The sequence below is a fragment of the Pieris napi genome, chromosome 10, assembly GCF_905475465.1.
Source record: "Pieris napi chromosome 10, ilPieNapi1.2, whole genome shotgun sequence".
Lineage (NCBI taxonomy): Eukaryota > Metazoa > Arthropoda > Insecta > Lepidoptera > Pieridae > Pieris > Pieris napi.
This window is the reverse complement of record NC_062243.1, coordinates 3,712,731-4,196,809: the sequence shown is the minus strand read 5'-3', so window position 1 is coordinate 4,196,809 and position 484,079 is coordinate 3,712,731. Positions and strand designations below refer to the sequence as shown.

Below are 484,079 nucleotides of genomic sequence, written 5' to 3'. Positions count from 1 at the left end.
TAGCGAATTTGAAACATGAAGTTATTTTTAGTGCACAAACACACGCGAGCAGGTGCGCATTCGCTGTCCCTGTAACAGATTTTCATCTAAAGAACCTATACACTGTAATTTTTGATAATATTATAAGTATATATTAACCAGTATTTATTCCTGAAATAAAAGATGGCTGTTCATAGAAGACCTATATGAAAAATTTTACTTTTACGCAGAACATCATTATGCTAACAGAATAAAAAAAATGCCTGTTATTATTTTTTCATTATATTTTTTGAAGTCAATTGAATTTCAACAGAGTTACAAAATAATACAGGAATTGTAATTTTTTTTTAATGTAATAATTGTTATGCTTGAATCAAATGATGTAATGGTTTAACGTAAGGTCATAATGCATCTTACGAAGTGAATCACCGTGTGACGTATTCAGGGTTACGATTCTCCTCTAAACAGATATATGTTTACGACTATTTTACTAAACATTTTCTTTAAAATAGGATTAGCTATCTGCAAAAAACTTCTGCAACAATTCCAGAAATTTCTGTATTTTTACGGTAAACAACTCAATCGAGAGAAAAATTTTTGTGTGTTTCAATTACAATTATTGCATAGGAAGTTTGAGTCAAAGTCAAAATCATTTTTTCATATATATAGGTAACACAATGTACACTTATGAACGTCAATAAAAAATATATATATGAAATGCTTCTAATTTTACATTTACTACCAGTTCTCAAATCATGGGCGTAGAATGGAAGAGAAGAAATGGCAATAAAGTATACTCAATGAGCAATTATTTGTCTAAGAATCGAACCTGCAAGGTATACATAGCCGTGAAATGTGTAAAACTAATCAAAAAAGTCTATATAGTAGAACTTCATTACCATTTCCAATAAACTGTTGAAAAATAAAGGTAATTTAAAATAATATGAGCAGTCCACGTTTTGAATTTATCCAATTGGAAAATTTTTATAAACCTTTTTTTCTATTTAACTGTACGACGAGTTTGCATCGCTTTGTGCCGGTGAATACGTATAATGAAACAAAAAGAATACAAAATGGGTCCTAAATTTTTATTTCGTTATTTTTATCGATGCTCGCTACTTCGTGATTATTATAGAGTGAATGAGCATGTCGATTATATATGGGGTGATTTTTTCTTTATTTTTGGTCCTTTGGGTAAAATATAACTAAATATACCTCGACAGACCTTTTAGGAACACGAATACTGTTTATTTTAAATTACATATTAGTAATAGATCATATTGATGTATAGGACGACATACATCAATATGCCATACAAAAACTAGACCACAAAAAAATAAATAAAATAAATCTAACATAAATTTATCTAACACAACTAATACTAATATTAAGGAATGCAAACTAACCAATTGTTGTATGGATTGATAAAGCTTTAATAAAATAATTAATAATAGAACATATATAATTTATAATAACAACACCTATTTTAAATCACAAATATATTTACAATCTTCCCGAGCGTTCTAGTTGGTGTTCCTTCAGTGTTTAATATCGATAAACACATTCTATAAAAAATATTGAAAATACTCAATATAAGGTTTATTTTCAAGCACGAGTATATCATAAGATTTGAAGTTAACCTAATTATAAACAAGTCGGTAGCGCTAAACTTGCTCGAGTTCCATAAATAGCATTATACGGAGAGGTCCTCGACGTCATCACTATTACGTAAACAGTGCATGTGACATATTGACAAGAAGGCTCTAGACTTAGCTGTCTTAAGCTTCGCTTATAACTTTATTGATGTTAATGCAGCTGAAAACAATTGGTTCCGAGAGTAAATTATGTTTTTTTTTTTGTGTAATGAGCTACTGCCAGTCTTATAAAATAGCCCGCGTCTCGAATGCGTTTTAAGTAGCCTAAAATTTGTATATTGTCTTTACTCCAAGGCTCAATTTATTCCTAAATAATAAAACAAGCACTTGTTTTGTTAGATGGAACAATTATATACATACATATTGAGCAGCATTCGACATTTTCATAACTTAAATATTATATTTCATGTGATCAATTAAATTATGCTCATCAAGCGTTATTTATAGCATCGAAAAATTCGAAAATATCGCCATTTTGAGAGCGTAATTTAGGAACCCTAAGATACGTTCGAAATCTGGCAGTGAACTTTGTGGGTTAATTATTATATTAGTTAGTTCCACAACTAGAGGAAAACGGGGTGTCTTAGACTCAAAAATCGCCTACATGTGTCAGCGGAGGTACTTGATGTACTAATAAAACTTAATAAAGAAGTCTTTTCTGATGAAACCCATATAGGGTTGTAGTGACAATAGACTATTATGACCTATTTATTTTTATGCCTTGATAAATGCACTTTAATAACGCGCTACTCTTAGCTGTGGATAAGTACTCAATACTCATACATTTCAAAATAATAACTATTATCGTAACTATTAACCCTTGAGAAAATAAAGTTTGTTTTTTTTAATGAAATCACTAAACTTGATACCCTCTACTTTTATAATACATTACTATCTAGCGTAACTTAAGACTAATAAGTTATTTAAGTCTAACCCAATTTACTAAGAACGATATTTTTTAACATTAGAAAGTGTCCAATAACACTACTTACAGTCTCTATTAAGGACGCACTCTCTGTTCTTGTGTTATATTTATTTATCGAGAGAGAAAATAAAGCAAGCTAAAGTTTATGGTTTAAACATTACTCTGGCGTGAGTAATGTTCGTGCTAATTAGAGTGATTTGTTCGTTGCAGTGCGAGGATAGCTGGCAACTCTTATTGTATTAGTGATCGATTCTGTCCTTCCACCTTTGTCATTGCGAAGTAGAACAACCGATATTGAAACTTAGCTTGCAATGAAACTTCTATCCCTTATAATTGAATTCGGATCTTCTCTGTATTTAACGTCAACCGACATTTTACTGAGAAATGTAATTAAGCCATTTAAATCAATACTGTCTCATACAATTCCTCTTACATACGTAAATGTAGAACTTGGTTCTCAAAATCTAGTATTTAGTATATAATATGTAATATGTATGAATCTATATATGTACAAAGGTCGTGAGATAATTTTTTTTAACTTGACGAGGTATATTCAAAATAATAAATAGGATAGAAATAAATATGTTACTTCTGGTTTTGTAGACTAATGTTATTAATATTTTTCGAGCTTTGCTACAGTTACTAAATTATGTCCTACAGATAATGTTGTTCTTTTATTCATCATTTCATTACTGCGTTGAACAAACTTTATTAAACATTGGGGAATGCAATTAAAACAACATTGAATCTTTGGTTTTATATTTCAACTTATACATTTACTAAACTATACAAAAGTTTGAGTTCAAAAAGCTAGAAGGTAAAAAGTAAAGTGAGGAATTTTTACATTACCCAGCTTTTTAAATGTAAAAATCGTCACTTTTTACAAACTAAAAGACAGTCTTTGAAAAAATTAGTTTACCCGTGTTATTGCGTAGAAAAGCAATTAAATTAAAATTTGCTCTACAAGTAACATTATTAACAATATCTATACGATTATGTACACAAAGCTTAAGATTAATGAAATAACATCTAAATTGATTAAAGAGACACTTAAATTTGTAGATCAATAGATCATTACTTGCTTATATTAAGAGATTGACAAATTTATTTGGAGCGGAGATATGGTTATTTCTCTTTCGGTTTAATTCTGTTGCCTGTCGTCTTCAACTGAGCTGCTTGCTTTCACTTCTTTGGGTATGGCCGACTGAAAGATAATCAATAAATTAGCTATGAACTCCATTGACCTATTGTAATGTATTGAAAAAATATAACTAAGTCTCAAAGTCAATATAAGCATTATTAAGACAGGACTAAATTATTAAGAAATTCCATTCCATAACGAATCTACATATCTATAAAAAAGGTACTAAAAACACTCACATAGATTAAGATATCAATTCTATTCAAATCCCTAACGTGTAAATGTAATACACAAAGCCGATATATCAAAAATACCTCATATGGAAGTAAAAACATGTTGTTATCCGATCGTCGGCCGAAGCGAAGCCTCATAGAAGGTGCTCTCACGGCGCGGTCTTGCTCCTAAACAGGGAAACTAGTCAACAACGCTAATAAAATGAACAATAGCGATAACAAGAAACAAACTACACTTGTCACGTTTCAACTATAATACAAATCCCTCGTAACCATTAGGTGTTGAAATGAAACTTTCAGAAAAATAACCACTTTAAGCTTTGTTTAACTAAAGACTAAACTTTGGGTTAAAACTTATTATAACTTCCGAACTCGTATGGTTTTATTGCTTGATATATCATTAAATATCTTTTACGATTAAATGGCTAACTGCTTTTAAAATATCAATTCATTCGAATAATAATAATTTTATACTGCTAAGAAATTGTAATGAAAGAGTCGAAGCTTCAGAATACTTCAAATAACTCATAAACTCAGGTGTATCTAAAATAGAGGGTTGTTAAGGTCAATAAGTTTGTTTCTGGTTTTTACAAGATACCTCGGAGTTTATGGGCTATGGAATGGATCAATAAGGCGGATAAGTCTCTACAGAGCCGTCTTTCAATGTTGAAGAGTATATTTTCAGCGGGATTTCTAGATTTATTGGGAAACTCATTCAATAGAATTGTATCTTTTGCAATACTTTCATTGTAATATAAAAACATTATAGCAAAAATAACATTAAAGCTAAACGAACAAGGTTTTTATAGTTTAAATTGCATACTCATTTAAAAGTTAGAGACATGTTCTACAACTTAAATATATAAATAATTTCTACGTCTTTTGCACTAATATTTCTACAAGTCATGTCTAACGCAAACAACTGTTTTGCTGAGAATCGAACTTATGACATCTCATTTAAATGTGTAACGTATAACGTAACAGTTTGAACTATTTAGCTCCGTTCGGCTTTATGTTGCAAGATTTGCGATTAATAAAACGAATCCATATAATATACCTCTTGGGGAAAGATGTGTGGAACAACACGTTCATCAGATCGTCGGCCAAAACGTAGACGCACAGGGGTGCGAACTTCACGCAGGGAAAGAAGCTCATCCATTTCATCTAACTATAAAAATAAAAACACTGTTATGCATCCGGAAATAAAATAGGCATTATTTTTTTGTTGGAACTTGTGTGTTTTGTTGTTATTGTTTGGAAATCAGATACAAGTCGAAGACTTATCATTAAACAACTTTTTATTTAAAAGACCACCATTATAAGAATTTCATAAAATCAGTGCCGCTACAACCTCTTTAGGTCTAGGCCTCAGATTTCTGAATCTGTTTCATGATCATTTTTCAATCTAATGGGCAAGTAGGTGAGCGGTCTCCTGTGCCTGACACCCGCTGTCGACTTTTTGGGTCTAAGACATGTCGGTTTCCTCACGATGTTTTCCTTCACTGTTCGAGCGAATGTTAAAGGCGTACAGAAATAAAGTCCATTGGTGCACAGCCGGGGATTGAACTTACGACCTCAGGGATGAGAGTCGCACGTTAAATCCACTTGGCCAACACTGCACTATAAGAATTTCATACCTCTTTAAAATATGTGTACGCAATAATACCGTTATTCATAGAAGAATTACGAAGCAAATTCCTAGGCTGTATAGAAAATTCATACAATAAAATCTTTTGTACTACCGTGTTATTCTGTCGTGAACCGGATTACATCCACGTCGATATCGCTTTTAAATACTTGGAATAAAGACGGAATTAGATACGTATAGGAATTTTATTTTAAAGTGAGTTACTTTGTGAACTTAGTCTAAGGCGAAAACTTATAGAGCGCACTTAGACTATACTTAAAATTGTCTTACAACTTAAGCCTGAGAGCTTAGTATGTACTCACTAAATTCTTAGCCCAGAAATATATTCGAATTTTGAAATTACTTAGTGCAAGAACTCTAATAATTGGTGTAAGCAAATTCTAACATTACTCTTTAAATATCAGTCGCTGTGATATAAGTAATAATGTACACTTCTCTTATAAGGATTCGAATTTATATGCTACACTTGTTATACCGAACATATTTAGACATTCCTTTGTTTAGTTTGTCTCGCTGGCTTACTTAAAATTCAGTAATATATCTGCATGTCACTACGTACGTGCGTTTACGTGTAGTAGGTACGTTTCCTAATATATCAACTTTATTTAATTAAATTTTGCTATCATTTATTGTATAAATTGTCGTATATAATTATGTTTTAAAGACGTTATCGCTTTCCACTAAACAAAATCGTATGCACACAAATAGGTCAATTTATCCCTGTAACAGTAAAGTTACCTGTGATACGGAATGTGTTTGCTATGATCCCATTAACGTGTGAATTCAGTGAAACATTTTCCGCCGCCGGACAAGCCTTGAATTATAGTGTTCAGTGGCTCATATGATTTATTATATTTAGAAATATTTCCTGTTATACGAATCTATACTAATATTATAAAGAGGAAATATTTGTATGGAAGTATGTTTGTAACGAATTGGCTCAAAAAGTACTGGACGGATTTAAAAAACATCACCATTTGATTGCTACATTATCACTGATTAATAAAGGCTGTCACCCTACAATAATGTTACCCAAGGTGTAAAAAAAATGCCTATAAAATATATTTCTATTGATGATAGAACAAAATGTTGTTGCACCGCGCTATATTCCAAAAATTGTTACGCCATGGCTGTGAGAATATTTAATCACCTCCCTAGAAGTTATAGATCGCTGCCATGTAATGTTTTCAAGGGGAAGGTGATTAGGTTTTTAAAGTCAAGGTGCTTTTAATGCGTGACCGAATATTTAGAACATAAGTTTGACAATTACTTATGCAATGACTTAGCTTCTTATTATGACATTTGCATGCCTATTTATATAATATGGCTGATTGTGCAGATTTTTCTGGTTGTTTGTTGTTGTAAAAAAGCGTTCCTCAATATTAAAGAACATATCAATATCTACAAAAAATGTCACACACAATGATAGCATGTTGTCAGACAAAAAATATGAATTAAGTTCACATACAATATCAACATAAAAATCTTGGTGTGTAAAAAGATAACCAAGTTTTTGTAGTAGGTAGGGTAGTATAATAATAATAGGGTAATAGACATTAGATGATTTAACTCCCTTATTTACAAGCGATATAATCAGACAACCTGTTGACCTCACTCTCGTTTGACTTCAGGAATGGATAAGCGTGACAAGATTAGTAGCTTTAGCGAGCAACTATCATCTGGGGGTCGTAGATTCGATCCCATGCTTAGCACTGATGGACTTTCTGCCTGTGTTCGTATTAAACACTCGCCCATACGGTGAAGAAAACCGGCATGCTTTAGATTAAAAAAATCGACGGAGGTGATGACCTATTTGTCTATTAGAAAAAAAAGTCTTAACAGATACAAAAATCTTAGGCATAATTACTTGAAAAAATGTATTTTGTAGTCAAAATGTTTGAGTATCGGAAAAGGTTAATTTAAGAGACACAAAATTTCTTAATATCACTATTCAGTGCTCTTGTTGTGTTTTCATTAATAATTGTAAGCCATCTAGCAATATTACAACATTATGGCAATGAATGAGTTATACAAAATAATAATAAATAGGTACATGATTTTCAATTAAGATCTGTATTGAGGATCTTATTTCGTATCAACAGTAATTTACTTCAAATAAATTAATAGTGAAGGTATCGTTATCCTATCATAATTGAACATATACCATGTAATCCAATACCTTACACGTTCCGTTACTAGACCTTTGTCTTTATACTTTATTTACATTTTATTATATTGTATTACATTATATTACAATTTAACTACATCCAGCAGTCTGTCAGACTAAGAAGTGTAGTTATTACAGTAGCTAAAAATTACTGAACGTAAATTAAATTAATCAGCGTTTACTGTGGTCCTTTCTTATATTTTAGGCTTTGTATAACAATAAATATCTATAAATTTAACATCTTTAATATTTTGCACGTCGCTTTAAGAACAGGAATAGTTTCTATAGCTTAAGGTACGAAAATCAGCGGTATTCAATGGTTGGTGCCTTTTGTCCACAATCCAATAAGAATATTGTATATATCGTGTTATTGATGTGTCTTATGAATGTTTGAGAATGACTAACTGGTGCCTCTACGTATCTAAATGTAATTAAAGTGTTTAAAGTAGGCATCTCTACAACATTTTTATCATAAAAATATATATTTACCTTATATTTGGTTTTATCTTAATTCTACATACGTCGTTGTAGGCAAGGCAATTTTTAATTTATGGTTTTTAACTTACTGGTGCTTGAGGTGGCATGTCAGGGTCAGATCGGCGGCCGAAGCGCAGGCGTCTTGATGGCGATCTAACGGATTTGCGCGCAAGAGCATGCCCGCCCAAAGCATCGTGTTGTGCTAACAGAGCATAGAGGCCCCCCAGCGCATCCCAATTGCTTTGGCTTTCCGATAGCGAAGGTGAAACTGCAATAAAACATCAATATTAGCAACTCACTGGACGAAACAAATGAAAATTTACTTTTTACCCAACAATCCATTCAACAATCCATTCGATGTTTCCCACAATTTAAAGTTGATTTGTGAAATGTTTATAATTAAAAAAAAACTTATACAATGTTAAGAAATTGCAATGATTTGATATATCTTTAAATAGTTATTAGTTTAAAATACTGTATCGCCAATTGCAACCACAAACTATGCCAAAAAACATGTTATAACTGGATTATGAATTTCATCCTCGACGACTGGCGGCATCTTGCGACACGAACGGCGTTTTCAATTTATTTTATTTAAATGTGCGCAATTGATAGAGACTGAAAAAAAACATTTAGCAAAAATCGACACAGGTCAGCCAATACATTATTCCCTAAAAACGATTAACGCAATGTATCTGCCTCATTTCCATTGGGGATTTATATGAATAATTTACAACTACACTAACTTATATCTCGTAAGCCTAATTAGAAATGCATTGCTACTGTATTGTTACTTGTTATACTTTGAACTATCTAACTCAGATCGAACTGCTATCAAACCTAACTTTGTCGACATACTTCAGAAACTATAAACTTGGAAACATATTGTCTAAGTATGATCTTCTTACATCTTATAAACTTTGGTTGTATGATATACAATTACTGTATAAACAATGTCTTAACACTTTAAAAAGTTCTTTTTCAGAATTAACATTACATTATTAAATTTAAATTATGATTATGTGGAATAACATGGAGCGTCAAATTGTAAAACGTTACATAAAATGATGGTGCAATTCGCTTGCGACACGACCACTCTTTTTAAATCGCCCCATCCGCCATATTGAACTGGGGGAGATGGGTACCAGTGTCTGCAGAGCGTTAGCTGCATGTTTCCATGATTTTTCCGCTTGGGTGTCTTTGAGCCTAGAAATTACAAAGCTCGCCGTTGTGGCAGTGTGTTTCGGCAGCAAATCGGATGGACTGGTGTCTTCATTCCTATTCATTCCCGTTTCTTAAAGTTTTCAAAAATCTTCCACCAGCCACGGCCTTGCTGTCACCAGTCTCGCCTTATACGATCTCTCTTTCCAATCACAATCGAACCCGACAAATATTAGTTTTTTGTTTCACATTTCAACAACAACAAAGTATGTATGTAACAAATAATTGTATTTAGTTCCTTATTCATATTTTTTCCAACATATTGTATATAAATATAAAAATCACGTCATTTTATCGTCTCATTCTTAATTGTTTATATTTATTGTACCGGTGACAATATAAGCCGATTTCGACGCTTCGTCACGTCTTTCACTGAAAAAGCGAAAGCTTATTGCTTATTGAATGAAAAATAAATCTTTCCTCGATTTTCTTTTATCATTTGAGATATTTGAACATGTATATAGTTAATGTTCTTTTGTTTATAGAAATACATTAAAGTAATACTTATTAATACAGCAATCTGAGTTGCAGTGTTGGCCACATGAGTACGGTTGCCTTAGCGGTTTTAGCGTGCGACTGGAGTCGTAGGTTCGAGCCCCGGCTCTGCACTTTCTGTGCTTCTTTAACACTCGCTCTTACAGCGATAGAAAACATCGTGAGGAACCGGCATGCTATGCAAAATGTTGAGCACAGAAGGCTGATCAACTATATTGGCCTATGAGAAAAAAAGATAACATAACAGATACGGTAAAATGAGGCCCAGATCTAAAAGGTTGCAGCGCCACTGTATTTTTTATGTTCATACTTTATAGAAGTCACAAAATATTTAATAGTAAACAGCTTGCCAGCCAATGGACAGTATTTAAATTTATATGTAATGAGTGTCAAGAGTGTAGCCTAACACATAAGTAGTGAATATATAAACAACTAAATAAGTACCTACACTATGGTGCCGCCTAATCGCGATAATTAAGGGCTTGAAGGAGTCTTCGGCGAGAAATGAATAGCAAACTAAAAAAAATAGCGGCTCTACAACATTTTTAGGTCTGGTTCTCAGATTCATGTATCATTATTATTTGTCAATCTAATAGGCAAGTAAGTGATCAGCCTCCGGTGCCTGCCACACCGTCAACTTTTTGGGTCTAAAGCAGCCAGTTTCCTCACAATCTTTTCCTTCACCGTTTGAGTGTTAAATGCACACATAGATAGAAAGTCCATTGGGGAACAGTCAGGGATCGAACCTACGACCTCAGGGATGAGAGTCGCACGCTGAAGCCACTAGGCCAACACTGTTTAGAAAATAAATTATGTTTAATAAGAGTTAAGAAGATTTATAATAATTCAATTAACATTGTTTTAAATTGTAAGCTTATTCTATTTGAAATTTTCACACGGCTTCTATTGACAGAGTATTAAATATGTAAATGCTGAGACCGTGAAATTAAATTTGTTAATGGTAACTGTTTCTTCTAAAGGATCTAAATTTATAATTACAGTTTTCTCCACTCCACAATTATGGGTATGTTAATGGAATAGCGTTCAAAAGAGTTAAAAATATTTAACACTTTTCACAAGACCACTTAACTACCTACACTAAAATTATATAGATATAATGATAGTCATTTATTAAATTTTGTTTGATATTAGAATGGCAACTTTATTTTTAAAAACTTACGGATATTAGCCATTAGAGATTAGACTAACTAATTACAATTTTATTGTAACTGTTAGGGCCCTATTAGGCCAAAATAATTTTTATGTATCTGTATGGAACCGAGATGCTTTTCGGACATTGTTGCTACGTATATATAACTGCAATGTATTACAATCTGAAATCGACATATTATAGACATTCATATGTTCATTATCGATATCAATTGTTTTAGAACCAACCACAGAATTTGTTTCTCATAAATCTATTAGAAATTGTTGAAGTGACGTAATATTTTCCATTTTACTGGTGACCTTTAATAATTCTATACAAGATTGTTTCTATGTCGTTTCCACTTTTAAATACAAAGCACTTTTGTTTTAAGACGGCTGGCTTATAGACAAGACGCAATGCAACGGAATAACGGCTAATCCTCCAGCTCCTAGGAACTGGTTTTCCTCTTATCTCTTCGTTACAATACAGAAATACAGCCTTTAACAGTACCGTAAGCAACATTTACTATTGCAATAATTTCGAGACAAATTTATTTTTAATAAAAAATATTGTATTCCAAAAATATTGTTCTACGACCCTAATCCCGACACAATGTTTTTTTCTAGGAAAAAACCTTTCAAAATATCAATGAACTACTATTTAATGTGCCTACCGTAAAAGAGGGCTATAATTTATTATTAGTATAGCAATTTTAAAATGATTAAAACTTACTATTGACTATTCTACAACTTGTAACCTGACACAGACTGTTAAATTTTAGTACAGTGAAATTAAGGATAACGCGGCATTTCTTTACATAAAGGTATTGTTCTTGTGAATATAACCTTTACCTTATCCAAACATATTATAAAACATATATTTTTTCACCAATATGAATGAATGAATAAAAGTGAATGAAAAAATAAATATGGTACAGTAAATTATTTATCACAATTAATCTTGAAGAAATTGCGAAAAATCTTGTCACGATACACGAAATCCGCGCTCGAAGCTATGAACGAAAGTTAGTTGTTAATATTACCTTGGTATGTTTTATACAAATTTAATTTCACTTTGATTTGTTCCGGCATTACAATTGCGAAGTTTAATAAAAATTAATCAAACAGTGGAGTAATTGTTTGATGTTTATAGCCTTAATGTATCAAGATAATCGCTATAACAGTTTTATTGAGACATTTACTTAGGCCTCTTATATTATAGCCATTAAATAACATGTCATTTAATTCGACAGTTAATGGGAAACGTGACGTGAGCACGTAGTTTAGATTTACGAGTCAAGCGATGTTTTGTTTGCGTTATTATGATGCGTGACAAATATGACGCACAATGTTGGCATGACTTAAGTAATTACACATCTTCTATACATTGATATACAAAAAACCCAAGATGCACACTCAACGTCAAAAAAACGTCCTCAAAAAATGAGCGCAACATTCTAATTGTGCACTCATTTCAAATAGTCTCGCGTCTACAAGTGGAGTCGATGTTATTTATTTATTTTTTTTTATAAATAAATGTATGTACTCTTGAACTTTTTTGTGTGTAGTTTTTGACAAATATATTTACGCTATATAAAGTGTGGGTCAGGAGGTAGCCAATTTAACATTTTTTTTTTAATTTAAAGAAAAAACTTTTTAACCGGATTAAAGTTATGTATTATTATAAATTTACAACTATTTAACATCCAACACCTTTTGTCTTCAGTCACCGTGACCACTCACGCTGTAAAGCACCCGAAAAGTCGGATAAATTTAAAATTATGTTAAATAGTTGTAAATAAAAAAGTCATGTTCGACTCCACTCAATACCTTGTCCTACCGACCACGGTCGGTCGTAAAATTTTATTGCTTTAAGTACGTATACACTGCGTTGTAATAACAACTTTAAGCAATTCGCGTAAGGTTGATTTTGCAATAATATGTGCTTGTAACATATACTGTTATGGACAGAAATAGTGTTTCGGGACACTTTCGAGCGTTACTTTTATATGAGACTGTGCATCTTGGGTTTTTTGTATATCAATGCTTCTATACGTTGGTTTTTAATTCATTAAAGTTCTACATTTGAAAAATATTTAATAATGAATTACACTCGCATTCCGACTCTTATCCCTGGGGTCGTAGTTTCGTTACCCAGCTGTATAACTCGCTTGTACGGTGAAGGAAAACATCGTGAGGAAACCGGCATGCCTTAGTCCCAAAAAGTTGACGGTGTGTTCAGGCACAGAAGGCTCACCACCTACCTTTTATAAATAATCACTTAACAGACACAAAAATCTGAGGCCCAGAAAGTAGCGCTATTGCTATATATTGCATTGTACCATAAAGTTTTTCTTTGGATTTCCAAAGTTGCCCATATTATTTCTGTATTGACGGACGGGCCTTTTAATATCTATTTCCTGGTAAATAAAATGCGAAAAAGGTTTCGCAGGATCATAGCCTTACACGTGTATGTACTATTTGATCTACTACTATATCAGTTCTGTGTGTTAGTTAGTAAAAATAGAACAGCGCAAAATAATTTATAATGTGACTAAGAGATACCATTAATAATAATTGTAAGCCCTAAATTTAATGCTACTTAACGAATTAAAACTTTGAAATCCATCTTGAGTTTTGATAAATGACCTTCTGTTACGATTAAATTATTCCTTTCAATCAGGAATGTATTTAAATATTTTAATATTAGTGTTTATTGGTGTTATTTTCTTAAATGTTTTACCGATTTATGTAAAACATAAGTCTTTTTAATAGTCTCATAATAAAAATTATAACTTTCATGTTACTTTGATAAATCTAAATGATTGTTTAAGTTATAATTTTTTTTCTTTACAAGTCAAGGGTCCCTTTCGGTGAATTAAAAAGACTAAAATTAACGACAATTTATGTAAGAAACTTAGGTAAAACTTTGCAAGTAAATTGTAGTAATTTTAATTATATTCGATTTCACACGGATGTATATTATTGTTTGTTTTAACTAAAATATCATACATATATTATCCATGGTTAAATACGTTATCGAAGACATCGTTTCATTTATAATATAACTTATCATTACTATTCTTTTTGATCAGTAGTTGATACTCTTAAGTAAAATTTTGAGTAGAAAATTTGCACTGAGCTTCTGTATGTGAAAATCATTTTGAATTTATCATTTAAGATGTGAAGTGTGTGAAGTTGTCCTATTGAAGCGCTAATGCCGCTCAAACTTGACGCTTTATTTAGAATTTTAATATTAAATCTTCCGTTAGTCTTAAAACTTTGTTGCACCCAAATCAAAATGTATTGAATCATGGTGACTATGCACAACCGTGCGTATGTATTTATTGGAATTATCATCCTACCAAAACTCAAAAAAGTAAAAATATAAAGGAAAGTATGAACTAGGAAATGCAAATCTGACATAAATCTGTATTACATTACACACAAGCTACCATTGTGCACTTGAGATTAATCCTGCATATTCGTCAAATAACCTCAATTGCGGAGAAACATAGAATTTATGTGCAAGCGAATGTGATAACTCACCGTCATACTGCGAGATTGCTTGCGCAGTTACAGACGAAGTGAGCCCAACTGCACACAGCGCCACGATAAGAACCAAATTGACGGACATAGCTGAAACAAATGAAATTCATATGAATGTTGGATGGAAATGCGATTGTTTTGTTTATTAATAACCCATCACGTGTGTTTGATCTGGTGAAGTCAATGCATAAATATCAAGATCTTTTAGTATACACATATCATAAAAGACTGATAAAAGTTTCTTTATAACATAACTTTATGATTATTTTACACATACTTTATAAAAAAATTATATAGATTAATTAAAACGTATGCTATTATATATGATAATTACCTAAACTTGAACTACGTGAAAATTATTAAATTTGACTAATTTCCAAAAACAATGTACATTTAATGTTCAACATAATTTTGGGTGTAAGGTCTGATAAAAGGTTTAACTAAAACATAAAAAAGTAATAATGTCTATGCTAACGGTTACTTTCATCCATGTTGTTATCTGTAGACAGTGCTAATTAAAATATTTGATATTTTATATATTGTATCTATCTAGCCTGAATTAGTATATATTCCAAATAAAATGTTTTAAGTTTGGGGATACTTTTCAACTTCTCACGGAACTATCATATTTTACAACTTTTCTTTTAACTTTCTAAATTGAAGTCGTAACTTATAGCTTGGGGGCGGATAGACCAAAAACTTTTCAAAGACGTCTCTAGTTTTGTTTAATTTAACAAAATCTAATCAAAGTCGAAGTAAGAATCAAAAGACATGACCTTAAAAAAATCGAAACGTAAATTTTCAATGAATTTGCGTTTGTTTTATTCAAATGTGTACTCGCGTAAAATACAATATTCCTAAGCAACATGTTTCCAACATTCAACAGGCTAATACTAACGGTGCGATGTCACGCGAATGGCCGTGCTGAAATCGTGACGTCATTAATCACGGTTATCACTCGGCCTGTCTCGCCCTCAGCTTAACACGCATACGTTTTGCGACCTTTCGCTTCAGAGTCAGCAATTCCGTGATAGATTGCTGAATTTCGTCAGTGTAGTAGTTTTTTAACGACCGTGTCAAACAAATGAATGTTTTCTCATTGCGTTCGTTATTACTACTACGTTTTATACTGATATATGAGAAAATTGTTTATTATACATTTGATATGCTTATGAGTGATATATATGTGTAACTAAAAATATATATTAAAGTACCTATACCAAAAACTAAAAAGGTAGACTTTACCCAAAATTCATTCTGCTTAACACCCAACTTCATAGACTAATTCATATAATAACTAGCTGACCCGGCAAACCTTGTCTTGCCATGTACTCGTATATTATTTCTAGGAAACATTTTTAGTTCAATAAAAATAACTATCTACTATAATAAAAAATAGGGGTTGATCGTAGAGGGGGGAAAATTAGGTGTTGTATGTATTTTTGTATGCTGAATCATACAAAAATAAAAACAAAAAAATAAAGAGGTTTTTTGGGATGGACACCTCTTATTACTTAGGGGTTTGAAAGATAAATAGTAGCTCAGACTTACTGAATATGCATAAAAATTTTCATAAGAATCGGTCGAGCTGTTTCGAAGGAAGGGAACGAACATTGTGATTAATATTCTAATAAGTAATTGTTTGTCTGTAGCTTTTGCGTAACAGATTCCAAACTCAGTCCTTTGGAAGAACTTCTCTCTCCCTCTTTCGTATATGATACTGGATAAAGTCAGATGAAAAGGCTAAATTCAAAAAGGACCAATTCATATAATAGGCAATATCTTGACTCGGAAAATTAATCATCTTGTGAACACAAAAGAATGTTGGACAGCATAAGATACAAATTGTTCGAGCCTAGTATTTTTTCTTCAACAAAGTTTCATATAAAATCCTGTTCCATGTAAAATCATTATTTTTATGTCATACCGCAATATTGTAAGGTCTCAGGCTTTTATAGCCACAAACGTTTCTGTTATGTTATAAGTGATGGTTATTTACCATTTTAATAAAAGTGTAATATGCGAAGTCCTTGGAAATTACGGATTCTTGAGTGTTATCGACAGGTTATATTCATATTGCATCGTTTCTTGAAGGACAAGGTTATATTGTTAAATCATCTTAAACACTTGTTTATTTAGTGTGTTTAACAATCCTCGCCATTTCTTAAATATCAAATTATCAATGAGTCTAGACATTGAGTTACCGAAATTAAAATGAATTAATGTTTGAATTTCCCCTTATGTGTTGATTGTTGTATCGAATTATGATCATATACATTATGATTGAAATAAATCAGGCATTAGCTTTATTTTCTTTTATTAAAATAATTTTAGGCTCACACACATTCACATACTATTCGTACAAATATATATATATATTGGGTTTGACGCGACATTTCTATATATATATAAAAGTATTTGTAAGTAATGAAATAAAATTACGATACAGTGTAAGAACAGAACATAAAAGTCAATAAGAAATATTTTAAAATCAATATATTTGAAAGGCATATTAGATGTTCATTTATATTCTCTTATCGGCTTTATAAAAAGCAACACTTGCTACAAAAGACTGATTGATCGTTTACACGATCGTTCATCATGTTTGGATTTGGGTTTAGGACATTTTAATAATAAATACAAGCATTTTATGAAGTCTTAATATGACACATAGTTTCTGGTAACGGCTTTGCTCGGAGTATATTTTTAAAGGCTAAAAAACACCGAAATTCAAACAGAAATTCAAATTCAAATATATCTATAAATTGTATTTATGTTACGTTATGTCATCGAGTTTAGTCCAGTATAAAACTAAATACGTATGTGGTTATTTCTGGTGGATTTTATTAATTTGTTCGACTTGACTCAGCTTAAGAGGAGAGTAAGGAAGAAATATAGATATTCACCAGTATTCAAAATAATTATAAAAAATTCTTAGTCATTGCTTGTATTTTAGATGGCAAAAGAATTTAATGCAGTCCTATTCGCATTGGATGTGGATATACCTCCTTCTCTAGCCGTAGAGGCAAAGCAGAACAATATAGAAGTGAAAAGACACAACGTTATTTACAAATTGGTGGATAAGCTCATCAATCAGAAGATTCCCACCACACAGCAAAAGGAGCTTCTTGATAGATATTGAATCATAAAAAGTATACTAGTACTATCAACTACTTATATGTAATTTTACCTAGTAAGCCGAATTTATTTCTCAAAATCAAGCATATTTTGCTACATCAATTGAGATGAGCAAAAACAGATTGAAATAAGACAAAAACCCATGAGTTTTGAGATGAGAGTTCCTGAAATTTAATTTCGGGTCGCGGTTAGATTGCTCTAATTTAGCATAAACGTTTTCAGTGTGTCACATTTTACATCCACTTGAAATTCGTGCTCACATCCAAATGAGAGTAATTAATACTTAAACTGGACCAAGTATTTAAAAAGGAATTAAGGTTTTTTTAATGTTAAACAGCATTGAAAGTTTTTCCAAAATCAAAATATCGATTAGGAGTTGCTGTGCCTTTCATATGTAGTTACTTTAATAAGTCGCTACTTCCCTTATTTTAGTATTAACAATATGTATATATAGATAACAATCTGTATATATCTGTATCAATACAAATTTATACAGAAAAAGCTGATAATCTCTTACTATGGGAGATATATTTGGATTTTAGATCTATAATTTCTATCTATAATTTTTAGCTTGTAGTTCGTGTTCATAATTCAGTTTATTAGTTATGCATAGAAGTTAATCCCCGATAAATCGGAAATAAATATGGATATACAAGCATAGTAATGCCTACATTAGGGGATAGCGATGATTCACGGCACGTCTTTGATCTATGAACCGGCAAATTGGTTGTCGGAGCGACCTCCACCTGTGCACTATGTAGACACTATGTTGCCCTTTACTTTACCGTCTAAAAACTTTTGGCTTATATTTTTGAGAGAACTCATAAAATAATTATAAATAACTAACTTGTAACGATTTTTATAACATACTAGCTGACCCGGCAAACATTTTGCCATGTACATTATTTCTAGGAAACATGTTTTTAGTTCAATAAAAATAACTATCTACTATAATAAAAAATAGGGGTTGATCGTTAAAGAGTGACAATATAGGGTTGTATGTAATTTTGTATTCTGTATCATAAAAAAAAAATTTTATCTGAAAATAAAAATAAAAATTTAAGGGTGGACAACCCTTATCACTTAGGGGTATGAAAAAAAGATAGTAGCTGATTCTTAGACCTACTGATTATGCATATAAATAGAGATAAAAATCGGTCACGCCGTTTCGGAGGAGTATGGTTAACGTTGTGACACGAGAATTTTATAAGATTAAAATGAAATAACCAAACCCACTTTTTAATTCAACGAATCGGATATACGGCTTAAATCACAGCTATTAGGTTTTTGCCAATAGCATAGGAAATAATGCCTTCATTAGATTTCGCTAAAGTTTAATTAGTTTTGAAGGTTTGATATCGACGGATTCGATAGAAGTTGGTGCTAGTTCCATTTGACTAATTCCCGAGGGTGTTGAGAGGTCTTAACATTTATGATATTTGCAGTTGACATTGGCTGCAAGTATGAAATTGCAATATCAAACTTTATTTTTCATATAACAGTAGTTATACTTAATTATAAGCCCGGGTTTCCTGGCGTTGTGAGTTTTGGTTTTGATTTCCAGCGTATCTACTCGATTAATACATACTTAAACGGAGCGACTCCATGGAAAATAACTTTAGCTAAAAAGCTAAAATCCATTCTTTAAATTATTTAGGGTAAAATAAACATTGATATAAAAGTAAAAAGGGTATATAAAAATATATTATGATATGATAGATATTTTACGCCTATTTTAAAGAGAATAAATTTCCAGTGGAGAACAGAAATGCAGCATTATCAGTGTGTCTTTTAAACATTAATAATTCATCAATGTTTTTAACATATTTAGAGTTTTACAGTCAAACATAGCAAAATCAAAGTATTTTAAGTATAAAATAATAAAAAAAATATCATTGTTGTTATTTTAAACTTAAATATTTAAATCCAAGAAACACTATAAAACGTAGATACTATTAACATGTTTTTCAAGTGGAGGATGGTAAAAATCGATTTTGTGACGATTCTGATAACGGGATCACTCAAAGTGTTCGGTGAAATTGAATCCTGGATCCTTGTCCGTAGAGGCTTATCCCTTTGATAATCATATGGGACCAAGTGAAGGATCGGCATGCCGCGGCAATCCTCAACAGTATAACACTAACGAAGTGATTTTGTTTATTTCTACAAACGATGTAACTAAATAGTTACGTTATATACTTTAAATTCGATAAAATTAAAGTATAAAATGCACTAATAGACCAGTGCAGATAGCCTTTAAAATAAATAAAAAGTGAAAAAAATAATAGTATTCCCCTTCCCTACTTCTCTATGAATCTTCTTTAAATTATAATTAGATGCCTATTTATTACTATTTTAAGATAACTTATATATACCTGAGTGACCTAAAAAAAAATTTTAAACTTTAGATGGGCTAAAATTTTCGTATTTTAAAACTAACCCCCATACCCCTTCCCGACCTCAGATCGCCCGTAAGTTATTTTTCCTTTAATTTTTTATAATATTATCCTCCCTTTCCAATAGGTTTCATCCTACTATTATTTTTTTAGGTTTCAAAAATTCATATAAATAGTACCCAAATCTTTCGTTACACTCATTTGCACACTGGCAGATAATTGTATCTCATAATAGCTCTAGTATATTATGTGAATAGCCACATAAGGTTACACATACACTAGACAATTAAAGAAAAAATATCTAAAAACAAAAACATTTTTGGTAGTTATTTATTAAATTAAATTATTATAAAATTAAAATATCATATTCTAAAACTGGGTCAATCATGTTATTTGGGGTGCAAAACTCGTAGCTCAGTAGCACCGTAGACAACGTAAAACATTGATACAGAAGCGCGCTTATAATTGACTATTAAGAGCACATATCCATAGACTATTAATTATTTAGATCTAAAGAAAACACTTTTTCACCGGATTAAAGTTATGTATTATTATAAATTTACAATTATTTAACATAATTTTATATTTAACCGACGTTTCGCGTGCTTTACAGCGTGCGTGGTCACGGTGACTGAAGACAAAAGGTGTTGAATGTCAAAAAAGTATCACAGCTGTAGGAAAAGTTGCATTATCTGTATTTATTTCCCCGGACTTGGTATCGACTAAAAGATCGTTGGTTTTGGCAGAAATGGCTCAAGGTGAATTGGATCCTAGGTGTTTGACAATTTAAGGCCGTCTTCTCTATTGAAATTGGGGTGTTTTTTTTTATTTCAATGGCTTAATAATGTAATATTTATAATAATACATTAGTCCGGTTAAAAAGTGTTTTCTTTAAATGTGTAAAGATTATGTTAATAAAAGACAATACTATATTTAGATATAGTTAGATTATTCTTTATTTAGATCTCATCAATTATTGTTTTATGAATTATGTTGTTTATAAATCTCTAAAGCGAAACTTTGTATGTACGAATTATCTCTAATTTAGAAAATAGTACAAAGTCTTCTCAATTGACAGCTAAAAGCGCGATATAGAAATTTGCGAACACATGGCCATATTTGTCGTGTTTAATCAGTTAAATCTACATGAGTGAATAATTTACTCCGTATTCAAGTTTGAAACGTTAAATAAAAAAAGCTTAATTATGACGAATAAAATAATTTACTTACAAGGCAGGTTATCACTACCGCCAAAAAATTAACGCCCATTTCCCGAGATTAAATTTCCTAACAAAATTAGACAAGCTTCGCTGACGTGTTTATTACGTTTCTAAGAAAGGAATACAGGAATTGAAAATAGAGATGTTTTATTTGAGATTTACATTTTTTTAAAGCTTTTTGAATATTTATAACACCTTTGTGCTCATTTATCCCTTTTTATAATTTATTTCATTGTGTTTTTATAGTAATTAATTAAAATTGATTAATTTTAAATTTATTTCTTTAACAGTAAATTTATTTACACAACCAGAAGTTCAAATAAAAACCTGTGGCGCTTCAATCTTTTAAGTCTGGCCCTTCGATGTATATGTTTCATGTTCATTTGTTTTTTGCCAATGTTAAAAGCACACATAGACAGAATGTCCATCGGCGCACAGCTGGCGTTTGAACCTACAACCTCAGGGATGAGAGTCGCTGGCTCGAGCACTAGGCAACAGCTACTGTATAAATAGCCATAATATAAATGTCGAAAAGGCGTATATCTGTTTCAAAAATAATCTATACTTAATTTAGCAAACAGAAATTGTTATTTTTGAACGCGCCCTATTTTTGTAAAATGTATGTACAGCATTTAGACTTATTTTAAATTATTGGTAAAATCACAGAGAATATCCATACATTTCTCTCCATCGCACTGCAATGTATTCGGTTCTACCAAGTACTCTGATTTAGGCTAGTGATTCGCATGGAATGAGGGTTGCGTTAATGTAATTTTCGAGCTCGTTCAAGACAAATTTATATAATGGATTTGACGTAGCAACACCTTGAGATAACTCTTAATATACGCTTTGTATTAAACATTTAAATAAGTAAATATAGTATATACAGTATTGAGGATATATGGATAGGTAAATACGGTCAGTTATTGCTCCAGTATCACCAAAGGCAATGGTGGGGCGCCGTCTTATAGTACTCCTCCTAGGCACAACGTTAAGATAATCAGTTATACAATTAGAGTAAAAAGAGAAAAAGTGATAGCGCCAAGAATAGAATCACATTACTGAACTCACATTACCAGGATTGAATCATTTCAAAGGCGGTTTTATCAACGTTGTGTGCCCGTCTTTACTTAAAAGATTCGCCACAAACCTACGACTCTCGCCGTAAAAGATTTGACCTTGTTTCACTTGAATTGCGACGTGACGTCATAGATGTAGTGAATCTTTACAAGATAATGCATATGGATTTTCATTGCTAAAATCCCTATCCAGTACACGGCTGACTAGACACATATATCCTTTTTATACGCATGTCCCATGTTTGTCCTCATCGTTTGATGGTCCAGTTAACAGATTGTGTCGGATTTATAATTAAAATGTGATGAAAAATTACTAGGCGAAAATTTTCAGCAACTCCATGGAGACTTTTCGCCGAATTGTTTTAGAAACGTTGCTGTGTTAATTTATTTGCTATTATTGTTATTTTCTTTATTCCACCATGCGACTTCTGAAGAAGTATGTGTAGTTGTATTGTATTTGTATTGATATACAAAGACTTCCATCGTGAGATGTGTGAGATATTGCGGGCTACTCGACTGTGAGGAAGTTGCAATGAATTGTCTGATTAACAGTGCGACTTCTTATGTTATCTTGTGACATTACACGTGTATATCTATCATACATATCTATCATATATTGTCTACAACATATATCCATAAGTATCTGATTGTCCTCCTTATAACATGTGGGATATTTGAGAGAAAAACAATGTAAGAACAGGAAGCAGTACTTAGAATATTTAAATTATTATTATTAAATAACATTGGGTATGATAAAACTTTAGCACCTGAAGCTTTTCAATTGAATATTTAAAAATAAAATACAATATATATGGAATATTCTCTCTTCAATATAAAATAATACCATCTATACCAAAGACTGATTAACTATGGATTCAACTAATGAAGGTTGTATAAATAAGCATAATGTTGAAAGATAAAACGCACGTGTCCATAAACCGAGCGCGCCCACAAATTGGCTCGTCTATAGCCAATCAAAGGAAATCCCAACACTAATTGAATGCGGTGATATTGCATCGATTTTATATTTTACGCCATCGACCTGTCACCTATCGAGAAAGCTAATTATGGCTCGGCTCCTCATTCCTTCGAGACCTATTTTAAAACTACACCGCTACGAAAACCTTTACGTATTTTATAGGAGTACATAATCGGATCCATACGACGAACAATTTTGTTTAGGTATAAACATAAAGATTATGAATTTATACATTTCAATCACACCTATCTACCAACCAGTAACAATAATATTTTTGCCAAGAATCGAACGTCCATACGAGTCAACCACTGAGCCGATTTAGTTGTTCCTAGTTGACTTTTTAAATACAAACATACCTGCATTCAAATAAATTTTTATTCAGCTTATTTGCCAGAAGAATTGGATTTACTGAAGAATATTTACAAAGCTCTCGGAATGTTGTATTGAATGTAATGTCCGGTATCGACTTGCCATTCAACGTTCATGCCCTGAGAATTTAAGCCATCTTCATTTCATACTTTTGAGATATTCATTCTTGAATTTTAATAAAACATTCAAAACATTTTTATTATCTGCGCTTATTATTTTTGTATTAACTACGGTATAACTTGAGCTGTTAAAACAAATGAAAACAGTGGTATTTTTTGTGTAATTGACATACCACTGTGGAGAAATTCTATTTAAAAGCTAAAGCGGTTAAATTGGTGAGAGAAAATTTTGTGATTATAAAACGAGTTACAAATATTTATAATTTGCGTTGCATTTGAAGAAATATCTTTTCTATAACAAGGTGACGGCCAAGATATAGCAACATATATACTCGTACATACAGGTTGGAAGTTTTGATACGATGAAGCTCTATTGCAATTTTAACCTTCTACTGTTAGTTGTTTAATATTACAAAAAATCCTTTACAGATTAAACCTGCTTGTGTGTATTTATGTATATAATTAATAAGCGATATTTTATGATTATTTCATGGGTGATAAGTATGGATATAAAGGTAAAATGTTTAAATAGTACTCGTAGTAGTTTATATGAAAAACTTAATGTAAACATTAAAACGTCAAGGCATAGTTTTGACAAGCTCCCTGTTGAATAGCGCTAACGAAAGCTTATTCGGATCGTGAAGCGTGAGATGTTCGGAATATAGTCAATAATCAAAGAGCGGAGGGCCGAATAATATTGTTTATTCAAACATAAAAGAAGCCTTTATATTAGCCTCTGCTTCATTTATATACTTGCAATCGCAAACGCTTATGCTAGACACGGTTAAATAACTGAGTACCTACTACACATAACTAGGTATAATGTATCTATTTTGTAACACATTTTCTAACTTTTTAGTAAATTATGACACCCTACAGCTACTTCTATATTAGATAAGGAAACGTTATAGTTTGCTTAGTGTTAGATTCCAGGAAAAACCTCTCAACATTATTTATGGAACAAAACTAAACGTTAATATATTGTACGAAGCCAATTACTTATATCAACAGAAAAGGTAAATTTATATTCTAAAAAAGAATACCGCTATACCAGGACAATAGAACGGGAAAGTCTCAAGTGTTTGTCCAGGCTTGCTCAGTAAACCATCGTAGATGAGCGATCGCCTGCCCTCTTGATACAAGAGCACTTTGTCTTTTACCTTTTTATATTCCCAGACCTACACTATTGTCAAATCTATTTCTGATTATTCAACTATGAAGTTAATTAACGCATATGTACCTTGTGAGAAATTATTGAACTAACGCTGCTCAAATATTCAAATACCAAACTTGATTTGAATCAAGTTTGCTTAAGATCCTATATTCATTATTAAGATTATCTCAAGTGTAGTAGCTTGTAATAGATTTACATCGTGACATCATATTTATGAGCCTACAGGTTAACTTGATAATCTCTAGGATACGTGCTTACCTGTAACCGGATTAGGTTATAATGAACTCAAGACGTTTCTCCGGGTAGAGGCTAAATGTAACCCAAGGTCCCCCTTTGGGTCATTCTGTATACTGATAAGTCATTGAAAATACGCTTTTTATTGTCTTTTAATTTTTCCAAAAGAACTAATGTGCTTATCCGATGTAGTTGGAAATACTATTTAGTAGTTACAATCACAGCTCTAATATTGAGAATCGAAATGCTTTGTTAAGTAAATACTGTATAATATTAATGAAAAAACATGTTGATTTTATAACTGCGTACGAGAATTTGATTAAGTTATGGCGATAACAAATTACGTCCCTTCAGCGATAAACTATATTATATCCCTAATTGTATATACAGAAACAATGTTCCTTACTTTAGTCCTTTATAATAATCCCGAATCCAACACTAATCGTCACGGACGTGTAAATCTCTATTGACCGACCCTTTTCAAAATAACAAGTTTAAACTAAATCCCACATCGCAAATAGCGCGTAAATTGATTATATTTGTTTCATTATGGATTCATCTAAACGTACGTGAATGTTGAATAGTCTTGCAGAATTGTTGGCCATTTCATAAATATTCATAAGGATTAAATAAATTTCAAAGGGTTTTACGAATTCCTTGTCCAAATCAAACGTGATCAAGCAAGTAGAATTAGGTGACCCTTATCTAACTGAAAACATTGCTGGTTGAGTTATTTGCCTTTCTATATAGCGCTTGAAATAAACTTATAGTGAAAACATTACAGTTTCTTATTTATTGTATGACCAAATTATTATCAAAATAATAATCATATTATTATTAAGTAAATACTCTTTCAAACTTACAGAGGCAAACCAGAGTTGTCAAAAGGCACTTTCGTTCTTTCGCCTAATTATAAAGATATTTATTGTACAATGTACACTGAAGTATGTCTCAAGTCTTGTCTAGCTATCTAAAATTTATATTAATAAATTCTTTATAAAAAATATGTTTGTATAGAAATCGCACACGCTTATGAAACTTAATCAACATAAAGTGGTTGGGTTTATCGTGCTTTTTATAAAATGATTTGTCTAAATAAATGGGTTGAATACTAAAGTTAACTTCACTTAATAAATCTTCATTTAAAGTTTGACAGTTTGTCACATTTGGTGACAAATTAATGAATTTGAAATGTTTCGATGGTCAGCTTAATCCGATTTGCGGGACATAACTTACCGGTTACTTGATAGTTATTAAAATAAACTTGTGTAATAAATTATATTCCTTAACTGTAATAAATAATAATAAAAACTGTATTTATGACAAAAGGGTTGTGACAAAATTCATATATATCGCTACTCCCCACACTATGCTATATATACAAATATTAAAAATATGTTTAGATGCGTGACTGAGATAAAACCGTGTAAATATATTAAATAAACTAAGATGTTAACTTTTATTAATTAAATTTTTACTTAAAAAAATTATACACACGAAAACAAAAGTTACCGCAAAAAATTTCCTTAGCATTTTGAAAATAATGTAGATTGTATAAACAAATATATCTACTTTAATGGTTTATTAATTCTGTGATTAATTTCTCATTTCGTATAGGAAGAGAATTATGATAGGCTCGACAATTTTCCTTGAAGCACGTTGTATGTCGATTCACGATTCTTAATAATAAACGAGACTACTATATTATATTTGTAATATAACTATGCCCGTCCCGCTTTTGCACGAATGAAAATTAATTTACTAATTTGGAAATGAAATTCATGTTACTCGGAGATAATGTAGCAGTGTTACTAACGTACAAAAAAATAATCTGGTAATAATGGTTGTTTAGGAGAATATTGTAACATTTAATACTAAATTAGGGCATTTAGTAGTTTTCTCATTAAAAATAACATCCGCGTACGTAATAATATGAATTTTAATATAATTCACGTGGCAGTGTAAACAATTTAGAAAAATCAACATAAAGAAAACAGCGCTTACAAAAGCATTCACAATGTGAGTTCCACGTGAATAATATAATGGATCTTCTCTTGTTACAGTTTTGGACTAACAATAGTTTAGAAAATAAATAAATTACCAACGAGGTTTGATATTATAAGAGTGAGAATAAGACAATAATTATATTTCGTCTAAAATTAAAGATCTTTAATTTCAAATAAAATATTTAAATTATTATTATTTTTATATAAAAATCTTATAACCTAGTATTTTTGAGTTCAAAATGTAGTAAAGTTAGAAAACGTAGAAATTCCCTTTTTTCTCGTAAAAATATACCGTACTATTACTTTATTTCTATAAAGGGGTTTTTAAGTCGTTGTGTCTATATATACATATATAACATTACGATGCCACATTATGTACGAGCCAATGCAGCAATATGAATGTAACTATATAAAAATACTATTTATGTACGAAACCTACCCATACTGTAATAATATTTGAAAAAATCGTGATAATTATTATCTCTATATATACTAGCCTTTTCATTCTGTAAAAGAGTATTTTTTGCTAAAATTGCTTAAGCATTATGTAATACGCCTACAATAAGCATATCTGGGTACGGAATGCACTCCGATGAATAAGTGATGAGTTGACAGGTGACAAGGCTGGTCGGCCGCAAACAAGCAATACCATAAACACACCACAAAATCGATCTCGGCACACGTCGCCTTTCAATGAGGACCCAATCACCGCTAAACCATGGCATAGCTATCTTATGTGGTGAAGCAAATCTATGAAATGAAAAGGATTTGTATTTTAATAAATGAATATACCAACTAGAAGACATTATAATTTCACATTTGAATAATTTCACAGGATGGAAACAATCCTGATTTTTTTAATAAATAAAAATAGCAAGAAAACTAGCTTTAAAAAATATCATCAAATATTATTTACAACGAAATACTTAGTTTAATGAGAAATAAAACCTAGGACTGAATTAAATATCAAGGCAGAAATTTTAACTTACGTTATTTTTAATACATCTTGGACCTTTTATATTGTTATTAATTGTAGTAACTGTATATCTACAATTACGGAACTACACACTGTTCGCCTAATTTTATTCCGACTTACCGTGTATACTTATCAGCGATTATAACACGTATGTAGCCAAAAATATTCGTGTTAACTAGACTATATTCGTAACAGACACATCATAACGGCTACATCCCTTTTTGTAACATCGATTTTTCTTCTAAAGGTTAGATATTATTCAAATGTAAGTTAATGTCAACAAGAATTTAAATAAGATGGAGTTTTTTAAATGAATATGCCAAATTTTCTTTTTATGAAAGTTAACAAAAGTTAAATGCCAAACAATGTATGTTTGTGAAAAGTTTAATGAAATTGCCATGTGAATGTAGCATGTAAATTTATTAAGTATTCGTTCCATCAGATTCAAAGAGATGACAAAAGTAAGTTATAATTAATTATATAAATCCATATGATCAGTGGCGTAACTTTACCATCTGGGGCCCTTGGCAATTTCTTTTAATGGGACCCGTTCAGTAAAAATCGTCACGTTGTACTCAGTTTAATTTTAAAAAACTTTGAGATTTTCAGACTACTCAATTACACGTTGTACCTATATGTCCCACTAATGGCCATAGGCGTTCTCTCTTAGGCGAGAGGGAATGCTCTGTAATCCCCATGCCAGCCATTAGGCATTGGAGATTCACATTCATTCATAGAACATTATATCTCTTGGTCCGGGGCCCTCTTGGGTCGGGGGCCCGTTGCATTTTGCCAGTCCTGTCACGCTATTGTTACGCCACTGCATATGATTTGTTTATACCAATACGTAATTTAATCAAACTTATAAGAGAGACTGGTTATTGAATTTCAAACGTATCTGCCGGATTAAGTACATCATAAATTAAAAGCTTAATAAAATATCTCGTAATTTTGCATTAAAACATTAGAGAGACAGCATTGGTTTAGAAGCCTTTAAGTGCAATGCAATCGGACTGTGCGTCAACGGAATAGTAAAATGTGTTTATGATCGTCCGGTGTAGGGTAAAAACGCATAATTTTCTCATAAAACCAGATTTTATCACCAAAGACAACACTTCACTGTTTAGAATAACGAGTACTTCAAGAGACTAGCAGACTCTATCATTAGATTACAGTCGCTCATCATTAATTAACGGTTAGGTAAGAAGTAAGTAAATATTTAAATATGTTCTGCAATCAAAGGTCAGAAAGGTAACTCAGCCCTGTGATTCTGTAACTCACTTCACGAACTCACACAGCGGTTTTCGCATCGGCGGTCTCTCTCAAATCAGTCGTGAAGCAGTCATTTTATTGGCATTCTGATAAACAATAAAGTACAAACTCCCACCTTTTCAGAATGCCAAATCATAAAATGACTGCTTCACGACTGATTTGAGAGCGACCGCCGATGTGAAAACCGCTGTGTGAGTTCGTGAAGTGAGTTACAGAATCGCAGGGCTGTTCTTCCTCAAATCAGTTGTGAACTACATAATTTCGTAGCTGTGTTCTTAATTCTCTACAAAATTATATGTATGCCTTGTCTGTAGTTTGGTATGCAAACGTTAAGAATTTGATAATTTTTTTTGTTTATATGTGTAACGTTTTTTTTTTTCACTATATTAGCTAGCTATAAATACTTAAAGAGCCAAATAATTTAAAAGAGAAATAAATTATAGTAGAGTAATTGGTGTAGTCTATTATTATAATGTACTGTTTGATCATTCTTAAAGAGTTCACGATCTTAAAAGTAATGTATTTTTTAATATGGTTTAAAGGAGCACTCATGTGTTAGTAACTCTCAAGAGATTGTACCTCTTTGCTATGGTAAATGTCAACGTGATCAGATATAAATAAAAATATACGTGATACGTATATTACGATACCTTATTTTCCAAATTATTTTTTTAAAGTTTAGTGGTTGGTTTATCGGAATGTTTCATTTTCATAATTTTCTGTCATTATTTAAAAACAATTACATAATTATAGATATAATTTAACACATCGTGACACAATAATAAACTGATCAGGAAACTTAAATTATTAGCAGCGTTACCACAAACAAGAGATATCTTCCAGGCAATTCAATTAACCAAAAATAATAATAGACTATGGTAGAACACAGAAAGGGCGTAACGTATATGTGATCGAAAACATACACAAAAAAGAGAATTTACACAAAATCGCAAAACATATAAAAAAAGGAATTAATTTCTAATAAATATGCACATATACCACTTGATTCGCACATATTGAATGCCTGAAACTCATAACGTCGACAGTAAAATTTTATACAAAAATATTTTTTTCATTAAATCTTGCAAGGTGATGTTTGTTTATTCTAATCACATTTTCCAAATTACAATTCAATAAATAGGTTGTAAGAAATATTTAAACGTGATACGAATGTAATGGAATAAATTAGTAATATTTTACCAATCAACAATTTAAATCCGCCAGCTGTGTGCTGAATATAATATTTAATTTCGGATATATTCGATTTGTTGACAAGTAAATCTATTTAAGGTATTTCCCTTGTTCTGTTGTAGACGTCTCAAATGATTTGTTGACAATAATATGATTTATTCGAACGTAAAATGGAAAAAAAGACTAATCGAATCTATTCTTAAAAGTAGTTTTTAGTATTTATAATACATAACTTCTGATTTTGGTATATTTTCTTTATAATTGCATTAAATACAATGAAACTGCTAAATTGTCCATAGACTTGTGTAGCATGTAAGCAAATATGTCGAGATGGAGCTACGACGTAGTCTCGTAGACGATGTCGTAGCCTCTAGGCATAGAATCTGAATAGTTGTTCAAATAGCGTGCGACACTTGACTGCACTGTTGGCACGGATGCAACACCTCTTTGCAACTTGTTTTTGACTCCAATATTCAAGAACCTTTGTGACACGGTTTTAATGTTAGCATTTTTTGGAATAGTTTCTAATAGGATATGATAAAATCAAGGACAAAAAATATTTTATATTAATTGTAGCAAAACACAATGTTTCTTGCTCGTTTGTATCTCATATGACAAATATATATATGAAAACTAAATTAAATATTTAAACATTGTTTATCGTACATTGCACAATTTTCTTCCAAAAACAAAATCTCACAACATTATATTAACACTAATGTATCACGGCGGAAACTTAATCCATGTTATAAACCTTAAATATGAAAATTTACACGCGTTTTTGTTCTATCAGACTATGATTGGAATCAAGTTTAATCAATTTTGCTTTACGTTCTTACTTTAGATTCATCAATGTAAGTTATTTAAATGAATATTCAGAATCTTCGAAGAATAACCTTATTGAACTTCAAACAAAGAGTTTGAAGATGTTGTTCTAACAAAGTTATCAGTAACATTGGAGGTAATTAATTTAAAACAGTGTGGTATATATTTTTAACAAATACATTGTAAATTTCTATAAATGTATTAAATAACGAAACATTCAAAAGTATGTTTTTTCGAATTTGAGTCTTGGTTTTATAACAGTTTTAAAATTTAAGATATAAATATATTTGTGAGGCATTTCAATAATTTATGTGTGACATAGTTTAATAACATTTGTTAATCTATTAAGATATGTTATGGATTATAATGGCATTTGAAAGCCTCTCCTCGGTGTTAAATATATTAATATACTGTTTAGACGTAAAACAATAGTGATAGTAGCTAGGGCAATAGTAATAGTTTCATTATAATTATTCTCTAAAATCCAGATAATTTCTACGTAATTACTATGATAGCAAAGCGGTTCATCGAGTGTTAAATAAATATTTTCCAGACGATTTCAGTAGTGGCGACATTTAAATTTTCAATATCTCTACTTAATTACAAAGATATTAATTAACTAGGTTTTCTTCGAATATTTTAGTATTTATAAAAATGTTTTAGTGTAAATTAAAACAATCAACTTATATTGTAAAACTATTATTGTTTTTTTTTTATAATAAATTATTGTTTGAGTCAAGTACATATTTGTCAAGTATTCAAATATGTAATATTGTCGTTTTATTTCTTATTAAATTTTGTTTCAATCAATCCATCATAAATAAACAAAAAAATCTCTATTTCATGTCTGTGGCTTTTAAATAAGTCCCTTTCGTATCAACGATGTAAATAATACTCGCTTATTTTTATGCCCAAATATTTACTTTACATCTTTCTCGTTTTAATACATAAACTGTTTGTTTAGGATTATGTACACTTACTTCCTATTTAAGACTGTTAAGTTATAAAAAGCTCTCGTGTTTTATATACGTACGTTTTATTCATATTAATCATTATTTTATGTACAAATAAGAATGTGATTTAGAAGTATTTTACTTGCACTGTAACTGAACTGCAATGAGTTTAAAATGCCCAAATAATTTGAACGAAAATCAGTTTTCCCTACATACTAATTGTCAATTAATTTTAAATGCTTTATTATTCAACTATTTATTTATCTGTTATAGAAAATGTTAGAAAATCGCGTTTTTCCTCATCGATATTATAAAAACGGAGCTTACCTGACACTGGCAGATGTACGATGAAAGTGACACTCAGTTAACGGTACCCGGATCACTTGTTTGAAATGATCGCACGTATTCAGTAACAAAGTTTTCAGCGATGCAAAGCTTATATAGCTGAGAACTCCGCCCTTCGCCCGCCCCGGGGCGGTTCGCGCCACCGCTGAAAAAGTTAACACGTCAACAAGTTTACTGCAAAGTTAACCTGATTTTTTTCAAATCGAAGATTTTCATATATCTCTTTATTACTTTGTATTTTGCAATCACGTTGCAGGTTCATAATTTAGTAGAAAACTTCGCGTACATGGTTGGACATTGAGGTAATTCTTAAACATATCTAATTAATAAACATTTAATAATACATTTGAGTTTTTATATTTTAAGGTTAGTTATTGTTTTTATTGTTATTTTTTTGTATTTAGAAACTAGGATTAATTATTATTTTAATTATGTGATATTTTATCACAACAAATAATATATGAATTGACTTTATTGCTATAACTATTTAAGCTGCGATTTCTAGTTTCCTTGAAAGGATGCGATCCTAACTCCGTAATTAGTTTATATTTTCGATGACACACAATCGTGCTTTTTTTATTACAGCAAATTTTTTAATGATTTTTTACAAAAATATATTTTTCAGTAGGAATAGATCTAAATCATTCCAGGAGTGTCTTCTTAAGTAGGTTATATTTCTATATTATTTTACTTAGTCATGTACATGAGTTTCGTTGCTTATTTTTTCTTGAATTCCGCTAATATTTTCATAAATGCTATATAAGTTTAGTATACTTAAAGGAAGAAGATAAGACATAAAAATGTAAAAAGGAAAAAAGAAGTTATAATTTATTTGGCCTATTTTTAAACAATTTTTTTTTGAATCAGTATTGACACACGTTTTAATAAAAGATTTTACAAGCGGACGTGTTATAAAGCTGTATTTTAAACGGTTATTTAAACGGTTGTTAAAAAAAAAAAAAAAAAAAAAAAAAAAAAAAAATTTTGAATACTTCAAATGAATTCAGCAGGTTGAAAAAACGTCGGAAACAAAAATATTGAATATCCATTTAGTCTTCGTGAATACTCAATTTGGAGATATACTTATTAAGTTTGTAATTTAATTGGAAACCTTCAAACTAAGGGTCCCCGCACATGGGCCACCGGCCACAACCACAAAACGCCGCCACTGGCATATTTCCTGTTATTTTCATACATTTTATGGACTCGCCGCACACGGTTGGCGCCGGTGGCGGCCACACGCTACAAATCGTTGCAGCTTGCTTCTTGTGGCTCGCACCGGCCACTAAACGCCGACACAAAAAGCCGCCACACGCCACTCGCGCGATTCCGCGCCCCTCTCTCCCTTACCTCAGTTAACCTGAAGTCGACGGTAACGCACGCACGTAGTCTGTGTTTCATATAGGTAGATAAATATGGATATAGAATTATTTATATCAGAGATACAATCCCGTCCTGCGATTTGGGATTCAAAAAGTGATAGTTTTAGTAATAGAGGAGAAAAAGTGAAGGTCTGGGAAGAAATCTCGCGTTACTGGCCAGCCTATATTTTGTATATTTTCGAGTCCCACTATTTTCAAAGTGTGACGAAAATTGAAACCATCCCTTTTGCGAATAAAGTTGTGCAAAATGCAACAAGATTTCACAATGTCTTCTGAGAAATGAACAGAAGTGTTTAATAGGCGATGTAATATTCTCCATTTGTTTGCTAGTACGCCGAAGGTACACTCAATGCAACGTCTGGCACGGCTTAACCTTTAACTGAAAACTTTTTTGTCTAAGTCCAAATATTTTCCAGAATATGGCCTCATCATATTTTCACTGAGGCCAAATGCTTCATCATGTATAGTTCAATGGTTGTCGATTACCGACCTGTCGTGGTGAGGGGATATTTAATGTCTTTCTGTGTATCCAATAACTACGGTTTCGTCTTCTACGACGACGTCTTTTTATCAAAAGTAGCACAATTAAACCTTCTTCGTCAGAGTCCATTATGATACTGCAGGCAAGGGTTAAAAAAAGTAGCACCCACCGACCGCAAGTGTCGACCACCGGCCACAAGTGGCTGTCGCGCGCTTCAGCTACCTTTGTAGCCGCTTCTAGCTTCTCGTGGCGGCGTTTGTGGCTGTGGCGTGTGGTCCGTGTGCGGCGACAGTTAAACGTTTGAAACTAAGAGAAATGTAATAAATTTAACTTTAACAATTTGATATTAATAAATTGACGTAACAAATAAAACCGAGTTTATTATAATTGGAGAGTCCGATTCTTCTATATTTCAGATATTACCTGTCTCCGTAATAGAATCCAAAAAAAACGATTTTTCTATTTAATATTAAACTATTATTTAGCTTGCCCGTGACTTTGTTTTCTCATACCCCCCATCATGTTTATGAATCATTATTTACCTATTTCAATTGATGTCTTTGTCGAAATTTTACGACATTTTTACATTTTACGTTTAACGTTTTTACTACAAGTACCACCTCTCGTTGTATCTATATATAATTGGTAACCTTCAATAAGTTTTACAAATTTTGTTATTAGAAACATCGGTGAAATGGTGCCTACACTTAAAAACTTTTTATAATCATCAATTGTTAGAACAAGTGTGCTTAAGAGTGCTCCTTCGAACCCTGAGTTAATGCATTCGAATCAAGACTGTGTACCAATGGATTTTTCTTTCTCGTAAATGTGCATTAAACATCAAGCTCATTCGGTGGTATGCCTTAGGCCTAATCGACGGCGTATGCCAGGCACATAAGACTGGTTACTAAGTATAATAATTGATCACAATACAAATATCTTAGGCCAAGGGTATAACTAGGGTTGTAGCCACTAGTTGTTCTTTTTAAACAATTGTTAGGTTAGGTTTTATTAAGTGTTTGAAGTTATTTACCGACTTAATTATATATAAGACAACTTATGGTGTACGAAGACGAGACTGATAATTAAGAATCTGCTTTAATTAGTATAATTATATAATATTCGTATAAGAATATGTAAATAAATTGTTTCAAACATCGTATCTGTATTTTATATAGAAAAAATTTTAATTGATAGAAACATGAAACGATAAAAAACTATACTCAAACCCAGGACCGGGTAATATGTGTTAGAAACTAAGCTACAGTGATATTATTTCTATAATTCAAATAAATTAATGAACCTTATAATCCGTAAACCAAAATAATATCGACCTAGGTTGAATTTAAATTGAATCGACGCATCATTCGGATCATATTCAAATGAATACGTTCATTAAGATTATTGAGAATTCAACTATGAAAGCATTAGTTTATATTGTTAATGTTCGAAAATCGTTATGTTTACCGCTGATTTGAAAAGTTGGATTAGAAAATCCAAGTAATCCGCAAATATTTTTTCTCGTTATAAATAAGTACTTAATTAGTCCTCGTTTTCAACAAAGCACTGATCAGTATCTTAAATGTTTACACAGATTAACAGGATAAACATAGACGGAGTATTTCGGTAAAGTATATTTGTTGTTAAGCTTTACTTAATTTATTTAGGTGGTATATTTAACTGTAAAAACTGTGAAAAACTCCTAGAGTTGATTAATTAAATTGATAGAATTTAAAATATTATAATGATAATTTAGTTAATACATTATAACTGTTTTATTGACGTCATTGTAAGCAATCAATCTTCGTATGTTTGCTTTAATATTTTGATAGCCACTTGATCACGCCACTGTTTACAGAAGAGTCAATTAAAATTCAATTTTCCAGCTAATTCGTTTGTTACACGTCATCAATACTATGTGATTTTTAACATCCAGAGTTATGAGCATACAATCATCAGTATTAGTGGTTAGTGCGTGTTATCCTAATAGTAACAGTTTGCGACCAACCCCTTACGAACACTGACTGATTACAAAAAGATATATATTTCTTTGCCTAATGCACCAGTTTACTTTTAAATCTTGCTCGTAAGAAAAAAGATATGACGTCGTGATGAAAAAATCAATAACGTGCCAACAAAACAGATACAGAATTGTGTCTACCCCAAAGAGTCATGGGTCATAAATAGGAATATTAATCTAGTGTAAGAAATAACGAAAAAACTACCAAAACCAAAAAAATAGAACAACGAATGTTCTTTTGTTTTATCCAAAGAGAATAAAGTTTTTAAAGAGTGCCAAGTTATGTACGTAAAAAGAAGTCTACGTAAAGACTCAACTGCGTTATATCCTATACATATTATAATATGTTATGTTTTATTTAATAAACCAATATAATTTCAGTTGGAAAGTGGCTTAAAATTTGTCGACTGATGAATGCAGGCTAAATGTAGCCTTTGCATTTCCTTTTTCATCTGAATAGACATGTCTCGCATGCCGTACAGATTTTTCGATTCGGTGTGTGAGGTCTCGTAGTAATGTGGCGTATAATAATAATTATTCATGACAGAAATTGTGACTGTGTGTAAATTGATCTAAAGCTAGTCCCGACACTAGGGAGCCCCTGTGTTGTGGATTACAAATATTCCATGGTAAATCCTTCATATTTAAAACAATATTAAAAAATAGTCTTATTGTTACATCTAAACAAACAAAATTCGATATTATGAAGACCTTAATTATAGGAAGATGACTTACTATAAATATTAAAAATTTACTATTCTTAAAGATATTATTATTACAAATGACCGAGGGGTAATTTTCGACACTTTCGAAAAAAACAACATAAATAATTTGTTAATAAAAACAAATGAAAGGTATAGGATACGGATGACTATTCTCCGAAACAATATGGGGAGGCTTTGCATTTAGACTTTGCTTAATTAAGCGTTAAGAAAATAATGTTACTGAAATTTTTCATGTCGACGTAGTTGTGTGTATTTTTTACAAACGGACAGGCGGATCAACATATTTGAAGTGTGCCCATAGACACACATTGCCAGAGGGCTCGCAAGTACGTTGCCAGCCTTTTAAGAATTGGTACGCTCTTTTCTTGAAGGACCCTATAAAGGTCCCTGAAGGGCTCATGCCCAGGGAATGTTAGTTTTTTTTTAACACTGAATTTATTTAAAATCGATAATCTAACATATGCACCAATGCGTGAAATTATTCAAAGTACTGTTTATACCTTTGAAGCCACTGTACAGGTAATATAAATAAATAGTCAATTTACATAAGAAAATATCAAGGAAATGATAATATTACGAGCTTTAATATTCAATGTATCTTATTTAACTTGCTCGTTTACTCAGAATCAATATTCTCTACTTATGCTGAAGTATTTTAAACTTTAAAAACGTTCTGCAGAGGCCTGGTTTTATTTTACATACGTTATCTTCGTTCACACATGAGTGGTCTCCATATAACTGAAAAGTAGGTGTATAGGATTGTACACTTGAAGGAAACGTATAAACGTTTTAAAAATCATAAAGTGAAGTTAAGTAAGAAAGACGGCCGGATGTTTCCTTACTGAGAACATAAATTCATTTGGTAACGAGGCGTTTGCAAGTATGATAGAAAGAAGACTGAGTGCTATCTGGTTTTAAGACAATTTTCTTAGACCTGGATGTTTTATCGAACAATAAATCGATTTTGAATAGAACTTGCCCACATGGAAAACTGTTCTCATCTCTGGGCTCGTGAGTACCAGCTTCTTCCATTTGATCGCATCCATCGCAGGGCGACTCAAATCGTCAACGATCCTGCTTGTTCCTTTGGATTTGCTTAGAGATAATGGTTCCATCAGCATCTTCTACCGCAGTTATCGGTACTTTTATGAGTATCGGTTATCGGTCGAGGCAGAATGCGAAATTCTATCATTTACCACCGTTCCATAACCACCTGCCAGTAGAGGTAACTTCAAACTGATACGACTTAGGGGCCTTCAAGAAAAGAGCGTACCATTCCCTGAAATGTCGACAACACACCCGCTAGCCCCTGGTGTTGCAGGAGTCTATGTGTGGCGGATATCACTTTATTCAAAGTGACGCTGCTCGTTTGCCTTCTGTCTCAAAACAAAAAGAACTGAACAAGAAATTACTTTAAAAAAATGAAAAATTTAAAGATATTGCATATATTTTTTTTTATCACAACCTGTATTACTCGGGAACGAACAATTATTGCGTAATAAGTTTATAATTAAATATGATATCAATTTAATAAGTGTCATATATTTAACTTTTTCCTTGGAATAATAAGGAATAAATATTAGGGCAAAGAATTTAGTCCAATGTGAAAGTAAAACTTTGATCATATTTTGTATGCAAACGCGTAACCGTCCTTTTAAGATATTTAAGTACCATGTTGTGATTATTATATCGAAATTTTCATATTCATGACTCAAGTCGCCATTAGCTTCTCAGCGGGATTAATAAGTGCCCAGTTATATTACAGGTAATAAACATTTGTACCACAATCATAATTCTGGTAATAATTTGAGGAACTACACGAAATATAATTTTTCTAGAACATAAAATTTTGCTTAACTTATCTAATTATCTTGTAATTTTGGCATAACCTATGTTATAAAAATAAAATACAAAGTTTAGGGTCTGTTTCACAATGTACGGATAAGTTCTACATAAGTTCCAAATTAGCTATTTATTACTTATTGGAAGGATAAACACTATTGTTGCGTTTCACGACAGTCAGATAGCGCTATTCGTAACATAAGTGTCATTATGAGTCCGATGAAGTGTCAAATAGCACAATTTATCTTCCAAATAATTTATGTGTTGCATAGCTATTTGGTACTTTATCCATACATTGTGAAATAGACCCTTAATGTGACAAGTCCTTTTAGGCAAACATAACAAACACGAAGAGACAAAAAAAATAAACCAAAATAAAATTATAAAAACTAAAGGTCAATCGCTTTCAAAGTGTGAGGGGAGAAACTATCGATATCCAGACCTAGCTCATATATCAGAATACTCAATCTGGATATCGGTGAGTTTTGACCAAAACGCGTGTTTCTGAAAGGAGGAGTCTGAAAAAAAAAAGATCAAAGAGTGATCTGGAGGGTTCACGAAATTCAAATTTAGTGAAAAGGTTTGGCGCAATCAATCTGATTTATAAATATCTAAAACACAAACGATGTATCAATTAACTTTCTACGATTCTCCAATGACACCATCCTAAAGTGCTCTAGCTTGGTTCCGTATGTTGGCAAATTTTTTTGGAGATGCCACTGGAGAAAAGTTCATGCCACATTAATCTTTTTTATAATCGATCGATTCGCAACATATGCGTTGCATCTAAAATGTGTTCTTCCAAACTAAGGTTATTCATATAATTTAAATAATTAACCAACAACCAAATCATAGTAAAAAACTACGAAGTTTGAAAATAATTGACGATCTAATTACCACATAGATGTAACACAACTACTTATAAATAGATGTGCAATGAAGCAACGAGTCTGCTTCGAACACTCGCCTATCTGCTTCGGAATTACTTTTAAGATAATTTCATAATAACAAATTAATTAATTCATTATGCAAAGAGATTTATTATCTATAAAGTGACGCAATATCCATAAATTGTTTTCCTTTAACCAAATTTTACTTCTAGAACAGACAAATGTCTACTTCAGTTTCATTGACATTAAGGGCAAGTAGGTGATTTGTCTTTTGTACGCTGCCAACGCTTTTAAATATACATCCGGTTTGCACTTCAAATGAGTTAAACACTCTCGCTCTCTGGCTACGAGTGTTCGAAATTTTGATATAATTTAGGGTTTCTTCTTAATATTCTTTTATATAATCACCAGTTCAATGGCAGTATAGTCGAGAACTTTAAATCTCCAGAATAAAATTAACTTTCCCGCTTTGCGAGCTTCTCGTTTAATAGCAACTGAGCAATAAGCAGATAGAACTTAATAAAATGGTCGGTTGTAGATTACACTCAGCCATTATGAAGTACGAATACAAGAAAGTCTGACCAACGCAAATAGACGAGGATTTTATTACCGTAAGCCACTTCAATAATAAAAAGTATGAAACATCTTTCAACTCGATTCTTGTTAATTAGGGTAAAAGTTCTTTAGAATTCTATTTACATACTTTAACGGTTCTTAAAGCTTTGATTGTTCAATTATAACAACTGCATAATTCCTTTTACTTAAGTAATGATTTATACGCAGTCTATCTTTACGATAACGCTGAAACTGTACTTTTTTTGAATTTTTTGTCCTTAAAAATATATTAATTTTTAAATTTTTGCAATAAGTTTCTTGTCTTAAAATAGTAATTATATCTTGATATATTTTTTTTTTGCTTATCAACTTTAACCAAAAAGGGTGTTTTGACATTAATTACTACACATTTTTAATCTGCGACATGTAGGTACACGTGTACGTAAGAGATTTATCTTTTGATTTCATAGTCAACAAGTCGACAGTGCCTCGAGCTATTCTGTGAATATGACTGATGTACGTTGCTCATCGCTACAGAAATCATATTAATTCCAACATATTTCTTTACTCATTTGTAGAACTATAATGCTAAAACGTAATTCTTTAAAATACGACTAAAAGGAAAGTTTGAAGTTGAATAAAAAGACCAAACTTTTTTCAATAAAGTCGTGATTTTTATGAAGACTGGAATTGTCTACTACTGTTTTCATGAATGTTTATGCAAATATGCTTTCATACGAAATGGGTGGGTAGTTTTATAGTCGTTTCTTAACTTGGAAATTTAAGTTATGAAATATTGTGTTACTAAATCAATAAATTATTGTGTATGATGTTCTACTATATTCACACTAGTACAAAAAATTTTGTTTGATTATTGATTGATACTAAACGTTTATAAATTATACACATTAGTAAGCTTAAGCATCCCTCAAGAATTATATTCGTTTTAAGTAGGCTATAATTTTAATATATAAAAAAAAAACAACGAAAAATTAACTAAGCGGCTGCTTTTCACAGGTATAATCTGTCTAGGCGTGAACCTTTCTTTCAGTGGTTATTATAATATACCAATTATTAGTAGTCAGCCCACTTGAATAGTTCTTTATAATCTAGAATAGTGGAATTGTTCCAATTAAGGTTTATTAAATAAATAGAAATGTATGTGTTTCACATACTCGTATGTACTTTTTATTTTTATTCACTTTTATTTGTAACTTTTTTATTGTATTCAGAAAGCACGTTATTTGGGAATATTATACAATAAGAAACTTATAGTAAAATATATCTTTTGTTGAATTGACAGCAGCTGCTTGAATCCGTGGGAGCTTGTTAATATTTTTTTCATAAGTCTCTTCAACCTGAATCAGTCTTATTGAAAACTGTACCAAAATAGCTTATGACATAACCCACTTACGTTGAGAATCTATGTTATATATAATAAATACATGCCGTAGATAGTTCAAATAATTGTAACGATAACCTTAAAAGTAAGTGTTTAAGGAAGCGCTTCCGCCAGAAATAAAAAACCAAACTTAGCAGGCTTGAATTTTTAAACATTTACGTTATTTGTAATTAAATCTTAAACAACTTCTATCCAAATATTGTTTACTGTGTCTTTGAGGCCTTAGCCAAAAATTTGGTGTTAAGTAAAATTTTACGTAAAATAAGTCATTAAAACCTGTGATTAATAACATCATGTGCGTAATTAATTGTAGAAGAAATAAAGACAAAAATCTTTAATAAAATTTCTAAATATTAGCTTTAGTTTCACAAAAGTATCAAAAATTTACTTTTTATTTTAACGCATTACTTTAAACTTTTCATTGTTTTGCAGATTGAAAATAATCGACTCAAATCTTAATTTTGAGAGAATATTAAGCTGACGAATGCTAAATTCAAATGGCCGTAAAGTAGTCATTAAGTTGAAAACGTAAGCTGTCACTCAGAATATCCATTTTATAGTCCGAATATAAAATCCTTTACAGCTCACTTTGATTGTTACACTAACACGCTTATACGAATTTGGTTTATGCCAACATACGAAACGTGTTTATATTTTAGTTAGCTATTGCTTGTGCGACTTTGTATCAAGCATTTTCGAGTTCCAAGCTTATATGCTCTCTTCTGGTATACAAAATTCGTTCCATAGCTTAAAGAATCTAACTCTGAGATTCAAAGTCGAAACAAAAGGTATTGAACGTGACATACGGGAATCATACTGAGCGCTAAGTTTTGACTCTAAATCTTACCCTATCGGTCAGCGGAAAGCGAAAATACTATGAAAATAAGAATCTATATAGATATGTCGGGGAATGCTCGGATTATCAGGAAATGCTCTGATCGAGTCAATTGACCGTTGAATAATATTGTGACTTTGGTTAATAATTGAGATTCCTTCTATTTTTCTAAGAATCATAATTTAATTTGATTCGATTTGTTTTGTTAGTATTGAATTTTTTAATAATTTAGAACAAACGATATTGTTACGACCAATCACAGCCGAGGACTTTTTGACTTTGGATTAGTAGTAGTATTGTAGTTCTGATTGAGTATTCACTGGAAAATTGTGCTGGTGAGACGTTGGACCGACTCGGGTGTTTGTGATTTGTGGTTGAGTAGATTGTGATTAAAAGTGAGATGGGTGCCTTGAACCCGCTGCTCGTTATAATGTAACCTATAAGTGTTATTTGTAACGTGAAAAGGAATCAATCTAAATTAAGTACTGTACGATAACCATTCTTGTCTTTTGTGCTCACACTTTACCCACATTACGCCCACTAATGACGATGTCCATATCGATGAAGTGACGATGTCTCTCACAGATATATTTGTAAACTTGGAATTATTTTGTGAATAAGTGGAATAAGTTACAGATAGCAGTTTCTTCATGGTAGGCCTCTTGGTGTAATAAATGCTTTAACAGGGTATAAGTCTTATAACCGACACAGCTCAGCTTTAGCTAGATAATAGATCATAGGGCTCGAACACTAACGTGACGATAAAAATATCAGAAAATTTATTAGAGACTAATCATAGTTTAATGCATATTCCCTATTTGTGACCGTAGACCAACAGTTACATTCCCAAATCTGATGAGTAAGAAGTATAAGTGTATTTTAATTCCACCCGTATCACCTCGACGTCCGCCGTTCCACAACTGAGCGTTTTTCAAGGCAGTTTTTGCCGCTCACCACCACTTTGTGGAACCAGCTGCCCATTGAGGTATTTCCGAACCAATTCGACTTAGGGTCCTTCAAGAAAAGAGCGTACCGATTCCTGAAAGGCCGGCAACGCACTCGCGAGCCCTCTGGCATTGAGAGTGTCCATGGGCGGCGGTATCACTTAACATCAGGTGAGCCTCCTGCCCGTTTGCCCCCTGTTTTATAAAAAAAAAAAAAAGCACCTTCTGAAATATAATCTGTAAAACATTTTGGTCTGTAGAAAGAAGTTCCTCTCAAATTACATCAGCAAACACTATTTAACAAATTCGAAAGAAGTTACTCAAAGCTCAAAGACATCTCAACGTCGAATTTAATTATTAATTTCTTTCCATACGGTACCTAGAAATACTTGTAACTTTAAAAAATGCGCAGTTACTTTAGCATCGCTATAAATTATGTATTTACACTTTAACTCGGCGCTAATGGAGTAAATGAAACACTATTTATATTATATACGTTTATTCGAAAGTTCGAAAAAAGATCAAAATTAGTAAAGTGCAGTAGGTATTACAAAGTATCTAAATTTAAAACAGTAACATAAAACTCTTACAAAATAAATACATGCTAAAAATTATATATAAACATATAACAATGCCCGCATTCTGTCTAACACAATTGAAAATAACGAACATTATACATCTTAAAAAATATACTAAGACACTGGTTTTGGTTCATTTGCTACAACGTAACAATAAAATATTTAATGGGAAATTCAATATTCCACAAAACAGTACAATATACTCTCTAATATTATTTTGGCATACATCGCCTAACAATACGCGATTTTCACATATTTTAACTGTCACACAATTCGAGTTTTTATATCCAAGCTACGAGTCGTAGATTTACTATATGCATTCTGCATACATTGCTACCTGTTACTTGTAACAATAATGGTAATTTGAGTATGGAACTAGGAAAATATTACGTTGAGCTTGTAAAAGTAAAAACAGTATTTAAATATTTGTACTACGCAGAAAATTTAGAGCAAAATAGTTTTAATTATAACGAAAATTTAACACAATACAAATCGGAAGACAATAAATGCAAATCGTAACGGAATCTATATCAAAATTGTACAAAATCTATTCTACGATATAATTTGAAGATTCTAAACAATTTCATATATTTGATATACAATTCAGAACAAGTATTTGACAGCACCAGTGTAATCCCGAAGTAGTTTTAATCATACACAAAGTATTGTAAATATCAGCTTTAAGTAACTTTATTTTAAACATTTGTCATACAAGTCAAAGTCATACAAACTGTCAACTGTTTACTTCTATTAATTGTCATAGTAAAACACAATTTGGCAGCTGACATTTGAATTTCGAACAAGACGGACTTTAAGCAAGAGCTTGTAATACAATATCACAAAGTAATTCATATATTATCGCTTTGTGATTTACAATGCACAATTCAGAATCGCTTTTACAATACGAATGATTAGTTCAGCGGAAGCCTCTAGGCGTCAAATGGTGAAAATTGAAGTGATAAGCTGTGGCAAGCAGTGCGGTGCGAAAATTAAATATTAGTAGAAAGAATTGTGCCACCCATTCGGTCGGCGTTATTCTTTCTATGTCCTCATGTCAACGGGCCGCGGCCATGAGCCGTTCGCACTGAGCCAACAGGTACTTCTTCTGCTGCTCATCGTATAGAAAGATAACTTTGCCGGACCCCGAACTGGAGAACATGCCTAGGACTTTACGTTTAGCGGTCGGTATGTATACACCTTTAGCGACCGCTGTAGGTATTTCTGGTATTTCTGTCCATAAGTACGTCCAGACGATCTGTATAAAGAGACAGTAATAAAACGTAATTATATACGTTACTAGGTATATAAATGCAATTATAAGTAGACTAATCCTCAACTAATCAATTGATGGACTAATAAAGAGGCTTTAGCGTGCGTCTCTCGTATCGTAGGTTCGAACCCCAGCTGTGCACCAATTTCTGTCTATGTGTGCTCCGTACGGTGAAGAAAATAATCGTCAGGAAACCGGCATGCCTAAAAGTCGACGGCGTGTGTCGGGCACAGAAGGCTCATTTGAATATTAGAAAAAAAGCAAAATGATCACGGACCTTTTAGTAACAGACCCTGTTACTAAAAGGTTTGCTTCATGAGATACCTAATAATACATATAATACGAGTATATTAACAGATATATAATGTTAAATATTTCTAATCTGTAATGTATTAGAGCAGTTACCTTTTAAAGATAAAACACACTTAAAAAGCTTATGAATGGTTGAAAATAGGTAGCCTAGGATACTATCTTATTTATACAATAGTCTTTCCATCAGTAACAAACTCAAAAAACCTTTATTCATATAGGTAAACAAGTACACTTATGAACGTCAACAGAAAAGATGTTAAATTGATTCTACATTTACATTTACTTCCAGTTCGCAAGTCAAAGGCGTAGAACGGGCAAAAAGAACTGACAAGAAACTCTCCGCCACTCTTTTTAATACTAGTTTTGAGTCATACAAATTGTTTGAACTGGAGCAAATAAATTTGGGATTTATTTGCTCCAGGATTTGGATCATTTAAATATTCGTCAAATTTATAAAAAGCTATCTATAACTTAATAAGATATATCAAGCTCAATCTTATATAAATACTGAAATAAACAAGGCTAAACCCGATCTAAACAAATGAAAATAACTTTTTTAAGCACATTCGAAATATACGTGTGAAAATAATGAAATATTTATATCAAATTACTGAGCGGGCCACGGTCGAGTAGTTGTTACATAATACATGACTCGCAAGGACCTACATTACGACGACGAATCGTATTTTGTCCTGCTTAACTTTGCAAACTAATCCAGAACATAAATTAGGGGAATAAGTTTAGATTACATTATATTTTTTACAATTTTTTTATAGACATTAAAAAATTTAGAAAAATATACAAAATTTGCGTTAACGTTATTCAATTTAGAAGGGTTATGTAAGGGAGTGTTAGGGTAGAATAGTAATGTATGTACTTATAAATGATATTATGTAATGTAAAACTAGTATAAAAATTTGTGCATAGCCCCTTTCCTTTTTTAAACATATAAGTAGGTACTGTTGTTACTGTTATATGAATACATATATTTTTATAACATTCTGTTTCGGTTTAGGAATTAGAACTGTGCTCATATGGCTTGGGTAGCTCATTGGCTCATATTAGCAGTATATCTTTTTTACTAAATGTGATAAACTACGTCTTAAATTCGGGCCGATGGCCAATTTTTGCTTTAATTTCTATGTTGAATTTTTGTGTCATAGTAAATATAGATTTCTTTTTGTTTGAAAGTGGCGCTACAACCTCTTTAGGTCTGGGCCTCAGATTTCTGAATCTGTTTCATAATCATTTTTCAATCTAATAGGCAAGTAGGTGATCAGACTCCTGTGCCTGACACACGCCGACGATTTTTTGTGTCTAAGACATGTCGGTTTCCTCATGATCTGTTCCTTCACCGTTCGAGCGAATGTTAAATGCGCACATAGAAAGAAAGTCCATTGGTGCACAGCCGGGGATCGAACCTACGACGTCAGGGATGAGAGTCGCACGCAGAAGCCACTAGGCATGAACTGGTATCTTTTTGAAATATTTTTAATTAAAGGAGTCGAATACCTAAGCCTGTTTAAGTAAACTTATGAAAAATAGTAATTCTTGAATAGGTTCTGTTATCTTATCAAAATATATTAATAATTTACAGGCTTTTTTCAAATTGTTTGATTCCTGATCAGTAAAAACAGTATAAAATCATTTTGACGTTCGTTATTCAAATATGCGATCATTTTTTAACACTAACCTGCCAACCACCAAACACATTGTTCTTCTCAAGGTAGAACAGCCTTTTATCCGTACACATGACCACCTCCTTGGCGGCGATGACCCAAACGTGGGCCTCATATGTATCCGTACTCACAAACTTGCCCTGGAAAGATTTCCATTTACTTCATGGTTCCAACAAAACTTAATTATTATTATAAAAAAATAGCTACTTTTGTGGATGAATTTTGATCCTGGGTGAAACAAGTTCAGTTTAGTCTGTAATCTAGGGTACAGTAAGATAAAATAGACATTTACGACAACTATAGAAACAACAAAATTACATTTAAATTTTAAAATGCCACATTTTTAATTGCAAAAGTCGTAAACCAGCATAATCTTTGACACCTCAAATAATACTGTTTCTAATATATGTCTATACCTTTTCCAGTTCAGAGAGCATCTTATAGCCCTCAGCTTGCAAGCGCGAGTAAGGTCTTACACCAGCATCGGGCGGCAAGTACCTCGCCGCTCGGCGTTTTGTTATCTCTTCAGACATATCTGCTGCCCTGTTTTATATTGTAAAATATATATACTTACGCACATAAATAGAACTAAAGATAAAATTCAGTCTCTATCAAATTTTACACTAAATGTTCTTAACCTATCAATTAACAAATGTATTATCATCAGTAAAACCTTCTAATACATTTAAAATACTACAGATGAATACAAAGACTAGCTACTATAACAGCGAGGACCTGGGTTCGATGTGAATTTGTTTGCGGGAATTTTTTTTTGAAGTGAAAACTTCTTTAGCGGCGTTGTACGCTTTTTTTGGAATGGGTAAAATATGTTAAACTCGCGTCAGGATACGTGACCTGATCCAAAATTCGTAAGAAGGATGAAGAGTAGACAGCTGACGCGGCGTATTTAATGTAATAATATAAATTGTCATGTTTGTGTACGATAGCGCAATAAATAAATATTGTATTCTACCACATAAATGACAGTGAGCGTCAGAATGGACGGTCACTAGTCGTGTAGAACGTTAAAATGTAGTTTAAAAATTACTTCCCAATTCCTTCTATTTAATTCCTACTATAAGACATTTGCTTCCTTAGCATCTTGGGAGAACCATAACAATTAAAGTGACCGTCCATTCTGACGCTCACAAATGATAGTACTTTTATACTCATAATTAAAGCAATTCGTGCAAAATTATTCCCTAACCATTCCAAAATATCAAAAATGCACCCGTCATTTTTTTTTAGACGTAGTCACCTCGCTTGGAGCTTGGAGATACGTTAATATGTTGTCAATTGTTTTATAAAGGATGGATAAGGCGATAAGCGAGCATGCTCGAAAATTATTTGGATTTGTTAAGAATGGTTAATGAAAAACGACCCTTGTTAATTAATTATTCCGCTTAAACCTTGATAACCCTAAACGCATATTTAAGTATGCATAGCGTGGAAACTGTAATGTAATTAACCGTTCAATATATGTATTAAGAAATATCATACTATACTCTGATTTTTAATTCCGTAGAATTCTGACAGCTATCATTTTTTGACATGTCAGAGATTACAAACCTTTTTGGCCGGGCACATTTTTTAATTTCAATATGAGATGAACATCTGAGTCTATACATACATTTTATATGATAGTGAATGTATCCATTTTATTAAGTGCGGTGCTCCACATTAAAAGTGGTTTTTCATCATAACAGTAAAAAACGCAACGTGACAGCTAACATTTTTTTTTTTAAGGTTTTCGAAATCTGGAATTAGTAGACAGTGATGCCAGCTAAAGAATTAAATAAAGTATTATAATAAAAGTAAACTTGATATATTGTTCGTGATATTGAAATATTTGTTATTTTGGTATTAGGTCACTTGAGTAAGGAAATATTTTGATTTACCTTTTTGTAGATAAAACATAAAAAATACGTAGTATTTTTTTTATCTATGGGTCAAACTTAACCCATTTCGGTGGAGAACTTTTTTTAGTAGCAATACTTATGAAATGTCAGAATTATACGGAATGAAAAATCAGAGTTCAGTTACTACAAAACCATGACCTATAATATACCAAATTTAAAAAAAAAAATGATAATCATAGAGCAACGGTCGCCAGATAATTGTAAGAAATGGTATATCAATTACTTAGTTATAAAAACTAAACAATATCTACATTCAGTACTGACGTAATACTTGGTTTCACAAAATACTGGAGGACCTTTTAATGGAGGTAAGGAGGGTAAAAGTGAAGTCGACGAAGCCTCCAGTGGGTCTTACGAGCAGGCCTAAGATCCCAAGACCTAGACCTCGCGCAAAGCCCTTAACTCCGCCCGTGGTAGCGCCCCGTACGGGTCTTACCACCACGCCACGAATTCCTTCCACTACGCCCTGAAGTATATTTTAATTTTTAACCAAAAAGGTCTTTTGTACATATTTTAATTTTTACAAAAAAAAATCTTATCAACGTTCACTTATCGCAAAAGTTAATTTTATAATATTAATAGATTCTACTCTGATTTGCCCAATTTTACAGGCGAGAAAACACGATATTAAGTATACGAAAATAATCCTATTTGCAATATAACATATATTTTAACAAGAACGAGAAAAATATCGTATCTTCAATTATTGGCTGAGATGAACATCCAATTACTATACTATTATCGAGTACATTCGATCATAAACTAATCGGTATTTTCATTAATAATAAATTTACTAAGGGTCATATAAATAGCACGACGTTTCTTATCATAACAGCCGGTAAGGTTCAAGAGATAGTCATAATATCAAGATTTTTCGGTGTTTATAAGGAGAAAACTTTGATTTCACCCACTAATTCTTCTAAATTTGATCTTAAAACTTTATCGAAGGTAAAATTAACGTAACAAACTAAATTTCTAGTTCACTTTCTTTTTAAAAGGTTAATTACATTCTAAAGTGCTTGAAATAAATATCCTATCGCAGAATAAAACATTCCAAGCGAACAAACTCGGTCACTGTACGTATCTTTTAGAATACACTTACAATGTAGAAACCATACAATTCATTTTAGTAACACACATAACCATTTAAAACGACTTCACTGTCATAAATTTTATAGCTTCGTAAATCAAAGCATTCGAGCATGCTAGCGTTTATTTATACGATATGATACTACAAATGATTATAAAAAGATTTTAAAATAATAAACTGACGCGTGATCGTTCTTGTAAACCTCATATCGCATAAATAGAGGCCTCTTCCATACAATCATAATTTCAAATGTAAATTATATAAAAGTATACTTTTTAATAGGACTGTTATTTGTAATAATTAAGGTAAATTCGAATCGAAAAAGATCAAATAGGCAACTATACAAAAGCCATGCAAATGAATGTGCAAAAAAGGAAAAGCGTGAAAAATATTATGTATATTACACACAAAATTCCGTTGCCATAACCCAGCGTACGTATACGTTAGCAGAACGTGCACAGAAACGATCACGCGTGCACTACCTTTTGACGGCGTCAAAGGAGCCAGAGGCGAAATCCACCACTCCGGCTGTAGGCCGAGCCACTAAACCTACTGCCCCCATCCCCAAGCCCTTGAAGAACCCTTCAAATCCCTCCTCACGAGCGCCATCTATCGGCTTCGTGAATACTCCAGTCACTCCATCCACTATGCCCTGTCATGGATTTTTCACACATACAGACACGCTTAGTAGGGAAGTAAAAATGCGATTTGAAATCTGACCGTATTATAAAATCAATAAATTTAGCTTAGTGTATAGACAGATAGACATGTAAACTTTTGGATAAGATTTTACACCAAAAAAACATAAAAAATAAGTTTTTATTAAATAAGTAACATATTAGTAAAATTCTATAATAATATTAAATAGATTCTACATACCATTACAAGACCTTTTCCACTCCTCGCTAAGCCTTCTTGGAGGTTAGCGGGAGGTTTGTTAATATTATCTCTTCGTCTTCTTTGGTATTCCTACAAAACAATTGAAGAGTGATTTGTAGGCGATTAAAAAAATATAATAATAAATAACAAACTCCATCATAATGACAGATTGGACAAAACTTGTACATACTTGAACGTTTAATTTATTGTTACAAAACACTGTCTTATTGACTTAATAAGCCAAGAACTCGTATTCATTCTACGTCGCTAAATTTTCGTCAGAAGTTCCAAATAAAGTCTGTTCCAAATATATTTCTAATAAATGGAGAAACAAATTTGACCACTGACAATATATTGTTTAAATATATTCTTACTTTATCCAAAGACAAAGCAGCTAATCCATGTCCCATGGCCCCGGTGATACGTGAGACGGCCCCAGCGGCTCCACCCACTGTGTGTCCCACCAAAGAACGGACTCCTAGCATGAGACCTTCCGCAAACTCACCCGGCCCTTGGATAGCACCCTGACAAAATATTTATTTTAAATACGATACATATAATTCTTATATAGTCGTGAATTTTCACGTTAGCAATATAATTATCAAACTGTCATGAAATATTTATATTAATCTTTCAATGTTCACTATAGACTTGTTCGATATGGACCTTCCAGTTTCACTTTTCAGTAGTTTTTGAAGTGAAAACTTCTTTAGCGGCGTTGTACACTTTTTTTGGAAAGGGTAAAAAATGTAAAACTCGCGTCAGGACACGTGACCTGATCGAAAATTCGTAAGACGCATGGAGAGTAGACAGCTGGCGCGGCATGTTTGTGTACGATAGTACACAAACATGCCGTGAATAAGTATTGTATTCTACCACATAAATGATAATTAAAGCAATTCATGCAAAATTAAAAAAAAATATTCCCTAACCCTTCCAAAATATCAAAAATGTACAACGTTAATATTCAAGTTTTCACTTCTGCCGGCACTCCCGGAGTGCAACCCGTCGTTTTTTTTATCTATTCTAAATCTTGTAATATCATTCTAACTGTCTCAGTTTATCTATTGTGATTGTCATAAGTAAAAATTATTATTTATGTCGTTTGCAAAAAAAGTGTTACATATATTTTTATGTGATTTATACTCTATGAATATATATATATATATTCATAAGGATAAGAACAGTCAACAAATAAGAGTGCGAGAAACAAACCTGGAATGGCTCGTAGAACAAGTCTTCTACGCCCTTCTTAAGTCCAATAACAAGTCCATATGGGTTTCCAATGACGTCCAATCCTAATACCAAAACGTACAGCTGTTTGAGAGCTTGACCCGTGTAATGACTCTGCACTTGGCTTATCAGCTCCTTTTGCGAGAGGAACTCGTAATTTCTCTCGTAGTACGACAGTCTAGAATGTGCAAAATAAAATAATTTTCTTAGATATAACGTTAGAAGAAAATCTAAGTCCTGAAAGATCTTAATTTATATGTATTTAAATTGGTATTTTGGATAGGTGTGTATTTCTAGTAAAGTATAGAAATGTTTAATGAATAAAATTGGACAAATTTCTACAGAGTTTGACAAAAATATATCTGTGCCAATTGTGTAAGTTTTACAAATTTGGTTCTTTTGACGTTAGTACTTGTAAAATCACAAGGGTGCATTTTTGTTTCAAAGAGTCAATATGTCTCCCAGTGAATCCATTTTTTGTATATATTGATTTATGTCATAATATATATTCATAAAAACTCCACCAGTTTACACAATTTTTCCAAAGTTCTTCAAATTGTCTCTTTCCGACAAATCGAATTTACGCAGTGAAGAAACAGATCAGTACTTTAATATCGGTGTAATTGAGTGTTCTGTCAAAAAATTAAAATTCTAGCTACAGATACTAAAAATCTTGGAAATTTTGTGATAAACCTAATTAAATAAAAAAAACATACTTGAAGACGACATCGTTCATATCGGTAAGGGTTACGCCGATACTCTGCAGTACAGTACCAACAAATGTCGGCAATTGGCTCGCTCCACCCAGAGAAAACGACACGTGGACCTGTTCGAGTAACGTTAAAAATGAAAGAAACTTCAGTACCCATAATAAGAAAAGATACAGTAAAATGAGAAAGTGTACTATCCCCATTTGACATACTTATGATTACAGATACTTAAAGTAATGAATTCTACGTAACACTTAGTATAATTTAACTGTTGCACAAGTATGGTTTCGGTGCAAGCATAAGACAGGTTTCGAAGAATGTGCGTTTTTTAGGTGGTTTATGTATGTTTTTTTTGGTGTTTTTATATTTAATAACAAATTATATTTAATCAAATGCTGAGATCGGAACGTTAAATTGGATCGATTTATTTAAAAATGTTGCACACTGTAAAATAACTTTAAACCTAAAAGACGTCAATACCAATCGAGTCAATTTAATAATGGTATCAATCGCTTATACGAGTACTGGCAATAAATAAGGCGCAGCGCTGCGTTTCTCTGTGAATACAAAAGAAACAACATTTAAAGCCTATATTCTAGTTTTTATAAAGTAAAATAATATAATGAAAAAAATTAAAACATCTTACATCTATTATGTCAAGTGACAAATTAAACATCGTCGATCAGACGGCAATTAAGAAAAATTAAATATAAAAAGAGTTTGTATAGGAAAATATGTTTTCCTTACAGATATATTTGACATCTTGCAGTTTTAGCATTTTTTTAACTTCACGGGAAAGGGATTTCCCTTTTATTAATAAATAAAATAATTTATTAGTAAAACGTAAAATTAGTCTTCGTTACATTATATGAAATTGGAATAAAAAAGTTAAGAAATTGTGCAGTTCTAACTTGGACAAAATAAATAAAATATTCTGCCCGCCGTTACCACCTTTTTACCTGTTAACCTGCTTATCCTACTGAATTTTTATGAGTCAAATTTGTTCTATCAAATTATTGAATGATTCCTGTTTTCGTATATACTAACTTTAAGTGGTGACAAGTGAAGATTGTCGTAGAAGTTCTTGAGATCCGAAGCTACGCCCATAGCGGCTACCGCCTCTAGCGGCTGACCCGCCCGTTCTAGATCCGCTTGGAAGGCATCCAACTGCAAATATATTGTTTAATGTAGAAAATCATAATTTATAATATTAAATACTTTTCGTTGCGTGCTTTATTATTTTCTAATATTGATGTAGATACAAATGAAAATTAAGTTCTTATCTCGTTATCAGAAAACAAAAGTATATTTAAAAAAAGTTGAAAACCAAAAATATGAAAGATTTAATTAGTAAATTCAAATATTAAAGACTTACAGCTTCCTGTTCCGTAAGCAATCTCAGCGGGAACATGCCCATGAGCGCATTGATGAAGCCCATGTCCACCTTCACGTGGAACTCTTGGATCAGCATCTTGTAGTACTTGTACTGACGCACTTTGCTGTGCTCCATTATGCGCTCCACTATTGAGACTTCGATGAAGGGTCTCGTGCCTATTAAAAAGTATGTCTTTCATGTATTAAGGAATTTTATTTAAATTAACTATTATATTAACTCAAATATTCCAGCGACAACCAAATGTTTAATTAAGGTTTCAAAAAGTATTTATGTTCTAGTGCAGAGGTGAGCAACCTTTTTAATCAATGGGCCAATTTAATTAACATAGATTGACCCTTATTGAATTTAAACTTATCTATTCGGAGTTGTCTTGTTAAGTTTTTAAATTGTTGTTCATGTTTTTATCATAATGCCTTTTTATGTTATCCTTTTAATGTCGACAGTCTCTGAGCATATTACGCATACAGCTTCATCATCTTTAAAGAAGATGAAAACCTAATTAAATTTGCACTTTTCTTGAAAATGCCTATGCTCATCCGCAGTCTTATTTTTTGTTTGCTTTTCTGACTGAATGAATGTTTAAAAACATCGTCGACAAGTAACTCGCCATAAAAAATATTTAAGTACAATTATATAATAATATATTGATAGGAGATAGTCAATAAAATAAATGTAATTTTAAAAATGCTTCGTGGACCGCGTATTGCTCATCCCTGTTTTAGTTTTAGAAATTTAAAAAAAAACACTAAAACTATATCTAGAACTATTGCACATTAGCCACTTGAATCAATCAAAATCAATTGTTTCTAAAATATCTCTTTAGTAATCTAGATTGATAATTTGGTTTAAAATCACGTCATAATCGTCAATAATAAAACAATTACCGCTTGGATCCTCGTTGGCCACTGACTTCGGCAGAGGAACAGGTGCAAGCACCACGGGGAAGGTCGGCAAGGCCAGTTGCTGATCAGCCTGCAGCCGGTAAAGACGTGCGTGGAGTCTTCTCGAGTGAGCTGTTACGCCATATCTCGCCCATAAACCCGGTTGGAGAGTACGTCGTAAGAGACGCTGGGATGGTTTAAGTATACGCATCTCCTCGAAGTCCACCTAACGAATAAAAGTTTATCTGAATTTAGTGGACTGTTCTGGAAATTCTTAGGTCCTTTTTTATTCTTTTTAGGAAAATATTCCATGGCTTGTATCAATTCTTGAAAAAATTACAGAAAATATCTATTCAACATTTTACTAATTACTTTCCGATAGAAAGCTGTATGTTCTAAGTGTAATTTAAGCACACAGAGCGCTCCCGTAAGATAGTACGCTGTACCTAAAAATAAATAGGGATGTTGTCGTCGGTCAGACAGTAAGGACTGACTTCGCCAGACGCAATATGCAAGCAGACTAAATCTATAATAAATTAAATAGGCTGCTTAATATCTAACCCCTCTCCCACCGCCTACATTCTAAAAATACGATTAAAGTACAGGCTTATGAACACACCTCACGTAGTGTTGGATATGTTTCTGAGACCTTATATGTAGTTACACATTTCATTTATTCACTCACTCACTCACTCACTCACTTACACACACTCACTCATGTATTCGTGTGAAAACAAGAAAAAAAATATAACTGAATACAACTCACCTCAATACTGTCGTCGATTATTACTCGGGGGGAGATTTCTTTGTCACTGACCATTTTCTCAGTGATATACTTCTGATAAGCTTCCTCGTATTGTACCAGCTTCTGGCCTTCTATCTTCCTATATCTACGTGCACCGACCTTACATTGCTCCCATATTATACCCGAACTGAAAATTTCTATAGGTTAATAATAAAAGTATTATGCAAAAACTTAAAGCAATAGTCCATTCTCAACCAACTAAAGATCACCACAAGACTGTCAACTATTATTTAAAAAATAAATATAGTTTAAAAAACTAAAAAAACACGCTTTTAAAGCACATCAAACTAAACAGTGAAAAATAATTGATAATTTGGGTTGCTCGATAGACGAAAAATATGGCACAGAGCGCCCCACGCTTTTTCACAATAAATACCAGTATTTTTTGTTCATTACCATTTTCAGCCTAAATTAGGAATTATTTTTCACTTTTTAGTTTGATGTGCTTTACAAGCGTGTGTTTTTAGTTTTTTTAAACTATTATTAATTTTTTAGTTAAATTTTTTTTATTTTTTTTTTCGGATTATTGCATTGTCATCGATCTTTGACAGGTGCGCAAAGTTTGAATTAAATCTGTCCGTTAAAAGTGGGTCAAAATCGAGTCCGAAGGAGTCGGTTACATACATACATACATACATACACGTGAAGCTAATATAAAGCGTGTAAAAACGAGTGCTAAGCTACAGTCTTGACATACTGGCAGGAGAAGTCGAGGTCGCCTACCCGTTAATCTTAAATTACTGGATCTTAGATCACTGTTATATTTTAACTTATAAAAATACGATTTACCACCAATATACCTAAACTACTTAAAACTTACTTAGATATACTGATATAGAGAATTTCCGTGAGTTCGTAGTCGTTGACGAGCGACAGTCCAACTCCGTGCATGGCCAATTGGAATTCCGTATGGACGGGTTCAGCCTCACCAATCGTATGAGCGCCACTCGCCAATATTGGATCCTCCGTCAGGAGTATCACTCTTTGGAGACCATCCAAAAACGATACCCATGTTATGCGTCTCGTTTCGTTAATCCTACGAAACGTTAATAAAATTATTTTTCATACGACTTATTGCATTAATATATCAATATAATATATTTTTGACTTGGCGGCTGAGTGTAATTTAAAACGTGTCAAGTCAAGTCAAAATCATTTAAACATAGGTAACACAATGTACACTTATGAACGTCAACAAAATAAATGTATATGAAATGCTTCTAACTTTACATTTAGTGCCAGTTCTCAAATCAAGGGCGTAGAAAGGAAGAGAAGAACTGGCAATAAACTTTCCGCCACTCTTCTGTAATCGCCATGTTTTTTTTACACAACGTTTGTAAAGAGCTGCAACCATTACACCATGTTCCACATGAAATCTTAAGTATTAAATAATAAAATAAATTAAAAACAAAGACTTGTCCTCTGTCAGCAGGAGGCATGCTGAAATAGGAGCACGCACTTACACTCTCGTGGGAACAACACGCAAAAAGTTTACTTTAGACTAGGAAAATTTGAATGGATTTTTCAAGTTTACTTGTCATAGGCACCATAAAGAAAATTATTTACCGTAATTTCATTTTCCCAAAATATTATTTGAACCAAAACCATAGCTTGGTATTAGTATTAGCTATTTGTATACTCTTCTTTTTATTCATATATAAGAATAAATAACCTTAAATAGCGATTTAATATTTTGTCCTTATTAGTCTTATGTCCCTTTTAAAATTACCGAACGTGACTAAAAATACATGTGTTTCTTACATAAAATCACCGATACCGTCCTGCCTTAGATCGTTGTCTATTTCCTTTCGTTTGTGTCCCTCAAAAATTAACGTCCTTGGTCCAGCGGGGTTGTCCCAAGTGTACAGCATTCTATGCATCGATGGGATTTTTCTAGAAAATTTGTTCAAAATATTAGTATAAAAGTCTCATTCAACGTCTGTCAGTTAAAATCTAGAAGTTTTGGAGGTTTTTATCGCTTACAAATTTAAAGTTAATGAGTTAAGAAAACAAACATACCTAATATTAACGTTTTCTTTTTCGTATACGTTGACAGCGTGCGTTGTATAGTTGACCAGCAATGCGGGCGCGTGTCCGTCGCGATACTGACGTACTGTTACATACGTACCGCCTTCGCTCAATTGCACTTCTACGTGCAAACCACCGTACTGCAAAGAATCGTAATTAATCAATCCTCGTTCTCGTTAGAAGAAATGAAATGTAGTATGTATATTACTTTTTATATTCTAAATACTCGTTGGATCCGATCCCAGTCTAAATTAAATTTATTACAAAAACAACAAAATCGAAAATTTTGGCAAAAATAGATTTAAGAGTGACAAATTCTTTAACACTAAATCTTAAAAACCTTTTTTTAATATTATATAGATACATTTAAAATTTTATAATATGTTTAAAAAAACAAATTGTTTATAAATATTTACATTTTATATAGGTCATCTGGTGTTAATAACGACGCATTTTACACTGCTAGAAGGCTCGCAAGTGCGTTCTTTTAAGAATTGGTACGCTCTTTTCTCGAAGGACCCTAAGTCGAATTAGTTCGAAAATACCTACTTATAAAATACTTACGTGATTGTTCAATTTTAAACAGACACTGTGTTGCTCGGTGTACAGAAAAGGCGCCGCGTGCTCAGTTGATCCCGAAACTCGCAGGAGCAACAGCTTATCTTCTTTTTCAACTATTGGCCACAATGGAGCACTCGAATTTTGTTCAACCTATTGTGAAAAACATTTTATAAGTATACAGGGTGGCCAAAAAGTCGTGGATCAAACGCAAATAGGGGATAGATGAGGTCATCAGCGGCAAAAAATTGTTCTACGGGAGGTCTCTAAGGTCAACGCCTGCAGAGTTATGATTGATTTTGGTTTTTATATGAAAATTGACTTTTTTTTACTAATTCTTCTTAAAATTCGAAAATATCTACATCCTGTATCTTTTTCATAATATCTACTAGATTGGTACTGATGAGTTCTTGCGTTAGACATACTATTTATAGTTGTTTATTGAGTGTATTGAAGATAATATTAAGTTATACGATATAATTTTTTTTCAAATCAAAACTTTTTGTTTATTTCGGACCCCACTGTGAAAAAAAATTACTCTACCGAAAAGTGACCCTGTATTACAAGTTTTGGCGCATTTAATATGGATTCTGAAAAGGTATTACACATGGCCATGAGTCGCTCTAATATCTTTCTAGGGAGAATTACAAACAACGATTGTGAAATAATAATTGTATTAAAACAATTATTTCTCAATGGTTGTTTGTAGGCAACAAAATATTTTACAATAAAATATGCTCAAAATTCCTGACTTTGACCATAATACTTAACCTGCATCGTCTAATCAAATTCCTACGTAACCCTACAGACATCTGTCCAATTTTTTGAATCTAGTCCGATTCACACAGTACTGGTCACAGGTAGGTAAATAATCTATCATAAGTCCGAATCGTTGTTGTTTTTTCGTCCTAGAAAGATATTAGAGAGACTCATGGCCATGTGTAATACCTTTTCAGAATCCATAATAAATGCGCCAAAACTTGTAATACAGGGTCAATTTTCGGTAGAGTAATTTTTTTTCACAGTGGGGTCCGAAATAAACAAAAAGTTTTGATTTGAAAAAAAATTATATCGTATAACTTAATATTATCTTCAATACACTCAATAAACAACTATAAATAGTATGTCTAACGCAAGAACTCATCAGTACCAATCTAGTGGATATTATGAAAAAGATACAGGGTGTAGATATTTTCGAATTTTAAGAAGAATTAGTAAAAAAAAGTCAATTTTCATACAAAAACCAAAATCAATCATAACTCTGCAGGCGTTGACCTTAGAGACCTCCCGTACAACAATTTTTTGCCGCTGATGACCTCATCTATCCCCTATTTGCGTTTGATCCACGACTTTTTGGCCACCCTGTATATATATAAGTCAATAGTCAAAATAATAAAAAAAAAACAATTTGATGTAAAGAACTTATCCCGAAAATCAAAAGAAGAGGTCATGAAGGTTCATTTTTACAAATTTTAAATATATTTAAACGGCGTAACAATATACCTCTCTCCAAGCATCTCCGGAACGATGTAACTCTTGATATTGTATGGCAAATGGACATTCGTTAAGAATGAGGAAGAATGGTGTGAATATAACCATTTTAGTTAAACTGTTGAATGTCAACTGATTTGTGACTGCGACCTGAAATCATTAAGAAATATTAATGTAATAGAAATTAATTTAGAAATTATCTAAACCAAAAATGACGTCCTCGTAGGCGTACGTTGTACGTACACAACTTAGTTGCTAAATAAAACTAACCTGATAGGTGCGACCTTCGTTTTTACAAATTATCACACCAGAACTTCCTGGAACATCTAGCGAGAATTTATCAGACCACTCCCCGAACTCCACTCGTATGGCAGCCTTCTTTTTGCCAAAGAAATTCTTCGCGCGGAACGAAAACAGTATCGGCTCCTTATAATCTTTCGGATGGAAGATTACATTGCCTGTCTCGTCGATATTCTGCAAAAAATTCTCACATAGAACCTTAAAACCTACTAAAAACCCTCACCCTATTTCGATGACAGAATCAGTACCGCATACCTCTTGTAAGATAGATCGTGAAATTTATATACAAATGTCCAGTTATCTGAAAAGTTCGTTTAGTGTAAATGTAAAACATGCAACATGCTTGTCGACGTGGATTAGGATAGGTTAAATAGTTTCTTGGTGTTTGCACAAGCTGATTGCAATAATATATTTCAATAAAGCAATGAAATGTGTCTGCACTCACCGGCAAACATGTAGAATGGCGTCTAATAAATTTACAGCAACGACTATGTTCTATCTGTAATATACAAATTCAAAAAACTAAATGAAGTCTATGCTCGAAACGTCAAAAAATCTATCCAAACAACTCAATACATGCAACTTCAACATCAATGTTAAGGTTGCCAAAAAATGGTCTGTATGATGCGTCATGTCGTAAAGTTCTATGGTTATTAAAAAGCGGATGTTGGGAGTTATATGCAAGCTAATACAATGAATATGATAATGACCAAGAATCATTAAACTAAAGGCGCAGTACTAAAGCTTATTCTCGCAAAGATACCTTATTGGGGGTGCTGGAATCTTTTTCGGGTTTCTTTGATTTCTGTAATCACGTAACATACAGTGGTAGACGATTTTGGGAGGACATTTAAAATAATTAAATGAATAACATGATTTAAATAATGTTGGGGATATTTTACAATTTCCGTACTTTAACTGAATTGAAATGCTTCCACATGACGTAACATTGCAAAATAATATCATTCACTTGCTCAATTCAATACATAAATAATTCTTAAAATCACCGAAATACTTTCGTTACAAAAACACCTAGAACTGGCAACTTAAATATTCAACTGATAATTATCAATAGGCCGCGATTTCATTCAAATTAATCTATAATAAGTCCATAGTAGAAAATCATCCATAGCGTAAACTAAAATATACTGCATTCCTAAAGATTGTAATTGGAACGAAATATTAAACTCGAAAGTTAAGTTAAGTGAAATCTATAGTTATTTAAACTTACCCTGTAGCAAAGCGTAAATCCAGTTTTATTAAGCATCCAGAAGGGGCAGTAGAGTGAGAGTAGCTGCGTGCCTTCCGTGTCTACACTGTGCATTCCCAGTTCCAAGACCATGAGGCCAGGACTGTCATGTGATTCGAAGGACCAAACTGAGAGTTCGCTTGTCTCTTCGGGTAAGTTCTTTGTGCAAACCCAGCATTTGTCGAGATAGTTTTGTATCTAGTAAACACATGTTAATAATACAATTAACAATTACATAGATGAAAACGTGCAACGTGTTCTAGTTTAGGTCTAAAATAATTGGTAGATTTATGTGATCCTTTCCTACGTATTTTTTTCACTAGTCTCTTGGGGTAATTGTTACACAGTAATGAAAAAGATTGGAGCAAGCTTTTGCCTAAAATGAGCACCTAGCAATGAATATATGATGGAAATATAAATGTACAGAATATGAAATAAAAGGCTTAATTATTATTGTGAAAAAATCAAATCAAAATATATGTCACTAGTACGAAAGATGCAACGAATTCATAAATCTAAACTCAAAATATAGATAGTTGCTATTGTTGCTTCTGCGCACACGCTGCTTTCAGTCACTCACGCCATAGGAAACGAACACAGGAAAGAATCCGGAATTCATTTGGCAATATCATATATTTCTGCCGTAAAGTTCAAATGGTTTTTTTTTTCCTTTTTTTTTTTCAGGTACCACTTTGCAATTAAAGGTAGGCTGTTAACAACTCTAATTGCCGGGTATTTTGCGCTAGTCTAAAAAGCTCCTCGGCGGATTTTATGTCGGTCCACTCCCGTACGTTTCACAGCGATTTTTTTCTTCTACCTGCCCGTTTCTTGAATTAAGTTATGTCCATCATTATAGCAAGGAACAAGTCGTATCGATGATGACACAAAACGTGTCCGAGTAATGCGACTTTCCGTATTTTAAGTCTGCATAAACCTTCATATCGTCGCGATTCGTTGAAGGACTCTTTGTATTCAGCTGATGCAAACAAATCTCAAAAGCTTCGAGGCGTCTTTTTGTGTCTTCTTTAATAGTCCATGCCTATCCTACTGACCAGATATAACAGAGTAAGAGTTGAACCCTCAATTTGATATTGTGGCGATAACATAGTACTTTTATCAGTTTATGCAAAGAAGCCTGGGCAATTTCGATTTGAGATTTAATTTCTTGAACGAAATCTCATATTGTGGTTTAATAGTAAAAATAATAATAAAAAAACTCACCATAATAACAATAGACGCTCTGTTGGGCGCTAAATGCGATAAATGGAACATCTCCCCCGGCTTAAAAAGTTGCGTTCGTTTGAGCCCCAATTGTGAGACCACGATGTCAATGGGCAAACAGTTTTGCAGCTTTACGGCAGGTTTCAGAACGACATCGTAGCATGAAGACGCAAATGTGTGACGGTTGGTTTGTTCATAGAAAACTTGTTCCATTGTACCAACGGCCTGTTCAAAATATTTAATTTGTAAATATATAAATACGGCACTTGATTATACTACTTTCAATACAATTCAATTTCTAACAAGATTTCATAATTCATTTACATTTATTAATACAGGAAAAAAGAGAGACAGGTGGCGAAAAAAGAGAGGAAAAAAATGGTGGCGGGAATGAGAGACAAGTGGAAGAATTTGGAAGAGGAGTTCACTGAGTCGGAGGTCGTGTACTAATGTTTAACATAGACTCAAAATTAATCCTGATTATTAAGTAGTCGAATACAGGCTGTTTTAATTTTTATAATTTTATTTTTTAACACAGAAGCCAGATAAAGATAATATTTTTCGGAATACAATCAATTATATTCATTAAATATTAATGGAAAAGCAAAACCAAAACCATCTTTTACTAGTTCCATTTATTTTGCGAGCTTTGTATAATACGCGCCACAAGCTGAGACCTGCCAACATTAGTAGCACCAGGCGTACTACTGATGTTAGCTACGCTACGCTAACTAGTCATTAGTTATTTCTTATAATAATTATAAAATAACATACCCTCAAATAGAATTTCTCGCCACTGTTCTTGTCTTTCGAGTCACATTGTAGAAGTTTTGATATTTTTGGCTCTTGTTGCAGTTCTCGCCATACGAACGGTGATACGGAGACCGTAAAACCTAAACGATATGTTGTTTTAAAAATGTTGTAAGTCACTATCGAGAAATAGACTTTAAAAATTCAAATTTAATATTCATAATTTAAAGAGCCTGCCCAGAGAACTGGGACTGGCCTCATGACGTTCTATAATAAAACAGGTAAATAAACATGAAGGTTTTACGTGTTAACCTATCTTAAATTACACAAAAGACAATGGCGTCACTATACCATCTGGAGCCCGTGGAAAATTCTTTTGTTCGGTAAAAATCGTCAAGTGGTACTTACAGGCGTGCTACGTTATCGTTGATTCGGCTAATCCGTGACCATTTTGTGTCACGTGAGTAATGTGTAATAAAATGATTATTATAACAATAATAATAATGTATTTTTGTATATGAACGGTACTTAGTATCTTAGTAATTAAAAAAACATTTGCTTCTTTTATTTTTCCTAAAAAATATAATAAAATATAATGGTAGTAAATGTAAATTTACGATTAATTTAACTTGACGATTCAAAAGTGTACTTGGTTACCCACTTGAATAAAGATATTTTGAGTTTGAGTTTGAGTTTATAGATTTTGCTTTTACGACTTTGTTTTCCGGGACAAGCAATATGTGACTTAAACTTTTAAAAGTTTTAAAACCATTAAAAATAGTATAATTCAACTGACCTTCGACCGAAAAGAATATCTCTGCGGTGGGCGTGTGCACGGCTTGTAAGGGAAGTCTGAGAGTCCCACCCGCACTCACTTCGCCCAAAAGACGGACTTCGTTCCCGCTCAAGGTCATGTAGTACACGCAAACTGGGACCGCTAACGTATTCGTCACCTTAAAGTAAATAACATACAAACCAGTCAATCGAAAATAAAACCTCCAGAACTACTAAACCGATTTTTATGAAACTTGGAATAAATAATAAATCAAAAAGGAATATCTCGACTTACGAAATGTACTTACTAAAAATAACTCGCAAATTTTTGAAGTTATACTTCTATAGGCGCGGTATGAAAAATTGATGAGAGTAAAATTTTACGATGCGCGCGCACCGTTACACAAAATTAACAGAATGGAGTTAGTTCTAGGTGGCATGAAAATTGATAATAACTATGTTCAAGTTGTATATTCTAGTATTTTTTTTATTTAGAACACGTGTTTCGTAACAGTACAATTAAAGTGTGAATAAATAAATATTATTTTAGTGTATTTATTAAATCAATTTCATTTACGACGGTGATAGTATTTACTAATAATAATAATTTTATTGATTAATTTTAATATTTATTGTTAATATTTAATGTAAAAAAAATTTTCTCCATACGCCAAAGAAGCATAACTTCTAACGCGTGTACATAAGTACACACACTCTTTTTTTTAATAAATCTAGATAATTCTTTTTGAATTGGTGGTATATTCCAACTAAGGGAACGGACCATATTTTATCACTATTTGTTCAGTCGTTTTTGAGATATGTGTTCTCGCAGTGTATTAAATTTTTTTTTTTTTTAACTTCGTTACCTGAACAACGCTCCTTAGATAAATGTGTAAGGCGGCGTCTTGCATGACGACGTCACTGATGAGCCCTCGCGGCTCCATGGCAGCAGCGTGAGGCACGTTCTTGGCCCTGCTTTCCCCTGAGGACTTTCGACCCAACGGGAAATATCGCTTGTCTGCTCGTTCTACTGGTATTTGGACATCTTCGTTTAACTCCACTATCTGTTGGGTAAAATACGAAAGCCGTTTGTTTAAGTGTTACTGTATAAAGTCACTGATCAGTGTTGATCAGTCTTGAACCCAAAAATATAGATTTTTTGCGCGTGTCAGGCACAGAAGACTGATCAACTATTCGCCTTTTCAAAATAATAAATGATCACGAAACAGAAATCTGAGCCCCTGACCAAAAAGGATGAATCGCCTATGGGATTAAATCATTGTGAAAAGTAGATTTTATTACCAACTAAAGAACTGTCAAATATTTTAGGAATACCATTGTAAATAGCGTTTGATATTTTTGACAAATAAGATAACAAGAATCTAAAATCATAGTTCTAAGTCATATGAGAAAGGCTAAGATATTTTCCTTTGATTATCTTAATAATATAAATTACACGTCACGTTGTTTGTCCGCTATGGACTTCTAAACGACTTAACCTATTTCAATCAAATTTGCACACCGTGTGCAGTTTCATCAAACTTAAAAGATAGGATAGCTTACATATATATTTATATTGTACGTGTGTACTGTGTATGTCACTGATCTCCTTTTAAACTGCTGCACAGATTTAAAATTTTTTTTTTTGTATGCGTGTTTGGGTGGAGTGTAAAAACAATGTATTCCTATAAAATTGTAACGTGTTAAGTTTGTTATGGAAGAGCTTGGAAATGACACAAGTATTTTTTACTTAAAGGGTCCTCAAATCTAACAATAATTTTACTTATCAATAAAACATTTTTATTTAAAAAAATACCTTAAAGTTAAGCTTAAGCTGTGGGGGTGGTTCATTAAGCTTCATAATATTTATCCCACCCTGCTTTAACTGCAATGGCAGACACGCTCCCGGCTCCAACACTACTTCCCTGAAAAAAAAAAACAATTATGCAGCCTTCGTAACCGATAAAGTCAATCTAAGATTTCATCATCGGAGAAAGAAATACATTTTAACACAAAAATGTACAGCTATAAATATATAAAAGTATTTGTTACTTATAAATTTACTGATGGCCATTTTAATATTGGACCCCCCCTCCCCCCCCCCCCCCCCCCCACGTAACATGCCATAACGTTTTTCTGTATTCAATAGTAAAACGTTTTGTGACCACCGGGTGACTCTTTATACCTAAAAGTTACCATTATGGTGTAAAGTACTGGAAAGTCGAAAATAATATTAACAATAACGCGTAATTTAATCCCCGCCCCGAATCGTAACGTTTTACAAAAGAACCCCCTTCTCCCAAAATTCGTTACGTAATACTTCTACGCTTCCTTAGGGTAATTCAAGAAAAGAGCGTACCAAGTCTTAAAAGGCCGGCAACGCACTTGCGAGCCTTCTGGCAAAGTGTCCATGGGCGGCGGTATCACTTCACATCAGGTGAGCCTCCTGCCCGTTTGCCTCCTATTACATTAAAAAATATATATATGAATTTGTTTTTACCTGTAGTCAGAACTCTTGTATTCATCAGTGAGAAAGACAGCAAAATCATGGTTGTTGTGTAAGATCAGCTTTGTAGTGAGGCCCGTACAATTGTGAAGAACGTAGGGTGCGCCCAGGTACTGTTTTTCTGGAGTCTGAAAGAGCGCAATTATACTAAAAATAGCATGAAATCTTAGGAATTTTTAGGAAGGAAGTAAGTGCCTAATACAGTAAAAACCATGTTCCGTTACTAGATTTTACGAAAACTCTCGAAATTTCTGGACTTTGTTTGTCCATACAATCTTATGTTTCATTCCATAATTATAAACTATAACACAGATTCTTTTGCTATACTTTTTTTTACCAAAAACAAAATATATAAAAAAGCAGGTTATAAGTTATTAGGCAACGGGCGCCCATATCGCTAACAAGCTATTTTTTCCAGGCAACCCTAGTATGAAACAATAAAAAAAGAAACACGTTCAAGGGTAAAGTACAAGAAGTGCATAAATAACTAATAAAGAACATAAAATAACATGTAACACTAACTATATATAAAATAAAATCTAAAGAAGAAGAAAAATAAATAAATAATATGTATAAACAAAAATGTAAAAGCTAATCCAAGGGTCACAATTAATATTATAAGTAGCTAATTAGGAGGATTATAATTTAAAGTATTTTTGTAATCCTTTTGTAATATTTATCTATGTAAACTTATTAATTATAAGCATTATTATATTAAAATCATTATGTTTGTGCACGCCGTCCGTAATACCGATGCCACACTTTAGTTACAATTTGTATATTTGTTTTCCTTTTCCAGCGTCGCTATATAATTTACACAATAAAAAATACACATACAATAAGCAGATTATATTAAACAGAAATTAATAATTAGACTAAAATTAAAGTAATGTAAATATTTTTTCAACTTACGTTTTCTAGTTTAGATTTAGATACCAATGTCGCATCGGCTGTTGTCTCTGCAATGGCGGTGGAGAACGAGTTCCCAAGTTGGGTGAGCACCTGAAATAATATATAACACATATAATTCATAACACACAATATATGATACTTTTGACAATTATGCTGAAGAAATGATGGACACACATCATTATGTTTATTTTTGAAGTTATACTTCTTTAGGCGCGTTATGAAAAATTGATGAGTGAAATTTTACAATGCGCGCGCACCGTGACACAAAATTAACAGAATGAAGTTGCCCATGGAAGATGCTACGGCATTGGACATAATTTAAAAACAACATACGAATAATAATACAATTTATGTTACACCTAATGTAAGAGAATAATAATAAATATAATATAAATATTTATTTAATTTTTCAAATGTTAACTGAACTTTATTGACTATAATGACTCCTTTTCCAGTCTTTGATTATTTAATTGTAATTAATTATTTGCATGCAATCAAAAACTATTTTTAATAATGCCAAAGAAGTATAACTTCTTACGCGCGTACATTTATAAATATACCTTTAAGCAATTTTTTTTTATATATCTAATTTGTTTATTTAGATAATTATTGACCATATTGTTGATTAGTTCAACGTTAGAATTATAACATACAGTTTAATGAAGTGATGAAAAATATTTAAAAAAAATTATCTTTATTTACAAAAAAAAATATCAGAATAAGAACGTATGGGTTCCTCCGTGAGCAGGAATAATTTAAAAAATCTAGATTACCTCAATGCCACTCCTAGTGATAGTAATCTCAAGTGGTTCGCTACTGGAAAGGGAGACAGTCATATTCGCTTGTCTTAGAGCAGCCGCGGCGATGTTGGCGGCTTCGTCTGTCGTGTCTATTGTCGATTGATGCTCCTCAGGACGCATCACTACCTGGAATTAAGAACCACTGGTTATTATCTATACTATCTGATCAATTTCAACCTATCGGGAGCCTAATCCGCATTAGTATTTTAAATAAGCAATTAGCAATTAGCAATTATTATTATTATTGCTAATTGCAGTGCACCATCTTTAAACTCCTTTAAAAATAGATTGCATAGTTTCTCCATATCTCAAAAGACACGCGCATCAGCTTATTAAGCTGCTAGTGTGTTTATATACATAATAATAATAATTAAGTAATAACTAAAATTTGTAGTTACTTTTATTTCTCTATTTTGGATAATATTTTTTTGGAAAAAAGATCTTCAAAACGAATAGATAGATTGAAACGTATGTTTGATGTAATTAATAATTAAATAAATAAGAAATCAGTTTAAAAAAATTAAAAAATATAGACCATTTTAAAAATGTCGAACTATATATATAACCTAAGTTGAATTTTGTGAAAAAAAAAACATAAAACACTAAACATGAAAACAATAAAATAAATAAAATTAAAAATACATTTTGAGATTCAAGTTTTCACACGTTTGTATTTTTTTATATTACTAAAATTTTTAACAACAATATCAGTTCAGAAAACAATTTATTTTCCCACATATTGTTCTATCTTTACAGTTATGACTAATGCGATAGAACTACACAATAATACCTACGCCGGGGTAATTCTAAAAAAAACAAATAATAAAAAAAATACCAACATCTTATAACTAATAATAATTAAGCAACTCATAGCAACAACAAACAATATAACAAAATCCATAGAAACCTTGTTAATTACATGTACCGCTAACGTTGGTAAATGTGCGCGGTACAGAACTTTTCCTCAGTTCCGTATTTAGAACTCGTAGACATTTCTCTATTATCGGCAAGTTATAAAAATAAGTGAGACAAACCTCCATTTTAAGTTCCCAGGGCACGTGTCGATATTGATAGTCCTTGAGTACTTCGACTGGCTCTACCAAAGGCTCCCACATAGCACGTCCTATGTTGTAGTACGACACTTGCATTGCCCACGTACACTCCATGTAGAACTGTTACAAAATGTATCATTTAACATTTTTTTAAATACAGAACTGGGCCAACGTTTGGCTACAATCCCACCTGATGTAAAGTGAACTGCCGCTTAAATGAACCGTGCCTCCTGCTGATAGAGGACAAATGTTTGTTTTTAATTTATTTAATTATCATTTATTACTTAAGATGTCATGTGGAACATGGTGTAATGGTTGCAGCTCCTTACAAACGTTGTGTAAAAAAAAACTTGGCGATTAAACAGAGTGCCGGAGAGTTTTTGCCAGTTCTTCTCTTCCATTCTACGCCCTTGATTTGAGAACTGGCAGTATATGTAAAATTCTTTTTTGACGTTCAAAAGTGTACATTGAGTCCTATATGAATAAATGATTTTTGACTTGGCTTGACCCATATTATACTATCTAGGGAAGAGTTTCACTCCTTTACTGAACGTTACTTTACTTTCAGCAAGAAACGACGAACCAAATCGTGCAGTGTGGCACTTGCACTGGGGAAGGAAGGGATAAAACTCCAACGTGCTTCTAGATGAGCGTTGTTTGAAAGGGAATGACGGAATCAGATTGTGTAGTATCCAAGGAGCATACTACGTATTATTATTAACGTATGGCGTATTAACTCGAAAAGCGCCCCAAAACTATTCGGAACTAAGAAACGGGTAAACTGTAACAGCAATTAATTAGCGTAATTTGCGCTTCTGGACAATATTTATAGATTCTACGTCATATGTATGTGCGAATAGTTTCCAGATCAAAAATATATACGTAGCGAAATTTCTCTTCATATTAAAGGTTCAAAGGAGACAAATACCCCAAAATATCTTGCTTTTGATTGCAAATGTGATACTGTGAATGTGATGTGTATTACTTAAAGTGTTTATACTTTGAGTTTAACGGTACTTATAAGCCTGAATCAGGCAATATTTTGCTTTGAATTTCCAAAATACCAAAAGAGCGAGAAAAACATAACGCGTTATTACCATAAAAGAACTTGAATATGGCTTTTAAACTCACATCAGAACTCCAATCCTTGACTTGTCCGGTAAGTGAAGACTGCATGACCAATACTGGTATTGTTTCGTTACCGATCTCCATTTCTAAGGCCAACACTATGGAGGGACTCGATAACAGACATATTTCACCCTCGGGAGGTTTCCTTAGGGATGTCATCGAGTTGTCTTCTAAGCTTATAGCTTCTACCGCCTCTTCTATTAAAAAGTATTTAATCTTAAATAAATTTAATCAGACTCTCATCCCTCGGGTCGTAGGTTCCTCCCCGGCTATGCACCAATGGACTTTCTTTCTATGTGCGCATTTAACATTCGCTCGAACGGTGAAAAAAAACATCGTGAGGAAACCGGCTTGCCTTAAACCCAAAAAGTCGACAGCGTGTGTCATGCACTGGAGGCTGATCCCCTATTATATCCCCTGATACTTGCCTATTAGATTGATAAACGATCATGAAACAGATACAAAAATTTGAGGCCCAGACCTAATAATGTTGTAGCGACACTAATTTATTTTATAGCTATTAAAGCGTTGCAAAAAAATAAAAATGTTGAAATAATATAATAAATTCATTATAAGTAACGCTCTTCCATAACAAATTTAATATATAGATATATTTTTTTAAATAACACTTTGGATTTTTTTTTAAACTGTTTACACCAAATTGTTTTCCTAATTGTTAACAGGATACGCGACGCGTTACAAATGAGTGGGTGTGTGGGTGCATGTAAGTGAATGCATAGGTGTGTGTGCATGTGAGTGAATGAGTGGGTGTGTGGGTGCATGTAAGTGAATGCATGCGTGTGTGGGTGCATGTGAGTGAATGCATGGGTGTGTGTGTGCATGTGAGTGAATGAGTGGGTGTGTGGGTGCATATGAGTGAATGCATGGGTGTGTGTGTGCATGTGAGTGAATGAGTGGGTGTGTGGGTGCATGTGAGTAAATAAGTGAATGAGTATATTTACTTACCAGTTTTAAGGAACCAATATGAAGAGGGTTTGAACGGTTGTATGTCCCACAATTGGTTATAGAATATGGGCTTGTTGTCTTGTTCAACGTCGTCTTCTTCGCTACTTGTCATTGTAGCTAGCACTCGATTCAACAGAGCAATCATTTCTATGGAAAATCATTAGTTATTAAATTAGTGTAAATTTTATTGTCTTATTGATTATAACTCGAGATGACTGCATTTGTTTTCCGTCGATAATATTTCAAAAAAACACAGATGTTAAAACCTGTGGTTAAGCTTTATTTTATAGATTATACATAAGCCACTAAGCTTATGTATTAAAACATGGAGCACTCGTTCTATAATATCATTTGCATAACATAATGAGTAAAGTAAAAAAAGTCTTTGTATTCTTTTTAAATTTTAGTTTGATTGCATTCTAGAATGCGGGCCTTAGATTTTAGTTTACTCCTTATATAATTTATCATTATTACTTATTTTATGTTAATTTAGTTATGCCCTTTATGGTAATTTATTTTTACCGTTAGTATTATTTTATTGTTTTTCCTTATTAGGGTTGCTTGGAACAGATCTGTTAGCAATTAGGCCTATGGCATACCTAATAATTTATGTTACCTGTTAATGTTTGTACTTTTAATATATAAAAATAAAGAAAATAAACGAAGCTAATGTAACTAATGCTGTCCCTATAATTATAATACTTAACTGCTAACTAATTTCAATCAACTAACCTGGAGAAACAGTAATCTTAATATCCGTGAGTGCCACATCCACATGCATGCCACTATTCGGTGGCTGAGACAACGCCAAAGAAAGATGAGCTGGCGCCAACAAGTACCTGGGCGTGGTCGTACGTCCCAAAGTACGTACAACCATCTGCAAACCGGATATACCTCCGTCTGCTACCATATGGTCTTCTGTTTTGCGTAGCTTGAACTTTGCTTCCATCTACAATATACAAATTAGCTTACTTTGAAATTCCAGAAACTTCTTAAGCAATACAAATCAATTCATGTGCCCACAGCTAGGACTAACCTTCTGAAAAGGGCACATATGATTCGGTGTATAACTATAGTTAACGAATTACATAGGAAAACGGACACTTTTTTATTGTCCGTTAAGTGAACTAACAAACGTTATATTATTTGTCAGTACCTATAGTAGTTAGTTATTTTTTGTATTTTTCTTTTTTAGTTAAGTTGTTTTCCGAATAAAAGTTTGTTTTCTATTTCGTATGTAAATTGAATTCATTTGTTGTGCATTATTTTGTAAATCTGTACCAAATTCAACAATATTTATAAAAATATAACATACAGTGTAAACTCTTTATGACGAATTTCAATAATAAATAATCCGTAAACATTGACTTACATTTAAAACCAGAGCATCACATTTCTTCTGCTCCAATGACTCCACGAGAATGATGTCAGGTTGCTCTATCTTTATATTGACAGTCATCATAGCTGGCTTCGTACCTTGGTCTGACAACGCAGGGTCAGAAGACACTGACACTTTCTTTTTCTGAAAACAATTATAATTTAAAATATTTAGGACACACACATTTAATGTTCTAGAATTTTTAGTCCCACTTCGAGAGAATCTTTTTATGTCACACGCGATCGAAGGCTTTCGCTATATCCAAACTAAGCGCTAGGGGGACGCCCTTTGGACTCAATTGCCTCTACCCATCTATGTATAAGGTATACAAGAAGGTCACCAGCCGAACGACCACGACGAATGCCGTACTGATAATAATCGCTAATCAGCTGGTGGCCCTCTAGATACCTCAAGAGCTGGCAATTAATAATGGATTCCATTATTTTGGAGAACAAGGAGCTATTGTCTTTGTGGTAAAAAACACGACGAGATGTCATTACAAAAATGAATCAGTTTTTTTTATTAATGGTAATAATATAGGTTAGCTTCCAAATTACCCCAATTATTTTAATCTAAAATGTCATCATCATAAATATTTTATAGCACAAATAGGCAGAACGTTATTTTAATAAACCCAATACTTATAACTCAGTCAAATCGATTCGAAAATATTTAATGGGCAAGTAGTTCGAGTGCTCAGTTGTCAAACACAAGACAGCGAGCTTATAAATCTAGAAATTCCATCTGAACACTATATAGTGTAATTAGTATTTAAACCCCAATTAAATAATCTGGAGGTTTAATTTTTTTTTAATTTTGAGGAAAGCATTTCTTTATTAAGTCACAAATGAAAGAATGTATATATGAATGTACTTATTAATATATATATATGAATAAGCCTTACAGTTGTAACAAATTAGTTTTTTGTTGCAACGAAGATAAAATAAATTACTTACGATCCCGCTCTCGAATTTATCTGAAGTAGGTTTGATAAATTTGACATCTTCTTTAGCCTTGACAGTGGGCGTGTCTTCAGCGAGGCCACTCGTCATAAATTCCGCGATCTTCTTTAGGAAATCCATGGCCAGAATCAAGTTGAAACTGAATATTCTCACGTCGACTGCAATAGACAAAATTCTATATTTTTACTTCTTAATTTTCCCATTAGTTTAAACCTAATAGATTTTTACATGTTAAACAATTTTCTTTTTTTATAAATTGATCTAGCCTAATTTAATAAGTAATTTAAGTCTAACCCAATTCACTTAAAAGGATATTTAATATAAGAAAGTATCCAATAACACCACTTATAGTCTCTATTAAAGGGAAGACACTAAGTTCTTGTGTCTTGTTCACATTTTAATTCTACTGATAGTGGAGGCTTACTTTTACTACGAACAACGATCAAGTTTTCCTTTACAAAACTCTGATTTTTCATTCCGTAGAATTCTGATATTTCATGAAATAGAGACAAATTTAACCCATTTGAGGGCAATAAAAAATAAAATGCTACCTATTGTTTTATGTTTTACCTACAAAATGGTATAATCTAAATATTTACTTACTCAGTGACCTAATACAAAAATAACAATTATTTCAATATCGAATAAACTTTAAGCACCGCACTTAATAAAATGGGTACATTCACTAAAAAATAAAATGTATGTATAGACTCAGATGTTCAGACTCGTATTGAACTTGAAAAATGTGCACGGCCAAAAAGGTTTGTAATCTATGACTTGTGAAAAAATGATAGCTGTCAGAATTTCACGGAATTAAAAATCAGAGTATAGACTGTTTTTAAATTGATCTTATGAATACAGTTGTACTATTATTAAACATTGTAGGCTCGTTACACTAATATTATAAAGAGGAAAGATTTCTTTGTAATGGATAAACTCCAAAACTACTGAACTGGTTTTAAAAATGTATGTTCTTGCCTAATTTAATACCGCATTAAGCAGTCTTTATTACGTGAAGGGATTTTAGTCAATAAAGCAAAATACTTGTCGTGAGATCATTTCTTATGAAAAATTATCTGCAAGAGTTTAGATATTTTTTATATAACAAGTTTAGAATCTTGCAATCTTAACTGGATAATTTGTATGTATTTAAAATTAAAATAATACACGTGAAACTACTTACTGAATGTATCAGAGTTTTTCATAGTATACGTAATATCGATCATGCTGCGAATCTTGTCATGCGCCTCCATAATATTGTCCGGTTTTTTTTCACTCTGATCGAACACGTCTGGTCTGTCGCGACGTCTCTCTAAATATCTGGACGAACATATATTTATGGATAAAATTGGCTAATGTATAGGATCACTTAATTTATAAAGTAGACAAATTAGTTAGTAAATAATTTTACCGTTGCTTGAAAAATTAAAAACAATATCTTAAAAAAACATTTAAAAAATGGGTGCGTGTACTTATGTACGCGCGTAAGAAGTTATACTTCTTTGGCATTATTAAAAATAGTTTTTTATTGCATGCAAATAATTAATTACAATTAAATAATCAATCACGGGAAAAGGAGTCATTATAGTCAATAAAGATCAGTTTACATTTGAAAAATTAAATAAAATAAATATTTATTATTATTCTCTTACATTAAGTGTAACATAAAGTCTATTATTATTCGAATTTTGTTTTTAAAATATGTCCAATGCCGTAGCATCTTCCGTGGGCAACTTCATTCTGTTAATTTTGTGTCACGGTGCGCGCGCATCGCAAAATTTCACTCTCATAAATTTTTCATAACGCGCCTAAAGAAGTATAACTTCAAATCAAAAATGTAAAATAATTGGTTCGCGCAATAATTCTTACCTAGTTATCTTAGCTCCTCTACCTGGCCTTGTATCGTCCAATGTACAGTCAACAAGCAACACAGAAGTGTGAAGGGACCCGTCGGAGAACATACGCCCCTTGACTGAGAGTAACGCGAGACAAAACCGGGCCAACTCCACATCTCTTGTGAACTGTAATTCTTCTGACTGTGGAAGAGATTTAATTTATTATCTATCTTGAAAATAATTTTCATAAAAACCAATATTGTGTAGTCCTGGTAGACTTTCTAAAACGAAGGAATTTTTTTGTCCAAAATGAATATATCCACTTTCTAACACTTGTACAATACTATACATTCAGTAGTAGTTTAATACACGATAATTAAACAGATAATACTTCGTGTCACTGTCTGATAATGTAGTCTTTTAGTTATTTTTTTTTAATCTTTTTAGAGTTTGTGCCAGATAGACAGACGAAATTGCGATGACGTCTGAAGATAACAAAAAATAAAAATTGAGGAATGCAGCAGAATTTTCCAAATTCCGTTAGCAAAAACCAACCTAGGACTTAAGGCACCTCTCAGAATTCTTCGCGAATATAACAGAATAAACACTACTTATCCCGGAGCTTGGGCACTGGAGGCTGATAACCTACTCGCCTATTAGATTGAAAAAAATGATCATGGAACAGATTCAGAAATCTGAGGCCCAGACCTAAGAAGGCTATAGCGCCACTGTTTTTTTTTAAATTCGGAGCTTGACATATTCGGTAATGGGATGATTAATTTAAAAAAAGAATTGTGAAATGCCTATCTGATACCTAAGCCGCAATGCGTAAAACATTACTAGTAAAATTTAAAATTGGAAGTGTAATTTTTTTATTGTATTCCTTTTTTTGTATAACTTATGTTTTTTTGACGTGATAACGTCTTTAAAATCTTTTTAGTCGGGTGACATGTTCAGAAACTTGTGTCACGCCAAAACCTCACGAGTGCGATCGCAGGTATAACGAGAGAGAGACGGACCGATCTCCCGTCTCATCTCGAGCGCTGCCAGTCATTCCGTGAATGTATGAAGAAAAATGTATATCATAGTCGAATAAGTAAACTTGTCATTTTACACCCGAAATTTATCATCAAAAGTGTGAATAAAAAGATAGATGTAATTTAAAATTTGAAAAAATTGTTATCTTCATTAATTCCTTACTTCCCAAAAACTTATATCACTAATAAGACGTTATCACGTAAACATCTCGATCGTAAACCTACTTTACAAACAACCAATATTTTTTTTCATGTATTTTAGAAAAGACAGCTTGTAACATACTGTTATAGCATTATATATTATGATGTGGTGAACTTTAATAGATAAATACAACATTTTATTTCATTACTTACTGATTTCTTGTATTGTATGTGTTTGTTTTTTTTATGGTATAAAATAAAGCTATATTATTATTACATTTAGAGTTTATCTATTGTCACAATAAAATGTCAAATGTAAAATGTTACATGGGGCATGGTGTAATGGATGCAGCTCCTCAAACATTTCGTAAAACAAAAAAATGGCGATTAAAAAGAGTGGCGGAGAGTTAATTGCCAGTTTTTCTCTCCCGTTCTGCGCCCTTGATTTGAGAACTGGCAGTAATTGTAAAATTAGAAGTATATGTATTTCTTTACTGACATGTCATAAATGTACATTATGTTACCTATGTGATTAAATGATTTTTGACGTGACAACGTCTTATAATTCGATGGAGCCGGTTGCACGCACGAAAAAACATGACTCATGCGGCGTTACTTCTGAGGCGTTACCTCTGAGGCGTTCCATTTAAGGCTTGAAGTGCAAGCGAGAGCACTCGTTCCGCGCTCTCGCTTGCACACAAAAATTGACATAATTGTATTTATGCGTACAAATAAATGTAACTTGATCAATTCAATTGTGATTTCCATTTACCTACTCTATATCCATACAAAATATCTATCAAACAAATAAAATTAAAATTTTCTTTTGAATAAAATGCAACCATTCCATCAGTATTTTCTTATGACGTTCTCACGTTCAACTATCGTCAGTAAACCGACTTTACAGACAACCGATTTTTTTACTTTACTTTACTATTACAAAGAACATTCATCTTTGTAATATTAGTCGAGCATGCAATGTTTACTTGTACTTACCACAACTGTATTCATAAGATCAATGACAAAACTGTCCATAGTAAAGGAAAACTTGATCGTTGTTCGTGGTTTCTTCGACTCTTCTTTCTGAGTTACGACAGCCACAGTAGACCGTGTCGTTCTACTCGACTGACTTTTCACAGTTGGCTTAGAAGTCACTTTTCCCACATTCTGTGGTTTTGCTTCCTCACATTTAATTTGTCCTTCTTGCAGATTTTGGTTGAGAATCTTCATTATACTCTTGTAATCACTGTGACCAACTGTTATCTGAAAGAGAGAAGGCATTTTATATGAATGTGAAACTAGTACAGTAATTTTTTATAAGAACTAGATAAGTAATAATTCTACTTTTCACGTAAAGAAACTATACTGAACTAGCAAAATTATGACTTAAGAAAAGGCGTTGGAACCTGCTAGAACATCTCTTTTATTGATTTTTTGTTGAAATATGATACGCTAATACAGTATTTTTTAATAAGAAATAAATATGTAACCTACTTTTCACGTAAATAAACTATGCACTAGAAAAATTATGTCTTATGAAAATACATTGGAACCTTCCAGAACATCTATTTTATCGAGTTTTTTAAATATGGAATAATTGGGCAAATAATCTAATACATAAAAATTCTCGTGTCACGTATTAATGTATTTCATATGAATTCATTGTATGCATATTCAGTAAGTCTGAGAATCGGTTACTATCTACCTTTCAATCCATTAAATGTTAAAGGTGTACCACCCATTTTTATGATACAGCATAAAAAAATACATACAGCCCTTAATTTTCACCCCTCTACGATCAATCCCTATTTTTTATTTGTTAATTAAAATCTTATGACTTGAACTCAAAGGTTTATATAGAGAAAAATTCATAGAAAAACCTAAAAAGTTTTCATTCCAGAAAACCGAATAGTCTCTGGGGTAGCATAGCAAATGTTCCATAAAACATATATTAGCTCTTGATGTAGTGAGAACTGTATATGTATAACGTGTATGTCGGGGGCCTGTCAATTCCAAGTTACATATTATAAGATAACATTAGTAGGTATTTAGAATAGTGTACATACTTACCGCCTATGGCAACCTGAAACGCGTATGCGCTGAAGGCCTTTATATTGGTAAATTGTTACTTACAGCAATAGTCTTCATCCTCCCAGAGACATCAAGATCGGGCAATGGCTCGTACCAGCTCGAAAGGCTGCGTTTGACTAACAGCTTGAAGCTGGTCGGCCGCAGCAGCTTACGTTCGTGAGACACGTCTGAGCTATTTTCACTGAGCTGCACGCATGATACTTTCACCTCTTCCAGCTCGAGGGTCAATTCGTCTACTGTCACTTTATTGCTTACGTCCTAGAAAATTAAAAGAATACTAAATATATATTTTTTTAAACCGTATCATTATTCTTTACAGTTATTACTCTTTCGGTAGAACGACACAATATTTATACCCACACCAATTAACCTAGATAAAAAAACATTAAAAAATATATTTATATACCTAAATCTTATAACTAATAATATAGGAAGCAACTCTTGTGAACTCATCCAGTGTACAAACAAATAGGTCTACCTTAACAGAAATTCTATTTATTATATGTATTGCTCGCGTGAGTGGCGCATCGCTAACCAAGTTGGAATGTGCGCGCTATATATATAACTGATCGTATCCACAAACTTGTAAATCCTTACTATATCGAAAGCAGAGGCGTAACAATTAAAAATTTAATTATAAATAAAGGTCTTAAGGAATTGTTTTCAAATATGAATATTACATAATTTTGACCAGGCTTACTATGAAGTTAACGATTACCTAGTTGATAAAGGGGCCTGGGACTAGTGCTAGACAGGCTACTTCTAATTTATTTGCGATATTTGTTTTAAAATAAGTGTTGTTTGATGATTTGCTATTTTAAAAGAGTACCGAGAGTTTTTTACCCCGGCTTTTTCTCTCGGCTTACACTCTCTGTCTTGTTTGCCGATGAATAGGGATGCCTACAGATTCAAATTTAATGACGTGGATTAAGTGACACCTGTATCTTATGTTCCATAATAAACATATTTTGTTTGTTTTACCATGTCTCAGGAAATGTAACGCTAACACATGGCCGTAAGGTTAATAATTCTTTGTACCTAGTTAAAAAGTTAATATGTGCAAGCACAGATTGCACATATTAACGAGATTCGATCTACTAGTTCTTACTTAACTAAAATAAAAATTACATATTAAAATACGGTTTATAGACTAAACAATATATACAGAGAGAATGCATGTAGGATGTGGGTGAATATTTGTGTGTATGTATCTGAAGCATGTGTGTTTAAATCGGCTCGATTTAATGACATTAAATGTCTGCTAGTGTTCTAAGGACTTTTTAAATGTACAAATAGCCTCCAAAATCCTTAGAAAACTCAACTTACAAATTTATATAAAGCGGTATACTGCTTTTAAAAAGTATCTGAAAATTGCATTAAAAATACTTACTGCAAGTGGCAAATCGACGAACTTATTATTGATAGTCATGCGTCCAAAATCTAGCATGATGGCGTTCATACTAGTCGAGTTCTCCGGTACTAGAATAATTGGGGCAGCCAATCTCAATTTGAGAGCCAGTTTAGTTGAGTTCTGATATGCGTTTTGCACATTGGCTCTCGCGACTTCGGCGGCCTGAGATGATGCCTCTATTATAGCTTCCTGGGCTGCTTGGAAATTGTTCAAAAATTCCTGGAAAATCAAGGTAAATGTAAGGAACAATATTACTTCTTACCAAGAATTTCGAGGTACATTTTGGCTATTTAAGACGACACAAGTTTATCAAAAGTCAAAAAAAGTCAAAAGTCAAAATCATTTATTCATAAAGGTAACACAATGTACGTCAATAAAAGAAATATACATTAAATGCTTCTAATTTTACAGCCAGTTCTCAAATCAAGGGCGTAGAACGGAAGAGAAGAACTGGCAATAAACTCTCTGCCACTGTTTTTAATCGCCAAGTTTTTTCAATCAATATCAAGCGATTAGTGGTCATGCCATGTATTCTTAAAATTAGTTTTGGGTATATAAAATTAATTACGATACATCTAATAACATAAAATACGTAATTACTTTATACTTCTGAGCTTATTCAAAGCATTTAGCTAAGTCCTGGATTTGATTCTAAAGTATGGCAATTATACCAATAAAGCTACAAAATTGGTTTCTATGAATCTGATTTTAGTTTGTTTAGTGCGGTGGTCACTTTAAGACGTTGTTAGGTTAGCGAATTGCGTAATACCATAAGACAGAAGGAGTCTAAGTTTATTTACAAACTATGTTTTTGATGGCATTTAGACTACCCGACTCTTGTTTTGCGGGAACTCATTTTTACACATATTTTGTCAAAAAATCTAATATATATAAATATATTATAGTCCTGTTTCTATATATTCATAGGCGGGTAGGGGACTGCCGTCTCGCGTATCCCACCCCTACGCTTTTGCAGTGAGTGACTTATTTTATTGCAGCAATCTTCCACTTGCGATCAAAAGCATGCTAACTGCTCGGCAGTTACCTTTATATCGATTTGTTGCTCCAGGTCACATCTGGAGGCTCCAAATACTGGACATTTAGTATGTTTATAGTAAATGTTTTCCTAAAAATATTCACAAACTTACCAACATAGAAGTCAGGAACCAGTTTAGGAAGACAATCCTAAGACAGTTGATCTGCGCGTCTATCGACATGTTGATGTCACTAACACTCGGGAATTGCTCGATATTGTACAACACTATTTGTACATTGATGACGTCACCGCCGAGGACTTTTAATATCTGAAAGAATAATTAATTATTAATAAGGCTAAAATTGCCAATAAAATAAAGTATGTTTTTGTTACATTTTAATCTATTAATGTTTGCGTAACGCGATAAATGAATCAATCAAGGGATAACCGTTTTTAAATTTTACTCAAAACAGCTTCTGTAAATCAAACTAGGTTCGTTTCGCAACAAAAAATAATTTAAGGTGGGATAGTAACAAAATTTTACGTTTCAATTAAAGGGATCAGTAAAACAGATGTTATATCTATTCAAGAGAGTTTGAACCAAATATCCACAATTTGACTTGACTTATTGTCCAAACTATAATCGTTTTTAACAAATTTTCGCGAATTTATTTAACAGATTATGCCAGAGCTGTTTTTAAGATAAATGTTTATAATTTTTTAATAAAAAATATTGCCAAATCGGATAATACCATATAATATGACGAACAATGTACTTTTGCTTGTTGATGTGTGTGTGTGGGAATGTGCAATGTAGTGGTGTGTGTTTAAGGTGATCTTAAAAATCCATTTCATGTTTATAATTCAATTTAGTTTAATTAATAATAAATGAGAAATTCGATTCGTTTTTTAGACTTAAGTAAATATTCGTAATAAACGGGGTATTAATTTTATTCCGCCTCTTATAATGAGGCAGATCTTAATTCATACAAACCTCTTTGTGAATAGTAGCTGGATTCAAATCCTCGACTTTGATAGAGGAAATCGCACAATCGACCTGCGTATACGACGCTTTCAGTACTAATCCCGCCGTGGCCCCATGCAATTTCAGCAATGATAAAGGTCGGATATCATTCGCGAATTTGATCTCTACCGCCCCGATCTTAATGTTCACTTTCAGTTGTATACTTTCCACTTGTTTACGACGCGGCCCTTTTGATACACTCGCTAAAATTAATAGAGATTACTGACACTGTGACACTCAAATATTTATTAAAAAACTTTAAAAAAATGCTTATTAGGATAAATAAGAGGCACGAATCTTAAAGTGCCAACGGTTATAATGCCTCTTTAAGACTATTTGGGATGATCGTATGCTTGGCTTTTAAGAAAAAAATATCAGAAAATAGAGGCAAGCTTTAAAAAACGCAAGGTTGGCAAAGTTTTTTTTAACATTTATACTAACTAGGACTCCTAAAAAATGGTATTAAATTGATATCTACTTTTTCTATTGAATTTCAAATATTTTAAACATAAATTTACTAAGTAATTGACTTACCTTTAGATTTGACAATGGACAGCAACTCTTCATCTTCCATAATCGTCTCCAACGGACCAGCATTGGCGTATCGGTCTACCGTACTTTGGATTGCATTAAGACGAGTCTGAAAAAAAAATATTATTATTAATTAAACGTTCTAAATAAATCTAATTCAGTCAAAGCCCTTAAACTAAGCTAGTTTTTTGTCTCTTTCTGTCAAACTGTGTTTACGCTGTGATAAAGATACAGATAGATAAAGTACTTTTCTCAATACGGTGCTATTGAATTGTTATGGTATGAACAAGGAGTCCGTCAAAGGGTTATAGGGCGGAATTTTTTACCTCGTAAATTACTTTCAGAAAACATCACCTCGTGTCGAAACTAGTACCAATTTATATACGTGTAGTATTATATATGTTAACGTAAAATTGTAAAAACCGTTAGATTGTAATCTATCGGTTATCGGTTATCGGTATTCGGTAGAATGTACTACACTAACTTAGTTATCATTCAAACTTCTTTGGTCAATTACAGATTAATTTTACTTCCCAACAATTTCATATAACTACCGAATAATAATACGTTAAATTGCAAGCAGTATGTTGAGTTGACAATCTTTCGACAGTTTACAATCTCGCGAGATAGATTACAATCTAACGGTTTTTACAATTTTACGGTGACATATATATGTGCGTATACCAATAGAGCACGAAGGCTGTATATGCTACTATTTACTTATATATATACAATGTAAAAGAAATTAAACAACGCTTTTATGTATATCAAATTACTAACCTGATAATTATTAACAATCACAAGAATCTCTTGTAAACCTTGCAAGTGAAGTAAGAGTTCCAACGCTGTAAAGTCCAATTCGATTAATTGTTCCACAGAACCATAGTGACTCCTGAATTCGGGACATTTCTTGTCAACCTGGAATGTTTCTTAATAATAATTTTTATACACAAACGCAGACAGAAGGACTATTTAAAAAAATGTGTGTGTTATGTAAACGCGTTAGAAGTTTTACTTCTTTGGCGTAAGATACAAATCTTTAAAAAAAAATTATTCTACGTTTGTAGACTAACGGCACTAACAATAGAAAGAACTAAAATGTTGACTGTAGCTAACTTCAGGCTATCGGTTTTTCGTGTCGGTGTGCGCGCGCATTGTAAAAATTTACACTCATCATTTTTCCCTAACGCGCCAAATGTTAATTTCAAAATATGAGTGTTTTTTTTTCAGATTTTAAACAAAATGATGCTGTGAAAATTCAGGATTGCTGATTCCTAGACCTTTGTATCACACATATAGTCAAACAATAAAATTAACTCAACTGCTGCAAAAACGCGTCCCGGTCCCAGAACATAGGCTTGGTTGACAATTTTAGAAAATTTCTATTCTACATAACTACTCCTGCCTTGCGATTCTGTAATTCACTTTTGGCATTCTGATAAACAATAAACTACAAGTTCCCACCTTATCAGAATGCCAAATCATAAAATGACTGCTTCACGACTGATTTGAGAGCGACCGCCGATGCGAAAACCGCTGTGTGAGTTCGAAAAGTGAGTTACAGAATCGCAAGGCTGTCCTGGATTCTGACGGGAGGAGCTATGCTGTAAATATGATACAGCCGTCGCGAAATATTTAAAAATAAATATGCGGTGGAGGGGCCTCATAGCCTAGCGGTCTTATTAAGTATCAGCTAGGTGAGGGGTACCGGGTTCGATTCCCGGTTCGAGGGCAAGTTTTAATTTAATTTAAATTTGTTCTCGGCCTTTGGGAGGGTTGTGCGGTACCGGGCGAGTGCCTAAACCGTACATGGAGGACATGGACAACGAATTATAAAAATCTTATACTTGACGCTAATGCACAAACCGTGCCAGAGCCATGAAAAAAAAAATATGCGGTGCAGGACACGTGACGTTCGACCAATCAACGCGCTTTGTGCTTTCTTGCAAATTTGAAGTAAAAACACGTTAGTACGTATGTAAGTACGTACAAGCTGTACGTTATAGTACATCTTTGGACGATCTCACTAGATCTTAGGATTATAATACCACGGTACATACTACAAAAACGATTCCTATAATGGAGGATTATCCTATAAATATATCCATACGTCGGCGGCAAATAAAAATCTCAATTAACTTGAGTTTTCCAAAACTTCGGATAATTGGGTTTTTGAAAAAAAAACATTTTTTTGTGATTACGGCTATTAATATAATTACACTAACGGTAACTAACAATAACGGTAATCACAAAAAAAATTAAAATTAGTAAACGCTGTACTGTTAAATTGCTTTAACATTATGACGTCACAACATGGTGATCGATCATTCATGGCGCGTGTATAGTCACGTGATTTTTATTTAAATTTCATCAATTTTAATTGTTTATAATTAAAAGTTAAGTTTTTGCATTAAACATCAATATTAATAATAAAGTTAATAATAAAGTTAAAAATAAATAAGTTTATAATAAAGTTTTAAAATACATAAAAAAATCTATTTTTTTTTCAAAAACCCAATCACGGTTATATTTCTTGACAAATTTTATAGTTTCTTTATGAAACTCTATTGATGAAAGTCTATAGAAAGCCGTGCATCCGTTTCTGAGTTTATAGCCAAATAATCGATTCGTTTTGACAAGTTAAAATACACTTACATTAGTATACGTAACAGCGAATAAGTACTGCTCTTCAATATTATCATGTTCTTGGAAATCTGTGGTGGTGGTTATCATTTGTATGGTCTTATGTCCACTTCTATGATGTTGCATATCTACTGAACCGAGTCTCACTGCTGCTTCTAGGGTAAATGTCTTCTGCGTGGCCTTGATTTCCAATAAATTTAAGGAGAACACTAGGAACTTGTCGTATACTTGCGGGTCCTTTGTTTTGCGGTTCACGCTTAGGATTAATTCTGAAAAAGCATCGAAAATGATAAATATACATATTAAAGAATTCAACCGACTTGAAATACCTGTTAACATACAAAAACGTCTGAACCGATTTTGATAAAACTTGGACTGTTCCCTAAATTGGAATATACCTGATATAAATAAAAATATATGTACATTAACGAAATTTATAATATTTTTAAGTAAAGTCAAACTTATAGCCTATGTATGAAGTTGTTTAATAATTTTTTGAACAGATCTCTAAACTATTTGCAGATTGAAATTGTTTTTTTTTCGACCAGTCTTTTGTAACTTAACACACAAATGTGTATACACGATTGTGGTTCCATTTTATACATAAAAACTAAATAAGTATAATTACTCGGAATACTTTAATTAATTCCAGTAAGATTTTAGTAAGAGGTGAAACTACTTCGCACTAAGTTTGAAACAGACACTACTTTTCTATTTGTATAATATACTAGCAGACCGGCCAAGCGTTGCTGTGGCTAAGGTTTTTGTTATATTACATAAGTAAACTATTCAAGGGAAACGTTGGGAGGACTTATGTGAAAGGTAGTAGATAGCTTATGTAAAACGTTGGTACTTTTAATACAGCGCCATCTGTTAGAATTGTATCAAATAATAAACAAATATTTGCAATAAATTAAAATTGCGACAATAATTTGAGATTTAAACTACCCTATCTTTTAAGTTGGATCAAACTACACACGGTGTGCAAATTTGATTGATATCGGTTCGGTAGTTTAGGAGTCCATTGAGGACAAACATTGTGACACGAGATTTATATATATTAAGATAAAAAATAAGTATTAAAAACCTTTCATAATGAAGAACGCTTCGAGTTCAGTGAGTTGCACCGTATGTTCTTCATTTTTCCTTTGTTTCGATCTCGCAGTATCGCGCTTTTGCTTTTCAGCCGGGTCCAAATATCTCAAGAGCGACAAACTAGACGCTTTAGATTCACTTGCCTAAAAACCATTAGAATGTGTCAGAACAAAACTACCAAAAACTCCAATTTACATTTACGTCAATAGAGACTCAAAGATTTCCGGAATTCAGTCAAGATGACATCATAACAGTTGGAATCGACACCATTATATTAATTTATTTATTGAAGTTATACTTCTTTAGGCGCGTTATGAAAAATTGATGAGAGTGAAATTTTACGATGCGCGCGCACCGTGACACAAAATTAACAGAATGAAGTTGCCCACGGAAGATGCTACGGCATTATCGGACATAATTTAAAAACAATATTCGAATAATAATAGAATTTATGTTACACTTAATGTAAGAGAATAATAATAAATATTTATTTAATTAATTTTTCAAATGTAAACTGAACTTTATTGACTATAATGACTCCTTTTCCCGTCTTTGATTATTTAATTGTAATTTATTATTTGCATGCCATCAAAAACTATTTTTAATAATGCCAAAGAAGTATAACTTCTTACGCGCGTACATACACGCACCCTTTTTTGGATAATGGTTCGATTTTCTTTAATTATACACAAGTTTTGGATATTATGTGAAGCTATTTTTATTGGTCTCTTATCATCGAGACATAGATAAGTAAATGTACTGTTTCTTTTCATTATAGCGTAAACACGCTTGGTCAGATGGAGACAGAATACCCGAATGATAACTTTATGTGACTTTCATATCAAAGAGACAAATTTTATGTTTGGTAAGCAACAGTATGTAGATCTAAGAGAACAAAATGTATTGCAATAAAGGCAAACTTCGTATTAAAAGGTCTAAGTCCTAGACTTGTTTTTTATTCCCACCCTAATAAATAATAATTTATGAGAAAAAGAATCAAAGCAGAAGCTAGAAACTTCAAACTACACAATACAATTAATTGACGAATATACAATTTCTATGCGTATGCGTCAACTAGGGATGTGAAAAACTGATCGATTATTAAAAAAATTGATTTTTTAAAAGTAAAAATCGATTTTTTATAATTGAAAATCAATCATAGTCGACTTTTCATCTGCCACCTCCCGACATTATGTCTGGTCTCTTATAACCCGGACCTCGAACTATTAGGGTTATTCCATATACATCGATGTTTACAATGCGATACATTGAATCCGATTCTTTGAAGATGTATTGATATACCTACTCGATGCATTGATGTTTTTTTGTAAAACATTGAAAGGATGATAAAACCAGTTAATTTTACAAAAACTCAAGTTTGAATGGAACACTATAATTTAAAAGTAAAATAAATTTATTCAACAGCTCAAGATTACATACAAATAAAAAGACAAGAAAAATACTGCAATGTGCTTCTGAAATTTCACCTAAAATCTATCAAAACGAGATTGATTATTCTTACACGTTTATTTGTGTTTATACTTTATAATTTCTATTGTTTATTTTTAATTTAAAAAACTATGAAAAATAAAATATTTAGGGTGTTTATTTTAAAATTAATTCAAAAATTAGCAAACAATCGATTAATAAAAATTCGTTTTATGTAGAACGTCACATCTCAAAGAAATGGTAATAATAAATAATTATGAGAGTCGATTCGAATTGCTACGATGATTAAGGACTCTGCCCTCAAGCTCGTTTGCTTTCACCAACAATATATACGATATGCTTAAGACAACGATATCGTGTGCTATTGACCGTGTAGCGCCATCTATTGGGGAAATTGTGTACTAGTATTTATTATTACTTCGTTGCATACAGAAATATAATACAATTGACATGAAAAAGAGGGCAACTGGCGGCCTTATCGCTTTCGAGCGATCTCTTCCAGGCAATCACTGTGAGAAAAAATTTAATTAGATAAACAAGAAGTGTTAATTAAAACAGTCTGAATATCCATAGACCATAGCTTAATTGGAATTGTCAAATACGAAAAAATAATATCGATGTAGTCACAGAAATTACGGGGTGAGTCTGATGTGTCAATCGAATCTTTAGTTTAATTTTCGTTTTTGTATAAAGAAATCTAGATAATTATGAATGCTAGTAGTATCGTAATTACAAAACTAAAATAACGTTTACCTACATTTCTCCTCGTATACAATACAATATAATGTTTAAGTTTAAATAAGACTCTCCAATACTAAACTCTTTCTTATATATCTAATATTTAAATGTCATAAATGGATCTGTATATAATTAATCTATAATGAAGGTGACAGCTACTCTAGTAGTGTAATTAATCACTTTTATATAAATTTTACCGGAGTACCGCTTCCTTGTGTAACAATTTGGGATTCAATAACACGGCCCGTCATAGTGTACGCAAATTTGTAGCAAATTATCTTTAAGAAAAATATTCTTTTTAATTGACGGCTCATTGGTCTAGTGGTTAGTACCCCTGACTGCGAATCCATGGGTCCCGGGTTCGATCCCCGGCTGAGACAAACATCGATGTGATGAGCATTTGGTGTTGTGCTTAGGTCTTGGGTGTTTAAATATGTATTTATATGTCTATCTATCTATAATATGTATGTATATCCGTTGCCTAGTACCCATAACTCAAGCTTCACCAGCTTAGCATGGGACTAAGTCAATTGGTGTGTAAAAAAAAAAAAATTAATAAATTCCACAAAGAACAAGACAATACATTTAATGTTTTCGTTCTTTATAGTGCCTGTTTGTTGTCAATTGTTTCGTTGGGATTCAAACCTCAAGCCAATTCAACCTACACCTCCGGATTTAATGGGCTCAGTAACTAAGCCACGGAGGTGAGAGATTTGTATGTAATAAATATTTAATAATCTAAATCTAGTATATTTTTTTTTATTTACTAAAAACAGGTTTAATAAAAATAATAAGGGACCTAAAAAGTGTATTAAAGGAGATATAGAAAAACTTTTTTGTGTTTTACACACTTAGGGTCTGTTTCACAATGTATGGATAAAGTACCAAATAGCTATGCAACACATAAATTATTTGGAAGATAAATTGTGTTATTTGACATTCATTGGACTCATAACTTAAGATGGACTTTATGTGACGAATAGCGCTATCTGACAGTCGTGAAACGCAACAATAGTGTTTATCCTACCAATAAGTAATAAATAGCTAATTTGGAACTTATGTAGAACTTATCCGTACATTGTGAAACAAACCCTTAAAAAAATAAAAAGGCTACCTGAAGAAATATATACCTTTAGTTGTGTCGTTTCATCAGAACGGGGCAATGGCATCCCAACCAATATTTCACATAGAGTTAATAGCCTGCAAATGGAAAAAATATGTGTTTTGAAAAATTCTTATTAGTTTCAATTAATCTTAGATTAACCGTCCTTATCCATGTAATGTTTTCAAGGGTTTGATTAGGTTTTTAAAGTCAAGGTGCTTTTATAGCGTGACCGAATATTTAGAACATAAGTTTAACAATTACTCATAAATGACTTGACTTCTTATTATGACATTTGCATGCCCGTTTATGTATGGCTGATTGTGCGGACTTTTCTTGTTGTTCGACTTTTTTTATTTTGTACCACTATCATGGCAAATAAAGGATTTATTTATTTATTTAGTTATTTATTATTAAAATATATTCTTTAAAAAATGCATGTGTTTGGCCAAAGGCCAAGTTAGGAATTACGGGAAGCGCTTTAATCTTAATATATATAAATTACGCGTCACGTTGTTTGTCCGCTGTGGACTCCTAAACTACTTAACCGATTTCAATCAAATTTGCACACCGTGTGCAGTTTGGTCTAACTTAAAAGATAGGATAGCTTACATCTCAATTTATACCCGCAATATTATTTAATTGCAAATTATTTGTTTATTATTAGACAGTCACAAATCTAACAGATAGCGCTGTGTTGAAAGTACCAACGTTTCACATTACAATTTAATGGCATAACCACCAAAAAAGCATTGTTGTCCCCATGACTGGTGATCTACCTTGAATAGTTTACTACTATGTAATATAACAAAAATCTTAGCCACAGCAAGGCTTGGCCGAGTCTGCTAGTAACATATATATCGCAAAAAATTTCTTCGTCAGACTTATTTTAATAGAAAGAAAAATAGCTGCAATGATTCGCTTCTTAACAAAAAAATTTGATGACGTCATTTAACATGTTTCACACTTTAATTTTAAGCAGAACTAGTCTGTAGAACTGATTTTTAAGACGAAACCCAACTTCGATGACCGTCAAAATCCTTCCTGATGATGCTTTATTTACGTAAAAACTACCTAAATGAGTAAAAATATATTTTTACCTATCTTCCGATACGCTAACAGCGATTTTCTGCAACTCCCCCTTTATTTTGATCTTAGGCATCCTCGGATCATCAGTTATGAGGCATTTGTGTATTTGTATGACCAAATTGGTTGGTTGTAGAAGATGTAAGTATGTTGCTTCGTTTGAGGCGATCGCTGATTGCCAATCTTCATTTGGAGATGCGATGACAACCTGTAGCATTAAACAAATTTACAAATACCCGGCTCGAAGGACCAAGTTGACGCAACCAGTGGTCAGTGAAATGTGTATTTAAATTAATATGTAATAAGTGTCAGCAGTTGGTCAGTATTGAAATGAATTCTAAACAGAAGTATATAATTTTAAGAACTATTAAAGAACAAATTATTGTAAGACTACTAGCCTGTCCAGTTTTCGTGGAGTTTAATATATTTTGTGGAAATACATATAATATATGTTACTCTGAGAGAACGTAGCATTCTATTGATGAAATAATTTTTAATAGTATCTCTCGTTTTGAGTTTATTCATTGTAAATAAAAACATCAATCTGACATAATATCAGGATAGACAAAGAAGTCGATTATATGCCCCAAACGTTTAACTAAGCACTTCCTTCGTTCCAACGAGAAGAGAGACATTAATTGAAAGCCTATTAAACATTTAAATAGAAAATCTGTCTAACACATGTCGTAGATTTTTGGGTTTGAGCCATGCCGATTTCCTCGCGATGTTTCTCTTCGATGTCGGAGTAAGTGCAAATGCGCGCATAGAAAGAAAATTGTATTGGTACACAGCTGTGATTCGAACGCCTCAGGGATGTGGGTTGCACGCTTAAGAGCGGCCAACCCGTCTACCTTTTCATACAAACGCTCGTACGTGATTATGGCGTTGTAACAGATATTTCTTTGAAACTTTTGAACTAATAGGCACCTTGTGCACTATCTAGGTTTCTATTAAAACGCGAAATCAAAATTTTAAGAAACAAATTCAGTAAAAACCTCCAAAAATCAGCATTTTTGCACAAATTTTATATGAAGTTTGGGACGTTTATAATGTACTCATTAATTGTAACCGGAAAGAAATATTTGCATAGAAACCTTTCAAATGTAATGGAGTTTCTAAATGTAAAACTTTTTTTTCATAATCTTGTAAGGCTTACGAAAAAACACGTATTTCTTGGAACAAGTTTTATGAAATTTCCGCACACTATTTTTCTTTCAATGTTATCGCGTATCACTTGCTGACATTGCGCTGGATGAAACAACAAGCTTTTTGGCCATGCTCGCGTTGACGTTCGTCGGACGGGGAAGGGCGCTCTTAAGCCACTAGGCCAACATTTCTCTTAGATACGAACATCGATAAATAATTGATTGCTTAAATTATAGTACATATATATATTATATATTCAAACTCGTCTGCGCTACTGCTAAATGCGGATACGAAAACATAATAATGGAGTTCGTACCTGCATTTCAGTGAGCCTCAAAACCATCTTGTCATAGCTATGCGCGGTAATCTGCGCCAATATGTCGTCATCTTGCAATCCGGAGCGATACAATTGATGAACATCCAGTTGAGGGGCGCGTGGATCGCTCTTTACACTTATGGCACCAAGTTTCACTACCACCACTGCTTCACCACTATGGAAACATCGAAATGTGTTTATAACATTAAAATTAATTATTGCGAGGTTATTGAAATTTACACCAGAAATTCAATAAAAATATGATTAAAATTCTAAAATTGGATTATAAACTAGAATCCTAGATAAACACATATTGAAAAATAAACGATGTATTCCTGGAACATAAACATTATAAGAATAGATAGCGTTAACGACACAATCATAATATGTATTATGTATAGTTAGTTTATAATTATAAAATTTTATAAATATATTTTTCGTGTTTTACTATAACACAAAGTTGCTTGAAAAAGTATATAAGTTACGTAAGGAGATAACGATTTTAATATAATATATGTATGTATATTAGGAAAACGTTTTTTCCTAACGTACATACTTATAATTTTAAGTATTGAAGTTATGTTATATGTATGTAAATGTTTTTAAAGGTGATTAATTATAGTATAACCCCTTTTTGTCTCGAACCCTCCGGCATTAGTGTCTATGGGCGGCGGTATCATTTAACATCAGGTCCTCCCGTTTGACCCTGTACTACAAAAAAAAATTGTGCGTACGAATGTTGTGTAGCAAAATATGTTTTTTTTAATCCCACAATACTCACCCCTTATACATCCCAGTCTGCGGTACAACGATGTAAGAAGAGGCGACATCAATATCAAGATCAATAAATGTGTGCTGATGTACCGCGTACTGCATTCCCAAGGCGGACTTCTCTTTCAAGTCCGACAACTTGTTTTCAGCAGCCGCTTGCAAACTATTAAGAAGCATCAAAAATATATTGTTAATACTTAAGAATAAAAACGCGTTTTATTTTATTATAGTACACGAAAGATTGTATAAGTTGCATGGTTCAAAATCGTAATAGTAAAACCATTGATATACAAAAAACCCAAGATGCACACTCAATGTCTAAAAAACGTCCTCAAAAAATGAGCGCAACATTCTAAATTGTGCGCTCATTTCAAATAGTCTCGCGTCTGATAAGTGGAGTCGATGTTATTTATTTGTGTTTTTTTATAAATAAATTTATGTACTTTTGAATTATTTTGTGTGTAGTTTTTGACAAATATATTTACGCTATACAAAGTGTAGGTCAGGAGGTAGCCAATTTAACATTTTTTTTAAATAAATAACAACTATTTGACATCCAACACCTTTTGTCTTCAGTCACCGTGACCACGCACGCTGTAAAGCACCCGAAAAGTCGGATAAATTTAAAATTATGTTAAATAGTTGTAAATAAAAAAGTCATGTTCGACTCCACTCAATACCTTGTCCTACCGACCACGGTCGGTCGTAAAATTTTTTTGCTTTAAGTACGTATACACTGCGTTGTAATAACAACTTTAAGCAATTCGCGTAAAGTTGATTTTGCAATAATATATGCTTGTAACATATACTGTTATAGACATACTGTTATAGAAAGGGACAGAAATAGTGTTTTGGGACACTTTCGAGCGTTACTTTTATTCGAGACTGTGCATCTTGGGTTTTTGTATATCAATGAGTAAAACGCTTATTCTGGTTTAGTGAAAATTGCTATATCATTCACTAGTAAAATTATATAGACTAGAAAAAATAATGGAATAATTTTGATAACCAATTTAGACACCCAAACACGTGTGCGATTTCGAAGTGTATGTATTGATTGCCCACAAATTTCTTGAAAAATAAAACTTATATTGAGATAATCCAAATAATTAATTCAATCCGGTATAATTCAACTTAGGGAACATTTAAGGTTTCCAAGCCACCCATTTCTACAGGGAACACATACAATTAGGTACCTAAGAAAAATTATATTAACCAGTATTGGAAGTGGATTACACAATTTTAATACCTCAATGTAAAAATGGCTCAGCATGAGAAATGGAAAAAAAATGATGTTTTATTTCTTCTGCGCTTGGACGCCATAATAATGTTTCATATAACTTACGTAGTCAATGCGGTGGACTCTGAAGGCGGCTTAAACACATTAACAATTTCGATAACGGTTTGTGCGTCGTACACCATTTGTAACGGGCGCGCCCGTACTTGAACGCGCTGATCACATTTCCCATCTAATAATAATACAAATTTATAACAATACCCGTATAAAAATGAACAGAGCCCTAAATGACTTAAAACAAAATCAGATGCGTTTATTTCAATAATAATATTAATTTAATGTCAAGAAAATATTTTAACCGATACAAAGAAATAAAGTCATTAAGTTAATTTTACACTAATATTTACGACCTGTTAATAACAAATACACCCGTGTACCAATTGCCGTAGCTTTTTCTATTAATTAATATGTAAGATAAAAGCACATAATATATTGAATGCTCTATATACTATAGACTATACAAAAATCTTACCTAATGGATTAGTTTCAAAAAGTACATTAAGTAGATTAACATCTTTCTCTATTTCCTTCGAAGTGACGAGTTGCGGTAGGAATTCGCCTTGACGTACACCCGATACCGTGAAAGCTTTCATACGCACATCAACTCTATAATGGAAAATTAAATTATTAATCTCTCTTTCTACCAAATAGTGTTTAGCCTACGATAAAAAGAGACAAATAAGTGCCGAAGCAAAATTGTGAACCTTCTAGAAACAAATTATGTTGGCCTAGTGGTATCAGCGTGCGACGAAACAAATGCCGGCTGTTCACCAATGAATTTTCTGTATATGTACGCATGTATGACTCGTTCGTACGGTGAAAGAAAATGTCAAACGGAAACCAATGCTTAGACCCAAAAAGTCGACGGCGTGTATCAGACACAGACAGCTGATCTACCTGCTCATTAAAAAAAACAAATAGAACATTTCGCCACTATTTCTAATAAAAAAGGATATCTATTCTGTCGTATCTATAAGACTAATTAGACAATAACAACGCGTTTTACGTTTTGCCAGGTTTGGGAGCGTTTAAGTATTACGTAACGAATTTTGGGGGGGGGTCCTTTTATAAAACGTTACTATGCGGGGCGGGGCGTGAATTACGCATTATTGTTAATATTATTTTCGACTTTCCAGTACTTTACACCACATAATGGTAACTTTTAGGTATAAAGAGTCACTAGATGGTCACGAAACGTTTAACTATACTTGGGTACAGAAAAACGTTACGGTGCGTTACATGGGGGGGGGGGGTCAATAATCTCCAAAAAATGCGTGACGTAATACTTGAACGCTCCCTTTCTCAAAAAAGAGTATTAATTTCTCAGAGTATTCTCACCGTAACGCATTAGCACTGGGCCTTTGCATCATATCCAGTTCAACATTTTCAACACAGGCACGAAGTACTTCAGACACATCGTGAACAGCCACTTGCAACTTGTCAAGTTTAAAATGCCCCTCTACGGCGACATACTCTATGGGCAAATGAAGCGGCGCCGAATTTTCTTGGTAATCAATCGCTCTAAACAACTTTTCCTTCTCGTCAGAGGTCATCGCTTTTTCGAATTGCTTCACTGAAATATTAAAAATACTTTGTAATTCAGATAAATACAACAATTTTGAGGGTACTGAAATATAAATACATACTTTACTTTGCTAGTATTTATCAACAGAAAAAACAGTAACGTAAAAAACTTGCAAAGTCAAATATAACTATGAATATACGTTTCCAGCTGCAAGTTCCTAATTTAAATATTTCGACAATTTAGAAGTAGTAATAATATTGTATAAAAATAAATTTATGTTTTCTCGTCTATTACATATTCATTGCACACCCTTTGGCCCGCATAAGTAATGCTGCTGACCTCTGACGCAACAGTTATAAATGGAAAAACAATTTTAAAAGGAAGCGGATAACAGACATTGTGAGATTTGATCGGATACCTCATATCGGACCAGTCAAATCCTCAAATTAGTCTAAAATATAGATTATTGATTAAATAAGGCCGATTAAATTGTAATTTTTAATTAAGTTCAATAATTGTAATAGTTTGATTAAAGTAATTTAAATATTTATATTTTTTTGAAGTGAAACTTCTTTATCGACGTATGGGAGAAATTTTGTAGCAAATCGTCACGTTTTTCGGTTACGCGCCATGTTGCTTTTTGAAGTCAAACTTCTTTATCGGCGTTGGAAAAAAAATTACCGTTACATTTTTTGGTTACGCGCCATCTTTTTCTTGGCCCTACCACGGTTGATCCGAAGAGATTCGAAGCCATTAATAGCAAAAATATATAATAATGATAACAATGATAGTAATCAATAATCATTATGTTACAATTAATGAAATTCTGTAATAATCTTAGTAGTAATAAGGTAAAATGAAATAATTGTATTTGTATTCATGTCTATGATAATAAAAGCCTTTTGTTAAACTTTATCTAATTTAACTTTATTTAACCAATTTCTGTAAAGTTGCATATATGTAGTAGATCATTTTTCGAAAAATAAGGTCATAAAGAAGTTTCACTTCTTACGTGTGTACGTACACCTAGTTCACGCACACATTTTTTTTTTGTATTCACCTCTGGTCGTTACTTGTGGACTGTGGAATGATAATTGCGGCATAATAAACAAAGTCGGTGTTGCATTAATATCATTTCATTGAGCCAGACCGTCTCATATGATACGTAGTCTGTGTAGAGTAGCAATCATAATTTCACAAGTCATTGATTTAAAAAGCATATTTGATTTTTGGTTTTGATTTTTTATATATGTAATGCGTACTGAAATTGATGAAACTCAGTCATACCGATTAAACGTGAGTATTAGCGTAAAAATATATAACATATTAATATTATATTTATTAAGTTTCCGATAACCTGTGTGCTTTTATTACTTTCGTCATACCTATTACATTTTAAACAATTGCTTGTTATAGAAATATGCTGCATTGAAAATGCTAGATGTTAACTGTTTTTGTGTTATATAAAAACATATTTTTAGTCTAACCACGTCATCTTCGTAATTCAATTTCTTTACATGAAAGTACGACATCGACATATAACATACAAACTAGAGTATCGTTATATTAGATTCAAAATTCTTTTAATAAGCAAAACATTATACTAACAAAGTAAAATTGATTTTAATAATCAAAAAGTTCTTACTTATAGCCACGCCTTCAGACATTTCGTCATCTTTGGAGCTCCCACCGCCCCACCAGCCACTAAACCAGCCACGAGACTTTTTAGCTTCTGCTTCTAGTTTTCCCAACCTTTCAACCTAAAAATTAAAACACTCAAAATATTGGCATACTTGTCTTTACCAAGTACAGCAAAGAAAAGTAGCCAAGACAAATTTCGTGGAATTATCCCGCATTTTAATAAATTCATTAAGATACACATCAAACTAAATTAACGATTATCTAGTTGATAAAAGGGCCTGGGACTAGTGCTAGACAGGCTACTTCTAATTAATTTGCGATATTTGTTTTAAAATAAGTGTTGTTTGATGATTTGCTATTTTAAAAGAGTACCGAGAGTTTTTTACCCCGGCTTTTCTCTCGGCCTACACCCTCTATCGTTCTTTGCCGATGAGTAGGGCTTAAAAATTTAATGACGTGGAATAACCTGTATGTTCTATAATAAACATATTTTATTTATTTAAACACAATTTTTAGAACAATGTTATAATGACTTTTTTTCCAGTGCCCATGTGCAAGGCATAAGCAACAACATTATACCATTTAGAGCAGTGTGACCCAGTGTCCCAACATGGGACCCACGCTCCACAGGGGGCAATCGAAATCGGCTGCATGTAACGCAACGTGGAGGCTTGAGACTGAAGCTAACCAAATTAGAACCTAATATAAAGTATCTGTGCAGCAAGCATCAAGCGCATCTAACTTTATTAAAATAATAAATTAATATAGAAAAATCTGTATTAAAATTATATTAATTTTAGTTTTTCGATAAAAATTTGCTAGTAATTTCTTCCTACCAATTAACTTTCTTAAGTGAACAATAAATTTTTTTAATATTAGAAATTATGTATGTTACATTGGGGATAATAATTTTAGAAAGACTAAGGTCTCAAGGCACAAAGAACGTCTCTGATCTAGAGTGTAGAGTGTAGACTATTATAATTCTTATTTACTTGACTTAATGACGTGTGACCCCCAAGTGGACAGTTCACAGTTTATAATTCTATGATTAATTGAGAATCAAATTCTGAGACCAAAACCAACTACAATTTGGTAAAAACACAAATACCTTACCTCTAACTCTATCTGCTGTCTGATAACAACCAGATTAAATAGATCCAAGGTCTTCTCGGCTTCGTCCAAAACGCATTGGTATTCCGTAGAGACTTTTCCGCGACAGGTCAACTTGTTCTGGTAAGCACTTGCATAGTCTTTACAGAGCTGACGATGCGACAACATGTGTTTCCAATCCCAGTTTTTACGTCTGCGTAACACTTCCTCTTCTAAGATGCATTTGTATGCAAATCGCCACCAGTCTTTATAGTGACCCTTGTACTGTTTGAGGTCGGGTCGGTATTTTCTGTTCATGCAAGTTTAATTATATTTATATTGAAGTAGAAATGTTCTTAGGAGTTCTGAACTCGATGAGCCTAGTTCTTTTAAAGTGGCTTTTATGCATATCTAATCATTTTTTTATAATTAACTTAAAATATTTGATTTCATCACAATAGTTATACAATTTTATTTTAATAGTAACGATAAAAAATAGTTTCACTAAAATAACTACCAAATATGTAATCCCAGAATCTTATTGGAATTAGCTAATGTATATGTCGCAGTAAAGTAGTTAAATCAGAGTGTTAATTGAATCTCTAGACAGTTAATTAAAGATCGATATTCAATCAAGTCGCTAAAGTTCCGTCAGACAAGTGACATATACATTGAGAGTTTGAATGCGCAAAAGTGACCATAATTTCGTCTTAAAGTACATTTTCGGATATTTTTGTATCCCAGCTTTCATAGCGCCGGAAAGGTTATTTTGCCAGAATTCCTGCTTGCTTTATTAGTAACCCTACATACACACCTCTATGTATGCTTTAACGCATAATAAAACACCGCAGTTGAACATTTTTTTTCGAACTTTACAATGGTACTTTACTATACCAAACACGTGACCAAAATCTAGTTCAAATGACTTTAAGACATAAAGCTTTATAGCTTCAAAATGTATTTTACAACTATACCTGTAAGGTGCGCCTTTGCTCATACGATCCATAGAATCTGCTAACAGCATCATATCTTGATATTGTGCTTTACTCAGATTCACACCCAGCTGTTCCATGTGCAAACTCAAAATCACTTTAGGAATGTTAAATTTCGGAGTATCTCCTTCTGGTTTGGGATTCAATTTTAATTTTGCGGTCGCGTTAATTGGTGCCAAGGCTGGAATATCGGTTAGTGCATAATACCGGCGAATGGGATAACTTTCGAATTACACATATTTAAAATAATTTTATGGTTTTAAAAGTTTTAACAATTTAAATTGTAAAACTGCCCTGACGTGACACTGAATTGTAATAATAAAACTCTTTTAAAGCCGGTTAATATATTTTAGTATGTAAATATCTAGCTTCAAATCCTAATTGATATTACTAAAGGATCAAAAAAGGTTGCCAAAAAGATTTTGGTCTTACCTTAAGATAATATTTTCATGGCATGGCCGTTATGGCATGCTCAAACATGTATCTAACTATATTTCATTCATTCTATTTAGAAAACACTAGTTAAACTTACTTTGCCATAAGTTACCCTTTCAAGACCGTAAATATCAAACTTATATATAAGCAATTAGCAAGTGAAGGTAGAAAATTATTGCGTTATCTATGTTTAACAAAATAAAGTTGGCCTATATATAATACTGCCTCATTTCTTTGTAGTAAATACTTTTTACAAATTTAAAGTGTGTCACCTACCTACACAAGATTAAAGACATCAAATTTCGTCTGACTAGAATATAAAACTACTTACCATATAAATAATCCCCTGGTTGAGATGTTTTAGTTGCTATTTCCTTTTCTAATCTACTTTTTATTTCCTGTGGGCTGGTCTTTGAATACAACTCAGTTGTTGGGTTCCAATAAATTGCTAAGCCCTCTAAATTTAATACCTAAAAATTTGTTTCATTGTTACTGTTGTATTAGACACAATAATTAAACTTAGTTTAAATGTAAAAGTTATAGGTTAGACAGCAATACTCAGTGTTATGTATTACCATTCTTAAGTCATTTATATATTAATAAATATATTTATAAATACAGTATCGTATAAGCTAATGTTACCTAATTTAAAGAAGCCTGGGGTTGTGAAAGATCTTTTCTTGTGAATAGCTTAAGTAATCATCAGCACTTAATTAATACCTCTGTGTATAGCTATTTAAAATTATTTTTATAGCTAGTATAAATAGAATAGACTTAGAAACACTTCTATGTTTTATTAGTTTTATAAGATGGTATCTTACTTTGAATATCTTTGTAACAGCCTCTTGTATGACAGTTTGTTTCCAATTTTCATCTGTTGTGTGAACAGACAAGTTGTGCAGTGTAATACCAAAGGAAAATGGTGCTTTGGGATTAGTTATGCTGTCTTCATAACGAATATGTATATCCGTTATCTTCAGTTGTACATTTTTAATTATTTGAGTGACAAGTTTTTCAACAAATGTCTCATCAAGTTTGTTCTCATCTGGAAAAAAAATACATTAAAATACCAAGCCAATATACATAGGTACATGATATCCATGTTCATACAGGATACCTTTCTCTGCTTCCTTTTTTTTGGCCTCCTCAACTCTTGCAAGTTCAGCTTGTTTAGCCGCCAGGGCAATCTTTTCTTCCTTTTCTGGGTCATATTTGATTTCAGCATTGGGATTTACAATAAGAAATAATCTTTCAATAGTAGCTTCCACAGAAGCACCATATAAATTTTTCCATGGTATTTTTAGCACCAGCTTGCCTAATTAAAACACAAATTTTCCAATTATATTAGATAATATTTATCAACATACATTGACTTCAAAAAATATTTTAAATATTCATCAATACCCTAAACAATCATTTCATTCACAAAAATTATTATAAATTTGTCAATGAATACCACAATACATCATTTGTGATACACTTTTTTTTTATGTCAACTGAAATCACTTTAATCAGATTCCAATATTAACCTAGGACAATAAAAACTGACCTTCAAATTATATTTGTGTGAGTCACAAACACAATCTTAATTTGAGAGAATGATGTCACTGTATCTGAGTTACTTCATAGTGGCCTTTAGGCTTGGTAGCCTTTATGAATGCTAAATGTGATAACCTCATTTAATTAAAAGTAGCTACTTTATTATTTTCAAATAACTTTTCAATATTTATATTTTATACTACAAGCTTTTCTTTAACTCAGGTAAAAAATATATAAAGTTTTCTAAATACTTTTTTAACAAATATTTGTGCTTTTAATAATAAGTCACAGAAGGCACATACCTAAATGACCGTAGACTGTTTGAACTGGAATATTTAGTTCCTCTAAAGCGTTTTGCTTTAGTATCAAATTTTCCAGCACCACATCGCCTGAAAATTAATTTATGATATATCCTAAGATAAAAATATATGGTGAGAGTGTGACATCATTAACAATAATTTGTACGCGAGAGGGATAACTTACCACCCCATATTCCTAATTTTAGTTGAGATCTATTTAGATTTTCCACATAGTCCCCGAGGAACCTGTTTAGAACATCTACGACAATAGATTCGAAAACCATTGCAATGTTTTGATTACTCTAAAATAATATTCTCAACTCTATGTCATGGTCAGTGAATTGCGCAACACGTTCGCGTAAAATTGCTTTATCATTGGAGGTAAGGATAATAATTTAGAAAATGATCTAAATATCCAAAAAGTAAATTTTTATTTTATGCGCAAAATATACGATTTTAAATCGAACCTAATTTCCCGGAGCGAATTCACTTCGCATTTAAACACGAGTGAGTATAATCACAAATGACAGTGACAACAAGCCGTAGCAGATAATAAAAGAGTATAGACCGGCAATTGTTAATAAATATTGAACCAGTCTTCTCACTGTACATTCGATTGTGGACTAAAGTGCAAAAACGAACTTGAGTAACAGCCGGCTCTACGCATGCATCATTTCCCATTTAAAATTGTGGTTCTGAAAATCAACATGTTTTGCTAACTTCACTTCTCATTCTTAACCTGTGGTAGTTATAATAGTAGGGGAGCCCAAAGTTTAAGTACCTCCACCAAATATGAGCCCCTTATTATATGTGGCCACCCGTCAAGGATAAAGGAGTTTAGTAAAAATTATTCATTAGAAATTCTCGAGCGCGTCAGATTAAGGGTGAGTTAATTACATGCTAAAAAGTGTAGGGGAAGGTGGGGACCCTCCGTACGGTTTTCACATTTTATTTTTTTAATTTTTTCTTTTTCCATGAATCAATCACCTGATAGCTTAAATTTATAGTCTAACTATCTGAGATTCAAATAAAAAAATGACAAATGATTTCATCCGATGTTTCAACCACAATTATGATTTAAACTAAATCTGGAATACGTACGAATCTGCCCCATCAACGGGGCACCTTCGTACAGTGTTGGGGGTACCTTCTTACGCTGTCGGGTAGTTCAAAATTCATTTATTAGCAATGAAATTAAACACAAAAATAAAGATTTAACTTCTATTGAACAAAAATAAAATACTTTTCTTATGTAAAACAAAATTTAATTAGTTAGGTAACTTAAATTTAGAATCACATTTTTTACTCTTTGGTGTGGATTAGCACTTCTTATTTTCGGGTTTGGCAGTATAAATTCGTGGTTTTCCTGGCCGTCATCGTCATTTTGTTTGTTTTATTACTTCTTACAAAATGCGGATAGGGTCGAAATGCCTCTGGTGTCAAAACTGACTTCGAAGGAACTACTATTTGATCGATTGGTAAATTATTCACAGCATCTGGTTCACAAACATCAAAATCAACCTTAGTCAAGATGCCTTAACAGTAGTGTGATATGTAGAAAGTCGAAAACTTAATTTGTATGATAATGACAGTTCGCGTCGACAAATTTTTATACAAATTTAGTTGTACAATTCGTTCAAATGTGCCCCATCTAGTGCTGTCCGAATGTACCCCACTAACTGAATAACAACAAAATATAACTTATTATTAATAGGAAAACGTCATAAATTAAGTATTGGAGACGTATCTTAAGTATATTTTGCTAGTTACTGATAGAATACTCTACACGAAAACGTATTTTATCTACGGTAACAAGAGATAAAAACATAGATCAAAAAATTACTTACCAAGCGCGAAAACACGTCCATGCCTGTAACTTCACTCTCATCGGTGCGAATTTCACGAAACTTCGTTGATGTATAGTTGATACCTCGACTCATGCACACATACAAAAGCCAGACTGTACTTTGTTGCATTCAAGTTTTATTTTGACTGTATGAATGTGCCCCGCGTACGAAGGGTAACGATCTTCCCCTATATTACATTAATTTGACAATTTGAAAGTAACGTAAAGAAAGGGGAGGGCTGCAAAGTTGTATAAAAAACGTCATCTCGACAATCGAGATCAGCTGAATTTTTTTTTTATTTTGAAGGAAATAATTCAAGCATGATGAAAAATATATAATCTGACGCTTTCCACAAGCCGAAGTAACAAAAATTCGTCGATAAAGTTTATTAAGTGCGTATATTCTCCTCTACGTTATTATTTCTCTATCTATTACTCACTAACTCCGTCCCCACTCGTTTCTGTTGCCACCATCACAATTCACAGCTGATCACCCATCTCGTTCGTGGCATTTCTAATGTTTGTCTAACGTTTTGGCTCATTTTGTTATTTAAATATAACTAATGTGAGTTAAAGTTTAAAAATGTTAATTATGAGTACCTAATATTAACATAAAGTGTGTATGTACTTTGCAAAAAATTATAAAATTTACATTAGAAACGTTATAAAAATGTATAAATATTTTATAATATCGACGAAGTAAACCGGTTCTCCGAAAATCTCGAACAATATACGATATTGTTGGACTTTCGATAGAATCTTCATTGTAGGTATTCCATGTATATCACGATGAAGATGATGATTAAATGATAAATAATTTTTTTAAGCATTTTTATTATAATAAATACTACTTGTATTATTTTTGAACAACATACACTTTTTTATTTGCATGCTATTTCCTGAGCTTGTCAATCGATTAAGTTCAATGATTTAAAAAATAAATATATATAGATTTTTTAATTATCAGATTAGACGAATCCCTCCAGACAATCGTCAGATTATGAGACACCACGTCTAGGACATAAAGATGAACCATAGTCCATATTATATATCTTAAACTGACGCACTTAAGTATTTCAAAATGGCGTTTTTTGGCACATTCTAATAATTTCCGCGAGTTTGCGTCACATCCAAATCGTCAGATTATTAGATGTTAGCTGGTTTTAGGTTCACTTAACATCCCCTTAGAAAATCTGACGCACTCGATAATTTCTTTTTGCTCAATTTCAACCCTTACATACGCAAACAATCAGATTAACATACGTACATTATTAAAAATACCTGATATGGATGCTATCAATATCTGACGCGCTCGAGTATGTCCATAGCACTGTTCTTTTTTACATTTTTGAAAATCTATAGCCGCTTCTCCCACCGATGCGAACCTTTGCAATTTGAAACGAAAAAATATAATATAATGTATAGTGTACACCAATACACTTTACATTATACTTATAACATTTTTTCCTTTTAATTAATTAAGCTTCGCAACTCAATATGTCTCTATGACGCTTGAGTAAATCCCCATTTAGCATCGTGGGCTCCCCCTACTATAGGTATTCTTAAGTAGGTAGTCTTGATATTCATGTTTTTAAATGAAACGCTACTGTTTTTTCAATTATTTATTGTTCTTTAACTGGAATGGTTACAACTTTAGACATTTTACAGGGTTAGAGATGAAAAATACATTACCAAAATACGTTGATATTTTCTAGTTCAGAAAAAACGCTAATACGTCATAAACCTACATTCCTTTTGTAGCGACTAACAGCCATACAATCACAATTTTTATTAGTTGCAAAACAACCTTGTTATAAAAGCGAAAATTCATTTTCGTTTCTAAAATATAATATAACGCAAATGGCGTAACATTTTTACATTACAATCATTTATAACTATATTATATAGTATTACGATAAACCAACACGGTAAGGTTTGGTTTAGACGTACCAATCGATAAACATTTTAGTTAAAACAGAAATTCTTACAATATTTCAAAAGTATTATGCTTATTACAACAGATAAGACAAAATATGTTTAAAAGGTATATTTTTAAATTCAACCAATTTAAAAAAAAATATTTATATATATATATTATTATTGGTAAAAAACAAACATAGAAATCGTAATAATAATATACTAGAAATGGCATAGAAAGGCTTAAAGATCATGCTAACCCATATGTTTAACCGCTGACAAAGTTTTGGAATTACATTACAATTAAACGGTTCAGAGGGGAGGTGAGATTATAAAACGAATACGAAACTGTTATGCGCGTCTGATTTTGCGTCCGTTTGACAAATCACAGTTGATTACTATTTTATTACCTTTTGTAAGTTTACAGTCTGAATTTAATTTTCATTGCTGCGATGTTAAATGTCATATACTACGCAGTTTCAAACAGAGCAAGCAATGTATAGCACTAGTAATAAAACATTTGAATGTGTTGTTACCACGATTAAGCATAAAATGTAATAATTACAAAAAGTAGCAATCAACCGTGTCCCGGATAGTATTAGTGTATTGTTTTACAGATAGTATACATACATACACAATTAAATTGAAGTTCTCAAAACTGCGATTTACAGGCATTTTAGTGACGCGTGAGAATATGTAATTATTGTTGTTAAAGGTTTTAAAGTTCAGATAAAAATATATATGTTGTTAGTATGCGTGTATTATATGTGTATTATTTGTGTACAGGACGTCTGTCGGATCCGCTAGAAGATTATATAATTTCTAGTAATCATTACGATTTCTATGGATGTCTAGACTGATCATACATTTGAAAATACACCATTTAAGTTTTAAACATGTTTATAAAAATACAATTAAATGTCATAAAATATTAATTACTGGCAATAGCGAATAGGAGATTCTGATAATTGTGTATAATGGTATGAATTAGCATATCACTTAATCTTACAAACTACAGATGATAAAATAATTTTCAATAACCAATACCATAGTATAACATCAATTATATTTATATATAAATATAGCTTTCAAAAACTTCTGACATACCATTGTCTAAATGTTATGTTATTAATTTCAATATTATAGTTAAAATACCATGTTTTACATGTTATTTTGTCTTTCGCCAACAATGGTGCTTTTCACTGAAAGCATTCTGTTGTTAAGATACAATCCTAAAGGTACTAGCGTTTACCTGCAGTTTTACACCATAAGCACAAATAATGTAATATAATGAAAAGAATGCATGTTTAAGTTGAGAACTGCGGTGGATATATGTGGTGTTCCACATATATGCATTTCATAGCACGCTCGATTTTCGGATTCGAATAGTAATAGTATAGTAATTTACAACAATTGTATGAAAATATTTGAATGGTTAATTCATGCTATAAACTAGCATAATCATATTGAGTAATATACAAAAACTTGACGGAAAGGATGAATAATTTTAATTAATAGATAAGGTTGATAACCAAATGAATATTACTTAGCAGTAATAAAAAAACTAGCAACACAATATTTGTGTTTAAGTAAGTAAATTACACATCATTTTACAAGTGGGTAAAAAGCTCACTGGTATGTTACATGAGCACTGTTTTATTACAATTCAAGGATTATATAGCAATCACTACATTAATATAGCACTGGTATCTTGAAAAGAGAGAACTATAATAAACTTTATAATTTAAGGTATTTCAGCAATCAAGGTCAAAAAGAATCTTATTATATGCGCATAGGCAAGTTATTATTTGGACTTAAAATTTTACTTAATGTATACCATTCACCTCTAGCTCAACACTCCCATTTTTGTTGTTGCTAATGTTTAGTGTACCAAAAGATATTTCTTCATCTAGGTCACCTTCATCTGAACAAAGAAACTTGTTATTAAAATCAAAGAAAGATAGTATTTCCGGCTGTCAAAACACGCACACGTAATAGTAGTCGCTCCAGACGAAAACTCAACAAAAATACAGAAAAACTAGGAAAAACGTAGTGTACTATCACAAAACAGGTTAAAAGTAATAGTGGCATTTCTTTTAAATATAAAACATTGTGTGAAGTGACGCATTAAACATTAAGATCTTGTGTTAAACTCGCGAAACTTTGAAGGTTATTTGAGCCGACATAATACTTTGACAATCAATATTAGTTAAAGTGTAAGTTCCGATTCGTGATCGTAAAGAATGGATCATAATCTTATAGCACTTTTTGATGACATGAAGATAGAAATGCAAAAACAATCGAATTTAATTATGCAAAAAATGGAGGAGAAACTAAACCCTTTAGTAAAAGCAATAACAGACTTGAAATCCGAAAACAAGAACCTACGCGAGAAAATTGATAATTTAGAGCGCGAGAACCGTAAAAATAATATTATAGCCTTTGGATTTAAAGAGGAAGAGATTTCAAAACAAAATCTAATAGAAATAGTCACTGAAATGATTCGATCAAAAATAAATATAGATATCGGCCATAACGACATCAATAATATATACCGCCTAGGAAAAAAGGGGGTAGATAACGAAAAACCAAGACCTGTTATCATCTCTCTTTTACATGCTTGGAAAAAAGAACAAATCATGAGAAATAAGAAAAAGCTGCCCGGAATCTATTTAAATGAAGACTATCCTAAAAATGTACTAACTAAAAGAAGGGAACTCCAACAACAGTTGATAGAAGAAAGACAGAAGGGAAAGTATGCAGTATTGAAATATGACAAACTCATCATACGGGATAGCATACAAACAAAAGAGAAACGCAAACGCGAGCGTTCTATGTCAATTTCACCACCAAAATACGCCCAAAAGAGCAATTTGCAACCCACAGCAACAACAAAAGCAAGCAGGTCAAACGCCTTTGACATGATGCGAGGAAGAAGTAACTCTCTCACCACCCCTACCCTCACATCAAAACAAACATAGGAACTCGACAGCCGGATAAACAAAGAACATAAAAATACAAGTAAAACATTTAGAAAAACATTCCCCAATCCGGCTGGTCCCCGTGGGGAATCAGACCAAAACCCTCTAGCAACAAACAAAAAACAAACAAGAGTGTTGAAAATTGGAACTTACAACGTGAGAACTTTAGCATCAACAGAAAAATTGATAGAACTTGTGCACTCACTGAAAAATATTCAAATAGATGTATTAGGATTAGCAGAAGTCAGAAAAATGGGATCTAATATAGAAGAACATCATGAACACATCCTCTGTTACATGGGAAACACACCTGGATTATATGGAGTTGGGTTTCTTATCAGTCGAAAACACAAAGCCAATATTATCGAGTTCACTGGTATATCTGAACGGGTAGCCCTGCTGCGCATGAAATTTGGAGAACACTGCATATCACTCATCCAAGTCTACGCACCAACCGAAGAAGCAGATGAAATTGAAATCAATAAATTCTATGAAGAACTTGAAAAAGCCCATGAAACACCTGACAAAAATGTATTGATTTTAGGAGATTTCAATGCTAAGATTGGTCAACCCAAACATAAAGAAAAACTTATACTAGGCAATTATGGTTATGGCAAGCGTAACCAGAGAGGTGAAAGACTAATCCAATATGCCTTTGAACACAAGCTCTATATAATGAACACTTACTTTAAGAAAAAACTTAGTCGTAGATGGACCTGGATTTCGCCTAATGGACAAACAAAAAATGAAATAGATTTTATAATGAGTAATCACCCCAAGTGCATAATAAACATGGAAATTATAAATAAAATAGATTTTCCATCTGACCATCGATTAGTCAGAGCCTCTGTAATACTGACAACACCAACTTTATCAAGAAAGAAATTTGTAATGTTACCAAAATCTCCTGAAACCGACAATGAAAAATCAGAGTATTTGAAGAACCTAAGTGATAATATTAATACCCACCTTAAAGAGATATATAATAATAATGATGTTCAAACTTACTATGACGCCCTAGAATTAATAATTAAACAAAGCCTAAAAATAGATAAAGACCATAAAACAAATAAAATAATTAGCAAATCTACTCAAAAACTAATAAATGAACGCTCAATTTTAATCAAACAAAAAATTAAAAACAAGGAAGATAAGATCAAACTTAAGAATTTATTCAAAGCAACAAATAAAGCCATAAGAAAAGATTATAAAAACCACAGAAAACATATTTTAGAAAAAAACCTAAAGCAATATCGAAGTACGAAGAGGGGGCTTAAGGAGCTAAACACACACAAAAATTGGATAACAAAACTAGAAAATGGACACAGAGAAATGAAAACTAGAAAAGGAATCATAGAGTGTGCTACTGAATTCTATAGAAACCTCTACGAACATCAGGATGACAGAGCAGTTGGCCCAACCACCAAGAATTCGGAGGAAATACTACAAGCCATTGATGAACAAGAGGTACATAAATATATTTGCAAACTAAAACCTGACAAAAGTCCAGGACCTGACTATATAACTAATGAGGCCATAAAAATCGGAGCACCAATACTAACTAGTATCATAACAAAATTATTTAACATAGTGCTGGAACAAGGCTATGTCCCTACACAGTGGTGCCACTCAGACATTGTGTTACTATACAAAAAAGGAAACCCGTTGGATATTGGTAACTATAGACCAATTAGTTTGATACCTACCATCTATAAGCTATTCTCATCAGTCCTACTTAGTCGAATAACAACAACAATTGATAACAACCAACCAATGGAGCAGGCAGGATTTCGTTCAGGTTTCTCAACTGTGGACCACATCCATGCTTTAGAACAACTTATAGAGAAATATAAGGAATTCAATAGACCACTCTATATAGCTTTTGTGGACTATTCCAAAGCGTTTGACAGCATAACACACACATCTATATGGCAGACATTGGAAAAAAATAAAGTGGAAGATAGATATATACAAATCATTAAAGACCTATATTCTAAAAGCACAAGTAGAATAAAACTAGAAACGAAAGGTGCAGAGTTTCCCATTAGACGGGGCGTAAGACAGGGTGATCCTCTGTCCCCAAAACTATTTATAGCAGTCCTAGAAAGTGTCTTTCAAAATATTGATTGGGGAAGCAGGGGCATACCGTTAATAAATCAGCACCTAACACATCTCAGATTCGCAGATGACATAGCTGTTTTTAGTGAAACTGCATCAGCGCTGGAAAAAATGCTGCAAATCCTGGATGTAGAAAGTAAAAAAGTAGGTCTGAGTATGAACCCCAACAAAACTAAAATCATGTCAAATAGCCTGCACAAACCTATAAAAGTAAATGACAAAATAATAGAGTATGTAGAGTCATATATCTATCTAGGGAAGCAGGTATCGTTTGACACCACCAACAATGACAAGGAAATTTGCAGGAGAATAAACATTACCTGGAACAGGTACTGGTCACATAAGGAGATTCTGAAAGGAAATTACAGCTCAGAATACAAAAAGATTGTAATGGACACTTGCCTACTACCATGCCTAACATATGCATGCCAAACATGGGTATTTGATAACAAAACCAAAAGTAAAGTAAGGTCATGTCAGAGAGCAATGGAGCGCAGTATGCTAAAATTAAAAAGGATACACAAAATCAGACACGAAACAATAAGAGAAAGAACTAGAGTTACAGATGCCTTAAAGCATGCACTGAAGCTAAAATGGAAATGGGCAGGACATATATCTCGCTTGAAAGATGATAGATGGACACTTACAGCTACTAAATGGCTAGGTCCAAGGGGAAAAAGGAGAGTTGGCAGACCTCAGAAACGCTGGGTCGATGACATTGTCCATGTTGCCGGAAAAGAATGGATGATCAGGGGTCAGGACAGAGAGGACTGGAAGCGGCTAGAGGAGGCCTATACCCAAGATAGGGATCCATACCTAGGAAAATAAAATATGGTACTAATAATACTAACATTTATTTCAATATTAAATTACTAAATAATATTACATATACTGTATTACTAACCATAATAACACAAAATTTTTAGTTTAGTTGTATTAGCATGTAATGTAAATGGTATGGAACGAAATAAAGGCTTTATTATTTATTATTTATTTATTTATTTATTAAAATCAAAATATAATTTATTAATAGGTAACTTAATTTACACTTATTAAAGTCAGTAGAATAGACGAAAACTGTCCGTCATTATTAAAAATCGCTATTTTTTTTTTTACAAAATACATAACGATAATAACCCTATGACTGACAGGAATACTCTCATTATGAACCAAATCCAATTCCTTCCCTTATAAACATTCCACCATAGATCATAGAAAAGAATCTCTCAGAAAAAATCAAATAGTTTTAGATGTTAGTTTATAACCTTTTTCAAAGATAGTAAATAAATACTTACCGGAACTAACATCGGATTGACTTCTTGGGCTAAATCTACATCCTTTTGATAAGTAGCTCTTCAATTTACCCGTTGCTGCTAAGATGAGTCTACAATTTCATACAAAATTAATTAATTAAAATTTTCTATTATTTGTTACTGAGTAACGTCAGATATGAAGTAAAGCTTTGGAACTGAATGAAAAGAAAGAAAATCTACAAACCATTATAAATAAAACCTTATATATAAACCATAAAGTTAGGAAATATTACATTCAAAATGAACTTTAACACATACTTATTAATAATGCAAATCTTACACTTATTTAATTTCATTGTTTAAACTATTTGGATAAATGACAGAATAATGAATATCTAATGACTTTCTACTACACCTATTTACATAGAGAAGTTTATGTCAAAAATATTGGTTGTACTGTTATGTATGGATATTTCTATCTGCTTTATACGGTGGTTGCATGAGGTCAAAGTCCTAACTCACTTTAAAAAAAAAGTTAAAGCAGGCATTAAAAGACTGATATGTCTGTGATATTGTTAGAGTTATGAGTCTTTTTAGACTTCCAAGCGTGTGTTTCTAATGTTTAAAAATCCACAAATTTCTTGGAAAGCAAATCAAATTGAAATATAGGTTTTACGTTCCATAAAGGTACAGCACAGTGACATCAAAATTGGTTTAGTAGTGATTGAAACTAATACACATAATTCTGTACCTGGGTTAAAGGAATGTAACAGGTATATCAAATCAGTGAAATATTGATGTATATAAATACATACCCTAAGAAAGGTGGGCTGGGTGACAATGGCCTTGAGAGGTATTCGGGGTGGAACTGCACAGTTACATAGAAAGGGTGTGTTTCTACAATAGCCACTTCCATACGAGTCTTGGTCTCATCTTTGCCAACGAACCGCAGACCAGCTGCCTCCAACCTCTGTATATATTCCGGGTTCACTTCGTATCTATGTCTGTGCCGCTCTTCTATTTCATCCTTCTTGTATAATGAAGCTAACAAAAATTTCAGTTAAATCAATAAAGGTCCAACTATACACTATACAAAATCAACAGTGCTTTTTGTAATTAAGATTTGATTAAAATTAACAAAAAAAAAAAATAACTAACCTACAATACTGGGTTCCAAAATAGTTTTCCTTTTCCCCAATCTCATGGTACCACCCAGTTTTCCCGGATGATGCTCTGGCATGTCTATAACTAATTTATCTGCGCAGTTAGGGTCCACTTCTGTACTATTTGCTCCAGAAAGTCCTAATACATTTCTGGCAAATTCTATGACTGCCGCCTGTAGACCTAAACAAATACCAAGCATCGGCTTTTGTGTTTCTCTGCACCAATTACAAGCTTCAATCTTTCCTTCCAGTCCTCTTTGCCCAAAACCTCCTGGTACTATAACACCACTGAAAAATTAAGAAAAACTATAAACTACTATGTAATGTTAAAATACAAAAACTGCATTACAGACATACTTGAAAGGATTTAAGTAAATTAAGTTCACACAAATCTTAACACAAAATATCATCTTCCGAGATGGGTTTGAAAAGTTATAACATCCATAAAAAATAGTATATAATCAAATGTATACTCACTCACTCTTACATAGATCCTGCCATGCTTTATGATAGCCAACAGGGTCATCGATTTTACTCTGTTTTTCAAGATTTACAGCCTCAATGTACGTCAAATTGAGTTTACAGCCAGCTGTAATACAAGCGTGCTGTAATGCCTTCGTAACACTTGCATAGCTGTCTTCCAACTTTGTGTATTTACCAACCAGAGAAATATTCACTTCTCTACGAAGGTTTTCTACTCGTTTGGCTAAATTGCGCCATTTTTTCATAAAACTGAAAAGACAATCATCTTCATAATAATAAACCTTATATTTGTTTTCATCTATGACAAATTTTATATTTAAAAATAAGTTTATAAAAAGAGTTTTGCATCTTAACTCTTTTCATAAAACTTATTTTAAAGGGGTATATTATTTATATCTTGCATACTATAATATGATTTTTTTAAATAATATAACATATACAGCAGTAATGTCCTTGATCTATTATAATATATTTACTTCCTATTAATAGTGATAAAAAATTATATTGATTCTTCATGGTTATCTATGTTTATTGGAAGTAGATTGAGATTAGTCATACGAAATAAGATCTACAATACATAACTTATAAAATATGTTTATTAATGAAATGCAGAAAACTTTCCTACAAGCACATTTATAAAAAAATGATTATAATTGCTTGTTGTCACTGTAAAGCCAACATATATTACATACCTGCCTGGGCGGGGCATAGATATATTTAATTGAAGCCTCTCATTTAGATATTGTACTACTCCTTGAGCTTCCATCAACATGGGTACATGATATACAGAGCTTAAGTCGTGAATGCATATAACCTGTAAATTAATTTTAATATTAATAACAAATATAAAACAAGGCTTTTTCAATAAATTAATTCAATAAAATGTAGAAAGACATAAACATCAAAACTAAACGCAGGAAAGGCAAAAAAAAATTATAGTAATGAAATTTGCATTTATAAGTTTTTTGTTAATATTACACATACTTGTTCTGGAGCAACATGACAGAAGTTTGAAATCTTTTCTTTAACATTATGGTTAATAGGTTTCTCAGAGCGGCACAGAATCAAATCTGGTGAGAGCCCAAGACCACGCAATTCTCTGACTGATGACTGTGTAGGCTTTGTCTTAGGTTCACCTGTAGCCTTTGGCTGAAAAAAAAATTATATAAATAATTATTTTTAAATCGGGTTTTAACAAATATTTGCTGATTGCATAATGTCTCAATTTACTTAAAACAACGTGCTATATATGCTAAAATAGAATTATTATGAAATTCTTGTTTTTTAAAACAAGATATCATATTTCTACTATTTCAACATTTTATACATGAGCTTTGAACAACATTCTAATCCAGCACTATATTTTCCTGTTCGTTTCATTATTAGACAATGTAAAACTATGAACTCTTACCATTGGCACTAATGAGACATGAGCACAGCAAAAATTTTCCCTTTTAACTCTAAATTGGAACTGTCGGAATGCTTCTACAAAGGACATGCCTTCAATGTCACCAATAGTTCCACCCAACTCCACTATGCATACTTTTGGTGGTGTGTTGTCAGCAGTCACTGGTATGCGAGCAACTCTCTGAACCCATTCCTGTACAGCATCAGTTATGTGTGGGATAACTAAAATAACACATTAAATATTTCATTTTACAAAAAACTTTGCAATAGGTATGAATAGAAAATATGGTTGAATACTAAATTTGAAATCACTACCTTGGACAGTTTTACCAAGATAGTCACCCCGACGTTCACGTTCAATCACTTGCTGATATATTTTACCAGTTGTTATATTATTGTCTTTATGCAGAGTTATATCCAAGAAGCGCTCATAATTTCCAAGATCAAGGTCAACTTCCCCGCCGTCGTCAAGAACGTAAACTTCGCCTAGAAAAGAAATATAAATAGAATCACGGCGTAGTATTAACACAGCACTTCTTGAATTAGAAGCATATTTATTCAGGTTTAACATACCATGTTCGTATGGAGAGAAAGTTCCAGCATCAATATTTATGTAAGGATCGATTTTTATTGATGTTACATCAATACCACAGCTTTTTAAAATCGTGCCAAAAGAACTTGCAATGACACCTTTTCCCACGCCACTGATCACACCTCCAGTCACTAAAATATATTTCATGTCTGGCATCTTGAATTAATTTATATTTTAATTCATAATATAATGTAATCGCATATATTTAACTCTATCTAAATAGAAAATTAAACTTTCACAAATATCAAATTATGTTGAATCTCAAAACGACATATTTGCACGTGTTTTTAGATAACACCAACACCGTACTCCGTAGTAAATTAATGTCCATGTGCAACTGCAAATCCCAAAAATTCCATCAACTTATGACACTTGACAGTCACGTTCTGACATATTTGGCCAAATGTTTTTTTTTTTACAAATAGACTGTGAACTTCGATCGGATTATTCAATATTAAGCATACTTATTCTTTTAGTTTCTCTACATTATATACTGGAGAGTGGAGAGTATGGCCGTTACTCTCTTGAAGCGTGTCTTGTCCTGTACCAGATGCAGCAACGCTTCTGCAGTCGCAATACCCATCCAGCATTAATCATACACTGTAGTACCACCCTATACTATATAGTCTGTGGACTGTGAGGTGATGTTCTGGGGCATTGTTAAATAATAAATGTATTAGCTGTGCCCTGTGGCCTGTGGGCATTGTTGAAAGTTTTGACTTTTGAGTTTTGACTCTTGAGTACGCTATCTCGTGGTGTTTATTGTTAAATACTTTAATTGTATTTTGTAGTTTACTTAATACTATTCAAATCAGAAGTGCAAATTATCCCTGTTTATTGGAAAACGAATATATATAAATTACATCTTAAATAATACACCAGTAACATTATTTCCTAAGATGCCGAAGTATTATTGCGATTATTGTGATACATATTTGACACACGACTCCCCTAGCGTCCGAAAAACACACTGTACTGGCCGTAAGCATAAAGATAATGTGAAATTTTTCTATCAAAAGTGGATGGAGGAGCAAGCTCAACATCTGATCGATGCTACTACGGCTGCTTTTAAGGCAGGTAAAATTGCGCAAAATCCCTTCGGTGGTAAGGGTGCAGCTATTCCACCACCATGGGATCCCTCAGTAATGGGGCCTGGCGGACCAAGACAACCAGTACCAGCCCCGGGAGGACCACCTGGTATGATTCCGCCACCTTCCATGGGTCCGGGCGGTCCAATGGCGCCTCCAATGATGATGGGCCCACATGGACCAATGCCACCTATGATGGGTATGCGCCCTCCAATGATGGGACCTATCATGGGCCACATGGGGCCTATGGGACCTATGGGTCAAATGAGACCTCCATTAATGAATGGACCTCCTGGTATGAACAAGTAGTGACTAAAAATATGGACAGACTGTTTAAGTGATGTATAATGTGTTGCTTTTAAAGCAACTTAATATAGTCTCAATAGATTTCTACATCTAATCTATTTCATACTCTTTTAAGATTAGTTTATTGAAAATTGTGTAAATAAACATTACATAGTTTAATTTAGATGGTTGTTTTAATTCTCTTAAATTGTTTTGTTTTTGAAGCAGTCTAATTGAAAATGGTAATGATCCTTTTAATTTGGCGGTCTGATAAGCTAAAATGTTGTAATTGTTTAGTACCCAAATGGGGTATACACAAGTGTTTATGCCCCATCTATATAAAATAATCACTTAACGGCAAGCAGACAATCAACTTTCAGTGTTTACGTATCTAAACCAATTTCACTTTCTAACTAAATCTACTAATGGAGTCAGAGTAAAAATAAGAGCTATATAGTTAAATAAAAGAACTGCTTTCTTAACTGTGCCTTTGTAATTCAATATGAGACATTGGTCCAGAACTGTGTAAGGAAGGTGAAGGCATTATTTCGTTCCGGCTTGATAATGTAACAACTGTTAAATCAACAATCAACAGCACTGTATTTATCATTGGAAGAACTCCATTTAATGCTAAGGCAGGATGCTTGTATACTATTTCTGATGTTCTCAGTGCCTTAAAGACTGTAAATGATAATGTTGTTTGGACAATGCAGCAACTAACAAGGGAGTACACATGAAGAAACCATGAAGGATACTGTTGTTTAAGTGAGCCAATAATAAAAATAGTGACAACAATGTAGGTAACAACAATAGCAGTTGGTGCAATTAATGCATGTGACATGCCTAATGTTGGTGTGGCTCTCTCATTGATCATGTTTCCAGTATTGACAACCAATGTTAGAATTCTTAATTTCAAGGAGCAACCTTCAACGCTCATGGAGAAGTCTGAGGAGGTGCAGCTATTACACTTCATGAGTCACAGTTTGTTCATGTACATGAAGTTAAAAAATATTCAGGTATGTGGCAGAAATTAAGGTAAATTAATAACATCAAACAAGTAATGTCAGATATATTGATGTCATAGGTAGTCTAAATAGTTTCTGCTTTTAAGCATGCACAGATTCTATAATTTGGTTGTCTATTCTCTAGTAGTTCTTCTAAACGCTTCCAGGTTAACTGATTTATAAACTTTTATATACTGTTAAACTATATAAAGGGTATTTCAACAAGAAGTTTGTTTTTCAATTGTGGCAACACCGAGAACGTGATAGTTTTGACATTTAGTTTTTGGCGGTATTCGTAGCAGGTGCTTTGGCAATTATTACAATGAATTCAATTTCGCTCGAAAATCGCATTAAAATAATTAGAATCCACTATAAAAATGGTGGTTCTGTTAAAGTTACATTTCGTAAAATTCGTGATATTTTCGGCCAGCATAATCGTCCTTCTGAGACCGCTGTTAAGAATTTGGTCGCGAAATTTGAGTCGACAGGCTCGGTACAAAATGTGCCAACACCAACACGTGTTCGACCGGGTCGTTCAACAGAAAACATCGCCGCCGTGAGCCACAGTGTTGAAGAAGATCAAAATTTGTCAATTTCACGACGTTCTCAACAATTGGGGTTATCCAAAAGCACAACATGGCGAATTTTGCGAAAGGATTTGGCTTTGAAGCCAAATCGTGTGATTTAACACCACTGGATTATTTTTTGTGGGGCTATGTTAAAGACAGAGTCTATACGGAGCCAATCGAATCGATTGCAGCCTTAAAACTCAAAATCCGTGATGTCATTAACGAAATAGACCCTCCATTTTGCCAAAAAGTGATTAAAAATTTTGATGAAAGAATCAACATCTGTCAGCGTGGTCGTGGTGGACATTTGCCAGATATCATTTTTCATTCATAATTGCCAAACTTTTCTCTTTGTAATACAATAAAAATTTTATTCATTTTCCTCTAAATTCTTTGTTTTATTTTGTTTTAGAAAACAAAGTTCTTGTTGAAAAACCCTTTATATTCAGGGTGGTCAAAAAGCCGTGGATCAAACGCAATTAGGGGATAGATGAGGTCATCAGCTGCAAAAAATTGTTCTACGGGAGGTCCCTAAGCTTAAACCCCTGCAGAGTTATAATTTATTTTGCAATTTTATAAGAAAATTGTTATTTTTTACTAATTCTTATTAAAATTCGAAAAAATCTACACCTGTATCTTTTTCATAATATCCACTAGATTGGTACTGAGGAGTCTTTGCGTTAGTCATCTATTTATAGTTGTTTATTGAGTGTATTGAAGATAATATTAAGTTATACGATATAAGAATTTCTGAAATCATAACTTTTTCTTTACTTCGGACCCCACTGTGAAAAAACATACTCTACCGAAATGTGACCCTGTATTACAAGTTTTGGCGCATTTAATAAATCTGAAAAGGTATTCTTTGTATGTTGTATCATAAAAAAATTTGGGGCAGACCACTCTTAACATTTAGGGTTTGAAAGATAGTAGCCGATTCTCAGACTTATTTAATATGCATACAAAATTTCGTAAGAATCGGTAGAGCCGTTTCGTAGGAGTATGGGAACAAACATTGTGACACGAGAATTTTATACATAGAGATATCTCTATCACTTACCTATAAGTAATTGATTGATTTATTTATGGTAGGATTAAAACATATTTATTATTCAACACATTTAATTAAAATTGTCTTCCAAATAACTTAAAAACTGTTTAAAAGTTCAAAACATTACATATTTCAATAAATACTTAAAAACTAATTTGTTACTAGGTATGGAATTTTTACAATATTACTAAGAATTAAAATTGGCCCCATAAGAGCGGCAATAAAATTACAGGGAAATATATTTAAATCGTGCACAGATGAATTGAACACTGGACTACATAACTACTGCTCATGCCGATATTAGTGGCACTTTAAGCAAGAAAAGACTAGATAAAGCTTCTATGAATTTCCTTTTGCCATATTTACATATTATTAAATTTTATAAAAGACGCTTTAAGCACCGTTTTTAAAATTATGTTGTTTATTTATTATCATAATGCTGTTTCTAAAGTAGAAGGCGAAGTATTGCCTCTTTCTGGAGAAGCTTTGCTTCTTGTTGCTTGTGTTGGTTTCTTAAATGAAGACAATGCTGGTTGAGACGATTCTGGAGGTGAATTGAAAAATTCTGCTCGCTTTGCTTGCAATATTTCAGTTCTAGAGAGACCTTGTGAGGGAGAGTATTCACTGTTAAGTGGAAAGACACCTTGATGAATAGTATTGAGTGCATTAGCTTCTGAATCTGTGGTTTCTCTTATGGGGATGAGATTTCTTCGTGCACCAAAATGTTGATTAGTAACTATAGGAACTGTTTTTGACGGTGGGCTCACAGGAGAAACATCACGTCTTTCACCTGAACTATTGGAAGTTTCCTCATTTGCTTCTGGTATCGGCGTTGACAAGACGTCAGATCTTGGACTGGAGAAGCGCCACTGAGATTTTGGTGAAAGTAATATCTTTGGTGCGTTTTTATGATCTTTCAACAAAGCATTGGCTCTTCCAGGTGATGAGGGATGGTTGCCAATTTTTATAACTTTCCTCTGGTTGTATATTTTAGGTGATGAACTAAGATCAAGAATATTGATCTTAGATCTATTTCCTGGCGGTGTCATTGGGGCTTGAACTTTTTCCTTTGATATCTTTAGCTGCTCTACTGCTGATAATTTATTGGATTTTTGTTGAGGTAGTGTATTTAATTTAACGCTGTGTTGTAGTAATAACTTTTTGAAATCTAGTCTTGAGGTTTGTTGTATAGGACCATGACGGTCTGCGCAGGTGGTATCTTGCTTTTGCGCTCCATAATACCCAGCAGTTGGGGAGCCAGTCACTTTATCTGCAGGTGACCAAGACATTCTACTTCTAGGATCCCCCAAGTATCCTGTCTCTGGATGGCGTTGAGTGCCTTTTCCATATAGACATGTCTCAGAACTAACAGGCGATAAACTAATTGTAGACAAAGCTGGAGACTCTGCTCTCTCTGGCATTTCTTTAATATTCAATTTCTTTTTGCTTTTATGTATCACTGCATAGAGTTCCTCATTAGTCATTGTAGATTTTACTGGGGACAAAAGCTTGGAGGTAAGATCCACTACATTATCTTTACTTGTGGGAGTAGATGACTTAAATGTTGTAGAAGTTCTAGGATCGATTGGCGATATTTTTATTGAATCTTCGTGCTGAGTTGGCAATTGCCTCTGATATTCAGTTTTTTTCTGATAGTTTGGGACCCTTGGGTGATTCTGGGTTCTATGATTATTAAAATTTGAATGAATGTCTTGTTGGGTTGTGCGTTTTGGGAGCGTCCAAAATTTCGGTGGTTGTTTTTCTATTCCACGTGGTACATTATTATAGTTTATGACACCATGTTTACCGCTAAGGTGAGCTACATTATTAGGTCGTAGAGTTGAAGTAAGTGTATTTAAATCTACGGTAGGTCCATTGTGCCTCGGTAAAGTTTGCGTTCCGTTGAGCAGTGGTTTGTCAGCATTGGAATGTAGATATTCTGTAAAAAAATTGAGGTTATTTTTTTTAACATCGCATTTTTAATCAAAAGGTATCTACTCATCTTGTAATGCATAATACATGTACAGGAATATACGCTAAAGGCCAAGCTTGCTCCATAATACGGTGCAGAATATAAAAAATAACAAAAACTTTTTTTGGTATAGTCATTTGATTGATGATTTTTACTTTCTATGAAGACTAGGATTTACGACTTGTGATTCTAGTAGGTAGTTGTTTTTGTATATATTAATGTTTAAATGAATACCTCATAAACTGACCATGTCTGCATTATAATGTTTTAAATGGCCTAAAAAATTAACACGAAATTCCGCGTCACCTGAAGTGCAGCCAGTTCTTTTACACGAAAGATTTTAAATTTCGTTACAAATCAGCATCAACAAAAGTTTTTGTTATTTAATAATTTGCTAACGTACACTTTTATATTTAAAAGTTTATACAGTAGTATAATTACATAAAGTCCCAAAGCTATTTTATACTAAAATATTTAAAAAAAAACATTAATTAAAACTAGAAACACATTATTTAAACTTCTCTGAGTTTGACACAAGTGCATGGTATTTTATTCTTTTTACATTAATCAAACAAATTATACTAATAATTAGGAAAATTATTGTTAGAGTTTGTGTTATGATAATCGTATTAGTCATAAGCCGAAGCTTATAACAGAAAGTTAGTCCTGAACCCATGTTAAATCGTGCAATTTATTAAACGGCATGCCAAAAAGCAACAAAATTTTACCTTTGAAGTACTCGTAATATTCGTAATCATTTGAAGCAGTCTCGCTCACTGTGCAAAAGCGATATCAAAAATTTATAAAATCGGATCATTTCCCATCTCAAGGATTTGTTTAACTGTTAATTCACAATTAGTGGTGTTATGTCAAAATTGAAATCGATTTTATATTCGCATTGTGTTATTTACAATCTCATTAGTCACATTTGAAAAATATTTTCAATTCCGAAGTTAAAGTGTGTAGGTCACTTATGTAGTGAAGTTCTATTAATATGCCTTTATCATCTTCTATTAAAATGGCTTTATAGATATAATAGATAAAAAATAAATCAGGTTAACTCACTCTATTAGCTCTCTTTTTGTCAATTTGTGTTTATATTGTGATGAAGAAACATGTGTATTTGTTTAAGACGGTGCAATTACACTGATTTATTTTTATGAATAATGGGCACTTTTCCTATAATGATAAAGTATATTTTAATAAAACTTCTCCAGATTTGTGCATATAATGATAAATGAGGTGGGGTGAAGGAGTGAAAAATCAATGAAATGTGCAAAAATATTATATTTTCTTTTAAAACGTTATTTACAAAAACACAAAAAGATACAGAATATCACACCATGCACTTACAAATATTGACACTCTAAAGCTGTGCACATTGCGACAAAAGTCCGCATGCAATATTTAAATATTCTATAAAAATGTCAAAATAAAATCTTTCACAAATTACCAACTTTAATTGACAAATATATTATAACTATGCAACATAATAATCACAGAACAAAGAAATACGTAGGCAAGGAAGACGGCTTAATTTTTAGTTTAACTACGGACGGAAGATATTATGAATAAGTAGTGTATCCTATCTACACATCAGTTCATTATATACCTATAACTAATATCTATATTACGAAAGACTTGTAAGCGTACTAAGTAGGTAATTTACGATAGTACTACCAAATTTCAGTTCCGTATTCAGTCTCTGAAAGCGATAATATTCGTGCCCTATGTAAAGTCGAGTCGGTAGGTAAGGTGACTTTACTCGGTGAAAGAGGACATGAAGGAGGGGAATGTAGAACACAAATATTATCGGGATCCGATTCTAGTATAGCTGTTAGCATATCTAATGCCTTGTCTCTATTGTCAGGTACTAAAGCAACAGAATGCCTCTTAGCTAAGGGAGTAGTTAGCGGGCTGAAGGTTATTGCCGATAATTCAGTCTCAAAATTATTGTGTTCGTACAACTTCGATATTTGTCTATGATTGGGTTTAGGGGACACCGTTGTTGGATAATTTATCTGTTCCCGAAGCAAATCAGCTGTAATTTCTGCCTGAATCATTTCAAAAGAGTTGACCTTTTTAGCACCATTACTGAAACTGTCTAGTTTGAATAATCTTTTGAGTGGCATTAAGGGGGAATTGGCTAATTTGTAACTATCACTGCGTTTTATTTTTGTTATTGATCTACAAGAATCGTCAAGATCACTTTTAGTCGTAGAGTTATTACTTTCATCGTGTGTTTTGTTAGTAAATAATCTCATAACTTCAGCTACTTTATTACTACCTAACTGTAACGGTAAATCGTGACCGCATTTAGCTCTAAGGATATTGGGCGTTTGAAAGTTGGGAACAAACGGTGTGATATCTTCACCTATACTGGGAGACCGTTCGTTGTATTCTAAGCCAGGGCACACAATGTTGTTTGATAAATCAAAATTATGATTCTTACCTGGATTATCATCTTTCGTTGGCGATAAGCTGACACCATCTGCATCGTGAATATTTACATAGGCTCCTGTTCTAGTTAATGCTTCGACAATTCGGGGAAGATCTGCGTTCTTATTAGTTATGGCCGCGGATGGGGTATTGGCGAGAGTGGGTGTTTCTGTTACGGGTGTAGCAGTAATGATAGTGTTTGGTTTAGGCGGAGGTAATGTAACAAATTCTGTCGTGACAAGCCCATGAGGTTCTAATGGTGCTTTGATGATCATTTTCCCTAGTTGTGGAGATGTAGGTTTACTCGATGGTAATAATTGATCATATCCAAAGTCAGTTTCATCTGTTACAGTTATTATGTCGGCTTTCTCTCGTTGAATAACTGCGGTAGTTGGGGATATTTCTTGTACAAATGGTCCAGGCTCAAATGTAGTATGGGCACCTTTTCTTCTTTTTAGAGTATCAGATGAATAAATTACTTGGCCATGGGAATCTAAAGTGACTTTCGCCCCCTTTTTCTTCAATTCCTCTAACGTTTCTAATGGTTTTTCTTCGAGACTATGGTCTAAGTAATCCTTGCTGGTAGTTAAACAGTTGGGCAGTTCATTTAATGATACGTATTCAGTTTCAGGTTTTCCGGATAATACTGATTGCAGATTTTTGCCGATAACATCGTTATTAACATAATTGCCCCTATTAAAGCTCATTTTTTTATTATTATTTTTTACGTCAGCTATAGTTACATAATCCCCAGTATCAAAGAAGTCCTCAATGTTTTCAGTTCCTTTCGCTACTGGTGACTTTTTATTGGATAATTTATTTGGGAGGACACCTTTTAGTTTACACATTAAATTATTAAATGGTTGCAAAGAAGACTTTATTTGATAAGTTTTATTTGTTTTCCCAATATCGACATTTTTATGATCTTTCTGTTTTTCTTCAGAGGGTATGTCCAATTTAGGTCTACTTTGAGACTTAACCATTATATTCCCATTGTGACGTTCTGTGTGTTGCTTTTTGATCTGAACTGATTCTTTACGATTTGGTTCTCCTTCATCGTCAGAATTAGTGGGAGTTATCACACACATAGATGGGATACGCGAGCTATTAATTGTTGTTTTGTATCGAATTCTCTCTATTCTATCTGTACCTTCAAGGTCTGAAGACTCAGAGTAATCTTGTTCCGAAAGGCTATTTTTACCGTGAGCACTGGAAACGGAATCCTCGATTGGAGAACTAGATGTATTGTGACCAGAATCAGGTGAACTGGTTCCTGTACTTTTCTTCGCGTATTCTATATCTGTTTCAGTATGCACTTCGGCTACTGCGGTAATTTCTCGATTGTTACCTATACCTCTCGTTATTGTGACAGTAGAATTTGGTACATCATTAATTTCAGGCGTTGATTGGTTGTAAATATGTTTATCAGTGTATGACCTCATTGCATTGTAACGTAAACTGCTGAAAGGTGATTTAGTAAATGAATTTGAACTCCTGTCTAAGCTTGCATTTGCACTGTGAACATTATTGCTTCTATTCCTATTCATCTTTGTTAAAGAACTTTTCCTTTCAGGCACAGTAGGCCCAATGGCCAAGGATCTATCACTACCAGCTGCCATTAGAGTAGTACAAACAGTGCCAGCTGAGCTAGTAGTTGTACTTGTAGAGCCTTTACCAAATAATTCATATTCATTCTCGGCGGTTAAGTTTTGGCTAGTTGAAGAATTAGAGGATAAAGCGGTTGAGGTGTGTAGGGGCGTGCTAGGAGATATTTCTTCCTCTTTAAGAGTTTTAAGACCAGAATCCATATGAAAAGAAGTATAATAACCTTCTGTGTCACAGGAAAATTCAGAGCTTGTTTCCAAATCTTCATGTAAATCATGAATAATATCCGGAGTAAGTGTGCCTTCACTGGTAACGCTTCCCGAACCAGAAGTATTAAGAAATCTTCTTCTGCTGATAATGGAGCTAGGGGGACCATGGTGGCAGTTAAGTGAATTGTTGGAAGTACCAGCCGATGTGGTACTTTTAGGGGGAACGGTTGTTGTCGTTATTTCAGAGCCAATACTCGTTCTGCCTGACTCGGAACTAGCAGACCAATTTCCACTTGATGAATGCGGTTCTTCTTTTCCCGTACCAGATCGTCTTAACCTTCTTTGGGTAGACGTTCCTCTTAACTTCACACCACAATTAATTGTCGCTGTCGTTGGAGCACTAGAGGGTACACCAATACTCTTTTCGGATGAAGAATAGGAAGCACATCTCTGGTGAGTGCGGCGGTCGTCATCTCCCGCTCGTTTTTTTCGTAGCGTAACTGTTGATTCTTTACATGGTACTTCTTCCGGCGCAACGGGAGACATAGATTCTCGGCTTCTATCAGTTTTTGAGCTTTCTTTAATACTATCTCGACTGGCGCTTGGAGACCGACCTATCATTTTTAGTCTGTTTCTTCCCCACTGTTTTAGGCTATTGAAATGTCCCTTCTTAATAATTGGGTCAATCGGGCTCTTCTTAAGTAAATCACTTGATCGCGACCGCATGCCAATACTATCTTCAACTTCTTCAGAAGCCACGGCATTTGATGTATCACTATGATAAAACAAACCAAGCAAAGCATTAGTCACACGCTAAAGGCAGTATAGTAATAAAGTCTTTAAATCATTCGGCTTGGTCTCGTAACAGCTGAATTCTTTAAAGATGTAATTAATTATGAAGCTAATGAATTTGGCACTATTGGTGTTACAGTGAATTATCGTTGAGATATTATTGAACTTTTAAATTAAGGAGTGAACAATGACAACATTAAAAATTATGTATTCACAAAAGCACAAATATATTATTAACAGGTTAAAGTGCTCACAATTAAAATTAATATTAAGCTCTCACACAATACTGTGCTTTAAATGACTATTTTTATTAGAATGACCATTACGATGATAATATCTGGTTTTTATTACTGCAAAAGAGCCATTCAAGTATTAAGAAAGTACTAGGTATAGGGGCTAGGGGGTATTCGATTTTCTTATTTGGTGATTACGTCAACAGTAATTATTTACTTTTTTACACATCTTAACCACACATTGTCTATGCTTGAAAACGAAATGCACAATGCACTATCGAGGATTTCTACAAAAAATGAATACTATTATTTTTGAGAGCTTTGGTTACTTTTGTTTACAAGAGCAGGGGGGGGGGGGATAAATTAGCTTAAAGCAGTAAATCTGCTTACGTAATACTTGAACGGCTCCAAAATAACTGGATTACAAGTATTAGCCATATAGAAGGTCTAGTGTACTTTGATAGATATTATAATCGTAAATGTTCTGTGCAAACTAAAAGCTTACCCAGCGATAGCCTCTCTAAGCTCTTTCTGATCAGTGCCGGAAATGGTGTTGCGTCTTTTACCCCGAGGTTTTCTGGTGCGGGTCCGTCGTTTCACGGTGTCCGTTTCACCGGTACTCAATTCTACGTGTAGAGATTTTCGTGAAGTGCACATTCTGTCGAAGAATCTCCCTGACGTATCTATCGGCACCAGCTCTGGACAGAATCTGTAATAGTTAGCATGAAATACTTAAGTACAATATTTAAATACCTAATTTGTACAACATTGTACAAATACAGTGTCAATTTCTCTGCTATAATGAATGAGAAAGGTTATATTTATAGTAAATTAATTTGATTTTCTTGAAAGTCAAAACTTCTCATAATATATACTCGAGAAATAGAATCCCTTGTAGGTTTAAGGACGACGACGTTTATGGTTCCTGACAGTTTTTATCTGTTGTGCCCTTTCTGGGTTTCAAAAAAGGGCATTTTAAGTTAAATATGTATGTATAAAATTCGGTACTCCAATCATACTGTTTAAAAAGTAACTATTTAATCTTAAGTTGAACCACTTTGACAGAACTAATATATAGGCTGGAAAAAAATAAACAACAGCTACATTATTAATTAATGTAGCTTTTTTATTAAATTATACCTACTTTGGTATTAAATGTAAATTGTAGTTCTTTTAAATTCTCTCAAATCTAATAACTAAGACTTACTTAGACTCAATGATTCGTAGTTGCTCCTCCGGGCTCGGGAGTCTATGGTCAATGGGTTCATCATCACCAGAACCACATTCTGACAATTCATCCGGCGTCAACGTGACGCTGCTGATTATTCTCATGGAAGCGTCCGGTAGAGCCGTCACGTCGCCTATCGCTTCGCGTGAAGTCCATTTCCGAAGCTGTTCTACGACTGACGGCTGAAAGCAGAGGTCGGATATATTTATCAATACATATCTTTATAAAAGGGTATTAAAGCTATCTTAGTATTATCTAAATATAAACTTTGCAAACACTTAGGCCCGAAAAACCTGTTTCAATGCAATTGCACTGACGGTAGATAGATAAAACCAACTAGTCATTTCAAGAACTAGACAATTTTCATTAATAGACAAGTAGAAGATCATCAGCCTTCTATACCTCTCAACCCCAGACAACTGTTTCAAAAATACAAAGGTGTACCAAATTTCAACAGTCTCCTTTATATGTACACATTAAAATAGCTGAATACTCACGATTCGCGTTTCGATATCATCAACCCTATGATTGTCACGTCTTCTCTTAGTACTAAGCACGGGAGTGCAAAGTAAAAAGGGCGAGTGCTGGGAGTCTTTCCGGAGCTGGTCAAGTATGGAAGCTGAGATGCGGTCGGTGGTTGCCTTCTCGTACAACTTGCGTAAGTGTGTAGGCCTGAAAATTTACAGCAAATTCTAGTCTAAGCTCAGGGGACTCCGGTTTATCAAAACCTAATTCCTTTTTTAAATGCGGCACTTTAAGTTTCGACTCAACTCTGAATTTTACCCATAATGCGGGCATGTTAGTTCTTCAGGAACTATCACAAAATTCAACACATGTTGACATAAATACATTGACGTACGGGAATTGGACTTAGCGCTTAGTGTCGTTACTGAATCATATTGAGTGCTAGAAGAGGTTTCCAAGATGGACTCCTAACTAAGACGTGGCTTCGGCCTTTAAAACTACTAAAATTCTCCAATTATTACCAAGAACAAGACCTGGCTGTATGGACTAAAGTCCTTTGCCTTTCCCATTAGGGATAAATTAATATCATCATCATATTGACTACTGAACTAAGTGACGTTTAAATAATCCACAAGTATCTCATTCGATTGAATAGCCACCGTCATTGACGCCTCATTGGTCTAGTGGTTAGTACCCCTGACTGCGAATCAATGGGTCCCGGGTTCGATCCCCGGCTGAGACAAACATCGATGTGACGAGCATTTGGTGTTGTGTTGGTCTTGGGTGTTTAAATATGTATTAATATGTCTATCTATCTATAATATGTATGTATATCCGTTGCCTAGTACCCATAACACAAGCTTCACCAGCTTAGCATGGGACTAGGTCAATTGGTGTGAATTGTCCAATAAAAAAAAATGGTTTTCATACATTTGAGGATTGTTATAGTTTACTAGGAGAACAGTAATTATATGACATTTAGATAAAGCCTCCGAAAAACCAACAAGCATGTTCGTTCTGCTACAGAGCTTTGGATTGCATAAACGATTTTATTACACGAGTTTTAAATCTAACAATAAAACTGGGAATCAGGTTATCATGACTTGTTACAGTGTAACGCAATACTTCTTTCACAAGAAATACCACAATACGTATTTATGTTTGTTCTAATCAGTTATTAGTAGTAGTTATATAGCTAAAAATATGACCTGTAAATCTCTATAAAACTCGCCAGTGACATGGAATAGACATGGTATTTATTAAAACTTGAAATTCAACATAGAAGTTTTATCGAAAATCGATAAATAAAACTTCCGAACTATTTCTATGATAATAATAGGTTAAATACCTTGAATCCACTGTGAAGAGCTCCTTCTTGAGAGGGTTCTGCGCCGTGTAGTGGACTTTGCGTAATGCAAAATCGGACAGGCTTCCCTCGGCTGAAACAAACGAAAAAGTAATTTATTTATTTATTTTCACTTCGTTGCATACATAAATATAATATAGTTGACATAATTAAATGAAAAGGTCTCTTCCAGGCAAGCAATGTAAGAAAAAAAAAATAGATAAGGCAAGCGAAAGAAGTGCAAAAATACACAAGACATATAGACAAAACGAATGGAACGAAACAAAGCAATTAAAACATATGCAAACAGTGAATAAGAGAATATTAAAAAAAAGACAATGTAATATATATTACGTAACTTTCATATAAATAACCGATTGTTACGGTTTTTGATACAATGACTTGTTTACACTAGTGGCAGGCTCTTACGATCCTATACCTATAAGCGTTTTCACCACCATTGATGCTTAAAATGGTAGAAGGCGTGCGTTACTAGTCTTTGAATAAGGTTTAAAAAATAACTTATGTCGTATGCATTATCTATGCAAAATTTTAATTTAGAATTTAAAAATCGAATAGCAATCTTTTTAACAAAGCGTGTTCGGCAAAATACCCACAGACAACACACGAATATATTAATAGTCTGTGGATAGACAAAGGGGCTTTCAATAAAAACAATCGATCCTGTCATTAACAAAGTAGCTGAAAGGCGATTAGTAGTGCACGGCAAGTTGATACTGACAAATAATACGCTGTTATTCAACGCCAGCTTATCCACGTTTCCTACATTTAATACCAATTAAAAAGAAATAGGTTATTGCCAGGGCATTCCGATGTGAATTAAACTATCCCTTGTCGTATAATAAAAACGACAGAGATAATTTATAAATGTGAAAACCAATATTTTAACTTTAAAACTCTGCTCATTCACGTTTGTCTCCCCGTCATCAAGTTAATGTATAATAAGCAAGTAATCTCTCGTTGGAAAAATAAAAAGTATTAGTCAGGTTTTTTTACTTACGAATTACCTTTTCACTATTATCTTTATGACTCGTTTCGCAGTAGCCTGTTATATTTGCAATATTTAGATGTCTTGTTTATGACTACGCGATAAACGGAAAGTAAAAGACAGTTTGAAGAGTACTAAAATTACGTAATAATTTAAATATATTACTTTCGTATTATTATTACATAGTATACAATTTAAAAGTCCTCAAATTGTCCCACATTGGAAATAGGCTTTGATGTACGAAATCGTGCTACCATTTCGTGACGGAATGTTCAAATTTCGAACACAGAGCTCCAATTTAGGATTATTAAGACGGATGATATCAAAGGATATTTTTATCATCTCACATCAAGTAATCGTTCATAACTTAATAAATTATCCTGAGTTGTAACCGGTTCTGAGACGTAATGCTTATGTTGTAGCCCGATAGTAGAATTGATCATTACATGAAATGATTGGCGTCTTTGTAGCACCGTACATTCTTGCAATACTGAACAATTTCGACTGAGTTATAACATTACTATGTTAAACGGTATAAAAAGTTAAACGCATGTCCATTTCATAATATGATTAATTAAATGATATAAAATCGTTCACCGTTAATGACTAAAAATATATTAAATTTCACATTGGAAAGCTAAACGTTGATTAAAATAACGTTAATTGATGATTATACTTATATGGTCTGGCCACGACACATACAATATTGATGAGAATGCGCTAATGACCAAGGTTGCGTCTAAATTTAAAATTCGGAGAAATGATTTATTGTTCCTGATGTCCTATTTTAAATCATTATCTTAAGTGAGGAAATCCGCGGATAAATGTTTCACTGGCGCCTGTCCTATACTGATCAGTGTTCACGATGTGATATATTTACACTTAGGCTGAATTTAGTCTCACGCTCACCGTCAGCGCTCATAGATCAGCGCGTAATTCGTCAGCGCTGACGCCCAGCGTGGTTCATTTTAGTTTCGTACTGACCGCCTTAATCGACATGTATCCACTTCGCGATTTGCCATGACTGTACACGCTGACGGCGTCCGTTCGACACTACAACGCTCACTGAAAGCAGAGGCGCTCTAGCCATCGTCAGCGCTGACAGCTACGCGGCGCCGACGCGCGAAGCGTACGGCCGCGCAGCCATCGGCGCTGACCACCGTGCGCGCTGATAGCTACGCGTCATTCAAAAACGCTTTCTAGAAGTTCATATATCTCGACCATCAGCGCCGACGGTGCGCGTGCGGTCGGCGTGACACTAAATTCAGCCTTAAATTAAAAGTCTTCTACAAAAACTTTTCACTGATTTCTTATTCTTTTGCATTGTAAATCAAATGATTGATGTGTTTTTTTTATTTTATTTTAGATTGAGTTTGATAAGTGTATAGCTTTTCAGTGTTATTGAAATTAAATTTTTGTTTATTTAATTATGCACGTTTTACATTACTATTGCCTGGAACAGATCGCTTGTTAGCGATAAGGCCTGTAGCATCCCTAATAATTTATGTTACTAGTTTTTATTTATAACGTAGCGAAGTTTGAATTAATAAAATATACTGCTCAAAACTATTAGCGGAACAAGATTTTTCTCCTTTCTATTGCTTAAACTAAAACTAGATTTAAATTAAAATAGCGTACAAGTTATGCTATTTTTTACCTTGTTAATTTGTTAATTACTACAATTAATAAAAAAATTCTAATAAAAAAGTGTAGTTTTTTTCTTTCGACCTTGACCACGCCTTCGTGAGTATTCTCCCGTCTCACGGTATCGCTTCCAAAGTCTGTAGATAACAGAAGGGGCTACTCCTAGATCATTTCCTACATAACGCATAGTTCGACCCTCTTCAAGCAAAGCGATAGCTCGGGAGACATGCAATTCAGTCAGATCTGGCATTATGACCTAAACTCACTCGCTTCAATGAATAACAATACTCAAAAGGCTCACTTCATTTTCTATTAATACTCAAAAGATTGAAAAAAACTACTTAAAATGTGTTTTCTGTGATTAGAAAGTAATGAAAATTCAAAGACGTCACTGTTTTTAGGTGTTTCTAGACACACTGCCACTTTATCATAGGACTTCTAACCAAAACGCCGATGCTCTTTTGTTTTTTATTTTCTTCGACAATGCCTTAACATTATCTAGTGGCCAGTAATAATTAAAACCTTAAGTAAAAAGTTTAGTTCCACTTTAAAGTTTTGTTCCCGTAATTGTTTTGAGCAGTATATGTAAAGATTAAATAGTCGAACTTCTATATCTTGATATGGAATTTTTAAATCATTTTGCATTTCAGTATTGAATAATATTTTTTAACGGTTACTGATCAGGTTAAACTAGTATTCAAATAACATTATGGACTGGTAAGGCAAGTGTTACACTACCGGCATTCCAAAGCACACAGACATGCATAAATTTACTTCGGTAACGTTTGTGTCGACTAACTTGGACTTGAAGTTACTTCCGATACAGCTAGTTTGCTGTGGTAATTATTTTATTTATTTTACGATTTTATTGTGAAATATTATAGACTATGTGTTTTAGCAACAATCCATATGTCTAAAGAAAACACTTTTTAAACGGATTAAAGTTATGTAATATTATAAATTTACAATGATTTTACATAATTTTAAATTTAACCGACGTTTCGCGTGCTTTACAGCGTGCGTGGTAAGAGACATAGAGGACACCGTGAGCCATTTCTGCCAAAACCTTCGTAACAACCTCAAAGGCATCGTACAGATGAGGCAAAGAGAGCCGGAAAGACTTGGTGCGTGATGAAATACGCCGAACGCGTTGGAGACTCATTGTGGACGCACTCTGCCCCATAGGGGTTATAGGACATAAGTCAAATCTATTTGCCGGAATCTATAAGCTGGAAAGTATGACATTAAGATTTAAGTATCTAATATATAAAATTCTCGTGTCACAATGTTCGTTCCCATACTCCTCCGAAACGGCTCGACCGATTCTTATGATTTTATTTATGTATATTCAGTAAGTCTGAGAATCGGCTACTATCTATCTTTCAAACCCCTAAGTGATAAGGGCCACCCCAAATTTAAATTTTTATTTTTTAAAAAAAAATTTGTTTTATTTTTTTATGATACAGCATACAAAAATACATACAACGCCTAATTTTCACCCCTCTACGATCAACCCTATTTTTTATTATTGTAAATAGTTATTTTTATTGAACTAAAAAAATGTTTCCTACAAATAATATACGTATGGCAAAATAAACGTTTGCCGGGTCAGCTAGTAATGTATATACTTCACAAACAAAATCTCGTGCCTTTTCATTTTGTAAACAATAATGAGATATTGAATTCTGAATGGCATGCGGTCTCAGCCAGTTTTATTGAGATCGCAATAAGAAGGCATTGTAAGGTCTAGGAGATTCAACGCGGGAGGCATACCTGCATCATTTATTAAACAGATCGCATGCGCGAGATTCTTCATGCTAAGCATTTCCAATCGTTATGCGGCGTGTGATATTAATCGTTTGATTAATGCATGGTTAAAGATGTCGCTCCTACGAAGGCAATTTTGTGTTGTTTCTGATTCCTGTATATATTTGAGTATCTGAAACTCGAGCGCCGAGTTATGTTTAATAAATTTAGGTTTAATCCGTTACTACTTCTTTATAAGTATTTTTTCGATTTCACTTATAGTGTGGCATATATTTGCTAAACATTTTTAGTCAATAGCCGACTTGTTAAAAAACAGTTAAAATTTTATCATGTATTAATTAAGTCTTATTACGCGAATTTAATACGTACATAATAAACTAGATGACCCACCCGGTGAACTTCGTATCACCTAGATATATTTTTGTCAAAACTTAATACAAATTTTTTAAACAGACCAAAAAGTCATTATTCACAAATTTTGAAGGCATCTTATTATCTGTAGCATCTTAATACTACCTCTTCCTTGTACAGGTACCTTAACCTATCCTACCCAATAACAGTTTTATTGGAAAATTCAGTATTTTTCTATATTATTTATGTTTCCCACCGTTTAAACCTTCCCTGAACTTCAACACTTTAAGATCATTAAAAACAAATTATCTAAATCGGCCCAACCATTCTCGAGTTTTAGCTAAACAAACGAACAGAAATTTATTCATTTATACATGACAATACATTTTGCACAACATTTTTATTATTTATCTGTAGAGAGTTCAATTATGGTTCTAAGAACACGATGTTAAAAGCAAAACAAATCATGTCAATTCTCAGCGTTGTATTAAAAGGAAATAGAGTGTAAAAACAAAGGCTTACGATTATTTTTTTTTAAGAATAGGTGACAATTGAAAATGTAGGTCGGATTTACATTGCTTTTGTCTTATTAATTACGTAGGGGTGTTATTGTTCGTTATATAAAACAGGATATTGAAGCTCGCTCTATAAATGTTGGGAATAGGGAATTCAGACTGAATCACGACTTTAAGGGCCTCGCAAGGACACATGATCAGAACTAGTTTCACAGGTTTGGGATTCCTAATAGGAATGCGTATTATGAAACGAAAACGTTTCGATAAATGGCTATGTTTTTTTAAATTTTATCTCTACTTAAGGACGTTATGTACGTTATAATACGTAATTTTTTTTTATAGGAAAGTGATAGATTTGTTTAAGCAGTAACACTCTAGATTTTTCTTTAATCATTTATCGTTTGCTTAATGTTAAATTTCAGTTTTCTTTAATTTGTTTTTTTTTTTATATTGTACTTACTTATATTTTTATGTTTCATATATATATATATTGTTTATCTATGTTATCTGTTTTGGCTTTCAATATTGTCTAAGTGTTTTGTTTTATAATATGTATGTTAGCTGTAAGGTTACTAATATATAAATAAGATAATGATCACAACAATCTCGCTATTGGAACAGAGGGCGCAGGAGTCTCCGAAGTTGTGTTCAAAGCTTATTGTTTTACTCCTGATGTTTTTGTTATGTACGTTAATAGTTATATATGATGTTCAAATCGCTGGTAATTTTTTATACTAATGTTTGTAATAGTACAATACACGATAAACACGGTAAACATTGAGAAATATGATTATTCTCAACTATCCACTAGTGAGGAAGTAATAACGATAATTTAAAGCCTACAAAGATTGCAGCCGCATTACGGCAGTAATCTCGATGGCTTCTTAAGGAGCTTTAGGTCCTTTGGACGGTACTTAAAATTACATATATTGCTGACTATATCCGGTTACAAGGATTAGTGAATTCAGGCATATCAATTTAAACTGACAGCTGAAAGTCGGGCGTCTACTTCTAAGGTTTTTAATATTTTTAAACAAAAACTTATTGACCACTCCATGAATGAAGACATTGCACAGAGACACATTTCTGTGTCTGCTACATTACATATTGTTAAGGTGAAACTTCTTTAGGCGCATGAGGGTAAATTTTTTACGGAACGTCACGAAGATGTGCAGCGTTTTTGTCGAAGAAAAGGGAGATTGAGAGAGAGTGAGAAGGGTGAATTACCATATAGAAATTCTATTTTTAAAATTAAAATTTCGTAAAAAGAATTTATGAAATATTAGTATTATATATTTTATGCAAAATAATTTATTGAAATCTCAAATGAATTTTTAGTATCGAAGAAATAAATTAAACAGTTAATATTTTAATAACAATTAAAGTAATTAAATTCCTAACATATCTTCCTTTTTTCCTCCCTCTAAGTCTCGGAAATCTAAAATTTTAGATTTGTATAAATATGAACAAGAGTTAAAAATTTGTTTGCCAAGGAAGTTTCACTTCTGACACGTACTTTGTACGCACGCACTTTTTTTAGGATATGTGCAAGTATTCTCTGGGTAGTTGAATAAACGCCTTGGACAAATATGCTAAGTACTTTAACATTGTAGGACCTGACATGAATGCAGACGCTCATGAGTCATTCCTTAGTATATTTCGGGATCGTCTGCGCGTAAGTGTCTAGGGAACGAGAACATTCAATTGAGTGGATTTCTTTAGATAGGGCAAATGGTGTACTGTTGGAATAATGTACGTAAGTCGTAATATTTTCGTCACTGCCTGTTGCCGACTAAAAAAAAAGCTAAGCGTTGTTAGTTGGCAACACTTATGGAACAGTGTTGGACTAGTGGCTTCGGCGTGCGACTCTCATACCTGAGGTCGAAGGTTCGATCCCGGCTGGGCACCAATGGACTTTCTTCTATCTATGTGCGCATTTAATATTTGCTCGAACGGTGAAGGTAAACATCGCGAGGAAACCAAATACTTAGACCCAAAAAGTCGACGGCGTGTGTAGGACTTGAGGCTGACTTGCCTATTAGATTTCAGAAATAATCGAGAGTTAGAAATCTGAGGCCAAGACCTAAAGAGGTTATAGCGCCACTTATTTATTTAACACTTTTACGTCATTACAGTTCGAGATCTTGATACTAATATGGGAAATTAAAAGTGTATGTGTGTGAAATGTAGTATTATATCAGTTCGAATAACTGCCATACTTGATCTCTTTCGGCATCATTACCAAACTGAAGAGTTTAGTTAAAGGACTTTATCTCCCGAACTATTGGTACGAAGACAGGAGACGAACGCAGCCGAAACAGCGGGACTTAACTGATATTATTAAAACAGCCTAAATTGCATAATGCTATATGGAATTTTACGCTAAGTTATATAATCTGTTTCAGCGTAAGACCGTCCAAAGCGAGCCTTCACAGTAAAGATAAAGCCAGTCCGTGTGCCAAGCTCAAACACAGCCTGTTAATTAAAACCGCATCTTTACACTTCATTTTGCAGATACTCGCAATGTTCCGTTCATTTTATAATGTTTGAATATCGGTTCTTCCAGAATATTATGTATTTAAAAGATTTTTAAGCAAAGACTTATTTTATTGATATTTAATAAGGAATTGTATCGGTCTACTTAACTTATATTTATATGTATACCTATTGTATTCTATAATATATTATGTGTATAAAAATTGTATGATATTTAACGTAATTTATTTAATTGTAAATTTTATCTATTACAAACATACTGTAAGATGATGTATTTGTATGTTAGTATTTGTTTATTTATTTCGTAACTAAGCTAACTTTAATTATACAAAACTAAACAAATTATATAACAAAAACAATTACTCTATATATATATATATATAGCCAAAGATGGAATAAGTGATATACATATATACAAAAAGGTTCAAACATTTATGAAACTTAGAAAATAAATAAAAATAAAATAATATCGTGTCACATTATTCTCAAAAATTAAACAAACAATGTTTATAAATATTTCAATAAGACACAGACTTTTGCGTGATTTTTGCTGAGTAACATTTTCGTCAGCTTGATAAAGGCCAGTGCAGATTATTGGCTAAAGGGTAGGGTCGTTGGGTTTTGAACGGTTATGGGCGGTCACATATGTGATATGCGTGAGAGTTATCACTATTGCCTTTGGGTTAAAGTAATGGCAGTCCTTTCGATCAACGTTACCATAACCCATAAGTCCCTTTCGGTTTGATAATTTATTCTTGGTTACATTCAGATGCCTAGTTTTCTGGCTTGAAATTGGAAAAAATACATAAAATGCATGATGCATTTATTTATGAATAAAACAACATTAATGCATAAATTTTAATTATATTATTTATTAATTATATTATTATAAAAAAATCAAATTAGCTAGGAAAAAAAACACAAGCAAACAGAAAACTCAAACTAAACAGAAATTTAAACATCATTAAGAGCGTGATACACATTAGGAAGATTGTTTTAAAATATATCAATATGTATTTTCATTAATGTTCGTAATTAAATTGTAAGAGCGAGATAGTTTATTCACTTTGCATAAGAATATAGATGAAAAAGGATATCAGAAGGTTTACAGGCGGTGGTTTATCCATAATTTAATAAATATATAGATAGAACTCACAACACGAATTATAACATTAAAGTCACATTGCGGAATTGTCCAGTTACGGCATGTTTTTGATGTTTTGTAAAACATCTTAGTGGACCGTGACGGACTAGACCAGTGTCTCCCAACCCCCACTTTTTGCCCCCTGTGGGACCCACGCCCCATTAGGGCAATTTAATCGTTAAGGCTATTCAAAAATTTATTAAAATTCCTTGGAAATTGAATGTCATGTTTTCATTGTTTGAAAATTTTGTTAGCACAGTAACTAAATTTTCAATTTGTTAACAATTTCTTCCTTAAACTTATAATTTAAGTTTCTTAAGTGAACAATTATTATTTTAATAATATACAAAAATTGTATAGGGGGAAAAAGTAAAACATTTGAGGTTTAGAGCTTAATAAAAAAAGTAAGTTATTCCTATACAGCGCATCAAATAACACATACATTATTTTATCGGAAGTGGCGTGTGGTATTAAATTTTAACTTATAATAACCAGTAAAAGCTTTTATGGCCCATTAGGATCTCTTTTTAATCTTGTCGTTTAAAACACTCCACTTTGCAATGACCTACTGCGCTTGATGGATTCTTTGATTGTTTCTTAAGTACCATAAATTTGCTTTCCAAGCAATAAACACTAACTTTAAATCACTTTACGTTCGACAGTTCCCATTAAAAGTTGTCAATAGTCCTATAGGATTAAATAGTAATTCTTGAGAGCAAAAGGCCCCTTTATTGCCCATCCTAAATCTCTACAAAGTAAAAATATTTAAGGAATTAGGAATTTGTAACTATATTTTTTGGATAACTATTATTTTTCTGTTTTCCATCTTTTCTATAATTTATATACGTCGTTTTGAGTCTGACCTCAATAATAAGGCAAAAAAAATTGGTTATGTTTCAATAATCACTTGTTATTTTTACAAGTAGGTAATCAGCCAGCTATACCATACGAATAACATAACGTCGGTAATCAAGTCCGGTAGGTCATGCCTACCGGTATATGGCGGCATATACGACAAGTAATATTACAGGGGTCTCCGAATATAATTTTGTCCCATTCGGTGTCGAGACCCTTGGTCCGTGAGATCCTAGCGCTATAAGGCGTTTTAAGGAAATAGCAAAAAGGTTAGTCGACATCACAGGAGACCGAAGAGCTGGCAGCTACCTCGGACAAAGAGTCTAGCTATTCAAAGGGTAAAACGCTGCCAGTATCTTCGGAACTTTGCCTAAAGGGACTCCTTTTAATAATATATTTTAGTCATTATATTTAAAGGTTAGTTATTTAGTATTGTCTTTTATTAACATAACTTTTACACATTTAAAGAAAACACTTTTTTAACGGATTGAAGCTATGTATTATTATAAACTTATAATTATTTTACATAATTTCAAATTTTTTTTCCGATGTTTCGCGTGCTTTACAGCGTGCGCGGTCACTGTGACTGAAGACAAAAGGTGTTGAATGTCAAACAGTATCACAGCTGTAGAAAAAGTTGTATTATCTGTATTTATTTTCCCGGAGTTGATATTGACTAAAAGATGAAGGGTTTTTGCAGAAATGACTCACAGTGTCCTCTATTTCCGCGGATTGCTTGTCTTGAGATTTTATTTTATTTTGATTTTAAAATTATGTAATTTATTTTTTAAGTTTATAATAAAACATAACTTCAATCCGTTAGAAAAGTGTTTCCTTTAAAGGTTAGTTAATGTTTTGCTGTTATTTTTTTATTTGTATTGTGTGTTTTGTATTGTATATATATTAATAAAGTTATTTTAAATGAGTAATATTAGGTATAAAATAATTAGGTATAAAAAAACTTTCCACGTACGTAGCTATAAGGAAAAACAAAACTTGTCCTAGTTAAACATGAGAAAACAGTGTCCTACTTCTGTCCGCAGGTGCTTTTCACAGTTACACAAGCCTTGCTAATTGACAAATTTAAATTTAGAATAACAAAACAAGAATATATTTTAAAACGCTTAATAAACTACGGCTTCGATTTGAGTGATTCGACCTAAAACTGAATTTCACGTATTAAATAAAAATAAAATATATTTATTATGGAACATAAGATACAGGTATCACTTATTCCACGTCATTAAATTTGAATCTCTAGGCATCCCTACTCATCGGCAAAGAAGACAGAGGGTGTAGGCCGAGAGAAATAAAATAGCAAATCATCAAACAACACCTTCTTTTAAAACAAATATCGCAAATTAATAAGAAGTAGCCTGTCTAGCAATAGTCCCAGGTCCTTTTATCAACTAGATAGATATTGCATATCCTTCACCCTTATATATTGAAGTACTCTTATCTGTGGTTCAATATAGTTTAGTTATATGATATAACCCTGAACTTATTACGACCCTATAAAGCAGAAACTCAAGATTTACGCAGCAACTTTCCCAATCAAATGAGATTAATACACGTGAAGATAATAATCTTAATTGCTGGTAATGCTAACATTTGAGCCTGTTTTCGTATCGCAAGGTGTTCCATACAAATGTTTTAATTATTGGTGAGGCTGGTAAATAAACGCCGGCACGTTTAAAGTATTTACGATACGGCAGAGGGCAGTAATTGCGCAAGATCTCAGCCTACAATTTTCAATGGAAATTGTATGTTCTTTCTAACAGCAAAGATTTAGAGTTTTATTAATTTATATAGAACAGATGGATGGAGTCAATTGGAGGAGGCCTATACTCAATAAGAGGTCCTTGGAAAAACAAAATATGTATATATGTATGTATTTTGTGTGTGTGTGTATATTTTGTAACTTTTTGTAAATTTTTTCAAGGAATAAATGAGGCTTAATTATTATTATTATTAATTATTATAGAACAGATGCAGTGATGGCCTAGTGGCTTCAGCGTGGGTCTATCACCACTGAAGTCGTAGGTTCGAGCCTCGGATGTGCACCAATGGACTTACCATTTAACATTCGCTCGAACGGTGAAGGAAAACATCGTGAGGAAACCGGCTTGCCTTAGTCCCAAAAAGTCGACGGCGGTGAGCTTCACTCGGACTATTTTATTTACATGGTATGAATTTTTAATATGATATATGGACGGGTGTGTGCTTTCCGTGATGATTTTTTTTTATTGAACAGATTATTAGTGAAATACAATTCGTAGTAGAAGTATTTAGGTTAGGTTATTACAGTTTGTGTAATATTGAATGTTGTTTTTATACATAGTTTACAAATACATGTTGTATTTACATAAGAAAAGAATACAATTTCTTAGATTTGAAAAACACTGAAATATAAATCAAAAGCGCTTCCTTCGTGATCCTTGAATTCTGTATGAGCTGCTAATTCATTCAGTACTTTAATAATAATATACTTTTGCGAATACTGACTGGTTTTAACCATTTGTTTTTTATGTGTAAACATTAAAAAAAATCAATTTAGCTACGCAATTTAATGTAGCAATTACTACGCAATTTAGAGAGTGATCAGGAAGTAAAATATATTTTTAATTTGTATAGTACATACTATTGATACAAAGAGTGGCGGAGAGTTTATTGCCAGTTCTTCTCTTAAGTTCTACGCCCTTGATTTGAGAACTGGCAGTAAATGTAAAATTATGTAATGTATATTTCTTTTTTGACGTTCATAAGTGTACATTGTGTTACCTGATATGAATAAATGATTTTTGACTTTGACTTTGACTTAATGGCCGACACCGAGGCTGGCTGTTAACAGAGTTCAAAAATACTTTATATACAGAACGGATACACACAACAACAGAAACGTCTCCATCATTTACTATATTTCTTATCTATTTCGGCCAGGAGCTCCCGAGCGAATCGCGAATATACATTGTAAAAGTTGTAAAGTCTTCAAGTCACACTACAGTATGTAATTAGCACATACACCATGAGGTTTTTTATCTTATCTATAAAGCATAAACGTAAAACAATCTTCGCATATTGTACAAGTTCATTGACCATAGTCAAGGCAATATCGATTAGCTTCTTACGGCCTCATTCATGAGGCGTGATAAAAAGTTGAATCAAGAAAATTGTCCGTATCAAACATCGTTTAGGTCCATTTAAGGATCAGCAGGAAGCGTACCGGTTCTAGTTCGCTCGTCTCACGGCAAAAATGTATCTAAAAACCATATGCCCTCCAATTAACTGGACTCTCCTATAAGGGATACCTTATAAAGCATAGCAAAATCCGCTATCTCCGCAACTGTAAAACTTTGAAACATAGGAAAGATAACATTGTAACACCCGTATAAAGGTGACAGCTATAACTTGGAAACAAAGGTATGCTGGAATAATGTGAAATAAAATTTGCGGTCACAATTCAACGAATAGCAGATTTATTATCAAGATGTATAAACAGGAAATAACTTAACCACCATGGTATTTAAAAAACAGTGTTGCGTATTTCCGGTGACATACGAAACGCAACGTAATAATAGTAGAATTATTTCTTATGAATTTATGGAGATTACATTTTAAGTTGCATTTGGAATTCGTGTGATTTTAACAGCAAGTGCTGTAAACAATCGTGTTAGTCAAAAAGCTGTGATACTGGTGTAAATAGACGACTTGTTCATTAATTAAATTATATTTTCCTAAATTAACACATTTTGTTTGTAAACAGAGTAAAAATTCTGTTATGTAATACAATGCTAGTGAAATGAAGTCAATGACCAGTAGGTAACATAAGTCATTGCGGCATTGCTCTCACTGAGTTGTAAATGGAAACGTATTTTATCTACACATTCAAGGAAATACGTCGATTGTACTACTAATACATATTTTTAGATTTTTCATGGTGCGGGAAAGTTTAGTAGGAAAATACCATTTTTTATATATCTATATATAAATGCAATATATGGGACTCAACCCACACCAGAATACTAGAACAGCATAACTGTGACGCTCGAAACCTCCGGTGCAGTATTCACTACGTAGGAGGTAGGAGATGGGCATATTTTATTCACACTTTATTCATTCACTCACTGACTCACTCACTCACTCACACATTTGCACCCACACACTCACTCACTCACACATTCGCACCCACACACTCACTCATGCACTCTAGGTGTGTGAGTGATGTAATTAAATTATACCTATATATAAATATATTTTAAGGAATTTATAGTTAAATTTGTTGAGGAGCTGGGAACCCTGACACAAGTATTTTTTATTTAAAAGGTTTCCCAAATCTTACACATTGTAATGCATATGTACGTAAAATGAATAAACACATTTTTATTTTTTAAATTTTCCTATTTACTCCACGTCTTCTAACTCTAGGATTCGTCCTAGAGCACTCCCTCTCTCGTTCTGCCGTCTTCTTCATAGAACTTGCTCATAGGATACCACTGCATTCCATACCTAATCACTGCCTTGCACTTGTAAGAAAATACCTACGCACCTAATTACTGGCCTATTTATTTTCGCAAATTAATACGGTAAAGTTAGTACGGAGTTCCGAAACTTTTGATGGGTTTTATCTTGTCCTTGGCTGATATAACTTATGCTGCCTGTTTTTACTACAGTGATTACGTTGAATATAATTGCCGTTAGATAAACGTACTCATGCATTCATCAAAGAGAATTTTAATGTTAATAAAATTATTTACGAATAGTAGGTCATAATATGAGTTCAATGGCCGTGAAAATAATGTACACTGAGATCTATCGATTGGGTAATGTTAAAAGAGAACAATATTTATATTGACACTAGCTGTCCCCGCGAACTTCGTTTTTCTTGTGATTTTACTTAGCCTACCTTTTTCGTACATACCAACATGGAACATTCTGCTATGCTACTCCAGAGACTATTCGGTTTTCTGGAATGAATTTTTTTAAGGTTTTTCTGTGAAAAAAAAATTAAGGGTTGTATGTATTTTTGTATGTTGTATCATAAAATTTTATCTAAAAAATAAAAATTTTGCGGTGGACCACCCTTAACATTTTGGGGTTTGAAAGATAAGCCGAGTCTCAGACTTACTGAATATGCATAAAAAAATTCATAAGAATCGGTCGAGCCGTTTCGGAGGAGTTTGGACACGAACTTTTTATATATAGTTTTATATATTAGATTCCCTTTGTATAGAACATTTGAAACACCAAAAAGAACTCAATAATCAGCCCTATGCATCATATTCATTAATAAATAATATAACTGAATCCTCCAGAAGCATATTTTATTACATTATTAAACGAAAGAAACTTTGGAGACAAAATTCTAATATTGTAAAATATTTTACTTTTAAAATCTATACAAAGACAACCAAAATCCAACACACAAGCGTACTGTAATTATACTTAAAGTATTGAGAAAATTCTTTAAAGCCAAATATTGTGAAGGCATTTTCCAATTATAAAGATTTCCCTTCACGTACGAACATTATTAGCAGCCGCGTTCCGACAGGTGCAGGATTAATAAAATTTTACATCAATCGTTATTTACAGGGTGTTCTACCATTAATTACGCTTCTGAACCTTATAAAATACTCTATAGCCCAATGAATAACATTCCTTGGGCCTTTTAGAATGCCTCGAAGTAGAAATTTATAGATAATCCTGTCGGAAGATTATACTTTATAGGCCCTTTTAGTCAGAACAACCTGTATAAAGGTAATGAATTATGATTACGAGCCCCCTGTCGTCCTAATGACTTTGCCAACATTAGCCTAACAATTTGCAAAGAAGGCGGTAAACAGGTATTTACAATTACGCGAATTGGTAAATTAGGGAAAATGGATTTTTCTTGTGGTTCATTAACGTCAGCATATTTCATTTTTTATTCTAAAGATAACACAATATTAAAAACAGAATAGGAGCTTTTTTAGAATTTTCTGTTACTCAAAAAGTATGAGTTGGGTGAGGTAATGCTGATCAAATCTGTTATTTTGTGTACATCTTGACAGCTTACATTTTGTAGTGACTTATGGCCAATTACAGGTTATTACTTTGTTAAACTTTGTCCATCAAAAGTTTTAATTTATTCAAGATACACACAGATACAGTCTTTAGAACTTCGTTTCATCAAGAAAACTATATCTATCTATCACAAAATTTTCCGTTACATATATAAGACCGATATATCTAATTGTATGTCTACTCAAGGGTCTGCATATATTTATTTTGTTGATGTTTCGTGGTTAAGATCTTTGTTACGGGTAACGAATTTAAGTACTTCTACTTCGTATAAAGGTATAATGCTTTTTTGCAATCTATATCAGCCGTACAATACTGAAAGATATAGTAAACGCGGTTTATTACTTCAACAATTCTAGAAAATAAATCCCCTTCAACCTGTAATGTAGCCCATTGAAACTGTTAATTATATTATTGCAGACAGACAGTAGCTTTGCTGATGTTATCTGTGCCTCGTTAGAGCTGACTTATAAATTTAAGACAATGGCGAGGTCTCTGCTGCTGTAATTGTGCTTACCAATACCATTAATTGTTTTTAACTTTGCAGTTTCTCAATGTCAATATGTCATTAAAATGGCCGCCATTTTGTCGACAATGACCTGAATAAGCGTGTTAACTGCAGTACCTAATTAGTATTTAATTTAGTGTAATGAAACCTATTTCCGTTGAAAAGTTTAAATTGCAAATGTGTTTAATATTTATTTATTTATAGCCTTATATCAGAAATACAAAATATATACATTATAACTATTGTTTTTCTAAATCTTTAGATAACCGATTCTGTGTGCCTACGAGCAAAGGCCTCTTTTCCTTATTGTATACCAATCTCGTCCAGGTTAGTATTTCCAGCCAATTCTATGATTTCATCGGCTCACCTTTTAAGTTTAATATTTATTATATTAAGAGCAATGCTGGCCTAGTTCCTTGAGCCTCTCAACCCTTAGGTCGAGTCTTAGAATCATCGCTATGCAACAATGTATTCTTAATATGTGCACAATTAACACGTACGGTAAAGAAAAAAAATGTGAACTTATACCTGTTGACAAAAAAAAAATTTTGAAGCAAAGACTAAGAAGGTAGTGCTGCTAATTTTTTATTTGTTTAATTTTTATTTAATTGAGTAGGTATTCTAAAAGTTTAACATTTGAAGATAATGATTATCGATTTGAAGAATTTCGTTTCTGTAGTTTAGATTGACCGGATCCAGTATGTACTTTTTAGACAACACATGACCACGTATAAGTATTGATATAAATGAATACTCGTAGTTTCACATAAAAAAGAGGAAGAGGAAGTTGGCATCAGTGAGAATGACATTCGCAATAGCGGCCGAGAAAGACTATACGGAAATCTATCTCATAGTCTGTTACCAATCGATCCTGAGAAAAACTGATCCCCTGTTCGCTGGACCGATCAAATAAAGACTCTTACATGCGCATAGGCTTGCCGAAGACAGGGGAGAGTGGAGGAAGTAGTGCGGCGCCAATAACACTACCTACAGAAATGAAGAGCGCGAGTAAAAAAGGCTTTCTTAATATTGGTTCCCTTAGACAATATAATCACTTCAAAGTTTAGCTAACATTTTATGGATATTATACCATATTCATCTACATACACAGTTCATAATACAACGCAGTACGAAAGCTTTGCCCTGGTTGCGGCGAGGTATTGAATTCGCCCTTATTTTACGTTACATTCACGTCAATGTGGACATCAATGGAAGCATTCCATTGCGTATTTTCAATTATCTACGCCGTGGGAATGAATTGTGAACACAATGAGATGAAAAGGTCGTCATACAGATAAATAGGGAACAACAATTAGGAAATGCTTAAGGTCTGCGTGTCGACCTAAGGTAATAATAAGATGTAAATAAATAAATAAATAAATAAACGTTTTATCTGATTGATCTATTTATATTAACATCGGGCAAACAAGCAGGAGGCTCACCTGTTATGCTGTGCTCACCACCTCATGTTCCTTTCGGAAAAAATATATATACTAATATCTTAATAAGTACTAAACCGATTTTGATGAAGAAATTACCAGTTTTAATTCAAAAAGGGGCATCTAGATAAGACTAAGTGTTCCAAGTAATTTGTGACTAAAGAGTTCCAACAATATACAAGGTCAAACTATTTGATAAAAAATAGTTTTACAATCCTAGTTTAATACCAAAATATTTCAATTATTACAAATATCTTAACCATAACTTTGTTATTCAGAATTTCAATTGTGATGCCATTTGCGGTTAAATTGGGCTTGAGATTATTGCGATAACATAGGATAAAAAATTAACTATAAAAAACCTATTGAAGCATATTTTCTGTGTGATATACGCGATTTTAAATACCAGATCAATTATACCAGATTATCTTGAAACCAAAGCGGATAAATCATTAGTTTGGCATCTGCTCAGGAAACACGGCAGGGTAAGCACTAAGCAATGCTAACATCCCACGAGGTGCAATGACCTTTCATCCTAGGTGATTTAGCTTGAAATTAAGTGGACACATTTTGACTAGTTTAATTGCAATCTTGTTAATAACGGGATTATTATATTTTATTGTAAATTGTTCTCGTATTTGTGATTATAAATTAGAATGTCATAATACTTATTTTTATATCAACTTTTGATTTATCGCGCGTTCAAACAAACTAAGCTTTTATTATATTAAATACACACAATATGTAGTATTTAATCCGAAATATATATAGTTTTTAGTTAGTAGAGCAGTTTTGGCCTTTTATCGAATCTCATACCAGAGGTCGTAGGTTCGATCCCCGGCTTTGCACCAATGGACTTTCTTTCTATGTGCGCATTTAACATTTGCTCGAACGGTGAAGGAAAACATCGCGAGCAAACCGACATGTCTTAGACTCAAAAAGTCGACGGCGTGTGTCAGGCACTGGAGGCTGATCACCTACTTGCCTATTAGATTTAAAAATGCTCATGAAACAGAAATCTAAGGCCAGAGGTTGTAGCGCCACTGATTTATAATTATTTTTTATATGTATATAGTTATCGGGAGTGTTAAGTGTTGTACAATGATACAATAAAGACAACGGACAAAGATATAGCCAATACGATAAAAAATCATATTCTAGGGAACTGCGAGTAAGTGAGTTACGAAAAGCAAATTTTATTCCTGGCACGCTAACTGGCTATAAATTCATCAATATGACATATCGTATTCAATATCGAGCGCTTTCAGGGTTGAAATCCCAGAGGGCCAGTAGAGTTTAGAAATAGATAAATCAGTGTTCGTTATTGAAGATTGATAACGTTTATGTGAGATTTACGTGGAATAATGATGTGCGTGCGCTGAATACTCTTAAGATCCTTCAGTTCAAAGGTTTATTTAGAGAATACTATTTCGCTTGAGAAGCGCAAAACAGGCTGATGGCGCAAAAATTCAAAAAATCATTTATTCATAAAGGTAACACAATGTACACTTATGAACGTCAAAAAAAATATATGAAATGCTTCTAATTTAACATTTACTGCCAGTTCTCAAATCAAGGGCGTAGAACGAAAGAGTAGAACTGGCAATAAACTCTCCGCCACCCTTTTTAATCGCTTTTTTGTTTTACACAATGTTGGTAAGGAGCTGCAACCATTACACCATGTTTCACATGACATCTTAAGTAAAAATAATAAAATAAATTTGAAACAAATATTTGTCCTCTATCAGCAGGAGGCATGGTGAAATAGTTGGAAGAACTAATAATTAAATTAAATTTCCTTGCAAGGAACTAAAACTGGGGACTCTTTATGTTTAATTTGAATTTTCTTTATTTAAGAATAACTCGCGCGAGATTTTGGGGGTTCCATGTAGTTACTGGCTTAAAAAAATACTATATCATTATAATATACACTAATCAAGTTTGTGATTTTAACAAAACCGTTCCGTTTGTTTTAAGTTTGAATTTGAACAAAAGCAAAACATCGCGGTCTAAAATGTCACAAGGAAACAGTACTATGCTGTTTGTTTATCTTTTTAAGTAAATACGGGTTGAAAGAAAACCACGCAGTTACGGTACCTAATGTTTGAACGCTTTGAAGTGCCGATGTTAGAACTAAACAATGCTTTCATAGTCAACACCTCGCCTTTTTAACGTCTTCGCAGTTCGCAGACTGTTCAATGTTCTTTGGACAGCTCACTTTTGCTTTGAATGTTTTTAAATGGTTGCGTTCTACATTTTATAAGATTTTTTCTTATCAGAATACTGGTTAATTTACTATTATAATATCTAATATATAAGATACCTAAATGAATGATATTTTGTTTTTTTAAATGTATAGTAATTTTTTGTAGTGTAAATTATTTTAAATACATATTTCGGCCTGTGTTTTAAGAGACTACAATATATAATTTATCTTGTAATTTCTTGTAATTTAACACCTAAATAAACGGTTTAAATTGTATGTTAAATATTTAGACTATATCTGTAAAATATTGAATGTTTGTAAAGTTAATTAATGAAATGATTAATATGTATTGTACTGTATTATTTTTTTTATAAACACTCGAAGTATTTTCGTCGCTAATATTATAAAGCGAAGAGATTAAATTTTTTGTTAATAATGAATTAACTCTAGAAGTAATGAACCAACTGTGAACATTCTTTCACCAGTACAAAGCTGCGCAAAGATCGAGCAGTGAAGGAAGCTTACTAGTGGTCGACGGACCGACGGAATTACAGAGTGGAGAAATGCTGCAACTAAAGGCCAGAATTTGGTGGGAAGTGGGACAGGAAGCGCTGGATGAGAAATCCAGTTTCGGAGGCTAAGGCATATTTGGGGTCCCAGAGCCAGTGGAGTATAAGCGTATATCATCATGGCATAACCGAATTTCTGCAGGCACCGCAGGGCTAAGCTATTTGTAAAATATAATAACGATAAATGGAACATTGACAATCATTTTTCATTAAATCTGTCATAAGCGAAGTCAGCGAGTATCCTAGTTGAAAGATGAGGGTTTTCTAAAATCTAATGAATATTTAAAAAGCACATATTCCATTTTTTAAAAGTGAAAAATTTTATATCCTCATTTTCCTCTGAAATATTAAAAAGATGTACAAGTGGCTCACATAAATTTTTCTCATATCATGAGTATTAAAAAAACTGGGTTAAGCTGCAATTAGTGGAATTTTTTAATCCGCTTAAATCAACACCTGGATCCTGGATTACTGGCATTTACGCTAGTGATATGTGCTATACTAATTAATCATCGCAATTTCATATGAATTAATATTTTATTATAGCACAGTAGACAAAAAGCAGCAATTACTTGGAATTAAATGCTTACTGCCGACATGTGCATCTGCAATACCAAGTGGTTTGCAAGTGCGTAGCCGGTCTTCATGGTAGTGGATTACTAATAAATTCGTGTCTTTTACTTTAAAAGACAATATTTAATAAGGCTCATTAAATATTGTTTATCTAACATATTAAAAAAATTAAAACACAAGAATGTTACTAAAATAGAAGTAATGTAATTAAAGTTAAAATGTACTAAATTAATGAAACACCACAATTTGAGGGTAAAAAAGACAAAATTTTGCATTATAGTCAACACTTTTTTACCGGATTGAATCATAATTATTTTACATAATTAATTTTTTTTCCGACGTTTCGCGTGCTTTACACCGTGACCACGCACGCTTTTCTTTAAATGTGTAAAAGTTATGTTAATAAAAGACAATACTATTATAGTCAAAACATAAAGTTTTATAGATTTAAGTACTTACATTAAAAATAACATATGATATATAATTATTATATGCTATTTTTATAGTAGTTATGATGCTAACTTTATCGAGGTGTACACAGGTAGGTACACAAAGGTATTTCTTCACATACATAGATATTTTGAGCTTCTATTGTTTATAATAGAAGTAAGCCGTATAAAATAAATTGTTTGACCCAATCACGTCAAAATCGTTTACGTTAGATAATTAAAAAGGTTTCGCGGCTAAATTTAGTGAGCACGTGCGCGTAACAACGTAAATATTATTCAATGGTATATTTCTGTAAGCTACTGAAATTTTAATAAGCAGGCAATGAGTCATATATATATAAGTATAGATACTTTATCTTTTTTGGGAAAAGGGATACTCTTCTTTAATAAAATACCAGAGGCTCTTTTATCTCTGACTTTTAATAAATTTAAGAAATGACTTAAAGAAAAGCTGTGTAAAAAATCTTACTATAAAGTTAACGATTATTAAAAGACACTTATTATTTAGATTTACAATGGACAGATGCATCTGTATCATATATTTTTAATACCTAGCAACTTGATGACATATGTTACGATAGTGTAACCCAAGGTGTAAAAACACTAATAAAGATTTAAAAATAGCGTACGCTGCGGAAACTGTTGACAATAGAGCAAAGTGTACTACAGTTTTATAGAAGACATCTACATAAAGTCCGCATTTAAAAGTCTAGTTACCATTATAAACCATTGTTTTACGCCCGAACAGGGCTCAGCCAGTAGCCACTATGCTAAATTACGAAACAATATCTATTCTTATGTAATAAATTCTACGTTTGTCTATGCAAATTTCGGACCAGGGTATCAAATGATGCCATCGCAAATAAAATAAACTTCAGTACAACATTGTTAAAATTGCAACAATCGCCGGCAAAATTACAATCCGCTGCGGATATGAATCAAGGTTGTTAACCCTTTCACGTCACGATGTGTTCTGATACAATCAGTTTGTCTGGTTGTCGTGTAATTAGAACTTATTTTTACGTTGTTAATACCTGTAACAGTCATAGTTTCATTATGATTCATTTTTAAAAGTGTTGATATTCTATCGTATAATGTACACCATACATTATACGATGGAGTATCAGGAAATGTTTACACTTATCTAATCATGACACAATTTAACAACAAATCAAAGTTATGATCATAACCAAGCTCTTCATGTAGTGAAAACTGTATTTCAGGCGCCAGTGACATAGCATGCGTTGAAACTAAATACTATATAATAAAATGTAAAAAAAATACAATTTAAATTAAGTATGGGATCAATAAAAATTGGTAATCTAATTCAAATTAATAATGCCTTTGCTTATGTCACACAATGCAAAAGATTTTTCACCTCCTAATAATATTATGATGAGTTTGTTTAGTTGGTCTCAGGAATTGACTCGAATTGAATAATTATTTTGCCAACGTACATGCGGGCACCTGAAAGGGGACTGACTACTAATAACAGATCTTAGGAGATAGGGAAAACCATTGTTATGTCATTCTTATATAAAATAATGCTTAACAGATACAAATCTATATTTTCTAAAAATTCAGTACCGATTCGTAAACGAGGTATAAATTTGTGAAGCTTGATAAAATCAATATAGTTAATTGAAATATGAAGCCAAAACAATCGACAAAATTCCACTTGGTTTTGATTTTTGAATGACGCTATCACGTGCCTAAGTATTCGACAGTTCGAACGTGTCGCTTGTTAGGGTTTTCAAAAAATCTAATTGTGCGTCAAATATAAACATGGGGGGTGGCAAGAACTCTTCCCCTTCTGGAAACCCTTAAATTCAAGTTTCCCCTTGGTATGAACACTTATCAATTGCCAAAATATTTAAAACTAATATAATAATAAAATTCTCTGAGACTCGCGTAAATTATAAGACAGGAATATCTATGCACTATGGTACAAGAGTTATAGGAATTTATTCAAATATCGAAGCATGGAACGGTTTTAAATTTGCATTTCACGACCAGACGATTTATAGTACCAGAAGCCATGTTAAATAATTCACTATCAAGAAATAGGCGCTGTACCAATACAAGATGTAGACTATTTATTTCTATGAATGGCTCCGACGTAACAGCCTTCACGCATGTACCATAAACAAAATAATATAGACATAGCTTTGTAAATATGCTATCGTGTTATCTTGAACCAATTTTTACGTAATCTGTAACACATACTGTGTTTGGGGTTTGGTGACAGTGGCAACACTGACTTCAGCTGTCAATTAATTCACAATTATCAAACCAGTGACCTGTCAAGCGCGCAAAACTTTAAAATAGTTTTATAATTTACTAGCTGACCTGGCTAACTTCGTTCCGCCCTACAACCTTATAATATCGTTGTTACTTTAATTTAACTTATTTTAGGATTTCATTAATGTTAAGTATTACATTAATACAACTTTTTTGCAAATACAGAAATGTTTTATTGCTTGCCATTGCGAAAGAAGAATGGTAGTTTTGCACATTAGGCATCTTCTCTCTAGCGTCAATGTGGCGATACTCCATGTTAAGCACTTTCTGATATCCAACATCTTTTGATCAGGATCAAAGCATGGTTATGCATCTCCTCATTCACCTCAAGATCGGAATTTCTTGAACTGACACGAATTCGACGTAAAATGATGCGTAGTTTTGTCAACAGATGGCACCATATGGTTTTTGCATTCGTAAAATTAATTAATTTATTTATTGTTATTCGATAACTTGTCCGATATTTGCTTATTCTGCTATTCGGGACGGAAACAAATCCAACAAATCAAAAACCATGACAATCGGTCCAGCCGTTCTCGAGTTATAAGTGTTGTAACAAACACGACTTTCTTTTATATATATAGATTATGATAGACACATCTAAATAACGGTACAACTCAAATATTGACTGATGTAAGAGCATAGTAATAAAGCTTTCTTCCTAATCTAACCTTTGTTTCCGATTGGGTTATATCTGTAGTATACTAATTAAATTTCCTTAATTAAGATGATGTGATGAATTAATTAAAATAATTATGATGACCTACGGCTAATACATATACAAATGTATTAAACTCACACCTTCAACTGCATACAATATCATCATTTAAAGGTGTTTGTAAAGGCCAAGTAAAATATAGAATGCGAAGTAAATTGGCTATTGGCGCTCGTTCAACGGTTAATTAACTTCATATGCACATAGACCTTAGCAGCTTAATTTCAACATAAATCGTGCATAATACGGTCCGTTTAACGTGGGCCCCGTAACTGTAATTATGGGTATGCTGAGGAATAGGCTAATAGAATTTTCTAAGGCCGTGTATCTTTTAAATAAAACATTTACATAAATGTTTCGAGCGCAGCCTAATAAACAATAAACTACAAGCTCCCACCTTTTCAGAATGCCAAATCATAAAATAACTGCTTCACGACTGATTTGAGAGCGACCGCCGATGCGAAAACCGCTGTGTGAGTTCGAAAAGTGAGTTACAGAATCGCAGGGCAGTACAGCGGTCGTTTCTGGCAACGATTGCTGTAAAGCTATTAAGCCTTTATATTCGTTGAAGAAGTAATATTTAAATGTGTAGTACTCACAAAATCGTAAGACGTAACTGGGAAAGTATGGTCAAGGACAGCTCAGAACCGAGCAGAGTGGAAAGAAATGTTGGAGGCTTTTGCCAAAGTTGGGCAAACAGTTGGGTTGTCGGTGCCACCGACTCACTATAGTCACTAGTTTAAGATTAAATTTATGTAAAATTCTGTCTGCTAATATTATTATATTACTCACAGAAAATAATTTAAAATAGCATTGAAATTTCTAATCAAAAATCTCTTCTTAACTTGTTGATCTTTAATCAAATTTGATCTATTTGTAATGTGACACGAGAGGGATAGGACAAAACATTTATTACCAGCTATTTGATGGCTAGCAGGCTAGCAGTTGGGCCAGGAAAGAACAGAATGGGCTAGGGAAGGCCTATGTCAGAAGACAACCTGATAAAACTGGTTGCTAAAAAACTTTATAAGTTTGAAGCTCATGAATTTGATTTAGTGTCAATAGAAGATTGTTTTGAGGGATATGTGTACAACAAATTCATGTATTACTTATAGACGTGTAATTGGTCTTTGCGAATGAGCCTGAAACAATTATTGTTTATTTAACGGAAGCCTGGAGTTCCGGGGACGCCGTGTACGGAAACCACTAAGCGATTGAGACAGATATACAACGTTGATTGCGATTACATAAAAATGTTTTTAAATAATATAACATTAAAGTTAAAATTTTAACCCCGTTCAAGGTTTGTTACTTGGATCTTGCCATCTGGACAATAAAATGTTCTCACGCATTTCGACTGTAAAAAGCTTAAAAACATGACTTCATACATTTTATCTCTTAAATCAAAAACAAAAACATGTTTTATAAAATACCTTAAATGTATAATCAAAACACTTTATCCGTATAATTATGACATAAATCGAGTACTTTGAGCTTAAGTTATGACTGATATACTGTCAAATGGAAAACAGTATATCAGTCAGCAATGTTTCGAGGTTTATTAAAAGTATAATGTATATTTGCTATACATATTGAGATTTAAAATCGTGTTTAATTAAATCACGTATACGTCAGGTTTTATGAATTTTGACCATAGACTATGACAGTGATTGAGATTACACTATGAATATTTAGGAACTTCAAATACAAGGCGGGTGATGAATAAAGCCTCGTGAAGTGATTGACAGCTATTCATGTTAAAAAAGGGCGTTGACGTCCAAACTAAAACAATGGATTTTCGAGTTGTAGGGTTTTAATATCGTCGTGTCATGTTTTCATATAGAATATGCGTATTAATGTTACGTTTAAACCACATCAATCTTATTTAGGAAATATTTATATTTTCACGTAACTAATTAAAAAATTAATGGTTATGATTTCTAAAATTCTATCATCAATAGAATGTGCTTTTATCCATGAGTAACATAGGATTTATTTATCTCTTATAAAAAAGTCCAGCCGGCACTATCTTAAACATATTGTAGTTTGTTTTACTTTTATAAATAAACAAATTTAATTTATTAATTAAAAATAACGGATAGGTATAAATCTTGTTGCAGTATGAGCTAAACGTATATTTAAAAAATCGGAGACAATTATCCTTACTCGTATTTCAAAACTATAACTATCCTATTCTATTTCTTAGATAAGGTAAAAGATATATGTTTAAACCTGGTCAAACTTTGTATGTTTATGAATAAACCTTCAAGAGTTTAAATAAAGAATGCATTATGAAAACTCGAATTTGTACCGAGCTACTTCGATCTATAGATGCCGGCGTATTTAGTCTGATTTATTCATAGCTGTCACGATAGGCACGCGCGGTGTCAATTCCTGGCAAGACCGAGAGGAGGTGGTGCTCTTCCGGCATCTAATGCAGCTGGAGCTTAGCTATGTTCATTATGTATAGCATAACTGGTCTTGATTCCCCTAATTCAATATTGCAAGCGCCTAAGATAATTGTACAAATAGTCCAGTCAGTTCGAGTACACATTCCTGTTTATCTTAAATCTAAGCTAGCCTATGATTTACAGAATTAACCAAATTTTTTATGCGCTGGAAATTAGGTTCGGTCCAACGGCTTTCAGTCAGTACGTATGGCTGAGATTGACAATAATGAGCCTTAATACAGGGTAATAACGATCAAATTTCTAGATGTCCTTGGTAAAATGAGAGTCACAGTTAACGTTTAAGCAAAATTCGTTTTCCTTATATGACAACTGTATTGCAACGACAATTTGAATGTATTTAAAAGTCAAAAATCATTTATTCGTATAGGTAACACAACGTACACTTATGAACGTCAAAAAAGAAATATACATTAAATGCTTCTAATTTTACATTTACTGCCAGTTCTCTAATCAAGGGCGTAGAACGGAAGCGTATTGTTGGATTCGACATTATACAATTATTTTAAATAATTCAGTTAAAAAAGGAAATCTCCTAGAACAAGATCAAGCGACGCAAGTGGAACTAGAATATACACTTCTGAAGATATCCCAATTATAAGTAAGCGCTTGTTAGCTTAGTAGTAGGTACCAGCATACTTCCATTAGGTCAAACATATTATGTTTGAAAATAATATAAATAATTATGCATGAAAGATTTCTGCTGCTGTTAACAAATAGCTGATGAACATGAAAGCCATATATAACGTAGATTTATAACAAAACAAACCGCATCATAATCGGCCCATTTGTCTAGGAGTTTTGAGAGATCAAACTTTTTAGCGTCAGGGATTTTTTTCAGTAGGCTCACCTGATGTTAAGTGATACCCCCACGCCCAGACACTCACGTTTATAAACGGAAATTGTAATCGTTTTTACAACAAACTCGCAAGCGAAATTAGAGAATTATCACTAAATAAACTCAAAGCCCTCGTTAAACGAAAATTAATCAAAAAAGCTTTTTATAAATTTGAGGAATACCTAAATGATCCTAATCCTTGGGATTGATTTGCTCCAGTTCAAACAATTTGTATGACAATACTTGGCGATTAAAAAGAGTGGCGGAAAGTTTCATGCCAGTTCTTCTTACCCGCTCTACGCCCTTGACTTGCGAACTGTCAACTGGTAGTAAATGTAAATTTACAATTAATGTAACTTCTTTCTGACGATTCATAAGTGTACTTGTTTACCTATTATATATGAATAAAGATATTTTGAGTTTAAGTTAAAGAATAACAGATTACTAAACGACTTCACTAATACTGGCGAATATATTTGACAGCATTATATTTACATTATACAATTATCTATTATAAAGAGCTTATCGCAAACCATGATTTTTATAATCCTAATTACGGGTTACGAGTTACGACCATGACTGAAACCATATAAAACCCAGACTAAAGCCCAGATTATAATACTAAAAGAACACTTATGTGTACACATAAGACACTTGAATCGAATTATAGATAAGAAATACTGTTTAAAATATCCAGAGACGAGAATTTGTGTAACCTGTGTAGTCTGTGACTTGGCTTGTAGTGTTCTATGTTGTAAGATTAGATAATAATAGGAGAACATTGAGAACGTGTTTTGTCTATTAAAGTTCAGTATCATTAGGAAGTTTAACAAAGTTTTAAAAGGCTTTACTCCGTAACCCGATCTGAATAATGAGTTTTTGTTCCGCGTGATCCTGTAAGAGAGAAATACATCGAAATTGCATACAAAAACATCGGTATCGGTATTGGAAGCCACATATTTGTGGGAAACTATAAGTCTAAAAAAAAAGGGTGCGTGTTTATGTACGCACGTAAGAATTTATACTTCTTTGGCATTATTAAAAATAGTTTTTGATTGCATGCAAATAATTAATTACAATTAAATAATCAAAGACTGGAAAAGGAGTCATTATAGTCAATAAAGTTCAGTTTACATACGAAAAATTAAATTATGTCCAATGCCGTAGCATCTTCCGTGGGCAACTTCATACTGATAATTTTGTGTCACGGTGCGCGCGCATCGTAAAATTTCACATACCTATTTAAGCCGATTATTACTATTACATTACATTAACTACGATTTTAATTATTTCTTAGCTGTGTCGAAGACAGTATACAGTTTAATACAGAATGCTAGTAAATAAAATTAATGTAAACGCCAGTAATCTGTTCAAACAAATTCTGTAGATTTGCGATAGTGATGCAATTTCTTCAACCTGTCTCAGTACTGTGTAAATTTAATTAATCCGAGTCCCTAATGGCGACTAAGCATGAAATATCCTTACTATAATTTGTCTGTTTCGGAATATATTGTTTAAAAAGTTGTAATTGGTTGTGTCTGATACTTTTACGTAAAAAAGTATAACGTTATTATAGCAATAAAGGGGTAAGATCATCCCTATAGCGTAGTAAAAATAGGTAGAAATCTCAAGTAGGGATCTATTTGTGTAGGTAATCACCGTGACAATAAAAATAACGAAATCACATAAACAAGTAGAAAGGGAAGGACCAAAATAGAATCGTAAAGAGGAAATTGAATGACGTCAATCATAGTTAACTGTATTGAGCTACTTCATAATTTTATCACTATTTTCTTAGTGAGAAAACGATTACGCACTTAAAGTTTCCTTTATCCCGTTTCTTAACAAAAGCTTTTCCATGTCAAAAGCACGTCGATAGAAAAGCTTCTTTGTTCCCAATGGACGCTCACAAAGAAACTTTCGTAAAGCACCTAGCTTTCCGCGTCATAGGTGTTCTAAGAGTTTGTACTTCGAAGGTGTTATCGTCTTGGTCCTTTAAGGTTCCGTCTTAAAATAGTAGCATCAGTTATCTCATTAATATATTGACAGCGATTTAAGTTTAGAGAGATTTAGGTGTTAGTTTCAAAGATTGATTTACAAAAATGCAGTTTTTAATTGCATATCTGGAATCTCTCGACTTGCTATAGTAAACACTGAACGAGCCAAATATTACAATTTACAAACTATTACCGTCGCTTTAGATATCTTTCGACGTCTTTGTCTAAAACAAAAGAATGTAATTAAAGTGTCAAAACGTCAAAAACAAAATAAACAAAACAGTATCGCTACTGATCTCGGGGCGTAATTCAATGTGACAATCCCATTTCAGATAGAGGAGAAGTAAGGAAAATATTAAAATTGTATTGCAGAATTAGATAGTGAAACGAGATTGTAGAACAGATTGAATTGTGAATTGCAAAAGTGTGGAATCTCCACAGCAATCTATGGTGTAATGTACGGAAGAATTGCGCAAACATTGTAATGCACTGTAATATTTGTATCTATTCGAACATGCTCATTTGCCTAAGATTGCTACTAGCCAGATTGTCTTTTGTTTACTTTGGAATTTTAGAAATTTGAATAAATTTATTGTTTAATTAAAATTCGTATTGCTCCGATATCCAGGTCTATCGTAGGCCGTTAAAACCTCCATTATGTTGTGACGTCGTCCATTTATAAATTATTAGTCTATATTGTCTATTACAACATATTACAACGTTTTAATGTATCTGGCGCGTGCTTACTATCTCCGAAGCAATCAACATTTGTATGTATGGAATTTGCAAAAGTGGATATGTTTTATGTTACGTTATTTAAATTATTTAGTCAACTGTAATTATCTTGTAAATTACGGATTGATAATACAGTTGAAGTATTTCTTTTTAAAGATCAACAACTATCGCATTGGTAATTCCACTGTTAAGATAAATAATATAATAAATCTCGTGTACTTGATTACTTTGAACGATTATTTCGAGGTTGGTTCATTGGATTATCTCAATAAGTCAAGGTAATACTTGTGGCTTCTAAGCAAACTAGTTTTAATGTAAATGTTTCCTATGCCAATTCAAGTTTCTCAAAGAGCAAAATCTAGCTTTAAATTCCAAGGATTTCTGTACGCTTGTCCAAACTCGTGTGATGGCTTTACGAACAACTACAGTTTTATTACGAAGATTTTTAAGTATATAATTTAAAATCCAATAAATGTTATTAAAATTCTAAATGACAAGTATATGTTGATACTAATAATAACAATTGCAAAGAAGAAGTATATTAGATTTTTAAATTGCATATTTGTATTTCTTAATCTAGTTTATTGTATTTTGTTTTAATTGCTTAATTTCTTTTCTCTTTTATCATTCCCTTTAAATATTGTGCACACTGCACATATGTCATTGATGCACATGAATGTATTGTGTTTTTGTATGTATATGTTCTTTGTATGTGTTTCGTTAGAAAGCCTTTTTTAAGGAAATAAATAATAACTAATATAAATACTCCTTATTCATAAAAACGGAATCAAACTGTTAAGTTCGTTTTCGTCCACGCTGATGAAAAGTGGAAAGGCAAGGATAAAGGGAAAAGGCACAAAAGAATTAAGTCTATGTGCACTATGTGCAAAGTTAATAAACGTATATAGGTCCACCAAAACCACGGTATAATAGTTATTCTGCGGAAGTAGAACTGTGGCTGAATCGACCCAATTACGTAACTCACTTAATTTCCTGAGCAAACAATTATCTCCTTGACATTTGACCGCTTTCTTTATGAAACAATCTACTGTCTTGCATAACATCCTTGTTAGATTATCTGTATTCGAATAAGCGTTTGTTTGAATGTAAGCAACGTGACACTTCTTATTGTTTATGTAAAAATAAATAAAATAAGATTGTGTTTAATCATTATAAGTACATATTCATTACAATGTGTAAGATTTGGGAACCCTTTAATTATACCCTAACCCTAAACCCCAACACGCCTGAGTGCACGAGTGAGTGTGTGGGTGCATGTTAGTGAATGAGTAAGTGTGTGGGTGCTAGTGAGTGAGTGAGTGAGTGAATGAATGAATGTACAAATTAACAGGTGAGCAAATTTGTGGGTATGGTTCTCTACTTGCAGCGTTCCTGATATACCTCTCTCGCTACATCCACTATAATGACATTCACCATGCATGCTAATGCTATTAAATGTTTTATCCTTATCACTCTACTGATTTATTACAAATAAATAAACGTGACAAAACATTCTTAAAATTTTCGCGTACAACACATCTCTCATAGCGGTGTAGAAAAACAAGAAATAATATATGTACTCCCAAGTTAAATAATTATAAAGTTTTAATGTTTCGCAATTCACGCCTGTAGATTTTGATCTTAATTTAAACTTGATTCTACCGGATACTCTATCAAGTATATTAATTAATCTCTCTAACAGGAAGTTTCTCCATCGTAAAGGTGAAGCCATAACATTTAGCGGGTGTAACGTCTTGCCTAACAAAGTGCACTTTAACGTTTCAAATGAAAGAACAACCATTATAGGGCATTGAATGTCTAAAGAAATAATAAGGGAATCATGTGGTTATTTTAGTCGAGTCAAAGTCAAAGTCAAAATCATTTATTCATATAGGTAACACAATCTATACTTATGAACGTCAAAAAAGAAATATTTATTAAATGCTTCTAATTTTACATTTACTGCCAGTTCTCAAAGGCGTAGAACGAAAGAGAAGAACTGGCAATAAACTCTCCGCCACTCTTTTTAATCGCCAACTTTTTGTTTTACACAATGTTTGTAAGGAGCTGCAACCATTACACCATGTTCCACATGACATCTTAAGTAATAAATAATAATAAAATAAATTAAAAACAAAGATTTGTCCTCTATCAGTAGGAGGCATGGTGAAATAGGAGCACGCACTTACATTCTCGTGGGATCAACACGCAAATACATAGTCGAAATAACTAACATCACCGCATACACGAATACAAGACCTAGAGAATTTAAACATGATTTTAATATTACTAGCACGAACTATGAAAAGAAAATTCAATACGTTTCTGATATACGAGAGTCATACTTTCCTATTTATTCAGTACTGGACATACGTTTTTTTTAAATGGAATCTTGCTGTTGACCTTAAGGGCCTTTACAGCTCAGCTTGGACTGTTTTGGCGAGCCTAGCTGCCGGCCGGGATGGGCATTTTCCCGCGACTAGCGCAAGGGCGTCTTATGCGAGACTCGGACCTCGACTTAGGCCGTCGCAGGGTGGTCAATCGCCTGAACTGGACAGACGTTTGGCCGCAATTCTAATTAAGTGAGAGATACGGCCTATTGGAAGGCAAGGACCAGTAGGCCAGGCCTATTTAGCCGCCAATTGAATAAATTCATGTTATTTAGGGAAGATTGAAGGTGGCAAAGAGTTTCAATCGCTGATATCTCATGAAATCTGAAGAAATAAAGGCTATTCAGTCGTTAACTATGGGCATACAAATCAGATTTGTGCCTATTTTTTAGATATACATACGTATAATAAATCTATAATATAAGAATTTCTATGTACCTACTATTATATTTAAGAAAAAAGTTGTAACTAAATTTGTAAGCCAAAGATAAATTTATAAAATGAAGAAGTTTATCAAAACACCAGATTATCATATATATTTGATGAGACTTAAGTTGTAGTCTGACAATCTTATTGATAAAGTTTGAGGACTTGTATCATAGTTTAATGTAGAGTTTAATGAATTTTGAAACGTGTTCATAGACGCCTAGACGTGTACAGAGATTACATTGAAATAACGTGGTTAATCTCTATGGTTCACAGATTATGTAATTATCTTTTACAAGATTACACGTCAAGATTATAAATTTGTACAATAGTTATGAAAGTTTTATGACTTCCAAATTGAAATAATTCCATATTTTACGAAACAAACATTAATATGGATAATACGTTTTTACCTGTATTATTGTAAACAGAATATAAGGAACTTGCGAATAGAATGACAATTTGTTTCAATAATGCAATAAATTATACAACACAGTACTAGTAGCTAAGTTATAACGAATACATATTATACTTGTTAAATTTTAACAGTATCACGTTTTGTAAATAAATCAAAATTAGAGACTTGTTACGCTATTTCAATTGAATATAATTCAACTTATTTGGCTTCGAGTGCCATTTAGAATAAAGGTGTGGCGCCATTGACAATAACTATAATATCTTACGAAAGTAAGGAGTTTTCATATAGTCAACTGTCGATTCCCGTCGATTTTGACGTTACCTTATCGGATATGGAGAGACAACTTTCCCCACATTTTTAAATACAACTTTTTGTGCGAAACAGAACGAAATTCGAAAACGAAATGTATCCCTGTCAGTATTCTATTTTTAAATACATTTCGTGCTTGTTTTTGGACGGTGTTTGTCTTGAATGTCTATGGTAGACATAAACTAAGTTTTTATAAGCTCTGGTTCAATAACTAATTTTGTTAACTCGGTATGGTATGAGTTCCTTTTTGACACTAATTTCTTTCACCGTTCGAGCAAATGTTAAGGCACAAAGAAAGAAAGTCCATTGGTGCACAGCCGGGGATCGAACCTACGACCTCAAGGATGCGAGTCGTACGCTGAAGCCACTACTATAGGCCAACTGATCCATAATATTATATTATAATAGTAGTATAATAGTAGCCATAATTTTTGTAAAGGCTAGATTGCAATTCATGTGAAATCGCGCTCTTTTGTGAACTTTATTGTATGGTAAAAATGTGTAGTTCGTTTAAGCTGAGTTTCATGCAGACATATGGCGTGACTACAATAATCTTTACCAAGGCCACAAATAATTTGGTAATGCTACAAGGTCAACCGCCATAAACTAGAATTGTCTATCGTTGCTTTGAATTTATGTTACTCCTATTAAGGCGGCCATAAATCATTGAAAGTATTTTGTAGGCACTTTAAAGAATACTAAAAGATACTATTAATTATAATGATCTATTTGAATATAAATGTTTCAAGATTTTCGGTAAGATATCATTAATAAAGAAAAATAGATCGTAAATTGTCTATAAACGAGAACGGCTATTAAACTTTTTTATTTGTTTTATTTAAAAATGACAATATCTTAAGCGCTAGTCCTCACACTAGGGTTATCTCTGTGATGTGGGTGACCAGATACTCTTCCGTGCTTTATATATACGTGGAACAATAAAAAAACAGTTAACATATTTGTATGTAGACCAACTACAAATTTTGTTTTGTAAACTCAATCTACAGTTTTAGTTTAGATGTTTATAGCAAAAACCCAAGCATGTATGCTTTTATTTAGTAATCCTACAGCTAACATAAATTATATATAACAAAAAAGAATTATATTAAAGATATAGCCCAAGATGGAATACATAATATATACAAAAAGGTTCATTTACGAAATTACAAGATCAACAAAAAATATTAAATTCACTTAACTAAGTAATACCTAAATCGGCGGTTTTGTGTGATGCCGTGAAAGTAAAGGTATGAGGATACGTGAGGAAGGAAGGTACGTGAGGATGTGTATGTGGGGTGTACTCATGATGGAGGTGATTTAGTGCTATGGATATTCTTAATACTTCTTTTAAGCATATTCCGCGATAGCTTAGACATGTCAAGGCTTAAATAGTGGTCGTTGTATGTCCGGGCTGCGCGTTACAAAACGATGAGATTTTGCAATATTGGGTGTTTTTAATGTAATAGCATTAGTTATAAAATAAGTGGGCAAGTATTTTTTTGAGAAACAGTTAAAATCTGTTATAAAGATATCGAAGGGACTACTCATATTTGGTCGTAAAAACCGATAGTCGTAACAGCCGATGACCTTTGATTTTGGTCAATATAACCGGTATGTTTTTCTAAACGATATCGTCGTAAACGGTTTTGACTGTATTCTATACTAGAAGCGAACACGCCACGCAAAATCGTCCCAAAAGATTGTATCGTGAGCTCTTCTGAAAGCTAATTTATAGATCAAATGAATTATGTAATTTGCATAATGGTTTCGGACAAATGGTTCACGCAGAGCATTAACAAGGCGTTACTCGTGATTTGTGACAATAATTTTGGCCGAACCCAGCCCCAAACAGTTTGTCTAATGCAGATATAGTACGACAGAGAAATAAAAACTGAATACTGTACTGAATTGTTAATGGAATTGTTGCCACTTGGTAAAAAAATTTGGAATAAGTACATATTTTATATTCGAACTGACTAAAAATTTCCTCTCGGATATATACCTACTTGGGTATATATTGGAAAATTTTAGGGAAACAATCAATTCAATATAAAAATTTAATTACACAGTTTAGAAAAAAGAAAACAGAGGAGCTCTTGGCTTCAGATTTCTAAATCTGTGTCGTGATAATTAAAATATTAGGCCAGAAGGCCTGCCTACCTTCTGTGTCTGATACACGCTGCCTATTATTAGGTCTAAGGCTAGCCATTTGCATGATGTTTTCCTTCTAGAACCTAGAACTAAAAGTCCCTTTGAGAACAGTCGTAATTCATAAACACCACCGCAGTATTAAGAGTCGGACGCTTAAGCCGCTATAGACCGATACTGCTCAAGTACAGTTCCTTTGGCTTCAATCCAGAAAGCAAAGCTTCTTGAGATAATCAAAATTTTACCACCACAATTAACGCTAACAATGACTAGCGGTGAATTTAGTGTCTACATAAATATCAATTTCAGAGACATTTCAAAACGAACAATGGTACGATAAATCTGACTCGTTACAGAGTTCCTATTTATTACATCAATTAGAATTAAGCTGTGATGTAGTTATTGTGTGACCCGAAGGCCAGATAATCGGGTTATCGAAAATGATTTATTATACTTTGTAGTATAAATGAAAATGGTAGGTATGACAGAGAACACTGTTTCTCAAAAAAGTTTGTGCGTACAAAGTACACATGTCAGATGTAAAACTTCTTTGGCAAACTAATTTGTAACTCTTGTTCATATTTAAACAAATCTAAAACATTTCCGAGACTAAAAGGGAGGGAAAAAAAGAAAATATGTTAGGAATTTAATTGTCATTAAAATGTTAAGTGTCGAAAATTAAAACAAATTATAAATTTAATTTATTTCTTTGATAATAAAAACACGTGGCATTTTAATTTTCAATTTGTCATTTGAGATTTCAATAAATTATTTTGCATAAAATATAAAATACTAATATTTCATAAATTCTCTTTACGAACTTTTAATTTTAAAAATAGAATTTCTATAAGGTAATTCGCCCTTCTCACTTTTACCAACGTATACTCAACTTCTATTGAATCATATAACATACACGATGCTGCGAAACAATGATCATTTGGAAATGTGTAATTGTTACAATTAGTACGCGTTTCAGTTTGGATCTCATCTATAACTAAAATATCAAAACGTATGTAATTAAATGTTAATAAAGATATTAATTATATTCAATTTCAAAGATTAAAAGCCGGATACTTACGCAGATTTTCTAATAATTATTCAAAACGGAGGATTACCGATTAAAACAAACTGAAATCATCTGTTATCATTACTCTTTAACAAAAGCCGGGATAACGATGTCTAATTAATTCAACAACGGCTTTGGGATTAGAAAATAATTCAATTAAACTTCGAATATCGAAAGGGAAATTCTTTATGGAAATTTGAAATTGGAACATTCAAATTCCAAATTCAATTTTATGATATACCTACGGCGGATACACCACAGCGGAGGAAGTGGATGAAAGGACAATGCGAGAATGTCAACGCGTTGTGAATCGATGTGTATTAAATTTTAGTAATTTATTAGACACGAGCCTGTGGACCTTGTTGGTGTTAATTGACACAGAAAGGAGCTACTTGCAAATATATTGTTTTTTTATATAACATATTTAAAAAAAAAACAGCATACGGCTCATCTGATGTTAAGTGATAGCGCCGCCCATAGACATATACAGAGGGGCTCGCAAGCCTTTTAACAATTAGTACCTACCCTCTTTTCTTAGTTGCTCCCTAAGTAACAGTGGTTCGGAAGTACATCGATGTTAAGCTAGTACCATAGTGGTGGTGCGCGGAAAAACTGTCTTAAAAACTTAATTTTAAATAACTTAAGAGTATAGTTAACCGATAACAAAAACATTTATATAAAACTTGGAGAAGGTTAGAACTAACGGATTTAACGGCGTTATAGTTATTTGTTAATAATATATATAAGATGTGAGTCACAAGGTTTCTTTCTATACTATACCGATACCACATTTCCATCAAAACAAGCGGAGTTCCAACTCGTAAAAACTGCATAAAATAAACAGCAGTTTCGGAGTTTTATGTTAAAAACAAATCTTACCGTATAGGTAATGTTTGTTGATTACAGATGAAAGACTTGCATTTTTATAATAATAATAAAAGCCTTCTATTTTAAACACTTTACAATAAAATAAATTTATATTTCTGTCATCTTGTTAATTCCTAGGTATGTGTTTTTTGGCATTTCTGTCTACACTGTACCACCTGTATCTTGGGCACCAGTTAAATACTTTTTTGTTTCTCTTTTCATGAGCCCGTTTCCACGTAAATTTATTTATTTTTATTCTGAAATTTCCTACCTTAGTTATTTCTCTTCATGATGTCTGTCTATTATTTTATCGTTCCATAGATCTTTGACACACCTGTAGTTTTATATGCTTCGCTTTAGTAGGCGCCCAATTTTTATACCAACTATATTTATGCTAAAATAAAGAAAAGGAAGTGTTCTAGTATGCTTCAAATAATCGTCATGTGAGGAAGTAACACAACGCCCAGGGTTGTCAATATTTTTACATACAACTATTAGCCACGAAACAATTAAATTTATCTTAGGTAAATCAAATTTTATTAAGATCTATATATCTATAAAATCGATATTTGGTTGAACGCAGTTATATTAGAACTACCTTTGATTCAAAAAAAATCTCGGTTCTATGTATCAAGAGAAAGTCTACGAATTAACAAATTTAAACCGCGGGGCTGTTTAAAATCATTTAAGTATGTATAGGTTATATATGTATGATCACGTATCGCAAGTATGACATTCAAATAATAATACTTACAAATTTCGTGCGTAGCAAACATAAATTAAAGCGGCTAGTCATTAAATTAATTAAACTATAAAAAAGTCCTTATGTGAAAAATGTTTTAATTGTGACCTCCTTGGTAAGCGTCCTTAGAAAATATTGGAATGACATTGTTTTCGTTACAAAAATATTTCTATAAAAACAGGAAGAGATCATGAACACTTTCAACTATATTTATAAGCCAATAAAGCATAAACTTTGGAAGACGTTATAAAATATTTATTTTTAAAGTAGATATAGTCAACCCTTTACAAGGAGGAAGTGACGTTGACTGACAGCGGTTTTGACAGAGAGCGCCAGTCTGGTAACAATAAGTGATTACGTCATCGAATACGAGCTTTTGATGAGGCCTTAAAGTTTTATATTTATGACATCATCAAGTCTTATCCAGACATGTGTAAGGTGCTTCATTTTTATTGCAAAGACCAAAGCTAATATTATTTGTATGTATCTATCTGTCTACAGATAATCATAAACATTTTTATGGGAGAATTTCCACTAAAAATGGTTGCCTGGAAGAGATCGCTTGAAATCGATAAGGCAGCCAGTCGCCTTTCCTTTATGTAATTATGTTAAATTTTTATATTATAAAGCAACAAAGTGTGAATAAATAAATAAAATAGTGCTAGTATTTGTATTGTACGTAGATTGTTTTATTATATTAAGTATTGAGTAATAATTTATAAACACTATGATTGGTTCGTTAATTAAAATTTAGCACCAAAATTGTTAGGTTAGTTTAGGTTGCGAACTTTGCAACGGTTTTCTAATCAACATTTCAGAATAAACCGATCCATAATAACTTTATATGGATACTCTATTCATAATATTAGATTTGGTTTTAAAAACAACTTCTTTAATATTGCGATATTTTGATATTACTTATAAGTTATAAGTACTAAAACAATGTACGTGCATTGTTGTGTTAACACAAGAAAGTATGGCGTTCAATTTATACACATCAATTATATTAGAACGTAGAAATTAAGTAAATATAGACAAAACAGCGGTGTTGGCCTAATGGCTTCAGCGTGCGACTCTCATCCTGAGGTCGTAGGTTCGATCCCCGGCTGTGCACCAATGGACTTTCTTTCTATGTGCGCATGTAACATTCGCTCGAACGGTGAAGAAAAACATCGTGAGGAAACCGACATGTCTGAGACCCAAAAAGTCGACGGCGTGTATCAGGCACAGAAGGCTGATCACTTACTTGCCTATTTAGATTGAAAAATGATCATGAAACACATTCAGAAATCTGAGGCCCAGACCTCAAAGAGGTTGTAGCGCCACTGATTTACTTTATAGACAAAACAGCAATATTATGATTCGTCATTTGGAATGTTGTCGCACAGTTGATAGGTCAACTCTAAACTCCCAATTTGGAACTATTTAATATGCTTTCAAGTTAAATCCGTTTTCTAAAAAGAAATGTCTTCGTATATGGTTATACCTATCGTTCCTCATTTAAAATACAAATCATTAGAACCGATGTAAGACGTTTATGCTTATCGTCTAGAATATTAATTGGTGGCGATTACCACCACTTTCGCTGGCAAGTCAACTGTAAGCAACACTAATGAGAGAGTACTCAAGGAGAAAGTCCCGTTTAATCGTAATTTAATATTAAACTTAAGTCAAAAATTCTTTATTTGTTTAGCTATAATGCATAAAGTTCAAATTGAAGCCCTAGTAAGTCAAATGCCTATGACAGGGAAGCTTCAAAAAGTAGTCATAAGTATTGTCAAGGAAGTTTGAATTTCAAACGTTAAGCAGATTATTATATAAACATTATTTGTTATAGATTTTGTTTAATTATTATCATTAATATATCATGTGTATAATGTATATGTGGCATGGCATTGAACACGTATTAAAATCTCCAGATATTTCACATAAAACAGTTCGTTATTTTAAATAAAGATAATATTTAAAACACCTTAATTTCCACTTGAAAATCGTCTTGGATAAAATTCAATGTTTAATTGATATTTCATTCATATAATTCTTTTGTTATAGTCCAAAGATATTAGATCACATCCCCTGCAGTTGTCTCTGAATTATATCCGTTATTTTCTTAAAGAGGTTTTATTTTAAGCCTTTTCGAAAGCTTTATCGTGAGAAATGAGTGAGCAATAATGCAATCTGTAGCGGTGAATTGCTTGTTTATGTGGCATTAATATACAAACAGACAAACGGACGCTTCCTCTGTGGCCTTTAAGTCACGCCGACAGTCGTGACTAGGCCCGATGCGCTTAAGATAAGCCTAGTATTTAAAGAAACAGGTTTCAATCCGGCAAAGGTTTGATATGATTAAAAAAAAATCGATTCTGTTCCGAATTGTATAACGAATTTAAGAATCGATTTGGACTTGTATTCTGATTAACTAGAACTTTGATTTGTCACAGCGAACACATAATGAACATAAAGAACCTAGTAAAAATATTGTTAGACAGGTATCACCTAAACCAATAAATATTATGGTCAAGTAATAATAACAAGTAACATAGATTAATTTTTTTATCGCAGTGAAAATGTTGATACATTTTTTTATTTTATATGAATAAGCTTTATCATTCCATTTGCGAATATAATTATCATTTGACAAAGCAAAATCAAATAATAATAGCTCATATTTTATTCAAATATGGCTTCAAAGCTATAGCCTATATACATGTATAAGTATTGTATAATGCGCTTTCCTCTTTGAAACTAAGCAAACATCGGAATTATTTGTATTACAAAGCGTCACTCAATATTCGAAGGATACGGAAACAAAATAATCATTTGAAAGCTTTTTATTCTGGCAGTCAAGGAGCAATTTGTTTCGCAATGGGGTCGTCAAGCTCCATCGACACAAATGAAGGGTCAGCATAGACCTTAATTAAACTCGACAAATTCGTTATCTTGTCAAACTTTTGCCCTTTAAAGGGTCTTGAGAATTTTAGTGATATCTGTTATAAAACTTACGTGCGTAAATTATTCAGCAGGAAACTACTGCATGGTACTTACCTGAAAAAGATAAAAATAATAATTATGACAAATATTAAAAATCTTCAAACAATCTTACAATAATCATAAAATATGCCTAGCATATTCATTACTACACTATAAAAAAGTTGTAATGAAGATAAAAAGAATACTCGAATCACACAAAAACACTATACGTCCTCGTTGTAGATATATGTATAACAAATATAACAGTAAGTTTTGCGGGTATAACATTAAAATAATGAAAAATTAGTAACAAAACTGAGGGTAGTTTATTATATTTATACGCTTGGCGCCAAGCATATAAATAGAATAATTAAAATTGGAAACTGCAGGGGCAGGAATAGTTCAATAGGTTCATTGTATTTAGTATTGAGTTCAAGTGCTAATAAAAGTTAACCCTCAACGTAAAAATCTTTTGACTGCGCCCAAAAGGCCAATACGAATTGTGGTCAATAATAATTGAAAATGGCCTGCTAAACCATGCGAGAGCTTGGGCGATTTACGATGACAGGGCATGGTTAAAACGACATTTTCAGCTCATATACGTGAACATAAATATATTTTGTGTCATGGCCCTTTAGTGGAAATACATATACGCCTGTTTTAAAGGACAGTCGAACAATTTTGTCAAAATACAAAATTTTATATACAATTCGCTTTTAATGGAAATAATACACGTACAAAATATATTATAGGTAAAGTCTAACGTATTCAGTTTAACAATGACTGAATTCACAAGTGTCATTGCCCTTTATTTGTTATTGGAAGGTTTGGGTTATCCTTTCGAATTAGTGTTAATGGTGAAATTTTTTTAAATAAATAAATAACTTAGCGGCTAATTTTACTAGATGAGTTCCTCTATAGTCATTGGAAAGAAGCAAGCTAATTACTACTACTCGTAGCAATAACGACCACTATCTTCATTATAAAACATCCTTATACTCGTTATATAAGTCTAGATCTTCCGGTTTTCGATTACTTTATATAGGCAAGAAAATTAAACCCACTTTCTAAAGCTCACACAATACGACCTAAGTTCTAATCACCGATCATGGGTTCATTGTGGCAACGGCGCGCGCGCATTCTAGCGTGAAAATGTAAACCGATAGCAATTGGAATGCAATGATAATAGGCTCTAATTAAAGTGGGGGTCGATTTCGAGTCATGAGGGTTTTTCAAAAGATAGGACAGATGTTTTATCACATGTTTGGAGCAGCTGTTTGTAAATTTGCTTACGTGATTCGCGTTTTTGTCATAATTTCGGACACCTGCTATTAATATTTTAACTCGATGATGTCAAGCAGACGGATGACAGTTTGTCTCACAAAACGCCAGTCAGGTTCATACATATATTAATTAGGTGCAACTTGAGGTTCTTCTTTCAATTCAGTAAATTAAAAAACAAGAGATTAAAAGTTCGGCTGGCATCCTCACTATGGAAAGCTTAAGAAAGCTAAAGCTAAAGAAGATAGACTTTAATAAATAAATAAATATTTAAATGTTTATTTATTTATTAAAGTTATCACATCATATATAATGTTATATTTACAGTACATGATACAATCTTTTCCAAAATATATAAAAATTTAATCTAATGAAAATACAATAAAATATAACACTTCCAGTATTAGATTTTGCTAATATTTTTCGCTTATTGTTAAGTAAAAAAATACAAGAAAAACAGCGGATTGGGTATCAGATAAGCTTAACGTAACAATGTTTTTTTTAAATTGATCAGCCCAAAAATACAAAACAATATGCCAATTAATTCTACTTTACTAATAAAACAAGTTGCAATGCAAATTTTGAAAATAGAACACAAATGTTACGTGATTCCATAACATCTGGCGTATATCACGTGTCTAATCCAAAATGATAACTGATAAGCGTGACAATGCACATGGTTTAATGCACCGCCCCACACATTAAATAACAAAGGGGGGGGGTTAAGGGTAAAAAACGGTTTATCTCGATTTCCGGCAAAACTAAAAGTCCTATCGAAGAAAGTTAAATGGCAAAGTTGTAGGTAATAAAAAGATCTAAAACTTTTGTATTCACACATTTTTCACATAACCTCAAAATTTATGTGAAAAATTCAAAAAACCAAGTTTTTGGTTTTTAATTTTTATTTTGAATTAATATCGAAAAAACACCCTAATTTTCAATCGAAAATTCTGACGTCAAAATGTCAGCTTTTTTCAAAAAGTTGGTGTCCTTTCAGTTCGTTGAAATCTCTACTTTCCTATGGTAAAAAAATATATATATATTACCATAGTAAATCTTCTCATAAAACGCAAAAAATCGTATGCAGTAACGCCCAGACCTGTCATCCCCTTCCTTACTTGGCACTGGTCTATTATGAAATGTATATGTAATGATTTTGAAATTTCACGATATATTTTATCGCAAGCCAAGTAATCCATTTCATCAATTCCAGAAAAAAATTTGATAAATTTACATTAATTTAATGTTTTACATAACTAATTGTTATTACGGGCCGGCGCGCCTCAGTGCTCCAGCTCTCAACTGCGCTCCGCAGTCTACCCCGAGACACTGATACAGCAATTCGTGCTAGGATAGGGCCTTAACGTCAAGCTTCCTAAAACATCGAAATTTCTCGTCTATGCTAAGTTTGCCATACAATGTAACGCTAGGAGCATCGCTATACGGATGTTGTTATAAGGTGAATTTGCTTAAAATCACTTAGGTAAGACTAAAGTTTCATGTGAATTTTAGCAACCCACCTTCTTGATACGACGGGAACCACTTCCGAACTAAATTATATGGGAAATAAGTGCACAAGACACGCAAGTGCCGAAAACATTAACACTAAAAATATTACTTGTAAATTACTAGTTTAAATTATTATAATATATAAGCCTTTGTGAAACCGGCGGCTCATCGCACATAAACGATATTTACGAGGCAAAAAAAATGCAAACAAGTGCGAATCTTATTACAAATGAAAATCTAAGTATTTAGTCATTTATTAGTTTTTAAGAGCCGTGTTGGCCTAGTGGCTTCAGCGTGCGACTCTCATCCCTGAGGTCGTAGGTTCGATCCCCGGCTGTGCACCAATAGACTTCTATGTGCGCATTTAACATTCGCTCGAACGGTGAAGAAAAACATCGTGAGGAAACCGACATGTCGTAGACCCAAAAAGTCGACGGCGTGTGTCAGGCGCAGGAGACTGATCACCTACTTGCCTATTAGATTAAAAATTGATCATGAAACAGTTTCAAAAATCTGAGGCCTAGACCTAAAAGGGTACCTAGGTTTTAGCGCCACTGATTTTTTTAATTAGTTTTTAATCGAGTAAACGAAGAATCTGCGTGTCTATTGAAATTGATTTCTGCAAAAATGTAGCGGAGAATCTTCAAAGGAAAGTTGGATGATTGGCCATTGACTGGAGTTCACATATATTAAGTCTAATGAAAGAACAAATTATCTCTCTAATGGCTTTAATGGCGTGGCTCATTCGGTCAAGTTCCTGGTTTATTCAATTAGATGAAGCTAAAATTCTCAGATCCTGGTTTACGGTGAGAATTGTTTAGGATTGGCATGAAAATACCTTCTTGGTTATACATGATGTCTTGACAGAATGTTCATATTTAGTTGATCGATTTAAAAAAAGTAAGTCGTGTATAAAAAAAGTGTTTATTCATTATTAAAGTACACATTTTGGGAATTTATTTCTTAAAAATAATACCGTCCAAATTTAGGAGTTCGCGGCACTCATTTAATTGAACAATATAATTACTTATGACACGTCATGTATGCCGTCATGACGGCTCGGCAGGTGGACTCGGAGACTGCTGCCATTTCGTGACGGATATTTTCTTTCAATTGGCCAGAGAAGTCGGCTTAACCCCATAAGAAAAAATCCATAGGGGTTAAATCAGGACTGCGTTGAGGTCAATTTATGTCACCCAGGAGCTAGGCCAGGAGCCTAAGAAAATTTCACGAACTCGTGGCAGAGATGTGTTGTACGTGTGTGACGTTGCTCCGTTCTGCTGGAACCCTGTTCTTTGGTTATAGCCAGGAAAGTTTTGAAGTTCATGCACCAAGAAGTCGTCTAACATTTTCACATAACGCCCTGAATTGAAGTAGGTAGTGCCTCTTGGCAATTGGCTTTGAATTGATTTTTGAGCGCTATGTGTGAATACCGTACTGAATACAATGCGCAGAGGCAATGAGAACTTGGAGAAACTGATCGTGGTTCGTAACACAGAAGGCAAAAGATCACGTGGCCGTTCACCAACCTGGACCGATCAAGTGAAGAACTCATCGTCCTCATAACTATACACTGTCATAATATAGGTGCTGGACAAAAACCGGTGGAAACAGATAGTCCGCTCCAGGGGTATCCTTGTTGACCATGACATGATGGATGGATTTGACATTCAGAAGTACTACTTACACTAGGTGATTATTACTATCGACCATTGAATAGTCGTTGATTTATAGATCTAGCAATATAAAAATAGCTAGCTGTGGATTTATTAATATTGGCAAATCAAATAAACCATATAACGGTTTTTAAATGAAATGAAAATGGCAGCTGATACCAGCGCCATTGCTCCGACATATACATATATTACTTGCTTTATTAGATGCATGTCATTGTTTGCGTTTTTTAGCGTTTCATCTTACTACAGATAATATATTTGTAGCTTAAAATATAAGTTGCCAGATTGCATAATAATTATGTGAAAGATTCTACAGGAAACACGCGAAGTGACGGCAAATTTAACGCATTCACATCCGTTGAAAATGCGCACACGCATAAACATTCATTATGTTCCCGAAAACATTATTAATCACATTAGTTCCGAGTCGGCCGATTAACTAATTACTAATGTATTTAAAACGGGCTGTTAAATACCTAATTAATTTAAACGGGGTTATTTATTTTGAATGTTAAGCGTGCTCCTTCCAGCTGTGACCGCGGTGCATACAAATGCGCCCAATACGCATATTATTCATGCAATCACATTCAATCGACTATTATTTGCTTTCTAAAGAGAACATTGTCTGGTCGGAGCCATGTGGTGATGACACGCCCATTGTACTCTGATTCAACTGTCGATGCTTTTAAAATTATTATTTTAGAAGTATATTCTCTCTATACATCAACACATTTATTATTTTAAAGATTACATGCCTAATTTTACCGATCTCTTTTCATTATATAGACGAATATTATCAAGTCAAAATTTTAAAGCTATTATAATTTAACTTTAAATCGGAATCGAAATGGGTGCTTTTATTTATTGAAAAAAATGATGAGAGTACATTTTTACGATGCGCGCGCACACTCACAAAAATGCGACACCCTGAAGTTAGCTATAGTCAACATATATTTTTTCTATTGTTAGTGTCGTTTTTTCTACAAGCGTAGAATAAGGCGAAAGATAAAATTTTTGAAAAGATGTTTATCTTGTTACGCCAAAGAAGTATAACTTCTAACGCGTGTATATGGTTTTTAATTTATTTGCAAGAATATTTAGTGCTATATTTGAACTAAACGCACACTGTTTTAGTAGTAAAATTGTCTTCCTCAATATGACGTAAGACCACAAGAATAATGCACATGTCGAGTTCTTAGAAAATCCTGTCTAGAGTCCTTGTGTCTAAGTGGCTTTAAACAATAGTGGTATGAAGGAGACTTGTCCTTTCGATATATCGGTTACACGGGCCTTAAATAAGATTTCATATCCTATGCAGTTAGAAGCCGTACTTTGAGTTGTTCGTTAACTAATCAGGCATTTAATCTCAATCCTGGTTATATATAGGCTATCTCGCTCTTACAACTTTATTACAAACATTGATGAAAATATTGATGTGTTTTACAACAGTCTACCAACTTACCGTAACTTTGTTTTGCAGGCTCTTAATGTGGTTTAAGTTTTCAATTAGTTTTGTTTATTTCTGTTATTGTTATTTTTTATCTTTTTAGTTATTATTATTAATTTTTAATTTTTTGTTTTGTTTTATTTTATTTTTATTTCGTGGTTGTTTCTTTAATTCTTTCCTTTGATAGATTTCTTATGTTCTAATGTAATTGATGTGTATGTGTGTTAAATTTGTGATGTTATAATTTCTTGTATTTTTTAGGCATACATACAGATTGTTTTAGAATGTACATATACATATAAATAAATATGGTCATAGCGGTTGTTCTACATATCCGCCGATCATGCGTTCTCCCTGAGTTATTACTCTTTCTCTTTTTTGAGGAGAAGAACGCGTGAGGCTTACCTGATTAGTGATACCGCTGCCTATAGACATATTGCCAGGTGGCTCGCGACTGCGATGTAGACCTTTTAAAATATGGTACGTTTTTTTTCTTGAAGGACCCTTAGTCCTTAGGATATACTTCAATGGGCAGCTGGTTCCATATAATGGTGATGCATTTTACTTATTTATACAAATACTAGCTGACCCGGCAAACGTCATTTTGCCATGCCATATTATTTCTAGGAAACATTTCTTTAGTTCAATAAAAATAACTATCTTATATAATAAAAATAGAGGTTGATCGTAGAGGGGTGACAAGTAAGGGTTGTATGTATTTTTGTATGCTGTATCATAACAGTATAAAATTTTTTTACGTACACCGCTTATCACTTAGGGTTTTGAAAGATAGATTGTAGCCGATTCTCAGACTTACTGAATATGCATACAATTCATAAGAATCGGTCGAGCCGTTTCGGAGGAGTATGGGAACATTATATAAAGCATTCTGAAGAGATTAGAATAAGTGTAAAATAGACTTAAACATCTTTGCAGGAATAATTATAGTAAATTATATAAAGATATACAAACATCAATGAAGATATTATTTAGTACGTGCAAATAATTGTTGCGTCTAATAAATAATAGATAAATTGGCCCAATGAACTAATAATCGAGTGACCTAGTCACAATCGAATGTTTTTATCGATCTAATAAATAATCAGAGGGGCCGAAAATAGACATTTATAAAGCATATGCGCGGATGAATGAATGTGGCATGTGGTGGATTATTTTGTTTGGTAATAAAAAGGGCATCTGCCATTTTTGTGATTGAGTGGTAGTTATTTTTAATTAGTAGATGAGATGATAAGAGTCTAACTATTATTATCCATTAAAATAAACGTTTAATTGAATGTTTATGTTCTAACATTTTTCTGATTAAAATCTCGACGTGTATATTTCCAAACTAATGTAACTCACAAACCTTCAGAAGATCGTGCTAATTTAAAAGCCGACAACGCATTTGCTTCTGAAAAGGAGTTACTTAACATTACAGGAGCCCACTTCCCAGTTCTATAATAACAAATACTAAGATATATTAGGATAGCGGGAAGTAACTCATACAAGAAATATTGCTTATAACAAAAATAAAATACTTATCGATTTTTTAAATTGAATAGTACACAGTGGATTCGGGACACTTGGCAGCCTGAGGCAGTCAATCTGTTCCATGTCGGTCCTTAAACCCAACTTAATTCTTAGCGGCATTTTCCACTTAGTTCCACAGAGCATGAAATTTATCAAAAAATACTAAAAAGGTTGTATATGAGGTCAGTGACCTCTACCGGGTTAGTTTACTGTTGCTTGCCTGTAAGGTCTGTCACTTGTCAGAATTGTGTTGATAGAGAAAGCCGCGAGCATGGGCTAGTTATATAAAACTAAGTACCACTTAGAAGAACTCTATTATCATAAAGAAGTCGAGGCACGCTCAAAGATCGATATGAAATGTCGTTTCAGCTTTATGCGTACGATTAACAGTGGGCAGATCATAAACAGCACGATTTTGCTGGAGAACAACATATAAATTAAGTTAAGAAGACACATCAAGCAAGATTTATATAACATAGCCGCTTTAACGATTCAAGTTATGGTTGTCATCGGAGAAGAATATCAGCCATGGACAATTTCAGTATTTTTAAGTAGTCCATTTGTATGCTATGTAGTCTGTGGTGAATTAAAACCTTCTTGAACGTAATCAGGTGATTTGAAATAAGAACGTTATATTTTTAGGGTAAACGTTTTAATGTTGCCAAGCAACACTATCAAGTACGAAAATCATGGTAGATAAAATTGATAAATATGCAAGATTATATTCAAAACTATAATTTATGTTACATTTACAGATACATTCTATATTTGTTAAAACTCAACGAACATTATAATTATATTTATTTGTCATTTAATATTGCATAATCAACTTTATATATTGTTATCTCAGGAAAGAAAACAACAGAAATTCGTACACACATAATTTAAATATTCAAGTAAACGTGATTAAACAATTATACTTAAAAGATTTCAAATATAATAAAATGTAGGAGTTGGCGATCAAATTCACCTAAAGCCCATTCTAATGTTTTACTATTCTGTAATATATATAATACTATAAGTCAACATTTGTAGCAATAACTCATATAGGAAGTGCGGAAGATGGTTATTCTAGGATTCGCGAGGTCATTGACCGTATGCAAATAGATATGCAACTTCAAAGTCGCACAATTAGTCTATTTTAATTGACGACAATAAAGCTTTCGCATAATAAATTACCGTTCACTATGGGCCAAATGGGTAGGTCGGAAATTATTTAGGAGCGCTCATAATCGTTATCATCTAAACAGGTGTTTCTTACTTTATTTGAATATAACACGGTATCTAATAAGAGCAGTGAGTATCTAAGAAGAGCAGAGCAAGACTCTCATACCTGAGGTCGTAGGTTCGATCCCCCGTTGTGCACCAATGGACTTTCTTTCTATGTGCGCATTTACCATTTGCTCGAACGGTGAAGGAAAACATCGTGAGGAAACCGACATGTCTTAGACCCAAAAACTCGACGGCGTGTGTCAGGCACTGGAGGCTGAGTACCTACTTGCCTACTAGATTTAAAAAATGACCATGAAACAGATTCAGGAATCTGAGGCTAAAAGAGGTTGTAGCGCCACTGACACGTCACACCATGACCTTGAATGAGCTAGTCACCTAGCTTCTCTTATATTGTCGGCGTCGGGACGTGAAGACCGCATCGCCCACTAGTGAAATAACCTCTGTCGCAGGGTCCTTCATGAAAAGAGCGTAACAATTCTTAAAATTCCGGCAACGCACTCGCGAACCCACTGGAATTGAGTGTCCATAGGCGGTATCACGTAACATCAGATGAGGTGAATTCCAGACCCCAAGGACCTCAAAAAGCATTTTGTACACACGACATACTCTTAAAATGACTCTGTTAGCCTAAATAAAGAAAAAAATATTTAAAGATAACGAGATTGTCTATGAAATATACAGAAACAAATGGCTTGAATAAATTAATTGTATAAAAAAACTGTATACGAATAAACGAACATTTACTAGGAAACGAAAATGTAACACGAGAAAATACATTTGCAGACGTAAAGCCCAAAATGTATACAAATTTTCGTACAAGTTATATTAAATGATGCGTGCGTCCCCCATAATCCTCAAGCGCGAATAACAAGCTTAGGGGCTGATGGTAAACAAGGTACGTTCGCTCATCATTCCTTATTAATGCAATACACTGACAAATTGCCTTGAGGAAAACTTCCCACCAAAATTATCGCAAATCATCGTTCATCGAGTTGTGTGGAAGAATACTTATCATTACGGCTTCCATTTTACCAGACATTTCTAATATATTTTACTAAGAAAGCGTAAAATCGATTAGCATTTTTTTTCGACAGTTTTGCATATAGATATAAATAAGATACTTAGCCTACATTGTGCAGTTGTTTAAAGAAAATTGGGAAAGTTGGCCGAGAGATATTCTTCCAGTTATTTTTAAGTAATTTACAGAAAATTGTAAACATTATCAAACGCATGTAATATGTTACAACGCTTTTACTTCACACAATTATAAATAATATAATGATACTATCCTACTGCATTTCTGATATATTTAGGTGTTTATTTATATAGGCCGGCTACGTACAATGGACGGAAAATGAGCCCACCAACCTATATATATAGGCCGGCAACGCACTCTCGAGCCCTCTGGCATTGAGTATTCATAGGCAAAGCCGTCACTTAAATTCAGATGAGCCTCCTGCCCGTTTGACTCCTGCGCTATAAAAAAAATATTAACACGCCGTTCCGAAGGGATAGGCAGAGACCACGGATCTCCACTTGCTACGGTCTTGACTTATGAAGCGAAGAGCCCCTCTTCATCCAATCTCATAATATTCACCATCCACGGTTGCCTTGTATATCTTACTTTTTAAGCAAGAAGAAGCTTCTCACTTATCCGTTCTACATGGCCAAACCACCTAATAAGCATTATGTTTCCTATCCTTGTCTTTTTGACCCCCTCTAACATTTAGGTGTATTCTTAGTAAATTCAGTAGCTGGTTGGCGTACTTCAAAGACAACGTTTGAAAACATATCAAGTGTCACTCAGGAAAAATACTGTTGTATTTACGTACTGATATTTAATTTTACTAAAAGCAATTACTAAGGGCAATCTGTGGTCTCAAGTTCTCTTTTAAGATATGATTTGTGTTTGCTTTGTTCCGACGTGAGAGCCGCAGGCGCCGGTGGCTGTTTAACTGCCATTACTTACCCGGTTAGTAAATATTTAACTATTAATACACAGGTTAGGAAGTCTTGGGTTTAATTCCCGACGCAATGAGTTGGGTCGGCTGGGAGCTGGTTGCGTTGCTCAATTGTTTTTATTAGACATTACATTAAATGCAATTGCGTGTATACAGTAAAGACGCACCCTAAATTAAAATTACCCTTCCTCTAGTTGCTATGGCATCCACAAATACAACCTTTGAGGCACACACGGATCATCTACTTGACTGGCATAAAAGCAAATATATATATTCCAACAACTTGGCAACAAAGTGTATCGTTGACTATAAAATCTAATAACGTTCAAACGACAGAAAGTATTTATGGGTCCTTCATCAATAAATAACCTATACGATTAATAGTGCTACGGGCTTCATTAAACTGGCAGGAAGAATTCAAATTTAAACGTGGGTCTCTTTGTTTTAGCTGATATTTAAAGCTGGTATTAAAGTGCCAAGCTATAGTTTAAGCTACTTTTTGCACTAAACGTTAGTACAAACTTATCGTTAGTAAGTATTCGATACTATAGTGAGAATTTGCGGCAGTGCGAACGTATACAGTGAGTAAAGTGACTCGTGACTTGTGTAATTCTTGTGTTTCCTTTTCTTTTGCATTGCATCACTATTCGCTGTACATGAATCTGTAAGATTAACTATTAAGTTTTTAGTTTGTTATTAATATTTTTTTTTGTATTACTTTAGATTAAGGTTCTATATATATTTTTTTATATAACATTTGATTCTGCACTTCTCGCACTCATCATGTTTCTTTTTTAGTTTTTCTCTTTAACTAAGGTTGCCTGGAAGAGATCGCTTATTAGCGATAAGGCTGCCCGTTGCATCCCTTATAATTTTTATGTATTGTGTTATTTGTGTTTCTTTTATTTTTATTGCAACGAAGTGTAAATAAATAAATAAAGTTTACTATATGAATAATGTTCGTTTTTAAACAAATACTACAGGTAACTAAATTAAATTGGCGATAGTAATAGGGATAATTTTAGTCTCTAGTAGCCATATAAAATCAATTTGACATTTCGTGATACAGAACACGATAGGTAACAATTTGTATTTTGTACAGTCAGCTAAGTAAATTACATTGTTCGTGCGCATCACTCACGAACTACAAATCACAACTTTCATGTTTTTGGAAAACAGGAATCAATACGTTTGAAATTTCGATTGTAGGTGATAATAAGGTAATATATCAGAAGCGTGAATTTTTTTATTAAGAACAAATCATTTTACGAATGTTTTGTGTATTCACACATTGTCTAACACCAATGTAATAAACCGTCGGTGCCTTCTTAGTAAACAAGCATATATGGTAGCATTATCATTATAATTAATTACTTAAGATGTCATGTGGAACATGGTGTAATGGTTGCAGCTCCTCACAAACATTTTGTAAAACAAAAAACTTGGCGATTAAATAGTGGCGGAGAGTTTATTGTCAGTTCTTGTCCGTTCTACGCCCATGATTTGAGAACTGGCAGATATGTAAAATTAGAAGCATTTAATGTTTATTTCTTTATTGAAGTTCATAAGTGTACATTGTGTTACCTAAATTAATAAATCATTTTTGAATTTTGAATATCGAATGTTTTTAAATCTTTACTTTTATTAAAAATGAATATTGAAAATTATGTTGGCGCCTTATCTACCTAACACTAGTTAAATCTGCTTTTTCAAACTGACTCAAATATAAATTTAACTATCTATTATTAATATTTCATCGTTCCAGACGTTCCACAAACGCGCTTTTAGAGGCACTTTCTGCTGCACTCCACCTGTTTGTGGACCAGCTGCTAGTACACGTATATCCAAAGTTACACGATTAAGGGGAAAGAAAAGAGCGTACTATTTCCTGACGCTATACACCCGCTAGCGTTGCAGGCGGTTATAACTTTATTCAACGTGACATGGGTGTTTGTCTTCTGTCCATAAAATAAAAATTACGAGAGCAGTATCAATCTTAAGGTCGTACGTTTGAGCCCCGATCAGCCGTCTTATGTGCGAAATCTTAACATCATGTCTTGTCTCATGTCTTATATAGGCCTCATTTGTATCAGGCACTGAAAGGCCGAGAAATTAAACCCCATAAGAGGTTCATAACATTTATTTTTGAAATACAAATATAGAATGTGTGTATGTTTACGTTAACACTCACATTAGGGACTTTTTTACAAATAAACGAAGTCAAACAGATAGGTTTATTTATTTAGTCGTCTCTAGTGTGTGTCAAGTCATGTTTAAGACAGATCATTAGGTGTATGTACTAAAAATAAAACAAGGGTGGTACCGCGTTACCTCAGTTCGCACCTAGCATACTATTTTCGTTGTGTGAAAACAATTTGTTTAAAATCCCCACTACACCCCTGTCATTCGTCGATGGAATATTAACACGTGTATTCCTAATCCATCTATCTAAATGAAAGGCCGGCAACGCACTTGCAAGCCTTAAAAAAATATCGCATAATATATTTATAGCGCAAAAATTATAAAAAATTTAGTACTTAGGTACTAATAGATATACGTAATCCGTAAAATCTAAGAGTCTCTAAGGGTTAGCATAGCAAAATATCCCGTTGGTATGGACTTTTCTTGGGAAGCCAAGAAAAGTCTTCCTTTTTAGTAGCTGAAGCTGGATGAAGATCCAATCCGTCCAATGTAGGTCTTAGATTACATAATAATTTAGTCGTTCAATAGAACTTTATTCGCAAAAGTATTAGCACACAATGAAACGAAGATATACTAAAAATCCCTTAGTGGTATGTATCTAAAACCCAAAGATGTCTGCAGTATTTACCTATGTACAATTTTTATTTATTTACTGACCGCCCCCATGACATATTCACTAACTTACGTAGCGGAGGTCCATAATTTAATAATTTATGTTATTTATTTACTTTATTTCGCAGACTGACCAACTAACATTAAAACAGATGTACTCGTAGTCATGTATTATATTTAGGAGATCGCGTTTAGGCCAAAATTCACCGATTGAGCATTCTGTTAAAGGAGCTGGGTCTGGATATCCATATCTCATGGTTATGGGTCTTTCATTCTGAACATTAATTCATTCTTCAAAATATTAGTAGTAATATTAGAGCCTGTGCAGAAAATGACCCAGAAGCAAATGTCATTTCACTTATTCACAAAATATACTTTTTTTTAAAGTATCAAAATGATTATTCGAAGAAGTTTTGATCAAATAAAAACCTTGATTAAGCGTTATCTTATATCTAAAATGTTTCCTTGTTTAACAACTTTAGAGAATGAAAAGAGTTTCAGGTTGATAGGAACTTGGTTATAATCTTGTTTCTCGAAAAGAAGTTGGAAACTTTATAACGAAGGCACAAGGGTAATGTACCGAAAAGAACAGTTACTATAAAACTTATCAGAATTTATTATGGGGTAGTCCTTACAGAGGCTTCATTAGTTTGAAAAAAAAGGAGTATCTTATTTCTTTTTGACATTATTATAATATTTTAATATTTTTTTCACAATATACCTACTTTAAAGATTTTAACCTAGAAAAACTTAGTTGTAATAACAGACTTTTTAGACTTTTGCTTAATAAGCAATACTGAACAACAATACAATATCACTACATAGTATAAAACAAAGTCGCTTTCTCTGTCCCTATATCCCTATGTACCTATGCTTAAATCTTTAAAACTACGCGACGGATTTTGATACGGTTTTTTAATAGATAGAGTTATCGAAGAGGAAGGTTTATATGTATAATAATCCATTACATATTGGAGAAATACTGTTATTTTTGAGGTTTCTAATGTGATGTCGTAAATAATTACATTTTATCCGCTTACATTGCAAACGCAGGCTGAACCCTACGAGGTTTATAAAAATAATGTACTAAGTATGGTACACATTGAAAAGGTCTACAGAAAACTCCGCGATGGTATATGTCTATCTCTTATGGATATCCCACAATAACATTTTGTCATTTACTTTTTACGACAAATAATGGCTAATTTTCGAAGCGATTTTAACCAATACAGCATTAATCCTTATCCAATTAAATACCGTGCGAAGCCGTGGCGGGTCGCTAGTAATATATACAATAGTACATAGATACTACTATCATAGTTTATGGCGATTATCTTTCTTTACCTATCAGACTAGAAACAACCCGTTTAATTAATTTTGGCCACTAAATTAAATCTTACTGATTGCAGACACTACCATAACCTCTATGGTACAGTGTAGGTGTTGCGAGACAAATTACGGAATGATATAATGACTTAGTAGACAATACGTAGGTGTCCCTTACGTCTGGGAAGGAGTGGCGCCAACCTCTGGGGTCAATTATATCTTAATATGCAAGACAATGACCTACTTTTAAGATATATTTTTGTAATTGACCAAATATAAGTAGGTATTGTATGCTTGACTTCCGAAATATTGAAATTATGATTAAAAAGACTCCGGGTGGGAGTCTTCCCTGAGAGATACGACCTGCAACTGCTTAAAAAAGCGCATACTCCTCCCTCAAAGGCCAGCAACGCACCTACTATGGGTGTCCATGGGCTCCGATGACTGCCCTTTTTGCGCGACCCATAGGCGTGTTAGCCCCTCTATGCTATAAAAAAGCAGTGGATGTTCTCGATCCATGCACTCTATGCAAGTAAAACATATTTATGTCAAATTAACAATATATATAATGTGAAAAAATATAAAAAGCATCATTAAAAAGAAATCTCCACAACACTGTTCGTCTCTCTGTAAAGTCCAATTTTAAAAACTATGATGGCTTCTAAAGAAATTTAATATTTCTTTTAATACCTGTAGGACTTATTAGAATTAGAAAGCCTCAAGAAACTGAGAATAGGAATCGCTATTAAAGTTATAACATACTCTAAGAGTATGCATGCAAGTTGAATGAAAGAACCTAACCGTTTAACTAATCAACTATAACAGTAACATAGTAGTTACGCAACACATCCAAATAAGGCTTTAAGCATGGAAGGTTGCGTAGGAGTATTGGTGAATGGGCCATAGGTCGCCCACTCTATAACTGTACACCATCAAGCATGAAACCTTATCATCATTAAGTAACATTTTAGAACTGGTTTGTTTGTATTCAATTAAAGTTTAAGAAGGGAAATCTGTAATAAGAAAGGTTTGGTTCCATACTATATATTAGACTAAAATATTTTATCGTTCGTTTGAAAGTTTTGATAATCGCATTAGGATAAAACAGCATACAATACTTTTCAAAAAGCTTTAATTTCCCATTTGAAAAATTACGTCGAAAAGTATAAAAAATATTTAATTTTGTTGCTTCTGCGTTGTATTAAATGAAAAATATTATTATTTATTTATAAAAACTTGCCAACGCTCGGCACACTTATACATTGATAAAAGAAAAATAAAATACAACTTTTAATGTGACAAGCACTTATAGGCAAACAGCATATAAGAAATAATAAAAAGAAATTAAGCAAAACAATAATATAATTAATACAAAAATTCAACGAAAATCGATCTTAAAATGTGAGGGGAGCAACTGTGGATATCCAGACCCAGCTCGTTTAACAGAATGCTCAATCTTGACATCGGTGAATTTTGGCCAAAACGCGTTCTCCTAAATATAATTCATTTCTCTAGTATCCTGCTCGAAAATAAATCCTACAACTTTAGGTTTACACGTTATATTAAAACCTATCAAACGAAGCTAAACGTAGAATAAAAAAGGCGCTAATTAAATTATCTACCGAATTTTAACTACTTCAATCAACATGCCAGCGTCAATTTTATCTGGCTTATACGGAGAGGGGCTCATTAAAAACATGAATTTAAGATCGTACTGTATTTGGATAAAGACGTCTCGGGGGAACATTTTTCAACCGGCCCAACTTGCAATTAAAGAGTAATATTTCGCAATACCAAACTGGTTCAAAATCACCCAATACGTTAGCTTATTATGACTTGTAATTACGGGGTTTTTTTTTTTTTTTTTTTTTAAACTCTTCATCTATCTGCAATCAGCCTCTTGGCTTTTATCAGATTTTTAGGGGAAAGGTTGGCAATTAGGGAACGCAAATCCAATAATTTTTACTCCCTCCGTAATTTTTAAACTGTCAGATTGCGGCAAGTTTCGCCCTTTTTAGCCGATAGACACTGTCCGTCATTTCCAAGAGGCCCGAAGCTAGGGGGTTCACGTGTTGCTGAAGTCTCATTTTGTATCGCACGGTTGATCTTTTAATGTCTTCCTCGACAGTGGCAATTCCCAAATATTTATGGACTTCAGTATTTCGTGTTAACCACAGCGCACCGCTCATATTTCGCAGTGTTTTGCTTTGTAGCCGCTGCAGGATTTCGATATTAGAGCGGCTTGCTGACCCCCAGAGCTGTATCCCATAGAACCATATTGGTTTAATTACAGTTTTATAGATGAGGAGTTTATTGTCCAAACTGAGTGCCGCATTTCTGCCTAATAGCCAGTTCATGCTACGAAGCCTACCAATAGCATGCTCCTTCTTGGCTTTTATATGGTCTTGCCAAGTCAGGCGTCTGTCCAGGTGCATGCCCAAATATTTCGCTGTAGTCCGTTTTGGCAAAACAGCTCCCTCCAGAGTCACCGGTGAGCACTCTTCTCTTCTTAGTGTGAACGTAACATGAACTGATTTCGCTGGGCTTGCCCGTATCCTCCACTTCTTTAACCATAATCCTATTTTGTCCAGGCATTTTTGTAGTTTTGCGGATGCTTCGTTGGGATTTTTATTGCAGGAAAGGATTGCAGTGTCGTCTGCATAGGTTGCAATGACAACATCGTCCGTAACTGGTATGTCGGCTGTAAAGATTGTATAAAGGAATGGACCCAGCACTGAGCCCTGAGGCACTCCTGCTTCTATTTGGCAGATTGATGATAGATAATCCTCACATTTGACCCGGAACATACGGTTTTGCAAATAAGACTTTAGGAGAAGGTAGGCAGTATTTGGTAGGTTCAACTTTAGCTTACACAGGAGGCCCTTATGCCATACGCGATCAAAAGCCTGCTGTATATCGAGAAATACTGCTGAACAATACTCTTTTCTTTCTAGGGCTTGCCGTATTGTATGAGTAACACGATGTATTTGTTCCATTGTTCCATGTTGTGCACGAAACCCAAATTGGTGGTCAGGTATTACTTCTTGTTCTTTGAGTACTGGTTGAAGGCGAATAATGACTAGTTTCTCAAATACTTTTGATAGCAAGGGGAGAAGACTAATAGGCCTGTATGATGAAACTTCTGTTGGAGGTTTTCCAGGTTTTGGAACCATGTTTATAATGGACACCTTCCATAGTTTTGGGAAATATTGTAGTCTTAATATTGCGTTAAAGAGGATTGTTAACAGAACGATACCTTTTTTCGGTAGTTCTTTAAGTACTTCTGCGGTAATAAGATCGAAACCGGGTGCTTTTTTTTGTTTTAAATTATTAATAGTTTTTTTTAATTCTGACGGTTTAACAGGTTTTAGTGGTAAAGACATTTGCTGATCACTATTTATGATTTCATCAAATTCGTCTTCGGTTTGCATTATGTCCGGTTCGTTAGGTGTAAATACATCCGTTAGAAAGTTGGCAAACAGCTCCGCTTTATCCTGTGGTTTTTGTGCCCATTCGCGATTAGCTTGTCTTAAAGGGGGCATGTGTTCTTTTGGCCTTTTTAATGATTTCGTCATCTTCCAGAGTGCATAATCGTCAGCTTTATATGGCGACAATGTCTGTAGTTTATCTTGCAATGTACGATTTTCATTTTCTTTGAGTAGTTCTTTTAAATCTTTTTGGGCTTTATTCAACGCTTTTTTATCTTGCCGATTCCTGCTGGTATGCCATTGTCGTCTTAGTCTTCTCTTCGCAGCAATAAGATATTTTATTTCCAACGGTATGTCCTGACTTTGTGTTTTAGGTTCTATATATGGGGTCGATAGCCATGCTGCTTTTTGTATAAGATTAGTAACTTGCCAAGCTGTGTCGTCTATGTCATTTTCACTTTTAAGGGGTATGCGTAGGTTAGCATTATCTTCAATGTATTCTCGAAAGGCTTCCCAGTCAGTTTTACGGTTGTATAAAGTCTCCCGTGGTTCTTTGTAAATAACTGTTGTGCTTAGTGTGCAGATAACTGGTGTGTGGTCTGAGGAGCCATCTAGACACGATTGGACTTTAGTGTAGAGCCCAGATATCCCTTTAGTGATGAAGAAGTCGATAAGATCTGGCATTTTTTTTTCGGTCTGTTGGCCAATGGGTTGGTTCACCTGTTGATATTACACTAAGGTTATTACTATCAATAGACTTTTTCAGCTCCCGGCCTTTTGTTGTTGTTAGTCGTGAGCCCCAGAACGTGTGCTTAGAGTTCCAGTCTCCTCCTACAATGTATTTGCAGCCGAGCGTATGGAAAAAGTCATTATACATATGCTCATCTATCCGGTGTCTAGGTGGACAGTACACTGCAGCCACATTGAGTGATCCCTGCCAGTCATCTACAGCTATTATAGCGGCTTGTATGTGCGCATGTTTGAATGGTGGCAGGATATGATGTCTAATGTTTTCCTTAATTATAACAGCTGCCCCAGCATGAGATGTACCATCTGGATGATTAGCATAGTATACATTGTATCCTTTCATTTTTATTATTCTTTGGTCAATCATGTGCGTTTCAGTGACCAGTAAAATATCTATCTTATTGTGATTTATAAAAACCTCGACTTCTTGCTTATTTGGGAGTAAGCCATTTATGTTCCATGTCGCGATACGTAGGAATTTCATTTTTGCTGTTGAGCTATTACTGTCGTTAGTAGACTCATAAGAGTCCCTATTTGTTGGATGAGGATGTCAATCTTTTCTGACTGTTTTATTATGATTTGCTCTAAAGAGCTCGTTGGCTGAGTTTGTCTATTCTCTATATTTCGATTCCAGCTACGAGTGTTTGCTGGGCTAGGCCCATTTTCCGGTATGTACGAATTGTTATTATCCTGGTTATTTGAGGATTGTAGTCTATTATACCTGGAGGGTTTTAATGGAGGGAAGTCACCTATTTGGGCTTCAAATGTATTGGTAGGCTTCTTATCTACAGGGACTTTTCCTTTTCCTGAGTTAGCCATTTTTCGAGCACGGATCTCCTTATACACTTGGCAGCCTTTATAATTAGCTGGATGTTCACCAAAGCAAAGAGTACAAGTAGCTGGTGTGTTTTTATCCTTTTTTGGGCAATCTGTAGTTTTATGCCCTTGTGCACATTTAACGCACCTATAGGGACGCATACAATTATTCTTAGTGTGACCATATTGTTGGCATCTGGTACATTGGGCTATTTCGGTAGACTTTCTTGGATCTTCTATTGTAACTCTAGTGTGGTAAATATATTGTATATTTTTTATTTCAGGGTTATTGATACTGGGTTCTACGTTTACAAAGAACATATTTAAGGGCTTCTTATTTTTTCTAGATATGGCGTAAACTATTTCACCGCGTACCATGTTTCCTGTTTTTTCAATTTCTTCTATTATAGCTGATGGAGGGGTGGTATAATGCAGGTTTTTTATAACAATCCTGTAGCATTTGTTCTGCTTCTGTGTGAATGTGTGACCAATAAGGCCATTGCTGCGGATAAGTTCTATCAAGTTTTTATATGTTTCAGTTGACTGCGCCATAACTCTTAGCTGATCTCTATTAATAGCTTTATATGAGTAGCTTTCGTGGGGTATCGTCTTGTTTATAAGTTCTGTTAATTTAGATATATCTTCTATCCCATATAAGATTATAGGCGGTGGTTTGTAAAATTTTTTGGCGTTAGTGGACGAGTCGTCTCTTTCCTTCTCGGTTAGATCTACAGGTAATAGATTATATCTGTTTGAAGTACTAATTGTTACTTGTGATTTTTGGTTAGGCGGTATTTGACTACGCGGTGGACTGTTTGATAGTCTTTTTCTTTTGGGATAGCGGTCTGTTGGGACTCTTTGCCAGGAAGGAGGGGGGGGAGAAACTTTGTTGGTATCATCATTTATTGTTGGGTCACAGTCATAAACGGTGGATATCGAAGATAAATTCTTCGAGTCTGTATCCTTTAAACTTCCTACTGAAGACGATCTAGGTCTTGTGTTGAGCAGGCTTGGATGAAGTACCTGCTGAGTTAACTTTTTCTTTGAGGCACTCATTCTATTACTCCCAGATTGCAGACATTTTTTTTTTTTTTAATATTATTATTATATATATATTTTTTTTTTATTATTATATATATATATTTTTTTTTATTTTTATTATTTATTAATTAAATTATTATTTTTTTTTTTTGTTAGTTTTCTATATATATGTATGTATATAAATAAATTAGATATCTATATAAATTTATAAAACAAAAATTAAAAATAATTGATCTTTCAATATCCCGTATGTAGGTTTGAACTTAGGCCGATAGTAATGTTCGATTCCGGAACACAGCTTATCTGCGACGCCGAGGTACTGTATGACGAGATGGACGAATTACTTGAACAGTTTCTTTCTTGAGTGACGTTTACAAAGAGTGACGTACACAGTAGACACATTTAACATCACAGATACAAAGTCATGGTTTTTTCTTCTTTTTGTAGTAATATCAACAAAAATTGACTGATCCTTATTATAAGTCACTTGCACTTGATGCAATCACTTGATTTGTACACGCACTTTTAATTGTTTTAGTCAAAACGAAAAGTCACCGAAATCGAAGTCAAGATAACACAAATTAAAACGTGATATTTTTCTATTTTTTTACACTGATAATGAGGCAGACACGTTTGCCTATAGTATATCTTCTCCTGGTTCACTTCAATATTTACTTTTTATTGTGTATTCTCACTTATTTCTATTTTTAATTGGTTATTTTGCGAGGACTCGATATTCAACTCCGATTATTAAATTACGGGGTAACAACACATTTTTCACAAATATCCCATTAAACGTCGGGATGGATTTTAATTTGGAAATTTTATGGTATAACTCGTAAGTGAGGTTTACTGGTTGGGTCAAAAATTTTGAACACGGCGTGAATACAGAAACCGGCCTATGGTGATGTCAGAGTACATCGATCGATTAAATAATTTCACGGCAAGGCAAGTGATTTTAGACTGTAGCGGGGGTTTTGAAACTAATAAATTCTCAGCAGAAATTTAGTCCTTGCATGTGCCTCTTACAAATATAAAGTCGTAAATGTATTATTAAGACATTCTAACCATCTTCGTACCTTCGACTCTCTCGTTATCTGATGTTATGTACGATTTCAAAGCTAATGTTTTGGATTGTAAGACAAAGAAGTCATGCGCAAATCTGGATACAGGACATCGGATAAACAGTAGTGACATTATAATCCACAATTTTATAATTTAAAAAATAAAAAATTACCTTCACAATTACGTGATAAATTATAGTTATAATAATAGAGCGTGTAACCCGAAGACAAACAACTAACGAAAAGTTAAGTTTAGAATAAAAATCCCTCTAGTGACATATAAATTACATGAAATTTTATTACTTTTTAGCGATTATAGTGAGATATAAAAGAAAGGAAAAGTGTTACATCGTTGAGTCATATCCTTATACATTTAAGTTTACGATTAGCTTTTATCGCATATGATTAAGTATTTAATGATTATGTGCACTGAATATTAAGTAGTATTTGTGGAAATAAATCTTTGATGAGAATGTGTTACATTTATTGATACAAATCGAAAGATACGTTGAAATTATATAGGTCATAGAAATATGTTTTACACCAAATATTATAGAGAATGCTTTTATTGAAATTAGTAGGCGAGAAAAGCAGTGTTGACTTACTGGCTTCAGCGTGCGACTCTCATCCCTGAGGTTGTAGGTTCGATCCCCGGCTTTGCACCAAATGCAATGGACTATCTTTCTATGTATTTAAGATTCGCTCGAACGGTGAAGGAAAACATCGTGAGGGAACTGGCTTGCCTTAGACCCAATGACGCGTGTCAGGCAAAGGATGGCTGATCATCTACTTGCCTATTAGATGACAAATAATCATGAAACAGATACAAAAATCTGAGGCCCAGAAATAAAAAGGTTGTAGAGCCATTGTTGTATTTCTTTATTTTATTTTTAGTAGGCAAAACGACAGAAGTATTTATGTTAAGGAAAAGTTTTAAGACGTACTGAAAATTCAACAAATACCAACGAACAAAATTATTTTACTATCAACAAAGAACCTCTATCAGTTAATAATTATCTAATCGTGTGAGCCATGTGCACATTCTTAGATTAGATAGACTTGTCCTCGCCTACTTTAAAGTGGAACATTGGTCAAATAAACTTTATTGACAATAAAATCAGCCGTTACACCAAGAAATAGCAATGCTCCACGATTGTATAACACAACTTTCGGCAGGAAATTATTTAATGTTTTGATTAGTATAATTGTTAATATGTATTTCTATGTTTGTATTAAAAAAATAAATACTGTAACAAATGCCTTGGACTTAAATGTGAATTGGGGCATAAGCATTTAAAATTTTACTTGCATGACGTGAGTCATCAATCGACGCCGCCTCTTAAAACAGGTCTAAAGTCAATCGAATATGGTATTATTTTTATAAACACCACAGTTTTAATAAACTAAATCGCTGCGTACACTTATAAACTTCTTGTAATATTTTCGGGTTGTCCACTCAATATTATACAGCGAAATTCAACATGAGTGTTTAGAAGTTTAACAACAGGGCTTAATGCTTAATGGTTTGTATGTGAATCAACATAAATGAACCAGGAAACATACTTATATAAGGAATAAATATAATTCCAGCCTGTAAATGACTAGCGATCACTGAATCCAAGGCCTTGAATGCAGTCTGAGTTCAATCAAATCATCGAAGTGTTGTTGAACTTGACCATGATGTAGCCAAGACGTAGCAATTTATTATTCATGTTAATATTGATTCAACCTTAAGGGAAACTGTCAATATTTGAGAAGCGTTTAACGCTTCAAGCCAAATAGCGAGGAATGTTTAGCCAAATAGAAACCATAGGATTTGTACAGTTACAAGAAAATATATTGTAACAATAATATACTACGGTCTACGGTCATTTGTAGAGAAATATATTTTTTAAGCTTAGTTTCAAATAAATCAATCAGTGGCGCTACCTCTTTAGGTCTTGGCCTCAGATTTCTGAATCTGTTTCATGATCATTTTTAAATCTAATAGGCAAGTAGGTGATCAACCCTTAGTGCCTGACACACGCCATCGACTTTTTTGGATCTAAGACATTTCCCTCACGATACAAATGTTATGTTCGAGCAAATGTTAAATGAGCACATAGAAAGAAAGTCCATTGGTGCACAACCGGGGATTGAACCTACGACCTCAGGTATGAGTCGCACGCTGAAGCCACTAGGCCAACACTGTAAGCTTAATTTAATGATATAAATTAACCAGGTTTTAATCTTAATTGAACTATAGACAATTAAGCTGTATGTAAAAAGTACCATTGCTAGAAATAGTATTTGAAAATACCGGGCGTTAACCGTTCAGCCGATAAGCCAAATTAAAGTGGCGTTATTTTAAACAAAAAACAGTGCCAGTTGAGAGGATCTTATCAACATTGATTGATATATACTACAGCGCTACAATAAGTACAAGATTGTTCCATTGTGAGCTTCAAATAAGTTCTTTAATAAGTCCTTTCAACATCGCCATGGGTCGTCTATTGAATCTTATTGTGCAAGACGAAGAATGTAGTTTGACTTTTGAAACTTTATTGTGCTAGGTACCTCAATGCGAATTTCATTACAAGGTCTATGATGGATTATAATAATAAAAATCAGTGGCGTTACAACCTCTTTAGGTCTGGGCCTCAGATTTCTGAATCTGTTTCATGATCATTTCTCAATTTAATACGCAAGTAAGTGATCAGCCTCCAGTGCCAGACACACCGTCGACTTTTTGGGTCTAAGACATGTCGGTTTCCTCAATATCTTTTCCTTCACCGTTCGAGCGAATGTTAAATGCGCATAGAAAGAAATTCCATTGGTGCCCAGCTGGGGATCAAAACTACGACCTCAGGGATGAGAGTCGCACGCTGAAGCCACCAGGCCAACACTGCCAGCATGATGCATAAGCGAACTTTAATACATAGGAATAAGTTGACCTATATCCTAAACATTCAATTTCCAACGTGTCTAAGAAAAATATAGGTTCTCTACAAGCTAAAAAACATTATGAAAATATTCTCACTCCATTCAGAGAAGCGCGTATACAAATCAAGTTTTGTGAAGGCCAAGGTGTCATGTGTCGGTACCAACAAAGCGTTATGTGGAACGCTGACTGTTTGCTTTCACTGTCCATACTCCGTAGTACGAATGGTCGAAACTCTACACCCACGTTGTGGCCGGGATAAACACGATGAATTAGGTCGATTACACACGCTTCGAGCGCTTGCTTAAGTGCTTATTAAATCTTCTAGACGCTCGTTGGTATTTTAGCTGTTTAGTTTAGTTATGCAAGATGATACAATTTTTATCGAGAGTCAAATTACTATTGATGCAATATATGCATATAATAAAAATAAATAAAAAGAAAATTTGAACAAACTTAAAAAGTTTACCTACCCTGTGGCAGTGTACCTTTATCACTGGCAGCATTTCTAAATGTAAATTAAATTAATTTTTAATTGAATAAAAGCGAAGTTGGATGAAAGACTCTTATATTTGAGCAAATTATTAACATTAGTTGTAATTCCATATTACTGCATATCCATAGTTGCTCCCCACTTTTAAAAGGAGATATTTAATATGGAACAGATTTCGTAAACGTCAAATTTTTATTGAAATTTTATACCGTTGTTGCGTTTTACCTTTTACGGTTTTGTTCCGTTACTTCCTGTAGATATATTGTTACGGAAGGTATGCGATTATAGACATTTTGTTCACGGTATATGGATATTAAATTCATAAATATTTTTAACTCTATCAACTAATGAATGGACGGGTCAAATGCTACGGAGCTCTCATGAAAAATGGAGCAAAATAGTGACGGAATGGTACCCTAGAGACGGAAAACGAAGAAGAGGTCGACCACGCAGGAGATGGGAGGACGAACTGAAACTAACAGCAGGCTACAACTGGAGAAGAGTCGCAAAAGATAGAGAACAGTGGAAAGGGTTAGAGGAGGCCATTGCCAAGAGGCAAACCGAACTCCGAGATATACTGGAGTGAAAATATATTAAAGTTCAGATATATAAAGTGACAGAGTTTCGGAATTTAAAGGCTATATTATTATTATTATTATATAACTAAAGAATCATATATTCTCACATAGTCGTTTATTGTTTGACACTTCCGAAGTTGACGGTGATAAAATGCTTAACAAGATAATTTTTACGACGTAAACAGTTGTGTTTTGCTCTCGATACAATATAGTATGTTTTGAGACCGCGTGTGGCATTAGGGGGGATGTTTACATACCTACCCTTCCCACATCTTCTGTACGTGATCAAATCGTATTTACGACACAAAAGCTTTGGCACATCGCCATGAAGTTTACGTAAAACGCATTTCAATTGAAGAAAAATTGCTATTCGATTCTTCAGAATTTTGCAAATTAATAACCGTCAAATGTATTTGATATTTAGAAAGAAAGAAAAACGTTTGTTTGATTAAAGCACGCGCACATAAAACATAACTAACATTATTTCAGGAAATCAGAACGGTTTTCGATTAATTTATGAACAAAGGGGAAGTAAAAATTGCGAGGGCTTGTATCGCAGTTGATTGGTTCCTATCAAAACAGTATTGGTAATTTACGACCCAATTGTTCGGGTCAACAATTTAACAAAGTATTTTTGAATTATATCTACCATATTTCAACACTTGAGCGATTCCAGTTCCTGTCGTGGATTAGATTTTCAATGAATTTCTTTTGAAAATATGATTATCGAGTGTCAGTCGGCTTTAATGACCTTTGGCCTCTACCGTCTTTCACGGGATGGTGATAAGTTAGACATGCTGCAGATATAATAAACCTTGCTATATAAAAAAAAATGAGCATTAAGCTTCCGGAAACTGGACTGCGAGGTTTATGTTCAGTATTGTAATTTGATACAAATAAAGAGCGGACCGTATCTAACCTCCTTTCTGGTTTCTTCTATGTTTGCCATAGTCATTTTGTCTGATGATTTAAGAAGAGTACCGAGAGTTTTTTACGCCGGCTTTCGGCCTACACCCTCTGTCTTCTTTGCCGATGAGTAGGGATGTCTACCGATACAAATATAATGACTTGGAATAAGTGATACCTGTATCTTGTATTCCATAATAAACATATGTATTTTATTTTTATCTTAAACTTTAAAAACTAAATCCATATAAAAATTTAAACTTAATACATATTTCTTTACGCATAGCTACTCTGCCAGTTTTTTTTTAGGTTTACTCTGAGTATGTAACAATGCTGTTTTCAATAATGCGAAAATACCGCGGAAGATTGATAACCTGAGGTCGCAATCCATCACAATGATTCCTTTTGCTAAATTGCGAACATACGGAACGAATCATTATAACTGAGTTTAGAATTATGAACCTAATGATCAAGCATATTAACCTAGTCAATATTATTATACTCTCTCTAACTCCAATAAATAGGCTTTAAATCATGAGAAGTAATTACAGCTCGCTATAAGATAAATATTGCATTTGCAATTCGAATTGGCAAAGAGTAATGATTTTAAACCAGCTCGTTATATACCGAATAGGAAACCTAAATGAACTTTGTACTTTGGTAACATTAACAAAGTAATGCCTATATTTTGATGTAATCTTACATATAAGCGACCAGGACAGATTAAAAGAAAAATATCAGAGATGCTTATTATATGAACAATGAATTAATACTTCGCTTGGTGATTATGAAAATATAAAAGTAGTAAATATATTTTATTAATGTGACAATTCTTATAGGCAAACATAACATATACGAAGAGATAAAAAAATTAAACGAATTTTTTTTACGATTTTTTAAGTGTTGAGGAGAGTAATATGGAATTACAACTAATGTTAATAAACGCCTCAAATATAAGTCTTTCCTCCAACTCCGATTTTGTTCCCATTGGAGTAGAGACTCGTGGGCCGTGGGGTTCAAGAGCACAGGCGCTAATTAAAGAGTTAAGTTAGTAGACAGTACCGGTGACCCCAGATATGGTGCATTCCTCGCTCCACGAATAAGCATAGCAATACAGCAAGGAAATGCTTCCAGCGTTAAAGGTTTTTTATTACTTTTTATTATTACTATGTTAAAAGTAGATTCAAAGAATTGGGTTGACTGCATATATTGCAATAGTAATTTGACACTCGGATAAGAATTGTATCATCTTGCATAACATGATATTGATAACTAGGGTGTGTATGAATTCAATTTACGTTATTTTATTATTAACTTTTTCTTAAATTGCCTCGTTAATGCCACCAACTAAGGCTTCCTCGTTGTTAGGATCTTCTCTATAGCCGGAATAAAGAAAGACGCAAGAAGAAACGTTGCGTTCAATAATGATTGGTCTAGCAGACGTTATAATACGACGCCGCATGTCGCGTGTCAACGTGTTCTGAACTAGACATGTTTTTTGACCAATGACAACCACTTTCCGGGTTATCCAAAAACCTATTTAGTATGTGCAAGAACGAACCGTGCTCTGAGTACAAGGCAAGAAACTCGGAAGGGTTAATTTGATGATTTTTGCGCGTCGTGTTTTGTTCTCACTTCTATATATCCAGCGGATGTTTGGCGTTTGTTACCTTATTATTATTACATTTTACCATACCAAGCGAAGCGTGGCGTTATTGTTGCAGTTCCATACAATTTCCTTATTAACCAAAACTTTAAATTAAAAAGAGTGGCGGTTTCTTGCCAGTTCTTCCATCCTGCCCTTGTTTTGGTACTAGCAGTAGATGTAAATTGAGATTTTATTTTAAAATTGACGTTACATAATTACTATATAAATGTACATATCTTATTTATTTAGTATGATATATTGAATTTTTCCTTTATTTCTACTTCCTTTATAAGGATAGTGTATGTATGTTTGTGAATAAATAAATTTTAATTGGTGCAAAACATTCCCAAACGAAGCACTACTATCATTCGTTAGCCTAAAAACAAGCCTTTCACCGTATTTGCGTTTACATAATGTATGAACACAATATGATAATAAATTTACAATGTATGTAGAGAAAATCTTTTCGCTACATTTATCCCTCGATCGAGTAAAGTAGCTCGCAGCTTAGCTGGCGTTTTTTACTCGGTTCAAGACTGCATAAAAGCATTTTACATGCACAAGTGCATCGTAGCGTGCAATTGTTGCTTTATTCCTTAAGATGTTCGTGTAGGAAGCGCACAGTTCGGATTAGTTTTGTAGAAACTATAAAACATTTACAGAAAATTGTTATAGGTACTTTGTTTCTATTGCTTAACTGGTTTTGGCTATGGTATTAGAGCTTTGGAATAGACCTTGAAAATATTTTTTTTAATAAACAACACAATGTTATAACTTAAATTATAAATAGTACTAAGGTCTTTCTCCGTATTAGTTTAAAACATAAAAACTGTTACTGTTAGACCCGGCAAGCCACCAAAAATATTATTTTTGGTAGCAAAGCAACATTAGTAAGAAGTACACCAAAAAGAAAAACCAAGTCATAAATGCCTCGATCTATCGTATTTAAGTATAAAAAAGGACTTAATAGAATTCCATTTTGATAGCCTTCGACTTTTACATCTGAACTCAGTAAATTTAGGCAGTTCAAAGTCCTGTACAAAAGCCAAAGAGAAGAAGAGGATAAAGAGGTACGTTAAGTTACCACAAAGTGGGGCATTATTCTTACAAGAAAGTATGAGCTTGGTTTTTCATAAACCCACGACTAAGTTGATTTGGGCACTTTAAGCACATAGGTCGAGCGGTGAACGGGGCTTACCGGCCTAGTAGTCGGAGACCAGTAGGTCACCAACAGAGTGGAAGGCTGCTGCGGCTAAAAGCCAGTAGGTGGCATAGGAGAGGGATGGAAGATTCTCCTTTCAGAGGCCAAGGCACTTTTTGGGTCGCAGAGCCAGTAGAGTGAGTTAGTGAACACAAGACCGTCGGATTTTACCAAAACAATTTGTAGAAGTTATACTTCTTTTGGCGCGTTAGGGGAAAATGATGAGAGTAAATTTTTACGATGCGCGCGCACACTGTCACAAAAAACCGACACCCTCAAGTAAGCATAGTCAACTTTTGCCTAAATATTTTTTTGTGAATAAACTTTATTTAACTAGATAATGCGTTATAATAAAACTTTCAATGTATTAAATACCTTTTTTTCTATTGGTAGTGTCGTTTTACTACAAACGTAAAATAAGGCAAAAGTTAAAAAAAAAATGTATTCATCTTGTTACGCCAAAGAAATACAACTTCTAACGCATGTACATAAGTACACACACGTTTTTTTGTGTATGCGTGATAAAAGTGTTTTAATAAAAAGGTTATCATGGCAATAGATTTGAAATGTTTTATTACGCTTCGCAAGTAATGCACACCCGGTGGTCAGATGTATCACATGTTGCAATACGATCGAAGCACAAATCGATACGGTATCGTAGGGCTGTCTTATATTTATACTTAAAGGGTTCTATACACCATGAATTGTAATTTCAATCGCGTTTAAAATGCATATCCTACTATTTCAATCTTAAAGGAAATATCGTGTCCATATTATTATTCATATGGTGAAGAAAAATATCACTAGGAATCTGGAATGCCACAACCTAATAGAATACAAATACAAAATATACTATATATATATATATACATATATATATATATATATATATATATATATATATATATATATATCGCTACAACCTATTAAGGTCTGGGCCTCAGATTTCTGTATCTGTTCCGTGATATTTTTTTAATATGACCACACGGTAAATATTTTGGTTCTAAGGCATGCCCAGTTACTCCACGATATTTTTTCATCATTTCATATAAGACAGAAAGTCCATTGGTGCACAGCCAGGGATCGAACCTACGACCCTAGAGATGAGAGTCGCACTTTGAAGCCAATAATATATTAATAATAATTTATAATATAAAACAATAAAACTTTAAAACTGATAACCCTATATTATCCGTTATTTGAATTACGATAAAATACAATCGCTGGGTCGCGGTGACCATGCATTCGCACGTACTAATGTTTAATTAAATTATCAATATTACATAACTTACACTCAATATATTGACTTTAGATTTGTGTACTTTTTATTAGGCAATTCGATTTCCGGCTTCTTTTGATTAGATAACGCATCGAATTCCAACAGAGAATTAATTTGACGTAATCGATCACTTTAGGAGCAAGAAGGAAGTTCTTTTGGCGTCAGTATTTCTAGTCGACGAATATTTTTCTTAAACATCCCTAGAGAATGTAAAAATTACTTCATTTAAATAGAAACTGAATTAAACGAAGAAAAACTTTTCTCTCCTGTTAAATCTAATCAGTAGGACATTGACCTCAAAAACAATAAAAGTAGCGCTTACAAACTTTTTAGGTATGTGCGACAAATTTTTATACCTATTTCATGATCATCATTTGTCAATCTAATAGGCAAGTGATCAAAGAGTCTTGTGCCTGACAGTCGTAGGTCTAAGGCCAGCTGGTTTCTTTACGATGTTTTCCTTTTCCGTTCGAATGAATATTAAATGCTCATATAGACAGAAAGTCCATTGGTGCACAGCCGGGGATCGAACTTGCGACCTCAGGAAAGAGAGTCGCACGCTGAAGTCAATAGGCCAACACTGCTCTCTCCTCAAATAAGCATAATAATAATGTAAAAGAATGTACAAGTGTTTGGATTAACTTAGTTATAAAAGGGCATTAAAGATACATATCAGAATGAGCCCAGTAGACTAAAATTGGGACGGTTGATGGCAACGTGTATCTCGTTCGCATACGAGTATAGTATACATATTAAGTTTCTCATGTAAATAAAATACATTCTTTTTTGTATTGAGAAATAAAGTTCTTTAAACATTATATGGACCTAAACATAATACGTATCAACTGATAGAGATATAGATAGATTAGTTTTATGAAGCACGCGTCTGGTGAGCATATGTCCGTCGCGTTCAGTTCATTGGGCGCGGGCAGGTGGGTAACGGTAGCTCAGAATGGCGGGGACATTGTCAGGGGACGCAATAACCTGCCTTCACCTTTAACGGTCACACCTCTAAGGGTTAAATACGTTATAATTTAAATTCTTGAACTTTCTGCACAGCTGCGCATTCCGACGAATTGCATAATACGTAAATTGTCATCAGTGTTTCTGCCTTTTTTACAAGATGGCGCGTCGTGACCGCAATGCTCATTCTCCATAAGATTAAGATCAAATCACGAAAAAACCTGATGAGAACCCGAGCACTTTACCGGTTATGAGTTAACACTTCAATTAACCCTAAGCTTAAATATTTATTTTTAATTTATTTTATTATTATTTATTACTTAAGATGTCATGCGGAACATGTTGTAATGGTTGCAGCTTCTTACAAACGTTGTGTAAAACAAAAAACTTGGCGATTAAAACTGGCGGAGAGTTAATTGCAAGTTCTTCTCTTCCGTTCTACGCAATTGATTTGAGAACTGGCAGCAGTAAAATTTGAAGCATTTAATGTATATTTCTTTTTTGACGTTCATAAGTATACATTGTGTTACCTATATGAATAAATGATTTTTGACTTTGACTTTTAAGACTTGATACATTTTATAATAAAAAATCTGTATTCACCTGAATTTATGTCACAATTCGATAAAGATAGCACGGATAAACTATCACGCAAGGCAGAGTTTTAAAACACGAACCATAGACTCACCCTAATGTGAGACTCGTTTTATGTTTTTTAATAATTTGGTCTAAAGCTGCAGTGATTGTTGGCTCAAAGGGCGCAGCTGTTCCCTTACGGATTAACGGTAATAACTCACTTTTTTAAAGCGCGTCACAACATCGATATTTCTATGAATTAACGCAAAATATTCGAAATTTGAAAATAAGTCGAATCGATGGCGGTCTTTGTGAATGAATGCAGTTATGTCCATTTATGGGCAATATAATATGCGAGCGCATTTAAAATCGTCTGCCGAAACCAGAAACGAGTGAGTGCGCAGTGACAGGGTCGTTCACCGGCGTAGCTGACCACAGCCGCGAATAAATCATTGTATGGGCTTGGGTACGGTGACAACAGTACAATGCAGTCTAAACCAACTATTAACTATAGAATAATGAGTTTGAGCTTAATACACAGGAGTACAGTATAAGTACTTTGACTTTCAAAGGAACTTTTATTGAAAGAAGTCCAGCGCGGTTTCATTACAAATTGCCTTTTAAAATTCATCTGTTATTAAATTCAGTAGCAATCTTATAAATTCATTTCACGATTATTTAATGCGCATTTAAAAAACCTTCGCGGAATATTGGGGTGGAGTTCGATTCGAGTTAAATAATTGAACCGCGAAAAGGCAGGTGGGCAATGTAGAAAACTCGCCTGTAAATGCTTAGTCGTTTATAAATACCCATCTTACACTAACGGGTTTATAAATTGCCGGTTATTTCATCCCTTAAGGAGTACTTTAAGGTTAAAACAACAAGGTGTTCATAATTAGAATTTATTAAGTAGGTACTTACCACTCGGTAATGTATGTTATTGTTATGAAACAGATGTTACACTTAATTTTAGGATTGGATTATTTCGTAGATATGTTTAAAATTATGTGTTTAATTGAGAGATTATAATAAAGTATTCGAGTACAATTTTGCGCGTGCAATCGGCAATGGTGACGTTTTCTATTCTCGGAGAACAAGGCTCACTTTGGGTCGCTGTGCCGGCGTAGTAAAGTATTCGAAAACAATACTGCAGCTTGCCTATGTTTTATTGTATGATCAGAATTCCAAACAAGGTAATATTGATATGTAAATCTTTAGATAATAACTCTAAATATATATCAGTAAAAACACTTGTGAACCGGCAACGCACTTGCGAGCCTTCTGGCAAACTTCTTGCTCGTTTACCCCGTTATATTAAAAAAACATGCTGTAGCTTATGTGTTAATTGTCACATTAGCAATACGCTATCTAGAACAATAACAATTTTCAGCTTTTAAAACCCATAAAGGCACATATTCGCCGTACTAGTCTCGTGACAAACACAGAATATTATCACGAAACGACACGCCATATGAATACAAAATTCATGTTATATTAGATATGGTTTGGATAACGAAAATACTGCATAGATTATATCAGTCAGAGATTCTAGACGTAACGTTAGTACAAACTTTTTTGTAGGATTATAATTTACGTAATTTTACCGGTTATAGTTCTAGGGTATGCTCTACCATTTCATACATAAGCTAAATAATACTTGAGAATTGATAGCTATATATGTAATGCAAGGTGAACCAAGGTCAAGGATATCATATATAATTATGTAGCAAGTCACGCTACATAATTTCATAATACAATTTACATAGATGATCCGCATGATTCTAATTACAATACAAAAAATTCAATTGATCGAATAAGAAAAACGTGGGAACGTTTCAAACGATTTTAACCTTCAGTTGCAAATATTAAAGACGTATTGTGTTGCTTCGTTGAACAATAATTAGATACTTTAAATATTTGTAATTTTGTAAGGTAAGAGTTCTATGTAATTGATGTATGATAGCGATGGGTTTTGTATATAGGTATGGAGAGGTTTTCGAATGAAACATTATTTATTATCGCTTAATCTTCTAATATATAAAATTCTCGTGTCGTGGTGTTTGTAGTTAAACTCCTCCGAAACGGCTTGACCGATTCTCATGAAATTTTGTGTGCATATTGGGTATGTCTGAGAATCGGACAACATCTATTTTTCATCCCCCTAAAGGTTAAGGTTAGTCCACTCCTAGTTATTATTTTTTTTAATTTTAGATAAAAAAATTATTCTTTATTTTTTTATGATACAGCATTAAAAAATACATTAAACCCCCTCATTTTCACCCCTATTTTTTATTATAAATGATATACATGGCAAAACGACGTTTGCCGGGTCAGCTAGTATATTACCAATAGGTATATATAAACTCAAAGTACTAACTCCAAACACGCACTAAAGAACCTTGGTGCCTGAAGGGCTACACCACAATACGAATTTCAATTTCTTCTTTCTTTATAGACTAGTGTTAAAAAAAAAATATAAATACTAGAAAACGAAACGAAAACATTACAACAGAGAAAAAAAACACGTTAAATATAAATTAACTTATTTGGCAACAGAGTACCTACTTGGATTCTGGATTATTTTATTATAATATTTAACATTTATATAATATACTAGTGGACCCGACAGATGTTGTCCTGCATGATATTTCAAGCAATTAGTAAAGCAAAGTATGAAAGTACCGACTGCAGCGCCATCTGGCGGGCTGATTTGTGAATCTAAACCATTCCCAGATCCCCTTGAACACACACAAAAAATTTCATCAAAATCGGTCCAGTCGTTTGAGAGAAGTTCAGTGACATACACACTCACAGAAGAATTATATATATAAAGATGTGTCCGAATCCTGCAATATTGGTCGGGTTTTATTCTACCTTGATGCATTGGTTAAAGCTTTCCTCGAGGTAAAAAGCTTGAATAATTAATCAATATAGCTTTATATGGTCTTGAGATTGGGTTACATTTAACTTTAGTATTTTCTAGTTACCGTAACTAGTTATATATAATATTCAAGAGATAATTTTTAACGCGTCACTAAGCAGGTAAAGATAACCAACGATGTGCTTATATAATACAGAAACATTTTGGTTGTACACAATATGAATGTTTTTCCCAGGAAATTCAGACCTAGCTACTTTGAAATAAACCTATACGAATAGTACTGATATAGAATCTTTGTACCAAATAAAGAAAATTAATAATAAAGAATTGTATATCAAAAGAATTCTAAAAATATGACTTCAATAGAAAGTCTGATATCTTGAGAGCAACGTTATCTATAAAGTGTGGTTAATCTTTCAATGTCTGTGATTAATTTCCTGCTGTCGGCTCTGTTTCAACTTCATTCCCATGTCCAATGTCATCTTTCTACGGCCTATTTATTACAATAATGATTACTATTATTCTATGCTCTTTGTTATGACGTCTTTCGATTTGGGAGCTTGATATATTTTATATATCGCTTTTATTGTTTAAAGAGGATTTTTCTACAATTCGTTTATTTATTATTTAGAAAATAATATTTTTATTATGGAATGTAAGATACAGGTATCACTTATTCCACGTCATTAAATTTGAATCGGTAGACTTTCCATCGGCAAAGAAGACAGAGGGTGTATGCCGAGAGAAAAAGACGGCTTAAAAAACTCTTGGTATTATACGTAAAGTTATCACATTGATAAACGTTCAAAGGCCAATACTTTACCAACAAATCGTACCGTCTACCACTGAAAGAAAAATAAATCTAGACTACTATAATATCTACAGTATTTCAGTAATAGTATCATTTACAAGTTTTGTATTATTGTATATCAGGAATTGGTATTCCTCGATACATACACATAGGTAGAGAAAGTCAATCTTTATTATCACGTATACGGCGGAAACATTAGAGGATGGGCAGGAAGTGTTCTATACGACACAAAGCGAGGTGTTCCAGAACCTACATAAAAGCAAATTTTTCAAAATTCAATAACAAAAGCAAACTTTTGAATAACTCCGTATCTTGAACAATCACACGCTGCGCGTGCGCCGTTGCGCATTGTCCCCAAATACATTGAATAACCGCCTTTCCGTTTGAATAAAAAGTACGAATTTTATAAAGAACAATGGCGGATTCCTGATCATAAAACATGCCACGAAGATAAATGCAAATGAGATTTTGTATATTATTGACTATTGATTAATGTAGGTGATCACCCCACTTCCTCTGACGGTGTGGTTATAAGTGGAACAAAGGAAGGGACTTCCGATCAGCTGCCAAACACCCTCACTTTTTGTGGCTTCGTCTAAGTTAGTCATTCGTTATATTATACGCATAATGAACTCATACGAAAAATTCATAATCTAGTTAGTTGCTAAGAGCGTAGCAAAGTTTGATTGGAAGAGTTATTGAATTACACATTTAATCCACGGTGAAATTCATTTAATCGATAATTATATTACTTTTACTGACTGAACAATGAGGCTTTACGAAATAAGTTATAAATCTTAAGCACAAAAGCTTAGCCATTCTCCTAAATAGATAATATATTTAGGAAATGTTAAAGTTTATTTGTAAGTTAAAATTTATAGAATTTAGTTAGCAATGATTTCATAAAAAGCACAAAGGTATGGAGCTTTATCGCTGTTTTTTTTTATAGAACAGGGGCAAATGAGCAGGAGGCTCACCTGATATTAAGTGATACCGCCGCCCATGGACACTCTCAATGCCAGAGTGCTCGCGGGTGAGTTGCCGGCCTTTTAAGAATTGGTACGCTATTTTCTTTAAGAACCCTAAGTCGAATTGGTTCGACTAATATACTTATTTTTTTTTACAATTATTTAATTTTATGAGTAATTAAAAACATATTTAACCATAAACTACTGTTAAATCTATTACACGACGTGTGCATAACCGTTAAACATTTCATAAATACATAAAACAAATTCTCCAAACACATAAACGTCTTATAAGAATGGCTTCGGTATGTTGATCTACACCAGGAACAAGTCTGGCAGTCGTCTCCGAAGACGTGTGGGTATAATTAGCGTGGGCTTCCAAAGGTCATTGTCACCGCATAGACTACTCCAAATTAAAATAAACCTATTGTTCTTGAGTTCTGATTAAGTACAAAACTGCAACTAGCTTTTGTATACAAATGAAGTTGTTGGATGTGGTTCTAATGTAGAGGCTTAACCATGTACACGGGCTATGGTTAATTAAATGCGGATTTAAGTCAGAATGCAGACCTACGCAATGTCTGCTTATTTGTCAGATCAGGCGACAATATTTTGTACCGTGTTTATAATTCATACATAAGATGTGTCAAGACATTCAGCCTTTGTATTTGTGTTTTCAATTATGGAAATAGATATTTTAAACCGGTTTATATTATAGTCTCTTGTCTGTATGTTTCGTTTACGAGTGAGTAGAGGATTCCTTTCGTAATAATTTTTAAGCAAACCGCCGATGAATAGTGACGCGTATACATTATGATACTCGTGAGAAAATTTGTATTATAGCTGTGTCAAACCTTGTAAGACTTATTGTTTTGTTTCTAAATAGTCATTGTAATCATAAAACCTAACTGGGTATAATGTAATTGATATTATAAAATTTCGCATTTAGATAAGGTATGAGATATGCATTCCTTATTCCCTGTATAAAGATTTCGTAATTTTCATTTTGTATATTTATATATGTATATATCAATGGTTCTGGGAGCACAAATAGTTATTATTTATTAGGTTATTGAATGCTATTTAAGGTGATCAATATTTGCTTTTGGAAATCGAATAGCGAAACTTTTTTCCCCCCAGAATCGAACCCAATAACACCGGGCTGTACGAATAAGAATTGAAGGCGAAATATACATAGATGTTAACACTAAATGCATAATTATAAATCTAAAATTTACCCATGCAAATTACGTAATGGAAATTGTTTAAAGAGTCCCGACAGTCATAAATTTAAATATAATTGTGCCATTATTGTATTAAAGATACTATAATAACAATAAATCATGCATTGATGTGAAATGAGCAATTAGTCTGCTCGATAAGTGCTAAAATTACGCACCGAGCTAATTTAGTACAATTACCGTTTGTTCGTCTTTTGTTAAGCCTTTTGAAGCGATCATTTTTATCGAAATAAATTAATTATTATCGATGTACGACAGGTCTTTACTGCAAATAAAGTCATATTGCAAGCATAATTTAGAATTATAGTTGTTTTGATAATGGGAGCACAATAAGCTAAAAATAAATTCATTCATATAAACTAATATGTTTTCGTAATACGTACGCCCATTGATATCCATTAAAAGCAAAAAGCTAGCAACTTTCGTAATAAGCATGTCATTAATATGAAGCCACAGTTTTGCAAAAGCCCACTCGGCCAGGGTCGGCTACCTGAAGGGTTTCTTTCGGAGAATTAAAAAAAATACAAACGCCCTGTCGTTCCCACAGTTGAGACAGGGGTAACTCTTCAAGTACGCTTTTTGTTTAATGCTCTTCGAGGACGGCAATAAATAACAAGTGGTGTCTTTTAAAGTATATTTTACACACAATTACGAGTATAGTCTTATGAATGTTGCGATTTAATACGTAAAGGCCGCATTCGTAAATGTACAGGTTTGCTGCGATCATTAAACATTTTCACACAACAAAATACAGTCGACTCTAGATAATTTGAAACTCAGAGATAAATCTCAAATTATCTCGAGTTCAAAATCATTTTAAATAACCACGAGAGGGAGGGGACTCAAGTAAATAAGAGTTTTATTTCGTGATTTGTATATTATTATTATGTATTAACAATTAAATACAATTAGTCACAAATTTTTATTTCAAATAGAAGGACGTACTCTTTTTTTTAATTAGCGACTAGTCTCATTGTCCAAAGAAATTTCAAAAACAATTAATAGGTATGTGCATGATAAACACTTCAAATTATAGAGAGTAGGGAAGCCCGGACTTCAAATGATAGCGAGCAAGATACTATTAAACTTCAAATTGTCGAGAGAACATTGATTTTTTCAATTTATGGAGTATTTTTCTAGCGTTCGGAAAAAAAATACAAATTATCGAGAGGCAACCGTGCCTACGGGACGGCTAAAGGGGGCAGTCATTTTGGCCCACGGACATTTTAGTGGGTGCCTATTCGGCCTTTGAGTAAGCAGTATACTGCTCCTTCAAAGGCCGAGTGTCAAATTATGGAGAGTCCATTACTTATTTGAGATTTATATTTATGAGTATTTGGCAATAGTATTAGTTTAATTTCTGAGCAGTATTGGCCTAGTGGCTTCAGCGTGCGACTCTCATACCTGAGGCCGTAGGTTCGATCCCCGGCTGTGCACCAATGGACTTTCTTTCTAGGTTGTAGAGCCACTGATTTTGTTTTTTTATTAGTTAAATTTTGGTAAAATCATTGACAAATTTGCTAGTATGCATTTTGCAACCCCTGCATGCAATTTTAAAGTTTCAGGGTATCATTTTCGCGTCGCCCATGCGTAACACGTTAAGCAAATTTAAAGCCGTTAGATTTAAGCCAGGTTTCAAATTACAAACGAGTACTTGCTTAATACGCAGCGACTGGAGACATTCTATAGCTTGCAAAACGATCCGAGGAAAGGTATTATTGGGGACGAAAGCCGACACCGCCTTGTGGCTACCAATAGTCTTTTTTATTATAAGCATAATTAGCAACACATGACATTTTCGCGTGCATCGATATTGGTGCATATTAATTACTTTATAAATAAAGTGTTTATATTAAAATTGTTCACGATCTATCAACTAGGTAATCCGCAAGACTGCCCATCTATGTATAACTTTATACATATTTGTTTAAGAGCTAAAAGCCTTTTAGCTCGTATGTATGTTTGAATACTTTAATAAATAAATTACTAAGATCAAAATCTCGTTGGACGTAAGTATTTAAATAAGAAAGACTAATGAACTACTTTGTAATTTATGAATTGATCTATTTTTTCCCATCTTCGGGCTTGTTATGTTTGCCTATAAGTGCTTGTCACATTAAATCTTGTTTTTTGTTTTGCTTAAGTAACAATGTACCAGTTTGCCGAGCTTTTGTAAAAATCAAAATTTATTTAAGCATCGGTAATGTATACTAAAAAAACAAAAGGTGGTCGAAATTTACGTTTAATACAGTTATATAAGGCACGAATGAAAAAATTATTTAAATTGTCACAGGCAAATCTTACGAATAGATAATTGTCGTCGAAAAAGGAAAAAATAATTCATTTCCTCCTGCATATATGGTTGAACACATTTGCAGTAAAATCGTCAAAAGAACTAGGTCTTTGGGTTTGATGAACCAAAGCTTAGTACGTTAATTATGAAAACTCACAAACACTTTAATCAAAATATATTCATGTTCTTGCAACTGGAGATTACTATGAATAGTAGTTTAATGGTACTAAAAAAAATACGTATTTAACATGAATGTCGATGTTAGGTATTTCATATGTGGAATCTCTTGCAATAAATTAATGTGTCTCGTACTCTCCTAAACAGATGATAGATTCTGGTTCTTATTAACATCAAAAATCCCGAAGGAGATTAACACTATATTGACCTACCTATATTGTATCAAAGAGTCCATTTGCATTATAGGATTTCATTTAAATTTTACTAATCAATATATAATTGATTTAAATACCTTTAACAAAAAATCGTTTCAGTTTCAGTACTAAGAAAATGCCAATGACAGATTTGAAATGAAAACAACATTTATAATTAATTCTATGTAATCTGTTTTGCTATTGTTTATGTCTAAGTGTTTTCTTTAATAATATGTTTATGTGTAGATGTAAGATTACTTATAAATAAATAAATGACTTTTACAACAACAGCAGACACAAATTCAAATAAATCTTTTAAGGGTAACCCGCCCGTATACATTAACCAATTACCTAATTATGATAGACGACATCCACAAGGACGAGATTTATAGGATAATTCGATTATTACTAAGTGACATAATTTCTTGCTATCATTGCTATAAGAGATTTTCGTGTTTAGTTCACTAGATTCTGTTATGACCTAATGATTGATTTAATATTTGGCTGAGAATAGAGGCACCTAAAGGTAGATTCTTTGTTGTTTTTTTTTTTTTTTTGGGATTTTATGACCTGGCGTAGATTCTTTGTATTTAAAATTATTATATTAAAAACATATATTTTAGAACAGCTATGTCGGGCTTCAAGCCCAGCTATGCAGCAAGTCTTTTTGTCTATGGGCACTTAACACACGCTCGTACAGTGAAGGAAAACTTCGTGAGGAAACCGCTACGCAATAGACCGAAAAGTCAGAGGAAGGAGGAACAAATATAATCACGACACAGATAAAGAAATCTGAGGCCCAGACTTAAAAGGTTTTTTTCATAAGTCTCCAAATAATAACATTTTATCTTCACTATATATACTACAATTAGTAAAATATTTAAAAATGTATCGCATTTCGCCTTACATATATACTCCAAAACGAACGAATTCAAATCGATTTACATTTACATACACAAATATAAACATTTTGAAGAATTATGAAGCTTTAAAGTATTAGACAGTCGTTAAAATATGAAATATTCATAAACTGGGGCACAACTACTTTCGCTGTCAGGTCTCACACCTAGCCTCCCAAGTCGGACTAATTTACCTGTCAGCTTCTATAATTTATGTAGCTTATAAGGCTTTTTCCTATCTATATAACAGGTCATTGATGTAAAAACCTAATGCAAATAAATCTTCTATCTTTGAATAAATTGTAATACGCCGACATATCACTAACTTTAAGCCATGTTTTTTTATTCTATCGAATGTTGTAAAGAAGTAAAAAGAATCAGTGGCGCTACAACCTTATCCGGTTTGGGCCTCAAATTTCTGTATATGTTTCATGATCATTTGTCAATCTAATAGGCAAGGTCAGCCTCCTGTGCCTGACACACGCCGTCGACTTTTTGGTTCTAAGGCCAGCCGGTTTCCTCACGATGTTTTCCTTCACCGTTCGAGCGAATGTGCACATAGAAAGACAATCCATTGGTGCCAAAGATTGAACCATGGGTATTTTTTGAAAAGACGCCATTTTCGCCATGGTATAAAAATTTGATTAATTCTGTCTGACACTATGTTTACGCGAGAGACGGTTTTCAAAACAGTATATTTACTAATACTAATAATCTGAAATTGTTACTTAAAAGATGACCTCTTAATTCTTATCGGAAAAAATAATAATCCGCAAACGACGTCTCTTTTTTTAATTACGATATCTTTATCGGTCAATAAACTTAATGTCTACAAGTTGACTTTAAATGCCTCTTAATAAAGATAATAAAATACAGCACATACTAATATCCCTTTCTACTAAAGCAAACTTTCTACATCTTTACCTTGGAATGTCATGGGTCAAGTAATTGAGAAGACTATATGTGATATATCAGGCACACCTGGACAAAGATAACAGGCCATTTAATACCTGCTAATAGTAAATGAACAGGACAGCATAATGTGACAAGCAACAAGTCACAACTGTAAAGGTGCGCTTACACGAGAGCAATAATTGCTCGGCGACACAAATGGACCGATCTGGAGCAATTAATGGAGCAATTTCATTAAATTCAATAAATTTTAATAAATTATTTCGGCGATATTGCTTGTAATTGCTCCAGATATTTCATATCGCTCAATGTCGCAGATACGAATTGACGAATATCCAATGGACTTGGAAATTCCTAGCAATTTTTGTGTATATCTCATTCGCACTTGTTTGTTTTGCGGCTTGCCGTCTTGCTTCCGCGGGGAGAGCGAGAGGTCTAAATAATAATAATTTCTAATTACTTTATTCAAAATAGTTCAAAGTCTGTTCGTGACATTCTAGTAAAGTTTTTGAATAATATATCATCTAATTCTTTACACAATGAAAATGGCGGCCTCTTTGCCAAAAACGATCGCACGCAGATACGCCTATTCCTTTTCTTTCTTTTTTGTTTTTGATTAATAGTAAAAAAAACGGTACAAGCCGCCGCAGCAAGAACAATGTCGTCCATAGCGAGCGAATACTGAAATGCTCGTGTAGGACAGTATTGCCTAGTTGATGAAGTTGCGCCATATCGCTCAATATTGTATTGCGCAGTATTGATGCTTGTTGCCGTTGCCGTGAATTGCTTGATGTAGTCGTGACGTCATAGTTGACGAGTATTGACTGGAATTGAGCAATTTTAGTTGCCCGTGTAAGCGCACCTTAAGGCTAGGTGAAAGGTTGCGTAATGAATCGTGGTGTTTACATTCCCAAGACAGTCGCTTGAATATTTCTTTTAACTGAACCATCTGTTATATCTCAATCCCTCTCAAAGTATACGTACTTGTATGTAAGACTCTTGAGTATATACCATTTAATCTAAATATAAATTGAGATGTTTTTCGTGGCTGAGGGGAATGCGTTAATTACATTTTTAAAGAATACCTTAGATTGTTACTTGAATTCGCACGAAATATATAACATTTCAGCACAACATTATAGCTCAATCAGTACGTCTGATTGCCTATAAAAATAAGAATTTCTAATAGCTTTTAAGTGTAAGATACGTAGACAGCGCGCCGGGTCCGCATTATTGGATGTTCTTGAAATTATCTCGAGTCGAGACGTTTTTATGGTCCACATTGGAATCTGGATATTTTTTCCCATTGCGGGCCGTTCGAACGCCCAAACAGGTTTTTAGATAGCGCTCAGTAATGCATCAACTTGGTACGTTTTTGTATGGCGGCACGCTCAAGGAGTAATGAGTAACGTACATTTTATCCGAGGAACATTAGATGAGTTTTATGTAGGTATAATTTAATACCGCCGCTGTGAGGTGGGCCGTAACAAGTAACACTCGCTTACAGAAGGCAATATATAAGCTGTTTTAATGGCCTCTTACTAATGTTATCAGCCCTGCGATTCTGTAACTCACTTCACGCACTCACACAGCGGTTTTCGCATCGGCGGTCTCTCTCAAATCAGTCGTGAAGCAGTCATTTTATGATTTGGCATTCTGAAAAGGTGGGAGCTTGTACTTTATTGTTTATCAGAATGCCAAATCATAAAATGACTGCTTCACGACTGATTTGAGAGAGACCGCCGATGCGAAAACCGCTGTGTGAGTTCGTGAAGTGAGTTACAGAATCGCAGGGCAGAGTTGAGACCGACGTAATCTCATACATGGTGTTAGGACCATGCACCTTTCTTGATAGCCCAGAAGAAATGCATTTACGCAACCGTGTACCATCATAGGGTACATAGGTATTTAGGACCCAAGTTACACAGCTACATATTGACTAAGAATTTACAGAAAGAATTTAGGTAAATGTATGTTAATCTTGCGATCATTTGCCAAGTTTGACTAACCAGTTGCTTTGCCAGGATCTTATAGTGTCTTATAGTGTTTATTAGGTAATCTTATAGTGTTACGTGCAAAACAAATATTTTTTTTTACAATTTTCAGCTTTCAACAACAAAATTATCGTAGAGCAGGCGAATCGATAGACACGTACAACGTAAGTATAAGCCAACTTTTCCTTGAGCTTGCCAAATCCACCCTAGACTAGACGGTTGCGGTCTCCGCGGAAGCCTTAAATAAAAAGACAGAAAGCCTACAACGGCTCTTGTATTTACACTGCTACTACATTTCATTCAAAAACGCGACGTAAATAAAATCTTAGGGTGAAATTTACTAGTGACTTGGCGCGAATTATGACTCACGTATGTCCAACACGTTGCGTTGTCGTTTTTCTGATCTTAACCTTAGAAATTAATCGATGTTTGTCACCTTATAAAGTGTGTAAAGGTGGGAACTGACCAACGTTACGAGGTGTAATGTAACATGTAATGTAATGTTACACAGCGAGCATTCGTGCAGTCAGTACGTCGTGTTACGGGGAAAAACAACGTAACACGACGTACTGACTGCACGAATGCTCGCTGTACAACATTACATTACATGTTACATTACACCTCGTAACATTGGTCAGTTCCCACCTTTATGTAAAACATATTCTAAACAAGTGAGTGCATAATGTCTAAATCTACTTAGCTTACTTTTTATACTTCGTAGGTAATGAGCATTGAGGTCACTACGCGGTGTAACGATACCAATGTTTACGAAGCAAACAATTAGCTTAACAGTTCTTTTAACACTAACAAGTTGCAATTTAAACAGATACTTACGGACTGGCACTTTCTTCGGATCATATTTCTCGACTAGCTCATTGATTGTCACGATTTTTGCTTGGGCAGCTTTTGATCGCTCTTTAATGGCCTCCAGTTGCCCTGTCAGCTCACTGAATATGTCCTCGGCCAGAAGCACGAGGGACGCGAGTTGACGGAGAGCATTACTCAGAGTACAGTTAGTCACAGCCTGGAGTTCCTCATCCGTGACTTTCTGTTTCCCGTTTTCGTCCCGTAAACTAGTTCTCGAAAGAAACTTCGGTTCTACTACTCGCTCCACGAAAGGCATTTCGGTAGAAATATAGTAACAAATCCATCCACTTATTCACCCATTCCCGCGCCGTGAATTAAACTTAATTCCGCCATCCATTCAACACACTTCACAAAAAACATCAGGTAACCGCCACTTTAAATTAACCGACATCCTGACCGGTGGGCTTTCACTTTAAAGACATATATTATAAATTGTACACAGTTTTAGTAATAATTGTAATTATTGCGAACACCTTTAATTTCATTAGCAGAATTTGTAAAGTTTGTCTAAAACTTTTCATATTGTCGAAATCCCGCCATCGCGAGCGACACGCAATACGCAACTTCGTACAACGACTGCGCGAAGCAGAATGAAAAAATTCAAGCCGAAAGCGTTAAGCGCTTAGCACTAGGGGAGTGCCATTTAGCGTTAGCCGCTTATGCCTAGCACCTTGGTCATGCCTGTTGGTATAATAGTTCATTCAATTCCAGTATTGTTACGAATATATCTCTAAATAAACTGTTCAGCAAGTGAGGGTTTCGGAGTCTGTATCATCGATAGTTTTTCTAAGCAAGCACCTACTATTTACTATTTAGTCCCTATGAACTATGAAGTATTTAATAGCTTAGCAAGCAGTAAGCTTATGAGCTCTGTATTATTCGCCGGGACCCGAACCCGAAATTAATTCGATACGTTAACCATTCATCCAGAGAGTCGGTATTTCTTTAGGCATTGCTGCATTAGGCTGTTTTTAATAAATTTTATAAACATAAGGATAAGTAAAAATAGTCGTTAAAGCAAAATGAAAACATTAAAATTGCTAACAAAATTGTTGACGCTAGATGTCATCAGGTAACAAATGTGATTCAATACTATAGAAAGTTACACCTTGTATTGTAAACATCCACCAGATGGCGCTGTTATCATTAAACCAACCGTACAAGACTAGAAATCTGAAAATAAATAACTCTGAGAAACATATATGCGAAAATTAAAATAATAATTATATGAAACACATCATTTACATTACAATATCAAAAAACATGAGAAAGAAATACTGTTTGACATTATGTCAAATAGTCATAAATTGTAGTCATAACTGTCACTGAGTTAACACCTGAGAGTTGACTGTTGAGTGCCAACATTTGTCATTTTCTAATCTTGAACTTGTATTTTGTATCTTGTGTTTACTATTTTATTATTATTTTTTATTAAACAGCTATACTTTAAATTGAATTCTATTCGGAATTCCGATTCAATATTGATTGAGCAATAACTGTGACTGATTAATACCGATCAATTATAAATTTAATCGTCGTTTAGTTGTTATTTTTAAAAAAGTTTTAAAATATTACATGCAATTATAAAATATAACTAGAAAACGCCCAAATCTATGGAAAAGCTCATAGAAAATGGTTGGCCACGACTTGTTTACGAAGGCGGGGGGATAGCAGGGGTGAGTTTACTCATCCAGGTAGGCGCTAATTGAGTGACTTGCAGCATTAGTTGGAGTATCAGAAACAACCATTTAGAACATCCTACATCAACATCTTGGCATGACTGAAGTCTATGCAAGATGGGTCCCGAGAACGCTAGAAACTCGAGCGGGTAGAAAGTTGCCGTGAGTCTTTGGACCACTGTGGAGAGCAAAGGGTGGAAGTTATGGCCCAAATTATTACTGGTGATAAAACTTGGGTTCACCATTATGTACCTGAGTCAAAGCAAGAGTCGATGCAATGGCATTAAAAAGGCACACTCCCTCCTAAGAAGTACAAGGTGTTTCAATTGGCCGGCTCGTATCTGTACCAGGTTTTCTTTAACTGATGTGGTGAATCAACTGATTGCAACAAACATGGTGAAATATGTGATAGGCAACAAAGATACATTGCAATATTTATCTTGGCTGAAATATAATGGTATGAACACAGTCAATAGCTCATGAATAACTTTACGGACTGATTTTATAAATAAATGCTTCTGGATGCTCCAATGACATAATTAATATTATAATTAAAATGTGAGTCTCACTGACATATGTAATTGTGTTAAACATTAATTACTTTAGTAGATTTAAAGAGGATTAAAATCTATTAAGAACTGTTTCTGTTCAAATACACTACAGCATATGATATTTATTAGAAGACTAATAAATGAAGTTGAATCTATTTGTTCATTTAATATCATATAATACATCACCTCATCAATGGCCTTGATATAAATTTTAACTAAAATTAAGAATAACAATTAATTTATATACCTATATTTCAGAGTAACAAAATGTAAAATAGAAATAGATAGTTTAGGAAATGAAGCTATTATGAGTTTAAGTTTATAATATAGGCTGGTAGGTGCTTTTTAGTGCCCAAAGTACTGATTTAACAATTACGAGACAGATTTCTATTGCTTTGCTTCTGCAGTCTTTATACTACTGGAACAAATGGTAAGTAGTAAAGTTTTATTTTTATCATTTTGACCATTAATGTGCTTTGGAAATTAATTCATAAACATTTCCCTGTAATGTATTTTCTTAACGCATGATTAAGTGCCTTCGCAGCTCAATAAGCTTCTATAGGTGAACCGTGAAGGTGAAACTATAAACAGTAATGATCCAAAGTTATGATCTCCAAATCTCAAATATGTTTAGAAAGTTAGATTATACAACTGATCAATTGGTACCCTTTTTATGTAAATACTGAATTCAAAAAACAAATTTTGATAACTTAGTAGATTTTGTATTCAATAGTAAAGAAAAGTGAAACAATTAAATTAAAGTATTGTGTTCCATATTCATTGCACTCTCTTTGGCCCGCATAAGCAATACCTGTACCCCTCTGACACAACACCATTATAAGAGGAAGCCGACAACAGATACCAACAGCTTTGATCGGATACCACACATCGAACCGGTCAAATTCTCAATTAGTAATAAGTCTATAATATAGATTATTTGTCATGCACCCCATATTGGCCAATTAAATAGTCATATTTAGTTAAGTCTCAATTATTGTAGTAGTAATTAGTGTGTAAAAGTAATTAGAATAATATTGGTATTTGTTTCGTATTCACTGCTGGCCCTCACATAATTATTGTGTAAATTATTTACTATTTGTATAACTGTATACCATTTAAAGTAAACACTCTTATACTCTGGTGGTTTTCCATAAATTATTCGCATTAACAGTATCGTTTACGCTCTCATCGTGACCTTAGTTCAGGTGTGTTGACTCTTGAGCGACGAGCCATTGCAGGTGTTCCTAACTAGCCTTTATAATTTGTGCACATTGCGTTGTGGAATGCGCTTGAGGTTGGGTTATTTTAGTGTGCTTTCGTGTATGTTTCGGGTTTTTTTAGATTTTTTAATATATTATTTTACATATTATCTTGTAACTTTGAGCGATCTGTGTGTTAAAACGTATTGGATTTGATATGGAGTCATGTTTGGTGCTAAGTCTCGACTATGAATATGTGGAATATGAGAAACATACAATTACTATATTCCAACACTATCACATTTTAGGTCAAACTAATACCTAACCGTATTTTTTGAAGTCGGTTATAAACGCTTCAGTTTTGTTATTGGAAAACAAAATATAGTTTAACAATAACAAATATTTTATAATCTAAAAACACAACCTCTAATATTAATCTAAGTTGTCTTATCATTACTATATTTACGCTATCTTAAAGATTTAACTAAATATTAAGACAATAATAATACGATGTAATTTTCATACACCTGCAGTTTACTTTGACAACGGTCGAGGGAAGTCGTGTGTTCCGTAAATTACGTTTCGGCAGGAATTTAAAATTATAATTAAGTATTAAATATTTTTTCTTGCTGGATTTTTATGAAAATTGTAAGTGCGTAATAAGAGGCACTAACTGGTGACCATATTTTACATATTTAGTGAGGACTTTCTAAATGAAAGTATATAAAGGATTGTTTAAAAGAAAGTTGTTGAAGCCTGGTAAGTTTTTTATTTTAATTAATTATATTTTATAGACGGATTTTCATAGGATTCCTGTATTGTACATAAACAGGGCGTTCGGTAAAAATGTATATCTGAATTAGAAGGTAATAAAATAAAGCAGCTCATAAAAATAGTATACAAATAACATACATTTTAGATATATTTAGCTTTTTTGTATCCTATCTGGCTCAATACAAATAAATATGTATATAATGAATGTGTATTTATCTTTTCGAAATCTCATCTATCTCACAATTGATAATATGTTATATCTATTTTAACCTTCAACAAGAATTGATATGGAACTTAGATCATAAAAGTATTAATCAAAAACATTTTCGTTCTTCCTCCGTGAAAAGCGAACAAATACATAAGAAAACCTCATTTTAGTCGAAGTTTGTTAAGACAGGCATATAGGCGTTTGTAGAGGTTTTCTGCGTGGTGTAGGTGATTTAGCAGAAGCCAGATCTATAGTACATATTACAAAAAAATATTATTTCCGAGTTTTCCTTAAGAAATACCAAGACGCACGTATAATTCCGATTCAAGGAATTTGGAATTTTGTACAGTTATAAGACTACGTTGTTTTTGAAAGTTTTTGAAAGTTTAAATATTTAATATGATTGGTTGAGTAACAATAGTTTAGATTTTCTAATAAATTTATATTTTATCAAACTTGTTATCATGTTGATTTCTTATTACATAATTCCTGCGTTGTATAACGTTTCTTTTTCATTTCGTAAATATTTAGAAATTATTAATCCATGCATTCGTACCACGTCCGCTATTATATCTGAGTTATATTTGAAGTTAGATTGCTCGATTAAAACTATAAACTATCTACTTAGTGCGATGCCAGCGGTTCAAAACTACTATGGCTGCGTACGTGAAAATATGGTAAAAAATATTAAAATTTTGATTTACACCAAAAACAATAAGTATTATTTTATGACGTATTATGCACAGAGAACCGTTGTTTTTATTTTTATTATATAGAGATAAATAAATGGATTATGTATAAGATTAAAGTATCTACTATCGTTAATCGAAATGCCTATGATATTGCGTACCCAAATTATCTTATATTAATAATATATGAAGATTATGTGAACTATAGGCGCGCTGCGAATGCAAGAAAGATATGGCACTAAATTAATACACTACTTTCAGTAGAAATCTGTCATTCATTTTCATTATGGACTTCAAAGTACCAAGCCAAAAGCTCCGAAGAAACTTCGAATCGTATTGGTTATAGTTTTCACCAAAACATATTAATACAGTTGGAAAGATTTTAGTGGAATTTAACACTTGAATGCACAGCACTTATATGCAAGATCTATATTTGATTATCTAATGAAAAGAAGCTTTATACTTGCGACACTTGCGGTGCTATCTATTCCGTGTCCATACGACTTACGAGACACCTCTGTAAGTGTTATAGATTACTTTGAGACATACATTCTGTCAATTAGCCATTAATGATAAAATTCATGGTCAACTTCATTCTATGTCAAGAAGGAACGATAATACTTGATTACCTTCACTCTTATTCGTGTGTGGTTCCGGTATAGAGTATAACTGTGTCATGTTATAATATAATTGTCCAAGAACTTAGGGCAAACAAGATTTGCAGTCAAAATTTGACCTAAATGTCGTTTAAGCTCGCTCTAAGAGAAAGTTAAAAAAATCATGTACCTACAACCGCAAGCTTGATAGCTTTTTTGCGTTTCAATAGCTATTTTATACCGAAAAGCAAAATCTCTATGCTCAGATTAGGGTGCTGATCTTGAATCTATAATCTATATTATATACTAATGTTATAAATCAATTGGTATCTGGTCTATTTGTTGCGAATAAAGAAAACTACTACATCGATTTCAACAATTAATTTACCATTATTATTATTATTTATAGTGCCGGTTTTGGTGATCAGCGTGTCCTGTGACACATAGGCCTCTTCCAGCTGCTTCCATTCATTTCTGATGTAAGCTCTTCTTGTCCAAGTTGTGCTTCCTATTCTATTTATATCGTCTGCCTATCTCTTGCTGTCTTCCTCTTTCTCTTTTTCCATCTCGTGGTTGCCATTCTGTAATATTTTTTGTCGATTTCAAGCTACTATCTCTCGTCATCTCATCTTGTCATCTTTTACCATAATGCCATCTAATTTTCCCAAAATCTAAAAACCCGGCCGCAGAACTGGCCGTAGGTATTATATTTATTAAGACTGAAGGAAATTTAGACCAACCATAATGTCACAAAAGTTATGGAAATATATTGAATTATTTAACAAATTAAAATTTAATTTTCATGAATCTATTCGAATATGGAATTACCGTACCGTAACCGAAACAATCGGATATCCGAAATAAATATATATCCGTAACCGTTTCAGAACTTTCGGATAGTTTCATATAAGGGCAGAGTCTAAAATCTAAATAAAACGACATGTTACGACAGGTTTTTGTTAATGGCTTCATTACTCACAATTAAAAAGAAAACATTTAATATGTTAAACATAGGTTATAAGTTAATATGTACAATGTATAAAGCTTAATGTTTTTACAGCTCTTAAATTTATTGCATTTTTGTTTATAAAACTGTGGAGGATAAAACCTATACTTATATAAAACTAAATTATTACATACTAGTTGTGTTTATATTTTACTTCAATCTAGTAACCGTAATCGAATCTATCCGAAACCGATATAATTCTATTTCTATATCCATATCCGAAATATCATTTGAATAACATCTCTAATTCTAGCACATAACGTGGATAAGTTAGTTAATTATACGTAATAATACGTTCGTTAAACAATTTAAAGGACTCACGTTTTTGCGCTATAAACAATCGGAGCATATTTTGATACAAAAATCTATCGGTAATTTTCTATTAGGATGCTATTCGGTTTTACGATTTTTCTTGGTATTAATCTCCACTAAATTAATACTCGTTATGGATAACTCTAGCGCAGATTAGCATTAAAATTTTACAATGGAATGGGGCAAGGCATGTTGACAACATATTTCCACACAAACGCCAGCGAAATATGTATTAATAGTATTTAACAATGCGAGTTTCATACATCGCTGATTATCACAATACTTTGTACTTTTGAATACACATTTAAATGTACCTTAAACGTTACATTTATAACACATAAAGCCAATTTCACAGTTAATTTGAAACAAAACCACGACACGCCTTGTAAATATTAACATGTTTCGATAAGGATTTTCGTATCGGTGGATTATTTTGATATTTTTTATCGGGCTATCGCTTAGAAGGACACGTGCCAAGAAAATATATATCTGCAAGACCTACTAGATTTCTTAGATAACTTTATAAGTACGTGAAGTCTAAAAAATAAAAAAATCTCAGATTTCTTTATCTATTTCATGATCATTTGTCAATCTAATAGGCAAGTAGGTGATCAGCCTGTGCCTGACACTCCGTCGACTTTTTGGGTCTGGGGCCGTTCAAGTATTACGTCACGCAATTTTTGGAGATTATTGACACCCCCCCTCCTCCATGTTTCGCGCCGTAACGTTTTTCTGTACCCAAGTATAGTAATACGTTTCGTGATCACCTAGTGACTCTTTATACCTAAAAGTTAAAAGTTACCATTCTGTGGTGAAAGCACTGAAAAGTCGAAAATAATATTAACAATAACGCGTTATTCAATCCCCGCCCCGCATCGTAACGTTTTATAAAAGGACCCCCCCCCCTTCAAAATTCGTTACGTAATACTTGAACGCATGTGAAATGTGTACATAGAAATAAAGCCCATAAGTGCACAGCTGGGGATAGAACCTACGACCTCAGGGATGAGAGTCGCACGCTAAAGCCACTAGGAAAACACGGCTCATATATCAATATCAATTTAGTTATAGTTGTCTCAATATCCATAGCGCTGATGCAATGTTGGGATTGTGATGAACAAATTCTCAACATTTAATTTTAATTGAAAAGCTTTTAACCACTAGTTTTTATATTTTTCAGATGGAAAGACGAAGTGAAACCGTATCTTTACCGATTTTAGGACACTAACTTGAGAAAAGGAAAATGGAGGAATCGCCACCGGAGACGCGGAAGAGAAGCGTTGTAAGTATACAGTGTAAACTAAAGTGAAATTACCAGCGGTTTATTTGTTGTACAGATACCGGCAAACATCTTGAACAAATGTCCTTGCTTGCGCAGAAGCGATTTTTAGGTATCACTGGGAGGGGGGCGGCGGGCGGAGGTGCCCGGCGGCGTGAGCGGCTTGTCGATCGCGTGATTGGTAAATCAGTTGACGTTTGTCATGCGGGACACAACCTCACTCCCTTGTTTGATTCTTAAGAAGTTTGGCGGTATCTGTATAGATAAATAACCTAGATACTACCGACTGCAGCGCCATCTGCCGGGCTGATTTGTGAATCTAAACCATCCAGGGCGCCGCCCAAACGCATACGAAAAATCCATTCAAATCGGTTCAGCCGTTTAAAAGGAGTTCAGAGGAGACATACAGACGTGTGGTCTACTAGTCCAAAATTAGAAGACACAGATTTTTGAGTCTTTGCGCCCGTAACTTCTAATAGCGACCCCGAAGTTTTTGTATGCAATTTCTCGAGTCCTCTCAACTCTGATGTTACAAAATATTACAATTGTATTAAAAATTTCATAAGGCATTTAATTACCATAACTACAGTAGCAAGTTGTTTTCATGAGTCATAATACGTGTTAACCAACTGAAAACATCACGTACAAACAATGCTTATCTTGACTACTGCTATATTAAACAAATATGAAAATAATGGAATATCTAGACTGAACGAATGATGTGCATTTTTATATAGTTTAAAGGCACGCGTATTTGTAGAGCTCAAAGGTCCGATTCGAAGGTTAGATTTCTAACGAAATTATTTTTATTGTCAATTGGTAACATCTAATAGAAGCATCAGTGAGAAACGTAGAATTTGTGTCTTTGACTTTCTTGGCCCTACAAAACTCCACACATATTCTAACAATGTTTTGCTTGGTTGACTGATCAAGTTTATTATGTCTACCCACATTTTTGTTGCTGTTTTGTTTTGTTATTTTATATATGTATCTACATCTGTGCGCTCTAATTTCTAATTTTTAATCTTAGTTTTAAATATTGTTTCTCAGTAAGTGAATTATGTATGCAATTCTTATGAGAAATAAAGTTATTCTTAAACCTTAACATTACAAACAATTCTTAATACATAAAGGCTGAGCGGATGATAGCTTAAAAATGTATTAAACCTCTAAATAATTAGGAATCACGTATATTTGTTGGGCAATAGCATTTTTAATCTAATCATAGCTAGTACGTTGGTGTGAATGTAAGACAAACTTTTCGATTTGATGGCAACAAAGAAGATTTGACAGACGAAATATGTCGCTGACCAATCACTTTTGAACTTATTTTCATATGTTGGTACCAATTATTAGTATCTGTTTTTTAATTGATTTCTTTTATAACATTTCTCATCTGTGAAGAATTTCAAAGACTAATTATAATTGTTTTTAAATAATATTTGTTATGTTTCCTTATTGAATGAACGTATAATTGCTTCGTCATTTGTATTACGAATCCTAACGAAGCGGACCATCTTGCATTTCTCTCACAGTAAAACAGTTCTACCGTCACAGCACTGTTGATCAAGTGAGTCTCAGAGGAACGCTTATTCTTTATTACTATTATCAATATTTATTTGCCTTCATTGGACTAGCAACTAGACGGCTACAGATCGCGTAATTGTATAACCTCTTTTACGAACAGTTAGTAAACAGTTGATTAGCCAAATTGTCATTTACATTGTTTGTTAAATATGTCAACTGTGACATATATTTAATACAGAGTCCTTAGACTTAATAGATGTAGTTTTAATTACAATTGAATGCATGCTTGTATGTAATAGCATATGTATTTAATACTGATTGTAAATATAAATACTGTCCGGGTTCCCGTAAAAGGTACTGGAATTAACATATTCGTAAAATGTAGTGAATCATCATTGTTTACTAAGAGAAGTCCCCTCAAATAATATAAATAATAATTATAAAGCCTTTTTTCCATATCCTTAAGTTCCATTTCAAATGTTGTTAGTAGTGTTAGTTACTTCTAGGTAAATGTTAGTCGCCTATGCATTTGGACATCTCTTGGTTAAAGCCCTCCTGATGTCTCTATCTTTGTCAGTAGTCTGCCAGTCTTTTCCCGCTATATCTATCAAGTCTCCTGTCCACCTTTTTGGCCTGCCACTCTTCTTTTTTTCCTTCAAATTCCTACTAACCTAACCTAGCTAACTCCTGAATCGTTGACGATTCTTTCGTAATGATCTAATCTCTAAGGATTTATACAATTTTTTTCTTATAATACTTGTTAAATATTATTCATTAAATATAATCGAGCATCGTTAAAAGCAAAAGCGTAATTATATAATTGGGTATTTAATAATTTTTAACAGTACTGTAATTACTTAATTACTGGTTTCCTAAAGTTGGTAATTATTGTAATGTCGTTGATTTTTATTTAACGTCGGTACAAATTTAAAGGTTACGTAAACTTGTAATCTTTATTGGTTTTTTACTACCGATAAAAGTTTATAAGGACTCGTAAAACAAAGTAAAATTTAATTTGTTTATGATTTTGATATTAAAATATTTATTATGACGTCAGACGTGGATTGTTTACTCCTGATTCTAGTGTGTGTAATCCTTTGTGTATTTGTGCATAATTATATGTTATAAGTAATTTATAATGAAATACCGTGTCTCCGGAGCATACAGTCAATAATACTGAGTCGGCACGCCATTAAAATTCACAATAATTTCATATTATCTATTATCTAAACTACTAAATGTAGCTAATACATATGGATTAAACTCTACAAGCAATCAAAGAATTGTAGGCTCCCAACTTGATCGAATTTAACTAATAAAAAACCTATTTATTTTTCAGAAGAGTGAAGTTTCTCTAGAGTTATCAGATATCCAGAAGGAAAATGGAAACACAAATGGGCAGGTATGACATAATTGTCTTATTTATTAGCCTATTTTGCTCCGCAAATAGTAATAATAATTGAGGGCTAATAAATTTTAGTGCGGGAGCTTCCGCGGTGGTTTTAATTGACATTGTCATCCGGATTTTGTTAAAACGGCGTAATTTGATTGATTCCTTATGACAAAGGAGTTATGTTTAGCTGAGATTAATAAGTGGCGATATTATTATTATTAGAGCTTTATTAATGAATCCATACAAATTTTTTTTTAATGATCTACAATTATGTTATTTGGCCCGGCCACTTTTAGCGTAATAGCCTATGAAAAAAAAAAGTAGGTTTACTGACGATAGTTGAACATGACAACGTCATAAGAAAACACTGATGGAATAGTTGCATTTTTCAAAAGAAAATTTAAATTTTATTTGTTTGATAGATATTTTGTATGGATATAGAGACGGAGGTAAATGGAAATCACAATTGAATTGATCAAGTTACATTTATTTGTACGCATAAATACAATTATGTCAATTTTAACGAACTGACGCTGCCGAACGCGGAGGCCGATGTGCCTCTTTGTCGCTCGTTCCGCGCTCTCGCTTGCACTTCAAGCCTTTAATGGAACGCCTCAGAGCGATGTTTTTTTGTGCGTGCAGCCGGCTCCATCGAATTATAAGACGTAGTTACGTCAAAAAATATATGGCGAGAACAAGGAATAATTATTTACCTTGCCTTTAATAATCTAAGAAGTTTTATGTATATTTATATATAGTAGGTTACTTGTAAAAGTTTTAACCATCGTATTTGATGTTTTACAGGTAGTCCATGAACTTTTAGATTACGAACCAAATGGCTGGTTTGAACAGAGTATGCTAAAGATGAGCACCAGTACTGAAGATTTCGTGAAGAAAAACAGCTCAGCGATGAAAATCATTTTAATTTTCCTCATCAATGGCTTAGTAATCGGCTTCTTCTTTGGCTGTTTATATTATTGGCTTAATATTAGTGAGTATTTTATCGATTTTGGTATCTATTTCCTCGGTATACGCTACTTATAGATAATGTAGATTGTACAAAAAATACTAGTATTATTGTGAAAAAGCGTGGGTTGCTCTATAGACGAAAAATATGGCACAGAGCGCCCCACGCTTTTTCACAATAATACCAGTATTTTTTGTTCATTACCATTTTCAGCCTAAATTAGGAATTATTTTTCACTTTTTAGTTTGATGTGCTTTAAAAGCGTGTTTTTTAGTTTTTATTAGTATTATTTATTTTTTAGTTAATTTTTTTTTTTACTCTTTTCGGATTATTGCATTGTCATTGATCTTTGACAGGTGCGTAAAATTAGAATAAAATCTGTCCGTTTAAAGTGGGTCAAAATCGAGTCCGAAGGAGTCGGTTACATACATACATACAGGTGAAGCTAATATAAAGCGTGTAAAAAATCATTACTTCGTGAATAATATGATGTAGGAAATAGGAAAACAATTGTGTAGAGAAACATGAATTTGCTCAGCCTTGGTATTTACGACTGAGTTACGTGACTCGAGATCACTTAAAAATGATTTATTTCAAGTTTTTTATTTCATTTACTTATACAATTATACATATTAGCATTTTTATTTCCAGATAAACAACCATTGGAACTCTGTAACGGGTTTGGGAGTCTAATAGCATTACTTAGTATAATATACTTCTTTGTAATATATTTTCAAATAGTCAAGAGATTCTGTGGTAAATGGTTCGAAGAGACAATATGGAGAAGGATAGAATCATCAATGGAACCGCTTCTGAAAAAGGTGTAAGTATTTATTTATTACAGAAATACATACATTATCCTTACAGACTATATCAATACGACAATGTCGAGTTACATTAAATAAAATATAATAAAGTACATACATACAGTACAACACATAATATACCCAATATCGCTACTGTGAATTCACTCTGCGAACATATAAATATGTCGATAGTGACGGATAATGATAACTAATAATGCATAATTAAAAAAGTATGGCAATGGTAACTTCTTTTGGTTGTGTTGTCTTGCGTGTGCGACTATCATTTCTAAGGTCTTAGCTGTGTACCAATGGACTATGTATAGCATTTAATAGTCGCTCGTACAGATTCATAAGGAAATCGGGAAATGTGTCAGGCACAGAAGGCTGAAGAAAGATCACCTACTTACTTTTTTATTTTGACAGTGTGTCTTTATTCTAATATATTATTATTATTGGGACAGCGACTGAATTTAATCATCTTTTAAAACCTAACGAACGCTTTTTAAATACAATATTTAAGCTTGGAAATGGAGTGATTTTTTGCCCCCTTTGTACAAGCCGCTAGCGAGGCCTCAAGTTCGCGAATACTGTATCAGTAAAAATACAATACAATACAATGAATTGTCAATAAAATAAATATATGGCGTGTTGGCAATTATTTTTTGTTTCTTACTTCCATGGAAAATACTAATTACATGTGTATTTAATTTAAACATTATAATTGTAGTGGTTTAAATGATATTATAGTGGTATTTGGGATAAATTAAAGAACGCGGGACATGACATATATTTCGTATGGCAAAATGAAAAAAAAACGTGTTTGTACTTATGTACACGCGTTAGATGTTATACTTCTTTGGCGTAACAAGATAAAAATCTTTTCAAAAGTTTTATCTTTCGCCTTATTCTACGTTTGTAGAAAAAACGTTACTCGCCAATTTTTCTCTAACGCGCCAAGAAGTATTACTTCAAAAAAACTTAAATGTTGACTATAGCTAACTTCAGGGTGTCGGTTTTTTGTGACGGTGTGCGCGCGCATCGTAAAAATTTACTCTCATCATTTTTCCCAAACGCGCCAAATAAGTATAACTTCAAAAATATAACACTTTCTTAAAGGCTTATTTAATATTTCAGCTGGTTTCCCTGGCTCACTGCAGCAGTAGTGCTGGCAGCGGTAGCAGTGTTTCTCTATTTCGACACTAGAGGCGCCACTGACAGACTTACTCCGCTGATCGCAATTGCTTTCTTATTAATTGTGGGTAAGTTGTATTAATAAGTATAAATAACTCCTCATATTCCTATATAAGTTAAATTTAAGGCATTTGCTACAAATGTAGCTATTTTTTTTCTATTCTATCTATTTCGGGATATTGTAAAGTGTTGAAGGAATCTTAATATACGCACATTGATATACAAAAAACCCAAGATGCACACTCAACGTCAAAAAAACGTCCTCAAAAAATGAGCGCAACATTCTAAATTGTGCGCTCATTTCAAATAGTCTCGCGTCTAATAAGTGGAGTCAATGTTATTTATTTGTGTTTTTTTTATAAATAAATTTATGTACTTCTGAACTTTTTTGTGTGTAGTTTTTGACAAATATATTTACGCTATATAAAGTGTAGGTCAGCAGGTAGCCAATTTAACATTTTTTTTTAATTTAAAGAAAAAACTTTTTAACCGGATTAAAGTTATGTATTATTATAAATTTACAACTATTTAACATCCAACACCTTTTGTTTTCAGTCACTGTGACCACGCACGCTGTAAAGCACCCGAAAACTCGGATAAATTTAAAATTATGTTAAATAGTTGTAAATAAAAAAGTCATGTTCGACTCCACTCATTACCTTGTCCTACCGACCACGGTCGGTCGTAAAATTTTATTGCTATTAAATATAGGTATTTTTATCGAATATGTTTTGAATTTCTGCCGTTTTATAGATTTTGGTTTTTGCGGTCTGATTATATATTCTTTGTTTATTTTTTTTGTAATTAGACAAATAAAACAAAAAAATTCAAACTTTCAATTAGACGTAGGGTCCTTTAAGTAATTCTTCAAAAGCCGGCAACGCAACCGCATTGTGTCTGGCATTGTCCATGGGCGGCAGTATCACTTAACATCACGTGAGCCTTCTGCCCCTGTTCTATAAAAAAAACTAAAAATTTGAGCCTGTTCCACAGATCTGACTTTCGATAAATTACAGGATTTGTGTTTTCGGCTCATCCGGGGAGGGTGAATTATCGCACGGTGTCAGTGGGGTTGATGATACAATTTCTATTCGGTGTCATCTTTATAAGATGGAATACTGGAAGGTTGGCGTTACAATGTTTTTCGGATAAGGTATTTATAATAAAATATATCGATTTCAATTTCTAAAATGATATATCTTTCAAAATGGAAAAATATATAAATTAAATATGCAGTGTTGGCTTGATATTTAGCGTGCGACTCTCATTCTTGAGGTCGTGGATTCGAACCCCGGTTGCACCAATGTACTTTCTATGTGCTCATTAAAACTCGCTCGTACGGTAAAGAAAAATATTGTAAGCAAATCATCAGGAATGGTCAAGTATTACGTAAGCAGATTTACTGCGTTTTATATCCCCCCTTCCCCTTGTCAGCAAAAGTAAGCTCTCAAAAATAATAATACATAAGAGTATTAATTTTTTGTAAGAATCCTCGAAAATGCATCTCGTAACAAAATGCGTAAAAAAGTAAATAATTAATGTTGACGAAATCACCAAATAAGAAAATAAAAGAATAATATACATATTATTTAGTAACTAATTGGATATAAAAAACAAAATATTGTTTACGACCTTTACCGTAATTAAAAATGAATAAAAAGAACAATTAAATGATGCACAGCCGGGGTTTGAACGCACATTTGGGTTGTGAGATCTACCTCAACCGTCAGGCCAATTCTGCTCATAGTATGCTATTGCTTTAGCCATAGAGTAATTTTGTCTATGGAACTTTTTTATAGGTTGCCACTTTCCTGTCATATGGAGTGGATGGTGCTGCGTTCGTTTTTGGAGATCTTCTCGTGAGAACTGAAGGAGTCTTTGCATTTAGTGTAAGTATCGTTAAGCGGAATTCGAAAATATTTTCTAATCATGACCCTGGTCCTAGTATCTACTTTTAGCCGAAACAAAGGCCGGCAACGCACTAGCGAGCCTGGCAATGTGAGTGTCCATGGCCGGTGGTATCACTTAACATCAGATGAGCCTCCGTAAAAAAATCCGTCAATAAAAAAAAAGTCGAAACTTCCAGTACCGTTAAAGAGAGAATAATAATGAAAAATACGTTAAAATGTCGGTAACGCATTCGCGAGTCTCCTGACAGTGACTTCAACATCAGATGTAATTCATCATACATACAAAAGAGAAGAATTTCTGTATTTACATTTTTAATCTTTTTTATATTTCTTTGCAGACCTTACCAGTAATATTCTTCTTCAGTATGTTAGTGGAAGTGCTCTTCTTCTGGGGAGCCTTGCAGTGGTTTTGTTTGAAGCTTGGCCATTTGTTACGAGGCGCCACCAATACAACTGTTTGCGAGAGCGTGATCTGTGTTGGGAATATATTTCTTGGCATGGTAAGTATTTTTATAATTATTCCGAAAATAAATTATAAAAAAAGTGGAATTTTGCATTTCAAAACGTTAATAAATATTTTGAATTGGAACTGGTACTTTTCATTATTTTTATTTACACCAACACAATAATAAATAATACTTTATAAATCAATTTAAATTAATATAAATGTAAATGTTGAGTGTAATAGGCGGCCCTATCGGCTTGTAAGCGTTTTCTTTCCACCTGTGTTATTTCTTTTATAGAACAGGGGGCAAACTCACCTGATGATAAGTTATACCGCCGCCCATGGACACTCAAATCCAGAGGGCTCGCGAGTGCGATGCCGGCCTTTAAATTAATGGAGCTTAGAGTAACACATAGAAAGCCAATACAAAAATACATGAGAGAATTGAATGGACTCCTGGTGGGGGTCTTCCCTGGGATTTACGACCTTCAATTGTTTCAAAAGAGGGCATCCCTCTAAGGCCGGCTACGTACCCATTAAAATGGGTCTCCGTGTATACTTTGAAAAGAACTCATGTTATAACATATTTAATTTAAAGAATATTGTATGTAAAGTAAACCCACATTTTGTCAGATTAAAGTGTACGCTGTTATTCGAATCCAGTTTGGACTCAATACGATTAATCAGACACACATAGTGTTCTTCTCTTCCATAAGTATAACTCCTTGAACATGAATTAAATATTTTACTGGCGTACTTAAGCGTATTATTGATATAATTACAATAGAATTATTTTGACATATTAAGTATCAAGATGAATAGAGAACTAATATGATGTAACTGCACTGTGACTGTACGAGGCTGCATTTTGATCACTCAGTTCTTAATTTTATAAGCGTGGTGATTTCCTAAATCGTCGGAGTTACGCCCCGAGAGTATAGCCAGACGTAGGCACTCTCTTCGCCGGTTACATTGCATTCATCATTCATAGCAATTAACATTTCATTATTTCGCTTATATTCTATTATTGTAGGCGAGTGGTTAATATAGAGTAAAAATATAATCCTCTATTATTTAAAGCACCGCGATGACCCACGAAAACACGAAATTATTCTATCCGCACTGACTCTACCGTGCAAGCTTCCCAAAACATTTACATTTTACCCATAAATACGCGATACAATATAAACGTCTATAGTAGACGTGTGTTGTCCACGTTTCTTAATAATCCTTCCAAATTCCTAATTAATCAATTATGAATTAAAAAAATCACAATTATATAAATATTTTCAGTCTGAATCAGTTCTCCTGGTGAAACCTTATTTGGCTCTTCTCACGCCTTCAGAATTGCATGTCATAATGTCATCTGGTTTTGCAACAGTTTCCGGTTAGTAAGTATATTAAATATTTTATTTATTTATTTATATTTGAATTGAACTTCTTATACAAATAAAACTAAAAAAAAAAATTTATAAATCATAAAAGTGTAAAAAAACATTGCTACTTTATTGATATAATTTTTGATGGGATTCGGTTCAATTATTAATTGAATTGATAAAATAAACCGATGCCAATTATTATTAGTATTATAAATAAATTAATAATAATTGTATTCTATAATTAGGCGAAAATTTAAGAGAGTTTCACACCATGTAATATTATAGGTTTCAATTAAATACTTTTAATAACAGTCTATAAAGTTAGGAGTTGAGAGCAGGGTTGATGGCTAGGCCCACGATCTCAAACCTGAGGTCATGAGTTCAGATCATGGCTTAAAAAAAATATTTTCAAGAGTTCTAGTGCCACAGTTTTTTTGTTATAAAGAAAACAAGAGCCGCCTATTAGTATGTTAAAAATATTATACAATAATTTTCAGGTACAATTCTGGCAGCGTACATAGGGTTCGGGGCAGAGCCAGCTCACTTGGTGACAGCCAGCGTGATGTCGGCTCCTACTGCCATCTGCTACTCCAAGCTGCTGATGCCGGAGACTCGGAGATCCCTCACCAGGGTCGATAATATTCAGTCTGTGGAACGGTATGGCTCTGAATTTAAAGTTTTAGCTCTTGCGTAATACGCTAAATAAATATAGTTCAATACCTATTTTCTAGGACATGCAAATGTCTTATTGCCTTGTTCTATAATAATGATTCAGTGGCGCTACTGATCTAAATGGGCCTAGGCTTATTACTCCATCCGTATCTTTGATTATTTAGCTAGGCAAGTATAATAATAATAATTCTTTATTATTATTATACTTGCTTATATAACATCTCCCATATAACATTTGAAACAAACAGTACGATTACAATTAAGAAGATTAAGAATTATTATTAATTACTTAAGATGTCATGTGGAACATGGTTTAATGGATGCAGCTCCTTACAAACGTTGTGTAAAAAAAAAAGGGTGCGTGTACTTATGTACGCGCGTAAGAAGTTATACTTCTTTGGCATTATTAAAAATAGTTTTTGATTGCATGCAAATAATTAATTACAATTAAATAATCAAAGACTGGAAAAGGAGTCATTAAAGTCAATAAAGTTCAGTTTACATTTGAAAAATTAATTAAATAAATATTTATTATTATTCTCTTACATTAAACAAATAAAACACTATTTATCTTTAAAACATTTTTATTTCATTATACTATTTATTTTTAAGTGACTGTCTTCATCAGAATTTCGGTTTGTAATTTTAAATTAATCATTACTTGGTTGTGCATCTACGAGGCTTCTCCAAAACTAAAACTACTACTTGCTTTCTGCAACAAATAAGAGAATATTAATTTAAGCTCTGTCCATGCAAAACTTAATTTTTTTTATAAATCATATTATAAATTTTTTAACACATTTATATTAATATAATTATATAAATGTGTTAATAATATAATTTGTAGCACATGCTACAGACCTGGATAGCAACTTTCTTTTATTCTATTTAGAGATAGAGATAATTTAAATATAATACCGGTGTCTTCCTTGTAGGTTTCTTTGGAGTTGTTTGGGGATTCTTGTTGTTCAGTTCGACATGATTTTCTTTAACCTTTCTTTAATCCTACAAAATAATGAAATTGTTAAGTTATGTTGTCACTGTTGTGCACACCTTTGTTTGGCTTTTTTAGTATTCAAGTTATGTCAAAACTGATTTATTACCTTGTCATTGTTGGCTTTTGGGATATCAATTGTTTCCAAAATGATTTTATTTGTAATATCCTGAAATATATAAATAACATCTATTAATTTAAGTATCATGGTGAGTGGTTCGCACTCAGGTATTAAGGTGTATTATACCCACTGTCCATTATAAGTGGGAATGGGCTCACTTCTGGCTGGACAGAGTTTCGGTACTACAAGTGCAACATGGATGTTTTGAGGTATTACAATATCTCTAACTACCTGTAGGGGAATAAAGTACTGTTGTGAGCATATGCCTATGCTTGAAAGGTTGAACCTTGAACATCACCATACATCATATTTATAATTAACATTCCTACCTCGACACCATCACAATCAAATTCATTGAAATCTACTTCAAACCGTTGCGGTATCATCTCTGCCATATCCATTGTGTCTCGAGAAGGTGATGGTGGCTTTGTTCCACCTCCAGTTTTAGATGTTTCACGGCGATAAGATGACAACTCTTTTTTTGTATTCAATTTAGTGCACTTCCACTGATTCATCAATTGTTTTTTGTCTCTTGTCCTTATATTTGCTAGATTAAATCTGAAAAATTACATGTTTTGATTAAATAATGTGGTCATTTTTTTGAGATGCAGGTACTTATTAAAATGTTTACTTCTCTGTTATATCGCTCCAAGCCTTCATTTTCTCCTTATTAGTATTCGTGCTTAAATCTTTGTTCTCAATTATTGATATATAGAATATTTCTAAAACGTTGCTGTAACAAACGCAATAAACATAAGCAATGAATAATGGTTCATGTTTCAGTTTTAATCAACAATAATACTCGATAATACCTACGGATAGTTAACCTCAATTGTATTGAAGCACTCAGGAAGGTTGGCACAGTTTTTTCACAAATATTTTATCATATTAATTAGTTTTGATTTAGATATTAAATTTAAATCACTTCTGATTATAATTCAGACGCACATATAAAATTCGCACTTGTATAATGAAAATAACTAGATACATAGATAATCTTTTATTTTAAACAATAATTCAAACTCCTATATTTGTTTAAAAGGTAAATGTCAATGTCAGATGTCAATTGTCATGGATATTCAAAATTCTTGTTAAGCTGCTAAGCTAAGAAATAGAATATGCGTGAAGTTAGCTTATATTCTATTTCTTTTGTAGATTGCGCACGCTATAATCACACTCCGAATTTTGTGTCATAGGTGCGCGCGCATCGTAAAATTTCACTCTCATCAAATTTTCATAACGCGCCTAAAGAAGTATAACTTCAAAAAAACATGGCGATTAAAAAGAGTGGCGGAGAGTTTATTGCCAGTTCTTCTCTTCCGTTCTACGCCCTTGATTTGAGAACTGGCACTAAATGTAAAATTAGAAGCATTTATATGTATTTCTTTACTGTCAAGTCATAAGTGTACAAAGTGTTACCAATATGATTAAATGATTTTTGAATTTTTTTTTTTGAAGGTATTGGTTTCCATGCTAGGTAAGTATAAATATGAACAAGACTTATAAGTATCTGTGATATGGATAACCGAGCTTCCATTCCAAAGCAACGTCATACTGAGCCATAACAAAAAAAAATGCGTGCGCACAAAGCACACACGTCAAAAATTAAACTTCTTTGGCAAACTAATTTTTAAGTCTTGTTCATATTTATACAAATCTAAAACTTTAGATATCCGAGACTTAGAGGGAGGGAAAAAGGATTATAATGTTAGGAACTTAATGAATTTCATTGTCATTAAAATATTAAGTGTCGAAAATTAATACTAAATATATATATAATTTTTTTAAATTTATTTCTTCAAAAATAAAATCGATCTCAATCGCTCTCTTCCTTTTCTTCGACAAAATAAAACAGTTAAAAATTTACCAATTCTTAAAAGGCCGGCAACGCATTCGCGAGCCCTCTGGCATTGAGAGTGTCCATGGGCGATGTCCATGCCCGTTAGCCCTCTGTTGTAAGGAGCTCCAACCAATACACCATGTTCCACGTGACATCTTAAGTAATAAATGATTAGAAAATAAATTAAAAACTTCTCCTCTATCAGCAAGAGGCATGGTGAAATAGGAGCACGCACTTACATTCTCGTGGGATAATAGAAATAAGGAAATAAGAATATGATTTACTGCGTTGTCATATAAATGCCTTATTATATATTTATTATTATTGTTATTTTATCTTTAGATTTTCCTTTATTTTATTTTAGTTATAGTAACGTGTTATTTTGAGTTTTTTTTTGTTAATAATTTTTGCATTTCTTGTACTCTACCCTCTGTAGGTGTTTCTTTTTCATTGTTCCACATTAGGGTTGCCTGGAAGAAATCGCTTGTTAGCGATAAGTCCGCCCGTTGCCTTATAACTTTTGTAACCTGGTTTTTTTAATTTTTGTTATGTATGTTTTTGATTAAGGTAATAAAGTATAAATAAATAAATGTTCTTAACTGACTTTGAACCAAAACACCGTGAGAATTTCTTAAAAACCGCGTTCATATTTTTCAGACAAGACCAATCCGCGTTATCAGCAGCCACTCGTGGAGCCACAAACGGAATAGCTCTGGTTCTGAACATAATAGCCAACTTGGTGGCTTTTGTCGCTGTAGTGGCATTTGTCAATGGCCTTTTGGGATACTGCGGTGGTCTTTTGGGCAATCCAGACTTAAATCTCGAGTGGATCTTGGGGAAGGTGTTCATACCGCTGTGCTGGATGATGGGTGAGATTTTTCTCGCTACTATTAGTTTTAATTAAGTAACTTAAAACCTTAGTAACTGCAATTATTGCATCCCGGGCGCCCCTAGTATAACTATACTATTATAAAAATTATTATGAATATTTTAGAACGTTACTTTTTTCACCAGGTGTTCCATGGGAAGAGTGTGAATTGGTTGGATCTCTTATCGGACTGAAGACTGTAGTCAATGAATTTGTGGCTTATCAACGGATGGGAGAGATGAAGAGAGAAGGACTTTTGTCTGTAAGTAAATGCATTTTCATGTAAATCGAACTTTCTCTCTGCCTCTGCTGCTTTAAAATTACTTCAAAAAAGAATTGTTATATATTAGAACTAAATATATATTCCATAAGCTTTTTAATTTAAAAAAGTATCCCTTTTAACTGAATTTTAAAAATGAAGGAGTTTATCTATTTGAGGTGTATTTTAATTTAATTTTATAGGGTCGATCGGAGTTAATAGCGACGTACGCGTTATGTGGTTTCACCAATCCATCGTCAGCTGGAATCATGATCGGAGCAATAGCGGCCATCGCTCCTCAGCAACGGGAGACCCTCTCTTCGGTAAAATGCTTTATTTATCGTATTATTACAAAAGTTATATAAATACATATTTCACAAATTCATGGACTTCTAAAAATACTGAATGGATTTTGATGAATTTTGAATGTTTCCAAGCTGAAATATAGTATACATGATTGACCATCTCGATGTGAATTTAAGTTACCATTATGTGGTGTAAAGTACTGGAAAGTCGAAAATAATATTAACAATAACACACATTGTTTAGTTTACCATAAACTAAACGATGTGTGTTAGAAAAGTTAATTATTTTACACATTTGAAATTTATTATATTTATTTTTTCAGTTGGCGCTGCGTGCGTTTTTTGCTGGCTGTGGTATTTGCTTCTTGAATGCGTCCGTTGCAGGTAATTATATGTTAACCGCCTTAGACATAAAAAGTCCACGGCGTGTGTCAGGCACAGAAGGCTGACAGTCTACTTGCCTTATTAATGACCACGAAATACACGAAACTTAGACCTAAAGGGTTGTTTAAATTAACCAATAATGAAGCGAAAATTTGCCTTTTTCAGCTCTACTCATGCCGGAGGGATCTTTTGGATAATGATGCCAGTTAATTTTATTCATATTTTTAAGACACATTCCGAATCGTATTAGAAGCCATGTAAATAGATTTAGTATTAAAGTTTTTTTAAGACTAATAAAAAGATTTATTGATTTACGTTTTATTAATTATCTCTGAAATAAATAATTATCAGTTAGAAAATATACTGTATTTGCATCTACAATGTATTCGAATCTTTATATATGTATATAAATCTTCTGTGTGTGTGTTTGTAATTCAACTCCTCCGAAACGTATTTTTAAGAGTATTCGAGAATAATTTAGAAGAATCTACAAATAGATAACTTTTTTATAGTTTGAACTGTATTTAATACGCTTGTACAGGGCAACGTTTATTGGGTCCGCTTTTCAATAGTTCTATAAAATGTAATGTCATGAAAATCTTAATTTAAAAAAAAATTAGTCTCAAATACAGTTCTTCTACCGTAAAAATAGTGGGATACCTGTAATATCAAGTCGGTTAATCTATTCAGGGGTACTTAATGTGCCTTTCTTAAGTTATAACGTCATAAGCTAACCTAACAAAATCGTATACCTAGATATCAATATTTAAAAAAAATATTTCAAATATAATTGTATTTACAAAACTAAACCGAACTTACACTAATAAATCTGCTAGAAGTGCCTTTGAGTTGTGACTTTTTGACGTGGTCATTACAATGACGTACCTATATAAACCGAATTAAACCATAAAGCATAATTTAATTACCCTTTTATTTTACTCAATTGGGTTTACATAAAGTCTACTTCTAAAATATCTTAAAAACTAAATAAATTGACACAAAATTCTGTCAAAATTTCAGTTTTGGAAAATTGCAAGCAAAAAATGTTGTATCATTATGCACTCTAAAATAAATATTATCTCGCGTAAAATTAAATACAACTGCCTCCCGTACCCGTTATGATACCGTATCTAAATTGCGAAGTATATCTGTCCGTACTCCTATACGTAATTACGAAAACCTTGTGTTCGATCGTCGACAAATATCGGGTCATGCACAAGCAAGAAGTGTACGTCGAAGAAAAAGTAGAAGATGACGTCAAATGGGTGCCAAAGAAAAAGCACGAAGTCCTTAAAGCTAAATATAAGTGCTTGAAAAAGCTCTTCCAAATCTACGACGCTAGTGTTATCGGAATTCTTCCAGAAAATTACATGGAACCATACCCCGAAAAAAGACGCAAAAAGCGATCAAAACGTACGAAAACTGATGCCATAGTTGGTACCGCTGAACTGTCAAACGGCGATACCGATTCGGGCTGTTCTGTGCCCGTAAAAGAAGTTCCGTCCACGTTCAAAAAGGATGGATTCACCCAGGATTGTAAAGAAAATGTCTCCGTTCAAAGCGAGATAAAGCAATCTGTGGTCAATGTACCGTACAGGGAAATGCGAAAACCGACGCGATTCCAGTGCTTTTTGCAGCGAATTTTTGGCTTAAATCCTGATAGATTGAAAAGGGGATATGCTAGTGATAATGATATCATATGTTATGAAAGACGCCGGCGTGGTATAAGGCTTAGAAGACGACGAACGAAGCAGGCAAGGTCGGAAATGGTTTTGAATGATATGAAAAGTCCAGTTATTTTGTCGTATATCCAGAGTGTTCAGAGAAGTTGTTTGATGGAGTCTACGCCACGCCAGTGTCCTATATCTGGGTGTAAAATGATGTTTTATGGTAAGTTAATAAGAACTATTTTGAAGACAATTCCACAGCCAATGCTACGTATTGCAATTTTTAAATAATGAAGCAAATTTCTACAGATATTGGTTTTATTACTAACAGCTCCTTTATTTTGAACTTTGATTCGAAAAAAAGTTGAGAACGTTTTACTATCGACAGCCCATTTAATAGTATAAAAACATTTTATTTTACGCTTTTTATATGAAATATTGAAGCGATTTGGATATCGCACATGACTATTTTCTACTACTTACCTATCCTATCCATATTTAGTTTGAACGTTGTTACAAAAAATCCTAGTCTTGTTAATTGTGGTTTAAGGAATAATAAACTACAACGACCACTTAAACCTCTGCCACTTTCCTGAACGTCAATATGTCTGTCACTACTGTCACGAAGGCTTCACCAGCGAGTGTGATAAATTGCAGCATGAGAACGAGCATCTAGGAATATCGAGGATTAATACTAGTGATGTATCCAGTGGATGGTAAGTGTTATTCACTGCCTTGACTATTATAGAAGAATGTCGTGAAGTAGACATATAAAAATAAGATTTTAATTGAAAACAAAGTATAATACTTTCAAAAGAAAAAAAAAACTAGTGGCTTTACAATCTTCTAAGGTCTAGGACTCAGATTTCGGTATCTGTTTTAGAGTCTAACACATACCAGTTTCGTCACGATGTTTTCTATTGCCGTAAGAGTGTTGTATGTACACACAGAAAGTACACAGCTGCACAGCAGCAGAACGAACCTTCGACCTCAGTGATGAGAATCACACGCTGAATCCTCTAGGCCAACACTGCTCACTCTATATTTATTTCCTATTTGTACAGTAAGTTAATACTAATACAATCAAAATCTAAACTAAAAACAATATACACATAACAAGTAAAAAACTTATGAATCTTGTGAATTCAGCCAGTGTGCAACTAAATATGCCCGTCTCACGAGCAATAAATAATATTTAGGGTGCGCAAGATACGCGTAAATGGTGCTTCTCTGAGTAATATTATAACCATATTGAAGATTAAATTGAATAGATGTTTGAAGATGCAATCAACCGCTTTGTTTATTTTTCGCTTTAAATACGTTATATACACTACTATATATGAAGTAATTTCAGGCAATCCAGAAAGATAGCCAGTGTGACTCAAACCGATCCCGAAGTCCAAGTACCCGAGGATAAATTAAAGAAAATCGTGTCATTCTTCGACAAAATCACCAATCCTGACGACTTTATAAATGAAATCAAGAAAAATCGACTCTCTGAATCGAATTTAGAAACTATACCGGCAACTACAGTTTCGGAGCTTAGTAAATCAGAAACATTGAATCTGCAGAAGAAATCTGGTAAATCGTCGTTGGCTAACGAATCGGATCACACTGAAATATCACAGTGTACTTCCACACCACCAATAAGATGTCAGCTTTGTGGAGAATTGTTTGATAATAGGTAGGTACTATAGTGTGGATAACTTAATACTGTTATTGAAGTGAGGTAAAAACTTGTACCTATAGTTAATGTGGGACATCTCTACATACCATCTCCAAATCACTGCATTAACAACCAAATTCTCATAGAAAGCCTAAAAAATATTGGATATTATTATAATATTTAATTTCAATACTGATTTAGTCACAATTTTTTACAAAAGTAGGGAATTGTTTGGTGCTGTGACGATTTTAGAGGCACGAATTTAAGAGCGGCTATTTCGCATAGCGTCTTAAGTTGAATCAAAACTTACGTTGTAGTAACAATAGTAATCGTTCATGTTATATTGCATATCAGAAACCATGTGGGTAATATATAATCTGAATGTGTCATATATGTCACCGTACATACTTACGTCATAACCTATATTCAAATATTGTAAACTGTCAAACTGTGACCAGAAAGATAATACTGCTTTGAAGTTAATATTCTATTTAGCTGTCAAAGACAAGCCCTGCGATTCTGTAACTCACTTCACGAACTCACACAGCGGTTTTCGCATCGGCGGTCGCTCTCAAATCAGTCGTGAAGCAGTCATTTTATGATTTGGCATTCTGAAAAGGTGGGAGCTTGTAGTTTAATATTTATCAGAATGCCAAATCATAAAATGACTGCTTCACGACTGATTTGAGAGCGACCGCCGATGCGAAAACCGCTGTGTGAGTTCGTGAAGTGAGTTACAGAATCGCAGGGAAGTTCATAAGTTTTCCTAATTTTGATCACTTTCCTTTCAGGCGTCAATTAAGCGTACATATTGACGTCCAACACCGTGCCAATGAGAAATTCACGAAATTCCACAGCTGCGCTGGAATTATTAACGCCCACCCCAAAACTTCCTACCAACCATCTGAAATCAGTAATTACTCCAAAACGAACACATTACAAACTAAAATGTCATCCTTAAGTGGTGATCCGTCAACTAATGTTGTGTATTATACGTCTTTAGAATCATTAAGTAAGAAATCTGTTATTAATTCGTTGGTCCAAAAGGTGCGTAGTGGTTTTTGTTATAAGTGGGAGCCTGGTACTAAAATTATTCGTGTGTGATTTTTTTTTAATAAATTATATTAAATGTTTTTTTTTTTATTTTGATACATAAATTCTTAGTTCCTATATCGATCACAGAAGCAAACATAGTCTTCTATCTGACTCCTATGGCTGAATTCCGTCATCGGATGTCGAGGCAGAATGCAAAATTCTATCCTTTCCACCTCGACGCCTGGCGTTCCACGCCACAAGGCGTTTTAAAGAACTTTCTACCGCGCACCACCTTTTTGTGGAAACCAGCTGTAAAGGTATTTTTGTTTTCTGTTGTTTGCGGATGCATACCCTGAAACGTCCGCAACACTCGCTGCCCCCAGCATTGCAGGTGGCCATGGGCGGCGTTCGGCGGTTATATTAAAAAAAAAAATTACGAGCAAGCAAAAAATAATAATTAAAAAACCAGCAAGCAAAAAATTTGTTTAGCGTGTTTCACAAAAATAATAAGATATTATAAATTGTATATATAGAAATATATTTTATTTACTCCTTAGATTATTACGTATCTTTATGAATTTTTAAATCAAAATATGTTAGGCAACCATCTTAAATACTTTTTTGTACCAATTAACAGTATGGCGAAGACATACTGGTAAAATTATTAATATATGACGTTTCTTGAAAATTATATATCCTTTAGCTATACATTACTAATAGCTTATAGTATAAGAAGGTATTCATGAAGTACTCATGACAAGGTAAACATGAATAATAAACACCCAATGGAGGGTTTGTATTCAGTTCTCCGATTCATGATTTTAATGGTAAAATAAAACAATGGATTGCAGAAATAATTTTATATAACAAAGCGCACTTTTATGTTTGCGTTATGCCTTAACTAGGCTACATATACTAGCTACATGATTAGCAAATATAACATTTGTTAGCTTTAACATTTGACCTTAAATCTATACGATTTACCCCTATTTATAAAAAATAAATCAGTCTGCACTGTTTCTAACAAATTGTGAAATCGCTGTGATACAAAACTGATTTGTTTTTTATAATTAAGTTATTTATTGGTGAAGCTTTTCGCATAGCTTTATGCAATATTTACGGTAAAATTTGTTTTCATACAAATATACGTAAACAATAATTTAAAGTGACCCGAGATTTTCATTGTTAGCTGATGTCCGTGACTGGCGTGGAGACTTCATGAATGTACGTAGCCAAATTTATTTCCCTAATATTGAGTACATAAAATATACTGCTTTTGTGTCTCCAAAACCGTACAAATAGTTTGGAAGTAATGTGGCTTTCAATGCGAAATTGAGGTCTTAAGAACGCGAAACCTTGACTGATAAGATAATGCAGGAATCTGTTTACATTTCCACCTCAGTTCCTACCGCGTCTATGGCTAATTGTTTCGGAGCCACATATTAAAAATATGAAACGCATCTATCACATGGTGTTATGAGAGTTCATCGGTGGCAAAATAATGAGGAAATAAATTTATATAGAAGATAATAAAAACAAGGTACATTCTGGAGTTGATTTGCAATTCATAGTACACTATTTTTTTAGGAAGTATACTTATAACTCGAAGCACGATGCGTGTGTCATATTGTGATTTATGCGACTGATATACATCCATTGTTTGCTGATTTTAAGCCGAAAATACTAGAATTATTATTATGAGGAAGTATTGGTATCGTACAGTGCATGAAACAATTATCGTTGCATCAAAGATCAAATAGGCTAAATATTTTTATAATAATATTAAACGTTGAATAATAAACGGCTCAAATTTAAGAGTCTTTCCTTCAACTTCGATTTTTTCCTTTTGGAGTAGAGACTCTTGCGCACTGACTTTGCGGGTTCAAGTTCACAAAGATTTAAGTTGGCGCCTGGTGGATAGTACCTGTGACCCCAGAGCTCGGGCTTTCCTCGCTTAGCGAATAAGTATCGCAATACAGCGAGGTAATGCTGCCAGCGTTAAAGGTACTCTGCCACAGGGATAACTTTTTAAATTTATTTTAATTATCTTTTAGTTATTACTATGTAAGTTAAGAAAATTATGATTACTAATAAACTATAATATTAATAACTAATATATTTGGTAAAAAGAATATAGACATTATCCTTGAAAATCAGACCCAGTCACGAATATCACCTTATAACCTATAAAAACTAACCTTTTCTCATAACGTTTTAAATGTTCTATTCTTAATCATATCGTAGCATAAATAAAATATTTAAAAGAGAAACCCTTGTACTATTTAAGGATTTTGAATAAACTTTAAAAATTGCAACACTACCCATTTTACTATAAATGAGGAAACCTCAAATCGCAAAGCTTAATACAATACCTATTATTATCAATTATTGCATATAATATGGAGATTATATTTAAACACTTAAATTAATGGCAGTGTTTACAATAGCCATATATTTATATCTAAAAACGTAATAACAGATTAAACAAAAACCAGCCGTAACAAAATCATTAACATTTTGTATGAAACTCACTGTACTTGGTGATATGTATTGTACGATTGTGAGAAGAATGGCTTGATACAAAATCACTTTTCGAATTTGTATGGGAAGGACATACGTTTTGGGTTACGAGTGTAGAAAAGTGATTTTGTCTCAAGCCCAGGAAGCTAAATGTGAAACAAAAGACGCAAGACGTTGCGTTCGATTGTTTGTGGATGAACCACCATCAGAGTGCTGTTCACCATTTAAGATTTCGTTTTGTTTCTTAACTATGTTAACTATATAATATGTGGCAGAAATGTTAACTATGTAATAAATTATTTGGAAAATAAATAATTGTGCTATTTGACATTCATCGGGCTCATAACTTATGATGGACTTTATGTGACGAATAGCGCTATCTGACATTCGTGAAACGCAACAATAGTGTATATCCTACACATAAAGTCCATCATAAGTTATGAGTCCGATGAATGTCAAATAGCACAATTTATTTTCTAAATAATTTGTGTTGCATAGCAATTTGGTACTTTATCCATACATTGTGAAACAGTCCCTAAATATTAGAAGCTTACAGGTTATGCACAATACTAAGATTTTATACAAACATTGGGCAGATGTGTAAATTTGTCTACTACACTTACAAGATACGCAACATTTATAAATAAGGAGCAAAATGGATTCGTTCAGATCAGCAAGCAGCTTAAAGCTGGTTCGGCAAATTTGAACACCTGTACAATTATGGATATCTATATTAACCTCACCATTTTCTTTCATGTTTATATATCTACATATTTCAATAATTTTATTATTTTAATCGATTTTCTGGCAAAATATACAATAATATATTAATCCCTTATAAGCTATAGCGCGTATTTTATACCGTTTGTCTATAAATCACCAAAAACTATGTAAATTTGTTGATTTATATGTTTTGTGGATATGTTTCGACCAAAAATGTTTCCAATGTTAGCTATAAGATATGTTCTAAGTGATACGTTTATTTTGTATTTAACTTATGGATCCTTCAATTTCGTAAATTGTACCCTTAACTAATTAAAATAAACTGATTTTTATGTAGTACAGAAAAAATTAGAGGATCATGATCTGATGTTACTAGAGACTTAGGACAACTTACGCCCGAACCCAATGACCTCAATCCATAATCCACCGTCTGAAATAGTAATCTTAATCCAAATGTTGTAACAAGTGTGCCAATAGCCAATTGACGGATTGTAATAGCCATCGACCGATACAAGCTATCCATGGGAGGTCGTATCGGTGTCTGTGGATAGACCTTTGTATAAAAATGACAGTTGACGGAAGCTCGATTTCAACACTTACTTAATTATTTTAACTTACACCAGTTTTTAAATAATTATAAAAACTGTTTGTTATGTTTTTTAACATACACATTACACATGTATAGTTTAATGTTATTTGTACGGTTTTATTTACTTTATTTGTTTTTCATTGATTATTAAATATGAGTGAAAACTCGATAAAATGGAACGACAAAGAGCATTTTATCCGTCGCCAAAAATGGATTGTCTTTGTAGGGTTTGGTTATTGGGATGCATATAGGAGTTCGATCGACTGTCACGGTCTGATCTCAGATTCTTTTCAATCTGAGATTGTGGATTGATTATTGGGTTCGGGCGTTAGTGGACGCTCCACTCTTATCCACGCTGGATAGGCGTGCTTAATCGTCAAGTTAGCGTGTATAGTTAACACTTGCACGGTACAAGTATACGTGAGGAAACAGATATGGTTATGAGACCGAATCTACATGCCTATAAAGACAAATTATTCTTAATGAGATATAAGTAGAACTCTGAAGCCAATAATATTACATCGGTACATATTTTTCATAGCAAGACGATAATACAATAACTACAGACAGAGCTAGGCTATAGACAGTTAATACACAATAAGGTTTACATAGAAATTCTACTTTTAAATTGTTATTAATATAGTATAAGATCCCGATATACAACGACCTTCACCGAGATGCTTATTTAATGAAACGTTTTTTATATTTAATTTAAGATGTCAATAAATATAATCCATATGGGTTGCCTAGCAAATTTCAGTCCAGAGTATGTTTAATTAATATTTAAAAAAAATATTTTTTTATAATTTGCATGTAGTAATTTTTTTTTAATTTTTTTCAATCAATATTTTTAATCAGGGTAGTATTATATATGTATCACTATAACTTTCTTTTCTACTAAAGATGTATATATACTTTAGTGTAACATAAAAAATATACACATAAATAATTAATTGATTAAAAACAACCTAACGTTTGCATATTCTATGGGCTTCATACTTTCGATTGGTATAGAATTTATCTAATAATCATACCGGTGAAATGTTTAAAAAAATAATTTTTTTTTAATATTAATTAAAATACTCTGGACTGAAATTTGCTAGGCAACCCATGTGGATTATGTTTATTGACATATTAAATTTAATATAAAAAACGTTTCATTAAATAAGCATCTCGGTGAAGGTCGTTGTATATCGGGATCTTAGACCAATACGATTGCAATACACAATTGCAAAGTATCGAATAGAATGACAAGCCTTACAAAATGGGTATTCTACATAATCATGAAAATGAAACCAAACAGAGACAAAATTGTTTTGACTTGACGCTTATCGAATTATATCGAGATTCAGATTTAATAATAATAAGGCGCATTAATAAACAGATACGTAAATGATAAGTTAAATCATTAACTAGTAGCTAAATTAATATCACGAAATTCTTACAAATAAATTGCCACAAAAGTTAGAATTTTCTCTAACTACTTATTCCTATGGAAAAAAATTAGAAAGATCTTAAGGACGAGTACAAACACAGAACATCAATAACCCTAAATCTAAAGTAAGCGCAAAATAAACGAGTACCCGTCACATACCGATATTTCGAATAAAATTCTACTAAAATAATATTCGACTTCGCCAGACGTTCGCAAGATGTAAGAAGGTTTACCTGCGTTAATGGTTCGGTCACACGATTTAAAATTATTATGGAGCCTAATTTACTGAATGAAAAACAATAAAAAATCTTATTTATATATTCAACAGTGCCTCGCGTATTCACACGTTAATTCGGTCGTAAACTGTAAGACATAGACATAACATTTATTACTAACAAACACACACACACAAAATAACAATCAAAGAAAAAAAATTTTTTTTCATAGTATTGTCTTTGATTAACATAACCTTTACACATTTAAAGAAAAACGCTTTTTACCGGATTAAAGTTATGTTTATTATTATAAATTTACAACTATTTGACATAATTTTAAATTTATCCGACGTTTCTAAGTCACCGTGACCACGCACGCTGTAAAGCACGCGAAACGTCGGATAAATTTAAAATTATGTCAAATAGTTGTAAATTTATAATAATAAACATAACTTTAATCCGGTAAAAAGCGTTTTTCTTTAAAATTTTTTTCCCTTTTCCCATTCGGTTCGTTTCAAGTGTGTAATGTGTGTGTGCTGTGGTTGTAATTGGCCCTGGTTCAGTAGTTTCTTAGATTCACCTTCATTGAAATCAATTCTTTTGGAAAAATATGATTTATTTATTAAATTTCGCAATAATCATATTTCGATTTTGTTATCTGGAAATGTTGTATGAACGCGCACTACACTGAGAACTAATATTTTCTTTATTGAAACTTGAGTTTCGCCTCTAGGGCATTCAGTTCCAAACTGTTTCTAGTGAATATGAAAGCCAATATGTGTTTTACATCAAGAATACAAATACTTAAAATCATATCGAGCTACGTTCTTCAAACATACAATATAAGAATGAATGTCCATTAATTTAAAATTCTAAAAAGTCGATTAATAATAAACTTCTTTATTTTGCTTTATAAAAAAAGTATTAATTTTTTAAGATCAGCCATCCAATTTTTTCTAAATAATATCTTTAAATACAGTTAAGTTTTTTAAAATTTAATTTAGTTTTCGCTTTAGAAATCGCAAACCAAAATATTACACACATATAATATTTATACATGGAAGTTTTACATGATTAATGGAACGATTCCGGAACTGGTAAAATGACGTCATAAGCAACTCATTTCGTAGTAAACCTCCTTGGATTGTCATCTAGTGGCGGCGTCTGGACCTTGATCGGTCAGTGAAAGAAGCCCTCATCTATTTGCGCACGCCACGCTAAGGGTCCACCTCATGGCAGACTTCCATATAGTCGGGATCGTGCATGATGTCCTTTATCATGTCTTTCAGCATTGTGTAACGTGGTACCATCGGGTAGACCTTGGAGCTGACGTAGTCTTTCTGAAAACGACTTGTTTTAGGCTTTTTACTGTTATACTGTTGTGACTACTGTACCCTTATTAATTAAATTAGGGAGTTACATTTTATTAACAGCCTGTTCTGGCTAAAAAAAAATCTTATTAAATATTTTGGAAATAAATATAGCTTATCTTACTCATGGATAATATATCGATAATATTCTAAAGGTGAGAATTCTTAAAATTGCTCCAGTAGTTTTTCAGTACTTCGTTGTAACGTCGTTTCCTCTTTATGGTATAGATTGTACGAAAAATAATGTACCTTCGAAATATGTTTTATTTGTAACACACATACACTAGCATAAGGCTGCCATAAGTAGTATTTAAATAAATATTTATGAAATGTTTCGTAAAGTAAAATAATATAATAAGACATAACATTTGATGTTTTCGTGTAATTTTGTTTAACTTTATCTCTCACCTTCAGTTCTCTAATAAGATTCCTCAACCCCGTATATTTCTTCAGCAGTCGATACAAATCATTAGTCATTTGCGTATTTTCAGTCTCTATTTGCGACGTCGTCATGTCTGCAATACAAACATTACTATCGTACTATCTCGCTGTTACAATTTATGTTTCGATATTAGACTAAAGACGCTTTTTACGGTACGGTTCTTTGTAGTTACAGTGTAGTACTACACTTTTCAATACCAAAAATATTTTATATTAACACAAACTTCGTACTTAGTTGCTGAAATCTAATTAATACAATTGGGGACTGGGAATTCATGGCTGGCTGGCTATTTCCTTAGTCAACAATAGACCCAACTTACGCTAAGCCAATTTCACGGATACTGTAATTAAATAAGAAAGGTAACAATGTATTTTCCCCAAGAGCTTAATTTTACCTCAATAATATTCAATTGCGTTGATATGGAGTTTCGAAGAATGTGTATATTTATATTATATAGGTTCTTTAATGGAATTAAAAAAAATATTAAACACGAAAAATTTTGAAGATCGCAATTTTTTCTTTATTTACTGTCATTGTAGTTTCTAATTTTCAGTACTTTTGGAAGTCAGAGACTTTGTTGCTTAAGAGAAAATGCGAAGATTCTGGTTTCCATACCTATGGGAACAATAATTGTTTCGGGATGCTGAACACCAAAAAGTAATTGCTAATTTTTCTTTAAACAATACGTCCAAAAGACAGAAATGTGATACCTTTTCCCCTATCCTACAAAGTTCACACGCAGTTTAAATAATGCGCCCGGGAGCCTAAGATACGGCCTGTGATGAATACCCAAGAAAACCATCACCCATATGAACTGAACTCTAAATATGTTTTTCATAACAATACTTTTGAAAAATAAATTTGTGGTTATTTCTAATATATAAAATTCTCGTGTCACAGTTTTCGTTGCCATACTCCTCCGAAACGGCTTGACCGATTTTGATGAAATTTTTTGTGCTTATCCGGTATCTATGAGAATCGGCCAACATCTATTTTTCATCCCCCTAAATGTTAGGGGTAGTCCACCCCTAAATTTTTATTTTTTAGACAAAATTTTTAATTTTTATTTTTTTATGATACAGCATTAAAAAATACATACAACCCCTAACTTTCACCCCTCTACGATCAACCCCTATTTTTTAATATAAATGATATGCATGGCAAAACGACGTTTGCCCGGTCAGCTTGTAAAATATAAGAATGGAATACCATTAAGTCTTTCTAGGCGATCCCGTTTTTCGGCAGCTTCTTCGGCCAATTTAGCAGAAGTCTTGACCCCTTCTCCAGATTTTTGGGTCTTCTCCATGATGGCGCACGCTCGAAGAACAAATGCTGGAACAGTTTCCGCCTTTTCCTGTTTTGGGATCTCCACAAGGGACCAGTATTGAGTTTCCAGACGAATAACATCCTGGAATTTAGACGAAACAATTATTGATTTTTTTCTAATCAATTTATTTCACGTGTCACAATGTTCGTTCCCATACTCCTCCGAAACGGCTCGCCCGATTCCTATGAATTTTTTTATGCATATTCCGTAAGTCTGAGAATCGGCTACTATCTATCTTTCAAACCCCTTAATGATAAGGGGTAACTCTAAAAAAAATTGTTTGTTTTTATTACATACAACCCTTATATTTTCAACCCTCAACGATCAAGTATCAAACCCTATTTTAATTAAACATAGATAGGCGAAAACAATGGTTATCATTGCGGAATGTATACCGCAGCAGAAATAAGCACGGAGGCACCGCAAGCCTGCTTCAAATATAAATATCGTCGCGGGATCAAACAATTATCAGATTTTGGGTATATTCTGGCATTGAGAGTGTCCATGGGAGGCGGTATCACTTAACATCAAATGAGCCTCCCGCCCGTTTGCCTCCTATAAAAAAAAGGAAATGCCAAAATTATTCTCGTTCTATTCAATCAATCAAAATACGTTTGTTCAGTTTAGATGCGTCTTAGGGCATGCTTATAAATGTCAAAAACGTTTACAAAATTCGCGAAAGAGCAAGACTACGCCATCGGTTCGCAAAATTACCAGGAGGCCTTGTTCTGAGAAGAACGGGCAAGAAACTCAGCAAGTTTTACCCTCCCTCTACATTACAATTATTCAAAGAAAAAGTCATAAACCACGTCATTAAAGTTACATAAGTAAAAAAAGTATTCTTTATTAGACCCTATTATTTGCTCATCTAGATTTGTTTCAAACAAACATAAACCGGAAACATTATTTGAACAGTTAAAGTTAGTTGATAGTAATGAAACGCTCGATTTAACTAAATTCGAACAAAGTGCTATCATCGAACTAAGTGCAATCGTGTTTAAACTGCATAAGTTTGTGTTGGAAGCCGTCCAATTTCAGCCGATAAAGACTCGCTTCCAAAATTTATTTTATACGAGAAAATAGATGTTAACTTTAATGCATGCAACTTAGTCACATGTGAGCCTAAATGTATATTATACTTAATTTATAACTGGAGTAACTTAATTAGGCAAATGTTGTTTCCGTTTCCGGTGAACCCCTAGATAAATAAGGCTTTCCTGTAATTTATACTAATGGCCTAATTTAAGAACAAATTAGTTAGACGATGGCAATGCTTTTAAATAATTTAAAAAATTCAGAATATCCGTGATGAAAATAACATACTAATGAACGTAACGGCGATGAAATCGCGACAGATCGTGAAAAGGTTTTTAATAGATCTCTATAGATGCACCCGTACATATTAAGTGCCACAGCATACAACGCTGTCCCAATTTAAAAAAAAACTGTCATAACACTAGTAAATTTAGGATAATTAAATCAAAGATATATTGTATATCTATCTGCTACTTACGTCAGTATAAGAAATTTGTATGAATTTTTTTAGTTCTGTACGCGCTGTAAGACTAAGGGTTTGTTTCAGAATGTATGGATAAAGTACCAAATAGCTATGTACCACATAAATTATTTGGAAGATAAATTGTGCTACTTGACACTTCAACGGACTAAGTTGTACGGACAACTTATCCGTACACTGTAAACAGACCCTTAGTTTTCGAAAGTGTAGATATCTATTAGAGTAATTTCGACAATATGCATTTTACACCTATGCTTTACAATTGCTATAACGTTTTTCTACATTGTATAAATGTCTTTAAAAGAATATTAAAGGCCAACGCATTGGCCTTTGGTTGTTTGGTATGGTTGGCCTATACTTTGGTTGTAGGTTTCTATGGCAGGAGATAACCAATCTCTTAATTCTTCATGTACGATTTCTCATCATCCCATATATTTACTAACAAATTGATATGTTAGGTAGAAATTTTACCTCAAATAAACGCACTTCACTTAATCTTAATGAGATTTTCTTCTCTTCGTTTCATAACGGAAAAACGGAAACGAGAAAACTTGTAATACAACATTTCTATTTAGCTCTGTTTTATTTATTTCAAAAGTTTTTAACAAGAAACGGAGCATTTGTTTTGGTAATTGTAGGAATAAACAATATTTCTGTCATAATGGCTTCTTAGACAGCTTTGATGCCCAAGGGAACGCTCCTCCAATAAACTTTCTATAGATGTTTTAGAATATTTTCTTTGACAAAACAGTTCCGAGATTTTATTTATTTATTTACACTTTGTTGCTATATAATATAAAAATTTAACATAATTACATGTAAAGGAAAGGCAACTGGCGGCCTTATCGCTTTCGAGCGATCTCTTCCAGGCAACCACTGTGAGAAAAGAAAAAATTTATTAAATTACATAAGGTAGGCAGGAAGTGCAAAAATACATGTATTTCATATAGTTGTTAAGAAAAAGAAACTAAACTAATAAAGGATACATGAAAAAAATTATAATAATAATAATAAAAAGTGCACACGGATCATTATAATTTAATTTAAGAATTTAACTTCAGATCAGTCTCACGTCAGATAGTAGGTATTAATAAAGTTAGGGATACGATGTGGACAGGTAATGTTTGTACAGATTTTATAGTCAGTCGGAGCAATGGCTTTGGTATCGGCTGCCATTTTCATTATAATTTATTAACAACAAATTCAAATTAGTTCAAAGCCGTTATTTTGTTTATTTGATTTGCCTATATTACATAAAAAAGTCGTGTTTTAACTTGCAGCTGATAGTAACGTTATAGCTCCAACGTATACAATTAAATCTTTATATTTATCTATCTATCTTTATACACCCTCCATTTAAATCAGAACATTATAATTCGAAACACCCTAAAGAAAACCTATCTAGAAAAAATATGCACAAAAAGAAAACAGGATCCACTGGAAGGAATTGGAGGAGGCTTATGCCAAAAGGCACACCGAACTTAGGGATCTCTTGTAACCCTACGTTTAGGAATAAAAGGCTATTATTATTATTATATATTATTATCTATCTTTATATATCACAAAGCTTGTTTATTTGTATTAAAACATTTGCACCATCTTAGCCAATTTTTTGTATATGTTTAAAAAAATTTAGTGTTTGCCTAGTGGTTAAGCATCTGGTTGTTAACACGCGGAAAACATAATAAAAACAAACTATGTTACTGTTAATTCTTGTAAAACTAAACATGTTTATATCGGGGCAATCCCAATTGTTATTTGGAAGTAAACTGACTCACTATTGTATAAGCTCAATAGCCCTTTTGGAAAAACATTCATAAAAAATGTATACAAGAAAGGTTACGAACAAAAAACAATCACAATAAAACTGATAGTTCTTGTAGAATTAAACATGTATATATTATAGTTAATTGACTAGTTTACTATTCTAAAAGCTCACAGCCCTTTTGAAAATTGTCTGGAAAATTTCACGTTCAAACCGATTTAACAAAGGAATTACGTTTCACATTGAACTGACAGTGCACCGAGCTAGGATAACGAAATTGTAAGCCCGAGAGCGTTGCTACAATTTTTAATTCAATACAAAATTGTGTAGATTCTCTTAGATTCTAAACTGCTAGATAGTAGATACAAATGCTAAGATGTACCAAAACATTTTACTATGTATAAAAGATAAACTTAAAAATGTATGATAAATAAACTCGCGTTTTTATGAGTTTGTATAAAAACGGAAATATCTTAGTTATACGAACTGTTTTTATATGCTATCGCCGGGAATCGATATCACTACGTGTTGTATTTATAGACTTAAAACAGACACTCCCAGATTATATATATATCGGAGCAATGTCTCCGTCAAATATAATAACTAAAACTATATATAACTTGTATTCGTGAAAATACTTTAAGACCATACGTTTTTCTTTTATGAATAATTAATTGTTTAACACGTTCACTGCGCCATCATTTTTAAAGAACTTTCAGCTGGTGCGTTGGAGACCTAAAAGATCTCGTAACAAGCCTATCCCCTGGTGCGTTTGAGACCTAATCAGTCTCCTAAAAATACACTTTTGAAAATAATTTATATCTTCCAAAAAACAATGACATATATTTTGAATTTTTTGTGGGTGAAAGATAGCTAATTGCTTTATATTTTGCTAGGTTCGCACGCAGTTACGACATTTGAATAAACTAAAAATACCAAAAAAAAATTAGATATCGATTGTATCTCGTACCGCACCCGAAGATAGTTCAATATGTGTAGTAAGTAGTGATGGGAATAAAATAATATCTCAGTTATCGATTCTAAAAGTTTTATTAATTATGCAAAGTGTTTTTCATTAAAACATGGTAAGCACATTGATTGCTTGTACATTACGCGCAAATGGTAACAATTCGTTTAGTTTTTTTAGAAGCGTCAGTGCTGTTTAACTGCGTGTGCTCCAACGAAAAAGGTTTATCGTTAAATATTTCATAATCAGAATCACTGTCATTATTAGTCAATGGGGGGCAAATTTGAACATTTTCCAAAACAAATATTTTACTGGACGATGCAGCAGTATAATCCGGCGTTGATTTTTTGTTAGAAACCTCAGCAATAAAATAGGTTTTTTACACTTTTTTATCATACAAAAATAATCAACACGCTGGTATATACGCGAGTGTTATTTCCAAAACGTGCCCGCGACTTCCCGAATGTCGATTCTAGGACAACACTAAAAATCCCATCCTCCATCTCTTGCGTCTACGAGGCGTACGATTTCACGAGTACCGACATATCTCCTAACGCAAGGAATTAAAATAATTACAAAACTGTGCGTTAGGGACCTAATCCATCTCTAATTTATTTTTTAATGTCCTTGAATTCAGCTTTAAGTAGGAAGCAAATATGTATATTTGTCCTGTTCATCCTTAAAGAACTTTACAAGTTAGACCCTCCCGCAAGGAGTGAAAAAACACGATTATGTTCAACGCACAATACAAAAGTCCTGCAAGAGATCCGATAGATCTCGTAACGCAGCGAACGTGTTAAAACGACATTTGATATATATTATAAAGTATTATATTCATACTTTAATTGTTCAGTTTAATATAGTATTATTCCCAAGTCATGCTAGCTCTCATAACCCAAACGCTGACTGTCAGAATCAAAGAGACAGCTGAAGTTCCGACTGATTTTTACCTACGAACATGGAGTTGAATAAATAAAAATGCATGACTTATTTTCTGTAATGGTAACAAAATGTTAAGGTCTTTTTAGACATAGTTTTAAAGAGATTATTAAAATCTACTTATGAATAACATTTTAACTTTAATGCTTTTATTATAATGACATTCACGCACATTATAATGTTTATCTAAAGTTTGAATTATAATGGTAGCCTTGATATTATACATTGTTATTGATAAATACACTTTGTCATTGATTAAAAAATAAATAAAGTCAAGACGAAAAGGTTTAAATTACACATTAACAACTAGTATTGTTTACATTCTAATTAATAAAAAGCGTCAGAAAGACAACGGATGTATTTTATGAAACTTACAACAAGTGTATTAAAAACACGAGAACCCCTTTTAAAGTAAAGTAAAAAATCATTTAATAATATAGGTAAAATAATGTACATTTATGACTCATTATTAATGCTTCTAATTTTACATTTACTGCCAGTTCTCAAATCAAAAGCGTAGAACGGAAGCGTAGATTTTTTACACAACGTTTTTAAGGAGCTGCAACCATTACACCATGTTCCACATTACATATTAAGTAATTAATAATAATAACATAAATTAAAAAAAAAACAAAGACTTGTCCTCTATCAGCAGGAGGCATGGTGAAATAGGAGCACGCACTTACATTCTCGTGGGAACAACAAACACATAGTCGAAAGAGAAATAAACCAAGAGAATGATCTGCGCATTCACAAGACACATATCAGAAACTAATAAAATCCAGGAAATTGTTGAGATTTATGCATAATATTACAAAGTCAAAGCAGTCTGGGTTTCCTGGCAACTTAGCCTTCTAAAACCCCTAAAATTCATTGAGTTTCAAGCTAAGCTTTCCTTTACGAATCGAAGTTACCGAGCCGTATTAGTAGATTGGTATAACGGTTGTGTTGAATTTTTAAGTAAGTTTGTATTTTATGGGAATGCTGTTGTACATTTGATTTACTAACTACTATAAGATTCTGTGCACCATATGGAGACCCCTCTTGCACAGGTCGGGATTTGCGACTCTCAGTAACGCTACAACCTTTTAGTGCTGGGCCTCAGATTTCTGTATCTGTTTAATAATCTAGTGTTAACTTAATGGGCAAGTAGGTGATCAACCTTGTTACTTTTGGGTCTAATTATGCCGGTTTCTTAGCTATATTTCCCTTCACCGTACGAGTAATTCTGTCTAGACAGAAAATGCCATTGTTAAACATTAATTCCAATGTATGGGCAACACGCAAGTCAGGGCTGAGAGTGACGTTTTTTATCATCGTTTTTATACAACGCCATTTGTACTTGAACTTTAATAGATAACGTCACTGTTTTGAAGATAATTGGTATTAATCTCTATATATATAAAATTCTTGTGTCACAATGTTCGTTCCCATACTCCACCGAAACGGCTTGACCGATTCTTACGATTTTTTTTATTTATATTCAGTAAGTCTGAGAGTCAGCTACTCTACTACCTAATCTATTTCAAACCCCTAAGTGATATGGGGTGTCCACCCCAAACATTTATTTTTTTATTTTTATACAACATACAAAAATACATCCAACCCTTAATTTTCATCTGCCCTCTACGATCAACCCCAATTTTTTATTTGTTAGTTAAGAACTTATAACTTGAACTCTGAGGTTTATATAGAGACAAATCACAGAAAAACCTAAAAGGTCTTCATTCCGAAAAACCTCGTCTCTGGGATAGCAAAGCAAAATGTTCCATGTTGGTATGTACTAAAGAGATAGGCTAAGTAAAATCACATTAAGGAGAAAAGAAAGTTCGCGGGGGCTGCTAGTATTAATATATGTGTCTTAAGCCCTATAACACCTGTGAGCTATGTGTATTTTTGAGTCGTTTTCAGTACCTTTTTTAAAAGGCCACACTTTATGTTCGCATATAATCTATTAGTACATACCTACAGTAGAGCTACTAATCTTTATTACATCCAGTACAAGGTTTTGTCTGCGAGGCTGCATAAAGCAATATTAAATTAATTCCATTAAGTACGGAGCTAAGAAATTAACAATGTTATAAGCTGATGTAAGCAAATTACAGCAAATGTCGCGCTGGCCGTAGCATTTGAATATAAACTCAATTTTGCATAATAAACATTGTTATCTCTTATGAGAATTTGTAATCTTATTTTGCATCTACCTGAATAATACTACAGAGGAATGGTAAAGCTCGCGCATATATGAAGATTTTATGTTTGATTTCTGTCTAGAGTTTCTATATCGCGTTTTTGTAGAGACGATATTTGTACTAAAAATTCAAAGCCAAATTGTGGAATGTTTATCAGAAATCTAGAGGTTTTAAAATGTAAGATTTTGTCAAAACTGAAATATCTTATAAATCTCAGTTATCACCTATCATATTATGTAATAAATTATATTACACGAGGAATATTAAGTATCCTTTTAACTTGTTAGTTAGTGGTTCGATAAATGCAATACCTCTAATAACTACCTATCATTATTTTTAATTTTTTTTTAACACAACTTAGTGTTGCAAAACATAAATCAGTGGCGCTACAACCTCTTTAGGTCTTGGCCTCAGATTTCTGAATCATGATCATTTTTAAATCTAAAAAGCAAGTAGGTGATCAGCCTCCACTGCCACACGAACAATTTTTTGGTCTAAGACATGTCGATTTCCTCACGATGTTTTCCTTCACCGTTCGAGCAAATGTTAAATGCGCATAGAAAGAATATCCACTGGTGCACGGGGATCGAACCTACGACCTCAGGTACGAGAGTCGTGTTGCGTAGTCCATAATTTTATTGAAGAAAGCATATAATACATCAAGGTCTTTTTAACGCAGGTGTAAAAGCTGGGAATACCTAGTAGCTTATAAAAGAGTACCCGTGTCAGTAAACAAAGGTACAGCGTGAAAATCAGTTTCGATAAAGTAAATATTGGATACTCAATACAAAATTGAAAAGTTTCTTTACTCTGTAGCTGGTTGTGAATTTGCATTGTTGAAAATCGGAAATAAAAGTTGGAAGCGTAGTATTGCCAGCCAAGTTAGATTATTTTATCGCGTCGAACCAACTATGACGTGAAGCTTTCAGACCACTAAGGTACAAAAGGAATAAAATAAATGATTTTCCCACTCTTCCTCTTATTCTAAATCTTTAATTCGTGATTTTAATTCAACATCGGAGTTTGCTTAATTTTTGTGACTATACAATGATTATTTATTTATTTTTGTGACTATACAATGATTATTTATTTATTATGAATCGAATCTTGTTTGAGCAAGAACGGTTTTTTTATATTTTCGCTATTGCATTGGCTAATATAGAAACATCGTGAGGAACCCGGAAATCGTCACACTCAAACATCGACAGTGTGTGTCAGAAACACAAAAGCTTCTCTTGTAAAATGTTATACGTACTGTATAATATGCACTATACTGTATACACTATACGTACTATACTGTTGTAATGTTATGTTATGTTATACGTCAGTTTCACGTATAACATAACAGTATAGTTGAAAATCACAGTAAATCCATTGTTATTACCAGACAGCTCTTCCTGTCTCCCCTTTTATCCCTTTCCAATCCCCGTCACCCCATTTCCCGTATGCTTTAGGATATTGTTTAGGATGAAATTATAATTAGGATATCACGTTCCTTATATTTTTAATACAACGCTAAACTGATTTACTTACTTACTTACGCTAATTTATAGCGTTCTCTAAACTACTTAAAGAACTTTATAACATCAAAAAGGCATTATTTCCTATTTTGATAAGGCGCATAAATAATATAAAAAATTACTGTAAAAGATCTGAAATTTTTAATATTACTAAATTTAAATATTGTTAGATAATAAATTGGACTGTATTATAAATAGAAGATAAGTTTAAATATATAATCACAGATTTGAATAAAGAACAAGTGACGGTAACTGAAACGCACTGAAGAGTATTGAAATTCTTTAACGCACTTTGACCTCCCACCTTATGCTCTGGGTTCTTCAGATGGTGCACGGCACTAAATTGTCAAGGATAATAATTAATATTAATATGACAGGCAAAGGTTTGTTGAAGCATTCGAACGGGCACAAATTTATCTAAGAACTGTACAATGCCCTATTTGCCATTGCATCACAAGAAGTGAGGGTAGGCTTTTGGATGAATGTTAAACCACCCATTTAGTCTAGTAAAGCTCGAACAAATATTACATGTTGATAAAATTGTAGTTGTATAAAATTTTTGTTTTAGTTAGTGTTGAATAAAACTGTGTGTGGTTATGATTTATTATCTGCAAGAAATTCAAAGATCAGCCACAAAAACAGGAATTCTTTCATATACCACAGGTAATGTTGAAACGTCCTGATTTATAACGTGTTACGAAATTGGATGAAAGGAATGTACGATGTACAATTTATCTTTTTCCTCCTTAATTTGGTATGTCACGTTTCGACGCATTGCTAAATAAATAAAATATATGAAATAAGTAATTTTACCAAAAATGTATAGGATTTGGATAAACAGGAGTAATAGTTTGCCCTAAGTCTCGTTTCTTAATCATACCTAAAAACCGTGAGTTCAGAATAAAAGACATTTCACGGACTTTTTTTCTATGTGCGCAATTTAATATTCGTGCGTACGGTTGTGAAACATCAATAGAAACAAAAGAAAATAGATACAGGAATCTAACCCAAGAAAGGATTGTAGCTCCACTAGTTTGTTTGGGTTGATAAAACATATTATGTTAACTGGAAGTGATAAGAGTATATTATAGAGTTTAAGTTTTAGAATTCTTTTAATTCAAAATTAACAAGGTTTAATTTTGAATTAACATTTTACAAGGTAAAAACAAAAATGAGAATAAATTAATCTGGCTTATAGTTAAGAAAAAGTACAAAAGATAGACTTATAGTTAGAAATAAAATTGCTTAAAATTAAAAACTTCTCAAGGCAAATTGTAAACTAACCAATGAAAACTCATTCAGTCGAATAATACTGTTTTAATAAAAGCATTATGCCGTTTAGCTTCACGCGTAGTACAATATGATAAGACAGGAATGAGCTCTATAGATAAATGTAAATTATGACTGAATTATATGTGAATAAACAGTCCTATTCAGAGAAGGTCTACACATTCTATCCCGCTTTTATACATGCGAAGTGACAGGAGAGAGATAAGGACCAATTTCCAATATCTATTTGACACCTATAATAACGACCAATGTATAGTGTGCGCCAACCACCGCGGTGGCTCTGTTGTTCAAACGCCAATAAACCAATTAATACACCCAGACGTCCATACAAATTGCTAATTGGAACACAAGCTATAACAAGCGATTATACTATAATATTAAATTGTTTTCAGGACAAGTACTGCTGAATATGTTAAGCAACAACTTTTAATTTAAAAGTTTGTATATTTTGCACAGGTCAAAAAGGGAGGATAGTTTTATAATTCTTAATTCAAGTCATCTACAAAATTAATTCAAAAACAATTTATATTTACTTTTTGTTGTATTAGATTAACCAATGTTTTTTTGTAATGTTTATATCGTAAATAAGGGCAGCGGTGCATCCCCAAAAAAATACCAAAATTATTTAAATAACTTTAATTAATTACTACTACAATAATTGAAACTTAATTAAATATGAAAATTGAATCGCTTCCTTTTATAATGGTGTTGCGTCAGAGGGTTACAGGTAATGCTTATGCGTGGCAAAGAGAGTGCAATGCCTATATGTAACACGTATGTTAACAGAATAAGGAAAAAAACATAACAAATTGCTTGAATTTCCCAAAAAACAAGAGAATGTAAGCATGAGGTATTGGTCACATTTTGAATCTATTTTTTCCCGTCGGAGTTCGATACCTATTAATTATTTATTTATAAGTTAATTATTTTAACAGATTTTAACTTACAACAGTTTTTTAAATAATTAAAAAAGCTATTTGTTATGTTTTAAACATAGACATGTATATTTTAATGTTATTTGTACGGTTTTATTTACTTTATTTGGTTTATATTAATTATCAAAACAGTGTAAACTCGGTAAAAAGGAACGTCAAAGAGCATTTTATCCGTCGCCAAAAATGGATTGTCTTTGTAGGGTTTGGTTATTGGGATGCAGATCGGAGATCGATCAACTGTCACGGTCTGATCTCAGATTGTTTTCAATATAAGATTGTGGATAAATGATTGGGTTCCGGCGTAAAACCTTAAGCGCTGATCGACAAACTCGAGGCTCAGATAATCATTTGTTTGAAAATCTTTTTATGTAAATAAGATACCTTTAAATAATGCCAATATAATTTCGGCCGTTTGTGTAAATGTCAATCTTCGTGTACATGATTGCACGTTTGTGATTGATTCGTTCGTGATCACGGATTCGTCGTGGCGAAGATTGCATCTGCATTAATGCGTTTTGACTAGTGTTTACACAATACATTGGTTTTCTCAACATGGCGTTAAAGCTAGTCATGGATTTTATATAAATGAGTATTGTGTGATGTAAAAAAAATGTTGCTAACATTATAAGTATTAGTTTTGATGAATGAAGAAATAAAAATAGTATTAATACAAATATTTTACTAATTTTCTATTTCCGCCGGATTTGGCAAATTTTCTTTTTAGAACCGGGCAATAATATCTCTACTAGTTATCGTCAAATCTTGCAGCGTAACTTGAACAATACTATGAAATATCTCATACATTGCCTAGCTAGCTGCGGACCTTGAAGATAAAAGAAATCCAACTACGTTCATATCTGAGACCACAACTTATGTGTTGAAACTACTTTTGCAATTTTTATCACTGGTGTAAGTTTTAATTAAAAAGAAGATAAACGCCAGCGTTGCGGAGCAGAAAATTAAAACTTGCTCATCGACTTTATAAGTATTTTTAATTTTATCGATAAGGCTGTTGAGAATTTATGTTTCAGTTTAGTCTTGTCTAAAATTACATCCCTAGACTGGTTGTATCAACATAAGTGAAAAGGTATAAAAAGAGGCCTAGCGGTCTTATTAAGTGGCAGCTAGGTGAGGGATACCGGGTTCGATTCCCGGTTCGAGGGAAAGTTTTAATTTAATTTAAATTTGTTCTCGGCCTTTGGGAGGGTTGTGCGGTACCGGGCGAGTGCCTAAACCGTACATGGAGGACACGGTCGAAGTTCTAAGGCAAGCACGAATTATAAAAAATCTTATACTTGACGCTGGCTAATGCAAAAACCGTGCCAGAGCCATAAAAAAAAAAAAAAAGGTGTATAAAACTAAGATTTTGTCAGTGACAAAAAATATACTGACGTGTCAGCTTTGTTTTGCCGGGTTAAAGGTTACATTAAGTTACAAATTACGTATAATTATGATGAAATTGGTTTAGTTAAATGTTTGGAAAACGACTTTTCAACTTTGTATTTTGTATTTTATACTTTGTATTATTGTTAACAGTTTCTATAAATATTTCCTATAGTTTGAGCCTTGAAAAATTAACCCTCAGAGTCCCACGCTGAAGCCACTAGGCCAACACTGCTCTCAACAAACTTTTTTTAACTCCTAAATATTATTTAATAGTTAATACGCATTTATTTAATCGATATTAACTCCGTAATTCTACACTTGTTGAACATTTTGAATTTTAAATTGTGTGTGTGTACATAAACAAAATATACTTCAATTATTTAAAATTGGAATTGCTCATTATAAATTAATACTAAATTATTTAACTATTATAAACACTAATTTTGATTACTTAATTACTTCTAAAAATTTAAATTTCTATTATTATTAATTGGATTGAAACATTTTTGTTTATTTCTACAGCATCCTAGCACAATATTGCTGCTTAATTCTAACAACCCAAAGCGTCGGCCATGATGTATTAAAATTTATACCGTCATACCTTCTAAGTAGAATAGGGATTATTCATACTTCATATCACGAAAATCGTGCAAATACAATCTAAGCTGATAATACTTGATGGTATTGAATTCCTTGAATTTGTACTAACGTAAAGGTACGTATTTGTTAGGAATTTACGAGGGTACTCATTGTGTAAATATGCATTTATTTATCGATATTATATACTGAAATGCAACTTTACAACGCAGTATTAAAATATTTTCGAATTTTTTTCGTCAGTCTCGTTTTCTTTATTTTGAAATAATAATAAATAACATTACGGCTCATTGGTCTAGTGGTCAGTACCCCTGACTGCGAATCCATGGGTCCCGGGTTCGATCCCCGGCTGAGACAAACATTGATGAGCATGTGTTGTGCTTAGGTCTTGGGTGTTTAAACATGTATTTATATGTATATCTATCTATATCCGTTACCTAGTACCCATAACACAAGCTTCACCAGCTTAGCATGGGACTAGGTCAATTGGTGTGAATTGTCCAATTATTAAAAAAAAAAATCGCCAATGTTTCGGGTTCTATCTAACTATGACAGCAATAATGAGGATATTGATATTTTCCACCTCACCAAAGAAGATGTGAAAATAAAAAAATAGTACCTATTTGAGGAGGCGGGAAGACTTTGATTTTGTTTAAGCAGTAATTTGATATTTTAAGTATTATTTGTTGTTTCAAATGTTAAATTTCAGAATTCTTTAGTTTTGTTATGTTTTTGTCTATTAATGTACTTACCTTTTTTTGTTTGTTATATATTATTTATCTGTGTAATCTGTTTTGGCTTTCTGTATTGTCTAAGCGTTTTGTTTTATAATATGTATGTTAGCTGTAAGATTACTAATAATTAAATAAATAAATATATAGTAATGGAGTATGTGGCGACGACGATGCATAATTTTAAGATCCCAGACATAGCATAGCGTGTTTCTGTTCTAATTCTAGTTATCTGGTGATTCCTTGGTATTGATTAGGCCACCAATTTAAGTACGTAATCTTGATATTGTTTTTAGACAAAGTGTCAATTAAATAAGCTCCTTCAACATTCCGTCACTTTATAAAAAGAACTATTTTATATAGGATATAATGGTTGTAGCAACACTTTGAAAGTGTAGCAAGCCCTGTTGAACATGATGTTTTGTATTTTTTTGCGTACAAAAGCTTGTATTGGATTTCAAAGTTCCATCAAAAGCAGAACTATTTTTTATATAAGATATAATGATTGTAGCAACACTTTGAAAGTGTAGCAAGCCCTATTGAACATGATGTTTTGTAATTTTTTCCGTACAAAATTTTGTATTGAATTACAAAGTTCCATCAAAAACATGCTTTCAGCGCTTTTACAGTACAGGAGCAGTTTTAGTCATTTTTCTACACGTTCACTTGATCGAACCTTTGTTTGGTTCACTGGCATAGAAATGGATCTTTTATCTGGTCATCTTATAGCGACTAAAGTACCTTAAAGGTGTGTATATATAGTATATACATCTCCTAAGCCTAACATAGCTGATGAGTTATATGTAACCACTGTGGTTTAGCACACGATTCCCAGCGCAACAAAATTATTAGGGGGTAAGCAGTGTGCACTGCTAGTACGAGTATATCACAGTGTATTTATAGTGTGCTGCAAATGAACTACCGATTTAATTATTAATAAAACAGGTACAGACCTATGTCAACCCTATGCCCCTTTGCTAACTGGACTTGAAATAGTAAATTTTTCCAACTTCTTTTATTTTATTAGTGTACTTACATTTTGTCATGAAACATAGTTTTAATAGAAACAATGTTTGACAAGAATCGCAACTAAAATAAATAACGTTGGAAAAATTGTATTGCATGCTCATAACTGCGTTTGTTTGCATATACCTAGCTCAAAGAGGTAGATAACATTCTATTTTTACGTCTAATGAGATATATTCAAATACATTATAAATTATAATATTTGACGACTCATTGGTCTAGTGGTTAGTACCCCTGACTGCGAATCCATGGGTCCCGGGTTCGATCCCCGGCTGAGACGAACATCGATGTGATGAGCATTTGGTGTTGTGCTTAGGTCTTGGGTGTTTAAATATGTATTTATATGCCTATCTATCTATAATATGTATGTATATCCGTTGCCTAGTACCCATAACACAAGCTTCACCAGCTTAGCATGGGACTAGGTCAATGGGTGCGAATTGTCTTTAAAAAAAAAAAAAATAGGTATCTCGTTCATAATAAACTCTTCTAACGATCTGGGTCAGATTGTCTTAACAACCTAAACAATATTGAGATCTGATTAGATCGCCCTATTCAAAATTCAGCAGAGGCTGCAAATCGATTCTAACAGGATCTCCGGTTGCCATTTAATTAAACAAAACGTGACTTTACATTTTTGTTGCCTTTTTAGAAACCATTTCCAATTTAAATTTTTCCAACAAATTGTGGATAAACTTCATTAATTAGAACACAGATTCCTATCGTGTATCCAATGCCCTTTGCAGGAATGGTTGATCCAGGATTGTTAGTCGAATTTCACACAGTGTTTTATTCAATTCAATTAAGATTCTATTTGTCTTCTTTCTTTTATTTTTCTTTGAAAGCGGAGTAAATTGATTACTTTTTTATTCTATCAGGGGTTTGTTGCATAACACATCATGACAGCCGGCTCTGTCAAATTTAGTCATACTCGTATTATGTTATCACTACATAGTATAAAACAAAGTCGCTTTCTCTGTCCCTATATCCCTATGTATGCTTAAATATTTATTTACGCTACGGATTTTGATGCGTTTTTTTTAAAAAGATAGAGTGATTGAAGAAGAAGGTTTATATGTATAATAACATCCATTAAATAGTGGAGAAATACTGTTATTTTTGAGATTTCTAATGTAATGTCGTAAATAATTACATTTTTTTTGCTTACATTGCAAACGCAGGCTGAACCCTACGAGATTTATTAAAATAATGTACTAAGTATTGTACACATTGAAAAAGTCTACCGAAAACTCCGCAATGGTTTATTTCTGTCTTTTATATATGACAAATAATGGCTAATTTTCGAAGCGATTTTAACCAATACAGTATTTATCCTTATCCAATTAAATACCTTAAATACATAATTTATTTAATAGAGATCTATAAGGCCCTTTACAGCATATGATTTAAATGAATATTTTCGAAGATTTTACAGATTTAAAAATTGTGGGACGTAGCGTTTGTGGCGGTACCGGCCGGCCGGGGCGGCGGGAACGTGCCTCTAAATAGCGCGTCGGAGGCCGCGGTTCTCCCTATAGCACTTTGAATTTAGTATCAACATTGCACCCGTGCGAAGCCAGGGCGGGTCGCTAGTATAGTATATACTGAAGTATACAAAAAATACTATCCTTATACCATGAAAAATCGCTCATCTTATGCTGATTAATTTACCCTTTGTTCTATATATTGGCTCAATAATTGCAGTGTTTTCCAATGATGGCCTTCATTTGAAAGGTCTCTTAGCCATGTAAGTGGATATGTGTGGGGAGCGTAATGGGGTATAGAAATCGATTCCCTGCACAATTATAATTAATCTTGATATATCACCTCTTCTAGTATGACGTGCTGTTAAATTTTGTTGATCGAAGACAAGATGTAATAGTGCAATTAAATACCCTTGTCAGTTGTATGCCTAGGCTTGTTAGTAAAGAATCTAGCATCTGAGGCCCTTTTCGGGAGTCTTGAGCCGGCTAAAACAGTTTTTTGTAGCTTACTATACAATAGATATTACGTTTTTATAAGTAAAACTGTAATTTTTTAATAGAACTCGCTGACAGAAGTTTATTCCAAAATCGAGTCAAGTTGTAACTTTAGCAATGAGTTAATCTATCACTTAGGGTTATTAAGAAATTCGTTACGATAGAAGTCGTTAACTTCCGCTACAAGAACTTCGTTAATTGCGCATTGTTCATAAGTTCTTAGGAACCAAGACGAGCGATAAGTTAATTATTGTTACATGACAGTGCTCAGTGTCGGAATACGCTGCAGAAGGTACTTATAAATAATAGGAGGCTGGAAACTTGTATATGTTTTTGTTAAATGAAATATTGTATAAACACATTGTTTTAAGAAGTTAATGGCCTCATAAACTAATCATAAACTGTTTTTTAAACCTAAATGTGTTTGCTGAAGCCCCAAGTAATAGTTCGTTATAAATAAATAAAGTGAGCCTGTTTGGCCCACAGTATTAAACCGCATTCTTTTAAAAATGTAAAATGGATTATTAATTAAGAATTGTTTAAGATGGAGTTGAAGTTTGAGCTTGTAAGAACAGGTATCAGAATATAAATATATTTTTAACATAGCGGAATATATATAACATTTATCTAGTTACCCACTCCCTAGCGTGGGGACTAGCGATATATGAATTTTTTCACAACCAATTTGTCACGAATAAAGTTTTTATTATTTTATTATTAATATAATATATTTTTAGAAGAGTGTAATATAAATGTCGAAGACATCAATTTATGTGTATTATTTCATACATGACGTACTTATTTTACCGCATAAAAACCTAGGTAATGTGTTTTGTAACCGCAATTTATCTGATTTTTAATTATCGTGAGTTATGAGTTATCGGTTTTTATCTAAACCATCAAGGTCTATTATAATTTTAAAGTGCTGCACGACCGGAAGGATACAATTCCTTATAAGGTCATTATAATAGAGAATAGGACGGGTAAAAAATATTTTTAGCTGTGGTTTTTATCTTAGTTACCGACAAAAATTTCAAATCATTAGATTCAAGGATACAATGTTTTAAGAGCTCCATGCAGTGCAAGAATACCTTAATCATAGCCTTGAGCAGTGCGTATCTCGTGAAGACGTTTCTTTGCGCCTTGGACTCGTTGTACCGCGCCATTAGCGTTATGAGAGCCTTTTTCGCTGTGTCATAGTTCTCATCAAGACGTATCCGGACCGCGCGTAGACGTTCATTTGTTTCTATGACCTCTTCTTTCGTCTGCCCGCCTGGTACAATGAATACAGAATTACTATGATAGTTTATTTATTAATTAAATATTTCTTAAATTAATTAGGCTGAACTTTTAAAAGCAGTTAAACAACATTTAGCAGTTAAATTAACGTAATATTAATGACGTTTTAATTATAGTTTATGTTGGGAGTTGCGCAATTTCTATCCTATGGCATATTAAATTTATTACTTATCTGTGAAGTCACCTGCTTTGCGCATTAAGCTCCATTTGCTACTTTAAAAGCCTCTTTTGGGTATTTGCATAGTATTTTTTAAAAACATTACATAAATAAAGTGGAAATAAAATCCCTTGAGGTTTTACCGTGGAGTTAGGTAAACCAAATTGTTTTTTGTTTTTTCAAAGCGCCATTTGGCTTGAATCTTTTATATTCCCTTTGATCATTGAAAATAGTCTAATGCTATATAAACTTTGATAAAAGAGATGCGCAAAGATTTTATTTTGGTATCGATACTTACTTGAGGTGCCCTCATCTTTGACGTCCTGAACTATACGGCGTACGCTTTGAGTAAATTTTCCAACTAAATTGGTTGCTGAAACAAAGAAAACAATAATTTTATTATGAGTAAATTAAGTAAAACTTTAGAAGTTTGAAATTGGAAAATTATACATACAATAGCGATGATATGAAATTCGTATGTATTGAAAGTTTATTAGGTGTCAAGTACCTATGCCGCTGGTGGCGAAAAACTTCTCTTCCAAAACGAAATTATTACTCTCAAGGAATCATGTCTCCACGCCTTGTATTACTATTAATTTATTGATTAGCTTACAGTAGCGTTCACATATTCATAAATTACATTGCAGGTACAGAATTGAAATGAGTAGAAATGACTCGTTGTTATTTTTCTTTTATAATTAAAAAAAACGTTTTCACCTAGTTAGGTAAGGATATAAGTCGAAAGGAAACTTCACTTTCGTCGCATAAAAATTGACTGGCTAAATTAATTACCCTCGTATAATTAATATCGTCTTACTATTAAATTTATTCACCTTTTTAATATTCCTGCACAAACACTAAAAACCAACCTTAGTTACGCACCTAATGCTACAAAGCCTGTATCGATTGTTCTATAGTCTATGTCTCTTTGTCGTTTGCCGACGCCACAATGCGGGTTGCAACATAGATGTGCACTTACCATCAAAACCTAAGCTGGGCATGAGATACACTCTGAATACTCAAGATTTCTAAACCAATTCCTTGATAGTATTCAATTCTTGTTACATACATACATATGTCATACAAAGATGTCTATCATTAGAAAACATCTTTTCACTATTACCCGCGTAAATATGGGATAGGATTCTCGGTAAAATACATAAATTTTATTATAGAATGTTAGTTTGACAAAAACGTGTACGTCGAATTTGGATGTAACTTCATAAAACAATAGTAACTTATTTAATGTTGATTTGAAATATTTTTAAACCTAAGTTACCTAAATAAATATAATACTAGTAAGCAAGGGCGTCGGCAGGTAGGTGGCAAGAAAAAAAACTTTTTTAATTAATAATAAGTCAAAATTTATATTTATTGGCTAATATATCTTATTAGTTACTTTGGTTACATGTTTTATTCATTTTACAGTCAAGACCACATGGAAGTTCATACCTTTCTCTGTACCTACTTCCACTGGCCTTCTGTCCCCCTTGACAACATGAATTCACCTAAGAAAAAACGATGTTATCTTAATATATATAAAACACGTGTCACGTTGTTTGTCCGCGATGGACTCCTAAACTTCTTAACCGATTTTAAATTAAATTTGCACACCGTGTGCAGTTTGATCCAACTTAAAAGGTAGGATAGCTTACATCTTAATTTGTAGCCGGTATATTATTTTATTGCAAATTATTTGTTTATTATTTGAGTCACAGTTCTAACAGATGGCGCTGTGTTGATGGCAACGTTTCACATAAGCTACAATTTAATGGCATAACCACCAAAAAAGCATGGCTGGTGTTCTTCAACCGCTTCCGCGAATAGTTTACTACTATGTAATATAACAAAAACCTTAGCCATTGCAACGTTTGGCCGAGTCTGCTAGTTTATGATAAATTTTTGTTCGATTTATCATTTCGTTCTCTGTAAATTGTACTAATACGTTACGTAATCTCAGATTCTATTAGCTCCAATATTGTGTTGTGCGAAGTATTTGTTGAGGTTTACCCTTAATATGTATAAATAAGTTTATATTTACTGTAGATTTAGGCTGGGCCTTTGAATATTCGATATGATTCGTACGTTACGTTCGATGTGCGAATTTACGATACGATTTATTCGCAGGCATTAAGGCTATTTTGGGTTAAGAGTGCCATTTGGATTTAATGTTCTCAAGAGGTGAGGTGTTTTATTGGTTTTGTACGATCTTTACCTAAGAAGAGTAAAATTTTATGACTTAAGACGTAAATAGTAGTGCTTAATTACTTTATCCTTGTGGTAAAGCCGTGTAAGGCCGATTCAATAGATTTTCATTTGCGAAATTAATGCGAATTAGCGCTATTAATTATGCTAGTATGGAAAACCACACGTTCATGTTTTAGACGATTTTGTCTATCACCATAGCCCAATAGCAAAGAAGGCCGATTACATTTAAATAAATATGATGAAAAATTGTCAATATACAGAAATCTATAGCCAGTGACGTCGCACCGCTAAATATTAAAGCACGAAAATTTAATATTGGCAAAGGCAAAACTAGCTAGTATGAATAAATCATAAAATAAATATCGTATCTTGGGTACAAAATTCTTGGTTTTCGAATTAGTATTAGTATCAAACATTATAACGTTCATTCAAACGAATTAGTATTAGTAGTAACATTGTAACATTCCAGTTTTAGTTGAATGATTAGAAACTTCTAAACTTTTAATATACATTCCCATATTATGTATCGGCTAATCGCTTGAAAATTCACACATTCAAATGACCTCGAAGATTCTTTTAACCTTTGACCAAACGTTGGCAATGTGATTAAGGTGACATTTAACGTTCCGTCAATTTATTTTATTGAATTTGAGTATCGTTCTTGCGTATTTGAAATGCCAATGTTATCTTATAATTACGTATAGTTAGGACGGCTCATTGTTCTAGTGGATAGTACCCCTGACTGCGAATCCATGGGTTCAATCAATGGTTCGATCTCCGGCTGAGACAAACATCGATGTGATGAGCATTTGGTGTTGTGCTTAGGTCTTGGGTCTTTAAATATGTATTTATATGTCTATCTATCTGTAATATGTATGTATATCCGTTGCCTAGTACCCATAACACAAGCTTCACCAGCTTAGCATGGGACTAGGTCAATTGGTGTGAATTGTCCAATCATATTAAAAAAAAGTTAATTATTAAGGTCTAGATGAACGCGACCCGCAAAAAGTAGCCAGAAAATGGTTGGTAAAATGCTTATTGGACCCAGTTATGACAAGTTTCGTTCGTAGGGGGGTTAGGAAGGTAAGATATGGAATCAAGACTTTGTTCTAAATCAAAGACAATTGTCTTAATACAATTCGTACATTGGCTTTGACGTATAGGAGTCATACTTTGCGCTAAGTCCCGATTCTGAATACCCTTAGTGCAGCTCACACTGTGCAGAACTCTATTTCTATTATTTAAACATCTTTAAGAGACTGTTATTTAAATGTGCTCAATGATAACAAACTCTTTTTAAACAGCCTAGAAATAAAGGCCCTTCATTATAAGAAAAACTAAGACATCGTCTGATACTAAAAAAATGGCGAAAAACTGTAAAATAATGGCGATTAGAAAGAAATACAATAATCTATTCTTCTTCATATTAATAAAGTCTACTACAAAGTCATATATCGCGTGTGATAGGGATATAAAATTGTATTGTTTGTTTGAAGTCTAATTCTTTATTTTTAGTAGATCATGTGACTGTTTTAATGACGTACATCTAATTGTCTTCAAAGCATTAAAATCGCGGAAATTGATTTTATTATTAGAACTTTGATAACAAATTGCGCTGCTATTTCGAATTAATCACAGAACTTTCTTAGATTGAATGAGAAAAATAAAGATGATGATAAATTATTGTTTTGAATTTGGAACACGTATATTATTTTAAAAACTTAATGCGATTTTGCGCCATTTTTACAATGTGCCTAGATTTTTTGTATATTTAAGTACATGACATATTTTCCTTAGTTGACACAAAAAAAAATTCTCAACGCACACACAAATATTTGACAACCAATATATATGTCAATCCTTTTTCATTATATTTTTAACATATAAAATACGCCATTATATGAATATGGTGGAAATATCTTGTCGATTCGAAACCTTTGTTTAAATAGTTCTTTTATTTGAGGGTAGAACTCGCTTTCGCGCGCGCTGCATCCCTCGTCAAGGGCTAAAAGCCCGAACCCGTACCACCCTATATATTATATTAGCAGGACGCGGGCCTACACCCCCCCTCCACCACCCCCTCGCGAGGGAGAGTGCAACATAAGCATCGAAAGGGGAGAGTTTACATATCGACAGGACATTACATGTTTGGCGGTTACGAAGCCCATGAACATTTTGAATTGGATTTTCCTTCTCTTTTGTTGTTAATTTTCCAATGTTTTTATTTAAGTAAGTAAAATGTCGAGTATAATTCATAATTCTATTGTATACTAGTATTTATAGATGTACCAGCTGACCCGGCAAACGTCGTTTTGCCATGTATATTATTTCTAGAAAACATTTTATTAGTTCAATAAAAAAAACTATCTACTATATGATACGATAATAAAAAATAGGGGTTGATCGTAGAGGGGTGAAAATTAGGGTTTGCATGTATTTTTTAATGCTATATCATAAAATAATAAAAGTAAAAAAAATATCTAAAAATAGAAAATAAAAATTAGGGGTGGACTACCCTTAACATTTAGGGGGATGAAAAATAGATGTTGTCCGATTCTCAGTTATACCATATATGCACACAAATTTTCATGAGAATCGGTCAAGCCGTTTCGGAGGAGTTTAAACACAAACACCGCGACACGAGAATTTTATATATTAGATATATAAATGATCATGTAAATGAATCACATATATTAATACATCTGCAGCATAAACGTTTGAAGGAATTAGACATCATATGTTTTTGCTTATCATCTTGCAACGTAATTCACGATTCATGACTGATATAGGTTTTTCCGGCCCGCCCACTTGAGTCTAATTCATTGATTCATTCGTTCCAACTTCATAAATGACTGTATCGTATGAGGAAATAATTGCTTCTACCGTATAACTATGTGAATTGGTTGTGCGCCGGCGTCGTCGCACGTGCCATTTATCCAAATTACGCTAAATTGACCGCAGATATAATGCCTATTAAAATTATTTAAGTAACAAACATCTGGCTGTTTTTAATGATCATTTCTATGCATATACAGTGTTCGGCCGAGAATCAAAGCACGCTTGCGTTAAATAGGATGTATTTAGTATGATAGAGCCATAATCTTGGCTTGGTAAAAATATAATAATATCTACTATTTAAGAGGCAATACACTACTTATACAGAGAAGAAAATCTTTAGCGAATTCGCAATAAAGCCTGCCAATTGACATACAACAAAATCGATATAGACCAGTGCCGATAATTTTTGAAACCAAAAAAAATTACAGTAGGATGAAACCCATTAGAAAAGCAGGGGAATATGATCAAAATGAAAGGAAAAATAAATTACGGTCGATCTGAGGTCGGGAAGGGGTGGGGGGGGGGGAGCTTTAAGGGTAAAAAACGGTTTATCTCGATTTCCGACAAAATTAAAAGTCCTATCGAAGAAAACTAAATGGCAAAGTTGTAGGTCATAAAAAGATCTACAACTTTTGTATTCACACATTTTTCACATAACCTCAAAATTTAGGTGAAAAATTCAAAAAACCAACTTTTTGGTTTTTTATTTCTATCTTTTACAAAAATTTATTTTTTTACACGAAATTTGGTGAAAACTTACCTTATTATGTCCCAAATATACTGTAATTTATTTGATTAAAAATATTTATTTATTCACCTTATTTTGAATTAATATCGAAAAAACACCCTAATTTTCAATCGAAAATTCTGACGTCAAAATTTCAGCTTTTTTCAAAAAGTTGATGTGCTTTCAGTGCGTTGAAATCTCTACTTTCCTATGGTAAAAAAATATATATATATTACCATAGTAAATCTTCTCGGAAAATGCAAAAAATCGTATGCAGTAACGCCCAGACCCGTCATCCCCTTCCCTACTTCAGCAGCAGACTGGATCATCCCTTCAAACTATATCTTATCCATTTATGAGAATGACAAATAATTTCCAAATATTATAAATAAAGGCCTCAAGTGGTTATAATGCTGTTTTATAAATAAATAATAATTAAATTTATTAATTTAAATATTTGTTAACTAATCGTTCTGATTAACAGAATTTAAATGAAGCTGAAATTGCTTTTCTAATTAAACTGTCACATACACTTTTATGTACAGTATTTTCACATAAATGAAAATTTCAACTCATTAAAAATATTAATTAGCTGAAACCGGGCTCGAGCGAGCACTGAAGTCACAGTGTCGAACACTCGCTCGTAAGTTGAAGGAAAAAAAATTGTGAGGAAAGCGGTATCCCTTAGCCACAGCGCTGATTTGCCTATTAGAAATAAAAATGAGGCCAAGGCCAAGGGCCCTTAATAAAAAAAAGCAGTGGCTCTACAACCATTTTATGCCTGGGCCTCAGATTTATATATCTGTTTCATGATCATTTGTCAAATAGGCCAGTAGGTGGTCAGCCCCCTGTGCGTCACGCCGTCGACTTTTTGGGTCTAAAGTAAGCCGGTTTCCTCACGATGCTTTTCTTCACCGTTCGAGGGAATGTTAAATGCGGACATAGTAAGAAAGTCAATTGGTGCACAGACCTACGACATCAGGGATAAGAGTAGCACGCTGAAAGCACTTGGCAAACACTGCTCATGTAGCGTCTTCATACCAGGTAAAATATGTCTCAGTAAAAGAAAAATTAAGTCGCTTCGTTCCATTACTACGACAAATTTACGCTGGCGACTTCTTGTCAAATTCACAATACACGAAGGCATGTGAAAACTGTACAACCTAAATTAATTTCTTAATTACATATTATAAAATAAAGTCAAGGTTGGTCGTAAAGCTATTATCATGAACTAGTCAAGCCAAATCTATGAATCAACATTAAACGATAAGCTGTATACATGATGATTTCATGGGCAATCATTAGTAATCAAATCACAAGTGGTACATTATTCGACGCTGGTATCCTCCAGAACAATTTCATGAAGCGCTCAATTCTTCAATAGGTGAGGATGTTAGAAGTTTTAAATACTACCAATTATTAAACAACGTCTTCCGCCGTCTCTGTGTCTCAAAAAAACTGTTAAATATACGATTTATACATTCGCTTGTTAATTGGTAGCTATACAAAGTATACAAGCTTTAATTTTATGGATGTCTAACGAGTTTAAAATAACATAGTTTTGGTGCCTAACACAGGTTTAGAACGACTCTCTTGCGGCTTTTAAAGGATTACTATAACGGCAAAACTAGAAGCAATTTAGGCTTAGATCTAATTAAACTTACCCTTAATGTACTATCTAAACAACACAAAGAGTATTTATATATTGAAGCGACTCCTTTGATATTTATTATACACTAATTTATTTTGGAAAATGATTACATTAATTAAATTTTTATTTCAGTGAACAATTTGTTGTCCCAATTTTTTATGAATAAATAATAGTTTAAAAAAACTAGAACACACGCTTTTAAAGCACATCAAACTAAAAAGTGAAAAATAATTCCTAATTTAGGCTGAAAATGGTAATGAACAAAAAATACTAGTATGTATTATTGTGAAAAAGCGTGGGTTGCTTGATAGACGAAAAATATGGCACAGAGGTAAAGTTAATATTTTTTTATTTTTTTCATTTTTTTTTCGGATTATTGCATTATCATCGATCTTTAACAGGTGCGCAAAGTTTGAATTAAATCTGTCCGTTAAAAGTGGGTCAAAATCGAGTCCGAAGGAGTCGGTTACATACATACATACATACAGGTGAAGCTAATATAAATCGTGTAAAAAGGGCGTAAATAATTAAATTAATTAAATTAATTCTCGGAGTGAAGCGGTGAACATAAAGTCAGAAATTTTGCGATATTATAATACCGTGTTTTATTTACGTTAATAGTACACTATCAGTTTTAAATCCCGTTAAATATTGCCTTGTTATTTAGACTGTCACGAGCCTAGTAAATAGGTCACCAGAAAAAGCTTCGCATATAAAATATAAGGTACATAATTGTAACAGTGAGTTTCTAGTTTCTATGGCCTCTAAAAAGATTCTTATAAATAAAAATATCCTTTAGAAATACCCATTTACCATATTAACATACCATCCACGCCTTTGGCGGCAAGAAATAGCGGGATTTATGTAAAAATCCTTTCATTTATCCCGCTGGAGACATTTCTTTGAAATTCTTTATCTGACATCCTTATTGAATTCTTCAATAGATTTTCGCTGGCGGCAACAATCAATATTCAACAATCCTTTTGCCTAACGAAAAATGATAAACATTCCTTATTTATTTATTCATACTGTTAATCTGACTCTACCCGCAAGAATCCTTCTTTTATTTTTTATGAATACTAAAAGGCTTAAGGCATGCAAAAAGGGTTTTTAGACTTTTTGTTTTAGGATTTTTGTTTACTGTGGCGATTCTTCTTGGACACAAAAATAGGTTTAAAAACTTTACAATTTAACTATTGCTATAGTCCTGGGTTTCGTTTTAAGTCGTCACAATAATATGTTCGACTTCGAAACTATTCATAATAATGGACTTGTAACTCAAAGGCAAGCTTAACATAATTATTCAGATTTTATGACTTTAGTCTGGTACTGTGAACGGTACTGTGAACTAGGGACGATCGATGTTAGAAAAACATCGATATTGAAATCGATGTCACAATAGAAAGCCCAACATCGATGATTTTTGCATTAATAATTGACAAAGAAATAAAATACAGTGAAATGGTTCGATATTTATTATGAAACAATGATATCGAGTGATCATCGATGTTCGATTATTATCATCGATCATCCCTGTGAACCCAGATATTTTTTTAAATATTGAACTGAGTCTGCCACGTTTGAATTTGAAAATCGAATTTAATAGTATAAGATCCCGCTATACAACGACCTTCACCGAGATGCTTATTTAATGAAACTTATTTTATATTTAATTTAATATGTCAATAAATATAATCCATATGGGTTGCCTAGCAAATTTCAGTCCAGAGTATGTTTAATTAGTATTTAAAAAAAAAAAATTTTTTTATAATTTGCGTGTAGTAAATTTTTTTAACTTTTTTCAATCAATATTTTTAATCAGGGTAGTATTATATATGTATCACTAAAACCTTCTTTTATACTAAAGATGTATATATACTTTAGTGTCACATAAAAAATATACACATAAATAATTAATTGATTAAAAACAACCTAACTTTTGCATATTCTATGGGCTTCATACTTTCGATTGGTATAGAATTTATCTAATAATCATACCGGTGAAATGTTTAAAAAATATTTTTTTTTAAATTAATTAAAAATACTCTGGACTGAAATTTGCTAGGCAACCCATATGGATTATATTTATTGACATATTAAATTATATATAAAATAAGTTTCATTAAATAAGCATCTCGGTGAAGGTCGTTGTATAGCGGGATCTTAGACCATAAAATATTTATATACAACAGCTGTATACCACAACTGTGCCACAGACATCACAGATCACTATACAACATAATATAATATACTACACTGTCAGTGTGTATACAGCACATTGAAAGCAATGACTTTGTAACGATTTACGATTTAATATGACGACATTGTAGTTTCATGAGGAAGAAATCCTTATATTGACGATTAAACATCATAACAATAAAAATGTCAGCCGCGTAGTAAATATAATTACAACGTAAAATCTACAATAAAAAATATATTTTAATTTAACTACGATAGGCACCAATATTTACCTAAGAGGAGTCGTTGGCTAATCGGAGATTAAATTCTGCAACTAAGTTGCACATCTATAATTAAAGACTTTGAAAACCATTCTTACTTTTAGTGATATATATTTACGAGATTTTTTTGACAGCATTAAAAAATAAAATAAATCAGTGGTGCTTTAACCTTTTCAGGTCTGGGCCTCAGATTTCTGTATCTTTTTCATGATTATTTGTTAATCTAATAGGCAAGTAGGTGTTCCGCCTCCTGTGCCTGACACACGGCGTCGACTTTTTGGTGCGGGTTTAACAATGTTAAATGCGCACATAGAAAGAAAGTCCATTGGTGCACAGCCGATAGAATTTAGAAGGATAGAACTTACAACACTGCCAACACTGCTCCAATAACAGAACTATTTACTAACTAACCTATCAACAGCTAGATAATACATAACGTCGCTGCGCGTGCAATACCGCGGAAGAGCACTTTGTTAATACCGCGTAACAGCAAAAGGAACAAAATTGAGATATCGCGCCAATAGATCCTAGATGCGGATTGGCTTAAACTAGCTCTCACGCAATTTGAATTAGCCAATGGGAAACCTCTTTTTTGGCATCGTAGCAATACAGCGGAACAGTAGTATGCCTGAAGTTGGCTTCAAGTCCGCGTATTTACCCAAACGGTGAAGAAATTATGACACGATTACCGCGTGCTCCCGAAAATATTTAACTGCATTACCGAAACTGCCGTCCCTTTATTGTAGGCAATCTACTTCAAAATTATATTTAGAACCCATAATCCAATCAAAAGCGCAATTGTATCGTCTATATGTAGACTATTCATTTTCGGAAAATGAACCACGGGTAGCTTCAAGAAAAGTATTTGAAAGTATTTTATTTGAAGAGAATATAGGGTTGTTTCAGCCTAAAAAAGATGCATGCGACCAGTGCTGCGCTTACAAAGCAGGTAATATATCGCATGAGCAGTATACTGAACATATTGAACGGAAAGACTTAGCTAGAGCTGAAAAAGAAGCGGCACAGAAAGGTGCCATACATGCATTAACAGCAGATCTTCAAGCTGTAAAACTATGTCCTTTCCTCAATGCGAGTGCACTTTACTTTAAAACAAAACTTGCCGTCCATAACTTTTCCGTCTACAATCTGGGTAATAATGGAGTCACTTGTTACTGGTTCGATGAGACGGCATGCGATTTAAAAGCCACTACATACGCTACATTTTTGTGGATTATTTGACCAAATTACTGGATAATGATCCGAAGGACGTTGTGATATTTACAGATGGCTGTACAGCGCAGAACAGAAATAACATTGTCTCCAATGCATTGTTGCGTTTGGCTATGGCTAAGAACATATTTATTACTTAAAAATATCTAGAAAAGGGCCATACTCAAATGGAAGTAGATTCAGTTCATTCGGTGATTGAGAGAAAGCTGAAAAATCGGGAAATTTTTTACCCTCACAATACGCCACGATCACGAAGGAAGCGAGAAAAGTACCAAGTCATTACGAAGTTATTACACCTGATTATACATTTTTTAAAGACTTCGGTCTTAAAGATTGCTTGATTTATGACTCAATAAGACCTGGTCGTGGGGCGGGTGATCACTGTGTCGTTGAAATAAAAGCACTCAGATATAATCCAAGTGGCACAATAGACTATAAGCTCCGCTTTGCAGATGATTTTATTCCTTTACCAAGACGGCCAAAGAAAATAGTTCCGATTGACAGTGTGCCTTCACTTTATGAATCTAGACAGCCAATATCCAAGACCAAGTATGATCACTTACAGGAGCTTAAGAGTGTTAAGTTCAAATCTTAAACTTACCAATAAAAAAGTTTTTTTATATACGTAATGTTAAGTATAGATGAATGTTGATAGAGAATAGTAAAAAAAATATTATAGTTTCCCTGTACTTCTTTTAAAACGTTTATAAAAAGTTTTTTCTGTGTATTACTAAGTAAAAGATGTGAACTCCTTATGAAAATAAAAATCTATTCCTCGTCCAACTAATGAATAAAATATTCATTTTCTACAGATTAGAAGTTTTTTTTTATAAGAAGCTCACATCTTATACTTAGCAAAAATAAGTTTTCTTTATAATGTTGATTATTAATAATAGAAAGATATTGTTTTTCTGAAAAATTTTTGCTTTTTATCACAATTAATAATGTTTTCTAATAATAAAAAAAAATTTCAAACCCGCGTACTTACTGATACTATACTACTTTTTCTATCAATTGTTGCAACAAAACCGCGTAAGTGATTTTACACGGAATTTACGGAAGTTACAAATAAATTTACACTATTACTCCATAAAGTAAGCCCCAAACTAGTAGTGATAGAGTTCAGTCAGCAAAATGTAGTTAAATGACTGAGATATTTAGTTTTTTCTTCTTCCTGTAAAATCGCAAAAACGCAGATACGCGGTTTTTACAAAGTGCTCTTCCGCGGTATTGCACGCGCAGCGACGATAATTATTGTATATCAAAATAGCAACAATTTAAATATAAAACATATTATGTTGTGTGTCTATCTATTCTTCTATTAAAATTCTCATCAGAAACATAGGCTGTACGTATACAATATATTAGTACATTATACGTGCGTATGACGTGCAATTACCTGTAAAGTATTTACCGTAATCCTCATTTAAATAAACTGTCAACGTTCAAATAGGCAATAATCTGTTTATAATGGGAATTAATAAAATATGCTCTCGTCTGTATTTGCATATTATATATTATGATAATGCAGAAATATTAATATGACATTACTTTAAAGTTTTGGCATCCTACATACAAAGATAGCTAAACCAGTCGTGTATTAATTCGCCGGTTGAGTACATTTTCTCTAAAATAATAGTAACTTGATACACTTCTTACTGTATCGTATATCGATATGGAAAACAATTCATAGCAATATAACCTTGATCGGTCCTCACGAACATCGTCGATGTGTAAAATATTAGATGAATATTTAGAGACCTTTGTAGATAAAAACTATTCCACCACACCGTCATTTTAATATAACAAAAGATAATAATTACCTCATACCGTCAATTTTTTTTAAATAGTTTGTAGAAATATTAAAATCAGCTCTATGTTATTTGATCTGAGTTTTTCGAATTTTAATAATGAATATATTATTACATATATAATTGTATATATGTGTATAATTTATTGAAGATAAATATTTATACATTTTGTCTTTAATCATGACAATTGTAAATAATGTTACGCATGTAATGTAAAAAATGCAAAAAATAAAAGACTTTAATTGATTTATTACACAACTCGACAGTACTTTATTCTTGGCAGACGTTTCGTCTTTATCTTTTCTCGCGAACTAAGTGACGGAGCGAGTCTTATTTGAATTTGTAGGCAAACTATATTCGGACAATGGCTAACCTTGGATGAATCTGCCATTGTAATGCTTGATAGCATCAGTTGCCCAAATTGACGGTTACAACATTTTCAAAACATATACATATACGGACTTTTACGTCGTAAAAGGATATATTTTTTATATATCCTTGTATTTACATTAGTTTTTATGTTCCACGTTTCAAAGTTAAATTGTCTGTATAGCTATTATATTATATGGAGACCAACGATAAAATTTTATCACAATTTTGTGTATCCAAAACTTTTTCGTTAATAGTAGTACAAGTATTCGCGTACATTTTTATATACAATTATTATTTGTATATATACGTTTTCGAAGTATGATTGTGGTTAAGTGTAGTTCTAATGTGCTAAAGGTTTCCAAACAAAATTCTCATTATCTATATAGCTATTTGATTTTGCGTATTCTTCGTAGTCTTCAGAAATAATGTTCTTAAGTTATTCAAGTGCGTGACCTAATTGTATGACGAACAATAAATAGTAACAATATGATAATAGGTGTGACTCATTGTATTTTAATTTTATACATATGGAATATTGTGAAACGTAATAAGATATTTTATTATCTAATTGTATTTTTTAACATAGCAGTATTTCCTTAACCTTTAATACTCTTTGAGATCCCGTGTCGATATATTATATATGTCAGGGAATGCTCGGATTATTCGGAAATGTTCTGTTCGAGTCAATTGACCGTTGATTTTATTCTTGCTTTGATTAATATAATTCAGATTCCGTCTATTATTTTTAAGAATCATAATTTAATTTGTTTCGATTTGTTTTGTTATTATTTAATTGTGTTATAATTTGGAATCATTGCTGATTGAGTACAGTGAAACATTGTGGTGATAAGACGTTAGACCGAGTTTGGTATGTTTAGTTAGTGATGTGATATGTACGTGGAGATTGTGATTAAAATTGAAATCGGTACCTTGAACTCGCTCGTTATAATTTAAGCTTAAAGTGTTTGTAATGTTAAAAGGAATCAATCTAAATTAAATACTGTACGATAATTATTCGTGTTTTTTATGCTCGAACTTTACGCACATGACGCCCACTAAGCTAATGACGATGTATTGAAGGAGTGACGATATTTCTCCGAAATAAATAATATATATACAGCGCTATGACTTATCTGTGCATATCTATCCCCTATCAAATTTTATTGTGTTATGTGACAAGTGTACTATCTATTCCATAACTCTAATCCAATCAGGAGAGAACGTCCGAGAGGACGTGCTCATCTGAGTCACCAAGATCCAACGTTCAGTAGTTCCAATAACAACCGACGACAAACTAAGAGCTTTAATTGTTTTTTTATCCCGTATATTTAATTTCAGGAAGCGAGCGTGAGACCACATGATCTGCAGTCGAACTAAGTAGGACGCTATTCTAAAGTAAAGTTTCAGTATCGTCTCGTATCGTATCGTCAAGGTGTGACGTTCTAACTGAACGATGTCACACGGTTAACATAACTTGATAAGGCAATGACTCATTCGGCGACAAACTGGCTGTTTGCTGTATACGTGATAACAATCAGGGTGACCAAATCTTTAAAACCCACTTCACAAAAAGACTTGTGAATCATATGGAATCGAAATGCTTTAGTATATTGTTTTTCTTTTCTGGCAGATGGCATGTGGAGCTCGTCACATCGTTAGGTTACAGCTTAATTATTTTTTATCATAATAAAGCAGTAACCTTCTTACTTAATCCTAGTAGATTATACTCTAATGTTATAATTCCTACAATATCGCAAATAGACTTATTTTAAAAATAACAGGGGCTAACGGGCAGTAGGCTCACCTGATGTCAAGTGATACCGCCGCCCTATATGGGGTCCATTACATGGCCAGAAGTCTCGTAAGTGCGTTGCCGGCCTTTTAAAAATTGGTACGCTTATTTCTTGAAAGGCCGTACGTACGGAAATACCTCGGTGGTCAGCTGGTTCCACATAGTCATGGTGCGCAGCAAAAACTGTCTTAAAAAGCGCCTATGTACGGTCGCATACTAAGTCAATACCTAACGAGAAAAATTGATAACGCTTTCATTATAGCCGAATCTGTATGAAATAATCTTTATTGGATTGGAAATCGTATAACATTCGTAAGCTCCTAACGAGCGAAGAAAGCCTATGATGTCTCAAGCCTTTTCATCTCCGGTAATTGATTTCTCCGCAACTTCAATATTGAGAGATTTATCAGTGTTAAAGAAGGTTAGTTTTCAATACAACATTTAAAAAACGTATTTTAAAAATTTTGTAATGTAAGCTAGATTACAGAACAGCCTGGAGATAACGGTAAATAAACGTAAGGTTTCATTTCTTATATATTTTAATTCACAAGCGACTTGCGATGAGAGATCGAGAGATGTGCATCTCCGTGGTGACGCGAAGTAGGACGGTATTAAATTTAAGCAATAGTCAAATATAAAAAAATAAATAAATCAGTGGCGCTACAACCTCTTTTAGGTCTGGGCATCAGATTTCTGAATCTGTTTCATGATCTTTCATTTGCCTATTGATTTTTCAATCTAATAGGCAAGTAGGTGATCAGCCTCCTGTGCCTGACACACACCGTCGACTTTTTGGCTCTAAGACATGTCGGTTTCCTCACGATGTTTTCCTTCACCGTTCGAGCGAATGTTAAATGCGCACATAGAAAGAAATTCCATTGGTGCACAGCCGGGGATCGAATCTACGACCTCAAGGATGAGAGTCGCACGCTGAGGCCAACACTGCTCATATTATCAAATATATCATATAGTACACACTCTCTCTCTCTTCAGTTGGTTGGTCATGCCTGAGCCTCGAGGTCAGCAAGGAAACATCTGAAGGGGTCACAAATTGTTTACACCAGTTTCTGTCCGCCACCCCTCTTATTAGTGTACAGTTTTGAGGACCATGAGTCTTTAACTTGAACGGTCCACCTGGTTGGCCACAAATTATTATTATTATTATATTTATTTACGTGTGTAATTGATCTTTTATAGGCTAGTTAGTGATACATTTTCAGTACCGATGTTGGGGTCGTTTCCTTATAATATTTGTTTTCACCTTACCATTACCTACTTTTGGCATCACTTTCCTATTAAACTATTGAAATATATACTAGATACAATAATGTATCTAATATACCATAGATTAAAGACCCAGTACAATACAACGTTTTATACGTAAACAGAGAAGTTGAAATATAAAAATACTTTGGATAATGAGAACTTGAGCTTCTAAATTTATTTCGTATTCAAGAGCTTCAACAATGACTTACGTGCTTTTAAGAGATTTTCAGAAACACAATTTTGTATACCAAGGTTTTCAGTTAAAATACTGTTCTCGTTGTTTTTTGACATTTATAAGAAAATTCTTGTTATTATGATGAAAACGCAGACATATTTTTTTTATGGCTCTGGCACGATTTGTGCATTAGCCAGCGTCAAGTATAGGTTTTTTTATAATTCATGCTTGTCTTTATAGAAATTCAACCGTGTCCTCCATGTACGGTTTAGGCACTCGCCCGGTACCGCACAACCCTCCCAAAGGCCGAGAACAAATTTAAATTAAATTAAAACTTGCCCTCGAACCGGGAATCGAACCCGGTACCCCTCACCTAGCTGCCACTTAATAAGACCGCTAGGCTATGAGGCCCCCTGAATTTTGGAATCTTATATGTTAGTATTTGATAATTTTTCTTTATGAGCATGTAGATCCGTCTGATCTGTGCCAGACTTAACAAAATAATTTTTTACACGTACTTGGTACTCATCAATATTTTCCTTCAGACGTTCAGAGTCATGCGCATAAGTATGAGTTTTAATTTTTAACCATTTTTTTTAAGGTATTTGATTGGAGTTGAAGGCAAGAATATAAAAACTGACGATCTGCTTACTAAATACATAGGTCCTATAACCTAAATCTTTGCAATGTTTCAACTACGCATCTGTCTCTTTTCACCTCAGTAAAAACACAACTTGTCAGAACAAGACGAAAGAGTACTGATTTATGTGTTTTCACAAGAGGTATCCCTAAATACGCATCTAATGGAGCATGGGGCAGACACAATTTGAGTGATTCATCTCTCTATAGACCCGTGAGTAAGCAATGATTGTTCTGCCAATCATTGAATTCAGATCCTCAGCATTAAAGCCACAGTAGGTTTTGACTTTTGAATTCCACTTTTATTACCTCCGACTCCAAGAATCGTGTGATTTTTCCTTGTCTATGAAGAACAGCGGTAAAGTGAAACTCCATATAAATTAAATACACTTTTAAAGGATTCAAACTTTATTTTTATGAGAAATATTTATTTACAGGCTTTTAGGCATGAGTAGGACGCTTTTATAACACTTTTTAATTCGGTGTTTTTAATGTGAGATATTTTCTGTGTGCATATAATATAGAATACGAAACAAATAAATGTGATTATTTTTCATAGATGCCTCATATCATATCTTTACTAGATAGATACTATGACGCAATACCTCACTAATGATGCTATTATATTATAGATAACTTTAGCAAGAAATCATGAATTGAGCTTCAATTGTTTATTGTGTCAGCTAAACAGTATGCAGAAGCAGAACCTGATGCTGTCGACCTAAATCGAGTCCCTATTTATAGTGTTCAACATTGTTAAAATTTAAATGTTCAATGCTAATTGAATATTTATGGAAAGGTTCGTCAGGATTAACTTTTTGCCATCTCGAAGGCTAAATAGTACCAGCGTGAATGACTTACAATCTAGCTTGTACAATAATTTTGTATTATGTTGAATTAATTTTCTACAATAATAGTGAATATCTCAGACTAAGGTAATTGCTATTACCTTATTCTAAAAAGGTGGGAGCTTGTAGTTTAATGTTTATCAGAATGCCAAATCATAAAATGACTGCTTCACGACTGATTTCAGAGCGACCGCCGATGCGAAAACCGCTGTGTGAGTTCGAAAAGTGAGTTACAGAATCACAAGGCTGAATATGCTAATTTCAATTTGTATTACTAAAAATCTTATGATATAATTAGTAAATTTGTTGAGATCAAACTAATTATAAATTATTACGTTAATAACTATTAAATTGGAACGTATAATATGTGTTAATAATAGGTAACTATTAATATGATGATTAAAAAAGAATATGTTGCATAACTATTTTAAATTAATTTCATTTTTGTTTTGTTTATTATAAACAAACAAAATAGAACAGATAAAGAAAAAAGCTTCTCTTTGAGATTAATTCATCACCATTAGAATATTTGTCCATACTAGGGTTGCCTGGAAGAGATCGCTAGTTAGCGATGGGCCGCCCGTTACATCTTAAATAATTTATGTTACATATTTTTATTCCTAATGTAACGAACTCTTATAAATACATAATTAGTAACAATTTACCGTATTTCTTATAGATAAAAGTTACTTTAAAATCGCTTGTAATTCGGTTAAGGTGTTAATTAAATTTTCCTACTTTCTCAACTGAAAATACAATTAAGGGCCCATAAATTATTTCCAGCGAGCGATTTACTTAATACAATTTCCATAATTATTTAGTTTATTTCATGGCGTTAATGTATTTAGACATTACATATAATCGTGTTGAAGTGTTTTCGTTTTTTATTATTATTTCTGTAACGGAAAAACAAAATACAGCAAGAGCCTTGATCGAGTTTTGTGTTAGTAAAAATATCGTGCTTCTACAATTCATTAGTAGTTATAATTTCTAACTACACACTTTGCTTCATATTTGTTTCACGCTTGCGGTGCCTTCATCAGAATATTTTTATGTAATTTTTATTTGGAATCTTAGATCTTAAACTGAAGATTCACCAAGTTCAATTTCAAGAATATTATCCAAATATTGTATTAGAATAATATACAATAAAATATGTTTTAAATAATAACGAGTTATTCAACAATACTTTTGTAGTCCTATAAGAACATCGTTTAGGTAATTGGAATCTCCTAAAAAGTATCGCAAATCTTAAAAAAGATCATATAAAAAAAATCTTAAAAATAAAAATTAATTATGGAGGTTATTATGAACATATGGTTTATAGATTTTTAATTTATCTTACAAATTATAAAGCTAAATTGAAATGCTTTATCACAGCGCACTTCTAGATACAGGAAACGAAAATTCATAGAACAAAGCGCTGCAAACGCGGCCGCGTTATCTGTAAGTAGTTTTTCTAACTGTTTTAATATTACCGTTTCATCGATTTTTCTATGACTCGGTATTTCGTTCATGAACTGCCTTGCGATTCTGTAACTCACTTTTCGAACTCACACAGCGATTTTTGCAACGGCGGTCGCGCTCAAATCAGTCAGCGCTGCGAAATCTGCTGTGTGAGTTCGAAAAGTGAGTTACAGAATCGCAAGGCAGATCTTAATGATTTGGCATCATAGAGGCTTCATACAGTGGCTATTTTTCTGGAACTGATATATCAAGGTTAGGTTAGAGTTAGTTATATAGTATAGAGCAGTGTTGGCCTAGTGGCTTCAGCGTGCGACTCTCATCCTTGAGGTTGTAGGTTCGATCCTCAGCTGTACACCAATGGAGTTGTTGTCTATGTGCGCATTTAACATTCCATTCGTGAGGAAAACATCATGAGAAAACCGGCCCAAAAAAGTCGAAGGCGGGTGTCGGGACAGAAGACTGATCACCTACTTGCCCATAAGATTAACTAATGACCATGAAACACCGAGACCAGACTTAAAAATAGGTTGTTACGCCACTAGTTTTTTACGTATAGAAATCTACTGTCTATGGTGTATAATTTTTTTAAATTTCTTTATAAATATATTATACCTATTTATTTATTAACATTTATGCATGACTGGATGTTATATTTTTCAACTATACACTAGATTACCCTTATTGAACTTTTTTAAAATATAAATACTAATATTAATTATATTACTAAAGCGTGTATCCATTTTCTACAAAAAGAACCACTTTGAAACAACTACAGCTATCCCTGAGGTCGTAGTTTCGAACCAAGCACCAATGGACTTGAACACTCGTACGGTGAAGAAAAACTGCATGAAGAAACCGGGCATTCCAGAAACCCAAAATATTCAACGGCGTTTGTCGGGCGAGGAAGGATGATCAGCTACTTGCTTATTAGATAAAACTAAAACGAAATTTTAAAGAATCTGACGCCAAGACCTTAAAAAATTAGCACCACCGGTTTTTATAATACATTTTCTACATCTGAAAATATCAATAATATTATATAAAAAGAGATTTTTTTATTTATTTATTAAAAGCTGCAACATCTGCCACACAACAAAAAACAGGATAGGATAAATTTTCCACCCAATGTCCTCGATGATAGGTACTTGAAACAAACATAACATTTATAACAGATGTGACCGTTATTAAACATAATTATTAAATATGTATTATTGCTTATTCTGCTTATTGTTTACTACCAATTTCGCCATTCACGCTTTTATTATGCCATTTCATTTCATCGTAAAATGAAAATATGACGGTTCCATATTTCATTTTAATGAGCATTTTATAACTACGTTTTATAGGCTTTTCCTAATTTACGGATATTTCGTGTCAAAGCAGACGGTTGGAAACCGGATAAGTTTATAAAATTTTATATAAGGATTTTTTACACTCATTTCAAACTACAAATATTACGTTTTAGAATGCAATTTTTTAATCACCGTAACCTTGTGAACCTTGTGAAGTTTAATCTGCGAGCGTACTTTAGGGTGCGTTCACATCTGGTGAATATGCAGCGAGCAGTTTGCATGCTGCGCGTGTGTATTTTTGTTCGTGCGCCGCTCCTGTGACGCCCGCGGCCGTACACGATCAGCGCGCGGGCGGCGCCTCTTCCTTCAGCCCACGCCAGTAAACGGAACTGTAAGCGCGATAACTGAGTGCGCGCAGATCGCGACTTTAACGAGCCTTGCATGAGATGGACTAAAGAGGCGCACCAAACCATTGCCGTGACTGCACACGGCTCGCAAACGGCTCGCGAGCTTCGCATTCGCGGCGCATTCGCCAGATGTGGACGCACCCTTAGATAACGATGTATGACATATAAAATTATAAGTTACATGAACCATTTGATAATTTTGTGGTTGGCGGTTAACAGCATCGTAATGTTAATTTATATCAACATAAATGTATGTAATTTAAAATAATCAAACTATGAACAAAGAACCACAAATTGGTAGAAAACGTTTATAAAAAAGTTTTAGTTCATTATTATGTTCGGGACGTTGCGAAAATTTTTATGTTAAAACATTTTGAACAAAACCACATTTAGGGTAAAAATGTTATTTTCTGAAGCTTGTGGTTTGTAAAGGAACTTGACGGTCAAATTTAATAAAAATATGTGTCTTTTTCGTACGCTGCTCTGTTGTGTAACTGAAGTACATTTTTTGTAGAAACAATGTTGCCATAACTAAGGCCTACAGTAAAAGCTATTGCTAGTTTGATAAAAATTGAGTTAGTGTACGTATCATGGTAGGAGCTCGTTACAAGCATGTTGTAAAATAAAATATCTGGCGATTATAAAGCATACTAGCTGCTGTGGTCTCTGGCAGAATGACCAGCGCTGTGGAATAGTCAGCTCCTCAGCATAATGCTGAGCCAGGGCCAATATCAACTACAGCACACACGCATTACAGAATTAATACGTACCGTGTTCTATAAAGAAATACAATTGTTATCTTTCATTATTTTTATATATTTTTTTTGATTATTGTTGTTTTGTGTTTTTCTGCGTGTGTGTTTTGTTAGTAATAAATGTTATGTCTATGTCTGGTGGTTTAATCGAGAACAAAGTCGCAAGCGCAGGCTTATATTATCCAATTATTTCTTATGATGGTCTAGCCTCTTAAGAATGCTTTTGTTCTATCAGATCGCCTTGACAAGCTCTTAACATTCATAAATTATTATTGTCTTGCGCCTTTGAATTGCTTAACCTTTAACTACTACAATAAAGTTTCATACTTATTGTTGTATTTATTTTGCGTTTTAGATAGAATATTGTAATTCTAAAAAAAAAAAATTAAATGTAACTAAAAATTTATATATCATCAATATAATATACAGCCCCATGTGACCCTGTAGTATTTCGCCATGACAATATATTTTGTGCTTCTTGCGTGCAATTACGTATTGTTTTGAGGTCCTTGACAATTCCATCCACCACCAACGCAGCCTTGGTCTACCGGGTTTTCTCTAGCTACCAGGTCATGAGTTCAGTAAAAAAATAATTATATACTAAAAGAAATTAAACTAGCATAAGATTGAGAGCTTGGGTTTTGACTTGATTTTACAGTATATCAAGTAAAATGCATATATGGAATATAGTATATGCGAAAGCTTTCAGGAAAATCAAGAAATATGAACTATTGGAATTGCTTAATGATACTAGGTATCACACGAGTAAAAAATGATTTAAGTTTTTCTTTACATTAACTCTATAGACAATAATTTGAATTAAGGATTTTTCATCACTCAAATTCACTGTTTCGTTGTAATGTTCGAAACTCTTGCTAATGACATGACATGTATTAATTCTAATTCAAATTGAACTATGCATAATATTTAGGAATTAAAACATTTAGCAATAACTCTGCTAATAGGATATCAAATTCCTTTATTTATTACGAATATTATAGGCGTAATATAATGCACTGCATTGAATTTAATCATGCATTGCTAAATGCTTAATTGAGTGGCATTTTCAAATTAATTTAATATATTTAGATATAGATTAATGGTAGCTCTCACATAGGAAGGGGAGTTTGAGAAGCAATCTTCGTGTATTAGCTTGGGCGTGCAGCTTTCAACTTTGAGGTCCTGCGTTCGAATCGCGGCTTGGTGCACCAATGGACGTCTACGTGCAAAGCATCGTGAGGTCTAAATCTAAAAAGTCGACTAGCGTGCGTCGGGTATAGATGGATCACATACTATTCAGTTTACCAAGGCTTAAAGCGATACTCTTGCCGTTCTAATTGTGATACTATAGTGTGATATTATACCTACTGATCAACTCCTGGGTATATTTTACTTAGATTATATGGGTTATAGGAAGGTATAGGTACTCAAGAACTGCTGGCTCGAATAGATTTTATTTCACCGAGGTATCATACAAAATGAGAAAGAGATGAGAAATTGAAATGGAAAATAGTGAACGCTAAAATGACATTTAAAAGCTACCAATAAATTATTCTATTCATTTGACTTCATCTACATACCAATTGAAGCTTAAACCTCAATGAATTAATACAATTGTCGAATTCGGAAAATGGAAATTTCATTAGCAAAACCCGAAATTTACGTTAGTTTAGTCGGCTTTGGGAACGAGCCTTCTACGCTGTTTTAATAAATTGAACGACATTTAATTGTCGCATTTAATACTTTAGTCCCTAATTAATGTTGACTTAATTATAACTGGGTTTTATTTGGGCGGCTTAACGGATTAGGCAATTAGTTAAATAAGCGCTAACAAAATATTTTGCCTTATTATAATTTATAATACCGACTTCCAATACCTATCAACATTACTTGCCTAGGTATATACTATGTCTAAATGCGTGGATTTCCATATCTCAAATACTAGATCAGGTAACCTGGAATGTTAACTGAGTTTGAATTTACCTATATATATATATTATATATATATATATATATATATGTATATATATTTCCAACAATAAAGTTAACAAAAGAGAGTGCGACTCTTTATGAATTACAGTCTAGCCAATACAATTATTATGGCTAATATTATTAACAGTCTTAGTGTTCTATAATGTTTTGAATCTATGTTCGTGTGTCCGAGATACCGCACTTGCACTTACACCACACAAGTTTTAGTAACGCAAAAGGTTTAGTTCTTTTTAGGCGTCATGTGTCTGTTGTATCAAGAAGTTGGATTGCCTTAGCATTCACATAGATATGATTATGATTATGAAATGAATAGAACCTAAATAGATAACGTGAATACTATCAACTCAACAATATCACATACTAGGTCAAACTGATAACAATCTTTTTTTACGTCAGTTAAAAATAGCTTAAACCTTTGTCGCTACTTTGAGACGGATCAGAAAAAAAGTATTAGTACAAATTTAAGAAATTTAATTTATTAAGAAAGATTTTGCCCTTATTTCATGTAAATATATTCCATAGTAACATACATCGTAATATAAATGTTTAATATATCTAGAATTATAGCAAGACTAAATGAGCTACGACAGTTGACAGTTGATGGAGACTTTAATTTCATGGTTGTCAGTGGAAAACCCACTCATACAATTATTATTAAAAACCTTGTATTTCCGTTTCCTTATATCGGACGAATATTTAATTATAAATAGTATTTCAGATAATATACAAACCACAAGTGATATTATTCTAAAAATATTTAATGTTATTCCCCATTCTTTAAAATTATTTTCAAATATTTGCTTATTTATTACATAATCATTATTGTTTAGTTAATGTATATACCAAAAACATAATAAAGAAGCATTAAAGAAACAATTTTATAATACGAAAACTGGTAAAAGTACTACTAAAAATTAATATTATGTTCTGCAACGAAGTGTTAGTAATCTGTATCTAGTATCTCTTTCATGATCATTCCTTCGAGGCTTCGAGCGAATGTCAAATAGAAAGAAAGTCCATTGCACTGCCAGGGATACTAATTCAGGGATGAGAGCCGCTACCTGACTGAGACTTTTACCTACCTTGACTTATAATAATAATCATAAAAAAATAACTTGTTACCTCCTCCTAAAGCTTCGTTGTGTGTGGTCTTTAACAATATTAACTCATTTAATATAATAAATTCAAAAATAATAATTTCCAATTAACATCAAAATCAAGGATACATATAATTAACTCCATATGGAATGCTCAGACGCATCAATCAAGTCTTTCAATTACGAACCAGACTGAAATTTGAGATTGTTCGTTAAATGTAATTTTCTTTAATTCGTTGGCGTCATTTTATCAGACGCATATACACTAGACTTATTTATATATTTGTTTAAATCAGAAAACTTTAAAGTCGATTAAGACTTAATACGCCAAGGCTAAAATTAGTCCCCTCTACTTCACTACTTCAATTTCAATTTCAAAAATTCTTTATTTTGTTTCACAAAAATTTATAGTGGTACATATCCAGTGTACATTATTTCCTGGAATGTAACAAGCTTACAACTAGACACGTTTTTACAGCTATTTTGCTTTTTTAAAAACTTATAAAATTTATAAAACTAAAGTTATAATGTTACGAAAGGTTTTAACAATAACAAACAATTTTTAACAATGAGGTAAACTACCTGGTAATTATGCAATCTTTAGATGAGATTTGCATTTTGACTACCTACTTAACTTGACACTTACTTCACTACTGGTCTTTCACGTACCTTAGTTTGACCATCCATTATCTAAAATTAAATTAAATTAAAAAATAAAAAGCCTTTAATGTTGTTTAGTTTACATGTTAAATATAAAGTTAATGTGCCTAAAGTAATATAATATTTATTATCTATCTGCAAACGTTTGACCTTCGATAAAGGCTTCCTCTATTTGTTTCCAATCGTGGCGCATTTTGAATCCACATTGGAACGCTCTTTTATCGTCCTCCCTTCTTGCCTGCCTCTTTCGTTTCCCACTTCTTTGCTATCACTCCGTTACAATTATGTTCCATTTTTGCTTATTTTCTCTCATTATTATTGTTTATCTCATAATAATTTAATTTATATCTAAAAAGTAATCTATAAATTCATATCATTTAGAGAGTCTATAAGAAAGTTCTTAAAGTACAAGTGTACGTTTGGTTTATATATGTTGAAGTAATTGAACTAATTATTTCGATTGGGATAGATTAGTAAGTAGGATAATTCAAAAGGTTCCCTGCTATTCTATAAATAACCAGCCATGAAGATACATGTCTGCGCTATACCAATTTCAAGGACATAACTTTATAGAATGAGTTTTATTCGAATTTATATCGAGAACAGTTTCAGTTCCGCTTTACAAATTATAATGAAGATCTTGACGCGATTCACTATGGCAGATATCAATAAAAAATTAATATTTTATTATTGAAAAATATTAGTGAATGTACCAAAATTCCACTACAAAAATAGGCAAGGTGATGTGCGTAATCAGACGAAATAAACATGTGTACATCAATTTTATACGAGATTTTTCAAGTGTTAGTGTATATATATATGTATTTCAATGACAAGTATACAATTAGATCAGTATCATATTACCTACAATTTTGAGATTTTTTTCCATTCGTAATTCCATAAAATAAAATCCAATAAAAATATTTTTCTAAATTATCTTTTTTATTGAGTCCAACCATTCAAAGTAATTAAGCTTTTACTAAAAGTTAAATGTACAACTCATTCCCAAGGCAACTTTAATATAGATAAGTCATATATCTTTGATAGTCATTTTACATCGTTTAATAGAGTATTCTTCATGATGTTTAAAGGTTGTTTGCGTCATTTTTTATCCCGTTTTTCTACTAAAAATCTCTATCAATAGATTGTACTCGTGTATCCATTAAAACAACAATGGCATAACATTGAAGAGGTTAACAAACTGACGGTTTCGGCTAAATTTGTCAGCGCCACAACTAGTTATGATGTCACGTTTGATTATGCGAGGTCGTCGCAAACATAGTAAACACAATGTGTTGTTTATATTAATAGTATATTATTGCAAATTTTTTGAATGGTGCGTTGAGTAGACCAATTTTGTATTTACTAATGTTATATCTATAATGTGTTTTAAGCGTCAAGTATATCAGTAATGTTTCAAATATGTTTTTTAAATAATTTATCCTTCTATGAATGTTGAATTTCACATACACGTTCTAAAAACAAAATAACCAATTTTTGGAATATCCATTATATTACACACCCATTTTCCTTTTGTCGAATAATTTAAACAGCTTCCAGTTACTTCAATAACTTATTTACGACCCAAACCATCCTTTAACTAACTCAATTGAAAATAAAATAAATCTCCTAAAAGGCCATTCCATCTGTAGAAACATCAGGCACTTTAATTGTAACCGCAGACCTATAACTTTATTGAGAGAAACAGCTTTGTTGGTCGATCTGTTTGCTTCAGCAAAAAACTCGATTTAAATTCTCTATAAGGGAGTCTGTGCATCCAAAAAGTATATTATTGTCGCTGTACAATGATAACCTCGTATGTCCATCGAACCAAACTGTACAGGAAACGAAAAATATTATTCATTTCGTCAATGTTCGTTACAATATTATTTTGTGCTTTTGTCCATCATTTTTGAAAGTAAAAATGACTAATTTACTTTATTAACTAATCCCTTACTTCATTAGAATATAACAGTTATACATAAGAGTCTAAGAATAAAAAATACATGCTTTTTTGAATTACGAGGTTATCATTCTACAGTGACATGTAACATTTAAAAGTAGAAAACAGGCGCACTATAATAAATCGTTTATTTGCAAAGAAAGTGTTACATTCAAATTGACTAAATTAAAAAAAAACTCACAATCAGGCATATAAATCCATGCAAATGTCATGTTAATAATAATGTCATAATAATAAAAACAGTTAAGATATTTATAATTGTTGTCTAAAAAGTGTGATCTAAAGTCTTCTACATTATTAAGCCACCTAACCATTAAAAATCTAATCATCTTCCCCTTGATCTAAAATCAAAGCATCTCACGGCAGTGATCTGTTACATGTGGGAAGGTGATTAAATTCTTTGCTACATGGGTAGCAATTTTTTAAATACCTCATGGCCCACCCTCAGGCAAGTTTCGCTTAATGTTTTGAATATTTTGGATACTTTTTTACAGTCAACTGCTTTTATATATAAACTTGCTACTGTCACAATACCTATATAATAAATATAAAAAAGAACACTTCATACTGAAAGTGAAACGTGAATTTAATCAATGGAATATCGGAAATGGATAACATTTCTTTGTTTAAACTTTAAAGCGTGATAAGTTACTCTTTATTCTTAGATTAAGATACAAAGTCTAGACTTACCGTTAAGTTTTACACCGATATGTCAGATGGAATACGTTACACACGGAAGTTATACTTAGTTTCAGAAGGTTAAGGTAATAAGGATTAATACTGTAGATTTGATAATTTAAATACTTTTATTGCTTGCTATAATTGTTGTATGTATATTGTTGTAACTTAAATGCATTATGCATTATGTTAGATATATATATTTAGTATTTGAAGATACTGGAAAATATAAAAAATACATTACTATTGAAATGTTTAACACGATATATTTGCGTCCTATACATATAATATTGTATTACTTTTTAAAGATATTTTAACATCATAATCTAAATAGTAATAATTATTTTACATATACATGTTATTACAATTGGCTCATGTTGTAGTACGGTTTTGAATAATTCCCTATTAGTATATTGTTGGTTGGCCTGATTTTTTTTATCTGTTACTGTGCTGTAAAAATATTAATGGATGATAACACATTTTAAATCGTGGGTAAAACCCCAATCTCAACATCTGTTTTCCCGTCACGTGAGCACTCGAAATAAATCACCATTCTACATCACGTACGTCATCTGTATTTTTCTCCTAGGCTATATTATATTTTTAATTTATACTATTGGCGGTTTTCTTTATTTATTATTTGAAAAAAAACAATACTTTAAAACACTGTATGTATTTTGAACTACTGTTGCAAATAAAGAAATGTTTTAATAATGGAAGGTATAAGTTAGATAAGTGTAGGCCCTACCCCACGAGATCACTAATAGTCCAGTCAGTCGGGACAATTAATTCATTATAATTCCAAAAGTTTTCAAATTTTGATGTAAGGTTGGGAGTGGTATTAAAACAAACTATAAAATTTTGCAACCTGCTCTGCGGTCCGGAACATTTTTAAAAATTTAATAAATGATAATTTGCTCAGTTCTTGAGACCAAAATTCCAAAAGTTCTGCAAAGTTGGAGTGGTGTTAAATATATTATTTTACATCACGTGTCAAATTTGCAACCAATTTAAGTGTACGGAACATTTTTTGTTATTAAAAATTAATGTTTTTATTTATTAAACTGAAGGAAAACGTTCCAAAAGTTCTTCAAATTTGACAGATATATCGAAAATAAAATAAATAACAAAAAATGTTCCGTACACTTAGGTTGGTTGCTAATTTTATACGTGATATGAAATATTATATCGAAAACTTCCCCAAGTTTGCAGAAATTTTGGAATTTTTTTCACGACCATACAGCAAAAATTAATTTAATTGCAATTTTAACAATGTTCCGGACTGCGGACAAGGTTGCAAAATGAGATTTATTGTCGTCCCAATGTACCATTCACTTGACCGAAGTTTGAAAACTTTTGGAATTATTATCAAATTTTCGATTTCGAATGTCTATAATGACTGGTCTATAATCACCAAGAGCCAAGAAATTCCGATAGTCTATGATACTTTGTTAAACCAATGACTCTTGAATTATTGTCGTTTAAGTTTTATGACGATGCGTGACATATTGTATATAGCAATAATTTATGTCGAACTATACCCAGCCAATTCAAAAAAAGCAATGTCATGACGTTTCGCGGGAAACAGTGTGTGGGCCAGCACATAATTTTTCCTGCTAGGAATTTACGTATACGTAGGAATTCAGTAAAATTATGTAACCCTATGCTGTATTACGTCAAGGGTTATTAAAACACGTGGTCAATTCGTTATAAATAAGGTAAATGCTGTTATAATAGTTTAATGTTATAAATCATATGATGTAACTTGTTTGGAAAAAGTAAAACAAAAAGAAAGTATCTGATATAATAATTATTTTACATCAGACTACTTTCGTGGTATTTAGGTTATTTTGTTTTTTTTTAATTTCTTTATTTTACAAAATAATATAATATAATCACAATATGTTACATTAGAAAACCGCTGTGGTTTGTAACGGGTATTGTACAAATTCTATTTTTGCATTAGAATAAGTAAAAAACAATTTATTTATATCAACTAATCTGGTGTTTTTACCAAAAAATAAATTAAAATATGCGTAACGCACTGAGCCATGAAGGCGGCACACTACATAAATCTCTCTTAATGACCTCCCTAAGGGAAGGATAAAATATGATGTACAAGAATTCTAACTTTCTCCAACAAAATAAGACAACTTATTATAAAACATCTTGGGCTTAATATACTTTTTGTCCTTGCTAGCTTTAAAAAGAGAATTATGATATATATAAGGTTTAATTGAATCTTATTCCTGACTAGTAGTTGCCATAACAGGGAAGCGTTCTTGAACCATCTAAGCGTAAACCTTCCTTCAGCGGCGAATTTGTTTTCTGGTAAAACCTTTTTTTGTGGGGGAAACGCAAACCCTCCCGCTTCAGGACTGCTTCGTGGTAGAGGGTTATTTGGGACTCGCTGCTGTGCATATCCGCTAAAACCCCAAGGCGTCACCAGCAATCGTCCAGAATCTTCTTAAATCAATGTATATTTATGAAAATAAACGATGTACAGCCACTTTACTTTGGTCTACCTTGACGTAAATACTGTATAACACACATAACAACAACACACAACAATTAACAGATAAAATATAAGTATTTAACGATGTTAATCGGAAAACCGTTGAAAACTCGGAAGTTACTCATTGACATACTAAATATAACTCGTTTGGAGTATAAATGTATACGTTCGAGTATTTCTAGCCAGTCTTTCACAAAAGGTCGCGAGATAAAGACGCGCAACACGATAATCGAGTTTAAATAACTAGTCTACGAGTGAATTTATCCTATTGTGCAGTGCTCTTGGAACTTATATTCAAGGTAATAGTTTCTATATTACACTGATTAAATAAAAAAAGTAATTATTAGACTGTAGAAGTTTTGGCGCCAGTCACGCGAACTTGAATAATACAGACACTTTATTATCGTGTAAAGAATTTATTTAAATATGTTTGTGATGTGAGAATTTATGTATGCATATTTGGAACAAGTTGGGACAATTGGTTAAAAATATTAGCAAAAGGTTCAATGCCCTGAGGTTACAGATCGCACAGCGTCGATTGATAGATCTTTTATAAATACGAACCAATAACATTAAACATTACTACTGAGACAGAATTATTTAATTCAGCCATATTGCTTGAAAAAAATTATGTCTAAAGATAATACCGATCAGATTTGCTCAGGTGCGGTCTATAACGTTAGGTACATCCTATTTAGGCAAATAGTGTTTGAGATAACAATGTCACAAGTGATAACCGCAAGGTTTAAGAGGGTTATTAACTGCCGAATTTAATCAAATTTATGATTTATGATCATATAATAAATCGATACAACTTATATATAATATATAAGGAAATTATTTTGTCCAATGGCCTTCATTAAAGTGCAAAGTCTACCAAATTTTAATGTTTTTATTTCAGATGAAGCTAACAGCTGGGATAGTATTCGTTTGTTTTTTCCTTCTAACCGACGCAGCGAGAGTACCAGACTATTCCGAAAGCAGTAATAGTGATGTTGTGCTTGACGATGTAAAAAACGTTTATAGCAATTCAGAGCAAAATGTCAGACGACGAAAACGACATTATTCACCATACTCGAGAAATTTTTGGGAACGTGAAATGGAACGAAGCGACTACGAATCCTACCAAGAATATAGAATTACAGTATTAGAGACAAGACTAAAAATGCAACAAGAGCTAATAAATCAACTTCTGTTTAGAAGACAAGAACCCCAAGTTATCGTCGTGCCCGTTTACTTACCCTCAAGTGGAAACAAAAACACTAGCGATCCCTTGGATAATAAATTTGGCCAAAATGATGATGATATTGAAAATGAAAGAATTTGGGGTAGCAGTGATGACCAAAATGGGATGCGTCCAATTTCTCTGACACCTATTACACCTAGCAGGCCGATGCCCAAGCAGCCGCCAGTACAACATGGGACTATTCAAGCAGAGGTAAACTATACCACTGCTATACTATGGAATAAGTTTAGTTTTGGGTCTAAAAAAAGTCTCATTTCATCATCGAAACGACGAAATAGGTTCTATCTGAATGCCAAGTATCTTTGTGTACTAATCATATTGATAATTTATAGACTGGTCATAATTTAAAAAATCGTAATATATCATATTTATTTTCACCTTAACACTACTGTAATACTGTAATAAGAAATTTTCTTTTTTCAGACTAGTACCAAAGCACCTACTTTCAGCATGGATATATGCAAAACTGCTATACTGATATGTTGTGACAGCAATGGAGTCGAGAGAAAAAATTGTTTCAAGAAATTTAATTGTACCAAAACATCCAATTCACCATACGCCTGTGATAAAATTATTTTGGATGCAATCAAAAACGATTTTATAGCTGCTTATGCACCTGATGTAGAGTAAAATTAATATAATACAGATACCGGAATCAGTATTCTTATAAAGAGTAAGAGATGACGTAATCCTAAAAAACATTGTTGACATTTTTAAGAGCCTATGTAAGAGCATGTTATGGCGTTTTTTGCATTTATAAAATCCACGCTCACAATTTTTACATACGCAATTCAGATCTGTATCAATTATTACATGATGTTACTGTGTAATGTCATAATCTGAATTAAGTAAAAATGTACTTGTTATTCATTATATTAATAAAAATAATTATAAGTTATAGTAGGTTCGTGTTAGAGTGAATGTTAATGAAGGTGCATTTGTAGTATGGTGTTTATTTAATTCCTAACGAGTAACTTAATTTAAAAATGAAGTATTGCTTTGGCAGCAACGTGTTATTTGAACTATATCACCTTACTATAAAACGTGAATAGCAACAGCTTGCTTGTTGGATACCAATTTTATGGAAAAAATAATGTAACAAATGCTGTGTTGAGTTTTATAATAAAGTGGTATAGGATTAAATATACATGTAAGTCTATCTTTAATTATGTGAACAATAACGCAGTTAATGTCCTTTACTGGACCCCATTTTAACTACTAATAAGTCCATATTCTTCCTTGAAGTTCCTAGTCAAAAAATAAAATCTTTTCAAACTAAAATGTTTTTCATTAATATTGACGACAGTATAATATTTTGTAATAAAGGCAATGAATTTAATAAAATCTTGAAAAAATAAAGATGTAATGTGCGGAGATATGACCGATGATGAAACGAACAACTTCTCTGAATACTGTCCTTTTTAAATGCGGTAGAAGATGCAGAGAGTCCCCACATCTCCACTCAACGCCAAGGGATCAAGCAGCTCGGAAAGAGATTATTCATCGAAGATTTGAACCGCTCTTCCTGGATACAGTCTAGTGGAAGGATCTGGTACTGGGGAGCCCTCGACCAGGCGTGAGAACAGTACTCCACGTGGCGTCAAATTTGCGATTTATACAGTTGCAAGCGATAGATAGATAGATTGCAAGTGATACCGTTATGCCTTGCTGTACCAAGCACCACAAACTTATTGGAGACTAATTTAGCTTTTCTCTCCAAATTACTTTAAATAAATCCAATGAAAATTTCTGCTTTGCCTCAGTTCGCGTTACACTCGTACTATTCGCAAATCGCTTTCTATTTATAAGTGAATGTTCAAAATTAAAAATAATTTCGTTAACGTTTTACGAGATCTGAATAAATTTTTGCTTGCTTACGCGTCTATTCTAGGGCGACTAATTTTGAAAACAAGCTTTCAAAAGAACTTAGATGCGGCTTGAGAAACTCATTTTGTATATTGAATATTATTTAAAAGGCTATTTTAGTGATCGGGTTTAATTTATTTTATATGAAATGGAGATGTAACGTAGACTCGAACGTCATAGCGAAAACAACAGGTTCTTATAAATATCAGGTTTTTAGGAGATTTTAAATATGTGCTCTTTTTATAGACAAAATGGCTTTTTAGTATTAAAAACGTAGCGCTACAACCCACGGTTGTGACCTCATCTGTATCAGTTTTACCTTTTAGGCAATTTTTGGTGTTCTACAACTTGCGGTTTTCATACGCTGTTTCCTTTACCGTACAAGCAAATACAGAATGTGATAACAAACAATAATTAATATAATTTTTAGTTACGATATTGCTTACTGCATTTTGGTATGTCAAGGGTCATATGTTTAGAAGTCATACTTTCACGCTAAGTCTCACTATCGACATCCCAGCAAAGGCATCGCTTTAAAAGTTGATGATTCTCTGTAATAACCCTGATTATTTTTAAATGTTAATTAATATTATCTAAGTCTGTTTCTTCTCCTGCAGGCTCCACCAAACGCCTCAGCTGTGTCTTTTATCCTTTTAACACAACTATAATATTATGAATAAAACACAATTATTCGTTCCTATAAAATTGTTATTCATTATTTATTTTGATATAAAAAAAAACATTTAATTTAACTGATGATGGATGGCAAAATTGGATTGCAACAGCTTAATCATTGATATTTTCTTGTAACAGGATAAATCACCACAAAACATGAAATAAGAATTCAAAGATGTATTGCATATTTATAAAAAATACATGCTATGATATATGGGATAATTATCGCTCATTCGTTAAAAATTCTAACATGCTTTTAAAAATTTACATTTCATTAAGAGGTTGGAATATCAGTATCATTTTCCGTACGGACGCAAGTGTATGAGCAACTCCTTTCCTAAGATTCTGTATAACAGCATAAGAGATTTACCTTAATTAATTTATCCTTAGGGATAAATAAGGAAGCAGGAGGTTTAAATCTTTGTATGGAAAACACATTTTACGTCTCACGCTGAACCTAAACCATCGATAGAAATGAAGATTTCTTTCAAAAGGATTTATTGGATTACAAAACAAACCCCTCTTAATATTTAATATACAGAAGTTGAATGCCATCATGTGTTTTGATAAACGCAATATGATTTAAACCGGAAACCGATATCGAGTAGAGTCTTTTACTCATATACCGTATTTTAACAACTATTTATAAATTGAATAGAATGCGTTTAACACTTAATTTTACTTACTGGGTCTTAAATTATCGCGCTCTTACAGAATAATACAGAATATATCAAAACAGAATTTAGTCTAGTTAAAATCAGATTTCATTATTATCCTTTATTTTATCCATGTTTGTTAGAGAAACTTATTCTCATCACGGATCGAGGCAAATTTTCTAGTAAGTGCAGGCTGTTTTTTAAGATTTGAATCGGTTCGATTCTCGGCCTGGCAAACAAAATTTTCAATTAAAAGTTTATTTATCAGTATAATTGAACTCTGTAGACTAAGGTACTGTTTCTGTAAAAGTAAGTGCTGTGATCAAATTTGTCATTTTAAAATTATAAATATACAATAGTGATTAACTACAGCGGATGTGAAAATTACTTATTATATCCAGTCAAATTGCTTATTTTATGGATGACCACAGTTACTCCTTAATAAAACCTGAAGTCACGACGCCGAAAGAAACGCCTTTCTCCCTATACGAGTACATAGTGTTTGTATGTATGTGAAATCGCCACTTCGGAGAAATGGAGACAAAAATCGAAAGCTTTCAAGAAATGACTGTCACCATTGTACTTAAAATTAGCATACGTTATGGGTATTTCCGGCTACTTTTGGCAACACCAAGTTGAAATGGATGAATAATTATGAGAAGTACAAGATTGCGGGATTGATATTTTATACCTTCAAAGATTTATTAATTTTCTTAAGATTTTTTTAAATTTACAAGTGTTTCAAGACAGAAATAGACACAGAAAATTTATATACCTGCGTTAATCCGCAGATGTAACTAAGAAATGCCTTAGTACGGACGGAACTAAGAATATAAAATCTTATTGATATTATTTTAAAGCAATCCAAACACTGTCGGGGTTCGAAATGTTACTAAGAATACTCTTATTATCTTGCTATCTTTATATATATAATTCTTCTGTGAGTGTGTATGTCACTGAACTTCTCTCAAACGACTGGACCGATTTTGATGAAATTTTTTGTGTGTGTTCAAGGGGATCTGGGAATGGTTTAGATTCACAAATCAGCCCGCCAGATGGCGCTGCAGTCGGTACTTTCATACTTTTCTTTACTAATTGCTTGAAATATCATGCAGGACAACGTCTGTAGGGTCCACTAGTTACTTTATATAACTCACGATTCTCCGATTGTAAATTGTAAAAATAACCCAAGAAGGTTAAAGGAAAAACTTTGTAGCTAATCATGAATCTTGTACTTTACCCCATATCTATGTTTACACACTGATATAGAATCTTAACATTTAGTTAAGCCCAAGTAAATTGCGTCATCAAATTCATGAAAACAGCTGGATAAGCAATTGCAATTGTGCAAAAATAACCAATGTTTCATATAGTTTTATATCCTGAAGATAGATTGTCCTCGACTAGTTTCTTGATTCTATGTCTATGATTCAAATAATGAATCAAAATAAACTATAAATAACTATAAAAAAACAGTGGCGCTACAACCTCATTTAGGTCTTGACCTCAGATTTCTGAATCTGTTTAATGATCATTTTTAAATCTAATAGGCAAGTAGGACATCAGCTTCCAGTGCCTGACACACGCCGTCGACTTTTTGGGTCCAAGACATGTCGGTTTCCTCACGATGTTTTCCTTCACCGTTCGAGGAAATGTTAAATGCGCACATAGAAAGCAAGTCCATTAGTGCACAGCCGGGGATCGAACCTACGATCTCAGGTATGAGAGTCGCACGCTGAAGCCACTAGGCCAACATTGCTCATAAATAAATAAAATTAAAAACTATTAATAATAAGACGTAATTGAAAAGTAACACAATATTGCTTTGATCAATTAATAATAATGATTATTTCAAGTGTATGAACGATAACGAAATGAGGGCAGAATACTCAGCAACGCTAGTACAATGATTATTATGACTACAATCAATGATTCGGTCTATTTTCTCACTTGTGCAACTACACTCAATATACTAGACCTCGGTATATATTATAATTGACTAGATTTTGGTTAATCTATCAACAGACATATCTCTCACGCTAACAGGATGGACTTTATGTGACGAATAGCGCTATCTGACAGTCGTGAAACGCAACAATAGTGTTTATCCTACCAATAAGTAATTAATGGCTAATTTGGAACTTATGTAGAACTTATCCGTACATTGTGAAACAGGCAGAAAGTAGGAGTTTAGTTCGTGTATGTCAGATTTAATACAAAACGTCAGTCGTCACCCTCGTTACGTATAACTCTGCGATCATTGCTCTTCTTAATCACTGGGCTTTTAACGAAGCGGATGTTGGGTAATTATATTTATTTGAAGTGATTATCCTCTTAGCAAACCTGCCAATCATCACGGACGAATATCTATTGCATTTATGGTGTGGATGGTTTAGCTGGTTCTTAATCTGTTCTATCCACGTAATAGGTGGCGTCCTTTCCACAATAAGACCTAATGAAGTAAGATTTATTAAAATAACATCGCTCTAATTAACATCAACACTTTATCTTTACACTTAGTAAGTATTTACGGCGCTAATATAGAACGTTGGAGTATGCCAAAGGATATACGCTATATATATAGTATAAGCGGATATATAACGCTCCATAAGCTATGGAGCGTTCTATTCAAACACACGCGCGCGCGCGCACGCACGCACACACACACACACACACAAACACACACACAAACACACACCAAATTTATTTTTACGTTGTTTCTGTCTTCTATTGTATCTTATGACACTGACCTCGTTGCACGTGTACCGGTGGTGGAGAGGCTGGCTATCTGTCACTCAGGTCTCCTGTTACAGAGACCAGTCTGAAGTCTCTCACATACACTTCCAAATGTTACCACCTTAGTTTAATCATAATAACCTTGTATGTATATGTGATAGAAGAAATAAAGATTATTTATTATTATTCTTCCGTTGAAAATTAAAGACAAAGTAATAAATAGTCTAAATGTACGATTTCACGAAAATAGCGTACAGCCCATTTGTTTACAAACATTTTGTGCAACTATAGCAGAACACCTACTAAGCTGGAATCGCGTTTGGATTCTGTTTCCATCGGCAATGCTGTGTGTAACTTTTGTGAGCGCACAGTGTTGCATACTTGTTCACGAACTTGTTTACGAATTCAAAGGTGATTTTACATTTCTACTTTTAGCATAATACGAAGCCATACAAACATAACAGACATTCAAAAAAGTTAAAGTGTAAATGTGCAGATCACATTGCCCGTGTTTGATGACAGAAGGGTTAATAATACATAGGCAAAATGCCACGGGCCCCCGACCTAAGAGGGCCCCTGACCAAGAGATATTATGTTCTATGGATGAATGTGAAGTCTCCAATACGCATCGGGCTAGCGTGGGGACTACAGACCATTCCCTCTCGCCTAAGAGAAGAGGCCATTAGTGGGACATATACAACGTGTAATTTATTACGCCGAAAATCTCGAAGTTTATTAAAATTAAACTGAGTACAACGTGACGATTTTTACTGATAGGGCCAGTCAAAAGAATTTGCCACGAGCCCCAGATGGTATAGTTACGCCACTGATAATACCCATAATTGGGATGGACCAGTGGGAAGAAAAAAGAGAGGAGATCCCACCTGGGATATAATAAAATAGATAGCGGGGAATTATTGGAAAATAGTAGCTGATAGAGCGGGGCGGGGCGCCTTCATTCAATTGGAGGCCGTGTACTAATATAGTAACATTAACTTTTATTGTACTCAAATAGATGCATTTTTTAAATTTATTTAAGTGTAGTCACATTTTGTATAGTCGTTTTTTAGGAATATAATCGTGTTAGTCACGTCATCGTTATCAGTTACATCGTAATTATACGACCTTCCATACGAAGGTGACATACATACGCGATATCTACGAGTATTTAGGCAAACGAAACATTATAACAATTTTGATTTCACAGAATATTTATACACTTACGTGTATTTTTTTATGTATGTTTTTGAAGTGAAACTTCTTTAGGCGCTTGAGGGTAAAAATTTTACGGAACGTCACGGAGATTTGCAGCGTTTTTCTCGAAGAATAGGGAGAGAGCGATTGAGATCGATTGAGAGAGAGTGAGAAAGGTAAATTACCTTATAGAAATTCTATTTTTAAAATTAAAATTTCGTAAAGAGAATTTATGAAATATTTGTATTTTATATTTCATGAAAAATAATTTATTGAAATCACAAATGACGAATTGTAAATAAAATGCCACGTGTTTTTACTATCGAAGAAATAAATTTAAAAAATTGAATTTATAATTTGTATTAATTTTCGACAATTTTAATATTTTAATGACAATTAACTTAATTCAATTTCTAACATATCTTCCCTCCCTCTAAGTGTCGGAAATCTAAACTTTTATTTTTGTATAAATATGAACAAGACTTAAAAATTTGTTTTCCAAAGAAGTTTCACTTCTGACATGTGTACTTTGTACGCACGCACTTTTTTTGTGTATGTACACATTGCTTCTCCGTCTGCGATTTGGAGGCGTGATGACGATGATGATTTCAAGGTCGAGTTTACATATGAATAGAATTTGATAATCCAGTAATTTTCCAGCTTATTAACTGAAATGTCTCATGGAAGCCACCTACGCCGTGACCAACGTGAATCCCACCATTATCAAAGTAATTCTAACAATCCTGCTTTGACGGTAATTGTAGGTACTAGTTTATGACATTGGAGGTCCAAATGCTCCCAGCATTCATTCTCAGGTAAAATTGTTTGGCTCCGAAATCTTATCGAACTTATGAAACATTTAATAAAACATATATGTTCCCATGCCCCATGGTTTTATGTTACTTATATGCATTATTGAGGAAATGAGACTTCACAATTTTCAAATGACGCATTTCAAGGTAAACATTTTTTCGTTAATATTTCTAAGAAGGCCTTGAACGAATATTGAACAGATGTTGAAGTGCGCCAAAAACAAAAACAGAACTGAAATAGAAAAACTATTAATTATGAAAATTTCTTTGAAATTCCTCTTACGATTGTTTATAATTATCAAGCCAAAAATTCCGAACCACGTCTGCTTATTGTTACCTGCGAGCTGATTGTTATTTCTCTAATACATTATGATGAGGTTTGACCGTGAGGTAAGTGTACTTACAAAAATACCATTGGTTTTTAAATCTAAACATATAATCAATAAATATAACATTATTAGCGCGAGAAATAAAAAACCAAAACTCATCTCTCATTGGTTAATATTGGCGACGCGTGCGGGCCTCATCGTTCGTGCGTACTAAATACGAATTTGATCTTAAATTAAATAATAATTCATGTGCTCTTTTCACAATTTTTCATGTATCCTTTATTAGTTTAGTTCATTTTTTGTTCCTGTTTAGTTTCTTTTTTTTCTACGTAATATGTATTTTTGCACTTCTTGCCTACATTATCTAATTTAATAAATTTTTTCCTTTTCTCACAGTGGTTGCCTGGAAGAGATCGCTCGAATGCGATAAGGCCGCCAGTTTCCTCCTTTACATTTAATTATGTTAAATTTTTATATTGTAATGCAGCAAAGTGTTAATAAATAAATACTAATAACGGCGTTGCACCATTGGATTTTTCTTTCTAAGTGCGCAATTAACACTTGTACGTTGAAGGCAAACATCGTGACCGACATTTCTCAATCCCAAAATCGACATGTTTCAGACACAGAATACTGATCATCTACTTGTCTATAAAAAAAATGGTTGAGAAAACGGGTAGCATTCTGCGGTCAAGATCCATACGTATATTCATAAACCCATATAGAGTTGTTGCACCACTCGATTAATAGTTAGTTTGATTAGCGAGTAGAGTTGACCAGCTGCTATTACTGTACGGTAAAAAAACGTTGTCGTGTGATACAGACAGCTGAACACCTACTGGCCTATTAAAGAAAAGTGTGCGCGTACAAAGTACGTACAATACAAAGTAAGTGTCAGACGTAAAACTTCTTTGTAAATTAATTATTAAGTAATTAAGCTGCCCAAATCCCATAATTTTATTTTGCCAGTCTTTCTATATTAATGAATGATACTAAGGCTAATTAAACACCAGAACTAAAATTAGTTGATGTTATGTGTTAGAAATACAACCATTTCATTATTATCATAATTCCTAACTTATGTCCACATTTTCTAAAAATAGCCACCTGGGTCTTAGCAAAAAAGATCTTAGTTCTGTGCCCTTATAAGAATACAAAACCAACAAAATAAAATGGTAACTTAGTGACATAATAAAATAATATTGATATTGATATATATTAAAAACACCATCGGTGTTTAAGTATTAATAAATAAATATTTTTTAAATTTTGTTGAACGCTTAGTTGAATCGTCTTGCGATAGGTGAATCTCGGTCAATGTGCCACACCGAGGATTTTTTTTTTGTCTAACCTCACGTATATAGCCTATCATCATTTGCTGCAATTCATTTTTCAATAGACCTAGTTGAACTTGAAAACATTTTACTAACGTCCCACCGTTTCAGTATCGAATATTTTTACTATTGGTCTAAGATCCCGCTATACAACGACCTTCACCGAGATGCTTATTTAATGAAACTTATTTTATATATAATTTAATATGTCAATAAATATAATCCATATGGGTTGCCTAGCAAATTTCAGTCCAGAGTATGTTTAATTAATTTAAAAAAAATATATTTTTTTAAACATTTCACCGGTATGATTATTAGATAAATTCTATACCAATCGAAAGTATGAAGCCCATAGAATATGCAAACGTTAGGTTGTTTTTAATCAATTAATTATTTATGTGTATATTTTTTATGTGACACTAAAGTATATATACATCTTTAGTATAAAAGAAGGTTATAGTGATACATATATAATACTACCCTGATTAAAAATATTGATTGAAAAAAGTTCAAAAAATTTACTACATGCAAATTATAAAAAAAAAATTTTTTTTTAAATATTAATTAAACATACTCTGGACTGAAATTTGCTAGGCAACCCATATGGATTATATTTATGGACATATTAAATTAAATATAAAATAAGTTTCATTAAATAAGCATCTCGGTGAAGGTCGTTGTATAGCGGGATCTTATACTATATGTGAGATACCTGAAATTGATTTTCTAATCTTTGTAATATGGGACATTCTTTCAAATGACTAATAAGTTATATAAATCTCCTTTACTTTTGTGTTCCTGCGCCGGTTTTCTACTCTTTCTAACTTATTGAGAGATGATATAGCTATCATGTTAGTCTGGACATCAATAACAAACCAAAATCATTTTAGTAGTAATAAGTCCAGTTGATACAGAAATGAAAGGCGACAAAGAGCAAAGGATAACTACTGTATATTATCCAGATCTTTCTGTAGAATTGTTTATAATGTTCTTAAGCCCATCTTAGCTCAACAATTGCCCAGAATGCTTTTGTCTGTCGAGCCATGGGGATTTAGCAAGTCTATTGTGCATTAACTTAGCTTCTAACGTTTGCGTTGAATAACTTCAAAATGGCCGGCAATGACCTATAGTCCTTGGACATTGGCATGTGTCGAAACGTATGGTGCGAATGTAAAACAATCTGTGAAATATATAATAAAGTTATGTTAATGTATTATCAAGGAAGGCACCAGAGGTTACGCGACGGGGTTTTAAGGTCACAAAATTGTATACTATTATGTATAGTAAATTTATTATAATTAGGTATTTGGTGTGTGTGAATACTTGTCGATTTTGAAGCAAGTGTGTAGAAATGTTGTTTTATTACATTCACTAAACAATACAAACATTTGTATGCCAATTAACAAATTTGATTACTTAAAGCGAAGGTTGCGTCGGATGCGCGTAATTGCGTTACCAATTGGCGACAATTCGTTGTTAATAAAGTGTGTTTTCTTACAAATGTGTACAAGTATTTGTTATTTAATAATTTATTATTTAGATCAATGAATAAAAACTGTCACTTTCCTATAGACGGTATTGTAGGTGACTCACTTTGGAGGGTCTTGAATGCCAAAGAAAGCAAAAGAAAGTGTAACAGGTTTTGCAAAGCCAGGCGCGGAGGCTTTTATTTCTTTAGCTATACAGCCATATCAGGTTAAAGATCCATTCACGTTACTTTTACAAAATAAAATATTCTGCAATGTAATTTAATAGTTTTTCTCAACGATTATAACAGTGGTTAGATTTCGGAATCGAATTTAAAAAGTATTCTTAAGCAAGGGTTTCCAGTTCCTCCATGTAAATACAAAGTGAAATCGTATGTATTTGATAGTGTGTGTTTGAAAAAAAATATGACTAAATTAATAAAAATTAGGCAAAGTAATGCATTTCACTTTCAAACGACTGTATATAGTTTTTTACAAGAACACAAGTTATATAAATTCGAGCATCTTAAAAGAGATAAAATTAACTATTTCTTAATAAGGGGCATTTCGTTTAAAACTATGAACCAACGAACAAGTGTAAAGTGCGCGTCAATTACGAGTGATTTATTATTAATTAAGGAAATAGAAGATGCTTTTCTGGAAAAACCCGCTGTAATATTGCGTAAGGAATAACGTTATGAGTTTTCAGGGCGCATAATTTTAATATTTATTTACTTATAAATACATATCTTAAACGTAATGTGTAATTGAGGTTTGTTTCTTTTTATCCTTTTGTCTTTGTGTTTGGCAACCAGTATTAAAGATCGCTCCAGGTTCAACACCACACTTTCAAAACCGATTAAATATAAATAAATTTACTCTTAAATCTGTGACATAAAGACAGTTTTGTAGAGAATAAATAATAAACTGCTTTTTATACTACCTTAATTATAAAATTGTTTACTATTTCATTAAACCGTTGGAAGTGCGGAGTACCCTGATGTACAGGTCTCCCCAGACTTAGTTCAGGGGCTCCAATATCTGCTAAAAATGTAACTTGTTGTTGAATAAAAAATTTGGAATTTTGAATAATATTGTAGTATTTATAATACCCTAACCATTACATCATAGCAACAATAACTGCCTAATACGTGACACCAACAAGCTAAGGGATTGTCAAATGAGTCATTTGATCGATAAGTGCATCAGTGACGTCATGTTAACCAATAAATTTATAGGGCATTTGTTGTTAACGTCGTATGTGTATAACGGTTTCCAGACGCCTTATAATAACCCATTTGCAAGTGAACGCTAAGCGTCGAAGCAAGTTCGCATCAGTTGGATATCTAATCTCGAAAGGAACGAATGTTTTTTTGAATTACGCGCGACAGTATTTTGTTTTGAGTAATTAATCGTGTTTATATCATTGTGGGCTAGTCTGTTAACACCTTATTCGTTTTTGGACTTCGTTTGAAGGTAAGAATGCGGTTGACGTATTGCTATTTAAAAAATGTTGTAATGTTTAACTCATCAAAGCCTTTTAATATCCTGTATTTTAAATGTGCTATCTTGTATCGATCGAATAGATTTTACAATTAAAAAATAAGAAAGGTTAATTTTTATGGGTGAATGGAATTTTGATAGAAAGATGTGTGTGACAAATTTTTCTTAGCCAATGTGTAATTGTGTATCACATTTTCAGTGTATAAATTACTTAATTAGACATTATACAATTTGTTATACATTTTTTAACATCTATTTTATTATAATTTAATTTTCTAGTCGTGTTTTTACCGTGCATGGTTGTAAACAATTTTGGTGATTTATTTAACGAAGGAGGAAATTAGTAGTTTTTGTTAATTTAATCACAAAATTTCAATTTCAATGACATTAAATATTAATTCGTTCAAGAATTTAAACTGGTTTGGACATCGTTTTCTTAACGAAAACAAGTTTATAAAAGGTAGGCTTCTTCATATGCGGATTCTGTCCTCAACAATAATTTTCTTATATATATTGAAACAATTCATAACGCGAATTTTATATCAATTCAATTTATCTAAATTAATAACTCAGTTTAATATTATATGTTTGTCATTAGTGAATACAATTCTCGAGTGCCAACTGTCGTGTGACAATAACAAAACTTTCCCTAAAGTATTAAGGCTAAGTCAAAGTCAAGTTTATGTGTGAACTGGTTCTCTTATATGTCAACTGGCAATTTGACAGGTCTGACTGAGTTTGCTCTACTTTAATACTACTATTATATATTATAGTAATCATAATAACTATGATACGACCATGTCATATTTATTTTTATATTCACACATGAATGATAGGACCTTATTGATGTACTCTGCATATAAGTTGAAAGAGAACAATCTACACGCTCCTGCGCAATCCTGTAATTTTAAACAATATTGGATATTGGATTTGAGTGTCCACTAAATTCCCTTTTAAAGTTCCAGTTTTATCAGAAACTGAATACTATAATAAATTTCTACAATAATAATTAAGCTATCCAGAAACTATAGAATATTATTCTGAAAAGGAAGGTACCTTGAAGCACTTATGATAATTGAATATAGAAAAGGACGGGTTCTATTAAAATCTGTATGAATAATTAATTATGAGTTTGTGTAATACACCTTCATACATTATTTAAACAATACTGATTCGAGCAAGGTCAACAAAGATTTTAGCTATATACATATTTCCACATACAATAAACCTTGATAGGCGATAATCTATACGCTAAATATTCTAAATAATAGTTATTAACAAAGTTGAGGGACAAAACTAATGTTTAGTGCTCATTCGTGAATAGTGATAAGTACTGCATTATAGTTATCAAGTCGGAGTAATGGTGTTTCTGTTGAATGCCATTGTGAGTATACGTCATTGTCAAAACGTCAAATTAAAATTTGTTCATACTAGTTAACACTAGATTACATAACAATTTGATTTAGCAATATTGTAAAATCTATAAATTAACGTCTTATATGGTTAATTCCAATGTTGATTGTGTCGGAGCACTAGCGTTACTGTCATATGCTATTGTCAATATATGACCCAACAACGTCAACAACGTCAAAGTCAAAGTCAAATCAGTTCAAAATCGTTAATAGAAGTCGTTGATTTATAGATCCATTAAAAATCCGCTTTAAATTAAACTTGGACTATTCCCAAAGTTACTAATCTAGGTAAATCAATTATCATGTAAATTTAGTTTCCTAAATTATCGATTCAAAAGCACCATTCGTAAGCAGTCTTGCTTATATTCTCGATGTAATAAAATACTTATCTGTAGTGTACTAAAATGGCGTTCATCAAGTTTTGTATAGTTTTTTTATATTTATGTTAATTTTTAATACAATTCTCTAGATAATTGCTTGTTTTTTGATTGACTCGACAGTAAATAGCGTAAATATAAAACAATTTTAAAACCTAGTAAGTTATATAATAAAGTTAGTAAAAATCAACATTAAAATATATAAACCAACGCTCTCCTCCAAACGGGAAACGTTTATAAGCTGGACAATTAATGACTATTATTAATCTCTCATTTTAATAACAGTACAGTGGGCTTATTCTGTAACCTTGAGTGCCGCTCGAATTTATTTCTCCCTGCAGTTGTATGTGCGTTATTGAATCTGGACTGTCAATTCGAACGCAGAGTTTGTCGTATGTCATATGGGTCTGTCATCGGTGATACATAATGTTTTCTTAATGATTGCTTTTGTATGCAAATTCGTAGTAGTAATGTAGTTCAGTAAATATCCGTAGCGCTGATGTCGCAACCTTGAGATCTATTGGAACAGAGTAAATCCCTAGACACAATACATGTGTTTTGTCCTCCGGGACACTGCAAAGATCACAATTGGGTGTTCGAACCTTTCCTTATGAAACAAACTTGGATGGAACAGGTTAAGAGATATAATTCAAAATAATCGGCCGTATATGTAGATTTTTCCAAGTCTAAGACATGGACAAGGCCTAAGACATCAGTTGCGATGTAATTGCACGAATAGTACACAGTGGTACAATGGTGTTTCGAATCCACAAAGTTTAAAAAAGCCACTGCTGATAAAATAATAATTGCACATTGTAATAAGTACTAGCCATTACACGTTTAATCACTGCAAAAGAATTATATTATGTTGTTGATAGATCTAATTAGACTTGATTAACAAATGATAAAAACGCCTCAATTGACAATACCCAGCTATTTTCTCATTAGGAAACACGCCATTAATTACGACTTGTGGTTTTATGACACGTTTTTAAACCAAATTTAAAAATAACTGCTAGTTATCGGCAATTAACCGAAAATACATAAACATCCAACATGACTTTGGCGCTTTCTAGTCAAAGTCAGTTTTTAGGCATCCTTTTGAAAAACAAGTCAATCATAAGTTTTCTGCTTAGGATTGAAAAAATACGCTAACGAATATCGTACATTGACAATTGGTCACCCCCTGCATTAGTACTTGAATTCGTGTATGCGGTGATGTTAGTTATTTCGACTATGTATTTGCGTGTTGTTCCCACGAGAATGTAATTGCCTGCTCCTATTTTACCATGCCTCCTGCTGGTAGAGGACAAATCTTTGTTTTTAATTTATTTTATTATTATTAATTAACTATTAATTACTTATGATGTCATGTGGAACATGGTGTAATGGTTGCAGCTCCTGACAAACGTTGTGTAAAACAAAGAACTTTAAATGCAATGCTTGCAATTAAAAAGAGTGACGGAGAGTTTATTGTCAGTTCTTCTCTTCCGTTTTACGCCCATGATTTGAGAACTAGCAATAAATATAAAACTAGAAGCATTGTATATATATATATAATTTTTTTGACATTCATAAGTGTACATTGCGTTACCTATATGAATAAATGATTTTGTCATGTCTTGTCATGTCTAGAAAAAAGATTTCAGAAGGTATAAATGAATTTTATATTTAAACCGTCGCCACCAGGCAGACAGTAGCGGGCATAGGACAGACTCGTTGCTAAGTCGATGAGATAATTTTTTAAGTCAATGAGGCGATCAGTCTTCTGCCTTAACGACTGACAGTCAATTAAACCTCCGCTCTCAGAACTCAGTGCCACTTAGACATGAAAGTAGTAAGATGGTATATAGAAATCTATATAAAATACTCAAATAGAACTCTATGCTATCATTTGCGCAATCAAATGAATTGAATTTTTAATCTCAACACCTTAAATTCTTATAAAAAAATAAATATATTTAACACGAATTTCTTATCATATAAAAAAACCTTACGTCATTTGTGCAAAGTTCAATTTTCTACAATGTATGTTATACTTCGCCGTGGAGACGAAAATCTGTTTTTGCTGTTACTGTTGCTGCTTATCGACATTTTAATTAATAAATTCGATTAATAAAGACCCTGATACGTATGATTTTATTACTCCATAAAGCTGTCACTTACACGGTATTGCAAATCTCTTAATACCACTCAAGGATCCGAAATGAATTTTATATTCAAACCGTCGTCACCAGACGTCAATACAATAATGTAAGCGTCAGTTGCAATGTATAGATTTTTATTTGGTATAGATTTCTTCACTTCTTCGTATGTTTAATAGGAAATACAGCCTTACTCATGGTTTCCATATAAATATGAATGGTACTATTGATTATTTGATTATACATATAATTTGTGTTCAACTGATACACTGATTCATGATTTGAAGTGTCCGCAGATATATCAATTTCTGCGGACACTGCGAGTGGTTCAGGTCGTTTAGTGCATCGACTAATCCTTTTTTTGGTCACGATTCTTTTAATGCATATGACATTTAGATTATTAAGAGCATATGTCAGAACACTAATATTTTATAATGTCAATCTTACGAGTCGATCAATTATAAATATTTCTTAAAATAACAATGGAAAACGACATATATTACTATCTTATCTATACTACTTATCCGTTCCGTTCTGATCCGTTTCTTTTTCTAGTCAAATATAAAAATAAGCTTTTTGTTCCAACAAGACCTCGACCTGATTCAGGTCACAGTCAAATAATATTTTGTATTGAAAATATTATTATGTATAAATTATTAAATCAGCATTTCAAACTCGTCCTGACATTTAATAGGATTTTCGTCCAAACTTATTAAGAATCGAGTTGGTATTTTATTGCTTTTTTGTATTTGTATCCGACTAATGTTCGTAGTATTATTACCCAGTTACACCTAAGTCAACAATTATCATTGAAATTGTGAGATAAAATGGTGAGACACGGAAAACGTCCAATCAAAACACGTGTTGGGATATATATGGGATGTAAGAATTGAATTAACTATGGCTCTAACCATCTTTCGAGCGCATTTCTGTAAGCAATCTTTACGCTATGAAGCACGTATGACCCACAAAACTTACCCCTTATTTATAAAACGAAATAAAATCTAAATGCTCTCTTACTAAATCTTCGTCTCTTTCTGTCAAATTGTTTTTCGCTGCGATGAAAAGAGACAGATGACGAGTCAAACCTATTAGGTTTTCCAGTGATATAACTACCAAAATTCTGATTGCTAATTCCGGATGTCACAATGTAAATTAAAACTTAATGGTTTCTAATGCGCTAACACGATTTCGCTAATTGCTTTACAATGTTCACTAATTATTTTTTGTTGACTACGTGCTTATATTTTCAACCTTGGAAAATCCCGGACTTTGATGGTAGTCGAAGATTTCCGCTGCTTCGATATTATTCTCTAATTGAATCTATTATGATCTATTCTCTAATAAGTTGATAGTTCTTGGTTCCTATACGATAAAAAATATGATATTATTGAAGTAAACTAGACGTATAGTTCTAATTACCTTTCAAATAAAAACGCTCTATATTTCTTTCCGAGAAATTGGGTACAAAACTTTTTGACATTTAGGCAAAAAACTTCATGACTAAATGAAATTTTACTAAATTGTTAAAAGTTACCGTTAACAGTTAAATTTTTTGGTATTTCCGCAATTAATTCCGTGTGCGGTCATTATTATACGGTACACTGACGAATTAGGTAAAAGTTAAATAACAATGAACAAATGATTTTTTAAAGTATTTTTAACTATTGTATTAAAACGACAATTCTTATTTAAAATTTAAAAATGTGTTTTTGTTGACTACGGCCACTTCCAAAAGTGCCAGAATTTTTTTTCGGTAAAACAGGCATATGTTCTAAAAACCAAGAAACGAAATATTGAGAAATATTTTTTAATATCTACATTCTAAATAGCAAAGGCCATTAACAGAGACTCTCAGAATTTTTTGTATCATTAAAAAAATCGTGACAAAAGCAGTCATTACATTTAATAATAGGATATCGTTTTTAGGTTCTTTTGTTCATCGGTTACTGAACTAAAGTGTCAAGTCACGATTAAATTTTGAACGCAATATTGAAAAAGGCATATCCGTTTAAAAGGGCCTAGTCAAGAACAAATTTTTGATATTTGATTAAGATTTAGAAAGATTTGATGAAGATTACAAATTTATGAGATACATTTATGAAGCTACTAAATACTCGTTGCATAAATGGAAAATACCATCTTCAATTGAAACCATTAGCATGCTGAGTGTTCAGAGGAATTGTTCGGATTAATACCTGCAGCTGAGTTTCATCATTGGACGTAGAGGCAGAATACGAAATTCCACCCGTATCACCTCGACGTCCGTCGTTCCACAACATAGCGTTTTTTAAGGCAGTTTTTGCGCACCACCACTATGTCGAACCAGCTGCCCACTGAAGTATTTCCGAACCAATTCGACTAAGGGTCCTTCAAGAAAAAATCGTACCAATAAAATTCTGAAAAGGAAGGCAACGCACTCGCGAGCCCACTGGTATTCAGAGTGTCCATGGGTGGCGGTATCACTTAACATCAGATGAGCCTCCTGCCCGTTTACCCCCTCTACAAAAAAAAAACATTGTAGACGTTATGGAATGTGTAAATGCATAAATGTAAATACACAACTAATTAACAATTAATTGCACAATATAAAAATAATCTACCCTTCGTAGATTATAATAAAAAAGAATGCTGTAAAAAGTTACCACATCACGTAATTATTTGTTAATCGGGACTAGTTCTAATTAAATCTAACTTATGTACATTCCAATTAGTAATTAGATAATGAGTATTTGTTCAAAATTAGATCAACATCTTGATTCAAACGGTTCATACTTGATTCACTTAGTACAATGATGTGAACAAATGCAATACAGCAACCGTAAAGATACGGTTATCTTTATAATGACATTGCAATTCAAAACAAAAAACTTGCTAATAAAATTCTATATACTTGAGAAATATTCATCTCAGCCACATAAAATACATACCGTTTCTTTGGGAAATGTAGGATTGATAGCTTTTTATTTTTATTTGGATCAAAAATACCGATCTGAAAGTTTTAGTAAAAAATTAGTGGTGAGGCCACCTTTAAAATTAGTTTCGCTACGTGTTGATTAAAATGTTCGAATGACGACAAAATCCTAGAGACCATGCTGGTCACATAGTAGATACAGTACTTCATTGTATTATAATGTTGTCGGGCATGCATCGTACAAACTAGCTTCACCATAGATTTTATAGTAAACAAAATAACTGCTTTTTGTAAAGACATAACGCCATAACTAAATATACAAACTAAAAATGCAGAATGTAACTGTGTTTTGGGTCATCTGGGTCATCAAGATGAAGTACAATTTTAGAAAGGAAATATTTCAAAATACTAAACATCCATTGTGTAGTAAACGCAATACATTTCTTTTGTTAATTACATCGTCAAGGTAAACCGACAATAGGAATTATATTTAATGATAGAATATTTTTTTTGAAATCGTCTATACATCGCCTTTAAATTGTTCATTGTGAATTATTTCGTATTTATGGCATAAATTTCTAACTCGCACATGCCCATTTTCCCTTAAAACTTACTTTTATACACTGTTCTGACTAAAGAACTCATTTGTCATTTCTATTAATATTAATACATTTCATTTCTATTAATATTGCACTGAAATGAAGAAAGACAAATTTAAAACGACAAATGAAATGGTATTTTTGAATTCACTGGCAATAAAAAATAAAAAAAATTGAATATTGTTAGTACAACAAATAACGTACATACAAAAAGCACATACAAATTTCTCACTATTTTTTTTTTAATTTCAGATGAAGAATTACGTATACGTCTTCGTAGGAAGTATACTCCTAAGCACAGTATCTCATGCAGTTCCTCTCGGAGGAATTAGCGAGACGATCGGCGATCAAAAAGACGCAAAACTAGACGACCAACCTTATGGCCTAGCAGAGAGTAATGATAATGTAAATGAAAATAAGCCAGGACAAAGAGAAAAAAGATTTTACAATTACTTTGACTACAATAACGGTTTCAATATAAACCAAGATTTTCCCATTCCATTCCGTCAAAATATCCAAAGAAGGGAGCCATACAATAGCTTCGGTAACTATGGTTCACAGGACACATTAGATCTAATTCTCACCAAGCTGCAGGAAATAGCTAGAGACAGAACCTACTTACCTCCACGTACCATAACCATACCAGTTCCAACCTATATTCCCGTCTTATACGTTCCAAAAGTAACTTGCGACTGTTCATCAAATGATGCAACCAAAAAACCACGTCCTGTTAACAACACAACTATGCCAGATTTTCCAGATAGGTTCTCGCCTACTGATGACACACAAAATTCAGATAGTTCGGAAGATTATACTGAGGATGAAGGATCGAGACCGCTTTCATTTAATCCTGTGAAATTAGATGAACCATTAAGTAAACCGCCGCCTCCATTAGAACACGGAAGTGTCCAGGCTGGGTTGGAGCCAGCAATTCCTGAACTAACAACAAGAAATCCAGTAACTCTGGAAAAAGATGTTACGGATTCATCACAAGACACACCACCTACACCCTGCGAGAAAGCCTCTGTATCATGTTGTCTTAAACCTACAGTCAACTATACTTGTTTCACGTCATATGGATGCAATGATTTGGCGTATTTTAAAAATGGATGCGTTCTAGATCGTATGTTACCCGCAATACAGAAGTTAGAAAGATTCTTGAAACGAAAAGTATCTACTGGAAGTTAAAATATAATCAAACCTTAAAGAATACATACATATATATTTAGTGTGATCCAGAATTGTATGTTCAAGAACATGCTAAGTTTTTTACTTATATAGAAGAAAATTATTAACACAATGTTTATTTATATTGCCTTCTAATCATCTTAAAATTCTTAATCAATGTTTGATGTAATTTTACAGAAAATTTATAAACGGTACAGATAAATTTCGATTATAAAGGTTTTATACAACTTTCAATACGTCGATTATAAGCAGTGTCTGTTTTTTTTAATTATAATATTCGATATAGTTGACATAGCTTGACTGCGAAATATGTGTGCCTTAATTAATAATACTCTTTAAAGCATTTTATGTGTAATATTAAGAAAATGTATTAAACAAACAACTTACTTATAAGCGGTCTGTATAAAATCTAACGAAAAATATTTTTTATTTATTTTATATAATGGCAGCTTAATGTAATGTATTTTTCATGTTAGTCGATAACACTGCATCCAATTCGATATACTCTGGTGACCTATTTTTAGAGTGTATATTTAAAAGGTATTGTAATGCCCCATTTAGTCTTAGTTTTGAATATTCAAACCGTTGCGGAGGAAGGAAGGTGCTATTCCTTCTCCGACCTTAATTGTCAGCTCTCCAGCCTTATCACTAACAGGCCGGCAATCAAAGGCCTCAGTGGTTATGCTAGATAAGTTGTGTATATATTAGCGGTCGGAATAACTTCGATAGCGTGTTTTAGAGTATGACGTCATCGAAATGATTTGTAGGGGCAGATTGTAGGTGTCGCTACACCGTGTCATAGTTTGTTCCTATAACTAGATAATGTAAGATATATTGTAATACTTTTAACTTTAGTGCGATAAAGTAAAATTAAATACAATTATTTATTGTAACTTATGCTCGTAACGTCTACAGTCTGTCGAATATAAGCGAGCGTGTGGTAAAATAATTTCCAACTTTGGTGGCTCTAGCAGCGTTATTCAGTGAAATGAAGCTTTGCGAAAAACACTGATTACAAAGAGCAATAGCCTGTACTTAAAGATCAGTATTAGACGAAAACAAGTATTCCATAAAATCTGTAACAATAATTTTATAATTATAGTGTATTGATTATTTTGTACACGTACAACCTCACATATTGTATTATCAACATTTTCGGAACACAACAACAATATGACAATAAATCTTAATTATATGCAAACATTAGTTTCTTAAATTTATAATTATCTTTCGGGACTGTATTTGTTTTGAATAAGTTACGTTATTCGCTCGTTATATAGTCATCTGTTTGTGAAATAATTGTATTTGAATGTTGCTTGCCAAATCCCTTACGGTGAGCTTACCGAAAGATGGCGCTAGAATTAATATTGGCTTCTAATTGGCCGTCTGCGTCCTAAGCGACCCGTGACTCGGCCTTAGGAAACGTTCAGAATATATTTCTATGTATGTTAAATTATTGTAATAATAAACACGATTTATTTGTAAAATTTTTTTCATTTATAAATACTATAATATACTTATAAATAAGCTCTCATAACACATTTTTTACTACCTTACCTAATTTTAATCTTTGCAAAATGTGATTTAAATTTGGTTAAATGTTAAAAGTTAATTAAATAAAAAACGTTTTGATTTATAACGACTAATTTAAATTTTAGGATAGATTAAGCATTTAAAGAAAACAATTTAGTAATACTATGTTTTTAACACATCTAACACAACAAACTTTAGTTTGTTGTAATTAGTTGTATGAACACTTATTATAAGATAAGTAAACCATAAAAAAAATTAATTCCCAAATTTCTAACTGACCTTTTACCTCAAATATTTACAAATATAAAATGAAGTCTGTGCGTCTGTTTATATGAACTATTTGTACGGTTTTCATCAATAGTGTGACTCTGAAAGGTTTAGGTGTATAATTCATTAAGATGTGTGTTACTTGAAAGCGATAATAAATAAAGGTGTAAAGTCCGCGCCTGTGACGCTGCGGGCGGAATTAAAGGTAATGAGCGAACAAATACAAACCGAGTTTAAAAACCTCTCTAATTATTCATACTCTAATAATACCCGATTTCGGAGTATTTCGTTGCTTACACTTACGCATGTTGCGATTCGGTTTTCACGTTCTTAATAAAACAGGATATTATGATCAGAAGTTATTCATTTTGCTTACAAGCTAGACGTATTCTCGCATGTTTATTAATATATATTAGAATGTAAACGAAAAGTGAAAACGTGAACTAAACCGGATTTTTTCTTAAAAGGTTTTATGTAGTGATAAATTTTCTGAATTAGTTTTGTGTTTTATACGAGATATTTTGTCCTCAACTCGGGAAAACCAGTCTCATTTAAAATCATTGAACATTGACTCATGGCCATTTGATCTTTGTGTAGATCGTTCAACCATACTATATTACATATGACGGCAGATGTGCAAGGTCTAGATAATTGACATTAAGATAACGAATGTAAGTTATAGTTTTATTATTACACGTGGCAAGAACGATCTGACGCTTTCAAAAAATTATGCCAAATTTCGTGCCGATAATTTTAATAACTAATTATTTACATTTCGTATGCAATTCGTGAAATTTTTCGTGCTATGTCATGACGAAAATTTTGACAGTTCCAACGCATAATTATCCATAGATTTTATACTCGAATACTATGCGTCCGAACTGTCAAATACAGGATAATTGCGTATTGTATACTAGACCAATCTAATGGTGAAGTTTGTGAATTCTTATATAATTTATTGACTTACGATTTTTGTTTTGTTTTTCAGATAAAATGTCTTCTGCTTTTATAACGCCTATCATTATTTTAGCACTCGCATTATGTGGTTATGGTTTCCCACAAGCGCCTGCAAACAAATTAGACGACATTGCGTCTACTGGGAACCTGACTTATTCAGAATTACTATTTATACTAAAAACGAGAAACGGTATACAAGAACAGCCACCAAAGGCAATGTCGCCTTGTGCAAGAGCGATTATTGCGTGTTGTAATGATAGCAAAGTAATTAATGAATATTGTTCTGAAACATTGCGATGCGGTGCATTCTTTTTTGACGTTAACCCTTGTGAAGATAAGTTTATTTATGACGCTTTGACCGCAGCGAGAATATTCTATACGCAGTTCGATAAAGGTTCGAAGAATGAAGGGTAATGAGGACATTTAAGATTAAGCAACATTGTTAGTACAACATTCTATATATAATTCATCAACTCGACTTTCATAAAACATTTTCAGGAAAAGAATTCTGTGAGAAAACGTATTAATTCTGTCAAAGTTAAAGTCACAAAAGAATATAATTATTTTTATAAGTCCTCCGAACAAATCTAAATCTCTCTGAGTTCGTCGGACTTCACTGGTTCAATCATAGAAACCTTAGCAACGAACTGACTTCTAAAGAATTCGTTGGAATTATTATTTCTCAATGAAAAACAATGTTCAAGGAGTTTTATTTACTGGAATTATTTATAATAAATACAGTTTACTAAAAATATGTGTTTTATTTTGCAATACTTGTTGAACTCCCGACGCAAAAACGTCAAACATCTATGTATCCTCCTAAACGAGTAGACCGATATTAACACGATTTAATGTTAGACTGTTGATGATGTTTATGTGTTACATAAGTTTTATTTAAACATGTGTCCTATCAACACTAAATGTTTCTGTTAATATATGCATGTTATGTTTATTAGATTATACGTATATATATATGTAGATTATTTGGAAACAGGATAATTAATCGGAAATCATTTATTCATATAGGAATAAACATACAGCGGGGAAAACCCAATTTAATCTAACAATAACACATTAATAATTTATTGTTTTCTTAATCTGGCCCTTGAATGTGTTCATATGTTTTTCTGACTTCTCATAGTCAAGTAGGTGATCTGTCTGTGAGACATAATCGATTTATAAGTCCCATATAAAGCCCGTGGTGTCCAAGTGTTAACTACACACATACAAAGATTAAGTTTAACTTAGGTAACTTTTTAAAACATATATAATAGTTCAACAACATACCCATATAAACCTGCGATTGCCAATACAACAAAAAGTTCAGTTTTTATTTCATTTACGAACATTTGACAGCTAATTCAGAGTCGTTCGTTAAACGGTGTACGTAGGCTAATGAAGAATTAATAAATTCTATGTCTGAAGACTGATGTAGCTAGATTGTAGCTACCAATAGAGATGAAATACGTAGAGATGCTGTTAGTGTGTTTCTTTATATGCTTGCGATTACGATTACGATGAACTTATTTAATTTCACTTACTGGTTTAGGAAACTCCTATATCTTAATATATATATATTTCTTGTGTGCGTGTGTATGTGACTGAACTCCTCCTAAACGACTGGACCAATTTTGATGAAATTTTTTGTGTGTCTTCAAGGGGATCTGGGAATGGTTTAGATTCACAAATCAGCCCGCCAGATGTTAAGGGTAGTCCACCCCTAAATTTTTATTTTTATTTTTTAGACAAAATTTTTAATTTCTATTTTTTTATGATACAGCATTAAAAAATACATACAACCCCTAACTTTCACCCCTCTACGATCAACCCCTATTTTTTTTATTATAAATGATATACATGGCGAAACGACGTTTGCCGGATAAGCTAGTCTCTTTATAAATTTTGTTTTATAGTTAAGAGAAAACACAACTCTACAGGTGATTTTAAAAGTTAACCTGCCTTTGCACTCTACTTTCCACTGCTGCCAATGGTAATATAATATTAAACATAATATTGTAAAATAGTATTGAACACACACACACATTCACACTCTCACCTTACTCACAGGTAAAACACTTAAACACTCCACACCATAGTATAACTAATTGTGAAATAGATGTTACATTTTAAGAGATTAGTTTTTTTTTTCAATGTGCTATGTACTCGATGCTAGATTTTTTGTCTGTTATATTTAAGGGTTAGGCGCTGTATGCTGAAACACACAGGCTCACACCTAGTTCAGCGTCAGATAATCCTGACTATTTTTGTTTATATAACTAGCGTAATTTAGATATAAGTTTTCTCCTGTAAAAAAAAATATTGGTTGTTTGTAAAGTAGGTTTACGATCGAGATGTTTACGTGATAACGTCTTATTGGTGATATAAGTTTTTGGGAAGTAAGGAATTAATGAAGATAACAATTTTTTCAAATTTTAATTACATCTATCGTTTTATTCACACTTTTGATGATAAATTTCGGGTGTAAAATGACAAGTTTACTTATTCGACTATGATATACATTTTTCTTCATACATTCACGGAATGACTGGCAGCGCTCGAGATGAGACGGGAGATCGGTCCGTCTCTCTCTCTCGTTATACCTGCGATCGCGCTCGTGAGGTTTTGGTGTGACACAAGTTTCTGAACATGTCACCCGACTAAAACGATTTTAAAGACGTTATCACGTCAAAAACTTGAATAAATAAATATAAAGCTTTTAAAAATTTATGATTTCACTGCCCGTTTCCCTCCGCCCGCTTTAGTGACAAACGTAAACGTTAGTGATCGGCCGCAATCTTTTGTACGGTGCGTAGTATATGCAATACAATTACAAAAAATAATATGCGGTTACTAAGATAAAATCAAATCTGTGACGAGTGATTTTGTTTAAGGTCCGCTCATAAACAAACAAAAAGGCACGGTTTTGACCTCATACACAGATAATTTGAACAATGCTACTAATAATTTAGTTTAAATGAACCAATAACAATAATCGAAACATGATTAATCATTAAATTTTCCTCATTATATTTCCTATAAATATCGCAGTTACATATTTCATGTTAGTATTTTCGTGAAGTTCAGTTGTATAACAAGTAAAGTACTTAAACTTGGAAGATCTTATCAAGCGAATAAAAGGTGTGTTAATAGGATTTTTTTGTAAAGGTCAGTGTTAGCCTAGCTTGCATCAAAAACCCTCTGTAATAAATGAATTTATAACGCAATTCCACACCCTTGTAGCTTGTGGTATGCAAGGTAAAGAAAAACATTGTGAATAAACCTGTAATAACCAGAACCTTAAAGCCAAAAATCAACAACGTACAGACTCTACACCTGATGTCAGCTATAGTGTTACATATTCTTGGTATTGACATACAGAGTTTTAGCGCCACAGGACTTTTATACAAATTTCAAGTAATCACGCCACTAAGGCTGAATCTTCTTATTTTAATACAATATTTAATTATATTTTCACCACTGCTTTTCATTTTTCAGATGAAGCTTGTGTCCACGGTACTGTTATCGCTATTTTTCGTCGTCTTCATTGACGCAAGATTATCTTCGCATATGAATTATCAGGACTATCAAAGGTTTTATGGAAACAGAGTTTATCCAATTTACCCATCATTACACTTTAGGTATAGTGAAGGTAACTCAAATACCAAACATAAATCACATAGGGTAGAGAACACAGAGTGTCAATGCCCATGCTCTAAAAATCAAAAGTACGAACAGGAAACAATAACCCTAATGACACACATGCTTACTGAATTACAACAAATAAGTTTGACACTGCAACAGCCAATAAAGTTTCAAATGGACAAGCAAAACACTATGAAAGATAATTCAAAGGTAGAAGAAGACACAAAACAAGACAATGCACATTTAATTCCAGTCGAAGAATCTCTCCCAAAAGTTAACTTCAAGAAATTTGAGGTTAGCAATCATGATGATGATATAGTTAATGAATCTAAAAAAACAAAGGGACCACGGAAAGTAGCCGAAGTACCCGAAGAACCCGAAGATAATATAAGACCCATATCTTTTGCTCCAGTTAATATAAAAACCTCAGTCAAACATTTTCCGCTTGATCATGGATCTAAATTTTATTAATTTTCAAGTTAATGCAATGTATAATAATAAAGCATGTTTTTTGAATAATTATTAAATATATAAGACATTTAGGCATAATATATCATATAAGGTATTGTTCTGTAAAAAATAATCACCATCAAAAGTATTACAATACAAATGCATTTTGGCTCTTGTAATCGACAATAAAAGATATTAAATCTGGGACTATATTATTTGTCTTATTGTTTTAAGTACTTTTGATTTTTGTTTTCTTCAATCACATTATCATTATAGTTGTATAAAACTATACTATTAAGTTTTAAGTGATTATAAGATCGTATATTTATTCAATATCTATAGATAAAGCGATTTTTTGTATACTTTAAAATAGCTTCACGTTTACATAGATATTTGATTCAAAAAAGAAAAAGTTCCTACTTGTCTAATGTTTTACAACGGCTCAATTTTTTATCTGTTTCGAAGTTTGGTGTACCTGCAATAGCTATTTAGCTATCTAATTGACGTGTGTCGGTATTGCGTATGGTATTCTTGTACTCATTCATAAGCAGCACTAACACATGAGATATTCCCACACAAATTTCTTTCGTGGTAGGTCACGCCTGTCGAAAAGTAATTTTGTCTCAGGGTAAGTTATCACAATCAACAACAGAAATTGATTTTATATTATTACCTGTCCATGCGAACGTGTTTCTGGTCGTCGGTTAAAGTATGAATCCATCTGGTACAAAGCTGAGCCTAAATTTTCGTGCAATATCTGCTGATAGTCTCTTATCTTCCTCTAGCATGCGTCGCACAGCACTGATGTTATCTTCAGTAGTCGCAGTTAAAGGACGTCCCTCACGCGGATCATCATTGATATTGCTACGTCCACGCTTAAACTCGTTAAACGAAATGCAAATAGTGGCACGAGATGGGGGATGCTAATCGCAGCCTATCATAGCTTTGTTGTTGAGTAAGCCCACAACGAAAGTCATACTAAATCATTGACCAAAAATTTTCTCGCGTTAGATTCATTTTCACGTGTAACAAGAGTTTTAGATTTGCCGCTACTTCACAAAAACAAATGACAAATGAATGCAATATACTAACATTAGGTTAACAAAAACTTCTAAAATTGAAATTAAAAAAAAGTTTTCATTAGCAATGTTTCTAACTGGCCAGTTCTAAACATTTTCAGTGTTACCCACGTATAACGATATTTTTAACGATAAATTTCCCTACTATACCGAAATTTGAACAAGATTTAATTCAAAAGCACGATGGAATTGACGGACATGCATAATAAAACAGAATGACGATGCATTAATGAGGAACTACAACTGTGGAGCCTTAGGGACCGGCTTTTTTCTGATATTTACAGTTTCCAGGGGTAAAATATGAAATATCTACTATACATAAGTATTTTACTATGTTATGAACAGATAGGATCATTAAAAACAATATTGTTACAGTTATGTGATTGCTGGAAAAGGTTTACTTGTATAAGTCAGAGTTTTATGTTAAATTGACTGGAATATTATAATAAGTATCTACTCTGTAATTATCGGACTAATTAAATAGGGACGAATTAATAAAGCCAAAATAACGCATAGTTATAAATGCCCAAAATGTATTATCGTTAGTGCACACCAGCGAGATACCAAAGTTTATTTTAGCATTGGCAAAATATGAAAAAATATGTTAAGTGATATATACGGAAGTTCATAAAACCTATCCAGATTTGTCCCAAAAGTGATTGATGCGTGCACGAATTGGCTGAAGAAATATCAAATGAAGCTTTAAGAATCAAATCGATACGATTTGTGGTTTATTTACCATACTAGGAATAGAAGGTTTTGTAAATAATCTTTTCGGGTGAATATTTAAATATTAAAAAGCGGAGTGTTGGTTTTATAATGGGTGTGTTAGCTTTACTTATTAGTTATTACTAATAAATAATAAACTATAAGTACAAAAAACCACAGTACAAATTAAAATTCCTAATAAATTAAAGAATTAAAAAGAAATACAATTAATACAAAGAAACTTAACAAAACATTACTACAAACAGACAGAAAAAAAAACATTTTTATACCTGTATCTACATCTATCTTAACCCTCTAGTTAAAATAAAGCTATGGAAAAGTGGTTTACTCTGATATAAGCAACTTGCGATAATTGTAAATTCATTTTCGAATTTAACACTACATCCTATAAACAGAAACCAAACGTATTTGATCAAACTTTATTAATCCATTCTGAACACTCCGTAATCCGCTTAAAAGCATTGCGTTCGAGATTCCTTCTCCAGAAGATTAAACATTATGAATATTAAAAACGACTTTGATTAAAAACAGATTTTCTTTAAGAATATCACAGAAATTTCATGTTACATTTTCAGTATTGCGATATCTCGTGGAAATTACTTGTAGAAAAGTACCTAACTCTATTTCCCTGTAATGAAGGCACTTATCCTGTCCAATTGAAACTTGATAGGGAACGAATGGGAAGTGTATCGATTTAAAAAGGGAACCTGTCGAGGGTGAGTTGGCGTTAATAGAACACGGAGTATTTATATTACTATATTTTGTCCATGCAACTTGCTTGAAAATACGTGTTATTTCAATTTCACAGCTCTTTTAGGATCACTTAAAGTTATGGAATATGCTCCCCGATTCCAAACGACTGGCTTCTTCTAAAAGTCGTCTTTGACGTCTTAAAAGACAAACGAGTTTTGCCATTATAATGATTTTCTGTAATTATATTTTGGGTCCATTATTCATCGTGATTCTTAATATTAGTAGTTTGATTTTATTTTAGATGTTAGTTTTGTAATTGTATAAGTATAAATTGTTTCCTGTAATTTTATTTTTGTAAATTTAGTTTTTACACTTTGCCCTTGCACTATTAATTTTTCCTTATAAAAACAAATGATATTAGTCCTGGATAAAACGGTTTGCAAATGTTTAAAGATTCCTTGTGTCCATTCGATATACAACATACAATGTATCTAGAGCATACAATCTAATTCCACTATTGCGTAATCCAGTTATACAGTTCCAGAGACAACTTTAAATAGACAAAATTTAAAAAAAATTGATGACTTTTATGTTTTTTTTCTAAAGCGGGCAAACGAGCAGGTTGTTCAACTGATGTTAAGTGATACCGCCCATGGACACTCTCAATGCCAGAGGACTCGCAAGTTACCGGCAATAATTCAGCAGAGTTTAAAATTATTTGTAATAGGCTCGAATCTTTAACATATTTTATGAAAAGTTGCAAGTTAGCGCTAGTCATGTATTAAATCATTCTAGTTACGTCATAGTAGGAGTTACGAATTAAATGGGTTTCCTTTAAGGATTATTATTGAAGCTCTCGTAACCACATCCGTAGCACAGTAGGATAGATACTAGATTCATTTCACGATGGTTCCAGACGAAACAAATCTTGTAGTTTATTGTTTATCAGAATGCCAAATCGTAAAATGACTACTTTACGACTGATTTGAGCGCGACCGCCGCTGTGAAAACCGCTGTGAGAGTTCTAAAAGTGATTTACAGAATCGCAAGGCTGATCACTGAGATTGATATGAGAAGAGAGAGATGCTGCTAATGACGTCACAAATCTTTATACAAACTGGAAACGACTCGTTTTTCTAGCTGTTACGTTTTATAGCTTAAAATCAGTGTCTAATAGCTCTGTATCTGTAATATGGAGCATTTACATTTTCAATTATTATATATCTCTCTAGACCACGTCCTTTGAAACAAAACCTGACTAAATTATCCGAACGTTGAATAACTTATTTTATATTATTTGGGACTTATTTAATTGCTCTAATATCTTCTCACACTTAATAGCATAAATAGAATAGTATATGGCCTTAATACATAAAAGTATTTTATTGGCAAGCCATAATGTAAAACTGTGTAGTAAAAACAAAATTAAATTCACAGATGTATCAGTTCGCAATACTCATTTGCAGATCCATTTCATGGTTCGCAACAGCTTATAAGAGCGATCGAGATTGCGTTCATTCAACTTAATCAACCATTACATTCCAATTTCCTTCGCAAATATTCCTGGTAGAGTTTCCTGGCTGATGTCAGATACATGGCAGCTGTCAGAAGTATCCGAACAGCGCGGAGCACTAAACGTCAGCGCTGTTCGGATACCTCTGTAAGCAAAACCACTTGCAAAATACGGTTTTCTTTTTTCTGTATTCCTTCTGTGTGAGTCCATGCAATGTCTGGCCAAATACCGTGACTATAGTAGTTCGTCTCTCTTATTAGCATAAATAAGGAGATACCTTTGATGGCAAACTCTATTAAACATAACAATTGTTTAACAAATTGATCGGCTTATAGAATAATCAAGTAGCAGCAATCAATCGATACAAATTATAGTCGCACATATACTAAGTACTTACATTTCTGCGAGTCAGTCTTATGGGGCGACCGCTTGTCACGACCCATGGCGACTGGATGCGGGGCGCGGGGGTACTGGAGGCTTCGAGGGTACGCGCTATACTATCGGCCGCGACGGACTCCCTTACTCATCGCCACGGTGTTTTCGTGATTGTGCCAAATACCTTTAACAAATAAATTACATTTAATTTAACATTTTGTTATACAAAGCGAATACATTAAAATAAGTTTAGTAGATAAGAAGAATCTGTTGAAAATAAATACTAGATCGCCTTATCTCATATATAAAATTCTCGTGTCGCGGTGTTTGTAGTTAAACTCCTCCGAAACGGCTTAACCGATTCTCATCAAATTTTGTGTGCATATTGGATATGTCTGAAAATCGGACAACATCTATTTTTCATCCCCCTAAATTTTAAGGGTAGTCCAACCCTTAAATTATTATTTTTTTAGATATTTTTTTATTTCTTTATGATACAGCATCAAAAAATACATACAACCCCTAATTTTCACCCCTCTACGATCAACCCCTATTTTTTATTATAAATGATATACATGGCAAAACGACGTTTGCCGGATCAGCTAGTTAGATATATAAGTTGCTGAATCATTATAGCGAGTAGAAGTACATAACCACGTGAAATGGAAACATTTATGGCTTTCATCGTAACAATTAGCTTAAATGGCTGAATATATTCCGTTTGAGTTAGAAATACAAAGCAATATTGATTCGTAGCGTCGTAAATAATTAATTCTGTAATTTAGCTAGCTTAGTGCCGCTCAATCGATATTATGTGCCTAGTATGAGTTGCAATCAAATAGGGTGCGATTTCGGTTTTCTTTCGGAATTATTATTGAAGCTCTCGTAACCACATCTTTACCTCATTAGACTAGATACTCGATTCATTTCAAGTCCAAGCACCGTATTTGTAATATGAAGCATTCACATTTTTATTGATATATTTTTCAAAACGTCCCTTAAAGCAAAACTAGACAAAAACTTATTTGTATATATACTTAACTTACTTAATAGTTATTAACTTAGCTCACAATGAATGGGATAAATAGAATAAAATATGGGCTAAATTTTGTCTTTATGTTATTTGTGTATTTTTAAAAGTCTATTGGTAACCCATAATACAAAAATGTCAATAAAAAGCGATAATAAGCGACATGCGCTTGCCCCGAAGAACAAAGTCGTAATAGTAATTTTTTTTTTACCAATTAATTTATTAACACTCTTTTCGGGGAAATATTATGACGTTGGTGAGACAGAGAAATATTATTGCTACTCTTTATTAGAATATTATTTGCGATATTTCTAAAAAAAATTGCAATTATAGTCACCCATCACCCATGGAAGTCAAAAATGAGCAAATATCAAATCAGTCTCATAGTGCTTTACGATATATAGTCATAACCAAATTAAATTCCCAGTTGTATCAGTTCGCTATATCGAGACTCATTTGAAGTTACATTTCACGGTTTGCAATCGCGTTCTTATAAGTTAAAGAGCGATTAAGTGTGCTTTCATTCAACTTAATCAACCTTTACATTATAATTTTCCTGGGTAATATTCTTGGTAAACGTTGCTGGCTGATGTCAGATTCATGGCAGCTCTCAGAAGTATCCGAACAGCGCGGAGCACTAAACGTCAGCGCTGTTTGGATAAAAGTAAGCAAAACCACTTGCAGAATACGGTTTTCTTGCTTCTGTATTCCTTCTGCGACACTCCATGCATTGCTATGCCAAATACCGTGACTATAGTTGTTCGTCTCTCTTATTAGCATAAATAAAAGCAAAATGTATTTTAAAAAGATGGTAATGCTATTTATTACAAGGATACTAGTACATTACATATGTAAATACATGTAGATATATCAAAGGATAGCTGTTTTTTCCTATTTAACGATTTAAACGCTGTATTTAGAGAAAATAGTTAAACATAACCAAATGTACATTACAGTAATTAATCTAACTAGACTGAAGAGCAAAAGCGTTTTACGAATGTTTCACTGTTTAAAAATAATTACGGACGACACAGTAACCGCATGGTTTGCAATAACTTTTAAGAGCGATTGAGTTCACGTTCATTCAACTTATTCGACCTTTACATTATAATTTTCCTCGGTAATATTCCTGGTAAACGTTGCTGGCTGATGTCAGATTCATGGCAGCTCTCAGAAGTATCCGAACAGCGCGGAGCACTAAACGTCAGCGCTGTTCGGATACCTCTGTAAGCAAAACCACTTGCAGAATACGGTTTTCTTGCTTCTGTATTCCTTCTGCAACACTCCATGCATTGCTATGCCAAATGCCGTGACTATAGTTATTCGTCTCTCGCATTAGCATAAATTAAATCAAAATGTATGTAAAAAAAGGTGATACTATTACTAGGATAGGTACTACTCATTACATATATAAATACATTTATCAAATGATAGCTGTGTCTACTTAACAATTTAAACATTATAATTAGTGCAAATTACAAAATGTACATTACAGTAATTTATCTAACTAGACTGAAGAGCAAAAGCGTTTTACGATTGTTTCACTGTTTAAACATAATTCCGGACGACACAGTAACCGCAAATGATGACGGAACAGTTTTATGAATGTCTAGATCGTAATAATTTATTGTTCGCTATATCGAGACTCATTTGAAGTTCCATTTCACGGTTTGCAATAACTTATACGAGCGATTGAGTGTGCTTTAATTCAACTTAATTAACCTTTACATTATAATTTTCCTCGGTAATATTCCTGGTAAACGTTGCTGGCTGATGTCAGATTCATGGCAGCTCTCAGAAGTATCCGAACAGTGCGGAGCACTAAACGTCAGCGCTGTTCGGATACCTCTGTAAGCAAAACCACTTGCAGAGTATGGTTTTCTTGCTTCTGTATTCCTTCTGCGACACTCCATGCATTGCTATGCCAAATGCCATGATTATAGTTATTCGTCTCTCGCATTAGCATCAATTAAAGCAAAATGTATTTTGAAAAAGATGGTAATGCTATTATTACAAGGATACTAGTACATTACATATGTAAATACATGTAGATATATCAAAGGATAGCTGTTTTTTCTTATTTAACGATTTAAACGCTGTATTTAGAGTAAATAGTTAAAAATAACTAGATGTACATTACAGTAATTTATCTAATTAGACTGAAGAGCAAAAGCGTTTTACGATTGTTTCACTGTTTAAACATAATTCCGGACGACACAGTAACCGCAAATGATGACGGAACAGTTTAATGAATGTCTAGATCGTAATAATTTATTGTTCGCTATATCGAGACTCATTTGAAGTTCCATTTCACGGTTTGCAATAACTTATACGAGCGATTGAGTGTGCTTTAATTCAACTTAATCAACCTTTACATTATAATTTTCCTCGGTAATATTCCTGGTAAACGTTGCTGGCTGATGTCAGATTCATGGCAGCTCTCAGAAGTATCCGAACAGTGCGGAGCACTAAACGTCAGCGCTGTTCGGATACCTCTGTAAGCAAAACCACTTGCAGAGTATGGTTTTCTTGCTTCTGTATTCCTTCTGCGACACTCCATGCATTGCTATGCCAAATGCCATGATTATAGTTATTCGTCTTTCGCATTAGCATCAATTAAAGCAAAATGTATTTTGAAAAAGATGGTAATGCTATTATTACAAGGATACTAGTACATTACATATGTAAATACATGTAGATATATCAAAGGATAGCTGTTTTTTCTTATTTAACGATTTAAACGCTGTATTTAGAGTAAATAGTTAAAAATAACTAGATGTACATTACAGTAATTTATCTAATTAGACTGAAGAGCAAAAGCGTTTTACGATTGTTTCACTGTTTAAACATAATTACGGACGACACAGTAACCGCAAATTATGACGGAACTTATAAGAGCGATTGAGTATGCTTTCAATCAATTTATTCGACCTTTACATTATAATTTTCCTGGGTAATATTTCTGGTAAACGTTGCTGGCTGATGTGAGATTCATGGCAGCTCTCAGAAGTATCCGAACAGCGCGGAGCACTAAACGTCAGCGCTGTTCGGATACCTCTGTGAGCAAAACCACTTGCAGAATACGGTTTTCTTGCTTCTGTATTCCTTCTGCGACACTCCATGCATTGCTATGCCAAATGCCGTGATTATAGTTATTCGTCTCTCTCATTAGCATAAATTAAATCAAAATGTATGGAAACAAATGTGATACTATTGTTACTTGGATACTACTCATTACATATATAAATAAATTTATCAAATGATAGCTGTGTCTATCTACTTAACGATTTAAACATTGTAATAAGTGCAAATTATTAGAGGAAACTCTTTGGTAATTTGCATACATATTATATCGTCATAGTTCGTTATTTAAAGTTGGCGTTGCTATGGTCTTGTTATGTTTTTAGATTGTCACTTTTTTAATAAACTGGACTGCTGCACGCGACTACCGCTGCACACTTATAACCCAACAAAGGTTATGGGCCCAGTCATAGTCCAGTAAATTAATAAAAAAAAAGGGAGAACTAGAGTGCTTAACCTAGTAACGATGGCGAGTGTGCGGATAGAATTATTAAGCCGTGATAATTACGACTCATGGCGAATCCAGGCCCATGCTCTATTGATTAAGAGCGATGTGTGGGGCTATGTGGATGGTAGCATTAAGAAGCCAGCTGAGCCAGCAGAGGCGTTGCTTTGGGAAGCGGCGGATGCAAAGGCGAGAGCGGAGATTATTCTCTCAATTAGTCCAGGTGAGCTACGACACATTAAGGGGACGAGTACGTCGCGAGAATGTTGGTTCAAATTAGAAAGCATCTTCGCGTCTTCGGGTCCCGCTAAGAAAGCGACACTGTTAAAGCAGCTCATATTACACAAGATGTGTGAGGAGGACGACATGCGTGAATATCTGTTAAGCTTCTTTGAAGCCAAAGAAAAGTTACTAGACATGGACATAAATATAAATAATGATCTTGCATCTATTATTTTACTCTATAGTCTGCCCCCAAGTTATGAGAACTTTAGATGTGCGATGGAGACTAGAGATTCATTGCCAGACCCGAATTCTTTGAAAGTTAAAATTCTTGAAGAAGATGCCTCTAGGCGACAGCAAAGGAAGGAGACAGAGAGGGGGTCGTCAGCAATGTTCGCTAGGAGAAAAACCACGAAGAGTTTTACATCTAAAAATCCGCAGAATTATAAACCGGATCAAGCGTTTAAATTTAAATGTTACAGATGTCATAAATTTGGGCATAAAGCTTCGGAATGCCCGTGTAAAGGAACAAGGCAGGACTCAAAATGTGTTAGTGAGTTAGGTGCTAGTGAGAATTTTAACTCATGTGTTCTATCTGTTTCAGAGTGTAACGGAGTGATTGGTTCGGGATGTGGAGGAAACTGGCTCATAGATAGTGGGTGTACATCGCACCTTTGTAGATCGAAAGGAAAATTTGACACCTTGACAAATTGCAGTAGTAAGTTAAGTTTGGCCACCAATGTGAGTACATTTGCAAAAGGTAAAGGAACTGTGAGTTTGAATGGGGAGGTTCCGATAAAACTATCAGACACTTTATATGTTCCCGATTTGCGATGCAACTTAATTTCCGTATCTAAAATTACAAGCAAAGGTTTTAATGTAACTTTTAAGAAAGATTCAGCTTATGTAACCGATTCTGAAGGGAATATTAAGTTCATAGCAGATCGAAAAAACAACCTTTATTATATGCGGGAGGGCCATGCTTCTGTTTCTGCGATTTCCGAAACTAAGAACGATTTACTATCCTGGCACGAACGTTTAGGTCACTTAAATGTGAAGGATTTAATAAAAGTATTAGGTCATGTGGGCATTAAAGTTGATATGTCAAATATAAATATTTTATACGACTGTAAGTATTGTGTGCAGGGTAAGATGACTTCTTTCCCATTTTCCAAGTCGAGTGGACCATGTGACGAAAAACTGTCCATCATCCATTCCGATGTAGTTGGGCCAATTCGAAATGAAACTGTCGGTGGTGCAAAATATTTTGTCACGTTTATTGACGATTGTACTAGATGGTGCGAAGTTTACTTACTGAAGAGTAAGAGTGGTGTTCTGGAATGTTTCAAAGAATACAAGAGCTATGTTGAGAACCTTACCGCTAAGAAAATAAAGTATTTACAAACTGATAACGGTGGAGAATACTGTAATAATAAGTTTGATCAATTCCTGAAACAAGAGGGGATAATAAGAAGACTGACTGTACCTCAAACCCCACAGCAGAATGGCGTAGCAGAACGAATGAACAGGACATTAGTTGAAATGGCTAGGTGTATGTTACTTTCATCTAATCTCTCAGCAGGTTTTTGGGGAGATGCTGTATTGGTGGCATGTCATATTAGGAATCGTTGTCCCACGAGTAGTTTGGGTGGTACAATTCCGTACGAGAAGTGGTTTGGCTCTCCAGTGAAGATTGAGTATCTTCAGAAGTTTGGAGCTGAAGTTTATGTTCTAGACAAGAGTCCAACCAAGGACAAATTTGCTGCCAGAAGTGTCAATGGAATATTTATTGGATATCCAATGAACCAAAAGGGATATAAGGTATGGATACCAGTAGACCATAAAACCATTATAGCTAGGGATGTGAAATTCTGCAAGACGAGGCTCGATACTAATGATGACAGGAAATCGGCAATTACTCATGATCCTTTTCAGCTAGATCAATTTTCTGCTGATGTTGATACACCGAAGCCGAAATATGTAGAGGTGGACGTAATACCAAGTACATCTTATTCAGGAACTCGAGAAATGATCGTGGAGACGACTGATTCACCCCTTGGTTCACCTTCTCTATGTCATGAGGAAGATAGTGAAATAGCGCAAGCTGATACAGAGGTAACGTATAAGAGAGGTCCCGGAAGACCAAAACTTCAGAAAGGCCAAGTTGGCCGACCTAAGAAGGTCTATAAAATGATACCCAATGATAATAATGGCCGTGCAGAAGAAACTTTACCTGAGGATGTTGCGTTGACTGTGGAAACTTCCTTAGGGGATGCCCTAAGTAGCGCTGAACGTGCTCTATGGGAGGAAGCAATATTGTCTGAGGTCAAAAGTCTTGTAAAAAATGAAACATGGGAAATTGTTCAAAAGCCGAGAAATCGAAAAGCGGTAGGATGCCGATATGTATTGACAACGAAGCTTAACGTTGACAAAACCGAGAAGAAGAAAGCACGGTTGGTAGCCAAGGGCTACAGTCAACGATATGGCATCGATTACCGAAACACTTTTTCACCTGTCGTCCGACTAGACACGATAAGACTGCTTACAGCGCTCGCGGTTGAATTAGACATGGAGATACACCAGTTGGATATCAATACTGCATATCTGAATGGATATCTTGACGAGGAAATTTATATGGAGGTTCCAGAATTGTTGACAGAGTGCTTAGGTAGAATTATTAAAGAAGAAAGAGACGAAAGCTTAAAAGAGCAGGCTCGTAAGATGTTAAATGATCTGAAGACAGGTGGAGATGTATGTCGATTGAAGAAATCACTGTATGGCTTGAAACAAGCTGGACGTCAATGGAACAAAAGACTTGACAATAAATTGAAGTCAATGCATTTTAAACAGTCTTTGAAGGAACCGTGTCTCTACTATTTGGACGGTAACTCCATTGATACGTCTATATACTTAGCGGTTTATGTTGATGATTTACTGATAGTTTCACGCAATAAAGGTCTCATACAATCTTTCAAAGATGAACTTTCCAAAGAGTTTGATTTAAAAGACTATGGACTGGCGAAATATATTTTAGGCATTGACATTGTCAAAAATGAGTATGCCACGAAACTGTCACAACAAAAATATATTAATGATTTGATGATAAAATTCGGCATGGAGAATTGTAAAGAAACAGTGACCACGCCGATGGAGGTGAATTTTAGACCCGATGGTTCACAAATTCCGCTGGAGAAGGAATGTCCATATAGAGAATTAATCGGAAGCTTGATTTATCTTTCAGCAGGAACTCGTCCGGATATCACACACGCCGTGACAAGATTAGCAGCGTTTTGTGATAATCCTGGACAGATACAGTGGAATGCGGTGAAAAGATTACTTCGTTATCTTAAGAGGACAGCCGATTATGGACTGATTTATCGAAAAACAGGTAAGAGCTTAATTGGTTATTCGGATGCTGACTGGGCAAATTGTCCTATAGATAGGAAGTCATACTCCGGGTATGCTTTTTTGTTAGGAGGGGCTGCGATTTCATGGAAATCCCAGAAACAGAAATGCGTAGCAACTTCAACGTGCGAAGCCGAATATATTAGTTTAAATTTGGCGATAAAAGAGGCAGTTTAAAAATAAAAATAAAAAATAAAATATGTTTATTATGGAACGTAAGATACATGTATCACTTATTCCACGTCATTAAATTTGAAGGCATCCCTACTCATCGGCAAAGAAGACAGAGGGTGTAGGCCGAGAGAAAAAGCCGGCGTAAAAAACTCTCGGTACTCTTTTAAAACAGCAAATCATCAAACAACACTTATTTATAACAAATATCGCAAATTAATTAGAAGTAGCCTGTCTAGCACTAGTCCCAGGCCCTTTTATCAATTAGATAATCGTTGACTTTATAGTAAGCCTTTTTACACAGCTTTTCTTTAATACATTTCTTAAATTTATTGAAAGGCAGTGATAAAAGAGCTTCTGGGATTTTATTAAAGAAGAGTATCCCTTTCCCCAAAAAAGAATTACTAACTTTAGATAGTCTAGTACGGGGAAATTGCAGCCTGCGTTTGTTCCGTGTATTAACATTGTGCGTATGTTCTATTCTAGTAAACTTATGACTATTTTTGTATACATACATAATATTTTCATAAATATATTGCGAGGGAAAGGTAAGTATATTAATTTCCTTGAATTTATCTCTAAGAGATTCCCTACATTTTAAATTATAGATTGCACGAATAGCCCTCTTCTGCAGGATGAAAATAGTTTCGACATCAGCAGCATGACCCCATAATAATAAGCCATAAGTCATTAAGCTATGAAAGTAACTAAAATAAACAAGTCTAGCTGTATCGACATCAGTTAGAGAGCGAATTTTTTTAACCGCGTAGGCTGCAGAACTAAGTCTCTTCGCCAATCCGTTAATATGAGGGGACCACTGAAGTTTTGAATCCATGGTGATTCCGAGAAATACAGTTGTATCATCCAGATTCAAATCCTCACCGTTTATAATTGGTCTAGTATCCATAATCCTTGAATTTTTTGCACAAAATTTAATGCATTTTGTCTTTTTTGCATTAAGTAGAAGGTTATTCATACTAAACCAATGGACAATCGAAGACAGAGCATTGTTCACATCGTCAAAATTTGTTATTTGTCGTTTGATTTTAAAAATCAAGGACGTGTCATCAGCAAACAAAACTATCTGATGTTTTCTCTCTACCATGAAAGGTAGATCATTTATATAAACAAGAAAGAGGAAAGGGCCAAGAATTGAGCCCTGTGGTACCCCCATATCTACTGCCGACCCAGAGGACCTCTTACCATTCACTTCAACCTTCTGAGTTCTTCCGTGTAAATAGGAAGTCAGAAGATTCAGTGCGGTATTCTTGATGCCATAATGGCGGAGTTTCCCGATTAAGGTCTCGTGTTGGACACAATCAAATGCTTTGGATAAGTCGCAGAAAACACCTAAAGCGTCATGCGACTCCTCCCAAGCCTTAATTATATATCTATATAACTCAACACCGGCATCGGCTGTCGAGCGACCCTTGGTAAAACCGAACTGATTATTATGTAATAATTTGTTTACGTTAAAATGACTTACCAGTTGATTTAATATAATTTTTTCAAATATTTTACTACAAGTAGGTAGTACGGAAATTGGTCTAAAGTTACTGGGGTCGGACATACTACCTGCTTTAAATAATGGAATGACTTTACTTTGTTTCATTAGATCGGGAAACTCGCCACTTTTAATACAATTGTTGAAAATTATAGCTAGATGGGGAGCAATTACATCAATTATGCTACTAATTATTTTTACAGAAATACCCCAAAGATCGGTAGTGTTCTTAATATCTATGGTTCTAAATGTCCTCACTATATCGTCGGCACCAATGGGTCGGAATGTAAAACTGACCTTGCACTCGTTTACATTATCTTTGAGCAGCGATTCAGCGAGGGCGGGAGATGATTGAAGAGACTTTGTAGTCGAAATTGGAATGTCAGAAAAGTACTTATCAAAAACAATCGCTATCTCTTCGTTAGATTTGATTATAGTGTTATCGACACATAGTTCGATGTCTTGATTGCGATCCCTGACTCTTCCAGTTTCACTATCAATTATCTTCCAAGTCATTTTAGTTTTATTGCTACTATTTTTAATCTTGTTTTTAATATTTAAGGACTTGGCCGCGTAACAAACTTTCTTAAATAATTTCGAATAATTTCGAACATAAAGAATAAATTCTTCATTATGATTGTATGACTTTTCAGCGTAAAGGTCATACAACCGTTGTCTACTTTTATAAATTCCCGCTGTCGCCCAATCACTAAACGATTTACACTGCGAATGAGAGACTTTCTTTGGGGTAAAGATGGTGTTGAACTCTTTATTAATACAATCACTTAGATTGTTGTATTGTATATCAACGGTAGTACCTACCGGTAATAAAGGTAGGTGTTTACCTATATTATGTCTAAATCTCACCATTCGCTTTTTATTTACTGGAACAAACACACTGCTCTTATTTACTTGTTTCACCACTTTACATTTTAGCGCCACTAACTGTCCACAATGATCTGAGCTAAGATCAGTTGTAATTGAGGTTTGCATTGCCTCTGCATCTGTAAATACATTATCTATACATGTAGCAGTGGAGCTTGTAATTCTAGTGGGCTCAAGAAACAAGTTAACAAGATTGTAAGATTTTAATAACAGATTGAATTTTTTACTAATGGAGGTATTTTCTAATAAATTTATATTGAAGTCACCACATACAATAATATACTTATTGTTCTTAAAACTAACTTTACACAAAATTTCCTCCAACTTTGCTTCAAAAAAATCGTAAGATGCACTTGGTGGTCTATAAACACTTAAAATAATGCAATTCTCAATCTCTATACAGGCTACCTCCAAAGAGTGTTCTACAGACAGACACACGATGTCATTACGCTCTTTATACTTTAAATTTTTATTAACAATAATCAAAGAGCCCCCATGAATCGCCGACAATCTGCAAAACGAACTTGCAACTTGGTGCTGATCAAAGTGAACCTGAATAGTCTTATGAAAGAGATAGGGTTGCGCGATTTCGGGAACATAGTGTTGTACTGCGATAATCAAGGTGCCTTATTTCTATCGGAGGATCCAGTCTTCCACGCCCGAACTAAACATTTCGATATTCAATATTATTTTATAAGAAGTGTTTTAAGGGAGAATACTGACATACAATTATCGTATGTGTCTACCGAGGAGATGGCGGCGGATGTGCTAACAAAAGCTTTACAAAGACAGAAACATTACCGCTGCATCTCAATGTTAGGTGTAGATTAAGATTGCATGTCTGTATATTTTTGTAATGACTATTTAGTACATATTTGTTGTTAAATGTGTATGCAAATCAAGGGGGTGTATTAGAGGAAACTCTTTGGTAATTTGCATACATATTATATCGTCATAGTTCGTTATTTAAAGTTGGCGTTGCTATGGTCTTGTTATGTTTTTAGATTGTCACTTTTTTAATAAACTGGACTGCTGCACGCGACTACCGCTGCACACTTATAACCCAACACAAATAACAAAATGTACGTTACAGTAATTTATCTAATTAGACTGAAGAGCAAAAGCGTTTTACGATTGTTTCACTGTTTAAGCATAATTACGGACGACACAGTAACCGCAAATGATGACGGAACAGTCTTATGAATGTCTAGATAGTAATAATTATTTATTGTTCGCTATATCGAAACTCATTTGAAGTTCCATTTCACGGTTTGCAATAACTTATAAGACCGATTGAGTTCACGTTCATTCAACTTATTCGACCTTTACATTATAATTTTCCTCGGTAATATTCCTGGTAAACGTTACTGGCTGGTGTCAGATTCATGGCAGCTCTCAGAAGTATCCGAACAGCGCGGAGCATTAAACGTCAGCGCTGTTCGGATACCTCTGTAAGCAAAACCACTTGCAGAATACGGTTTTCTTGCTTCTGTATTCCTTCTGCGACACTCCATGCATTGCTATGAAAAATGCCGTGATTATAGTTATTCGTCTCTCTCATTAGCATAAATTAAAGCAAAATGTATGCAAACAAATGTGATACTATTGTTACTAGAATACTACTCATTACATATATAAATAAATTTATCAAATGATAGCTGTGTCTATCTACTTAACGATTTAAACATTGTAATAAGTGCAAATAACAAAATGTACATTACAGTAATATATCTAAATATACTGAAGAGCGTTTCCCGATTGTTTCATTGTTTAAGCATAATTACGGACGACACAGTAACCGCAAATGATGACGGAACAGTCTTATGAATGTCTAGATAGTAATAATTATTTATTGTTTGCTATATCGAGACTCATTTGAAGTTCTATTTCACGGTTTGCAATAACTTATAAGACCGATTGAGTTCACGTTCATTCAACTTATTGGACCTTTACATTACAATTTTCCTCGGTAATATTCCTGGTAAACGTTACTGGCTGGTGTCAGATTCATGGCAGCTCTCAGAAGTATCCGAACAGCGCGGAGCATTAAACGTCAGCGCTGTTCGGATACTTCTGTAAGCAAAACCACTTGCAAAATACGGATTTTTTTTTCTGTATTCCTTCTGCGGGAGTCCATGGATATCTATGCCAATTGCCGTGACTATAGTTGTTCGTCTTACTGGCATACTTTATTAAACATAACAATTGTTTACCAAATTAATCGGTTTATATAATAATCAAGTAGCAACAATCAAACGTTACAAATTATATCCGCGCAGTACTTACTTTTATATAATTATATTGTCTACTGGTAAGGCTTGCGATTCACAACCCTGACCTCAATGATTAACAGAATTTCTTATAGGGCGATGAAAAACATAGTGAGCAAATTGCCATGTTTTGAACCCAAAAAGGTCAAACACAGAAGGCTTATAAAATAATTATTATCACGGAAATAGACGCTTTATCTTATACTAATTTCGTTTGATTACATGTAACAATTTTTCTTTAAAAAATATGTTTGAAACATGCGCCATATACCACGGAGCAATTGTCATCTAGTCACAATATAAAGAGTCCCCAGTGTGGGAACATATGTCATAAATAAAGTTTATTATTATCATAATTATCTAGATATTTATATATGTGCTCGAACATTCAACTACACCTACAAATTACCACGTCACTCACTAAACTAACACGTAACTCAGAAACCTAAGTTTATGCCAAAGTCGGCTTGGAGTTTCAGCCGAGACATGCCGAGTTCATACCGTAACTATTAGATTGAATTAGACCCAAAATAGTTCAGGAAATTGTGACAGTGCTCCATACAATTTAAGCTTGTCTTATGCTTTAATTAAAATATAACTTATGCTTATAAGTTTATTTCCTAGCGAGTTAATTTCATACAATATGAGTACGATGCTTCATTGGCAACTGATATACTGATTGTAATAGAAGGTACTTACTTACTGATATACGAAGGGTATTCAATAATGATAACGCGATACATTCTCCTTGAAAATAAACACTGGCATAGCTCAGAAATGAGTTTTTTTCTTTTTTCTTTCCAAATTCTCTTAAGTTAGTTTTTGATTAGAATTCATTTGTTTGCGCCGTGTCCGAACGTGTTCTTAAATATTGATTGAAAATTAAAGTCCGCGCGGTAATAAATCTCTGCTTGAAATTGTTTACTTCGGAGCAGGTAAATCAAAACTTGAAAGCAACATGAGGCTCCTACATATTTGGGATTGCGCGTTGTTGTGCCGAGGTCACAAAAATAAAATACAATTGAACACACCTAGTAGATGCAAAGAAAGGGTGCGTGTACTTATGTACGCGCGTAAGAAGTTTTACTTCTTTAGCTTTCTTTATTTGTTTTAAATATTAAATAATTAATAATAAATATTTAGTATATTATTATTCAATTATTAATTAAAATTTATAATAATAATTATTATTATTTATTATATTATTCATTCATTTTTATAACTAGGTATGTTTCATAACCTTTTAACTAAGTAACAATAGGTCTTTGTGAAGAAGCATTGCTAAATTTATTTGAAAAAATAATTAAAACCCCTTTATTTGTTTAAAAGGTACTACAAAGGTCATTATGGTCATTCAAAATTCTTGGCATAGCTGCTAACTTCACGCATATTCTATTTCTTTTTACTTGTAGATTGTCTTATTCCCATCTCGCTCGCGCACGCTCGGCGCCCAGCTGGTTTTAAAAGAATTCGTAAGTGGACAACTTCATACTACAACTGATAATTTTGTGTAACGGTGCGCGCGCATCGTAAAATTTCACTCTCATAAATTTTTCATAACGCGCATAAAGAAGTATAACTTCAAAAACATTTCCATTGCCTTTTGGCCGTGACAGGTATTAATAAGTTTTAATCAAGAGACATCCGACCATACCGTCCATTTAATTTAATAATAAAAGAATCATATAACCCTATAAAGACTGATTGAATATAGATGTATGTTCTTGATTGTAACAAGATTTTCGTTACTTAGCTGTTCAAAAGGATCTGAAGGAAAAGTTCTAAGCTCATTCGAACTTCAAGTCATTCAGCGTACTTTTCAGTTCTCTTCATTCGTTCATGTGTGAAATGCGAAAAAGAATTTTCACAAGAAAATTGAAGTTTATCGGTTGTGAAATTTGCTATGAATTTAATATTTAGAATTATTTTATCATATAGAATTAGCTTATTATTTAAGTAATTTATAACGAATACAAAAAAGGTATCTTATAATATAAGTAATCAAATAGTAATATCATTAGTAAAATAAAATTTCAATTTCTGTTTCCATTAGCTTCAACCTGTTCTAGCTTTTATGAATTTTTAGTCTTTATTAACAATTTCGATCGTGAAATGTCACAGTCGGGCTGCTCAATCGCTGAACCGTGAGGTTCATTCAGACGCGAGAATTCATTAGCCTTCCGCAAAAACGATCAAAGCAATTTAGAATCAATTACGTAGCGGTGTCATATATGAGTTACACCTTACCTTCGTACGATTATACCTGACAAAGAAATGGTGATTACAAAGATATCACGAAAACCGCTGACAATTGATCCAAATGTAATGCAATCAAAAAAATATTTGTATTTGAATCTGGTATAAAACAACATTTTTAGGTCTGGGCCTTAGATTTCTGTATCTGTTTCATCATCATTTGTCAATCATAGGCAAGTAGGTGATCAGCCTCCTGTGCCTGACACACGCCGTCGACTTTTCGGGTCTAAGGCAATACGGTTTCCTCACGATGTTTTCCTTCACCGTTCGCGTGAATGTTAAATGCGCACATAAAAAGAAAGTCCATTGGTGCATAGCTGGGGATCCAACCTACGACCTCAGAGGTGAGAGTCGCACGCTGAAGCCACTAGGCCAACACTGTTCTAATGATGACGAAAGTAGATTTTGAATTTTTTTAACAATCGCGAACTTGTAATGACGTGGTATGAAAACGTAGATAGGAGGTGATCGAACCTTCAACCTATCGAATCTTCGGGGATGAGAGTCGCACACTGTACACTGTTCTCTCTTTCTTGAACAAAAACGTAACAATGACTGTTACGAGTACAAAGCCTGATCATATTTATGAACAGATGCTGAATCTCATATGTTACAGCACTTTTAACGAACCACATTTCTATCTATGTTTGCGTTATAAGTATCGAAGCAAACAGAGCCTTGAGCGGAACGGTTTAGAACGTTCATTATTTGTTGGCTTGGCTTAAGTGGGGAACATCGATCAGTGCTATCTTATCTCGTCGCTTCCAGACGCTATGTATAACAATACATATATAATAAACGTTCAATCAACTTAACACAACGTTGTGTAAAGATTTTCCTTAAACCTTATTATGTCGGCAAACTTGTTTTACCCTTTAATTCTGTAATATACATTTAGACTAATTACTAAACTGAAATTTGGACTAACAAGTGCAGATTTAGATTAGTTTGCGTTTTTAATACTAGAACTAAAATATTTTTACTAACCTTTCTTATCTGTTAAAATAAATGACGACTTCGTATAGGTCATTAATAAATGATTTATCACGCGAAAGGATAGTTCGGTGCTCACCAATACCGCTATGAATTTTTCATATAGTTTAGCAGAAATAGACAAAACCTTAGTAAGAAGGTCATCGTAATATATAGATAACTAGTAGAATCGGCCAAGCGTTGCTGTGGCTAAGATTTTTGTTATATTACATAGTAGTAAACTATTCAAGGGAAAAGGCAGGAGAACACCAATCCACCATGCTTTTTTGGTGGTTATGCCATTAAATTGTAGCTTATGTGAAACGTTGGTAATTATTTTGATAAGGATCAATACCTAGGTACGAATAAAGAGCCTTTTCTAGCGGTGGTATTTTAATAAAAAAAAATTAATAAAAGGACGCTAATTGTGACGTAAATATAAAAGATAGAGACATGCTGTCACGACATTTTTATAGATAGTGATGTGTCCTGAAAAATTGTACTACATTATTTTGTTCTATCATTAATAGTTTTCGCAGCGCACACGATTGAAGGAAGTTTTTTGTTTATTTTTTTACACTTTGGATTAGATTATTCAAGTTTTAGTAAGCATCCCTAATTTTTTTGAAAATGAAACATAGCCTATGTCACTCGGGAATAGTGTCGCTTGCCAACGGTGAAAGAATTTTTGAAATCGGTCCATAGTTTCGGAGCCTATTCATTTCAAACAAACAAAAAATAAAACCTTTCCTCTTTATAATATTAGTATAGATAGAGTGTCATTCATATACTTTTCTATTTATGCAACATTACAAAGGGTACGAATTGCCCGTGCTACGCGTAGTTCTACGATGTGGATTATGTAGCCGTAGCTCTGAAAATCGTAGCACACGTTTGTTAAAATCGAATTCGAAAAAGCACTTTAAAGTAAAAACGGTCAGTGATCGAGAGACCACGACTGGTAAGCACTCAGAACGACGATTTATGTAAATAATGTAATGAATTCACTTATATCTGTTAAATAAGTTTAATTTTAATTAAACCAGAGTAAACCGTATTTAAATATCACCAAATCTTACATGTAAAGATAAATTTCTTGCCAAAGTAATTAGCTTTAGGCGCCCCCGCCTCTTCAGCTAATCTAATTTTTAATTTGCGCTCCTTACATCATTAACCATTTTGAAGATCTGTAATTTACACCTTGCACTGTAATAGGTCGTTAATAAACCTTTAATATTGTTTTAGCTTGTTTCTGATAAAATGAAATATGTTTATTATGGAACATAAGATACAGGTATCACTTATTCCAAGTCATTAAATTTAAATCTGTAGGCATCCCTACTCATCGGCAAAGAAGACAGAGAGTGTAGGCCGAGAGAAAAAGCCCGCGGAAAAAAACTCTCGGTACTCTTTTAAAATAGCAAATCATCAAACAACACTTATTTTATAACAAATATCGCAAATTAGAAGTAGCCTGTCTAGCACTAGTCCCAGACCCTTTTATCAACTAGATAATTGTTAACTTTATAGTAAGCCTTTTTACACAGCTTTTCTTTAATACATTTCTTAAATTTATTAAAAGGCAGAGATAAAAAAAAACATATGATGTGAATTTTATTCAAAGAAAAACTATAAGTGTTTTAACGTTCAGTAAAAAGCTTAATTAATAAAAAAATATGTAAGTGGGACGTAATAAAGCGATTCCAGTGCATATAAACTGGGTGTGGTTTTCGAGCTGTAAAAATTATTTAAAAAATATTTTTGTTTGGTAAACTCCCGTATTAAAATTATACTTTACTTACTTTACTGACTTTACTTACTATACTTACTTTAATTGCTATACTGAAAAAAGCTTAGCAGTAAATTGTTGTACGTTTGCGTTTTATCTATTAGAATCGAAAGCTATCATGTGTACAAGCATTTAAAATATTTATATAAAATTTAGTTTTAAGAATACTGCAGGAATCCCTTGATATGCTAGTAAATGCCATGTCTCTTAATTACTTATAATATACCGAGCCTGGGTTATCTTTTACGAGCTATACGTGTTTCTGAAGAGTGTAATAATTATGACTAATGGATCCTAGTTTTTAGAGAAGCCATTCTTCAAAAAAATGTCTTAGCCATATTAAAACACAGCTATTGGCACTTCTTGGTAGAAATATTGGTAAATATTCCGTATCACCAGCGATTTTGAGGCTTATTTTTTTTATGACTTCGTCATGAGTTCTCGGTAACGATGCGAAAACGACGTACCCAAATTTGGGGTTGCGGGGGGTGAGGAGGGGGAGGGGTGTAGTAATCACCCCCCACAAATTTTGCGCTTAGGAAACCAAAAAAAATTTTTTTTTTGACAGATATTTTGCACTTGATCACTGTGAACACACACTGCTCTGGCAAAATCCACATTCGAAATGGCCATATAAAATGAATAGGGATGTGAAAAATAATCTATTCTGTGAAAGTGAAAATCGATTTTAGTATTCGATTTTGAATCCGATTTTGTATTCGATTTCGAGTTTCAGTTGAACAGTTATTTAAAAAAAAATATTAATATACGGTTAGTATATTAATATTTATATAACTTAACCGATCTAAATAATATTTGTTTTTTTGGACAGCTCCGATCTAAATAATAATTGTTTATTCAAGCCTCGGCTTCTCGGCGTCCTGGTCGCCTTCGGCGACCAAATATTCACATACTAACCTAACCTAACCTAACCCATCTAAATAATATTTGTTTTTTTGGACAGCTCCGATCTAAATAATAATTGTTTATTCTACATATACTAACCTAACCTAACCAATCTAAATAATATTTGTTTTTTTGGACAGCTCCGGCGCTACGGGAAATGCAGCCCCTCCACCCTTGCGTACCAAAGCACAGGCATTTTATTCAAGCCTCCGCAACCTCGGCATTTTGGTCGCCTTTGGCGACCAGCCTCAGCCGCTACAGCTTTCGTAATGCCTGTGCTTTGTTACAGCGGGTGGGGGCTGCTCTTCCTCCGCGCCTCCGATTATTTATATACACTCTAGGGGTAAGGCAGACAAGACCACGTGGATAGTGGGGTACTCTGATTCGGTTTTGGGTACTTTTTGAATAATTTAATAATTTTCGGAACCATACATTAATTAAAACATGAAGTTAAATGTAATGTATGTACATTTGACAAGTAATGCTTAAATTAGGTTCAACTATAAAATTAACAAATGAGGAAATAATCGATTCGATTAGGTTCAACTTTAAAAATAACAAATGAGAAAATAATCGATCCGATAAATTTACCGAAAATGTCACATCACTTATAACCAATAGAAAACGACAATGACACATCACTTATAACCAATATAAATCGAGAGTGTCACATCTCTTACCAATATCAATAGAAAAGTAGTTAGATAATGGCGGATTGTTTATAAATTTCAATACAATTCACAAAACTTTAAAAATTTTTTTTAAATACTTTGACGCATTTCCTAAAGCTAAAATCACTTGGAGGTGTTCCAATCAAGAGTCCCCGAGACTCCTGCATAATCAGTATCATCAAATTCGGGGGCGTTTCTCTCACACCCAACCACATGATGTTTACAGATCATAACGCGAATGTAAAAAGCCTCAAAATCGCTGGTGCCGCGATACGGAATATTTACCGAAACATTTGTTTCCGACCTAACTAATAATTTGACTATTAGGTCTATTTTTGTTTCATTAATCCCAACAAGTTATTATGCAGGCTGAATACACAAATCTGTAAACTGTAAAAGTTTATGTATTGTAATCTGTTTTTACTACCATCGCACGTAAAATAGCCGTAAAATTTTATATATGCACAAATGTAACAATGTAAAGAAACACGATGTACAATAAATTATCCATTTGAAAGTCGACTTTGTGCTTTGTACAAAGTGGGTAAGCACCTACTTTAAGTACTGAATAATAGTGTTGGTAATACGCTGACCTATGGCCGTTACTTTCCTGAATAATAAATTGCTCCCAACGTGTTTCATACCGCACCATTAGTTAACTGTACATTTTCCCATTTCGAATTTTACCTTTATTTTCAGCCCAATGACACTCCAATATTTTATTTTAAACGCTTTCTGAAGGGCCACTTTTCAGGAATAAAACATCGGAATATTTTCACAAATATTTTTTTATCTTGTTAACAGCTGACAAAAATTTATGGTTCTTCGGAAAGTACAGTCCATATACTGTAGTAAAAAATAACAGGATATAAAAATGGCATACTAAATCAAACGTTTCTGTAAAAATAAATTTGGATTATTTTATTTATTTATTTACTTGCTTAACGGTATTCCTACAGCTACTTACGAGTACTATACAATATTCAAAAAATTACACTATACACAAGCCAAAAACGGAATACACATTTAAACATACACAAAGCACAGTTACACCTATACAAATAAAAAAAAATATAAAGTATATATGTATTTATAATAAATTCTAAATTTTAAGATTCATAGTTCATGAGGAATAACAAAGCCATTCTATTATAATAATATAATATTATTTTATTCATTATATTCCAGTTATATATTCAGAAGAGCCTTTTAAGCAATGCACAATGAACTATAAAATCGTTATGTTATTGCAATGAAGTTAACATGTTTAAAGTACAATATGAAACACCAGAGCGGTTACTTGGTCTAAGCCAGATAGATAGAGTGAGACACTGTTTAGATAAAAATCATAACACTCCGTTTTGCAATAATTGTGAGTTTTTCAATGTTATATTTAAAATATCACGAATATGTAAAGTTCTACTATCTGCTTTCATCAACCCTTAATTTCACACTTAAAACGTGTTAATAATAATCATATGGCACCTTTGTACTTACGCTTGCGGTGTCTGCATTAACCTGCTTATTTTATTCCGTGCATAGGCGATAATTTTCCTGCTAGCTTTAGCATTCCACCGCACGTTATGCCAGTCATGTGTAGCGATGTATCGCTTTGGTTTAATTAACAAATTCAATTAGTAGGAACACGAAGTATGCGTGCCACAGAGCAGATTGCATGGAGACTATTTACCACTTAATAAACGGCCTTTAATACGTATGAACATTGCAGTTCATTTAAAGGGTCCTTTTAAGAGCGTACCAATTCTTAAAAGGCCGACAACGCACTCGCGAGCCCTCTGGCATTGAGAGTGTCCATGGGCGGCGGTATCACTTGACATCAGATGAGCCTGACCGTTGTTCTCTATATAAAAAATTGAAAGTATGAAAGAACTGAGTCAGTGGGTAGGCTGGAGTCTCAAATTATGGCTGTGCTCTAATGGATGTAGTCACAAAAGACTGATAACCTACCTGTCTAATAAAAATTAAAATGATTAAAAAACTGACGCAATCTGACGCAACCTATAGAGTTGTAGAGCCTCGATTATTTAACGTAATTAAAACGTGATTAAAAAAGTAACATCGCCGATGTATAAGTTGCGTTGACTGACACTTTAATCATAATTTTGTCTGTAATACGACTGGAATCTAAAATGGAGTGTGGCGCTCGTCAGCGATGGAGATATTATTAAATTTCTCAACCCTTAGGCTCTAACCTCGGAGCTGACAAATTAGCTGTTTATAGGCAAAATTGAGGTAAACGATATTAACTGTATTAACGTAAGCTTGTTACATTATATTTGAATGTAATTTTGAACGTGAGTGGTTATCGATATTGAATAACAAAAGCACCTTGTATAACATTGTTTCTTTAACTCATGGAGAAAAACAAAGTCAAAAATAATTATAATTATTCATATAGGTAAAACAATGTACACTCATGAACGTCAAAAGAATACATTAAATGCTTCTAATTTTACATTTACTGCCAGTTCTCAAATTAAGGGCGCAGAACGGTAGAGAAGAACTGGCAATAAACTCTCCGTCACTCGCTTTTCGCGTTTTAATCGCCAAGTTTTTTGTTTTACACAACGTTTGTAAGGAGCTGCAACCATTACACCATGTTCTACGTGACATCTTAAGTAATAAATAATAATAAAATAAATTAAAAACAAAGATTTGTCCTCTATCAGCCGGAGGCATGGTGAAATAAGCACGCACTTACATTCAAATCATAATGATCAAATAGTGCGATTCATATTATACTACAACACGTAATAAGCGTGAAGGTGTAATGTTTAAACACCTAAGCACTGACTACTTTATAAAAAAACTTTATTGTCTCAGCTACAATATATTTAGTATTTGTGTGTAAAATAGACCACGATACTTCAACCATTTATTGTACGTAAAATATTTACAAGTGATTCATCTCCTCGCTTCTCACAGCAATAGGACCCAATAAATATCGAAAGCTCTCGAATGTATGCTTTTCAATTTTGTTTCTGTTTTATATTGAACATGCTTTAGCATAAAAGTATGAACGATAGTGTTGAATACTGAAAGATAGTTGAAAAATAATATCGGTTCGATACTATTCGGAGTTTGTGTAGGACCCTTTTTTATTTAATAATCTTACAGCTAACATACATCTTATAAAATAAACACTAAAACAATAAACAAAACGAAAACAGATTACATAGATAAACAATATTTATGAAACCGAAAACATAAGTACATTAATAGAAAATAAAAAATAAATAAAAGAAAACTGAAACTTAAATGACAATTATTTAAAAAAACTTAAATTGTTACTGATCAACAAATCCTGTACTTCTATAGCAATGTGTCTAATATTACTCATAAACGGTTTATGCAAACTATTTTTTCACAGTTCCTTAAAGTTCTTAATGCTTGTTACACTACCTACTTAAGGCCGCTTTCTATACTCGATCTATAATCTAAAATAATTTCCAATCAAAAATTTGAACTGTCGAATTCAAAGATATTTTGCAAAAACCATTCATCGAACGGTTATTGAAAAGTATTTTATGAGATAAAATATCAATCTCTAGTAGTAAAAATTAGCGGCATTAGTAGTAAACTATAGCGGCCGTTAACTGAGTAATATCAATCAAACATCATTTAATCAAATCATTAAAATGATTGTTATCGTCACTTAATATCGAGTAGGCGCTGTACTCGGAACACTAATATAGAACCTAACTGTGTTACAATCGAATAGAAGATAGTTGATTAAATTTGCTTTGTGCAGGGAACAAAAGGCGTTACCAACAAAGGCGTCAAACAGCTGCGTCGGACGTTGGAAGTACAATAATTACCGACGTGTTGATTGCTTTGCACTAATCACACCTCTGCGATACGTGAATTACTTTGAAAATGGAATGGAAACTGTTACAATTTTAAAAATAGAACGGTTTTCTTGTTGTATAAACGCAACTTTTTTGGGGGCCTCATAGCCTAGCGGTCTTATTATGTGGCAACTAGGTGAGGGGTACCGGGTTCGATTCCCGGTTCGAGGGCAAGTTTTAATTTAATTTAAAATTTGTTCTCGGCCTTTGGGAGGGTTGTGCGGTACCAGGCTAGTGCCTAAACCGTACATGGAGGACACTGTCGAATTTCTAAAGACAAGCACGAATTATAAAAAATCCTATACTTGACGCTGGCTAATGCACAAATCGTGCCAGAGCCATAAAAAAAAACGCAACTTTTACTTCAACTGTCATTGCAATAGACGAGCATCTTGTGTTCGCTACGTCAGATTCATAATTGGATTTTTTAATTAAATACTTATAATTAAACTTATTAGTATTATGGATTTTTTTACATATCATCATTGTACAAACGCGAATTTGTTAACTTGACGCTTAAAATGCTTTTCAGTTATCACGAGGCTTATGTTAAGTAATAAATCGCTTTGAATTTGTCAAGGAAGTTTTTTTTATTTTAAAAACTAGCTGACCCGGATAACTTCGTTCCGCCTAACAGCCTTATAATATCGAGTTAACTTTAGTTAAACTTAATTTAGGATTTCATTAAGGTAATAAGATTGAACTGATACGAATTCGATGTAAAATGGTGCGTAATTTTGTCAACAGATGACACCACATGGTGTTTGCATTCATAAAATGTATTTATTTATTGTTATTCGATAACTTATCCGATATTTTATTACTTATTCTGCTATTCGGAGGAGAAAAATCCACCAGACAAGAGATCCAACAAACTTGAGTTATGAGTGGTGTAACTAACACGACTTTGTTTTATATATTTAGATGTTCACTAGTAAACTATAAGATAGCATTGAATAATTATTTCGTCAGTAATGGTTAATTAATTTATACACGAAACTACTGCAAATAATTTTGATCCTAAGAAAACCTTTACGATGATTTTAAAAACAGATCTTCATGAAATACAAAAAATCTGTTACTTGACGTATGTTTTGTTATAATACAAAAATACAAATATTTATATAAATTCTTTCACGTAATATATATATATCATTAACATAATATTTCATAGCCATGTTCAAAAATGCGCTCTGAAAAATACAAACCCCGAAACTTAGTCGGCTTTTTCAGAGAAAATTCACAAATCATGTCCAAGTGAAAAGTCGCACAACTTTTCTAGCTACAACCGAGGGATATGCTTTACAGGCCTTAATTAATAGCTTTATAGATTCATGACGTTATATATTCATCGACACTTCTACATTTACTTTTACGTTTTATGAAGCTGTTGTTACTATTTTAACTATCTATATTTTTGTCTATCTCTCAAAATTATTATTCTTAGAGATAGAAGAACAGAGACACCCATTAATTTTATATATTTATGATTTACATAGACGTTTAGAGGATAGATTACATTAAAACAAAGCAACGTTTTAACAAAGGTATCACTTTCCCAAACACGTATAAAGCTTTGTTATCCAGGTTACGGGAAAATTGAGAAGCTCCTCTGTAGACTTTACGTGATCTGATAACAAAGAAGGCCTACCAATCAGACTCCTGATTAGAGAAATTTAATAAAATCTGTACTAGTAAATAGGCTGTAGACCAATAGTTTTTTAAATAGGAAAAGTACTAAAACCTGTTGCGTAATGTCATTTGTCAAAAATGCTTCTCTACATTGGTCGTAAGAATTGTAATGATATTTTTTAATATAATATTGAATATACAGACTTGAATAACAATAAAACATGAATGTGTAAAGGTTACTAGACAGTTAATGACTACCTAGAAGACAAAAACGCTTGGCAATAGTTCTAATTATATTGTTATAATTTGTTTTGTTATCTTTGAAGTGTTGTGAATATGTGTGTAATGGTGAATGTGGTAAATCACAGAACAGTTTTTTTTTTTACTTAAGTAACTTTAATGACGTTGTGGTTTATGACATTTTCCTTTGAATAATTGTAATGTAGAGGTAGGGAAAAACTTGCTGAGTTTCTTGCCCAATCTTTTAAGAACAAGGCCTCCTGGTAGTTCTGCGATCGGATGGCGTAGTCTTGCTCTTTCGCGAATTTTGTAAACGTTTTTGACATTCATAAGCATGCCCTAAGACGCATCTTAACTTTACTTTTGATTTGATTTGATTGAAAAGTTGAATTGTTCTATTATTTATGTAAGAAAGCAATGATGAAAGAAGGAAAGACTCAGGGCTAGACTATCGAGAATCCAATAAATATCCGTACGGGAACTTAGTGTTATCCTAGACGGCGAGCAGAGCACAAAATGCAATAGAATACATAATCTATAAAGTTACGAAAAGGTTTAGTTTACAAGACAATTTTATTTATAGACGAAATAAAATGTTGACTATAAAATCACTTTGAGCCGTGTTGGCCAAGTGGCTTCAACGTGCGATTCTTATCCCTGAGGTCGTAGGTTCGACCCGCTGTGGATAAATTGACTTTCTATGTGCGCATTTAACATTCGCTCGAACGTTGAGGGAAAACATCCTGAGGAAACCGGCTTGCCTTAGACCCAAAAAGTCGACGGCGTGTGTCAGGCACAGCAGTCTGATCACCTACTTGCCTATTAGATTGAAAAATGATCATGAAAAAGATACAGAAATCTGAGGCCAAGACCTACAAAAGGTTGTAGCGCCACTGATTTATTTTATAAAATCACTTTATTATTGGGATTTTAATCGAGGGATATATTTTAATTTTTACTTAATTTATTCAATAAAATTGATGTATAAATTGTACTACAGACGTTAAAAAACCCGTGCACCATGTGCTCAACATGAGGGCCAAATATAAAACCTTATCTCGTAAATTCACTACTTTATTACCTGTCAGGTACAAAATAACTCCGAAAAGGGTTTATCACTAAACATTTCCTATACCCGTTGAGATAAACGCATGGTGTTACCAAATAATATTATTCTTCTAAATATTACTATGAAGACAGATTTATATTTATTATTTTATTAAAAAATGGACAGGAGGCCTATATGATACCGCCGCCATAGACACACGGACAGAGGTCTCGCAAGTGCCGCCCTTTTTAATTTTGTATGGCAAAATACTATAGATTTTAATAAAGCACACCATTACAAATTATTTTACTATAATGTCCGGTTTGTGTAGTTAAATAAACGAATTTCAGTGAGTAGTTTGCTAAAGGAGCAACGGCTTATGTATTTTCAAAGAAAATTCTAGAACACATTGCTTAGCACACCACTAATAATTTAACATTACTGATCGTTTTGTGTATATAACAAATAAATCTATTAGTAACAATGATGACTTGTATACATATATTTTAACATATTGACTACGATGGAGTCTCGCATGTTCGTTACCATGAAATAACCTTCTTGTATATATTTATATATACTAGCTGTTCCCTGCCACGTGATTAAATTGTTGAGAAATGAGAAACAAAACATTTCATATAAGTTTAATTTTGCAATATTTGTAGAAAAAAAATAATGAAAAAAAACCAAAAAAACAAACAAAAATGATAAAAACAATCCTTGATGCGGGTTATATATCATGCTAAAATTTCAGCTTTCAGAAACTTTTTGAGTTTTTGAAGCGTAGATACACCCACCAACATTACATTTTTATATATATATGTATATTGTATACATGTCATTACTTATCGTATACTTAAAAATATATATGTGTATTATTATACAATTTTAGTGGGTATAAAAACCTTATTATACTTTTAAAAATAGACGTTAAAACAATTTCGAGTAAAATTAAGTTAATAACGCCTGTAGATTTATTTAAACAAATTTGCCCATTCGAGATGTTTTGAAAGTTCTAACGATGTGGTTAAAAGACAATGTTTTATATACATTTAATTTAAGAAATATGTTATTAGAGTGACGACTATAATTGACATTAGGAAGATTTTTTGTTAACGTAATAAATGAAGCTATGAATTATTATTTTTATACTAACTGCCCCAGAGAACGGCGTTTCGCCTTAATATGATTTTTTTTACTTAGCCTACTTTTTTAGTAGCTACAATACAAACATATGGAACATTTTGTAACCCTATAGACTGTTCGCTTTTCCGGAATAAAATCTAAACTAAACTAATATTTCAAATTTTTCTCTCTATAAAACCTTCCTCAGAGTTTAAGGGAATAAATGAAAAAGATTCACATTGATCCAGCCGTCTACGAATTTTGCGCTTAGTAACATATTTTGCGATTCAAAAATGAGGTCTATTATTTTCGTTAAATAAATTACTACTAAGCCGCAATCCCGTAATCATCCAATATAATACCTGATTTCTTAGGCTACTAGACCGATACTATAATTATAGAAGAAATCTTTTAAATTCATATAAAACACGTAGTATACGTAGCCACAAAAGCGATACTATATTCTGTATATTTCGTTACACATAGTGCATATACTAGAATACAATTAGTAGAAATTTTGCAACATCATACTAACTGTGCACATATCGACATCTTGAATATGTTTTTATTATAACATATTTTTAATGTATTTGACTCGAAGAATATTTCATGACTATCTTTAACTTCAATGACTTGCAAGGAACAAAGCGCGCAACAGATGAAAATTTCATTGTCAGACAAGTAAGAAGAAAATTTGCTACAATTAGAATTAAAAACAGACACTTTCAATAAATGATTATGGATTATTTAAAATTATATATAAAAATGTAATTATCGCGAATTCATTCAAGTCGCAATAAAGGTACTGCGTAGTAAACGCTTTTTCCTGAAACTCTTGGTAAATATATAAAAATATTAGTTGGAAACAGTTGAATAAGACCGATAATAGTTATTTTTATCTTAAATTCTATAAAAAATTACAAAGTATTATACTTACCAATCATTCTAGCGCGCAATACTGGCAGGCGCGCGAGGAGCAATAGTATTCTTTTGAAATTTACTGCGCGTATTTAATTTAAAAAAAATAATCTTGCTATAAGCTTTAAAAAATTATTCTAAGTATTCGGGAGCTTCTGATGAGCGGGGGACCACTCGTCGCGAAGGTGTCGAAGCGACTGAAATATATCCGGGGAGCTTTTCCACAATGATTCTGAAACCTTCCCAAGGATAAGACTTCCTTTAGGGTTACAGGAAAATATCACCATCTTTCAGAGTTTATTAAAATTACTTTACTTATTACTAAGATATATTTTACGGTTGTGTACTTTAAAGTATTATTAAAAATGAGTAAATAATTAAAAAGAGTGAATTAATATATTAATAAAATCGTCTAATATAGCGCCATCTAGTTTAAGATGAAATTATTTTAGTAAGTGACAGTGAAGCTATGAAATAAATTAAAATTTATATCTTAAATCTGTGCCACCTAGTTGAAAAGTATACAACTTAAAACAACATTGACGGTATAAGGTACTTTAAAACAGAGCCATCTAGCTTAAAAAACAACAACTAAAAAGCTTAATGGAAATAAAGACCTCATACAGAAATAATACAGCGTCATCTAGAAAAATTTTAAAAATATAAGCGCCGTAAAGTGATACTAAGTTTGAACTATGTTCGTGTACAGCGCTACCTAGTTATAAATAATGTAACTAACGATTTAAAATAATAAATATGCGAAGTGGCGTCATCTAGTTCAAAATGTTGCAAATCAATTACTAAATTATGTTACAAATAGGTGTATATATTATAATCAAATAAGTATAATCAAAATCAACTAAGTAAGCTAAAATATATAATTTTAAAATGTGAGTTAAAAAAAGTCCTTACTGTACTCATCAATGATCCAGATTCACACATTGTCTAGTGTCAATCTTACATCAGGTGCCTACTTTATTTGGTTTTGACATGCACTTTTACTTAAAAATACCAAGACCAATATACTATAAGAATTAAGACAAACTTAAGAATCAAGTGAGTTTTTTATTATATTTGGCCATACAACTATACAAGCTGTAAATAAATAAATAAAGACATAGTCATTTATTATAGAAACAATTAATTTTCGCCTAGTTCAATAAGCAAATCATATCACTTTTGTATTAAAACCATAGCAGCGCTTTATGTATTTCAAAATACATAAGTATATGCTATTACGCTGAACATACAAAGTACATTTTATACTTAGCTTTTTTTAGATGAAACCTATACGGTAGATTACAAGATAATGGCCAATAAATAACGCCTGGAAACTGAACAGCTGTAGTGCGTTAATTTCATCTAATGTGCTATTAAGTAATATTCCGAGACTATACCTTCTAAAATTTATACAATATAGAGCCTTAAATACAGATTTTTTTTATGGCTCTGGCACAATTTGTGCATTAGCCAGCGTCAAGTATAGGATTTTTTTTATAATTCGTGCTTGTCTTTAAAAAATCGACCGTGTCCACCATGTACGCTTTAGGCACTCGCCCGGTAACGCACAACCCTCCCAAAGGCCGAGAACAAATTTAAATTAAATTAAAACTTGCCCTCGAACCGGGAATCGAACCCGGCACCCCTCACCTAGCTGCCACTTAATAAGACCGCTAGGCTATGAGGCCCCCAAATACAGATTTAATCACATCTATTCTAAAAGAACTGATTCTGTAGGCTGTAAATACAGACTAAATTAACAATTTGAATTTGGAAAGTGAATATTGTTAGTAAATGTTTCAATCACCAAAGAGATCGATCACGAACATTGCATGAAAGATTTAAAACATAACTGGCTGTCGAAAATAATACGAGGAGGAATCAAATTAAAAAGTTTTGAAATAGTAAAAAAGGCTCGAAACACATTTATTTTATTATTGATATATTCAGATATAAGGTAATACTTAAAAAAATATTTACGAACATTAGCATCTAACTATATGTTTCTTGTATTCCCTAACGTAATTAATTCTACTTCATATGAGTACTTAGGTATTTACACCTCGGGAGAAACACTATTTTAAGCTCAAGCAGGCCTGAGCTTGTATGTAAAGAACCTTAAATAAAATAAATATTTGAAATATAAAAAGTAATTCAATGTTCTAATTATTAGTAATAACTAAATCGGTATAAAACTCAATAGATTGTTAATCTTGTAAATTAAAAAAAATAGATAAATAACAAAATCAAATACAGCTGATATTTGTATGTTTATTTAAATACTAATAACCTGAATTTAGTCAAACCGTTTACGACGACATCGTTTAGAACAACATACCGGTTATATTGACCAAAATCAAAGGTCCCGGCTGAATTCTTTTGTATTAGGTTCTTAATAACAACGTCATCGGCGGTTATGACTATCGGTTTTGACGACCAAATATGAGTAGTTCCTTCGATGTCGTTATAGCAAATTTTGACGTATTTACATTAAAAAAAATTTATTGGCATCATAAAGGCCTTATTAAAGAATTGAAGTAACTTAACAGTTGTACACAGTCATTCATTAAGTTCACAGGTTGGAAGCTAAACAAACTCTGTCCTATACTTACTAAATCATTTGTTTATTATTTGAGAGAATTTGAGAGATTTGTAGGTCTTACGTTTTTAAATCTTTAAATATAGTACACTATTAAAGATATTTATCTATGAGCTTTTTAAGCTTTTGAAGGAATCTATCTCCATCGTGAAATATTAGTCCATTCGGCCTTGTCTTTGTTTGAAGGTCCTCTTGCTCTTATTTCGAACCTGTTATTTCCAGTAGGTACTTAGTTTTAAACGCCTACAGGTTCTTTTGCACGATACAATCAGACAATCTATACATAATATCTTCACTAAATGACTTAGTATGATATGAACACTTACTTGCATTTTAATTAAAATTATAAGTAGCAGAACTCAGAGGCCAATCACATTTTTTAGCAAAAATAATTACAATAAAACAATTTCTACAATTTAAATAATATAAATACAATTACAATTTATTGTATAAATCGTCTGCGGTACTAGCGACACAGAAAGTACCACATTGTTACAGAAAATGGACGTCTAGTTATACAAAACATTTATTTAATTTAAATAACACATAATAAAAAGAAATACAATCACTTTAATCAAAATGAGACCAACTCAAGTCAGCTTTAAGTAGCTATCCCCAGAAACACTGATTTTCAGCGGAAGTTAATCTGATTGAAATATGCAGTTAAATTTTTGAAAAAATGGTTTTTGGTTATATGAATTAAAAAACTAATAAGTACCATAAAATAATAAGCACCAAATAAATAATAATAAAAAGCGCGTATTTGCAAAAATTAGTACAAAAATACTATCGTGGTACAATCTAGTACTTTACAATCGTGCAAATTTGTCATACATAATTAAAAGGTAGAATTTTACATAGTTACATATGACATAACTTTATTTATTCCATCATAGTCATTTCTCATCTGGTGGCACGGCAGTGCATCTTCCATGTCGAGCAAAAAGGCCGAGCAGGCCAATTTCGGCCCCCTATAACTTCGTTGTGGATAAAATTAGAAGCCTTTTCAGTTACCAAGCAGGGTTGGATCTTAAAATCGGTCCTCCGAATCTGATGATACTGATTATGCAGGAGTCTCGGGGCACCTTGATTGGAACACCTCCAAGTGATTTTTGCTGCCTGAATCTAAGTATTTAAAAAAAAAATTAAAATTTTGTGAAATGTATTGAAATTTGTAAACAATCCGCCATTTTTACTTTTTATATGAGATGTGACATTCTCGGTAAATGAATCGATTGTTTTTTAGCATGAAAAATCGATGAATAAAAATAATCGATTTTTGTATTCGATTTTAATATTAAAAATAATTGAAAATTAAACATTTCAGTTTCAGTTGAACAGTTATTAAAAGAAAATACCTAACCTAACCGAAGAATAATAAAAATAGTTATTTTTTTTTAAATACTTAAACGCATTTCCGGCAGCAAATAATAGAAGGAAATGAGGATTACAATGTTAATATACGTCTTGTGGTTTGTATACGTAGTTGTTATGAAAATTAATCGTCAAATGAGCTTTTACGTGTGTCGTGACGCAATTGTTCTCGTAATTATGACGTAATAAATCAGTGCCATAATTATTACATGCGGTTTTCAATTGAGTATATATATTGTTTATATTTTTGGTGTATGTATCTATACTACACACCCGCAGACGCACACATCAATATATATTATATATAATATTTTGCTAGGTACGTACAAAGCAATTTTTATAAGCTACCTTGAGAAACAAATTAATAATAACGTTGTATATTGTGACATAATACTCTGATTTTGTGTATTTTTATAATCTTTGACTATTCAAATTTTATAAGCATTGGCTGGTAAAGAGTTAAAATGGAAGAGATTTTTTTGTCGTTGCCCTATCGTAAAATTGATAATGTCTTGCTATGTCGGAAAACCATTTTGCCACATCTTCTTAGGTAAATAAGGCATTTAATTAAAGTAAAGTAATGTAAAAAATCATTTAATCATAGAGGTAACATAATGTACACTTATGACTCGTCAGTAAAGAAATACGTATCTAATTTTACATTTACTGCCAGTTCTCGAATCAAGGGCGTAGAACGGAAGAAAAGAACTGGCAATAAACTCTCCGCCACTCTTTTTATCAGTGCTTATTACACTAATTACATTACTAAACTAGTCAACGTTTTCGTCTCTTTCCGTTAAATTATATGCCATCAAAAACAAAACTAGTAAAAAAGAATATGTCGCGAGTTATGTTAGGTTACGTTATATATATATTTTAGTTAATAGTTAGAAGCGTAAACAAATTGTAAGCAATCATCGTACACTTGAAGCCAAAATGAGCCCTTTAGTTTTTACCACACACATAAATTATTGTAATTTAACATTCTCATTTCCGATTATGTCCAATAACAAAACGTCACTTAGATTTCAGAACTCTTCCATAAGTCAACTTCAGCGTCAAGCAAAACCCCTAATTTTCTCTATGTTATAAGTTCATGTTTTAAACAATTAAAGCCAGTTGACACCCAGCTTAAAACAAAGTGTTACATATACATATTTGTACCACAAACCACCGAACGTAACTCGCGCAACGCAGTTGTTCTACCGTACCTACAAAAATTGTGAGATACATGTTATACCAATTCGGTTAATTTATGCATTCCCTACTTAAAGGACCTGTTTAGTGACAAAGCCGTGACGGCAAAAAGAGACATTTGAATGAATTTGTTAAAATGTTGAAGACTGATTGAATAAAGACTGATTTCGTGAATATTGCATGAAATTTGCGGATGCTTGGCGTACGCATGCGACATCATCGATACAAAAATTCCCCTCGTGTGTTGTGTGCTGTGATATTTCGGGCTACTCGATTGTTAGGGAGTTGCATTTATCTGGTTAGCGCTGCTTCTTAAGTTCAAATTCAAATTCAAAAATCATTTACTAATATAGGTAACACATTGTACACTTATGACTTGTCAGTAAAGAAATACATATTAATGCTTCTAATTTTACATTTAGTGCCAGTTCTCAAATCAAGGGCGTAGAACGGAAGAGCAGAACTGGCAATAAACTCTCCGTTCTCATGTCATTTTCAAACGTGTATATCCTGTTACTAATATATTTTCATAAGTATTTTATCGTTCTCATTTTAACATGAAAGATGTTTAAAAGCATACAAAATAAAATTAATGTTGCAATTATGGTATTTTTGTGAATTTTAAACAATGGAGCTGAAAGTAGATTAAACACTTGATAATATTTGATTAACTATATTATATATGTGTATATTTTCTTCAATGTGACTTTTACAGCCAATTCAACATGTGCGAGCACATACCTAACCGATTAACTGATTATAACTTTTATTAACAAAAATATTTTTAACACAATTTTAACTACTTTTAATAAGTGTTTAAAAATTAATTTTTACTTACTTCTATTACTAAACTATACGCAAAACAATGACAAAAATATGGATTGTTTTGTTCGCTTTAATAATAATATTCTAGTTTTATTTAATTCCATACAAATATACAAGACTTTAACAGTAAAGAATAAAAATAAAAGGTTGTATTTGTATGGACCGCTATCACCTTTCGCCCGCCCTCATCGCAATTTCGGCTGTCCATCTGGCACAAAGCCGGTCTCTATTTCACCAGTCTTTGTGTTGATCTGTCGTCAAACTTGGCCAGTCGTCATGCCGTCCAGCCATTTCTTTTGAAGGGAGAAAATGTTAGTGCATTTTTGTTCTTTTTCGGATATCATTTTTTTTCTGGTCCATTTGCTCGATGTTAATAACATATCTCCATTCTTCTTTTATTGCCTGTTTGTGTTTTGTGTTTAAATCAAGATATGGGAAATATTTTACCGAATTTGTTGTCGTTTGGTGGTTTATCATAACTTATGTTTTGTCAGGATTCATTTCTCTGGCCTGGCGTAGATCGTTTATCATGTCATTTGTTCTGTGTGAAGATTCTGAGAAAAAATAATGTTATCAGCAAATGTAAGGTGACTCAGAACATTAACCCTATGAATTTGTTCACTCTGATTCCATTATATCGTAATTATTTTGTCAGACTGTACTTCAATGATTGATATAACTCATAATTTGCAATTTTTTTCTTTATTGTTTATTAACGTAATTTATTTGTTGATAAGGAGTTTTTTATAGATTAAGTTGTGTTACTGTGTCGAAAATTTATCTCTGAACATTTGGATTGTCTTCCACCATGGTTTGATTGTGTACCTACATTGAATAGGCTCCAAAACTACTGGACTTTTTTTGAAAAAAATATTTTACTATTAAAATCCTAGATTTTGCCTGAATATATTTATATAATTATAATTCCCTGAATATTTTTGAGGCTATAGAATATTTTCAAAAAAGTTAGGGATTTAAAATTGCCAGAATGAACCCCAATGAACAGTGTTATAGACGAAATCAATATGTATCTACAAAAATGTCCGCGATACCGTATGTCTGTCTATAACATATTCAATATAATAAATATCCACGCTAGTACTAGTTGAGAAATATTTTCAAAAATGTCTGATTATTATTACTTTCCTACAAAAATAGTATTTGTTATACAGAGCAGATAGGTGATTCAACTTTCAATAGAAATACGAAAGTTGATATATATGTAGGAATATTCCTTCAGTCACCAAGCTATTTCCAGACTATATATTTCTCAGTTCCTCCAGAAATAACAATATTATGATAGTTAAGTAATTTATAGGCAACGTAAAAATGTACAACTTGTATTGCCCAGTAGCACTAATTGACATTACAAATGTGAGCTGCGAAGTTAATAAAAAACTTCACGCGGTCGAGATAGGTCATAGCGCGGGCGATTAAGCGGCTACTTGCCAGTTGGTGTCAACCGACCACAAACGATGATGGCCGAGTGCGGGACGCCACTTCTGCTATCAACGCCACCCCCCTTCCCCCCCAAACGACCCACGTCGCCGTACGCGATCAGCTCGGCGCCCGCGAGCTGAATTCGCACGCCCGCCACTACGCGATTCGCCTCGGCCCTCCTCAAGTCCTCACTCCTCAGTGTACGTGCGACCGTTCGCTACTGAGGACGGTTGTTTTATCTCGCGCACTCACTTATTACGCAGTAGCAAGAATCGCCGACCGCGTGGACTCTTACAATCATAACTCAGGGTTACTCTTGCGTACTCTAGAGGACAGTAACGCGTCCACCAGTGATTACTGTTATCAGTGTGGAAAAGTTTCCGTTAGTGTTCGCTTTAAAACTTTTGAAAACGTTTAAGTGCAGTGCTACTCCGGAACACAATTCGACCACATTTATAGTAGACTGGTAACGTGATCGCTAGCCACGTTACAAGGTTATCGCGCCTCTAGCTGGCCTGTGATGAATTGGAAAATCGGCGCGTAGTCGCTCACGTGGTGTGCGTCCCGCCCCCGCCGCGTTCCGAGCTTATATTTAGCGAAAATCGCCTCTAGAGACCGGTCCGATGTGCTCGACTGACGTGATCTACACGCAGCTCTGTTTATGAGTGTTAGTGAGACGCCACATGTTATTGGCTTCGTATAACACCGATAAGGAGTTAGATAACCTCTTTGAATTTCTCGGTCCGAGCTCGAACGACATTCTAGAAAAAGAAAGAATCAAATATGAAGGTGAATGTGATAGTGGGGTAAGCACCTGTGAAGGCACGCGCCAGTGAGCGCTCAGTGCGACACACCTACTAAAAAATTCCACTGCTCAGTGAAATTAGAATTAATAAAGATGTCTTTGGGAGGGGGAAGTTATCATAGCCCGTGGTCTTCCCAGACCGCTCTCTCCGAGTTAGAGGGAGCTATGGGAGAGCTGGAGCCCTTAGGTGAACTAGCAGAGGTTGGATTTGAACCCCAAACGAGGGCTCGATCGAACACGTGGCCTTTGCCCAGGCCAGAGAACTACGTTGACCCAGCGGAAGACGGGGGCTCCAAAAAGAATTCTAATCAGAATCTTACTGGTAATTGAGGCTTAAATATTTAATTTAAAACGCAACGTGTACATAGTAGAATAGGTACTCATTAATTTTCAATGCCAAGTAAGCTTAATAACTAAAGAAGAAATTACCATTCTTAGGTATGTGAAGGTCATCGAAGTTACTTCTTGTAGATAATAAAATCTAATTGATCAAAAACATTTAGAACAATTAATTAGTATAATCATAAATTTCTATAGTCTATGTACATTATCCTAATTTCCTACTAAATAAATATTAAAAATGAAGTTCACAGTAAATAGTTCCATGGCAACTAAAACTACTTAAATCAATAAATAGACAAGCATACATAATAAAGCCAAAAAAATTGTTTGTGCTGCATCGAGTGATAGACTTTTTGTTCAATTACAGTGCAATTAGACTAATTAATTATCTATAAAAAAGGGGTTAATACATTGCATTTTCATTATCATATCATGAATCGTAATCAATTTAAGTTCTTAAAAGATTACCACACAACGAGTAATAAGTAAGAAATATTTTATAGATAAGGATTTTTTTACATAACACTAGCTGTCCCCGCGAACTTCGTTTCCCCTTAATGTGATTTTACTTAGCCTACCTGTTTAGTACATACCAACATGAAACATTTTGCTATGCTACGCTAGAGACTGTTCGGTTTTCCGAAATAAAAACTTTTTAGGTTGTTTTGTGAACTTTTCTCTAGGTAGGTATATATAAACCTCAGATTTCAAGTCATACACATAAAAAATAGGGGTCGCAGAGGGGTGACAATTAAGGGTTGTATGTATTTTGTATGCTGTATCATAAACAAACAAAATTGTCTAAAAAAATTGTTATACACACCCCCTTATAACTTAGGGGTTTGAAAGATAGCTCGTAGTAGCCGATTTTTACACTTACTGAACATGCATAAAAAAAATCATAAGAATCGGTCGAGCCGTTTCGGAGGAGTATGGGAACGAACTTTGTGACACGAGAATTTTATATGTAAGATCATCTGCCATTTGCTAATTAAGTTAGCCAGCTGAAAAAATTTTGACGATACAACCTTTAGTCATGCCCTTTAATATCTGAATTCTTTAAAAGAGGAAATACGTGATCTATATTGCACACAGGCTGTAACTCTTGAGGTTTAAGGCATGCCGCTTTCCTGATGAATTTTCTTCGCGGTACGATCGAGTGTGATGCGCACTTTAAAAATCCATCGGTGCACATGGGTACGAACTAGACAAAAACTGCTCTAGCAAAAACAAAATAGTATTGAAAGTATAGATAAACATTTGGCTAAGACCTGACCACATAAATAAATATAAACAGCATCCGTACCACATAAAACACTATTATTCTAAAAGCCTACAGTTTTGTACTAAAGTTCTTTCGTCTCTTTTTGTCAAATTGTATTTACGCTGTGTTGAAAAGAGATGCAATAGACTGAGTTTATTTGAATGAGGAAGTATAACTTTAAGTAGGAAATATAATTATACTTAGTACTTAAGACCTAATGAGTATATTCTATGTGATGATAAAAATAGATAGTTTTAAATATAATTTGAATCAAGGCCAATAAATTAAATTATATTAGAATACATTGTTACAATCTTCAGTAGTTGATATGATAAATTAAAAATAATATTTTTGTAATAGATAAAATAAGACTTTTCTGATAGTTTTATAATATCACGATCCGTTATTCATAACTAAGCATTTCTCTGTACATATTTACAAGTCTATGAAATATATTTATCTACAAGCGACAAAAGATTTCTACGTGATTCTAAAGAACATTTGTTTATGAATTAGAAGTACAACATATAAATAAATCATTATAAATTTAATTTCTTGTTAAAACATCGAACATATGCGTCATACAGTAAAAAATAATGAATAATATTGCAATTGTCTACCTTAAAAAGTTCACAGCAAAAAAACTCCATTAGACAGCTGAGTTAGAATTGCATAAAAACCTTATCAGTTGAATACATGCACGCAAAAGGCATAACCTTTGAATAATAACGGTCAACTTTCCAGGCGCGCCACCGTTGCCAATAGCAACGAAGAAAAATTCCTCTCGCCGAAACGCCTGGGGAAACCTCTCCTACGCCGATCTCATTACGCAAGCCATCACATCATCACCGGACAAGAGGCTGACTCTGTCTCAAATCTACGAGTGGATGGTCCAAAATGTGCCATATTTTAAGGATAAGGGAGATAGCAACTCGTCAGCTGGTTGGAAGGTAAGTTTTTTCTGCTTTACTTTAACTAAATTTTCTTAAAAGGCCTGCAACGCACTCGCGAGCCCTCTGGCATTGAGAGTGTCCATGGGCGGTGGTATCACTTAACATCAGGTGAGCCTCCTGCCTGTTTGCCCCCTGTTCTATTAAAAAAAAACTAATTCTTAAAGACTTCATTGCGCCTTCATTTAAAAGTGTGCATTTCTTATAAGACAAGTTCTTCTTTGTCGATTTTTCATACAGTACGAAACGGAGGTGTAAATTGCACCTTTCTATAATTTTATGTGAAATATTTGTATATTCTTTAATTATACTAATTATTTTTTATTATATAATGTATTTATCTTAGTAATGAAACTAAATTTAAAAAGTCGTTTAGTATTATTTCTGAGATGATTTTTTGAATATATTGATCGTGTTCAATAAGCTTGTTAATTGTACGTGGAACTGGGGAAAAACTTCAGCAATCCTAACAAATAGTAATATTTCCGAGAACTCGCACGCATTTTGGCAGAACTGCGCAGTAGCTTATGTTATCTCAATCCGAGCTGACGTCCGATAAGTACTTATCATAATAAACTTCCATTATAAACTAATCCATGTTACGTAATCATTATTACAATATAATGTGGAATACTACTATATTAAATGTTTAAATGAAAATTTTCAGTCTCACCATTCTGAATAGTAAAACATTGTATCAAATTGAATATAATAATTAAATAATTCGTCCGTTAAATACTTGCGAAAACCAAAGACATTTTTTTTCTTACACAACGTACTTCGTCGATTAATAGTTATTTGAGATTACCTTAAATTAATCCCAATCAAAAGTTTATCTATTACAGATAATAATCACACATTTAACCATACGTTTTCTATTTAAATAAATACTACACTACCTGTTAATTATCATACAGTAATTAACTGTATGATGTTCAACGGATTAATACGGATAATTTCAGCAAAATTAACTCATCGAACTGGTGACCTTCACGAACGTACCCGTGGCATTGATTTATGTTTACGCATACAATAGCCATTTTAACGCCGGTTCCATGCCAATACAACATTTATAACACACGTAATTGTGTTTATATTTCATTGCACCTGAGACGCTGCTAATGTATGTCTATCTGATTAACAATGTGTTAAAATCACTCAACGATGTACGACTTAAATACGCGATTTAGGGTGGATGAATTCACTAATGTCCAGATATAGAATTACTCCTTTTGTTTGGTACTGCATATTTAAATAAAACATTTTAGTATAAACGTAAATTTATTACATAATAAAAATAACTGTTATAGTAATAATAGTTCAACTGTTCAAGTGTTACTTAAAACTCCCTTATTATTTAATTAAATATTTTAAGTCACTGTTAAATTCTCTTTTTTTATAATTAAATTACACAAACCTAATGAAACTATTTACTATTGTTAATAGCAAGACTGTACTTACACATTATATGTAAATACTATAATGTGTTTTTTATTTCCATTGAGAATTTTAATTTGAACATTTAGTATAAAGAAAATAGTATTGTAATAATGATTACGTAACTTGGATATAATGGAGTTTTATTATGATATATGACTATATACATATAAAATATAAGAAATTGTATGTCTGTTACTGCACCAGTTTTGATGAAACTTGGACTGTTCCCTATGTTATGAAATACAGCTAAATTTAAATAAAATCTCGATGTGATTCAGTTTTCGAGGAATTTGTGGACATTGACTTGAAATTTGGCACACGTGTATTGAAACCTATACCGATATTTATTATTCAACGACAATATCTCATACATAGAGGTCAAACTGATAATCCCTTTTTAAAGTCAGTTGAAATATGCTGATTTCAAATAAATAAAATAAAAAAAGTGCGTGCGTACAAAGTACACACTATGTCAGAAGTGAAACTTCTTTGGCAAACTAATTTTTAAGTTTTGTTCATATTTATACAAATGTAAAACTTTAGATTTCCGAGACTTAGAAGGGGGAAAGGGGGAAAATATGTTAGGAATTTAATGAATTTAACTTTCATTAAAATATTAAGTGTCGAAAATTATTACTGATTATAAATTTAATCTTTTAAATTTATTCTTAGATAATAAAAACACGTGTCATTTTAATTTTCAATTCCATTTGAGTTTTCAATAAATTATTTTGCATACTCTTTACGAAATTTTAATTTAAAAAATATAATTTCTATGACACGCTGCACATCTTCGTGACGCTAATATTATTAATTATTATTATTGCGTTTTATCCGTAAAAAATTTACGCTGATGCTTAGGCGCATTTCACTTCAAAAATATTCCTGATATTGGTTGATGAACACACAATTTATCAATTTGAATTAAAATTTAATTCATCCTAGTCTATGTTAGCCTCTTCACGAGTAAAGGCCGATTTCAAATAACAGTGGGAAATATGGAACAGTCTCTGTTTCATCTCGCCGAGTTAAATTCGTATTCATTGTATTGGTCAGGTTGGACCCTGCTGAATAATAAATGAATTCCACCGTTATGAGAACCCGTTAGACACTTCGCGAAATCACCGATTATCCTTACGTCAAAATCTTCCATAGGCAATTTTTTCCTCTTTTAGTGAAATATATGTAGCAGCGACATTCGCGGTAGTTTTTGTAACATTTATTAATAATTTAAATACACAACTGTGTGTCTGGATACCTCTGTTGATGCAGATCATTAAGCAAAGTGTCTTGCGCGTAACGAATTTAGGATGCTGTTGGGACTGCCACGCTTTTGCAGTGCCCCTGCCATGATTGGCCAGGATCATACTGATGCCTCCTGGGCGATACGTCGGGAAAGGACGGCATCTCTTTTACGCAGATTGCTAGGCAGCTATTCCTACTGCGATTCAATAAATGTGCAGTCGCAAGTTCTTAGGCAGTTGATATACACGTAGGCTGATTATGTATTTATCTCATTTTGAATTTTTTTGAATATAGTTAATTTTTAAATTTTAGTAATTTTTTACGATACGCGCGCGCGCCGTCACAAAAAACCGACACCCTGAAGTTAGCTATAGTCAACATTTTAGTTTTTTCTATTGTTAGTGTAGATTTTTCGACAAACGTAGAATAAAATTTCTGAAAACATTTTTACTTGTCACGCCAAGTATAACTTCTAACGCGTGTATACAAACCTTTTTTTTATTTGATGTAGATGTTGGTAGTAAAATTATTATCTATACGTAGATGTGATTATTATTATTAGTATTAGTTTCAAGTAATTCTTGTGCTTTATTTATCATGTACATTATGTGGAAACAATATTAGAATGGAATAAACGATAATCTAATAGCTAAGTACATAGCAGGTAATTGGCTAAGTGTAATATGATAACTAGTCAACTCAATCATTAATAAAGAATAATAGGCAAAGAAAGCCTTCGCAGAAGTTATGGATCAAATTTATAACAGTATGAGGCAATTTTAAGTAGAAGGTTTGTGGCATTATGCTCGTAGTGTGAGAATAATTGAAATTATTTTTACTTGTTGAGCAGTGTTGGCCTAGTCAAAAAAAAGTCAAAAGTCAAAAATCATTTATTCATATAGCTAACACAATGTACACTTATGAACGTCAAAAAAGAAGGGGAAAGTGGCTTTAGCGTGCGACTCTCATACCTGAGGTCGTAGGTTCGATCCCCGGCTGTGCACTAATGTACTTTCTTTCTATGTGCGCATTTAACATTTTCTCGAACGGTGAAGGAAAACATCGTGAGGAAACCGACATGACTTAGACCCAAAAAGTCGACGGCGTGAGGCACTGGAGGTTGATCACCTACTTGCCTATTAGATTTAAAAATTATCATTAAACAAATTCAGAAATCTGAGGCCAAGACCTAAAGAGGTTGTAGCGCCATTGATTGATTTATTTATTTTATTTTTACTTGCTGATTTGACAATTGATTGTGCAGTTATTTGTTCATCCATCTTATCACATTCGTGTGAAATAAAGAATTTATTATTATTAATTGTATCCTCTTAATTTTAAGTACCTAAAGACTTCGCTGTCATAATTTATTGTATTATCTATAGGAAAATTCCGAATGAGACCTTTCTTACCAAGTAATTGAGGTTATTTTAATTTACACAAGCGCCATCTTGCTGTGATAACCGACATTATTTGCAGAGAATATTATGTGAAAGATAAGATGCGCAGGCTCATTCATGGTTAATGGGTTTTAACATGATAAATATTTGTCATTTTCTGGATTTTCCATTACAATCACAATATGGATTAGTTTTCCCGTTGTCAACCGTACGCTATATGATAATTACCCTTTATTTCTGCTAACATGGGATTGCGCCATTCGTACAAAAGAGTTTGGAGACTTTGGTTTCTTGAAAAATAATACTCTACAAATTAAATTTTACAGTCAGCCCAAGTTTACATAGATCCCTTGTCTAATTGCTTAAGAACTAACCGCGTCAACGTTTAGAAAAGTTTATCTATCTAGACCATAGACATTCATGGTCTAGATTTAGCTCGAACTATGACTTTCGTATCCAAAACCTTTTTGACAAACGGTATTTACACTTGAAGCACTTTGGTCCACTTGTATCGCAGGCTAATAAAAAGTCGAGGCTGAATTATATACCTCTATATAAAAAAAATTACATCCTTAGAAATAATTTAATGAAGGAATCTACAGCCGTTGCATTTGGACGGATGGGTCATATATAATATGATCATCCTGCGTGACCGTGTAACCGCAAAACACGCAGAACGTATTCCAGCAAAAACTTAAGAGTTCGCTTCATGCACAAGCAAACAAGGGTTTTTATAAATGGATAAGACTTACAGTAAGTAATGTATTTATATTACTTACTGTTTTGTCTGGTCTTTTAGGCCATTTTTTATATCGTGTTACATACCTTCTTGCTGTCTCTGTATTATGCCTTGAAAACGCTTGGTCTAGACATCTACGAGTACCTATGTATAATGTATAATAGTATTAAATAATAACCCTCTAAGGTCAACTTCTGTGAAGTTTCTTAAAGAATCTGTATCTAAGGTTCGATTCGTGAGCCAATATTGTTGTGCTTTGTACAAAAAGATTGATTAAAAGATAATAATCGAACAAGAAATAATTAACTAGGATGTTACTATTTGACATTATACACGAATATCTTTTTTTTCTATTATTTATTAGTCTTATAGTTATTTAGTAATGTTAAAATATTGATAGTTTTTTTACTTTTCCTAATATTTTACCCATTAGTATTTTTAATATAGCCCTTGAACTCAGTTCTTTTATTTTAATGCGATTATTTATTTGTATGGTGTCTCATAAATTCAAATAATATAGTGATTTATCGCTGTGCTAAGGTTAGTAGAACATATCGATATGATAAGCAAGACATTGACATAATTCGCTAAGTGTGACATTGTGTCAAATAATTTCAAATACCGCTGCTGATTTTAACGGCACCGTCGTTAGCGAGTCGCGGGTAGACAAAATTATTATAAATCCAATTATGTTTCAAGTGAATCACGAGTCACTATGTATACATATGTGTACTAAAGCCTTTTATCCAAGGTACCATTAGATTCTAAGATATTTATGAATGGTACTAGGAGATTGAATAAAAAATATTCTTACAATAAGGCTGCTGGATACTCGCAGAACATTATCACATAAATACTCCTATAAATTAAGAGTCGTTTGAATTAGTTCAAACCCGAATGTAAGTCAAAATTTTAAATTGCATTTAAAAATTAAGTTTTTGATTCAACGTTTAATACTGAAGTGTTGCAGTGTTGGCCTAGTGGCTTCAGCGTGCGACTCTCATACGTGAGGTCATAGGTTCGGTCCCCCGCTGTGCACCATTGGACTTTCTTTCTATGTGCGCGTTTAACATTTGCTCGAACGGTGAAGGAAAATATCGTGAGGAAACCGACATGTCTTAGAATCAAAAAGTGGACGGCGTGTGTCAGGAACTGGAGGCTGATCACCTACTTGCCGATTAGATTTAAAAATGATCATGAAACAGTTTTAGAAATCTCAGGCTGATTTTTTTATTGTTTAATACAGAATGGCGTCGTACTCAAATGAATATTGATCTTTATTTACATGAGGGCATAGATATGTATTTTATAATACATTTTACAGGATTGGAACGTATCTAGTTATGTATTTATTTATTACATGATAAAAAAGAAGTTTACAACGGCGTGGTGGAAACATAAGCTAGACATTTTTATCTGTCTAACAGAACATCAAAATAAATTTAAAACTTATTTACTTATATATAGGTATATATATGTATAATGTATATTATATTGCGTGTATTAAGCCCATTAAAACAATGATGCATAATGTTGCTGATGCAAGAAATAATATTCAAATAAAGGTCCTTTATCTACTTAAAAAAGGGTTTAATATACATTTATTCTTTATGAATATGAAATATGCCTTAAATTTATATAATCTCCGATACTTGTTAACCATAATACCAAAACTTTTATTACGCTTGAAAAGCTGAGAATAATTATGTCCATATATCGCTTTTCTTCGAAACCTATCGTATACGCCTTCCCTATTAAAACTTGAGTTTTCCTCAGCTTAGGATTGTAACTGGTATCTTGTTATGGAAACGGAAGTGGTAGCCGATAAACTTGGGATGATGATAGATATATTGACATACATTTTTGTATTTAAACTTTCGTCGCATAAAATTAAATCAAAAAGATTGACTTGTGGTCGTAGGCTTTCTTATAAGTATTTTTTTACGTACAGTTTCGATTACACACCTTTTGCCGTGTGAAGTTGGTTCGAGGCCAGCCGTGCGATTCTGTTAATCCGTGAGTTCACCTCGCACTAACAACGCTCCCTTCGTCACTCACGTCATTTTTGGAATCTCATGGTATTCTGTTAAGCAATTTCACATTACGTCTTGACAAGCGGCTTGTAGCTTGGAGTTTATTGTTTATCAGAATGCCAAATCGTAAAATGACTGCTTCACGACTGATTTGAGCGCGACCGCAGCTGCGAGCCGCTGTGAGAGTTCGAAAGGTGAGTTACAGAATCGCAAGGCAATCCACTTATAACGCTCTATAATGCGTTGTGCATGCCTACTTACTCATAACAATTAAAAAAAATTAATAGCTCAGAGATAACATTTAAGATCTCTTTGGGTTAAGTTTTACGGCAACGTTTGATTGATCATCTAATATTGCAAATAGAAATGAACACATTATTAATAAAAGTATTTATTAAGAAATCTTAAATATACAAAGAACATCAACGATCTATTTAATTCGAATAGATATCTTATCACAGTAGCAACAAGTTGATATAACAACTTCAATTGTTTCACTTCCATTCCACAATATTCTCGCTATCGTTTTTATTTGACTATACATTTGAAGCAATGGATATGGCGATTTCGTGAAGAACGTGATGTGACGGGTGAATTTGGCCTTGATATGGCTTGTTTAAACGATATCGACCCAATTGACTCTGGGACTTAGGAAAGTTACGGTCATTTTGTTTACTTTATAAATAAGCGTGAATATCGGAAAGCAATATCGATAAAAGACTTTGAATAGCAATACGTCTACGGGTTAAAATTAGGAAGCTCATACAGATTAAGTTTATAGGCCGGCGAAGCACTTTTAAACATTAAAATGAGTTTTTTTGATGACTCAAACGTGCGTAATTTTTCCCGGACTGTTATATCTTGGCAAAATAAAACAAAGTAAGTAAAAAAGTTATATCAATTTAAATGCAGTTAATTATCAGATTTACTTTCCTCGCTCAACGAATAAGTATCGCAACACGGCGAGGAAATGCAGCCAGGTTTAAAATTACACTGCCACAGGGACCAATCTTTTTAAATTTGTTTTAATTTTCTATTTATAACTTTTTAATTACGTGTAAATATTTACAATATCTTAAATGAATTAACCAAAAATAAAAAAAAGAATTTCATAATTAAATTTCAATTGTTTCGTATATAGACGGACATAAACATAGTTGACATCCAGAAATACTAAATACTTGCTTTAGAGTCCGCGCCACCACTCATTGCCGACGGGAACCCTGGAACTAAATTTGTCGTTACAGTGAAATATTATTTTATTCGTTTTAAGGTATAACATTAGAAGCAAATCTTGGAGAGTAGTTCGCGAATTTCATATTAATTTATGTTACGTTGGGGTAAAATAGCCTTGCACCTAGTACTAGCAACATATTACTACGCTGCGCTACTCGCTAGCGCCGCGTCTATCGGCATTCAGTGGTGGCGCGGACTCTAATTTAAATGAGATGATGGTTCGCGTCGCTTGATTGTTATTAGTAAATAGCGGCATAACAAATCATATGAGCGGTGGTTTTGTTTTTACAAAATGCATTTTCATTTAAATGAAGGTTTTAATACATACATTATAATATAAAAACTGCATTCGTAATTAAAAGCAATGATATCAATCCACAATATATGCTTATTAAATGCCTGTTTTTCCTCTTTGCGATAACTTATCTTGCAAAGAATATTTATATAAGAAATATATTATTCTTCCGTTATAATATTGAAATTAATTGCCCATGCAATTTGAAGTGTCTGAAATGTGTGGCCATTTTTATTTAAGTACTTAAAGTCAAACGAATATTAATAAATCATAACATATTAATGCCATTGAATTATCTTAAAGTACCAGTGATTACAGTACTTACAACTTAATTTGAAAGATATTCTTAATAAATAATGTATCGTGCTGATATTCTTAAATTTAAATAATACATCCATGCAAAAACTTCTTCCACAGTTTATCACAGATAACCCACAGACTGTTGACATTCAGTCATTGCATCTGTCAAATGTCATAAGACATTTCAACCGTATTTAAATATATTGTTTAATAGTAAAAATGCTACATTAATTAATTTTAGTAAATTATATTCATAACAGATTTTTGTGTGTGACTTTGTGTGGGCACCGTTGCAAAGCAGCTAATATATGTAAATATATTCTCTTAAATCATATTTGCTCTTGTTTTTCACTGAGTGACGTCCTTTAGCGATAACCCCAGAGTTGCCGTCACCTTAGTGTTCAATATTTATTGATATGCCAGCTGGTCACGTGTACCATTTATTGTAAAAAGCATGACATAATTATTTTCTCATTAAACAACTTTTATTTGCTAATATGAGTTATCCTAACATATTATTAAAAATTAATATACCTTTAGGGTTACGGTTAGGGTTGGTAGACTCATTTCCGCAATTAGACACTTAATTGGTCCGTTGTGCGGCTAATTTAGCAAGCCCAGCTCCTTCCAGAAGCACAGAAGTCTCCTGGGCACTTCACAGGCTTCACGGAGTGACCTCACTGTTCCTAGGATTTCTGCACGTTGATTAGCCACAGCCTCGCATTCCAGGACTACCTGGGTGACTGATTCCTCTGCGCTGAAACAGCCTCTGCACGAGGGGCTGTCTGTCGCGCTGATATACCTTTATATTTACATTTAAGAAACAACTAGCAACATTTGTACCAATAAACTTTTGTTATACCTATGTATATGAAGTACATAGTTTTAAGTTTGGTATTTTATTTTGTCAATGTTGAATTATTTATGTTTGGGTTGTCTGGGAAAAACTGCTTTTAGCAGTAAGACAGAACATTTACATCCTTTGTCTTCATTTATTTAATTTTATTTTTCTCCTGTTTTGTATTATTGTGATGTAAATAAATTGGTTTTATTAATACTTCATAAACACACTAACTGATTTGTACGATACAATCGGTAATGTGATACCTAAGGAAGGTAGGTATCGTTATGTTTTGTAAATTAACTGAAATATTACAATTACTGGTTAAGAGGTCGCTATTAACAGTATCTCTAGCGTAAATTATTGTATAATATGTTATATGGGTGTAAATCCAGTGGGATAGCCCAACAAGAAATTGTGAAACTTTATTATTTTCCTCTTGCCCTTGCTGGGATTTTCAATTCGTATTTTAAATTTATATTCTGTAAAATAAAAACAAACTAAAGGACATTACTATTTCTTTACGTGCCTGTTAATATTGATGCTTGAGGATTTCAAGAAAACAGCCGGTTAATTAACGTGATGCGCTTGGCTATATGTATAGTAGTTACAATTGGACGGGCCCGAATTTTTAACATTTCCCGCATGTAGATTCTAAAAAAATACGATAAAATTCTAAAGTTCTAACAGTAGCTCTACTATGGGTTTAACAAAGCGTTAAATGTAACTTATCATAAATATTTCTAGGAAATATTTTACAGCGCCCCTGATGGACGGCCCCAGATATATTCTACGTTGGCGCTTTTACTCTGTCTTTTAAGATTTTATTATACAAAAATCACAGCTCGCGCACAGTCTCAACTGAATCTACCGCTACACTAATTCAAATATCGAACACTTGTCGTGAAAAAAGTATAAATCAAAAGGCAACTGATAAATAAAACGTTTCACCTGAAACTCGTAACAAGTTTAGTTTAACCTTGGTCATAAATTTACCGATACAAATTTGTTCCACTTTTGATATACGCCGGGGATATTTGAAAGGGGCGAATGCAATAGACTTGCACACCACCTTGCCCTGATTGATTTATACGTCTTGTTTGTCACAGAACCGATTTATTTGAATTCCTGCCAGGCTCGTAGCCATCGGATTAATATTGGGCAGACCTCCTCGATATATCCCCGACTTTCGGCAATAATTCAATATTTCATCCAGCGGGCCGGGACCTACTGTGAATTAACATACAAACGTCAATCGTTTCATGAATAAAAAATGTATTGGATTTAGCGGAATGACTGGCGCGTCTAGCGGGTTACTGCGTATGAGTTGATCTATAATACATTTTTATGGCACAGTTTATTTTTGACTAGCGGCTCGGATCGAGTAGCGGCAGGGCTACTCTGTAAAACCGAAACTAATTTCCTGACCAAATTTGCAGTAATAAAATTAAAGCCTGAACTGAACTTCGGTCAAATCAAAAAAATTAAGAGCAATGGAGAGAAATTCATTAAGAATGTCAAAAGAGGTAGGGTTAGAAATATTTATATTAGCGAAACGACAAGGATAGAGGACGTAACAAAGAGTATTCGAAAGGTCAAGTGGAGTCGGATGGGACACACCTTGCGAGGAACTGAGAAGTGGAGTCAAACTATCAAGAGAATTCAAATATTGTAAAAATAAAGGGCAGAGTACAAGAGATGGGGAGGATGTAATAAAACTGGTTGCAAGCAAGGTTGAGTCAAGAGTGGGGCGAGTAAGGGCAGAATGGAAGAGTCTGGAGGAGGCTTTTGTCGGGATTGGCAAACTTGCAAAAGGCAATTTTTATTATATATTTTATTTAACAAAATATCGCGAAAAAATTCAGGGTAAATCTACACTAACGGCATGCCTCGTGCTGTTTAAGAGATGTAGAACGACCACGAAACCTTATAAAAATTGTTTATAAGGTTGTATTGCTTTTTAAATTAAATCATATAATTACAATGTTATTATATTATGTACTCAAAAAAGTATCTATAGATATTTCGCACGTTTTTGTGCCTGGAAATGCCTCGTCAACTCATGGCCGTGGTGATTTTATCGTATTATGCTAAGGACTGAAATTGACTGTGGAAATTTTAATGTGTTTTTAAATTTATGAACTAACATCACAGATTATTTGTAAACTTTCGATTTAAAAAATGTATGGTCATAACGATTATGAGAAACGTTGAGGAATGTATGCCCTAAATGATAGAGTCAAATTTCTTTATAAATTGCTGACCGTGTAGTGTTATTAATTTATAGCGAGTCGAAATATTCCATTACGACGCGGACGCATCACGTCTAGAATAACCGGTTTCATATTCAAAATGCTTGGCATACATAAGGCGTATAATGGTAGGCGTAATGCGAAAAATTGTCGTTCTTAATTTAAAAATATTTCTACTTTGACCAGGAATACGAGTTAAATTTAAATTTAGAATATGCATTGTCCTCTTCAACAGGTTGATACGTTATCGTAATTGCGTGTATTTGCTGTATTAATTATAATTTAATCTAAAAATATATTGATTGAACATAAGAAACATTTTCTATTTTGTAATCAAGATATTTGTTGATCTTTTTACAGTACTTATACAGTATAATTCATACTTTAGGTGTAAATTTTAGATCATTTATTTTAATCTTAAGTACCTACTCTCTATAAAGAATAAATAGGATTTTTACATTTGATATAGTTTTTGGTCCAACTATTTATGGACTAACTCGTATATTTGCAAGATGTTAATAAGACTGAATTGTATAATTGCGAACCAGGAATGATATTCTAATTTCTAACTTCCGCCGATCAGGGCTTGATTAGTCAGACCCTGGTTCAATCCATGCTGTTAGCAGGAACGGCCTAGGTTTAAAAGTAATACAATAGGATCCGGCGAAAAATGCTGCATCTTTTACTCCATCGACCAACCATATTATTTGGTGAAAAAGATTCAAGGCTGCATTTGAGTTTGAAATTTACACTCTTTGCCGCGTACCACTATGTAATATGAGCCTATAAAAAGTTTTTCCGTATGAAGAAGATATTCTACTAAGAGTCCTTCATAAAAAGAGCGTAGCAAGTACGACAACGCACTAGTGTGAGTGCCACAAGTATCACATAAAATTATGTGCCCCTTATATGCCCCTTAATCCTATAAATATTACGTAAATATTACCTTGCTTGCTGCTGCATGCTTGTAAATTAGAATGATATATATATGGTGAATTATAAAAATAAAAAAGCCTTTAAATTTCTTCTGTACAAACATTACCTGTCCACATCGTATCCCTAACTTTCGTACGAATTACTAACTGACGTGAGACTGATCTTAAATTAAATTATTATGATTATTATGTGCACTTTTTACTTTTTATTTTTCATGTATCCTTTATTACATTAGTTTGTTTCTTTTTCCTGTTTAGTTTCTTTTTTTAATAACTATATGTAATATGTATGCTTGCACTTCTTGCCTACCTTATCTAATCTTTATATATATAATTCTTCTGTGAGTGTGTATGTCACTGAAGTTCTCTCAAACGACTGGACGATTTTGATGAATTTTTTTGTGTGTGTTCAAGGGGATCTGGGAATGGTTTAGATTCACAAATCAGCCCGCCAGATGGCGCTGCAGTCGGTACTTTCATACTTTGCTTTACTAATTGCTTGAAATATCATGCAGGACAACGTCTGTCGGGTCCACTAGTTTAATTTTAAAAAAAAAATATTTTCTTACTGTGGTTGCTTGGAAGAGATCGCTCGAAAGCGATAAGGCCGCCAGTTGCATTCCCTTACATTCAATTATATTAATTTTTTATATTGTAATGCAACAAAGTGTAAATAAATAAATGAAACTCAAATGTGTTGCTGAAATATGTATTTTAAGATTGACAATTTTACTTTTATAATCTAAAATGTTCTAACCAAAAAATTTTCGAATTAAAATTTAAATGACAGTCCAACACTCGCGGTGTTTTCTACAGACTAACAAACCAATTTATGAAATATCCATAGATAATGAATAATCTAAAGCGTCGTTTCTCAACCATTTTTATGTGACCCACGAAAACGCCAAATAGTTAAGTAAAACAGTCTTAAGACCCCGTCACTGTAAAATTATAAGACTAATACTACACTATAATTATTCATTCCTTTAATAAAATAATATTTTGTTCCTATATGCAGTTTGTATTTATTATTTTTCAACAAACTCGACCCCCCAAGGGTCTCGACTCAAATATATAAACTCTTCTTATCTCTTCTTACTCCCTTTTTCATAAACTGAATTCAATGTTTTGTTACCAACCATAGTTATTTGTTGATTATTACGATTTTACTTATATGCATACAATGACATCATAATTAAAATACTTTATACTAATTAATAAATTTAATATTCGTTTAAGAAAACCAATTTTAATATTAACGTAAAAAAATTTACCAATTAGTATGCACTTGAAAATCAGATATATTTTAAGAGATGTCGAAGTGGGAACAACTCAATAATATTCCACATAAACGTTTAGTTTGCTTCCAAAAGGCTATACAACGCCTCAACACGTGGCATCAAATAGCCTTGAAAGCCTCCGCGTGTACAGAAACTAACGTACTTTGTGAGTAGTGCGTATAAAATTATAAGCCTGTTTAATGGCGTATTTACCTAAAACTGCAAAACGGAATTGTTTTTGCTTGTATTACGTCAAGAGACATAATATTTATTATAACATTAAATTGTTTTTATGTAACACACCTCCATTTTAAAACTATGAGAGGTCTGCTTAATGCGTATTAAATACCAGATTCGCAAATAAAGACCAAGAAATGCCAATGTACTGTGGACTTTAGACCGAAAAAGTTTGTAAGCGTTGGTAGGTTTGCTAATTCTAAATTCAAATTTGAAATGTCTTAAACAAACACCGATCGTAACCTGCCATATTCCAAATTCAAATGCACGTTTGAAATGAGAATGGGCGTGGAGTCACAGCGACACAGAATCTATATATTTTTTCATATGAAGTATTAAGATGGTTTTCTTTCCGCACAGACTATTTCTGAGTATTCTGGTTGTTTCGATCGAGACAGAAGCCACAGCATGAAATGATCATGATTCCTTAGTATTAGCATTGACATCTAAACAACGTGTTTACGCTGGGGCACGGCTGTGTTTACAAACAGTAATTTGTTTACTCTTGACACCGCGATGCAAGCCGGCGTCAGCGTAGCGTCATTCATACAGCGTCACTCCCCCGCCCAGGCTATTTAGGGCTGCCAACAACATATAAACAAAAGAACGAATTTAGTTACCAGACAATTAATTTTAAACTTCCAGTGATTGTAAAATTGTGTTAATTAAAATTAATATAGACTAGACTGAAAAATATTTAGCTGTATACGATTCTAAGACTGTAACATTAAATTGTACGTGTAATTGTTAATACAACTATCCAATACATTTCCAGTTGCAATGGTCATAGTTTAGCTGAGGTGTTCACACTGATTTAATAATACGAAGTAAGACGGAACTAAATAGTTTGGGCAATTAATTTTAATTGCACATTAGGATCTTCTAGAAAGCTAAATTATCAGCCCTAGCTTAGCTAACCGGTCACCCAATCGACCTCTATTGCGTCTTAATATTTTTAATGTATTCTTGTCTTACATACCAAGTATTTATAGTTTTACATACATTAAATTGCATAGTATGGTTTAATTTTCAATACGTTTGTCTCTATAGTCTATACTCTGCCTCATAGATGAGGTCCTTTTCCTGCTTGGAGAAGTCCTTGATATCTTGGTCCAACGCATTATATTAACCTTTAGATAATTGAAGGGTAATACACTGTAACTAGAGCAGTGTTGGCCTAGTGGCTTCAGCTTACGACTCTCATCCCTGATGTCGTAGGTTCTATCTCCGGCTGTGCACCAATGGACTTTCTTTCTATGTGCGCATTTATCATTCGCTCGAACGGTGAAGGAATATCGTGAGGAAACTGGCTTGCCTTAGACCGAAAACGTCGACGGCGTTTTAGGCACAGGAGGCTGTTCACCTACTTGCCTATAAGATTAACAAATGATCACGAAACAGATACAGAAATCCAAGGCCCAGACCTAAAAAGATTGTAGAGCCACTGATTTTTTTTTATTTATTAAACACCGTATCTGTAACTATGAAGTATGAATAAACACTTTATAGATTTGGTTAAATTTTTGTCTGATATCTGCCGTGCGATTCTGTTAATCCGTGAGTTCACCTCGCATTAACAACGCTCCCTTCGTCACTCACGTCATTTTTGGAATCTCATGGTATTCTGTTAAGCTATTTCACATTACGTCTTGACAAGCGGAGGGAGCTTGTAGTTTATTGTTTATCAGAGTGCCAAAACGTAAAATGACTGCTTCACGACTTATTTTAGCACGACCGCCGCTGCGAAAACCGCTGTGAGAGTTCGAAAAGTGAGTTACAGAATCGCAAGGCTGGTTGAAAATTTTACCCAACGTCCTTATTTTGAAACAACTTCCCAAACCAAAGGAGGTGGGTATTATTCCGACATTTTTTATTTTCTTTAAACCAGGACGTAGATATGTTAATATTATGTATCCGACCTTTAGCCTCTGACTAACACAGCGATTTAAATGATTATATAATCTTTATCAATGATATAGACGTTTGGAAAAATTTCCGATATGCAGAATGTCATTCTTTTAGTAGCAACGGCCTCGGGCGGCTGCACATTTTAAAAATATCTTGAAAATAAATTAAGTCAGTAAAAGTAGCACAAAATCGGTAAACATAAAAATACAAATCTATCTTTATAATATTAGTATGATGTAATAGTAGATGAATGAACTTTTAAATTCGCTTCATTAGTTCTTATTACAAACACATATTTTATGTATGTGTTAGTGAAATCTTTAGTTTGTGTGGATTTGTTTTGAATCTGTTTGTAGTACACATTATGTTTTTACAATCCGTTCACTTGTTTTAAAATTTTGCTATCACCATGACATTTATACTTATAACATAATTTCAATAATTTATTAAAAATCTCACACATTTTAATTTAACTTCGCTAATATATAAAATTATAATAACTAGATTTCCGCGTGGATCTGGTGTAGACAAGATTTTTGTGACATTTTAATAATCGGCATATTTCAGTAATTTTTTTATACAATCCCTATTTCCAAGTATTTCCCATCAAATTTCGAAATTTCATTCCCGAGTCATATGCATTAACTATGTATGCCTTTTTTTATTTCAATGCACGCGGTCTATACTTATGTTGTTGAAAAATAAAACGTATTACATTTAAAGAAAAGAAATTCACCCTCACCTTGTCCCATGTTCAAAAACATTACTAAAATGCCTATTCATCTCAAATGTAAAAAAAATTCTTTATAATGAAATTATGCTAATACGTTAGAAATATGTTTTTTATTGTTTATAAAAACTTACATCTAACAACGAAAGATTAATAAAAACAATTCGACATAGTCGTAGAATAGTGACGGATCTGACAAATAGTAAACTTTACAGGGCAGCCATTTCAAAATAAAATATTTAAAATATAATAATCATGTTACTTTTTGTCATAACTATTTTAATTCATATTCTGTTATTATGAAAATTGGCATACAAGCAAACAAAATAAAAATAATAACATTAAATTACACAGTTTTCTAGAAAAATTACATGTTTCTATCAGATCCGTCACTTTACCGACTGATTAACTTGAAATTTAAAACACATGGATTTTTAGTGTAGCCGTAATATTTAGTAAACGTAGGATCCAAATATGATAAAAAGTGGATTTTGTTTTTTTTTCAAATCCCACATTGTTCTACGATCATGACAAATTATTGGATTTTAAATATGTCCCGCCAAATAAAATCATTGCTTGTAAGCAAGTCGTGTTTTCATATAGGTAGTATTCGAAAGTCGTGAGTAAATCCATAGAGTAATGACAAGGAGAATAAATATAGAACATACCACTCATACCAGTGTTTGGTAGGTACTAATTTGATATACAAGTGCGTCACACGCCGACATCTCGTGTATGCAAGGTCAAACGAGTGACTGATAGTGATATAACCGACTATATTTCCTAAATATTCAAATTAATGACACTCAAAAATTTGACATGAATTGATTTTTGATTGTCATTAATTTAATGTTCGGTATTTTTAACGGGATGTAATGTCAAAGAAGGTTTGAACATATACAGCAGTGTTTCCTAACCTTTTTTGTACCCCACCTTCGCCTTTGAAAAAATCTTATCAGCTATGTACATACATCATTTTTAATATTATGAAACTTAAATTAATGGTTTTAGGAAGAGTTTACTAGAAAATTGTTAACGAATCACAGTTAGTACATTTTCAAAACATGATAACTGAAATTCAAATTCCAAATAATTAAAAAAAATTGGTAAACACTAACCTACAGTGTCTAGTTCTTAGACAGTTTGGGCATTTCAAATGACCTTGGAGGCGTATTCGCATTCTACCAGTATTGGTATTCTGTAACTTAAAATAGCGTCTTTCAATGTAGAATTATTATATCACTTTAAGGTTGTAACTTCGCTACCTTATGTCGATAAAATAAAATAAAAATATTTTATAATAATACAAGTGTATCCCTTGAATAGCATTTTTGTAAATCATATGTAATCTTTAATTTGTGATAATTCGATGTCATTTGTAAATAAAATCGAAATAAAGTTGTTATGTTCAATAAATGGCGATACATTTTGAATTCAGAAAAAATATTAAAAAGTAACCCCAATATTTTGTCTATAATTGAGGTAAAATAGCTCAAGAATTAAAAAAATTGATAATTTTGGCAGATTTTATAATGTCGTTGAAGTGAGGTCATTGTGTCGTGATATTAAGGAAATTATAAGTATTTATTTATGTAAAGAACAAAGCGCATTATTACTATGGCAACAGAGGATATATTTCCGTGAAAATGTGTAAATCATTAACCTTGACTATGTTACATAAGTAGACTTATATAGGACTTAGATATTTACCCTGATACTCAACTACTCTAAGTCGTGTAAAACCGCGGGGCTAATTTAATACCTTTACGAATATTTTCTAATAAAGTAGGGGCCGTAGGGGGTTTTCTTTGATTGTCATCAACAATAATTATTTAATTTTTTACACATATTACATTGTATATTTTTGCTGATAAGAGGCGGGGGGGGGGGGGGGGGGGGGCAGACAAATTACAGTAAATCTGCTTACGTAATACTTGAACGGCCCCGTAGTATAAAGAACTTCAAAATGTAAAATAAACTTTTGGTCTTGGATTCGTCGTCAGATTTCTGTATCTTCTAACATGCAAGTAGATTATCAGTTTTCTGTGCCTAACACACGCCGACTTTTTGGGTCAAAGGCATGCTGATTTCACCATACGAGCGAGTGTAAGTTCGAGGGTTCGAAGCTGCGATGAGGACGGTCACACCACGAGGTCAACACTACTATTATTAAATAGTATTGACTAGACAAATGAAAATCCAGTGACACTTTGTTTAAACTTACTGCTTAAATTTATGTTTAAAATTGTACTAAAATGTTTTCTAGTATCTCTAATATATAATTAGACCGGATTACATAACCTCTATGAGGCTTTTGAGTAAATAATTTGACCTTTGACCACTATCACCAAGATCATTACTGCTCCTACGTCCAGAAACATTCAGCACGTATAGTCTGTGTCTTGAACGCGCACAGAATAAAATTGTAATTTATAATACGCTCTTCGATAGTCTGTGGTCATTTTTAGACCTACAAGATTTGCATGAAAACTATATGTAATACGGATTAGTATGTTCTTCAAATGCCTGTAAAATATGTATAACAATTATTACATAAATACTTATTACACTATTAAAAGCAGGAAAACGTCTTGTATATTATTATGTTAATCGCGAAAGGCATGACGGCCTTGTTTGGCGCCTAGTGTCCCTCAATTAATGTAAGTGCGTTCTAGGTTATGTAAAACTGCACCTACATAAGAAATATATAAAGTCACCTAAAACTTAGTGCCTAAGACCACTTATAGCTAGCGAGCAATAGGAGTTATGTACTAGTCTAAAAAAAGCAGAAAAATATAAGTGTGTCGAATAAGTAAAGAAAGCAGTTGACATCTATGAAGGGACTTGTGGCGGCGTCCATGCGTTAGGTTGTCTCTCTCCCTAAAATATGGCGAGGGGGCCGATGGATGGCCATGCGTCATACTCTTGAACGGGTCGTACTTGAATACGTGTATGCGGTGATGTTAGTTAATTCGACTATGTGTTTGCGTGTTGTTCCCACGAGAATGTAAGTGCGTGCTCCTATTTCACCATGCCTCCTGCTGATAGAGGACAAGTCTTTGTTTTTAATTTATGTTTATTATTAATTACTTAAGATGTCATGTGGAACATGGTGTAATGGTTGGAGCTCCTTGCAAACGTTGTGTAAAAAAATATGGCGATTAAAAAGAGTGGCGGAGAGTTTATTGCCAGTTCTTCTCTTCCGTTCTACGCCCTTGATTTGAGAACTGGCACTAAATGTAAAGTTAGAAGCATTTCATATACATTTCTTTTTTTGACGATCATAAGTGTACAATGTGTGTAAATTACTGGTTTTAACTAAAAACCTGATATTTACAGTTGAAATAAAATTTTATGTTGTGTATCATGTCAGATTTAATCATGCTACATACATATTCTTAACCTACAAAGTATATTATTATAAAGAAAATTAAAACAAATTTTAAAAGTTTCGTCCCTGTGGCAGTGTACCTTTAACGCTGGCAGCATTTCCTCGCTGTATTGCGATACTTATAATATCAGATAGGTACTACTTATACTTATCATGTCAGATTATATTATAGTTATTATTAAATTTATTAATCATTCACGCCTTTAATACATTAAATAAATATAGGTTACAGATATTTTATCAGGCAGATATTTTTTATTAAAGTTCACATCATACATAATGCTATATCTCCAGTAACAGGTAAACATAAATATTAAAAAAATAAATATATAAAATACTAGAATTTATTGCTAACTTTTAAGAAAAAAATTACCAGCCAAACAGCGGATTAGGTATGAGAATTCACTTATTTATTTTTAATCGATTAGCTCACTACCGAATATATTCGCGAAGAATTCCAATCAGAGGTGCCTGAACTCTTTGGTTATGGTTGATAGATTGGGGTAGATTTTTGATATGATTTAAATTAATAAAAAACTCCGTGGCTTCACAAGAAGGCTAAAGAATAATAAGCGTACTATGTCGTGCAAAATCCAGATATTAATATGCAAATGTAAAGTCTTCAAATAAAATCTATTTAAATTTAATACATTGGAACCGGTCGGCAATGTTACTTAAGAGAACATAAAACTAATGTACTAACAATTTGCATATTATTCCTATACGAATTTATTTTATAGAAATAAGGTTTTTCAATCGCAATTTTATAACTTGGTAAGATAATATCGCAAAAACTATCAACCGGTGTTGCTCTTTGTATAATTTAAAAATATATGCGAAATCGAATAGAATTTGTATTGCACATTAGTTTAGAGCACCACCACGCGTTGCAAGCGGTCGCGAGTGTAGAAATATATGTATAATCCACAGGTCGTCGTCTGTTTAAATATATGTACGATTAAAATGGTACAAACGAACATACGACATATTAAATACAAAGTAGGATTAAAAATTATCATATCAAAAAGATCTAAATTAGCCTCCAAGACGCTTGGTGTGCTCAACAAGGCAAGACGGTACCTCACACCGGCCCACCGCTTATAACTGTATAGTGTATAATTAGCAAATTCGGCCCCACACGGTGTTCTTAGCTTTGAGCGGGTGCTCCACAGTACCAGCTCCTTCCACTTGATCGTATTCAACGAAGAGCGATTCGAATCGTCGACGACCAGTCACTTTCCGAGCGGCTTGATCCCTTGGCGTAGCATAGAGATGTGGGACCTCTCTGCATTTTCTACCACATTTACCATGTAGAGTGTTCGGAGGAGTAATTTAGATTAATACCTCCAACTGAGTTTCATCATCGAGGCAGGATAGAAAATACCAACCGTATCACCTCGACGTCTGTCGTTCCACAACTGAGCGCTTTTGAAAGCACTTTTTGCTGCGTAACACATACGTGGTGATGGTGCACTACCAGCTGCCAACTGAAGTATTTCCGAACCCCGAATTGGTTACGGTCCGTTAAGATACCAATTGCTAAAAGGCTGACACCGCACTAGCAAACTTTCTGTGTGAGTGTCCATAGGCGGCGGTATCTCTTAACATCAGGTGATCTGCCTGTTTGTCCCCTGTACTATAAACAAAATAAATTGAATAAATATTTAATATTTGTACTATAAAACTAATATAAATTAACTAACTTGAGGTGTTAAATGTTATTGTAGTGACAGCCTCTGTTAGTGTGGCCGAATGATTTACAGGATGTTGTAGCTCAGACTTAGTATATGTATAGTGTATACTATAGTTAAAACATTTTCAATGTTCCCTTGTCCTTGTCATTTTAACCAATATTAGGCTTAGACGTTCATATAAGTAGACAAGGAAAACCACTAAATAACTATTTTTCGGGTTCGCTATTTGGAATTTCATCCCGACAGGATTTAAAAAAAAATTACGACTATGTTCCAAGCATAGATTATACAAAGTTTTTTGTATTTTACTATTTTCGCTTACTATTCGATAACTTCAAGTATGAATTCCGATTCAATTGGAATACATTTTTTACAACAGTTATTCTATTACGTTTCCTTGATAAATTCCATGCAAAATAGATTCTAGTTTATTACTTAAACTTTTCATGGGTACAATTTTAAAAAAGGAAACACAACACGTCGCTTCTAATTGGCTAATATCGTTTTTTGACCAATCACAAGCGAGCGACATGATCAGTCGCCTATACATAACGGGCGCCACATAAAAAATGTATATACACTTGTCCCAATAATACTAATTGAGCTCACGAAGTTTCCACGAGTGGAGTTAACTAGTGGCATTTAATCACCTGCTGTTTCCTTATCATTATTTATTTACTATTGTTAACTAATAAATTGGCTACTAGTTATTAAAGATAACTAATGACATTCCTTGATTGATTTAATATAGTTGTATTTTTACTTACTTTCACACTTAAATAGTTTTTTGTGTATAATATAAAATTAATGATTACAAGTATCCCCCAACTACATCCATTATCATAAGTAAGACAATTATTTATTTATAATAGTATATAACTGTCACTTGTTTATGTACTAAGTTTTTGTGAGAAATGAATAAAGATTATTATTATTATTATCAGAGTAGACTTTTCTTTATTCCGAGGTGTAAATGGATTCGTGCATCCCCTAAACGAAAGTTGCAGCAGTTGGTGACACCGGAAACTCTGCTATTCAGTCTGGGCGAGCAATACCCACTAAAACCACCTCGAGTAGTTCCTACAAAGCCGCGTTACAGAGGCTTCGCGGTCGCTCTCGCATTCTACCGGAACCTCAACAGCAAAATACACTACGGAGGTAGGAGATGGGCTATCAGAGTACTAGTGGTACCTAACATAAAACCGCACCATGACCGGTCCATTCGTCCACGATAGAACGTACACGGGTACACAACCAGGTCAATTTTATAAGACTCATTTCCGTTAGGGGATAAAATATTTATACATTCGGAAAACCCTAGATACAAAACCTTTGTCAGATTCAACGTGACAGGAGACTAATAAGAATAATTTATAATACCCTTTTTCATTTGCAATGTTCAATGCCGTTTGCGCAATCTTAAAAACTTTCATACTAAAAGTGTAACAATTAATTTATAGGTCTGAGCACTACACTTGACGTATTACGTATACAAACTTGTTTTAATAAAACAATCAATTATTTTATTCCCAATTTCAAGCTTGCCAACCTTAACACGAAAGACAATCCTTCGGCCTTGCTAAAAGAAAGGCAATTTATAATAAGAGCAAAACTAAAAGTTATTTTGGGTACTTTTTGAAGTTATACTTCTGAAGGCGCGTGATGAAAAATTGATGAGAGTGAAATTTTACGATGCGTGCGCACCGTGACACAAAATTAACAGAATGAAGTTAGTGGCGCATGTTGGCACGCACGCCGCCTCTGTTCACTGTGTATTTATACTTATAATATTTATGCACATGCTTTGAGTTTCTACATTTAAAACACGTGTTTTCATTTTGTTTTCATTATACAAGTGCGATTTTTATATGTGCGTGCGTTTGAATTATAATCAGAAGTGATTTAAATTGAATATTTAAATCAATACTAATTAACATAAGAAAATAATAATAAATATAAATAAATATTTTTTTATTTAATTTTTCAAATGTAAACTGAACTTTATTGACTATAATGACTCCTTTTCCAGTCTTTGATTATTTAATTGTAATTAATTATTTGCATGCAATCAAAAACTATATTTAATAATGCCAAAGAAGTATAACTTCTTAGGCGCGTACATAAGTACACGTACATTCTTTTTTTTACTCTATGGCGACCATGGCTAACCAAGTTTGCTCACAGACCTTACATCATATTGCTATAGACAATAAATAATGGCCTTCGGCAATTATTTGTCCTTTTGATGAATATTGATTGAATTTTTATTCAAATGTTCATCTAATATAATAAAGAGGAAAGATTTGTGTTTTTGTATAACCGAATAATTCATCATTAGAACGTTACATAATTCTTGAGTGTGGCAATGTTTAGCTTTAGTTAGTCACCCCTAGAAGGAGTAAACAAACCTATGTACGAAAGTATTAGATAAGTAGAAGATATTTACTAAACACTCAACCCGCAGACTCAAAAATGATTTGATAATATGAGCCCTGTTCATCGTTTGACGAGAATGAAAAATGTACATCACTGAAACTATTTAGATGTTAACAACTACTAACTAAACAATTTAGATGTTAGGCAATTACTATTTAATCGTAAATTTTTATTTATTTTCTCAACAGTATTCATACAGCTACTCACTAAACAAAATCCAAAAATGTACATTGTACACAAAAGCCAAAAACGGAATACACATTTAAACATAAACAAAGCACAGCTTCACCTATATATACAAAAAAATATAACAAATTATATATTATGTATTTATAATAAATTCTAAATTCGAAGTTCTAAGATTCATTGATCTTTATAATATATATTTAATATAAAGGAAGAATAACAAAGCCATTATTAATGAAAGATACCAGAGTTTTCAAATTATTTTTTAAACATTTTTTAGTGTCATTAAATGTATCTATTTGCTGGTAATTTGTGTTATAATTTGAGGTATACGATACATGACTGAGTTAAGTAAAAAGCTATAACTACTATATAACTATTAGAATACATAGAATGGGAAAAATATTTGAAATTATTTATATGCTACAAATTATGAAAGACAGATAAGATTGTTTAATATAAAAATCGCCTGTATACAAAAATCTATCATTTGATAAATGCCAATTTTCATATATAAACAACCAACAATAAATATTGTATAACAAATCTTGTATAAACTTTTGGATACAGCTTAATATTATATAATCACAATTCACGAAGACGCGAATAATAATTCTGTATATAAACTAGGGTCGTCGCTCTAACTATAAAAATAACTGTTGGACTAGTACACTTATCATGATGTCCTTATAAAATGGTCATTGCTAAGCCCACTCTACGCCTGTCATTGTCCGTGAACCGGCGCAAGAGCGTCGTAAAGTATGACATTTTACCGACGCTTCAATGGCTCACGACATTCGAAGTAACCTTGCTAGTTCTTGTAGAACGCGCACGTTATTTAACGATCACGAAATTAGTTTTTAACGCTCTTCTATATAATTACACCTGTGGCTGCTTCTAATAAATTTTCAGTAGTAATTGCAATAAGTCGCTGACGTTATTATATATGTAATAAAAATAATTTAAATACGTGCAATACCGTGTAATATGATAATTTAAATTTAAGATTTATACTTTGTTTTTAAGATGATTAAAAAGTGTAGTATAATCGAGAGGGTTGCGTTTGTAGGTATTACCTAATAAGCTAAACCTATTGAATGCAATATAATAATTGAGTTTAATTTTTAGTTAATAACACTATAAACTTTACTATATTTATTTTGGTATTGTATTTTGACAGTACCAAGTTTATATATCCTTGAAACAGTTATGACTAAAAAAGCATCCAAAATTGTTTAAAATATTTAAAACTTTCCTGTATATATACCGAGGGATCCAACACGGCTGTGGGTGCCTACATGTTGCACCACGAGGTATTCAAAAAATTGTTACTCTATTGCTATCAAAATTTTTAATATATATAGATGCCGTGTAATACTTTCAAGTGCAAGGTGAACACATTTTTAAAGGCAAGGTGCCTTTATAGCGTGGGCGAGTATTTAGACCATAAGTTTGACAAAAATTATATATAACTTACTATTATGACATTATGAAAATAATATGACATTATAATTTTTTTATAAATTTTTATAAAAATTATAAATTTTAAGATTTTTATAATTAATCTTAATGTACCACTTTTTTTGCAAATTAACGATTTATTTCTATACATAATTTTTGAACCGCCTAAGCGTCTATAATTCAAACTTTTTCTCATATAACACAGCATAAGTGGTATTTTATAAAATCATCGTCTGCTCTGTCTTATATATAATAATAATACTATCTGTGTCATCCTTTTACATACTAATTCTATACCACATTATATAGTCTTATTTTATGGACTATTTAATACAAAATAAATTTATTAATAGTTTCCGCTAGCTCAAACGAAAATATATGTATAAAAAATTAAATATCACCTAACTGTTAATATGTTTATAAAAATGATTAGTCATGTTGATTTATATCTCGAATGATAAGGACGAAACAGAAATCATTCATCGCTCATTAGGGTAATGAAGTTTATGAATGAGGGTTTTAAAACCGCCTTACCTTACACTTAAAGTACTGTATCGGACTTTAAATAGCAAGGAATTCAATTAAAAACTTTTTCACTGTCACGCATCATTGCCCGTCCACGAAATAATGCAGCTGGCTGGTCATTGACCTCTCCAGTGCGTCACATTAGCTCTTAATAAAGCGCAAAGCGAGAAAATAACTTCGTAAGTGCAACTATCTATATTATTAACAGTGAACGAACTAAATTCATAAACCGGTCATAATGTAGCACATCATAAATTTAATTCAATACATTTTAAACAGTCGATATTTCAAGTATTTTCATTACGTATGTTATGTATTGTGCTTCGTGTGCGGAGTCCCGTTACCAGTACCAGTATAGTATAATTGTTTTTATTTGTAATTGTCAATTATTACATACCTACCGTAGTATTTCATAAAAGTACGTATTAATACCTATTGATTTGTCCTAATAACTAAAATAAATGTACAAGACAATATTTATTTTATTTATTTATTAACACCTCGTTGCATGTACGTAAATATAATAAAATTGATATAATTACATAAAAAGGAAGAAAACTAATGGAAAGAAAAGCAGTTAAAATATATGTAAACAGTTAACAGGACAATAATAAAAAAGGACACATCAAAAAGAAAAAGTAATGCATTTATATATATTCAACTAATAGAAGATTTAAGTATGAAACGTGCTAGTCTCTGTAATCTCCGTTTAAGAATAGACGTGCATCTGTGAAGAACAAATCAAGAAACTCATATTCTTACAAAACCTGATATTATATCAATTGTCTGCAAGAATCCATTTTCATGAGGTGAAAATGCACTTACGGAAGGCCGAGCTAGCTTGACGCTAGGACGCGGTATTGATATAATCTGAAATAAATAAATTATTATAATGCCTGCTATGCCTTGATTCACGTTGATCTTCGAGTCTAAGATGTTAAAACACTGCACTTGGCTGTCAGTCGAGTCGAACGCTTAATCAGACAGTGTAATAACACTCACATAATTTAAGTCAGTGCGAACACGAGGCCGCTATAAGTCCCCCACCCTCTGAGAGCCACGTGGATGTACAACAAGTGGTACGTTCGTGTGGAACACGCATGCGCAACCCACTCTCTTGCCTTGGCAGCTCGCGGTACTTTTCCACTGCGATTTCCCTTCTACATCGAAAGCCTTGCCTGAAATAATTGAAAAGTAAATCTATTTATAACCATAACATCACGTACTTCCAGGTCATAAGGAAATAATGAATGTGATATGGATTTGTCCTATACTTAAAAATCAAGTATTACGTAATACGATTTTTTTTTTAAATTAAATATAGATCGAGATCTTCCTATTATCATCAGTCACTTTGATAACTTATCAAATTAATTACACATGTTACATAAAATTTATCGATGTAATAGGAACTCCTTGGTAGTAATATTAAAACTACTCTAAATTTATAAAAAATTCACCTCTTAAATTTCTACTGAAATAACGCCTTTTACTCGGCCTTATATTGACTTAATTAGTATGGGAGATTGGTTTCCAAATGTGGTAATGTTATAATCTTTCAAGGTCATAGTTGCGTTTAATTAAAAGACATATCATTGAATTGATATAAAGATAGTTATAAATAACAAGTTCGTATAGAAGATTTTCTTACTTAAATGGAATAAGTTACGGTTATACGTAGGTACACGATTTGGTTAATTCAGTCAATTGTGGGTTCGATTCTTAGGGTTGGATTCATAGTCGAAAATCGAAATAAGATTGTCGTCTGTGAAAATCTTATACTTTTTTGATATACGGCAGACATAAAGCTAAATCTTGACTCTGGCTGTACCCCTATTGTACCAAACATAATATTTAAACAATTGTAAATACATTGATAGAAACAGGGTCTAGAAATATTTAAGCAGAAATGGACTATATTCAACGGTTTTTTACATTTATGTGAAACAAAATTTAGAATTTTTTTAATGAAACTATTAGTTATTTAGAAAGAGAGTTAGAGAAATTTTTTTAATTAGTAATTTTTTTATGAACATATTTATTTTATAGTTATTAGATCGAAATCGACTGATATCGTTCCAATCCGACAAAATACGAAATTCTTCTAATAAAAATACAGACTTCTTCTGTAGGATTTAAAATATAAAAAGACCTATTGTTCTATATCAATATCACGAAGCCTCACGTTGCCATGACAACGCCGGGCGGCGGCTGCTTTATCTAGAGTTTAATGATTTCAACTATGCATTTTAATAGCATTGTTATCTATTATGCAACGAAGTATTTAAGTCAAACATTTTATTTATCTACTTTTAAATTATTAAATAATGTTATAATCGTGTACACTTTTTTCATATCATACATATTGCGTTTTAGCTTAGATGTTAAGTTTGCGTAACCAAATAATTTTTGAAGCATATTTTTTTCCAAATTGCAATAGTTTAAATTATTCGATCGGATGATTTACTAGCATGACGTAGATGATAAAGTAGCTATCTTTATAATCAACAAGTATTATGTTATCGTTTTTAATTATGATATTTGATAACTTAACCATTGATTAGTATTCTAATAGATAAAATATATGCATACGAAAAATTATGCCAATAGTACTCCACGGTTTGTGTGTTTTAAATTCTGTTCTTTTAGATTATTTTATTGAATAGCGCCATCTGTTACCTCAAAGACGAACACTGTGCCTTTATTAAAAAAATATTTGTGGATTACTTTATACAGGTTTCACCTTCATTATAGTAGAAATTACACATTAGGAAAATATAATATCCTCCTCGTATGACTTAAAAGGTATAGATCCGTAAACCTGCGAGCGGGAAGGTCTCGTCTCTATCTAGATCCTAAAACTTGCCGCTCCCGGTAGAACTATGAGGGTGAGATCTATAGTGCGCACTTGGACTTTGCTCAGACTTTACTTACGAAAAACACTAAGGTTAAACTATGATTTAGTATATTTATAGACATTTTAACGGTGAGATTAAGCTAAGCTCAAGCTAAGACAGAAATTGATGTTTCATTTCATGCAATACCTTCTTTATTATCCTTTAAAAAAGTAAGGAATGGTTATAGTTAAGTCTGAGCAAAGTCTAAGTGCGCTCTATAGATCTCACCCTCAGAATCCTAAGCCGGGAGCTACTGAGTGTAAAAACTTTCCCTGAAATAGGTTAAAGTCACCTCGAGTGCCTACCACACCACCGCATTCAGAGTAGAGAGTTGGCGCTAAGTACGACTCCAGTCTATCAACGTATTGTATTTTGACAACCGGGAGTCTTGAGTGTAAATTTTATTCATACTGTTTAATCCAAAGCTGTAATACTCAGCCACCGAGTACTGCATTACAGAATATTAGTTAACTTAGTAATAATAGGTTAAATATAGCGGAATTCACACGTGTTGTAACTAGAGACGATGTTTGCCTCGGGTGGAGTTAGCCCTTGAGAATAGCACATCAACATTCACTATTTTGAACGAAATTGCTTTAAAACCCTTTGTTATGTATCTAATAACATCAAGTGTCTTAGGATTAGGTGTTAAATAAAACTCCTTGGAAACAACAGTTTTGCGGTTATATTAAAACATATATACAATGTTTTGTTACGTTTATTAGCATACTTATGTCACAAGAGTGATACAAGGATAAAATACCTCAATACAGGGAGATACTTTAATTTATTTTATTATTATTCATTACTTAAGATATCATGTGGAACATGGTATAATGGTTGCAGCTTCTTACAAACGTTGTGTAAAACAAAAAACTTGGCGATTAAAATGAGTTTATTGCCAGTTCTTCTCTTCCGTTCTACACCCTTGATTTGAGAACTGGCAGTAAATGTAAATTAGAAGCATTTCATATATATATTTATATTTTGACGTTCGTAAGTGAACATTGTTTTACCTATATGAAAGAATGATTTAGATTTTTTTAGGAACAACTATGGTATAGATATAGTTCATTAATTTAAACAATTTTGTAACGCAATTAATTTTTTTTTAATATCTGTCAACAAATTTTAGTCCAGTTGAAAATTTACAGTTTCGGACTGACATTACCGCTAAGTTCATCATTTAAATCGGGTTTCAGTGAATATCGAAATTACCATAAGTCGACGGGAAAATTCCGCTTGCCAGCGAATACTGAAGGTCTCCTATTACCATATCAACTTGTATGCGAGTCTTTGCTGTAACTAATTGCATTTTGTGTTATGGAAATAAGCGCGTTAAGCCGTTTTAAATTAATATTTAGGTCATAACTCGAAATCTTAATGAATGAATTAAATGTATGTGTGTGTTTTTTGATTGTATTACTTGCTAAACGTCTGATATCAATGAAGGAATTTATAGTTCATCCTTTATTATACCTATAAATGAGCATAATAGTAACTGAAGTTAATGCGTTATCAACTGGGACGACGTGAGTTTTAAAACCGGCTGCGCACTAAATATAAAATCTCGAACTGTGTAGAAAAACATAAGCCTATTGTTGAAGAAAAATAATGCAAAAGCTTCAGAAATCTTTTATAAAATCCCCTTGAGATCTGCAGATGCCATAGAGTTCGTAATCTTTAGTCTAGGTATAAATATTATTGTTTAGTTTAAGTTTTAATTAAAAACATACATTCTGTGGTTGTTTATACATTATGTTTATAATCGAATCAAATAAAACTCAAAAAATACTTGAGCGCTTGCACTTCTATTGAGTATCTCTACTCCGTTAAATACGGTTAGAATTGAAAAAGAATTTTTGTAAGTATCTATTTATTGAGTATACTCTTACTCTTTTATAAATGAGTGAGTAAACTCAAGAAATATACTTAAAAGTCACTCGCTCGAATCTAAATCTATTATAATATTATAAAGTCGAAAGATATATATTTTTTATGTTAACGAATAATCGAAAAATGATGGACGAAAAATTTTCAACTTCAGATCTACATGGTATCTAATCTCTATGTAACATAGGGTACCTATGTGTAAAATAAAAAAAAGTCCATCCGTAGAGCGTTAATAACTATTGAGTTCTTTTACATAGATAAACGTTGCAATAGATTATAGACGGATTTCGGAATGGCGGGAATGTACATAGATAAACGTTGCAATAGATTATAGACGGATTTCGGAATGGCGGGAATGTAGTGTTAGCAACAGGCTGGGCGCCACGTGTGATATGACCTTGCGGCGCTTCTCGTGGCTTCGCGGCATTATAGATAACTCTAAAATTGTGTAATACTGATAAAACGGCAAACTAAATGTGCTATTAACGACTAACAATTTTCGTAAAATATTTTTGTTAGGGATTAAGAAATACACTCGTTTGTCAACAAAGCAGTTCAGTGGTTTACATTTATTTAACTTTATTTATAAAAATGCCGTTTTTAGCACTGAATAAAATAATAACGATACATATGTTAGTAAAAAGCCGCCATGTGGTTAAACAATCATATTTCTTACACTTTGCGTATATGACAGAGTGGGTGTGTCAAAGTTGGGGTATAAGAATATTGTTCTCAGTATATTTTAAATTTGCCAATTTTTAATAAATATGCTAATAGATAATGTACCTATTGTCTGAATATTGGCTGTAGACATTGTAGAGTGGACTCTGAACCCATCGATAATACAATAATTTTCTGTTCGTCTAAATCACGATGACGAAGTCATGCAAAATTATTCATTCATTTATTTAAAAAAAAGGCGGTGACTTTATTACACCCAGGAAAAAACCCCATTTTACGTAAGTTTTTTCTCTATGCCATGTGTCATTATCTGCGCTTATTAACTTAGAATTGGCTTCAAGGTCTCATTACCAGGCATAAAATTAAAAAAATAAATAACTTAGAATTGTTTATAATACACTATGTTACCTATCCGGAATTTGCTGGCGAGTTACTTACATGTAATGTAATAATTAATATTTCATTTTGCATATAAGGGAAATCGTAGGAATCAAAGTAGCGACAATAGTTCTTGTACAAGTCCGAGCAAAGGCCTGAGTAGCTTTATTTGTTCCGTGTTTATACGCATTATACGTATATATATATATTATGTCTAGTAAATACATTATCTATATTTATTGCGTCGTATTATGGAGTTAAACATTAATGTTATATATAACTTCTGATAGCGTCTGTTTTTAAATAGGACTAATGATTAGAAATAAATCTGCAAGCGAAATATTATAATCGAATTAAAAAGTTTTCGTTAATTCCAAGTTTGCGACATCAGCGCGTATATTGAGAGATCTACATCGAAATGGTTTTATGTCGAAAATAATTTCTTACGTAGTGTAATTTAAAAAAAAACAAGGTGAGTGGGTCAAAAATAGCAAACATGTTGTATTGGCTACGGGCACCCATCAACTTTCTAGCCATGTTAAGTGTTGCTTAACCTTACTGAATAAGAAGTAAATTTTAATACGCTTATGTCGCATTCATTTGGTTCTGTCTCTCTAACCCTTGGTGTTACATGGTTTATAATTGGATTATAGGTATGCCATTATTAAAATAATTAAGAACTACAAAAGCTATAATATCAAACATATCTGGCCCTTATAATTATTTGGCAATACTATAATAATGAAACAACGGTGGACGTTGACAGACTAACTTTAATTCAATGACAATCATACATAGACCCACAAATGAGTACTTTCTTTATAACAAACTAGATGTCACTAATAGTACGTAAACATTATTTTGATACATATTTAACACACTCCCTTATCAAAATAATTGACATATAGACAAAAGAAAAAACTACTAATCATTTGAAACACAGTAAAGTGAACAAATTTCATTACAGTGGAGTGACACCTAACTGTTTAACAAAATTATAATGTTTCTGGCAACATAAACTTTTTGTTAATATATCTGCTGGCATATCATTTGTATTTAAGTACTCTATTACAATAAAATTATTTTCAACAGCTGTTCTAACAAAATGAAATCTAACATCAATATGCTTGCTTCTTTTATGAAATAAACTATGTTTAGTTAACAATTGTGCACTCTGGTTGTCATTATATAATAGTATAGGTGACTCATTTCTACATTTCAATTCTATTAACAAGTTCCTTAAATAAATGGCTTCTTTACTTGCCTCACATATAGCCATATACTCAGCTTCTGTGCTAGACAAAGCTATTGTTAATTGTTTTTTACATTCAAATGAGATGACACTACCAGACATCTTAAACATAAAACCTGTATAAGACTTACGGTCCACACAATCTGATGCCCAATCAGCATCCGCATAGCCTATTAAATCTAAATCATCCTTGTCATATTTTAAACCAAAAAGTTTTGTTTTTTGCAAGTACTTTAAAACACGTTTCACATGGTTCCAATGTGTTTCATTATAATTATTATTAAACTGACTTAGGTAACAAACAGAATAAAATATATCAGGACGGGTTAACATTGATAAATAAAGCAAACTTCCTATTAATTGTTGGTAAGGATACTGAGTACAACAAGTGTCTCCCTTTTTAAGCTTTAAATTTACCTCCATAGGTGTACTAACTGGTTTACAATTTTTCATATTAAACTTATTCAACAAATGATCAACAAATTGTTCCTGATCTACAAAAATCTCATCTTTTTTTCTTCTGACCCTCATACCTAAGCACTGTCTAACGTCTCCCAAGTCTTTTAATTTAAATTTAGATTTTAGTTCAGTCTTAAGACATTCAGTTTCTCTTTTACAATCAGAAAAAATAAAAAAATCATCTACAAACAAAGCTATATATGTTCTGGTAGTATTATGTTGTTTAATAAATAAACAAGGTTCATACACTGACTTTCTATATCCAAAAGATTGTAAACAATCATCTACACGCTTATACCATGCCCTAGCTGATTGTTTCAACCCATAGATTGCCCTCTTTAGTTTTAACACTTTGTTCTCCCTATCATGACATTCAAAATTCTCAGGTAAACACATATATACATCTTCATTTAAATGCCCATTTAAAAATGCTGTGGTTACATCAAGGTGAGTTATATCTAGATTATATTTAACACTTAATGCAAACAATAGTCTTATTGTTGAGTGACGAACCACTGGGGAAAAAGTTTCGGTATAGTCTATTCCTGCTTTCTGTGTAAAACCTTTAGCAACTAACCGAGCACGATATCTTATGTTATCATCACTGTCCACTTTTTTCTTTAACACCCACTTACACTTAACCACTGTAGCTTGTTTTGGCCTGTCCACCACTTCCCAAGCTTCATTTTCTCTAAATGATTTTAGTTCTTCTTTCATACTGGCTCGCCAGAATTGACTTTCTGGACCATTTAATGCCTCTTTGAGTGTTATCTCTCCTTGACTACTGTCTTCACACTCCACCATACACAAGTTATTGTAACCATACCTATCTGGTCTCACTCTAGTGCGTTTGGGTAATTGCTCTGGCTCAATTGGTTGAACACCTGGGTCTGAGACTGTGTCAAATGTCTTATCACTGTAAGTACTCACTGAAACTTCAGATTCTGGGACATAAGTTTCATCCCCACAATCGTCTTTAGAGGAAGAGCTCTCAATTTCTTCATAATCATTCTCTTGCTCAGTTACCTCCACTGGATGCTTACATTCCAATGGTATTTCTACCATATTCTGGTTTGGACTTTCCATGACAACTACATCTCTGCTGATTGTGACAATGTTAGTTACAGGATCATATACTCTATATCCTTTAGTTTTTTCTGCATAACCTACAAAAATCAGCTTGTTGGCCTTTTTATCCCATTTCAAACGTCTTTCCTTGGGAATGTGAACCATGACTACACTGCCAAATATACGCAAATGACTTAGGTTTGGTTTCTGACCAGTCCATACTTCATAAGGAGTCTTATTATTCAACCCCGTGACAACTGATCTATTTCTTAAATATACTGATGTGTTGACGGCTTCTGCCCAGAACTTCTTCTCTAATCCAGCATCATAGATCAAACATCTGGCCTTTTCAACTACTGACCTGTTCATCCTCTCGCAGAGACCATTCTGTTCTGGTGTATAAGCATTAGTTCTCTGGTGAACTATACCTTGCTTATTTAAATAACTGCCAAATTCACGACTACAAAACTCCCCTCCATTATCAGTTCGAAGAACCTTGACTTTCTTTTCTTTTTGGTTTTCTACCATTCTCTGAAATTCTTGAAAATAATGGAACACTTCATTCTTAGCTTTCATAAAATAAACAAATGCCATTTTGCTATAGTCATCCACAAACAAAACATAGTATCTTGATCCTCCAATCGATTGATTTTCCATAGGACCTCCAACATCTGCATGAATAATCTCCAGCACATCCTCTGTTTTTGATGAACTTTTCTTGAAAGGCAACCTAGTTTGTTTGCCTTCACAACAAACAGTGCATGAAGATTTGCCTATGTTTACCACCTCAGGATATGTGATTCCATCTACAGCTCCATTTTTCATTTTATTCAGGCTATTACTATTGATATGCCCTAATCGCCGGTGCCAAGTCTCACATGATGTTATTGCAGGTGCTGCAAATATTTCATCGACTTGTAACGTTTGTAATTTATACACACCATCAACTAATTCTGCTTGGCCAACGAGTTCTTTCTGTTGATTATAAACAAAGCAAAAATCTCCTTTGAAAATTACATTGTTGCCATTCCTAATCAACTGACTCACAGAAAGCAAGTTAGTGGTTAAATTCGGAACATACAATACATCTGTAACTGTAACGTCGTATTCTTCTCGATTGACTACTGTAACGATGTTTACGTCACCAGAACACAACACTGAAACTCTAGTCTGATTTGCGATAATAATTTCTTTGGTTTCCTGCTGATGCGATACATTCGTGAGGTTATCTTTGTTTGCTGTCATGTGTTTACTTGCGCCACTATCGATATACCAGCTGTTCTTATTAAAATTTCCACTCAGAAAAACAGCACTGAAGGCATTGGTCTGTTTTCGTTTAGTATTATCCGATTGCGCACACTGATTTTTATAGTGACCGGTTTGTTTACATTTGTAGCACTTTATAATTTTGATAGGTTGCGTCATATCTGATTGTCTATTAAAATGGCCGCTTTTAGTATTGCCACTTTTCAATCTATGTCTTCCTTTCGCAATAAATGCACTTTCTGAACCGGATGTAGTACCAACATAATCATCAGCACACATATCTACCAATTTTGTTTTTACAATATCTGCACTAACCTCAATTCCAGAATGCTCAATGGCCATTATCATAGGCGCATATTTTTCGGTCAATCCCGCTAACATTAATGCTCCAATCCACTCATCGGTTATACTGAATCCTGTTCCTCGAAGTCGCTGGCCCGTTTCTACAATTTGAGTAACATACTGTGCCATTGACTCACAGTTTTCTAGCCGAATGTTAATGAGATTTCTCAGTAGACTAATCTTCCTCATATAGCCGGAATCATCATACATATGTTTAAGCGTAGACCATAAATCATATGCCGTAGCTGCCTGCTTGATATGAACATATAAAGATGTATCGATTGTTAATATCAATTTTGCCTTGGCTTTAGCATCACTTTCAATATCACTCGCCGACGCCGATGCTGATAGCTGTGTCTTGATTTTATCCGCCATGTTTTCTAGCACCAAAACATTTTGCACCGCAAAACACCAGTCGTCATAGTTTTCACGACCCTTCAACTTTGGGACGTTGGCTATATAATTCACCGACATTATTATAGCAGTATGGATAAAGATAATACTTTAAACTTCCATAATACACTTAAAAACGGGTCTGGGCCCATAACCTATAATAATGAAACAACGGTGGACGTTGACAGACTAACTTTAATTCAATGACAATCATACATAGACCCACAAATGAGTACTTTCTTTATAACAAACTAGATGTCACTAATAGTACGTAAACATTATTTTGATACATATTTAACAAATACAAATCTATTATATCATCAGGGAAATAGGGCGAATGGTCCCGCGGTGACTGAAGGTCACGAAACCCTAATGACTTCCGCGTTCATCTCATACATAATGCAGTGTGATTAGTGCTCGCGCGCCACTTGGGAATATTTTAATTGAACTTTGAACATGTAATTATACGATAAACGTCAGTCTGTGCCGTCTTTCTAGACGTGTATGTCTTTTAAAGCGGACGTCTTTCGTCATAGCGTATTTTATGCTTTCGCTTCCGCCACTTTTTTACTTAATTTATTTATCTGTATCTATACTATGTAATAATTGAATAACGAATATCAAAACATATAGTCTATAGTTAATCTATATATATATAAAAATGAAACCCGTTTTCCGTTGTCACGACATAACATGAAAACGGCTCGACCGATTTGGCCAATTCTTTTTTTATAATATTCTTTGAAGTACGAGGATGGTTCTTACGAAGAGAAAAATTAAAAAAATTGAGTGGAAAAGTCTAAAAACAACACTTTTCTATATTCCCATACATAATATTCGTAATAATACTTAAAAGTCAATTTGAACTTTAATACCATATCGTAAAGTTCAAGTGTTAGTGGAGGAGTTCCGGGAAGGTAAATTTTTATTTTTTGACATAATGTATTTGTTGTCTAATCAACTTTCTTTTTTTATCGTAGCTAGACCGGTGTCCCGAATACCAGAATAAGTATTTAAAAAAAAATAAAGAATCGACTGTTAGGCGGTACGATGTTCGCCAGGCCAGCTAGTAAAAAATAAATCAGTGGCGTTAGTCTTGGCCTCAGATTTCTGAATCTGTTTCATGATCATTTTCAAATCTGATAGGCAAGTAGGTGATCAGCCTCCAGTGTCTGACACACGCCGTCGACTTTTTGGGTCTAAGACATGTCGGTTTCCTCACGATGTTTTCCATCACCGTTCGAGCAAATGTTAAATGCGCACATAGAATGAAAGTCTATTGGTGCACAGCCGGGGATCAAACCTACGACCTCAGGTATGAGAGTCGCACGCTGAAGCCACTGCTCTATAGTTTATACTCTACGGTATATTTTGGCGCCATTTATACGCTTTATTTTTATTGTTATATTAAGTTCAATTCCTATGTATGACATGAGATAAAAAAGTGTATAAAATGGAACATGCTCGTAACTAAAACATCTACGAAAAATGTAATCTTTGATTCATCGCTTCATGGTATTACAGCTATTATTTTTGTCATTCCGATATAATATTCTTTACAGTATATATGTCGCAGCCAACTAGACTAATTAGCGTTTAAATCAACAGCCTAGCCTCTTTACTAAACAGCGCCGTTAAACTAGCGGCCGGAATGATATTCAGCCATTTGATCACGCAGCTAGGCAAATATTAAATAACTTGAATCGGTGACGTGTCACTAGCCTGTTCATTTCAATGTAGTTCCACTGTCAATATGGCGTCGCTCATTATTTATGTCAGATACACGATATGGAACCAACTGCCCACTGAATTATTTCCGAACCGATTCGACTTAGGGTCCTTCAAGAGCGTATCAATTCTTAAAAGGCCGGCAACGCACTCGCGAGCCCTCTTGAAGTGAGAGGGTCCATGGGCGGCGGTATCACTTAACAATTTAACATCAGATGAGCCTCCTGCCCGTTTGCCCCCTGTTCTATATTTAAAAAAAAGATGTTTCATATTTACTGGACGGAATAACACAGTTTAATTAATTTTCAAGCTCTTCTATTTATCTCTGAGTACACCTCCTGTCAAAATCAAAGAAATTATATAAGTTTTATCACTTTGCTATCTATATTATCGTTATCACACATGATACCCTATCTTTATTCACGAACGGAAAACTTGTTTGACAGAAACTTGAGTACGTTAAAATACTTGTAATTTTATAGTCGCGAGGTGTATTTGAAGATTAACGAAACACAAACAATATAAACGAAAAATATTTCTGTATTGGAAATTTTCTTACATGACTCATACTAAATTTAAAATCTATAAAAAATTTAACGTCTCGTAGCAATTACTACTGGTATTTTAAGTACTGACGCAGGTCTCTCATTTTGTATACATAACTATTTTTCTATTTCTATAAAAAAAGTTTTGTTTTACACAATCAAGCCTTTTAATTTATTCACAATTATGAATTAAATGATTTCAGAAATTTAAGTTTATTAGCGCCATCTATTGCCGAAGTTGCGAATCACTTTCGTTAAATAAAATCTATTCAAGTTTTATATTTGTAATTTTTTTTGTCTGGCACAAATGTTGAAAATGACAGCTTAAAAAGCACTGAAAATCCTTCTGTATGTGTAGGTAATAATTATTTTATGTAAGGTTCTTTTTGATTAAAAATATATTTACTTAACGAAATCTAATTAACTTATTTTGTTGCAGGTAATTGAATGCTGAGTTTATTAAAACAAAGGTCAGAATTTTTAAATAATCCTCAAGTTGAAATGGAATGTTCTTTCTGTACAGTATTTCCCGTAGATTTTAATATCTTAAACGATAATTAAATAATTCGAATTCGTGAATATTTAAATCTGCTGACATTTTAAATAGACTTCGACAAGACCTTAGTTTATAATTCGCTCAAGGTAACTTGGAGGTCACCGCACATTTTATTTCTTCGTTGGTTAGTTCATCTATATACACAAAATTTTGTTAAAGAGATGAATAGATATGGGAAAGGATTTACTATTAATTCGAATAAAACAAAGATATAAGTATGTATCACTTTTAAAATAACGAATGTGTTAAAACATATAACATAAACATTTAACACCTATAAAATGATCACATACCTTGTACAAGTTTTCCTATGAACTAATATTCTTTAAGAACTTCTATAAAGCACTAGCTGGCCTGGCGAACGTCGTACCGCCTAACCGTCGATTCTTTATTTTTTTTTAATACTTATTCTGCTATTCGGGACACCGGTCTAGCTAGTAAGATAAAAAAAGAAAATTGATAATACAACCAATACATTATGTCAAAAAATAAAAATTTACCTTCCCGGAACCCCTCCAACACTTGAACTTTATTATATGGTATTAAAGTTCAAATTTCCTTTAAATATTATAACGAATATTTTGTATGGGAATATAGAAAAGTGTTCTTAGACTTTTTCACTCAATTTTTTTTAATTTTTCTCTCCGTAAGAACCATCCTCGTACTTCAAGGAATATTATAAAGAATCAGACAAATCGGTCAAGCCGTTTTCATGTTATGTCGTGGCAGCGGAAAACGGGTTTCATTTTTATATATATAGATATATTACTTAAAATCTGTACCTTAGTTTTACCCAGTAGTAACGTGATGTAATAGTCTTCCTGAATACACTACCTCCTACATTGACTTTTTTGGCAATTTTAAAGATCTGTCAGTCTTCTACTTCACTTTAAGAATTGAAAAAAAAGGTTCGATTTTTTTTATAATTTCCATTTATAGAATATTGTCCTGTGAATAACTCCATAAGAATCAGCCAATATAATGTACTATGCGTGTGACAGGACACCTGTCGTACATAACGGCGTAATATGAAAGATAGGCTATTATTAATATTCAGCAGAAGCATTGCAATTTTACCTTTCGATAAAACATATTTCTTCATCATTGATTATTTTTCTTAGTACGTCGACCTTGTCTGTCGATTGTTTTTTTATAGGCGAACAGGTGGTTCGCATAGAAAGAAGTGTTTACCGCTAACATAAGCCAGGCTTACGGGTGTGCTGTCGGCTTATCAGGCTTTTATACTGGTTTTCTCTCTATTTTCCTTTAGCATACGATATGTTAAATGCGCAAGTAGATTTGGAAAGGTTAATTTGCAGGAATTCATAATTTTCCGCACGCTTAAACATATACGTTTTTGCTCTTTTAACAATAGCTTAAAATCCACTGAACATGCTTAATGCATACCTTTGTACATATTAGTAAATATTTACGATAAAATGAAGTATTCTTTTAACTTACATACATAAATAATTATTTTTACATATATTTATCCTGAAGTACAAACGACCTTTCTGACGCGCGAGCAATTAAATCTGTTTTCGAAGAACGAGTTTATAGTAATTCCCTCGATATTGTCGTGAATGTGTGGTTTACACAGGAATAGTAGATACAAGGGCTGTATGTAACTCCCATGGTACCATGTGATGTCATCCTTCCACAGTAGTATAAGATATGGAATAGTTGTTCTTTTTTTTTTTTTTTAAACAATGGACCATGCTAAGCTGGTGAAGCTTGTGTTATGGGTACTAGACAACGGATATACATACATATTATACATAGATAGACATATAAATAAATATTTAAACACCCAAGACCTAAGCACAACACCAAATGCTCATCACATCGATGTTCGTCTCAGCCAGGGATCGATCCCGGGACCCATGGATTCGCAGTCAGGGGTACTAACCACTAGACCAATGAGTCGTCAAACATTTCACTTGTGTAAGATTAAGACTGTACGAAGTAGAACTTCTGTATGTCAAAATACGTTTATTACGGAGACATACTTCGGTGTTGTGTGTCTCCAGTATGGATGTACAGGCGTTGACTAAACAAATTAATAACACCTTAAGTCTCCAACGTGTCTAGTCTCTTGAGTAAGCCACGAGTCGATCTGACATTATATAGAGCAAAACTGTACGAGCGAAGTTTTATCATCAGTAAAAATTCATAGCAAGTGGCCAGTGCATGCATATCGCTAAATCCATTAGCCGAATTAGTGCAGTGAGGGGCAACAAAAAATTCAATTTGCCAACGTTGTGCAGTCTGGAAAAAAACTATTGGTAGCTAAAAATTATATCCATTTTTCCGGACCGCCTCAGGATAATAGAGCTGGGGATTTAAATCGGATTAACTCGTTCGCTTATGGGCTGGAAATTTAATAAATCAAAATATAAAATTAGATAATGAAGTCTGATGCTCGAGTGAAAAATTATATCAGTTATTGCGTTTATTAGGTAATTTTATAGGAATTATGTTATTGCTTTTATTTGTTATATGTCACTGTATTTTGCGCTATATTTAGGTCTGGGCCTAAGCTTTCTGTATCTGTTTCGTGATGATTTGTAAATCTAATAGGCCAGTTGATGATCAGCCTTCTGTGCCTGACACACACCGTCGACTTTTTGTATCTAAGGCAAGCCGGTTTCCTCACGATATTTTCCTTTACCGTTCGAACGAATGCTTAATGCGCACATAGAAATACAGTCCATTGGTGCACATTCGGGAGTCGAACCTACCACCTAATAGATAAGGGTCGCACACTGAAGCCACTATGCCAACACTGCTTTGACATAAATAACATACATTATTTTATATTAGTACTTGTATAATTTTATTTGATTATTAATGTAGGCCCTTTATTTATATATACCTCAAATATCTTATCTTCGTCTTTTCTGTTATATCTTTAACTTTAAAATTGAATAAACACGATACATAGTTTTTGTGTTTGACACTCAGACATTATTCCCCAAAAAAGACAACATTATCATTTCGCTGGAAACTAAACTGACTTACTACTGAATACTTTAACCTCTAAGCCATAGACATGCTCATTTGTGCTTATGCTACTTATCAATTCGCAAATGAATCGAGAGCTTTAGCTTATTTTTAGATGAATAAATTCAACGGAACTCAAGTCCTTTTGAAAGATATCGTTATTCTAAGATGTTACTTCAATAAGCTCATTAGGATTTATTGTTTCTTGTTATTATATTTTGATTTTTATTTATTCTCATATAACGATATTTAAGCGAGTGTTTGCTAGTATTTGAATATTCAGTTCAGAAAACCTTTAAAGTAAATGATCCTTGTGTTGTTTTTTACTGTAAATTTTAATGTATTTTTTTTTAAATAATATACGCCAATATAAAATCGTTATGAATTAAACATGTAGGATAAATATAACATTTTTTTGTGGCAGTCCAGAATAAATACCAAGTCCACTCACTAGATGGCGCTTATCAATATGTATAACGGGAAACCAACCAAATGCTATAAATAAGTGAACGTAATGTCAATAAACTTTTAAGTTTTTATTATACAAACACGGAATTACCTTCAGGCCCTTACGTTAATTTTGTAGACAAGAAACACCAAGGCGGACTAGTATTGTTTAACTGAACCGGTTTAGTAATAAAGCTAAAAACGCAAATTAGCTTAAATCTCCTTTAAAATTTTCCGTACGTGAATATCTGCGAAGAGCTATTAACAAGCAAGTTGTTCGATGCTGAAATTTATCAAATTTATTTAGTAATACAGGCTGTTACTTCCAAATTTTGAGTGATGGTGGTTTCTTAACCAATGGTGAGATGAGAACCGCAAGAGTTCGTGTACTTTGTTATTGCTAATAACGATATCGATGTCGACGTTTTTGTATGTCGATGTAATTCTCTTAAAGTCCTTAGCGCTGGTACCTTAGGATCGAATGATATTGGTCGCTTGGTGTGGTTACCTGGGCCTACCAGTGTGTTAGGACAGGGCTGAAGATGTGCGCGCGGACCTGTGCCGTGCAGCAATATGTTTTTCTTTTTATAGTTAAAGTCTAAGTTTTAATTATTTAAAATCTCTTATGGACACAAACCTTAGTTTAAAAGTCATTCATAAACGCACCCTAACTTTAGAAAATATAGACAAAAAAAATTACAATAACCATTTCTATCTCATTCAGGGACTTAGCCATATGTATTAAATGTGTTGAATCCTATTAAATTTGTGTTATTTCTTCGAACGATACCTTTTTCTAGCCATTTTCAATTCGCTTATCTTTTTTAGTATTTAAATGTCACATTAGAATAGACATCCAAAGCGGCAATAAAAACGATCCTTTTGATGTTGAAGGATTTTGCACCTAAAGCTGGAAAGGTTGTATATCACGCCAGCGACTTTATATCGCATTATGAGATCAAAACCTCAAAGATCATTTATACGGTGTAAAATGACAGCCGAGCTGTTGTCTATACAATTTGCATATATTTTGTATTGTCACTGTCATTCATATAGACTTTGACGTTTGCGTTTAATGGTAAAAAAACAAAGACAAGACGAATAAATAAATTGTCATAAAAACACTGTCTACTGCCAATAATTGTATTACAATTGACTCTAGACTTAAGAATCATGATAATTGCGATATTTGGGTACATCTTAAACGATAGAAAATTTGAAAAATATTACTTACATTACGATAGGTCACTCTGTTCCAATGTGTTTCAATGAAAAATTATGTCTGAATTTATTTTTCGTACACAGCTATGCTTAATAGAAAAATTTCGACAAGTATTTTAAGAACCATTTTTGATGTTTGGTGTTTTATAAAATAGATCTGCACAATTCAAGTTTTATTGCGGCAAAATTGAACAAGGAAACAAAAAACTTGTTCATATCAAAACAGTTTCGACATGTTTAAATATTATTTTATCAATCGACAAATCTTTATTGGAATCGTTGTAAATTAACCTTTCTTAAAACAAGGTTATATGGTTCTTCGCTATAAGTAAATTTTTATAGTGTATATTTGAAGTGTGTGTCTAAAAAATATATCTATTGTAACTATTGAAAGTAAACTCAGTGACATATATTTCAAAAATTGTTTTGGCTTTGACTCATCAAATAAAATTCTCGTAGCTGTCTTTTAGCATAGCCCATAACTTTCTTCAGATCGCTTATTAGCGATAGGGCCGACCGTTCCACTTAACCTTTATATTCATACGTTATTTCATGTTTATTGATTATTAATAATTCAATTTAAAAAAAACATGACCTGGTAACATTGGCTGTAAAAAAGGTTAATTTATTTTTAACCTTTTATTATTCAAATGACAATCGTAACGTCAATTGTCTTTTTAATAATGCATGTTGAGTGAGGCGGAAACTACCGACTACTCTAATTTATATAATTAATCACAATTACGGCATTTACCTACTTAAAGCTCACAAATACGATTACATTTAAATATAGAACATTTATAAAATCCTTTAAGGCTGTGTGTGTCATTGAACAAATTTATTTTAAAAAAATCAGTGGCGCTACAACCTCAGATTTCTGAATCTGTTTCGTAATAATTTTTAATTCTAATAGGCAAGTAGGTGATCAGCCTCCAGTGCCTGACTCACGCCGTCGACTTTCTGGTCACATAGGGTTCATCTAGCTCCCTTCACTTACTTCTATCTCGGGCAACTCTAGTCCACACAGCCCCGTAGTGGTTTGTAGATCATCCCTCCATCGCCATATCAGTCCGTCCCCAGAAGAGAAGCTTTCCATTTCTCACGACTTGCTCTTGTCATGTCATGTCAAATAAACTTGTTAAAACACCTATTTACATAGGCTTACACTACTTTATCTCCATTTATAGCTATGTTTCAAACTTAAAAACTAATATGGTAATTAAAATTATTATATACTACTTTTTAACTTTTTTTTACTGGTGACTGGTCGTACTTGAATTCGTGTATGCGGTGATGTTAGTTTTTTCGACTATGTGTTTGCGTGTTGTTCCCACGAGGTTCCTACTTACATTAAGTGCGTGCTCCTATTTCACCATGCCTCCTGCTGATAGAGGACAAGTCTTTGTTTTTAATTTATTTTATTATAGTTAATTACTTAAGATGTCATGTGGAACATGGTGTAATGGTTGCAGCTCCTTACAAACATTGTGTAAAACAAAAACTTGGCGATTTAAAAGAGTGGCGGAGAATTTATTGCCAGTTCTTCTCTTCCGTTCTGCGCCCTTGATTTAAGAACTGGCACTAAATGTAAAGTTAGAAGCATTGCATATACATATCTTTTTTGACGTTCATAAGTGTACATTGTATTACCTATATGATGAAATGATTTTTTTACTTTTATAAAGTTCAAACGCGTTTGCATACAAAAAAACTCCGCCTATTTTTGCCTAGCCTGTAAACGCTGTGGAGACCCTAAATCGGATGTGACGTGGGTCACGTGACCTGAGCTAATCTCATTGAATACTTTATACTCGCCCTGGTTATGCATGTCGCATAGTTTTTATTCGAAGGTAGGATATATATGAAAAAAATCAAAATTACCCAAATAAACATTGTCCCGTACTTCAATAAAAAATAAATAAATCAGTGGCGCTACAACCTCTTTAGGTCTAAGCCTCAGGTGTCTGAATCTGTTTCATGATCATTTTTCAATGTAATAGGCAAGTAGGTCAGCTTCCAGTGCCTGACACACGCCGTCGACTTGGGTCTAAGACATGTCGGTTTCCTCACGATGTTTTCCTTCACCGTTCGAGCGAATGTTAAATGCGCACATGGAAAGAAAGTCCATTGGTGCACAGCCGGGTATCGAACTTACGACCTCAGGGATTAAAATAGTATAGGTACTATCCGCGCGTACTCAGACACTGCATTTAGCGTTAAACTTGCTCGATTCTTTTTGCACTTTGAAAGTTTCTTGTAACATTTTAGCGTTCGAGCATTTTCCACGGTCGCGTCGAGTTAATAAGTTCCCGTTTTAAACTTTTAGGATATGAGATAACAAGGAGACGTTTTGGCTAAATCCACTTTCATGTCCTGGATAACTTTGCGATTCGATCTTCGGAGAAACTTTAATCTAAGAATGTTCTCAATATAAAAATTCAAAACAAACGAAACAATCTTAAGACTTAAATTTTTTAACAAGTGTTAATTGTGATATCTCCTTCTTCGACTTGTCCTTCGACGAGTCCTTAAAAAAATGGCGTATCTATTGTTAAAAGGCCGGTAACGCACTCGCGAGCATAAAGAGGCTTACTGTAAAGTTAACGATTATCTAGTTGAAAAGGGGCCTGGGACTAGTGCAAGACAGGCTACTTCTAATTAATTTGCGATATTTGTTTAAAATAAGTGTTGTTTGATGATGTGCTATTTTAAAAGAGTACCAAGAGTTTTTTACGCCGGATTTTTCTCTCGGCTCTCTGTCTTCTTTGCCGATGAGTAGGGATTAATAATTTAATGACGTGGAATAAGTGATACCTGTATGTTATGTTCCATAATAAATATATTTTATTTTTATATTATTCATGGCATTGAGAGTTTCATCATCGATATCACTTAATATCAGATGACGCCCTTTGCCCCCTGTTCTAATAAGAAAAGTCTACGAAATTTAATTTAACAGTTTTTGATGTATCCACTGCATACCGTAAGTTTATATCTTCGTTTGTGCCAAATGAAATTGTCTTAGCAACAATCCCTTGAAGCGTTCGGCGCCTCTCTGGCCTTCATATTTTTTCTCTTCAGCACCTAAATTACTCGAAACGTAATAGTTTTCACCTATTACCGGAGCCGGCCGAATTTATTGCTTTCCACTGTTGATTTATCTTAGCCCGCCGGATTAACTACCGCTAACTTGGCGATAGTTAAGACTATCTGATAGAAGGAAAGCATTCCTTTTATCTAAATTGGTGCGCTCCCAATAAAGATTCGCCGGCGTCTGTCGTAAACCATTCGCCCCATACGCTTCATTATGGGGCAAACTTTTAGATATGATGGTACGTTTTATTGTCCACCGATGTCGCTAGATCTCTATCGATAATGAGGTTTCGTGACGTGAGTGACGGCTGAGGCACAATCTGCGGTCACCTAGAGCTTTTTCTCATTATTTTCACCGAAACGTCAGACTAACGATGGATTTCTACTGTATGAACAAGTGGCGATTATACAAATTCCTCTTTAATTTATCGAGGTATATATTATCACATTTTTCTTTGTTTATTCCATGTTTAGTTCGGTATTGTATTTCTTTTTATTTTAGTTTAGTCATAAAAATTAGTGACGCTAAAACCTTTTTAGGTTTTGGTCTCAGATTTCTGTATCTATTTCGTGATAATTTATCAATTTGGCAAGTAGGTGCCATCAGTCATCTGTGCCTGGCACGAATGTTAAATGAGCACATAGAAAGAAAGCTCATTGGTGCACAGCCGGGGTTCGAACCTACGATCGCAGGGCTGAGAGTCGCACGCTAAAGCCACTAGGCCAACACTGCTCTTAGTTTATTCATACTTAAAAAAAAATCTTAACTGTGAAACAATATAAGGAGACTTCTATAATTATAACGTGTATATATTATATATTTTACATATCTTGTATTTGTGATGTGTCTATCATGTTTCCTTATTGATTAATTAATATACTCCAATCATTGATCAGTTTAAGATGTGATGACTGATGATACACAGACGAAGTCATCTAATAAAAGTTAAATGTGTAAATGGTTTTACTAAAGTGTAATATTTTGAATCGGTAAAAGCTCTTTATAATTTCCTTAAAGGTTTAACTTCCGAACTTAATACAAAGAACATAAATCTCCTAATTGAATTTGTCATAAAAATTGAAAGTTTAGTCAGATCTACCAACTACATTTAATGCTTTCCCCTTAGGGAACTTGTAATATATTGAGAGTGCTAAGTTTTGTTACGAGATTTCTATTCATGAAGTTTCCTCATGATTCTCTTGCTTGTAATCCTTTCATCTGGATTAAAATACGAGGTCAAAAGGAAGATTTCTTATTGCTGTTTGAGTTAGTAAAAATAGAAGTACTATGTATTGGTTTTTGAGATTAGAATTATTTTTAATTCATTTCGTTCAAGGGACTTAATGATATTATTTCGGCTATAAAATGTGAATGATTAAAAATACAAGAAAATATGACATAAATAATAAAAAAATATGCAACATAAATGTAACAGAAAAATAGTAATATTAAAACTAAAATAAATAAAACCTTAATTAACCCTCATTAGACGTAATAAACAAGATTACGGTGAATAGAAAGACATATTTTTATCATTGTTCATCTCAGTTAGATAATTACCTTCTAGTTGCTGCGTCTGAATGCAAAGGAAAGTTCCATTAGTGCACAGAGTTCAAACGCATCAAAGTTGAGAATCATTTAGCAGTCGTGATGTAGCTAATCAAATACTACATATTTCTGAGGCATTATGAGCAAACAAAGCTTTGCTACATGATATAAATTACAATACATTATTATTTCCTAACTAAATCTAATTTGTATTTGAATTCGCTTTAAGTTCTTAATATTTTTATTTGCCTAAGCAGTTGGCCCACTTGAGCAAGCCCTCGATAACCGTTAGTGGAGATGCGTTGACGTGCAACAAAACGAACCTCATTTTTAAAACAATCAGGGTTAACAAAACCTATATATATTATGTATATTAATTTTTAGATATCGCACGAATAAACTAACATTATCGTCCTCAATATTCCTTAGTATTATTAGTACTCGTATGTTTCCTGTAGAACGATTCATGTGTTAATGTTAAATTCGTAGCGATGTTTTGTGTAATACGTCAGATTTGGTATTTTTTTAAACTTATTATTTGTAAAAATGTTTTAATAGGAAGGAGGGTGAATCGAAGGCTTCAGAGGGTGAAAGGAAGGTTTCGCCGCGGAAGTCTTACTGCCTGTAGATATTTAAAGAAAATTGACTTATTCCGTCTATTTCGCAGCACCATAAAATATAAGCCTTTTAGTTCCTTGACGAAGTCCAGGAGATCTCTATAGTAAACACAAAAATATACACAAATTTAATTTTAATACTCTTTCGTTTCTTTCTGTCTAATTGTGTTTACCTTTCGATAAAAAAAGCGCGTAGAACCCTTGAGGACTATGTAGTATAAGTAAGAATAACAGCCCCAATGCCAATCTTATTATCGTCGTTAAAGGAATCGCTCTACTCTTTTTGACTCGTGTTAAACCCGTAAATTTCATAAATGAACATCAAAGCAATTTTTTTGATGTTATACTTCTTTAGGCGCGTTATTAAAAATGGATGAGAGTGAAATTTTACGATGCGCGCGCACCGTGACACAAAATTATCAGTATGAAGTTGCCCACGGAAGATGCTACGGCATTGGACATAATTTAAAAACAACATTCGAATAATAATAGAATTTATGTTACACTTAATGTAAGAGAATAATAATAAATATTTATTTAATTTTTCAAATGTAAACTGAACTTTACTGACTATAGTGACTCCTTTTTCAGTTTCAAAAACTATTTTTAATAATGCCAACGAAGTAAAACTTCTTACGCGCGTACATAAGTACACGCACCCTTTTTTTATAAATGAAAATCTACATGCTTAATAATGATTTAAATTATTATCCCTTTTAAACGAAAGTTCTCTTATGAATCGCATCTCGATTAACATAAAACAGAAGTTGTACTAAGACAGTTATATCCAAAGTTATAAAATCTTACGTGTTCCGGAGTATTTCACTTCAATTACCAGTTGAAATAGTGCCAGGGTCATAAATCAGTACCTTTATTTGTGACTTCGTACGAAACTATGTCAATCTAACTTTTAAGACTTCTTCCTTACTTAATAAGGCAAGAATGTTGCTAGGAAACTTGTCTTTTAAAAGTTGTTGCTATTTATATAAAATGCTGGTTTTGAAAATTATTTTAACTTTTTAGAATTTATAGTAAACGTAATGTTGAGGGAGTTTTAAATATATAAATTGAGAATCGATCCGATTTAATCTATGAAATATACACGAATAAGACAACGTTATATACCATTATTAAAAAGACATAAATAATTATGCCATAATAGTTTGCAAAATACATTTTCTTATATATTTTAATTTAAAATTTTTACGGCTTTTTTCACTTGCATCTTTTCGTTGTTCGGTTGTTCGGTGAAGTTTAACTTTCATAAAGAAAGTCAGTCACTGAAAGCGACTAAACCGGTAATAAATATATAAACGGCCTAGTAATTAAATTGAATTAAATAGTTTTTAACAAAACTACAGTTTGTACAATTCTATAAATAATTTTTAAGTAAGAACATTTTGTTTAATCTATAATATTTTATTTCAAAAAATTTTCTAAACACTTGACTTGCCACTCGAACTGTCGAGATTTTAAGAATTAAATACGTTAAATATAAATCAGACAAAGTAAAAATACATCTTCAGTATCGCAATAACTGTAACGAACCCTTACGATGGCGTCGTGTTGGCGCGCTTTCCCTCGCTACCGAAAAAGTTGCAAGTTGGTGGGCGGCGCCGAAGAACATTCAAATTTATCGATTGTCCCGAGCTTCATTACAGCATCCCTCAAAACTCCACTAACCTAGCCCTTCCGACACTATCACATTACTTTTTATACTGCGAAAACGGTCGTATCTTTTTTTCATCGCCAGTTATTATTGTCCGTTAAACTTTAAGTGCTCGGCGGCTAACTTTCGATGTCTTGGTGATTTACGACGCGCAGTTTCCAAGTGTTTTATCGAGCATAAATGTTCGCTACTTGTTGAGATTGAAGGTCGCTTGGTTATGAACGCGTGTCAATGTTTTATTACGGGTATAATTTCAACGATTTAATGAGTTTGGAAGTTTGAATGTAGTAAGGGGTTAGGTGAGATCTAGGGGTGTCGAGAGGGGTGAGGGGGGGCAATGATCCATTAATCTGGCAGAAGCTGATGTGGCGCCGCCAACATACCTGCCGACGCGACGCGCGGACGCCTACCTAACGACACAGTACTATAATTCAATGTGTGAATGTGTACTATTCGCTTATTATATTCAGGAAGTATTTAAAGATTAAACGTAGCGAAACACCTGTTTAGATTTTATCAAAGTTTAAACTTGAAAAATTTAGACGGTATTTTTTGAATTTTTTGTTTTGTACCTCATTTAGATTTTTTGACTCTGCTTAATTGGTATCATGAATATTAAGTACAATGTATGAGATAAAATGTTAAAATCCCCAGGCGGCTGACAGTTATGGCTTTATCACGCTGAGATCCGGACACCGGAAGTAGTCCACTAGATGTTCCGTCCATTTATTGGTGATACATCATGTTTCGGGAATAAGGTTCGACTTGATCGTAGTTAATAAAGAACCAAACTCAAACTTAAAATATCTTTATACATATAGGTAAACAAGTACACTTATGAACGTCAAAAAGAAGTTACATTAATTGTAAATTTACATTTACTACCAGATCGAAAGTCAAGGGCTTAGAGCGGGTAAGAAGAACTGGCAAGAAACTTTCTGCCACCCTTTTTAATCGCCAAGTATTGAGTCATGCAAATTGTTTGAACTGGAGCAAATCAATCCCAAGGATCATTTAAATATTCTTCAAAACCTTTTTCTAATAATCTTTAACGTAAATAATGTAGTACAATGATAACATCGCATACTTCCGAGCCCCAATTCGTTGAGTGGAATATTTTACTTATCCCATTGACGTGCCTCGAAGCACGAGTTAGGCTCATATTGTGACGTATGCCTCGCATCAGTTATATCACGCACACCTACATCATTTATCGACAAGATCGATGAACGCACGGCGTTACGAGGTGACTGACCCACTATCTCGTTGCATGCTCTATCTGTCAAGTTGCACGATTTTTGTGCAGATAAAATTTAGTACGTCCCGACGTAACGCAAATTTGGCGTTTGATATACGAACGGCTCTGAATTTAAAAGCAAGCTCACACGATGCATCACGTCACAACGCGGAAACACTGGCGTCGGCCGCCCACCCCACTACGCAACTCTGTCGCCATATTTCAATCGCTGAATTGACACATTGCTGCCCGCGACCATAAAGTTTTCAAAACTTTAACCTGGCATATTTACCTGAATGCCCTTGCTACAGAATCTTGACGAAAAACTCGCAGGTCGCGTTTCACCGGTGAAGTTTTCACATAAATTGGCGGTCATTCGACGTGAATATGCTGACTGAGAGAGTAACAAATATGCCAAGTTGCGTAGTTATAACAGCGATATGTAAGTTTTGTGATACTTCACCATTAAGTTTATGGAAACGACTGAGATTACATCGCACTTTCTGAAAGCTTTGCGTAATTCCAACTTGTCATTTCGATATCCATAAGAACTCGTTAATCTAATTTCCCGACGTTTAAAAAATGAATTGAAATATCTTCACGTAATCTATCAAGCTAATTGTAGATTAATAAGGGAGCAGTTTTCACGCGTGGGTGCTTGGATCTTGACAATGCCGCGATAAAATGATTAATTTTTGTGCAGGCGTCGAAGATGTCCGCGGATACGTCTTTGAACGATTAATCTTACGCCTTGAAAACATTCCCACTGCTATTGTGAGACGATCCAGTTTTTTCTCCCATTAAGTCTTACCGTTAGTTGGTCGCGCTCTTCCCATCTCATCCAGTCTATTGAAGGATTGAAAAGGTGTTTGCGTTTCGCGGAAAGAAAAATAGATCTCCCCTCGGTTTAAAACCTTTATTCATCGCCACTTAGGCTTCGATAGTTATTACAAAATGTTTTAATTTTCCATCGTCATTGAGATACAATAGGGCTCACTAAAACGAATTTTATACAGTCATCTCGGCTCGTTTGTAAGAGAATTTTCTTCGAAAATGCATTGTAAAGGCCTTAAAAATAATTCAAACGTCATAACATCGATAATTATTGTAAATTCAATAACATTAATTTAATTTTTGTCTTCTATTTAGTATTTTTTAAATATCTCAAGTCCAATAAAGATTATTTTATGCTTTCGAGAAGCGGAATTTAATTAATTTGACTGTTGACTGTGCTTTTAGTCTAAAATAACTGTTAAATTACTTTTACCTGTCATTCTCAAATCTCAAAATTATGACTTGTAACTTTTACGTATACTTTTCTACATTTAGAGAAGAACATTACTGGCCTAGTGTATTGAACGTGCGCCTCTCAACCCTGAGGACGTGTATTTGAAAAACGGCTGTGTACCAACGGATTTTTTTAAATTCGCATTTAACACTCGCACTGTGAAGGGAAACATCGCGAGGAAATCGGCATACCTTAGTCAAAAAAAAAACAACGTAGTATTCGGCACCATGCTTATATTTTTTTCTACAATTATTAATTATATATCATTAAATATAATTAATTACGAAGGTATACAATCTTGAGTATTGGGTACGTCGGTTAATTGAGAGGGCGATAAAAACAAAAAGATGTTTCACTTAAAGAAGTTGAATTGTTGGCGTGAGCCCAGATCTAAATTCGAGTATCGCTGCTCTTGACCCCACCTAAGAAGCTTCACAGTGTGCCAATATTGGGCGTTATGGTCGCGATGCTAATCGATTCGCTTCCGTTTTAGTTATTCAAGCAGAGTTTATTGATACTTAACGAGAAAAATTCTTTTGAAGTAATTTTAAAATATAAATGCAATAAAATCTTTTACCACTTGCAAACTAGCGTTTTTTTGTATTAGGTTAGGTCTTTTATAAGTGACCTAATGAATAAAGTGTTTTAAAGACGAGACGGACAATTAAAATATTATATCAATTAGTACCTTTGACTTATTAGAAAATTAGTACTGGAAAAGTACAATAAAAATAGATAAAAACTGTAATGATTTACGACCATAACACGCATTGCATACGATATATATTCGTCTCTCGACTTCATACAAATATTTACAGTTTTATATACATATACATATACTACGTATATTATCTAATATATAAAATTCTCGTGTCACAATGTTCGTTCCCATACATCTTCGAAACGGTTCGATCGATTCTTATGATTTTTATGCATATTCAGTAAGTCTGAGAATCGGCTACTACCTTTCAAACCCTTAAGTGATAAGGGATGTCCATCCCAAAAAAAAATTTTAGACAATTTTTTTGTTTTTATTTTTTTATGATACAATACAACTAGTCCGGTCAATTTAGAAATCCAAGGTTACAGTAATTCGCACTTGGCTGAATATTGGTAGGATTGCTCAATACACTATTATAAAGGAAATGTGAAAAGTCCTCATCGATCCGGCACGTGCAAAAAAATTTACTCCGGGTCAAAGATCACAAAAATGTGTTTTTCGCGATTTTCAGCAAAATGGTAAGTTTTATCATAAAATTAGTTTTGGACAAAAATTGTAGATCAGATAACTATCTATAAAAAATGTCCAAATACTTTTTTCCTAAGAGCCACCGTTTTTGAGATATAACGATTCAAAAAGTTGAAAGGGTTGTAATCGTCTTAATATGCGTTTCCTAATGTGGTACCTTTGAGGTAGTGTACTTAGCGCTTTTTTTTAAATGTGGTTTTCCCGGTAGGCCTATTCCACTGATCTTTTATGATTCTGTTTAATTTGAAACTATTGAATAACTGTAGATATTGACAAGGGTTGAAAATGATGAAAGGGGTGTAAATTACAAAAAATAAGAAAATTTATCCGTCTGAATCTAAATCATCATTAACTTCTGCTTTCTCTTGTTCTTGTTCTTCTTCTCTTCCTTCTCCTTCTTCTCCTTCTTCTTCTTCTTCTTCTTTATCTTCTTCATTCTGGGTGTTAATAAATTGTCCCAATAATGACACATCGCATGTCTCTTCGTCAACATCAAATGAATCTTCAATTGTTGGCAATTCAACATTGGAGCATGACCGGCCTTTACAGTTAGTACATGCTACAGTACAAAACAGTCCAACTTTTTTTGCAACCACATTTAGCACTACATCCCTTTTTACAGTTGCAAAAAATGTTGTTTAGTAGTTTTTCTGGTGCAGGTGGAAGTAAAGTCTGAACTGGCTCTAATGAATTGTCGACCAACTTCCAACCCCAGTCTTTTCCAACAGCACGAAATAGGTTAGAAAAAATAGGTTACAATAAACACGTGTTTTCACTCCAGAGCGATGTTGCTGAAGGTTACACTGGCGTAGAAAATAAAGGACTGGGTTTTTTTTTTACCCGAAATTTTCATATTTTATATTTGTAAGTCACACTGACCGATAGAACGATATTTTTGCTTGTATTACGGCTTCAGTGATGTATATACATCATTATGACGATTACAACTCTTTTAACTTTTTGAATCGTGATATCTCAAAAACGGTGGCTCTTAGGAAAAAAAGTATTCAGACATTTTTTATAGATAATTATCTGATCTACAATTTTTGTCTAAACTAATTTTATGATAAAACTTACCATTTTGCTGAAAATCGCGAAAAACCCATTTTTGTGATCTTTGAACCGGAGTAATTTTTTTTGCACGTGCCGGATCGATGAGGACTTTTCACATTTCCTTTATAATAGTGTATTGAGCAATCCTACCAATATTCAGCCAAGTGCGAATTATTGTAACCTTACCCCTATTTTTTAGTCTAATTTGACCGGATTAAACATACGAAAATACATACAACCCTTAATTTTCAGCTCTCTACGATCAATCCCTATTTTTTATTATAGTAAATAGTTATTTTCATTGAACTAAAACAATGTTTCTTAGAAATAATATACATGACAAAACTAACGTTTGCCCGGTCAGCTAGTATATATTATATAATAGTATATATATATTTTCTTTAAATTTATTTGGAAATATTTACAGCTTAGTACTAACTTACTCGCTTAATATAATTGTATTTACACCATTAAACAAATCTATACATACATATAATTAAGTACTTAACAATTAACTGGATTGGTAATAATAAAATCATTTTAATCCAACTATCTATATATATATATTAAAGAAAGCGATAAACTGACTAACTTATATAATAGTATATGTATGTGTATCAGTTATTTTTATGACCCACACAATTTATTGATTAGCTTGGCTCGTGTAATATATCTTTGTGATATTGATTACGTCGAACACTTATAAATCCCTGATCCTACCGTTTATCTGACGATATTTTCCGCGTCTATTTATAATCCTAAAGATATCTACAGGAAACTGTTTATCTCATTTAATTATGAAGGTCTACATAAAGCCCAGCTTAAGTGCATGCTAACTTCGACTGTGCTGTGTAATCCACGTAATATGTTAATCTTTACTAATATTATAAAGAGGAAAGGTTTGATTTTTTGTTTGTTTGAAATGAATAGGCTCCGAAACTACTGGACCGATTTCAAAAATTCTTTCACCGTTGGCAAGCTACACTATTCCCGAGTGACATAGGCTAGTAGCTAGATAGTTCATTTTCAAAAAATTTGGGATGCTTACTAAAACTTGAATAATCTAACCCAAGGTGTAAAAAAATAAACAAAAAAACTTCCTTCAATCGCGTGCGCTGCGAAAACTATTAATGATAGAACAAAATGATGTATTACAATTTTTCTGGACACGTAACTAAAAAATGTTGCGACAGCATGTCTCTTATAGTTACGTCACTATAAGCGTCATTTTATTTTATTTTATTAATTAAAATGCCACCGTTAGAAAAGGCTCTTTATTCGTACCTAGGTATTGATCCACACTAGATATTGAACTACAATTTAATGGCATAACCACATAAAAAGCATGGTGGATTGGTGTTCTCCTGCCGTTTCTATTGAATAGTTTACTACTATGTATTATAACAAAAATATTAGCCACAGCAACGCTTGGCCGAGTCTACTAGTAATTAATAAATTTATTGTACAGTGAAGGTAATATTGCGAAAACCATCATGTCTAAAACCCATACCGATGACATGTGTCTCTAAAGAACAGAATATATAATGAAAAATAATTATTATTATTTTTATTTCTCCCGTATTATATTTGCAACAAACAATACGATTTCCAATCTAAGTGTTATGATATGGACAACCAGGGTTAAAATGAACTCAGATGCAGAAGACCAATACGTGATTGTAGTGAATGTATGCACATAAATAATAAATTCAGAATGGCATACAACCTCGGCAGAAGTGAATTATGAAAATTTCAATGTTTTATTAAGTTAAACTTGCTGCGGTGGCTCTAAACGAATTTATTTACTTAGTTATCGGAAAAGTCGCTTTCTAACGTTTCGGTAAGTTGAATAATTAAATTTGTCAGCGGTTGACACGGCTGGATTTTCTTCAAAATCCTCAGTACTGTCACGTTTTGGATCTTCATTGTGTCATTGTGATTCACTGATTTGAATTATTTATTGTTTGATTTCAGGAGGGTAACAATTTTACTCCAATTTCAGAAGTGTAATTAAATCACAAAGTTCAAATAAACAAACCTTTATTATATCTAAGTTTATTTTTCCATAACAACAGTGTATATTTTTAAATTAATATTATATAGAAATCTTTCAAAACACTTTAGAAAATTTAAAATACTATACAGATAAACAATATATATGAAACAGAAAACATAAGTAAGTAGTGTAAGTACATTAATAAAAAAAAGAAAAGTGAAATTTTACATTAAACAAACGACAATTAATACTTAATATTTCAAAGAAAAAACTAAATAGTTACTGCTAAACAAAGTCAAAGTCTCTCTTCCGCCTCTTCAAATATTTCCTCATTTCCTTGGTGAGGTGGAAAATATCAACATCCTATATGGATTCATTTATTCTATGAGGTAATAGTGTCATAGTTAGCCAAAACCCGAAACATTGGCGAATTTTCCAGGTAATTCGTATTCGTAGAAGGCACAACCGCAACTTAATAAATTGATATTGAAATAGCATAATTGAATTTAATAAGTTCACATTTGTATACCATTGCTAATCGTGTTTCTGTCTTACGGAAGTACCTAACGCGAAGTCTCGACTCTGGTACTGCATTAAATATTTATTCGTGTTACAAGTACTGTATAATAACGTCTATTATACATTATCCAGAAAGATTTATATAACAATTATTCATAACCATAAACATAAATTAACTGTCCAGAAAAATATAATATTAGCACTCTTTTGTCTGTGCTTTTTATATGTGAATACAGCTTAGATATTATAATTTTACCTTGTTTAGGAAGGTGAAGAAACCAGTATTTCATAACACGATAATATTATTCTTGTAACCGCACTAAATTTTTATATGCGCATTCATTGGGCTGTGACGCATTTTAAAAGCATACATAATATGGAGTACAAGAGACTTTTCTGTGTTTATATGGCGATAAATACATAAGCAATGCATGCTGATCTTGAGTCGCTATAATTGTCTAAAAATAATACGTTTTCTATTGCTTACATACAATTTAATCGCAAATATTTACAAAAATACAATCTCAAGCTAAGCCTCGAAGGTGAAGGTTGCTTGCAAATATGTATTCGTACAGTGATATAATTTTTCCATGATTTGTTTTTTATGAATATTTGGCTGAGATAATGTAAAATTAGATTAATCATATATCATTTTAGAGTATATGGTAATTATTACACCATCTGATACGCCATTCAAACTAAGGTTTTGTTTCAAAACTCCTCTAACCATAATTCCCCTATGAGATTGTACAGTGCTGCAGTGCATTGAACAGTGCTTGTACGGTTCCTGGGTCATCGGGGTAGGTACTTTAATTAAAAGAGGATTTTAGAGTTACCTTATATTAACCACTCGCGTACAACAATAGAATATAAGAGAAATAATGAAATGTTAATTGCTATGTAACGAATGAAGGCAATGTAACAGTTGAAGAGAGTGCCTACGTCTGGCTATACTCTCGGATCGTAGCTCCGACGATTTAGGAAATCTAAGGACTAAAAAAGCCTGCGTTAGCAAATGAACAGCCTTGGCTCGTACAGTGCTCAAATAAGAAATCTAAATAATAGTACAACGGGTATTGATGACAATATTACCCAAACAAAACTTTAAAGAACTGCTTTGTCATTAAGGCAAACGGCCTTTAATACTTTCGTTTTGTTTTACTATATAAAAGATAAGAATGCTTTTACATATTTTCTGCGAATATTTTCGTAGTAACATATACGATTATTTAAATGCATTTCGAAGGTCTGTCAAGCCTGCACTTATCGTACTGAATTATTCAGATCTCGCCTAATCCAATGGTACCTTCCACGTTTATTTCATATTATTCACCTGAAGGTTACTTGTGCGAAGTTATATAATATCCATGTAATACGGCTAATGGCATAGCAAGGCTGATTAAACACTCATACTGAATGGCCAGTCTGAAATATATGGTTTTCTAGTAGATATGACCTTCAAGTACAAATTTGGTATGGTATTATAAAATTCTGTAGCAACATAATTAATCAAGTAGTAATTAAATAGCATTTCATACTGTATCACTTTCGGGTATCGTTATGGTTTTAAAACCCCTAAAACAATAGGCCGTGCCACCAATTGATCACAGCTAGGGACTGTCACACTAATAACGGTCGAGGTCACAGATTTCTGCTGCTTTGATTGTTTTTCTTTATAGGCGAGTAGGCGCCTTCTGTGCGTTAGTTTAAGGTCTAACTTCATGTCGTTTTCTTTAAGAATATAAAAAGATCTATAAGATTTAAGGTGGCGCTTGGTAGATAGTACCAGTGACCTCAGAGAATTGCTTTCTTCTCTCAAACGAATAAGTATCGCAATATAGCGAACAAATCCTGTTTGTATTAAGGATACACTGCCACAGGGACCAAACTTATTATATTAGTTTTAGTTTTGTATTTATTAATTCTTAATTATTATTCCTATGTAGTTTAAGATTATCAATACTGTGTTTGTGTGTTGGAATTAAATAATACACATTAATTTAACATTGAAGCCTATGAATGTAACTATTGTTTGACCGAATAGTTTGCAGAGTAATTATTTTTTATGAGTAGCTTTATTGTATAATAAATTAAATAGACAATATATTCCGTCTCTTCGTATAATATAATAGACTATTAATATTAATGTTGTATAGCGATTTATATATTCGAAGGCCATAAAACACGGAAATCATGTTTCAAGATTACGCAAGAAATTCGACAGTTTAAGTTGGTAGATAATAAAGGGGATGGCTTTTAATTCAGGCTCTGGCCGCACTGGAGTAAAACTACTATGTTTTTGCGTGCGTGTTCTTTATAATCCCACTATAAAATCGACTCATAAGAATTCATGAGCCGATGAATATCATCTCAAAGTGCCAGCAAGTTTGCGGTGGTAAATTGTAATGTGATTAAAAACACAAAAAAAATTAAGTCTGCATGACAGACTACACGTTCACAGGTCATCTTTACAAGGAATAAAATTAAAACATATTTTTTAACGTATCGTGAATGAGACTAAGTTAAATCAAAATATTTATTCGTATTGGTAACAGAATGTACACTTCAGAAAAAAATGGGATATAAATGTACATTTACTGCCAGTTCTGAAATTAAGAGCGAACGGACGAGAATAATTGGCAATAAACACATTTAATTATAATAATGACAAATTATGAAGAAGACAAACTTTAGGTATTTCGACTGCTTTTAAATGCCGGGTATAAATCTTACAGTGCGGTCTTATCTTAAAGGGGATACCGTTTAATACACCCCATAAGGGACACAGTGGCGCCACGGATCCTGCCGTAAAGAAAATTCTTTCCGCTCGCGAATTTGTGAAAATCTCGTAGCATTTGATAGCACATTGACACTTCTTACGTCACTTGATTTCCCTTTCTACTGAAAAAGAAACTAGGGTATTTTCTATACATTAGATTTTTTACTATACTAAAACAGATGATAAATAATACAGACAATAACTAATTTTCTTTAGTCTATGCTTTTGTTGATCCCTGCTATTCTGTGTAACTGAATAACTAAATTGTCATTATCTTGTGACAGATGAGCCCAAACAACACATTACTAAACACATTGCACTTAATTATCGTACATATTTAAAATATAAAACTTAGAAGAATTTTTAAGCATTTTATGTCTATTTTGATTCAAGGACATGCTCTTTTAAGGAAAGTCATTTAGCGGTAAACTATAAAACCGCATTACGAATCAATATTAAATTTAGGCCTCATGATTAAACAATACAAAGCAATTGTTTGAGATATGTTTAACCACAGTATATGTATTTAAAAAATAATAATGCAATTCAAATACTAACATGTGTGATTTTAATTACGAATATTTTTAATAACTTTGTCAAGTTCTTACTCGTCAACGAATCAGTAATTTCTTAGACATAAGAAAGGCAACAGTAAACGTTTTCTCGAATATATAATAATAAAAAAAAAGATTTTTCTGTACTTATAGTATAATTTCCCATACGGTGGTGGACCATTGAAAACGAGGGTTTAAGACACCCAAAAATGTATGACGTATGGAACAGAAGCCTAAAACAGAAACTGTTCAGTTACATCTGAAGCACCAAAGGCAACTCGCTATTTCATATATAACCTAACATACACCAAAAATACATCGTTATTGCATACAAAATGTATTTAGAAGTAATGTACCTATAGTATATAATCGCGAGGGCATTTGGCGACGAATCCATCAGAGCGTGGACAGGTCATTTGTTGCGCGCGTTTTCATGCTTGGTAAACTGTATAACACATATAATTGTCTTTAATATTTTGTGATTTTACCGTCTATTTGAAACCGTCTCTATAAAGATGGCTCTGTACCAGCCACGATAAAGTTGTTAGCCATATATGTGTCGACTGTGGCCTTAGATAAACATCTTAATTCCTTTGTAGTTTATTATAATGCATATTGCTGTTAAGTTTGTATATATATCAATAATTCCCTATTAATTGGTTAGCGTAACTTCATGTTTGAGGCATTGTAATGTTTGTCCATACAACTGTGTATACCTTAGTTTCTCTCTCTGTTCTACCCCTAAGACGAAGTTTAAAAAGAACTTCATTTGGAAGTTATGATTTACATAATATAATTCTAATTCAAATTAAAAAAAAATATTTTCATATAGGTAACAGAATGTACACTTGAACGTCAAAAAATAAATATATATGAAATGCTTCTAATTTTACATTTACTGCCAGTTCTCAAATCAGGGGCGTAGAACGGAAGAGAAGAATAAACTCTCCGCCACTTTTTAATCGCCAAGTTTTTTGTTTTACACAAGCTGCAACCATTACACCATGTTCCACATGACATCTTAAGTAATTAATAATAATGAAATAAATGACAAACAAAGATTTGTCCTCTATCAGGCATGGTGAAATAGGAGCACGCACTAACATTCTCGTGGGAACAACACGCAAACGTATAATAATACTTCACTGTCCACTGGCAAATTTATCCACGTTTATGAGTGTGGGATTTACCAGCAGGCTGAGTAGGCTGGAGGCTAGGGTGGTAGATTTTTGGAGCGGAAATTTGGGAACCGCATTTTTATTATCTACCCCATAGAAGTCAAAAAGATTAGAAGTCTGCAACAAATTTTGTCTATGACTCCTCTCACTTGTAATTGTACATTCGGTGTACCAAACTTACAAATTCTAGAGTAAAACACCTAGTTCGGCGCCCCCAACCAGTAATTGACCTCTGTGCCCTCAGCTCACACTTTTCAAGAATGAAAAAGGCAAAATTGCATAAAATGTATTCCTTCTTCCCCCTATCTACCCATACATGTCAGTCGTAATACTGGTTGGACTGGATGGTTTTGTATAATTTTGTGCTTTAGAGCTCACCCAAAAAATATTTTACGTACGAAATTGTTGGATTGTAAAAATAATCTTGGATACGACAATTGTAGAGCGAGCGAAAAACTTCACAACCTATACCTTGAAAATGTGTAAATACCCTACTGACGTCAGATAACGGACAAGTGTAGATATGTTTGTTTTTACTAAAAAACCAAAAAGGTTTTACTGTACTGAATGAGCGGTAGTAACTTATACTAAACTGAGAAAAGGGTAGCCTTGGTAGCTGATTCATAACATCGCAAATCAATCGTGTCTCATACTTGTACCCACGCAATACTTCCTTATAAAATTATGTAATGTTCCCGTTCAATTATCCGTGAAACCGTCTGAAATATTCACTTCTGATTTTTTCCGAACTTACCGCAATAAAGGGGCAATGATATAATGTCTGAATATTAGATTTTACACAAACGCAATAGTAATATGTATGTGAGTTTCTACTAGCTAAGTTAAGACTTTAGAGTTAGGGAGAGATAAGCCATGTGTGTTCACCAATTTATTTTATTAAGATATTTTCGTGTAACAATGTTAGTTACCATACTCCTCCGAAACAGCTTGATCGATTTTTATCAAATTTTATATGCATATTCAGTAGGTCTGAGAATCGGCTACTGTATATCTTTCAACCCCCTAAGTGATAAAGGGTGTCCACTGTCCACCTCAATTATTTTTTTTAATTTTTTGGATTGTTTTTTGTTTTTATTTTTTTATGATACAGCATACAAAAATCAACGTTTGCCGGGTCATTATTCTTAACCTGAATAGTAAGGAAATACTATATTACGTATATTTGAGCCGTTCCCTCTTTTCTGCTCTGCGGCCGCGCCAGATTTTATGCTTGTCCGAGGAAGATGAGACGGGGCTACACAAGTAGCATCCCATACCAAAGCCCGTCCTATCCTCAAAGAGATATCCCATCCGGCCCCTTACCATCTCTAGCGATGCCTGTTAGCTCCAAAATGGCTGGAATATTGACAGAGGCAATTGCAATAATATGGTCTATGCTTTTTTTTCTTTTGGTGGTATTGTCTTAGTATTAGGAATGATAAATAATATGGTCGATACTTTTGTTTCTTTTGGTGGTATTAAATATTGGTCTTACTCGTAGTATTAGGAATTATAGAGGAAATGGTATTTTATGTTTTGCCTTAAAAACATTATTTTTGCCTTCCACCGATACGTTTATAAGTTTATATTGAAGATTAGCGAGTATCAAATGGAGTTTTTTGAATTATGTTAGAGAAAAGTTGTTATATTTACGTATACTGGCAGTTCTCAGAGGGCAGAGAAATTATTTATGGACTATTTTATTGCTAAACTTCATTCGTTGCTGTGGTTGCTTTTATTCTTTCAACGGAAAAAGTTGTGAGATTTTATTGCCGGTGTGAGATAGGACACGTTATTGCACTAACTTTGAACTGGAGTTGAAATTAAAATAGAGGTTTGTGGTCAACGATGGCCATAATCATAAATGGCCACTAGTTATTTAACTTTTTATAACCCCGTATACTTTCGCTTAGCTTATTATTTTCCGTTTACCTATCGTTATTTTAAATCTATTTTAGTAGTCAAAAATCCTTTCCCATTTTAAAATAAGAAAACAATTTTCTCTTACATACCGTTTATGCCTAATGGTAACGTGTTCGCAACTATTAAATTACTCGTCTAAATATTCCAACACGTGATTATCAAATTTAAAAAAAGTTAGTAATTCATATGATTTCGTATTCAAATGAACACTATATTAATGTAAGACCAAAAAACTTCCTAATTCCCATTTCTCAAATACAAATGAAACTTTAAAGCTAAGGGTCTAATTGTTGTTTTCTCTTTTTGCAGAACTCAATTAGACATAATCTATCCCTTCACAACCGGTTCATGAGAGTACAGAATGAGGGTACGGGCAAGTCTTCGTGGTGGATGATCAACCCTGATGCCAAACCTGGAAAGTCAGTCAGAAGACGAGCGCTCTCAATGGAGACGTCGAAAGCAGAGAAGAGAAGAGGACGGGTTAAAAAGAAGGTACGACAAAGCACATTATCAAAACCGTGGTACTGTCATTGTACCACGGCCTATTCACGGCCTAATTGCGACTCTCATCCTTGAGGCCGTAGGTTCGATCCCCGGATGGACCAATGGACTTTCTCGCTATGTGCACATTTAACATTCGCTCAAACAGTGAAGGATTCTGAGGAAACCGGGTTGCCTTAGACACAAATAGTCGACGGCGTGTGTCAGGCACAGGAGGCTGATCACCTACTTGCCTATTAGACAAACGATCATGAAACAGATACAGAAACCTGAGGCCCAGACCTAATAAGGTTTTAGCGCCACTGATTTATTTTTATGGCTTAAATACATGTACTACCAAGCTAGTAGTAGTCGTTTCTTATTTAAATATTCCAACTACAACGAGCCCTAATTGTCATACTCTACATTAGTAATATAGTGCAAAGACAAGCATGAAATGATGTTATTTTTCAATACTAAAGTTATATCTGTATAAATATTTTATAAATATACATGTCTTGACATTAATCGTTTTAATCAACAGCCCGAATCATTAAGGAATGGAATGACAGCTGACACAACGCCAAGTCCCAGCAGTTCTGTCTCAGAGAGCCACGACATATTCCCCGATTCGCCAGTACCCAGGTAAATATATCACAGAATTAAACGCCTTATAAATTCAGTAGAAACTAGACTAGTTGCTTCCTTTGATATAGACCACAGATGCATAAAAGTCCAAAGAATTGTGGCAGTCAGCCAATAATACTAACGGTTATGAGTTTCGGGCTGCGATACTAATTCGACTTTAAAGGTATAATAATTTTATAATGCAATCACGATTGCCAACTCAGCATCCGTAGATCAAAATCTTTTTAACAACGAACGTCTTCCAAGTTTAGCAAGTGTATTAAAAGTTATCGCAAATGCTGACAGAGCAGTACGAATCGTGAAATCGCTCCCAAAATCGTAATTAAATAGTGGAGTCAGATAGTTTAGATTTTAGTATTATCACAATTCTTTACCATTTGTGTAGTAAGTCGTAGTAATAAAATATATTTCTCGCTGACCATCTAACCCGTTATGTTGATCGCTTCATTTGGCATTCGAGATTATATCTTAGAGAGCCTTGATAGGGGCATTAGATTTGCATGTTTCCATTATTAATCATCGTTTATTATACGTAAGAATTGTAATAGAATTTATTAGAGTAGGCGGTCGTAGGTCGTAGAAGTTTTCTTTAGCAATTTTTCATTATTTGCTACGTATAGAAAAACGTGACTATAGAAAAAAATCAATATATAATCTGATCACTGATTACTTTTGGCAAGTTTTGGGTACATTGACTTAGTGACTGAGTGATAAGTAAATTCTCTGCGGTATAATCATGATCAGTAAGTGAATTATAGTCACGTTTTGTGTCATTCAGACCATAATTTTAACGCTTCAATGCTTTGGCAGTAGCACGAGTTTTCAGTTATCACCAGACTTCCGCCAGCGGGCATCGTCTAACGCGTCTTCGTGTGGACGTCTCTCTCCAATCCCATCACTATTACACACGGAACCTGATTGGCAAACCGATTACGGTTCTACGGAATTTGGATCAGCGGATTTCGGATCAGCGGATTTTACATCAAATACAGACTACCAAGATTTTACACAAGACGAATTGGCTGGGACACTCGCTGACTCCATGAAGCTACATGGAGATCCTTTCTTGAATACGTAAGACGCTTCTAGAATTTTAGTGCCTCAATACATTGTTGCGAACACGTCTGTTCTGATGCCTGATATAAAATTGTCATGCATATTTATGATTGCCTTATACAGCTCTATATCGGAGAATGACATATTAAAATCCATCAGGTATCATAATAGACTGACCTTTTAGCTTCGATATTTAATTAGCATCAAATTGCCTTTTATTAGTATGCTTACTTTTTCTATCATATAATTGTTTTTCCAGACCACCAGTTATGAGGTATTTTGGTTTAATAAATATTTAAAAGTGCGGGTTCGAATTTTGTTTCTCGCTTGATCGGATCAAACGCGCAAAATTCCGTTAAAATCGATGCATATAATCGAAATAGTGTAAAAATTTTCTGTATCACTTCTTAATAGTTGCAAGTGTAACAACAAATAATTAACCACTTGACAGAGACCCCAAAACATTTTTAATAGTGTCCTTACATTTAATGAAATTTTAAGGTTATAATTATCTGTGTGGACTATTTCTGACTCGTGAAATGTGATAGTTATTGAATGATACTTTAGGTATGTACCAACAACGTCATCATCGTCATCGGGCGGTAGTTACCGGTTCGCATACACGTGTCCTCGACACCCGCACGGCGGCTGCGCGTGCGCCTCTCTGTTTCCCGCGCACCCGGCACACCCGCACCAGCATGCGTTAGACCACTTTGTTAGACCGCCACCACCTGCTGACCCGGCTGATATTATGCAGACAGGTTTGTCTTATTAAATCTAAGGGAATTTTTTTGTAATTTAATTTCGATTAAAAGCCTTTTTGAAACATATTTCAATTCATAATTAAATTGTTACGTTGCGGGGTGAGATTTATCCTAGTTACAGTGATGTGAAATATTCTTATTTCAGTAATGCATATTTTATCAATATATATTTTTTTCATAAAATTTATTTTACTGTCAATAATATAAAATAATAATATTAGTGTGATTCATTTAAAAAAACTGGCTCATGGGTTCTGGTTTATATGCTCTCATTATAACTTTTTATTTCCCAGAAAATAGTACACAAATGGTGACGACGTCAGATGCAGCCTTAATGAACGGAGGCATGATGGTGCAGACTGGAGCGATGGGGCCAACCACTGTGATGGGTCAAATCATGGGAGCGTTAAATACTGGACTCGCGGAGGATATTAATATAGAGTCGTTGGAACACAGCTTCGACTGCAACGTTGATGAGGTAAATTACAAGTCTGTACTTACAACGTATGTACGTTACGTAACAATTCTTTCTTCGAATATTCAGACAAATGGAACCGAGTATGTTCGCTACATAGAACGGCATCATATTGAGGATTGGCCCAAAAATATTATGAACTTCTAATGGCACATTTTTTTTTACGGTTATTAAACGGTTTTGCCGTCATTGCTGGGGGGATGCTTCCCATGTTATAATTAAATGTCTAATATAATGTCCGCTGTTGATAAATCTACATTGTTAGGGAGTAACAATGTATAGCTTTGGGAAAATTATTTCTTTTTGAGAGCTCAGTTGTGCTGCGTAATCCAATTATTGAGTCCCATTGATACTACGACCAAATCAGCTATATACAAGCGACCTAATAAAATATTTCTCCAGGTCATCAAACATGAACTCAGTATGGACGGCAGTCTGGACTTCAACTTCCCCCAGCAGCACACAGCGATGGCAGCGGAAGCCGAAAGCCAGTTCGCAGCACCCGCCCCCCCGGTCCCCACCACTCTTTCTGGTGGTGGTCAACGAACCCCATACACTGTGGCGCCCTCATGGGTTCATTGAATAAGACTTTTATTGTTGCGTAGTTTGTTTTAATAATTATATGGACAAGTGTCAATTGTTTTAGTGTTAGTAAATGGAGGGGGCGGGACGACATTTTTTACTTCAGAAGGTTAGTTGTTCTCTTTGCAAATAAATAAAAATAAAAAATAGTATGTATTCATAATTTTATTATTATTACATACTTTTTTTTATTTATTTGTTTTTACGTTTAAATTGCTTGTTATTCGTGCCTCCTGTAAATTAAAGATTTATTGTCAATAAAGTCTTTAAAAAGTTATGAGTGCGAAACTAGGTCTTGCGTTTGAGCCCCGGATGACCAAATCACTTCGTAATATGTATATATAAACACTTGCTCTCTCTCACTTGTATCTCTTCTCGTACTGAGAAGAAAAACATCGTGAGGAAACCGGCACGATATATCATTTACTTGTATAGAAAAAGTAAATAAATGTCTTTTAGGGAGCGTTCAAGTATTACGTAACGAATTTTGGGGGGGACCCCCCCTTTTGTAAAACGTTACGATGCGAGGCGGGGATTAAATTACGCGTTATTTTTAATATTATTTTCGACTTTCCAGTACATTACACCACATAATGGTAACTTTTAGGTATAAAGAGTTACTAGGTGATCACGAAACGTTTTACTATATTTGGGTACAGAAAAACGTTACGGCGCGTTACCCTATGTAAGGGAGGGAGGGGCGGTCAATAATCTCCAAAAATTGCGTGACGTAATACTTGAACGCTCCCTTAGACAAGCACTTTCGAGAAGACATAAAAAGTTAAGACTACCCACTAACTGTGTTAACTTATTAGATAGCCTAACGTTTACCAGCATAAAAAGTAAGTTGAAAAACTACTTTTATATGCATTTGTCGCGCTAAAAAGAATGATATGGTTACAATAATACAAACCACAGTGGTTTCCTAACGTAACATATCATGATTTTATTATAATATGCTTAAATAAATTTAAAAAAAAAATGAAAAATTCCGATCACATACACTATTTACAATCAAAATATGTTAGGTGCAGTAGAAACAAATAGTATAAAACTACTTCGGATTCTATTTTCGTAACTTTTTATCATTTAAAACATCTCCACGATTAACTATCGCAATGTAAACTTTAAATCACGTAGCCTTTGTATAGGAGTATATTCGACTTGTTAGTTTAGGCACGTAATCAGGTGTCCTTGGGGATGGCTGGACCTTAACATCCGTATTACATTACGTCTGTATGTAATTATTGTTTAATGGGCTTCGTTACTGACCAGTTTTTATAAAGAATATTGTGCATTAATAAACTCAAACTCAGAATAACTTTATTCATATAGATAAGTACACTTATGAACGTCAACGAAAAGATGTTAAATTGATTCTAAATTTACATTTACTGTTTGCAAGTCAAGGGCAAGAACTGGCAAGAAACTCTTCGCCACTCTTTAATCGCCAAGTTTTGAGCCATACAAATTGTTTGAAATCAATCCCATCATTTAAATAATCGTCAAATGTATAAAAAGCTTCATTGATTAATTTACGTTTAACGGGAGTTTTGAATTTATTCAGTGACAATTCTCTAATTTCACTTGGGAGTTTTTGTAAGAACGAATACAATTTCCATAATAACTGCAAGGCACCAGGTATATGCTCCCCCTTGTAATATTATGATTAGTTGTTAATTGTTATGTAGGAATATCAATATAAAACTTTAGAAACGTCCAACTTCACCGTTCGAGCGAATGCTAAATGCGCACATAGAAAGGAAGTCTATTGGTGTACGGGAATCGAACCTACGACCTCAGGGATGAGAGTCGCACGCTGAAGCCATTAGACCAACACTAGTCTCTTAGTCGTACAAAGTCTTATTACACAAAGTTTTAAATTAGCCTCTTCACACTTGTGAGAGGCTGGTACATTTAGTCGGTAGTTTGTAACATGAGACAATAAATCTAACAATAGAACAGTTAAGAATACAGCTGCAATAAATCGTACTCTCGTTGTATCAGCGATAATCTGTGGAAGTTTCAGCAATCCAATAACTTGAACGTTTCGAGTCCGTTGTTTCGTGAAAATACCGCGGACGTCCTGACCTCATTCCCGTGTCTTGATAGGAAGTTAGTTTAATAGCGTCTGCGCTTTTTAAAGATTTATTACTTCAAAATTTTATATAAATAGAGGAGATTTTAAGATAAATACCATGACTTTGACAAACTATTAAACGCTACCGTAAAATACATAATATGTGTATTAGTAATGAGCAATGTTGGCTAACGCCCGAACCCAGTAACCTATCTCAATCCATAATCCACCATCTGAGATAGTAATCTGAATCCAAATGTTGTAACAAGTGTGCCAATAACCAATCTACGGATTGTAATAACCATCTGTCGATACAAGCTATCCATGGGAGGTCGTATCGGTGTCTGTGGATAGACCTTTTTATGAAAATGACAGTTGACGAAAGCTCGATTTCAACAGTTAATTATTTTAACAGATATTTACTTACAACAGTTTTTTAACTAATTAAAAAAACTGTTTGTTATGTTTTAAACATAACAAATGTATATTTTAATGTTATTTGTACGGTTTTATTTACTTTATTTGGTTTACATTGATTATCAAATATGAGTGAAAACTCGGTAAAATGGAACGACAAAGAGCATTTTATCATATCATAAAAGATTGTATATAAATACGACTTTAGTTAGACACATGAAACTCATTTTCCAAACAATTTTCCGTGTCCTTCTGACGATAATACCACAAGTAAAAAAAGAGTTTGATTAACTCAGTATTTTTATATGTAGCACAATTTTTTCTATCGTCGAGCGGGGCATTACCGAAACCCATTGAGACAAGAAAAAAATCCAAGGCGAGGCCATGATTTTGTCTCATTCAAGTTTACGACGCAAATTACGAAAAATAGCTACGTCACTCATATTCTCGTCTTTGTACGTGGATTATGACACGTGAGGAATATGGAGATAGCGGCATAGTTTGATATTCCGCGGTACAGTGTATTGTTACGATTTGCTCAGAAATTATGTAGATGTAAAATTTCTTACGCGCCATTGGTAAAACGACAATTATTTTCGTACAAAGGAAACTAACGACTCCCTTAGTTTTTAGATTCCATTTTTGAAATAAATGTTCTATTAATAAAAGTACTTTTCCGTTACGCGGAAATTAAATTATTCGATATTGTAATCCTATTTCGTCAATTGAGCGTAGGAGCTATTTTTGATATCTGCTTATACAGCAGATAAAGCTTATCCCAATTTGCCAAAAAGATTTTTAATAATTACATATTCTTTCTATAATTCATAATGATAAGTCATATTTTTATTACGCGTGTAAGAATCATCTAGAATTTAACGCTAACAAGCGGTAATTATTTGTAAAATGACTTAAACCGTTCCGATAATTATGTCGCCTTAATTACTATAGTTAAACCAGCGGTTTGGATTATTTCTATAGAAAACTGCTCGTCATTTGTTCGGTATGAATATAATTAGATTTGTATTGAACGCGGACGTGATTCAATTTTACCACTGAACGGTCGCATTTGCGCGCTAATGAGACCCACCGATAATTAATCATATAATTTTTCCGTCCTGGAGTTATCGTCGCAGAATAACGAAAAAAATCTAAACCATACCTCAAGGCGTTAATGACTTGTTTTTAAGGGGTTGGTATTTTTCTTAATTTTAAAGTGTTAAATGGTGTGGAAATTTACAATTAATTTACCATATTGTCATTGTACGCGTATAATTTATTGGTCATCATAACAATCAAATATACAGTATTTAAAATTTTATTAACCTACATAGTAATAATAAAAATAATTTAAAAATTAATAAAAAGAAAATTAAAAGAAATTTTAAAAGTTGGGCCCTAAGCAGTATACCTTTAATGCCGGCAGAGATTCTTCGCTGTATTGCGAAACTTATCCATTGAGCAAGAAAAGCACAAGCTCTGGAGCCACCGGTACTATCTACCAGACGCCAACTTAAATCTTTAATTAGCGCCTGTGAACTTGAACCCCACGGCCCAAGAGTCTCTACTCCAAAAGGAACAAAATCGAAGTTGGAGGAATCTTCTTACGCGTAGTATAATTTTGACATAACTTTACGAGGATACAGTTCTGGTCAGGGTATTAGCAGATAAATATTTGATAGGATTTTATTAAAATTTGATATTGAAATATTGCCATTCCAAAAAAAAAATGAAAAACATACAAAAATGACGTATATTATATATATTCGACTGGATTTTGTAACATTGGTGGATAATTGGTCGGATTTGAATTATTGATATTAATTATTCATAGCAAAAGAAAAAAATATTATTCGTCAAATATTGTAGCCTGAAAGATATATTTTATTTACTTTAAATACCAGAAGCGATAAAAGTATCTATTTTCATTTAGTAATCAATTTATTACTTACCAAATGTGCATTTAAAATAAATTATCAATTTTTATTCTAGTTATGGTTCACTATTTTGGCTATAATGGCTTACACATAAGATATAGATATATAATGTGGTGGGCTTTTAATTGGCTCCTAATTTACATTACATATGTGTAAGTCTAGCGGTTTTGGCAGCGCACGCCAGAATAGCTCGCAGATGGTAGATTTTTTCCTACTTACTTGATATTTTGGACAATTCACACAATATCTTTATAAATTGTAGCCTATGTGTTACTCTGATGTATAAGCTATATTTTTGTAAAATTTCATTAAAATCCATTCAGTAGTTTATACGTGAAAGAGTAACAAACATCCATCCATACAAACTTTCGCGTTTATAATAGTAGGATGTCAAACGTGCTTCATCTTTAATGTCTGTTGAACTTAATGTGATTGCTCCTATTTCACCATGGTTTCTGCTGATAGAGCCTTGACATTTGCTTTTATTGTTATGATCAATTGGTGTATGATGTAATGGAGTAAGGGTTACAACTTCTTGTAAGAAGAACCTTCTAAAATAAAAATGCAATTTAAAAGTCGTCGGGGCAGTATTGCCAGTTCTTCTCTTATGTTTTCGTTTTAAGAACTCGCATTAAATGCAAATGCAGAATTATCTAACTAAAGGTACTATGCTATATATATGAATAAATTCAATTTTATTTAAAAAAATATTTAAACAAATTTAATATTCGTAAGAAACGTCTCGTAATTGAAGTCGACGTTTTATTAACAAGCTGATTTTCATAAAGAGCCGTTTAAATTTCCAAACTCATCTTGTATTCTGGGCGGGCGGCGACGTAATTAGGTAGGTCCCACCTTTACACACGATTTCTCGGCACTTGTTAAAAGTTTTCAATTGCGTTACGAGGGTTCTTAGTTCCTTACCAAATTTATTCATTATATTCCCCTTCTTAATAAAATGGACTTTGCTCTTTTTATCTAATGCCGTGATGATAATTTAATTATTATTCTCGAATTTTCCATATATTACCTACAGTCTGTACTTATGTATTTTTAGTAGCTTAGTATGTAAAATTTCCCAATTATACTACCACTTATTGGTAGTTGTATGTGTACCAATCGCTTGGCAATGCATTTTATTGAGATAAAGACACACAAGTATGTGTGTGTGTCACGTGAAATAAACGCAGAAAAGTCTCCAAAAAGTACATATTGAAGTGTTATGGAAATACGCACGTTATAGAAGTTTCCTTGCCAAAGTGTATTTTGTAATATTCCAAATTCAAAAATTCGTAACCTTTGATAGCGCTCCAATTTCAAAATCTCACCCTTAAAACTTTTCTAATTTATATCTTATGTATCGTAGATCAACACGATTTACATAAAGCATTTTTACATTCCATCGAAGTTTTCTCGATGAACTGCGCATATCAAATGGCTGGCTCATTATAGCTTGACAGCTTGTGGCGAGTTTTATCGGTTATTTAAATGAGCCAACATAGTTATGCCTGTCAATCCTGTTTAGATTTACGCGTGGAACGTTTCATATTTTGGCGTATAAATTATTTTTCCATATTTTTACTACATTTTGATTCTTATAATCCATATGTTTTAACTACTTGCATAGAAATATTCTATAGTTACCCCACAGATTCCTCCTCATTGATATGGTTATAGTGTGATATTATGTATCTTATAAAAAACCCTACAACCCTTTCGGTCTGGGTCTAAGATTTTTGTATCTGTTCTTCTGTGCCTGCGCACCATCGACTTTTTGGGTCTAAGGCATACCGATTGCCTAACGATGTTTTCCTTCAACGTACGAGCGTTACATGTGGACAGAAAATCCATTTGTGCAAAGCCGGGGTTCGCACCTACAACCTTATAATAAAAGAATAGTTAATATTACCAACTTGCTTGACGTTGTTGAAACAAATATAAATTAAATATAGTTTTGAAATTCTAAATTCAAAATATCGTAGCTAACTAGATTAATCTCGCAAAGTGTATTTTTATATAAAATTTTGCTTTAGTCGTGCAAAGTGTATTCGAAATATTGCCAAATTTGAGTCACCACGAGGGGCTTGTTATAATTTTGTTGAATGTTTTAGCATTCTTCGCCGATGTCGACCGGCACAAATTGGATTACGTGACATTGCCGCGCTAACGGTTTTATTATTTTATTGCTCATCTCCAATGGTCCAAGATCCCAGGGCCGCCAGACATCACGTATTTTCTGACGGATGAAATGTGGACGATTGGGTAGTGTAAGTATGTACTATGATCGTATGCCTACCTGCTAGCTTGGTCAAACGGCCAATTTCCAGGTATCAGGTAATTAAGGTACACAAAAACATTACTTACTTCACGTAAATTCTCATGGCTGATTTTTATATATGTTTTCGAGTGTATAGTTAAAAATAAATTGTCAATACTCCCAGACACTTTCCGTCGGCCATATTGCTTAACAGACGCTTTAAGGGTCTCAAAATAATTAGTCAACTTCACGTAAATTCTGACGCTCCATTTTTATATATGTTCATCCGACAACTATTTTAAAAGCTTTGACAAGAAGACAGACCGATCCAAGGGGCCAATCATCCCCTAAACTAAATTTTAATATCTCTATGAGTGAGAGAGCATTATCTACGCGCATGAGACTGAGTGAGACCGACTGCGCTGTTAAAGCCATGAAAATTACTTGAAAAATTATTATTATTCAAAAAGGGCAAGCAAAAGCCGTTTAATATTTTGAAGAAAAATTAAGAGTACCAACAAAGCATTTCACCGTTTTGGTACGTTGGATTTTGTTGGTGATGTAGATGAAGAAGAACGTGTATTCAACATAATACAAAAATTTATCTGTGATGTTTACAATTTTCCTGGAATAATTGATGTAGATGCTGCCAGACTATTGTTTATCATTTACATACATGATATCTGATATAAATGAAGAATTCAATCGAAAGAATTTAAGAAACTTCGATGCCTGTAACTTACCACCTTGTAAAAGTGAGCTTTGGCAACAGTTTCGACGGGCTAGCTTTGGAACAATGCAAGTATGAAGATGATAAATATTTTCAACCCCGAAAACAATGGCTGGACACTACAAGATGGTAAATATGATTTTCATTGGTTCGATGGAGATCAATTACCGGGTTTTGTCAGTGAGTCGCTGGAAGAACAATCAGGTAAATTATTTTCGTTTCTCATATTATTTGTATCTTTTTAGTTTTTTCAGACCTTCATTGTTTAACTTGTTTTTTACAGAGGAAGAAAATAAGGATAATGCTGATGATGACGATCACGATTTAGATATTCAATTTCAAGATTGATATTTGATGATGATGATAATGAAGATTAAAAGCCACTGTTAAGAAATATTGAAGAATTAATATTTTTCCACTTTGTTTCCAAATTTCCAATAAATAATTAATTAAAAAAATTGCTGCTATTTAAATATAAGTGGTATTTTTAAAAAATATTTTTTAGTTCTAATTAATAAATTGAAAAAAAAAAAAAATGTCGGCTAACTTTAGTATTATTTATTATGTGTCAATTTTTTTCTTATTTTTGTTGCTACAATTTACTGGTCAACAAAAGTTCTAAAAATTATAAAATATCTGTTCAAGTAATTTTCATGGCTTTAACAGCGCAGTCGGTCTCACTCAGTCTCATGCGCGTAGATAATGCTCTCTCACTCATAGAGATATTAAAATTTAGTTTAGGGGATGATTGGCCCCTTGGATCGGTCTGTCTTCTTGTCAAAGCTTTTAAAATAGTGGTCGGATGAACATATATAAAAATGGAGCGTCAGAATTTACGTGAAGTTGACTAATTATTTTGAGACCCTGAAAGCGTCTGTTAAGCAATATGGCCGACGGAAAGTGTCTGGGAGTATTGACAATTTATTTTTAACTATACACTCGAAAACATATATAAAAATCAGCCATGAGAATTTACGTGAAGTAAGTAATGTTTTTGTGTACCTTGATTACCTGATACCTGGAAATTGGCCGTTTGACCAAGCTAGCAGGTAGGCATACGATCATAGTACATACTAACACTACCCAATCGTCCACATTTCATCCGTCAGAAAATACGTGATGTCTGGCGGCCCTGGGATCTTGCTCTACAAACGATTTTAGCGAATTATAACCAAAATACTAATTGCAAGTACAAATTATGTCTGGCAAGTGTTCTGCGGTGGAATTTGCGCCAAAATTAATTTCAATAACGTTATAGTACGAAGTTCTGAGACAATGTCTCCGAGCGCCGTTATAATATTTTGAATTTATTGGCTGGTTACTCTAAAATTTGTCATTAAGAAAGAAATAAAAAACTTTAGAGGTGTCAAGGGACACCCGGATGGAACGAAATTCCTTTCGATTAATTTATATGTTAATTGGTATTATAACAGTCTGATAAATTTTCTCGACACCAATCTTACGACGAAAAAAAAAAAGCCAACATCACGAGGTGTTCTCAGGCGGTCACCCATCCAAGTACTGACCTCGCCCGACGTTGCTTAGCTTCGGTGATCGGGCGAGAACCGGTGTATTACAATAGCAAATAGCAAAAAAGTGTCTTTTCGTAAGAATTTATTCCGTCTAACCCCCTTTCACAACGCGCGATAAGGAACTTCGTTCCAATAAAAGTAAAGAAAGAATAAAGAGCATTCTGTTAAACGAGCTGGCTCTGGATATCCATAGTTGCTCCCCTCACACATTAAAGGCGATTTTCGTTTAAAGTTCATTTAAATTATATTATTGTTTTGCTTAATTTATTTTTAATATTTCTTACATGCTATGTTTGCCTGTAAGTACTTGACATAAACATTATATTTTATTTTTCTTTTATCAATGTATCAGTGTGCCGAGAGTTGGCAAGCTTTTATAAATAAATAAAATAAATATAAAAAGATATTTTAGTGCTCGCCATGGACACTAAGATAAGACTTGCAATCGCAGCGCGGCTTGGCCGTGAGCCTCACTGGAAAGTCACAAATTTTAATTTACAAATTTAACTTGAAATTTCGAAATGGTACATTCATGATGTAAATCTACTATCCATTTCGTAAACTTAAATACCTCAAGCATCAAGTGTCAAATTGCATATAAAGAGACAAAAAATTTATCGAGCTTTATGTTAAATGGTCCGTTTTTCATTTATTTCGTAATCCTACTAGACAGCCAATACCTTAATTATATTTAAAAAAAATAATTATACTTAAGATATAGCATAAAAAACAAATCAATAAAAAATCTTAAATGCATTAAACTAAGTAATACCTAATTCGGCTGTGTTGTGTGATGGTGTAAAAGGGAGCGTAGTGTACGTGAGGGTGAGTTTGTGGGGTATGCTCATGATGCAGGTGATTTAGCGCTATGGATATAATTTTTTAAGCATATTCCGCGATAGCTTAAATAAGTCAACGGCTGTGTGATACAAAACTGATAGCAACTGCTAGATATATTAAAAATTAAATTATTTTATTATCATGCCCCCTGAATTTGAATTTTACAAAAACGAACGCACACCTCTGTTACTTCCAATAGCTTAGGCGAAATTCAGATTTTGTACGCGAACCCAATCCTTACTACGTTTATTGATACATATAGCCATAGTACGGACCCTTTGTTTACATTTTCTACATTCTAACGAAGTACATAAAGTTATTACGAGTCCTTAAACCCATTTAGCGATTCTTAGAAAAAAATGGACAACTTATAACGTAGCAAAGCGCATGTGTAACTTAAAATAATTATCGCATAGCAGGTGGAGAGTTTTTAATTTGTGTTATACTATTTATGGTACAAAGAAGCTTTGAAAAGCTTGTGAGCTTGGTGAATATTTTTTATGCGTAATCAGTAATTACTTAGCTTAGAACTTCGACAGGTTAATAAGTATTTATAACTACCCCTTGGTTATGTTTAAGTATATATACACATAGATAATGTACTTTACCGGCCAAATTATTTTGCTGTAATACGATACATTCTCGTTTATATGCGTAACATGATGTGTTAATGATAAAGGATAATTGACGAGAATTAACTTCGGTAGCGGTTATTGGAGGGATGTTCAAATAAATGAAACTCTTTGTTTGAAGTTAAGTGTCAACTGTCTTTAATCGTTTACAACCTGAAAATTGGGGGAAGTGGGGTTGCGACGCTGGGCTAACAAAAAAAAAGGGTGTGTGTACTTATGTACGCGCGTAAGAAGTTATACTTCTTTGGCATTATAAAAAAATAGTTTTTGATTGCATGCAAAAAAATAATTACAATTAAATAATCAAACACTGGCAAAGGAGTCATAATAGTCAATAAATTTCAGTTTACATTTGAAAAATTAAAATATTTATTATTATTCTCTTACATTAAGGGTAACATAAATTCTATTATTATTCGAATGTTGTTTTTACATTATGTCCAATGCCGTAGCATCTTCCGTGGGCAACTTCATTCTGTTAATTTTGTGTAACGGTGCGCGTGCATCGTAAAATTTCACTCTCATCAATTTTTCATAACGCGCCTAAAGAAGTATAACTTCAAAAATTACTTGACCCATCGTATGTATGGGTTCTTAAATCTAAGTGACAGATCCTATAAAGAATATAGCTAACAGCTCTCAACACATCTGCTCATAGTCTAGCTGACTGATTGCAAGATAAAGACTTAAATATAAAAAAAAAGAATATAAGTGTAGTCGACCTATTGGACATTATCGGTAATGAGAATGTTATGTTACAATTTATGAGTGTATGAAAAACTAAAGGGCTCATTTATTACTAAACTGACGTTTTATAATTTATTAGCTACAAGCGTAAGATAATTGCTAACATTTGGTTTGCGCGTCCAATGACTAACTGAAATAAATACATACATATGTGTAAGTTAATTAATGTTAGGTTACATAACTCGAGTCAAGTATATTATTATGAAGCGATATTTATAACACTCGCGAAACCTTAGACCCAAAAGTAGACGGCGTGTGTCGGGCACAGAAAACTGATCCCCTACTTGTCGATAGAAAATGCAAATGATCAAACCAGATACAGGGTTATAGCGCCACTTGTATTTTTTTTTTTGTTATATAATAACTATATTTAAGTAATTTTATCAATAACAGCAAATATGCTGCCCTGAAGTTGTAGGTTCGTTCCCTGGTTGTGCAGCAATGGACTTTCTTTCTATGTACGCATTTAACATTCGCTCGAACGGTGAAGGACAACATCTTGAGGAAACCGGCTTGCCTTAGACAAAAAAAATGTGTGCGTGTACTAGGTGTACACACGTAAGAAGTGAAACTTCTTTATGACCTTATTTTTCGAAAAATGATCTACTATATGCAACTTAACGAAATTGGTTAAATAAAGTTTAACAAAAGGCTTTTATTATCAAAGACATGAATACTAATACAATTATTTCATTTTACCTTATTACTACTAAGATTATTAAAGAATTTCATTAATTGTAATAGAATTATTACTATCATTGTTATCGTTATTATATATTTTTGTTATTAATGGCTTCGAATCTCTTCGGATCAACCGTGGTAGGGACAAGAAAAAGATGGCGCGGAACCGAAAAACGTGATGATTTGCTACAAAATTTCTCCCATACGTCGATAAAGAACTTTCATTCCAACGCCGATAAAGAAGTTTTACTTCAAAAAGCAACATGGCGCGTAACGGAAAAATGTGACGCGTAACGAAAAAATGTTACACTAAATTTTTTTCCAACCCCGGTAAAGAAGTTTCACTTCAAAAATTCGATAGGAGGCTGATCACCTACTTGCCTATTAGATTGACAAATGATCATGAAACAGATACAGAAATCAGTGGCGCTTCAACCTTTTAAGGCCAGACCAGATTTATGTTTTATTTATAGACTTAGATCGAGTGCAAGTCGTTAAAAGGAATACAATGCTACCATATATTTCTTACTAGAAAAAATTTAAAAGAGTCCAAATGTTATACGTCATGTTACATTGTTTCAATTATCTAAAAGATCTCTATGTAATGAAATGCAAGTATAGCTTTAGTTGAAGTAGAAGAATTTTAATAGATATCGTATTAAAATGTTTAGTAGGTTTTGACTTAAACTACTAATTAACACACAATTTCCTTTATGTAAACTAACCTGTCTATATTTCTAATTTATAAAACGAAAACATCTTTTAAAACTTTTAAATACCAACCTTAAATTAAATTGGCGTATCAAATTGTTTACTTGCTCATCACAAGAGCCCAATGAGCAGAACATAGAGTATTTACTGTACACATTTTATTTATTTTATACTTTTACTATCATGAAGAAACACATATACGATTACTTATAAACGTTACTTAAGCCTACGTTTAAAGACTAACCAAACGAAGAAAGCTAAGACTCCTGCTGACGTTCTTCGTTCGATGCCTTGTCGTTTCGTCTCGTTTACAAATTTTATTACATAGAATGCCATTGGCACTTCATTCCTAAATAGCTTTATCCATTCACTTAACATAGGTCTTAGAAAAATCTAAACCATTAACCATACCACGTTAGCTGGGCGGAAGGCGTGGTCGCCCCGCCCTCATGCAACAAGTTGCTTCAGACACGCCTTCACAGACTTCAGAACGTAAAGTGAATACAATTGATTTTTGAATAACCATTTAAGAAAGTTTATAAAATCCAAGTAGTAGATTGATTCTTATTTGTAGTGCGTAAGACGCTAACAATGTGAAGAAGTTGAAATCCTATACAAGCATAGAAATCATATTTGGTTTCTTTCGTTCATTGATCATAGACAATTATTCACCTTTGAGCTCAACCATGAATTTTACACTGAATATCTTATATACTGTGCCCGAAGAAACTTGCTATGACTGTACAACACTCCAAATGATATAATTCACAGTTTTTACCTCAATACACTGTTCAAGTGTCTTTTATATAGAGAAAACCACAGCATAATATAAATAATAAATAGAAAAAGTTTCAGAGCTTTCCCGTAGCTATAAAACAGCTTAAAGAATCAGAGATAGTTTGAAATTGTCAAACTAATCCTTATTTAAGTTTAATTATCAAAAAATCATACATAAATCTTATTTTTTCTACGAATTGTAAATACCTGCCTGCTTATTTACTTCAATATAAAATATTGGGTTTTCATACCACGTTCGCGAATGTTAAAAAAATTCAAAATCTACTTTCCTCATCATTAGAGCCCTTTTGGCCTAGTGGCTTCAGCGTGCGACTCTCATCCCTGAGGTATATGTGTGCATTTAACATTCGCTCGAACGGTTAAGGGAAATATCTTGAGGAAACCGGCTTGGCTTAATCCAAAAAATTCGACGGTGTGTCAGGCACAGGAGGCTGATCACCTACTTGCCTATTAGATTGACAAATGATCAATAAATAGATACAGAAATCTGAGGCACAGACTAAAATGGTTGTTGCGTCATTAAGCTCATTGGAATTGGATCTTGTAAAGTATTAATTCCAGTGAATTATAACATTTAGTCAGAAAATTCAAAACCGTTATACCGTATCCGAAATACACTCGAGATTGTAAATTACACCATTCTTATCAGAGCCATGACCACAATCAACAAAATCTAGAGTATCTGATATTACGTCCATTGGCCATTGCATTAACGTACATAACATGAAAATGCAACCAAACTTGGTTATCATAAATCTTTTTTACCTAAAGCAAAGTAAATAAATTCAAAAAAACTCTTCGCTCTACTTCGCTATATTGATCACTTAAATACCAGGGTCAAAGCCAGCTTCTAGGGATTACAAGCGAACGTTTACAAGCAATTTTATACGCAGGATGGTGGGAAAAGAGAAAGAGCGGAAAGATGGAAAAAAATTGCGAAGAAAATTTTGTAAGAGTTCACTTTTATAGAAGTCCTAGTACTAGTATTTCACTATTTAATGTAATAAGAACATACCTAATGTAACTAAGAATAAGTGTGTATTGTGTAAGTATCGGGATTCAGCGAGGAAAGCCACATTAAAGGTACACTGCCACAGGGACCAAACTTTTTAAATTTGTTTAAGGTTTCTAGATAACTTAAAATTATCCTTAATATAGAGCAATTTTTATTCTTTATAATTGGATTCACACTCTGCGACCCAAGATATAATTAAGCCTCCAAAATATGTAAATGTCCTGTTCCACTTGCTGGCTATCAGCTGCAGCAGGTCATCCTTCAATCTGTCGATGCAGCAGGGATGTAGGTACCTGGGATAATGATACAATATATTTTTAATTTCATTTTTACCATAATGACAAATTTCTGTCACACTAAATGACTAACATAAAACTTCGTTTCGCCTTCATATGATTTTTTACTAAGTCTAACTTTTTAGTTGCTACATATCAACATATGGACCAATTTTCTATGCTAACCCGGGGAAACTGTTCACTTTTCCCGAATAAGAACCTAAGTACTAAATATTTTTCTTTATTTTCTCTCCATAAAAACCTTCCACAGAGTTCAAGGAATAAATTTAAAAAAAAAACTCAATAATTCCAGTTTTTAGCAACATATTTCGCGCTTAAATTGTATTTATATAGATTATATATGTATACATCAACTGTCTGAGATTTACTAAGATTAAAAGAAAATATATTCAAAAGAGCAAAGAATAAACTGAACGCTGAAATATCGTTTGATAGCCCCTTCCGTTCCATACCATTTAATACGGGGAACAATAAAAATTCGAGCCTATAAAATTTGACCTAGAGAATCGAAATCTTAGTTATAGTACTATAAAGGAAACACGTCCTAAATAACGACAGTGTTAAGAGGGCGTCGAGTTCTAAACAGGGTTGCCAACGCTAAAAAGAATTGTCAAATCTTTTGCTTTATGGCTACAATAATATTATTAAAAGGGGATGGCTTGTATATAGATGAATACGTGTCATCTTATATGGAAATTAATAGTAACTAAAAATTACGTATAAAGGTAAATTGACCGTATTCAAAAGCTCATTTTGTTAGTCTATTTAATACTTAAAAACTTAGGAAATACTACATTATTTTAATCATACTATAGTATTTTATTTTTCTTGTTTTTCTTACAAAAAAGAGAGCGACTTTACATGAATTACAATCTAGCCTAGATACAATAATTATGTCTAATTAGACATAATTAATCCCTAATTTTTGACTTAATTTTCTACAATACTGATGAATGGCTTAAACTAAGGTAATTTTCTATAACGTTTTGACATGTTCGTGTATAGTATTTTATTAATAGCTTTGAAACGTCACTACGTATACGATACTATTTTGATTCAATGCCTTAATATCGAATATATATTGACAACCCTAACTATAGTGTGAATAAATTTACTGAAACTCCCCAACCCAACCGGAATCACCCTATAACCAACGGCGCAGGCTTTATAACCCGTCACATCCGGTCCCGAATTTATTGTCATGAAAAAATTCGCAAATTGTATCATTATCAATATTTGAATATCTGACCCGTTTTCTTTATTAATAATTCAGAGATTAAATCCTGATTTTGTATCAGTTAATCAAAATAACGAAATTAAATTAAATAGCATAACCAAATTGGAAATTCTATACCATAATTAGACTTACACTAGTTTAATAATTACAAACGTAACGGAAACCGCTTTGTAACCAGATTTGGCCAATAATAAATATACGTACGTAAATAAAATCTCTCACAAACACATACACTTTGGTTATACAACGAAATCACTTCCATAATCCTTCAAAAAGTCCAAAAAACTAGGATAGCATTAGTTCTAATCCAAAAAGTCTGGAAGTAATATTTCGCGTTCGCAGACAAGTTTTATACGAAAAGTTGATTGTTCTAGATAAATATTCACGTAATAAATCTGGGAACTAGGTAGGTCGCATTTACGTGGTATGTTGGCCTTATTTCGGCGACGCCAATTATCTCCATCACATATTAAGAACACACTTTATTCTGAGCAATGAACGCAGAGAAAGTCCGTTACATTGCTGAATATGCGACAGATTTATCGTGGTTTGTTAGGGCTGAGCCCTCGAATGACGACTTATCGATATTCAAGTGCTCAATATCGTCAATGAATTGAACTTGTTCTAACTTATTTAACTTAAAACATGATAGAGACGTTTGGCCGCACTGGATCTAGTGCTTACTAAGTTATATATAGTTGAAAGTAATAATATAGTTATCCATTAATTTTAAATAGTAATTAAGTACTTATATATTCTTTATATTGTTGGTTTATATTTCCTTACCTTATCTAATATTGCTTAATTTTAAATTCTACAAAATACATTTAAGTCGCTTCAGTAGTTAGTCGTTCAGTCATACTGTTTTTATGTAGAACGAGAGCGAGGAACAATGAAACGATCAGGTAGATTACTTAGAGTAAAGTGTTAGCCACTCATGCATAGCAGCAACCAAGCTTAAGCTTGTGTTAAAACATATATTCTATAATTTTTAATCAGCGATAATATTTCGTGAAATCGTCGAAAAGTAGCGAATTAAAAATCGATACCTCCCCATCACTAGGGGTCGTCAGGTGGGTAGCGGGGAGCGGGGAACTGGCGTCGCCGTGGCGGGCAGGTTACGATTTACACTCCACGAACTCAGCAGAAACTACCAAACGGGAATCGCTGATAATCCACATCGAGACGCGTTGCGAAAATTATATCGGGATTACTAAAATCTTTGTCAGTCTCTTTGAATTCGGGTATTTATATTGCTTACGTCTTTTAACTGTAATGGGGCTCGTTATTTTACTATTCAATGGGTAAATTAAGTAATTTTATCTGACATTATAAACGAATGTTCTCTGTCTATATATAGTTAGTTGTAGATGGAATTTAGTTTTAATCGTAACTACTGGATGTGTTGGATAGTGATATTTATAGGGATAAATTCGTGATGATTAAAAAATTTAAAAAGTATTTAAATACATAAGGAAGAAAAACATCGTGAGGAAACAATATTTATTTTTTTATGAAACAGACCTAGAAATGTTTCTGCTCCATACCGCATTAAGTGGTCACTGGAAATCATAACATACCTTGAACTCACCCAATGACGTTCTTTTAATAATCTATTAGAATGCAATTTGATGAATATTTTTAAATATTTTTTTTTTCGTTTCAGGCATAACCAAGACGTACAAAGATGGAACGCACAACGCTGAAGCTCGCCAGCAAGGTTCCGGAATAACCTTTATCGACCAACTTCAGACACCGAAAGTTCCCCTAAAAACTAAAGTGAAAATGTGATTAGAAATCCACGTGAACATAGTTAAGTTTGACCTCGCGTTAATTTAGTTACTCAGTAATTGTTTATAAAATATAAAATTGACATTGTTTAACGATTATTTTAAGGGCATTTTGTTACTTTAAGTAAAGCCTTTTCGATAGGAACTATCCAAATTATTTGAGGATTTGGAGATATTTAAATCAATTTATGGGTAATTAACGGTCAATGTGTAGTGGGTAAAATCAATAATTGACATCAAAATCATAATTGTCAAACGTCATAGGCTTGACTGCTATTTTGTAATATCGCAAGGGTTATCTAGGTTTTTCCATATTTTGACAGTCTATAGATTATGCAATAGTGATACCTCAAGGCCATATAAACCAAAAAATTAACAATTTAAGTCAATTTCAGTTTATAATTTTGGAATAGCCATTTTTTACACATTTTCTTACATAGAGAAAAAGCACGATATTAAAACGCACATATATATTTTTACTTTCAATCGTTATTATATTTATATAACGTTTGACATTTGACAGATACGATCTGAAAATAAGTGCGAACTAACATCACATTTTGACAGTCAGTTGGCGCTTTTTTTGTTCACTTGACACATCTCTGAGTCTCCTCTACTCTTTGATTTAAGCAAATGTAATTATGCAAAATAATAGACGTATAATTCGTATAACAAATGATATTCATTTGTCGCAAAGTATATGCTAAATTGAAGAATTTAAGCTTTAAAGAGATTTCCATAGATATCTTTTTGTAACAATTCAATAACTCTTTTGTTAGATGAAACATAAGAGAATGTCTATTCCAAAGTAACGCATGTTTAAAACCTTTCATAGACAAAAATGCGGTCTTGACACGATAACTCTCTTCTAGAGAATACATTTTAGCTTAGGTCTTAATAATTTTTGCTACTGGGATATGTTTTAACGCCTAAATAAGCTTCTTTTTATAATTTTTAATCACTTTGAGTACATTTTTATGCGTTTTTAATGCTCAAAAGATCATGTATTTAGTTTTGATAAAAAATCATTTTTACTTCGGTTATATATCGTTCAAATCTTTTTAAAAATATCTGATAATTGTTGATAATAGTCAGATCTCTAGTCCCGATAATTAATAAGTTGTAATTAAGTATTTTGACTGACCAAATTGGTCATACACCATGGCTCAATAATCTAAGGTATGCTACATCGAAAATGTTACCAGTCCAAAAAATAAACCTCAATTGTTGCCCCCAGTAAAATCCAAATAAATCTTAAATTTTATACTAAACTAATATTTTAGTATCTCTAACGAGCCTCATATTATTGTAGCGTGGTTTTATAAGTACAGTACACAACATTATTGATTATGAACCAATACTCCATCGTTATAGCGGCAGCGACTGATTCTTACAAAAACTAAAAAAAAAACAATGAAATAATAATTCATACATGAATAAAGAGGTTGGTGGGAAAAGCCGGTCAATAATCACCAAAGCACGGTGGGAATTCTACGTTTAAGGCGGGAAATAGGCTGTATGGTAATGACAGCTGCCGCGATCATCTTGGGACCTATGAAGTAAAGAGGTTTAATATAAATTACCTCACTCTATTGTGAATAAATTTAGCCAATAAGTGTTCATTTAGAATTCTAAACTTAAGTCAATTTTGTATTCGCGTCAATTCAAGCACCATTTTATTTGCCAGTTTATTAATTAAGACACAAGTTTGTTTGTTACATTTTTTATATTTATACATGGCTGACATTGGTGCTATTAACGATAGCGCATTTTATTTTAAGTTACTTATAAACCTAACGTACAAAAACGGACAACACGCCACATTAAGCGGTTTTTTAATGTAAATATATAGAAAATTAACTAATTCGTGGCTTTAAGTCAGGAATGCGATTTACGAATGTTCAACATTGAATCAAAGTTAAGGTAACATTTGCCAAAAATAGGGACGGAATTTTAGGGTTTCAGTGTCTTGATTACTCTTTGGAGACATCTCATAAGGTCATTAGTTTTATTTTTATGGTTGTTGATATATTATGTAATTATTTGTTTATTCGAAGGTATATGTCAATACATGTGGTCAATTAGATAGCGCTGTTTAGGCTAGACTTAAAATTTTAAGGTGATTTTTGTGTTCTTTGGAAATTCCTAATTAGTTACCATATACGATAAATTATTTAGAAGCTTTGATTGTGAATAAATATGATAGGCAAATTTTTTCTAAGCGAATTGTGATTCGGTGCATGTCCAAAACGCATCGTTAAATCAAATTTATCGTCAAAAGATATGAAATTGTAAAATTTACGGCGTATAATAGCAATGGATTTTAAAAAAATATTCAATTTATCTGTGACATTGGATCGTTATTCCCTAGTGAAAATAGTTAGTTAATTTGATCGTAGAACAAGTAGGTAAATGAGTGTAATTGTATTGACCAGTGTCCAAACGCATGGTTAGCTTTTATCGTGTTGACACACCATAATTTATTTTGTACCATGTTTTTATGTTGGTAATCTTTTTAATTGTTTAAATCACTTCGTTGATTATTTTTCCGTTTCATTAGTTTGTAATTTAATGTTAATCGTACTATTAAGTTAGGCAAATGTGTTTAAATGTAAATATATAGAAAACATGTATGTAGAAGTACATAAATATTATTTATGTATTCAATTTGATATTGTTTTCAAAATTATATTGATTGTATTATTTCAAAACCAAAATACGACTTTTTAAGAGGTTTCTATGAAATGAAACTGTGCGAACGTGGATCAACCTAAAATAAATTACCGTAAGTCATGACCTATAAGTTGGATAATACCTGCCTTCTTCAATTTGTTTTTAACTTTGCAAACCGGCAGCGCCCATAGACACGCACATTACCAGAAGGTTCGCAAGTGCGATAAAAAATAAAAAAATCAGTGTCGCTACATTAGGTCTGGGCCTCAGATTTCTGTATCTCTTGTATGATCATTTAACAATCTTATAGGCAAATAGTTGATCAGCCTTCTGCGGCCGACACACGCCGCCTAAAATTCGCACATAGAAAGAAAGTCCATTGGTCGCCGGCAGTGAAAGCCGGGGATCGAACCTACGACCTCAGGGATGACAGTCGCACGCTGTAGCCACTAGGCCAACACTGCTAGTGTCTGTACCGTGGTAGTAAGTACCGGCCTTTAAAACTAATTTACTTAAATTTTGAATTTTATAAAACTTAATATCGCTTTCGAGTGATAGTGTCTCTTCTAGTCAATCACTATAATTTAAAGATATCTGACTCTGACATTTGATTTTTTAGTAAAATCTAAATCGTATAAATATGTGTATTTCAACATCAGTATGATGACGTCATACTCTAAATTGCGCTATCAAAGTGTGTCCGACCACTGAAAATGTACACATCACAGCAAATTGGGCCTTCGGGCTTGTCAGCAGTTACACGGGTAGGAAAGGATCCTATGGATCAACTAAAGGATCGTTATGTTAGAGGAACAGTACTCCTTCATCTACAATTCTGTTATATTCTCTGTCTCTGAAATATCAGACACCAATAGTTACATTAAGACGCCAAGTTATTAAAAATATGCCTGAAATACTTTGGTTATAGATTTAACATACCGCCTTATTCATAATATTGCCTTACAAGAGTACAGAATGTTTAAATACATATTCACTGTTTATTTAGTTATTAAGCTTACGACATCACACACAGTACTTAATCTACTAATTATTTTACAAAATCTTACATCTAAAATGTGTGACAATTAACGTAAACATAAGTTTCACAAAATGAATAGAAATTTAAAATTTAAAAAATACAATTAAAACATATACAAAATAATACAAGCACACAACAAAATAGAATAAAATTATAGAAATTTGTTGGCACTTAAAGCAGAAAACAAGAAAAATCATCAGCGAAACACTGTTGCATATACCACTGCTAATATCATAAATTCCGATAGAACTAAAGATAAATTTAGTAATTATTAGGCTAAAATCATTCACCATTACACCGTACCGTCATCTACAATTCCACAATCACGCGGGACAAAAATATTTAGCGGAATGTTAATTCAATGAAATCAACAAGCGATTCAGCCCTTCATTTTTCCCAAGGTCAAAGTAATAAAACGTATGAATATTAAATGGCGCCAAAGCTGAAGCGGCCACAGATTAGCTAAAATTGTCTATAGAAATTACGAGACTCCTAGTGCAATATTCCAATGGAAACTCCTTGCTAATACAAACTTTTTATTTATTCATTAGTTAATTCATTATAGAATCGTTTTGACAATTGACGTTATTAAGAAAGACAACTATTAATTCACAAAAATACATTTAAGGAATAAATCCATGCCCAATGGTTTTTACGCTGAGACAAAGACGATTTGCGAAGATTTAGCTTTAATGAATTAGGCCATAAGTACCTACCTTTTTAAACATGAAAATAATTTGTACTGCCTACATTTATTGGCCAATGACGATTTCATTCACTATACTAAAATTCTAAGTCGATTAAGAACTTTTTATAGCTAAACTTGCGGAATACTTATTTGAAGATAAGTGGCAAAGATTTTTATAGCAAATTTAGAAGTTTTTATTACTTCACGTGTAGGCTAATGTAACTTTTATTTTCTTTATTTGTGATCATCAGAAATCATAATTTTCGTGGATATAAGGGAACCATTTCGGTACTATAAATAGTTATAGAAAGTATTATAACTATAGAGTTATAATACTTTCTAAAAATGATTGTAGTTACAACCGCTGAATATTTTTTATACATTCTCTCTATAATTAGCCATCATTGAACATTACGATCCAGGCTCACAAAAGACTAAACAATTGATGTCCAACCTAATTTACTAATAAAGATATTTTTCATAAGAAAATGTCCAATAACAATACTTACAGTGTCTATTAAGGTGATAACTCTGTTCTGTTCTTTTCACTTTCATACATATTATTTGCTTTTCATATTTTTGTCTAACCGGCGTTAACCGAGTTTGTAAATTATGTAAAATAATCAAAAAAGTTGCCACTATAAAATATTAAATTGAGTAGTTACACAAATATAGAAAATATGATAACGACATGTACACGCCACGTGCGATTATATTATTCGTTTTCGAGCTATTAGAGCTATTACGCACTGTCGACTTGTCGCCGGCGACTCGGTCGCTGGCGACTGTGAGTTTCTACAGTTTAAATAGAGGTTTACGCACTTGGTCGTCGTTCGCCCAAGCGACTGGGCGACTCGCCGCGTCGTGGCGACACACAAGCGACTGCCGGTCGCTGGCGACCAATAGGAGCATGGCTTCAAATGGAAGCATTCACACTGCGAACAACCGTCGTAACGACTGGACGCATATATACGAATGTACTTGGAATACTGTCGCTCGGCTTGGTCTCCTGCCTAGTTGCCTATGTTTTGGTCGCCGAAGCGACCGAGTCGCCGGCGACAAGTCGACAGTGCGTAATAGCTCTTAACATCGTGTTGTAGTAAGTAGCTTTTAATATTTATTAAATGAATTTGTTTTTTTTCATACAATTAATAAAATATAAACAAGTGCTTAAGATTGACCAGTAAACGTCTTAAATAAAATAAAAATCGTCTAATTGTAAACCATTCTCGAACCCACTTGAACACACAAAATTTCAATTAGTTCGGTCCCGTCGTTTAAGAAGATTTATATATATATATATAGATTTATATATATATTTGGGTAAAAATGCTCGTTTTATTGACAGTTGTATGTTTTAAAGGAGCAAAAGTCTATAAAAAGTTTAATAACGTTTATTATTATTAAAACCAAATAAATTAAGAATCAGAGTCATCGCACTCTTCAACCATATCGCTGGGTGGGCCAGGTTGCGCTGGTGGGCCCCAGTTCAAATAAATGCTTTCTGTATATATAGCTAATCCAAATGAAAACAACCACCTGCAAAAAAAATAAAAAAAAATTATATTAATTAAATCAGAAAAGAAATTAGATTTTTTTAGTTAACATCTAGCACATATGTGTTTTTTCAAAAGATATTAACTAAATTATTAACAACAACGACCAGTATTTAAGCCTTGATCCTTGTTTAAGCTGTTGCGGAATATGCTTAAAAGGACTATTAAGAATATCCATAGCCCTAAAATCTAAATAACCTGCATCATAAGCACACCCCACATATCATACACCCTCACACACCATCGCACAACACAGCCTTGGTATTACTAGAATGTATATAATAATTTAGTTTCGTAAAATTTTTGAACCTTTTTGTATAGAATGTATAAGTATTCATTATTCCATCGTTGGCTATATGCTAGTATAATTGGTATTTTTTATATTTAATTTAGCTGTAGAAGTACGAAATAAATAAATTTATTAATTAAAAGCAGGTTTCAGCGTGCGACTTTCACCTCTGAGGTCTTAGTATCGAATCCAAGATGCGCAGCAACCTTTTACTGGTTCTATTAAAAAAAAATCGAACCAACACTAAGGTACCTACTACTAAGTATTACACACAAATATTGAATTGAAAAACATGGTTTAAAAAAATCCAGCTAAATAATCTTACATTTAGAATTGCAATATTATAACTCGTCTGAGCAACTAAATAGCATATTGGAATGGACGACCTACTTTTAATTTCCATTTCATGAAGCTGTATAGTTTTTTTTCTATAGAACAGGGAGCAAACGGGCAGGAGTCTCACCTGATGTTAAATGATACCACCGCCCATGGACACTCAATGCCAGCGGGCTCGCGAGTGCGTTGCCGGCCTTTTAAGAATTTTTACGCTCCATTCCTGAAGGACCCTAAGTCGAATAGGTTCGGAAATACTTCAGTGGGCAGCTGGTTCCGTGGTGGGCGGACGTCGAGGTGATACGGGTTAAATAAACGTTAGTGTCTTACCATACAATTCCAGCAAAGAGATATTTGTTGTAAACGGCCTGTTTTTCTCTATACCAGGGCTCCCAAGCCCCACACGGCACGGGCAACTCATTCATGTGGGGATAACAAAATCCTAAAAAGAATGTTTACTAAAAACTTTTGAGCATTCAATTGAAATCTACTGGAATTCACGGGATGGTAGATGTTCTGTAGATGAAATATTTACGTAGAATATTTTAGCATGTATTCATTTCAAGCGATATGAAATTTTCAAAAGTCGTCGAAATCTGTATGAACATTAACCGATTGAATTTAGCTTCAAGCAAAGAACGAAAAGAAGAAAAATATAAAGTCGAACTGATGATGTGTCTTCTAGGTGTTGGATATATATTTAAAAACGTCTGTAGTGACAGCTACAATCTGCACCCACAAATAAAGTTATTCCGATCGCTCCGATCGCGATCGAGCCATTGGGTCCTTCGGGACAGTCCAATTAGACTTTAAGGTGGAAAGAAACGCAGCACCTTCCTTCTTCTACACGCCTTTGTTAGCTTTTTCAAAGACATTTGGTATATACTTCACAACTCCTGGGCACAAAACTGACTAAATATTAACTATGAATCATGATTGAACGCAAATATCTAATAAATTCTAATACTCCGCTTGTACACGAGAGATACTTACTTGTTTTACTACAGTATTGCTTCTTTTGAATAAGACAAAAAATATTTTTTCGCAAACCAGTAAAGGCACGCATAGTTACTATTTAATAAGTCTTCAATCGTAATGTGTCACTTCATTTGTTTTTCAATGCAAGTGTCACTGGCAAATCAAAAATTTCATAAAAAAACAAAAAGGATTTACATGTTGGTAATAATAAAATTCTTGCACATAGAATGTTCTAGTTAACAAATTGGTAATCGAGGAATGCTATTTGCGCATTCCCCGCAACTGAAAGGCTAATGGATTATGTAGGACTCAACTTACACCAGGCATCCTCTCTGCTACTTAAGGTGCGCTTACACGAGGGCAATAATTGCTCGGCGAGACGAATGGACCGATCTGGAGCAATTAATGGAGCAATTTAATAAATTTCAATAAATTATTTCGGCGATATTGCTTCTAATTGCTCCAGATATTTCATATCGCTCAATGTCGCAGATACGAATTGACGAATATGCAATGGACTTGGAAATTCCTAGCAATTTTTGTATATGTCTCATTCGCACTTGTTTGTTTTGCGGCTTGCCGTCTTGCTTCCGCGGGGAGAGCTAGAGGTCTAAATAATAATAATTTCTAATTAAGTACTTTATTCAAAAGTAATTCAAAGTCTGTTCGTGACATTCTAGTAAAGTTTTTGAATAATATATCATCTAATTCTTTACATAATGAAAATTTTGTCCTCTTTGCCAAAAACGATCGCACCCAGATGCGCCTATTCCTTATCTTTCTTTTTTGTTTTTGATTAATGATAAAAAAAGCGCTACAAGCCGCCGCAGCAAGAACAATGTCGTCCATAGCGAGCGGAAACTGAAATGCTCGTGTATGACAGTATTGCCTAGTTGATGAAGTTGCGCCATATCGCTCAATATTGTATTGCGCAGTATTGATGCTTGTTGCCGTTGCCGTAAATTGCTTGATGTAGTCGTGACGTCATAATTGACGAGTATTGACTGGAATTGAGCAATTTTAGTTGCCCGTGTAAGCGCACCTTTAGAGGCGGGTGAGCAATACCCACTTGATGTAAACTTCTTACATGATACTATTATAAACTGATGACATTGTCTATCTGTTTAGACACTAACTTTTGTCAATGTATCAAAATGTAACCAAAATATTTTACTGTTAATTTAGCTTATTAAAACCTTATATTCTTTAAAGGTTTTGTCTTATTTCAAAACCTTTTTAACCAGCGACGAATAAGGTGACTCCCAGGGTCGCTTTCGCATTATACTTGGGTCACTATTTTACCGCTACTTTGTTCTATATAACGTTTTGGTTTTGGCCCTACAAAACTGTATCGAAATAGACAAGTCTTCTCTACGATATTCCTCTTCACCCTACGACCAAATGTTAAATTCATACAAAACTCGGTACTTATTTAAAATTCTAACGGTTAAGCTAAATAATTATGTGAGAGAGGTTGGGGTTGCTACCAACTAACTACACTAGGCATAGGAAACGGCAACAATTGTTGACTGTGCCGTGCACGCAACTACTCAGAGATTCAACACGCGTGCATTACGCACAAATAAAATTGCGGTTAAGACTGATATATTCAGTTCAATACTGACTGAATTCACAAGAGTGGCATTTATTCATCTAGGTACAATTTGTGATAATAAAAAATTCTTATGCATGTCAATTTACGCCATCTCACTATTTTATAGCGGCATTAGTGCCCACTCATTGTTATCATCTATGTATTCCTTAACTGTGTAACAGAAGTTTGAGTTTTTATGATCTGTAATTTTGTTATATATAGGCTTTGTAAGTACTAGGCCTCAGATTTCTCTATCTGTTACGTGATCATTTGTTTTTATTTTATAAGGTGCCTTTACGCCGTCGATTTTTGGGTCTAAGTCCTCACTATTTATTTTTTTCTTCGCCGTACTAGCGATTGTTATTTGTTACTGACATAGACATAAAGTTGGTGCACAGTTGTAGTACGAAATCACGACGTCAGACTTGAGAGTCTAGCATACGCATGTTTATATCTCAACCACAATCAAATATTACAATAGGGGTTTAAAATAACTGAAACATTTAAAACTAAAATGTATTTATTTCAAAGACGAACCTTAGACATAAATAAAAGCCTTAAACAAATTTACGTTAATTACGAGATATTTTAACATATCACGGCTTACAAGTTACAACTTCAATAAAATATTAAATAAACGGAGTCCGTTTTCTTTGCTTACTGATAGATGGCGTTGTTCTAAAAAAATCTTAAATTTAATCTCGTAATATTCGAATTAGGAACGTTAAATCGTATCTGTAACGTACTTTACTAAAAACAATACAAAAAACCTCAAGGTAACGTCGTAAATGTATGAATGTCAGTTGATCAAAGTATAGTGACCTCTATTTATAAAAACTTAATCAGTTCAATTATAGTTTAATAAAAGTGCTCAAGTGTCTCTTTTCATCATAGCGTAAATACAGTTGGACGGAAAAGACAAGAGAGTCCTTTAGTTACTGCAATGACACTGATTGAGTTTTTATGATTTAGCGATAGTTTGTTAGTATACATATTTTGTCAGTAAATGATTAAAACTTTACTAATCTGACTATCATCCAGCTTTTATACGTTAATTTTGATAAAATTAAAAATGGATAGTAGGTAACGGCGTAACTACATAAATTATAATATATATATATATATAATATTTCGAAAAAGTTGAAAATGTTTAATATTCTGTGTAATGCACATCATTTAATGATATAAATAGAAGCAGCGCCATCTATTAGAGATAAAGGAAAAACAAAATATACAAAGAAAAGTGAATTGTTTAGTCCCAATATTATTTTTTAGGCTTCAGTACATATGGATTTCAAATAATTTACTTAATTGAAATAAAAAACTTACAAATGAGATTGTCTTGTGGTCTAACGATTCTCAAGCCTCAGCGTTCGATTCCTGTACCAATAAATTTAAAACTTGTCTTTTTATGTGTATAGATTATTTTTATTGACGCAAATGGTAATATCGCATATACATATAAACAACAATCATATCTGTCGGGGTTTGAACGCTCAGCACACTAGTGTCTGTATTCTTAAACGTCAAACTTAATGTAGTTACGACAAATTATTTTCTAAGTTTGACATCTTTGCCAGTGCTCAAGTCGTACTTGTGAATGTGAGTTGAAAATCGACTGCCTGCTGTCTGATCACACACACTTTGATGATCAATGTTACAAGGTTCCAACTCGGTAATAGGACCTTATACTATTCTTAGACTATTAAAAGGCTGGAAGTTATTTAGTAGAACATTTCTTTCATTAAAATTATTGCTATTATTTAAATAACGTTCTTGATAGACACACCTTAGGAATTTTCTATAAGTACTTCGTTTTAACAAAAACATAACACCCATGTTTTTATAGTAAATAAAAAATGAGGGTAGTCACAAAAAATTACAATTACACTAATTATAATACAAAGTGTATAATTCAGAAAAAACTATATAAATTATACAGTGTTTTAACTCTGACTTAATTAAAACAGCGTAAAGAACTGTTTTTATTGACGATTTTACGAATTCAGCGTGTAATCTGAAATTATATTTATCAATTCCTCAGTATGTTTTTATTCAGACAAAATCCTTAATACTAGCTTACCAAAATACAGTTAAAATTAATTAAAGACAACTAAATTTTATCTACTCTCAGGTTTTGGTTTAGGGGGTTTGAATCCCATAATTTTCTTCTTTTTCTTCTCTTTTCCACTTGACGATTGAAAGGTTTTCCAACTGTCCACGCGGTTTTGACGAGACTCCTGAGAAAAGTGAAAATTTCGAAATATTAGACTTGGCTTAAGTACCTTTTATTCCATATTTGGTAGTCAAACCACTGAAAGACAAATTTAAAAAAAAAGTATAAATTTGAGTGAATGGCCATGTGGTAAATAAAAAAGAATAAAAGCTAACTGAAGGACTTGTATCCATGGTCATGGAATAAGTATAAAAAAAGTTTATTTTTATTGCGTCTATTACTAAATTAACTTTTATATAAATCTATTAAACATCTTTCGTCTTTGGAGTTGTGTTAGCCTAATAACCTCGGCTGTGCACCCGACTTTATTTGTGTGCGTTTAACACACAAGGAAACCAGCATACTCAGACCACGGCGTGTATCAGAAAAATCATCGTTTCGATAACAATATCTGAAGGCCAAGGGTTGTTTTATATTTAATGTTATTTAAACATTACATACTGCATCTATTTCAACTTACTTCAAAGTTCTTGGCCCACTCTTTCTCAAAAGACATTTGCTCCTCTTGTTCAATTTCCGATTCCCGTTTTCGTTTTCTCTCTTCCATGTCTCTTGTTTCTAGGTGTTGCCTCTTTCTCTCCATATCAGCAAAGAGCTGGAACCATTTAAGTATATTAGTTTAAAGAAGTAAATAGTGGGCAAGGAGTTAAAAGGATTTTTTTTTAATTTTAGAAAATGTTTGTAATTTTTTTTGTGTGCATAAGCGATGTGGATATATCATAAAATAAAATCAATAAGAACTGTAACATCAATTTTACACATAATATTATGATTTATTTTATTTTAGTTTTTTAAACAACAGCTACCAATACAGATTACTCCAATGCGGCCACTATGTACATTTATATCACATACTAAACAATACATACACATAAAAAAACAACATAACATTTAACAGTTATATATTAAAATATTTACAAAAATACTATTTCTTACAGTATAGGAACTGACATGAAGCAGACCTTTTGTCAGTTCCCTCAAAGGACAATTAAAAACGTCTATTAATCTATGCAGTTCATTGATTATTTCCATACAGTGTCATGTGTGCCCTTTTCATAGTTACGGCCTTTGTAAAAGATGTTTTTATTCCCTAACTATTTTTATCAACTTCACTACCCGTCTGCCGCCTAAGGCTAAAATTAAGAGTTGCATTTCAACACTCCCATATGTCAACATCAAATGCCATTACAACTTTGACAGACGAGTCATGTTTAGCATTAAGTTTTAACTATAAATATATAAGTCTACAATTATAATTGTTCAACAAATTAAGCATCAAAAGTAAAATCCCTTACTCATAATACAATATCAAAAGTATTCTTACAATACCTTCATAGTCATAACATAGACAGCATGCTTAAATTTATCCGGATCATCTTCTGGTATTGGCTCGTCACTACGGCCTTCTTTCCTTTGTTTCTTACGTTTCTGCTCTATCTGTTACAAAATTAACATCTATTAATTACCTATCAATGACAACTTTTACCAATATAAGTCTAGTATGACCAGATATCAATTTAACACAGGAATTTACAAGTAATTTAAAGTAAGTATTGACAAATTTTGTAGTACCTTTCTTTTACAACCATGATGGCCCTCCAAAACTCATTAAAGTACAATTTTTTATACTTATTAAAGATATAGGATAATAATCTTAATATATATAAATTACGTGTCACGTTGTTTGTCCGCTATGGACTCCTAAACTACCGAACCGATATCAATCAAATTTGCACACCGTGTGTAGTTTGATCCAACTTCAAAGATAGGATAATTTAAATCTCAATTTATACCCGCAATATTATTTTATTGCAAAATATTTGTTTATTATTTGATAGTCACAATTCCAACAGATGGCGCAGTGTTGAAAGTACCAACGTTTCACATAAGCTACAATTTAATGACATAACCACCAAAAAAGCATGGTAGTCCCCATGACTGGTGTTCTCCTACCTACCCTTGAATAGTTTGCTACTACATGTAATATAATGCGGTCTGCTAGTAGTATTATATTTAATAGATTTGAAATCCTAGAGTTACTAGAACTAAGTCTTCTATATATACCTACAGCTCGCTTATCTGCTACTTTTAATGGTCTAGTGAATAGGCTATCTCGCTCTTACAACTTAATTACTAGCTTTGATGAAAATATTGACATATTTTACAACAATCTTTCATTTTACCATAACTTTGTTTTATCATGCATCTAGCCAATTTCTGAACAGTTTTTATATCATTATTGGTTAATTGTCATTTCAACATTAAGCAGTTCCTTTTTTAAATTAAGTGAAGGTTTATAAATCTACTTTATTATATGCAGATTATATATTTAGATTGCTATAAAATAAAGACAATATATACTAATACAGCAGATTTTAGGCAAAATTTAGTCAGAAGAATACTTACCATATGTTCAGTCCTTTCTTTCGCTTCTTGGTAAATGTCCAAGCATTTCTTTCTAGTGTCCTCATTTTCCAAGGTCTTCCATGCACGATTCACTATCTCAAATGAGTGTTGTGCTCGCTCGAGATCATCCTGTAAAAAAACAGACTTATATGACACATAGTTACTTTACATGTCAGCATTCAAAGAAGTCTTAAGACTTTTACAATCTTGAAGTACTTAAACATACTTTAAGGCTGTTTATAATAAATATGTACTGAATTTAAGTGGGTTAATCCCTCAATGAGATTTTTTTTTAAATGTGAAGATTTACAACAAATAAAATAATTCACTAGTATGCAATTATATTTAGTATGGTTTTTTCAGTGTAAGACTGCCTAATGGGACATATATTTTCAAAACTCTATTGTTATACAGAAAACCAAAACCCATTTAATCAAACAAAGCATCAAAATTTATTTGGACATCCTGCAAACTTATTTAAACTTTACTGCACAATATAACAAAAATATAAAAAATCTCACTTGGTGCAAGGGTAGCCTTATCGCTATTAAGTGATCTCTTCTAGGCTAATTTAAAATAAATGTATAAAACTAAAGAATAGTTTGTTTTTTTTTGACATTCTTTAATGTGCTTCTTGACTATAGTAACTGCATTGACTAATATTTAGTCATTCTGTTTTTGCCTTACCTATTAAGAAGCATGGTGGGTAGATTCAGTAACCAATGTCCATCTGTGAATGAAAACGAAATATTGACGGGGCTACCGTCTGACCAAAACAAAACCTTCTTACAAACTACGATAAAGATCAATTAGAGAGTGTTGTAAAGTATTATATAAATCCATGATTTCTAGATATAAGCAATATTTATCTTTTTTTTTTATTAAAAAGTTTATTTATATTTTGTAAATACACACCATATTTTTATCAGGATGTACCAAAATTGAAAGACGTCTATATTTTTTTTTAATTTCATCAAGAGTGGCATCTGGCTCTACTTGCAAGACTTCAAATGGATTTAAATTAAAATAGGTAGATCCTGGCCGAAGTAACCTTTCAATTTGTTGCTTAGGAGTTAAAACAGAATCCCTTTTTTCTATTTCCTTAACCTGAAACAGAACAGAATTGTAGCTAGTAAATTATTTATATATTAGTAGGTGTATATTATACTTATAACAACACAAGGTTTCATGTAGGTAGGTATATTTAGTATCAGATGATTTCAGCAATTCTCTGTAATCTTTCTACAGCATGTGTGTATGATAAAACTTGTATTAATATTCATTTGCAAGTATATTAAAAAAAAGCCATTACTTGATAATAACTAACATCAATATAGTCAACTTAAACAATATCATCTTGTTTAAATTACGATTTAACTGCGTATTTTGTTTCTATGATTAGAACAAATTACCTCAGAATAAAACTCTTCAAAAGACTCTTTCTTGTTGCTAGACGATGACATCGTAGTACCTAAATAGTAAATAAGAACACAAAGATCTAACTATATACAGGATTCTGGTTCATTTGGAATATTCGCCATTCAAGGAGCAAAATCTAATTATTTTTCAGAAATTATTGTACAATTACAAATGTTCCGTTTAGCAGAATAATTAATAGCTAAATAAGGATTGCGATCATTCGAGTATTAACTTTAGTTACCACAGGGTATATTAAAAATTTAAATATAATATAACCTAAAAATTTATATTTGATAATTCGTAGTTGACAATAACATTAGTATACAGTATACACACTGACTGATCGCTTTGTCACGTGACCATTCACAAACACGTTAGGCGTTAGAGATAACAATGTCAAAACTGTCGTTCATAAAATTTGTTAAATAGGAGATGGATCTTCTATTAAATAATTGTTTTTTGAATACGTATGGGTCAGACTTAGAGCTAAGTCTGCTTTTTTAAATATTGTACTGAATCTAGGGCTCAATATATTGAGTATATTATATATTTGTATTAATACTCTATATAAATATGTAGATCTGTGTATTTTCTATGCTAGTAAACTCGTTATCTGTGCTCGGTTCACTAGGGCGGCACGGCGCGGTGGACCGCCCGTGGACGGTCTCAGTGGGGCTGAGACAAGATGACTTAACGTATAGTGTATTCTACCTTAGGATCCCAAACTTAATAATGATTAAATTTGAATAGCATAATTTTATAAGCAGAATATTATTTTTGCGAAGAATAATGAATCATTACTATTTACAAGTGTTCTGTTAAGGATAAAATCACGCTATTTTATAAAATTGACCCATATAGATGATGAAAATTGTTATCATTTGGCATTCGTTGGTATTTAAGTATCACAACTGTCGAAAAGTGACTTTGTCTCAAGCCCCAGCCGTCAGCCCCCAAATTCAATCAGTCAGTCATGCCAACTTCGGGATTTTCTGCCCAAATTAAGGGGGAATCAAGATGTCTTGGGGGGAATTATTAAGAGCTACTTTATTAAGAATTTTTAAATTAAAAAACGTACCAATCTATACAATTTACATTAACCAACTTAACCAATAAACTAATCCAAATGTAAATCAGGGTGGCTATAATAAGTACATACCTAGTAATTTTGTACTAGTTGAATGTATTTTTGATACATATTTCAATTACCAAGTGTACAACAAGAGTTTCAAATAGTTTTAATTAATATTTAGAGTTTTTGAAATTGATTTTAGGGGTAGAAGTTGGCTTTACTGCATAGTGAATAATCGATTCTAGTCTACGGATGATCGATGTTAAAAAAACATCGATGTCATAATCGAAAGCCCAACATCCATGTTCGATATTTATCGAAAACCAAACATCATCACATTTTTGCATTAATAATTGACAAAGAAATATAGTGAAATGGTTCGAAATTTATTAAGAAACAGAACAATATTGTCATATAAACATATATAGTATACATCGATGTAACGATATTTTTGGTATAGCAACAAGATGTCAATACATCGATGTTTTTGCTTTCAACATCGATGATCATCGAGCATCCCTATTCTAGTCCCAAGACCATAGAGTATAGTAATATAGGGGGAATTATAATTATATTGCCCAAGACTCAAGAGTCTAGTCTAGTCCTAACTCCTAAGTCCTAAGTCCTAAGTCCTAACTCTAAAGTCCGCAATCTGAGTCAACTCTCTTTGTAATTGCAACAGGTACGATTTAGTCAAAATGTAAAATAGTAGCTAAGCTATGTTGCTTTATAGTGTAATTATTAAATTGAAAAAAAAAACGACATCAAAACATCCGCCGGCTTGTAAATTATAATAACTTCTGAATTCTGATGTTGCAGCAAAACCCAATGATTAGCAAAGCTCCCTTAAAAATAATATAAATTATATATAAAGTACCTATGTAAGTTTTAAAAATACCTTGGATGACATTTTCAAGACCATTAAAATTAAGAAATGTTATTTGTAAATAGTTCTAGGCACTGTACTACCTATAACTTTAAATTTATTTTATGTTATTTTACATTTCAAATTTACTTAAGTTTTATAATGTTTCTGGGTTTGGTAATTTGTTAAAATTCAAACAAGATCAGGTAATCATCAAATACATAATTTGAATATCTTTCCTATCTTTCCTGGGAAAAGCCTTTTAACTCACAGCATTTAAACATTCACATTTTAAGAGTAGTGTATCATTTTACTAAATAATGTCAGACTTTATAAATACAGAGTATTATAATATTATGAAGGTATGTAATATTATAATACTCTAAGAAGGTATAGGTTTGAACAATGGGGATAAACCTGCAGCCTAATGCTTATATGGGGTGAGATGGCCTAAGAAGCTACATCTGCAGTTGAAACGTTACAGATGATTATCTCATTTTCAAGCAATTACTTTTTTCTACTATTGAAAGAAACATTCTGTTACAGAATATTTTGATTACTATTTCCATTTCTAAATTTAATACTGCTGTATTCTCCATCCCATGGCCATCCAGATCTCCAGATTTGACACCATAATAAAGTTAAAAGTGATGCATATGTGATTTTAATATTAGAAAATAACTTAAAACATTGTGCTTAACTATGTCTTGAGACTGGAGGGGACAGTGATACTTTATTGATGTCGACCTTACAATATTAACATCATCAACCGTGTATAAAATAACATTTATATTTTTCTGTTTATTTGATTGGATTTATAATTTGGATAACCTCATTATCTAAAATTATATATTAATCAGAAACTGTTTAAGAAATGTTTTTGGTTTGGTTCCAATCTATTAATGTGATTTCATTGGCTTGCCATATAATTATTGAATTGAGTAAAGGTTTATAGATTAAAGCCTTTTTATTGCTATAAATATATAAATTAAATTTAAAAATGTACCTTAGTTAATAGAAATTTTATCATTTTGCCAGGTATCATGTTCACAAATAAAGTTGTAATTATTACTGGAGCGAGCTCCGGCATTGGTGCTGAAACAGCTATTGAGTTCTCTAAACTTGGAGGTAATGTTGTAATAACAGGAAGGAATAAAGATAATTTAGAAAAAGTGGCTGCATCATGTCAGAAAGCTTCACCAGAAAATTTACAACCTCTTATAGTAATATCTGACATGAATAAAGAACATGATGTGGAGAATATCATAAACAAAACAATTGAAAAATTCAGTAAGCTGGATGTGCTTGTGAATAATGCTGGTGTTTTGGAATCTGGAACGATAGAAACAACATCGTTGGACCAATATGATAGAGTAATGAATACAAATGTCCGAGGGCCATATTACATCACGATGTTGGCTACATCATATCTTATTAAAACTAAGGGATGTATTGTTAATGTTTCTAGTGTGACTGGCATGAGATCATTTCCTAATGTCTTAGCATATTGTATGTCTAAGGCAGCTTTAGATCAGTTTACAAGATGTGTTGCGTTAGAATTAGGTGGGAAAGGTGTGCGTGTCAACTCTGTTAATCCTGGCGTTATAACGACCGGCCTGCATAAAAAAGGTGGTATGGACGATAGTGAATATGAGGATTTCCTGAAAAAATGTGCAGCAACACATGCTTTGGGTAGACCTGGCGATGCGTCAGAGGTATCATCTGTCATTGTATTTTTGGCTAGTGAAGCTGCTAGTAATATCACTGGAGCAACTTTACCGGTTGATGGGGGACGCCATGCTATGTGCCCACGTTAAAAATCCGTTTTCTCTAAGAAATATATATGTGAGATTAATGGGTAATGTGTATTTTTTTTATAACCCGTCCTAATTTATTATATGGTAGGCTACTGTTTATTTTTTCTATCAATAGTTTGCGAAAAAAGTGAATTAATACCAATGATACGCTATTAAAATAAAAAGTATGTAATTATATTTTTAGCCATTTCTATCGATCCTTAATTTTTTTTTGTCTTTGTTTTGTTTCAGAGATTTATATACTTAGATACCGTTTATAAATTGGCTATTTTAATATATATACCTACACATATCGAAGTTACATGAAATAGACATACCACCTCACGTTTTTACCGCCTCGTAAATTCGTAATATACGAGTTGGTAAAACGCTACCCAAACCAAGAGAATTATTTGATACTAGCTGATCCGGCTAACTTCGTTTCGCCTTACAGCCTAATAATATCGTTGTTACTTTAGTTTAACTTATTTTAGGATTTCATTAAGGTTAAGTATTACATTAATACAACTTTTTTGCTAATACAGAAATGTTTTATTGCTTGCCTTTGCAAAAGAAGAATGGCAGTTTTATACATTGGGCCTCTTCTCTCTAGCGCCGATATGGCGATACTGCATGTTAAAGCACTTTCTGATATCCAACATCTTTTGATAAGGATCGATCAGGATCAAAGCCTGGTTATTCCTATTTTATTATTATTATTTCATCTATTAATTCACCTCAAGATCGGAATTTCTTGAACTGACACGAATTCGACGTAAAATGATGCGTAGTTTTGTCAACAGATGGCACCACATGGTGTTTGCATTCATAAAATTAATTAATTTATTTATTGTTATTCGATAACTTATCCGATATTTTATTGCTTATTCTGCTATTCGGAGCG

The 484,079-nt window shown here is 33.0% G+C and overlaps 13 protein-coding genes and 2 long non-coding RNA genes across 22 annotated transcripts; 8 read left to right on the top strand and 7 right to left on the bottom strand.

The window, feature by feature from the left end:
- Positions 1–3,301: 3,301 nt before the first annotated feature.
- LOC125053137 (short neuropeptide F) lies at positions 3,302–33,014 on the bottom strand. Its single transcript, XM_047654363.1, has 6 exons — positions 32,898–33,014; positions 14,640–14,729; positions 8,315–8,493; positions 4,991–5,101; positions 4,015–4,101; positions 3,302–3,763 (listed from the first exon to the last, which is right to left on the bottom strand). Exons 2-6 carry the CDS (start codon positions 14,725–14,727, stop codon positions 3,701–3,703), a joined length of 528 nt encoding a protein of 175 aa, XP_047510319.1. The 5' UTR covers positions 14,728–14,729; positions 32,898–33,014; the 3' UTR covers positions 3,302–3,700.
- An 11,459-nt stretch (positions 33,015–44,473) lies between these two features.
- LOC125053427 (vacuolar protein sorting-associated protein 13) lies at positions 44,474–103,548 on the bottom strand. Of its 3 annotated transcripts, none has more exons than XM_047654812.1 (60): positions 103,212–103,548; positions 103,031–103,117; positions 102,307–102,504; positions 102,011–102,234; positions 101,521–101,659; positions 100,737–100,935; positions 99,787–100,072; positions 98,678–98,792; positions 96,846–97,080; positions 95,980–96,113; positions 95,556–95,679; positions 94,221–94,373; positions 93,440–93,614; positions 91,992–92,185; positions 90,920–90,989; positions 87,595–87,745; positions 86,520–86,776; positions 84,645–84,782; positions 83,868–83,973; positions 83,304–83,536; positions 82,482–82,637; positions 81,313–81,552; positions 79,965–80,180; positions 78,828–79,094; positions 76,688–76,854; positions 76,002–76,138; positions 74,813–74,976; positions 73,851–74,000; positions 73,211–73,427; positions 72,479–72,625; positions 71,516–71,709; positions 70,367–70,504; positions 69,306–69,458; positions 68,533–68,622; positions 67,615–67,748; positions 66,931–67,039; positions 65,981–66,178; positions 65,137–65,293; positions 64,365–64,483; positions 63,591–63,815; positions 62,352–62,567; positions 61,884–61,925; positions 61,091–61,294; positions 60,833–60,970; positions 59,336–59,482; positions 58,763–58,911; positions 58,505–58,636; positions 57,564–57,779; positions 56,705–56,870; positions 55,942–56,164; positions 55,037–55,212; positions 54,709–54,828; positions 53,668–53,777; positions 52,934–53,129; positions 52,093–52,242; positions 51,719–51,808; positions 51,322–51,491; positions 48,247–48,373; positions 47,845–47,970; positions 44,474–45,824 (listed from the first exon to the last, which is right to left on the bottom strand). In XM_047654812.1, the coding sequence occupies exons 1-60, from the start codon at positions 103,309–103,311 to the stop codon at positions 45,624–45,626; spliced, it is 9,795 nt and encodes a 3,264-aa protein (XP_047510768.1). In that variant the 5' UTR covers positions 103,312–103,548; the 3' UTR covers positions 44,474–45,623. The 3 variants fall into 3 exon arrangements, with proteins under 3 accessions (XP_047510768.1, XP_047510767.1, XP_047510769.1); XM_047654811.1 differs by lacking the exon at positions 61,884–61,925 and adding an exon at positions 61,566–61,619; XM_047654813.1 differs by lacking the exon at positions 61,884–61,925.
- A 2,932-nt stretch (positions 103,549–106,480) lies between these two features.
- LOC125052825 (CTP synthase) lies at positions 106,481–117,132 on the bottom strand. The gene is made up of 10 exons (XM_047653840.1): positions 116,769–117,132; positions 116,511–116,681; positions 116,200–116,417; positions 115,773–115,937; positions 115,481–115,602; positions 114,783–115,037; positions 114,301–114,593; positions 113,958–114,186; positions 113,185–113,273; positions 106,481–108,714 (listed from the first exon to the last, which is right to left on the bottom strand). The coding sequence occupies exons 1-10, from the start codon at positions 116,941–116,943 to the stop codon at positions 108,617–108,619; spliced, it is 1,815 nt and encodes a 604-aa protein (XP_047509796.1). The 5' UTR covers positions 116,944–117,132; the 3' UTR covers positions 106,481–108,616.
- Positions 117,133–117,513: 381 nt separating this feature from the next.
- On the top strand, positions 117,514–118,344 carry LOC125052826 (U1 small nuclear ribonucleoprotein C). The gene has a single exon (XM_047653841.1). It carries the CDS (start codon positions 117,687–117,689, stop codon positions 118,182–118,184), a length of 498 nt encoding a protein of 165 aa, XP_047509797.1. The 5' UTR covers positions 117,514–117,686; the 3' UTR covers positions 118,185–118,344.
- A 2,530-nt stretch (positions 118,345–120,874) lies between these two features.
- Positions 120,875–219,294, bottom strand: LOC125052945 (Nance-Horan syndrome protein). Of its 2 annotated transcripts, XM_047654048.1 has the most exons (7): positions 218,686–219,294; positions 131,076–131,166; positions 129,760–129,934; positions 129,242–129,444; positions 128,540–128,743; positions 125,209–127,784; positions 120,875–122,723 (listed from the first exon to the last, which is right to left on the bottom strand). In XM_047654048.1, exons 1-7 carry the CDS (start codon positions 218,972–218,974, stop codon positions 121,216–121,218), a joined length of 5,046 nt encoding a protein of 1,681 aa, XP_047510004.1. In that variant the 5' UTR covers positions 218,975–219,294; the 3' UTR covers positions 120,875–121,215. The 2 variants fall into 2 exon arrangements, with proteins under 2 accessions (XP_047510004.1, XP_047510005.1); XM_047654049.1 differs by lacking the exon at positions 125,209–127,784 and having other exon boundaries at positions 122,604–122,723.
- A 799-nt stretch (positions 219,295–220,093) lies between these two features.
- Positions 220,094–242,382, top strand: LOC125053209 (uncharacterized transporter YutK-like). 2 transcript variants are annotated; one of them, XM_047654457.1, is made up of 17 exons: positions 220,094–220,955; positions 221,207–221,378; positions 226,913–227,014; positions 229,878–229,940; positions 230,736–230,922; positions 231,550–231,721; positions 232,839–232,963; positions 233,912–234,048; positions 234,695–234,784; positions 235,144–235,305; positions 236,544–236,637; positions 237,127–237,286; positions 240,914–241,125; positions 241,271–241,386; positions 241,587–241,706; positions 242,012–242,072; positions 242,238–242,382. In XM_047654457.1, the coding sequence occupies exons 3-17, from the start codon at positions 226,976–226,978 to the stop codon at positions 242,267–242,269; spliced, it is 1,770 nt and encodes a 589-aa protein (XP_047510413.1). In that variant the 5' UTR covers positions 220,094–220,955; positions 221,207–221,378; positions 226,913–226,975; the 3' UTR covers positions 242,270–242,382. The 2 variants fall into 2 exon arrangements, with proteins under 2 accessions (XP_047510413.1, XP_047510412.1); XM_047654456.1 differs by lacking the exons at positions 220,094–220,955; positions 221,207–221,378 and adding an exon at positions 222,564–222,906.
- A 673-nt stretch (positions 242,383–243,055) lies between these two features.
- LOC125053430 lies at positions 243,056–246,538 on the top strand. The gene is made up of 4 exons (XM_047654815.1): positions 243,056–243,962; positions 244,290–244,455; positions 245,094–245,423; positions 246,197–246,538. The coding sequence occupies exons 1-4, from the start codon at positions 243,191–243,193 to the stop codon at positions 246,507–246,509; spliced, it is 1,581 nt and encodes a 526-aa protein (XP_047510771.1). The 5' UTR covers positions 243,056–243,190; the 3' UTR covers positions 246,510–246,538.
- A 6,336-nt stretch (positions 246,539–252,874) lies between these two features.
- Positions 252,875–366,448, bottom strand: LOC125053075. 2 transcript variants are annotated; one of them, XM_047654280.1, is made up of 7 exons: positions 366,353–366,448; positions 337,917–338,078; positions 273,659–273,733; positions 272,996–273,177; positions 254,944–255,142; positions 253,701–253,807; positions 252,875–253,258 (listed from the first exon to the last, which is right to left on the bottom strand). In XM_047654280.1, the coding sequence occupies exons 2-7, from the start codon at positions 337,960–337,962 to the stop codon at positions 253,208–253,210; spliced, it is 660 nt and encodes a 219-aa protein (XP_047510236.1). In that variant the 5' UTR covers positions 337,963–338,078; positions 366,353–366,448; the 3' UTR covers positions 252,875–253,207. The 2 variants fall into 2 exon arrangements, with proteins under 2 accessions (XP_047510236.1, XP_047510235.1); XM_047654279.1 differs by having other exon boundaries at positions 252,881–253,262.
- Positions 304,223–305,519, top strand: LOC125053076. The gene is made up of 2 exons (XR_007117528.1): positions 304,223–304,504; positions 305,107–305,519. It is a non-coding gene; the product is annotated as an uncharacterized LOC125053076 (long non-coding RNA).
- Positions 317,805–328,143, top strand: LOC125053074. Its single transcript, XM_047654278.1, has 2 exons — positions 317,805–317,995; positions 325,721–328,143. Exon 2 carries the CDS (start codon positions 325,721–325,723, stop codon positions 326,654–326,656), a length of 936 nt encoding a protein of 311 aa, XP_047510234.1. The 5' UTR covers positions 317,805–317,995; the 3' UTR covers positions 326,657–328,143.
- LOC125053077 lies at positions 332,107–333,717 on the top strand. The gene is made up of 2 exons (XR_007117529.1): positions 332,107–332,551; positions 332,909–333,717. It is a non-coding gene; the product is annotated as an uncharacterized LOC125053077 (long non-coding RNA).
- Positions 366,449–374,401: 7,953 nt separating the features above from the next.
- On the top strand, positions 374,402–466,920 carry LOC125053362 (forkhead box protein O). Its single transcript, XM_047654703.1, has 9 exons — positions 374,402–374,895; positions 376,924–377,129; positions 442,836–443,018; positions 443,551–443,651; positions 444,465–444,728; positions 445,278–445,471; positions 445,768–445,952; positions 446,352–446,640; positions 464,108–466,920. The coding sequence occupies exons 1-8, from the start codon at positions 374,667–374,669 to the stop codon at positions 446,529–446,531; spliced, it is 1,542 nt and encodes a 513-aa protein (XP_047510659.1). The 5' UTR covers positions 374,402–374,666; the 3' UTR covers positions 446,532–446,640; positions 464,108–466,920.
- A 3,089-nt stretch (positions 466,921–470,009) lies between these two features.
- On the bottom strand, positions 470,010–471,932 carry LOC125053331. Its single transcript, XM_047654650.1, has 3 exons — positions 471,803–471,932; positions 471,140–471,251; positions 470,010–470,170 (listed from the first exon to the last, which is right to left on the bottom strand). Exons 1-3 carry the CDS (start codon positions 471,873–471,875, stop codon positions 470,050–470,052), a joined length of 306 nt encoding a protein of 101 aa, XP_047510606.1. The 5' UTR covers positions 471,876–471,932; the 3' UTR covers positions 470,010–470,049.
- A 3,481-nt stretch (positions 471,933–475,413) lies between these two features.
- LOC125053285 (dnaJ homolog subfamily C member 8) lies at positions 475,414–479,775 on the bottom strand. The gene is made up of 6 exons (XM_047654579.1): positions 479,436–479,775; positions 478,939–479,130; positions 478,024–478,152; positions 476,947–477,054; positions 476,078–476,212; positions 475,414–475,621 (listed from the first exon to the last, which is right to left on the bottom strand). The coding sequence occupies exons 1-6, from the start codon at positions 479,484–479,486 to the stop codon at positions 475,502–475,504; spliced, it is 735 nt and encodes a 244-aa protein (XP_047510535.1). The 5' UTR covers positions 479,487–479,775; the 3' UTR covers positions 475,414–475,501.
- A 1,272-nt stretch (positions 479,776–481,047) lies between these two features.
- On the top strand, positions 481,048–483,241 carry LOC125053264 (3-oxoacyl-[acyl-carrier-protein] reductase FabG-like). 3 transcript variants are annotated; one of them, XM_047654531.1, is made up of 2 exons: positions 481,048–481,196; positions 482,418–483,241. In XM_047654531.1, exon 2 carries the CDS (start codon positions 482,423–482,425, stop codon positions 483,194–483,196), a length of 774 nt encoding a protein of 257 aa, XP_047510487.1. In that variant the 5' UTR covers positions 481,048–481,196; positions 482,418–482,422; the 3' UTR covers positions 483,197–483,241. The 3 variants fall into 3 exon arrangements, with proteins under 3 accessions (XP_047510487.1, XP_047510490.1, XP_047510489.1); XM_047654534.1 differs by lacking the exon at positions 481,048–481,196 and adding an exon at positions 481,219–481,395; XM_047654533.1 differs by lacking the exon at positions 481,048–481,196 and adding an exon at positions 481,462–481,585.
- Positions 483,242–484,079: the final 838 nt, after the last annotated feature.

Excerpts from the sequence above, each read along its gene's own strand:
- LOC125053137 (XM_047654363.1), bottom strand. The coding sequence starts at position 14,727 with ATGTCCGTCAATTTGGTTCTTATCGTGGCGCTGTGTGCAGTTGGGCTC. Across the intron at positions 4,102-4,990 it reads CACACATCTTTCCCCAAGAG|GAGCAAGACCGCGCCGTGAG; the intron begins GTATATTATATG and ends TTCCCTGTTTAG. Across the intron at positions 3,764-4,014 it reads TGTTTTTACTTCCATATGAG|TCGGCCATACCCAAAGAAGT; the intron begins GTATTTTTGATA and ends ATTATCTTTCAG.
- LOC125053427 (XM_047654811.1), bottom strand. The coding sequence starts at position 103,311 with ATGGTTTTCGAATCTATTGTCGTAGATGTTCTAAACAGGTTCCTCGGG. Across the intron at positions 98,793-99,786 it reads GACAGCAGATAGAGTTAGAG|GTTGAAAGGTTGGGAAAACT; the intron begins GTAAGGTATTTG and ends TTTAATTTTTAG. Across the intron at positions 61,295-61,565 it reads GCCATTCTACATGTTTGCCG|AATATCGACGAGACAGGCAA; the intron begins GTGAGTGCAGAC and ends AATTTTTTGCAG.
- LOC125052825 (XM_047653840.1), bottom strand. The coding sequence starts at position 116,943 with ATGCCAGACATGAAATATATTTTAGTGACTGGAGGTGTGATCAGTGGC. Across the intron at positions 114,187-114,300 it reads TTTGGAACCCAGTATTGTAG|CTTCATTATACAAGAAGGAT; the intron begins GTTAGTTATTTT and ends AATTTTTGTTAG. Across the intron at positions 113,274-113,957 it reads CCCAGCCCACCTTTCTTAGG|ACTCATCTTAGCAGCAACGG; the intron begins GTATGTATTTAT and ends ATGAAATTGTAG.
- LOC125052826 (XM_047653841.1), top strand. The coding sequence starts at position 117,687 with ATGCCGAAGTATTATTGCGATTATTGTGATACATATTTGACACACGAC.
- LOC125052945 (XM_047654048.1), bottom strand. The coding sequence starts at position 218,974 with ATGCCTTTCGTGGAGCGAGTAGTAGAACCGAAGTTTCTTTCGAGAACT. Across the intron at positions 131,167-218,685 it reads TCCGAAGAAAGTGCCAGTCC|CCGAGGGAAGCCTGTCCGAT; the intron begins GTAAGTATCTGT and ends CGTTTGTTTCAG. Across the intron at positions 122,724-125,208 it reads AACGAAAGATGATAATCCAG|AATATCTACATTCCAATGCT; the intron begins GTAAGAATCATA and ends ATTTTTTTACAG.
- LOC125053209 (XM_047654457.1), top strand. The coding sequence starts at position 226,976 with ATGGAGGAATCGCCACCGGAGACGCGGAAGAGAAGCGTT. Across the intron at positions 229,941-230,735 it reads ATGGAAACACAAATGGGCAG|GTAGTCCATGAACTTTTAGA; the intron begins GTATGACATAAT and ends GATGTTTTACAG. Across the intron at positions 241,707-242,011 it reads AACGGGAGACCCTCTCTTCG|TTGGCGCTGCGTGCGTTTTT; the intron begins GTAAAATGCTTT and ends TTATTTTTTCAG.
- LOC125053430 (XM_047654815.1), top strand. The coding sequence starts at position 243,191 with ATGATACCGTATCTAAATTGCGAAGTATATCTGTCCGTACTCCTATAC. Across the intron at positions 244,456-245,093 it reads AGTGATGTATCCAGTGGATG|GCAATCCAGAAAGATAGCCA; the intron begins GTAAGTGTTATT and ends AAGTAATTTCAG. Across the intron at positions 245,424-246,196 it reads GGAGAATTGTTTGATAATAG|GCGTCAATTAAGCGTACATA; the intron begins GTAGGTACTATA and ends CTTTCCTTTCAG.
- LOC125053074 (XM_047654278.1), top strand. The coding sequence starts at position 325,721 with ATGAAGAATTACGTATACGTCTTCGTAGGAAGTATACTCCTAAGCACA.
- LOC125053075 (XM_047654279.1), bottom strand. The coding sequence starts at position 337,962 with ATGGGTCGTGACAAGCGGTCGCCCCATAAGACTGACTCGCAGAAAT. Across the intron at positions 273,734-337,916 it reads TAAGACTGACTCGCAGAAAT|CAACCAATTTAGTTGGAAAA; the intron begins GTAAGTACTTAG and ends TCTTTGTTTCAG. Across the intron at positions 255,143-272,995 it reads TGCTCAAGGCTATGATTAAG|GATGTTATTCGTCTGGAAAC; the intron begins GTATTCTTGCAC and ends TCTAAATTCCAG.
- LOC125053362 (XM_047654703.1), top strand. The coding sequence starts at position 374,667 with ATGTCTTTGGGAGGGGGAAGTTATCATAGCCCGTGGTCTTCCCAGACC. Across the intron at positions 374,896-376,923 it reads TTCTAATCAGAATCTTACTG|GCGCGCCACCGTTGCCAATA; the intron begins GTAATTGAGGCT and ends TCAACTTTCCAG. Across the intron at positions 377,130-442,835 it reads ACTCGTCAGCTGGTTGGAAG|AACTCAATTAGACATAATCT; the intron begins GTAAGTTTTTTC and ends CTCTTTTTGCAG.
- LOC125053331 (XM_047654650.1), bottom strand. The coding sequence starts at position 471,875 with ATGCGTGCCTTTACTGGTTTGCGAAAAAATATTTTTTGTCTTATTCAA. Across the intron at positions 471,252-471,802 it reads GCAATACTGTAGTAAAACAA|GATTTTGTTATCCCCACATG; the intron begins GTAAGTATCTCT and ends CATTCTTTTTAG. Across the intron at positions 470,171-471,139 it reads CTCTTTGCTGGAATTGTATG|GTGGTTGTTTTCATTTGGAT; the intron begins GTAAGACACTAA and ends TTTTTTTTGCAG.
- LOC125053285 (XM_047654579.1), bottom strand. The coding sequence starts at position 479,486 with ATGTCATCGTCTAGCAACAAGAAAGAGTCTTTTGAAGAGTTTTATTCT. Across the intron at positions 477,055-478,023 it reads AAGAAAGGACTGAACATATG|ATAGAGCAGAAACGTAAGAA; the intron begins GTAAGTATTCTT and ends ATTTTGTAACAG. Across the intron at positions 475,622-476,077 it reads AGTGGGCCAAGAACTTTGAA|GAGTCTCGTCAAAACCGCGT; the intron begins GTAAGTTGAAAT and ends CACTTTTCTCAG.
- LOC125053264 (XM_047654531.1), top strand. The coding sequence starts at position 482,423 with ATGTTCACAAATAAAGTTGTAATTATTACTGGAGCGAGCTCCGGCATT.